At 34.8% G+C, this 576,716-nt stretch overlaps 2 protein-coding genes across 2 annotated transcripts; both read left to right on the top strand.

Annotated features, from left to right (window-relative positions):
* Positions 1-57,600: 57,600 nt before the first annotated feature.
* On the top strand, positions 57,601-65,318 carry SYT4 (synaptotagmin 4; the record flags this gene model as incomplete). Its single annotated transcript, XM_081263713.1, has 4 exons — positions 57,601-57,634; positions 60,579-61,393; positions 63,155-63,275; positions 65,011-65,318. 4 exons carry the CDS (start codon positions 57,601-57,603, stop codon positions 65,316-65,318), a joined length of 1,278 nt encoding a protein of 425 aa, XP_081119839.1.
* Positions 65,319-169,975: 104,657 nt separating this feature from the next.
* On the top strand, positions 169,976-507,124 carry RIT2 (Ras like without CAAX 2; the record flags this gene model as incomplete). The annotated part of the gene is made up of 5 exons (XM_081263502.1): positions 169,976-170,078; positions 246,696-246,752; positions 307,705-307,778; positions 353,941-354,132; positions 506,897-507,124. 5 exons carry the CDS (start codon positions 169,976-169,978, stop codon positions 507,122-507,124), a joined length of 654 nt encoding a protein of 217 aa, XP_081119628.1.
* Positions 507,125-576,716: the final 69,592 nt, after the last annotated feature.

Below are 576,716 nucleotides of genomic sequence, written 5' to 3'. Positions count from 1 at the left end.
TGGGGGCTGGTGTGTAGCTCAGTGGTAGAGCACTTGTCTGGCATGTGAGAGGCACTGGGTTTGATCCTCAGCACCACATAAAAACAAATAAAGAAAATAAAGGTATTGTGGCCATTTATAACTAAGAGAGAGAGAGAGAGAGAGAGAGAGAGAGAGAGACGCGCGCTTGGGTCATGCCAGAGAGAGCTTTGGAAAAGTCTAATATCTGTTTATTCTTGGTTATTTTTCTTGTATTTTGAAGTTAATCTCTGAAAAATTTTCTCAAAAGACACACTCTTAAAGTTCCTCAAAACTTAACATTTCTGCATGTGTCATGCCTAGCACACGGTTGCTAACACATTATAGGTTCAACATACATTGTTAAATGAAGAGAAAAATCTTTCAGTCATAGCTTCTAAACAAACTAATATCATATACTTAAACTTTGTATATGGCTTTGCACATCTGTTTGAAAAATTAATACCCCCGCCAGAGATGGTTAAATATGGCATGGCATAATAATGGTGGTTTTGTCAAAATATTGAATTATTCTGATTTATGAAAATCTAACTGCAATGAAATAATTTTTGGAGGGTATCAGGATTGTATCCAGGGGCATATAACCTTTAAGCCACATCCTTAGCCCTTTTTTATGTTTCATTCTGAGGCAGGGTCTTGCTGCATTGCTTAGGGCTTTCTAAGTTGCTGAGGTTGGTCTTAAATATGCAGTGCTCCTGCCTCATCCTCCTGATTCACTGGGATTATAGGTGTGCAGGATGGTGCCTGGCAAAATATTTTTTGAGAAATAAAAAAATGAATTATTGTGCTTTACAGTTTTTAATAAGGCTAATATTGGATTCTCATTCACCAAATTCAGACAATAGGCAATTATAATTTTAGAAAAATTCTAAAACATTTCAGAAAGACAAGGTTAGAAGCTTTTCTAAACCAGAGACTCCACTTGTCTCTATTCTTTTGTCCCTATGCTTTTCCATAGTAAGTAGCCAACATTTTTATTTTTATTTTTATTGTAGTTGTAGATGGACAGAATGCCTTTATTTTATTTGTTTATTTGTGTGTGGTGCTGAGGATTGAACCCAGTGCCTCATGCATGCTAGGCAAGTGCTGTGTCACTGAGCTACAGCCCCAGCCCAACTAAAACCTTTATTATTATTATTGAATAAATCCTCAGGGAAGAATTTGGAACATCTCCTGTTTTAGAAGATTTTAAAAATATTACAAAATAATAATGGCCCTACCCTAACAGAAAAAAAAAAAAATCCTGGGTTGAAGAGGATACATTTGCAGTTAGTTGTAGATGGGGCAGGGATTTGATTACTATGCAGGAAAAGACAGTCAGGCCTGCTGGGAAGTCAGAAGGTCAGCAGAATGACCCCAACATATCCATAATCATAATTTTATTGTTGCTCTGGGATTTGGACACCAAATGGAGACAGTAATAAAGCCTCATTTTGTGAACACAATATCTCCATATTCAATGAGCTAGAAGTGCGGTCATGGTCCTTCCTTTCCCAGGAAGGGCTCAGCTTCTGCCGAGGGTTCCAAGATAGAAAATGAACACATACTGAACTGTTTTTTCTTCTCCTTCTCCACCTGGGGCTCAGGAATATGACAAAATTTGTGGATTTATTAACCCTGTATGAATCTCCAAGGAGGGCCTCTTTTCCCCCTAAAGCTTCTAAAAGAAATGAAAATAGAAGTAATGTCAAACTCATCCACTTTTTTTGTGTGTGTGTGTGTGGAGAAAAATAAGAAATGAATATCCACCTCAGCCTGTCAAGTTGCTAACAGGCAAATCTGTTCCATACAATCAGGGCACAATTTCATAGTCTGGAAAAGAAAACCATGGTTTGAGGGGAAAATGAACAAATTCTTTCATGCATTTCATTTTTTTTCCCTGTTTTCTTTTGAAAATGATTGACAGCTCTATTAAATATCCCCTTGGCTAACCAGGAAGACAAATGTTTTGCCACCAGAGATTGCTTATCCCAGAAGACATTAAACCTTTGTCTACTAGCCTGCATGAGCTGTCAGTGAGACCAAGGAAGGTGACATGTTAGAGTCCAGATCCCTTCCTCCTTCCGGTACATAGTTATTGAGCTCCTTTTCATACAGTGGGGCTATCAAACTCTAGACCCTCAGATCTTTCCTTGAGGACTTTGAAGCAAGCATGCATGGTAAAAATTGTCATTTCAAATTGTTTGTAGGTTATGATTTAAAGCAGGGTGCCTTTTTAATGATTTGAAAACCACTTTATGTAGTGGCGTATGAGAACACTTTGAACTTCTTAGAATTGAAACACTCTGTTCTCCGTTAATGTTCCATATTACAATTTCAAAATATACAACATGATCTAAGTCCCTATTATATGTCAATGGGAATGCTAATTAATTATATAATGTTTATCTCATTTTCTCTCTTTGTTTCATTTTTAGCACATCTTTAAATATCATTTTTCATTAATTACTGCATCTCTACCACCTTATCCCCCAACCAACTACCACTACTCAGATTATGAACTTTATGTCTGATTTACCAACAGACACTTAACTACTCCGTGTTTAGGTTGGAGCCTGGCAAATAAAATGTGAAAGCATTTTGAACAAATGATTCCCATATTATTAATAAAGAGTAGGTTGCAACCCACTCCTTTCTGTGCTGAGTGAAAATTCCTCTGCTTTTCTCCCCTTCACCACCATTCATTACTTAACAGCAGAGATGCATTGTGAGAAGTGTTTTCTTAAGTGATTTTGTCATTGTGTGGCTATTATAGAGTATATTTACATAAATTAAAATGGCCATGACATCACTAGGTGATAAAATCTTATGGAACCACTTTCATGTATACAGTCTGTTATTGTTTGAAATAACACTATTCAGAACGTGACTGTATTAAAGCTAAGAGTGTACTATTGGACCAGTGATCCAGTTCAGAGGTGTATGGAAGTAAGGGTGCTGGCGGTTCTTTGAGAAACTAATCCAAATTGTGTACTCTCTTCAGACACACACACATGAACACACACACACAGAATTGTGAACATTATCTGTAGGGGTTCACATAGGGACCTGTGTCAAAGATTAAGAATTCAAGGCTTTCTTAGATCTTTTATTATACCTGTTGTGAGCTGATTTGCAAATTGTGTTAGAGCACCTACTTCTCTGGTAAGCATCCCTGCTTTATTTTTAAAGTCGAGTTAGAAAATATAGATTTTTTTTTCACCAGCTCCAAAGGCCTTAAGTGTTGGAGTTCCAGTGTTCTATTACACCCTTACCCCATAATCAGCTCCTGGTGCTCTTACCCTCTCAAAAAACTAGCACCAAGAAATACACTTATGAAGGACAAATTATATCCATGAGAGCATCCTTGGTTTTTAGGAGTTGTTTGTTTGACGAACAAGGCATATCCATGATATCAGCATTCTGATAGTTGCTCTGAAACATAGATAGGCATTATTGCTAAATTTGAGGATATGCATCTAATACTAATATGTGAGTTTGAAATTTCAGCAGCAAATTTTAATATTTGAAAATAAAACTTAACCATGAATGTAACGTCTCTTAAAATTGAACATTCTGCTTTTATTTCTTGGAATCTAAATTACTTAAATTATAACAAGTTTAAAATCAGAACGCATTAATGAGCTAGCTGGAAGATCTTAAGGACTGACTTACTAATCTCCTACTAGGTCAGAAATACTTACATTGTCAAGGAACATGCTCTTGATATGGAAAGAAAATAGGGATTTTTGCTATAGAACCTTATAGTGCCATGAGAAAATTTTTTCCAAATGTGAAAGGCATGAAGAAAATACTTCCTGTCAAAGAGAAAATTGCAACAAATTTAATAAATTTAGTTATAGATAGAATTGCCTTTTACTTACAATTTGTGAATCAGTCCAGCTTTCATTCCCCCAAATTAAATGAGAAATTTCCCCTATACAATGAGAGGCTGTGTTTTATTATTATTATTGTTATTTTGTAAGTTGGGAGGAAGGAAACATGAAGAGAATAAAAACTGGTTAGCATCCAGTTACAGCAGGTGGTTGTTGTTATTATTATTAATATTTTATACATAAAAGAGAAGGGACTTCTTTATCACTCTGACTCATGTATACTGGAATTTGCTGTTCTCAGGAAGAACTGGTATATGTTAGGATCTATATGCTTCTTTTACATTTCTGTTTCACTGTGTGACATATAGCATGCATGACTCCATTTTAGTTGGTTTGGTCTGTTAGGGCCTAGGGCTGGAGCTCTGTCTACAACAATCTGGTATTATAAATTTTATTTAACATTACTTAGTAACCCACCAGATATTTTTCAGTGGAATTTTATTCAACATATTTTTAAAGCCTGTTGTTCACTGAAATAGGGTATTATAGTAAGAACTTGCTAAGCAAGATTTGACGAGATTTAAATGATTACTTTCATGGTGACATTTTCAGGACAGTTTCATCAGACCCACATGTAAGAGCCATTTTCTGAACAATGGTTACTTAATTTGCTTATATCTTAAATGGCTCATGGATTTTTTCCCTTCATATTTAAATCTCTTAAAAGCAAAGTTGTGATACAGAGCATAAATGAGATGAGAATGAGGTTATTAGCAAAGTATTTTCTACTAACAACTGTAATGATAATGTGTTTTTGTTCATTTGTTATATAAATCCTGATTGCATTTCTCCCCTGAAATTTGACACAGTAGCGTGTATTTCAATGTATTTTTAATTTAAGCATTAAAATTAAAGACATTTTAAAACCAATAATCTGTTTTTGGTTCTTGAATAAAAAATACCATGATTGTAATTAGGGACAAAAGCTGATGTGGTTTTCTTATTACAGTGATAGATAAATTCTGTAACTATACCGTTGGCTCCTAAATTAAGTGTAATAAGCCCTGTCAGCAGAAGATCCTTCTTTTATAGATACCAATGCATTCAGTCCTGTAAAACCAAAAATTAATTTTGCTTCTATGAATTTCTTAATTATTTATTATCAAGAATCTAGTTTAGCCAGGCTCTGAGACTGGAGCTGCCATTTGAATGTGTTCTTGGGTCCCAAAGAATTCTCCCTCTTTACCAATGCATGACAAGTCAGACAACAGAAATCAAATCATTTAGAATATTTAGGAAAAGCCTAGGAGATAATTGTGTGAGAATGGCTATTGGTCCTTGTACTTGAGTGGTGAGAATCATCTCATCTCATCTCTTTCTTTGTTAATGTGCTGATTTTGTTCATTTCCTGATATGTAGAGTGTGGTGATAACTTGCCCATATAGAGATGAAATAATTATAAGAACAATCTCTTTTGGCTATAGTATAATTCATCACTAATTTAAAAGTAATATCCAAATAGGCAGTCCAATCATTGTTTCATGGATATTTTACCTCAAAGTGATATGCATCCCTTGATTCTGTGTTGAGACCTCTTTTCCTGTAGCAGGCCCTTGGGAGTATCATGGGGCCATTGATTTTCAGTTTGCTTTTACAGCAAGTTTCCTCATGCTCATAAAGAGGGAATTGTGCTTTGTGCCCTTTAGTAATTCAGTTCTGGGATTGAGGGCAGGGGAATACATTGGAATGCACTTAAATTCAATCAATATTTATTGCTTATACAATATGGTAAGGTACGGACTGGTTGCGATTAAGCTGTAGGATGCTAAAATTCTTTCCAAATTCTTGTATATTAGCGACTGGAGGGGAAAAAATGAGAAAAGGGGCAATTAACCTCACACCTTAGGGTTTCCTTATGGAGATCAAATGGGAGCTCTTAGAAAACATCTGTGCTACCACTGCTGATTTTTCTTCCGAATTCTCTGTCCTCTATTCTATACCCTGATACATACAGTTACAGCTTTCTAGGCAATATGTGGTCTATACATCAATGCAGATTGCACACAACTTCAGCAAAAAATTAGGGCTGCAGAGTGAAAATTTGGAACACCCTTGCAGCTGAAAAACTATTTACCATAGCATTAGTTGGTTTGAGCAATGGAGATTCAAGTCAGATGCACTCTTCTTATTTGCATGCCAGAAGGCAGAACCCACTCAAAGCCTCCCAGGCCCCAGCTGTTTCAGAGGACTACTTTTCTGCTTCAGAGTGCAGAGGTGGGGCCATCTGCACTGCTTGAGGTTTTCTTGTGGGCACATTCAGTACTCTGCTATAGGCTTTTTAATTAACTGCGATCTAGCTAAAGGAATGTTCAGCGATTGAAACTAGAGACTAAGAAAAATAAAATCACACAAAATGAAGACTATGCAAATTTTTAATTATTATTGGATGACTCATATTCTGCAACAATACCCTGGATACAGGCCCAATATTTTGAACCAGCTACCAGGGAATAAGATCAATTGCGTGATGACAAAAATGTTTATTCTGTATTAAGAAGGGAGGCACATCATCATAGCTCTACAATGTAGACCAAGATAAGGCTATAGGGCCTTATCTATAAAACATAAGTGTTGATAATTATCAGAAAGGAGACATGCCTTCACTAAAACACAGTGCCCTGGAGGGTGTAATGTAGCACACAGTTTACTTTGGGGTTTTCTGTAGGTGTTTTCTAAGTAGCTTGATTAAGGTAATTTTCTCCACTTACAATTTAAACCCATATAAGTACAAATCTGTGCATATAATGGCATAATATAAACCTACATCCATATCTAAGTGCCTAAGAAAGTATTTCATAACTCTCTCTCTTAATGAATTTGCCAACTCCCTGCTCCGTTCTATGATCCTTCTCAACATTCTCTTGTTACTTTCTCTCCTGCAGTTCTTTCTCCCTCTGCTATTCTGTGATATTTTCTCTGGTCTTGTGGATGAAAGGTTTATTTTTTTTCTTCTCATAGTAACAAAAGCTGTTCAGAGGTAAGTTTCCATGGAATTCTGATAAATAAAGACAGATTTCTTAGCCCTCATTAATAATTATAATTTTTTTTGTCAAACTTGTACCGTAAGTGAAATAGAAAAAATATCTATACATGACCTGATATTACTTCTGAGGTGACCAAGATGAATTTTCTTTTGATGAAAGAAAGGAGAGAGAGAAAGAGAGAGAGAGAGAGAGAGAGAGAGAGAGAGAGAGAGAGAGAGAGAGAAATTTTTAAGGGAAGTGTTATGGTCAAACTTACTGTGTATAAATAATGCTCAGTTTGTATTTTAGAAAAGGTTCCACAGGAAGAAAGGATTTGAGAGTCCATCCGTTGACTCATTAGCCTTGGCTCATATATACACCTGAACACTGTAGCCTACTTCCTCTGAACAGTGTAAACCCTGCTTCCTCAAACATCTTTTATCCTGAGTTCCATCTTCAAACATGGATTACAAACCTGTCTTTCTAAAAGTTTATTGAATATCTCTGCTTGCACTTAATGCTGCTCCCTAATACGCAGTTGCCACCTTTACTACTATAACTACCCTTATGACCAGCATTGATCTCATTTCTGTCATTAATGGGATGAGTATATCAGCAACTGGTATTTAAACTTTTGATGTTTTTTTTTTCCCTCTCCCACTGCTTCCTACATTATATTGCTGCATTTTACTTTTTTTTATAACTTGAATATGTATATATTATATATAATATGTATAGATTAAGAAAAAATATATATTCTTGTGTGTTTTCCCTGCTCTTACCTCAAAGCATGAACCTCAACTCTTGCAAATGTAAATTATAATTTTCCAAAGTGCATTTATGTCTGCAATTTCTTCGTCATGTGTAATAATAACCAATGTCTTTTCCTTCCTAATATTAAAGAAAAAAAATTCTTGCCTTACATGTACTTTAGACATTGGATACTAGGTGATTTTCTTCCTCCTGCATTTATTTATGAATGGGTATTACAGTCACTCCAGAGAAGGATGAAGCTTACTGTTTTTATTTTTTTTCAAGGATGAACTTTACTGTTTTTATTTTTTTTTTCAAAGCACATATTTTAAATTAACTGAAGAGGCAAAATAATTTTAAAAGCCTTTATTTGTCAGTTTTAGGAGAAAGGCTATCCTGCTCCTAAAATAATTAAAATTATATGGCCTGAGAGTAAAACATAACAATTTTTCTCATTTAATTATTGTATCTCTGGTTAAATTTACCTCTTGTACTTTGTATATTTTATACATTGTCATGCAAGAGTTTTAAAATTACATTTTAAATATATTGTTAATAAATGTGTAATTGCCTTTGGTGTTTGTTTCATAATATAGTTGTTGAACACTACTACTTGTTATAAACGTTTAATCTGCATATTCTAATATTTGCCTTTATTTTATTATTATTATTATTATTTTTACAAATACTCCAGTTTTCAATTTGGGAGAACACAGTAATACTGTGCTTTTCCACCTACTTGAAGTTTGGCATGTTTCTGACCTGGTTTGGCCAACAAAATGTGAATAGAAATGCCACTTACTAGTTACGGGTCAAAAATTTTTATTGCTAGTAACCAGTTTTGACTTTTGTCCCCATTCTCATGGCAAGGGTAAAAGCAAGTTATTAATTGATCCATCATGATCCAGAATGCCTGAGAGAATTCCCATGCTGGACATGTAACTTGGAAAAAGAAAAGTGTTTTCGCTATTTTTAAGTATCTGAAATTTTATGGTTCTTTGCTGTCATAGAATAACTTAACCCCTTCAAAATAATGCAAGTCAGCTAGAATTTTACATACACACAAAAAATCACAAATGATGTTTTTCTTTTCAATAATGGCATTTCTATAGGTTTTTCATGACATAGAACATTAGCCAGGAGCTCTAGTATATTAGTGTATAAATGAGGATATAATAGACCCTTGTCTTCTTTATGATAATAAAGACAACTTGGCCATTTGGTATGAAGTTTACTTTTGGGTGATTTTGGAGATAATGTTCCATCTCTTTTAAATATGTTTATCTTCCATTCCTAGTGTGCTATAAAAGGAATTTAGAATGTTTTTAATTATCAGTAGTTTTTTGAATTTTATCAAATGCCTTTTCTATAAATGGATATGAAGATATAGTTTTTCTATGCTGATTCTTTAATGTGGTGAATTACATTACTTGATTTTTCTAATATTAAGCCAAATTTACATTTCTCAATTTAACTCAATATGATCATCTTTCAAAATGTATTACTAGAATCAATTCATTAACATTTTGAGATTTTTTGTCATTTATGTTCTTCATAAAGATTAATTCAGAATTTTCTTTCCCCATAATTTTCTGGAGAAGTTCAAATACCAAGATGGTAAAATTAGTTGCAAAGTAGTCTCTATTTTTCTGGACTTTGAAGACATATATGTAAGATTGAATGCATTTTTTCCCATCCTTTTCTAGATAAATTTATCTGGGCGTGAGAAGGTTAAACATATTCTCCAAAGTACAAAGAAAATGGACTCACCCCTTAAATCTTAATGTTCTTTCAGAGGTTGTTTCTGACCCCTTCACCCATTGCCCTCAGCAAGAAGTCTCACCCTGTATTTTTACAGCACGCTATAACAAACTCACCTCCACTTGAAATACGTGACTTCCTCAAACGACATAATGTTTATTACAGTTCATTTTTATTTTAAATATGAAAATGTATGTCAGTTGCAGAGTAAATGCCCATGGATTAGATGTCCTCTTTACTGCATGTCTTTGTTTTCCATTAGTTTGTAAATTTCCTGAAAACATATTTGACACACAGAAAATACTGAATGTACAGATGTTAAATTGAGGGATGCCTGGAATAATCCACTGCTTAAATCATCTCAATGTTTTTCTTCTATTTTATTTTGCTACCTTTTAATTGAAGAGCATAGACTCTCAATTAATACATACAGCAAACATCTCACAATAATTTTCTGATATGAAGTTATCAGAAGTTCATATCAGGAGTTATTAGGAGAAGGAAATTTTCTCTGAAAATAGCTTGTGTTGGAAGGCTGCCTTAGAAGTTGTGACACTAACGGGTCACTGCAAAATGCAGGACAATGTAGCATGTAGTTTGACCTTTATATAATAAAAAACACTTCCGTATTTCTCTGCACACACACACACACACACACTGTGTCTTTGTGTGAGCAAGGTAGAATGCAAACAAACAAACAAATAAATAAGTATTTTTCAAATAAAATCAAAAGTGACATATGATTCTGTATTTGTGGACCATGAGCCATGAAAAAATCCAAACAAACAAACAAACAAAAAACCTCTTGGTGTTCTCTTTAATTAAGCAATTACATATAAGCAGCACAACCAAAAACATTCTTTTTAAAAATTAGAGCTTTAAAAATTACAGAAGCTAAGGTGCTCTTTGATTTTTATTTATCCATTTTTTTCATAGTGGCTATTGAATATTAAGTCTAAAAATGTCATTGCAACATTACTCTGAAATTTAGTAACTCTTCTTTTATAGAGGAGACAGATGCTGATAAATTTCGCATATCTGGTTGTGGTTCTGGTTATCATCAGGTTCTGAGTCCAATTATGCAGAGACCTTTCAACACATTGAGAGCCACATGTTCCCAGGCTTTCAGGAGAACACTTGAGAGGCTGAAGACATGGAATGATTCAGTATTATTTGGACCTCATTGTTATTCCAAACTAATGAATTTTAATTTTATTCAAGGAGTGATAGGATGGGCAAGAATGATTTCAAGTTATACTGTTATTCAGATGATTTTCAGTACAGCACAGGGTTAAGAAAGGTAGTATTAGGTAATAGAGGAATGTAGACTTTACAATGAGAATGAACAGTGCATATCTATATAACTATTTATAAACTGCATGACCGAGTGTCATGTGTCAGGTTTTTGTTTTTTATATTGGGGATTTAAGCCAGGAATATTAGGACTACTACATCCTTGGCCCTTGAAAAATTTTGAAGCAGGATCTTCCTAAGTTGCTTCTGGCTTTTGCTAAGTTGCCCAGGCTGGCCTTGAACTTTTGATCATACTGCTTTCAGCTCCCCCCAGTAGCTGGGATTACAGGTGTGTGTCACCACGCTTGATCTTGTTTCCTCATCTCTTAACAAGGACAGTAATCATAAATACTTCTTTGGTTTGCTTTGGAGCTTCAGTGATTTAAAATACATGCGGTGTTCATAATAATGCTGGGTATTTTGGGGCTGGGGTTGTGGCTCAGTGGTAGAGTGCTTGCCTAGTATGCTCAAGGCACTGGATTCGATCCTCAGCTCTACATAAATGTAAAATAAAGACATTGTGTCCACCTAAAAAACTTAGGAATAAATATTAAAAATATAATGCTGGGTATTTTGAAACAGCATATAATTATTAGTTTTATTATTCTTGTTATTTTAGTTAAAGGCATAATATCAAAATAGAATGATAGTAAACTGCAGAGATGGGGATGCGTAATTGGAGAAACAAAATTTTACCTTAAGAAAAAAATGGCTTCAAAAATTTTTCAAATAAGTTCACTTACTCCTTTTCTCTTTTCTGTGTTTTCCCAGTTGATGTAATAGGGACCAGAAATAACCCTTGTTGAACAAAGATTTTAGAAGGAAATGTAACTGGAACATGAAATATTGAATTTAGATTATTGATATAAGAATGAACAAGAAAATGTTATGTTGTCATAGCAACTTCTCCTGAAAACTTATTTTATTTCCTCCTATCAAAAGAGTTAGGAGTTATAATGTATTCCAAAAGGATAATGACATCCAAGGGAGGAGGCTTGCAAAGTTAACTTGTTAAAATCTTTGTGAAAGACTCTTTGTTTTAGTTAGCATTGGTCCTAAATATTATTTGACTCTCTTGCAGCAGCAAACAACATGCTTTTTTGAATATGCCCAACAGTTGCTGCCAAATCTTGAGTCTTATAGGATTGTTGGGGATGGGGTGCCAAGGACTGAACAGTTTTTAAGTGTTCAATGCAGCTATGGTCATTTCAATAAGATCACTCTGGAATAGTGGAGAGCATGGACATGAGTGGAGAGATTCTGGGACAGAGTTGTCCAGCTCAGATGTTCAACTACCCACCGCAAGAGATGAAATCATGCATTGTCAGTAGATGCAGACTTACTTAGGAAAGCCAACCTGCAGGGATTGTCCAGGACATGTAAGAAAGGAGGAAGGAAGTACTGGGTTATGGTTGATAGTGGGTATTTTCCTTCAGAATTCTAAGGATAATGGTGGGATTTGGTTAAGAATAATAAGATGAGTGTCATGGACTTTAAGTTTGTGTTGTCTGGAGTCATTCCTTTTTCTAATCATTGGAAATATGTAAAAATTTTAAAAACTCATTTTAGAAGCTTTATGAACTTGGAGCCAAAGTTATAAATGAATAAATATGCAAAAGAATGACATTCAAAATGATACACAAACACACACACACACACACACAAACACACACACACCAAGGGAAAAATAGGAAGAAAGAAAGAATGGAAGAAGGGAAAAAAAGAGAGATAGAAAAAAAAAGAAAAATGATAGGATCCTGGTAAACCTGTCTTCAAAAGAAAGATGGAAAAAGTAATAAGAAAGTAATGCAAGTTTTCCTACAAGTCCTGTCTTCTCTCACCTCTCCTCACGTTCTAAGCTCAGACCACTGTTTCTTAGTGAGTGCATATTTCTTTAGCTCAAAAGCCAAACAACCAACAGTTTACTTGGACATTTCCATTTCAAAATCGCACAGGCAGTTCAAACTCAACATCTCCTAAGAGGAGTTCAACTTTACCTTATTAAATCCAATATACCGTTTATGTACTTATTTTTGGTAAAGTGTGCCAGCATTCACCCAGGGGCTCAATTACTAAATGAAATTCTGTCCTTCATGGTGGGTCCTTTCTCTTGCTTCTCCTATACCTTCAAATTCACTTCCTGCTGGGTCTTTTACACCCTTAGGTCATTCTAATTTGCTCCTGCTCTTAGTAACTAGAGTTACCCTCTTTTAAGTGAGAGTTTCATATTTTATAGTCTATGGCTGCAAAAATATTTTCTTTGTTCCTCAGCTTTACCTCCATTTCTCTGCCCATGAGATGCTTCGGTCAGTCTAGTTGTTTGCACTGACTTCCCTCATTTCATCAGCAGTGACTTTTTTATGGATCTAATTCACATTCTTTGCAGGTCAACATAATGATTCTCCAGGACGTGGGTCTTGGCTGCCTATTGTGCATTATCTTTCACAATTCCTTAAATATGAAAACCCCTATATACTATGCTGACTTGAAATTCAAATTGATCATGAGTTAGTATTTGATTATTTGACATGTCTACTGATGATTTTAATGGTCACAAAATTACAAACTATAATTTTTTTTATTGGTTGTTCACAACATTACAAAGCTCTTGACATATCATATTTCATACATTAGAATCAAGTGGGTTATGAACCCCCATTTTTACCCCAAATACAGATTGCAGAATCACATCGGTTACACATCACATTTTTACATACTGCCATATTAGTGACTGTTGTATTCTGCTACCTTTCCTATCCCCTACTATCCCCCCTCCCCTACCCTCCCATCTTCTCTCTCTACCCCATCTACTGTAATTCATTTCCCTCCATGTTTGTTATCCTATTCCTCTCATAACCTCTTATATGTAATTTTGTATAGCAATGAGGGTCTCCCTTCATTTCCATGCAATTTCCCTTTTCTCTCCCTTTCCCTCCCATCTCATGTCTCTGTTTAATATTACTCTTTTCTTCCTACTCTCCCTCCTGCTCTGTTCATAGTTGCTCTCATTATATCAAAGAAGACATTTGGTATTTGTTTTTTAGGGATTGGCTAGCTTCACTAAGCATAATTTGCTCTAGTGCCATCCATTTCCCTGCAAATTCTGTGATTTTGTCATTTTTTAGTGCTGCGTAATACTCCATGGTGTATAAATGCCACATTTTTTTTTATCCATTCATCTATTGAAGGGCATCTGGGTTGATTCCACAGTCTAGCAATTGTGAATTGTGCTGCTATGAACATCGATGTGGCAGTATCCCTGTAGTGTGCTCTTTTAAGGTCTTCAGGAAATAGTCCAAGAAGGGCAATAGCTGGGTCAAATGGTGGTTCCATTCCCAGCTTTCCCAGGAATCTCCATACTGCTTTCCAAATTGGCCGCACCCGTTTGCAGTCCCACCAGCAGTGTACAAGAGTACCCTTTTCCCCATATCCTCGCCAGCACTCATTGTTGTTTGACTTCATCATGGCTGCCAATCTTACTGGGGTGAGGTGGTATCTTAGGGTGGTTTTGATTTGCATTTCCTTGACTGCTAGAGATGGTGAGCATTTTTTCATGTACTTGTTGATTGATTGTATGTCCTCCTCTGTGAAGTGTTTGTTCATGTCCTTGGCCCATTTGTTGATTGGGTTATTTGTTTTCTTATTGTCTAATTTTTTGAGTTCTTTGTATACTCTGGATATTAGGGCTCTATCTGAAGTGTGAGGAGTAAAAATTTGTTCCCAGGATGTAGGCTCCCTATTTACCTCTCTTATTGTTTCTCTTGCTGAGAAAAACTTTTAAGTTTAATTAAGTCCTATTTGTTGATTCTAGTTGTTAACTCTTGCGCTATGGGTGTCCTATCAAGGAATTTGGAGCCCGACCCCACAATATGTAGATCAGAGCCAACTTTTTCTTCTATCAGACGGAGAGTCTCTGATTTGATATCTAGCTCCTTGATCCACTTTGAGTTGACTTTTGTGCATGGCGAGAGGAGGGGATTCAGTTTCATTTTGTTGCATATGGATTTCCAGTTTTCCCAACACCATTTGTTGAAAATGCTATCCTTTCTCCATTGTATGTTTTTAGCGTCTTTATCAAATATAAGATAGTTGTAGCTTTGTGGATTAGTCTCTGTGTCCTCTATTCTGTACCATTGGTCCACCCACCTGTTCTGGTACCAGTACCATGCTGTTTTTATTACTATTGCTCTGTAATATAGTTTGAAATCTGGTATCACTATACCATCTGATTCACACTTCCTGCTTAGAATTGTTTTTGCTATTCTAGGTCTTTTATTTTTCCATATGAATTTCACGATTGCTTTATCTATTTCTACAAGAAATGCCATTGGGATTTTGATTGGCATTGCATTAAACCTATAGAGAACTTTTGGTCCAGAGCAATTAGACAGATGAAAGAAATTAAAGGCATAAAAATAGGAAAAGAAGAACTTAAATTATCACTATTTGCGGATGACATGATTCTATACCTAGAAGACCCAAAAGGGTCTACAAAAAAACTACTAGAACTAATAAATGAATTCAGCAAAGTGGCAAGATATAAAATCAACACACATAAATCAAAGGCATTTCTGTATATCAGCGACAAAACTTCTGAAACGGAAATGAGGAAAAACACTCCATTCACAATATCCTCAAAAAAAAATAAAATACTTGGGAATCAACCTAACAAAAGAGGTGAAAGACCTATACAGTGAAAACTACAGAACCCTAAAGAGAGAAATAGAAGAGGATCTTAGAAATGGAAAAATATACCTTGTTCATGGATAGGCAGAACTAACATCATCAAAATGGCGATATTACAAACTATAATTTGAGGGCCAAATCCAAGTTCCCATCTAATTTTGTTAATGATGGTTTGAAATATAGTCATGCCTCTTCATTTATATAATATCTATGCTTGCTTTCAGGTTGGGAGGCAGTGTTGAGTAATCATGATAGACACAAAATTAGAATTGGTTTACAACCTATTTTGTTTGATTTGGGTAAGCAATTATATCTCAGCTAAGTGACTCAGGAATGCTAGGGACCTACCTATGTGTATAAAGGTTAGCAATGTAAAACTTAAGAAAACTTTAAAGAACCAAACAAAAATATATGAGAAATATAATGGCTAATATAGTTTTTAAAAACAAACTATGAGATGCCATTGGGGAAAGAATTAGCAAATCTGAATAATCAGATTTAAAAACTCAGTATATGCCACATATTAAAAGAAAAGAATAAAGAAACAGAAAAATATGCCTACAATACACAGAAGATAGAAAAGTATTAGCATACAGCTAGTCCCCCAAAATTAGAAAAAATAAAAATGAAGAGGAAGAAAGACTTGAGTAAAATAACGGAAAATAAAAAGAATGGCACAGTTCAGTTTGAAAGTGCTTATAAAATATCAGTGAGGAAAGGCATTTTGACATAAGAATAGAATCTAAGAATACTACTGACATCAGAAAAATTTCAAAATCTTAGAGAAATAATAGATCATATTCAAGGGCACAGACATTTGTAGGATTACACAAGATACAATATGGAATGTAGTTTTCAAGGCATTATAACCTAGAGATTTTATCTAACATTAATGCCATAGTAAAATAGTCTCAGATATACAAGTTCTCAGATATTTTAGCCTACACACTGACAAAGGATTAATTCAAAAATGCATAAAACCTCTAACAAATAAATATAAAAGCATCAATAAATTAACTTTAAAACAGGCAACATGAACATTTATTGAAGTATACCTTTAACCAGAAAACCAGCTGAGATTTAAACATAATCACCTGAGATGTGTAACCATTATCACCTGTAATCAGAGAATTGCAATTCAAGATTGCAATGAGATATCATTTTAAACCCATTCAATAAGAAAAAAAAGTTTAAAAATGCTAAATGGATGTAGAACAACCTATTTTTTGTATTGTTGGTAGGAATATGAATTTGTGCAATCATTTTGGATAATAATTTTAATTTATGCCTTCCATATGACCATTCTTAAATCCATACATTTAGAAATTTCATGTCTAAGTACCTACTGGAGAAACATATACATGTAGAAAACAGACATACAAAAAATTTTTCTAGGAATCATTGCCCACATGAACAATAGCATAGCAACAATACAAGCATCCTTCAATGAGAAAGCAGAAGAGTAGTCTTAGATATATCACTTAATGGAATAGTACTATATTAATTTATAATAGTTACAATGTATTAGTAACAATAGTTACTGCTAGAAATTTCTATAAATATTAAGACTTAAAACAATACAAAAGTATTATCTTACTGATCTAAAGGTCTGAAATCTGAAATAGTATCTCTAAGCACAAATAAAGGTACCAACAGAGCTTTTTTTTTTTTTTTTTTTCAAGGAAAGAATCCATTTTCTTGCTATTTATTAGCTTCTAAAGGTTTCCCACATTCTTTGGTTCATTGCACCCTTCCAGCTTCAAAGCCAGCAATCCTCAGTGGAATCATCTCACACAGAATGACCCTGATATGCTTTATTGGGTCTCCCTCTTCCACTTTTAAGTTAATTTATGATTACACTGGGCTTGTTATTATAATCCAGAGTTATCTCCACATTTTAAACACTTCATATTAACCCTAACAACACATAACCACACCCACACCCCTCTTTGCTTCTTTGATGCATTATAGTTGAACATAATACTTAGCTTCATTTTGATGCAATCATACATAAATAGAATTTAATTTACTCCATTTCAATACCCAGTGCCCCCACTTGCCCTCCCCTCCACCTCCACTCATCTTTTTCTTCCACTTGACTGGTATACCTTCTCCTCATTTATTTCTTTTAAATCTGTGTTCTATAGGTATACCTAAAGGTGAGATTCACTCTGGTTTATTTATACAAGCACATAGCATAATTTTGTGAATTTCATTCTGCATTTCTTCCCCTTTCTCATCACTCCTTCCTCTCCTTCAGTCTCCTTGTATTCCACTGAACTTTCCTCTTAGTCATATCAGACACCCTCTCTCCTTTTCCCTCCCTACTTGCTGCAGATCCTGAAAATGAGAGAGAATGTTTGATCCTTGATTTTTTTTAAGTCTAGCCTATTTCGCTGAGCATGATAGTCTCTAGTTCTATTTGTTTACCAGAAAATGCCATCATTTCATCCTTCTTTATGACTGAGTAAAACTCCACATTTTCTTAATCTCTACATCAGTTGATGGGCACCTGGGCTGTTTCCATATCTTGCCTATCATGAGTTGCGCTGTTATAAATGATGATGTGGCTGTATCGCTATAGTATGCTGACTTTTGTTCTTTTAGAAAAATATTGGGGAGTGGTACAGTTGGATCTTATGGTGGGACGTTCCATTCCTAGTTTATTTTTTTCGAGAATCTCCATATTTCTTTCCAGAATGGTTGTACCAATTTGCTGTCCCATGAACTATGTATGAGTGTACTTTTTTCCCCCCATAAATTCACCAGCATTTGTTACTTGTATTCTTGATAATTACCATTCTGAATGTAGTGAGATGAAATCCCAGTATAGTTTTAATTTGTGTTTCTCTCATTGTTTGGGATGTTGAACATTTTTTCGTGTATTTATTGGTCAACTGTGTTTCTTTTTGAGAAATATCTATTTAGTTATTTCGCCCATTTATTGATTGAATTATTTTTATTATTGGGGTGTGTGTGTGTGTTAAGCTTTTTGCATTTTTTATATATTCTGGAATTGTATATTCTGGATATTGATTCCCCATCAGATGAGTAGCTGGAAAAATTTTTTCTCTTATTCTGTGGACTCTCTCTTCCCACCCTTTATCATTTCCTTTGAAATTTTATGCTGTCCCATTTATTGGTTTTTTGTTTAATTTCAGGGTATTAAAGAAGTCAATTTTCAGGGTATTAAAGAAGTCAGTATCTGCACCTATATGAGGGAGTGTTGAACCTGTTTTTCTTAGTAGTTGCAGAATTTCTGGTCTAATTCCTAAGTTTTGGATACAGTTTGATTTGATTTTTATGTGTGAGAAATAGAGATCTAATTTTATTTTTCTACATGTGGTTATCTGATTTTTCCTGCAACAATTGTTTAAAAAGGCTATATTTTCTCAAATATATTTTTTGGCATTTTTGTGGAGTATCAAATGACTGGAACTATGCGGTTTTTCTCTTGTGTCTTCCATTTTGTTCCATTGGTCTTCTTGTCCATTTTGATGGCCATATCATGCTTGATTTGTCACTATAACTCTATAGTATATTTTAGCATATGGTATTGTGATGCTTCCTGCATCTCTATTCTTGTTAAAGATTTCTTTGGCTATTCTGGGTCTTATATTCTGCCAAATGAATTTTAGGACATTTTTTTTTAGTTCCATGAAGAATGTCATTGGTGTTTTCATGGTTATTGCATTGAATCTGTGTAACATTTTTGGTAGTGTGGCATTTTGATGATATTAATTCTTCCTACCCAAAACCATGGGATGTCTTTCCATCTTCTAAGAAGTTCTTCAATTTCTTTCTTCAGTGTTTTCTATAGGTTTCACAGTAGAGGTCTTCCACTGCCTTGAGTACATTAAGCCACAAGATTTTTTTTTTAGGTTATTGTGAATTAGATGGTTTTCCTGATTCCTTTTTTTTTTCTTTCTTTATTTTATTTTATTTTATTTATTTTCTTTTTTTTTGGTCTCAGTGTTTTATTTTGGCCTCCATGCCTTCATACTTGAGAATGTCTGTTTTATAATATGAAAAGGAGGTTCCCACCCACAATCTTCCCTCACCCTTTCTGCACACAGCTATTTATTTTAAAATGATCCTAGTTCTCTATGAACTATCAAATATGGCTTGATGCTTTATATTACATCAAGTAAAAATTGGTACAGATGTGGCAGGATGTGACCTGTACCTCAAGGAGGAATCAGACAGAATTTCCTGATTTCTTTATCAGCAGAATGCTATTGGAGTATAGGAAAGTTATTGATTTTTGAAGATTTATCTTGTATCCTGCTACTATGCTGAATTTATTAATCAACTCTAGAAATTTTTTGGTAGTATATATATGCATATATATGTATACATAATATATATATACATAGATATGTATATATATTAGTTGTAGATGGGCACAATACATTTATTTTATTTATTTTTCTGTGGTGCTGAGGGTCGAACCCAGTGCTTCACATGTGTAAAGCAAATGCTCTACCTCTGAGCCACAACCCCAGCCCCTCTGGTGGAATTTTTTAAAACCTTCTATATACAGGATCATTTCATCAGCAAATAGATCATTTCATCTATTTGTATTGTTTAATTTTCTTCTCTTGCCTTTTTTATCTGGATGAAGTTTCAAGGACTATATTGAATAGGAGTATATACATATGCTTGTCTTGTTCATGATTGTAGAGGTAATGTTTTCAGTTTTCCTCCATTCAGTATGTTGTTGGCTTTGGATGTGATGTATGTAGTTTTTATAATGTTAAGGTCAAGTTCCTTCTTTACCTCCTTTCTCCAGCATTTTAAATATGAATGCATGATGGAATTATCAAACAATCAGTCTGACAGATAGTTTTGCTGGATATTGCAATCTTGGCTGGCACTTGTTTTATTTTCTAGCATCCCATGCCTTCCTTAATTTTAGAGTCTAAGGTGAGAAGTCAGAAGTAGGCCTTTCCAGTTTGCCCTAAATGTACCCTGATTTTTTTTGAAGCTTTTCAGTTTCTTTCTTAGATTTTCTTGTAGTTCACTGAACACTGTAATAATCAATTTTTATAGTCTTTCAATGGAATTTATTCCACTTCAATATCTGTGTGTTCCTTTCTTGGATGATTGAAAATTTGGGGGTGGGTTTATTTGCAGAGGACTTGGGCTTTTACATCCATTGCATTGGATTCCTCTTCCTCTTTTATACCTATCCTTTGGTGTATAGTTATCATTTCTGTTATAGGAACTTCTCTCTGATTTTGGTATATGCATAGATATACAGTAGTGTGACCTGTGGTCCACTCTAGTTTTTGTTTGGAATGTGGTTGTTGGTTAGCGTTTTTCTTCCCGTTTTCTATGTGTTGGAGTATTTTGAGGTTCAAGTGGGGATAGCGTGGAGTGAGTTTCCCTCTTACTTGGCTGACTTCTGACCACTGCTTATTAGGATATCTACTCTCTGAGCTTGAAAAGTCTCAACCACTTCCCAAATGCTGTTAACTGCTGTTAGAGAAAGTGGAAGCAAGGAGTAGCAATAATGTTAACAACTGATGTTCACCCTTTAAATAAATGTGCAGTGTCTACTTTGACATCTATACCTCTAATCACCATCCTTAGAGGAATGGTGAGGTCAGAATTTAAATCAGTGCCAACAATAAACAACCATGAATTAGATCAGACATTAACCAGCAGGTACCTACAACATGGTACATTGTATTAATAATCACAATAACAAAAATGGGTAGTGTTATGGTTTAGGTATTAGGTGTCCCCCAAAACTTAATGTTTGAGATAATTCAAGAAGGTTTAGAGGTGAAATGATCAGGTTATGAGAGCCTTAACCCAATAAGTGAATTAATCTCCTGATAGGATTAACTGAGAGGTAACTGAAGGTGGGTAAGGTGTTCCTGGTGGAGGTGGGTCATTGGGGGCATACTTTTGGGGTACATATTTTGTTTCTCTTGAGTGGAGTCTGTCTCTGCTTCTTGATCTTCAAGTCTTGAACTGCTTCCCTCTGTCACATTCTTCAGCCATGATAGTTGGCTTACATCAACCCCTGAGGATTAGAGTCAACTGTCTATGAACTAAGACCTCTGAAACTATGAGCCCTCAAATAATCTTTTTCTCCTAAAATTGTTCTTGTCATCTGTTTTAATCACAGCAGCAATAAAGCTGAATAAAACAGGTAGGAATTTTGTAAACTATATAATTCTGTCAGATACTAGAATTACATTTTTTGATGTGAAGAGAAAATATGTTAGGAAGGCAAAGAAAGCTTGAAGTATTTAAAAAGTAAATGGAGAAGAAGTAGAAGGTATTTACCTCAATGAGCAGGAGATAATTAGTCATCCTTTATGAGGGCTGTATACATGGAGGAGTAAAATTAATAAAAATAATAAAAGAAAGGAAGAGGAAAATATGAAAAATTTGATTTCCAAAAAGGGACAACAAAGGTCTAAACAAGCAAAGAAGTTAAAGATAAAAATGAAACAAACTCATGTAAAATTTTACCACAACAAACCAGGATAAAAGAAATAAATAGGTGAAGAAAAGAGCAATTAAAATAAAAAAAATTATACAAATATACATATGTGTATATTTGTATTTTATATATATTTCAAACTACTATTCACACAATGAGAACACATACCAACACACACATGCACACATACATACATAATCATGCAGAATGGAAAAAAGTAATAAGTAAATAAATAAATATGAAGTAAAAAGAATAAAAAGTAAGATTTTTTTAAAAAAGGAGGAAAATGAGAGGGGAATAGGAAAAATATTCTTTTAAAAATATTTTTTAATTTTTTTTTAGTTATAGATGGACACAATACCTTTATATACTTATTTGTATGTGATGCTGAGAATTGAACCCATGGTAGGCGACCACTCTATCGCTGAGCCACAATCCCAACCCAGGAAAAAATATTCTTAATGAGAAGAAAAGGGCTTGCTTTTACTGAGTAATCAAAACTGTTAATAAGGATGGATATTCTCTGCTCTGCTGATGTAGAATTCTTTGTGTTTATGTTGGGAGACTCTATTACCCTTAGGTCAAGGGCTTGGAGTTGTTAAGTTCCATGTCTTTGTGTTTTTGCCCAATTTCTATATGCTGTGACCCTGCATCAAAACTGGTTATAGTAGCTCTCAGCTTCCCATCTCCCAGTGTAGGATGGGATAGGCTGGGGGGGTATTGATTGGTCTACACTCATATTGGGGCTAGGGCAGAGTTCTAAATTAGAGTTTCCAGTAGCTAAAATTTAGTCTTGATTGATCCTTGGAATTTTTTTGGTGGGTACATGAGATTTGCTTGCACTCCCCATTGCTGAGGTGATGCTGATCTGTGTTGGACATCTTGGTCTCAGGGGCCTCTCAGAATTTCCACATTTCAGGTGAGGGGGCTAAGCCTTTACACGTTTCGCACATTCCATCCCCATGGTTGTGAATTATCCAGGATCAGTCCTGGAATATAGAAGTGCCTGTCTGATGCATTCCCAAATGTTCATATGGAGCTTTCTCAACTTGGTATCCCAGCCTGTATCACTCTGGATATAGTCTGGATTCCACAATCAGTGACTTCTGGGTCAGGCTGGCAACTTCTATCATGAATTCCCAGTCTTCAGACTCTGCTCACTACTATGTATCTGCTGAAAAATGGTTCCTGCCTTTGTTGTGCTGATTCTTATTGGACTCTCTGATCCTCGCAGATTGATTTCAATTACTCTTCAATCAACAACTTCCCCACCATCTATCTCTAGGCTATTAGTTAAGGTCAATTTCTCTCTCTTATTCCACAGCTTCCCCCAAGAAAATTTTATCTGCTGTATCTTCCTCTACTCTGCTGTGCTCCACCTTCCCTCCACAGTGACCTCGAGCTTCTCTAACATAGTGTCTCTTATATTAGGATCTAAGGTTATGACTTTTTATGTCTCTGATTATTTTGCTGTACAATGTTGAATTTCCGTGAATTCCCTTAGTCACTCACCTTGATGATTTTTAAATTTTGAGCTGAGGAACTACTGGGGAAGGGAATCTTTCCTCTAATCCACCCTTTTCCACTCACCTTAATTTTCCTGTGACATGCAATTTAATATATCTCCAGGTTCTGGGGATTAGAACAAGGTTATCTTTGGTTTCTTTTATCCTGCCTGTCACCGTACACAACCAACAAAACAAATAAACTAAAGGGGCAGAATCATATGAAGAAAACTTAGCAATGAAATATTACCTGGAAACAGCTATCCTCTAAAGATTATATACATCTTGATTTATTTTTTAAAGTTACAGGTAGTGTACAAATATACATTACAACAATGCAGTATTATATTGAAGTGGGAGTTTGTGTTACTATAGGTGTATTATTGAAGGTGATGGGTGGTGAATGGGGACTGGGATGAGGTAGATGCAATTTCAGAACATGCAACTTGGCATATTAGGTACACACTATTTTGTAGGGAAATAATGCATCATATTCTGTAATGTAAATTTTAACTGTGGGTTTTAAATCTGATAATTTTTGATATGGAAAATTTTACACATCTTAACAAAAAATCAAATCAACATTGCAGTTTTTTACACTAAAATATATTTTAACTTTACATAGGAAATTCTACATATATAAACAATTATTAGAAGAAATGGAAAAGTGGGGAGTACTCACATCACATTTTGGTGTATTTTTTCATTTATATGTCTACCACATATAGTGAGATTAATGCAATTTCAGCCTGAGTGACGTTATAGATTAGATTATTATTGACCTTTATCTTTAATTTAGTGCTTTCACTTTGAGCAATCATGCACCAGGGAGTATCTCCGTACTGTGGTTGAGAGACAGGGTTGTATGGAACCATGTGCTAACTCTCTTTGGAACATCATGATGTTCCATCTATACTAAAATTTCAGAAGCTGAGTAGGAAATTATTCATATGTAGGGGAGGAAGGACCTGTTTTTCACTGAGTGGATGTATAAATGCAATTTACTGGTCACTTGAGAGACTTGGGCATCCCAAATTATTTTATAGTGCCTTGCACTTGTATCATGTGGCAGGCCTTGCTGTGTCTTCTCTGAGCCATTATATTATTAAGACTCTCTTGTGATCTTCTAGGATAGGTTGAAAGAGCATCATTAGCGTCATTGTACATATGAGGATGCTGAGATACAGTAAAATTAAATACCTCATCTGAGTTTAAACCACATTATCATTTGATGTTAGAAGCCATACCAAATTCAAGTCCTCTGAATTTTAGCTGTATGAATTTTAAAAGTAATGCTGCTTATTGAAACAATGTTTGTATAATCACTAAAATACGACTGATGTTTATCATTCAGATGGAGTTTAAACTGGTTGATCCTCATTGGTGAGTAATTTCCTCAAGAATGATTCAGGTATATCAACTTGTCACAGATTGAAAATCATGTCCCTATGTGCATCAAGCCAGTTTAAAAGAGAAGACTGAGATAGAATTTTATAGGCCAAGTCCAGAAATGGTATATATTTCTTTTACTGGCTTTTTATTGCTTCAGCTCAGTCTCATGGCAAGAAAACCTGGGGATATCATCTACTTGTGTTCCAGGAAGAAGAAACAGTTCATGGGTTTGGTGAACAGGTGATCAGATGCAACCACACTAAACAAGCTCTCTCCACTGTGCCCATTTACTACATAGAGTTATTTATATCCACTTCCTCCTCCAAAGTCAGGAAACCCTGAAGATCTAGAAATTTACTCTCTATAAGAGGTGAAATAGCCACGTTCAGTGTATATTAGTAATGTGCCTTTCAACACAGATTTAAGTGGCAGTTTCTAATAAGGGAATAAAGTGCTTTTATGTCAGCCTTGCTGCATTGGACTGAATGCCTATGTTCTAAATGCAGAAACACTAAGTCCAAATCAGTGGTATCAGATCCCTGGGAGATGTCTGACTGGGCCATAAGGGCAGAGGCCTATGAATGTAATTAGTGACCTTATAAAAAAGCCCAAAGTGTATTTCCCTCCCTTTCTACAATACGAGAATCCTTTGAGAATATAGGAATCTCTGAGGAAGAGGCAATACATAATCTTCTTTTTTTTTTCTTTTTCTCATTATGTTGTTTTTGAGCCATGCAGTAGAGTCCATAATTTCTTATAGTGATCTGAATAGGTAAGATACTGGCATCTCAAAGCCCTCTGGATAAAGACCTAGAGAGCCCATAGCAACTTTCAAGTGCTGTAAATTTAAAAGTTGGTTAACGTGAAATGTCTTCAAGGGACTTTTTCATAATACTATGTACATTTAACAACCATGTCCATTTTTATTAAACATTTTTATTGAATATATTTTTACATACCAGGTACTGAGTTTCAGTACTGAACTGCTTAAAATACTTTTTTTCCCTGAGTGAAGCAGATAGATTCAACTCTTGTTATTTATGGTAGTGATGTCCTTTAAAGTTGCCATTATTCAATCAATCATTGAAACACCAATCCTAGGGGAAGTGCAGAGTTAGGCTCCTACACACCTGTCTGTTCACAAAGTTTGTATCAATCACTCAATATATGGACTTGTTTTACACACACTTCTGTTGAAAATAGCATATTTAATAGGTATACAATAGGTACATTTAATATATAAGATTAATATATAATGAGTTTAATATGAACTCTTGACCAACAGCACAAAAGATAATGGTGAATGAAGTTTATCCAACACATATTTACTCCATAAGTCATATTACAGCCTAGGAATACTAGATAGTACTTCAATACTATGATTGGGTCAATTTTATGTGATAAGAAAAAAATGCATAAAGCATGGTATGCAATGTAAAGAACAACTATGTATACAAGAGCTGAAGTGAGAAAGCAGATTGCCACCTCGTTTGATCTCAGCGGGGGTGGGTGCCTGGGGGGGGCACACTGAGCACTCTTAAGTTTCTCCTTCTCTGTGTATGACCACAGATGCACACAAAATCACCACGTATTGATTTTTGAATTGCAAACAAATTTTAGGAAGTAAGAGAATTAAATCCTTGAATAATGAGGATCAAGTGTATTGTCATTATGCCCATATTCCAAGTGCAGAAACCAAAGCTTAGAGAGGTCAAGTCACTTTCCAGAGTTATACAATTGGTAAGGGACCTGCTTGGCTCCAGAAGCCAAGCTTTTAATCAGAATGCTATTTACCTCATGATTCCCCTGGGTGTGTTCAGAGACCAATGACCTCTATAGGGGATCCTATCATGGATTTGTAAACACAGTGTCACTAGGCTAAATGACTTTTAGAATTCATTTATATCTTGACATTCAATGATTTGAAGAGTATTTTGTTAATTTGCAAATTTTCTAAAGAATTTCGAAACAAAAAATTTTAACAATGTTCTAATGGGATAGCATGCTTTTCTATAAGCTCTCAACATTTTAAACTAAATTTTATTATATGACCTATTCATTTTGTAATAGTTCTTTATTTTCCACTATAATGCAAACACATGAACTTTGAACAATTATAGTATTCCTCTTTTACAAAAATCCATGTGAAGAATCTCTCTTGCTGTTATCATTCACTGAGAGATACTGGGCAGACAATGGTTTGCTTTTCATTCATATCACATATCTCTAGTGACCCTCTGGAGCCATGCACGATGACATGATCAGGAATTACAAATACTGAGTTGACTATTTTCAAGAACTCAATTTAACCTAAGACCTCAAATACAGGTTTGGAAATTATTTAATAGATATAACTTTTTAAAATATATTTTCTAAGTTTAATTGCACACATGAAATAATCATACTTCTAATTGAATAAACCACCCTGTTCTTTCCATTAACCTGTCTATGAACCCCTTTCCTGAGGCAATCATAACTTCAAAAGGACCTTTTTGAGTCAAGAGAGGAAAGGGATGAGAATCAGAGAGGAAATTTGATGCAATCCCTCAAACAGATATTCACTGTACCTTAAAACACAAATTCCTTAAACCTCCACTCCTACATGGTTATAGACAGTAGGAATTTGCACCAATTATTTTAATACAGAGGATTTTTTCATGTGATGTAAAATTACTCAAAAGGACTTGTATGATGATAAAATGTATCCTATTCTTTGACTTCTGTTTGGAACATCATAATTATAGTTTCTGTGTAGCATCAAGGACCTGACTACATTTATGATTTTTCTATGATAAAATGTATCATCTTTTCAGATTCTCTGCCAGAATCTTTTTTGGGGGGTAATACATGGGTGACCTTTTGAGCAAGTTTGCCCCACTGCAATTATGTCATTGTTCTTGACTTTTCTTAAGCCATACTTGAATGAATGAATATTTCATGAACAGCTGTAGCTACAATTATCTATAGTTCAAGGATGATATACAAAGAAAATAGTAGAGAAATATGTGATGCTTTCAACTTCTTCTTGGAAACTGAATTCAATTAGTGGACTAAATGAAGAATCCATGCAATTTTCTGTGTAAAATCAGAGGTCTAAGCAAATGCTCTGTAACTGGCAGAGGTCACATAGAGGAATCTGTCTTTCAACTTCAGTCCCTGAGGGCACAGCAGACACTGGCCTTTGTACCTAACCCACTCATCACTCTAGTGCAGTGTTCTTTACATCTCAGCTGTTCCTGCTTCTTCCTGGTCCATCTCTTTTTTTTCCATATAGATGCCTCTATAGGGTCTAGCTGAGTTCCTGAGCCTTTCAGAACAGCAGCAGAGGCTTAGTGCCATCATCCACCCTGGTAGGTAAACCATGATGCTCATCTGAGCAGGACTAAGATCTGGCTTCTGAGATGATATATTGCTATCATCCTTGTGGTATTTTTACCTCTGGTTATTGGTGATGAGTGCTGCTTCCTCACATGTTGAAGTTTGAACATTAGAGAAGCTCGCAGAGGCAAGCATATAAAGCAGGGTTTATTTTAAAAAAGGGCAATATAGACTTCTCCCAGGAGGAAGAAGGGGGCCATAGCTGGTATCCCAGTATCCCCAGAAGCAAGGTGTTCTGCCCTTTTTATGTGTCCTAGGCTTTCTTTGTTCTCCTACCCTCTTCCCCTTGGTGGGAGGGCCCAAAGGTGGGAAACAGGTGGGCTGAAGGGGGAAGGGCAGGATAGAGTAGGCAAGGACACACTAAAAACCTTATAGCTCCCTATAGGGAAGGGTAATTCCTAGGACAGGTTACCTTGGCAACAGGTTGGAGCAGGGCAGGTTCTTGATAAGGGTGGGGGAAGGGCTCTGAAGGAATTAACATTTCATTCCTCAGGGGACAGTCTCCCACTTGTCAGACTCACTCAAAATTGTCCTTACTCAATCTGACTATCTGTACTGAATGCTTGTCTAATTCTGGCTTCAATATCATATATATATATATATATATATATATATATACACACACACATATATGATCAAACACTTTCTTTAAGTGAAAACTTTCATGGAAGTTTACAACTTGCTATACAAAATAGATAAAATGAATAAAAGCTGATTTGGAATGCACAGATTACCCTTGCTAAGCAACCTCCTTGCACATGATGCTGAGACATTTTTGTGGCTTTCTAGTATGGGGTTTAGATGCACTGGCTCAGCTCAGAGTCCTGAGCCTATACATTTATTTCCTTCCACTCTAGAAATGCTCAGCATTCCCCCTGATGTCTCAGGCTGCCAGCAGACTGGGTTATTATGCAGATCACTAACAACTTGGATGAAGTTTCTGGGTTTTCCACATGCCTCTCTTTCCATGAGGTTAGGGTCTCATCATGAAAGGACAAATCATGAAGAATTATAATACAACTCGAAGTTTCCTGTCCCCATCCCTCTTTTTCTCTTGAGATCTTGCAGTGGCCATCTGTGATTTTGCTTTCACTGATATGACTCCTCTAGTTTGGATTCTACCAATGGACCTATCAACTTCACCTAGATAGAATTAACCAATAATGTGAATACAGTGATCCAAACTAGATATAGTCAGTGATTTGAGATTGCAGAGAGACTGCTCCTAATCTCTCGTGTTCCAACTTAGTTTCACTTTGATTTGAATACAGTCCTGTTTGTATCTGGCCCAAATGTTCCAGCATTTTCTTAGGACCCTTGCTCATAAAGGCTATTAGCATTTTGTTACTGACTGTTGAATTGGGTTCCTGGGTAGCAGAACACTCCTGGGTTGCACTGTGTTCAGTGAGATGAGATAGCAAACATGGATTTTACCCAGTGTTTGTTTAAGTGGGGACCTTTGCTGAAGTATAAAATCCAGTCTAAAGAGCTCTGTATGAGGCTCCTTGATGGTGGAAAGAATGGCCCAGGAGATTCCAACCCAGCCCCACAACACAAGGACTGAGGGGACTCAGACCTCTGTACATATAGAACTCAGCTCTGTCTAATGAGTGTCACAATGCACACCAGCCGACCCAAAGGGTCAGAGGAGGCAGAAAGAAGTGTCAGCTGTGGGACATTGGTGATATATTTCCATACTGGACTAAAGCAGTCTGCTGAGGAATCAGTAAGTATGCTTTAGGCCCTGGTAATGACAGTGGTAGATTCTTTTAAGAGTAGTCATGGTAGTTATTTCTGCTTTCACTTCAGAAACTTTCCTAAAGATGGAAATGGTTGTGCAGAGCTGGTAATCCCAACTATTCAGGAGGTTGAGTCAGGAGGTTTACAAACTGAGAAGGACAATCTAGCAAATTTAATGAAGTCTCAAAATAAAAAGTGTTAAGGATGTAGCTCAGTGATAAAGCACATACATGCCTGGCATATATGAGGTGCTGCGTTTAATTGTTCACTCTCCAGTACCATGAATAAATAAATAAACTCATAAATACAAAAACAATATAAAGAAAGAAAAAGAAAACAAAATCTGTCTTAATTAAATAGAGGAATGCAATCTATCTCACCTATACATCAATCCACCCCCCACACACAAACACAGTGTACCTGTTGTTCTCTGAATAAAAAATTTACCTAATTATTGGCACTTGCTATGACTTTTTATTGAACTATCTTTTGTTTTAAATGTTGAATGTTCATGAGATACATTTAGGGTGAGGAGTTTTACTGAAAAATTTCCTGGGGTCTGATTATAATACAGAAACCCACTTCACCATCATGTAGTTCTGATCACTGTGCCTTAGGTCAAAAAGTAGTGACTGGGCTGGGGATGTGGCTCAAGTGGTAGCTCGCTCGCCTGGCATGCGTGCGGCCCGGGTTCGATCCTCAGCACCACATACCAACAAAGATGTTGTGTCCGCCGAGAACTAAAAAATAAATATTAAAAATTCTCTCTCTCTCTCTCTCTCTCTCTCTCTCTCTCTCTCTCTCTCTCCTCTCACTCTATCTTTAAAAAAAAAAAAAAGTAGTGACTATTGATACCGTGAGGATTTAAGAGAGAAAAATGTCAGTATTTGGGAGGTAAAAAGAAAATCAATTTTTCCATCTGGGGGACTCAATCAATGATGCATTGTTAGTACCAAGAGTGGAAAGACGATAGCTACAGAACCATTCTACCACCAGATGGTGTTTCTCTGTTTCTGTATACTAATTGCTATCAATAATTAAACACAGGTCTCTGATTCATATGCACAGAGGCTAACATTTTAGAATCATTATAGTACATTTTATAGGTTCAGCTAAACACAGCACTCTGGCTGATTATGATTAAACATACTGATGCTAAATTACATATTGATCCCATAAATATCAATGCATACAGAGAAGCAATGAGAAGAATGCTTATAACTAGAAGGGATATTTTAATTTTAGAAAAACAATAAGAATAGTTTTTAATATAACGTCATACAGAGGTTTGAGTTAGCCTTGTTGAATTTTATCACATAGGACATAAGTTTTATTTTTTTCTTTCATAATACTAAACATTAATTTTAGACTGTTTTATATTTATGAAGTACATAGGCAGCAAGAGTACATTGAAATATCTTGAAAACAAACAAACAAACAACAACAACAACAAAAAGATTTGGGTCTTGCTGAGTTGCCATGGCAGGCCTCAAACTTGTAATCCTCCTGCCTCAGCCTCTCAAGTCTCTGGGATTATAGATAGACATGCACCATTGTGCTTGGCTATTTTCTCAGAACACTGGAGATAGTAACGTAAAGCTGTTTCTACTCCTTGAATGTCTTTACATAAAAGAGACAGAAGAAGTCTGGCGTGGTGGCACATGCCTATAATCAAGGCCCTGAGCAACTTAGCAACACCCTGCTAAATTGGGGACATGGCTCAATGGTTAAGGGTCCCTGGGCTCACTCCCTGGTATAAACGTGTGGCAGGAGATGAAGGCTGGAGATACAGTTCAGTTGTAGGCCACTTACCCAATGAGGTCTTGGATTTGATCCCCAACACTGCAAAATAAAGTGGGAGAGAAGGGTGAACTGCACTGCATTCATCAGATACAAAATCTGTAAACGTTATTTTGAAATGGGTATAGCATCATTGTTTTTCTTAAAAGGATTATGGTTTGAGCTGGCCACTAGCATGCCAGGTGACCTTGTACTAAAATTCTTAACTGGATGGAGTATTCATGTCATCACCTAGATTTAAAGAAAAGGATTCAAAGTTGTCTGAGGTCTCTAACAGCTCAAACATTTTTTGATTGCATGATTCTCTTACATTATTAAAATCCACAGCTATGTGGGAGGGAGGAAGCTGTGTTAATACAAGTGGGAAATTCAATTGCTCATAGAGTCCAGAAGCCACTCTTGATGATTCATTTATTTCCAGTCACTGCAGTCCATTGACTGATTTGGATACTTTACACATCCTTCCCATCATCCTCAATCACAGAAAATGGTGTGACCTGCATAAAGAACTGTCTCTCAATGATGAGTCATGTTTTTAATTGTTCCTGACAATAAATAATGAAAACATTTATATCAGAAGAAGAAGGACATTGCTTTTTTCATACAAATAGATAAATTAATGTTTCTTGTTGCTAAATTGTTAACTCTTTTGAAAACTACTGTGCCTGGTATTACTAAATTGATTGGAAATCTTTGGGAAATTACAGTGTGTTAGCGACATAAAGAACACATAATCCTTTCCTAGAGCTTTTGCCTTTGTGGGGTTCCAGACATTCTGCAGATTTTAAATGTCACATTTGGGCTGGGGATGTGGCTCAAGCGGTGGCGCGCTCGCCTGGCATGCGTGCGGCCCAGGTTCGATCCTCAGCACCACATACCAACAAAGATGTTGTGTCCGCCGAGTACTAAAAAATAAATATTAAAAATTCTCTCTCTCTCTCTCTCTCTCTCTCTCTCTCTCTCTCTCTCTCTCCTCTCTCACTCTCTCTTTAAAAAAAAAAAATAAATAAATAAATAAATAAATGTCACATTTGATTCATTCTCCTTTCTTTCCTATCACATCAGTTTGCTACTGCAGTGCCTGTGCCAGATTAGAGATGAGTCCAAGAGCAGGCGAACACAGCACACGGTTTCAGTGAGGTCAGAGGATTAAGAAAATTAATGCAATTGTAATCACAATGCGACTTACTCAATTTTATCAGGTTTTTACAGTGTGGCCTCAGGAGATTTATCAATTCCTTCATCCTTTGTGAAACTCATTTTTTAGGAATAAGGTAGGTCAGCAACAAAAGGGCAAACCTTTACTACTGTACATGCTGGGCCTTATTATTCTCATCTATGAAATGGAATTATTAATATTTTCATTCAAATATTAAACACCATGAAGAGTAAGTCTTGCCAATTAATGCCATTAGATCAATTTCCAGTTGAAGCCCACTAAGAACATTGTATTTTATCCCATTTAATCTTTAATTAGCTTCATTGTCTCCACTGTCCCAAGTGGACTTTCAAACTCTTCTTAACACTCTTGGCTATAAAAATGCTTATATGTTTTGGAATTTTTTTCCAACATATATGAAATGGTGGTTATCATATTTAGGTCAACAAAAACATCACAGATAAGTATATTAGGTTTCAACATAAATAGGAGATTATTTTAGATTACTTGCTTAGTGAATTAAGAAAAACAATGGCTGTGTAAGATCTTTAATATGTTGATTTGCAATGCATTTTATGGGTTATAAAAAAGTACAATTCATCACAAAACTTTTTAAAAATTACAATAGCAGGAGTAAGTGAGGACCATAATTGGTCTATATGTATACGAGAGGTCAAGGATAGAATGCAAGCACTATTCATACTAAGTTTAGTGATGTGAAAAAAAAAATAAGCACATTTGGAACATACAGTATAGTGTTATTTTTATAACACCATGCAGGAAAGTGAAATTCCAATGAATGCTGACACAAAGTAAATAAGAAAAAACATCACAACAACAGAAGAAGCTGTAAAAATGATACAAAGATTTTGGATGATTGTAGGTGAATCTACAGAGACTTGAGCAAAGAAAATGCAGTTCATGGTACATGCAGAGATATAAAGAGATACATTACACATGTAAGTTCCTGTGAAGGAAGACAAGGAAACATATTCATAAGCTCACAAAGGACACTGGAAATGTAGAAATAGCCAAAATGCAAGATGGCATAGGGCAAGCATGCTGTGAGACAAATAGGCATGTGCAGATGTGCTTTGGAAAGAAAGAATTCTCATCAACTATCTTTCCAAGTTCAGAATGCAGTTTTTAGAACTGCAGAATATCATTAGCTTTTGAATCTCCAAGTAAGAACACTCTCATGTATATGAGGAATTAGCACCAAATGTGACAGATAAGGAACTTATGACTAGAAAATACTTGGATATCAATCCTGAAACATGCTCAGAAGGCACAGGCATTGTGAGTTTGAAAGGACATGGGTATTGCCTTGCTGAAATGTGTCCTGTAATCATTTAATAATCTGCTTCTGAAAGGTTTCAATGCCATGTCATCCCTGTAGTAAAGGGAGTCATTCCAAGAGATACTTCACTTTGTTGTACATCATACTTCAAACCCAGTGACATTTACTTAGTCAGGCCAAAGTATTTTCTATTGCACATAGAAAAGCACATAGAAAATTACAGAACCACATTGCCCATTTCAAGCAGCACAAGAGTTTTTTTCTCATTCTGGATACAAATTCCTAATTTATGTCTGGGAATGTATCAGGTATCTTTTCTAAGGTTTTAATTTTGATTTCAGTGTTACTGATGTTATTTCAAAAACAACAAAGAAAAATTAACTTCATGCTTGAATTCTTAAAGAAATCCTTGTTTTCAAGGTTCATCTGATTTTTTCTAGCTGCTGCTTGACATTAAAAAAAAGTGTCTATGATTATGGAAGTCATTGAAAGACAAATTCCATGAATTTTCTAGGCAGGGTCATTCTTTATCCAAACAATTGCTATATAAAAATTTAAAAGGTCAGAATACAGACTGTGGCAATAGCTTAGTGGAAGAACACTTTCTTAGTGTTCTTGGGTTCAATTCCTAATACTGTATAAATAAATCAGACCACAAAATCAGGAAAAGCAATTTACAGAATTATTGTCCTCTATTCTCTATCTTCCTTCATTCTCTAAGTACCTGAAACAATTTTAATCAAGAATGCAGTAATCAAAACTATTTACTGGATGAAATATGAGTTTATTAAAAGACAAGCATCATCATTCACACTTTTTATATATTACCCCATATCTCCTAAAACATATTTATTTTGTTCTCTGTGTTACATTGGCACACATTGATTCCTTTTGTTAACCCCACAAAGAAGAAAAGAGTTCTTCCAATTTGACAATTCTAGAAATGGCCTTAAGTTTTAGATTCAAACAGGGTGAAAAATTTGGTGATGACTGAATCAAACTTAAGATACCCTAAAGTGCTGCTAATAATAATCTGAAGACTAGTTGACTAGGTTAATAATCTTATAGACATTATTGATGAAGAATTGGATTTGGAAGGATATTACAAGCAGTACTGAAATAAAACTAATTTTTATGAAAGAAATAGTGGAATTTAGAACTACTTTAAACATATCCATATTTTATTATTATAATTATTAGTAAGTGTTAATTATATAGAATATAGGTTTCAGTGTGGCATTTTCACATATACATGTAATGTACCTTTATCATATCCACTACGTTATAACTATTTTTACCCCTCCCCCCAGTTCTTCTTGTTCCCTGACATTATTATTTTTATTTACATGTCATCTTCTTTTTCCCCAGATTGCATAGAGAAAACATGTTATATTTTTCTTTCCAAATCTGGATTATTTTGCTTAACATAATGATTTTGCATTCTATTCATTTTCCTGTGAATGATATTTTGTTTTTATGTGTAATTGAATAATACTCTGTTTACATGTTACTCTTACCTTTTCAAACCATCAAAGATTTTCAGATCAATAGGTTAGAATGAATAATTGTGTATGTCCATTTAGAGCCTTATCACATGTAATTGTGCTTTTTGTTATTTTTAAGTTTTTCTTTTTCAATAGTATATAATCTCTTTGAACGTAGACTCAACTGCTTTAATTTATCCTGTTAGCTTCACTTATTTACAATAGTGGAGAGTAAAGAGATAATCATTAAATACTTATTGAATTAGCAGCTCCAACAAGTACAAACCAATTAAGTTCTTGTTCAAGCTATACTATAAACTCTTCTCAAGTTATTTCAAATACTTCAGCCACTACTTTCTTGTACAATCTACTAAGATCTAATTTCCTTACTCACTACACATGCTTAAATCTTTCTTTTTCAGGGAAACTTCTGTAAGTTTAACTTTTATTCTTCTTATAAAATCAAAACACTGATGAAAATTTATAGATGTGATTAATGTATTAAAATGGATCTTTGCCCTACCTTACTACAAGAGAACTTAGAAATTGTTGCCTGACATTAGTGCATGTCTCTCTGGACAATAATTTTCAATTTATGTATAAATTAGACAACACATAAGACATTTTCAGACAATTCCAGAGAATAACAAAAAATAAACTTCCCAGATCTAACAAGTGAGTTTAGAACGTTAATATGATATAAGATCAATATGGAAAACTTAAGTGTATGTTTCTATACACATGCATGAAGAACATTTAGAAACCAAAATTTAAAAACACAATATCATTTATAAGAGCTCCACAATATAAAGTGCTTTGGCCCTAATTAAAAAAAATGTATAGGAACTATATGCTAAATATTACCAAGTGAATAGGATGAACCAAAGAAGATTTAAGTAAATGGAGATACTTGCCAAGTTCAATATTTAGAAGACTTTTATATGGTCCAAAAATCCTCCATTGGATGAATGATTTAAAAAAAACAACATATATTACAATATTACTCAGAAATTAAAGGATAAAATTATTAATGCATTCAACATCTTGGGTAGTTCTCAGAAGATGCTAGGCTCAGTTAAGAAAGGTTATCATAAAAGATACAGAATGACAAATTTTATGACATTTTCACAAATGTCACAAAAAATCACAAAACTATAGTGATGGAGAACATATCAATGGTTTACAGGGATAGTTTAGTTTATATGGGGAGGAGTTAACTTTAAAGGAGAGAAAAAGGGATGTTTATTAGGGTAATGAGCTGTATTATGGTTATAGTAGAGGCTACATGAACACAAACATGTGTTAGAATTCATATAACCAAACATGAATAGAAAAGATAAATCATTTTACCACATGATATTTAAAAATATTATTTATAAAAATATTCACAAAATGAATTTCAGGATAGAAAAGGCAATAAACAAAAGGAAGGGAGAAGAAAAATGAGGTAACCAACCAAAAAAAATACCAATCAGATATTTGTTGGCACAATACTAAATTCTATGTTTTTATGGTTTAAATATGAAGTGTCTCCCCAAACCTCATGTGTATAAGAAAATGCATGAATGTTCAGAGGTTAAAAATTATACTACAAGTGCTGTAACCTGCTCAGTTCATCCTAATTTAAATTGACTAACTGAGTAGTAACTTTCAGGAGGTGGAGCATGGCTGGAATAAGTGAGTCACTGGGGACATAGACTGAATGAATTCTTCCCTGTGGCTCCTTAACCACTTCTCTGCTTTCTGACTCTCATGAGTGCAGCAGTGCTCCTCCACCATGCCCTCCTGCCATGATGTTCTGCCTCACCTTGAGCCCACAATAATGGAGTTGGGGGCCTGAGGTTGTAGATCAGTGGTAGAGTGCTTGCCCAGCACATGTGAGGCACTGGGTTCGATCCTCAGCACCACATAAAAATAAGTAAATGAATAAATAAATAAAGGCATTGTGCACATCTACAACAAAAAAAAAAAAAAAGAAAGAAAGAAAAAGAGAAAGAAAGAAAAAAACATGAAAAAAAATATGAAATCAGCCAGCAGCCAGCCATAAACTGAACCTCTGAAACCATGAGGACAAATAAACTTTTCCTCTTTTGAGTTACTTTGTCAGGTGTTTTGGTAACAGTGATGAAAGACTTACTAGCAAAGAAATTGCTACCAGGGGTCAGGAAATTCCTGTGACTACTCTGATTATATGGTTCAGAAACCTTTTGAACTGGTTTGCAGAAAATCTTGAAAAGTTTGAACAGGCAGTCTGGCTATGCTTTAGAATTCTGTAAGCAGAGATTAATGGGCAGTTCTGGTATAAACTCAGAACATCAGAATGGTAGGAAGACAGTGAAGACTGTGCTCATGCAGTCTCAAAGGGGAGGACTCTACTAGAAATAGGACTAGAGGCCATTTGTGTTATAATCTGGCAAAGATCTTGTCTAAATTTTGCCCACGTCATGAGAACTTCCGTGAAGCTGAATTTATTTATTTTATTTTTTGCTTTTGCTTTTAAATACTTTATTAAATATTTGAGTTTAAGAAATATCTTGGTATAAAGAAATGTATCAGTCTGGTATATATCTAGACTTATTTTCAGATGTGATTTAGTTAATTAATTAATTAATTTCAATTAGGCACATATGACAGCAAAATTCATTTTGTTCATTGTACACAATTGCAGCACAACTATTCATTTCTCTGGTTGTACAGGAAGTAGCGTCACACCCTATGTGCATCCTTACATGTACCTAGTGTAATGATGTCCATCTCATTTTACCATCTTTCCTGCACCGTCCCCACCCTCCCTCTCCTTTGCCCAATCAAAGCTCCTCCATTTGTTCCCATAGCTTCCCATTCCCCTTTTTGGATCAGCATCCACTTATCAGAGAGAACATTTGGCCTTTGGTTTTGGGGCATTGGCTAATTTCACTTAGCATGATATTCTCCAACTCCATCCATTTACCTGCAAATACCATGATTTTATTCTCTTTTAATGCTGAGTAATAATACCACAGTTTATTTATCAATTCATCTATTGAAGGGTGTTTAGGTTGCTTCCATAGTTAAGCTATTGTGAAATGCTATGAACATTGATGTGGCTGCATTAGTATAGTAACACATAATACTGCTTTCCAGATTGGTTGCACCAATTTGCAGTCCCACCTGCAATGTATGAGTATGCCTATCAACAGCCCCCCCCCCCCACATCCTTGCCAACATCTATTGTTGTCTGTATTCTTGATAACTGCCATTCTGACTGACATGAGATGAAATCTTAGAGTACTTTTGATTTGTATTTTTCTAATTCTAGAGATATTAAACATTTTTTTCACATATTTGTTGATTGAATATATATCTTCTTCTGAGAATTGTCTGTTCAGCTCCTTAGCCCAATAAACAAAAGGAAGGGAGAAGAAAAATGAGGTAACCAACCAAAAAAAAATACCAATCAGATATTTGTTGGCACAATACTAAATTCTATGTTTTTATGGTTTAAAAACATAAAAACCCATTTTATGGGTTGTTTTGGTTTTTTGGTGTTAAGTTTTTTGAGTTTTTTTATATATCCTGGGGATTTATATGTGATATGTGTGTGGCAAAAATTTGCTCCCAATATGTAGGCTCTCTGTTCACGTCATTGATTGTTTCTTTTTCTGAGAAGAAACTTTAGTTTGAGTCCATCCCATTTAATATTTTTTTTATTTTATTTCTTGTGCTTTAGGAGTCTTGTTAAGGAAGTTGGGGCTTAATACGAAATGACGAAGGTTTGGGCCTACTCTTTCCTTTATTAGGTGCCGGTTCTTTGGACTAATTTCTAGGAACTTGATCCACTTTGAGTTGAGTTTTATGCATGGTGAGAGATAGGGGTTCATTTTTATTTTGCTGCATATGGATTTCCAGTTCTCTCAGCACAATTTGTTGAAGAGGCTATCTTTTCTCCACTGTATGTTTTTGGCACCTTCGTATAGTATGAAATAACTTTATTTAAGTGAGTTTGTCTCTGTATCTTCCATTCTGTATCATTGGTCTACCTGCCTATTTTGGTGCCAATACCATGCCATTTTTGTTACTATAGCTTTATAATATAGTATAATGTCTGGTATTGTGATGTCTCCTGAATCAGTTTTCTTGCTAAAGATTGCTTTGTCTATTCTGGGTCTCTTAATTTTTCAAATGAATTTCATGATTACCTTTTCTATTTCTATAAGGAATGAATTTGGGATTTTAATTGGAATTGCACTGAATCTGTATAGTGCTTTGGCTAGTATGGCCATTTTGAGTATAGTAATTTTGCATATCCAAGAGCATGGGAGATCTTTCCATCTTCTAAGGTCTTCTTCAATTTCTTTCTTTAGTATCCTGTAATTTTCATTTTAGAGGTCTTTTACCTCTTTTGTTAATTCCCAAGTTTTTTTGTTTTTGTTTTGAGCCTATTGTGAATGGGGTAGTTTTCCTAATTTCTCTTTCAGAGGATTAATCACTGATGTATAGAAATGCATTTGATTGATGGGCATTGATTTCATATCCTGTTACTTTGATTAATTCATTAATTAATTCTAGAAGTTTTCTGGTGGAATTTTTTGGATACTCTAAGTAGAGTGATAGTTTTTAGTTGACTTCTTCTTTTCCTATTTTTATCCTTTTAATTTCTTTCATCTGTCTAATTGTTCTGGCTAGAATTTCAAGGACTATGTTGAATAGAAGTGGTGAAAGAGGGCATCCCTATCTTGTTCCAGTTTTTAAAGGGAATGCTTCCATTTTTCTTGCCATTTAGAATGATGTTGGCCTTGGGTTTAGCATAGATAGCTTTTATAATGTATGTATGTAATGTATAATGTATGTATTATAATGTATAATGTAATGTATAGTATGTTCCTGCTATTCCTAGTTTTTCTAGTGTTTTGAACATGAAAGGGTGCTGCATTTTGTCATATGCTTTCTTTGCACCAATTATAATTATATAGTTCTTATTTTTAAGTCTACTTATGTAATGAATTACATTTATTGATTTCTGTATGTTGAACCAATCTTGCATCCCTGGAATAAATCCCACTTGACCATGGTGCACTATTTTTTAAATATATTTTTGTATGTAATTTGTCAGAATTTTATTAATAGTTTTTGCATAAATGTTCATCAGGGATATTGGTCTGAAATTTTCTTTCCTGGGTGGGTATCTGCCTAGTTTTGGTATCAGGATGATGCTAGCTTCCTAGAATGAGTTTTCAAGAGTTCCTTCCTTTTTTATTTCATGGAATAATTCGAGGAGTATTGGTATTAACTCTTCCTCATAGGTCTTGTAGAACTCAGCTGTGAATCCATCTGGTTCTGGGATTTTCTTGGTTGGTAGGCTTTTAAAAGGCATTTTCTATTTCCTTGTTTACAATTGATCTGTTTAAATTGTGTATGTCCTCTTGACTCAATTTGGGTTGATAATATACCTCTAGAAATTTTTCAGTGTCTTTCTGAGGTTTTCTATTTTATTGGAGTATAAACTTTAAAAATAGTTTCTAATTGGCTTCTCTATTTCAATAGTGTCCGTTGTTAGAGTTCCTTTTTTATTGCAATTTTTAGTAATTTGAGTTTTCTCCCTCCTTTTTATTAGAGTGGCTAAGTGTTTGTCAGTTTTATTTATTCTTTCAAAGAACTAGCTTTTTGTTTTGTCAATTTTTTGAACTGTTTCTTTAGTTTCAATTTCATTGATTTTTACCCTGATTTTAATTATTTCCTGTCTTCTACTACTATTGGTGTTGGTTTGTTTTACGTTTTCTAGAGTTTTGAACTGTAATGTCAGGTCATTTATTTGTTGACTTTTTTTTTTTCTTTTAATGAATGAACTCCATGAGATGAATTTTCCTCTTAGCACTGCCTTTATAGTGTCCCAGAGATTTTGATAAGTTGTATAGGAGTTCTTACTTACCTCTAAGAATTATTTTTATCTCCTCCTGTATGTATCCTCTTATACATGCATCATTCGATAGAATATTATTTAGTCTCCAGGTGTTGGAATAGCTTTTCTTTTAAATTTTATCATTGATTTTTAATTTCATTTCATTATGGTCAGATAGATTACAGGGTAGTATCTCTATTTTCTGTATTTGCTAAGACTTGCTTTGTGGCATAACATATGGTCAATTTTAGAGAAGGATTCATGTGCAAAGAAAGTATATTCGCCCGTTGATGTATGGAATTTTCTATATATGTCTGTTAAGTCCAAATTATTGATTGTGTTATTGAGTTATATAGTTTCTTTGCTTAGTTTTACTTTGGAAGATCTATCCAGTGGTGAGAGAGGTTATTATTGTGTTGTGGTTTGTTTGGCTCTGGTATTTAAAAAGGTTTTTTTGATATACATAGATGTCCCATTGTTTGGGGCATAGATATTTATGATTGTTATGTCTTGTTGATGTATGTATCCCTTAAGCAGTATGAAATGTCGTTCTTTATCCCTTTTCACTAGCTTTGGTTTGAAGTCCACTTTATCTGATATGAGGATGGAAAAGGGATTTGTTTATGAGGTCTATGTGAGTGGTACTTTTTTCCCACCCTTTCACCTTAAGTCTGTGGATGTCTTCTGTGAGATGAATCTCTTGAAGGCAACATATTGTCAGGTCATTTTTTAAAAATACAATCTGTCAGTCTATGTCTTTTGATTGATGAGTTTAGGCCATTTATATTCAGGGTTATTATTGAAATATGATTTATAATTCTGGACATTTTGGCTTACTTTTGGTTTTTAACTTGGTTTCTTCTTTGATTAGCCTTTCCTTTAGTATAGTTCCTCCATTTGCTGATTTTCATTGTTGTTTTTCATTTTCTTCTTCTGGAATATTTTGCTGATGATGCTCTGTAGTGCAGGAATCCTCACTGTGAATTCTTTAAACATTTATTTATCAAGAAAAAATTTTATTTCATCATCAAATCTGAAGCTTAATTTTGCTGGATATAAAATTCTTGGTTAGCATCCATTTTCTTTCAGATCTTGGTTAATATGTTTTTCCAGGATCTCCTGGTGAAGCCAGATTTAAAATTAGGTAGTCAGTATAGTTAGGTAAATCGAGGGTCTAATATGGAGTAAGATCCAAAATGGAGGCTATGATGAGAATGATTCCGGGAAACACAGGACAACTCATGGAATGTTAATGAAGTCCCGAAAAGGCCCTAGGCCAAAGTCCATCCCAAAGGAATGTTAATGAAACCCAGGAAACAGCCCCCAGCAGATTTGAAGATAGCCCATCACAAAGAAGTGTTAATGAAGTCCTTCCTGCCCAGATTACTTCTTTGGCCCACCTGTGTCCCACCCCTCGGGCCTTCCAACCTACATTCCATCACCAAAACTATAAAAAGGGGAGGCAACCGCACTTCCACGGATTCCACCTCTTGGGTCCCTTTCTTCCTCCGGGAGAAGTCTTTTCTGCTGTCCTTTAATAAACTTCTAATTTCTACTCTGACCTTGCCTCGGCGTGCTTTTCTGGTGTTATTCTTCAACATTGGGGAAGCAAGGACTTGTCACCGGTCAACAGCGGTAACACTGGCTTTGAAGGTCTGGGTTGAAAAATCTGCTGAGATACGCGTAGTGGTCTCTGTGAAGTCAGGCAACAGGCAGCAACCAAAGGAGGCAGATTTTAAAAGGCTGATGAATGAGGCTTAGTTAAGACTCACTCTCAGGTGGAACTGTATGAGACTGACAGAGTAGACAGAAGGGTCTGAGGAGAAACCACATGGGAGCTTGACCGGATTGGAATTTTATGGAGCTTATGGCAGGAAGGGAAGGGCTTGGGACAGGAAAAGGTGTTTTTAGACTCCCTTGTCCCACTGGAGTTGGTAGGGGAAGCTGGCTGAATCCCAGGATTGGCCAGATGACCCTGCTGATTGACAGGCATTTCCGTTGGTGCCTGTCTGGTGCTTTGTTCCTAAGTTACTGCCACCAACCTGAGTCTCCCCCTGGAATATGTGATCTGATTCCTCTCTCTTGTGGCCTTTAAGTGTCTATCCTTGTTCTGTATGCTAGGCATTTTTATTATAATGTGCCTTGGTATAGATCTGTTATAATTTTGTACATTTTGTTGTCCTGTAAGCCTTTTGTATTTGATTTTCCAATTCATTCTTCATGTTTGGAAAATTTTCTGATATTATCTTGTTGAAGAGATTGTACATTTCTTTGGTTTGAAACTCTGTGCTTTCCTCTATCCCAATAACTCTTATATTTGGTCTTTTGATGTTATCCCATAATTCTTGGATATTCTCTTCATGGTTTCTTACCATCTTCACTGTGTGGTCAACTTCATACTTTGTCTTCATTATCTTATTTGGTTTACTGTTCTCTTCATTTCAAGGATTTCTGCCTGGTCTTTCTTGAAGTAATCTTTTACTACTCATATTTGCTCCCTTATTTTTTTTGTTGGTGTGATCAATGGTTGTCTGTATTTGCTCTCTTATCTTTTTGTTGGAGTGATCAATTTTTTGCCTGTATTTGCTCATTTAGGTCATTCTTTAATTCACAGATCATTTTAATTATGTACATTCTGAACTCCTTCTCTGACATTTAATCAACTGTCCTGTACATCTGTTCTGTTATTGTAGTATCTAGGTATGTTTAGGGCAATTTCCTCCCTTGTTTTTTCATGTTGTCTATGTGTCTTCCTTTCTTGCAGTGTGGATCTGAGGTATTACAGTTTCTACCCTATAATTTTGTAGTATCTGTGAAGATTATCTGCACTTCATCTTGGTATTGGGTTTCCAGAATTGTTAGTCTGTAAACAAGTCTGGATGGCGCCTGGCATTTTGCCAGAGGGAGTGGTTTATGAAGTAACACCAGCAAGCCATTAAGTGTGGAGATTCCTTATTGGTTGACTGATGTATCTAGTTTATGCTAATTAAGATAAGCTGTGTGGAATGTATAAATACCTCTGTTGTCCTACAGTAAAGGGCTTCCACTCATGCTGTGTCAATCTACACAAGTTATTTTGCTGCAGCCGGACTGCGGCACAGAACCTACTGGTGTCTTGCAATGGATGCTACTGATACCACTAGTTACCAGAGATGAGTTCTGTTCCCTTACATGTTGAATTATAACATTAGAGAAGCATGCTATGGCAAGCATATGAAGCAGGGTTTATTTAAAAAGGGTTAATGTAGACTTCTCCCAGGAGGGAGAAGGGGGATGTAGCTGGTCTCCTGAAAGCAAGGCATTCTGCATTTTTTTTTCTATGTCCTAGTCTTCTTTTGTTCTCCTTCTCTCTTCCCCTTATCTCCTTCCCTTCTGTTTACCTGACTAAATCCAGGAAATACTCCTTGGGATGGCCAAAAGGCAGGAAACAGGTGAGCTGAAGGGAGAAGGCCAGGATGGAGCAGCCCAGGTGGCATTAATTAACAACTTTTCAACTCAATGTAGGGAGGGGCCATTCCTGGGACAGGTTACCTTAGCAACAGGTTGCAGCAGGGGCAAGTTGTCTTGATAAGGTGGAGGAGGAGCTCAGAAGGAAGTTCAATCCCTCAGGGGACAGTCTTCAACTTCCTGGACTCATTCAAATTTGTCTCCTTTATCTGACCAGACTCAATTTACCTATCTATGTTGACAGCCTGTCATTCTGGCTTCACTACTGCAAGTAAAGTTGATGGCGGCAATAGCACAGCGGCAATAGCACAGGTAACTGAAGGTAGCAATAGAGATTTCTGAAGGTGGATGCAACCTCTTTCAGAAATGGGGCTGAAAGAGTAGGCCTTACACTGGTTTGGGGGTGCCTCTTCAGAGATGCAGCTGGGAATGGACCTTGGGCCTACCCTGGGTCTGGGCTCCCACACAGGTCAGCAGGTGCGGTCCTGGGCCTGAATCTGAATTTAAATGTGATGGCCTAATTATTCTGGTGGAGAAATTTCAAGGCACATGCATTGGTATGGATATTGCTTGCAGCTTTTAGCCAGGTTTACTGGGAGCAGAAAGCAGAGCAGAATAATTTTAAAAACTTGCAGTTATGCCCTAAAAGTGCATGTTAAACTGGGAATAAGGAAGTTGTAGTTATAGAAGAGATTGCATCACTTAGAGATGCTAATTACAGAGATAACAGGAAAGATGCCTTCAGGGCTTCTCAGGCATTGACAAGACCACACTCATTGCAGGCTTAAGGGTATAGAATTAAAAATTTATTTGAGAAGAGACCATGGGGGTATGCTGCTTGCATGGGAGTGGGGGGTGGGGTCTAGGAACTTGCTTTTCTGTGCTCAGACACCCAGAAGCTGTAGCAGCTATCCTCCCAGGAGGTGCCCAACTACTGCTTTAACTGATGTCAGACCTTGGCATGATTCACATGGTATTGGTTCTGAAAGAATGCAGGATGTCGAAGTTAGGGGATCATGGAGGATTCCACCAAGATTTAAAAGGAAAGGCTGGGTAGCCAGACAGAGAGCAGCAGACTCAGAGTCCTGTAGGTAACTCCTCAGAGGGTAATACATGAAGCTGTGAAAGTAAAGACAAGGCTATAATGGAAACCCCTGGAAATAAGAAATGCCAATAATGTGGACTGTCTGTCAAGGATATACTGCCTGAGGAGAAAATCAGGCCAAGACACAGGCCATGAGTACTGAAAACTACAAGGCCAAAGGGTTGGGGGTGCTCAAGCCTTTTGGAGCTCACATATCCCTTCTAAGTGCCCCAGTAGCTCAACATGAAGGTTCATGACTTATTTGCCTAGTTGGGTTTTATCTTATTTTGGTCTCTTCCCTTCTTTCTATGCCCTATTCCTTCCTTTTGAAATGGGAGTATTTACTCTGTGTGTATATATAATTTGCTTTTGATTTTCATGGTGCTTATAGCCAACACTTTGCCTTGAGTCTCAGATGAGACTTTGAACTTGGTCATTTGGGCAAGGCAGGAACTATCAAGACTCTGGGGATTCTTGGAGATGGACTAAATGCATTTTATCTCGTGAGATGGAGAGGAAATTTGGGGGACCTGAGGCAGAATGTTATGCTTCAGATATAAGGTGTCACCATAAAAGTTCATGTGTAAGACAATTCACAAATGTCCATAGGTAAAATAATTAGATTATAAAAGCTATAACATGATTAATTCATCCAAATTTGAATGGACTAACTGGGTGGTCACTGCAGGCAAATGGAGTGTAGCCAGAGGGCTACTGAGGGCTTGCTCTGGAAGGGTTGATCTTCCCTTTGGACCTCTTTCCTCTGCTTCCAGACCACTATAAATAGAGAGGCACTCATCCAAACTGCCCTTCTGCCATGATTCTGCTTCATCTTGACCCTAGGACAATGGAGTGAGTGAATCATAGACTGGATCTCTGAAGCAGTGAAACTAAATAAATGTTTACTCCTCTAAAATATCCTTTTTAGATATTTTGGTTATAATGACAAAAACCTAACACACACACACACACACACACACACACACACACACACAATTTTTGTATTCAAAAGACATTCTTTTTTTTAATCTTCGTTGCCTCTCTCTAAAGCTTCCCTCTCTCCATTCCTTCTTTCTCTCTTGTCTCTCCCTTCTTTTTTATCTTTTTTTCTCCCCTTCCTTCCTAACTCCATCTCTTTTCCTTCCTTCTCTCCTATCTGAGATCTGTCTCACTTTCCTTCTTCTGTAATCTTGTTATCTTGCTACTACTTCCAATGCTTTACCATTTCCTTCTCCTTCTCCTCCTTTATCTTCTTCTCTCTCTCTCTCACTTTCTTTAGGCCCATAGTATATATCCTGGATATTGGCAACAATTAAGTCACATGACAACTCAAAATTTCTTACAAGTAGACATCATTGGCTATATTGACAGTCATGGTAGTACATCAAATGGGCTAAGTGTGATTGAATGCCAAAAAGTAATAAGTAGGTTATAGTTCAATTAGAAAAAACACTAAGAAGAAAATCAGGCCAAGACACAGGACATGAGTACTGCAAACTACAAGGCCAAAGGTTTGGGGGTGTGGTTCAGTGGTAGATCATTTTCCTATTGTGCACAAGGCACTGGGTTAAATCCTCAGCACCACATAAAAACAAAATAAATGTATTGTGTCCACCTACAACTAAAAAGAAAAAAAAAACTGATTTTTTATTTAAATTTTTTTAATTAAAAAACTGATTTCAGTAAAGGATGAAAGAAATTAGGAAAATGTACAAAACATATTAAACGAACTTCAGTAATATGTAACAAATATTATGCACTATCACCTAAAATTATAACATTTTAATAGTTGCAATTTGATTCACTAATCTCTCATTAACTTTTCCTCTCTCTTGACTCTGAAGGCCTTCTTAGGCATAAAATAATTTTGTAAAATAAACTTTTCATTTTCTTCTTTTTTTTTTTCCTACTTGACACTATTAAATTAATAGAGATGATCTGAAAAGAGACAAAACAGTATAATCATTAAATGATTTTAGAGGCTCAGGTAGGGCGACAGTTGATTTTCATTCTTCCTTAACCTCCTGGTCTATGAATAAAAGCATTTGACTGAATTTATAAATGTAAGCCTTCAAAATACACATCTCCTCTGGAGAAGGCACAACAGGATTTTATTCCAGGATGTAGTATAAACAACTGTTACAAGATTTTCAACTGAGGGTAGGCATGGGTTTGCAAAGGAACAGATGAAAAAGTTAAGCAGGTAACACCAATTTTATAAAGAAGTGAGTGTTATAGTTAACAAAATTCATGTAAAGTAAAGGTAAATCAAAGGCATATTTCAGGGATTATTTTGGAGGGAGAATAAGGGCATCTTCATTGCTTCGTGTGGACTTTTGGCATAGGAAGTAGTACCAAATGCAGAGTGGGTTCAACAATTTGAAGATTGGGGCTATTAGCTCTGGGGTAGATAACTAATGTTCAGCATTAACTCACTGAAAGCAAAATCAGAGGTCATCGAAATTTTATACCTTCTCAACTATACCACGAAAATCTGAGACTTCATAATGATTCCAGCTTCCTCAACTTTTCTCCTAACTGTGTTATATACATAATCAAACTCTTCACATGCCATGAAACTTCCTGGATTTTCAGGTGAAATATATATTACTTTTTATCTTATTACATTTCACTTGGTAATGTTGAGATCATGGGAAAGAAGATCTAAAAATGCATATTCATCTTATGTGGAAGTACAAAAATTTCTTATTTTACTATAGAGTTTCTTTATGTAATATTTATGCTGTGCTGATTCTTACTTCTTCCTATCTTCCCTCTAGCCATCTATTTTTATAACATTGATACCTGGATAAGATACAGCTCAGAGGGAAAATGTTAAAAAGGGAAGTGCAGACCATCAATTCTGAAATAGGATTCAAAATCTATGAACAGCTGAAAGTAATCATTGTTCAGAAAATATCTTTCTGAAGAAAAAAGCTAACCTATGCACAATTCATCTTCAATTTTATTTTTTTTCTTTTATACAACCCTTTGCCACTCATATTCTTCTTCCTTATAGTCACCTATCTTAATATATGTTTTCATGTCTTTAAAAGTATATTAAATCTTCTAAAATATTCAGCAATTATACATACAAAGTGTTTGGTGAAATTTGTTTGACATAACATACATAAAGGAATCTGCATAAGTTATAACTGAATGACTCAATAAATCATAAATAAACCTCTTTAGTAACTGCTGCTCTAATAAAGATATAGAATATTGACACCTCAGAAAACTATTAGGTGCTCTACCTCAGTTACCGCTCTCAAGTATAATTGCCTTATGACTTCTATCAACATTGAATAATTGTTCTTGTTTTTTGACATTTGAACCAGCAGATTCAATGTGGATTTTGCTTGGTCTTATTTCCTCTATTTAATTATGTTTCTGAAATATTATTGCATATAACAGTATTTTATTCTTTTCCAATTCCATATACTATTCTACTATATATACCTACTTAGCCAATCTAGTATTCATAGAAAAACTAAATTACATCCAATTTGGCAACAGTAAATTATAATATTGTGAACATTTCTGTACATATATAGAGTCTTCAATTTAGAACTTTAGCAAAGAGTGGAACTGCAGGGCCATCAAATATGTCTATTTTCTGCTTTAATAGACACTGGAAAATATTTTTTTCACAATATCCATACTAATATAAACACTCAAAAGCCAGTGAATAAGACCTCTTGTTGATCAATTGATATTAAACCTGGTTTCCCAACTGTACCCAAAGTCTTGTAGTGGAAGTGAGTTCCCACCCCTTGCGATGGTTTTAATTTGCTATTCTCCAACACTACTAACACTGAGCTCCTTTTGAATGATAATTCACCACTGAGATATTATTTCTCTTCGTGAAGTGTCTCTGTCAGGCCTTTTGCCCCATTTTTAACATGGATATTAATGTTTTTTAGGCATTGTTTTTCCTTAAGCTTAAGTCAAATTTGTTAATTTGCTGAGATATTCTCTATCTATACTGATTTTTGCTTGATTCTTCTATGAGTTGTGTGACAAATAGGATAACATTTCTTATTGAGGTAAATATATCTATTTCTCATATACATAATTAACTTTGGTTTAATATATTGTGAAGCTATGTTAGTGAACACACTGTTTTTAAGATTTTGGTTTTAGTCATTAAACTATGATGTTCCATGTGGGTTTTCTTTAATTCTACTAGGAGTTAGGGCTTTTTGAATACACGAGTTGTTATTTTTTGTTGACTTGGAAAGTCATTTACTCATCAAATATTGCTTTTACCTTGCTGTCTTTCCCTCACCATTTATCATATACCACACATCTCATAAGCTCTTTTTCAAATTATCCCTACTTTTCCAGTTCTGTCCTTTGGTCTTCATACTATCTATTCATCCTTATCCTTATCCTTCTTTCTCCTCCTCCTCCTCCTTCTTCTTCACTGACCCTCTCAACTATTTTATTTAATCATCTGTTTATCACATCCATCTATTTCTTGACTTCATATAACTGCATAATGGGGTCTTCTAACTTCTAAATCTTTAATCAGTAACTCCATCTTATAACCTCTATTACCAAAATATTAGGGTCAGTTATCAATATCATTGATTTATGACCTTGGTTCAATTTTGGATATTTTGTGACCCAATACTGGACATTGTGTATAAAAATCTAAGGCAGCTTGGTTGGTATTCTGTTCTTTGGATTGAGTTCATATATCTTCCAGCACCCTGCCTTTGGGCTGGGGGATACATCACATTTATCTATTCAGGGACTAAGCTAAATGAAGCCTAGTTATGTTCCTATGAGTATCATTCCACTGCTGATCTTCCTTTTCTCCTTGATGTAGTTCTTCATTTGCTCCAACTAGTGTCTATGGTGATTGCTAAGAATCCTCCCACTGATGACTAATAAGTCATAACTTTTGTATCCTCAGCTCCATGAGTCAGCTGAAACCATCATTTTGCTTTTTTTTTTTTTTTTTTTGGTGTGTGTGTGTGTGTGTCTTCCAAGCTTCTAAACTTGCTTGCAAAATTGAACTTAGCATTTCTTGGATGTAAAGTGACCCAGGACAAGAACTATTTCTTCATATCTTCTTCCTTTCCAGTATCCCAGTCCCCCTCCCTGCTGAGGTATTCCCTAACTCTAGTACTTCCTTCTCTAGTCCTGTGAGATAGCTTAAAAATCTGTGTTTTTGCTTCTCAACTTTGTTTTTGGCTCAATTTCTTAGTTTCTTTTCACCTTTAAGAATAATAAATTTCTCTGAAAAGAAAAACAACGTAAAAATGTTAACTCACCTCTCTGTTCTTTGTCTTGTATCTTCGTGCAGGAAGCTTTAGTTGCCTCATCAATTTATAAATGCAGTAAAACAAACTTTCAAATACAGATTTATGTGACTTTTCTAATTATTCTTGGAAGCTTTCTACAAATGAATCCATTAAAATCTGAAGAAAAACCTGCATATGTTCTTTACTGTTAAGAGTTATATAGTGGTATTTTTTGGTGAATGTGTTTATTTTGCAAAAATGATATTTTCCTGTAATTCTAATTCTACTTAAGAAAACATGTCACATATATACAATGGATATGTGACAACAGATGAAAGTATCATTTGCAAAAACATGGGGGGAGCTGGACGTGATGATTTTTTTAAGTGAAATAAGCTATTCATAGAAAAACAAATACCACGCGATTTCACTTATATGTTGAACAATTTTTTTAAAAAAGATGATTCCATAGAAGTTGAGAATGAAATGATCATTATCAGAAGCTGGGAAGAGTAGGAGGAAAGGGAGCAATGAGGAAAGGTTGTTCAATGAGCACTAAGTTGCTATTAGATAGGAATAAGATATTGTGGTGTGTTTTTACACAGTAAGGTGATTGTTGGTAACTATAATACATTTTAAAAAGCTATAAGAAAGATGTTTCAATGTTTTCATCACAAAGAAATGAAATATATTTGAGGATACAGATGTTTAACATCATTTAAGCATTTCACAAGGTTTACATGTTATCAAAAGAAATGAGACTTGCACAATTTTATATTTTTAGGTATGAGTTAAAATATTTTTTAATTTACTTTTAAATTAAAAGTACTTAATTCTTTTTTAACATAAAATTTTATAAAATATCATATTTTGGACAATACATATGTGTACATATATATGATATGCATACATTTTACATACATATATAGTCTTTTGAGATATATATATATATATATATATATATATATATATATATATATATATATAAAATGATATAATACATAATGGTAAGTTCTCTCTCTCTCCCTCCCTCTTTCTCTCTCTCTCTCTCTCTCTCTCTCTCTCTCTCTCTCTCTATATATATATATATATATATATATATAGTCTTTTGCTTTTAACTATTAAATTCTACTATTTTATTCATTTTGTATTGTAATGGAAATCTTTATTTTGCCTTTAACTCTGCTACCACAACAATTTTGCTGTGTATAATATTCTATGTGCTACCTCCTGTCTCATATACGAACTTCTCTGTTCTGTATATGTAATGACATGGGAATTGTTGATTTACTGGACACACATATATATACTTATTTATTTACTTCTTTCAATAGTTTTTTTAATACACTATCTTTGAAATCTTTGAAAATCATGATTTCTTGATATAAGGTTCATATCATTTAGTATACAATTATATATCTCATACTGTAATATTATATCTTCTCACTTTTCTTAAAGTTTATAGTATTCCTACTTTAAATATTTGAGGAATTTTTCTCTATTCTCTAAAAGCTCATATGCTAATAAAAGTATTCAATTTTTACAGTTTGGAAGAAAAAAGAAAAAAAAAATTCAGTATAACTGCTTCACTCCAGATAAATGGTCCAAAGCTGAAATTAAGGTGATATTCAAGTGGCTAGAAGAATAATATCTCTATTCAGGTATTATATATTTTTAGAATTTCTCTTAATTACTTATTACAGTTTTACTTTATGAATTTGATTTTAAGTTATTTGACACATAAGTGTTAAAAACTGTTGGCTATTTTATTTTTAGTGCATACATTTACAATACAAAATTACATATTTAATTCCTTTTGATATTTTCTTCTTTACTTTCTAACTTTAATTTTTTTCATTTCTATTTTTTTAGGATCCATTAAATTTTGAGTCATTTTCATTTAAGCACTTTTGCTGTGAGTAAACATATATTTAAACTATTTTTCAACCCAATATATAACTCATTACTTTGGAGTTTATAAAACTTTTATGGTACCTTAGATGTTTAAATTTTTAGTTACTTTATCTGTTTGAGTATTTTTTCTGTATTCCATTTATCATAATTTTAACTTTATTCCTGTTTTGTTATGGCAATTTTATTTTATGATATATATTATCCTGTTATTTATTGTACTGTCATCCTTGTTAATATTACAAATATTCACATTTTGAAAATAAATATTAACAAATAATAAAAGATTTGTTCAATCTCCAGTACCTAAGATGGAAAATTTTATATATTTTTACTATTTCTCCACTTGCCATCATACATAAAATATATCTTTATTTTATTGTTTATGGAAGGTAAACAAAAGTATCATTTAGGAACATATTGAATGAGGGATGCAAGTGTGTTATGAGGCACAGCAAGAAACATCTTTGGGGTAAACTGAAAGAGGATAGTCTCATAGAATGGTCCTAGACTAGTTTGTTGCTGAGATGCCAATATTTAAGAATTAGAAAAGTTGACTTAAAGGCTCCATCTGCAAAATGGGCCAGAGCCCTGTGGAATATTGAGGGTTTTATATTAGTGACGGTTTGGGCTTATCTTTTTGGGGTAATTGTGGGTATAAAGATAAAGAATGTGTCAAGCTGGTAAAAGATTTTAGTAGAGATATTGCTATAAGAATTTCAATCAGAAGAAATGTGTTTGTATAAGTCAAAAACTTCCACAGCATAAATGAAACTTCAACTGATTCTTTTTTTTTTTTTTGAGAGAGAGAGAGAGAGAGAGAGAGAGAAAGAGAGAGAGAGAGAGAAATAAATTTTTAATATTTAGTTTTCAGTTTTTGGTGGACACAACATCTTTTATTTTATTTTTATGTGGTGCTGAGGATCGAACCCAGCGCCCCGCACAGGCCAGGCAAGCACGTTACCACTTGAGCCACATCCCCAGCCCTCAACTGATTCTTAAAGGAAAGAGAAGTTGTAATAGATAAATGCAATGGAAGAATGCAAATTGTGCACAAGAACATTATGTGTCCACAGTCATGAAGACAGGGTCAATATGAACAGACTGAACTTTATAAACCCAGTGGCTGTCAACTAGCATTGACCGATCTTTCTAGAAAATACCACGCCAAAGACATAGTTGCAATTGTTATCTACCGTTTTTTTTCTTTTTTCTGAATCTGGAAGAAAACTGTCAATTTTTCCTCTGGTCAGGAAGGGCCAAGAAGGATAATTTATATAATTTTGATCAATATAAATTCCTCTCTTCCATCCCTTAGCAAAAATTTGGAAGAAGTACACATTTGATAAGTATGCATTGAAAGAAAGATGACAGGAAAGTAAAGGTTTCATTCAGCATGCATTAAAAGCACATAACACATGCTGAATATGTTGAAGAAAACAAATGTAGAAATGGTGGATAGTAAAGGAATTTCTGTTATGCCATCTGGAAAAGCATGTGTCATACAGGATTTCAACTTGAATATGCTTGTAATATAAATCTAATCCACCAGCATTGGAGTCAATGTTCTCAATAGCATGATATGGAACATTGAAACAATTATCCATTTTCCATTATCAGATACTTCTATCTACTCTACCCACATGCCAGTAAAATGCTTTTGTAGTTCTTATCTGAGCATTATTAAAGATCACTGAAGATCTCTGAAACATTTTCAAAACCTTTTGAAAATTCTTTTGTTTAATGGAAAGTTCTAAATGCACACACCAAATAATGTTTTTAAAGAAGCTAATGCTGAAAATGTAGCTGTTACATAAATAATGAACTATATAAGATAAACTTTATGAATCAATCTACATACTAAATCAAACAACATAAACTAAATGAATAAAATAAAAATGTATGTGATGAGTTATCAATAGTCTTTAAATTCAACTGTATTTCTTAAAATTAAATTGAATTCTAGAGTTTTGTGAATTGTTTCTCAAAATTTATGCATATATTTGCAATTAGGGAAAAAGTAGGTAAAAATGGAACCACTTTAGCAATGAAAGAATCATCCTGAAGTAAACACTGCCGCCTTTACAGAGCAGTCTGTGGTTCCCAGGGCAGGAACTTGTGTGAAGCTGTGTGTTTTGGGTGGTGAAAAAGCAGTTACCTAGCAACAACCCCTCCTCCCAAGTCTGCTTCCAGTCAGATTGAACACGTCAGTGAATTGATTATGGGTTTGCTAGATGGAAAAAGAACAATGCCATAATGTGGTAGGGTATGATTCTCAATCATAAGAAACTTTCAGATTTTTCTCTCTGAGGGGCACACTCCTCACCTGGTACTGCTAGAAGCTTGTCTAAAGAAATAGGATAACAACTAATGTGCTTATCATCAAAAGAAAATGAGAAAATTTCAGATACTTTAATTAATAACATTTATTTTCAGTTTGCTTATAAAGCAAGCAATGAAATAGTTACCACAAAAGCATTGGCTCTGGGCAAGAGGTAATCTTATCACAATGTGTCCTCAGAAATGAAACAGCATAGGATAGGTTTAGGTTCTGAAGAAATAGTTTAAACAATCTAAACAGGTTTTTTATAGCATTTAACCATCTGAAGGTATAATCAATGACATACTAATTTATATATAACATACACATAATATACTTATGTTTATAACAAATGTGCTGAACCATATGTTAGCAATAACTTAGCTAGAAAACATACACTTTAATAAAGCTCACACTAGATATTTGGTTTGCCTGTGATGTGTATCACAAATAAATGCCAACCTCTCTTTCATCTAATGGATGTTTATTCCCAGCGAGCGTTCTTCCAGGTTGATGCATAACTGAGAAAATAGGTAATCTGAATGAAATGGAATGATAAGGACTATCACAAGCTGAAGTAAAAATTAAATACAGCAAATTAGTGTGTGTTTTCATAGCATGAAGATGTAAGGTTTTAAAAAAAAATCTGTTAGAAGAATGCTAAAATGCCAAGTGTGTGGGAGCAAGTTAGAAAGGGAAAGAAAAGAGACTTTGGTTTATAAAATTTTCCATGATGCAAAGGACTGAAGCCAATATCTCCCCAGACACAGTGCTGACGCTTAGGGCCGCTGCTTGCCAATGTGCAGGAAACTGTCATTTGTACAGTAGCTTTCTGAGACTTCCCCGGCATCCCCTCCTTTCTCATCCCAGCACACACTGAATGTCATTTGTTCACTGAGTTCCAGAGCAAAGTAATTCTTTGTAAGAAAATAAGTGACAGTTGGACTCACAGCTCAAGTTAGCTCCTTTAGAAAATTGCTAAACTTTAGTTTTTAAAAGGCACATTTTTCAGATACAAATTAATCACTATGTCACACCATATTGTTTTCTAATTCTTTCTTCCCAAGAATATCATCAGTTCAGAAAAAAAAAAACATCTCATTTCCTGTGAAAATAACAATAATAAATATTATTTCAGATTTTTGTTAAATTTTTGTAATTATTTTGTACAGACCTTTTAGAAGTCAGGGCTTTTAACCATAAACATCATCTCAGAAGCAGTCTTATTATATGCAAAAGTCATATCTGAGAGTGAGTCTGAATACAGAATGGATTATGCCCATCTGTTCCTAAGTATTTTAGCTGGTCAAATGTCAGATAGTTAAGGGAAGATCAGAAGGAGTAACAGCATCAGCAAAATGTTTAGACTAATAATTCCATTAGAATATAAGAAATGGTAGTGGGAAAACAGTTATTTTATTTCAACTGGATCAATTTGTAGTGAATTTCATCCCAACTGTAGAGAGTATCATGAATTTGTGTCAGAGAAATTTGGGAAGCAAGAAAAGATATCCTCATATTTTACGATGGGTGGTTTGATGCAGAATGTTCTCTCTTCTTACTCTTTCATTTAATTGCCTCTGTGCATCAGATTATTCTGATAACTCAGAGACACATTTCTATTCGTCTAAGTGATCAGAAGATCTTTGTATTCGGAACTGACAAGAATCAGTTTCAGGACGTCTCTCAGTGTTGCCTGTGAGCCCCCGCAGAATAGCAAAGCTAATATCTAGTCGTCCAACAGTTAAAATAATTGATGAGTGTGCGCTGAATCCTCCAGAGAGGAGGGAGGAAGCAAAGAAGGAGGGCTAGGAGGAGAGGCTGGAAGGGAGGAGGGGATGGGGGGCAGGTGCTGATTTCAGCCCTGTAGCGTCAGGATTGCGTCAATTCGGGTTTCAGCCACGTCTGGAGTCTCAGAGACGAGCTTTTCAGAAGAGCCAAAACAGGAACAGGGGTGGCAAATCATTGTGCGAGGGCGAGTGGACCTCCCGCTTCGCCTCCTCCCTGCTCCAGGCGTGGGTCCCCTGGGCTCTGCGCCGCTGTTCTCAGCACTCGGGAAAGCCGGCTCTTCAGATCCAGGCAAGTCCATCTAGCCAGGGAGTTTTCTGTTCAGCACCTCGGACAGAGCACGCAGCAAAAAAATGGCTCCGATCGCTACCAGCCGGGAAGAATTTGGTAAGCAAGTTACTCAACTTATTCCTTGAATACTCCGGGGTGGGCAATGTCTCCCACCCGCCAATGGATGTTGAATGGAGATTTTTAGGTAGTGAATTGGAAAGGAAAATGAAGACAGCAAACGGTTAACCGTGGCTTATTTCTATGATTTCTCCCCCCCTTTTTTTTGATATCTGTCTCCTTAAAATTGCCTTCAGTTAGGGCGATTCTACCTTCCAGAAGTTCCTGAATGTTCAGGTAGCTCTAAAAACTGCAGCATGCATTGGTGGGAAGGAAAAAAAGGAGTCTGTTGTTCGTATGCTCTTTTCATTTATCTTATAGGCGATTTTTATTTGCAGGCAAATCTGTATTTTATTAGGAGGAGCCAAATATGCCTGTGGTTACATAAGAGTTTGATCTGGTATAAAACAACTTGCATATTGAGGGCCTGACATGTACATTTTATTACAGAATGTTCCCTAATTTTCTCGGCTATCTGTTCTTCTATCCTTGGAATATGTTATTAGTGCAAGACAGAATCCTATGACAGTAGGGTTACAGGGACTTTCAAAACCAACTGGCTCAGCCTATTCCATTTTACTGGCGAGATAACTAAAGCCAGAGAGATGTGGGAAGTGTTTCCAGTTGCACACTTACCTAAAAGCTGCTAGAAACTTGAATTGGGGCTCTGGTTTGGGATTTTAAATTTCTTTTTTTCCTGTACCGAATTTTTGGCCCCATAGATCTTCTTCACTGTTTCAGTCAATTTAATTAGATCTATTTCTTAGAATAAACAGTAGTGTTTTTATATCTAATTATATTCCAAAAGCAAGAGACCGGAATTTTACTTACTTTACAAGTTTTTTCTTTTCTTTCTTTTTTTTTTTTTAAAAAAAAATCAGGGAATTTTGTAGAAGTTTGAGGGAGTGATATCTATATATAAGTGGTGATTGTTATTAAACTGAGTGAAATGATCACAATCTTTGCTCTCAAAAGCTTAAGATATTATCAAAAGAGAATGCACTGAGTCCATGATATCTTGAATATTTTTCATTTGGTGTATTAAATAGACAATTTTTTATACTAAGTACATAAATGATTTTTTCAGTCTTTCATTTAGCTGATTGAGGAGTGTGTGTGTGTGTGTGTGTGTGTGTGTTTGTGTATATATTGTGATATGTATACACAAGTTTTGACCTGAAAAATCAGAAAATTTCTAATCTTGAGGCATTTTCAGGAACTGTGGAAGTGAAACATATTCTAGCATGGGCTATCAGTCTACTTAGAAGAGAATCATTTTCAGTTGCTTTTATTGTTCACCTGACATTGGCTGAAGAATTGCCTCAGTTCATGACTTTGATTTTACTCCCTGGTGTTAAGAGTATTAATGTCCAAGAGTGGGTTTTTTTTTTCCCCCCATAAAGACTTGAATAGAAGGGAAAACTCAAAAGCGGATACTAAGTTAAGCTGATTATCTTTAGCTCTTGCCTCTTTCTCCCCAGCTTTCTGTTTTTTTTTTTTTTTTCCTTCTTCTCTTATTTGGGGAATCCAGAGATTTGTTCGAGCTTTACATAATTCATTTTCTTAACACAATCAAGCTACAGAAATTTCTATTGCTCCTGTTTTATTTGCTTTTTAAGTTTTAGAAACTTATTTATCTCATCTTCCCCAATCTTTTATTCTTTGAGTTTAGTTTTGCAATTATAAAGTAGGTAGGCAGAATATTTTTGGGGGTGGGGAAGGTAAATAACAAAAGATTGGTCTTCTTGGGATTAAACAAGTCTTAACCCATTCCTGACTGAGACTTTTCAATCCATCATTCCCTATTTGAAGTAAAATATGGACTAGAAGTAAAGTGAATGTATAATATGCTACATTAGTTATATTCACTTTGATTGTATGAAACATTGACTCAATTAGTATACTCTGTCCAGATGTAGCAGTACTGCTTTTACTTAAACAACATTCCTAATGATTTGAGAAATATGCTTACATATGAAATATGGTAAGCTTCATGCACAATCCATATCACCTAAGGACAGTGATTTAATGAGCCCTCATTCAAGGAAATAATGCCAATTTCAATTTGATTACCACTTTCATGTGAAAATATCATAGGAAAAATATTTTTTATGAATAAAATTGAACTCTAAATTATCAATACTCACTCTTTTCATTACATGTTAAGGAAAGATGATTCATCTAAAACTTCTGTTTTAATCCTATTTAAATTAATTTGTACTTTGGATAATTTAGAGTTTACATACAAGTGGGTTACAGCATTACAGATTTTATAAAATAAGGCCTTATTCCTTTTCTTTTTTGTTCTTTTTTTCCCATTAATAAATGATCATCCTCTTGATTACTGTTCCATAATTAAGGTGAAAATTTTTAGTGAGTTTGTGGCAATGGCAGATAATATTTCACCATTTAAAAAAATTGTGTGAACCACTGAGACCCTAATATTTTCTACTTGAATTTTGGAAAAAGAAGTATAAAATAAAATACAAAATATCTTAGCATTTGAAGAATGTCCATCTAGTGTTCCATAGTCAATAAGAATTGATGCTTTTGGAAAGTTTCAAAATGTCAATGAAAAGATAATGAAATCAGTACTGACCCATTGTGGTGGAGTTGACTCATATTATCTGAGAAAACAAAGATAAGGCAATGCTATTAAGCACAGAGCCCCCATATCTGGCCCAGGCCCAGATTCATCTTCTCATTTTAAAAGCTACTGAAGTGAAGGAGTTTTTAGCACACTGTTTTTTCCCTGTGTGTCACACAGGGAATGTGTTTATATCTGAAGTTTATGTGAACTGGGTATAACTTATACCCAGAACAGCTGGAAAGGAATTCAATGTGTCCAACCTGCAGCAATCTCCAGCTCTGCTATGCTTTCCCAATAGGATTATATCTCCATTCTGCTCCTTTAATATATGTTATTGGTCACTTGATTTTTCAGATGAAATCCCCACAGTGGTGGGGATCTTCAGTGCATTCGGACTCGTCTTCACTGTCTCTCTCTTTGCATGGATCTGCTGTCAGAGAAAATCATCCAAGTCTAACAAGACTCCTCCATACAAGTTTGTTCATGTGCTTAAAGGAGTCGATATTTATCCTGAAAATCTAAATAGCAAAAAGAAGTTTGGAGGAGATGACAAGAATGATGTCAAGAATAAGCTAGCTGTGCCAAAGAATTCATTGCATCTTGATCTTGAGAAGAGAGATCTTAATGGCAATTTCCCCAAAACAAACCTCAAAGTGGGCAGCCCTTCTGATCCAGAAAATGTGACCCCGAAGCTCTTATTAGAAGGAGAAAAAGAGGCAGTTTCCCCTGATAGCTTAAAATCCAGCACATCCCTCACTTCAGAAGAGAAGCAAGAGAAGCTGGGAACCCTCTTCTTCTCCCTAGAGTACAACTTTGAGAAGAAGGCATTCGTGGTGAACATCAAGGAGGCCCGGGGCTTGCCAGCCATGGATGAGCAGTCTATGACCTCTGACCCGTACATCAAAATGACCATCCTCCCCGAGAAGAAGCATAAAGTGAAAACCAGAGTGCTGAGGAAGACCTTGGATCCAGCTTTTGATGAGACCTTCACATTCTATGGCATTCCCTACACCCAGATCCAAGAGCTGGCCTTGCACTTCACAATCTTGAGTTTTGACAGGTTTTCAAGAGATGATATCATTGGAGAAGTCCTTATTCCTCTCTCAGGAATTGAATTATCTGATGGAAAAATGTTAATGAACAGAGAGATCATCAAAAGAAATGTTAGGGTAATACTTTGAGTCCTTATTTATAAACAACCTTTAATGTAGGTTTTTAAGGAATCTTCATTAAAATGATGTTTATACATATCATCCATATCATGTTTAATTATTGTTCATTATAGTCAAATAGATAACAAGAGAACAGAGCAAATGTGAGAAAATTTAACCCACATCTGAAATACTCAAAATAGTTTAATGGTATAAATAAATAGTTTTCCTTTATGAGTACTTAAATATCATCTATATACATTTTTGTTGATTCCTATTGTAAGTACTGTGACAAACATTGTTACTTTAAAACTCATATGGCTACTTCTTAATCCTAACTAAGTTAACAAAGTTGTTTCAAGGCCAGCATAATTGAATTTGAAACTGAAATTGAAATTGAAAATCTAATCAATTCTATCTAAGGATTTGGAATTCATATTGACTTTTTATGGAACTGCTTTTCAAGGAGGAGACATCAAATCATACTGAATAATAAATGCCCATCTCTATGTTGTATAATAGGAAACGAGTTACTCTGTCTCTGTAGTTATACTACTTTGGGAGTTCTGGGATTAGGAAATGATATTCTTCAATTAAACACAGTTTATCTTATTTCCACCTTAAATACAGAAATCAACACTGATTCTAATAGTGGTATTTCAGGATAGCATGTTTATGATGTTAGGATTTCAAAAATTTAGTAAATGTACTAATTTAACTAATTTCAGTTCTTTAAAAAAATTAGTATTTTAGTGCCCAAACAACTTCAGAATTTATTCTGACCACCTCCACCTCCTTTTCTTTTATTTGTTGAAATTAATGCAAATAAAGGTTCAGAGATTATATAAATTTATTTGAGACAGCCACCTGTTCATTGGCACAGTGGAGTTAACAATCTGTCTCCATTTCTCTTAGAGTGTTTATTCATACAGCTGCCCCATGTCAGGTTTTGTTTAAATACATTGTTGTTTTAAAATGCTGCCCCAGCCATCATTTGGCTATAACTAAGTCCCAAATCATCATTTTGCTACTTTTAGTTAAAATTTGGAGTTTGAGTTCTTGGTCCTATTACTTTATTTCTTTAAGTACAAATTAAATCTAAGAAGTATACAAAGAAGGATTCTATGGCACTGTCCAAAAACATTGTATTAAAAATCCTGAGTCGCTTCAAGACTTAAATTCAATTTATTTCTTAGATTAAACAGAGAGTTAAAGGTAAGGAAGAGGCAAAGACTTTTAACACCATCACCACTCTGAGACAGGAGAATGATGGGAGTCAGAATAATGCTCACTTGATCTGAACTCAAATTCTGACAATATCAGTGCTAATGAATTTGAAATCAAATCAAACTTGTGCCAGTAGATCCTACATACACCCATTCAAAAGATTAGGTAATCATAGTAACTTTAATAACTTAAAACAGTGTAGGTATCAATAAAACAAAAACAAAAACAAAAAATACATATCTTTCTGTTAAGTATAATGTAAATATCCTTTAAAACATTTGTAAAGAAATGGGCGTGGCCAACTCTGTTAGCTTGATGTAGTACCTAAAAAGACCACAAGATGGCAAGCAATGGTTTTTAGGCCATGGTGACACTGCACAAAAGTTTTTAGTTACTCCTAGATTCCTTAGCACATGATAATAAAAATAAATATCAACATTACATTTAAATAACCATGCTATTATATTGCCATAAAATTTTGATTAAAAAAAACAAACATTAAAACTAACAAAATTATGTTAAAATATTTATGCTGCCCTTTTCTTTGTTTAGAAGTCTTCAGGACGGGGTGAGCTACTGATCTCCCTCTGCTATCAGTCTACCACAAATACTCTCACTGTGGTTGTTTTAAAAGCTCGACACCTTCCTAAATCTGAAGTTTCTGGACTTTCAGGTAAGAATGTGTCTGAAATATTTAGGTTCAGTCTAAAAGTGGGTATACATTGAATAAAATAGCTACCAACTAACACTAGCCTCTGATTTTGATTTACTTTTATTCATAATCATAGGATTGTTTCACTTTTTCTCATTTTTTGAAATACTGTGACCTAATGCTACCGGGCAATAAGGAGAAACATACATAGAGCTAACACCAGGCCAGTACCTGCTAAATACCTAGTTGAATGGTGTTGAAATAAAAAACCACTGATAAGTGGAACAGTGAGGGACCATTACCAAAAGCACACAATTAGAAATATTATTAGGGTTCAGGAGAAGTGTTTTTAATTTCAGTATTTTTAATAAGCCCATTTAACCTATACTTTTATTATTTGATTACTTTTTAAATGTATTAAGAATTAGCTTTTAGTTTTATAACTAATTTCACAAAACAAAACAAAACCCCAAACTCTTTTGCATAGCAGGATGAAAAAGAACATGAACTATTGATTAAAAAAAATCTAAATTCAAATCTTGATCCTTCAATTTCTTAAGCTAGTATTCTTGAGCATATTTCTTAAACCTTGTAAAAATTGGAGATAATAATACCTTGAGAAGCATTGTAAAACACAGAAACATATAGTCTATTAAGAAACATCTAGGGCTGGGGATGTGGCTCAAGCGGTAGCGCGCTCGCCTGGTATGCGTGCGGCCCGGGTTCGATCCTCAGCACCACATACCAACAAAGATGTTGTGTCCGCCGAGAACTAAAAAATAAAATATTAAAAATTCTCTTCTCTCTCTCTCTCTCTCTCTCCTCTCTCACTCTCTCTTTAAAAAAAAAAAAAAAAAAAAGAAACATCTAGACAGCCATGGTGGCACAAGCCTGTAATCCCAGTGGCTCAGGATGCTGTGGCAGGAGGATTGTTCAAAGTAGCCTCAGGAATAGTGAGGCACTAAGCAACTCAGTGAGACCTTGTCTCTAAATACAAAATAGGGCTGGGGATGTGGCTCGGTGGTTGAGTGGCCTTATCCTTGTTTTCACCCAAAAATAAGTAAATAAAAAAGAATCATCTTATTTTAATATTATCATTGCTGCTGTTATTATTATTTGATGCTGTAAGTTAAAATGTGGTCCTAAAATTTTAGATCAGGGAGCTAAAGTTAAATCAGGTGCAACAATAAAAATGTTAAAAATGATTAAATATGTGGTCAAGTAACATGATCCTAAATTCACACACTAAGGATGGCAGGGCAAAAGTCACTAAGGGGCAACGGTAAGAAAATCCAGCAAGTGATTAAAGAACCACAGAAAAGTTAAAGCCAGTAATATTCCTCATTTCAAATACCCATTCAACAGAAAGTTAGCCCAAATTCAGATGTAGATGTCCCAAATCATACAGGTTTTTAAAGTTGGATGTTGTGTTATATTTTTTTTCCTTCTGTCTCATTTTCCAGAATGAGTTATTAGCAATCAGAATGTCCTTAATAGAACATTCTTCTTTCTGCCCTCTTATGTTATCCCTTTTTTTCTGCCATTGCAATTCCTTTTCTAATCTCCAGTCTAGAATTGCTTTTTCATTTTCAGTTTTGTTAATAAGAGTAAAGTCACACTTCATTCACACTTTGTTTGTTCTTACTCATTTCATTGTAAAGACCTTGGTGTGCTGGGATCTCAGAAAGCTCCATTACTTTGCAGTCAGTTCTGCATCTGAACTTTGCTCTGCAATACCTGTTGTGTACCTTTGCAGATCCCTATGTCAAAGTGAACCTGTACCACGCCAAAAAGAGAATCTCCAAAAAGAAGACTCATGTGAAGAAATGCACCCCCAACGCAGTATTCAATGAACTGTTTGTCTTTGATATTCCTTGTGAGGGTCTTGAAGAAATAAGTGTTGAATTTCTGGTTTTGGATTCCGAAAGGGGGTCCCGAAATGAGGTGATTGGGCGGTTGGTCCTCGGTGCAACGGCTGAAGGAACCGGTGGGGAGCACTGGAAGGAGATCTGTGACTTCCCCAGGAGACAAATTGCCAAGTGGCACATGCTCTGTGATGGTTAACGTCCTAGCCATGAGTTGGAACTTAAGGGTTTTTACTAGGCAAGGAGAAATTTTTTTTTTCTTATATGTGATTGTAAGCTTGTGACACAACAAGCCACCTTTTGTTGGTAAGAAATGGATTGAATTAGTAGACCAGAAAGTAACTGTAAATGTGCATCATGATAATTTCCCCCTTTAGTAGCAAAGTTGGATAAATTTTCATAAGATATTTGATTTCCCCTGCAGGTTGTCAGTGACATAAATAGGGATGGCCAATCCTGTTGTGAACACTGCACTACAATCTGAGTCATGGTTTGGACTAGAGGGTGATGATTCATTACAATGTCACTGAAAGTCCAGGTGAATTTTTAAAGTTTTAAAACTGAAAATCATGCCTTCGCTTATGAAAATTCATCCATTTTTCTTCAATTTGGGGAAATCAAATTTTATTTAAATCCAAAGATATTAAAGAAATGTTTTCTAGTTTGTTTCTATTAATTATGTCAAACGCAAATGGTTGTCCTGCATATCAAAGTATCTGGTCATTTCTCTTTGGTTTGTAAGTATTTGATACAATTTTATCATAAGAGAAATAACAGGTTCATTTCCAAAGGACAATGAACAACCTGAGAAGTTATTTTATCAAAGGGCTGAGTTGAGAACACTGTGGCTGAAATACGATTTTTTTTCTCTTCTTTAAGGTTACATGTGAGTCAAAATGTAAAATAAAACCTCACATAAGAACCACAGCCTTGAATTATTCACTGCCTGTCACAAGCCTCAGTGTGACCTAAGAAACCCCTGTTTACCTTTGTGAAATCGTCAAATTAGCTAGTGGATAAAGAGATAAGCTTCAGGTAGAGATTCAACTAGAAACATGGTTTTCTTGTAGGAGATATGTACAGTGTACAAATGTACTCTCAAGGCCATCCTTTGTACCCAAGTGGGCATGGTCTCCCGAGTGTTGGCTTAATTCATTCTCCCCCAGAAAGGATTAAGCTATTTGAAAAGGGAAGGAAATGAAGGGAAGGAAACAAAGGGGAGAATAGAAGGAAGGATGAGGATTGGATGGAAGGAAAGAAGGAAGAAAAACGGACTGTGAAGTTTTATACATTGCCAGATTAAAACTAACAAATCAAGTAACAAGTTGAAAAAAAATAGAGTAAGCCTGACATAATTTACATGTTCACAAAATATACTTAGGCTGTCAAATTAGCAAAACAAAGTGTGCTTTTCACTATGTTTTCTAGGCTACTAGGTCTTGAGCTGTTGTCTGTAAAGCAGTTTAGAGACTTGTGTCTTGTACCATTTTCCAGTGCCAGGGTTCTGAAATGCACTCAAAACCTGTTAGAGGAAAGCAGAGCCCTGCGATTATCTGGAAAGAATTCACTGGAGGGTAATGTCACAATATTTGAGTTTTTAGAGACGTATGAGTGAAACTCGGGTACGGCTGAATTATTAAATATGCAAGTTAGAAATAAAGTCTACTGGAAAATTTACACTTGGAGTCAGGTTTTGTGTCAGTACTTTAACAGTTTTTGAGAATGTGTTTGATATTCCAGTGTTTGTAAATTCTATGAACATGCATTTTCCTAACAACTTCTACATGCTTTTTATGACAATGCCTAATGTAAAAAAAAAATGTATTACATTCTGTATGTGCAAAGATCGAAAATCAACCACTTTTTGTGCTTTAAGATGACTTTGAGACTAAAAATGAACATTCCCCAGCCATGGTCTTCATTCCATGCAAAGTCATTCCGCAGCATCTTGGTCTCCTCAGCTTTTCTGTGAAAGCAACATGAACTTCAGACAGTGTGGAGCTTGGGGAAGCCAAATGGCCTTTTTAATGTGTGTATGTTCGGTATCATGGGCCATGGAATATGAGGTATTTCAGAGCTCTGAAAAGTTGTGAGGAGTCAATTTCCAGTATCCTACACAGCAGCCAATAGTAATACCAGCCTTCAGTATAATTATTGGAAGAGGGCTTTTTTCTTTTTCTTTTTTTTTAAGTGGAACAACAATGAATGAACAATTGAAATTACAATGGATGATTTGTAAATAGTTTTTAGTTTTTAAAATTTAAAGTGTTTTAGAGTGTGAAAAGTTGAGTGAAACTATTTACAACGGGTAAGAAAAGAAAGAAGAAAAGCAAGAAAGGAATCCAAACAGGCAGGGAGATATGTGATCTCATCATTTTTGAAAATTGTACTGTTTTATAATGTATTACAATATCAATGTGAATATCTTGAATTCTGTTACCAATCCTGCACTGTATTAAACATGTAAATTAATTGTTTGTCTGATTAGCCAACCTAACCACCCTCATGGGGAGGTATCCATGTTTGAAGAACTGTGTAACTCAGTAACTGACTTGTTCTGATGTTGTAGCTCAATAGAAGTGATTTGGAAGGAAGCATGGTTCACAAGATGGTGTCTGTTCTTTTGTGCCAGCTCTGTATGATGTTTGTAAGACCATGTTTGTAAGACATGAATAAACTGCTGCTTTTGCCCAACCCATTTCAACTCAGACTTTCTGCCAATGGACTCCGAAGTGAGCCTTTTCTTACTGTTATATGAGCTTTCAAGCTTCTTTAATAGGTCACCTGTGATACTTTAGGGAAATGTAGGGACTGAGCAACAAATCTTCCATATACTTTTATTTTGCTTAATGTTTATTACAATCATCTGGAGCAAATATAATCATACCTAAAATAAACAAAAGCACGATATGATGCCTCATGCCTGGCAATTTGGGAGGCTGAGGCAGGTGTATCACAGGTTTGAGGTCAGCCTCAGCAACTTAGATAGGTCCTGTATCTAAGTAAAAAAAATAAATAAATTAAAAGATGAGGGTGCTGGGGATGTAATGCAGTAGTAGAGCATCCCTGAGTTCAATTCCCAGAAAATGCAATGAGTGGATGAATAAAAAAATAAGAATTGACTTGTACATGAACTTAAACAGTAGTTTTATTTTAAATAGTAAAACATGGGAATCAACTCCAATGTTCATCAACAAATGAATAGATGAATAAATGTGGAAAATTATATATGCATTGCAACATTACTCAGCAGTGAATGAAACTTTAATATACACAGAAACATTTTCAAATTGGGCAGTAATTAGGCTGAATGAAGAAGGCTGGACATCCCTTCACCCCTTGAAAATGTACAATATATAATATAATTATTTCTTTTTAAAGAGAGAGAGAAGTTTTTAGTATTTATTTTTCAGTTTTTTGTGGACACAACATCTTTATTTTATTTTTATGTGGTGCTGAGTATAGAACCCAGCACCCCGTGCATGCCAGGTGAGCATGCTACCGCTTGAGCCACATCCCCAGCCCTATAATATAATTCTATTTATAGAAACTATACAAAATGCAAACTAACCTGTAGTAATGACAAACAGATCAGTGTTTGGGGATGAAGGAGGCAGCATGGAAAGGTGTGAGTGAAAGATTGAAATAGATTAGGAAAATGCATTTGGGATAACAGATGCGCTAATTTCCTTGATTGTGGTGGTAGTGTTATAGGCGTATATCTATCAAACGCAACACTTTCGTGTATGTAATTTATTATACGCAAATTATACCTCCATAAAGTTGTTAAGGGGAAAAACATACAGAATAAGCCAATTATAATCAAATCACAAAAGAAATACCAGTACCAACATTACCACCAGAATTGTGATTTCTGAAGATCAAATTACATAATATCCTTTAGATCAGGTCTCTGTTCCTAAAATACATTTTCCTAGAAATGTGTGTTTATATTACTGCTTCATAAAAGCAACTAAGAGAGTAACTTTGTCATGATGCCATCAAGTCATTTTTTTATTTAAATACAACTTGTGTTAGGTTTTTATTTCTATTTTTAAGAAATTTCTGTTTAAATCTCATTTTGTTTTGCAGTTTGTGAAATGTGTACACTGTTCCAAAGTTACATTTACGAATAAAATATGTTAATAGAATCCTATCTTTTAATACATTCTCATCTTTTCTCTCCTCTTCCATAACTAATAATGTTTGAAAGATTTAAGCTAGTCCTTCCACAAGTTAATAAAAGTGTATATCTATGTTCACAAATCTTTCTTCAGTATTGAGCAAAAGCATGAAACATAGTTTGAATTCTCTTTTTCACTTAACAAGCTTTCTTGGGGATGGTTCCCTGCCTGCAAATAGATATGGTCGCCAGTCCTGCTTTAAAGCTGTATAATATTACCTTACAGGATCAATTTCAAATGTATTGTGTTTGAAATTTAAATGTAGTAATGATTGGAAATGTGTTTGCTCTCATAAAATAAGGCCCTTCGAAAGACAAAGTGTGGTTTTCATTGATATTTACATTTCCACAGTATCTAGGCCAGGGCTCTGTGTATAGAAAGCTCAATGAATATTAATTTAACTGAAAAAAGTTTCAGCCATGATTAATACCATATTTGAAGCAAATCTATGAGTAATATTTTTTTTAAATAGCCATAGGTAGTGGCACACATTTGTAATCCCAAAGGTTTGGGACGCTGAAGAAGGAGGATTGTGACTTCAAAGCCAGCCTGAGCAACTTAGTGAGACATGAAGCAATTTAGGGAGAACTTGTCTCTAAAGAAGATATAGAAAAGGCTAGCGATGTGACTCAATGGTTAAATGCCCCTGGGTTCAATCCCCTATACAAAACAAAACAACAAACAACAACAAACCTCACGTGATTCTTGGAAAGAAGACAGGAAAACACTGAAAGTGCCTCTGCTATATCAATAGGCCATTTACCCAATGGAGAATCCACAAAGACACATGATCCTTGTATAGGAAATAGGCCTCAGTTTCATCCCCAAATCATTCCCCTAATGCAGGCTGCAGATGATACAGATGCTGCTAATGCTGCCGCTGCTGCTGTGTTACCTCCAGCATACTACTACCACCTTATAATGAGATGACTTATTTAAGCTTATATTTTGATTACTGGGGAATCTTTCTGTGACATTCATTGATGTACACCCTTACCCAAGATCTGCTTTTGGTGGTAGCTGACTGAAATATTTGCTGGATTAAAATGTAAAACTCAATAATAGAATGCATATTCTAATTTATATCTTCTCATTTCATAGCACAACACACAATGTAGACAACAGTCCTTTAATGTTTTGAACAACCAACAATAAAAAAATAAATAAAAAGTAAATAAAAAATAAATACATTTACTGATAATGAAGATTAATCTCAGTATACCATCTGACTTTAAAACACCCAGTGGCCAAGATGGGAGGGAACCTGGAGCTGCCGGAGTTCAAAATCACTGCTTTGTGGACAGCACCAGACAAACCTGCTTCTAAGAAAGCACAGTATCATGTTTTGCTTCTTTCATCCCATTTCTTATGATAATGTCACATATAGAGCAAATACTGAACATACTGAAAAATAATGGTTGAAAGGTTGAAATAATTTGGTAGATTGTTGTTGTTGTCTTTTTTTTTTTTTTAAACACAGTTCAGTTACAAGCAAGTGGTAGAAACAGGAGCTAAGTGTGCATGGAGTCTCCACTACAAGTTTTTAACAACTGTTATCAGTTTCCTTGAACAACCATATTTGAGAATCTAGCCAGACAACAACTCAATGCCATCTTGCATATCTTGAATATCAGTGCCAATTGAGTGGTAATAACTGTGCAAGACCAAATCATAGCAGAAAAGGGATGGGCAAGACTATCTGTAAAATGGGAAGCTTTTTCCAGCCTAATAGGAACACGTCTACTCATTTTCTGGTAAGAAAAATTACACAGATCTTGAATTTTTTGTTGGTGAATGTGAAGTGATAAAAACACTTCTTAAGTCAGCCTCTCTCTAATTTAAAATAATATTTTAACATTCTCTGTACCTTAATGGATAAAAGCATGATCTCCTTATTCAGACTCCCATCGTGTTAATCTTGGCTTCATTGTTTATTAGCTGTGTGAGGTATATCTCATTATTAAAAATTTCTGTGTCTCCATTTCTTCTTCTCTTAGAAAGGGCTGGTAATAATTCCACACTTGCAAAATATCCCAAATACACAGAAGGAGAGAAGGGAATATCATTAGTTCAGAGTAGAGAAGGGTTTTCAGAAAACGTGTATTGAATTTCTTTGGATCTAAATGGGCAAAAAAGAAAATCTAGTAAATTAAACTGTGAGGCTTTGAAAATGGGTATTGACATCTGTTAGTAGTTCAACTGCATCTAGAAGCTTACAGCTGTCTTTTACATCATAGGACATGTTCATTTTAATATTTAATCTTCACAAAAAATCCATGCAGAAGGTTGGAAATACATTCTTTTTATGCTATTTGAGATTTAGGTGATTTATCAGAAGTTAGCATCTGCATTTTATAAGTGAAAGCAAGTGGGGGATGGGATAAAAGTCTAGCCCTAGAGGGAACAAGCATTTGAGAAGAGTGTAGGTTTAAGGTAGGACAGAGCCGAAGCACCTGGAGAAGAGAAAAGCCATGTTGAATTAGGAAAACTGATGACCTGGCATGAATGATGGGGAGTCTAGCTGGAGCTTAGGGTGTAAGTAGATAATATAACTTGTATGAGAAATGATCTATTTTGGAGTAACTGAAACATGAAACATTTATATATTTATCCACGTTATTGTTATGTTGATGCCTCTGCCTTTATTCATGCATATTAATATATAAATGCAGGATCCTAGAGGTTTTGTATAAAATAAACATCAAACATGTTATTAGCTACAAAGGCAAAATTTTCAAAAGTTTTAAAAAGAATCACACTAAGGCAAAGTTTGCTGAAATATTTGTCAATACACAGGTCACTACTTATGATTAATGTAGCACAATAATCTCATTCAAACAGTTATAATGAAAACACACAGAAAGATAGAAGATGACAAAGTGACAATATTAAAAAAAATAGCTCAACCTCTAAGGAATGTAAAAAAATATAGTTAGATGTGCAGTTTCCCAAAAGATATGCCATAGTCTGAGTGGTTTAACCAAGAAACATTTATTATTTTTACAATTCTGAAGGTTAGAGCTCTGAGAGCAAAGTGTCACCAGGATTGATTTCTTCAGTGACTCCTCCCCTTTGCTTGCAGATGACCAACTTTTCATGGGGTCTTCATATGGTCTTTCTACTTAATCTCTTTTAATACAAACACTAGTCACATTGGATTGAGCCCATTTACATGACCACATGTTAACCTTAATTACCTTTTAAAAAATCCTGTCTCCAACTATATTCTCATTCTAAAGTACTAGCGGTCAGGACTTTAATACATGGAATTTTGTGGGATGCAAATCAGTACATGATCAATAGGAGAACATAAGAAATGTTATTTCCTCAATTGCATACAGAAATGCTAGTTTATATTCCATATAAAAATTTAGATTTCTACTTTATGAAGTTGTTGAATGCTTGACATCAATGTTTTCTTATTCTGTTTCTTTCTACTCTTGCTATATGTGGACAACAGACAATATTCACATTTCCCCAAAATCAAAGCACAAGAACAATCATGCTTATCCAGAGAAAAATAGAGAAAGAGAATGAGCATTACAATCTTACTCCAAAGACATAATTTTGGGGAATAGATACATATATATGTGTGTACATACACACACACACACACACACACACACACACACACACACATATATATATATATATATATGTAAATATACACATGTATATTGTGAGATAAAGTCTTAGAGTAGTTTTGATTTTCATTTCTCTAATTGCTAGATATGTTGAACATTTTTTCATATATCTGTTAATTGATTGTATATCATCTTATGAGAAGTGTCTGTTAGTTTCTTGGCCCATTTATTGATTGGGTTATTTTTTTTTTGGTGATTATCTTTTTGAGTTCTTTATATATCCTAGAGATTAGCGCTCTTACTGATGCATGTGTGGTAAAAATTTGCTCCCAAAATGTAGGCTTTCTATTCACCTCACTGGTTGTTTATTTTCCTAAGAAGAAGATTTTTAGTTTGAATCCATTGCATTTATTGATTCTTGATTTTACTTCTTGCACTATAGGACTCTTATTAAGGAAGTCAGGTTGTAATACAACATGATGGGGATTTGGGCCTGCTTTTCCTTCTAATAGGTGCAGTGTCTCTGGTTTAATTCCTAGGTCCTTGATCTACTTTGAGTAGAGTTTTGTGCATGGTGAAAGATCAGAATGGCAGCTATTAAGAATACAAACAACAATAAGTGTTAGCAAGAATGTGGGAAAAAGGCACATTCATACATTGCTGGTGGAACTGCAAATAGGTGCAGACAATATGGAAAGCAGTAGGGGGATTCCTTGGAAATCTGGGAATGGAACCACCATTTGACACAGCTATCCCTCTTCTCGGACTATACCCAAAGGACTTAAAAACAGCATACTACAGGGACACAGCCACATCAATGTTATAGCAGAGCAATTCACAATAGCTAAACTGTGGAGCCAACCTAGATGCCCTTCAGTAGACGAATGGATAAAGAAAATGTGGTATATATACACAATGGAATATTATTCAGCAATAGAAGAGAATAAAATCATTGCATTTGCAGGTAAATGGATAGAGTTAGGGAATATAATGCTAAGTGAAGTTAGCCAACCCCCCAAAACCAAATGCCGTATGTCTTCTCTGATTTAAGGATGCTGATTCATAATGAGGTTGGGAGGGAATATGGGAGGATTAAATGAACTCTGGACAGGCCAAAAGGGTGGGAGGGGAAGAGAGGGTCATGGGGGTAGAAAATATGGTGGAATTAGACATCATTACCCTAAGTACATGTATGAAGATATGAATGGTGTGACTAGATTTTGTGTTCAACCAAAGATGAAAAATTGTGTTGTATATGTGTAATATGAAATGTAATGCAACCTTCTGTCATATATAGCAAATCAGAATAAAAAACAAATAAATAAATAAAATGTATATACACATAAACATTTATAGGTACACACATACATATATATAGACATGTAAACATATAACTATGTTAATGAAATGCTCCATAATAATATTTTAGTAAATGAAAACTAGTCTTTTCAAGAATCATAGATATGAAAATATTTTTTCATAATTTTAACCTGTTAACTATTATATGAACATGAACATTACAAAAATAATATGAAGAGACAGGATGAATCAATGCTATATTGAAATATACATGGCACTTTGGTTATCAAGGCCATACTCTAAACTCTGCTGTGAGCATAGGCAAGTCAATATCACTCTAGTATTTTAAGGTTCTATGATTCTGTATAGACTCAATGTACCTTAGTTCTATTTTGATATCATGTGGTAATGAGCTTTGTGTGGTTAATTCAATTCTACATTTATCATGAAGGACAGTATGTACAAGAAACATTCAAACCAAGAACTATATTTGGTTAATGTGGTCCTCTTTTTTGCTTTCCCATATTTGCCCTTCCTCAACTTTTTCAAACTCGCCTTCACAGAATCATGCCAGATGTAAAATAAAAGAATCCGGTGGCTGGTCACCCAACTGACTTTGGACCTCTGCTGCTGCTGTGTTCTCTGAGCAGCTTCTTCCAGACTGATGGAGACCTATCATTCTTGAAAGGTGAAAGAGATTGATTTCCAAGTAACATTGTATGACATGGTAAAAATTTACAAATTCTCTTCCATTCATTAAAGGCTCATCTGGAACAGCTTCATATTTTATTGTGCATCCTTTAATATGTGATATGTCCTTTCCAAATGTCCAAAGTATGCTGCAGCTTTACTGAAGATATTTATAAGGCAAAATCCATTGAATGTAGTTAAGAACTGAAGTGAATACATGCAATTCCATTGGGTTGGTTTGGACAGAAAGACCTGTGAATGGAAGCCGGACAAACAAAATGATCAAAGAGTCTTAAAAGTACAAGGAGATGAAAGTTGGGCACTTGATATTTTAGATCACTAGGTTCACAAGTCCCATTCTTGAAGCTTCTGTGTCATTACCCTTCAGATGGTGTCATATGAGTTTTAAAAGCAAATATGCAAATAAACAACAAACCAAAATGAAAACTAAACTATACTATATCAGTATGATTATAACCACGTTTTCAGCGATGTTTATTAAGGGATTATGAAATATTTTGACCTACTTTAAATTTAATATATCTTTAAAAATTGTCATATTTTAACTATTTGGAAAAATTACTTTAGAAACCATTTTACAAATGAGTATACTAAAGTTTTTTAGGTGCCTTATTGACCCTGTCTGCTCTCTTCTTTCACATGCTGCTGTGTACTAAACCTTTGCAAGGACTATCTTCTCTCTTGAACAATGACCCCACCGTGATTTCAGAAAATTGTTCTTTCATTACCTCTAGATATTAACCCAGGATTGCTCTGTCAGGTTGCCAGTCTTTGAACTCCATCTCCTGCCCTAGGCACTTTCACTCCCATGCCATAGCTGCTATTCCCTCTGGAGAAAACTTACATGATGTGTTTATTTTATGTCTTCAACCACTAAAATACAGATTGCATCAGAGCAATCAACTCAGGTTTTTATTTTCAGGTACTAGAACAATGTTTAATACATTCTGAGTACTTTATGTTTCTTAAATTGATGTATGAATGAGCTTTCTGAAATTGTGCTAGAGATTGATGGGCTATGCCTCTTTATTCTACATCCCTTCATTTCTGTGGCATAGAATGAAAAGTAAAAGATCTAGACTATAGGATTCCCTAGAACTTCATAGAAAATTATTTGGCTGTTGTGCTGTCTAATAAAGACTAGGAAGAACAAGTCACCTCATTATTTTCTTATTATGTTGTCATGATTCCAACCTCCTTCTAGGATGATTTTTCATAAATATATGCAATAATTTAGTAGCTGGGCATTTTCAAGGCCTGTATCCTTAGTTAGTCACCACCGAAAGGACTACCAAAGTGATGTAATATGTAACCAAAAAATTTGTACTCATTAACATTATCTTTCATCCAATTTCTTATTTTCAGAAGGTTCAATGAGAGAGAAAATAGCTGAAAGAAAACTGTACAGCGAAGCTTTTCTCTTGACTGCAAACATAAAATACTCTAAGAAAGTGTGTTTGACCTTTGCAAGGTGACAGGCATCTCCTTTAAATTGACAACTCCCCCTTCACCATGAACATGAAAAGGCTAAATCTGTCATGGGTATGCTAGAAGCAAAATGGGTCATCACGAAATTCCACCAGAACACAAGACTGCTCCTTTCTACTCTGTTGTGATTTGACATAACTTCTAAGAGATGAAACTGTCGCCAATAACATGATAGGTTTCATTTAGGTTTACACATCAATAGAAGGTTTCAGGTCTGTGAGCTTATGGGTTGCTAAATGTAAAAAAAAATTCTCTCCTACTATCAGTGATGACCATCCCCAACATTATTATTAGAATGTTTAGAAGTTTCCAAGGTTGGCAACAGGCATTCAGGATATCTCACAAAACCTCAAACTTTAATGAGAATATGAATGATAGAATTTTAGAACTTATAGAGATCTTGGATATCTAGTCTAACATCCTCATTGTATATATAACAAAATTTTGATGCAGATGCTGGTAAAAAATTGTCATAGTAGTGACAACTGACATATAGATCAGAACACTATATGCCACTTCAAAGAACTGGGTGGCTGCATAGGCAATGTACAGATAGTTTTCTGGCCCTTCATATTTCAAATCATCTGAACATCTTATTTGTTGTTCTTTCCATTTTCACAAATAAAAGAGTATGGCTTGGTGGTTCATTCAGTTTGATCTAGAGTCAGAAATTCAGAAGTGGATGCATTAATGAAAATCTGAAATCAAATCCCTGGCTAGATGAAGAGCAGCACAAGTGTGATTGACACTTTGTAAAAGTGAGGGTAGAAAATAGAGCTCTAGAAATAATGCTGAAAGACTAGGAAGGAAAAGGAAGCATCTGCTTTCACGTACTAGTCATAAAAATTCATGGCTCTGGACCTATGTTTTCTTATATCTCAGAGCTATTATTTTTCTGGTGATACTAATCAGACAGGACGTGTAGTATACTTGTAGTCATAATCAGTAGTCGCCAGAATTCTATCTCAGGTGCTTCTAATTCTAGCAGCCTCAAGATCTCTCATCCACCCATTCTCAGCACCACACAACATTCTACCTCCAACACATCCCCAAAAGCAACACCCATCTGCACAAAAGAATGCTCCTTTCAATGTTCTAGCCCTTTCTTTCATATAGGCTTGAAACACCAGTTGGGAGTGGGCATGACTGTGTAGTGTTTTCCAGAGCTCAAATTTCCTACTGCAATTCTCTTTTTCACAGAACTGGGAAAATTTCTCTATCTTTTGAATTTATGTCAAATCTTGTGAGTCCTAGAAATTCTCCCTCTTGGCAAACAATTTTTTTTTTCTCCAAAGCACCTTTCAGTTTGCACTGTGCCATTTACACACAGGAGTTACATGTGCCATGGCTCATAGGTGTTAAATGAGTTGTGGTATTAACAATCTTCATGTACCTACCTGTCTCCTGCATGGCTCATACATTACCTTAGGATTAAGCTCCTATTTCTAATTGTTTGTCCTTTAGAGGGATTTTCTCCCAGATGATCCTATGGTCGTATGTGGGGAAAATAAAAAGGCAGAACCTTTAAAGGACCTCTACATGATTTCCAATATCCTGAATCTCTAGGGAGACTAGAGCCTGGCTTTGTTCTCGATAGACTATTGTTGCTGATAGCAATGGAAGAATGGATCAGATGATCTGGAATTTCCTCCCAGAATGAAAACACTGGCTCAGGTTTAAATATTGGCCAGAAGAACCACTGTAGCATCATAAGTCATCAGAATTTCTATCCGTGAGAAGCTAAACCAAAACTCTGACATTTTTAAATTGTTCAGCTGCCCAGATATAAATGGTTTGGTCTTTCAAAAATTCAGGAATGTTTTGAATACTAATTTGTGTAGTACCAGAATAGTTTAGAGGCAAGTGCTGTACTGCAAGAGCAATAGGAATTTATTTTAAATCAGGAACAGTATAAGGTCCGTGAATGCTTGTAGAATTTGTTACTGAAAGGAATAAAAGATCAATAAAACATGGTACCTAACCTCAAGGCTTTCCCCTGCCACCACTGCACGCAAAAACACAATGTACAAGACTACAAGAAGTTAGACACAGACAAATGTATTATATGCCATAATGGTGATATAAAGTAAGCTAGGATTATAGAAATGAAGACAGCAATTCTAGCAATAAATTGACTTTCATTGCAAATGTGACTTCAAGATGACCTTAAATGTTTGGATGTTAAAAGGCATTTATACAAGGACAAATATTACTAAAGGAAAATAGAGGACGTGGCTTGTCAAAAATGATTAGGCAATCCATTATGATTGACACACAAATTCTTGAAGAGATAGAGTTATAAATGTATGCTTTGGCTACACTATTGAAAACTATGAATGAATGTTCTGAAAAGGCATTTAAATATTGATCTCTATATACTAAGTTGAAAGTTGTTTGTTGTTGTTTTTCTATCCCTTTAGGTTCTGATCTATTGTTAAAAACTGAAGAAAGAAGATATGGAGTTTAAAATACCAGGTGGTTTATTTTATGTATGTATGTACATGTATAGGTAAAGTTATTCTTTGGGTTTCCATGGGGAATTGGTCCCAGGATCCTCCTTGGATACCAAACTGTGTAAATGCTCAAGCCTCTTATATAAATCATCATGGTATCTGCATGTAATGTATGCCTATCTTTATATAAAATTCATGATCTCTATATTTCTTATAATACCTAATAATTTTAAGTTACATGTAAATAATCTTTGAACTGTAATGTTTAGGATATCACAGCTTAGAAAAGGTTAATTTATTGCTCAGCATAGATGCAAACATGGTGGACATAATAATATTTTCAACACTCAATTGCTTGAATTTACAGATGAGGGAACCTGCAGACACAGAAAATCTACTTGTATGTATATATGTATGTATGCTTTCCCTCAATAGGACATAATGTCAGAAGATTGCTGAAAAATTATCTATTTAAAAATGCATCTCTCATGCGAAGCATGTGAAAAGCAAAGTTGAAACTGAAAAATTAACTTTCAGGCTTAGTTATAAATTTAGAGTGGTACAGTGGCACTACATCCTGATGAATGTCTGCTGTTAAATCACAGAATTCTCATCCTTCCATTCTCCCCTTTATGAGGTATATGTCTTAGTTCTTTAATTCCTGTGTATGTGAAGTATATTGATTCTTAGGGCTATAACAGACATGAATTTTATGTAATTCAGCATCTCTTAAGATTTCTTATGAAAGTGATTTTTTTAATCTCACATAATTTATTTTAATGGTCTAATAAGAAATAAAAATATATAAATTTTCAAATGTAGAATTATAATTATCACCATGATTAGCAGTTATACCAATAATAATACTGAGTCCATCACAAAAAGAAGAGAATTCTGCCATTTGCAACAATGTGGTGAAGCTGGAGAACATCATGTTAACTAAATAAGATGCAGAAGGACAAATAGTGTCTCATTTCAGGTATATGAAGTACCTATAATAGTCCCACTCATAGACACAGAGGATACAATGATTGTTTCAAGGGCCTTTTGGAGAAGGAAATGGATATTTGTTCAATGAATATAAAATATAAGTTATGCTATGTGAGTTTATTCTAGAGATGGACAATACAACATAATTCCTCCACCTAACAATAAGGTATTGTACACTGAAAAGATTCTTAAAATGTTAAATCATGTTAAATGCTCTCACCACATTAAAAAAATAAAAAAAGGAAAATCATAAGCAAAAACAAAGGAACACAAGGAAACTTTGAGAGGTGTTGGACATGGCTATTACTTTATTATAGTGATGGTTTTATGAGGGTTCACACAGGTACAAACTAAATTGTGCACATAAGTATGTGCAATACACATCAAAGTAGATAATGAGAAAGACAACAGAGAATTATTGGATGAACTGCTTGAGGAGGTACTGAATCTCCAGACATTGAATCTCAGTGCTGTAACATTCTTTCCCTCCCCTGTGAAAACAGACTTAGTTATGGCTTATTATGACTGGGCTATGTTTTCTGGTGGGGTGAAAACAGGCATTAACTTATTAATTGGGTAATCTAAACTATTCAATTTTATTGGCCAGTTTGCACTATATTCCTAAGGTTCTTGCATAAATGGTGGTCCCCAACACCATTTTAAACCACAAATTAATAACTATACATTTGTATCAAACAGTAATGAAAGGAAAACTGGAAATTCTGGAATCATGAGTAGAAAACACAATCATCAACAGAACTCAGGGCATATCCTGACAAGAACACCGATTTTCAGATCAATTAGATTGCTACCCAAATTTTACATATTTCACTCAAATATATTCAAGAAAAAAGTATATATTGCATACTTCTATTAGAATTCAAAAAACCTAGAAAAAATGAATTAGTCAAACTTTTGTGGTAGGGGAAGAAATTGACGTTTAGTTATTTCTAGCCATATATCTGGTTATATTTGTTAAGATGATGCTGCTTCTAATGATTTACAAGCAAAATTTTCATATATTAGTAACTGACATCACACTTTGAGTCAATAAATAGCATCATAGTTTTCTGAAACTTAAATTTGTTGTTCTGTCTTTTGAGAGGTTCATCTTGCTATTTTGGTGACTCCCTTACTACATGAAAGCATTTTTTATCATAAGTTATTTTTCTTTTCCATTAATTCAAGTTCTTAACAATTTCAGAAAGTGATAACCAATTACTTAACTAAATTCTTACCCACCAAAAGGCATCATGGCATGGATTGGCTTTACCAATATGGCAGCTCCTAAGTCATGTTTATTTTTTTTTCCTATTTGAACAGAAATTTTTGAGCTTTTAACTAATTTTTAACTTCTGAAGTCATGTTAGCTTTACACACATTTTCCTAAAACCTTGAACATTAAAACTCAGCCACAGATCCATGTCTATTCCATTCTGTATTTACTTCCTTAATGCTACCAATGACTTAGCACCAATCCTGGGAAATAAATAATGTGGGTTTAAAGTCATGGGTACTCAACCATGGTTACAGAATCATAAAAACATTAGCATAAAAAGTGAGCCAGGTGAATTAAATGATTAACTCATTTCCTCTCACTTTATATATTTAGAGACCCATACAAAACCAGTTCCCATCCACAAATGTTTAGATGGCTTAATATAATTTTGGTCCTATTTATCTCTTGGAATTGATCCAAATAAGATGCAGGATACTGCAAGCTGAGGACTTCCACCAACTTTCTCATTTAAGAATAGTCAGAGAAGCCCTGAAAATATTTTAAGAGGCTGAATTCTGTCTTACTTAGAAGTTTCATGATAGTAGAACATTTTAATAAGTAATTTTTTTTGAGGTTGAGTTCCTGACCTATGAGGGTTCATGAATATCTGTAATGTCAAACAACAAAACAAAACAAAACAAAATACTACAATCCTGGTATGCTTAGCACACAGACATAGATCTGGTTTCTATGGAGACCTCAATGAAAATGCTCTAGCTTTGTGTTAAATTTTCATTGATTGATTGATTGATTATTTCTCTTGCAGTCAAATTTAGTCATAGAATCTGCATAATTTAAAGCCATTAGTTACATTTCTGTGTAAAAAGGAATTATTTTAATGTTACACTAAATGTTTGGAGATGCATTTGGAACTAAAAACGTCTAATTTCAGGTTGTTTTCAGGGGCAACTGGTTGACTAGTACATTTACTACCTCTCCATGAGAAGTCTGGACCTCCAGTATTCATGAGGATGTCAGGGTCTGTGTGTGTGTGTGTGTGTGTGTGTGTGTGTGTGTGTAGTAACAGAATTAATAAATATCTGTTAAATACATAGGTCTAATGTACTAGGTGACAGGAGAAGTACAGAATTAGAAAGTTTATAGAGTTAGTCCTTTGTACATGTATCCACTAATCACTGGTGAGCATGTTTTTCACACTTGTCTGTTAGAGTAAAAACAAGCCTTAAAATGAGAAGAAATTGATTTGGAAGCTTAGATTTGGATTTTCTAATTGTGGGATTTTCCATAAAGCATTTAAACTCTCTGAGTTTCAGTTTTCTCATTTGTAAGATAGAATAGTAATATTCTACCTTTCCTTTTTTTTTCTATTGGAAAATCAATGAGATGATATGTTAAATTGAGTTTTCAAGCAATTGTTGAGATTAAGGAAAATAATTCTGTAAAACGAGCAGTTGTCATTGCAATTTCAATTTGCACTCAAATGGATCCCATAGGTCATGACATTTTCTCATGCATGACAAATTCAACTTGATTCTGTTCAGTTCACATCTACTTGTTGAGCACTAACTAAGTGTACTGGGAATCTTTAATGTACTGTTTTTACTTGAATCAGAGGGGAAGATAAGATACAAAAAATTACCTAGAATATAGTGTATGAGTTTAAAAGACATGAGTAATGCAATATGTCAGTGTAGGCATATTAAGAAGTGAGCCATTATTTCCAGCTAGGAAGATCCAAAGAACAGAACCATAGTAAACCAAGGGTATCCTTGGAATGCTGGAGGAATTTGAAGGAGTGAATGTAGAAATGGAATCCTAACCAGAATCATCAAAAGCAAGTGTGTTCTAGAAGAGAGAGCCTATAGAATTGGAGAAAATCTTTACCACATACACCTCAGATAGAGCATTAATCTCCAGGATATATAACTAACTCAAAAAACTTAACACAAGCAAAATAAATTAATCAATAAATGGGCTAAAGAAATGAATAGATACTTTACAGAAGAAGAAATACAATTGCTTAGCAAATATATGAAAAAAAATGTTCATTATCTGTAGCAATTAGAGCAATGCAAATCAAAACTACTCTAAGATTTCATCTCATTCCAGTCAGAATGGCAATTATCAAAAATACAAACAATAATAAATGTTGGCAAAGATGTGGATGGAAAAGGTAGATTCATACATTGCTGGTGGGACTGCAAATTGGTATAACCACTATGGAAAGCATTATGGAGATTCCTCAGAAAACTTGAAATGGAACTACCACTTGACCCAGCTATCCCACTTCTCACTTTATACCCAAAGGACTTAAAATTTGCATACTACAATGATGCAACCACATCAATGTTTATAGCAGCTCAATTCACAATAACCATACTATGCAACCAACCTAGATGTCCTTCAACAGATAAATAGATAAAGAAAATGTGGTATATATACAAAATGGAATATTGCTCATCCTTACACAAGAATGGAATTATAGCATTTGGAGGTAAATGGATAGATCTGGAGAATATCATGTTTTGTGAAATAAGCCAGTCTCCCCAAACCAAAGGCCAAATGTTTTCTCTGATATGTGGATGCTAATTCACAATAAAGTGGTGGGAGCTAGCAAAAAATAGAGGTACTTTAGGTTAGAGAGAGGAGAATGAAGGGAGGGAGGGAATATGGGTGTGGGAAGTATGGTAAAATGAATTGGGCATTATTACCTTATGTGCATATATGATTTTATAAACAGTGTGATTCTACATCATGTATAAATAGAAGAGTGAGTATTTGTACTCCATTTATGTATGATGTGTCAAAATGCATTCTACTGTCATGTTTACTTATTGAGACTTTTAAAAAAATCATTAGATTGGGCTGGGGATGTGGCTCAAGCGGTAGCGCGCTCGCCTGGCATGCGTGCGGCCCGGGTTCGATCCTCAGCACCACATACCAACAAAGATGTTGTGTCCGCCGAGAACTAAAAAATAAATATTAAAAAATTCTCTCTCTCTCTCTCACTCTCCTCTCTCACTCTCTCTTTAAAAAAAATCATTAGATTGAATTGAAGGTCTGAAAATGGGGGAACTAAGAAATATTCTGAGAAGGCTAGGTTAAAAGTAGATCTTTGAGTGTGTTGAATGCCAGAATGAGAACTATGAACATCTTTTTGTAACCAATGGAAATATTTAAGAGCCAGAAACTTAGGTTATCAAATTTTTCAGGAAAGATAGATTAAAAATTAAAATTAAAAATAAGTAATAGGATGAGATTGTGGGATTATTATTTTTTTCTCTCTCTCTTTTTCTCTCTCCCTCTCATTATGGTGAAAATTCAAAATGATGAACACTTATATGATTTGAGAATAAGATTGCATGTAAAATGCTTAGCTTTGTGTCTATAACAATATATTGGTTTTCATTTGGTTATTGTTTGTGGGCATTTATCTCTTAATTTTGGCACACAATTGGTGTTTGTTATATTTGCGTCTATATTCTGCCTGGTAGGCTCTACTGTTGACTTTCTTCCCTTATAAACTGAACACATCCCTTCAATATCAGGTCTAGACTGCATTCTATACAGCCACAAATGGCTCTTGCAGGTCCCTGTGCAAAAGCAAGGAAACCTGCTTTATATATTGCAAACTTTGAAATGATAAATTCACTCAGTTCTTGAGTTCATAGAAGTGGGGTAGAATCTATTCTTAATTTCTAATCTGATGCACACAAATAAATATGTGGTATGTTCATATGTTGTATGGTTAGGTAATTTATTGTGTGTTCCTCTTGTATCTTTGACTCTCTCTCATACTTCTGTGTGTATGTTTTGTAATTTACACGTATTTTTATTGTGAGCCTGAAATACATACTCAAGAAAGATGTGCAGATGGATGACTTGGTGGAGTTGTAGTAATCCCCTTGGGTAACAACACCTATTCTCGTTCTCTAGGACTTGAAAAGGAGTAAACTTGTACACATAGAAGAGAACTGATTAAACATAAACAGACGTTTAACTTCAAGTGTTCAATTTTATAAGCAAAACTAGAAAATGGGGACAGATCAGGCAAACCCCACCTATTGCCTGCAGTCTCAGTACTACATGAAACAGAGCTTCAGATGCCAGAAACAAAATCTGGACCTTTGAATGTATGTTTAATAACTGCACTTCTTGCTTTTTGGTGATATAGGCATAGAGCATTTCTTCTCAGGGGCAAAAAAAAATTAGTTATTCTTTTTCAAATTTTGGAGGGAGACCACAGGAAAAGTAAAATTAATCAGCTGCTACAATTGCTCTCATAAATGAAACACCTAAAGAGAAATTCATTTGAGTTTATGATTGGGTTTTCCAGCTCCATGACATGGATAATTAAGCAGGTTTTAAAGAATATTTTAGATGTTACTAAGTGTAAGAAAAGAAAAAAAAGGAATATTAATACTGGAGCTAATTAAATCTGAATTACCCCAATAATTCATACAAAAATAGAAGTATACAAAGTTAGCATTAATGAAAACATTGGGACTCTGAGATATTAGGTGATTCATTCACCATCACTATTTAAAATATTACCAAAATATAAAAACCAAATATATTTAAATTAATGAAGTGATAACTTCTTTCTTCTTCATTTTGTGTTCATTTGATGTGACACCATCATTTCAGTTTTAAATAATCTTAAACCATTTTGAGCTGGTAAGAAAACCAATTGCACATGTACAGATGAAGGAAGCAAAAATGTATTTTTTCTCATGATTTTCTGTGCAAAAGCAAAGAACCTGCTTTATATATTGCAAACTTTGAAATGATAAATTCACTCAGTTCTTGAATTCATAGCAGTGGGGTAGATATTCAAGTAAATTGGTGTACTAGTAGAAATTCCATAATAAGGATAGCAGCACATTTTCCATTTTTTTTCCAAATTACTTCAAAGTCTAAATTAATTTAGAATTTATTCATTTTCTGAGGAATTACTGATCATGTCGAGCAAATTTAATACTTGAATTTAATGATAATATTTAAGCACCAAAAGTATCAAAGAAAGGTAAAATTTGACCAGGTCAGTATGGCCTATTTATAGATCAATGTTCTATTACCAAAGATGTTTGCACACTTTCCTCAAAAAGTGACAATGAAAGTCAGATATAGAAGAGCAGAAACAGTTGAGTTGAAATTTAAGAAAACTTTTGATAGAGTTCCATACTAAATACAAGAGAGCATTATGTCAGTCTCATAGGCACAAGGCTTTGATACAATAGTGAAATGGGTAACTATTTGCTTGGGATAAAGATACCATATGATGGCCTTCCTAATGACAACAGCAAAAGTTCCAACACCAAGGTTCATTTACAATAAACTTGGTCAAAATATTAGAAAATATTTTATGATAACAACCTTGGAAGAGATAGAGTAGAATTTTAATGGGTTTTTCTTTTCTTTATTTTGGATTCCAAGTAGCTAGGACTCAAGAAAGAAACTGACAAAATGAATATCAATGAGAATAATTCCTGAGTACAAGTCTATTCACATAAGATGAAGAGAACATCAGAGAAAAATATTACCAAATCTCCTATCTCATGAGGCAGGTAATGACATGATTTATTAATTGCTTTAAACTTAAGGAGACCAGGGCAATTTGGTAAATTTGAAGGCATTATTTAAAAAAAAAGAAAAAGAAAAAAAATTTAAATCAAGTTTGTCGCTTTAAATATATTTACCTTTATTGAGTACTCAGTAATTTTTACTATAAGTTTTTCATTGGACTTTTTATTCTCACTTCCTAGTACACTTTCAGATTTTAAATAGGTATTAAAATTTCTTGATTAATTATGAATTAATTATAATCATTTAGTGCTTGTCACTCTTGGACCATGGTACTTAAGCCATAGAAGAAAACAGGGTTAGCAAAAATATACCTGTATATAAGCTTTTTATGCTACAGTGAAAATTGAAAGTATTAATTAGAATGGGATGCAAAGAGAAGATTGGGAAATTTGGAAAGTCTTCTTGAAGGGTCATGTTCAAGATGAACAGAATTTTAATAATCTATGAGAAAGAAAATGTCTATGAAAAGCAGTCATGAGAAGAGCAAAACGGGATTGAATTGTATTGGTTCTAGGTATGTTTAGACAAATAAAAGAAGATAAGTTGACAGCAGAAATTTCTGAGTAAAGGTTATGAGAAGAATATGTACTAGTGGAATTATCAGTGACAAAATGCTATTGGATGAGAAAATCACCTTACAAGGTATACATGATTCTCACATGGTTCATACATTTAAAGATCTTTCTTACTTTCTAATATAGTATTTCAAGAAATTTTAAAAACAAAGAAAAGTTGAGATGAAATCCTAATGTAGTTTTGATTTGCATTTCCCTGATAGCTAAATATGTTGAATATTTTTTCATATAATTATCAACCATTTGTACTTCTTCTTTTGAGAAATGTCTATTCCATTTATCTGTCTATTCAAATGAGTGTTAGTTTTTTTTTCTTTTTGTATTTTGAGTTCTTTAGATATTTTGTACATTAATTTTCTGTTGGAAATAAATCTCGAAAAGATTTTCTTTCATTCTATAGGCTGTTTCCTCACTAGATCAATTATTTCCTTTGCTGGACAGAAGCTTTGCTATTCTATGCCATCTTATTTATCAGTTCTTTCTATTATTTCCTGAACTATAGATCACAGTTTTTATTCTTATTTGAAAGGGAACTAAGTGAAGTGATTAAAGCTATGCATATCATTACTGCAGAAAGTCCAACATATATCTGAAAATGAAACTATTTAAAACAGAATGCGTATTTTCAAAGTTAAGGAAAGGACTTAGCAATCTGGGACTCCTTTGTATTTCACATTTTGGGCATATTTACTGTGAACTTAACCCCTACTCTCTCTCTCTCTCTCTCTCTCTCTCTCTCTCTCTCTCTCACACACACACACACACACACACACACACACACACCCTCCCTTTCTCTCTATGCACATTTATCTCTCTGAGATAGCAATGAGAGTTAATGTAAGCATAATGAGGAAAAATAAATGAGAAAGTTGTTTGCAAACAATACATGGCACTATAGAAAAGCTTGGAAATAATTGAGAACAATTAACTGTTTCACAATAAAACCACATGTCTATAGGTTGGTAATTGCATTTTTAAAAAGTCTTATCTAAATCCAATTAGGTGAATTTTCCAGCAGTTGCCATTGCAATTTTTGTATCTATGGTAACCTGTGAGAAGAAGAAGAAAAAATGACAGCTTTGTGTTTTTCTGTCCTCTTATTTAAGAAATTTTTGGAATGTATATGTTTTTAGTTGTGAGAACTGCAGTAAGTCAGGGAGTGCTTTTCCGTAGCAGTGAACTGTGTCCCTAAGGGATGAGGGGTTATGATAAAGGCAAGTGCTACTGGAATTATTGGTACCAAGAAGAGAGTTAACACAATCTATCTTGTCCTTGAATATGGCCAGTTGCAGCTATGGAGATGCCATGATATCCTGCTTTCTGACCTAAGAGTAACCAAGGCAAAGAGAAAGATGGTGAGATAAAAGTCTCTTTCCACATTCTCACTGAACTTTGTTCTATGTGGCATGAACATTCATTATTCTACAGTGTTTGGCTGAATGTTGATTTGTCTTCTCAATGATGATAGGAGAGGCTTGCCCATATGCAGCCATGCCTTTCCAGTGTTCAGAATAAAACATCACATGTTATCCCACTAATACAAGTAATTCTTATGTACAGGTTAAAATTAATTCAGTAAAAACCAATAGTAAGAAAAACAAGAAAAAGGAATTTTTCTGATACACTATCTGTTCACTTGGATCACAATTTCTGTTTATACCAGAGGAGCCAAGTCTGTCAAAGATATGAACAAGATGGGACTTTAGAGATCTGATTAGGATTATAATTTATCATTGTGTGAAGGATGAATTGCAATGTCCAAGGAGTCAGCCTCAAAGAGGGAAAATGGCAATTTTAAGATTTACACAACTAATCGATGGAAAACTTCTTTATGGTTTTAATCATATTGTTACATCTCCAACATTCTTGCAATGAGACAAGATATAAATAAATATATGTTACAAAACCTCTTATAGGATCAAAATAACATTCCTTGCATGTATTGGTTATTTTTCTCACAGTTGAGCATGAACGCGCATTGATTCATAGTTGATTAGAATTTCTGGTTCAACTGCATTTTAATTCTCTAACAATTATTTGGAATTTAATTTTAGCTTGAACTGCATCATTTAATTTTCTACCTGCAAATTACTTTGGGCTCCCTAGAGATAATGCTAACTAAGCAAAGGACATCCTTAGTGCTCTACTATTTGACAGCTATAGATACTGATGAACTGTAGACATGGAGCTACTTATTTTCTACATGATGTTTGATGTTGGCAGTTCTCCAATTGTCTAATGTCAGAAGTTCCACTCAGTGATATAAGAGAGAGGAGCATATGTTCTTCTTTCCTATTAGACTGAAATATCCTTCAGAGAATGCACCATTCCTATGTATGTACAATTCTTCAATGCCTAGTATTAATAGCCAGCATTTGTTGAATCTCTACTCTATGTTAGGGACTTTAAAACATCACTAATCCCCATATCAATCCTACAAAGACGATATTATTAGTCATCTATCTCCACACTTTCTTTTTATTGCAGATAAGGATGCTAATGAACAAAGAAGTTAAGTAATTTATGCAAAGTCTCACAGGTAATACATAGTAGAGCAGACTGAAACCTATGTCTTTGAGAATCTGTGTCACCCACCTTTACCATTACATCACACACACAGAATCTCATTCCATGTAATACATTTTTAATATTTTTTTTGGTGTACAATGTATTATATTAAAGTTAAGTCTTATGGGTGATGAAGGGATGCTAAAAGAAAATAGAAGGCATAGTCAATTCCATGAAGAATTTTGCAATAACAATTCAACATTCTCAAAAGTATTCTTTGAATTCGTAATAATAATTTTATAGTAATTTCATTTTTTAGCTTTATGTTAACAAAGTTATTATCTATTTTACATAAAATAGTGCTGTGGCAGAAAAAAATGTCTGACCCATGACTTGGAATCTCTAAAGATGACTTTAGGATATTAGGTACAAGCATATCAATTAACAACTAGTAATGGTGGGGAGCATTTGTTCATGCTGATGCCATCTTCACTGCTATGTTACCCATGATAAAAATTTTGTTATTATTTTTTTCATCTCAGTTCTGAGAGGTGATGATATAATGAGGTTAGAGCAGTTAAGCATCATACTTGAGATTCCTAATGAGCTAGAGGCTAAGTGTGAAGAGTTTCCCCAGACTATTGTATTGAAGCCTCCTAATGTTTAACTCCCCATTATGTCATTTTAAGAATGCTTAGTTATCAGCCAAGATGTGAACTTCCTTCATTCCAGTGAACTTTTCCCCAGGCCTAACCTTGTGGTTTAGAATGTGAACACAACTAGAAGGACAACAACAAAGACTGTAATATCAGTGTGGATTCCTATAGCCTTTGGGCCTCTGGGAAGACTTTTTCCTATGGCTATTTGGGCCATAGAATGATCTAGAAATCACACTTTCAACCACTCTGACCAAAGACAATGTGTTTATGGAATCAGGGTGATTTTCTACCTTCTCCATTATTGACAATGATAGAAATATCCCTTGTGTAATACACAGCAGATAAGTCATGCTTCCTTACAGACCTATATCCCAGATTAATATCAATGAACTTAACTGGAAAACGTGATCTGAAACATGACATTTCCCTGCTTCAAACCCTTCTGTGTGTTTCCATTACAACAGAATATGATCTCCTTTCCCTAAGTGGATATCTACTATACAGTTTCTGTGAATTTTTCTCCTTTCCTTGATGAGAATATACCCCTTCCTTCTTTGTAGCCCATGCTATGGGGTGGTGCTGATTTTATCCCCAGCACCTTTGGGTCATGCATCATCAGATCATGGCAGCTTCATGGCCAAAAGAAGTGTTTTGTCAACGTACTTGAGAACAAAGTAGAAATAGTGAACATCTTCATGAAAAATGGAAACAGGAATCCATTTCTCCTTTGAGAATGCAAAGAGGATTTAAGATGAGAGTTGCTGATAGACCAGTGATCGTTTTACCTCCTCATGTCAAATTTTCTTTCAATTGTATCATAATCAATGTCACTAGTATTTGCATTAAGACTAACATAGATTTAGATATCATGTAAGGATTTTAGCTGATGGGGTACTTACTGAAAACCATCTACACTAATTAAAGGGCCTCTATGGCATCTTAGTCCCCATTCTTCCACTGCAAATTCCTCTGAATTAGCCTGAAAGCCTCAGTTATCTTCTCTGCTCATCCACAGTTGAAATGAACTAACTCCCATCTCACTGTCTTCACTCTTAACACCTTCCTGCCCCTTCTCTCTGACTAACCAAATCCTATACAGGACTGAGGAACCACAGTTCACTTGCCGGTGGAGGCCCTCAATGGTTTGTTTCTCAGAGCTGGCTCACATGAGTGTTGTTATGAATCAAAAAGTTGGCCTTGCTTTTAATTTTCTCCCAGTTAACAGGATCACCTCAAAGGAGGGGATGAGTTTTTATTCTGTGATTGCTTCCAAAATATTGAGCATAAAAACCCTTAACAACTATTTTTGTTGGTGTTGTTTTTCATGGATTGATGTCTTGGCCTCTCAATACACCTAGTCCTCAAAACCAAGTTTAAGGAGTTTATAGTGAAATCCAGGGACAATCTGAAAACGCATGTTAGAGTTTTCTGCCTTAACCTTCAATAGAAATATTGATAAACACAATCATCTCATCAATTAAATTTCACCTTTCCTGTGATGACATGATCAGAGACTAAAGAAGTAGACACAATCCTTCTCTAGAGAGTTAAAACCCCTTATGGAGGCCAAGGAAGGAGTTTGTACATAAAGCTCTTGACAACTGTGATATTCCCAGTGCTGGAGTTTATATTATGCACCACCACCATGTTTAGTGGACTGTCTTCTGAGATCAGAGATAATTTCCAGTGTCTAAGGACAAAGACCAAACAACACATCAAAACAAAACCCACATGATTGGAGATTAAGAGGAGCTGTCGGCAGCCGCAATATTAATATAATCATCCTTCAATCAGTACGAATGGTTTTACTCAGAGGATCTATTATTCAATAGTGACTGCTTGGAATAAAAGTTTTATTGGGGCATAAGAAAAAAAATTAAGCAATAAATAGACTGTCAGGAACGCTGGCGTCTATCTGATTAGTGCTGCATTATGAGAAAGTCATGATATAGACAAGGAAATAATCTTCAGGATATTTCCACCCAAGGCTCATAAAAACAATTGCTTCTGATTGAGTTCTTTTATTTTTATAGACACAATATTGGAGGATGAATTATTTATTGAATATATGAGGCAAAAATTCTGCCAAAGACTTTCTAGGTGCTATTATTAAAAGGCAAACAAAGCCCACCAAAACATTCATGCTTCAATAGGGAATTTAATCCTTCTTGGGAAAGAAATGTTGATAGACTCCAGTGTAAATTCACTATTTTGCACATTAATCCAGTTATAGATAACAAAAGAAAGGACCTTTATCATTTCAATTTTTTCCATAGGATCTAGTTCGATCTGTGACTCCAATGGTCAGAGTAAGTGACTTATTGAATAAAGAAAAGTATGTCCCAAAGTAGGTCTACTTGGATTGAACTCACAATGACAATTTAAGTCACACTTGTTACAATTTTATTACATAAACTTATTCTGTTCAAATGTCCACTGAAGTAAAATTATCTCTATTTTCCCTGGTAAAGTATGCCTGTCCCTCTCTGCTATCCTCAATGTCCTCGCCATTTTGTTCTGAGCTGTTTTAATACTTTATAATTAATATAAAACATATTTTCCACTTAAAGGAATCCTTGCTACCATTGCTATTTTTTGTGTGTGAATTTGTAGAACAATAGAATTGAATATTTGAAAAATAAACTTTCTGTCTATGGTGAACCAACATGACTTTATCACCTCTACTTAGGAATAAAATTGGGAAAGACAAGTAGTAAAATATATTTAATGGAAATCAGACTCTGAAACAGACTTTGAAAATTGATATAAGGGTTTTCAAATATCCCAAAGAAATATTTTACTAAAGGAGGAAGAAGACATCTCTGAGAATTAAGAAAGAAAGTTTGGGTACAAATACTTGGTGAGATAGTTCTAAACCAAGTTTTTTATATACATTACCAATTCACAACATGTTTAAGTGGTAGATGTGATGTATTCTTATTTGAAGATGAGAAAGCTGTGGTTCTCAGAGACTAAATGACTCTTCAAAAAATCACGTAGTTTCTAATCAGGGCTCCATTCTGGATTCAAGCCCCATCTAACCCACTTCAGACATCATTTCATGGCCTCAACCCACCAACTCTCTGTTAAATCTCATTGGTAATTGCTAGGACCTCAGATTACCTTTGCTAGTAATCATGTATTCTGTTACATAAAAGGCATAGTTAAGATATCCGATCTCTTTAGACTGATTTTTAACTACATGCTTGTGTGTTGATAATATCTTTAAGCTTTGCAAGATGGTGGAAAATGATAAAAGTTGCATCATTTTTGCAGGGAAGCAATCAGAACATATTTATTACTGCCTGTTCTTCCTATTCAGTGCATGTACTTCTCACACATGGAAACCTGACTGTCTGTGCAAGTGTTTTGCCTTTTTCAGCACTACTTCTGCTATAGTACTCCAAATATGGAAGTAAGGGACTGGGACAGAGAATGGAGTGGAATCATCTGTGCTGGTATAATACAACTGCCAGTCTAGACAATTTCAAATGATTCCTCAAAAAGAAAACCCTTTCCCCTGTGTGTTTCCTCTACCAGATGAAGGTTTCCTGGGAGAGTTCAGAGGCTGAGCAACAGCATGGCATCAATGAAGAGACACTTGTATGAAGTGGAAACCAGGCTTCTTAAATAGCTATTCATCTTGCAAACTATCTAAACTTGCTGAGCACCAGGATGTCTGTAGGTGAAAACACTTATTTGATGTATATCAGATTTGATGTATTTGGACTCATGTGAATAGTAATAAATAGTGCTTCTCTTGTTCACCCCTATAGTCAAATTCTGCGTATCGTCCATCTGCTAGTCTTGCTCTGAAGGAGCATCCCATGTATGTCCACAGTTTTTCTCTCTTATTTTTCTCTTCACCCTCTATTTATCTTTTGCCTATGAAAGTATGAAGAAATGGTAATCACTGGTGCCTGTTATTACAGGTATCCACTTCCATGAAAATGGTGCTTATCAGTCTTGCTCTTTGAGGTCAAAATAAATCTTTTCCCACAGAGAGAAATGTGCTATGTTCACTGAATGTTTTTATGTGAGAACATCTGTGGGAACATGGTAAAATGAGTTGGATCTCAATCCTCCTATTTACAATCTATTTTTGAAAATAGCACTTGTGGAATAATTCTTCGAAAATAAGATAATTGCAGAATAACATGAGATTTATGCAAGTGACTATTTAAAGACAAATCCTTGATGAATGTAAGTTAGGGCCTGGCTTCTGAGTGGATTTGAACATGGTAATCCACAGAGTCAAGGAATAACAAAAATAAATGAAAAATATAGATTGTGACTATGGATAGAAAGGAGCAAATAGTTGGATACTGAATAAAAACTTGGTTTACTTTACAATTTGACCTAGAGCAGCCCCAGAAAATTGAAAGTTCTTCTTGGACAGAAAATTGAAGTTGAAGGAATTTGAAAGATTAATGCAGTATGAATAATGTATGAAGATTCAAGGTGATGAGAGAGAAATACCTATATATGTATGTGTTATGTGACTTTAAAACCTCCAAGACCTCTTACTTAGAAAAGGGTCAATTTGGAATGAGACAACAGGCTGAGGAAAAGCAAGAGAATATGTAGGCCAAAGGGAGGAGAAAGGAGAAAATGTTTGAAAAATGTGAGCAACAATAAAAAGTTACTGGGGTAAAAATGTACTCTGAATAATTACAAATATTCAAATGACCACAAAGAAAGCAAGTCTTTTAAGAAGAAAATGCACCTGCATTTGTGTTGAGAGCAAATGGTCGTAAAATGGAATGCTGAATTATTGCTTAACTATTGCACATCATATGCTTCTAAGGGGGAAAATAAGGAAGTTCTGAAAGAAATGGTTATAAAAAATCAACTATTTCCCAAATAAGCTGAAGACATCTCAGTGAAACCTAATTTATAAAAGGTGTTGTAGGGAAGTCTCTGAGAGACAGTAGTATGTAAAAACAAAAGAAAAATTCTGACAGATTTGTGAAGTAGGCAACCTTCCACATAGTTAAAAAATATTAGTACATATCACAGTTTCTGGGACCTCGTTCTTGTGTTTATAAATGGCTCAAGGACATCTTGATATGATAATATGCCAATAAGGATAATATTGTGATTGAAAGGATAATTAAGATAATATAAATGAACCACTGAAGATTTTATAAATTACTTTAAATGTAAATATTATTATTATGACATACATAAATGAGATTTAAAAACAGGAGCCAATTACTATACAAAGCCAAGGTATTCATATAAAAAAATAGCAGTTTACTAAGGAAAATGGTGGAGAGAGGTATTTATGGCAAGAGAAAACCCAGCTCTGTTTTATTCAGGTCACTTAGTCTTTGATCATGTGGGACATGCATATCCTGCTTCCTTGCTTTTGAGACTGGATGCAATAACTCATTCCAGCCAATGAATTGTGGCTGGATGAAATGTAGGTCACTTCCCTTCTCTTGAGTGCCTCCTTCTTCCCAGAGTCTCTGAAAGAGTCATCTGGAGTCCTTGAAAAACTATAGGGAAGAGTGTCCTGAAGAACCTGTCATCCCTGTCACTTGGTGATGACTAAAGCTTTGTTAAGTTGGGCCAGGAGTTGGAGTTTATTTGCTATCACTACATAGCTTATTAGACATACATTCTCTAAGAATATTTTGGAATTGTATTTTATTTCAGAATACAACATGCGTTTGAATACCTCACCCAACAAAAAAGGCAATTCTATTTGTGACACAGTCTAAAGTTTTAACTCAGTGGCTCTAATTTTATAATTTATCTCTTTTTTTCTTTCTTTTATGACATGAGCCACTTGGCATAATTATGTGAAAATACAGAAACAAGCTCAAAGTGATAAACTTCCCCTCTGATTTCACTAGCACAGATTGTATTTTAACTATTATTTCCTTAAATATTGAACCAACATCTTCGATTAATGAAATCTAAAAATCAATTTGACATTTTTTAGCTCTTGCTGTTACGTTTCTGTTTGACTCATGTTAGTTTTGTATTAAAGTCTGAGGATGTGCTCATTATCATTTGTACTGTGTGCTTAAAACAGATTTTACATAGTAGTCTCAGGATATTTTTATTTATTTATTTTGAAGAATTAGAACAGTTTTTTTTTAAAGAGACTTTGTTTTTTGGAATATTTTCAGACTTACAACAAAGGTGAACAGGAAATATAGAAAACTCCCTTATAAAGTCCCCCACCCACACATCCTCCCTCTCCACCAACATTGCACATCAGAGAGCTACATTTGTTATGTCCTCTGAATGTGTGTCAATGTATCATCAGCATTGCTCAAAGCCACAGTTTACAATAGAATTCATTCCATGGATTTTGACAAATGTATGTATCCACCATTATACTATCATTCAGAATAGTTTCCCTCTTTGTATTTCACCTCCTCATCTCCCTCTCCTGAACCCTTGACAGCCACTGATCTTTTTTATTGTCTCCATAGCTTTACTTTTTCCAGAATTTCATACAGTTGGAATCATATAGAAGGCAACCTTCTCAACTAGCTTTCTTTCACTCAGTAACATATGTTGAAGGTCCCCTTGTGTCTTTTCATATGCTAGATAGGTCGTTTATTTTAAGAATTCAATAATATTCCATTATACATGTGTTCCAAAATTCATTTATTCACCAACTGAGGGACATGTTGTTGTTTGGCAATTATGAATAAAGCTGCTGTAAACATTTGCGTGTAAGTTTTTATGTGAATATATATATATATATATATATATATATATATATATATATATATTTTAATTTATTTAGGTAAATCACATTCTTTGATAAAGAATGGGTCAGCTGGAGTCTTGGAAACACCACAGGGAAAAAATGTGTGGTAATAAAGTGGCCCACAATTTTATAAAGAATGTGATTTCTGTATTATTATTATTATTATTATTATTATTATTATTCAGGGATTAAACCTAGAAGCACTTAACCACAGAGCCATATCCTCAGACTTTAAAAAAATTTTTTTTTGAGACAGAGTCTCGTTAAGTTGCAATCAATGAACAAGAGATACAAATTGTTGAGTTTAAATTGTCTTTTGTGTGTTTGACAGTGTTTTTCAAGTAAAAGAATTTTTTTTTTTTATTTTCAGCAAAGTCCAGCTTATCTCTTTGATGGATCATGCTGTTGGCATTGTTTCTGTAAAGGACATAACCAAACCCAATGTAATCAACATGCTTGCCTATTATCTGCTAAAAGTTGTATAGTTTTGTGTTTTTTTGTTTTTTTTTTATTGGATGTTCACAACTTTACAAAGCTCATGACAAGAGTTTACGAGGGGAATGGGATAACAAACATGGAGGGAGGATAGTTTTGTGTTTTACATTCAGATTGATGATCCACTTTAATTTCATATTCATGTAGAGTGTGAGATCTGTGTCTGGGTTATTTTACCTTGTTTTATGTTTGCATGTATATATCCAGTTGTTCTAGCACCACTGGTTGAAAATAATATCTTGTCTCTATTAAATTCCCTTTGTTGCTTTGTCAAAGAACACTGGACTCTATCTGTGTGACTCTATTTATGGGCTTCCTACTCTGCTTTCTATGTTTGTCTATTCTTTTGCTTAGTCCAGGTTTGAACTGATTTCTAATGTAGGGTGAAATTGAATCCAAACATTTGCAAAAGGAGATGGAGCCTGATTTCCAGCTTTCCAAAGACAACATTTTAAAAACTCCTACTGCTTTTCTACTGATAACTTTCATTCTAAAGGCACTTAAATATTAAATTCATATCTTACAAAGGACAGTGATCATGTTACATATATACTATGATTACTTAAAAGTTAAACAGGAGACCCATTTGTCAATTTTCTTGAAAGACAGTTTGTTTATTTACTTATTTTTGGTACTGGGGATTTAACTCAAGGGTGCTTTACCACTGAGTTATATTCCCAATCACTTTTCTTTTTTTTTTTTTATTTTGAGACACGGTCTTGCTAATTTATCAAGGCTGGCCTCAAACTACCTCACCTCCCAAGTCTCTGGGATTACAGGCAGATACCACCATATCTAGTTCAGAAATCATATTTTTAATCCTTGAAACTAAAACATTCTATTTTTTTTCAAATTTATTTATTATTTAATATTGAATGTAATTAGAAATTGCTAACACATTTCCTACATTTACCATCCTTTAGGTAATTTGCAGTATTTAGTTATTATTAACACATAAAATTATTTACTTCAACATAGTGTACTGGAATAATTTTAAATATATTTAAAGTTGATTTTGTATTGAAATGTTTGCTGTTGAAGAAAGAATTTCACATGTTGTTAGCCTAGGGAAATAACAGCAACAACGGTGGTAAAGTCTTTCTACACAGTGTTTGTGACCTAGATGCTAATTTCCTTATATATAAATAATTTAGGTATAGCTTTCTTTATTGAGAGCCTACTTCCAGGTATGAATCCAGGTGCAAAAATATCTCATGATTGTACTCCTGGATAAAGTAGACTGAATTACTATGATTATGAGGACATTCTTCTTCTATTCCATTATAAGAGCACTTGAGTAACTGGGGAATTATCTTCTTCAACCTCTTAGATGTAATGTCTTCTGAATAATTACCTAAATACTGAATGGTGACATTACTAGCAGAAAATTTTATAAATTTTTAAAGTAACTTACTTTTCAATTCTTAGCTTTAGATAAGAACATTCTAGGAGTTGCAATGTATTATTTTGGCTTATATTTTACATATATTCATTGTATATGTTTGTGAATAGTTTATCATTTAAAAATATTTTTGATGCAAACCCATTAAGCCCTGGTAAACCTGGAAGACAAATGTTAGACATGCAAACAACTCAAACTATATGTTCTAGATTCATGGGATATTAGAATGGAAAAGAACTTAGAGATGAACCAATATCCAATCTTTGATTTTCTAGAGTGGAAATCCAGGACTAGAGAAGGAAAGCCAAGGTCATAGAAAACAGAGTAAGAATAGAAATGCTGAGAGAAGGGAAATAGATAAGTATTTAAATCCTTCCAGCTCTATGCTAATTGACTGCAGCATAGTAAACTGGAATCCAAGTATAACAGCTGTCATTCTGGGATGAGGAGGCACAGAAAAGAATGAGGGAAAGCCAAAGCAACTGGATATGCAGTGCAGCAGAAAGCGGGAGATCAAGCAAGGTACTCTCCAGAAAACTGGGTCTCATGTGAGTAATCAGCTGAGGGTAGAGCAACACAGGTGCAGAGCTGGACCACTTGAAGGTTGCCAAAGAATAGATTACAGTGTTGAAAACCGAATAGAGATACTAGAGGTCTAGGGATGCCGGGACATTGAATTTTCAAACAACCCGAGTGAAGAGAACTATGTAGTTTCTAACAGACTTTTTTAGCTTTCCAGTTATCCAGCTGAGACACCAGAAATTTATTTTGTTATACTCCAGCTTACAAGAGGACATATTCTAGATCTATTGGGGGCGGGGGGAATCTAGACCAAGCCCTGAGAGGATACAGAATAAAGACAGAGTTTGGAATTTGAGTATTGTGTTAGTTAACTTTTCAACACTATGATAAAATATTTGAGACAATCAACTTACAAACAGAAAAGATTCACTTAGGCTCATAGATTTGAAATTTCAGTCCATGATAACATGAGCCTTTAAAGCACATTATGGCTAGAATGTGTGGTGGTACAAAATTGGTACAAAATTCTCCAGTGACCAAGGAGAAAGATAAAGGGTCCAGAGCCCCATAGTCTGTTCAATGCCATGCCTTTAGTGACCTAAAGACCTCTCCTAAGGCCCCACCCTCCTAAAGCTTCTACTGCTTTTCTATAGCACCATCCTGGGGACAAAGTTTTCATCACATGGGCCTTTGTGGACAGTCAGTGTGCAAACTATAACAAGTATCACATTTTAGGATTTCCAGAGACCTGTCCAGGATGCATTATATGATGCCTACAAGAAGCTAAGATAATTAATCAGTATTTATACTGCCTGCAATACAGATTAGCATTCTTCAGAAGAAGGTAGCAGAATTAAAAAAAAATTCAGAACATATTGTTTTCATTGCCCATTATACATTGTCCAATATGCAAAGAAACTGAAAAATCTCATCCATAGTTCAGATAGACATAAATCAATAATAAACTATCTTCTACTGATCCAGATACTAGTAAGCACTTGAAAGTTGCTATGATAATGTGTGTTCAAATCATTAAAGGAAAATATGATTTGATTGAGGAAATAGGAAAGGGAATAGAGGAAATAAACTTGTAAGAAAAACCAAAGTGGATATTTTAGAACTGAAAATTGCTTTAACTAAAAAACAATACTAAATATGAGCACAAAGTAAAATAAATTTCAAGACATATATTTACAGAAATTTAAAAATGATTAAATTCACACAGGAATAGGTGTATATGTCAATGGAACAAATATCAACCCAGAAATGGATTCATATCTGTATGCTTGATTGTTTTTGACCACTGCACTGTGGTAATTCAGTGGCAGAAATGACACATATTTTTTTTTTATAAACTTTTTTTTTTTTTTAAGAGAGAGGAAAGGGGGAGAGAGAGAGAGAGAGAGAGAGAGAGAGAGAGAGAGAGAGAGAGAATTTATTTATTTACTTATTTATTTTAGTTCTCGGCGGACACAACATCTTTGTTGGTATGTGGTGCTGAGGATCGAACCCGGGCCACACGCACACCAGGCGAGCGCGCTACCGCTTGAGCCACATCCCCAGCCCACATATTTTTTTTTTAAAAAAAGATGATGGATATAAATGAAAATTTCTATAGAAGTGTGAATTTTTTAACTCAGCATATGAAATAATTTTAAAAAAACCTCAAAATGGAAAATACACCTAAATATAAAAGTGAAAATATAAAACTGCTGGAAAAATAGCATAAACAAAGTTTTGTTAGAATTCATCAAAATAGGGGCTCGGGTTGTGGCTCAGTGGAGGAGCATTCGCCTAGCACACGTGAGGCACAGGGTTTGATCCTCAGCACCACATAATAAAAATAAAGGTATTGTGTCCACCTACAAATAAAAAAAAAAAAATTGTTTAAAAAAATTCATCAAAATGAAAATCTTCTTTCAAAACACACTATTGTAAATATAAAAGCAATTCATAGAGGAAAGGAAAATATTCTAATACATATCTGTTATAAGCTTTTAATTCAGAATATATGAAGCACTTTTAGACCTCGATAATAGAAAACAAGTAACTGATTTTTAAAATGGACCAAAATATTAGAGAGACACTTAACAAAAAATGTGTATGGATAATGTGTCAAGGAGAAAAATATCATTATCTGCCTAGGAATTTCAAACTAAAGTGTAGTCAGATGATTATACACCATAGGAGTAACTGATATTGAAAATAATTTAAAATCAAAAATTTCGGGAGCTGGGGTGGGAGCTCAGTGCTTAAGACTTCACCTAGAATATGTGTGGCACTGGGTTTGATTCTCAGCACCACATACAAATAAATAAGAGTCCATTGATAATGTGAATATATATTTTTTATATATGTATATATATTTTTAAAATGTTGGTGGGAATTTGGAAGAATTAATCATCTTATACATTGTTGTGATAAAATTATAAAATTAAACAACCAAAATGGAAAACCTGGCAGTTACTTTTAAGGTTCCACATATGTTTACCATATGAAAGACTGATTTTTCTTCTGGATTTTTACCAACAAGGAAAAAATTTCCCTCTAGAAATATTTGTTTGTAAATTTTCATAGTAAATCTATCATAATGTTAAAATCTGGAAGCAAATCACATGCCCATTTATAGGAAATGGAAATGCAAACGTTAATATACACATACCACATTATAGATAAATACATAGCAACATGGATGGAACTCACAAACATTAAAATGAATTAAAATAACTCAGTCACTAAGTCTTTAATGACTCTAAAAATATTCCATTCTATGGCAGGCTAAATTAATTGTCTGTGTTTGGCTAGACCACATGTGAGTTTGGGTGGGTGAGAGAATAAAGAATTAACTGAAAGTCATATGTGTACCATTTTTGTTTAAAAAAGTGTGGAATGAGTGTGTATTTTGTATGGGAATGGTTACAGGGAGGTGTACATTTGTCAAAACTCATTCAACTGTACCTTTCAAATGGGTGTCTTTAATTTATGCAAATTATATCTAAATAAAGTTGATTAAAAACAAACACTAAATTTGAATAAAGCAATCATATAAAGCAAGCAAGTGGTGGACTTTTCTTCACTACTCATTTCCTTTCGGAAGCTCTGAAAAGTGAAAATCTAAGCAGTGAATAAAAATAAATGAAAAAGAAACATTATTCCCAGGAAATATAAGTTTGTGAATTTTAAATCTATGTGAAAAGGATAGAAGTTCGACTGAATGAAAGCTTGCACATGATAGGTAAGACATTCAAAATAACTTTTTAATCTCTATTTAGAGCAAGAGGAATAAGAAGAAAGATCATAAAATGTAGAAAAGATGGAGTGACATTAGCTTATGTAAGGCTCCACTACAAGATTACAGAAAGTTTTATCTGTTCACCCTAAGATAGATGATGAAAGTGAATTTTAAAAAATGGATTAAAAATTACAGTGAGAAGGAGAGGTAAGAAATAAGATTCAAGTTAATGACAAGTTTTTAACGGTATGTACTATTACATAATATTCCCAGTATATTTGATTTAAATATTTTCATCTATGAAGATAATTATATTAGGAATATAAAATAACATTAGAACAAATAGTTATTATTTGTCACAGCAAGGTTATAAACATAAAATTATTTTTATTTAACCTACAAGTTAGTACAATGTCATTAAATGTAAACAAAATTTCTAAAATTCATAAAAGAAAATCTAAATATCATTATGTATAACATACATGTGAACATATCCAAACATTTTGAATAAGAATAATACCCTATCCTTTAAAACATACTCTGATGCCATAATATTTAACATGATCTTTGGAAGATAAATTGGTATCACCTACCAAAATTATCCTTTGACTAGAACTAATTCTAAAATTTCTCTGCCCCCACACATCAAGTGTTCCTTTCCTTTTAGATTTTTGGGAGAATTATAATTCTACACCGCTTGTACTTAGGCAAACTCAGCAACTAGTTCTGGCTAGCAGATTGGGAGGAATGATCAAGTATATTTTCCATGCTGAGGTGTTTAGTTGCTTTTATGCTTGTGTTCCTCTTTATACAGTGATCATAGAGTGGACCTATGACTACCGTAAAAGAACAGAAAGCTCATAGAAGCAGAGTCATTGTGCCACCACATGGAGGACAGACTGAGCAGGTTCCTAGGAACTTCAGTCATTTTTTTTTTTTTTTGATACCAGGCATTGAACCCAGGGGCACTTACATAACCACTGAGCCACAACCCCAGCACTTCAAATATTTTATTAAGATACAGCATCTCCTAAGTTGCACAGGGCCTCCTTAATTTGCTGAGGGTGGCTTTGAATTCATGATCCTTCTGTCTCAGCCTCCCAAGCTGCTGGGATTACAGGTATGCACCACCATACCTGGGCCCTGCAGTCAATTTGGTGAGTGTGAATCAACAGTTTCCCAGACACTGAACTTGTAGAGTTGTTTGTGACCATAGCACAACACCCCCAACAAAACGCTCCCACTTTTTATAATTTATCATAAATAGTAACTGAAACTTATAAAATACATTCATGCTTATCAAATACCTATGTTCTTATGCATCATGCCCCCACATAGTGTTTTGTTTGCCTAAATTTTTTTTCCCTAATGAAAATGATCACGATGGATCATTTCCAACACGAAGATTCAATGATTCTATGATCATTTTCTAATAATTATAAGCTAGAGTTGGTAATGTTCATCAATCTATTTAACACCTGACACATTAAGTATACCTCTTCAACAGAGATGAAATCAGAAAATTATTACCTTTTTTGATCCTAGAAGATGAGATACTTGATGCACAAATTGCTTGGTGCTGAAATAAATCACTCAGTGAAGAGAATGGGAAAAAAGAACATTTGACAGGTTTTTAAAAAGCAGTCTTTAGGGGCAATACCCTGTTTATATACGTTTGTGAAGTTCCTAGTGATAATAGCTTCTCTTAAAATACTACCAATTGTTTAACAAGGGAATCATCACTAATCTGCAGACAGCTTAAAGTTAAAATAACTCCTTGCAACTATTCTTGAAGCGTTATGTTCATTTTACATGGTTTTTATTGGTGTCTAATTTCAAAGAAACTTAAACATCATATAAAAGTCTCAATTTACAGACTCAAAGCATTCACTGCTTGGCTTATAAAGTGCATTTTATTGGACAACAAAATCACGCTATTTTAAGATGTGATTTTCTTGGTAAATTACTGACCCAATAATGTTTCTGTTCTCCCATAAATTATATTATACACTATCATTGCAACCATATTTTATTTCAGAGATCTCCTATGTGCCAACATAGTACTTGCCGTTAAAAATGACTGGATCAGCTTTCTACCATTTTAAAACTCACTGTTTAGTCTGTTATTCTGTTCTCTCTCCTTCTGTTGCTTTTACTCTTTTTTATAGACATACACAAATATATACAAATGTACTCCCAAGCATACACACACCCACATACTCACACTCTTGCATATAAGACTGTATCCTATGGAAATTTATTTGTAGTATTTGCTGAGGTTCATTTTCCCATCATTCATTTTATTTTTTTATTATTTTTAATTTTAATTTTTCATTTTCAACATTATAACCTTATTTCAATATTATTTCAAGTAGACAGACTTGTTGAATGCTGCTTAAGAAAGATATGGCTTCCTTTCACAGAGCACATTAGTTTATCATTCTGTTCCTTAATCCAGTGATGAAAAGTCTATAGGAGGATAAATGGCTCAGATTATTCTCAATGGCACCAATGAGTTATTTGGGAGCCTTCAACTTATTTGGTCTGTGAAATCAGCCAGAGGCCTCTGAAATGAGTCCAAATTATTATGATTATTATGATGGATTTTTAGGAAATGCTTATAGTCTATCTCTCTCTTTTATAAGCTGCTATGCATGCATGTACATATATAGATCATATTTACTTTATCAACCTCCTCTTCACATTTATGTTGATTATCTCAAATATCAAAACTAATGAATGTCAGAAATTTGTTGAATACTATTATCTGGTATAATGAATTACAATGTCTTAGTTCTCGCTCAAATGCTCATGTTTACTTCATTCCTTCCTTTTATGTTTTATTGTTAGTAGTGCTTTCAAAGCAGAGATATAAAACTAACAAGTTTAAGAGTATGCAGGAACATTTGGAAATTATGCAAAAAATGCCATCCAAAAGTTTTACCAAGTATTTGAGTTAAACCAGGGTGAAATTCTAGCCTGAGATGCTAACTGAAGTCTAATAATATCATTTGGTTCCTAACTTGTGTCTCAGGCAGAGAAGTCTAGAAAAATGCAAAATAGTGGGGATCTGAAGATGACAGAGCTTCACTACACCTGTCTTCTCACGTAGATCTGAAACATTTGTCAGTTTTACCTGCATGTGGCATCTCTTTTAATTATCACCTCATAGTGGTTAAGATTTTAATTCCATTCCGTCTTCTTGCTCAAATTAATTATTTTCTTTTGGAGAACATCATCAGTGAGTTAGAATACTGCAAAATGTATAAATAAGCTCTACTCAAGTTCAGGTCTCTAGTGTAATAAAAAATTAGAATACATGTAAAAACAAAATTGTCACTTTTTATATACTGTTACCAGAGGAAAACGGTACTTTAAATAGGCATACCAAATTAAGCTAAAATAAATGTAAGCCTTCAGAAAAGTTCCATTTAAGTTAAGTATAATTATATTTTTGGATTGCTTTCTCTAGACCCACTTTAGAGGAATCCTTGGAGAGTATGTTTAAAATAAGACTGGAAAGTGTATAAGAAAGATTAATCTAATTTATTTAGATTACTATTTTTTTCTTAGGCACATTAGAAATGTCTCCCAGCTTGATTGGCCACTAATTAAGTAACAAAAATTATTTTGAATGTGCCACACACCAGTCTCACCTGTAGAGGATATAAAAATAAATAAATAAATAAAAAACACTTCATATTCAGTCTATTGATGAACATTCTGGATGCTTTGTTCCCATAAGAAATAAAGTTACAATAAATCTTACATAGCATTGGCAGACAAGTATGTTAATTAATCAGAAAAATAAGCCCTATACTTCTTTTGAGACAAATCCTATAAAGCATAGTACATGATGTTATGGAAGCAAATAGGTAGAACTAATTTAGAATGAAGGAAAGTGATATTTTATTTGTGATGCTGACAATAATATTGTAGTGGGGGAACAAACATGGGATTAAAAAATAATCTACCAGGTGGTAAATCAAATAAAAGGTGTTGTATGTTATAGTTTGGGTGTGTAATATCCCCCAAAGGCTCATGTATGTATTGGAGGCTTGTTCCCCAATACAGCAATGTTACTGGGTGGAGCTCTTGAGAAGTTATTGAATCATAAAGTCTCTGAATTCATCAATGGGTTAATCCATGAATGGGTTAATAAGTTGATGACATTATTAGGATCTGGTGGAAATTGTATGAAGTAAGGCCTCATTGGAGAAAGTAGATCAGGGAACATGCCCTAGGAGGCTGTGTTCTTGTTCCAGGCTCCTTTCTGCTTCCTGGCTGCCTTGAGGGAAGCGTCTTCCCTCCACCACATTCTGCCATGATGTTCTCTGTTTCAGGCCCAAAGCAAGGAAGCCATTTGACCATGGCCTGAGACCTCTGACCCCAAATAAATCTTTCCTCCTTCAAGTTGTTCACTTAGATATTGTGTCACCATGATGAAACCCTGACTAACGCAAATGTCCATTTTGAAAAGTATTGCATAATCAAGGAGCTAAAATATGTTGTGGGGCTACCTGGTAAGCTACATTAAGAATAATGATTTTTCTCCTGTTATGTTTCCCTGAAGTATTTTAGGATGAGAATCACATATCGAGGATCAGAGGAAAAAAGCAAAGTTTCGCTGAGCTCACAGGTTTGAAGTCCACCTGACAGTGGTTTTCATTCCACACTTCATATTCCTTCATCTGCTTAAGGGTAATATTCGTTTTATTTTATCTGCTTCTGCAAATATTTGTCCCCCGAAATGGGTAGGCTGCATCTAGGGAGGAAGCTTTTATTTCAAAACTGGGGTGAGGCTGAGGTAATGTAGGTTTGAAAAGAAAAGATGAATCAAATGTATGGTCTGTTCCTACAATAATTATGGTTTGGGATAAAAATGACATACATTTATGTAATAATATTTGGTAAAACTTGACTCACTGTATGCTTGCTGTATTATTTGCAAGTATTTTGCTCGGAAGAAACAATAAAGTGGATGAAACTCATGAAAACTGATAACAATAGACAGTAAGTAGGATAACAACTTGTAAGACATATCAGCATAGATAGAAGAATTAGAGTTTGTGTAATTTGAATATAGATGAAAAGGATGGAATAATCAGCAATGTCCTATAAATAGATAGGGATAGAAACACCAATCTTAAATGTAGGAAGCATCATAACAGCTCCAGATTGACAACTTTTCTAAGCCCAATTGACACCCACTGATGTAAGGTGCCAAATTTAGCAAATGAGAAAAGAGTGCATCCAATTAAAATTGAACTTCAGGAAAAAAACCATATTTTTAAACATAAATAGTATAACCCATGTGATATTTGGGACACACTTAACATTTTATGTGTGTATGTATATGTAAGTTTTTAGTGCTTTTATTTTATTTGGAAAAGACACACTTATGAACTATATTGGTCTTATTCTGGCTCCATGCAGACAAATTCTAGAGCTCATAAGCACACTACTACAAGGGTAGCAAGTATAGCAAGTGTCGTTGACGGCTTATTTCTGCAAAAGGGCAAGGTGAGTCCTGTGGCTCTGGGTACCTTCCATCTGCTGAGAGCCCTGTCTCAAACTTCAACTCTGGTCTTCAACACCCTCTGCAGGGAAGGCTGATATGCTGTTAATGATTGGACATATGACCATTTTGTGACAGAGGATTCAAGTAGTGCCTTAGTCTCCTTGAGCCACTATAAGAAAACGCCACAAATTGGATTGTTTACATAGCAAATATATTTTTCTCCTAGTTTTCAGACCGAGGAGTCTAATATCAAGTTGCCAGCTAATGAGGTTTCTGGTGTGGACTTTTCTGGGCCTGAGATGTCTGTCTTCACATTATGTCCTACAGTGACTTTTCTTTGGTAGTATGTTATGGAAAGAGAATGCTAATATTCTTTTTTAAGGACACTTATCCTATTGAATTCAGGTCTCACCTATCCGTATGGCTTCCTTTAATATTTGCTACTTCCTTGGATTTCTCAAATTCAAATGCAGCTATCATAGAGGTTAGAGGTTTGACATAAGAATTTTAGATGGACAAAAACAGTCCAAAACAGAGAGTACTGTTTCAAAAAAGCATATACATGAAGCCAAGATTATTTACCTGACATTACTTCTTGTAGTATGTTCTAAATACATTTAATAAACCGGTATGATTTGAGCATCTTATTTTGATACTCAGATGGATAGCAATACATCAATACAACTTTCTCCATAGAAATGATGTAAAATTTAGAAGGTTCTTTCATCAGGGAATTTTGAAATTCTGGCCCTGGAAATACATCCAAAGAAAATAATAATAAATATACAAAAGGAAATATCTTCACTGCATTATGTTTAAATAATCAAAGTGAAACCATTCTAAATGTACACTAACATATTTACTAAATGAATTATGAAATATCCAAAAAGTGAGATATCATGAAGTCATTATATTTGATGTAGAGGAATATGAATAAAAGGAAAATGACACAATTTCAAGGAAAAAAAAAACAAATTGAAATGTGAATGAACTTCTAAATTGCCACAGCCTTGTGAAAAAGAATCTTCTATAAATTCAGTTTATATATACATATCCAATAATCTATATTTTAGATTTCACAGAATGAAATGAGCCAATATGCAAGGACATATGTGTTCAGAAAACCTTCCATTTCATCCCCTAGAGTCACACTGTCCATTCTCCACCATACTCTTGACCCCACAAAGATGACCTGTAGAGAACATTTTAGTGCTCCTCTGTCCCACCTGACTTTGAGAAAATGCAGTAAAAGAATGTTTACTTCCTTGACTCCATGGGAAAGGAACCTGGAACTGGCCATATTTTCCTACGAGGGGTCATTTGTCATCTTAAAGCAGACTTCTTTATGAGAGTCTCCTTTTCTCTCTCTAGGAACTTCTTTCTATTTTGTGTCTATTCTGAGGATGGGAAAAGCTGCATAATACTGGTTATTTGTATATCCCTTTTGACTTCCCTATAACTTACTTTTGAAATTGTTTTTGAGACCTGATTGATTCAATGTATAAGGATATTTATTTGTAGAATTTGCAAACAATTTGAAACCAGGAGGAACTGGGATTACACAAATGTCTTATAATGTAATACAACCATTTATGTAGGATGAATTGGAACCATTTAGTTAAGGCCAGTAGATATTCATATCACGCTGTTAAGTTAGAAAAGCAAGTTTTAAAATACAATTCCATCCTTCTCTAAATAACAAACAACAGGCCCCAAATTTATTTGTGTATTTCTGTGTATATTTAATTCTGCTTATCTTCATATACATATTTTATATGAGAGGCATTGTTTTATAGCTTGTAGTGTAGGACATGTCATTATTTTTAATTTGTAAAGAGTAATATAATACAAAAATATAAAAATGCATGCATACTATGTTACCATTTATGTATACTTTAAAAATACTGAAGAGATAAGTCAAAGTCTTACAGTATTTCTGTGTGCTGGTATTGCAGGTTCTTATTCTCTTAGCTGAGTTGCTTCTGATTCTTCTTGTTCCTCCTTAACCTCTACTAAACATTTAACTATATGTTTGATTAATATATATTTTATTTTAAAACACATATTAGACAAATACAGACTAAGTTACACCTTTAATCACATATTTAACTTAAAGTATGTGTGACTCACCCAGTAAAAAAATATGTGATTTGAATAAATTCTAAAACATAGCTGTGAAAAATTAAGACATGGATCATGGGAACACATAGCAGGTAGAAGGAACAGTTTGGGTGAAATGTTGTATTTATAAAAGAGGATTTGTATCTCTTTGGTAAGTCATTTTTTTTAACTGGAATACAAAGTATAAGCAATGGAAACTGAAGTTTAAAAATCAGGTAGTAATGAATTCATTTGAGGCCATGTCAAGGAAAGATTTACAGAATAAATGAAATGTAATGAAGGCCCATCTGGAGCACTTTTATTACGGTAGTAGAATATCAGGAGTGGCATTTTGAAAGACAACTCTGACACCATTGTACTGAATGGATTAAGACATTTGGCTAAATTGTAGAAAACACAAAGGACGAGAGGAGGCTACTTAAATGATCCGGGAAGAAGAGGAGAGGTCTGTACAAGTTGGATGGCATCAGGAAAGAAAATGAAGGGTAGACATAAGGAGTAGTGAAATTAGCAATGTATTTCCAAATGATTGCTGATTTGTCTCCCCAAAATCTATTTTTTGAAAGAACTATGAAAAGTGTGAGGGAAGAGTTAAGGACAGCCAAAGATTTGAATGTGGGTACCTAAAAGCACCTGATATTAAAACAGAGAACTATAGGCCAGGAACAGATATCACTGGTTTTAGGATCATCATTTTGAGTTTTAAAGGGGCTTCCTTCAGTAGCATTTCTCCTTTAAATTGATCGTTTCTGACGTTCAAAATCAGGGATTCTGATTAAACTTCTCTATTGTAGCTATTGTTGAACATCTGAACTGTAATGGAAGCGAGTAGAATGTCAGAAATGGGACCCAAAAGTGATCAAAACTATTGAAATAGACATAAGATTTCCCACACAAAGGGCATATCTGACCCAGGAGAATTGGCGGAGATTGTCATTAGAACAAACACAGTGAGAAGATTAAAACAGAAGCAGTGAGTATTCAAAGTCAGAGTGAGAAGGCGAGCCGATTCTCATGTCTGAGATATTACAGACTATTCAAAAGATGGGAACTTTTATAAGAGGAGGAAACTTTTCACATCAATCAAAATCTACTCAGGATAGCGCTTCTCACACAGCATCCTGCATTGGAAGTACCAACAGAGCTTCTTAAAATCTAGATTGTCAAGCTCCACCCCATATTTTCTGATTTAGCAGATGTTCAAAGGGACCCAGGGATTTGGATTTCTTCCAAGCTCCCAGATGAGGCTGATGTTGCAGATCTGGGAACATACTTTGAGAGCTACCATGTTAAGAGATATTAAAACTGCTTTTAAACAACTGAGATTATTATTTTTTGATTCTTTTTTATTATTAGTTATTCAAAACATTACAAAGCTCTTGACATATCATATTTCATACATTTGATTCAAGCAGATTATGAACTCCCATTTTTACCCCGTATATATATTGCAGATTCACATCGGTTCCACATCCACTTTTTTACATACTGCCATACTAGTGTCTGTTGTATTCTGCTGCCCTTCCTATCCTCTACTATCCCCCTTTCCCTCCCCTCCCCTCTCCTTCCATCTTCTCTCTCTACCCCATCTACTGTAATTCATTTCTCTCTCTTGTTTTTTTCCCCTTCCCCTCACTTCCTCTTATATGTAATTTTGTATAACAATGAGGGTCTCCTTCCTTTACCATGCAGTTTCCCTTCTCTCTCTCTTTCCCTTCCCCCCTCGACCCTGTCTAATGGTGATCTTCTTCTCATGCTCTTCTTCCCTATTCTGTTCTTAGTTGCTCTCCTTTTTTTAAAAAAAAGATCAGTAAAAATCTGATGTCTTAAAATCACTCAACATTCATGAATCTTTATTAATCTCAGTTGTTGCAGTAAAGATAAAGATTCATGAATGTTGAGTGATTTTAAGACATCAGATTTTTACTGATCTTTTTAAAAACAATTTGACATACATCTCTTTAAAATACCTTTATTTATTTATTTATTTCTATGTGATGCTGAGGATCAAACCCAGTTCCTCAAACTTGCTAGACAATTGCCCTACCACTGAGCCACAACTCCAGCCCATTTTCACTTATCTTAATATTAACCAGCTATGTGCAAATGTATAGATTTATTCTGACCTATCCAATGTGTAACTACTATGGATTATCAAATTTTAGCATTAAAAGGAATTCTTTCTTTTTTTTTTTTTATCCTCAGAAACCCAGTCAGTAGAATATTTTCTCATTGATGAACCTCTCCTTCCTCATCGGTCATCAAAATCAAAGGTAAAACTTTTCATCTCTAATTACTTTTATTGTGTTCTTGGATAAATCCATGATCCTTTTAGAAAAATGGTGATGCTGTAAGTTCTTCAGTGAAGTCCACTGGGATGGTCATTACTAAGGGAAACATTGTTTACATAGTGAATCATCTCTCCTGATCTGTTCTACAAGGCACAGTCACCAAAAAAATGTTATTATTTTCAGTATAATTTTGTGCTTAAGATGTTTGCTCTTTATAATTAAACAAGGAAATATTGTTATCTGGTTTTGTTTGTTTAGTCATTAATATTCATGCATAATATCCTGTTTTCCCCCTTTAGAAAAGCAAAGTCCTTACCTACTTTAGAATCAATGAGCTCCCAGTAACTGGTGTTTAGAATATTCTATCACAGCATAAATGGATGAATGGAGGCTTATTCTGATTTTTTTTTTCTCCATGAGAGGAAAATGATAAATGATAAACTTATACAATATGGTAATTTATCTACAGGCTTCCTCTGTCACTTCACTCTGTGAAAACCCTTCTCTGTTAGGTGTTTTCTTGAATTCTCTCATCTTAGGAAAATGAATTTCATAATATATCTAAGAATGAGCACTTATCATTTTAAGATTCCTTGCTAAGATTCTTACCTGTGTTAAAAATATAATACCACAGCTTTATGAGATAGGTCTTAGTATTATCTCTTTTCAGAGATGAGAAAACTAGAAGTTGAAAGGTGAATTTGGCTAAGGTCACAGGAAAAGAAAAAAAAGCAACCCAGGTATCTCAGAAAAGAAATAAACTCAGAAAGTGTGACTCTTGCCAGTCAGGAACAGAATTACTCTTCCTTTAAAAATTCATCATAGAAACAATAATTGATTTTTTATTTGCTGTTATTAAAGTTCATATAAACTTGACAGTCTGATGCATGAGTTAATATAAAATTAACTCATCATAATACTTACAATTTATAAAAGTGATACTCATGGATGGTATGCTTAGCCTATTCTGTGGTTTCATACACCCCCTTAGTACTTTTATGTATGACCAATTATTTTTATTATAGCTGAAAAATGTGGCTGTACAGTACTTGAACAAAAAAATATCTCTACCAATGATTATGTCATCGTTATTGTTTTTCAGAAAAAAAAAATTTGGAAGAGAAATCATCTATAAATTAACAAGCACCCAGTGATACACAGTACAGTGGGTCAAAGGTGGGACTTCAGCAAAAATTTACTTATGTAGTTTCCTCTTACCTGAATCTGGTGGCACTGCCATCTGGTATGTGGCATCTGCCTTCTTAACCAGGATGTGGATGAGAATTATGTGTGCAAGCATACATTTCGAAGTTGTGTGCCTTTAGCTGAGGGTACAGTTCTTCCTGAATGTGAAAGCAGTATCTGAAAATCAACAGCAGTAATGACAGTGGTGAAGAAGATAAGAAAAATGGTGTTTTCCATGATGCCTGAATGCTTTCATAGGCACCTTCTCCTTTTGTGATCCTCTCTATTCATTATCAGTTGATTTTTTTTTTCGTTCAACTCTAAAAGCTTTAGTTGTCTGATTCAAAAATTGACTTCACCACATGCTAGGAATAAGAAGTGGACATTTTAGAGAATTTCACACAATAAATCTTAATGGACTATTGTTTTGGAATTGTACTTGATTCCTTTTATTTTTGTAACATCTTAACTTTGTTGCTTATACATTAATGAGAGATCTAAGCTTATTTCTACAGGAGAAGATATAAATCCATAAGCACATGTAATTCAAGCTGTATAATTAGCTAGATGTCTAGATGTTTTCTTTAATTCTTTGGGCACTAGACAAAACTCAAGATATCCATTTCCAATGAAAACAGGTGCTTTGAAGATGTCAGTTTCATGATTCTATGGTGAGGGACTGGTCATGATCTAAGTCTTAATTTTATTCCTTTACATTTATCATAACCCCATTCCTCTGTACAGCTGAATTGAAGAAAACAAACCATAATTTTTTTTTTAATTTGGGCATATACAAAAGAAACTAATTTAAATGACTAAAAAGGGAAAACATAGCCTAAGTAGATTTAAAGTCCCTTAAAAGACATAAGTTTAACTACTTCAAGGGAAAAGGAAAATCCTCAAACTCTCTTAAGTTACTCCATGACCATTTAATTGTAATAATTCTCTTTTATGTATGCATGTATCTCAGGGAGCATACGAAAATGTAGTTGCTTTTCAGCAAAATAGTTTTGAATTCAAATTGTCTTTAATTTAAATTGACCTTCTCTCTCCATGGTCTCAAATTGTTTGGATGTAACTTGAGTCCACACTGGCAGATGGCAGAGTTGGTTCAAGAGAGGAATGCCATTGTGAGTGGTTCCAGTTTCTAACTTGAAAATGAAATTCTCAGAACAGTAATATGTGTTAATATTTGGCCCACTGCAATATAATAATCCAATATGCTTGTTTGAAAATAGAATGACTAGTGAGCTGAACAAATGATGAGAACCAGCTGTGGAAAGGTTCATATAAAAGATATTTTACAGCTTTGTGGGTAGGCTTTTCTTCAGGGCTCATCTCTGGCACATTAATGATCAAGTTTAAGGTGGCGAATTAACTTCAGAGCCCGAGTTTGGTGGAAATGGCACTGATACATTTCCACTGGACTTAGTTATTATTGGCTCTGAAAATAAATCTGTAGAAACTAAGTAAAATCTCTATCATAATCGTTATCATAAAAACATAGGCAGAGTTAGGTTCATCATCCCTACTACCTTATTACAGCAAAATAAGACATATTGGAATATCATCATCCAAATGAACTTTTCACTTCACTTAATTTTATTACAGATAATCTGCAAATGTTTCATACAAAGAATATCAAGAATCGAAATCCCAATTCAGATCAAAGAACCATTTTTTTTGTCCCCTCAGAAAACACAGAGAATAAGGATAAAGGTATTTGACCACAATGAACTCAACCTCAGTTCATAAAGAAACTGATATGGAAGATTTATTTCTTAGGCTTCTTGTTTATTCCACAAACTGGTACTGAATATCCATTGTATGTATGGCACTCTTCTGGGTCTTGGGGAGGAGTCTGAAAGTGTCATAGAAAATTTATGACACACAGGGAAAGAAGGTATTTCTGAGGCCCAGTCCCCTGCCTATCATCCCTTTAGCACTTTGACTTAATTCAAATGTTAATATCTCAGAAAATGAAAATGTCTGGTAAATAATTAACATAAAGTATAACACAGAATGGTTGATGTTAATACTGGTTTATTTTCTTATTTTTACTTTTTTTGGTGAAATTCAAGGATGAATAATAGATAGTCTTTATCCACAAAAAGCTAATCAACTAGGATATGATATGAAAATAGAAAAATATAGGGGAATCTTATAAATAATCCAAGTTGTTGAGATGATTCTTAAGGTAAGACACAGTGGAGTCTTGCTATTTGATACACATATATTTATATATTGTAACTGATATATGTATAATGTTTATATGTCATATTTATATATCATAACTGTACATGTGTAATGATGGTGTGTATGTGAATTGTCCACCCAAAACACCTGTGTTAATGCAGGAATATTCGGAGGTGAAATGGTTGGATTGTGAGAGCTATAACCTAACCAGTCCATTCTAATTTGATGGACTGACTGGGTAGTGTCTGTAGGCAGGTGAGCCTGGATGGAAGAGGTGGTCCCTGGGGGCTGCTCCGGAAGGTTTTAACTTCCCTGCAGCCACTTCTGCTTTCTCCTCCTCCTCCTCCTCCTCCTCCTCCTCCTCCTCCTCCTCCTCCTCCTCCTTCTTCTTCTTCTTCTTCCTTACTGCCAAAAGCAGAGCAGTACTTGCCCCCATCAACCTTCTGCTATCATATTTGGTCTCCTCTGAATCCTTGAGCAAAACAACTGGTTCACCTTGTACTGAACTTCTGAAACCTTGAGCCAAACTAAACTTTTTCTACTGTAAGCTGTTCTTACCAGGTGTTTTGGTCACAGTGAGGAAAAGCTGACTAAAATATGTGTGTGTGAGTGTGCATTGTGTGTATGTTCTTTCTTAATTTCAGAGTGGATACAAAATACATAACACAAAGTACACTATATGACATGGACCAACATATGGGAGATGATACTGGTGATGATGATGATGAAGAAGAGAAGACATGCCTAGCATTGTGATAAATGCTTGACATTAATTTGAACATTTTCAGCATTGCAAAATAAAATTTTTATTATTGCTGTTATTATCCAAGAAAACATTAAATATTAGAAATGTAAAGTCATTTTCCCCAAATCATACAACTAGTGAATAAAGCAAAACAAAACAAAACAAAAAAAACTAAGTTCATATTTATTAAAAAAAAAAAAACACACAAATCTTTTCTGTTCATTTTAGTACAAGCCCACTGTCACTTCTCCATTCTATATGGTCATTAACTTAGTTAAAATCTAAAATTAGAAAAGAACCATATTTTAATTTTGAAATATAGATTTACTAAAATATGGGCAGAGAAAATCCAGATAATAAATACACATTTTTATTAAAATATACAATTCCTAAATTTTGAAAAAGTTCTTTTTATTCAACCAAGATTGTTGCTATTCTAATTGGTAATGCAGCCCTCACACACGATGTTTCCTTAGTGTGTGAGACAGCTTAAAACAACCTAAAGTACACGTACATATATCTTGGAATAACCTAGAAATCACAGAACTCGGCCAACTAGAGACCTTCCAGCTGTTTTCATATATAAACTAATCTGACTTTCATTTCTTTCCCACTGACTTTCTTCTATGAGGTGTATTTTTTCATGATATTATATTGTTTTTTTCCTCCTGAGGCACCAGCAATAATACATTCTTTATTCTCTGAGACCACATATTTCAAACAATTTCTTTTTGTCATTAACTTTCATTTTTATCAATTTAACAAATTTAGAAACTACTAGTAATCTAAAATGTTTAAAATCATATGTCATATACATATTTTCATGTAAAATAATCATTAAGTAATGAAAATATAATATAGACTTTTACTCTAAGAATTACAGAGTAACAAGAATAGTTTCATAAAATGCTCTGCATAAACAAACTCCAATTATTTATTATCCTGAGAAACAAAACTGGTTAAAAAAATGAAATATACAACTAATCCCAGAGGAAAAATAAATAATTTTAGAAAGTTATTATAATAATATAAATAAAAAATAATGTGGGCTTGAATTAGCCCAGAGGCAGTAGGATTGAGAGGGAGTAAAGAAATATTGTGCATTTGAAATTTCTCACATTTTATAGATATTTGTGTATCTGAGTATGGAAGAGGAGGGTGACTAAGACAATCTGGAATTTCTGAGCTGAGTGACCCAGCATGACAAAACCACTATAGTGCAGCAATAAGAAGGCTGAGGGTTAACCCAGCTCCAAGATTCAAACCCAGATATTTGGCAGTTGAATGACTGGCTTAATGGTTCCAATTTGTCTAAAGAAAATGATTCAGGCTACTAGAGCAAAAACCCCCAACTGCCAGATATTCATTCAAGTGTTCTTTTTGATAGCTTTGATTTATAAATCAAGTAAAAATGGGAGAAACAGCAGGTAGGGATATGTGTGTGTGTGTGTGTGTGTGTGTGTGTGTGTGTGTGTGTGATGCATGCCTATTGAAGACTACTGGTGAGGTTAAGACAGTAGATTGTAAGCATATTTATGTCTTTTCCAGTCTTCTCTGTTTCAAAACCTGAAATATATGATGTACTTTAGAAAAGTTTGATCCGTTTACCATCACTTCATTTTACATTGGTCTACAGAATAGTTAATTTTTGAAGAACCTGCTTTCACATGGTGCAGATGACATGTCCCACAGTATTGTACAGGTGTCGTTGCTAATAAAAACCCATTACCATTGTGGTTTCTGAAGTTTTTCTAAAGTAGGAATAAAGAAAGTGGACTGGAATCCAGAAATCTGACTGAAAATTTTAGCATTCAGCTCTGCATGTCAGTGTATTGATACTACAAGACCTGACAGCACCATCGACACAGTAGTACTAGTCCTCCAAAGGTTGCTTTGGTTATACCTCCAAAGGTGTCCAAGAACAGTCTATGGAACTATTGATTTCAGCAGTGTTTGTAAGAACAAAAGGTTAGAATCATTGCAATACTTCCATATAGTTTTAAAAGTATAAAAGAATAGGGAATCTCTTTACCACTTGATAGGCAAGTAAGTGCATTGCTAAGTAAAAACAATGAGACACAAAAAGAGTATTTAACATTTTTACATAGATGCATGCACACAAACACACACAGAGGCTAGCATATGCATTAAAATTCTGAAAACATTAACAAAAACTAGTAATAGTCATTTACATTTTGGGGAATGGAAACTGAGTTGATAGAAAAAATTTCAATGAAACCTTTTTTATATCTTCAGGCATTGAAAGTTGTGAGTATATTATCTGTTAGTAAACAAACTTTGGTTTTCTACTGGCAAGACAAAAGTTTGTTTGTTTTCTCTACTTCAAAAGGAAACCTTTAATCTGCCCAATTTTCTCTGTTTTTTTTTAATTTTAAGCACTTTTTAAGAGTCAATTATACCAGTTCCACTTAAGATACTGTTAATAGACACACCAGACTTTGTCTTCTAAGCAGTTAGCCAGTAAGTTTGTGTCTGCTTGTACTTTCTACCGTATGCAGTTCTGGGACCAAATAATGTAATTTGATTTATTTGTCTGCTGTCTTTACCACTTATGGTATATTAAAAACTCTTCCCTCTTCTGTAGCATCTGATTTGTATTATGGTCAAAAGCAAAACTCCATGTAAGAAGGCAAAATTCATGCAATAATAACTAATGTCTTTAACATGCTTCAGAATTGATGAGAAATGGAGATTGCTTATTTATCTCAAGTAAATTATATTATATATTTTTCCAGATTAAAAAACAAGTGTTTTCCTTAATTTACTGTTTGAAATCATAAAGATAGCAAATTATAGAGTGAAGGTGAAAGATTAGGTCTGATTTCAAGTCAGTTTTCTACTGGCTTTATACTATAGTTATAAACCTTGTTCCACAAGCAGAACATTCACAAGAACCTAAAATTGGTGGAAAAAATAGAAAAGCACCCAGACATTGCAACTCTTAAACAGAGCTTCATTCCTTTTAAGGGGAGGTGGAAAACAGACATACAATATCCTCTGAGCAAGACTCTTTTCTTGGATTCATTTTTACCTCGTGGATCTCAAATGTCCATAGGTGTTCCCTTCACCCTGATCTCTATCTATTTACTTTCAATTTCATTAACTGGAATCTCTTTTTCTCTTTCTTATTCTACCTACATTTGACTTCCAAGGCGAGGCCAAGTATCATCTCATTGACAGAACTCACCTGGAAGACAGTTCCTAAGTAGGAGGGTGGGGGAAGAAGAATTTTGCATATAAACCAGTATGTTACAAACTAATCAGACATTAAGGATTTTATGTTATGTCTTGGTATTTGCCCCAAATTTAATGCCTTTATTAAAGGTATTTGCACCTTACCACCTTAAACTGAACTTTTTAAACTTAGGCAAATAAAAACATATGGAATGGGGCTGGGGATGTGGCTCAAGTGGTAGCGCGCTCGCCTGGCATGCGTGTGGCCTGGGTTCGATCCTCAGCACCACATACCAACAAAGATGTTGTGTCCGCCGATAACTGAAAAATAAATATTAAAAAAATTCTCTCTCTCTCTCTCTCTCTCTCTCTGTCTGTCTTTCAAAAAACATATGGAATGATATAAATCTGAAACAAAAGTATTTGGAGGAAAACATTTCAGGAAGGAAACATGTTCCCTTTGTTGAACCCTGGGAGTTTCTTACTGTGCTACATAAAGGTGTCATCTGAGGAACATGCTTTCAATACTTCTTAGCTTCCATTTCTCTCGCAGCACAGTAAAGTGGCTTGAGATATATTCTAGAATCAACAGCCATGTGAATCTGGACCAGACATTCCAGCACTTGGCCAATCAATGGCATCATCTGTTTTATTAATAAGAGATAACGGAAATGCCCACATTGTATGGTAATTGGGTGGATTAAGAGTATTTTACAGGTGCCTGGCACAACGTGTAATAGAAGTTAGTATTCAGAACCATTCTCACTGTTTCTTCTGCCTCTCATTATTTCTCATTACTATTGTAAACTTACTTTTGTCTTCAATTTGCTTCAGAGCATGCCCCATTCACTGAAGGAGCCAAGAAATTTCATCTGTGTTGTTGCAACTTCTGCTTGGTTTCTTGCTGTATTGTTTACCTCATATTTTTCATGGAATAAATTGGTAAATGCATGAGGAGTAAAGGTAACTGTATTGTACATCATGCAACAGTTAGAAAACAGTTATCCACAAAGCTTAGATGGGTCAGATTTCATCCTGACAATTCCTTATCCTCATCAGTTACACAGACTGTTAGATCTGAAGAAACTTGCCCAATCATGTAGTGTAATCACAAATACAGAAGAGAACACTGAGGCTGCCTAGTGATCCATTGATGTTAGAAAACTATGGCATTTTCTTTGCTCATAGCCAAAGAACTTTTCTGATAACACAAATAAAATATGCAGGGCCAGACTTGACTCTTGACTCTAATCCATACTGTAAACATCTCTCAGAAAATTGTTTATTTTCCTGAAACAATTTCTTTACATCTAAAACACATTTAGGGGTGAGGTAAGGTGAGATGGAAGGTCAGGATTCCTTATTAAAAAAAAGTCATGAAATCAGCTGGGTATAATGGCACATGCCTCTAATCCTAGCAACTCTGGAGGTTGAGGAAGGAGTATCCCAAGTTCAAGTTCACTGTCAGTACCTTAGTGAGGCCCTAAGCAACTTAGTGAGACTCTGTCTCAAAATAAAAAAAAAAAAAAAAATGAAAAAGGACTTAGCTCAGTGGTAAAGCAACTCTGGGTTTAAGTCTCTACCAAAAAAAAAAAGCCCTGAAATTAAGTCCTGCACATAGCAATGTAGTAGTAATTAGAATAAGCAAAGTTATAGCAAACAGGCCACAATACTGCTGCAGCTAATTGTATTGTTTTTCTCAAAAATTCATTTCTTCCTTCCTTGAGTGAAGATGACACAGCCCCACTCCATTCATGCACTCACCTAGGCTTTGGGCTTGTTCCTTACTCTTTAGCAAATAAAGCAAGAGAGGAAGTGGTGGTAACACAGAGCTATAAATGTGAGGCCTCGATTGCCTAGGCTCTTGCAAATTCCCCACTGTCATGAGAGCAGCTTGCTCAGATAAAGTCTTTACCTGCAGGCTTAAGCCCACATTATGAAGTCAATAGCAAACAGCCCACTGTCAACTAAGAGTGTGCAGCAAAGCAGCTACTGAACCTCGGTCCAAAATTAATGTGATTAAAATATAAATGCTTGCTGTTCTAAGACATTAAGAATTTAGAGTTCTCAACACAAAAATTCTGAAAAATCCACTGAACAAAAATTCCAGGAGTCTGTTTCTTTCTTATCACATAATCAGAAATAGGATTTTCTGATGAGTGGGCAGCTTTTCTCCAAGTGGGGCTTCCAGAGTTATTGCCTTCTGAGTCCAACTTTTCAATATATGGTATGCAAATCCCCCTTAATATTTAAAAGCCTATGAAATTAGGAAAAGCATGAAGCTTTGAGAATGGGAAGATTTCACGGTCAGGTTTAAATGGGAGCACAACTTTAACCTACTCCTTTGGCTGGAACATAATCCCATGGCCATATCTCACTGATGATGTATAGTCTCTTCAAATAGAAGATAAAGTCAGTAAATAGCTTGCCAGTTTCTTCCATGATAGACTTATAAGTAAGTACCAATTTCCTCTATTTTCATTAAAAATTTTCTCCTTTACATTTTAAGAACCAAATCATCCTACATATTGCTAGTAGAGTAGCTTTCCCAAGGTTTTGAGAGATCCTTACAGTTCTCTGCCAATTCACACAAAAGCTGCCTGATACCAATGATATATACATAAATACTCCAACTACCATGACTTGGTATTTAATGTCTGTTGCTGTCCAATGCCAGCTTAACTTTTTCAGCATATATACCCTCAACTTCATGTATCATCTGCTTAATTTAAATAGAACAATAAAACTTTGGTGGTAAAGGACATCGTTCATGCTGTCATACAGTTTGGTCCAAGAATCATGTTTATAGAGATTGGCTACTCCTTACTTCTAATTAGTAAATTATTACTTTAGATATCCCTAGTGGGCCAGCAAATCTGGGTATGTACTACAGCTATGTACTGTGGCCTTAGATGTGGGTCACCTCTGCTTCCGGCTGTGGTATGTCATACTGAGGATATGTTACTGAAAGAACAGGTGCAAAAGCAAAATCAGGAAAGAACCAGAGACATTTCACTGATCTTGGTTACTGAATTCAAGCAGTTAGGTACATATGATAAGCTGAAGGATCAGAAAAAGTGTTATACCCGTAAAAGAAAAAAAGGTTAAAGGACTAAGGAAAGACAGTCCTCAGCAAATGCTCTGATCCCAGACATTGATTGCTATTGGTGAATTTTCTCAGGCTGTTCAGGTCCAAATATGAATAGGCAGGACTATTTGGAGCTGTTAAAGGGAGCATATGCTCATCATCCTTGAATAACAAGACTGATGTTTTAACTTCTATGGAACTGTCCAAGGTAAGTCTCCTTCCATTGAAAATTAATATTTCTCTCTTTTGAGTTCACTTTTACCAAATAGTTCCCTTATGTGGTTTGATACTTATTATATTTTATACTGTTCTTATTTATATATGTGCCATACTTCTCTCTACTAATTCACTTATTTTGTAAGGTAACACATATTTAAAGTATCAAACATAGTACTAAGTATAGAGTAATAGCTCAATAAATAGCGATCCTATACCCAAGAGCAAACCAAACTTTTTTGTTTGTTCATTTTTTACAAAAGAGTTGTTATCATACTGTTTTTCAACAAATCATCAAATAATATGGTAGGGAAGATTTGAAGACCAGTAGAAAATGGAATTATTATAAACTATGAATGTAAAATGCCTATGTTCAACTTCCCACATAGCTTACTTTCCTTATGAATAATGAGAGTGTTTAAACATGAAGCTCTCTAAGATCTAGTATATTCCTAGAATATACTGTTCTTCCATTTGTTATAAAAATTCCCACAAACTTAGTAGCCTATACAAATACCCATAATAATAACTTTACAAATTCATGCATCAAAAGTACAAACATAGGGGCTGGGGATGTGGCTCAAGCGGTAGCGCACTCGCCTCGCAAGCGTGCGGCCCGGGGGTTCGATCCTCAGCACCACATACCAACAAAGATGTTGTGTCCGCCGAGAACTAAAAATAAATATTAAAAATTCTCTCTCTCTCTCTCTCTCCCCTCTCTCACTCTCTCTTTAAAAAAAAAAAAAAGTACAAACATAAACCGGAGTCTGTGGCTCATTTCTGCTATACTCTCATCTACTTGGGAGACTCAGACAAGAGGATCTTAATCACAAGGCCAGCCTAGGCAATTTAGCAAGACCCTGTCTCAAAATAAAAAGGATTGGAGATTTAGTTCATGGTACAGTTCCTCTGTGTTCAATGTACAGTACAAAATAAAAGAAAATATACATAGAATGATTCAAATGGATTATTTGCTCAGTGTCTCTCAGGACTGAAATCCTGTGGCTAACTGGACTCATATCTTATCTGAAGGCTTAGTCAAAGAGTCAACCCACTTTAATTCTTCTTTAGGGTGCTGGTAAAATTTAGTTTCTTATAGTTACAGAGCTGAGTTCACTGTTCCCTTGACACATCCTATTAACCTTTTTTTTTTATCAATTGACAAACAACAACTGCATATATTTATGGTGCACAGCAGGATGTCCAGAAATAAGTGGCACACTGAACTTCTCTCATGTTTTTGTTCTCTGACTTCCCTCTCCTGCTTTTAATTTCATGCCAAGTTCCTTTCGCCATGTAATGTAACCACAGGGGTAAAAGTCAGAAGTGAAGATCTTGGGTGTCAAAATCCCACCTGCCAAAGATATGATATTCAAAGAAGAAACTAGAGCTGCACAAAAACAGAATGAGTAGCTTTCAGAAATAATGATTGACCAATAATTGGAGGTTTTCAAAGCAGAGATATTTTTGAGAGACAGTGTTGAAGCAAATGTTATTAACAACACTGAAAATGAACAATTATCTGTTATGTAATTATGACTTAAACTACTATCTGATTGAATTTTTCTACTGCCCAAGTTAACTCATAGATATGTGCTGTTATAAACAGCCTAGGAAAGGTTAAAAAAAAGGTAATGTGTGAAAGGTAAACCAGTGAGGGAAGAACTTACTCTCTTTTGTCTATTTCCAAGGCTAAGGAGCCCTAACAACATGTCTTTCATAGAGTAACACACAAATGTGTGCTTAATTTATGCCTTTTATTTAATTCATATATCTAAGCCTGACATAAGCTTAAATATTAATGTATGTATTTCAATATAGCTAGCAACCTTGGAAAAGTATGAGAAATGTATTTAGAAATAATGCAAATTAGAAAAAGAAACTCTTCGAAAATATCTGGAATGCTGCTTAATGCAGAATGAGCATCCTCTGGGAATGTTCCAATTTCACCTGCTGTCATCTCTCTCCAAATTACTTCAGAAATGTCATGCCTGGTTGAGTGCTGTATACACAGGTGGCTCTGTATCAATGGAGTTTAATGATGGCATTCGTGAGGAGGAGATAGGAGGAGGAAAGTATCATCTTGGTATATGTGAGTTTTAGTAGAACTACATTAGCAAATATAAAGCACATTATAATAAAACCTCTATCATCTGGAGAGCTATGAAGAAGAAAAAGTGTTCCAGGCACATAAATTTCCTGGTGTGTGGATGTAAAGTTAACCTGAAATTTCCTTGCTTTCATGTTTGCTGAAATACTTTCTAAATTGTATGTATTCATTTTCTTATATTAAAAGTTCATGATCATGAAAACTATTGAATTATTGTCTGAGGAATTCTATCATAGATCTTTGTTGATGATTAAATATAGAAATGAGATAAGTTGTACCTGATTGGATTCAACTGCTTGGAGTCCAACATGTCACAAAAATTGTGTGTGCCAAATTCATACACGAACTAGCAAATGCATTTGCAATATTGACCTATGTTGGGCCATTTAGTTTCAACATTGAAATGTGATAATTTCAATTCATCAAAGATACTGGTAAGTAAAAGCTTATTTTTCTGTGTCTGTGTATTCTTTCAAGGTGAAAATCAATGTTGATGCTTTTACTATATTCTTTTAATCTTTCTCAGCTCTCTGAAAGTTGTTGAGAGATATATACACTGTGGATATATGAAAATAGTTTTTATAACTCTATGGGAACAGAAACATTGAAGGAATTAATTCAGAAAACAAAACACTAAGTGGCAGACTGGTTACTAAACCACAACTAAACTTGGAATGTCAGTTTATTTCCTGTTGAAAACACACTGAACTAAATTAATAATTTCCAAACTTGAATTATGCATGCTAAATGACCACACATCCCAATTTTCACAGAAAATATTTGATTTATGCCTGGCCTCACCAAGTAATTAGCATTTGTATTCACTTTCACTTTCAGAAATGTCCCAATGGGATAGCAAATTATAAATGTACCTATTTATAGGCATTGTTGACATGAAAAAACTTATTCCTGGATTCTCAGTGTGCAAATATAAAGTAAACACACACACACACACACACATGCATATATATACATATATATATTTTATGATTGTTATTAGAATTAAAAACAAAGAAGTTTATAAATAGGATAAAAACCAACCCACAAAACAAATTCTAATAACCAACTTTTGCTTTTTGTCAGAGATTATCCTGTTTTATTTATTTATATTAAATCACAGATGTTGAATCTAATGGCATAAAAATATAGCTTTAAAATGGGTTCTACATTGCATCTGTAATTTCATTGTTATATTTTTTAATTTATCAATACTACTTGTTTTGAGAACCATTGTCCATTTCCTTTTTTATATAGCCTTTACCAATAATTTCATGACTTTGCTTGATTGTTGAGGAAAATTAGATTTCCGATTTTACCAAATGATAAGTAAGCAATTCATGAATCCAATTTGAAATAAAAATTTACTTTAATACTCTATGAATTTTTCTACTAGTATTCAACTCTGTAGTAAAGAGCAATTTTGTAAAAGTGTTTGTTAATATTGGAAGCACAACATCCATTACTAAGTATTCATGACCTATTGCTAAGAATTGTGACAAGGTGTCTTATCTAAAACATGACTCTGGTTCCTGACCTCTGTACATTATTACTATGGTGAGCCATGCTATCCTGCTCACTGTAGTTCTCCTTCTATGTTCAGTGGAACCACCAGATACTCAGTGTACTGTCACATGATGCACTTTGTCTTGGTGGAAATATTATCTCAGGCCCATATGCAAATGAATGCACTAAAGGGAGTGCCTTATTGGGTTATGAATATACCCTGACAAAGCAGAATATGCTCATAATATAGACTATCATTGCAAATAAAAGCACTTGATTAAAACTTCCCACTAGAGACCTCAATAACCTGTCTTAACATGCTTGGGCACCCCCTTGGATGCAAAGGTTGGGAAGCAATCCAATTATAAATTTCAGTTATAGTTAAGGGAAATAATTTAACTTGTGGAAAGTGAATTACAGTATATTTTTTTTCCATATAAGAAAATCACCTGCTTTCAAATGTTTAAAAAATGATATGGGGATTATTAATATTAAAGAAAATTATTTGAAGGTTGTTTTCTCTCATACTAAAAGAAGGTGAATTTTTTAGTTGCTATTTCTTAATGCTCTTGACAGTTTTTTTCAGCAAGGGAGACTTTGGAAGGATTTTCAAAAACAAAACAGAAAAGTTACAGAACAACTTTAGGTAAGATAATGAATTCTTGTTGACAGTCTTTGGGAAAATAGAAGCTGTTAAGGAAAGTCACATGTGCAGGAGCGCGTGCGCGTATACACACACACACACACACACACACACGCTCACACTCTCTAGTCCACCAGTTCAGGGAACCTAAGTTAGCCTTGCCCTTGTTTTCTATTTATGAAATTGCTTTTGACATGTCATATTGTGTGGTGTCAAACACACCATGCAGTGCAAGAGAAGTTGATATAATCAAGAAAATATAGCTTGAAATGCAAAGTGATTTGACAGCTTATATTTTTCAAATGAGTCTTACTCCATTTACTTTCCCTTTCCTGTGTATTTGCTTTATTCACCCTTTTCAGAGGCAAATCAATGTTTCAAGTTATAAATAGAACTGCTGTTCCTTTCCAATAATCATTCTTAGAATTTTAATCCTACCAAGTATGACTACTCTGGTCTGTTGAGACCCAATTGAATATGATAGTAAGTCCTCTTACTTATAATAAAAATATGACTTTAGAGTCTTTCTCAATCCAATACTGAAGAGCCTGTTTATCATTAAAAAACTGGCATTAATAAATGTCTGAACGTAATGTGGTGTTTACAAAATTTTCAATATATTTTGAGAAAAGAAGGAAAATATAAATTAGAGAAATATATCCCCTTATAGTAAACCTTAAGTATAATCTCCTTATAAGGCATACAAAGTGAAAAACATATATTACATCAGATGATAAACCACTGTGGGGTTAGTAAATTTTTTGGATATATATGTTTATGCATATGTATATGTACATAAATTTATGTGTATATACATAAAATATACATATATTTATGTATCATTTTGAGGTGTATCATCATAATATTCTCAAAACTTAAAAAGAAGAAAGATAGGATCTCACAGGCAAATCTTCGTAGACTATATAATAACTGAGTTGATCTTGAAATAAATGTAAAATTCTCAAAAACCAAAGAGCCATTTGGAACCAATTACTGAACAGTAACTCTTTCATAAACAGCAAAGAAGCAATCATTGGAAGGTTGGGAAGAAAAGTATACACAGTGGAACAAATTATCCTTATTATAAATACTGCAATTATTCTACTATTGTAACTAAATCAGAAACTTTGTAACAATTTTATCTTATATACTCTCAGAGTCACTGACTGTTCATCAACTTTTCATTACTATAACAAAATGCCTGAGAAGATCAAGGTAAAGGTGGAAGGACTCATTTGGTTCACTGTTTCAGAGGTTTCAATGCAGAGTTGCTTGGCTCCATTTCTTTGTTCTTGTGGTGAGTGGGAGACATCATGGTAGGGGGCACATGGCAGAGCAAAGCTGCTCACCTCATGGATGTAGAGAGAGAGAGAAGGGAGAAGGCCACAGCAAGATGTGGTTCCCAAGGGCATGTCCCTGAGGACTTACTCCCTTCAACTAGGTCTCTTTCCCTTACTTCCACCATCTCAATTATTCATTCAGCTATGAATCTCTCAATGGATGAATCCCCTAATGAAGTCAGAGCTTTCACCATTCAATCACTACTGAAAAGTCCCACCTCTGAACTTTGCTGCTTTGAGACCAATACTTGAACATATGAGCCTTTGGGGGACATGTCAGATCAAAAATATAACAGTGATCGAACACGCAAAATTAAAATTCAACAATGAGGAGGATATAAAATGCAATAACACAGAATAAGCACAGTCTTTCAATCGGTAATTTGTCAAGTCAATTAAAACAAATAAAGCTTCCTAAGATGCTTTGATGAAAATGTCTTTGAATTGCCAACCTATTATTTATTGTGCAAAGAGAGCTTATTTAATTCACTGTGCTCTCATCTGGACGTGGTGTATATTATAAACAGGAGGGATTAGTGATTTACAAGGCACAGTTTTCTTTTCCATGGGAGCAGCTGAAGTATTCTTTCAATGTGTCTCTGGCAAACCACAGAGCACTGATTTTTTTTTTCTTTCTCTGCCCTTGTTAGAACAGTTGAATCACTCTGTTCCATTCAGTTTGACAAGTTCCCAAGTTTAAGACATACTACAAAGCAAAATCTGGCTTTTGTGAAGCATTTTGGGAAGAAATTTCTCTCTTTTTGAAAGTGTTGAAAACAGGAGCAAAGAGAGGATAAAGGTGAGAAGCAAGCTATATGAAAACGTGTGTGAATCAACCAGCCATGTTCACAGCAGCAGCAAGACAGCTTTCTGGAACTCATAATTCACTCTATTCTTAATTATTAGGGTGTACAAACAATTCTACTTTCAGACTTAATTCACAGTCCATTGCCAGATCAAAGTCAAATGGGCATTATTACCAAGTTGGAGGAACACATCTATACCCACTGACTTTCAGAGTGATTCAGGGTTGGTTGGTTACATTTACAAATATTAGCAGATAATCCAGTCTCCATGCCTCCATTGACCACCACAAGTTTTGTTCCTCTGCAAGCGCTCCATACTTTCCCTTTTCATTTGATGTGATAACATTCTCATAATCTCTCCTGGATTCTAATCAATCACAACACAGCTGGCTGTCAAGAAGCACTTCCTCAAATCTGAATCAAAATTATAGTAGGGAGAAAGGTAAAATGAATCCGATCCAACTTTCCTACATACATATATGAATATAGCACAGTGACTCTCTTCTTCATGTATATCCACAAAACATTAGTTTAAAAAAACTGCCAATAAATACAAGAAAGATTAAGAGTGGAGGAAAGGAAATAGTGGGGAGGGAAAATGGAAGGAAGAGTGCAAATACTGGGGACTGAATTAGAGCAAATTATATTCCATGTTTGTATACGATGTCAAAATGAAACCCAATATTAAGCATAACTAAAAGGAGCTATTTTTTAAAGTTAAAAAGGAAACAAAACAAAAATCTCAATGTGTTTTACATTTCTTTGTCCTCTCCATTGTGCTCTTGCAGATTTTTCAAAATTATAGGTGTAGAAGTTGAAAGGGTTGAAATACATCCACAGCCGATGCAGTGCTGGGTGAGAGCTTATGCTCCGAGGCTTCTTTTCCAAATAAGAGAAGGGCACTTTCTCAATCTGTAATACTGTTTCCTGCACAGCTTGACCTTCCCCTACCACGTTTTTCTAACACTTGAAGAAGAAGAAACTCTAAAAAATTGTCCCAGAATGTTTTTGAAGTCTTGGGATCAAGTCAGTGGAAAGTATAAATCGTATCTGGTAGTAACTGCTTTGGAAATTGTGTGGTATTTAAATTAGATATAATAGTCACTCGTTCTAACAATGATGTCCTGACATGTGGTATTCCTAATGCCAGATACACTGATATTCTTTCTTTATTGCACTTTATGTTATATTATTTTCTTTTGTGAAATAGTTGAATTATTCTTTATGTATTAAGTTCAAATGAGCCCCATATTTCAAGCCTTATCATTCTGAAGCAGCTATCGTTAGAGTATTTTAGATGATATTAAGACACCAGACTGAAATTATTCTGATTTCAGTTATGCTGAATTTCCTGAGATAACCTATCATACTGCTGTTGAAAAATAAAATTTGAATTCTGATTAGTCTTCGCTGCAGTCACTGACTACATGGTTAAGGGTGTGACATTGCTGTCAGCTGCTCAGAATACCTCATTGTTCTCTGTTAACAGAGTAACAGCCATGAACATGACTGCTTGAATAAGCTAAATGAATGAGGAAGAAAAAAAAAATGTAGGTTTGTTTGATTTACAGAATATTTGGATACCAAAAATATAATGCTGTTAGATTCCCGCTCTTCATAGGTGAATATGTGACAAAGTAAAGGAAATCTCCTCACTCTTCACGCAAGACCAGTAATGGTGTCAAATAAAAACAAATCCTGACCGAGGTTAAGCAGCAATTTTATGTTAAAAGGTGGTTGCAATTGGAGGGACACTCGGAACTCAGGATTTGCAAACCTGTCAAAATCAAACTGAGAAAGGCTTTTTCTTTACAGAAAGGAGCAGTGAGCAGAGTTAGCAGGAACCTTTGACAGGAAATTGGGAAAGTGATGGAGGCCAACAGATAGCATGGTCAGAGTGTGCTGACAGAAAATATTTTTAGCAATGCTCAGCTAATCCTTCAAATGAGATCTTAATAGGGGATGTTCTGTATTTTATTGCTTGCTCAGGCTGGGGGAAAAGCCGAAGTTCAGGGACCCGTGGGGAATGAAGAAGGCTGACTAAAGTTTGGCTGAGCCAAACCAGTGGGTCACTAACTAATGGGCAATTGTGAGCACTTAGTCAATAGAGTGCTACAAATTCTATTTTTAAATCAAATTTAAACTAAGTCAACAGGTATATTTGAGTGCCTACCAGGTACAGGACATGATACACTGTAAAAAATGACCCAGCAAACTTCCAGCTGCCAGCACATTCTGACATAATCAACCATGACACTCTCTCATCAGAATTGACCACGGGGAACATGTCACCACTGTACCTTGACCACCCTTGTTTCCTGCACTTGGAAGTTGTAGTGGGTGAATGGTGACAAGACAATGCGAATAAAACAGAGTAAAGATAGATGTGTTCACAAAAATGCCTAAGGGTATTGGTAAGTGTTTTGTGACAGTGAGTTCATTTTCCTTGGTTAAATTTATAAATGTTAATTATTGGCAATAAGATGTTATGGTGCAGGTGGGTGTGGGTGTGCACTCACGCATGTGCATGCTTTGGGTATGCATGCTTGAAATAATGAGATGGGCTTGAAAGAGGCAAAGAAGCAAAACTGTGGGGCAAGGACAAATGGTTTAGGATTGCATTGAGTATCCCTAAAGTTGCATTCTGTTCAGAACATAACGTGAGGACTCAATAAGTAGAACTAATTGCCACGCTCACATATATTCAGCCACAGAAATGACAGGAAAGAACACAAATCAAGAAGCTGGATACCCACTTCCTTCTTAGAACAGCAGGAAATAATGGGAATGATGTTATTTCACTCATGTTGAACATCGTTGTAATATGGGGGTGTTTGATAATTTTTAGGGTTGTTTTTCCATGAAGTGTAACAAAGTAAACTATACTTCTCTTTGTAGAGATATGGAAAAATTTAAAGAATATTTTATTTGGTTAGAGACAAGATCACACGTCAAATAGTAATTACATGTAATTAATTATCAAAGGAATGCTAAATATATTTGTGTAATAGCAATTCATAGAAGAATGAGAACACTTCCAAAACACATTGAAAAAATGCAAAGTTATTCAAATTTGTTATTTAGTCAAGTTTTTTTTTTAAGGTAATTCAATTGTTCTGTGTTTACAAAGCTAGTATATGAGATAAAAGGCATAAAACTAGTGAAAATTTAAATGAACCATTTGTGAAATATCATCTCAGGTTAATCCATGTGTTTATTTATTTGAATTGAGTCTTAAACAATTGCATGGATGTATATATGCAGTTTTAATGATTATTTATATTATTTATATAAGTTAAAATTACAGAAAGGTGATGAGATTTTTTGACTATAAAACATGGAGTTTGGGTAATAATAATACCAACTTTCAAAACCTAAGAAAATGAAAAATGAAACTTGATAGCTTTCTGATGTTATCAACCGAGAGATAAAATGTTGATTAATAGTTTTGGTTTAGCTTTCATGTTGAGCTAAATTTCTTTACACTTTTAATAGAATCTGTTAAATGTGTCAGTAAAGCACAAGTTTTCCAACCCAAATAAATAAGCTGTAAATATAACTCATTTGGACGTACTTAAGTCTAATACACGTTAGTCTTCTTAAAGTGGCCTTCAAATATAACATATTCAAAACAGGATGTAGTTATGTAGCTACATCCTATATTGAATATGTTATATTTGAATATGTTATATTTATATATGTTATATTATAGAATGAGAGGAGTAGCCATGGATGGTGAAAGAGTATTAATCTATGTTTTATAGAGAAAGTCTGACATGGCAGACTAATATTTGGTGTAGGAAAAGATGGGCATTACATGATATGAACCAGCAAACAGAATTTATCTCTGCCCATCTATCAGGAAGACTAATGGCCCCCATTTGCTGGTTAATTCAGGGTCTTTTTTCAAGTATCAGATGTCTTTGTGATGTGTGCTTTATGGCTCAACAACTTTCCAAGGTTACTCTATAGTAAAGAGTAATTTGCCAACTCAACCACTGTTGCTTGGAATAACATTCATCCTGATCTCCAACTATAAGTTTATATTTATTGTGAAATGTGATGGATTATCTGTCACTGTTGAGTGAAGACCAGAAAGTTTACTATGGTGACTGAAAAGCCGTCAGAGCTCAGTTCATATCATTCTTTGGAGTTAAAATACAAAAGAGCTTATGTTCACATGAGTAGTCATCTAATTCTCACCCTGCATTAGTCAGCTTTCTGTCATTATAACAAAATACCTGACATAATCAACTTATAAAGGGAAAAAGTTTATTTAGACTCACAATTTGGGAGGTTTCAGTCCATGATTTATTGAACCCCTGGCTTGTGGGCCAGTGGCAAGGAAGCATATCACTTTGGAACATTTGGCAGAGTAGTACAAATGTAGTAGGAAAGCTGGTGCTGTACCCTGTAACCCTAGCCACATGTGAAGTTGAGGCAGGAGGATTGCAAGTTCAAGGGCAACCTCTGCTACTTGGAGATACCCCTGTCTTGAAATTTAAAAAGTACTGGGGACATAACTCAGTGGTATACTTACCCTGAATTTAATCCTCATTACTACAAACAGACAATAAAACAGTTCAATTCATGACTTAAAAATGAAAGAGAACAAAGAGACAGGGGCAGGGACTTACAACCTCCTTCAAGCTCACACCCCTGATGACCAAAATACCTCCCCACTAGACCTCATATATTAAAGGCTCAATAAACTCCCAAGAGCACCACTCTGAGGGTCAACCCTTTGACACATAGGCTTTGGGGGACATGCAACATTCAAACTATAACATATACTTCTTACCTTTTTACACTACAGAATTTCTAAAAGAAACTCTGTTTTGCTCTTTGTTATAATCGGTGAAATTAGAGATACTATTTTCCAGAAATTCCATTGGAAATTTATATTATAATACAGTAAGTTTCAATTATGGTTTATAAAATACACTTGATCTAGAAGGGGAGTGAAAGATAAGCATCCAGCTTAACATCTATTGAGAGCTTCCTATGTCCTGAGCAGCGTGTCATATATTTTGTTTCATTTAAATAAAACTGTGGTATTGCTATGAATATTTTATGAGTAGTTCTTAGACACAAAGGTGAATTTTGTTTTCTTTCTTTTTGCAGAAAGTGAAATAAATGCATCCGTGCCTCAAATACAAGGCATTTCCACAGCTAAACTGCAAAGAGGCTTGGGTTTAATTATGAGCAGTAGTACCAGCAAATTCAGAAAACTGAAGTCATAGAGAGGGGTTTTTAATTCAGCCATTATTTACAAAATGTTGCTGAGTGGGCAGAAGCATCAAAGCGTGAAAGATCAAAGAGATGATCTAAGAACCAAGGGAAGTGAGAGTTCATGGCACCATGGCATGAAGTGGTTTAAGAACATGAATGAGCAGACTGTCTGGGAAGAGTAGAAGGGACATGGTTCTTAGATCAAGACAGAGAGATTGATCTGGGTAAATATATTCTTTTCTACTGGATCCTACTAGATTGGTAACTTTTTCCTGTGAATCTTCTGTTTTCCAATAAAATATTTGTGCAACACCAGTACATAATTATGTCTCTTTATTTGACACACTGTAAAAGCTAAGGTAATGTGATGGTTTGGATGTGAGATATCTTCCAAAAGCTAATGCATGAGACAATGGAAGAAGATTTAGAGGAGAAATGATTGGATTATAAAAGCCTTAATCCAATCAGTGAATTAATCCCGTGATGGCAATTATTTTTTAGTGGTAATTGAAAACAGGTAACTGTAGGAGGTACATTGATGGGGACATGGCCTTGAGGTGTAAATTTTGTATCTGACAAGTGGTTTCTCACTCTGCTTACTGATCATCCTGTGAGCTGCTTCCCTCTTCCATACTCTTCTGCCATGATGTTCGGCCTCACCTTGGGCCATGAGGAAGGGAGTCTGCTGTCTGTCCTTTGAGATCTCTGAAATTGTGAGCCTCCAAAGAAATTTTTCCTCCTCTACAATTGTTCTACTTGGGTCTTTTAGTCACAGTGATGAAAAATCTGCCTAAAACACGTAGATTTCCTTGGGGAAAAAAAGAGGTGGACAGTGATTTTCCTAGTCAACATTGTTCACTACATTGATATCCAGGATTTCACGATTTCTTCACAGAGAAAGTCTAGTTATCTTCAGTATTTTTCTGTTACAATCAAGAAATGCAAGGCTTTATGTGAGACTAGAAACTGTACAAAAATTACACAATACAAAAGCATTCAGTGATGAAATTGTTTGAATTGGAGATGATTTAAAATGCAACAGATTTCATTTCATACAGGAAGTGCAAGTTACGTTGGCCTGGTTTTTTGTTGTTGTTGTTTTTTGTTCTTTGGTTTTTTTTTTTTTTGTGAAACTGAGTTTCTTGATTTTCTGTTCTATGGCATATATATTGTATATTCATAAATAAAATTAACTCAGCAAAGAAAATAACCACAGAGGAAGTAAAAGTCACCTAAAACTCATCACACAAAGTTAATCACTATTTGCTGAATTATTTTTTAGGCAGCAATTTCTTTCTCTCACGTACATGAATTTGTGAACACATGTGAGCAGGTAAAATTATGTAAATAGAATTAGAAATGTTCTGTTTTGTTGTACCTATTTTTTCTAATGCATGTCTTGTAGATGTTGCTTTCAATGTCAATAAAAGGATATAGAGAAAATTTTTAAATTACTTGTTCTTCACTATTAGAGATACCAATCTCTCATTTAAAAGAAGGGTATATTATAAACAACAACTATATCAATATCTGTCCTTGTAAAGTTATATTATTCTCTGGTAATACATACTTGAAATGGCACTTTTCTGGATAAAATATTATGTATAATTTTAAACATAGGCTTTTTTCCCCAAGTGTTTATTGTACAAATACAATTGCCAGGCATCTTCTACTCAAGGATAGCAATAAACACAAAATAGTCTAACTTCCAGCACTCTGACATTTACATTACAATGGGGGTAAGACAATGGACAAATAAATCCTAAGCCCAACAAGGAAATATGCCATGAAAATAAACAGGCTATGGAAATAGAATGTGATAAGGTCGGGCTCTGCTTTAGGTGAGCTTTGAGCAATGGCCCCAGTGGTGGGAGGACTGAACTATCTAGTGGCTTAGGAAGATCAGCTCTGGCAGAGGTACCTGTAAGTGTAAATGCTGAGACTCAGAGCACATGGAGTTGGACTATGTGAGGTGGAGACCACACAAAGTTAGCAGAAGAGTAACATTAGTAATTAGTAATATTAGTAATAGTATAAACAAAATATAAACACCACTTATTTCCAAGATCCTTCTCATCCATGAAGGTTTTTAATTTTGATATAATCCAACCTTTTTCCAATGCATTATACTCACCAATGATGTGTGAACTGTACCCTTTTCAGAGAATTACCCTTGACTGAGAGGAGTATCTGACTAGAAGTTTAAGCATCCCCTCAAATCCACTTTATGTTTCTGGAAGCCCATTCTTATTCTGCTCCTTTCCCTTTTCTATGCTGCCTTCCTCCCTCCTTTGTGGGTTTCCCTTGCACCCAAATACCTGCCTCAGGCTCAGCTTCAAGAAAATCAAATTTAAGACAAGAAAATCTTCTAGCACTGGGTTAGCAAACTGAGGGTGGGAAACAAAGACTCTTGACAAAAAAAAAAAAAAAGAAAAAGAAAAATCTTACTGACTCAATGTTCTAGAACAACCTCCTGGGGGATTTTATTTTTTGCTGTAGTTCATCTATATATTGAGGAACCTGTGCTTAGTTAGGTATATAAATTTGGTGACAATTCGATCCCTTAGCTGATATATAATATAGATTGGGACAAATACACATACAAATAAACACTAAAGTCAATGAGAGCAAATGTTATGCTTCCTTCTCAACAGTTGTGCTCAGGTTTAGCCATTACTTGTCATGCTAAGTAACTGTATGCTTGTATTAATTAATATGAAGTAGTAAATTAAAAAATCCTCTTCTGTTAAACATTAAATTATTTTTAAGTGTGAGAAATTCTCATGAAGAAGCCAATTTTGATCTGAATTTTGAAGAGAAAGGAAGATTTTAAAATCAGAATGGTAGTGATGTCAGATGAGAATAAAAAATAAATTAGCTAAAATACAAAAGTGACAATGCATATAGCAGGTTTGGACACCATGCATTAGCAATATTCTAATTCTTTGTTTTAAATCCTTTTCTTCCCTTCATCTTTTTCTTTTTTTCTCCTCCTCCTTCTTCCTTACTATAAATTAATAAACTAAAATTATAAATGGATGGAAATTGTGTTTAGTTTAAGGATAATCCCAGGATAGACTGGGATTATTATAAATTAAATATGATCTAGTTTATTCTGTAGACATTTTGGAGGTAGTTAATTGACTGCTTACAAGACATTAGTAAGTCTATAACAAAACAGTCTCTCAAAGTAAACTTTATAAGCATAAGACTAGCATATTTTCGAAAGAAATTCTTGATAAAATCAAACAAGGAATACCATTGAACTTGCTGTCTAATTAGATATGCCCTGAGAAATCCATACAATTATTGAAGCTAATATCCATGAAATGTTTGGTTACACTAGCAAACATTTCATAGTATTTTAACATGCCTTAAAACATAAATGTTTTCTTCCTTCTTAAAAAGTGTGAACATAAGAATTTTCAAACGCTTCATCTTTAAAATATAAATCTCTTTGGACATTTTGATGGGCATTTGGTAAGTTCTTAGCCTTATACAGCTCCTTTTTCAGTCATTCTACCTCATTATTCCTCTTTGCAGAGCCTGGCCATGAAATTATTCCTAAACTTGTTTAGTGAAAATGTAAAGCTTACCTCTGTAGTCACATTCATCATTTAAATGATGGGTAAAATTTCAATGTAAGGGATTTTAAAAGCAAGAGTCCTTTAAAAATGAGCAAGAAAAGTGTCAAGGATGGATATTAATAAAAAATGAATCTCCAAATTTCAGTACATCTAGGTTTTTTTTTGTTGTTGTTTGTTTCCAGTGAGGCACAGTCATTATAATCTTGTCTGGCTATTTTTTCTAGTGAGATGCAGAACTTATTCTTTTGAAAAGCCAGATATGATGTAATAGTTAATAAAGCATAGCACGTGTTAGATTGATTATGGATAGTTAATCTGGAAAGGACTAGAAAATGGAAAGATCACGTGGATTGTAGATAAACAGGAAGCTGGTCATTTGGTGGGGACACTCAGTCAAAAAGCGCATGTGAAAACCCAATAGTTCATGATTATTGTTGTCTCTATCTGAACTGAAGACAAAGTTCCTCAAAAGTTAGATCACAGTCATACCCAGATAAGTTCAAATTAACAAACTTTTCTATACCACCATAAAACGACAGCTACTCTAAGTTGAAAAGCTTATCATGATCACAGACTTGAGAAGGGGTCACATCAAAGATACAAGACACTGATAAATACCAAGAGGTTATTTTAGTTTGGATAAAAAAAAATCCACAAATGCAGAACTTGAGGGAAAGATGGCTTACCAGAAAGAAGGTACTTGTAAGGTACAGCTATGAGGTTTCAGTAGGTAGGTCTGAGTTTTCCACTTCAGGCACCAAGAAACTATTTGTAAGCTGGACTGGAATATTGGAAGAGCAGCCAGATGGAAAGTTGTATTCACTCTTCTACTCTTGCTACCCAAGAAATAGCAGTGGTTATTGAGAAAAGCTCTCAGATATTAAAAACCTCCCCTGGATTTTAAGATCCTTCATGTTAGAAATTTTTAGATGTTTTATTTTCATATACCAAATAATTTAGAACTTTATACACAGTAGCAGGTGAACGGTGTTTTTAAACAATACATAGTACGTTAATTTTTAAGTGAATTTTTAGTGGTGTCAAGGAAGTTTTCAGGGAGAGAAATGGTGAAAACATTTCTCATTAAAACAACAGCAATAAGTCTTACATCCAAATCAACTTGACTCTATTGAGCTCTAAATTTGGTCACTCTTTCAGGGGAAATCTGATGGTTCATATGTCTCTGGAAACGTGGCTACAAATGATTTAGTTCTCTTGGCTGGCTTAGACAAAGGGAATCTAATGTTTTGGACATCTTAGAACATTTTATGCCTTTCCCCTCTAGTGGTCATAACTCTTACAGATCACTTATTTCTAATGCTATAAGCCAGAGGCAAAATTGAAATAGTAAAAAGTAATTTGTGAAAGTCAGGCCTGTTTCACAGGGGCCCTGGGTTAATGTGAACCATTAAGAACAAGCATGTTAATATATTCACTTGAATTTTCCCTGTATTTTATGGTTTCCTTTTTTTTGTTTCATTTTCTACTTTATCTTAAAAATCCTTCAGTACATGGTATGAGGTGATGATAACTTGATCATTTTCACTGAGTAATGTGTTAGGTATTAAGTAAAGTAATGTTTCTCTTACTTTGCATGTATTTGATAATCTCAAGCCTATATAAAACAAGATTACCTCATTTGTTTCTTCTATAAATGAATTTTTTCTATCACTTCTTACCAGAGGACTATTGGATGAAAAATAACACCTTTTATTAATTTTTTATTATTTTCAAAATATTTTAGCTTCTCATTCTTCTGGACAAATGCTTACTCTTTATTTTAGTCTAAATATAATATTTACTGAAGATACACAAGTACTAGGCACAGAAAACAACACATACTTGGTCTTTGTTCTCATCAAGCTTGGAGTGAAGTACAGTATATTTCCTGGATAAGGCTTCTGTCCAAATTCTCATTTGTGTGTCTCCTGAGGTGCACTAGACAAGACCTTGAAGAACTCTCATAAATATTATTTTATCCTCTTCCCTTCAAGCCTTAATCAGAGTTAGAACTTACCTACTTCATCTTTTCACCTTGTTCACTCATCAATAACTTTCAGCTACGTGGAATTGAGACCTTTGAAAAACAAGTTGTGCCTATACAGTACCATATCCATGAGGGCAGGAGTCTTATATTTCTTGTTCAGACATCAACCTTAGCTCATGAAACTTCCTAGCAGACAGAAAGTATTTGTTTAATATAGGAGACTTGCTATTGCTGTCTTGACAACTCTTATGGATATAAAACACTGTTACTGGGGGGTCGGTATTCTTTTTAGGTCTCCTCAATTCAGAATCTATTTAGTCACCAGGCAAAAGGTAGATCAGCTGCTTACAATGTGCAAGTATTTTTGCACCTCCACCAAAATTCCTATCCTTATGGCAGGTAAAAGGAAGCTGTTATTCTGTAATAGTCTCACTCTGTATATCCCTCTGCTCCATTCATTTATTTCCTGATACAGCCTACAGAACTTGCGCCAGAGGCTTTGAATGGGATAGGAAGAAGTAGGTGAATACAACTATTAATGTCTTTTTCCTCTATACCAACTTCTATTTACACAAAATAACCAAATCCTGTTTCCATCCAATGCACTCTCCTTTATTTCTTGCTGGTGACAACATTCTGGATCAGGTGGATCTCTAACACGGGCCTCCTTCCCTATCCCCCGCTGCCAAGTGGTCTCCATCCTAATATCTTGTCTACTTTATTTAATCTAAAACATTACTAACAGCTTGTTATTCTAAATCATTACCCTGATCTTGCTCCTAATTAAAATCATAAGACAAAAGGATGTTCTTATGTTAAGCTGATTTACTTATAAAATGACATCAAAATTTTGTCAAATTTCTAATTTTCCAGAGTGCTTTGAACTAAGATCCATGTCCAATTTCAACAAGTATTCTGAGCTGGTATTTTCTGTGGCAATTATCACACCCACTTCAGTTTTGGCTTTTGTCATCTGTCCTTTTTGCAACTAGATGCTATTGTTAAATCTAAAATCCTGTGGGTGACTTGGTGGGTTACAATAACATCAACAACAATGAAACAAAAAAAGCCTTGAAATTACAATGGACAAAAGTGTCTTCTTCAGAAAATTAAATTTAAATGTCTAATGGAGTTGATTTTTAGGGTAAGCTATTGCTTTTTTTTTTTTTTTTCCTCAGAAAGCCTCTTAGCAGAGTCTTGCTTCTGTGGTCCTTACCCCTGTGTGGGAACAAGAAGCCACATGTGCTAAATCTGCTGTGCCTTTTTATGATAAGGTGGCTATATTTTATACCGAGTTTTGTACCATGGTGGACACTGTCTGTTCCTGTTCTAGATCCACAGTCCTGCCTTCCTTTAATACTGACCATGACACACTTAACCAATTTTGTCCTCTTGCCCTTTGCTTGTTAATGAGTTCAACCAAGGGGACACATCAGCAAGAGCTCAGTAGGGAGGTGAGAGAATCTGGAATATTTGTTCCCTCAGCTCTCTCCATGCTGATGAATGGTGGTATACCCGTGGCTGAGTTTCTGTCCTCTGATGGGTGAGCATCTCCTCACTGGGTTCATAACTGCAGTCCTAATTACAGTGTCTCCCTTGCTATTCTCCAGTCTTGCTATTCCCTCCTGGACTTCTTTAATCTTGTTTAACTTTTTTTTTTTTCAGGATAGGATAACTGGGGATTGAACCCAGGGAAATTTTAACACTAAGCTACATGCATCACAATCATTTTTTTTTTTTTCATTTTGAGATAGGGTCTCCCAAAGTTTCTGATACTGAGCTCAAACTTGTGATCCTCCTGCCTCAGCCTTCTAGGAGACTGGGATTACAGACATGCACTAGCTAATCTTGTCTAACTTTGAAAATGGTTTCTCTATTAAATCATTTTTCATTATATTCTATAAGTTTGCCACCTGTTTCTTGGCTGTGACTGGCCAATACATGTGAGCTTGTGTTTGTTTCAGCGTGAAAAATAGAGTTGACATTGTTGTCCTTCTGCTTCCAATCCTTCTTGGGCAGCAAAAACCATGAGCTTTACCTCATATAGGAAGTGTCAGAAAAAGTAGCTGGCTTGGATAAAAAATGTGCTACATTATAAAACTGATTAATCTTCAAGTACTGAAGATAATATATTATTATATTCTGTTGTGGTGAAAATGTCTTAATGAATGTTATAGGTGGGTAAGATAACACTGTGAGAGTAGAATTTTCTACTGTTTATCAATAGCAGGAAGAATACATTCTATAAAAGCAATTGAGAACATGGGGTATATTCTTTTATAAGGATGAGGAAGAAACATTATCTTTGCACTGAGACATTAAATCTTTGGGCCTGGATCATTGGGTGTGCTAGATCCTGAGCATTTTAAGTGAAGGTTTCAAGTGAGCTTATATGGAATGGAGTATTAATTAGGAAGGCAGATGTGGAAAGTTCAAATCCCATCATTTCATTCAACAGTAGTTCTCTGTTTCATACCTGCTTTGGTTAGCAAGGTTTTACCATAACTTGAGGTGGATGCAGGTGTTGGGATTTCAGTGGTGATAACCGAATGATAGCTGTGTCCAGGAAATAGTAATTTTAAGAAGTTCACCATCTAAACAGGAAACAATGAAATATCATAAGACACCAGGAGTCCGGCACTCTGGGAAGCTTAGGAAATATTAAAGGTAAGCTAATGTCAGCTGATTAGGCTAAAGAGCTCAGGCAGTTGGCTCCTGGAAGAATCTTTAACACTATTTTATAATCAGTTATTGATAAAGCCAAATCATTTAAAGTCCTACTATATAAATTTTTTTTTATTATTCACTATTGGCTGCTGTCTCATACTTGTTCAACTCTTTCTTGCTATTGGACTATGAAGAAGAATAAATTATTATGTAATTCTTAATAAATGTTTCCAAAAGCAGAAAATATTGGTGGAGGTCGTATTGTGTAGTGGCTCAGGGTCATGAGTTTGAATATTTGTACGACCACAGACAAGTTGCCTACTCCTTCTCTGACTCAATTTCCTCCTTGAATTGGGCCTAATAAAAGTTTGTAGTACATGAAGTTGCTATGAAGAATTAAATATTAATATGAGTAAAACCCTTACCGTTTGCAAGTCACATAAAATTCTCCAAACGGGGGGCTGAGGCTGTGGCTCAGTGGTATAGTACCTGCCAGGCACCTGTAAGGCCCTGGGTTCGGTCCTCAGCACCACATATAAATCAATAAATAAAAATAAAAGGTCCATCAACAATTTTAAAAAAAGCTCCAAACACATCTCTGTTAATATTACAGCTGTAATTATTTCCATTGCTATAATATTAAGGGAAATAATTATTTAAAAGTTAGATAAAAATTTGATAGTAGTGACAGCTGAATGCTTGTCTGGTGAGAACTTTCAATCAATTCTAAATATTTTAGTTCATAATCATCTCTTCTATGTTGGAGCTATTCTGGTTTTCTGTACACTTACACAATAGATATGCACACATATAATATACCCAGAAAGCATGTATAAAATGATCTGCTACCTTGGTTTTAAGTGTGTCTCATGTATTTTAATTATAAAAGAAATGTTCCCATATTTGCGATTTCCTTAAAGATTAGATATTTTATCATGCTTCCTTTGTATTTCCTCTTATTTCTCTTACATCATGGAATATGGCTTAGGCACAAATGATACTTGTGAATTCACAGGAAGATATTAGACAGGAAATTATTATTTTTTGTTGTTGTTGTTGCTCTTTTTTTTTATTGGTTGTTCACAACATTACAAAGCTCTTGACATATCATACTTCATACATTAGATTGAAGTGGGTTATGAACCCCCAATTTTACCCCAAATGCAGATTGCAGAATCACGTCGGTTACACATCCACAATTTTACATAATGCCCTATTAGTAATTGTTGTATTCTGCTACCTTTCCTATCCCCTACTATCCCCCCTCCCCTCCCCTCCCTTCTTCTCTCTCTACCCCATCTACTGTAATTCATTTCTCTCCTTGTTTATTTTCCCATTCCCCTCACAACCTCTTATATGTAATTTTGTATAGCAATGAGGGTCTCCCTTTATTTCCATGCAATTTTCCTCTTCTCTCCCTTTCCCTCCCATCTCATGTCACTGATTAATGTTACTCTTTTCTTCCTACTCTTCCTCCCTGCTCTGTTCATATTTGCTCTCATTATATCAAAGAAGACATTTGGTATTTGTTTTTTAGGGATTGGCTAGCTTCACTAAGCATAATCTGCTCTAGTGCCGTCCATTTTCCTGCAAATTCTATGATTTTGTCATTTTTTATTGCTGCATAGTACTCCATTGTGTATAGATGCCACATTTTTTTATCCATTCATCTATTGAGGGGCATCTGGGTTGGTTCCACAGTCTAGCAATTGTGAATTGTGCTGCTATGAACATCGATGTGGCAGTATCCCTGTAGCATGCTCTTTTAAGGTCTTCAGGGAATAGTCTGAGAAGGGCAATAGCAGGGTCAAATGGTGGTTCCATTCCCAGCTTTCCCAGGAATCTCCAAACTGATTTCCAAATTGGCCGCACCAATTTGCAGTCCCACCAGCAATGTACAAGTGTACCCTTTTCTCTACATCCTCGCCAGCACTTGTTGTTGTTTGACTTCATAGTGGCTGCCAATCTTACTGGAGTGAAATGGTATCTTAGGGTGGTTTTGATTTGCATTTCCCTGACTGCTAGAGATGGTGAGCATTTTTTCATGTACTTGTTGATTGATTGTATATCCTCCTCTGAGAAGTGTCTGTTCAGGTCCTTGGCCCATTTGTTGACTGGGTTATTTGTTATCTTATTTAGACAGGAAATTATTGTGAACATTTACAAAATTAATATGTATCTATAGATCCTTAATTTAGGTTTAGTAATAAGAAAGCATACCACTGCATTGATATTATTTAAGGGACACATAGAGAATTTGATTATTTTTCTCTTTATGTATGGGAATTTCTCTTTCATTCTATTATTCTTGGTAAAGCCAAAATGCAGGGGCTAGAAACCCAGAAAGTACCTAATGGCTTTGAGAGAAAGAATGGTAATCATGGTTTGTATGTTTGACACTTTTTGTCCAAGTGTACATGCTCCAAGTGCAGAGAAACCCAGTTTGCTTCGGCAGCATTATTGTCATCTTGCACAATCCCTGCCTTTACACTGGCACAGTAGCAGTTAATTGTATTTTTATACAACTTACGATATTTCAGAGAGAAAGATGCTATTCAAACAAAGCACCTCCTCAATAAATATAAAACCTAAAATTCTATTGATATTTTTTTCCAGGAGATGATTAATTCCTTTCCTCCCTGTTAAAGTGCAAAGAATAAGAAAGATGGAAAATTGATGAATGATATAGGTTAAGGAGTTCTTGTGTCCTTCTCCAAATTGACCTGGAAGTGAGATGTGATGAAGGGAGGACATGAAGAAGAAGGAATCGAAAAGAGAAGGCATTTGGACTCATGAGTGAGGTGACATGGTTTCTAATTCTGCATCTCCTTTATCTTTTCACACATTTCTTCACTAAGTGTCATTTGTTCACTCACAGACCACCTCTGTATATAAAACTGCACAGGGTCAGCATGGCTTCCAGTCTTAAGAATATAATTGTGCCTTCAAAGAGACAGGGTGGGCCCATGTCAAAAGTCAAACACCTGAGTGATGTGTTATACCATCTTCAAATGGCTGATACAAATATATGATAGTTAAAAGGCTAGGGGATCATTGTGGCCTGAGGGGTAAGAGAAATAGGCTTTGAGAAGCCTGTTCAGGATGAGATACCCCGAGGACTGGCAAGTATGCAGGGTAAGCTTGTGAAATATATTACATTAGTTAAGACTTCGGGTATGAACTTTGGATGAAAACTTTTTACAACCCATTCGAAATAATAATAAGGAGAGTATTTAGTTTTATGATCTCATTAAAATTCCTGATAGCTTAAATAGAATCTACGCTTCTATCTTCATTCAGTTTGTTAGCCAAGAATTAGCATTCCCTGTGTAACTCAGAATTTATGTGAGAAGGAACAATTGGGAGACCAGGTTGCTTCTCCCTGGTTTAATAAAATAAATAAATAAATAAATACAAGTTTTTTATTTTTTAAAACAATGCCTAAAGGAGACATTGATTTTTATTTCAAACTAAGCAACTATAGTCTATTCTCTGATAAAAATGAAGAATTTCCTTTTCAGCTGATAAGGCCTAGAGTATTTATCTTTGGCTGATCATGGAAAGAAGTTGGCCTGGACTATCCATCTGCTTTTATGAGGCTTTGTTAACACAAAGGGACAATGAGGCTGAAATTGGCTTTTGACTTAGTGGATCCTTATCATATCTGGCACCTCTTCATGAAAGAAAATAAAAGTCAGGTGGCAGTTAAATTAGATGAACATTTCTGAAACAAAAACCAGTTTGGAAAAAGGTAGGTTTCTCCTCTTGTTCTCAAGAGCTCTATGAGAATAAAGATGCTTGTGATTTCAAAGGATAAAGTTTATCTCCTTGGTCTTGATGGCATGGGTTTAGCACAGCGTGTGAACAAGGAAAGAAACATGGGCATTAATCCCACAGTGATCCATTTTTAAAATCTCCTTAATGATTATCTCAGTAGTTCAGGTTGTCATCTGTAGCCGAAGATTGTGATATAGTTATTGCATGGTGAGGTCAAACACACCACAGGAAGAGAATATTATTTCTGTTCTGATAGTTTGTTCTATGTTGTGCATGAACCCAACAAAGAATTTTCTACATATTGAAAAATCAAAATATTTCAAGAGCAGTAACCGTTCTAAAGATAAATTGGGTCTTCATTTTGGAAGCAAAACCCACATTCTCATTCTCTCATTGGTGCATCTAGCTCTCAGAAACAACTGCAATGGCTACTTTATCTATAGTATAAGAATCCCTTCTAAGGATCCTAACAAATATTTTTCTAACATGCATTTTAAGAGCTCTACTAAGGGGGCTCCTGCCTCCAGAATCATCTGATCCCATTGTGCACAGCTCTCTTTGTTAAGCTAACTCACTTAGGCCGAATCTTCTCTTCCTATATATAGATTGGCAATAGCTTTCACAACACAAACAGTGTTCTGTCCGTATATTAGTGGTTCAGATACTTGAAGAACTCCTCTTTATTTTATTTTTCTTGCTCTGTTTTTTATTGACATTCTCACCTGCCAGAACTCTCAGTCATACGACTTAGTTTCTGGGCTTCGTATTATCAGAGTCATTGTTCTGTGGGTTTGCCTTGATATAACAATATCCCTTTTAAAAATTTGTTTATTTGTTTTAATTAATTATACATGACAGTATAAAACATTTATGCACTTTGGTATATCATACATAAATGGGTTTCTCATTTTTCTGATTGTACATGTTGTAGAATCACATTGGTCATGTAGTCATATATGTACATAAGGTAATAGTGTGGTTTCATTCGACTATCCTTTCTATCCCTATATCCCCTCACCTCCCTTCACTCTCTGCTACCTAATCTACAGTAACTCCATTCTTCTCTAGCACCCACTCCCCTTATTGTGAATTAGCATGCACATATCAGAGAAAATATTTGGCCTTTGGTTTTTTGGGATTGGCATATTTCACTTAGCATGATATTCTCCACCTCTATCGTTTACCAACAAATGCCATATTTTCATTCTTTTTAATGCTGAGAAATATTCCATCAAATATATATACCACATTTCATTTATCTATTCCTCTGTTGAAGGACACCTAGGTTAGTTCCATAGTTTAGCTATTGTGAATTGAACTGCAATGAACACTGATGTTCCCACATCACTGTAGTATGCTGATTTTAAGTCCCTGCACGAAACTCAACTCAAAAATCGATCAAAGAGTTGGGCACTAGAACAGAGACCTTGTGCCTACCAGAAAGAAAAAATAGGCCCATATCTTCACCATGTCAACTTAGGATCTGACTTACTTAATAGAACTCTTAAAGTATAAGAAGTAAAATCAAGAATCAATAAATGGGATGGATTCAAATTAAAAAAAATATTTCTTCTCAGCAAAAGAAACAATCAGTAATGTGAAGAGAGAACCTATAGATTGAGAGAAAATTTTTACCACATGCACATGAGATAAAGCATTAATCTCTAGGATATAAAAAGAACTCAAAAAACTTAACACCAAAAAAACAAATAACCCAATGAATAAATGGGCTAAAGAACTAAACAGGCATTTCACAGAAGAAATAAAATCGATCAACAAATACATGGAAAACTGTTCAACATTTCTAGCAATTAGAGAAATGCAAATAAAAACTAAGATTTCATCTCACTCCAGTCAGAATATCAATTATCAAGAATATAGGTAACAATAAATGTTGGTGAGAATGTGGGGGGAAATGTACATTCATACATTGCTGGTGGGACTGCAAATTGGTGAAACCCCCATGGAAAACAGTATGGAGATTCCTCAGAAAATTCAGAATGGAACCACCATTTGGCCCAGCTATTCCACTTCTTGTTTTATGCACAGTATCCTTTATTTCCACATGTTTATTGGTGCATTATAGTTGTATATATTGATGGGCTCTTTTATATAGGCATATAATGTAACAATATAATTTAGCCAACATTGCTCCCCAGCATTTTCCCCTTTCCTCCCTACCTCCTACCTCCTGGTCACTTTTTTTTAAAGTTTTAATTTGTTAATATATGACAGCAGAATGCATTACAATTCATATTACACTTATAGAACACAATTTTTCATATATCTGTTTGTACACAAATTAAAGTCACATCATTTGTGTCTTCATACTTAGGGTAATTATGTCCATCTCATTCCATCATCTTTCCTACCCTCATTTCCCCCTCCTTTTCCCTACCTCTCTTTACCCTATTTAGAGTTCATCTAATCCTCCCATGCACCCCCACCACCACCACATTATGAATGAGATCAGCATCCTTAAATCAGAGAAAACATTCTGCACTTGGTTTTTTGGGATTGGCTACCTTCACTTAGCATTCCCTTTGCTTTTTATGAGGCACATCTCCACCTCTCTTTTCATTTTTCCTCTCTAGATTCAATATATGAGAGAAAACATAAAACCCTTTACCTGAGTTTGACTAATTTATCTTATCATAATGCTCTCAAGTTCCATCTCTTTTCCTGCAAATGACATAATTTCATTTTTCTTCATGGCAGAATAAAATTCCATTGTATATATATACTACATTTTCTTTATCCATTCATCCATTGAGGTTTAGGTAGGCTGGTTCTATAGTTTGGCTATTGTGAATTGTGCTGCTATACACATGGGTATGCATAAATCACTGTAGTAAGATGACTTTATTCTTTCAGGATAAATACTGAGGAATAGCTGTGTTATATGGTAGGTTTCATGCCTAGGGTTTTGAGGAAACTCCATTCTTATTTACATAGTGTTTGCACAGATTTACAATTCCATCAATATTGTTTCTTTTTCTCCACATCCTTTTCAGCATTTACTATTATTTGTATTCAGCATTTATTATCATTTTATTCTTGATGACTGCCATTCTAACTGGTGTGAGATGAAATCTCAGCACAGTTTTGATTTACATTTAGGACTGACTACTGGACTCCAGGAACGAGCAAGATGAGTGCAGAATACAGAAAAGTGTGACTTAGGCCACGTTTTTTATTATTGTAAACTAATGCTTACTTTTATAACAGTCAGAGTGTGCCACTTGTAGTCAACCAAAATCTTGAGATTTGTTTTCATTCTGTTCTACGGACAGATGCTTTCTGACGGATACTTCTAAATTTCTTAAGGTCCAACTATAAGAATGACCATTGTTTCTGAAAAATTTCAATTTGACTTCTGGACCTTATATTTGCTACAGGAGTTGTATGCTTATGACCCTGTATTCTAGAGCTTTAATTAAAATATTGATTATACTATCACAGGCAATGGTCATGGATAGAATTTTCAAATCAAGCTGGGTGTGGTGATGCACACTTGTAATCACAGCCACTAAGGAGCCTCAGGCAGGAGGAACTTGAGTTGAAGGCCAGCCACAACAACTTAGTGAGGCACTGTCTCAAAATTTAAAATAAATAAATAAATTAAAAGGCCTCCGAATGAAGCTCAGTAGTAAAGTGCCCCTGAGTTCATTCCTTAGTACTGAAAATTAATAAGTAAATTCAAATCAAATGAGGCCCTCCAGTACTTCCTTATCAATAGTCATCGCAATGTGCTGTCCTCGCTCATGGACTTATTCTGCTGTTCCTTAAACTTCTTGGAAGATTTCAGGCCTCATCAGTCATGCTTCAGTTCAAGTCCTGTACATACTAAAGGGAAAGTTCAGAAACAAAGGTCTGTCCCATACTTCCAAACCCAGAGACTTGGACAAGTATCCTAAGAGTCCAAATAGAAAGCAAGGATATGAATAAAAATATAGTACTTTTAGAAAGGGGATTTTTATAACTGTGAGATAAGTAAATCCATGTAAGGAATTCCCACCAAAATAATCAAAGATTACCTAACTCTTAAGCCTGCTGGTGACCTAGGACATCTAAAGGGGTGCTGCACAAGAGTTGCACTTGGAATGCACATTCTAATCTGAGGCTTCAAGGAGGAAGGATGAACAAGTGAGGAAACTATGCACATCAGGCTTTTAAATATTTCAGGACTAAGGAATGAACTCAGAGGCACTTTACTACTGAAGTAGCAGAAGTTATCAATAAGGGGATGAATTGTTGTGAAATGAGTGTCACAGAAAATGACTGAGGTGTCACTGTAGTGTGTTGTTTTTAAGTCCTTTGGGTATAGACAAAGGAGTGGGATAGCTGGGTCAAATGGTAGTTCCATTTCCAGTTTTCCAAGGAATCTCCATACTGCTTTCCATATTGGCTGCACCAATTTGCAGTCCCACCAGCAATGTATGAGTGTGCCTTTTCCCCCACATCCTAGCCAACACTTATTGTTCTCTCTCTTCATAATAGCGCCCATTCTGACTGAAATGAGATCTGCCACATCAATGTTTATAGCAGCACAATTCACAATAGCAAAACTGTGCAACCAACCTAGATGCCCTTCAGTAGATGAATGGATAAAAAAATGTAGCATTATATACAGAATGGAATATTACTCAGCAATAAAAGACAAAAATTCATGGCATTTGCAGGTAAATGGATGGCTCTGGAGAAGATAATGCCAAATGAAGTTAGCCAATCCCTAAAAAACAAAGCTGAATGTTTTCTCTGAAATAAGGTGACTGATTCATAGTAGGGTAGGGAGGGGGAGGAGGAAAAAATAAACTCTAGATAAGACAGAGGAGTGATAGGAAAAGGGAGGGAGCAGGAGGTCAACAAGGATGGTGGAATGTGATGGACATCATTATCCAAAGTACACACATGAACTGTTGTGAACATACTTTATATATAACCAGAGATATGAAAAAGTGTGTTCTATATGTGTAGTAAGAAATGTAATACATTCTGCTGTCATTTATTTTTAAAATGTCAATAAAATAATTTTTTTAAAAAAAGAAAAAAATGACTGAGGTAGTTGCGGGTAGAATGGCCCTGGGTTTTTAAGATGAGGACGGAGGATGGCTTCTGAACAGAAGGGCATCATGAACTGTCTTCTTTGACACCTTCTTGGTTCATATTCCGACATATTTGGCCATGCTGTTCACATGGTCAAGATCATATTTATTTGGGAGAATTGAGTATAATTCCACCACGTCTCTTGAGAAAGAGAATTATTAGTGACTCGAAGTAAGGTGCTTGCATTTTAAACAAATACTGGAATTATGTAGCTCAAATGAAATTATTGGATCTTTTTTCAGAAGGAGGTAGGCTGCCTATCACTTCTGCAGTGGTGGGAGGGACACCAGAAGAGCAATAGGCTAGATCAGCTTCTGCACAAGTGACACAGGCTGTATGCAACCACAGGGGCCCAATCTGAGAAGGGTCAGGAGCTGCCGTGATATCTGAGCACCTGACAAATAGCCATAATAACTGCAACCTTGTCCTAAGGGGACTACTTTAAAGAATAATATTCACCTGAGTGAGTGAGTTTTAATCTAATTCTAAAAATGTCAATCCAATTAATTTATAATCATATTGGATATTGTGATTATCAGCCTATAAAATCGAAAGGCAGGTAATTATATTTAAAAATCTAATAATCACTCTTTCCATTTTCAATTAAAAATCATTTCCCACCGCACCCATCTCCAAAGGCTAATGTTGTATTGATGGACTTCTTTTAACTAAGGCAATCACAATTTTAAAACACCTAAACGTGTCAAATTTAGCTGCAACATCCAAATGCCAAAGTTCAGACAGGTCAAAATAGTTCTCTGGAAAATTTCTATAAGGTGCTATGCTTACAAAACTCTCCTGGGACTGAGAAGGATTGGGGGAGGTCAGGAGATAGAGAAATTGTGGGGTTCACTTTTTAGGTATTCTCACCCTGATCTCTAAGCATCTTCTAATTTTAGTAATTTACACTTCCATCAACAGTGTGGAGAAGAATGGAATTTGGAAGAATGGAGTGGGCTTTGACCATGCTGGGGCTCTGCTCTTGGTGACTGCATGGATATTTTCCCTTTGCAAGGCTCCTCAGCATCAGCACTGACATTTTTGACTAACTCAGACTGAAAGTAATTATTCTAATTTTTGAGCTTTTCATCCCTCATAAACTTTATATTGAGCACCTCTTTTTCTTAGTACAATGACATGATATATACTTTGTGAATTTACTTGCATTTAAATGAGGAGCAAAGTGAGTGATAGCATGAAAAATAGGTTGTGACAGAAGAATAGATGTACTAATGTGCTCAAAAATAAACTCTCTATTGGTTGAGGAAATGGGAGCTGTTCTCAGCTACCTGAATGAGTGTCAGTCTCATGAGAGAGAATTATGTCCTTGTGAATGGAAAGATCTAAGCAATGGGGTAATTTTGGCTTCCGTTCTAAGTGCTGGGCAAAGGCACTCAAAGAACATATCCTGTAATCTTGTCACTCCTCTGTTACCATGCCTCAGCCCAGAGCGGAGCACTTTGGAGTACATAATGTCTCTGTTTTGTTTTGTTTTGATGCTGTGCCTCTATAGAAAGGGGTAAGGATTCTAAGGCATAATTATACTGTACACCAAGATTTGAATCCTATCTCAGGCACTGTGGCCTTGGTATGTTGCTAAGCATCTGTGGATCTCCAATTCCTTATTGTCAAATGGTGATGTGAATCCATCAGTGTAGTTTAAATGAGACAAGAGATTCAGTATTTGGATATTCTTGTTTGAGAGGTGCATGGTTTTAGTAGAGGAAAAAGCTAGCTCTCAAGCATCCTATGCATCCCAAAACCACGTTTTTCAAGTTCTTTACCTGAATTAACTTTCCTTTAGTTTTTCTCTAAATGTGCATGTCCCCAATCAATTATATGTTCCCCTCATAGCATTGCTAAAATTTATTTGACTTTGTTATTTATTTTTATAGATATCTTCCTTTCTAGGCTGTTAATTCCCTGGCAATAGGACCCATGCACACTACCTACACTCACAGGAAGCTTCTCTTCCTAATCACACTCTTAGCCAATCCCCAGTCATTTCTCCATTAGCCAAATTTCTACCTTGGTAAAATGTAGAAATATTGGAGAGGTGGAAATTTTTAGTAGAGGCCAAGCTAATTCATAAAGAAAATTTATTTAAATTCCCATTTTTTAAATTTTTCTATTTTCTCCCTTAGTTCCTCAATAATCTCCTCCTCCTCCTCCTCCTCCTCCTCCTCCTCCTCCTCCTCCTCCTCCTCCTTTTCCTCCTCCCCTTCCTCCTCCTCCTCCTCCTCTTCCTCCTTCTCCTCCTCCTCTTTCTCTTTCTTTTTCTGAATTTTGCCCTCTGGACATATCCAGTGCATTTGTCAGCCAAGTCAATTTTCTGTCTCTAATCCATCAACTTAATTTTGGGTCTGTGAAATGAACTGAGCCACTATCCTGTTTATATTGGTCAGGCATATATTTTATATTAAATACCAAAAGAATCACAATTATCCTGCACTTAATAAAATTAAGGGGAGAATCTCTTCATTATCAAAACCTGGAAAACATATCTGATAGGACTCTGTTAGCACTTCTACCATCTCCCTCTGGATTACCCTTCAGTTTGCAGGAAACTCATTTCCACTGGAATAGGCACGTGAATGGAATAAGATTTTGCAACTTGACATTCATGTTCATTATAACACTTTTTCTAGCAACTGGGAAGTCAGTAACAGCAGGGGGTTAATCAACAGGAAATGACATTATTTGATAGAACACGATGTTGAGAGAGCTACAGTGGCTTCAGTGGTTGGTTTGATATTTTCTCATTAGCTGTTGCAATTTTTCAGTGTGGTTAGATGGCAGGATTCAATGTGCTTCAGTGTCTTTCCCACTCATATTCCCTTTTCTGGTTGTGCCATCTTTCAATTTCCAAGCCACATCTGGCTCCTTCTGGATCCCAACAGCAAATTAGGAAAACAGCAAAGGAAAATAAACTCTGACGCTGTGTTAGAACCTAACTTGTTTCTGGAGGGCTCAGATTTTAAAAACAGAGCTTCAAGAAAAAGGGCAAAGCGATGTAATCATTATGGTGGGAATTAAGGTACCTGGAGTCTAGATCTCTCACCAGCTACTACCAAGATGGGTCATGAGCCTGACTGGTCACTTCTTTCTCTGGATTTTTCTTCCTTAATGTTTAAAATGAGAAGGTAGAAATAAGCCACTTCCAACAATTACTCTGGCTTAATCTTGTTTTGAGTTATGAGACACTTAACCTCATAGCCCAATGATGCCATATAAAGTAGACATCTGAAGGTAAGTGTCTCCCTAAAGCTTTCATAAATCCATCAAAAATATGAGGTTTGTGTAAGCAGTTTATACAGGATTCCCACACAGTGCCAGCTAATGGTCCTGAGCAATCACACACACTAATGCACAAGTTTATCTGAATGTATAAGTGACCACAGGTTGATGGCTTCAGTGTTATCACTGAAAAAAAAAATATGTTCTTCATGAAGTGTTTGAGAAATATTTTAAGAATGATAATTTTTTAAAAGTCAGAAAATCAGACATAGTACTAGAATTATTTTAATTTGCAAATTGGTTATCAAAACTTGGCATACTTTATACAGCTCAGTAAAATATTCTTATTTTCCATTCAAAATTTCCTGTTTCCCATTCAAATTAAAATGCATTTTTCATCAACATGTTATTTGGGAACGATAATGATGTTTTTTTAAATTGAAAACAGATCATTCACTTGTGGCCTGTGCATCCATGAAGGAGAGGTGGACTTCTAGTGTGTTTTTCTGTCTGCTTCAAACACTGTTTTGCCATTCAGTGCTACTGATTCACAAAGTCTTCTTCAAAATCTACATTTTTGTTTTGCTTCAGTTTTTGCTTTATTTCAGCCTTTCTGGACTTATTAGAGTCTGTAATTGGGTACCGAACAATTTTGATTTTTTTTTTAAGAAAGCCAATATTTTTTTGAGAGAAAAAAAAATACAGAGATGGAGTTTGCACATAGGATTGATTTCTTTTCTCTTTCTCTCTTTCTTTCTCTCTCTTTCTCTCTCTCTCTTTCTTTCTTCCTTCTCCTTCTCCTTCTCCTTCTTTCTTTTAAACTACAGGACCAGAGAGAGAATAATATGCGATGTTTTCATTTCATGAAAGTCAAATGTTCTTGACTAAAAATATGAACACTTTCATTGCTTTGTCTTTCCCCAAAGCATCCTGTTCTCAGCTGGAAACTGCAGGCTGGTTTCTGTTACAGTGACAGGCAGGCCCATAGACAGCTATGCTTTCAGAAGTCCTCTTTCCTGATATGAAGAATATTTTCCTATCTCCAAAATCATCTCCAGTAGAGCACCCTAGGGGTGGGGGGCTATTAATCTCAAAATCACAATCCAGAGAATCCAGCCTGATCTTTTGCCTCAGAAGGATACTGGCTCCTTCAACCACCATGGCAGCCCGGTTCTCCACTGGGGCTGAAATCCCAACCGTTCTCTTGGTCACAGCCCATATACTAGGGCAGCCGGGTGAAGTCTTAGACATCTTATGGCTGAGCTCCATCATCTCACTTTCTAGACCTTTCTCAGTTGAAAAATATATAACTGTTTAAAAACAATCCCTTGATCAGACAGAAATGTCAAAAATTCTGCTCCAGAGGTTTGCACATGTTCCTAAAATATTTAAAGAAGAAAAGAAAATCATGGTGATTTATAATACATTCATCTAAAATTGTTGAGAAGAAAATAAACCAAGGAAGGAAAGAGAAAAATGTGAGAACTAAGTCATGTGATATGTATTTGATATAGAGGATAGTGCAAAAGAAATATTATCTGTGGAAAGAATGGATGAGATGTATGGGGAATGAGCACCTCTAAACTGTTCCTGTTGCTGGGATGGCTTCTCTTACATCCCCATCCCGGCAACAGGAACAGTTTGACAAGTCACACCTTTTCTTGCCCCTGACTTAGGTTTTCATTTCTTGATGCTGAGAGTTGTTCCCATTGAACTTCAATTAATACTGACTCTAAATCCTGTAGCTTTACTTGATCTTTCTCCCCATTCCCCTTAGTCTCTCAATCAAATGGCTAATGATCTGGAAACTGGAAGACTGAATGGATAGGCACCCTTTGCAATGCGGATCTTTTAAAGGAAATAGTTATTTGCCAACAGATTAAATTTGAATCAAGGTGGATCAGTTTTCTTCATCAGAGACTAACCTGCCCTAAGCCCTCACCTGGCACAATGGGAATGCTGTTCTGTGTTTTACGTGGAAACTATGAACATTCACAATGTAGCCTCATACTGAACTGAAGTGAGTTGCACTAGAGGAGGGGGGTGATCTTTCTCCTCTCCAACTCCTGCTTTTCTGTCCGTGGTTTTAATTTTCTTATCTTATGTGGAAAAAAAAAATTCACATAATACATTTAGGAGACTGCTGGGACATTAGCTAGTTTTGTCTGTTGGAGTTTCAAGTACAGTTTAATTAGGATGAAATTAACACATAATCTCTTTGAGCACCAAATTCAGCCCAGTACTAGCAAAGTATTCTTAAGGGCTCCAAGGAATTAGCTCTACTCATCCATTTAGAAAAATAAGGCTGTCACAAAATAAATAATAGAAGGGGGATTTGAACAGACATCTAAAGCATAAAACAAATGGAAAATGATTTATTTTAATGAATGCATAGCTAAGCATGCTAAAGGTATGTAAATAAAAGCATAGCACCCTTGCTCCTAGAAGAATCTCCACATACCCATGATTGCTCAGTGATTCCAGAAGTGTCATGCTCACTTCCTGCCCACCATCCCAAGGGTATCACTGACAACCTGGAGTTGGGATTCACAGAGAGTTAGGTAAGCAGTGTAGCAGGGAGGGTGTCTTGCAAGAGGAATTCTTAGGGTACTTGACCACCAAGAGAAAAAACAAAGCTGAAGGAAAATATCTGTCTCCGATGATTGAACATTTTTTTGTTTGAGAACAAAGATTTAATTTGTTCTCCATTGCTGTGCACAGCAAAATAAATAAAATGTGAAGAAATGACAGAAAAAAGCAATTTTACTTCAATATATTATAATCTTTTCAAAAAGCTATAATTAATATATATGTGTTTGTTTTGGAATGAATAAAGTTCAGCAATGTTTTTATTGTCTGTAGTGGGTGTTAATCATATATATATATATATATATATATATATATATATATATATCTGTATACACATATATATCACATACATATATATCATATACATATCACATATATATCATATATATATGTGTGTGTATATATATATGTATATATATAGTTCTAAAACACAGTGTTTTATCCTTGTAGTAAATGACCAGCTAAGAATTAATGCATGTCTTCTGGTGCTAAGTCCTTAATGGAGATATCGCTAGTGCTTTGGATGCAGGCTGAAGACTGAGTTTGCTGTCTGTCAAGGAAGCAATGTCAGCAGACACCGCAGGACCATCCATGGGGGGCCCTAATTAGAAAGGAAATTTTTCTGGGACAAACTTTCAAAACTCCTGCAGCTCTAGGACTTTATTAGTTAAAGAATTTTCAAAGTGTTTCCTAAGACAATTTCTATTATAGTTGTTCATGTCTGAGAACTTAGATAAGTTACTTTCAACTGATTCTTTTCCCTTTTGAAACTTCAAATTTTTCAGTGTTGCTGTCTATAATAGGTTGTATTCTCTATTTTAAGTGTCTAGCAGGTACTTAATGATATTTCTGCCTCAGCCTTAGCCAATCTCATTTCTTTCAGAGACTGGAAAGAACTGAAGGCTGTAATTCTTAGGGAATAGTAATTTTTTCCCTCTGCTATTCTAATCTTTCTTCTGCAAACCTGATAATACCTCAGCTGCATTTTCGATGCTTTAAAAGGCTTAACGTGTGTACTTAGACTCACAATGAATCAATACCTACCAATCTCAATAAGGACTTTGTCTTAACTTTTTAATTTGTCTAACATTTAACCCACATTATTTTCTTAGAGTTGCCCATGTTTTCTCCCATTGGAGACTGAGATTAACCACCAAAATCCACTACACTTTACATTCCTGGTCTATTTTGGGGGGTTTATGGAATGCACTAAGTGCAGCAGAGAGCAAGAAGAAATGTGCAGCTACTGAATATTTCATGGCTTTGCTGTCTAGGAAGTTGGTGAGAGGCATTTCTGCATCCAAGTCCAAACCTACATTTGGAAAAAAAAAAGTAGGCTATGATCATACATATGTAAAGCAACAGTTCAACCCAGGAAGCACTGCAGTTGAGATTGGAGCCACATAGGACATCAAGCTGTTCATTCTCTATTGATTACAGGTGAACCCGATTCTTTAGTCTGACTGCTAGATGGGTCAGGCTTAGATTAGTTATCAGGGTTTTTTAAGCAATAACACCAAATGAATATAAAATACTTATGTGAGTGTAATTTAGATACTGAAACTTTTTTTTTTTAAGAGAGAGTGAGAGAGAGAGGGGGACAGAGAGAGAGAGAGAGAATTTTAATATTTATTTATTTTTTCTTAGTTCTCGGCGGACACAACATCTTTGTTTGTATGTGGTGCTGAGGATCGAACCCGGGCTGCACGCACGCTAGGCGAGCGCGCTACCGCTTGAGCCACATCCCCAGCCCCAGATACTGAAACTTTTTAATCCATGCAACAAAAATGACAGAAATTGGTATTTGTCTATCTAGAAAGAAGTTTGAAAGAAGATGTAGTAACTGTGACAAATGATGCAAAAGTCTTTCTCAACCGAGTGAGGCTGAATTCTTTCCATCTCACTTCAGAAGCTGGACTCAAGAGAAGAGGATGAAAAGAGAAAAGATTTCATCTCAAAATAAATTGATTTTTAAAATAATTATCATGGTGGTAAAACACAATTAGTTCACCCTGGGCTCCCATTCTCTGAAGACACAAGCCAAAGCTGGATGCAAGTAAATTTGGGATACAGAAGGAGATATGGCAAAGATGGAAATACTGAGATTACTATCAAAGCCTCTTTGTTCCCAAGCCAAAGATGCACATTATCTTCCTGAAAGGTAAATGTATAAAGAAGGCGATTTGAGGGCTCAGAATTAACATCATTCATTTGCTAAAAGTAATAACAGGCTCTGATTGTTTGTAGACTGTTCCTCAGAAGAGAACACTGTTCAAATCAATGACAGAAACTCCTGACATTTGAGGTATCTTGTTGGAATCCTGTAAATTCTTTCTCCAAAGACTCTCTTTAAATTTTCAAGTTCATTGCTGACTGGCCATTTTTCTTTAGATTAACATACTCTTTATTAAGCATCTCAATGATCTATACTCAGTAACAAAATAAGACCTCATGTGTGGACTTAAACCCTAACTGACACATAAATTAATTATTTGGACTGAGATAAATAACATTTTCTGGAAATCAGATCCTTTCCAGCCAAGGTTGGCTCTTTGAAGGAGTGCCTCTGGATATAACACTTGAAGGCACCTAATTAAACATGAGCATTTCCCAATTCAGGAAATTTCTTCTGGATTAATCATCCTAATGTCTGATTCGTGGTCTTATATTTTTGCTGGGATTCCTTTGTTTCCATACTTTCGGTGTCTTGAGATTTCATGAACATACAAGCCCCTTTGAGCTGCTATTCTAATTTCTTTCCAAGATGCTGTTCCCTGTGCTTATTTCTTAATGAACACATAAAGTAGGTAAATGTAGGAAAAAATAATAATATTCCTGTTTCCCTTGAGATCTGATCCTGTGTCAATAGGCTTCTGACCTGGTGATTTTTGCTGGTACTCTGCATCAATTCCAGCATACTGCCCAACATATGCACCTGTCTCTTCTTTAAGGGTAACAGGGAAAGGAGGGCAATTATTGTTAGTCATTTAGGAAGTAGTCCAATGTCCAACTCTGTCACTGTTTTTGTCATTGTCACTGACTTACCTTTTCCTCTGCATTCTGGGAAAGTTCGTAAGTTTTTAATCCACACCACTGATTTAGTTTTCAACAAGGTCAAATCTGATTTTGCCATTTTGGTTTAAACTCCATTATTATTATTATTAAAAGTTGGGTGAAAGCTTTGCTTGCATCACTGTTTATTCTAAATAGGTAATGTTATAATTTCCAAAGATTGAATTTAGAAAGATTCAGCCCGCGTGAAGTAACAGAAAGATGTAAATAATGAGTAACTCTCTACATTTTCCCATTATAATCCTTATTTATTTTTGTTAGTTCATTGTGATTACATAAAGTAGCTGATAATTCACTGATAATCTGCTCTTGTGCCCGTCATGGTACCCAATATTAAAATGAAGCATGCACTATTTTATGATTGTTTCACTGTATCCAAACACTCTAATTGTATGTGCTATCCTTTTATATATAATTTTCTACTTTTTTTATAGAGACATTTCTTTTTTATGAGTTAACACTCTTTTATTTTGGCATACTATTTAGTATGCATGTATAACTTTTGCAGAAAAAATATTACTTAATTTTTAAGAGATTTATAAGAGACCTGTGTCTCCTCTTTCTCATCATGAGGGTGTTTCTCTTTAAACAAATATCATTGATTTTTTTCCCCTTAGGATAGTTTTTATTTCCCTTGGCTTTGTCCTCAGTGTAACTGTGTTTCTCTTTTCTCTAACTTCATATGTATTGTGGTTAGAAAGCTGTCTTCACTCTTTGCAGGATATTATTTCAAGCCATTTTCTTTTCACTCTAATTTCACTATACAGTACAGACAAGCTGTAGAAGTAAGTTGAGAAAAATATATCAGAAGGTCAACAAAATATATCCCTGGATTAGAGAATGAGACATAAGAGATAAAATTTATACAGTCTACAAAAGAGAGGTCTCCAAGGTAGACACTCCATGACATGATCTATAAATATTATCAAGGTAACAAAATAAACAAAGCAAACTATTTACACTCACAAAAGATAATAGGACAAGAATGATTGTCTGGAGCTAGGTGAAGGAAAGTTATAATAACATATAAAAGAGAAAGTTTTTGAGCTGAAAGCAAAACCAAGCAATAAAACAAAGAAACAAAAGTTAAGATCAATCAAAATCCTGTAATACACAATTTCAAAAAACTTACAGGAAGAGGCAAGAAATGTATATGTATATTTTAAAAGTGAATGATTATTCAATATTTATGGTAAAAATTAGGATTCAGTGTTGGTATTTTGATAATCTATAACTTAAATAACATTAATTATTTCATGTGAATTCTGTGCCTACCATATTTTAAAAATGATATCTCATTGACTCTGTGACATTGAACTCATCCTCAACAAGCACAGCATGTGATCTCATCATCCTCTTTTCTGTGATGACCAAATCTCACAATGAAAAGTATATTTGTCTGACCTTAATACCTAGGCTCTTCCTCCTCCGTCTCGTTTCTTTATAATTTCCATTTTCGTTTTTCTACCAATATTGCTCTGAGCTCAGCAATGAGTTCTAGCCTTTCAAATAAAAGGACACATGGTCACTGGTATTCTGACATGACCAATCTGATGCATTTCATTGAACCGACCAACACTTACTTCTTCAGGGATCTTCTTGCTTATGTTCTCTCTCTTAATGGCTTTCTGAAGTCTTCATATGTCTTCTTTTGCCTTTTAATAACATGGATATAGGCTTCAAAATTTTATTGTGTGAATTCATTAAACATGCACAAACATTCACATGCAGTGCCCTGCACAGAGAATTTAATAAATATTACTTCATCATTTTATAGTTCATCCATAAAGATGTACTTTGCTCTCTCCTCTTTCTAACAAACACTCCATAGAAAATCTCATCTCTTGCTGTGTTTTCATTTACCATTATTACACTGGAGATTTCCTAATCCATAATCCTTATCTCTTAAGTTTCAACCTCTCCTCTGAGCTCCAAATATATAATTTGAAATTGCTTTTTTTGCATATATAACTAGATATTCCAAAAGTACCTCAATCTTCATGCAATAAAAATTTATCTCATTGTTTACATCTTCCCGTTACTTCACACGCACTGAATCTTTCTAAATTCAATATCTTTGGAAATTATAACATTACCTATTTAGAATAAACAAGCAAAGCTTTCACCCAACTTTTATTTTTATTCTTCTTATTTCCATGCATCCATGGAGCCCCAACACCAGCCAATTTTTCCCCACCAATATGGCATGTGTCATGTTCTCCTTTCCTGGTTTCTCAGTCACAGGCCTAATTTGCATAGCTGAGGTTATTGTTGTCTCTGCGGGATGACTAACAGAAGCACCCAACCATTTTATTGGCCCTAGCTTCTCTAGATTTTAATCCACTCTCCATATTACCTCTAGAGAGAGTTTGGTAAGGTTTGTAAATCAAACACCTGTTTATATTGCACCTCTGATTTAAAATAATTCCTGACTTCACATCACCAACTAGTAAGTTCAAACTTTTCAAAGCAACGAGGGAAAAAAAAAAGCCATTGTAGTTTCAAGCTATTTTTCCCCTTTTTCACTGACCTACCTCATTGTTCCCAAATGTTACATGTTTTGGAGAAAAATTGTGCCCCTTCCACACTAACCTGTCCCTGACTCAATTTAGTATTCTGATCACATGGAGCTGGAATGATGGAGAGCCCCCGACTCATTTTTCTCTTTCATGGAAGGATTTGATGAATGAATACATTTTTTAATATCTAATTTTCTACTCTTAATGAGTATTCTCAGGCACTAAGAGTATTGTTTTGCAGATGAGAGCACTGAAGTCTGAGAGGTGAGAATATTTGTACATTATCACACAGTAAGTTGCTAAGAGATGGGATTCTCAATAAGTCCTCTCTGACTCTAAAATCTGAGTGTTTCTCAACTATTTCATGGGGTCATAGTGGCCATTTTTTTGAAGTAGTGAACTCTCCGATACTTAGTATTCAAAGAGATCAATAACCATTAAGTATGGGACATCTTTCTCAGATAATATTTTATACTAACTATATAAAGAATTTGCTAATTCTAATTTTCTCCTCAAGGAAAACTCAAAACTAACTTAGATAAAAATGTAATATCACCTCAATTTTTAAGCTAAAAAACTATAATTTTAATGCTATTATCAAGGCTGTGTGGTTGTGTTTGCAACAGTATATAAAATTATTCAAGCTCAATATTCAAAAGCTTGATTATATATTCAGTGAGATGTAGTGCCATTTTGTGCACTGAAGTAGTTATAATAGCTTTTTAGTCATTCACAGTTTGAACATAATAATATAATCTGAATAGCTAACAATTTGAATTAATAATTAACTGATGACATCTGGTATAATATAAAATTTTGTGTAAATTATATACATTTATGGTTAATAAAAATAAATATTTCTTATGTGTTCTTTTAGAGAATCTACCATGTCAAAGTCACCATTACATACCTTAATTATAATTATATACTAATCATATTAAAGTAAAATATGATTGAAATCTGTGGTAAATTAAAAAAAATCATATAATATGCTGAAATTTACCACTATGAAAAATTTTATTTTCATGTGGTTTAAATGCCCATGCTAATATCTCATCCATGTCTTTTAATAATTTTAGCCTAGAATAATTCCTTTATGAGGTAAAAATCCACTTTGATTAAACAGAAGAACATGAAATCAGTAGTAACCACATCAAATTTTGCTATGAAGCATATGGATCAAAAAAAGTCTAAATAATTTTTTTTTAAAATTGGAATTTGTATTATGCCAGAATCTTGGCCTAGACCTATAAGGAAAATGAAATGGACGTTTCTTTCTCAATAAGCTACAGTTTAGTAAATTGTAGAATGCTAAGAGTCAAATTAGTGAATTCATAAGGTAATAAATATAGAAAATTAGCTAAGTTTTTAACCACTAGAAATTGAGAAAGTCAAAAAAAAGATTAATATAAGGAAAGCAGCTTGAGCTATATATTGGCTTTCCTCTAGTCAGAATCCTGTCCTGTTTCAAAGGGAGCACTGCATTTTGAATACATAAAAAGGTATGCAAAAAAAAAAATGAGCTGGGTGCAGTGATGCACACCCACAGAACCAGTGACTCGAGAGTTTGAAGTAGAAGGGGCACTGGAGCCCAGACTGAAGGATGAAATGAGACCAGCCTGAATATCACAGAGAGAAAATAAAATAAGAACTCTGAGGCCTATATGCTCTAATTTAAATATTTTTGTGATTTTTATCTACAAACCAACTTTTGAACTCTGTTCCTATTTTCTTAGGGACTGACAATGTTACATCTTGCAATCCATTAAATGCATCCCATTCTCTGAATTCTAAATGCCTGTCCTTCCTTATTGTAGTCTGTTTGAAGTCCTACTTTAAGTACTAGGGCCAAAGCAATCTTTTCCCTTACCACCTTATTTTGCCCACCTTTTTGGAGTCATTCTCCTCATTTGCAATCTACTCATATATTTCTCATTATCTATTTAATTACTTGCCACATTCTGGCTTTTCCCAGATCCTGGTATGTAGGTGACCAAGACTGACAACCTTTAACTTGTGGACTATATAGTGTTTATCCATATTTTGCCTGAAAGCTTAAAACAGTTATAGAATAAATTACTTTTGAGTATCAGTATCATGATGAATGAATGAACCAATGATGAATGAATAAATGTGTGAATGTAGGTTATTTAGATCAGCTGTAAGATCTATCCAGGTTTTTCAACCTTAAAAAGACTTCAGGGTAAAAATCTAATAGTCCCACAACTAGAAGTACTCATACTTATTTTGAATTTTACTGCATGAGCTTGTGAGTTTGTCAGTGTGAGGTAGGAGTCTGTACTCCACAGATCAATCTTTGCCTGTTATTTGCAAAATTAACTTTTCCTCTTCATTCTCTGGCTTCAACATATCCAGTTTTTTTTGCGGGGGGGGGGGGGGGCAGGCACAGGCAGTAGTGATATTTTCTGGTTTACAATATTCTTAAACTTCAGGCCGAGAATACACATGATGTGCATTCATTTACCCATAGGTTATCAATTCAGAGGCTAAATCTCTTTTCTCTTCATGATTTATTTTTTCATCAAGGTTTAAGTAGTAAATGATATGCTTTGAAAGGGTAATTTCATTAAGAGTGTACAATCTATCACTTGGTACAATTAATTCTTTAACAAAAAAATGTCTTAGTGATCTAGCATATGCCAGGCAATATACTCTGCTGTTGAATAAAATGTTTGGGAAGCTATTGATTTGGATTGAGGACGTACATTAGGCCCAATAGGGCAACATCAAATGGAGTCACTTATACTAAGTTTCCATGTTCTTAAACCAAAACCTAAACTGTTTACTTGTAAGAGTTGAACTTCTGAGAAATCAAGAAGGGAAAGGATAATCAAATCCCCATGCAGGCCGGTTTTCTGAAAATAGCAGATTCACAGCAACCTATCATAAGAGACCCCATCAACCAGAGCAGCAGGGTAAGGAAGTCCTCTTTGCTTTAACCTAAATAAGGAAAATAATCTTAAGGAACATGATTTCAACCAGTCTTATTTTTGCACTATACTAATTTCTTGTTCCTGTTTAAGAACCAATGGTACTGCCACCCCCAGTAAGGCACCTATTTTTTTTTTTGTTGTTTGTTTGTTTGTTTTGTTTTGTTTTTTACGCTTGATAATCCCCAGATCACGAATTACTAGTAAAAGCCAACTGTATCTTTAAAGCTCAACTTGTTGAAATTGTGTCCTTTGACAGTGCTAAACTCTAGAGAGATACAAATGAATACAGAAGAGGTCACAATATTTTAATAAGGTGAATTTAAATGTAAAAACATCTTTGCAATAAATATAACAAATTCGTTAACAAAGAGAAGAAGGGAATTGCCAGCCAGGGCATGTGTAACTCTACTTACTCATCAATGACTAGAGAGGTGAAAAAAGAATTATCAGCATTCCAACTTCTCTCCTCCAGACCTATCACAGCAACTGGATGTCTTGGCAGCTCCTAAAGGAGTTAAGGATGATATCTATATAAATAGAGCTAATGCATTCCTTTTGAGTAAATTGCTTGTCAAATTAGTTTCCCCTTTTGTACTACAAGAAAGACTGCAGCGGTGAGCAGCAGCGCACAGAGATGCTTGGAGTGTACTTGGACCCTGCTCAGAATCAAGTGGTTCTGAAGGAACACAGACCACCTAGGTAAAATTAAAATTAGCAATTAGAGAGAATGGTGTGCCACCCCAAGAAGATGGTAACTGCCAGGGTAAGTCTAGGGAGCAAATGCAAACTCCAAATAGTTTCCCCAAGTCCAAGGGAAATATTGTGTAATTATTTTGTTTACTTAACACTTCCATCTCAATCATCAGCATTCACACATTTGGGAGATACTTCCCTGACACTGTCCAACTACACACATAAGCACACACACTCATAAAAATCCAACTCAGGCTTTTGAGTGTTCTAAGATGCAAACTCCCAAAAGCCACTAACAAAAGCTGAAAGTCAGGAGCATTAGAATATTACAAAATCTAATCATTTTTAATCAGATTTTATGGAATTTAGGATTTCAGGGAAAGGATCTTGGGTAGAGGGGCTTAGAATTTCAAAAATGCAATAGACTAAGAGAGCTATAGCTAGGAAAGTCTCCCTACTTTTTTCGAGTGCGGGCGTGTGTGTGTGTGTGTGTGTGTGTGTGTGTGTGTGTGTGTTGGGGGAGTTCCTTTCATATTAATAGAAAAAAAATTCTATTGACTTCCAGGGAGGAATATGAATAGATAACATTAACAATTGAAAAGCAGGTCAATTCACTAGCTATAACTCCCTCTCACTTTACCCACTTACATTGGGCAATCCATTAATGTATGTACTGTGAAGACATTTCCACGTATTATTTTCTCTTAACCAATATCAAATTAAGTGTGCCAGTGAAACAACAGGAACAAGGACACAGCTGGCATAACAATTCCTTTGCTTTACCACCAAATCAGAATGGCTGACATGGAAAACAGAGTAACAGATGGCGGGACCAATAGCTAGAGAAGCATGCAATTTGCTCAAGGTCATAAGAATTTTAGCAGAATTAGAAACAAAACCTAGGAAGACCTTGAAGCCAAATGCTATTGTTCATATGTATTCTTTCATAGAACACTAAAGTTTCAATTAAAAATCAGGGAGTAATTACAATATAGCTATAGGTTCTTTCAGATGCAATGATGGAAATGATAGTTTTGTTACAGGGAAGATGAACAGCTCATATTGCCTGCCTCTGCTCTGTGGAGCATAAAGGCCACACTGGAACCTGAGACTGGAACAAATGCTTGGTATCTCTATATGACAGTTAAGCCATTGACTTGTGTTATTTAGGCATTTGATATATGAATGTGCGTACATCAAGTTCAGGTAGGTTGACATTTTAGGTGAATTTCCCTGACATCAGTGTGTAGGATAAATTGAGCTGTCTGAAAGGTGGAAAGGGCAGGAGCTTGTGATCAGGGTGGATAAGTTATGGAACTGTTTCAGTCATTGACGTCAAATATAAGAAGAGGAAGAACTGAAACCAGGACATGGAGGTGGTGACGCTCCCACAGATTGAGAGCCATGCTGACTTTCTTTCTTGAGAATGAGGGTGGTGTCTTTAGAAATACCCCAGGTTGAGACCCAAGCAAGATTATGTTGGAAACATCCAGGAGGCAGTGAGATTCATTTCTATAGCTCAGAGGGAAAATTAAGTCCAGATTCATAAACTGGACGGTTACCTATATAAAGGTGACAGAGAGATCCATAGTCGTGAGCGAATTTGCAATGAAAGGGTCAAGAAAATTTGTAATAGAATCACTGGGAAAAGTTTCATTTAAAGTCAGATAGTAGGTTCACAAAATCTTAAAATATTATAAACTAGACTCCAGTACAATGTGAAACTCCTGCTTTTTAAAAGATTATTAAGAAAGGCCACAGACTAGGGGAAAACATTTGCAAACTATTTATATGATCCTAAGACTTATGTATTTTAGAAGCTGTTTCAGAGAAATGTGAAGATCTTAAAACTTTAGAAGAATTCAAACAGAAGCAGGACTTTGGGCATCTGAAAAATATTCTTTCATGATCCTTTATGCTACCATAATTGTCAGCAAAAATATTTATCGTGTATCTCTTTCATGCTTGACAGGGTCCTTATGTTCTAGCTTGTTTCTAATAACTGAGTGTAAACAAGGATGATCCATGTTCAAACATGACAATGACCTAATTCAATTACCTCCCAATGTTGGAACTACAACTGTCAAGTGAGCCGAAAGAATCCCTGTTAGCTAGGTATTATTTCAACAACACTGAAGACTCATCCTTAAGTGCCCTGAGTTACTGAGGTTTTTGTTGTTGTTGTTGTTTCTTTGTCTTGCCTTACAAAACAGTGGCATCCCTTCTGACGAATGACAACTGTGCAGAAGAACTGTGATAAACAGCAAGGATACACATAGCGGAAATTCTTCCTAATTAATTGGCTGGTTAAAAAAGAAAATAGTGTCTTTGCAGCTGTAGCGACTGAAGCCTGCCTGTGAGACAGCGTCTTCCATTAACTCGCGGATTCACTTCTTTTCTAGCAGCGCAGCCAGGAAGGTACTTATATACGTGTGCATCTGACACGTGCGTCTGTGCAGGGGCGGGCAGGAACAAGAAAGGAGAGAGTGAGGACGGAAGAGGGAGAAAAATAAGAGGAAGGGGGGGGGATACAGAGAGCGCGCGCCAGGGAGATCGTGGGAGACGTGAAAGAGTGAAGGATCAGAAGGAGGGGGGATGTAAAAGCCAGGATTTTATTGGAAGCAATTGAAGTGGTTGCTATGAGACCCGCTCCAGCAGAGGACCAGCAGCCAGACTGATGCTGATGGTTCTTAGCTCCTACTAAACCTTTCCTCTGACACAGTTTTAGAGTTGTTTAATATCTGAGCAAGCACCTGACACGGGTGACTTTTTTCCTTCCTTTTTTTTTTTTTCCTCCTCCAGTCCCTCGGGTAAGATGGAGGTAGAAAATGAAGCCAGCTGCTCCCAGGGCAGTGCGACAGGCGGGTCCAGAGAGTACAAGGTGGTAATGCTGGGAGCAGGGGGAGTTGGTAAAAGCGGTAAGTTTTAACACCAAATGCTGGGGAAGGAGGGACCTCTATGCAGGAAACTCAAGAGTGGAAAATAATGATAATAATGCTGGTGCTGTTAGGGTCTGGCTGCGGCAGGGAGCTTCTGAAAGGATGTTTAGAAGTGTAAAGATTGTTAACGGGATGCTGATGAGTCAGGAGACTGGAGAGACAGTCATGATATGTAGAACTTTAAGATGATGATTTTCTCCTTCTATCTCATGCGGGTGATATTTGCTCTTAATTTACATGGTTTTTAAAAATTAATAGTGATACTTAATAAATGTTCATGGTCTGGGAAAAAATGTACTCCTATTCTAAAAAAAAAAAAAAAAAGAAAGAAAGAAAAGAAAAAGAAAAAGTAGGAAAAAAAGAAAAGATATTCACATCAGGAAAGGAATGCTGTAAATATTCAACTAATCACACAGATAGATACAGACACAGGCTCAGGATTCTCATGGAAGATTGTGGTATTTCTTTCACTAGGTGCTTCCCAGTGTCCTTTTCCTAGTTTTTGTCTGACATAGCATGTGTGGGTTGTGAACCAAGAGGGAAGTTGGTGTTTTGAAAGTAACTGTGGTTTAAAGAATAGTGGGACACATACAGGGTGAGTCAACCAGGCATTTTAGTCAATGGAACTAAAAGGACAAGCTACAAGAATTAAAGGATGTGGGATGGTAATGAGGTGATGACAAGACTGGGTAATTTATTTTTGGCACATAAAGATTAGGAGTCATCTGGGCTTTGGTTTCATGAGGAGCTTAAAAGGCCAAGTATTACAAATTAAAGAAATAGATATTCAGTAATGTTTGAGGATGAATATATGTTAGATAGTTTGGGCCTATGGATATCATTAGAACATAAAGATATATAGTTATTTATATAAACATAAGATTCCCTACTGAGAATACATGTTTGGGCATGTCAAAGGGCAAAAGAAAAGTGAGGTTAGCATGGACAAACTTTATCAAAACTATTCAATACTTAACTGCTTGATGAAAAGATTCAAAGTTAAGGAAAATACTCTTGCAGAAGAAATCCCAAAGCTAATAATTTTGATAGTGGTTCCAGAAGGAGTAAGAAAGTTTAGCAATGAGGAAATGAGGGAAAGACAGTAACTTTAGTGGACAGAAAAGGCAAAGAAAAAATTATCAAGAGACAAGGAATTGAGCCACCCCAATGCTCCCCTGCTGCACCCAAAGGAATTATCATATAAAGGAAAAGAAAAGAAAAAAAAAAAGGCAGATTTGGATGTGATAGTAGCTAGGAGGTTGCCTAAGTGGGAAAAATTATTTATCTCTTCTAGGAAAGAAATGTGAAATGTGAAAGGCTTTGTAACAATATATGAACAAGAAATGAAAAAAAAAAAAAAAAACTTTCTTTGTTAATATAATGGCTTGGGAGGGAATAAATCAAAATAGATGATGATGGGGGGGGAGGAAGTAAGCAGGAAGGATAAGGGAAAATAATCTATGAAAATGAAGTTATGCTTTAAAAACATGTCATCAGATACAATGAGAAAGAAGTTATGTGGGGGGGCTGGGGCTGGGGCTCAGTGGTAGGGCACCCGATCTGGCATGTGTAAGTCAGTGGGTTCCATCCTCAGCACCACATATAAATAAACAAATAAAATAAAATAAAGGTATTGTGTCCATCTACAATTAAAAATATATATTTAAAAAAGGAAGTTATGTGGGAATAAAATCTGAGAAAAGAAACAAATTAAGGAAAAATTTAAAAAGTCTAGAGGCCATGAACATAACCTATGGCCGGAGCTGGTGAGGTGGGAGAGTCTACAATAGTTCACGTGCCAATGAGTCCCCTCTGCCGGCTAACAGGGTGTTTTCTTATTTTACCAGGAGGTGGGGGATGTGGATCTGAGTGATTGGTTTTTACACACCTCATTTTATTCCATGGATGCAGATTTGGAAAGTGGAGGTGTTGCCTAGGAGCACCCTCCAGCAAGACCCTTATGTTGTGATATTAGGAAGTTAGAATACTGATATCATGTCTTCTGTTTTGACCTCACCCAATATTATTTGTAATGACTACTCATTGTTACCATTGCAATATCTAGATATTTTCAAGATAACACAATGGTTGGAGGAGTGGCTTGGGTTACTTTCACCTTCACTTTATATAAAAGAAACCAGTTCCTAATTAAATACTTGAACAAAACTTTTCCTCTGGGAGAAGGACAACAGTAATGAGCTCACCCTCAGAGAAGGTTAAGAATAAAAGATGGTAAATAGTTTGGTTGTACTGATTATATAAATGGCATCCTTGGATATTTCTCCAGGGAATTTTATTCATATTACAATTTCACTCCTGGAAAATACTGTCCTTAGGGCCAAGTGTTTCACTGTGATAGAATCACTTCTTGCCCTTGGACATTATTCTTACGATTTATATGGTGTTATCAGTATGTAAATATTCAGGCACTGACCTCAATACTAACCTTTTCTTGAAGGTTAAAGTATTTGATTTCAAGTGAACTAAAATATTTTTTAAAAAGTCACTTTTCTATGAAGAATGTCATTGGGATTTTAATAGGAATTGCATTAAATTTGTATAATGCTTTTGGTATTATGGCCATTTTGACAATATCAATTCTGCCTATTCAGGAGCACGGGAGATTTTTCCATCTTCTGAGGTTTTCTTCAATTTATTTCTTAGTGTTCTGTAGTTTTCATTGTAAAGGTCTTTCACCTTTTTTGTTATATTGATTCCCAGGTATTTTATTTCACTTGAGGCTATTGTAAATGGAGTACTTTTTCTAATTTCTCTTTCAGTGGATTCATCGCTGATGTTTAGGAATGCGCTTGATTTATGGGTGTTGATTTTTTATCTTGCTACTTTGCTGAACTAATTTATTAGTTCTAAAAGTTTTCTGATGGAATTGTTTGGATCTTTTAGACATAGAATCATGTCATTGGCAAATGGTGATGGTTTGAGTTCTTCTTTACCTATTCGTATCCCTTAAATTTCTTTCTTCTGTCTAATTACTCTGGCTAGAGTTTCAGGATGTTGAATAGAAGTGGTAAAAGAGAAGATGCTTGCCTTGTTCCAGGTCATAGAGGGAATACTTTTAATTTTTCTCTATTTAAAATGATGATGGCCTTGGGTTTAGCATATATAACTTTTACAATGTTGAGGTATGTTCCTACTATCTCTAGTTTTTCTAGTGTTTTAAACATGAAGGTGTGCTGTATTTTTTCAAACCCTATTTCTGCATCTATTGAGATGATCATATGTTTCTTTTTTTAAGTCTATTAATATGACACATTTATGTTTATTGATTTCTATATGTTGAACCAACTCTGCATCCCTGGGATGAACCCCACTTAGAAATAGAAAAAGCAATCATGAAATTTATTTGGAAAAGTAAGAGACCCACAATAGCCAAAGCAATCCTTAGCAAGAAAGGTGAAGCAGGAGGTGTAACAATACCAGATCTTAAACTATACTACAGAGCTATAGTCACAAAAAACAGCATGGTATTGGCACCAAAATAATCTTGTAGACCAATTGTACAGAATAGAGGACACAGAGACAAGCCCACATAAATATGGTTATCTCATACTAGACAGGGGTGTCAAAAACATCATTGAATAAAAGATAGCCTATTGAACAAATTATACTGGTAAAACTGGAAATTCATATGTAGCAAAATGAAATTAAACCTCTCCCTCTCACCCTGCCCCCAAATCAACTCAAAATGTATCAAAGACTTAGGCACTAGAATAGCAATTCTGTACCTAACAGAAGAAAAAGTAGACCCAAATCTTCACCATGTCGGCCTACAATCTGACTTCCTTAACAAGACCCCTAAAGCACAAGAAGTAAAATCAAGAATCAAGAAATGGGATGGATTCAAATTAAAAAGCTACTTCTCAGCAAAGGAAACAATCAATAATGTAAGAAGAGAGCTGACAGATTGGGAGAAAATCTTTACCATGTGCACCTCTGATAAAGCATTAATCTCTAGGATATATAAAGAACTCAAAACACTTAACACCAAAAAAAGTAAATAAAAATAAAAAGCAAAAGTGAAAAACAAATAACCAAATTAATATATGGGTTAAGGAACTGAACAGATACTTCACAGAAGAAGAAATACAATTGATCAACAAATACATGAAAAAATCTCAGAAATGCAAATCAAAAGTACACTAAGATTTCATCTCACTCCAGACAGAATGACAATCATCAAGAATACAGGCAACAATAAATGTTGGCAAGGATGTGGGGAAAAAGGCACATTCATTCATTGCTGGTAGGACTGCACATTGGTACAACCACTATGGAAAGCAGTATGGATATTCCTCAGAAAACTTGGAATGGAACAACCATTTGACCCAGCTATTCCTTGGTTTATACCCAAAGTACTTAAAATCAGCATACTACAGTACTGCAGCCATGTCAATGTTTATAGCAGCTCAATTCACAGGCTAAACTGTGGAACCAACCTAGGTGTCCTTCAATAGGTGAATAGATAAAGAAATGTAATCTATATCTATGTATCTATCTATCTATCTATCTATCTGTCTATCTATAGATATAGATAAATATATCTGATGGAATATAACTCAGCTTTAAAGAAAAATGAAATTATGGCATTTGCCAGTAAATGGATAGAGATGGAGAATGTCATGCTAAGTGAAGTAACAATTCCACAAAACCAAAGGCTGAATGTTTTCTCTAAATAAGTGGATGCTAATTCACATTAAAGGAGGTGGGGCACTAGAGAAGAATAGAGTTACTTACCCTAGATTAGGTAGAGAGAAGTGAAAGGAGGAGAGGGGAGGGGATGTGAGGATAGGAAGGATAGTAGAACAAAACAGACATTATTACTGTGTGTGTGTGTGTGTGTGTGTGTGTATAACTACATTACAAGTGTGATTCTACAACATGTATGCCCAGAAAATGAGAAATTACATCCCATCTATGTATGATATATCAAAGTTCATAAATTCATTCTACTGTCATATATAACTAATTAAAACAATTAAAAATTTTTAAAAGTCACTTTTCATATTTCTGAAGAACTGGATGAACAGAGGAATGTCAAGGTATTATGCAGGCAAGTAGGTCTCATGCAAGGATTTTCAGGAGATGTCTGCTCTTCTTTAGGAGCTAACAAAGATGCACAAGTCCCAACTTTTTTCCAGTTCTGAGAGGCATATCTGAGTCAGCCTTGAACATAGATGTGAAACTCAATTTGCTATAAGCATAATTTTATACCCCAACTTGTAACCAGAATTTTTAAATGAACAAAATCTTGGAAATTTTCTATCCTTACTAAAAAATTATGTTATTATCCTTCTATCCATATTTTAGCAAAATATAGTATGGTGAGTTGGACTTGTAAATATTGAAATAGAAATTCCCAAAAGATTTAAGAGATATGTATGCATAAATGTACTATGTATGAGAAATTTCAAGCCATGAATAAGCAGTGAGTTTTATTGAGCATATACTATGAACAAGCCTGTACTAGTTACTGTAGAGAGAATGTGAAGGAAATGAACCTTGCAAATGAACTAGTAGTGGCAGGTAAGGACTTTGTGAATTTTATGCTTATATGTATCCCTTACCAGAATCTGAGTAAGTGTCTCTATTTTACAGAATGAAAAGATGAGGCCAATTTTTACAAAGAATAATCTGAATCAAAATAGGGCCATCCAGGAGGATTGCTGTGTTCAAAGCCAGCCTGAGCAAAAATGAGACACTAAGCAACTCAGTGAAACCCTGTCTGTAAATAAAATACAAAATAGGGCTGGGAATGTGGCTCAGTGGTCGAGTGCCCCTCAATTCAATCCCTGGTGTACCCCCCCTGCCAAAAATACACACATATATACACATACATACTACTATAGCAATTGACTTCTCCCCCCAATATGTGTATGTATATGCAAATATACATGTATGTATGTCTCTTCAAGAAGTAATTGAAAGCATTATTCTGGCAAAAGGTGCTGACAAGATTATAGTCACTATAATACGAAATTGTTGAAGAGAGAAAGGGGCAGGAGATGAATGAACATGTGTTTATGCCTAAACTACCCACATCTTCTAGTTGTCTTCCATTCACATGTTCACCATCATCTGCCTCATTTACTCTTCACCTTGATCCTGTGAAGATATATTACATTCTGCATTTTATGGATGAGAAAGCTGAGTCCCACAGGGGAGAAAATCCTACAGCCCAGAGACATAGAAATATTAAATGGTAAATCTAAGCTACAAATACATATATGTCTAATTTCAAGGTTTACAGTATTTTCATTTTCCCCACCTGAGAGCTTTAACTTTGTTTTCTTGGAGGAGATTGTATATGAACCTGAGTTCCAGCTTCAGATCCATCTTCACAGATGTAGTTTAGATATTAAAAATCCATCATGTATATCAATCAAAATTCTTGAAAACCTTAATCTTCTGCCCAAACAACACGGAGTGTTAACTTTATGGGATGGAGCAGGGAGAGATGTGATGATTGTGACCAAAATTGCAACATGGAGGCAACAAAAGCAATATTCTTACACATTGGGAGACCCCTGGGTGCCTTCACCACATAGAGAAAGGACAATAATCCCCTTGACTTTAGGAGAGCAATTAAAATAATTTATTGAAAACTTAAACTATGCAAGTCGACAAAATAAACCTTTTGCTGAATATATCAGGTAGACTTTCAAAATCTATTAGGTGCCAGTCTCTCTAAGGAAGTGTGTTTTCTCTATATGCAGTATAGAATAATTGATAGAAGCCACGTGTCATAAATGGAAAGTACCTACCTTGTCCCTTAATTTAATAGGAACCAAAGGTATGTGTTTATGTGTGTGTGAGACCCTACACCAGTGCAAAACCCTAAATTATGAGAAAAAAACATTGCCACAAACTCAACTCTCTACTGAGCCTTGTCTACTGGGATTTAAAAAATGCATAAACAAAATAGAGATGCTATGTTGTAGGTACAGTGATAGAGCATTACTCGTGGTATTTTGAAAGCAATGGGAGCTATAGGAAGTTAGAGTGATCTATTTCGTCAATTGTTTAGCTGCTCAGCTGTAGCCTGGGACTATTTTTCCAATAGGCCATGTAACCTTCCATCAGCCAGCATGAAATATCCCTCTCCTTACTGGAGAGCAGGCTGCCCATGAATGATTATGTGTGTGTGTGTGTGTGTGTGTGTGTGTATATCCTTGTCATGTGGTGGGATTGTGATAGTGTACAATGACGATGGCAGTCTTCTGCACTGCTTAAACACGTGGAGGTGGTTCTTATCACTGAATCTGGCTGTTATTTGCAAAGCCTGACAATGAATTCAATTTAAGCTCTTGGGATTTGCTCATAAATACTAGGTGTCCAATGACTGTGACCAAGCAGTGCCATCTGTTCTTCTGGACCTTCAGTAGGCATCAGCTGAGTGCTCTAGCTGGCTACTGTACCAGATCATCCCTTCTGCCTTTTCTGTCTGCCATCACCACATTCCAGCTGACAGCATAGCATCAGCAGGGGGTGTTGACCTGTTCTAGTCTCTACACACACACAGGAACTTCAGCGCCTGCCAATGCCAAGTGTATTTCAGCAACAGAAGCATGTGCCTGATTCTCCCTGTTGTATGAATGAAGGATGGGAAGCTGATAGGTAGGGTGGGCCTTCGGGGGATGTTTTCCTGAGAGGGCAGTCAAAGGAAACAAAATGTTTATATCCCAAGCAAATGTCTTTAGTTGAACTATAATGATATGGTGCAGAATATTTTTGATCTCATAATGGAACCTCCCATAAAGAATTTTAACAAGTTACAAAAGTTGTAACGGTAGTGGCCAGGAAGTCTTTGATCATAAAACTGCTTTTATAGAAAATTCATATTTGTGTCGTCACTTAATAAATGGATAAGAAATCCTCAGTTTTCCAGCCGCAAACTGGAAAGATTGGTTCCTCATAATCTGCTTTAAAATGAATAAGAAAAATATGAGTTATATGTCCATGAATGTGCATGCCTTCACAAAAGAGGAATGATTGACATTTTGTCCAAACTCTTATTTTCTCTCTTGCTTCCCTCAACGAGAAGCAGGAGCTCCTACCTTTCAAGTCTCATGTGAGTCCTGTTCAAATTGCACTCTCTGTATTAATCCATGAAACCTCAACAACCCTGGAGTATAGATGGAGAAATTATCCTCAATTTGCAGATGAAATTAGTGAGGTTTGAAAAGTTTGAATAATTCCCTCAGGAACCCAGAGCCTGGAAGGCAGTTGAGGATAACCCCTACCAGAGCCCAGGCCCTTAACCACTGTCTGGTCCACTAAGTAGCAGACTTGTTCTTAGTCTGGCCATGGTGGGCAGGATGAGGTTTCAAAATCAAAGTGAAAACAGTCATCTGAAGTAGAGGGTTTCGCATCCTACAAAATCCACAGCCATAGTTTCTCATCTATAGAAGGGGACAGCAACTACTGCAATGACCCTCACAGAATTTTAAGAGCAAAACCTGACAATATAGTAAGTGTTAAGTAATGCTTGTAAAAATAAATAGAAAGTTCCTTTTAATTATTTACCACTTAACAGCATGTGATCTTGCATCAGTCACTTAAGCACTTGGGAGTCTCCATTTTCAACATTAATGGCAGTATATTAAATTATCTCAAGAGAGTTGCTTGGGTAGACAGTATTGGAAAATAATAAATATTTTTGATAAAAATAAAATGAAAATTTTTGATAAAAATGAAAACTAGTCACCAAAATATCACACCTTTACTAAAACTCCTCCCTCCTTCCCTCCCTCCCTTTCTCCCTTTTTTTCCTTTTACATCTTCACCTAAGATGTTTTATCTCTATAGAGATAGAGACCAGAGAGGAGTGGGGGAGGAGGACAGATCTTTCAGATAGGTTTTAGGAAAATGAGGCAATTTGGTTGAATATTGTACACCTGCTTTGTGTATCCAGATTTTCTATGTCTTCTCTTACTCTCTATATCCTTATATTGATAACCAACAGCGTTGGTCTCTTGAGTGGTAATTTCAGTGACAATAATGATGGGGATTTGCTAGTTACCTTAATAAACATTCCTTTATCCAGCTTAATAGACCCATAACACACACACACACACACACACACACACACACACACACCATTGCCTGTTAGAGAAAGGATTTGGGGACAATCTCCTAATACCATGGGCACAAAGGGCCTGTTTAGAGGGACTATGATTTTTATGGAGTGTTCTTGTGCTTGAATGTAGAAATGAATATTTCCAATATGTATATTTTTAATACAATTTGTGCAATAAGACCTTCCCTTATTCTTTATGTTATCATCACTGCTACATTTCAGTAAAAAGTCACATTTAATGATGGAAGAAAGAAGTGATAATAAATTACAGTCACACTTACAGGTTTTTTTTTTTTCAATGAATAAATCTGACCCTCTCTAGAGCCACAGGGAATGTCTTTTATTTGAAATTGTAAAAACTTTAGCTAATTGTTCTACCATCATTTAACACTCCCCTGTATCCCACTCCTCTCTGGTCTCTCTGCCATTCTCAGTCTGATGGTCCTGAAAACCTATTTTGCTTACTTCTTCTGCTCACAACCCACCCATTGCCACCAGGCAGAAATAAAAAGCCTGCAGAACTCCTGATGCCTGAGCAAGGTCAGACTATCTGTCAACCATCCATGAAGAAGGGCATTCCCATGCCAGTCAAATGGGGAGGGCTGCCTTGTTGGAAGGCATGAAGCAGGAATCAAGCCAGAGAGGGCTGAAAATTGGAAACAAGAAAACAGAGACATGTCAGGAGCCAGAAGAGTCAGTGAGGGGCTGGAATATAGAGTGAACAGCACCGTGGCAAGGGAACGACAAATGAGGAGATTCAGAATTGAAGTTATTAAAGCTCTGCTGCTGTGGAAATATCATCTGAGGTGGGCTTTGGTATAATATAATTTGTTAGATTGTATTTCTCCTTTTTCTATTTCTGTGTGTGTGTGTGTGTGTGTGTTTCTTTATACCTCTTTCAGTGTGAACTCTACACAGATCTAGAAAGACTCTATAAAGACCCTAAACCATCCTCCCAGCTCTGAATCTTCCTTGAAGACATATTTCTTCATTTTTGTTTCCCCAAATCTTGAAACTTCTCCCTTGTATTATTCACTGCCATTTCAACATAAGCTTTTTACTGCTCATCCTCAATGTGTCTAGTCTGTCTGTCTATCCAGATTCTGCACAAGTATTTCCTTCTTCTTCCTACCACGGGTCGATGACATATTTCTGCCCTTTGTAACTCTTACAATTCTTTCAGATCATTATTTGTTTCATCACTATTGACAATTGCACAGGTTCTTCTAGCATGTGTTACATGGTCTTGAAATGTAATTTAAAGCTTGATTTTTTAAAACTTAACTTACCATCTCCTTATATTTTATTTTTCCATCTTGACTGCACATTCCTGTTGTGTAGGAAATAGATTTCATATTGTCTTTCTTTTCTCATGATACCCCTGGTAGTAAATCCTCAAAAATTTAATTTCTTTTCCCGTTTCTGTCTTTCAGGAAATACAGAGTGTAAGATGTCAGGCATACATACTAAAATAAAACTAAGTGATACTTCCACACTTTATAATATAAAGAACCAATGGATATAAAGAAAAAAGCTGTCACAGAGAGAAAAATGTCAGGTCTGTGAGCATAGGAAAGGTCTGTGACTTGGAAAGTACCTAGGTTCAGGCCACATGATTAGTCTTGGTGACAATAAATTCAAAGGTACACAAGCCCATCCTATATTTAGAAAGTGTATTCATAGATCAGAGTAATTCTGGTAATCTCCCTTTTTTGAGGAGGTTTGAACCACATTTCATTCCTTTAACATGCAGTTTAGATGTGTCTAGCTCTAGCTGTGTTCTGGGCACTAGAAACACAACACTGGATTAGCCCCAGGACCCATCTTCAAAACTGTGACATAGTTGCAAAGAGAGGCCAGTAACCAGGAAAGTAGAATCAGTAACACTAATAAATGAAAGTAGTTCTGTGGACAAATTCTAAAAGTAAGATACAACTGCCACATTGTAAAAAGTGATTCCATGCCATCAGGTGCTCTAGATTCAGGAGCAGCAGCGTACACATTTCTTGAAAGCCAAAAGCTGAGAGAGCTGGTGGCCAAATACATGAAACACTGGAAATAACTCTTCTTTTAGTTCCCAAACCATTTCACACTATAGAGCTACCTGGGGAGAAGAGAGGAACAGAAGAGTGTTTTATTAAATATTCTTGGAAAACCTTAGTGAATGAACCTGCAGAACATCATTTACCTCTGTGATTTTGAGTTAAAAACACTTATTAAAATTTCAGTGAATTGTTATCGCTTGCTCAACTCTGATCGCCACTGAGGTAGACTGTGACGATGACGGTGAACCCTGAATCAGCCACAAGAGTTTATGTTTCCTACTGTAGTAAAAAAAAAAAAAAAAAAAAAAAAACACTTGACCATGAGTTAATTTTAATTTTGATAACTTCTGTTCTAAAAAAGGAAGAAATCTTGAGAAGAGCAAATACTCATAGAATAAGAAGTTACCACTTCTTCCTGAGTCCAGAAGCTCTAAAATCAGGAAAGTAAAATCTATTATATGGGTTACAGTTGTGACTTATGTTTAAAAAACAACAGAACAAAACATCATAAAGACAACATTTTTCTTTAGGTTTAAGAGATTTTTTATGTTCCCCTTTTTTTTAGTTACTCATTTATTGTCGCTTGCTTATAATAAATGAGTTTAAATAATCTAATGTCATCAGTTTTGCCATTAATTTGGACTCATCCTCCAGAAGTTTCACATTTTTCTGCCCTTATAAACCATGTCTCCCACTTACTTCATCACAGAAAAGCAAATTGAAAACATTTTTTTTTTTTTGGATAAAATACTCTGCTCTGACAAGTACACATGTTGTCTGCATCTCTAAACTATTTGCATTTTTCTTGAGTTTCATCCTGAGACAGCCCAGTATGTTTAAAACAGCTTGGACTTTGAAGATGGATAGACATGTATTGAAATTCAGTTCTGCCCCTTCTCAGGCAAGTGACTTTGCTGGCTCTTCCTCTTCTTCCTGATCTCTTACTGCTGATGAACCAGGGCTCATTCTTCTGACTTCTTCTCATCTTTAATTTCAAAGAACATTTTACTCTGTCCCTTGGCTTGAATATGATTTATACATCTTCATCTCTTTATATTAAATGACATTTTTATCTAGATTAAAATTAAAATGAGACATCACTAAAATAACCAAAATTTAAAAGAGTAACAATACTTATTAAATATGGACTAGAATGTTGATGAGAGAGTAAATTCTTATGACCACCCTTGCAAAATGGTTTGGTACTATGTATGAAGATGAAGAAATTCATAAGTTCACCATATGATCTAGCAATTCTACTCCTAGCTATATATATATTTAATCTACAGACATTCACATATGTGTTAACAAAGACACATGGCCAGAATGTATGAAGCAGCATTATTTCCAATAGCTCCAAGTTAAAACTCTCAGTGTCCATCAATAGGAGTGAATAAATCAAATTTACATTTACATTTTCTAACTGGAAGGAGAGTGAGAAAAGCATATTCATAGATCAGAGTAATTCTGGAAGTCTCCCTCTTTTAAGGAGGTTTGAACCACATTTCATTCCTTTAACAAGCAATTCAGATGTGCCTAGCTCTAGCTTTCCACTGTTGTTCTGGGCACTAGAAACACAACACTGGATTAGCCCCCAGGCCCAACCTTCAAAACTGTGACATAGTTGCAAAGAGATGCAAGTAACCAGGAAAGTAGAATCATCTTAGCCTTAGAGTTGATCTTGGTGGTGTGAATTTCCGTGATTATTTTTCCTGAGATTATTTATCTAGAACCAACATAGAAAATGTAAAAACTTCATTCCATCCTTCATCATTCAAGCCATTCTTGCAATGGTCACATGCCGGTGACATGGAAGATTTCCCTGTGTGCACAGCCCAGAAGTTGTCTTCCTGCTTCTCTATTTCATCCCCAATAATGATACTGCCAATCAGTCCTCAAGGCTGAGTTTGTTAAGCATGGTGTGTGTATAAGAGCAAAGATGTGGGATCCTGCAGCCAGCATTCAGACCTTGCCTCATTTGCTTAGTAGTAGTGTGAACTTGGCTCAGTACTCAGCATTTCTGAATGTGGTTCCTCCTCTGTCGAATGGGGATGATATGAGGGTGACGTTTCATTGTGTGCATGTAGAGGCTTCCAATGAACTATTGAGAATAAACTGCTGTGATTAGAACCTGGAAATTCTATATAAACACTAGTTATTATTGTTGCTATTGTTACAATTAACATTTTCCAAAAAAAAGAAAAAAAAAAACCACTAGTCAGTCCTCAGGCAGAAGATTACATTTTCTCCATTTTGTCCAAGGCTTAAATGACTTCATTTCTCCTCACAGGAAAGCATTTCTATTTTGCTTCCCTGCCTATAATAACTACTACCTCTGTATACATGGTAAAAGGCAAAACAAAACATTCATACAATCCTCAGAAAATGACCTAGCAGGATGCGGACTAAAGGCGACATCTACTAACATGTTTTCTGGGAAAGAAGGTGGCTTCTGATTCATAAGCCTCGAGTTTTTCCCAGAAAGGAGAAGACACATTTGTGCTCTTTGTTTTTTTTTTTTTTTTAATTGTTGTTTCCCTATACAGTGTCACTACCATGAGATAGTCTGAACACTCAGGGAAGGACTTTCTAGTACATCTTCTACCAGTGTGAGTTTCTTTCTCATTTCTTATGTGGAAAACTTCTTGTACAATGAGATTTTACTATCAGAAGACTTCAGAGGAGAACTGGGGAACCCAGGATGGCTTCACAGTTTTGTTTGATTTGAACTTATCATGGAAGGTCATGCATTTCAAATGTCTCTGGGCTGTTCCCAACGCTCCAGTCATGTGCAATCATTTTTAATTTTCAAAGTTTACAGCTAGCACTTGAGCTACACCAGCTAATCTCTATCTAACTAATAAGGTCTTCTGCTTCCACCTTTATTGATTAATCATCTGTAGGAGTTTTTAATATCCATTTGTGTTCTGATATTAAAAATGTCTCATTCTTAAAAGTGATGAATGGTTTTCCAAGAGACAAGATTTCAGTTTTGATTTATGTAATGGTGAGTTCACTGAAGCCTGGCTGGATACCCACCCTTGGAGAATGCTATAATAAAGAGCCTGCAACACATTTTATGTCCTTGAAAGTTTCTTCACTGTCTGGTGGATAAACTTTGTGTGTTTAGTCTTCTTTGTAGACCCTCCAGCACTGGTTCCCAAGAAGAGCCCCCCAAAGTGAATACTGCTTTCTTGTAAAAACCCCTTGCTCCAACCAGAAGGGCCTTCTTATTTTCTCCCTTACACTTTATTCATCCCAACCTAACTTTCCCATAACTCATCCTACTCATTTTCAATAATCTTCTAGAATTTTCTCCATTTAATTGTATTTTACTTATCCTTTAAGTAATTGGAGGTAAACATTCATGCTCAGTATTTTGGTCTTCTTCTCAATGTTTCTAATTTTTGCTGTCTGTATTATTTGTATAACACTTAACGGATTTTTATTTGTAGACTGTATTATGCTTTCTCTATGTCCTTTCTATTCACCATAGTATAAACTCCTTTAAATGAAAGTCTAGTATTATGTACTCTATAATCCTTGCCAATAGTTCTCAAAGTGTGTGGTTCCCTGGTCCTTAGCAAATGTAGTATCTGGGAAACTGTCAGAAATGCAAGTCTTCATGTGCCTTTCCAGAGCATCAGAATCAGAAACTCTGAGAATGAGGCCCCCAAATTTGTATGTTAACAAGCTCTTTTCATGTTGTAGAAATAAGCTCAAGCTTGAGCACCGAACTTTTCTTCAAATGTCATTGTGCATTGGAATCACCTGTAGTAATTTTACAATACTGAAGCCTTGGCACTTAGTTTTAGGTTTGGTCTAGTTTGGGCTGCAACCTGGACACCGAGATGCTATCATGATTTCCATGTGGTAATACTATACAGCAATATTTAGTTACCTTACTCTATACTATCACTGATTTCTTTATCTCTCAAACTAAGAATACACTAGACACGTATTTGTTAAAGTGATTTTTTTTTCTGACTCTAATAGTACGATCTATTCATAGCAAAAAGGCATATCTCTTTCTTAGCATGAAGCTCACTTCTCCATTCTTCTATTATATGCTTCTATTATTCCATTAGATTTCATCTTTATCATCACACATTCCAAGAGAGATCAAAATTCAAATAACAGTGACACATGATTTTATCAAATATATTAAGTAATTTTCCTGGGATTTAATTCTTTTATGTAATTTTTTTTTAGTTTGAAACACTTGATACATACAAAATAATCTATGTTACCAAGAAGTTATGAATAAAAATACAAGAAACATCTCTGAATGAGCCACTCAGCATAGTAGGTAATTCTAGTTAAAATATCTTTTATCTTCAAAATAATATGATTTTCTGAAATCAGGTCACATATCATGGTACAAAGAGAGATGTTAAAGCAAGGATGTCTTTCCAGCAGTCACTAAAACATAATGTGTACATGACCTCCTCCTATGTGCCTGCTGACATGTCTCTTTGAAGGGTGAGGAGAATATAAATGTATATTGTCAACTGAACAGGAGTCTGACATGTTATGAAATAATGTTCACAATACTTTTGTGATAACCGGAAAATGCTTTTTTCTTCTTGAAAATGTGGAATCCTACTTTTAGAATTTAGGAGTTCTGTTCCCTTCTAAATCTCAAGCGATTGTGCTAATAACCTTACAAGAGAGAACATGGTCCCTGGCTGGATTCCATGAATTACTAATATACAGACCATGAAAATTCAAATAGGTCACTTTTTACTGTTCCATTCAATTCATGTGTGTCTGTTTTGCTGGTGCTGACTCAGACTTCTAGCAAATGTCATTCCCTAGACCTTGTATCAGACCTTAAGTAAACACTTGTTGATAAATGAGTATTTATATCTAGCCCTCCGTTTTCATGTTTCCATTTTCCTCTTCAATGTGAAATATTCTCCCTGCTCTAGCTGTGCTGCCTCTTAAAATTTTGCATTAACTTTAAATTTTAAAATATTTCATTAAAAGTTTTTCTTGATAGTGGGAGTTTTTTGTTTGTTTGTTTGTTTGTTTTTTGTCAATTTTCCTCCCAATGTTGTGTCTGCTTTGCCTCAGTATTTAAAATGCTTCCAGAACACCCTCAGTTAATCTCAAGACTGTAGTTGGGTCTTGCAAACTCAAACATACCGTCTGTCTTTGGGGAGAATTTTATCTGCCCTAAACATGCACCCCATGAGAGATTTTTTTTTCTCTGATTGCAAATGCCTCTATGAAGCTTTAATTCTTGTAAATGTAGACATTGATGTGTTTAAATATTCACTGTCACTTGGGAATCCAGAATCTTCTAACAGAGAGCTAAGGGAGAAAATTTCTCCTGTTCTCACATGCCTCACCTTTAATATTAGAGGAAGGAAAAGAGATATAGTAAATAGCATCCAAATTCTGTACTTTCTTTTCAGAAAATGTTAAAAGTTTGGACCAATCAAATTATCATGGCAATTGAGTTAAATACTTAGAATCTGCATCTTTAAAATATTGCTCCATTTATCAAATCAGGTAGTGAACAAAGTTATACACAGATAGATATTACATATATAATCTTCCTTATACTGTTTGAGCTTAGATAACATGATTGCATTGAATTTAAAATGAAGTTTACATTTATATTTTTGCATTTGAGCCAGCAATTTAAGCAAATTTACTCCTAAATACTAAGTTTTACATTTATTTATGTACTTTTCTATGTTTTAAAACTGAATTTGCCACTTTGGTTTTTCTAATTGATGTGAACAACAATTTGCTAATTTATGTCTGACATTTCGAATTTTTATTTCCCATTCCTTGATAGTATCTCTCCATGTCATCCCACAATATTTATGTTTATTCATTGATTAATTGGGAATTTTTATACAATCAAGGAAGTTGTAGTCTCAACACAATTTCCTTAAATGTATTTCCATATGAAGTTCAATGCCACTTTTTCGGTATTACAGACCTCTGGTTGTCCTCAAGGTTATTGTTAATCATTTTAATGCCAATTGACTCAATAAAAGGTAATTAAAATTCCATGATATTATCAAAAAACAGATAAAGAGGAAATACAGAACACAGTATATGACCAGAGCACCACACACTAAATGATGATTAAAGCAGAAGGGAGATGAATTTGAAGTCGCTGTATATGCAGGTGTTTCACTTCCTACTCCAACACAAATCCTGTAAATTCTCATCCTCTATAATCCCACTCCTACAATATGCAGTTCTGTGATTATACATAATTACTCAAATTTCCTTGGACTTCACTGTTCTTTCATCACAGTCATGCTGAGCCAAATTGGAACCTGAGGCAAAATGAACTATAACAACAACAATAGCACTAATACGATTTTGATATAAAAGTTTCATGAAAAATTTGCATTAACTTTAAATTTTAAAACATTTCATTAAAATTTTTTCTTGATAGTGGGAGTTTTTTTTGTTTTGTTTTGTTTTGTTTTGTCAATTTTCCTCTCGATGTTGTGCCTGCTTTGCCTCAGTATTTAAAATGCTTCCAGAACACTCTCAGGTAATCTCAAGACTGTAGTTGGGTCTTGCAAACTCGAACATACCCTCTGTCTTTAGGGAGAACTTAATCTGCCACTTTTACATGGTGAGAAAACCAACTTGATTTTGGTTAAACGAATTTTGGGGAATAAGAATACATTAACACAAAATATCTTGAGGTATCTCATTCAAAGCCTATGTTGGTGGATTGGTCAGGGAGAGGTCATTACTTCATTTTGAACATGAAGAAATAAATCTTAGATTTTTGTTTTGTGCAAATAATCTGGATGCTAAATCTTACTCTAAGAACCTCATCTTGGGGCATCAAGGAGTTAGATATCTATGGAGCTTTCACTAAAACACTTATTTGTTGTGAGGTGGGGTAAATGCATGAACATCTCAATTCAAAGAGTCTCTTTCTTTGTTCTCTAGCAATATCATTCAGGTGGGGGACATGCTAGTACTTTGGAGATCCCAGTATCTTAGAGAGTAGGGACATTTCTCATACTGCGACTGTAGATGATTCTGCAGGTAGAAGAGTTCTGTGCCTATTCTGACCACCGGTACCATTAATGTCACTCAGAAGTAAGTCATATGGACTGACAAATCACTTGAAATATCCATATTGTAGTGAGTTGAAGGCTTGGATTTGTTTTACTTATATACATGTTGCTTATGCTTAAAAACCTAGACGTAGCTAAGATCCAAGGCAAAATTGAACTCATCACATGTTTGTTAAGCATTACTAAAGAAGAAAAGGTTAAACAAAAAAGATGAAATCTTGATTCAATTATCAAGGGCGAGGATAGGTTTCAGTAGCTTTCAGAATCCTAAATAAAAATAATCCAAAGGTCATCTTTGTCTTTGGAGCATATAATGTATTTTTTTCCTATAGTATATCTTCTTTCTTCTGAGGCTCTGAGGCACATGTGGCTCCCAGAAAATCACGTTCTCAGTCCCAGTAGCAGGAAAGGGTCTAAATGAAGATTATGACCTATGCTGATAGAGACATTTACCAGAAGTTAATGGAAACATGATAAAAATTGCATTATTCAACACTTTGTTTTCTCCATGGGTTAAATATGCTCATATTTTATACCACCCAAAGCAAATCCACAGTCGAAGTGCCAAGAGAGATAATCAAATTTCTAGTTAAGAATTTAATAAAGTTTAATGGTCTTGGTGAGAGGAAAAAAAAATTTAAAAAGCATGCCATTGTCTCAAGATTTGCATGTGTGGTGCAGTGTCCCCCAGGAAGGAGTGTACAAACCCTTGAGAGTAAGGACTGCATCTATGTCTTATTTCTCAGCACAGGTTGATGACTTGAACAGAATAAATATTTAATTTAAATATGAGAATGCATGGAAATAGATTCTCTTTTTTTTTTTTCAATAATTATTATATTTAAATGGTTCATCGTGATTAGAATAGTCTAGTAGGGCTTCATGGGTCATAAATTGTGAATGCTTTTTTATGATTCAGAGAACTTCTTCTATATGAAGATCTACTCCTACTTTTATTTTTTTTTCTTTTTTTTTTTTTGAAGAAAGAGCATGAGGAAAAGACTACAGTAAACAAAGACGAATGGGGGGAGAGAAACGGAGAGAGAAGGGAAAGCATATGGAAATGGTAGGAGACCTTCAAGGATACATAAAATTATAAGAGGTTATGAGGGGCAAGGGGGAGGGAAAAAAAAAAGGGAGAGAATTGAACAACAGCAGGGGAGGTAGAGAGGGAAGATGGGAGGGGAGGGGAGGGGAGGGGGGATAGTAGGGGATAGGAAAGGTAGCAGAATACAACAGTCACTAATATGGCATTATGTAAAAATGCGAATATGTAACAGATGTGATTCTGCAATCTGTATTTGGGGTGAAAATGGGAGTTCAAAGCACAATTTGAGTCTAATGTATGAAAGATGATATATCATGAACTATGTAATGCGATAAATAATCAATAAAAAAAAAAGAAAAAAAAAAGATTCTCTTCATTTACCATTAAATTCAGAAGGATGGATTTGGAAACTTCATTTAAAAATACATACAAAATACACTGTGCAGGAGAAGTGCTGATCAACTTTTAGTTGATTATATTTTCAGTGCACCCTCATTTGTATTTTCCCAAAATAATCAAAGACAAAATCTTTGCCACTTACACTTTCCACAGTTAACACATTCACATACACTATTCACATAAAGCTCCTTAGACTGCACTGTTAGAGATGAATACTTCATAAAGAAAAACAATGGACATGGATAAGACCCATGTTTCTGTTGGTTGATTACTGGGTATTCAGTTAATTCAGTGTGGCTGTTTGATAATAATCCAGGCAAAGTGGAATGGAAACTCTGGAAAATGATAATAAATATATCTGACTAAATGCACTGTGCTCAACAAAGTTCAATTCAAGTTCAAGAAAACATCCATGGACAAATTACATAAGAAATTCATTATGAATATTGCTATTAGCTTATAATGAAAATCTTGAAATGATCTATGATCAAATAATTTGCTTCAACTTTGTATACTTTGTTTCTATTCCTGTTTCTATTCCTGTCCTAAATTTTATCAGTTCTTTTGTGGTGGGGACAATTTTATATAATAAAGTTATCCCTTTAGGGTTTATCTTCTATATTCATGCATGGAAGAGATGAGGTAAATTTGCATTTTTATCTGTTTTTTGACTGCATTTCTCTTATATTATTGCCTATAAAAATCAATTTATTTAAAATATTTAAACGTTAAAGAACTTGTAACTAGGCATCATTATTTTACCCAACACCTCAGAGGGTAAATCATTAATAGTCATTATTAACATTTTGAAAGTCTTCATAATTTTTATCCTGCTTTTGTAAAGTTCCTCTAAGAACTATAAGAAGTAATATGCCTATTTCAGAGATGCAGAATCTGAGACAGTTTAGCTCAAGATAAAATGGCTATTATGTGGCAGATATTGAACTAGAACTCAGCTCTTCTGATTTTTTGCCCTTGGGTTTCATACTTTTTTTTTCCCCTAGGACTGGGAATCAGCCCAGGGCTTTGCATATGCTAGACAAGAGCTTTACCACTGAGCTACATCCCCAGCCCTAAGGCTTTTATACTTTATAGCACCGACTTTTAAAGGTAGTGCCAGTATAATTTTCATTGGTTATGATTCCAGAAACACTCAGTGGCTGGCTGCTAAACTGAAGGAGGCAAATGACCTCTAGCACAACTACTTTAAGAATCATCAAGTGATTGCAGCAACTTTCTTGCAGGGTTGTTAAAAAAGAAAAAGTAAAAAGAAAAAATATCATTCAATAAAACTATGAGTATTATCTGTACTGTTGGAGCAATGAGACAGACTCTCCCATATTCTTGTCTGAAACTAAGGGGATGGAGATGATATCAGAAAGAGGTCTGATGAAGGATGCTTGTGTCATATTGTGACCTCTCTTCAGTTACAAAGTGATTGAATACAGGTACCCTTCAATCAAAGAAAATAAATAATCACACTCCTACTTTAGGTAGCACCAAGTAAGGTAAACTCACAAGTAATTAAAGCTAATAAAAATAAAATACTTGAGTTGTGCCAAAGGAAGAGGCAGGTGCTGAGGGAAGTCATAGGATTATGTTGACAATTATTAACATTAATATATGTACAATGCTCAAAATGGTGTTTGTTAATAAGCAAATACTGAAACACATCCAAGTGTTACCATAATCATTATGAAGATAAATGATTTATTTTCACCTGTTTGATGAACACCTACTCAGGGCCAGCTGTTGTACCACCTGCTAGGAAATAATGAAGAGCTCAGGAAAGTCCCTGACCTGAAGGAAGACTGGGGCTCTCATTGAACTTGTTTAATTGTGTTCTTTCTCAGAATCATCTTTGAGAAGCCACTGAGTGTGCCTTTTCCTTCTTCCTCCTCCTCAGTTATGTGTAGGCACAAGGTCATCATTTCATCTCAGGCTTCTCATTCTGTGCCCCCAGCTCTCCCTGGGGCTCCCTTTGCATGTCAATTAACTGGTCAGTGTAGTCCCTAGACCTGTGTCTGGGTGGCTCTAAAATACCTTTAGTGGAGAGAAAAATAGTCTCCAACTCCAGCTTTCATGTTAAAATGTGAATCCTACTTGGGACATACAGACTGTCAATATCTGTTGCCACTGTCCTCTCCAGTGGCATCCAAGCTTTGCCCTGGTGGTCATGTGTAAACCCTACCACAGCCCCCCCACCCACAGAAATTCCCTTTACAAGCCTTCTGTTGGAAGCTATTATATTTCTTCCTGATTCCATCTTGGTAAGTTGCAAGTGTCTAGGAATTCTCTGTTTCTTCTAAGTTATCTAATTTGCTGGTACATAGTTGGTCATAGTAGTTTCTTAGGATCCTTTGCATTTGGTGGTATATGTTATAATATCTATACTGTAAAGACTCTTTTAAAAAAGAGAATTCTGTCATTTGTGAGAACATGAATAAAACTGGAGGATGTTAGGCTGGGCAAAATATGTCAGGCACACAAAGACAAATACTACATGATGTCACTTGTTTCTAGAATCTAAAATCTCAAAGGTATAAAGTGGAGCAGTTACCAGAGAATGGGGAGGGTAGATAGGGATGAGGAAGGGACAAATATTGATCCAAGGATTCTAAGTTTCTATAATAACAAAGGAATAAGTTTTAATGATCTAGTCCACAACATGGTGACCACGGTTAATGATAATGTTTTACACATTTCAAAGTTATTAAAATAATAGATTCTTAACATCCTTATTTATTATTGATTATAATAATAATAAATCCTATAATATTATTTATAATAATAATAAATATTATTATTAAAAAATAATACATTGGCAAGGTGATTAATATATTGATTTTCTTGATTATATCACATAACCCCATGAATATACACTAATTGTTCTTTGTCATAAAAAAATAAGTAAATAGATAGATGATAGATAGATAGATAGATAGATAGATACCCTTTTCTTTCATTCTTCATGCCCTCAAGAAAACCTCTGCCTTCCTTCTTCTTCACTCCTCCTCCCCGGCCCCTCTCCCTTCATTCCATCCTCATTGGTAGAGCCAGAAGATGCTCCCTGTTCTCCGCACACATCATCATGGTGAAGTTAACAGTCACTGTGACTCAGCTCTACTTGCTCCATGGACTACCAGTTTCTTAAACAGTACTGTGCTTAGTCTAGGACTCAGAATGGCCACCCAGAGCATGTTGGCTGTGGAAGTCAGAAAGCACTAGAAAATAAATGGAAAAGATGGAGGAAGGAAAGCGAGAAGAAGAGGAAGTTAAGGGGCACAAGCAGTGAGTATAGTTGTTACAGGCTTTGAGACTTCAGTTGAAGGTTTGAGGATGATTCAGTGAGCTATTGTGTTGATTAAAATGAATCTATTATTCATGGAGCACTGTGGGGAAAAAGAGGGAACAAAAAGACTGGAAATAAAAAGCACCTGAGTTTTAAATATAGCTCATTCACGTATTATTCAGGAGACTTTTAGGAAAAATTCAGGCCCTAAGGCCTCTGTTTGCTCCCCTGTGAAAGAAACAGGGTGGTTGAGGTGTGACCTGTTTTTCTCAGGCAGGGGAGATAATGGTGCATAGTATTTAAGAGTACATGTGTGGGACTTCACAGTAGCATGACAATAAATTTACAAAACCTCTCTATTCCTCAGTTTCTATCTCTTTAATACAGACAATAACACTTGCTTCTTCTTTTATTGAGGGGATTGAGAGAACACATTTAGACCTTTTAGGAGTTAATAGTTGCTCAACAAATATTAGTCATCATTATTATGATTATCCTGATAAGTATTATGTAGTTTCTAAGAATAAAAGAGTATATTAGCTTCTGATCAGAAAGATAAATTATAAAATGCAATAAAAGAGTTCCATAATTATTATTTAAGTATATATAAATGAATAAGTCAAATAAAAATTCCAAAGTAACATATTTAAAGTTTTTTTGACTCTTGTATATGTATATCTAATAATAAACCTATATATGGTAACTATTATACCAATTACTGAAAAAAAGTAGTGTTTTTTTATACATAATAGAAGTGGTCATGAGTCACCTGAAGTCCTGGCAATTTGCTAATAACAATAATTGTTTTTATAAAAGAATTGCAAGTTCATGAAGATGAGAGTGACCATCTGCTTTTGTACAGAGTTTATATGAGGATCCTGCTGTATTCCTCTTGTCCTGAATTAATGATTAATGGAATATGTTTTCATTGTCAAAGTGTCCTGGCTTGGTCACTAAACTGTATGGCTATCATGCTTCAGCAAAAAGAACCATCTGAAAAATATACAAGACATGATAGGAGAAAGAGTCAGTCCGGAGAGCAAATAAGTAACAACAAATTATGTCAAACCTGTCACTGAACTACTGCCTTTGATTTCAATTTGCTCTGCTATAAATTTGGAGTGTGCAGTCTCCCTTCCTACTTGACTTTTTGAAAGTTTCAAATATAAGAATAGAATAGAATGGGTTTTTTTTTTTTTGAGAGAATGAGGGGGGGGGAGAGAGTGAGAGAGAGAGAGAGAGAGAGAGAGAGAGAGAGAGAGAGAGAGAGAGAATTTTTAATATTTATTTTTTAGTTCTCGGCGGACACAACATCTTTGTTGGTATGTGGTGCTGAGGATCGAACCCGGGCCGCACGCATGCCAGGCGAGCGCGCTACCGCTTGAGCCACATCCCCAGCCTAGAATGGGGTTTTTTTTTTAAATGTAATGAATGCTTTAACTGTAATGCCAATTTTTCAAATCAGATGGTAGAAAAGATAAAGCAGAAGGAAAACAGTAAAAAGGAAAAAGTGTAGGGATCTGGGTAGGGACACAGCTCACTTTGCCATTTAGCTTGGTGTTGGCCCAGGCTGGATTTTTAGGTCAAGGATGTCAAATTCAGAAACAATCGACAGAGGAGTGTGAAGAATAGGAATTATTATATTCAGAAGGGCACAATGGAGCAGATCTTTAATCCCAATGACTCTGGAGGCTGAGGCAGGAAGATTGCTAGTTCGAAGTCATGATTTAAGGAAATCCCAAACAGCTTAGCAAGACACTGTCTCAAATTAAAAAATAAAGAGTGGTGGGGATGTGGGGCTCAGTGACAGAACACCCTGGGTTCAAGCCCTATTCCACAAACAAAAAAAGAAAGAAAGAAAGAAAGAAAGAAAGAAAGAAAGAAAGAAAGAAAAGAAAAGAAAAGAAAAGAAAGCCTTGGATTTGAATTCAAATACTGCATCTATTACTTACCAGGTGTGTAGCCTGGGGAAAAAGACCTAGAACCAGTACCTGTCTTTGCAGAACAGATGTGAGAGATTAGGTAATGTGCATATCTTCACTAATGGATGAAGGTATCCTGGTACTGAATGAAGGTTGGAGGCCTGAAAGTCATTAGAATCAGAGATGTTAGTCCCTAACACATAAAAAGAAAGACAAGAACTGAAGCGTATAAATACTGAATGAAATATAAAGATTCAATGCTTTAATTCCATCTTATTGATTAGTTTTTGAAGATGAAAGTTTACGAACACCTTAATATACCTATTGAGTAACAGCATTATTTTATCAATACTAAGGCAGTGAATGGGATTTGCAATCTTTGTGAAAGGACCCAAGCGATGACAGAGGTGACTTTGCCAGCTGGAGTGACACACTAATGCCCAGGAGTGTCTTACATTCATTGACAAGAGCTCTGAAGTTCAAGGGGAGAGAACTCTTTGAAATGATGAGCTCACTGACCTACAAAGAGTCTGATGAAACCAGAATTGTAGACTGCAAACTAGGTTTCAAACGTAGAGAGGGTCTCTAGTTAGCTCAGATGTGCTGTTGGAGATGAGAATACAAAATGGAAAATTGGCACTGACTTCAGATATGTCATAGGAAAACTCCTTTTGGGCTCAACTTTTAAATCAGATTACCTTCACCTGGGGTTACTTCAGGGAACTCATTTGATGGCTGTAGTTGTCATCAGAGCTTGCTTAACGATGGCCTTTGGGCCTCCTGCCAATCTTATACAAAGAACTAGAAATTCTGTACTCACAAATTATTTTATCCTAATACAGATGAAAATATCAGGACAATATATATTTTCCTGCTGGCTGATCACTTGGCCACATAAATTTTCCTAGTAAATTAAAATATTAATTTTATTGCATCCAATGTTTCTTTGTTCTTTTAATGCTTATTTTATTTCCAGTTTTTTATACCTATCTCTCTATCCATCCATCCATCCATCCATCCATGGTCTACACTTACCACATATATATAAAACAAAATTCAAAGCACTTCTCCACCCCAATATTCCCTAGTGGAGGAACACACTTAATTTTATTCATTTCCATGATTGCTTTTTCGATTTTTCATTTGAGAAATTGAAAAATTCAGTTAGATTACTTATAGGACTAATGTTCTACATCAAAATAATTCTACAAATCACTTAGATACCATGGAGAACAATATTTATATGGCCACTTTAGGATACATGTTTGCTTTTTAGTGAAACAAATCATCTTGGATGTTTTTCCAAGTGAAAAAAAATATCAGCAACAGAATGTGATTTATGTGACATGACTTTGCTTTGCCACTGGAATTATGTTTAATTATGATGTGGATCCTGCAGTTTGACTAGGGCACATCCTTTGAAGAGTCCCTGCTCTTTTCTCTGCCCCATGGGGCTGTACGCTGGCCCCCTTCTGACTCTGAGTTGTCCTGAACAGATGATTGATTTAATCATGATGAAAGGACCATTGTAAAAAAAAAAAATCAGAATGTTGAAATCTAAGATGATGCCTTAGGAAATCTAGGATGATGCCTCTAGCTCCTCTAGCTCCTCTGGGTACAAAAGCTCCAAATATGAGGCCAAGAATGTCCAGAGGAGCAGGAGTCTGGGGTGCCCCTGTACCTCACGTATGCTATGCTCCTTTCCCTTTCTCCTCCTGGAGAAGTTGGAGGATCTAGGTCGTAGGAGGAGCCATCAGGGTTAAGTGTGTGGGATGCAAGGCCCAGTGAGACATAAAGGAACTTACTGTCTTCTTTGGGATGTTAGACATGGTCTTAGAAACTGACTTTAGTTTTGAAAAGTCAGAGGTTATAGATCTATTTGCAGGTCATTGGTCATGAAAGGAGACTTTCTTGTCAAAGTGAGAATTTAGTTTTACTTGGAAGGCAAAGGGACAGATTAAAAGGTAAGAATGTGCCTGATACACAGAGAGTCTGGGAAGGGGACAGACTCAGCACATGGAGGGTTCAGGTTTGTGGGGAGTGAGGACATGGTTAGAGAAGTGGGTGGGGGATTTGAAATCTCAGTCATGGAAGTTAAAATTAGCAAATTAAACATCAAAGGTATGTAGCAATTGCAGTAATAACTTAAGAAGCAGAAGGAGTAAATGTTGATGTTGTGTGATATGCTTGAGTTGACTATGGAACTGGATCTACATGAGAGAAGACATCTCTGACTTTAACATCTCTTTGGGAACAAAAGTCATCAGAAGAGGCTAGGTGTATCTATATGAAAGGCATAAATTTGAGGATTTGATGGCATTATTACCTCATGTTAGCTGGCTAGAAGAATCAATATCTAGATTACTTTTGCCTCATACTGAAAACAGAAATACAATAATATTTTTGAGGAAAAAGAATTTAAATCCAGCCTCTCTTTAACTTCCACATGGGAATGAAAACCCATGGTTTCTGTGTCTGGATTATTTCCCTTTACATACCGTCCTCTAGTTCAACCCACTCTGATGCAAATGGCAGGATTTCATTCTTCTTTGTGGCTGAATAATATTCAGTTGTGTAGCCCATATTTTCACCCATTCATCTGTTGATGGGCACCTGTGCTGATTCCATATTTTAGCAATTGTGCAAAGTGCCACAAAAAGCATGGGTGTATACTGATTTCAGTTCCTTTAAATATACACTCAGAAATTGGATAGTAAAATCATAAGTTAGATCTATTTTTTTTTTTAAAGAGAGAGTGAGAGAGGAGAGAGAGAGAGAGAGAGAGAGAGAGAGAGAGAGAGAGAATTTTTAATATTTATTTTTTAGTTCTCGGCGGACACAACATCTTTGTTGGTATGTGGTGCTAAGGATCGAACCCGGGTCGCACGCATGCCAGGCGAGCGCGCTACCGCTTGAGCCACATCCCCAGCCCTCTATTTTTAATTTGTATTGAAATAGACATGTTGTCCGGGTAGTGGGCACAAGAGCTGTCCTATAAGCTACGGTCTGTCCCATATAAAATATGAATTTTTATATTGCTCAAGTAACAACTTAAAACCAAAAGATGAGACACATATCATCATGACCATAAAGCTGGTTAGTATTTAATCCTAACTACAACTTGAGTCTCCTAGCATTATAATATTCTCACTTAAGATGTAATAAAGATAAAACAGATAAGATCTCAAATTACAAAGGGCTAGCTTCAAACTCAACATTAGGAAGTATACCCTTGGACTAGAATCTCTCCTAAATCAAGAGCCACAGAGGAAAGTTTTCAAGGAAAGAATGCTTGGTTATGTAATCAGAGGCTAGAGCTATAAATTTCTTCCCCAAATGAGAATTTGAAATAGAGGTGATTAGTGAATTGATGGAAGGACACCTTTTGGACAAGGAAGGGTTATATAATAAACATCCACACAAGCTAAATAAAATTTTGCCTTTCCAGTAGCTCTTTATAGAAAACACTCTTAGGCATCTTTTTTATTCCATACACTTGGGCTTGCTCTGACAGTGTCTCTGAAAAAACAGAAATTGTAGTTTATACTGAATTCAATTGAAAACTTCATGTTTGAGCCTCTTAAAAAGAAGCAACTCCATTTTTGACATCTTGGGACAAGACAAAATCTTAGTCTCATAACAGAAAGAAGCCAGGGAGGGGTTCAGCCACAATCATGCAGACTATAAGACACAGGATTGCTCAGTGGGTAAAGATGCTTGTTCTAGAAGCAGATGACCCTGGTTGAAAGCCAATCTCTGAGACTCATGCAAGGTGTGACCGAATCATCTTATAGAATAGCTCTCTGCCTCTATCTCCTCATCTGTGGGATCAGTTAGTATGTGTATCTACCTTGTACAATTTCTCTGAGAACTAAGTAAAGGAGATAATGAATGCAATGTAATAAATACAGAATCCTACACATATTTTGTGTTCATTAAGTATTAGTTGCCATAAAAGTCACCATTACTATAATTAATATGGTAATTCTCAGATTTTTGGGTCTGAAATAAATATCACTCCTTCTTGAGTTCCACGGTTTGTATATAAATATTATGGTTCATGACTTCAATTTTTCTACTGTTCTATGTCTATGCATCTTCATATTATTAAAAAAAATCTCATAGGGACCATTTTAAGTACTGCCTTATCATACAATTAACATATTTTAAATATGAAATTTGATTATATTGATGACTCTTGACTGTACCTACTCTGACATTTTTGCCTTAAATTTAGATCTAGTGAAATGAGTTATGGGCTGCACTATCCAAAGGCAAAATTCTAATCAGCTGCCTTTGATCATTAGACCTGAAATTTGGGGAAAATATTTCCTGATTCTGAACCTACATTTCCTCATTTGGGCAGTAAGGACATCACTAACTTATGACTTTCATCAGGTATTTATGAGAGACAAATGAGAAATAAATGCAAATTTTTTAAGATATTGAATGTCCTGTATGAATGTTATCCATTGTGTATGTGCATAGGCATGGACCCACACATACATCTCAGGAAGTGTGAGCATGTGTTTGGCCGACAATGAGGAATTCACAATATGGAAGATGATGTACACTGACTTTGAATCTGGGTCTCCTTTGGCTTTTCCATTCACAGGCTGAACACAAGTTTCAGTGTCCTTTCTTCGAGAATAAAATGCTCTAGTTTGTTTCAGGGATTTCAAGAGAGGATTAAAGAAACACTATTTAAAGAGCTTAAAATGTCTCACAAGCATTAAGCACTCAAATGGATATATTTTTTATTGTCACTCAGGGGGGAAAAGTGGTGATAAAATCCGGCTGAGTCTCCTTGTGATATCTGGTAGCTCAGCAAGTTATGCAGAGTTGCCCCAAAAGGAGGGAGAATAGAACTATAAATTCTGAGCATCCCTTTGTATTTTAACTCATGCTTAGCCCACTCTTGTAACATGAATCTCCTCTGCCTTTTTCAGAACCAGGGGTTAGAAAGAGATGTCCCTGCAAAATATTTGCAGTGAAGGGTTGGAAACAATTAAATAAGGGACAATAAAATAAATCTGAATACGTAGGAAGAATCCATGTCAGTGCCCAAACCTAGTAAGGTAATTATATTCTACAACATTCTATGATGTATTTCAAAAAGGTCACCTTTTCATTAGACCACAATGGCAACTGTCCTAATCCCAAAATATACTGAAAGTATCTCTTTAGCATTTACTAAAATCTAAATGAGTTCAAATTGTATCCTTTAAGAGAAACAGAGGCACAAATTGGTTAAGAAACAATTTATTTGGACTGATCAGAGTTGCAACAGAGAAGACACAAATTTCAGACAGACTGAAATGTGTTCTTAAAGATTTCAAGCAAGTTTTAAAGGCACAACCTGGAGAGGGGGATCATATCAGTTGTTGGTCAAGAATTTAGATTACTGTATGCAGGGTAATAAACTGTCTTAAAAGGAAAAAGACTGGGTAATTTAAATTATATATATATATATATATATATATATATATACACACACACACACACACACACACACACACACATACATACACATGAATCCGGTCTTAGAAAGGGAGGAGGGAAGGACATGAATCAACATATTCTTAGGTAGTTGGGACCGAGATGAACTTGGTGGCCCCCTGTGGGATTTCAGTGTGCTGCTCTAGTGACAACTATAGCCCCAGGTATGGCAATTATAGAACACAGCAGTTTGCACAGGGGTTCAAAGTTTATTTGGAGCTAGAAGAAACTGAAGCCTGTTTTTTGATGTTATCTAGGTATAATATATTGAGATGTTTTTATCTGTCTTTATTTGATTTTAATTTTTTCTACAATAATCTTCCCAATTGTCTACTTCATGCCTTCTCTATGTGTCATATACCCCAACACATATTTAGTTATAATTTGTGAAGACAGAATTTTTCTCTGTCCACTGCTGTTGTGTCCAAACCTTGATATGATGTAGTAGATGCTCAGTAAATACTTATTGACTGAAAAAATAACAGTTTCAGTGAAAGAAGGCTATAACCATGCAGCTGTAGTTCAGAAACATCTCATAAATCTTTAATGAACTGTAGAAATTTGAGTGAACACTCTTTGGGGACAGCCCTGCTTCTGCCATCATATTGTACTATTTTAACCTCTTTAGGAGAAAGAAATAATATAGTATCATAATCCAAATCACATGAAACTTTAAGTACCACAGTAAACACTACTGGAAATTGAATAGAACTTAGATTTTTATCACACACAAAAAAGGATCCTCCTAAGAATGCCAGCAATATTCTAAGGCCAGGCTCATGCTTAATTGTCCTCCTTCCTAGCTCGTTTCTATTGAATTAGCTCCCCATGTTAAACTGCTAAAAAATGATACTTGGTAATGCAGGATTTTGCAAATATCCTTTTATTCACTAAAGGCAGAAAGGAAATGAGCTTTAGATTCATACAAAATTCAATCATCTTCAAAAAGCCCATTTTTCTCCTCTTTTCCTTTTGTCTAATGCTGTTTGAGAAAAGCTAGGGCATTTGTGCTAGAGACTAGCAGTTCTCAGACAAAGGCAGGGTGGGGGAGAAAGAAACTTCTTGACGAGAGGCAAAATGGTAGCAGTTATGAATGGTGGCTGCATCCAGTTCCAATTATGATTAGATTATGCTGAAAATAATGTTCATGTATATTTAGGCTGAGAGACAAGTAGCATATTTAAGCAAAGTCTACAGAAATTTCATGTTTGAAATTGTGTGTCTTAAGTAAGACAGAATTTAATTTTCTATAAAAAGTCATTCTTTAAAAAGCATAAGATATGCATGTATTGAGTATGTTCAGGACAGGCTATGTCTAAGTCTCGTACAGATTCTGAAGTAATTAAGCATTAACATTTACAAAGGTGTCAATTTTTTTAACCATGGAATACATTTTTGAACACAAAAAGAGAAAATGGTAATAAATGTTCTTCACCATAACACTGTTTACATTCTTTCATTGGAGGGCAAACTTGTATTATTTTATTAATATTTATATATTTTGGTGTAAAAGATTTTTCTATTGGTAATCCTGGTTGTCTTCAAAATAAAAAAATCCAGAACTGCAGAAAATATAAGGATTCTTATTTGGTAAGCATGATACAAGAGCATGATATATTTAAAATTAACAACAATGACAACAAAACTAGAAATGATGAATAATTTAGGACCCATCGTAGTTCTGTGTTTTAAAAAGAAATTTAAGGCACAAAGTAAGGGCAAAGCAGAGAGGATAGAATTCTAGTTTGGGAAAATGAGCTATGAAAGACATTTGGGGGAAGTTTCAATGCAATCTGAATTTTAGATAATATAAACATTAAGAGAAGTGGAAAGGTGGGAACTATTAGCTGAAAAAGGTACATTACAAAACATTATATGGTATGATCTCATTTGCTTAAAAATACATGTGTGTATATATATTACATATATATATATATACACACAAACATATATATGTATATATATACACACATATATATGAACATGTGTGTATAATAAATATATATATATATATATATATATATATATATATTATACACACATATATGAACACAATAATTCATGGATATAAGCATACAGAGAGAAAAAAATTCAAAGGCATATATACAAAAAGAATTAAGGAGATCTGAGTGTGTTAATTGTTGCTAGTTTCTAATTTATTTTTTTGCTTAAATATTAAATTAAATAACTTATTATAGTTTCTCTACTTTCTAATTACTGTTGTTGTTCTTATGATTATTCTCAATAGTGGAAGATAAAAAAGTTTACTATTGTTATCGTGCATGTAAAAAAGCCTTGCTTTTGAATGTATTTATTTTTTGATAAAACTATCATGTTTTTGCCTTGCCTGACACATGTCATGTTCCCGGTGCACCAAATTACCAGACCCACCTGTCCTCTCTCTCGCTTCATCCAAATACCTTCTCATGTTTCTAGACTCATATTAGTTGCCACCTATGGATTATGGAGGCACAAATTATTTATATTTTTTTCCTATTTGCACAAGAGCTATCAAATGCCATTGGAACACTCTTGTATTTTATGTTTAGTGTGATTTTCTGTGGTTAGTGGAAGCCAGATAGTTCTCTCCACCAGCCTGTGTTCCCGTGAGTAAGGTAAGGTTCTGGATTGTGATTGCTGAATCAGGATATATATATATATATATATATATATATATATATATATATATATATTTTTTTTTTTTCAGTGCTGGGATTGAACCCAGGACCTTGTGCATGTGAAGCAAGCATTCTACCAAATGAGCTATTTCCCCAGCCCCAGGATCATATTGTTTCATCTTTTTATCTAACTGTAATCCTTAGCTCTGTTCACATAAGACAAGATTATTAAAGCTAATCCATATTTAAAAAGCAAACTTTCAATGTAAGCTCAGGTGAACAGCTTTGGTTATTGTTAAATAAAATCTTTGAATTCCCTGTAGACAATGGGCAGAGAAAGTCAGTAATATTTTATGTGATACACTTGTTTGAAGGTAGCATCAGAAAAAAACAATAATGATATTGTGCCTTTAAGTGTTATATGAGACTCATCCAAAGGGCAAAATATCAGCAACTTTGAGTTTCTTTAGCATCTTCCTGCTGTCCTGTTGTGATAAAAAGGACGTATCCGAGCAATCAAAGTCAAAACTCTAACCTACAACAATGATTTTCTTTCAAAGGGTTGTGTGGTACATTCTAAAAACTGTCAAAAGAAAAAAAAAATAAGACTAAACCACAAAAACAAATAAACCAAAAAAAAGTATGAAAAATATCTTCAGTGATCTATGAGAACCGACACAAAACAATGAAATAATGAGCTGTCATTCAATTGGGAAAATGGGGCCGATATTAAATTTTCTTGTTAGGCAACCCTTCTTCTTTTCAGACAGCTAGAATGTGCCTATGGAGGGGTCTTACACGCTACTTATTAAGTCCCACTTGTGGTTCTGTAAAGTGGTTTATTCTAAGGTTTTGAATACAGATACTTAAGTATCTGTTAAATCATGCCAAGTATATTGGTAAGAAGACTAGTTGAGAAAGAGGAGGGAGCCAGGAAATGGGGGGGTAGCCTTGAGGGGAAGGGGGTGCTCTGTTCTCCTTTCTTCTTACCTGACCTTTCTTGTATCTTCAGTGTGTTCAATACACACTAAATGAAAGAGCAAGAGGACATGCAGAGTTTCTTCTTTCTTTTTTTCCTAGTAATTTCAAGTTCATTATAAGATTAATTAATTACCACCTTGGAAGATATGGGAAGTTAACAAGAATCCTGAGGAAATGAGATTCAGAATAGGCAGATGAAATGCATAGCAGACATTTAAAGAAAAAAAAAAATGTTTGTGGGAGAAACCTGAATGGAGGAAGTCCCTAGTGCTCCCCACAGAGCTGGACCTATGGTTCATTCTAGCTAGTTAGCTGGAGTGATGACTAGCTTGCAAATGCATCGTTTTGTTTTTCACTAAAACATTGGAGTTTAATTTACTGAGCATTTGAATGTTTTCTTTCCATTTATCTCCAAGAGTGATGTTTTGTTTCCTTTATTCTAATGTGTAGTCATTAAAAACTTAAAAGAACTGTTAGCCCTAAATGACTGGCTGAATTGTTAACTCAGTTGAAACAAAGATTAGAAGATAGCTTCTACTTCCAGAATTTCCTTGAAGTAAAATACCACAAATTGGAATATTTAGTGAAGTGATAAATTATTCTGAAAATTGACAATTATTTTGCTCATTCTGACTCAGAGGGAAACTAAGTATGTGAACAAAAAAGGCATAAAATGTCTCTATTCCACTTGTCAGGTTTTGAGCATACCTTTGAGAGTTTGGTGAAGTCTGCAGAAACCCTTCTCTTTTAGAGCAATGCTTTTAAACATAAAAACATAAATGAGGAGAACTACAAAGAAAAGCAATTACATTGAAAGACTTTGTCAAAGTATTAATAAATATGACATAGGAATGTAAAAACTTCTTTAAGAATATATTACATATGATTTATCCAAAGGAAAAATAACTACTGCAATCTCGAGTTACTGGTAATCAGCAAATTGTGAGATATCTACGAAACTTGCAGAGTATTGCAAAGTAACTGATTTCTACTGGTGACAAAGTAACAGCTAATGCTCAGAGTATTCCAGTTGGACAAGGATATTAACAATGGAAGGAGATATCAATTGCCTATTAAGATTCAATAAAAATAAAGATGTTTTTTAAACTCTCTGATCCCCAAATTGAGAACTCATGATCGAGTTGAATTTACATTGGCATGTTTAAGAATAATACTGTAGATTAGAGTTGAAATAAAAAATATAAAGCTCTAGTAATTCAGAGTGATCAAAGAAATTTTACATTAAAACCAAAACAATTTTTGTACGTATGTTCTTTCTGAAATTGGTATATAATTATTATACATAATGGTGGGATTCATTATGTCATACATGCACATAACACAATTTGATGGGTCTCATTCACCTGTACTTTTATTTTTTCCTCCCCTCTTTCTTCCCCCAATCTGCCTGCTTTTCTGTAATAATTCCCTCTTATTGTTTATTATTTTAATTAGTGTATTCTAAGGATAAAAGTGCTTTCATTGTGGTGTATTTGTACATGAACACAGCATTATTTGGTAGTTTTCATTTCCTACTACTTTCCTATGCATTCTTCTCTTCCCCGCTTCTTGGTCCACTTCCCTGACTTTTAAATATATTTATTACCAAATTTCAGAGGAACTGAGCCACTGGAGCAATTTTCTAGATTGGAAATCTTTGTCTTTCACAGATGCAACAAAATAAAGTCTATAAGATCTCAATAATTCAGTGGGAGGAATTCAGAAATTTATTGGGAAAAATACACATTTCACTTTGAAGTCATAAAAACCTGAAGAAAAAGCTAATATTCTTGTTTTGTTTCTACACCAAATTGCTACAGAGTCATTGTTCTGTGCAAGTGTAACAGGAAAAGGTTAATTACCAGCTTTTTTATGGGGGCTAAGGGGTGATAAAATTGGTGGTATATGGAAAATAAGCTGATAAATATGGGGCTGCCTGAAAATTACAGGAAGCATGTGGACGGTTGCAGCAATACCCAAATCTATGGGCAGACATTTAACTGACTGGATTACTGCTGTATTTCTCACAGGCATTATCATTCTATAAAAAAGGTTGCTCTGGTAATTTCCAACTGAATGTATTCATTGTGTTGGAGAAATTCACTACATAATAGCTGATGCACTTAATGAACACTGTAGTAAACAGGCAAATCATGTTTTCATATAAATAACAAGATCAATAAAAGCTGCTTCCCTGATCCCCTGCTGCATTCACTCTGGATAATATACACCTTGTGTGACCTGAGGAAAAAACGTGGTTTCATTATTTGTCTTCTTCTTTTCCTTTCTTCTCTGGGGCACATTGTTGCTGGAATCTAGCACAGTCCTTGGCACTCAAGGACTCACAGGTTTTATAGAGTTTAAGTAAAATCACTGCTTCTTAATTATTTTCTGCATTGACATAAATGAAGAAATTAGAGGACCAAACACCACATGTTGTGAATCCTGAGCTATTTCAAAGAAAAAGAAGTGAAGAAAAAGAAACTGTGACAATACCTTTCCTTTGTATTCCTTAAACTCTCAGATTCTGGTGAGGCTATTGTTAATTTATTGATTATCAATTCCCCTATGTCATGTTGTCTATTTATCCGCCTGGCAATGTGCTTTCTTAAACAGAGTCAAGGGAAATTATTTCCTAGTTAACAAAAATTTCTAAAGGAAACGTGTTTTCCATTCCCCAACTCTGTCCTCTTCTAACAATGCTTCAACATTGCCGTAAACATTCTTTCCCTACTTTGTTCATTCACTTAGCATATTTTTTAAAAAATTTTACTTTGTGCAAGCCTCTGTTCTAGCTGTGGGTACCTACAGAATTTACATTTTAGAATACACTTACAATTTAATATACTGCCATAAAATAGAACAGAAAAGGAAAGACTAATGGGAAAGGTATTATGTTATGATCTTACTGTCTTCAAGGATGTCCTCTCTCTGGGGAGTTAACATGCATTCTGAGACCAGAAGGAAATAAAGGGACTGCTTTATGAATGTTTGGGGAAAGAATACTACAGAAAGAGGCATCATTAAGGCATAAGGTCTCAGAGGTAGTAAGGGCCAGGTCAGGTAGGGCATGAGGCCTTGGTAAGGATATTAACTTTATATTAAGCATCAGAAGAAACTATTGAAGAAGTTTGAGTGAGAATATGACATGGTTTTTGTTCTCCAAGCAGTATCCCAACTGCTCTACAAACAACAGATTGTGGGCAAGGACCAAAGCAAGAAGTTTGGCCATGGTGGAGAGAGGCCATGGATAGATGGAATTCAAGAGATGTTGATAACTGGTTGTATTACAGTTAACAGAGATGACCTAACAATTACTGACGGCACCTCAAATTCAGGAAAGAAAGTTTCAAAATTGACCCAACCAATAAGACTGGTACCAATACAAATCAGTTTCTAGTCTTTCTGTCTGTTCCTTTTCTGAATTCAGAATAGTTGTAGTCATGTTAATCAATTACTACTTTCCAGTTGTAACATCCCTTATATTCCAAAATCTACAGAAGATTCTGTCACATTTCTTCTATAAATTGTCAAACTTGTGATACCCTTTTACTGGCATCCTGATTACACTTTTACAGTTGACCTTGCTTTCTTCTCTACTATCTTGACCACCATGATTGTATGCCTCCTGGTTTTCCATGAATCTGTTTCATCTTTCTCTTACTAATAGGCTCACTTTCTAATAAAATGATAAAAATGAAGTGCTAAAATCTGTTAGTCTCTTGAGCTCACAAATCCTCTCATACATGCTCCCAGAGAAGTCAAAGGATTCTGAGTGGGTTACACTAGTTGTTATGTATGAATTCCCTGGAGTCAGATTCCCTGAGCTTGAGTTTAAGCTCTCAAGTAACTAGCTATGAGAACATGAGCAGTTCTTCTCTTGACATTGATCCTTCATTGACTTATCTGCACTGTTTTCTTAGATTTGTTGAGTCTTAAGTAAGATAATTCCTTTAAAGAATTTTGGACAGAACCCAATGTCTTGCAAGTGCTCAATAAATTGAAGCTATATTACACACCATCATCAAATTGTACAATGTTATGTTTCTAGGCAACAGCAGTGTCCTAAGTGTCATGTGTATATTTTGTCTGCCAATAAAGTCTATAATTTGGTATCTCACAAACCCTTCATTTTCAACATTTTAAAAATGAGCTCACTTTTTTTCTCTTCAATGTTTTCTTTTCTCAGTGTATTTTTCTCTTCAATGTTTTCTTTTCTCAGTGTATTTCCATTCTCAGTGGATAGATACACACTGGAAAAACATTCATGCTTAAATTCTTCCTTTCTGTCACTTTCTTGTGTAATCTGTGTCCCACTGATTTAACCCCTTGAATATAACTTTCATCCTTCCATTTTCTTTCTCTATCTTCAGTGTTCTATCTCTGGGACTCATCAACACTTTGAGTAATATTCCTCAATCATTTTATCTGCAAACTTGGTTATTCTTTTCCTTAGTTATCACACTAAAATGTCAAGTCAACTGTATCATTTCTTGCTTCCTACACTCTAAGGCTCATCAAGACCTATAGACAAAGATAGCTACCTGGCGCCAATTTATTACAACCATAGGGACATAGTTGCCATCTACATTTTCAATATTGTTTTCAAAAATCCCCTCTTTCACAATTTTTAAATTAGTTACATCAAAAGAACATTTATTTATGCTTTCTGTTATTCTTTAAATTACCCCCCCTTACACGTACAGATGCACATGCCCCAACATATACTCAAATGTTTCTAAACCTTCCTTCTCCCATAGCCCAGTCTCTGACTCACTAATCTTCTCTGACTTTCAAGGTGAGTTAAAGGATACATCTCTGTCAATTTTTTACCATCATATCTGCATATTTTATTTTTCTTATAGGACAAGAGCATGTTTTCCCTAACTAAACTATAAGCTTCTTTATAGCAAAATCATGTATTTATCTTTGTCTAACACTTATCAGGTAGGTAGAAACTTGGACCTTAGCTGTATACTGCATGATAGGATAATTTAATGAACAAGTTATTTCTAAAGTTCCCCAGTGTCCCTTAGGATAGAAGTCTCTGGATTATATCTTGTGTAAGTACCAGTTCAATTGTGCTTTTAAACTCTAATGGTTCTACATTGCCTATAAGATAGTGCTTCTTAACTTAGGGCTTATAAACCCTTGCTCTCAGGATATGTAATTGTTCTATGGATTTTCATCTTGACTTTGTGAATTAATTTAAATAGCCAGTCTTAAATCAATATAAGCATGTGCTGGATCATTCTGTAACTCCCCTTTGTAACCCAGACTTGTCATTTGGTTAGAGTGCATGTGCTTTATTACAATGATGTTGTATCTAGTGTTCACTTAGGTAGCACTTAATTTTTGATTTAGCTGGGATCTATGGCAATAAGACTATGACCAATTTTTTTGGAGATTCGCTAAGTATCAAGTTTGAGAAATATTGTTATAAGTTGAAATTCATTGTTATCCAATTAAATTATCATATTAATCTAAACACAATTTATAGCATTAACACAATGGTTACTCAATAAAAGACCCTCACCAAGAATTTATTCTACATTAGGTTATATGTTTTGAGTTAAGTTATCATCTGTATAGAAAAGTTTTTCTACCTAGCATTTCTGCCTTTTAAACTTCTGACTATTGCTCATATCTTCGCTCAGATGCTAGGTTATCTATACAACTTTTTATGATGAAAGTTGAGTGGAAGCCATCTAGTTCTACTTTATTTGTCCCATTTTGGTATTTATCATATGATTCCTAAAAGCTTTTTGTCACTGTGACAGATACCCGAGAAAAACAACTTGCAGGAGGAAAGCTGTACTTTGGCTTATGCTTTCAGAGATTTCAGTCATAGTTGACCAACTCTATTGCTATGGGCTGGTGGAGAGGCTGAATATCATGGTGGAAAAGTATGAAAGAGTGAAAGAGGAAAGCTACTCACCTCATAAAAACCAGGAAGAGAAAGCGTGCCTACTGACTGAGGACAAGGCTGGGCAATAGTCCATTAGAATTGTTAGTCCATAAAATATTCATTCACTAGTGAGATTACAGACCTCACGATGCAATCATTCCTTAAAATCTCTACTTCTAAACATTTCTTCATTGAAGACCAAACCTTCAATACATGAGTCTTTGGGGACACTTTGTATCCAAACTACAACAGCATGCAAATGTATTTGGGTAATACATTACATATTTTAAAGCCCAAGTAGATGGGCGTTATGATTTGGATGTTCCCCCCAAAGCTCATGGGCTAAACAATATAGCAATGTTAAGAAGTGAAAAGAGTAGATTATGAGAGCTGCAATCTGATGAATGGATTAATCCATTTAAAGGATTAATAATTTGAATGGATGGCTGAGTGGAAACTGTAGGCAGGTGGGGTGTTGCTGAAAGAAGTAGCCCACTGGGAGTGTAAGCTTGGGTGGTATCTGTCCCTGGTCTCTTTCTCTTTCTTCCTCTCTGTTTCTCAGCTGCCATGAACAGAATAGCTTTTCTCCAGCCTACACTTCCTCACCTCAGGCTCAGAGCAATGGAATAGGCTGACCATGGACAAAGTGAAAGTGTCAGACCAGCATGAACATCTCCTATTTAAAGTTGTTCTTGTCAGGTATTTTGATTACAGCAACATAAAACTGACTAACACAATGTGACTATGGGTATTATTAATTTAAAGGAATGAAGAAGATAAACTATTTTCTTTGTTACAGTACCTTTGCATGTTCAAACGGTAGAAGATATGTCCTTGCATCTCAGAACATTGTACTGATTAGCATTCTCTCAAGAAAAGCATAGACAAATAAAAGCAAAAACAGAAAAAAAAAGTCCAGTTAAAATGGAATCGATTACTAGCTTGTGATTTACTTTGCATGTTTAGGCAAGACAGCCTATGATGAGGAATACCAGAAGAAAATAAATCCCCAAGACCTCTCAATAAAATAAAACTATGTGAATTTTGGTGAAGATTGCAACATATAAAATTATTTGTGAAATTATAGGCACAGTGACAAGGCAAGGCCAATTATCTGGTTAATTGAGAATAAGATGTTGATGGTGTATTTTTTTTAGAGTCTTTTTGGAGACCATTGTTCTTTCAGAACTTAATTGTAAAAGGCATTTCTATATTCAAACACCTCATATGAACCCAGAAGAAAATTGCTCTGGATATCATGTTGGTGTAGTGCTCTTTAAATGTTTTATGGGGACCTGCCTGCCATCTACAGATCCCTAGTACTGTGTTCTGTCTGAAATTGCATCTCTTTATTTAATTTCCATGTTATTCTGACTGAAATGTGCATTGCTTAGTAATAGGATGTAAAAAGAGATTTGTCACTTCCAAAATGTACATTACTTAGAGCTAGCGTAGTCAGGGGAATAAGCTATTCACCAATAATAAAGGCACTTAACTCTGCTCCGAAAAGGCCATGCATTATTCTAACTTGAAACCAATGCTTCACAAACGTTTTTATTAGTTTATCACATATTCTGCTACAACTTTTCAATGAGTTGAGATTTCTGGAGTTAGGAAGATACTTAAATGTATTTTCCTTCAACAAATTTGATTGGGTTCTATTTATTTCTGTTCTAAAATTTGTGACCACCTGATGAGAGTACCCATTTATTTACTTTTCAGACTGCATGTGGAGGAAGTCATAGAATCTTATTTGTGCTTCCAGTATTACCACTGCTGAGCTTATCAGTCCTAACCAAATCCCTTAGCCTCTCTGGACATAAGTTTTTTGTTTGTTTGTTTGTTTTGTTGTTGTAGTTTGTTTTCATGTGTAATATAAGTGGCAGAAAATTTAAGATGCTTTTCATTTTAAGATGTTAGCATTCGGTAATGAGGGTTTGACACTCGGAAGTAGTGTTATTCTCCCCAGTGATTTTTCCCTAATCTCAACTTCCAGTTGTTGTGGGTATCTAGTAGGTATTTATATTATTCTCATAGTTTACTTTTGACATACTGAAATAACATGCCTGGAAACTGTTTTGTAACAAAGGAAAATAATTCTATAGTCCTTGATTTTAAGGAAAGTGTTTAGTCCTCATTATTTGTATATCTTCTAAGTTGTCAGTCAAATATCATTTCATGTTACAAGAATTTCAAAGAAATCTATCCCTTATACAAAATAAAAATAATGTATGACTGAAAATTGATGTCTAGTGTCATTGAATTGGATTCCTGATTGAAATAAATTATTATAGGAGGTTTCATAAAATTTCTCCAACAAACAGAAAATCAATTTCAAAAATAGTTAAAATAAATTACTTTTACTAAGTGCGCCAGTGGCTCAGGGTTACCAAGATGCCCAAATCATTCCTTAAACAAATGGAAAGACAATGGGCAGGTCTTGTGTTTTACTGTCTTGCATATAACCCAGACATTGGCCACTCCTTTAGGTCCAAAGGTCACCAGTGAAGCTGAGAAAATCAGTAGATGCTGGTTGACAATCTTACCAACTGAATGTGGAAAGCCCTGTAAAATATATATAACTCAAATCTACATTTACTTAAAAAGACATTTTTTTAAACAAAGACCTGTTCCTGTATTATTTGACTCAATCTGTTCTGCTGTGATTTTAAACCTCTTTCTCTGGCTAAAACTCTTATAGGGAATACATAACTGCCACAACTATCTCTTATGTCTCTATCTTGGCTATGTCCCCAATCTTTCCCTTTAAACCGCAAGTTGCTTATTTTTTAATTAATAAAGCCCATTTGATTTTTAGTAGCCATGTAGGCCCTAAGTTATTTATATCATACTTGAGTTAGAATGCCTTTGTATAATCAAAGCTTTAAATGAATCTCTGAATTTCTATTTACATGTAAAATATCACTTCTGGCTTTTTATGCACCTAGTTGATACCACATCACTAACCTGTATTTAAGCGTGTGATCATTCCATTCTGTCATATAAGATAAATATTTTCCAGAAGTATATTCACTTTTTTTTCAGCTGTTCTAAATAGTCTAGATTGATAGAGAGGAAATATAGTCTATGATCTTCGAATCCTTGCATTCATCAATTCTCTAGTTCTCATGGGGATGAAGGGTAGATTTTCAAAGTCTCTGGGGCTATGTATGTAATATTTATTTTGAATAGAGTATTATGGCTCATAATTCTCATGTACAATCTACAATAAATAAAGTTCAGCAGAATATTTTCAGTCCCCGAGGATCTGCAGAGAGATACACAGAACAGTGGTTGAAGATATACCTCAGTGGTGTATAACATATGGAAGAGGAAAAAATACAATGATTTTATTTTTAACCAGGAAATAGCTAGCCATTTTGAGATATTTTCTTTTCTTATTTTGAAGCAAAATATATTTTTTAAAAAGTTTTTGAAGAGATTGGGGATTTTCATAGTATACACATATTAAAAAGTCATAATATTTTTCTTCCCCCTCCATATTCTCAATATCTGCATAAGAACCCACATAAAACACTAAAGACAGGTGACCCTGTCTGCATGCAGAACCTAACAAAATAGTCTGACCTCTCTTACCTGTTATTTTGCTATCATGGAAAAAAGGGTCTTAGAATTTCTGTAAATAATTTTTATATATGGATCAAAATAGTTTGAGTTTAAGATGCTTAGAAATAATAGTGTACTTTTGTGAATAATGATTATACAAAATCTAATAAAGGTAGTTGCAAAATTATTATTATTATAAAAATATAATAACAGCTTTATAGTGTCTAGGCAGCCAGAAACTAAAACACCATATAAAGTGGTTGAGAGTTCTGGTTTTGAAATCCAACAAACTTGAGATCAAATTATACATTGATTATTTTTAAGTGACACTGTTAACTTATAGTATTTTTAAGCCTCATTTTCTTAATATATAATGTAAGGATTATAATACATTAATCACAGGGATTACTGTAATGTTAAAAGTATGTGTGGTAATATTTGCCATGGGTAGTCCATACTTAACTGTTTGGTTAGTGTTATAATGACTCAAAAATTGCTGGGCAACTGCTCTCTATTTATGGACTGATTTAGGGACCACACAGAATGGTGATTCTTTGCTTAGGTTGAAGTTTTCAGAATTCCTAGTTTTATATTAAGCTTTAGTGAGTGGGATTAGGACTGATTCTGACTACCAGTCTAACACCCATGAGTCCTTTTCCTGCCTTATACAACTTCAACAATGTGCCCACTGCATTTCAGTTCATTTACATTTTTTTCTGAATTATCCTGGTAAGGCCTGGATTTATTTTATTCTATTTACATATGCTTATATTTTAAAAGTTTCACATTTCTAATCCTTTATTCAAAGGAGTCAGTATTAGCATCAACCAATGTTTGGCACTAGCCTTAGAGCTGACATTACACCCAGTACCCTCTAGAATATTATAAAGATACTGCTACTTCTCTGGGAGTAGTTTCTGAACTACTGTTAATTATTTGGTTAGTACACTACAAACATGAATTTATTCCCTAGACAAATCTGGCATCATTATTACTATATTGTGGAAAGTGGAATCTACTGGCTCATTAAGAGATCAGCATCATCCAGATTCCTGCTGAATTAGAACTTTCTATTAGTCATAACATTAAATGTACTTACTTGGCTATGGAAACAGCATTTTATGCAGGAATAGTACTGGACATGGTACCAGGAGACCTTGATTCTAGTTTCAATTTTTTCTTCTTTGGGTAACTCACTTATTCTCTGTGTATCTTGATTTCAGATTTAGAGAGTTGGAATATTATTCTCCCTAAAGTTATTTCTAGATCTAAAATACTATTGCTCTGTAAAAAATATACTTTTTGAGTACCCATTTCATGTTAATTATTAAGTTAATAAGCTATGTTGTTATGGATAGATTTCAAATAACAAAGAGAATGAAGACTGGACTTCAATCCCAATTACCCCTGCTATTCACTTGTTAAAATTTCTCTCAGCCTGCTAGCTCCTGAGCTGGGATTACCTGCAGCTTAATTCCCATCAGGGTGTGCATGTTTAAAACTGTAGATCTACTCTAGGGCATGTGTTAACACCAAGAGTTGTCCAAAACCTGCTAATTAATGATATATAAACATGTTACACAAAAGCTAATAGCATACACTTTAGAATAAAAGAACAAAATTCTAAGAAGAGTTTTCGGATATCCCTACCAAGGGACTCATCGTGTAGCTGGAGAAATTACACTTTTTTTGTGTGTAGAATAATTCAAGTTAGTAAATAATCAAATTAATTTGAGCTAATAAGTGTTTACTTAAGTTCAAAAGGGAATACATAAGCTATTCATCAGTTTAAGAAAAACTTCATGTAGGTGTTGGAACCCCACAGTATGCAAGAAGATGTGCTGACCTAGATAAGCTAAGAAGATGGTGAAGTATTAGTGTGATTTGCTGTCCTGTTTCTTTCTTTCTCTTTTATTTTTGGTACTGGAAATTGGACCCAAGGGTGCTTAACTACTGAGCCACATCTCCAGCCCTTCTTATTTATTTTTTATTTAGAGATAGAGCCTCACTAATTTGCTGAGGCTGGCTTTGAATTTGCAATCCTCCTGCCTCAGATTTCTGAGTCTCTGGGATTATAGTGTGCACCACCAGGCCCAACATTCTGTCCTATTTCTAAAACAACAATGCTCTCCTAGCCCATTTCTCTGATATATTTATCTATGATAATTTCTATTTACTCCTGATATTACTTGATTTTAATTAGTGTAAAATTCTTACACTTCAAATGATTCTTTTAACACACACACAAAAATAGTGTTTATGTTGTACAGACCTTGGTGTTGGCACATATTAGTTGTGTGACCTTTTAAGTTTCTGAAACTCAGAATTGACAAGTATGAATCAGGAAATTAATATTATTCATGTCATTATAAGAATAAATAAGATGATATATGTAAAATCTTTGCAAGAAAGGTTAGCACATTTTTAGTTGCTCAACAAATACTAGCAATCATTCCCATTATCTTGAGAAAATTTTCTTGACATCTCTTTTTGGAAAAAAATACAGAGGGAATTTTATTCCCATATATTACTCTACCCTCTAGCCTCTGTGTTAGTTTTTCCTTGGTGCGAGGCTAGTAGGTATGAATAGCCATGTGGAAGACTGGGGGAAGTGGCTCTGGAGGGTCTGGAGAAAGGGAAGGATGTTAGTGTGATTTTTAATCATTTATGAATGATTCTTATGTGTGTCCTGCATAGACATGTGGAAACGTGCACATGTCAAATCCTGAGAATAATAAAGCAGTGCATCTCAAACTTCAACTTGAATTTGAATCTTACGGTTAAAATGTTATTCCAATGCAGTAGTAGTCTAGAGAGTCTGGAGTGGTCTCTGTTTCCAGGGAACTCCCAGATGAAGGTAAAGCTGTACTACTCTGAGGAGCAAAGCGATATAGACTCATTATTTCTGAGGTTGATAATTCACACCTGGGATTCCTAGTCACTTATTTACTCTTATTTCTGCATATCCAAAGGTAAATTTTTTATCATTATGCATTCAGGGAAATATTTTTACTTAAAACATCAAAAGCAGCAACAAAAAAAGAGTGCCTCACCTTAGTATCAACGATGTTACTATTTTGTTGTTACTTTTTTTTTTGGGGGGGGCGGGGTATACAGGGGATTGAACTCAGGGGCACTCGACCACTGAGCCACATTCCCAGCCCTATTTTGTATTTTATTTAGAGACAGGGTCTCACTGAGTTGCTTAGTGCCTTACCATGCTGAGGCTGGTTTTGAACTCACTATCTTTCTGCCTCAGCCTCCCCAGCCACTGGGATTATAGACATGCACCACCACGCCCATTTTGTTGTTATTTTTGAATGTAGTATTTAAGTCACATGAACTTTATACTAATCAAACTTAAGCAATATCAGGAATAAATAGAAACCATCAGAGACATGATATCACTATGCAAACAGCCTTATGATTCCAAACCATTTAACGTGACAGGGCAAGTAAGTGTTTCCTAAGCAACTACTTTCTCATTCTCATTACTACTTTAATTCAGGGATAACAAACTGACCACCTATGATGCCAAAGATAAAATCTGTTTTGATGGTGTTTTTGTTAATTTTACTTGTTTGTTATGAGTTACCTCTCTTTTACAGAAACAGAAATCCTAATATCATAATTTGGGTTACTGAGGCAGAACAAACCAAATTTTTCCTCAAGATATTTGGCTTCTGCATTATTTTTATTGCTAATTTCTTGGACCAAGCCATTTGCTACATGTCTTTCCCTTAGAAAATATTTTACAAAAAGAAGTCTAGGCCCTTGCAATTTAGCTCCATTGCTAGGGAAGACATCAACATCTGCTGTCCCAAGGTGGTCTAGTGTCCCTGGGTGAAATCTGGAAGGAGGCAAAGTATAGGGTGCTTCCACCAGATCTTACACCGATGCTAAACGTAGTCTGCTTTTCATGCTAGCTAAATAGTGAATGCCAGTTTTACACACACCCACACACACACACACAGGCACACGCACACACACACACACACACACACACACACACACACCCCAGCTCTTCACCTAAATAACAATTCAAAATGATCCATGCTTAATATTCCCAATTCCTTTGCATTATTGAGGATGTGTTGAAACATAAGATTCATAAATGCCTAACTTTAATAGAGGCTTGCCCTTTTTCAATACGAAGTAATAGCAAGAAAGTGTGTAGAGCTATTTGGAAAGAAAATCCTGGAGATGAGGTTGACAGGTTTATGGCACTGGCCCTTGTCTTATTTGCAGTAACTCATTTTATATATAGTGCCTCACAGTGGGAAAGCTAAGGACTAGAGGCCTCTGTGATTTAACTCAAACAATAAGTAAGATCGAGGTATCAAAGAGGGCAGAAAATAGGTCTGCTGATTAGAACAATATATTAGGGGACAAGAGGAGGCATGGGGAAAAATACTGGCTGTAACAAATCTGAATAAGCATTTCTTACTGTTGGTCATTCTTTCTGATTTAATAAATAGATAACTCAATGTACTGTGTCCACAAATAGTCTCCACTGGCACCCCACATTTACATAATTCCCTTGGATGGTTAGAATTTCTTATGCAACCTCCATCATAAGAACAAGAGCAAGGAATAATTTTTTTTTTTTTTCAGAATTCAGACTAGGGAAAAGCAAAAACCCATGAATATAAGTAGATCAAAGTTTATTTTGGATGATTTTGGTGCCAGAGGGCAGAAATATAATAATGAAATAGACAGTTTCTTTATTTGCTGATGGTGACTCAAAGATTTTCACTGCTCTATTAAACTCAAAAAGCTATTGTCCTGGTCATTCTTCCTGGCAAGGCCTAGGAGACCCATGAGTGCAAGGTCTTTGCTGATGCCTGGGGCAAATTCAGATGTGTCCAGTGCTTGGAATCCATCTTCTGATTCTCCATCGGGTTTAGCTTTTTTCCAAAGCCTAGGATTTCAAAAACTCAGATTCTTTACACCCGTCATGATTTATTTTTTCAATATGTTCAAGGTGTAATAAAATGGCTGTCAAGTGTCAACTTCTTGTTTCATAAGCGCCACCACTTATACTGTCCCCTATCGGTCATTTCTCAGCCTAAAATATGATGGGTGATAGAGTTTCCTTTAAGCCATGGTTCCTGTAAGTACATATTTCCCTGGGAGAAAACAGCTCCAGAAGCTTCCCAATAATCTTTTGCAATAAATGTTTATTAGTTTTGATGACAGGTCCTGCACAGTCTTGGGGGATTTTTACTTTTGTTGATTTTCAGATTCAATGTGCTATGGTGTCGATGGGTTTTACAGTTGTGGCTTGGATTTTCAGAGAGCTCAGGCCATTTTAGATACTGTTTGTTTTCAGCAATAATTTCTTTAACACTTAAACTATTAAATATATATACTTTGCAAAACAAGAGACCTGGTAAGCTTATGCTTCTACATGTGTCTTAGCAGCTGGTCAACTATGGCTTGCCCACCAAAAACAGACAGAGGCATATCATTTAGCAGACCTAATCGGATTCTCACTTTTGCAGTCAGGACATGATTCAGTCTTGATGTTAATACTCACTGTTATGTCACCCACAGGCACCATGGAAGCCAATAAAAATTAGGGAAGATTTGAGGGCTTGCTATAGAATTTACCTTTACTGGATCCTAACTTTTAGGTTGCTGTTGCTAAAGCATAACCTTAAAGTCCTTAAAATCCTGTCCAATCTGCACTCATGTCCTTGCTCAGGACAGTCTTAGTGTGCCTGTAAACTTTAAAGCTACTTTGAATCTACATCCCTCCCTTCTAGACCAACAGCATGCACTTTATAACCAGTCCTCCAGAACAATGCCTGAATGTAAATAATGGCAAATAATCCTTGATTTTCCTCTTCATGCTATATTTGAGAGTATTTTCAAACATAATGGAAAACTCTTTTTGTCTTTCTTTTCAAGGAGTTTACTAAAAAGGTTTTAAAAAGTGTAGCATGCATCTTCCATTTTGATAATGGAAGATTGATAATGATTAGTCTATTTTATTTAGTAACTTTTATTCTTTTCTGAAAAATATCACGGATGCAGTCTTCTGACTTAGAAGTAGATGTGCATAAAGTGGAAAGACCATCCTAACTAATTTGTATCTGATGCAATCTAGAATGCACAGTTGTCGATCACCCACAACTATAATTTCCATTTGGTGTCCTAGTGTCATTTCATCATTGTTTTCATCACCAGACCTTCATCAAATGCTTCCAGAGGACATGGTTCTGGATGAGACCCTATGGTGAGGGCAGAGAGAATTATGCTGCTTGCACAAATTTTCTTTATAAGATGAAAATGATTATCTCACTTTGTATATTCTGAGGTTGCTATTTAAATAAATAACTGAGAAGCAATGACTGATTTACCAGGCAGCTCTTCTCCCAACAATATGGCCATATAGGATTTCAGAAGGCATAGCAGCCTCAGAATCAGCTCAAAATATTTGTAAATAAGAATGTATCAGCCCCTTGCTGCTTCCACGGATCTGGAGGAGTACCCATGAATTGATGCATTTAACAGCAACTGAGGTGCATCCAGTGCACAGCAAGACTCGACACCTCCAGTGTAGATGAAAATGATTAACAGATTGAAAGCCACAGATATTACCATAGGGGCATCTCCACAGATTCAGGAGCTTCTTAGCTTTGCAGGTACATAACCAACCTTTATGAATACCCCATGGGGGTAATAAAATCTCCGAGACTAATTCATCCGAATAAAAAAAAAAATCAAAGCATAATTTGAGAACGAGAATGGCCAATTTACAAGGAAATCACATCACCAGAAACCCTCTATATGCAAGGTGCCAAACACATGGACAAGGAAAGCAGATGGCTTTTTGGACTTGAAATAGAATGAGCTGGAAAGGGTTGTAGAAACTTTTACCCAGAGTATCTTGAGTCTCTCTTTCAGCTTAAAATGGCTATTTTCCAGCTATCATTTCTCTCTCTCTCTCTTCATACTAGCTGAATGAACTCTGGCAAGTAATTACTCTTCAATTAATCTTCTTGAGTCCATATAGACCACTTTTCTTTATCATGTCCTTTAAAAAAATACTTCACATCATCCAATTTAGATCCCAGGAGTCCCTTTCTGAAATTTACCAATCTTTCTAAACTTATTAGTAACACATTTATAAGCTGCCTCAAAAGGACAACTTTGGATTTCATCCTAGAAATCTCTTGAGTTCCCAATTGGATGTGATAGTCATCCTGACTACCTTCAGGTCCTTCCTTTTCTCCAGAGGGGACATTTGAATTCCTACCCAGTCACACACTCTGGACTTAGGATCTGCACACGTGGACACATGCATCCAGAGCCTGGATGGAATTTGGACATAGGGAGAAAGTAAAACTAACTTTCAACAAAAGACGAAAACCATGATTTATCACTTCTTAGTAGAGAGTTCAGTCCAAGGTCTGCCAGATGCTTTGATATCAGAATGTCACTAAGGGGATAATGATAGAAAATGATGGACCAGAGTCCAAAATATATTTAGATCACCACATCATAGGCAAATATGATTAAAGCAAGTGTGGAGGTTGTGTGGTAGATTATATTGATAATTACTGCTGTTAAATGGATGTCAAATGTGAGGAAATTTCTCCCACCGTGAGCTCCTTTCTATGTGGTGACATAAAATGAGGCTGCATCATCTATCATGTTTTAAGTCCAAAATACTTTGATACTATTTAAAGGTCTGTCAGTGTTTGATAACAAGTCCCCTTTTCCTGCAAGCATGTCTCTAAACAACTCACATTAAATAATGAAATCAACACATATTTATGATGTAAGAATTGTATTCACCAAACCACTTTTGGGGGAATAAAAATATAGAATTTCCATCCCCCAGCTTGCTAAATAGCACAGTAAAATACTGACGATAACAGGGAAAAACATTACTTAGTTACTATTTGCCGCAGTCCGGCTGCAGCAAAATAACCGGGCGGGGGGCGGGGGGGGGGTGACAAACAACTTGTGTACGTTGATACAGCAGGAGTGGGAGCCGTTTATTGTAGGACAGGAGTGGTATATATACATTCCACACAGCTTATCTTAGTTAACATAAACTAGATACAGCAGTCAACCAATAAGGAATCTCCACACTTAATGGCTCGCTGGTGTTACTTCTCAAACCACTCCCTCTGCAAAATGCCAGGTGCCATCCTGACTTGTTTATAGACTCTAACAACTATTATGGACAAGTAATGCTTACTAATCCCCTATCATCCCATTTAACCCTCAAACCAAGGCAATCCTACACCTATATATATTTTTTTCTTTTTTTGATACTGGGATTTAACTCAGAGACGCTTAACCACTGAGCCACATGCCCAGCCTTTCTTATATTTTATTAGAGACAGGGTCTTACTAAGTTGTTTAGGACCTCATTAAGTGGCTGAGTGCTGGTTTTGAACTTGTTATCTTCCTACCTCAGTCTCCTGAGCCTTTGGGATTACAGGCATGCACCACTGCACACAGCCACTCACCTATCCTATACACAAGGAAACTATTTATGCTTAACGGAGTCCCAGGAGTTTCCCATGAAGACATAATTATTAGTATAGTGATTTTAAATGCAAACTAAACTGCCTGGGATTGACATTCAGTTTTGTCTCTTGGTAAGTTACCTAAACTCCCTGTGCTTCTGTCTCCTTATTTATAAAGTGAGGGTAATATAAATTCTAGTACTGAGGGTCTTTGCCCACAACAGTACTGTAATAAGGTAAGGAAATTGCTAAGCAATAATTTAATGTCTAATAAATCAGTCCACGCAGCTTCTGAGGTGCAGCATTGTGATTTAAATGCAAGGCCTCTGCCTTAAGCTCATGACCACTACAACATGGCCACAGAGAAGGAGAGGACAAACACCAGACAGTACTGGTTTTATGTCAAGCTCCCCATTAAAAGCAAATAGGGCTTTGGCAAGTTATTTGAAACTCTCTGAATTTAATAATTCTCAAATAATAGTATCTATCTGAAAGTAGAATCGGAACTGGAAAAAACATTAAGTGTGCCTCCACTGATGGGAAGATACAACTGTTATCCCCTGCTCATTCCTGGCCACTCTTCTCACCTTATGGTCAAAAGGCACTTGAGGACCCAATGCATGTATATGATGAGTGACGAGGGAAACCAGAGAACTAACTGTTGAAGGTAAGTACAAGTGATTGAAGATGGGAAGGAAGAAGAAAAATGTAATCTTAGGTAAAAAAAGAAAAAATATGTGCAGATAAGAGATGTTGGGGTAAAGTCCCCAGTGTGGGGAAAAGGAGCAGGATGAGAAGGACACCATTCCTGGGACTAAACAGTTTGATATTTGGTTTCAGGCTAACAGATTAGAAAGACTTTCTGAGTGTCAAATTAGCGAATTTGAAATTGACCCTATACATAGTGGGGTTTCGAGAGTCTTATGTGGAAGGCTGTATGAATTTCTCATACAGATCTGACTAAAACAGATCATCATATAAAACTCCCATAAAAAACTGTGAGTTAGGAAATACTTATCATCTGATTCCAAATTAGATTTTATATCATAAAAATTGCCATATATACCATGATAGAAACAAATAAGCTTAATTAATAAATCATTCCTACTAATAACTTCATTCTTCACATAATTATAATTAAAATATTCAGAGCATCCATATATCTGTAATGAATTAGTTTCAGGTCTTTTACTCATACATCAAGGCTATATTTAACATTTTAATTATATATGTAATAAAAGTTAATGCAGTAATTAAAGGTTGGTGTCACGAGAAGGAAAAGAAATTGATTATTATTTATTAGCCATTGTTGAATTGAAGGGCAATGGCAGCAAAAAAAGAAAAAGTTTACGATAAATTCGTAACAAAAGTCATATTCAGGAAGCTCTTGTCTGGCTGTATTGCCTTGTAAAACTGGTAGTATCCTGGGTATCCTGTCTCTTTTTTGTGTCACACAGGGTATGCACAAGCTTGTGGTGATCTGTTTTAGTCAGCGTTTTCACAGCTGTGACTAAAAGACTGAGCAGAACAATTAGAGGAGGACAAGTTTAATTTGGGGCTCACAGTTTTAGAGGTCTGAACCCATAGACAGCTGGCTCCCTTCAAGATGAGGTAGAAATTCATGACAGAAGACTATGGTGGAGGAAGGCAGCTCAGGACATGATCAGGAAACAGAGACAGACTTCATTGGCCAGATATAAAACATATACCTCAAGGCACACCCGCAATGGCCATCTCCTCCAGCCACACCCTTAAAGCTCCCATAACTCAATCATTTCATCCCTTAATGTTCTTGTATTGTCTCACACATGAGCTTTTGGGGGCCACCTAGTATCTAAACCATAACATGATCCAAAAAGCCACACACACAAAAAATAAACGGAGTCCATAAGAGGGTTCGTAGAAACCCCTAGCTTGAAAGAGTAGCCCTTTCATCTGGAAAGAGGTGGCTGAAGAGTGTCCTTGAGCCTGTTAAAAAGTTAAAAGTTAAACATATATTTTAGCACCTCTGATTTCCTATTTTGTATCTTAATTGTTAGGCAACTTGGTTTATATTCTTTCAGAGTTAATGAGCTAACTCAAGGAAGCAATAGCAAAACACAGCAAACACTTAATATTCATTTAGACAATTAATTTGGATTTAGACTGAAGGCTAGCACTTAGTTAACACTAAAAAAGATATTCTTCATTTTTTTAATTTTTTTTGGTAAATTGTTATAATATTATTTGAAAAGTTTTCTGATCTCTAGACACCAAGTTCAATTTCTTCTTAATCGTTCTCTTCCATTTTAAACTCACAACACATTAAATTGAACTTTCCCTATGTTGAAATTCACCTCCTGTTCATAACCCACTTCAATCTAATGTATGAAATATGATATGTCAAGAGCTTTGTAATGTTGTGAACAACCAATAAAAAAAAAAAAAAGAAATTCACCTCCTTTCCAAATGTATTCCCATTCATGGGTTCTTTCAGCAAAGGTCACCATTTCATCCACCCAGAAAAATAACCCTTCCTCACCTCTACATTTAGTCTCCAATTTGTGCAAATTCTCTTCCTTTAGTATTTTTCAGTTCCATCTCCTTTTCCCACCTGTCCTGGTGGAATCTTATGTCAAACCTTCATCATGTCTCACCTCCCTGTCTCTGAGAAGCTTCCTAACAGGTCTCCCTGTGGTTAGTAATGCACTTCACACCTGTTTCTTCATTTTTGCTAGTGAATTTTATTTTCAAAATATAAGTCTGATTTTCTCACTTCTATCTAATAACGCCCCTTCTCAATTACCTGTGGCTGTCAGGAGAAATATTAAATGTTTAATCTAACACAGGGGTGCTCAAAAGTAATACTTTGGATTCTTCTTTCCAGTCTTCATCTGGCCCCTTCACATCTTAGGCGGACCCTGGCTTCCCCTATATTGAATGGCCAGAAATACCTGAATGTGGCAAGTTGTCCAAGCCTTGGAACCTCTGATCATTCATTCCTTTTGCTTAGAAGACTTCTCTAAACTGTACCCCATATGTATTATAAACGATTCAAACATATAAACTACTCAGGATTCATAATTACCCTGCCATCTCAGGGAGGTAATTACTCACCTCTGAGATTAGAGTCCACTGTCCTATTCCTTGGAAAAGGAAAAAAGAAAACGATTAACTATTATAACTTTAATGCATCAAAATAGAATTATTTATTTCATTTCTATCCTTCTGTGAGCTTCTTGAAGACAAAGTTTATTTCTTTGAATCCCATGTCCCTAAACATAACAGAATACCTAGCTCTTGTGTAATTATTATTTGGATAAAAATAAAGGAAAAAAATATATATACATATATATACACACATATATATGTAAATATTTACATATATATGTGTGTGTGTATACATATTAACCCTTATGGTTTAGAGTTGAGGAAATTGAGCTAGAGCTGTCATTGTGATTTTCTAAATTAATTGAATATGTCAGTATTGCTAATTGTGAGAACTCACCCCTCCTAACACTATTGCTCAATGATCTTTCTATCAAGCTCTGGACAACTTCTAGGAAATTCTTATTATCTCACTGTTTATGAAACTATGGTTGTCTTTGGGATTTCATAGGCCTGGACTGGCCTATGAAACATCATATCTGCCAGTGCCAGTTGGTCAGCTATTCTTCATAATTCACTCAACTTTTGACCCAGAGAGCTAGAGAGCCACAGCATTAGTGCTTCAATTCAGAACAGCAAAATGAGAAAACAACTCTAATTAAGTAAACTGAGTGTGTATTCTAGGTTCAACCTGTTTTTCAGTTCAGAGTAACATGTGGTTGAAATGTTTTAGAAATCAGTACATTGATTATATTCATTTGCATACTAACTCATTAATTCAGCAACAATAAAAAAATAACAACTGGCATTCCCATGATGATACAAGGACTATCAAACAAGGTGTCCTCATGAAATCCAAACACCAGTAAATAGAAATGTAACATTCAAACAGATGGGATAGCATCATATGAACATATGTGAGTTGTGGTTTAAAATTTCATATTCTAGTTAATTTGACCTGAGATCCCAGTGCAATATTGGAAAAGAGAGAATACTTGAATCATTCTAAATTAAAAAAAAAAAAAGATTTAAAACAAGCCTTGATAAAAAGTTTCATCAAGAGTTTACAATTGTCCAATCACTTGTTTGAATTTCTTTATGTGTAAAGAACTTAGCTTTTGTAACACTTATTTTAATATCAACCCAATAGTGCATATTATTATTAACCTTACTTTCCAAACGAGGCAACTGAAAAACAGGACTAGATACTGATTAACTCTCTTAAGGCACACAACTTGTAAATGTCCGGAAAAATTTCATAATCTTCTAACACTGGTCATTCCATTGGAATGACACTGAGGTGAAAACTCACAACCAAATATCTAATTATTTGAAATATTAATTTCCCAAATTTTGATGCATTTATTTATATTAGTGGCTAGAAATTTACCAGTCTTTATTAAGTATATGCTATATTTAATGTCATGTTTAATAATGATATTATCAATATAGATGCACAAAATAAACACAAGCCACAGTGCCTGGACTCAGGTTTTAATTCAGTAAATGATAAGACTAACAAACAAACATATTAGAGGATAATTAAAGCAGTGGATTAGATATCAGAGAATCCATCAGTGGAATGGCTCAGACCCAGCTCAATACACCATGTGGCAGTCAGTTCTCCTTCCATTTTACAATGGTGATTCCAAAGGTGAATTAACTTTCATGGTCAGTCCATACCAGTGCTGTCAGTTGATCACACGGGTTTTAAGTTATGAAGTGCTTTTAGCTACTGGCAATGAATATCTATTTGAAGAAAATTGCAGTTTCTATACCATGTAGAGTTTAAACATTAGACCCCACAATAATTTTTTGTACTATAGATAAAATTCAGGGACACTTTACCACTGGGCTATATCCACAGTCTTTTAAAATTTATTTTATTTTTATTTTGACACAGAGTCTTAGTAAGTTACTAAAGTTGGCCTCAAAATTGAGATCCTTCTGCTTCAGCCTCCACAATAGCTGGGATTATAGGCATGCAAAGAATAGAGACAATATAATTTCTATATGAAACTAAGAACGAACCTCAAATTTGATATCCATTCATAAATTGTCCAAATTTTTTGGCCATGCCCCATTCCAGAGAGATTCTGTGTGGCTTAGCCCTTCTTTCTGGATTCTTGACTTCAGAATTTGTCATAGAAACTTATTTTTTTCATATTTTTCTTACTTTCCTCACTCATTTGAAGACTTTTAACCACCCAGTCTATAAATAAAGCAATTTTATTTTATTTTTACTTTAATTCCTCTTAGTGTTTCTCTAAAAATTAAAAAAAATGTTTATAGAAAAAATGCAAACATTGCATTGGTGTATAATTTAGGAATTTTTTTTCAGATTATTTTTAAATTCACCAAAATATTAAATTCAACTGTCTTACAATGAGTAACTAGAGGAAGAGGTACAACAAAATTTACTAAGACTTTATTTATTAAGCAAATAATTAAGTTGAATTCCATAAATTGGTATTGTATACAATTAACATATGATGAAAAAATATAAGAGCAATTTTTGGAAAGGAAGAAAAAAATAAGAGGAAGAAATAAATGGATCATATGACAAGAAAGATAGAGTGGGAAAAGGAAAGATAAAAGAATAGAGAAAAATACTTCAGTACAATACCCATGAAAATATGGCACAGAGAAAAAAAGAGAAAATGAAATGATCTGCAAAACTTATATTTAGATAACTTGTTCAAATAGCTTTTCATTTTCTGTAATATTCAATTCTAGACTTTTGGAATATTTGTTAATTTAAGAATAATCATAGATCTTTCCACCTGCTTTAATTAACCAAGCTTAAATTTTGCTTAGATCAGTGGTACTAAAACTTTTGATCCCATGATGACCATATATGCTTGAATATTATCCAGAAAGTGTTTGGTTTTGTAGGTTAGTTCTATTGATATACACCACAATATAAGTTAAAACTGAAGATTTATAGAACTAGATTAATTTATTAATAAGTTAAAGTGAATATTAATTTATTAAAATGTATTATAACAAGCCATATGTGGTGGCACACACCTGTAATCCTAGTGACTGAGGAGGTTGAGGCAGGAGGGTTGTGAGTTCAAAGCCAAACTTGCATTAGGGAGGCACTAAGGAATTCAGTGAGACCTTGTTTCTAAATACAATACAAAAAAGGGCTGGGGATGTGTCTCAGTGGTTGAGTGCCCCTGAGTTCAATCCCTGCTAAGCTATCCCCCTGAAAAAAAATATTATAACAAGATCTTATAAAGTCTACACTTTCCAAAACTAAGCAAGGAAAATTACATGAGAAAAATGGCATTGTTTCACTTCTTTTAAAGTACTCAAAGACATCTAACATAAAAGGCAATTAGGTTCTTCTGTTTTTGTATTAAGTAGATTCAAGTGTGTTGTGTTGACTGAGTATTTGAAGAAAATCCAGTTGTATAAAAATATGAAGTTGAAAGAGAGAGAACCTCATTTAACCTGTGAAAGGGTATCTCAAATTCCTAGGGTTATTTGGCCATGTTTTAAGAACCACTGTCATAGCCAGTTGCAGTGACACACACCTGTAATCCCAGTGGCTCTGGAGGCTGAGGCAGGACGATCGAGAGTTCCAAGCCAGACTCAGCAAAAGTTAGGTGCTAAGCAACTCAGCAAGATCCTGTCTCTAAATAAAAAAAAAAATACAAAAAGGACTGGGGATGTGGCTTAGTGGTTGAGTGCAAAAAGATACGATCTGAAGAAGACCATGGGAAAGTGTGTTTGTTATCCAGGGTATGACACATCCCTGTTTTCAACATTTTCCTCCCTGAATGAAGTAGCTATTGAATCATGAAAGACTGTGTGAACTAAAAGAAGATAATGTTTTAAAAAGAAGTCCAAGAACCTAGAAGCAATGAAGGAACAGAATGGAAAATTTTAGATAGATAGGAAAGAGCAAAAATAGGGGCAGAGGAAAGTTTTATATGTCCTCCAGTGTCCTTCCAATAAAAGAAGCTTATAAAACAACTGACTAGTTTATGCCTAATTCCACAGAGTTCTTAACAAAATTCTTAGAAATGAGATGGAGAATAACCAAATAAAGAAAAATTCTTAGGGATCATGCAAATATTATAGCAACACATAAATCATAGATTTCACACTTAATAATCTTTTTCCAAACCTCTGAAAGAAAAACCTTTAAGTGGAGATATATGTTGGTGTCCTTTAGTTACAAACACAATTCTCTGAAATGCCTGTTTTTTTCACCGTGGGGTCGGGATCTCAAGAAAAAATAAACTCTCCTTATGGCAAATAAGAAGAAACCACAATTCACATAGTGTTGATATTAATGTCTGTGATAACTCCTATCATATGCTGTACATGTTCTAAAACCTAAGAATTTTGGAATAGTGTGCAGTTCCATCACCATTTATGAGAATGATGGTCCAATAATTGTCTCCATTAATTATTCTCTAAAAATGGAGGTAGAGGGAGAGATGTATTTACATATGTTGGTACAAGTATGCAGAGCATCAGCAGTATTTCATTTACCTAAGGAGATATGGTTTATTGTCAATGATAAAAGACTTGAAGAAAGATTGGTGAAAATGTCTATTTGTCTTCTTTGTTTCATTAAGTACAAAATAAACTGTCAGCATAAAGCAAATAAGTAATGACTGGTAATATTGAGTTTTAATATCCATTCCCTTTTTTGGTATCTCATCAATCACCCTTGAAAATCAGTCAGTGAAGATGAATAGAGTTTTTAAAGTCCTGAAAAGCACAATTTCTTTCTATCAGCAGTGGGTTTATGGGACAGGAAGAGAAAATACCAGAGCAAGAGAGAGGATGCCACAGAACTAGAGACACTCAGGCAAAACAACAGTCAACTCCTTAGTTGAACCTTGTTCCCCTAACCAAATGGTTCCATTTTCTATTTTATCCCACATTCCCCAATCAATCCCTCCTCTACATCCATGCTCATCCCATGTCCACAAACATGTAAGAAGATGAAAACATACCAGGGTTTTACTACTTGTTTTATGACTTAATGAACAAATTAAATGACATTCTCAGATTGTCAGAATGTCTTTCCACTGTGATGATTTTATTCTAAGATTATAATAATTGATTCTGAAAATTTAACTTTTGGATAATTTGGGCATATGCCTGACTCAAGTAATTTTGTGAATCCTGATGTAAATATGTTGAAGTATGCTTCAGATTTACAAGGCACCAGACTCCATACTACCAGAGCTAAATGCCCTTCTAAATGTCAGTTTCATAGATGGTTACAACCTGTAATACCCTAGAGAAAACACAAGAGAACTCTTTTCTTGTTAGAAGTCCATTAATAAGGAGAAAGAAAGATGGCATTAAAGTGGGATTAGGATATCTGTCATGCCATTTTTTAATTCAGCATTCTTTTCAGTCTAACATAGTACTAAAAATTGTGAAAATAATTAAAACATCTTTAACAAGTTCCATGAAACTCTTATTTTATCACCACTCTTAAACTCTCCCTATTGCCTTGACTTTAGAAAGAACATCCAACACCTGCTTGGGGGCAATCCTTGTGGATGGTCATCTCAGTCTCACTCAAGGGGCTCAGCAAGTGATTACAAACCATCACACTGTCATTTCTTTGGGGCATATTCTCCTTGGGAAGGATTCCATGTTATGGATTCTTTTGATGCTATTTCTGACCTTCTTTCAATGCATTTCAGAAAAAGTTTGTAAGTGTAGTGCTGATTGATAGAAAAATAAAAGATCAGTCATAATTTGTTCCTTTGCGTCAAAAGATAATTTTAGACTTATTCATTAAAAAAAAAAACACTGATTGTATATACAGGAAATGTTTTTGGTATGCTCATGATTGAGCATAAATTTTCAATTAAGAGAAAGAATGAATGAGAACCAATTAGCACAATAGAAAGAGTCTTATTTTGGGGTCCTATGACCCATCTACTTTGATTCTTTGGTGGCTCCCTAACCCTGATCAAGATTATATACAGATTTATTCTAAAATATTTTTGTTAAGTTGCTCCACCAATGAAATTTTTAAAGATATGTGACCTAATTTTCATTCTTTTAGACTGATACATAAAAATTTCATTCTAAATTTAAAAAGTTTTATAGAGTATAATTTCCAGCTTATGTTAAATAATGAAGTCTCAAAAAATAATCAGAAGTATACCCATTAGTATATAAAAAACATAGTAATTTAAAATCCACTATTATCCCTTTTTAAAATATACATTAAAAGATCTATAATAGTGAAAATACTACATTTTTTTCCTGTACTATTTGGAAGTTTTATGTCCATTTGATTCCTGCCACAGAATTTCATCTTACTGTATTTTATATTTTAATAATGATCCTGTAATACTTGACTTTTTGTATAGCTTTGTCACCCCTTCACATACTATTAATGTGTACATGAATGTGTTTTTTTCTCCAAATTCCCATATCCTAGAATGTAAGTCCTAGAAGGCATAGGCTTTACATGTGTTGTTCCTTGATTTGCCCCAAGCATCTAAGCAGTGTCTGGTACATAATAAATACTTAGTATTAAATGAATGAACGCATGAGTGAACACCAACAAGGGACATGGGAATTCCAGGAAGAAGAAATGGTTTCTGACTTAAATTCAGGGCTGAGGGTATGTATCTCAAAGAAGGCCCTGTGTGAGTAGTTACCTGAAAGTGTAAGAGAGCGAAACATGCAGGTGTATCTGAGGGAAGAGCTGTCCAGGCAGAGGTAACAGTACCAGCTGAGACTCTTCCTTGGGCAGAAACATGGCTGAGACTTATGGAAAACTCCCAGGAGGCCTGTGTGACTGGATCCCAATGATTGAAGTGGTGGAGAGACAAAACAACCAGATCCTATATAGATGAGGAATGGATAATGATGGTGATAATGACAATGAGAAGAAGAAAGAGTCTTAGTGTTTAATCTGGAGGTAACTTCGAGTCACTGTTCCTCATCATTCTTATTTTCCAGACAAGAAAATAAACACATAGAGTTTAGGTCATTTTTTTCCCAAGATCCCACAAATATAATCATAAGAGGGAAACAGTATTACACCTTAGTGACCAGTCTCAGTCTCATCATTCCTATTTCAGGGACAGGCCATCAATCCTACAGGGAAAGCCATGATTTGCCATCCTTTGTCACTGTGATATGAGATTGTATTATTATCCTAAATGCTTCTGTTTAGTACTTTCCATAAATATCATATTCCTTTTGGAGGAGTGGGAGTGGGTAGGAGAAATAATAACCAGTAGTGTGATTTTATGTAGTACTTCAACTGTTTTGTTTTTGAGTTCATAAAAAATAACTCCTTCTTTTTACAATTTATCTTTTTCATAACTGACAGTCTCTGCCTCTGGCCAAATATTACTGAAACTCTAAGTAGGATGATATATAATATTGTCAGATTTTTCAGAGTGGTAAATTTGATGGTTTAATACTGAATTATGCAAAACAAGAAGTAGTTGGTTTAAATTTAACTTTAAAATGAAATAGTAAATTATGAAAATATCTGAATATTAAAATGAAAATTTAAATTAAATAAAACATGCCCATGGAAAAAGAAAGTCTAAACAAAGCATGTTTGCTTTAAAAAATGATTGTTGTTAATCTCTTACCACTACTGTTGCATGGACATTTAAGATTCTTTGAACATTATCTATTACACGTACTTAATGAATATTTTATGAAGTCTTGGGAAACATTACATTTACATACCATGTGTAAACCGTATGGCCAACTAATAAAGGGAAAGGGTTTTTGATATGAAATACATCATATACTTCATAATGGACTTTCAGTTACTTTCTGGCAAATGTTCCTTTCTATGGTGGGGAAAGTATTCTTGCCTCCTATACAGCAGTTACCACTAATGATAATAATTCTACAAATCAAATGACCAGGGCTATTTGAGTCCACCAAATATTTTCAGCCCTAATTACTTTCACTAAGATTAAATTGGGTGACTGAATTTTCTGGTCAAATGTCCTCTCTAGGGCTGGGGATGTGGCTCAAGCGGTAGCGCGCTCGCCTGGCATGCGTGCGGCCCGGGTTCGATCCTCAGCACCACATACCAACAAAAGATGTTGTGTCCGCCGAGAACTAAAAAATAAATATTAAAAAAAAATTCTCTCTCTCTCTCTCTCTCTCTCTCTCTCTCTCTCTCTCTCTCTCTCTCTCCTCTCACTCTATCTTTAAAAAAAAAAGTCCTCTCTAAACATAAATGTTTTGTACTTTCTTTGTATCCATAAAGGCAGTAAAATACAACTGTCATAAAAAGAAGCATTTACGAACATGGAATGGTTCAAACATCCTGTCACTATTTCTTTTTTGAACTTTTTTGTGATGGTAGTTGACTTGAAAAAAAAAATTCATCATTTCAGATATGCTCCCGTCTGGAGAACTGATTTTTAAAAATTACCAAATGGTACATAGATTTTCACCATGTAGAATGCAGCAACCCTGGAAATCTAAATAAGTATTGTTTCTTATAATAATTTTTGAGCTATTCAGCAAAACTTAAAAATGTGTTATATTTAAAAAAATTCAGAAGGATTCTGCATGGACTGTAGTGAGAAACAAAACACTAAGACTAAGTTAATGTTTCAGGAAATGATTCTTCTTTTGGGGAGGAAGAGTGTGAAATTTTATTTTACTTCACTGGAAATGTTCACATTTTCTTTGAGCCTTCTTTTCCCCATATGTGAGTGTCTGCTACGCATTTACCAAACCCATTTTCTTTTTCCTCCTGACATACATCCATGCCTCATGGCAGTTGGGAGAAGCCAAGTAACTGAATTCTGTTAACTGTGTATGGAAAAAGTAATGTACAATATTTATATAACTTTCCCTAAAAATCCTCCCATATAATCCTCCATGCATTATCTCTCACTCTTATGCCAATTGTTGTAAAGAATTCTGTGGAGACCTTGAATTCTGAGTGGTGGGAGACCCACTTGATGAAAGAATCCTAGACCCCAGAAAGATTCCATGGGACAGTGCTACTACATATCCATGCCTCTTCCATGCTGCATTTAACATGAGTGCAAAATAAAGAATAGTAGTAAAGACATATAAATTTGGTTTCAGCCTTTGCATCTGTATTAATAAATTATCTTTCAAACTTGGAAACTAAATTTCTGATACTTTCTATTTGTGTTAGGCACCTATTTCCATCAATCTCTTCCTACCTCATGTTTACACTCGAGTACAACCTGATTTTCTAATGTAAGAGGATTGAAATGCATCTTGGACTCAATACATTTGAAATATTCCACCTAGGGCTGGGGATGTGGCTCAAGTGGTAGCGTGCTCGCCTGGCATGCGTGCGGCCCGGGTTCGATCCTCAGCACCACATACCAACAAAGATGTTGTGTCCACCGAGAACTAAAAAATAAATATTAAAAATTCTCTCTCTCTCTCTCTCTCTCTCTCTCTCTCACCTCTCACTCTATCTTTAAAAAAAAAAAAGAAAAGAAATATTCCACCTATTAATTTGTTGTGCCCAATTTCAAGCACACTGACATGCTCACTGAATGTCTTATGGATGGACTTGTAAACACAATTTTCTTTGTTCAAAGCAGTCTTGGCCAGATTATGATTAAGTCATGACCTTTTGTACACTTTGCCTTCTTACACAAATGAATTTCTAATCATCTAGTTGAAGTAATTCAATGCACAAATATCATTTGGAAGATAAACTAAATATACTATGTTTAGGTAATTTTTAACCTAAATTATCCATGAGAAAAATTACCTGCTCTTTTATAGCATTAAGTTTCAAAGACCTACACATCACAAATTTTATTGACTTATTCTTCCATATTGAAATTTAATGATCAGTGATATATGACTAGGAGAATATTGTTGGCCTCCTAAATCATGTTTTGCATATATCTTGCTACAAAGCCAAAATATCAACAAGGAGAGTAAATAAAATCACATATGATCCACACTGTGAATATCGGTCACCTCTAAGGAAAGAAATAAAACTGAATTCCAAGTGGAATTCTGCTGCCCTTACAAGTTTATAGCTGTGGAGTACGAGAAGAAAGATTGAAGACTCAGAAAAAGAGATAGGAACATGTGGTACACAAATAAACTACAGATATAAGCATCCCCAGGAATGGAAATCCAATGCAAACAGACAACAATACGGACAATCATTCAGGAACTTTCTGTTTCACAGCAGTCACAAGATATCAAGGGCTGGGGTGTGGCTCAGTGATAGAGCTCTTGACTAACATGTATGAGGCACTGGGTTCAATTCTCATCACCTCATAAAATAAACAAAATAAAGATCCATTGACAACTAAAAAAATAAAGACAATAAAAATATATCACCATTGAACAGGACCAGAAATGAAATGACCATCTGTTTCAGAGAGTCAGAAAATAGAGTAGAAAAGGGTAGTTCATCTCAAAGTTGGGGCAGTGAAGGGGAAGATGGGATGGCAGAGAAAATTAAAGATCTTATTGAAAAGAAAGAAGATTTAAAGAAAGAAAGAAACAAGAAATGTAATGCCTGTCACCACTAATATCTGCCAATATTATGCAATTTTAAAAAATGCACATTAGTCATCTAACAGAAGAAGACATTCTTGATCTAGTAACTCTGGACTTCCAATATATAGGAACAGAGAGGGAATTAAACAAATATGAAACAAAACTACTATAAGAAGAAAACCAAAAGTTATAAATCAGTATTTTGAAAAATAACAATTTTTCTTCAATACAACAACCAGTGAAATATAACACAAGAATATTAACTGAATCCACTATCTTCGAATAATCATGTAAAGATCAAAAACGTAGAATCAAAAATTTAAAATCTGAGAACAGTAAATAATTTTAAAAAATGTATTAAGAAGATGAGAATTGAAGGAAAGGCCAAAACCATCTCAAAAATAAATACTAAATTATATCTATAGTAAAATAGTTTGGGATGAAAAATCAAGAGATGTTAAAGAAGGCAGAAAAACACCCACAAGAGTGATTATGTGATCAATAATGTTTTAAAACAAGTAAAATATGATCACTGAAAGTATATTAAAAATGGTACCCAAGATTCAGAATTAGAATCTTAAAATAAAAAGCAAAAAAATACTATCAGTTAAGAATTGAAAAGGGATTTCTATTTGTCAATCAATAGATAAAACAGAAAATACAAATAGAAATTAGAAAACATCTGAAAATAATCTTAAAATATATAGGACACATGCACAGCAGATATCAGAGGACAATTCATATTGATATAAGCTTCATCAGTCAGAATTAAAATATGCAACTGAGTTAACAAAAAAAAACAAACCTAAGGAAACCAACATAGAAAAAAAAAAAGACAAAAGCAGGTAGACAGTGAAAAGAAAACAATTGAGTAGAAAAACAATAATAATAATTACAGAAAAATCAAAGAAATACACAAATCCTTAGTCAATTTATACAAATAATATAGGAAAATAGTAAACAGAAAATTATAAATAGGAAATTACTATTGACACTATGGAAACAAATTCTTATACAGTTCCATAAATCCTTAAAAATGTGATTTAAAACCTAGATGCATAAGTTTTTTAGTAATACTACTGCCTAAAGTTCTGCTTAGTAAAGTTAGATGGCTTAACAGACCAAATAAGCACAGACTAGATAGAAAAGTTATAAAGGAACTACCACTATACAAAAGCAACCTACCTGGTTCATATGGTTTCATAGGAGATTCTATTAAAATGAAGTATTAATGAATGAATGAATGAAGCCATGACTATGGATAAGATAAATTGAGAGTGAAGATAAGAATTGGAAACTATTTCTATTTCAGAGGTTATGATACTAAGGAACTCCTAAAAATTATGAAAAAAACATGCTCAAAATACTAATTAGCAAGGGAAAGGAGTTTGAAATGAACTTATAAAAATCAACATCCTTTATATAAGAAAATGATGACAACTCTAATGGTTCATTTTGATATGAAGATTCAGTGGCTAATCCCAGTTACTTACCTGATTCACACACATAATTATATTTGGTCAAGACTGTATGAAATACTTCATAGGTCCCCCAAAATGCTTGTAATGATCTCCTATCATCCCATTTCTTCATTAGCATTCTTATTCCTGGCTAATATCCAGGGCCTCCTGCTGAGTTTGAGGACACAGTCTCTGAGATGTCAACTGCACAGTATAGACTGGCAATGATTTTGACTGTGGGGGAAGGGTATCTGATAGAAAAGCCTGTTTGCCTCCCCTGCTTATCTCCCATGAAAATGTTCTTTATAAATGCATTTCCAACCACAGGGCAGCCTCTCAGAGTCATTCCTATACTCTGCTGAAGTTTCTTTAAATATGAACTTGAAATACGCTTAAGAATTACATTTTGGGTGAGTTATATTACAGTCCCACGTAAGTGTTTAAGAGAGCTTCTTCAAAAATTGTTTTATATATTATCTCCCCAAAAGAAAAATGGCTCTTAAGTGTCCCAGAGGGCAACCATTTTGTGAAACACAAAGAAACTTTTACAAATAAACCTTCCTAAAATTACCTTTTGAAAATTTGGAACAAAGCTCAGCTGGCTCCCTTTTCTTTGGTTCTGTCTCAGTGGTAGGTCAGAGAATTTGAGAATTGAAGGGCTTTTTCAATTATCTAATAAACAGCAGGTTTCCATTAAAGTACAAACTCAAATCATCTAAGTAATATGCTACTTGTTCTTCTAAATAACTATATGTTGGTTTTTCCATTTTCAACTTTAATATGCAAGTGTATTGATCAGTCCTTAAAATACTTATATGTATATCTTTTCCTTAATTTTGTTCTAAATTTCTTCTGTCTCCACAATTCCTTCCCAAATATACAGTATTGAAATTGAGCCACAATTAAAACAATGTTTGTTATTGGTTCTTGGTAGCTTCCATAATGATTATTTACCAATGGCTGGTAGACAACAGGTTAAATGAGTGAATTGAGTTGTGTGATGCTCAAGCAGAGCTATTGGCCATTATTATTGCTGCTTAAACAAAAACAGAGCTGTACAGCAATTAAAGAAGTAAAAACACACTTTAAACAGGAACTATTACAATAGAGAAAGGAAGAACCAAGTATAGAACTGGACTCAATTCCAAATACAACAAGAACTGCTTAGGGACTTATAGCCAATGAGCAGGATGGGGGTCAGTGGATGAAAAATTAGCAAGAAGAAGCATTTGGGAGAACTAGGGAGGATTGTGGTTAAACCGATTTAATGAGATTCTTGCTGAAGGCAAGATGTTACATGGAATATGGTAAGGTAGAATAATTTGATCAGATATGGAGGGTGGTGAATAGATGTAAAGGTTGGGGATTGCTCTCTAAACTGGTTAAGCAGTTCTTGCTTAAACTGTGTTATCCAAAAGATAAATACAGAAGACCAAAATTTTAAAGTTAGGTGAGAAGAGGGTTCAGAGGAAGTTGAGGAAATGCTGGTCAAGGAGTGAGGTTTGTTAAGTATATCAGCAGAAGCCAGAACATGAATGTCGTTCTCAGTTATAGGATTAAGTTTTGCTTGTGGATGAAAAGCACTTCAGAAAGTCTGTACTTCAGACTTCAGTCTGTGATTCCAGACTGAAGAGTAAGGCAAGCATGGTTTATGAAAGACCACATATGCCAGCATGTCATATTAGACATGTCTTTAAATAGCTGTTGACATGTAAGTGACAAGATTTTTTAATGATGATTCTGGTATGATTATGAAAAATATAATGGGAGAAAAAAACATATTTACAAAGAAAACAGTGTTGAGTTTAATACAACAGAGGCTTTGAGAAGAAATGCAAGATTCTGAACTAGGTAATAAGGAAAGAATCAAGACATATTTGAAAGATATTTTGGAGTGAGGTGTAGTAAAAAATTGACATGTTTGCATGAAGAATATGAAAGTGAAAGGATCCAAAGATATCTTTAAGATTTTAGTCTAAATAGTTGATTATCATAAGATGAATACAGACTCTTAATCATATTAGTGAATGGGTATATTTCTCTTTATTTTGAGTGAGATGTAGTGAGAACATCCTCATCTTAGTTTTAACTTTATGAAATCTAAGCTATTGTTGGAATTGAGATGACTAAGCTAACTGGTGAAGATGAGGCCAGGCTTCTGACCTCTGTGTTATAATTGAGAACAAAACAAAACAAACAAAAAACAACAGGTGACAGAGAGATAGTGACAACTGCAATTTTAAAGCTCAGGAAATACATACACACATACACATATGGAAAGATCCCAGTGAAACCCATTAGTTTTCATAATTAAAAATTGTTAAAATTATTAATTCTACCAAAGATGAAAAAAAAAAGCTAAGGAGGAAAAAATTCAAATGATTTTATTTTTATTGGTTTTATTTTTTAAATACATGACAGTGGAATGCATCATAATTCTTATTACACATATAGAACAATTTTTCATACCTATGTTTGTATATAAAGTATATTCACATCAATTCATGTCTTTATACATGTACTTTGGATAATGATGTCTATCACATTCCACCATCCTTGCTAATCCCCTGCCCCCTCCCATTCCCTCCCACCCCCTCCCACCCCTCTTCTCTATCTAGAATTCATCTATTCCTATCATGCTCTCCCTCCCTACCCCACAATGAGTCAGCCTCCTTATATCAGAGAAAACATATCAGCATTTGTTTTTGGGGATTGGCTAACTTCACTTAGCATTATCTTCTCCAGCGCCATCCATTTACCTGCAAATGCCATTATTTTATTCTCTTTTATTGTGGAGTAAAATTCCATTGTGTATATATGCCACATTTTTTTATCCATTTATCCACTGAAGGGCATCTAGGTTGGCTCCTCAGTTTAGCTATTGTGAATTGTGCTGCTATAAACATTGATGTGGCTGTGTCCCTGTAGTATGCTGTTTTTAAGTCCTTTGGGTATAGACTGAGGAGAGGAATAGCTGGGTCAAATGGTGGTTCCATTCCCAGATTTCCAAGGAATCTCCATACTGCTTTCCATATTGGTTGCACCAATTTGCAGTCCCACCAGCAATGTATGAGTGTTGCTTTTTCCCCACATCCTCACCAACACTTACTGTTGTTTGTCTTCATAGCTGCCATTCTGACTGATGTGAGATGGTATATTTGAGTTGTTTGGGTTTGCATTTCTCCAATTGCTAGAGATGATGAACATTTTTTCATATATTTGTTGATTGATTGAATATCCTCTTCTGAGAAGTGTCTGTTTATGTCCTTGGCCCATTTATTGATTGGGTTATTTGTTTTTTTGTGTTTAGTTTTTTGAGTTCTTTATATACACTAGAGATTAGTGCTCTATCTGATGTGGGGGGGGGGGTAAAATTTGTTCCCAAGATGTAAGCTCTCTATTCACCTCACAGATTGTTCCTTTTGCTGAGAAGAAACTTTTTAGTCTGATTCCATCCCATTTATTGATTCTTGGTTTTAATTCTTGCGATATAGGAGTCCCATTAAGGAAGTTGGGGCCTAATCCCACATTATGAAGATTAGGGCTTACTTTTTCTTCTATTAGATGCAGGGTCTCTGGTTTAATTTCTAAATCTTTGATCCATTTTGAATTAAGTTTTGTGCATGGTGAGAGACAGGGATTTAATTTCATTTTGTTGCTTATGGAAATCCAGTTTTCCCAGCACCATTTGTTGAAGAGACTATCTTTTCTCCAATGCATGTTTTTGGCACCTTTGTCTAATATAAGATAATTGTAATTTTGTTGGTTAGTCTCTGTGTCTTCTATTCTGTATCAATGGTCTACCAGTCTGTTTTGGTGCCAATACTATGCTGTTTTTGTTACTATTGCTGTGTAGTATAGTTTAAGTTCTGGTATAGTGATGCCACCTGCTTCACTCTTCCTGTTAAGAATTGCTTTAGCTATTCTGGGTCTCTTATTTTTCCAGATGAATTTCATGATTGCTTTCTCTATTTCTATGAGGAATGCCATTAGGATTTTGATTGGAATTGCATTAAATTTGAATAGTGCTTTTGAAAGTATGGCCATTTTGATAATATTAATTTTGCCTATCCAAGGGCAAGGTAGATCTTTCCATCTTCTAAGGTCTTCTTTGATTTCTTTCTTTAGGGTTCTGTAGTTTTTATTGTATAGATCTTTCACCTCTTTTGTTGATTCCCAAGTTTTGTTTTTTACTTTTTTGAGACTATTGTAAATGGATACTTTTCCTCATTTCTATCTCAGAGGGTTTGTCACTGATATACAGAAAAGCCTTTGATTTATGGGTGTTGATTTTATAACCTGCTACTTTGCTGAATTCATTTACTAGTTCTAGAATTTTTCTGGTGGAGCTTTTTGGGTCTTCTAGGTATAGAATCATATGGTCAGCAAATAGTGCTAACTTAAGTTCTTCTTTTCCTATACATATCACTTTAATTTCTTTCATCTGTCTAATTGCTCTGGCCAGTATTTCAAGGACTACGTTAAATAGAAGTGGTGAAAGAGGGCATCCCTGTCTTGTTCCAGTTTTTAGAAGGAATGCCTTCAATTTTTCTCCATGTAGAATGATGTTGGCCTGGGGCTTATCGTAGACAGTCTTTATGATGTTAAGATATGTTCCTGTTATCCCTAGTTTTTCTAGTGTTTTGAACATGAAGGGGTGTTGTATTTTGTCAAATGCTTTTTCTGCGACTATTGAGATGATCACATGATTCTTTGAATCTCATGATGTGATGAATTACATTTATTGATTTTCTTATGTTGAACCAACCTTGCATACCTGGGATGAATCCCACTTGATCATGGTGCATGATCTTTTTGATATGTTTTTTTTTTGTATTCAATTTGCCAGAATTTTATTGAGAATTTTTGCACTATGTTCATAAGAGATATTGGTCTAAAGTTTTCTTTCTTTGATATGTCTTTGCCTGATTTTGGAATCAGGGTGATATTGGCCTCATAGAATGAGTTTGGAAGTGCTGCCTATTTTTCTATTTCCTGAAATAAATTGAAGAGTATGGTACTAGTTCTTCTTTAAAGGTCTTGTAGAACTCAGCTGTGTAACTGTACAGTCCTTTTCTTGGTTGGTAGGCTTCTGATGGTGTCTTCTATTTCATCATTTGATATTGGTCTGTTTAAATTATGTATATCTTCCTGATTCAGTCTGGGCAAGTCGTATGACTTAAGAAATTTGTCAATGCCTTCGCTATCTTATATTTTATTAGAGTATAAGTTTTCAAAATAATTTCTAATTATCCTCTGTATTTCTGTAGTGTCTGTTGTGATATTACCTTTTTCATCGAGTATGCTGATAATTTGAATTCTCTCTCACCTCTTCATTAGCATAGCTAAGGGTCTGTCAATTTTATTTATTTTTTCAAAGAACCAACTCTTTGTTTTGTCAATTTTTTCAATTGTTTCTTTTGTTTCAATTTCATTGGTTTCATGTTTAATTTTAATTATTTCTTGTCTTCTACTGCTTTTGCTGTTGATTTGTTCTTCTTTTTCTACGGCTTTGAGATATAAAGTAAGGTCATTTATTTGTTTATTATTTCTTCTTTTAAGGAATGAACTCCATGCAATGAACTTTTCTCTTAGAACTGCTTTCATAGTGTCCCAGAGATTTCTATATGTTGTGTCTATGTTCTCATTTATCTCTAAGAATTTTTTAATCTCCTATTTGATGTCTTCTGCAACCCATTGTTCATTCAGTAGCATGTTGTTTAGTCTCCAGGTGTTGGAGTAATTTTATTTTTTTTATTTTGTAATTGGTTTCCAGTTTCATTCCATTATGATCTGATAAAATACATGGTAGTATCTCTACATTTTTGTATTTGCTAAGAGTTTCTTTATGGCATAGTATATGGTCTATTTTAGAGAAGAATCCATATGCTGCTGAGAAGAAAGTATATCTGCTTGATGCAGGTTGAAATATTCTATGTATGTGAGTTAAGCCTAAGTTATTGATTATATTATTGAGTTTTTATTCAACTTTTTTTTGAAGATTTATCCAGTGGTGAGAGAGGTGTGTTAAAGTCACCCAAGATTATTGTGTTGTAATCAATTTGACTCTTGAACTTGAGAATAATTTGTTTGATAAACATAGCTGTACCATTGTTTGGGGCATATATATTTATGATTGTTATTACCAGGTTAATCCATATCAGTAGATTAATTAATTATTAATTAAAGCTTTAACCTAATCAATACATGCTTATGACTTGAATGTCTTAAATTGGTGTCTTCATTTGTTTGGGGCACTTTCTTCCCTTGTCTTTTCATGTTGTTCATGTGTCATCCTTTCCAGCTCTGTGGGTCTAGATTGTTATTGTTTTTACCCTATAGGTTTGTAGTGCTCTTGTAGAGTTCCAAGATCTCTCCTTTGCAGGGAAGGACAATGCTAACAGATTCCAATATCAACAATTTGTTGTTATGAAGATGTTTACACTTTAGTCTCAATGTACAGAAATGTTGGATTACATTATTATCTAAAATAAAATCAGTAGTTTTAAAAAAAGGTTTGTAGTTTCTGACAGTGGACAATAACCTGGGGGTAGAGCTTAGGATGATATGCTGAGAAGGTAGGATGTGAGGATATAGAGTCAATATATCTTAGGAAGTATGAAGGAGAAATCTAGTAAAGAGGGTTAGTAGCAAGAGAATAGATAGGAAGTAATTTAGGATAGGCAAGTACATGGGAAGACAGTAGAGTACATAAAACAAACACACATATGTATTTAGAAAAATACAGATGTTAAGACAGTAAAATTTGGAGGAGGAAAGAAAAATGAAAGAATAAAAAGAAAAAGAAAAAAAGAGCATATACAATACCTCTATATTATATTATTGAGATGACTCAGTCCTCAAAGTCCTCTTTCATGTAAAGGTTTCACATATGTTGGGGATGTGAGGGCCAGAGGATGAAGCAGTAGAAGGGAAAAAAGAAACAAGCCAATAAACCAACCAACCAACCAACAATGGAAGAAACCAGGGTGGTAGCTAGTTGTAGAGATCCATATCTTTCCTGCTTCTCTTCTCATCCTGTAGGTGGCATTGTCTATTGCAAGTTGGTGTCTCTGCTCTTAGGATGGTGGAGGTAACCAGGGTGGGAAGACTGGTCCTAGCACAGGGTGCCTGGATGCAGGGAGTGGAATACACCAGTCCCCTGCAGAAAGACTGCACCTTCTGGGTCTCTAGAGAAAGAGAGAGAGAAAATTTTTTTTTCAATACTTATTTTTCAGATTTCGGTGGACACAACATCTTTTTATTTTATTTTATGTGTTGCTGAGGATCAAACCCAGAGCCCCACACATGCCAGGCGAGCACATTACCGCTAGAGCCACATCCCCAGCCCCTTCTGGGTCTCTTTTTGGGACCACTCACTCAAGTGATGTTAGCGCACCCGGTACTATCTCCCTCTCTTGCCTGGAGATTTCCCAGTTCCTGGTCTCTCCCTCTCCCCCAGCAGTTCCCAATTGAGGATACTCTCACCCCAGGGCTCCCTGGGCAGCTTCCTAGTAGCACTGCACACCTGTGTAGGGCAGCTACTGTGTTGGGTTCGGCTGCTGGGGAGGGGGGGATGTTGGAAACCTGGTACCGGGCTGCTGGAGATCTGATCTGGGAACTACCCCAGCTAAATGGCAAGAATGTTGAGTCAAGATGGTGGCGGTCTGCTTTCAGCACCAGGGTGTCTGGTGAGGTGGAGAGAGTCTGGTGAGGTGGGGGGAGCCAGGAAATGGTGTTGTACTGTGGGTAGATAGCAGCTGAATGTCCTGCGTGGGAGTGGATGGAGTCTTGGCGATCTGCAGGTGTGTTGATTGGTGATTCTGCTAAGGCACTCCACGAGTCTTGCATGGATTGGAACTTTGAGGCTGTGAGTCCTGCTCCAACGCCAGGCAACCTACTCTAATGCTGAGGCCCAGAGCCCCACATGAGATCACAGTGCTGGTGATTTCTGCAGAGAGCAGCTGGATAGGGGACCTCTAACACTCTTGGACATACAGTATTCCTACTAGGCGAGATCTGAGGGTCTGGCTGCGCAGGTACAGGGTGGCTCACTCCCTTCCTTTTGCCATCTTGGATTGGATCCAAGAAATTCCCAAATGATTTTTAAAATATGTATCTAATATCTGAAACAAACAAAGATGTAGCTTTCATTTTATATTCCTGAAATTCTCAAAATTTCTAAGGTTGTCTGTAAGGAAAGTTGATTTGCATTTCAAAAATTTTTCCAAAGCTGCAAAATTAACACTTTCATATAGAGACACCCTTTGAGGACTCAAAAACAGGAGGAAAACAACCATTGAAATGTACACAGATATTTTCTTCCACTGGGTCAGGTTCCATTTCTTTGCATTTCTCAACAAGCAAGTGCCTTTTACATGTTTGTTGAATTTAACTGAGTGTTCCCTGCTCTGAACATTTGCTAAAGTGTGAACATACTGTTAAAGAGAACCAGAGCTAGACAATACAGTAGTGAAGGCAGTAAAGATAGATTATATTCAGGAACTATTGCTATAGAGAAAACAAGGGATTTAAGTATAGAACTGGGCTGAATTCTGAATATAATAGGACTAACAGCGATTCACAGGCAAGGAACAGAGTGGGAAAGAAGGAGGAGGAGGAGAGGTTGCATCCATAGATAGAAAATTACCAAGAAGAGACATCAAGGGTAGGAGGATTTTTGCTAAGCTGATTTAACAGGGATTCTTGCTAAGCCAGGGTGATCAGAAATGATTCCCTGTGACTGACTTAGTAGGGTTCTTGCTACAACTAAGCTATGCATACCCTGCAGGGTAGAAGCAAGCACAGGGCCAAAGTTGAGGTCAAGTTAAAAAAGAATTCAGCAAATCTCTACTCAAGATTGGTTAAAGAGTCTTTGTCAACATACATATTGCTTTTTTAAATATAGTTTGTTATTTAATTCAAAGGTCCCTTGTCTCCTAACAATGAAAAATCACAAGGAAATTCTTGAAAACAGAAACACTAAAAGTATTTTACATTTTAAGGTTTGTAAAAACCATGGAGAATTTAAGAACGACAGAATAAGTAGTGAAAAGGCATAGTAATTAACATGAATTAGACAAGATAAAAGTGACTGAAAAAAATTTAACTGAAAAAATTAATTATGAATAAAATAATATCATCAAGAATATAATCAAAGGATGATAACTATAATGTATTATAGCTTAAAGGAACACTAGAGATTATCTTCTTATTTTACAATGAGATACTTGAGTCCCCCAAAACATACAGATCTTTTAGTGGAAACATCACTCTGGTTATTATCAATTGTTTAAAGAGAACAAGCCAAGAGGGACCTACAGTTAGCTTATAGTCTCACTATATCAAGAGCTTCCTAATTTTCACTCCAATTCAGTTCTAGTGGAAATACACTCAAAATTTAAATGTATTTATACTAGAGAAATATCTGTCATTATTTGCCTTCTTTTCCCCCTTAAGAACTTTGTCTAATTATCATTTTGTGGCTCATATAATGTAATCAGTCACTCACATAAATGTGTTTTTCACCAGAACCTATTAAAAAAGATTGGTGAACCAAAGTGAATGAGTTATTAGTGAATTGATGATTTTTTTATTAAATTTAAACTTATTTTTATTTTCAGCAATGACAATGCAGTTTATCAGTCATCAGTTTCCTGATTATCATGACCCCACTATAGGTGAGTAAAAATCTCTTTTCCCCTCAGTCCAAATAAAGACACTCTAAATAAGTAGCCTGTTGATGTTGATAATGACGTTGAAGAATAAATAATTGAATTTATTGTATTATGAACACACACACATTGTGTAAGTTTTCATAATATTTGTCTTTATATCTTGTAACACACTCTAATAATTTTATTATTATTATTCTGTTAAATGATAGTTAGAATCCATTAAGTTGACCTTAGGATCCACTAATGGATATTTACTATTAGAGAAACTGACTTGAAAAACTGTTGTCTAGTTAATATAGGTGACATAATTATATAGGGACTTGGTAATTTGTTTCCTGTTTACCAGTCTCTGAATTTTCTGTTGTAGAATTAATTAACTATGTTAATGGCACATTTGGAGAAGTCATTAGATGACATAATTTTATCCAGCATCCTCATCTCACAGATGAGGAAACTAAGACTTAAAGAATCAAAATATTGTAAGAGCTCCCAATTCAGCCAAGTTTTATTCCCTTATGTAGTTTTTTCTCATAATGCAGTACAGAAGCATTGCACTGGGAAAGATTTCTCATTCATTCAAAGTAGGAAAAATGTCTTTAAAATTGCTTTATTCATAAAGCTATTCTAAAGAATAGATTGAAATTTTTCTAGCACAGTTCAAGAAAGTCATCTTTGCCTAGAAACACAGCAAGTGTTATTTCCCAGAGAGGGAAGCCTAGATCTCCAGGGCCCTTCACGGTTAATTCCTTGACTCTTGGAGGGTGAGCTCCAGTAATGACTCCCCATTACTTACCTCATTTATTTTTTCAATTTTCATATGTCTTGTCCTTGCCCCCTGCCTGTGGATAATATCCTCTAGTTTCCATCTGCTAATCAAGGAATTTCAAAAAAAATTTTTTTAAAAATAATAATAATAAAATTTAAAAAAAAAGGAATTTCGATTTAAAATACATAAAATATTATCCTAGATATAATGCTCCTGTATTTCTTCCTGTAGGTTCTAGAGAATATTCGCTTGAATACTACACTGAAATGAAGAAAATGCATGAATTTTTAAATGTATAATAATTCATTAAGATCTCTTCATTAGGTAAACAGAATCAATAAGATTTAAATACAATTGATTGGTACTATTGGACACTATTCTCTGGATAGTGTCCTATCCAGAGAAATAATTGTTCTTATTTCTTGGCAAGCATTTTGGTGAGAGACCAATGACACAGTGAGAGACCAATGGTACATTGTTGACCAAGAAGGCCTTCCCCAAGGAGTTTTTGTGTCTCTGAGAATAATCACTTAATAAACTTTTAGAAATGTTTGCTTAACCCTTATTTGATTAATTTCTAAGTCTGTTTTCTAAATATCTAGATTACCAGTAGCTTTGTACCACTTAAATATGAGTTACAGAAAGAAGGAAATCTCTGGCCATAAGTTCTGAATCTTGTACTTGTCGGAAAGTTGCATAATATAATTTATGAAATCACAAGCTCGCTCTGCTCTTTGTTGTTTTCTGTGATTATTTAAATTGTATATGTATCACTGTCTCAATAACTGGCCTCTTGCTCACCAGCTTATCGTGTCTAATAGCTTACATAGGACAGTGAATGTGAATAAACCATAAATGGCTCCTTCAAGAGAAAGAAATAAGGATGTGATGATTTCTTTAGATATTCACATGGCCCATCCATCACTTGAGATTAAACTAACTGGACAGCCACTACTAACAAGTAGCTAACATCATACTTTTATCTACTATGAATAAAGTAGCTAGCTTTAAAAGAAAAAGTTTGAAAATAGGAAGACTATTTTATTACTTTCTGTTCGATTTTCCCATCATCTCATTTCTTATCTTCTCTAATGGGAACATTAGTTAATAATTTCCCATTGGTATCCTGCTTGAAGGAGGTCAAAGTCCCAAGTTATTTTCTCTTCACCAGCTCTGACTACATAACTGTAACTCAGTCTGGCTGCCTTAATCATCCCTCAGGAGAGAATTCATGTTAGTACATTTTGAAAATCTTACAAATTGAAGAAGAATAAGCATAGTTATTTCATGACTGAAATAGTAAATGCATATTCTTCAATCCCTGTTTGGATCTGTTTATCATCCTGACTGATTTTTTTAAATTTTATTTATTTATTTTTTACATACATGACAATAGTGGAATGCCTTACACTCATTATTACCCATTTACAGTACAATTTTTTGTAACTCTGTATATAAAGTATGTTCATGCCAATCCCTGAAGTATTTGAGTCATTTGTAGGCTTTTATTTTCTCCCCCACCTTCAAATTAGAATCATCCTTTTTTGAAACTTTATAAACTCCGAAAATTTATATTTTATTCATAATAAGAATCAGGGATATTATTAGGTAGTGTCCTATCTAGAGAAATAATTGTTCTTATTTCTTGGCAAGCATTTTGGTGAGAGACCAATGATTTTGGTTTCTGAAAATCCACAGAGTATGTCTAATAAAGGGATATATTTAAATGTATTGATTCAATTCTTCTAATGGGAGAAGAATTTATGTAAAATTTAAACTATGTTCCTTTAATAGACTTAAATATGGGTAAATTCAAGTTTTAATTTAATCTTTAAAATGGAACTTCTCTGAGCATTAGACATGGCACCAATTACAGCTGATTTTTCCATAATAAAGTTATTATAGAAATAATAAGAAACAACATTTTGACCAATGGACTGGTTCTAGCCTTTCATGTTAATAAACCCACATGCCATATTTAAGTAATGACTCATTAAAAACGACCATTGTATGCCATTCACCTGGCAAAAAATAAATACCTACTCTTTGGAAAGCAATCTGTTTGTCCTCCAAAAATAAAATATTGAAATAGTACATTTCAAGCCCCGAATGAATTCAGTCAGAGGAGTTAATGCAAATACACAGATATTTGTAAAATTTTTGAAGTTAGCTATTAATATAAGAAAGAAGTCAACACTGTTTAGAAAGGGTTTTGAAAAGACTGGGCAGCTGTTAAACAGCCCTCTCCTCAACTATATTCACTGTGAACCAGGATCAAGCTCTCCACATTTTTCAAAAGCCAAGAAACTCCTGCCATCTTTTCTAGAATACAGAAATCCTCCTTCAAGGAAACCTTTCAGGAAATACCAGACTTCTTAAATACTTTTGAAAAAAATGACATGTGAATGCTTGTCATGGTATGCCTTTTTAGTTTCATTATAACTTGCTTGAGGTTGAAAGTCTGAATGTATAGAATTCTAATGGAATATAAATTAAAAATCAGATTATTGATTTTTCCTACAACAGATGAGCTCCCTTTCTTTGAAATCAAGAATGTAATAAAAGATATCAGGTTCTGCATTTTACTCCAAAATTATTGTTTAATGAAAACTGTGTATGTTGAGAATTGTTTCTGCTGATGTTTACTGTCAGTCACAGGAAGGCAAACACATAAGCACAGAAAGTAGGTTCACCTCATTTGCAGAAGGAAACATAGTGTTCACAACCAGTGTACCCTGAAAAAGATGCCTAGTCCTGGATGGGCAGTTGTGAAGTCTGGAGGATTTGTGTTTCCCTGCAGTCACACAGTTCCTTAACGTTGATTAGGTCACATATGTAACTAGTGATTATCTCCTACTCTCCTTAAAGATGGTAAACACAGCACATGCAGAGATCAAATGGAGTCAGTGCTGTCCAAGCACTTCAAGACAAATGGAAAAGAATTAAATGAGACCATACAGTGAATAGAAAAGCACAAGGCATGGCAGGAGTGTAGCAAGGTAAAATCCACTTGCCTTGAAGACAGGGAAGCTTTTTGTCAAAAAACAAAATTACAACCATTCAGCTGTAGACCTAATCGACTTTTGTTCACCAACAATTTATGAATCTGGGCACCCTTATTCTTCCAAATAGAATGAGAGCTCCCTCTGGACAATGGCAGAACAGCATGCTTTTTATGATGAGGACAAAGAAACAGAATGTTTTAGTCAGCTTTTGTGGAATTGTGACCAAAAGACCTGACAAGAACAACACAGAGAGGGGAAATTTTATTTGTGGCTCATGGTTTTAGAGTCTCAGGCTATAGCTGACTCCATAGGTCTGGGCCTGAGATGATACAGTGTATCAGAATGGCGTGGTGAAGGAAAGCAGCTCAGAGAACTCATCTCATCAGGGACAAAAGATAAACCCAAAGGCATGCATAGGTGACCCACCTCTTTACTTGCCTAGTGTTACCACCAGGTTAATCCATCCCAGTAGATTAATTAATTATTAATTAAAGCTTTAACCTAATCAATATATGCTTATAACTTGAATGTCTTAAATGAGGTTTTCTTTTCTTTTAATATTTTTTTTAGTTGTAGATGTATCATTATTTATTTATTTTTATATGGTGCTGAGGATCGAACCCAGTGCCTCACACATGCAAGGAAAGCACTCTACCACTGAGCTCCAGCTCCAGCCCAAATGAGGTTTTCATGAGAGCATTTATTGAAACATGCCTTTGGTACTTTTTTTTTCACTCTTTTGTCTTTCCTCCTCCTAATCTAGCATATAATCTGTGTCCCATCCACTCAGGATCCTGAGGTATTGATTTCTGCCTGCTCTTCACTTTGCAGGTTAGCTTCCAGTTTTGTTAATCAGGAATGTTGTGCAATTTCATTGTGGAACTGACAGTCTTAACCTTGGAAAGTAACCTAGTGGTAAAACATTTATGAGCTTCGCCATCCAACAGAAGTGATTTTTGAATCCCTCTTGCTAGCATTGAAGCAAAATTGCTAAACATCTCTAAGCCACAGCTGACACACTTGGAAAGTATATCTACTTCAGAATACTGTGAGAGTTAAAAGCAACGTATGTCAAACTCTTACAGTAATTCTTGGTATATTGTAAGTAGGGTTGCCAGAATTAGCTAATAAAAATACAGAATGCACAGTTAAGTTTAAATTTCAGACAGATATTATTTTGTGTGTGTGTGTGTGTGTGTGTGTGTGTGTTTGAGTCACCTAATTTGCTGCTCCAAACAAAAGACCTGACAAGAACAATTAGAGAAGGAAACATTTATTTGGGGGATCACATTTTCAGAGATGTTAGTCCATAGATTGTTGACTCCATTCTGTGGAGCCTGAGGCAAAGCAGAACATCACAGCAGAAGAGTGTGGTGGAGGAAAGCAGCTTCAGGCATTTCTACCAAGAAGCAGAGAGAGAGATCTGCTCAACACAGACAAAATATATATCTTCAAGGCACACCCCCAATGACCCACCTCCTCCAGCTACACCCTACCTTCTTTCAGTTACAACTCAGTAAAATCTCTATCAGGGGATTAATTCTCTGATTGAGGTGAGGCTCTCATAACCCAATCATTTCACCTGTACATCTTCTTGCATGTTTTCACATATGAGCATTTCGAGGATACCTCATATCTACATCATAACAATAGAAACACAATACAAAGTTGGCTCATGCTACTAGTTTTGTGGAATTAAAGCAGGTAGGACTTCCTTATTAATCCTGCTTTGGTTGACTATATATGTTGATGACTATTTCATGCCATGAAGAATAACCAGAAAAATTTGTTGAAAATTTTAAAAATTATGCTAATGCCAATTTATTATTTCTTCTGCTTTCTTTTATTTTTCTACTCTTCTGTTTCTTCTTTTATCTATTGGTACACCAAAATAGACAAGGATTCTTTCTTCATTGAACTTTCTTACCTAGTTTTATTTCATCATTTTAAAGAGCTGTTTGTATCTTTTCATTTGGGATATGTTCTTCTTTTCTTCCTCATTGTATTATATTAATGCAGCACACAGTTTAGTTAAGCTAGTCTTATTGACTTCTTCAACTGCTTCCTTGGGCTGATTTTCCTACAGAAATAAAAAAAAAATTAACAACCCAGAAATCAATTATAATATTATGATCCCACCTGCCCATATATTTGTTTGGTTCTTGCAGTGCCCAGAAATTCATGAAACCACCTTTCCAGCTTTACTTACATATTCTATTTTCAAGGAACACATATTCTTATAATTAACTCAACTGTAAATGCTTTTCCTCTTTCACTGTTTTAGATCTCAGTTTCACTTACAAGCCATGAATGTTGTATAATATGCACACCCAGAAGATTTATATTCTTTCTGAGCAGTTGTTAAGAACTGTAACAAGCTCTACAGGAAAAAAAAAAATATACCCCCGTTTTATAGTGCAGTCTTCCTGAATGATTTGAGAAGTTTGAAAAAACAAGGAGCTCGTGTAAGTGGCAACGTACATCAAGGATATAAACAGGTCTTCTGCAGAGAGCCACATGCCCAATGATTGCTCATGCAGCATGGTGCTTGAGTATGAAAAATATCAATGCAGTTAGACCAGCATGGGGTGAACCTACCATGTGAAGTATATATTACTCAGGATTTCCTGTGGAACACAAACTTCTTAAGTAAGGAATTTAAGGACTTGAATTACATGAAAATGGCCTGCTTTTCATCTAAATTATGCACTGATAGTGTCACATCTTTGCGTCAATAGAAAATCTCTGTTAAAATGTATATACTCAGAGGTGGTGGAGGTAATGCCTAGGGCCATTAAGAGCCATTTATATAATAGCATAGATTAATGTGCTCAATTATTCTGGAAAGAAAACCACAGAGCCATGGTCTACAGAGTAGTGCTGAAGGAATAGTTACAAGGTCTGGATATTACTACTAGTAGAAAAAGTGCTGTAGCATAATTCTTGAAGGAAATCAAGGCTGATAAGTTGAACTCAAAGAATTATATTTATTAATGATTCATGTCAGAACATGATAAAATAGAAAGGTAGTTAGTTGTAGAAATTGAATTTTGTCTTCATATTGGCCCAATTCTCTTCCCAGACTTATCTTCTAACAGCCTGTTGCCATTATGCTCTGGCTACAAGTTCTTTCTTCAGTTTCTTAAATAAGCAAAACAGGTTCTTCTCTGCCTTTGGGTTTTATCAGTATTCTTTCCCATTCCTTGAATATCTTCCCTGTGCTTTTTACATAGCAAGTTCCTTTTCATTCTTGATTTGCAAGGTCTCAGTTTGCATATCACCTCCTTAGAGTGGCCTTTGCCTACCTTACCTAAGTGAACTATACAAAATATGAAAACACACACAAACCATGTAAAACACATAAATTTAGTCCCTATATTGGTACAGAGCTTATTTCCTTAATACTATTTATCAAATTCTGAATAAGAGGTAATGGGGCATTTTGTTGTTTATTTTTCCATCTCAGATGCAGCCTCTATTGTGTCCAGGAACATATTTGCTATTTTTACACAGGACCTAGTGCAATGCATGGTTTATAAGGGATGATCAAAACATTTATTGAATAAAAGAATGCATGAACAACTTTCAGTGTCATCTCCCTTTTACCTAAGTTAAACTTCTGTGATCAGAATTTTAGACCTTTTGTGTCATTCGATGTAGTAATCTCAACACCACCAGGATTGAATGCAAACCTTTGATTTTTATGAAACTTCAGTGGGGCAGCTGAGCATGACCATGCAATCTGGCTTCACTTTAAATGTATTATGCTGGATCTCCAATGGGATTTTACTGGTGCCTGGAAAATATGTTCAGGTCAAAAACTACTCGCTTTCTCATTCTACTAAAACCAGTAGCTTCTACCATTTCCACACTTTCACTGATGACCTTGCTTTCTACTTTATTTAGAAAATAGAAATAGCTAGAAGACTAATTTCTAAACACTCTCATCCATAAAATACTCCCAAAGTTACCAACCACTATGCACCTACAATGGGCTTTCCCACTTATATCCATGTTCCTATGTAAGGCAGTTCTGTACCACTATTTTCATTCATCAGAATCAATTCCATGGTCCCACTCAAGAATCTTGCACCATATGCTTTTCTTTTTTTAATTTATCATTCTCCATCATCATAAAAACATGATGTTACTGTGCGGCTCCAAAACATTAAAATATCATAGTATTAATTTTTTATGACATTGCTTCCTCTGTGAGTACCTTTTACATTTCTCCACTGCTTTTGCTGTAAAATTCCTGAAAGTGTTGATTTTACCACAAGATTCTCATTCCCCTTCTACTGATAGCTAGGTTTTGAAGCCCATTTCTGAAATTGCTGTGACTTTTTAGTGGCTAGCCAATACCAATTTTCATTCTCTTCATTTTGATATACCAGTAGTGGTAGCATTAGATATGAACTACCATTCTTGAATTTCATCTACTTTTTTTCAAGTGGCATCCAGGATTCCATACTCTCTTACCGCTAACCTCTGTGATAACTTTTTGACTCAGCTTGGCTCTTCTTCTGGAATTTTAATCCCTAAGACTCAGTGCTTGGTCTTCTTACTGTCTTTATCCACATTCCCTTTCTTGGTTATTGCCTTTGTTATCATGACTTTAGTAGACATTGATAATCTATAACTTCAAAATTTGTTTCTCCTTCTCCTATTTATCTCCTAAATTTCATGATTATATAATTTCTAACTCAATTTCTAAAAAAAAATCACTAAATTACTCAAAAAAACTAAAACTGGCTTCCAGTGCTTTCTTTCTCTCTCTCTCTCTCTCTCTCTCTCTCTCTCTCTCTCTCATACACACCACACACACACACACACACACACACAACACAATCTTTTCTGAGTATTGCATTCTTATCTTTGTGACAACCCCATCTTTCTGGGTACTTATGCCAGAAACCTCAATTCTTCTTTCTCTTCACATAAGATACCTGCAAGAAATCCTATTGACTCCATACTCAAAACTGGTATCCAGAAACTATTCCTAACTACCTCAGATCTTGATATGAGCCAGTAGAAGCTCCAGCTGGGGCTAGGACTGCAGCTCTTCAGAATTCTCCCCGATTCTACCCTTTCCCTGCCTAATCTACTTTCATCACAGTGAACAGAATGATCACTTTCAAAAACAAGTTAGATAATGCCACGCTGGTCACAAATCCACATAGATTTCCATTTTATTCATGTCAAAGTTACTGACAAAGGCCCACAAAATCCTCAAAAAGGGCTCAAGGGTATATATTAGTGGTAGAGTTTTGCCTAATATGTGCAAGGCCCTGAGTTTGGTCCCCAGCAAAATAAAACAAATACATAAAATTCTCAAGAATGACACACCTTGCCCATTTGACTTTATTCTTTGCCATTCTCCCTCATTGATTTGATTTCAATCTCACCAGCTACCATATTGCTCCTGGAGTATGTCATATAGTTTCTTAGCATCTTGCACTTGACCCACCATTTCCTGGAACACTCTTTTCTCAGGTGTTCACAGAGTTCCCTTCATTACTCTTCTAAGGCTTTGCTTCAGAGTTCATACGACTCTTAATTAGGCTTCCATTAACCATCGCCAGAACTCCTTATAGTTGTCTTTCTATTTGTCTTTCCATAGCACATGTTACCTTCTTAGTCAGCACACAGTTGTGTCTGTCTTCTTTAGCTAGAATACAAATACTGTGTGATTAACTGAAGTCTAAAAACCTACATCAATGTCTGGTTCACAGGAGATGATCAATAAATTGGATGAGTGAATGGCTAAATACCTCCTAAAGTACCTTCAACTTTGAGCAAATTAACAGATATTGCTGGCCCTTTCTCCATCTATAAAAATGAGATTAGAATATTATTTCTCATGATGGTTATGTGAAATAATATAGATGTAATGGCTTCACACTTTACTCAAGACAAAATGAGAATCATGATTTCCTCAGTAGGAATCAATTGGACTAGACGAAAAAAAAGTAAAAATGAAGGTTGTCAAGAAGAAATCACCTATACTTTGTGTTCTTATTTTGAACCACCATAAAAATTTATTCATAAAAGAGGTTAAAGTAACCAAAATGTCAATTTATTAACTTACCATGAGATATTACTGTCATTGCTATTGGGATTATTTAAAACTCATGATTACTATAATTTTCCTATGGCCAAATTATATAAGGGAGAAAAATCATAATGAAAAATTCCTGAATCAATTTACTCTGTGAAATCTCTATCAGAAAGCTGGATATGAGCTCCACATCACCTTTATGACAGGTGTCTTATATGGGATATGAAATTTGCCTGTTAGGTATTGAATCAGTCCAGGGAAGTTAAGAAAATTGAAAGTTTAATAATGCCAGTCTAAGAATATGTGACACATCCTTCAAAACTGCACTGGTCTTGCACTAAATGCAAAACATCCTTCTTAGCTCCAAAATAGACCAAAATTTAGATGAATCCTAGAAATAATCAAAAGAACAGATTCTTGATTGTCAGCATTCATAAAAAACCGATTGTTCTAAAGGAAACATTCATTATTTAGAGATGCTCATGTTTTCTTATTTCTCTTGAGTTCTGAAGATTATGGCAATTCTGACTGTTTTAAGTTCTTTACCACTCAATGTTCTGATTCATATCCACTCATACTTCAATCATTCCTAGGCACCTAATATGTGCCAAGCACTATTCTTGGAGCTGGGCTATCATCAAAAACAAAATAAAGTTCTTGTCCTCAGTAAATTACATTTTAGTAAGGGAGACAGGTAATACAAACCTATTTTACATACACACACACACACACATACTCACATATACACATATATGTATAATATATACTAATAATTTGAGTTTAATCATATATATTTATTTAATATGCAATCGCTTTTATGTAAAGTTAAGTTTTGCTTGGTCACTTGATATGACTTCCAGAAATACACCCACCTCTTTAGTAAAAACAATACAAAACTTTGCATGGAGAGTTAGGGATAGGGCCTTGGAAGGCACCTCTGTTATTAAGAAGCCTCAGCTATATTATAGTCATGCCCTATTGGCCTCGGAGATGCCATCTTTTTGTTTCCCAGAACTGCCTGCTTCTTTCTTATATATAAAAAATTAATGCATAACAATTATACATAATAGGAGTTTCATTAAGCATATTCATATATTCATATAATATAATTTAATCAATTTCATTCCCTAGTATCCCCTATCCCTTCTTTACTGATCTTTCATTTTCATGGAATTTCTTTTTTGTCCTTTAGCTTCTGTATATGAGATAAAACATATGACCCTTGACTTTCTGAATCTGATTTATTTCATTTAACATAATACTCTCCAGCTCCAATCATTTTCCTGCAAATGACATAATTTATTCTTCTTTATGAATGGATAAAATTTCATTGTTTACATACATTACATTTTCTTGATTCATTCATCTATTCATGAACACCTAGACTGGTTCAATGCTGTGGCTAATTGTAATTTGTGCTGTTATAAACATGTGTATTCACAAAGCACTATAGTATGCTGACTTTAATTTTTTTTTTGTATAAATATTATGGAGTGGCATTATTGGGACTTTGGGTGGATCCATTCATAGTCTTTTGAGAAAGCTTCGTACTGATTTCAATAGTGGTTTTATTAGTTGACATTGCCTCCAAAGTGTTTAAGAGTTTGTTTCCTCACATTCTCACCAGAGTTTGTTATTGTATTTTGATTATTGCCATTCTAACTGGAATGGTATGAAATTTCAGTGTAGTTTTGATTTGTAGCTCCCTGATAATTAAGGTTATTGATGATTTTTTTCATATAATTGTTGCCCATCTTTCTTTCTTTTGAAAGTGTCTGTTTAGTTCATTCACCCATTTATTGATTTGATTATTTGTGTTCTTTTTTTTAAGTTCTTTATGTATTCTGGATATAAAACCTCTATTAGAAGAGTAACTGGAAAAAGTATCCCCTATTTGGTATGCCCTGTATTTATGTTCCATACTTGTCCTTTGCTGTGCAGAAACTCTGATTTTTAATTTTTCTTGGTACTGAGAATTAAACCGAGTTGCATTCTACCACTGACCTACATCCCCAGAACTTTTTATTTTGAGATATGGTTTTGTGAATATGCTTAGGCTGCTTTCAAACTTGTGAGCCTCAACCTCCCAGGTTGCTATGATTATAGGCATGGGCCATCACATCAGGCAGATGATTTTTAGTTTGATGGCATTCCATTTATTGATTCAAGGATGTCTGCTCTCATAATTCTTATTCATTGTAGGACTTGAAATTTTAGCCTGAGTAATTAGGCAAGTGAAAGAAAGAAAAGAGATACAAACAGGAAAGGAAGAAGTAAAAGTATCCCTATTTGAAGATGATGTTATTCTATAATTACAAAACTCTAAGAGCTCTTCCATAATATTTTTAGATATGATAAAAAATTCAGAAAATTAATAGGATAAAGTCAATATACCATATCAGTAGATTTTCTATACATAATGAACCCACTAAGGCAGATATCAAAAAACAATTCCATTTGTAATAGCCTTAAGAATTATGTATAATTTGAACCAATGAGCTGAAAACACTTTGTAAGAAAAATTACAGAGCACTGAAAACAAATAAATAGAAGATACTAAAAGATAAATGACCTGACCCCATGTTCTATGGATAGACAAAATTAGTATTTTTAAATGGACATATTAACAAAAGTATTGTGCAGATTCAAAGCAATCCCTATAAAAATACCAGTGACATTCTTCACATATCTAGAAAGATAAGTCCTAAAATTCTCATGGGAACAATGTTATTTGTCTTTTAACATGAAATACTGAGTTCAGCCTTACAGAGTTGGTGTGCTGTGATTTTATCTAGGAGATTAAAAATAATCTTTGCAACTTTATGTTACAATATGTCTTATAGGCATATAACCTGTGTGATGAAGAGGGACAGGATGGAATGAATGTCCAAAGATTGAATGTCCAAACAGCAGAGTCCAGATAAATCATGGCATTTTCTGCAAGTCAGTAATCCAATCTGGTCTTCATTTTCTTATCTGTAAAATTATGTCAGCCATGCTTTTCCTAAGCATAAAAAAAAACTGAATTGAAGCTAAAATTAGCTACATGGAAAAATCAATTGAAAAACCATCAAGCACCAGGCCAATATAAGCAACTATTTTTATATAATAGAAGTCATCATTAAACTTCTTATATTCTTGCCTTTACTAATCATGTGGGATTATAGAAATTAAGTCTTCCAAAGGGATATTTTATCTGTGAGGACAATAGATGATTGCCAAATTACTTGGGATTACCTTATGCACTTTTGTTATGACTGGATGTGGAATTTTCCCAAAGGCTACTCTGTGTGCAGTTGGTCCCCAGTGTAGCAATGTTCAGAGGTGGAACTTGAGAGAAGTAATTGGATCATGATGGATTAATGATCTGGTGGCATTATTTGTTTTTTTTTTATTGATTGTTCAAAACATTACAGAGCTCATAATATATCATCTTTCATACATTAGACTCAATTGGGTTTTGAACTCCCATTTTTACCCCAAATACAGATTGCAGAATCACAACTGTTACATACTCACATTATTACATAATGGCATATTAGTGACTGTTGTATTCTGCTACCTTTCCTATCCCCTACTATCCCCCCTCCCCTCCCCTCCCCTCCCATCGTCCCTCTCTACCTCCTCTGCTGTTGTTCAATTCTCTCCCCCCTTTTCCCCCCCTCCCCCTTGCCCCTCATAACCTCTTATAATTTTGTGTATCATTGAAGGTCTCCTACCATTTCCATATGCTTTTCCTTCTCTCTCCCTTTCTCTCCCCCCATTCGTCTTTGTTTACTATTAGTCTTTTCCTCATGCTCTTCCTTCCTGTTCTGTTCTTAGTTGCTCTCTTTATATCAAAGAAGACATTTGGCATTTGTTTTTTAGGGCTTGGCTAGGTTCACTTAGCATAATCTGCTCTAATGCCATTCATTTCCCTGAAAATTCTATGATTTTGTCATTTCTTAGTGCTGCATAATACTCCATAATACTCCACATTTTTTTTATCCATTCATCAATTGAAGGGCATCTAGGTTGGCTCCACAAGCTAGCTATTGTGAATTGTGCCGCTATAATCATTGATGTGGCCGTATCCCTATAGTGCGCTCTTTTAAGGTCCTCAGGGAATAGTCCGAGAAGGGAGATAGCTGGGTCAAATGGTGGATCCATTCCCAGCTTTCCCAGGAATCTCCATACTGCTTTCCAAATTGGCCTCACCATTTTGCAGTCCCACCAGCAGTGTACAAGTGTACCCTTTTCCCCACATCCCCGCCAACACTTATTGTTGTTTGACTTCATAATGCACCATTTTGCAGTCCTACCATCAGTGTACAAGTGTACCCTTTTCCCCACATCCCCGCCAACACTTATTGTTGTTTGACTTCATAATGGCTGCCAAACTTACTGGAGTGAGATGGTATCTTAGGGTGGTTTTGATTTGCATTTCTCTGATTGCTAGAGATGGTGAGCATTTTTTCATGTACTTGTTGATTGATTGTATGTCCTCCTCTGAGAAGTGTCTCTTCAGGTCCTTAGCCCATTTGTTGATTGGGTTGTTTGTTATCTTATTGTTTAATTTTTTGAGTTCTTTGTACATTCTGGATATTAGGACTCTATCTGAGGTGTGAGGGGTAAAAATTTGTTCCCATGATGTAGGCTCTCTATTTACCTCTTTTATTGTTTCTCTTGCTGAGAAAAAACTTTTTAGTTTAAGTAAGTCCCATTTGTTTATTCTTGTTATTAACTCTTGGGCTATGGGCATCCTATTAAGGAATCTGGAGCCTGACCCCACTATATGTAGATCGGAGCCAACTTTTTCTTCTATCAGATGCACCGTCTCTGATTTGATATCTAGCTCCTTGATCCATTTTGAGTTAACTTTTGTGGATGGCAAGAGAAAGGGATTCAATTTCATTTTGTTGCATATGGATTTCCAATTTTCCCAGCACCATTTGTTGAAGATGCTATCCTTCCTCCATTGCATGTTTTTAGCTCCTTTATCAAATATAAGATAGTTGTAACTTTGTGGATTAGTCTCTGTGTCCTCTATTCTGTACCATTGGTCCACCTGCCTGTTTTGGTACCAGTACCATGCTGTTTTTGTTACTATTGCTTTGTAGTACATTTTGAACTCTGGTATCGCTATACCTCCAGATTCACTCTTCCTGCTTAGAATTGCTTTTGCTATTCTGGGTCTTTTGTCTTTCCATATGAATTTCATGATTGCTTTATCTATTTCAACAAGAAATGCCGTTGGTATTTTGATGGGCATCACATTAAACCTGTAGAGAACTTTGGGTAATATCGCCATTTTGATGATGTTAGTTCTGCCTATCCATGAACAGGGTACATTTTTCCATCTTCTGAGATCTTCTTCTATCTCTCTCTTTAGGGTTCTGTAGTTTTCATTGTATAAATCTTTCACCTCTTTTGTTAGGTTGATTCCCAAGTATCTTATTTTCTTTGAGGATATTGTGAATGGAGTGGTTTTCCTTATTTCCATTTCAGAGGTTTTGTTGCTGATATACAGGAATGCCTTTGATTTATGCGTGTTGATTTTATAACATGCTACTTTGCTGAATTCATTTATTAACTCTAGCAGCTTCTTTGTAGACCCTTTTGGGTCTGTTAGGTATATTATCATGTCATCCGCAAATAGTGATAATTTAATTTTTCTTTTCCTATTTTTATGCCTTTAATTTCTTTTGTCTGTCTAATTGCTCTGGCTAGTACTTCGAGAACTATATTTAATAGAAGTGGTGATAGAGGGCATCCCTGTCTTGTTCCAGATTTTAGAGGGAATGCCTTCAGTTTTTCTCCGTTTAGGATTATGCTAGCCTGAGGTTACCATATATAGCTTTAACAATGTTGAGGTAAGTTCCTGTTATCCCTAGTTTTTCTAGTGTTTTGAACATAAAGGGATGCTGTACTTTGTCAAATGCTTTTTCTGCATCTATCGAGATGATCATATGGTTCTTGTCTTTAAGTCTGTTGATGTGGTGAATAGCATTTATTGATTTACGTATATTGAACCAGCCTTGCATCCCAGGGATGAATCCTACTTGATCATGGTGCACAAGTTTTTTGAAATGTTTTTGTATTCGATTCTCCAGAATTTTATTGAGAATTTTTGCATCCAAGTTCATCAGAGATATTGGTCTGTAGTTTTCTTTCTTTGAAGTGTCTTTGTCTGCTTTTGGGATCAGAGTGATGTTGGCCTCATAGAATGAATTTGTAAGAGCTCCTTCTTTTTCTATTTCTTGAAATAGCTTGAAAAGTATTGGTATTAATTCTTCTTTGAAGGTTTTGTAGAACTCCACTGTATACCCATCCAGTCCAGGGCTTTTCTTGGTTGGTAGTCTTTTGATGGCTTCTTCTATTTCTTCCTTTGTTATTGGTCTGTTTAAATTGTGTGTGTCTTCCTGTCTCAATCTGGGCAGATCATATGCCTTAAGAAATTTATCGATATCTTCACTATCTTCTATTTTATTGGAATATAGGGTTTCAAAATACTTTCTAATTATCTTCTGTATTTCCGTAGTGTCTGTTGTGATATTGCCTTTTTCATCCCGTATGTTGGTAATTTGTGTTCTCTCTCTTCTTCTCTTCGTTAGCATGGCTAAGGGCCTGTCTATCTTATTTATTTTTTGAAAGAACCAACTTTTAGTTTTATCAATGTTTTTTTTTGCTTCAATTTCGTTGATTTCTGCTCTAATTTTAATTATTTCTTGTCTTCTGCTACATTTGCTGTTGTTTTGCTCTTCCTTTTCTAGGCTTTTGAGGTGTAGTGTGAGTTCATTTATTTGTTGGTTATTTCTTTTTTTGAGGAAAGAACTCCAAGAAATGAATTTTCCTCTTAAAACTGCTTTCATTGTGTCCCATAGATTCCGGTATGTTGTGTCTGTATTATCATTTGTCTCTAAGAATTTTTTTTATCTCTTCCTTTATGTCTTCTGTAACCCATTGATCATTCAGTAACATATTGTTCATTTTCCATGTGATGTAGGATTTCCCCTTCCTTCTTTTATCATTGATTTCCAATTTCATTCCATTGTGATCAGATATGGTGCATGGTATTATCTCCATGCCTTTATATTTACTAAGCGTTGCCTTATGGCATAATATATGGTCTATCTTTGAGTAGGATCCATGTGCTGCTGAGAAGAACGTGTATCCACTTGATGATGGTTGATATATTCTATATATGTCGGTTAAGTCTAGGTTATTGATTGTGCTGTTGAGTTCTATAGTTTCTTTATTCAGTTTTCGTCTAGAAGATCTTTCTAATGGCAAGAGCGGTGTGTTGAAGTCACCCATAATTATTGTGTTGTGGTCTATTTGAGTCTTGAACTTGAGGAGAGTTTGTTTTATGAACGTTGCAGCTCCATTGTTTGGTGCATACAAATTGATAATTGTTATGTCTTGTTGGTGGATGGTTCCTTTTAACAGGATATAGTGTCCTTCTTTATCCTTCTTGATTAACTTAGGTTTAAAGTTGATTTTATTTGATATGAGTATGGCCACTCCTGTTTGCTTCCGAGGGCCATGTGAGTGGTATGATTTTTCCCAACCTTTTACCTTCATCCTGTGTATGTCTTTTCCTCTCATATGAGTCTCTTGAAGGCAGCATATTGTTGGATTTGTTTTTTTGATCCAGGTTACTAGCCTATGTCTCTTGATTGGTGAGTTTAGGCCATTAACATTTAAGGTTACAATTGAGATATGATTTGTACTTCCAGTCATGCTTCTTTATTTATTTATTTTAGTTTGGCTGGTTTTACTTTTTGGTTATTTTCCTCCCCCTTTTTGAGACACCTCCTGCTGTTAGTTTTGGGCACTATTTTTCAATTCCTCTTCTTGTAGTATTTTTCTCAAAATGCTTTGCAGTGCTGGTTTTCTTGCTGCGAATTCTTTTAGCTTTTGTTTATCGTGAAAGATTTTAATTTCATTGTCAAATCTGAAGCTTAATTTTGCTGGATACAGTATTCTTGGTTGGAATCCATTATTTTTCAGCGTTTGAAATACATTGTTCCAGGATCTTCTCGCTTTCAAAGTCTGTGATGAGAAATCAGTCGTTAACCTAATTGGTTTACCCCTGAATGTAATCTGCCTCTTTTCTCTCGTAGCTTTTAATATTCTCTCCTTGTTCTGTACGTTGGCTATCTTCATAATTATATGTCTTGGAGTTGGTCTATTATGGTTTTGAATGTTTGGGGTCCTGTAGGCTTCCAGGATTTGGCAATCCATTTCATCTTTCATCTCTGGGAAGTTTTCTAGAATTATTTCATTTAATATGCTGTCCATTCCTTTGGTTTGAGTCTCTGTGCCTTCTTCTATCCCGATGACCCTCAAATTTGGGTTTTTTTATGACATCCCATATCTCTTGAATAGATTGCTCATGGGATTTAAGCATCTTTTCTGTGTTGACTATATTCTTTTCAAGTTGATAAACCTTGTCTTCATTATCTGATGTTCTGACTTCTACTTGATCAAGTCTGTTTGTAATATTCTCGTTTGAGTTTTTAATTTGGTTTACATTTTCCTGCAATTCTAGGATTATTGTTTGATTTTTTTTTAAGATCTCTATCTCCTGGTAGAGCTCGTTCTTTGCCATTTGAATTTGTTTGTTTAATTCGTTTTCAAAATATACTTTTATTGCTTGGACTTGCTGCCTCATGTCTTCCCTATATTCCTTTCCATTCGAGTTAGGTAGGCCTTGAGTTCATTCCCTATCCTTGCTTCTGATATTTCTATGTCCTCCTGTAGAATTAAGTTGTACTGTATTGTTTGTACTCCTTCTTTCCCTTGTTTTCTCATGTTGTCCACGTTACTTTCTAGCTCTATTTGATTGCCGTGTTTCTGCTCTCTTCTATAGATTTGTTTTGTTTCTGTATTACTCTGTTGTTTCTTCTTTGTGTTGTTAAACTGTGCCTGCTAACGTGGATTCTGCTGGGAAGGAATTCCGACAGCCAAGCTCCAGTGACGTCACTACTCTGCTATGACGGGCCCCAGGCTCCTTGCTGGGGTGTCCTAATGGGGCTGTGTGACTGGAATGTCTCTGTTTGGTTTCAGCTCCCCGTCGAGGCAGGCGGGCAGTCTCCAGCCGCCCAGTATCTCAGACAGCGGGCGGGTGATCGGTCCCCGGCGGGGGAGTGGACTTCAGCCGCCCAGTCGCGCGTGCAGCAGGCCAGCTGTCGCCGGTGGGCGGGCAATCTCTAGGCACCCCGTCCTGTGGTTGGTAGCCGGTGGGCGGGCGTTCTCCTACCGCCTAGTTACGCGGGCAGTGGGTGAACTGTCGCCGGCGGGCCTCCGGTTTCCAGCAGCCCAGTCGCAAGGGCCTGGCCTCTAGTTCCCTAGTTTCTCCTGCTAGTCTTGGTTTCTCCTGCTAGACCAGATTTCCCCTGAATGATGGCTCTCGGCAGTTCAAACTGTACTCTGGACCTGCCGTTTGTTGGGTGTGGAGGGTGTGTATTGGGGACTCCGGCACTCTATTGTTTTATTCCCACTGTGGGGGATAGAACTGTACCGCTTCCTTCCCCCTCTGAAATCCCGTACTCAGCACGGGGGTCAGTGCGGGCTTGGCCGGCGGGGTTCCACCGAATGGCAGCCACTTTCCTCCCTGCTTGCTAATTAATCGCTTCTCTGCGGCGTCCCGCCTTCTGTAGCCGCCTGGTGGCATTATTTGGATGTGGTAAAAATTCTAGAAAGCGGGGCCTAGTTGGAGGAAATAGGTCAGTGGGGTAAGACCTGGAAGGTGAATCTTATCCCAGGCCCTTTCCTTACTTGTTTATGTGAAGTAAGTGGCTTTAATCTGTTATACACTAACCAGCATGTTGCTCTGCCTCACCTTGGCCCACAACAATGGACCCAACTCAACTTGGACTGAAACCAATGAAACTGTGAACCATAATACATCTTTCTTCCTTTGGGATGTTTTGCTCAGCTATTTTGCCACAGTAACAAAGAGCTGAATATCACAGCTATAGAAGGAAAGCTAAGGCATCTTCTTGCTTCTTACCTATTTGAATCTTTTATGTACTTAAAGAACACCTTCACTCTTTTTTATTAAGAAGTTGAATAATACCATTTTTAAGAATTAATTTCCTTTTTAAAATATTATTATGAATATATGTGTTTAGGAATAGTGAAACTTCTCCTAATAAAAATCAAATTGACTAACTGAAATCTTCTCAGTAGTTCAATTTGTAGGGCCAGAGTAGTCTGCGTACAAAAGGCAGAGGCTGCTGATATCAACTTAGTGATTGGAGCTTTTACTTTAAACTTCCATATATGGTCATATTCCATGCATGTTCACCTTCTCCCATTTATGTTAATTTTCAGCTTATTTGTTTCCATTGAAATATTCATTTCTCTCAATTCTTCTCTTTGTTCTCATTCTCTTTAAGAGTTGTCTGAACTCTAAACTCCCACTCAGTTTTCAAGTGGTGCTTATTGAACTTCCATTGCCAATACTCAACTGAGAAACCATCACTGTGTTCCAACCCAAAGGACATGCCAGTCTCATTTTACTGAGAAAGGGGTAAGAAATATTAATGATTATGTCCCTTTGGTAGGAAACATTATCTTTTTTTTCATCGTGTGAACCATCACTGTCTCCTGGTTCATTGCTTGTTTTCAGTCATTGCTCTATTGCTCTACACAGCTCATGGGACTCTTCTGGCAAATAAACATAAGCATCTTTCATGGCTTTATCTTAGACTCTTTTTCTCAGCCCTGGTTCTCTCTCCAAAAATCTCAACTACCATCATGCTATTAATTGCCATGCATAAGCCAAGGACCCCCAGGTTCATATGTCTTGTTACATGAGAATAACTTTCAGAACAGGTTTGGATTTTTAGACTTACACATTCCACCACTTACTAGACTAATTTGCATGTCCTAAACATATCTTAAATTTTACCATTTCAGATTAAATTCATATCTGTCACCTCTCAAAATTGTCTCTCTTGTAGTGTTCCTATTGTCAGCACAGGATGCTGTTATCCCTCTAGGAATTCAAGCTCCAGAACTGGGAATCACCCTTGACACTCTTCTCCTCTATAGCCATGCCATCACTGACCTGAAGATTTCATCTCCTAAACATCTTTCAAGGTCATGACTGCTACATGTCAATAGTGTGCCACACATTGACGATCCATAACTACTACACAGCTGAAGCAATATGCACTACCAACTCCACAGAAACATCTCATGATGCCCACCCAACATGGAAATCCATAAGTTTGATTTCCTCATATTTTTTTTAACAGCGAAGGGATGCTAAACATACATCCTCAAAAATTTTTTGCTTGATTTTGTAGTAGAAAAATAGAATTTTACCATCTGTATTATTCTGTATCTGGCTCTTCTATATTCCTTATAATATTTGTGAAGTTCATCCATATAATGCTATGTAGTTTTAAAACATTTTTATTACTACTTCTTTATGATACGGTATTGTGTAGATTATTAAACTGATACTTTATATATAGTTCAATAAGAATTTTTTTTCAATTTAATCACATAATTTTTCTTTCTAGATAGATAAACCTATTCACACTTTGTTGGGAGGAGTGGGTATTAAACTATTTGGACTCATTCCTGTGCCTTTGTCTTGTGTTTTCTATTTATCATGGTTTTCTATTTTTTCATATTTTCTCTTTTCCTTTGGGTATTGCTGAAAGTTTCTTATCCACTTAGAGTAGGTTATTCCTGGTGATTATTTATTTATGATATTACAAATGTTTTGTTTACTTGGAAATATTTCTAAATGTTGGGGCAAGAAGTAAAGGCACTATCTTCAAAAGAACATCTTCAAAGTGATCTTTAAAGAGTTTCAGATATGGTTCTATCTTCTCATATATTCACCCCAAAACACACACACACACACACACACACACACACACACACACACACACTTGTCTTTCTGCTTAAACTTGCTCAGTGACTTTCCTGGTATTGACATGAACAAATCTAATTTGTCCTACTAACTGGTACTTGGACTGATGTTTATCAATACTTTAAGTCCCTTCAGAAATCATTCTGTCTTCTCTCTCAGCAATTAAGGAACACTGTCCTTCTTTTTCCACTGAGTTTCAGTGACTTGCCTCCCTCCACAGTGCCCCTCATCATAGTGAAGCCTAAAGTATGCTCTTATTCCTGCTCCACTTCTACTGTGTTTAATTACTGCCTATTTTTGCTTCAGCTACTCCACTCTCTCTCTCCAAGGACCATCTCACTGAGATTCTGTTTCCCTGGATCCTTAGCAGCCATACCTTCATAAATAGATTACTGATTCCTTGATCATCTTTTCCTTTGAAATTTCAGTAACAGATCCTTGGGGAAACTTCATTTATATTTATTGAATAAATTTAGATGTTATATTTTCATCCCTCAAAGGATGCTTAACAACTTTATTATAGCAAAATTTATCATACCTAGACTAGAGCTGGTAGATCATGAAGAAAACAACAATTCTGTTTATGACAGGTATTCCCAGGAGAGATTCTTCGCTCATTATGACAGATTACTTGTTTCCTATTCACCCACAATTTCAATACATTTATGTATCAAGTTTTCAAAGCTATATAATTAGATAACCAAAATTTCAGTGGGACAATAAATTATATAACTGGTCACTCTAATAGAACCATAAGCAATTGCTTCAAAATGAAAAAAAAAAAAAAGAATCAAATAAGTCCAAAACTTTGGGGCCATAATGGAGAACAAGCCAGTTAAGGACAGGAATTTTTAACCAAAAAGTTGAACATCTTCTCTTCAAGAGCTGAAACATAGCCCTGGCCCCTGGACACTATGATATCACTAGGAAAGAAAAAACAACTGATACAGATTCACATGCATCACACATATGCATACTATGCAGCTTGTAATATATCATATTCAATTTGCTTAATAAGAAATCACTGTGGAGCAGGGCATGGTGGCAAACTGCTATAATCCCAGCAGCTCAAGGAGGCTGAGGCAGAAGGATCTCCAGTTCAAAGCCAGCCCCAGCTACTTAGCGAGGCTTTAAGCAATTCAGAGAGACCCTGTCTCTAAATAATGTGGCAGTGTGGTTGAGCACTCCTGGGTTCAATCCCTGGTACAAAAAAAATTACATTATTTAACAGTAAGTATATAAAAGTAAGAAAATTATAGGCTTACATAAGATTGTCTTCTTCAAGTCAACACTTTGAGTACTTGTTTGAGTGATATTGTGACCACTTGAAACATGACTTTACTGTGCATTTTATACACACGTATGTATATAGAAAATATCCAATTTTTGGAGGTTTTGACTTTTGGAAAAAATGAAATAAATGAGGTGACGGCAGTGGAGAACAGTGCTCCTGGGAAACAAATAATGGATTCTAACAATATTTTCTTTGTATATATGACTTCCTATTAGCTGACATTGGAGTCTAAATAGATCTTCTAAAATATTTGTGATATAAATCATATTGGAATAGATATGAAGCCTTTTTATGGGACCTTTATTTTTTCTTTTCAGAAATATCTATTTTTTAGCAAGTCACTTGGATTTGTTAGTACCAAAATTTTATCATTTACAAAATGTGGGTAATACTACCTGTCTTTAAAAAAAATGTGGTATTGTGATAAACACTGATTTAAATAGTGCATTTGACAGGCTTTATAAACTTTTGATTGATAAAGCTGGGTTTTAAAAAATTTTCTCTATAATCATACCATGTAAATATATATCTTTTATTTATAGGTAGACTAACATGATGCATATATTTAGATACATTGAATTATAGAGGCAAAAATGCCAGAAGACTAGTGTAGATAAAAAGGTAGACAAAAAATAAAATAAAAAATAGATATAAATGAGTGTAGATAAAACTCAAAAAGCCCGGAATGGTAGGGATACATATGCTACCATGTGTATTTACATAAATTTGACTGAAATATGGAAAATTATTATTTTCCCTTAGATACCCAGTTGTGTAATATACAAGTCTCCCATAATAAATGATCTCTACTATATTTTAAACAAGACAGCCCCATTGTATATCACTTCAGGTTTAGAATGCAGCTCTGAAGAGTTCACATGTAGAAATTACTTTTCCCATTTGAAAAATACTGTGGTTTTGATTTATAGAAGCAAAGGAAAAAAGAAAAGCAGAATCTGAAAGAACTAAAGTATTTTTCCAGGGCTTTGTAATCCAGTAAATTTAAAACAAATAGCCTTGACCTTTGCACAATAATGCTTAGTCCACAGTAGTTCATACGTCTAGGTCACACCATCCAAAGAAGACAAATGAGATGCGTGTTGAAGAACACTGAATTTTAATATTAACCCCTTCGCAATTGTGTTGCTTATAGCTCAGCCCTTTTCAATACTGGCCTGGGTTTCTGAACAAATTTAATGCAGACACAGTAGCAACTGGATAGACACCCACCGGAGTAATTTCAGGAATACACAAAAGCTCTTCCTACATTATATTTCATATCACTTGCAATCTATTTATAATATTTTGATGCCAAAGTGTTGACGATCTTGTTATTAAAAAATATGAGTCAAAGGTATATGAAATTATTACTTTATGAAATATTGAAAGGAAATAAAATTTATGTTTGTTTTTGAAATTTAAAAAGTAAATGATTCCCTTGGGGGTAAATATCTTCAAAAGCACAATCAATACATAAAACTGAAGTTGACCCTGAGACACGCCTAAAAGAAAAGGAATATTTATGAGAGTAGGGGTAGTGGTGGTGAAAAGAGATAAGACTAAAATCCACATCAGTAGAGTTGAATGTAGATTTCTCTATTCAGCCTAGGGATAGTTTATTTTCAGGATAAACAACAACAAAACAAAACAAAACAAAAAAAGCTTCCTATGTGCTCAACTTAAATTTCTCTGTTTTTCCTTTCTATTAAAATCTTCATTAATCTTAATCACTTGAGATACAGTAAAATAAGAGGTGGACTAAGTGTCTATGCTAGAGATCATACTCACATATATATGCCATTTCTTTCTCTTGTCTCACGCTGGTTTCACTCAGGAGCCAGAGGGCTGTCCCTGTCCAGTGTTCTGTATTGCACATAGAGTAATGCTGCTGGGTGACACCTTTGGAGGTATGATGTGGCAGTGGTATATCTCTCTGATCTCAGCATACATCATTCCGCTCACTCTCCCCACTGCCAGTTACTCTCTATCTAGCATCACCCTCATGCATTCATTAATCACTATGCTTGATTCTGTGTCTGACGTTCTGTTCCATCTTCTTCATATGACTGACTCCTTTTTGTCATTCTTTTAACATCTCCTTTTTAGTGGGGAGTAGGGGACCAGTGATTGAACTCAGGGTCACTTGACCACTGAGCCACATCCCCAGTCCTATTTGTATTTTATTTAGAGAAAGGGTCTCACTGAGTTGCCTAGCACCTTGCTCTTGCTGAAGCTGGCTTTGAACTTGCAATCCTTCTACCTCAGCCTCCTGAGTCACTGGGAATTTTCATATCATCTTAAATGTTTACTCTTTATAACTTGTCACTCTATTATCATTTTTATAAAATTTTCTCTATGGCATTTATCAAGATTCAATATTTCTCTTGGACATGTATTTATTATTAATCATTGTCTATCATAAGAATGAGGACCTTTGTGTCTACTTCAGTGATGTGTTTCCCAGCATCCAGAATTATATCTTAGGGACAGCTCTTGATATAAATGTGCATCTTCTCCTATATTTCTCAATAGATTATGAATATCAATTGTATGGATACTTTGCAACAATAGCACAATTACCTCTCTGCAATTATTTTCTATTTTATTCCTATAAAATTAATCATGCCTAGATTTCTGATATATATGCATGCCAGTACATTTTCAAATAAAAGATCTAAAGTTCTTTGATTAAACAGATAGCTTACTCATAAATAATTTTGACCTAGGATACTCAATGTTTATTCTTTGTTAAACAAAAATGTGACCTGGGATCTTCATTAGAAATGTAACTATTTAAAACAAAATAATTTTATTGTATTTTTAAGAGTTTGTAATTATAAATAACTCCAGCCTGAACAAAATTGTTGCCAGAAAACACAATAGTTTTCTTTGTATTGTGCCTTATTCTTAAAAATATCAATTAATGTAGATGATGTATAAAGTAGAAAAATATAGAACTTAATTTTTATATTATAACTAGAGGCTCAAGGGGTAAAACTGCAAAATTCAATTTGAGCTGCAAAAAAGAGAAAAATAATTAAATGCAATGGTGAGAGAACAATAATGTAAGTCTTTGGTTTCTTCATTATAAAGCAAGTTTTACATTTATTTGCTGTGATAAAGGACTGTAGATTAATTCAAGTTCTACAACTACAGCTTATTATAAGAATTTCCTTACAAATTTACAATGTTTCTTCAGGTACTTGGGATGAAAATTGTAGAGTACAAGTTTGTCATGTAATAAATATTGAATATTGAACAGTCGTAAGGCTTGGTTTGCGTAGTGAAGGAAAACTCTTTGCTGATACACATTTTAACAATTAATTATGCTTACCAATGGAAAACAATTTTCAAATTGCAATGGATGTGATTGTTTTCTGGAACAAATGAACAAGCATAATTTATACCGTGTGCACCACTTGGCAATAGCTGGGAGAGTTAATTGAGTCTGGTGGCAAGAGTAAGGGAAACATGACAAGAGTGGATAAAACTGGACACTCTCCAAGATGCTCATTAATCATGTGACTAATCTGAAAATGAATGCATCATGCAAATTAGAGGTGAAAGAGGCTTCCTGGTTTGGAGAGATACCAGCATGTGAAATTGTGTGCATTCTCAACACTGAATCAGGCGGGGCCATGAGATGTGTCACTGTCATGCTCTAATTGGAATATGATGGTGGGTGGAACACGTTTTAGAATTAAACATAAATTTCCATAAGATTTAGCCTGGTTAAAATGGCATTCAATGATGCAGAAAAGTGCTTCTGAAATTGTCTTCAATAAGACCATGGAAATATTCAGATTGTTCCCAAGAAGTGAAGATGAGTGTGAGAATATTACAGCAGCCTGATTTCTGTATACTCTACCAAAGACCAATGTTACCTAACATTTCCCTTTTTCTCCTTAAGTTCTATTGAAATTGGAAGCGTTTTAACCCTATAAGGGAGATCTGCTCCTTTCTAGTCCCAGAAGGAGAGAATGAGAGTGCAGGAGAATATGTACCAATACCATTGTGTCTTCGGTGATCTCTTCATTTTCAGTCAGATCTATTAATGAAAACTGTAGCTGTCATTTTCTTGTATTTGTTTCCTTCTTTGAAAACAACATTACATTAAAATTTTGAAAGCATTTACAACTGGCTTGTGTATATTTTACTAAAATTTGCTTCCAATGTTGACATGGGAATTGGAATAACTTGGGCAATATTTACATAACTTCTAGATTTCTTACTGACATGTTTGTTGATTGGTTTGTAACTCATATTTTGGAATAAATACAAGTATTTAAAATTTTTATGATTTGAACATTATTGAGAGTAGTAGTAGTAGCTGGCCACATTTCCTTTTTTTTTTTCATGTTTCGATTGAGAACCTTTTTAAATCTCCGAACAATCTTAATAAGACAGCATAAATCCATATATTTGTAATCAATTAGAAAGTAGCTCCACAGAGACTATGGATTCTCCAGTTTATACAACTAGAAAAGAAGATTATTCAAATCCTTTGTTTTGTGTGCTCGTAATATAAATAAATACTATTTGTTTAAAAAGAGAAAAAGAGTACATTACCATAGGTAATAGCAGGCTACTACTACTGTTTTAGTCAACTTTTTCTTTTTTTTTTAGTACAGTGACCAGAACACACAATGAGAGCAACATGGATGAGGGAAATTTTACCTGGGTCTTAAGGTTTCAGAGATCTCGGTCCGATATACCAACAACTCCATAGCTCTGGGCCCAAAGTGAGGCAGGGCATTATGGAGGAAGGAAGGGCCCAGCAGAGGAAATCTGCTCAGCTCAAGGCAGGGTAGGAAATAGAAGAAAAAGTAGGGAAGGGGCCACTGGAAGGTATGACCCCAGGGACCCCTCCAGCTATGCCCCACCTGCCTACAGTTACCACCCAGTCAGTCCATTCAAAATAGGATGAACTGATGAGGTCCTAGGTCTCATAATCCAATCACTTTACCCGTGAACATCCCTGCACTAACACAGGAGCATTATGGGAGACAACTCATGTTCAAACCACAACAACGTTTAAAATCAAAACATTTTTCCCTTGAACAAAAAAAAAATTATACAAACCTATCCTAACTTTGTTTCTCACAGCTCATGGACATATAATATATACTCAGAGGTTTAGTGCTGAATGGTATGGTAGTTTATTTCACAATGAAATAAATGGTATCAATAAATGGAATAATCATCTCTATTTTTTTCTTTTACTTTTTATTGCTCTAGTAATTAATGAATTACTAGGAAATATATTCTTGTAAAATTCATAGCCTTCTCTTTCACCTGAAAATCTCTCTCTACCCCTCTCTAGTACAAGTAATCCCCAGTCTAGAACTTATGAAATAACTTTCTTGCTTTCCTTTGTAATATCCTCCAGTTCACTATGACTTACCCTTGCCTTTCCTCACACACACACACATACACACACACACACACACACACATGCACAAGCTTTCTACATATTATTATATATGTAGATGTGTAGTCTTACATAGATGTGTGTCTATACTTATCTATACATTTATCTAATACTGCATGTATAATATAAAATCTTTGAATTGCTTTGTTTTGGTACTCTAGTATTACCCATTGTGTAGTTTAATACATTAGTTTGCTCTTAGAATTTCCTACATATGTGTAGTTGGATTTTGATATTTAGTCAGATTCAGTTTTGATATTTTCTGGTAAGACAATTTCATACATGGCATTGGATGTAAATGCCATGTTGGATTTAAAGTGTTTGATGTAAAGACATAATATCTGGTTGTTTCTCTTTTATGTGGTTAACAGTCATTAAGGGTTGGAAAATGGTGATATCACCACCCTATCATTTCACATGCTCTTAATTTTTGGAATGTTTTTTATAAAGTAAAATGTTCTGTCAAACTCTATTTACTCAGTGATTCCATTTGTATAAGAATTGCATAAATCTTTTCCATTATGTATTACTTTTCAAAATAATGAGTTGATCTCTAGGTTTTCCAAGGATGACCAATGAGATTTTTACATCATTCTGAGTTTGCTGACCTAAGCATGTTTGGAGGGTTATCTTCATTGCAGACCATTTTCTTATTGTTTATATTACCCACCTTTTGCCAGTAGCAGGCATTTAAAATACACTAAGTTCTTTGAACCCAACTCTAGCAAACAATGATTGTTTTCTTCTTGCCTGATGTAATAGCATCTTCTCAGCTTCTCTTGTTCATGTTCCACTACAAACCTGGATTTCTTTAAAAGCCATTACTTTGAAAGCTCTGGTTTTTCTTAATGCATAGAGATGTTTTATGACCACTTAATGCAATGCACTAAATATGAATGCTGCTGTTGCCTTGAATTTGTTCCCAGATGTTTTTCATGGATGGAAGGGGAGCAGAATACTGCTACAAGTTAAAAAAAAAAAAAGCCTGTGTGCACATGCTGGCCCCATTTCCTTCGCTTAAAAAAAATAATAATACAATTATCTTGCATTACTTGTCAGAGAATATAGCCATTATGAATTCTCCCTCACATAGTCTAAAGTTGACATATAAATATAGATTTAATGCTTATCACCATTTTTGTCAATCTCCCACTTGTTCTGTCATTTGACATTCCTTCAGTATACTCTTAATAAAGAGCTTATCAAAACAACATTCTATATTTAGCATCTTGATGATACTTGTCTTTATATTGAAAGTTAGATTGCATTATACAAAATCCTTAGTTCACACCTTTTCCCCCTCAATTCCCTTAAAATTATTATTCTGTTTTCTTCTAGTGATGAGTATGATGATGATACAATTGTTTTTGTTTGTTTTTGCTTTTTACTAAATACCATAAAAATTCTTTGTTTTCCTATAAATCCAATTATTTTGAGATGTATTACCTTCATAGTGGTGGTTCTATGTTGATTTTCTCAAATACATGATATATTTTCTTGATATGTAATTTCAAAACCCTTTTAATAATTCCAAGAAATCATCTTGAGTTATAGTTTTTAATATTTGTCCTCTTACTTTGCTCTTCTTCTTTGGAGTATGTTATTATTAATATCTTGGAACTTTTGTCTTGTATTTATACTTCTCAAATATTTTTAATTTTTAAATATCTTTGGCCTTTTACATTTTTTTCTGTTTTATCTTCTGCAACTCCTAAGGCAGCAACTACTGTATTTATTCACTCTTGCCCTTCTTTCTATTTAAGCCTTTGTTTCTGACATGATTTGTTTTTTTTTCTAATTTCTATCAAATTACTTAAGTTCTAATTCTGATTTCTTTTATATAGTAATTGTGTTAGGTTTTTGTCACTGTGAGCAAAATTTCCCACAAGAACAACTTTTGGCTCATGATTTTAGAGCTTCACAGTCCACGGTTGGCAGACTCCATTGCTCTGGGCCTCAGGTAAGGCAGAACATCATGGCAGAAGGTGGAGGAAGCTGCTCAGCTCATGGTAGTCATGAAGGGTTATGGGAAGGAAGAGGGGAAAGGAGTGACAGAGAAGGAGGCAGGGGGATAAGATATAATCCCCCAGAGCTTTCCCCCAGAGACTGCTTCCTCCAGCCATACCCCTCCTGCATACATTTACCACTCAATGCACTAGCTCTTTCAAATTATTAAGCCATCAAATTGACTAATCCACTTATTAGGTTACAGCTCTCATAATCAAATCCTTTCACCTCTGAACATTCCTGCATTGTCTATCACATGAGCTTACTGGACGACACCTCATATCCAAACCATAACAAATATCATGTATTAAGTTCTTAATGTGTTTTAACTCATTGAAAAATACCCGGTAGCATTTCCAGATATTTGGTGAACTCTCTTTCCAGAATGCCTTTCTTATCTACAGGGATGTTATTTTGCTGTATATTCTTATATGTTATTTTGCTCTATATTCTCACTTTTTTTTCACTTAATTTTGCATAGAAGTTGGTTTTAATCCTGCTCTACACTTTTATATGGAATCAGCTTTCCTGATCTTTTAGACAAATGCACCTTTGCACCTTTTCTAGTGCTACAACTATACAGCTCAATTTTCTGTTGGAAGCTTATTTTTGTGGGAGCTTCTTTGTTTTCTTTCCCCACTCTTACTTAAAGCTTCTTTTTCCTTTTGTATCTGTTAAGACTGTCATTTTCAATTTTTTCCCAAAAGTTTCTTCTCAGTGTGAACCTGTTTTAAGGAAAAAAAATAGCTAAATAGTGTTGGAATAATTTGGAGAGCAGTGAATCCCAGTTCTCACTGTAGATTTTTTGCCCTCACTAGCTATGGAAGTTCAGGAATGGTCTCCAGTTGTAGCTGCTATATGCACTTGACTTTCTGAACTTTTCAGTGAGTACTAAGTCTCAGATTCATCAGACCTCATGTTGATTACTTTCATTTTCTCTGGCATAGATGCTAATGCCATGTGATTTGCAGCTTTCATAATATGTCTCTAGTCCACTCATGTTTGGAGTTTGTGGAACATTTTGTCATCTACATGATGGTTTTGCCCTAGGGGACAAAATCTATGCCACCACCACGTTTGACTTCTACTTCTACTAACTGGTTTTTACTTTGTATTATTGCCATGAATTTGGACAACATCACCCCTGCCAACATACAATTTACAAACTTACATTAGACTAATGGAGATAATTTCTCCTAATGGAGAGTGGATATGCACTTATTATTGGTAGCATTTCCTCACTTTCATTCACTCACATTCATTAGCTCATAATCTCAAATCAGAGAACTCTTATCTCAGAGACGTCATACATACTTGAAGGTATTTAAATTGTTCACAAACAATTGTTTGCATATGTAGATATGGAAAGAAATGATACTGTCTATTTTTCAATAACAGCCAGTGTTCACTCATTTTATTGGTCAGTTTTGACTACCAGATTTACAAATATTTCTTTTTAATAATCCTATTTCATGTTCCCAAGGTTTGATTCGTTAGGGTCATTCACAGGCTTTAAAATTTGATTGAAAAAAAAATGAGACACAAGTTTATTCAACACTGGAGAAAAAGAATTGAGCAATGCTGATACTTTATAATTTGTAATTCCATGTCAGAGTCTCTATGACTCTATTTCCTCTGCTTTCTCTTACTCAGAAGCCCTACAGATTGCTCCTTCCCTCCTATGGAAGGAATATACAATATTTGGTTAAAAGAAGCCATTTTTATTTCTCTACTGCCTTGGAAGCTACACAAGGGAAGTCAACATATATTTTCTGTACTATTTCAATTGAATTGTGGTGAGAAGATGGCTTCTGGTAGGAATATATCTGAGTACTGTGGCAGAAAGAAGCTACCCTTGATTATACAACGAGTTATATTTTATTTAGCTATGAGTACAGACACCCATAAAATAGGGTTTAATCAGGAATGGGGGATTGTTCTCATATATCAAGAAATCTGGAGACATGAAATCCAGAAATTATATGACAACTAAGAGAGATCTTTGGGTGAATATGAATTCTATTCTACTTTCTCTGCTTATGGTATTTAAACATGTAGATGAAAGGTGAATCTAGAAAATTGAGACATTGCATCAACATTGAAGACAAGCAAAAGAAAGGTGAACAATGAAGGATGAGACAGATACAGGAAACTCTTCCACTTTTACAACACTTTCTTAACTTCATGTAGGAAATTGACAAATGAGTTATATTTTAATTCCTATACAAACGGGATTAGAAGAGGAGTCATCCATATTGTTTCACTGCTACTCTGAAGAAAGTTCAATTTACACCATGATATGAAGAATATGGGTAATGGTGCAGATTTTAGATAATCTCTGCTCTTGAATATTGTCAGGACCTATAACTGGCTTTTAATCAATAGAATATGCCAAAGATGATGTGCTGTCACTATCATGAAATGCAATATTATAGGGCAAAGGTGAAGGGATTCTGCAGATGGAATTAGGGTTATTTGACTTTACAATCATTTGAATTTATGTTGACCAAAACAGAGATTAACATGGTTTTGGCTGAGATTGACACTGCATTTGAACCATCAAAAAGAAGATCTAGAGAGCAGTCTCTAAGGAAGTCACAGTTTTTGCTGTTGCCTTTGAAATAGTGTTATGTTGTAAGAGAGTCATGTGGCTAGATTCTGAGAACAGTCTAGAAGCCTAGAGGAACTAGTAATAGCCAGCAAAAAAAATGACAATATCATTTTTGCACGAAATTGAACATAAAACTGTAAAAACAGAAGTGGATAATGAGGCTCATAATATATGGTAAATTAAAGTCAGTAGATGCTTGAGAGTTGTGCATATGTGTGTGTGTGTGTGAGAGAGAGAGAGAGAGAGAGAGAGAGAGAGAGAGAGAGAGAGAGAAGAGAGAGAGACAGAGAGAGAGAGAGAGACAGAGAGAGAGAGAGACAGAGAGAGAGAGAGACAGAGAGAATGTGTGCATTTGTATTCCTTTGCAGTTCATCTCATCTGGATGCAGTTTCCTGAATCCATCTAGTTTTCCTCAACAACCAACATGTGCCAAAGAAACATGAGATTTACTTATGTTCAAATTGTTCCCTAATATATCAATTGCTTTGGGACTCACTTGCATTTGTAAAATAAGGGTTATAGCAGAAATTATTCTATACTGAAGTCAAGTCTCAATATACTGCAGTGATCTGTTTAAGGACTCATAGATAAAAAGTGTTTGGGTTTACACATGTAAATGGCTCTAGATTCTGGCACAATACCTTTTCCTCTGCCTGACACCTTTATTTGGTAGTTTGTTTCATATTCTGTCAGTGAGGTGTGTGTGTGCAATGCTATGAAGATGAGTGGTGCATACTCAATGAGCCTACAGATATAGCAATCTAAGAGGGAAATAATAGCCAACATATCATGATGAAAGTATAATGCAAAATATCTTTAGAATAGGACAATCAGTGAGTGAAAGTAGCCAAGGGCAATTATTGGTTCATTCTCCTGAAAGATCTTCTGGAAGAAGAGGGATCTTCTGAGTCCCAGAGTTTCAGTATGAAACAGAGGTGAGACAAGGCCATCCTTCTCAGAATGGAGATCAATATAGAAGTAAAACATAGACCCAGCACCGTGGACTAATTGTACTTCCCAGGAAAAACAGGGCACACTGGAAGCATTTGTGTTCTTCCAGGAGATTTGAATCTCCTTACTGGGAAGTCTTGTTTTGTGGTACATGCTAACAAAAACAGAAAGTCAAAATTGTTTTTAAATGTTTATAGCACTTCTTAAGATGATTAGAGATTCTCATATGTGCTTTAGGATAGGATTGTAATAATAATGCATCTCTAACTATAGTTATTAATGAGTTAAGTCCACTAAAATAAACAAAACAGAGAAAACAGACCTGCAACAGTGGGTCTCTCTAATCAGCGTGTTGGTTCTGGCCTCCAAAACAGTAGAACCTTTTAATAAGTGGATATTTTTACCACAGTCCCCATTCCATAAAGGCTCCCCATCCTCAAAGATAGATTTATAAAGAGTAGAATGCAATGAAATCTCTTTTATAGAGACATGGTTTACCAAGAATGAAATATCTCAAACCTAACCAAAACAGTCACCATTGCTGATTATGAAGACAACTGTACTGCTCTTGGCAGTTGAAGAAGTCACCCTGGAAAAAAAACAAACAAATAAAACCTGATAGCAATCATACTAGGCTTATCCTGATGTGTTGAATGGGGCACAGAAGCAGAGGTGCCATGTAAGGGCGACATGGTGAATATGTTGAGATGATTACTCCCTTTCAAAGTGAGCAGTGAGACATTATTCTAGATCACAATGACTATTCTCTAGAATCTGGGTAGGTCCTCCCATTGATGACTTTCATGAAGAGAATTCTGTGTGTTTACCCTTTCAGTTTTGTTCCTTCCTTGCCCCTCCCCACAAAAACAAACAAACAAACAAAAAACTAAGTTGTGAATGGATGCTGTATTGGTTTTCTATTGCAGTCACAAAAATGACAGTACACATGGTGATTTGGAACAACTTAAAACTTACTTTCATTCAGTTCCTACATGAACTCTGACACTAGTCTTACTGGACTATGCCAAGATATCAGAGGTCTGTGTTCCTCTCTGAAGGCTTCTGGAGAGAATCTGTTTCCTTGCTGTGTCCAGTGCCCAGTGGTTGCCTGCATTTCTGATCTTAAGCTCTCCCGCAACCCACTCCATCCTCAGCAGCAGCTTAGAATCTCTCTAGACTTGATTCCCTTAGTCACATCTTTCTCTGACTTTCCTCTTCCACCTTTCACTTTATAGGTCCAAGTGATTACATTGGGCACACCTGGATAATCCCAGTTACTCTCTATATTCTGAGGTCATCTTTATATTAAGGTCAGAAACTTAAAATTCATTTGCAACCTGAAGATTAAGGCATGGACACTTTTAGGGGGAAGCAGGCAGCATTATTCTTCATATCAGAGATGACAGAGTGGATCATAATTTTCACTCCAAGAAAAGAAATGAAATATCTCAGAACACTCCCTCTTCCTCTTGCTCAGGGATGTCTTGGTGGCTACAAGGGCTCATCTGGGAGCTGAAGCCAATTTCTTCTGTCATTGGTCTCTTAAAGAGGCCCAACCTCAGGCAGAGGGTAAAAATTGTGTCACCAATATTTAGGTATTTTTTAAGAGCATTTTCAATATGGAGGAATACTCTGAGTGTTTTCTGTCACAGATGGTTCTGCAATATCAGTCTTATTGCACATCTAGACTGGCACACACATACACACCCACAAAGAGGCGGGCATCCTTGATTTTTTAAATGTGACAGACCAAAACCAGAACTTTTTACAAATATTCAATCCTATGTTAACTGATGAATGGCTCTTTGATACAAGATTTTTAAAACTATAATCAGAATGTGTTGTATACAACAAAAAGAAGGAAAAATGCTGAAAATCAGTGAAATTAAAGTTTTAAGTCTCCTGATAAAACCCCCAAATGCCCTTATGGAATATATATATATATATATATATATATATATATATATATATATATATATATATATATATTTTCTTATTCAATTTCTACTCGCAAACTCTTCACATTGATTTATTGTTTCTGTAAATCTTCTACAATAAAAAGAAAGAAATCTTACAAGACATCCAATCTAATTACCATGTGCTTGGACCTGCCTCCCCACATCTCCTTCAACTGCAGACCATGTTTCCTTCAAGAAAATCCATCCATCTTTAGTAATCTCATCTGTATATGGTTATGCTTTCCTTATATTCAACTAAAATATTAATTGTTGAGTTTTAATAGTTTGCTCTTTTATTAGTTTGCTTTTTTCCTTTTTTTTTAGAGTCACAGGAAAAAGTGTCTAATTCTTGTCTACAAAGAAGCCCTTAAAATATTTGCAGAAGTTAAACATCTAGTGCATGATCCTTCTTTGCTCAGATTGAACTCCTTCCTTCCTCTGTAATCCCTTCTTCAGGAAAGATTCAAATCTAGATACAGCTCCTGCCTGACCCCTGTTCATTACAGTTTATCAATATCCCTCACAGAGTTTATCCCACTGCAGTAAGTGAAATATTCCACCTGTAGCCTGACCAGGAGTGAGTACAATGGGTCCCTAACTCTCCTGTGGTAAGTAGATACAGATATCTCCACCTTCGCAATCCAACCCCCCACAGCAAAAGAAAATTACCTGGTTTTCATGAACATTTTACTTCATCAAGTCATGTTAAAATTTTTAGCAATAAACACTCCACCTATGTTTTATCATAACTGTTATTTTTAATTTACAGTTCATCTTGTCAATAGACAAAGCACCCTCAGGCAATTGTGTCAATCACTATCAAGCATTATCTTTTTACAAACAGACCATTGTTTAACCTTGTCAAGAACCATTTGAAAACCAGTTATATCTCATTTTTTAGCCACTCTCCCATATGAGCAGATATTATTCTGTATTTCCGTTAAAATCACTAACAAAAATGGCAAATGGAATAATACTTCATAAACTACTAGCTTACATTTTACATGCTGACAGAAATCTACAATTTATCATGTGGATAGATAATTCACACATTTACTAAACTCAATCCTCTTCAGTGTCAAGTTATACTTCCCATTTTATCTACCGAGATTGAAGTGAAACACCCATTTGAAGTCCATCTTCCTGCACGGTGATGATTCAAATACCATTCATACATTCTCTTGGAATCCTAAAACATCATTAATCAGAAAAAAAGATATTTTCACTCCATTGGAGTAGCCACATGCTCCCTTCACATCTAATCACACATCTTGGGATTTCATTCTCTCTTGACAAATGTTGGTTTTATCGTTTGATTTTCAATGCAATTCTAAAAGAGGAAATAAGAAGTAAAGGAGCTGTGATATCTTAGCCTTTCATCAGCATCCTACTCCTCCTTTTCTCACCTTCTTTCCAGATACATTGTGTTTTGTATCTTTTGTGAATCTTAACTTCTCTAAAGTTTGAAAGAAAAGAAATTAAAAGTTCAGGTGTTCCGATAAAATCCTCCACACCCTTGTGAGGCAAGTACTGGATTTTGTCTAATTTCTATACTCTGATTTTCTTAATGATTATCTGGGCCATCTCTGTTTTTTGGAACTGACTTAATTTGTCAAGTTGGACTCTTGGTTTCTGACCCTCCAGTGGAAACACCCTCTCCTGCCCAGTGAATATCCAAATATTTCCATGCACACTGGTAACTGACTAAATTACTTCTCTCCTTTTCTCATAGACAGTCTTTGCTTTTTCTCATTTCCAGATAGTTTCTTTTACATTGGAGTTTAAGGTAAAGGTACCCTCTGGGGTTGTAGTCCATACAACCTATACAGTCATAAGTGTTGGCATTTTAAAAAAATGTAAACCTGCACTTTGAATGTCAGATTAATATGTATTGATCAAATTTGTGAAGAATATAATTTTTATTACTGGTCAGTACATATGGAAAAATAATAGCATAAACAAATATCTCTTAATTCTAAAAGAACTAAGTTAAAAATAAAGAACCTTCTGAATTAAGCAAGTAACAGTAATTTTTTTTTGTTATAAAGACATTGTAAATTATCTTTTCTTTTGAGAGTTGGGAACGGGGTAAGGAGAGAAATTGAGTTAGATACTTGTTCTCTTCTTTTGTTATAAAAAATATTTTCAACTATAGACCTTGGTCAAGAAACTTAGATTTTGTATGTAGTAGAACTAGACTTCAAGCTAGATGTGCCCATCAGCAAATTCCCTCCAGAAGAGTAGTTTACAATGATATAACACTTACAATCTGTTACCTTGTAAATGTTCTATAAATTTTAGGTTTTATTGTAGGATATATGAAATTATTTCTTCCCAAAATAATGAAGAAAAGTTAACTATACATACCATTATAGACTTGCAGAAAGTCTTCTAAGCTTTAGTACATTTGTTTTGCAAAATTGCAACTCAGTCTGATACTTACCACACTCTGGATACTTAGCAGTTAGTACCGACTAACTACTAACTTTTTTCCATATCTTCTTAAATTCTTGAAACATTGAATATTATCTGTTTGATACAGCCTATGTGATTACTCTTCTAGTTCAGTGATTTATATATAGAATCTCTAATGAGGGTTATTTAAAAAAATAAAAATCCAGGACCTAATTTCAGAATTATTAGATTAAACTCATTACCAAAGAGCATTTGCTTAGTTAGAGCAATATAACCTGGCATGGCTTGTGGGGCAGAGATAATACTATGCTCTTGAGTACAGAGAAGAAATGAGGCTTGTGTTTAAGAAACAGAGGAGTCAAAATTACCAAGAGGGTAAGGACAAGAAGAATTCATAGGCATCTCTAAGTTTGAGCCAAGTATTGATATAGAAATAAAATAACTTTATTTGGAATTATTAAGAAGAAATATTTTAATTATTCAGAGACAGATAAGTTAAACCTTCATGAAGGAGATAATATTTGGGCTGGACTTTAGGGATGAAAGACAATATATATTTCTGGTAGAGACATCAAAAAGCGTATTCCTTGGGAAAAAAAATGTCATGGGAGCTTATGTTGTTTATTAAAAGAATACAAAACAGACCAGGGTTCTTAGAAGGTAAGATGAATCCTGGTGAGTATTTGGAAGGAAGTTTAGAAAATTTACTGTGTTGAAACTGTTGTTCCAAGAATACATTATATTCTACATCAGAGGATTGGAAGCAGGTTTCAGTTGGTTTTCACTGAGATTCTTTCTGCTTATCTGTCTCTATCTTCCTCTGTCTCTCCTTCTCAATTAGCAGGTGGAGGGTATGGAAAAAAGAGTTCTATGTGATGAGCAATACAGATGGCCCGTTTAAGTCTAATTTGTAGAAAGCCTGGCCTCATCTTTATTAGTTGAATGTCTCTTGGAGTCTGCCCAGTTTCCAAGAGTTGATGAGAACACCTTGGATTAATCAAATTGGGTTTCCATATTTATTTTCTGCTATTATTTAAGGTTCTCTTCCTTTAGTTTATAAATATGTGAGTGCAGTGATGATGCCAGTTTTGCCCTCATTATGCCCCAGAGCAAACTATGAAGAAGGGGTTCAAAATAGTTTTTGAATGAGTCATTAAAATCCATGAAGCCACATATGGGGTACAGTATTAACATTACTAGCTGTGTCTGCCTGGCATAATAATATTGGAAAAGGAAACAAGCAAAATCTCTAAGTCAGATTATTTATTTATGCATATATTTAGCTTTTTCAGTATTTTTAGTTTAGTTTTTTTTTTCAAAATTCAGCCATAATATTAAGAGGGAAGGGAGGATAGAGAAAAGCAAAAACTCAAAAAGTTTCACATCTGTGAGGACCTACTGAGAGTCCCTAGTTAAGTATAAAGACCATGCAGCAAAGACACAGCCTCCAGATTTGGTGGGCATGTCCACCTGGTACTAGAGAAGGGGGCAAGAAAATAAAGAGTGAATAATGCACTATAAAAATAATCAGCAGCTGTGTTTCCGTGTCTGCCTTCTGCTCCAGTGAATAGCTGTGAAACACCAGGATGATCCCGCTGATTGGCAGAAAGGTAAATGGAGACCAGATGTTTGAAGGTGACACACAGACTAAAAATGGGAACTGTTGCTGTGAGGAAGGAAGAGAAAACCAAGTGTTGCAGAGAAAACTAAAGAAGGAAGAGGGCATCAGAGATGAATATGGGGAAAAAATCCTTTCCATAGGGATTACAGTTTACAGAGTGGGTGAGCTCAGTTCCCTTTAAAGTGATATGGGAGGGCAGGGAATGGTGGTACACACTTAAAATCCCAGAGATTCAGAAGACTGAAGCAGAAAGATTGCAAGTTCAAGGCCAGCCTCAGCAACTTAAGAGGACCCTGTCTCCCAATAAAAAAATACAAAGGGCTGGGGATGTAGCTTAGTGGTGGAGTGCCTCTGGGTTCAATCCCCAGTACCAATAAATAAGCAAATAAATAAAATTAAAATAGTATTTTAATTACCAAGGGGGTAAGGACATTTCTCTAGGAGATTTAAAAGTGCCCCAAAGTGGAAATCACTTAGGTATAGATTGCTTCTTCAACCTCCATTAGATACAAAGAAATAAGTTTCAAAGGCACACATTTTGAACCATATCTAAATTTTACTCTGGTTTGCTATTACTGAGCATGCAAGTAGTGTTTGCCATACTTTCTCATCTTTCCAGAAACTTAAATACAATGTGCACAGGCATCCTAATATGACTAACATTTGGATCAAGGGTTTTTATGAATTTATCTAATCAGAAGAGCCTAGGTCACACACCTGTGCCCTCCATGTAAGAAAGACTGGAAAAAAGAAGTGCAGTTTCTTCCTCAATCATGGAATGTAGGGTTCAAAAGATGCCACATAGCCACAAATTTAGCAATTGTTCAGGATGCTGTTTCATTTTGTTTTGTTTTCTCTTTTGTTAAGGATGTTTGAGGAAAGATTCAGCTTTCTCTTATTTATATCTGAGCATTGATTTAAACTTGAACCAGATTTGTAAGTTATGTATACACTCACTTTAAGAAACAGCATCAAATATTTAAAGTAAACCTCTGTACTCAGTTGACCAGTTTTTAGAAAAAAATGTTATAGCAAATTAAGAGGTGCTTTTTTCTGGGGTAGGTGTTTGAACCCAGAGATGCTCTACCTCTGAGCTATGTCCCTAGCCTGTTCTATTTTTTTAATATTATTTTGAGGCAGTATCTCCCTAGGTTGTCAAAGATAGCCTTGAAACTTGCAATCCTACTGCCTCAGCCTTCTGAGTTATGAAGACTACAAGGGTGTACCGTCATGCTCCAGTAAGAGCATCTTTTGAGATCTATTAGACCCAGTTCAGGCTTTCAACCACATTGTGCTGGCTTTGTGAATGTAAATTTTAATACATTTGTATTTAAAAGAGACATATTGTTAGATTAGTTACATTGCATTGTACAAATTAAATAAGTATCATGTTTGAAAAAAATAAGTAGAATATCAGACAAAGTGTAGTAGGAAAGTAAATTGAATTTGTTTATTACTTATTATGTATCTTTCATATGCTAGAAAATACATATATGTGCAAAGATAATGAGGCGTATTCCATGCTTTTAAATAACTAAGACTAAGATAATTAGAACAAAATGATTAAGTGGCTTTAATAGAGCTATGCTTAGGATATTAGAGAAGTATAGGAGAGAGTGTAACAATTTCAGAGTAGGTGAATTCAGGGAGATTTCCTAGTGATATGTGATGGTTAATTTTACATGGAAATCTGAGTAGGCCACAAGGTACGTACTGAAACTTTATTCTCAAGTTTCTGGGTGAAGTTCATATTGGAATCTGTAGACCTGAGTAAGCAGATTGACCTTGCTAATGTGCATGGGCCCTGCCCAATCAATTGAGACCTATGGAGATAAAAAGACGAGTAGGAAGGAGCCCTGCCACCTGACTGCAGGAAATGGAACTTTAGTCGTCTCCTGTCTCTGGACTGGATCTTAAACCAGTTCTGGTTCTCAGGCCTTCAGATTCAGTCTGTAACTGCACAACCAGCTCTTTCAAGTCTATCTTGGTAGCTGCAGATTTGGAGACTTCCCAGTTTCTGCTGGAGAGTGCTCCTGTAGGCAGTTGACCAGTAGCCTCTGTAGGACCTGGTCACTTGTTAGAAATAGAGATTCCCCACCCAAAGCCTAGATTGAAATAGGATTTACCTTTTAACAAGATCCTTGGGATATTTGAAAGCGCAGGGAAGACTGTGAAACACTGATCTAAGCCATTGTTCAAAAACTAAAAACAAAAATGAAATTCTTCCCCCTATTGCACAGAAAATTTCATTTCTACACTCATTAGAGAAACTAACAAATTAAGGATTCACAGAAGGCAAGCCTAGAATTGCATATATCATATTTCTCTATGTTAAAATTTGGTACATACATGGTGTTCAGTTGTTATAGCTTGCAGACCGTGTGTGGGTGGGGGGGGGGTCACACAAAATCACTCCATTTGTGTCAGGTTTGAGGAGGAGACAGAGAAAAGTTCCCTTCCACATATGCATGGCTCTTCTCAATCCCTTTCAAGTCCTTGGAAACCCAGGCACTTCCTGTACCTCCCATGTTCCCTTCCTGCTCTCCTAGTCTGTACCCAACACTCTTCTCAGCATGTTCTCTCTCCTACCATTCCTGTTTCATCACCCTGCTGATCATTCCCTGGGGACACTGCTTTCTGCTTTCTCTCCTGACAGCTAATTTTGTGCAAAAGCAATCTAGTGTAAGGTGTTTGTGGTTGATAATAGCTTAATATTTTACCTCTCCTGTAGTTTTATTACATTTTAATGGAAAGTTCTTGGAAATTAAGCAGCTTATCTTAACCACAGGGAATGAGGCAAGAAGAGGGAGAATTGGGGGCATCATGCTGGGTCAATAAGATATTTGGGACAGGAAGATCCTTTGGCATCATTCTGTATTTGATCTCCATATCCCATATTCAACAACATTGTCAAAGACAATTACAAAGACTAAATATCTAGAAGTTATCCTTAGGTGAGATAAAACTGATAGAGACTAGAAGAAAAAGAGAACATCTTTGGAAAAGTGAGTTGTCATGAATTGAGTTTTGGCAATGCTGTACTGCCATTAGAACTCTGAATGATTAGAAAAATGGAACTAGAGATTTTCTTTCTTTCAGTTGAGTAATTTAAAGCATTTCCTTTTAAAAAGCTTTTCTACAAAGTGAACTGTAGCACAAGTACTGAAAAATATACAAAGCTATTTAGAACAAATGTCCAAAGAAACTCCATCCTCATTTAGAAAACATTTTCTTACATACTTAGCTTAGCTTGGGATGTTTGTTTTTAATTTTTATAAATTAAAACATAAACTATATGCCATGTATTCTCTTATGTCTGACTTGATTGGCTCAATGTTGTGTTTTCAAGATTGTACCATATGTTTGTGTTGTACATTTTAAATCTTAAATTGAAAAGAATCTGCTGTATGAGTACATTAGAGTTTATTACACACCCTACTATTGATGCAATCTAGGTTTGCTTTTAGCTTAGGAACAGTATCTTGATGTTGACATAAATATTCTCATTCACACGTTTTTATGAATGTGTGGACTATACATGTACACATATTTATTAATAAGTGAAATTATTTGTAATTCAGTACTCTAGTAGATTTCTGCTGTATAACACATTGCCACAAATTATTAGTAATAACAATAATAGCCTTAGTCCCTCACATACTTATAAGGTGAGTTCCAATGTATTTGTTTCTTATTGGAATTTAGGTTGCTTCTGAAACCAGTGGGCTTCTCAGGACTTATCCTTCTCATGACAATAGAAGAATTGAAAGAGCCTGAGCCACATCCCAACTGCATATTTCATTCCTCTGCTCACATCACATCCATTAGCATTCCACTAGGCAAGTCACCTGGTCAACAGTAAAACCAAACTGCAGGGAACTACACTTTACCTTCCATGGAGACCCTGACAAAATTGTAGATAATAGCATTAGTGGTGAAAACAACTTGAACCAGTACCTCAACCTACCACATAGGCTATGGTTGTGATCAGCACACAGTCCCAAACAGTTTTCTAAGCTGATTGCACCATTTTATGCTCCACTTATAGTATATGAAAGTTACCATTACTACAGAAGGGATATTATCAGTTTTTTTAACATTAAGCAGTTATTTTAGGATTTTAATTTGTTATTCCTTTTTTTGTTCCTTCCTTAAAGGATAGAACCAGATATCATCGGTCTTTATGTCCCTAGTATTTATTATTTTTAATACATATTTTGGAAACCAAGTATTATAAATTTCTCCATGATAGCATGATAATTAATGCTTTAGGTTTAAATAAATCTAAACTCTCTACAAGTCTATTTTTAATTTTCTTTTCTTTTTTTTGAAAGAAATGGATGGGTTTTATTATATTTTTTCAAGTTTTGAGGTTACATTTTTTTTTATTTGTTCTTTCTAGATATTCAGGATAGTACGTGACAGTAGAGTGTATTTTGACATATTATACATACAAAGAATAAGTATAACTTGTTCCAATTAGGATCCCATAATTGTTGTTGTATATGATGTGGCATTATACTGATAGTGTATTTATATATAAGGATAAGAAAGATATGTCCAATTCATTCTACTGTGTTTTCTATTCCCATTCTTCCTCCTTTCCCTTCATTTCCCTTTGTCTAGTACAGTGAGCTTCTAATCTTCCCCTCCCTTGTGGTGGGTTAGCATCCACAAGTCAGAGAGAACATTTGACATTTGGTTTTGGGGGGACTGGCTTATTTCAGTTAGCATGATCTTCTCCAGCGTCATCCATTTACCAGCAAATACCATAATTTCAATTCTTCTTTATGGCTGAGTAATATCCCATTATGTAAATATACCACATTTTCTTTATCCATTCATCTCTTTTAGGGCACCTACATTGGTTCCATGGTTTGGCTATTGTGGATTGAACTGCTATAAACATTGAAATGGCTGCATCACTGCAGTATGCTGATTTTAGTTCCTTTGGGTATATAATGAGGAGTACAATAAATGGTGGGATAAACTGAGTCAAATAGTGGTTCCATTCCAAGTTTTCTAAAGAATCTCCAAATTGCTTTCCAGAGTGATTGAACCAATTTGCAGCCCTACTAGTAGTGTAGAAGTGAATGTTTTTCTCCACATCCTCACCAACATTTATTGTTATTTCTATTCTTGATAATTGTCATTCTGACAGGGGTGAGATGGAATCTCTGTGTAGTTTTGATTTGTATTTCTCTAATTGCTATAGGTGTTGGACATTATTTTTCACATATTTTTTGACTATTCATATTTCTTCTTCTTTGAATTGCCAGGCTTTTAATGAGCATTAAATGTCATAGTGAATGACAAAGAAATATTTTCACTAGGTCAGCCTAATTTCAACTATAAGTAACTTAAAACACAGGCAATCACACACCAATAATTATGTCTACTGTTTTACTAAAGAAGCTTCCCCTTCCTGAAGAATTTGTAGGAATACTTGTTGAGCTTCTTGTTGTTATACATACTTTATCCTATGATATGACTTGCATTTTCATACAGTCAATAAAGTATTTGATGAACCAATTGTTTGATTTCCATATAGTCCAATTTTAATGAATAAATTTTGATTTGTCAATATCTGTAGATTATTTATATTTGTTGGTAAGAAGTCTTACCACTAAAGTAAGACAGATGTCCTCCTACAGTATCTTCAAGAGGCTTTATTGTTTTGCTTTGCTTATTTATATTTGCAATCCAACTAGAATTTATTTTTTGCATGTGTGCATCCTGTGAGGAAGCAGATTCCATTATTTTCAGTATTTATGTACAATTGACAGATCTCCTTATTGAAAATATATCATTTATCTCCAAATGCCAACATTATCATGTACAAAAAATATTCATTAGTGTGTGGATTTACATTCTGTTTGTCTATCCATATGCCAATATCACAGTGTCTTAATTAAGGTAGATTGAGATTAATTCTTAATAAATTATAAAGTATACTCTTGTTATTTTCACCCTTTTCATTTCTATATACATTTAGAATCAGTAGGTAAATATCTGCCACCACCCCTAAGTCTGTTTCTATGAATTTTTAGATAAATTAGGGGCAAATGCACATTATTGCAATGTGAAATTTTCTCATTCATAAATATGACATAATTATGACTTAATTAAAGTTATCTTTAGTTTTTCTCATATCAGTTTGCAATTCCTAAGTAGAAGTCTTGCAAAACTTTTGTATGATTTGTTCTTTGGTACTTGGTGTTTTTGATGTTATGGTGAATATTACTGTTAGTTAATTTAATTTCCTATCTCTTTGCTTGCATATAGACATAAAATAGATTTTCCATTTGACTTTGTTTCCAGAAATTTGTGAAGTTCTTGTATTTAATCTAATTTTCCTGTATTTTCTTAAATGAGTGAATTTCATGTATTTAGTCTAAATTTCTATACTTTCTTAAATTTTTAACATACTTAAACAAGAGTTTTCATGAATAGTGATATTTTCCCCATCAACCAGTTTTTTGCCTCACTGAACATGCAAAAGCCACAATCACAGTATGCATAAAATTAGGTGTTATCAATAATTTTTATTTTAGCATTCTGTGGGTATATAATGTTATCTCATTTTGTTTTTAAGTTGAACTTATTTAAAGCTAATAATGTTGAACAAGTTTTCATGGGGTCATTTATCATCCGTGTGTAGATTTAAATATGTCCTTTTTTGCTTATTTTCTAATAAGACTATTTGTTGTTGCTGCAAAGTTTTAAGAGTGCTTTATTTTCCTACTCTAATTATTTTTTCATTCTCTTAATGAAAACTTTCATAAAACGAAGCAATTTCTTTTAAATTTTGCTAAGACTCAGTTTTTAATTTTTCTTAGACTATGCTTATAAAAACTTTGTCTTCCTCCTATGATTTTTCTAAAAGTATTAGTTTTAAATTTTTATTGAAATTTGAAATCCATTATAGGTTATTTGTGTAGATGATGTTGGACTTAGCTCAAGGGTCGGGAGGCCCCAATGGATGCTTGATTTTTCTTTACAACTGATTGAATTTTTTTTTCTTCCATTCTATTGCCTTTGTGACATTGTCAAAATTTAATCCACCATATTTGTATAGTTTATATCTACATTATCTGTTTGGTTTCAATAATTTATGTGTCTATGTTTCTGTTACTATTATATTGTATTTATTCTACTGTTATAAATAACTTTTAAAATCAGATAAATTTATCCCTTTTATTTTATTCATTTTTTCTTTTAAAAATTGCATTAGTTATTCTATTTCATTTCCCATTTCACAAAATTTTTATAAGTCTACTTAATCTACCCAAATTAATGCTGTGATTTTTGAAAGGCTTGTGTTAATTCATTACAAAAATTTAGAGATAATCATCATCTTTAATATATTGAATCTTCGAACACATAAAAATGGTATGAAAATAGTATTTATTTAACTATAATGTGATTTCTTTTATTAATATTGCATTTCAGCATATAAATATTGCATGTGTTTTGCTCAATTTACACCTTACTATTTCATTTTATGAACAACTGTGAATTGGTTATAACCTAAATGTTTCCTGTCTTGTGGAGTCAAATGGCACTTTATTTTGCTGGGTCTTTTTTTCTTTGTTATCCTCCTCCTCCTTCTCCTCACCCTCTTTTCTTCTGTCCTTTACTTCTTCCACTATTTCTTTGTTTTTATTCTATTCATTGATGTTTCCAGGTTGCTAGATTCTTCAACTCCAAATTTGAAATATATAAGACAGAAAGAAAATTCAGGGAGTTTACCATGATGTTGTTCTTCAGGTCTTGAAGTTTCCAGATAGTTTTTACTCCTCTCCACATTTCAGAGTCTTCTTATATTTGTTTCATATATAAAATCTATGGTTTTAAGTTGCATATACCAGGAAGAACAGAGAAAATTACATCTATTGCCATCTTTCCAGAAAAAAGCAACCTTTTATAAGTCAGACATCTGCCACTGGAGTTTCTCATATTTTATCTATGGACTCCATAGTATTTTGCAATTGTTGAGTATGCTTCAGGTGAGGGTAAAGTATCAGTACTTTTTAACTCACAATTTCCCTACTATTTTGATTTATGTGAAAACATAGTCTGTATTGAAGCCCATTCTATCTGGTAAAGCTGTATAAGACAAGGACTGCAAAGATCATCTTTTCCACATATTTTTCCTTGATTCAAGAAGTCATTGCTTGGATTGTCATTTTTTATTGATGAGCTCTGCACAGGCAAATTTCCTGTGAAGTTCTGCAGTTCCAAAGGACATGCTCTAACTTGCACGCCCCTCATTGAATTTAATGTGCACGACAAGACCTCCTGAAGAAAAGACCAGGAACACAGACATTGTGTCAAACATGGTATTAAATGGATCATCTGCAAGGCAAACCCTCCAAAATGTTTGTGACTGGCCACTTTGTCATCAGATTTTCCTAAGCAATGACATGGGGCATCTCCATCTCCAGAAGACTACTGGTAACAAATTTCCCATTATGCCTGTTCACATGCCTAGAGAAAAGATTGAATTGCAGTGTTCCTCAGGTATTAGAGAGACCCTATTACTCACAGACCTAAATAAACTGGACTTTACTCTCAATATTACAGCATAGAAAAAAAAATCAAAGCTCACACCCATAATTTCTGTGAATTTCCTGGGCTGATGTTCTCATGTATATTTGTCTTTAGCATTTATTGTTATGGTACAGAATCATGTTCTTGTTCTCTCTGAGTCATGCTACAAGCTCAATTCAGCCAACTTTTAGGAAAATATTTTCACAGCCAACAAACATGTATACTCTTAGAATATTTCACTGAAAGTTAGGTTTGGGGTGTTGTGGGAGTTACATCAGCACTTACACAACATTCTCTCTTCCTAGACATCCCAGTCTTGCTCTTCCATATTGTTTTCTACCTTACACCTTGGGACTCACCTAGCTCAACATCAGTTCCTGAGTGTCCATTGTTATCTCTTAAGCACATTTCTGAGTGCATCTGATATAGCACTCATTAAAACTTGGTGCAATTCCCTGTTTGTTTTTATTCATTTTCCCAAATTGTAAACTAAATGTGGTAGAAACCAATGATGACCTTTTCAGCCTTGCAGACTCTGCCATCAGAGTGGGTAGCTCCTATTACACACTTAGATGTGTTTTGAATTCTGATAGATATGTTGATAAATACATTAGATTTGTGTCAGTGCGAAGTCAGCCATAATTTAACTTTTTTGTTCAAGAGAAAATGTGCAGTACCCTATGTTGCCAGATACTTCTGCTCTATGCATAGGCAGAAACACCCATTTGAATGTATAATAGAGATGATTTGTTTAAGTGATCTTCTGAGAAACGTCTTATAAATACATTATTTGAGTCTTTGTATTATTTATTGTCTTTGAAAAAATTGGGTCGACCGTTAATAGCTTAGTCATATATACTAGCTCAGAGTTATAGAAAAATAGCTTCACTGAAATATCAAGTAGGTATTTCAGATTATGGAATGAATCATATTAGAAGCATTCATTTATCTTAAGATTTTTAAAAGTCCTCTGCTGAAAATTCTATAATAATTATAATAACTGGTGTTTTTTCTAGGTTATATGCATCTTATGGGTTTAAACTACCCCCAATTTCACATTGAAAAGTAAAATGTTTTAAAATAATTTAAATGCATATGATTGTTTGGAAAAGAAATTAAATAAATTACTTTGGTGGAGAGTCACTCAGAACACCTTATACGTTTTAAATTAATCAAAAATGCATATATTTTATGATTATTACTTATATATCCTGTCAAGTCCTCTATGACTTATTGGTTAGGGAAAATACTTATACATAGGTAAATACAAGTAGCCTAAGTGATTTACTTTTATGTATTGTGCCTAATTGGTTTGTTGCAATACTAAAAGTCAAACATACTTTGAGTGTGAACTGTGCTTTATGTTTTCAAAAGAAATATCATATGTGTTACATTTGTTGAACCTTATAGAAATCCTATGTATTCACATGTATGTGCTATTGTCTCAATCTTACAAATAAGATTAAGTGGTTGGCCAATAGCAACACACTTTTTAAGGGCATATTCAAAGATTTAATACAGGTCTTTAATATTTTCTTTTTATAAAATTCTGAAGAAAGAAAGTGAGGAAGACATATTCTAAGAGAATCAGTGGTCTCAAATTAAACATTAGTATTTTGAGATGAATTTTGAGGTGGTGGATGCCTCCAGTAATGTTGTCCCATTGTGTTTTTTTTTTTTTTTTTTTTTTTCTGTGCAGAGAATACAGCAGGCAGCTGCTACCATTTCTGCCTGATAAAGCTTTGTGTACATTTGGCCTCTTTGTGAGGAAAGATAAATGAGCTCACTTCAGGGTTGGGTCTATGGGTAGATGATTGAAATTCAGGAAAGTGTTTATATGCATTCAACAGAGTATTTCTGACAGTACATTTCTGCATGGGTGGCCTCAAAGGGTGTGGATGAATGGAAACTGAAAGAAAGATTGTTTGTGGAAAGGAAATGAAAGGGAATAGTTTCTATGAAGGCCAGGCAGGTGACCTAGATTCCCCATACTGGGATGTATACTCTTATGGACACTTTTTAAAAGAGAGAGAGAGAAAAAAAATCCTTGGATACAAGGACAGACTTTGGTTTCTAGCCAATTCACATCAAGTCTCTTTGAAGGGGTTTTCTGATCTCAAGAGAAGCTTTCATTTAATGTATGTTTCCGATGCTGGGCTTATCCAAGGATCAGATAACCACACAGAGAATTCTAGCCTTGATTACTCTGCATGCCCCTGGCCTCAGGAGGCTCTTCTTTGGGGCTTTGAGTTTAAATAAACAAACCTAAAATCTGAAAGACTCATTTGTGATCCTCAGGTCACAGAGCCCTTTCCAGAGTCACTCTTCTTATTTCCCTGTGAAATTGAAAAACAACCCAATGCATCTTCCAAAAAATTTGAAAGTAATTCCACAGAATTTCCCTTCAATAGGAAGATGATCAGTGGGACAGAAAATAGAAAAAGTGTATGATTGACCATATATTGAATGGATTTAGAATAGCTAGGTTGCTGAAACCACACTAGATGGATCACTGTCCAAGTCACACTTTCCATATTTCTATCTTCTCAAGTACAATTCAAGGAATGAATTTCTTTGAGTCTATGAATCTCTGCCATATACATTTTGTAGTCTTAAAAATCCATTGTATATAAATAATTTATACATGCATCTCTCACCATGATTGAATAAGCACTTTGAGAGTCAAGACCATGATTATCTGCAACCCCCCTTCTCTATATGTGTGTGTTTGAGAGTCTTCTTATCTCTAACAGCTAGCAAAAGACTGATTTGTGGGAGGTACTCAGCACTATGCATTGAAAAAATGCCTCCTATGGTTATTACCACTTTCTAAATCAAAATATTCTGAAAATAATTCATTTTTCTAGTGGTGGCTCAAAATCAACAGTGTGAATAATTATCATTTTGTGCCCAAATCCAATGGTGTTCTAAAAGCTTTTAGCAGTGATGTCATTTGCTCTTTATTTATAATAAAAATGGTGGAAAAAGCAAAATACAAACTGTAGCCAAAACCTAGGATTTTTTTTGAAGTTCAGGCTAAGAAGGTTCAACTGTGCTTGATATATGATATGCATTCACTTTACATATTTAAACATGCAAAAATATGTAGGATAGGTTTGGTGTGAATAAGAACATACAACTATGTAATGAAAGAACTTAAAGAGCCCTGTCCAGGGCTCAGAGCCAGGTAGCTGAGCACCCATTGTCCTCACTTAGAGGATCCATAGACAAGGCACAGTCAGTATTTCCTGAATTGAACTTGTTATCATCTGTCTACCTTCCCTGTCTCAAGAAATGTCATAACCATCTGCTCAGCTGCTAATGCCAGAAATATGAGAAAAGCTTCTCTGGTACTTTCCTTTTTTGTTGTTCCCACATATAATAAATTATTAAGTGCTTTAATTTCTTATTTCTAATATCTTGCAAATGTATTAACTTCATTCCAACACAAATGCCACTATCTCAGTAAAGGTCTGTATCGTCTCTCATTTGGAGTTCTAAATATCTACTTAATCTTCTTCCTATGCCACAAGGTGCCACCTTACAATCCATTCACCACACCCCAAAGACAGAGCATTTCAAAAAGGCTCTCCTGATGATAGCATTATAATAGAGTTCAAATTTTTCTAATAACAATGGCCATATTTAATCTTTATTAAACCTTACTCACAAGCACCCTGCTTGAAGAATTCCAGACCTTATGTCATTGAATTCTCTAAACAACTTCATGAATTAAATATAAATATTTTTATAACTTTTTAAAGAGAAATCAACATTATATATAGAGAAGGTGATTTTTCTAAAGAAAATCAGCTAACTATGGTGGAGCTAGAGTTTAAATTCAGGCAGTCTGACCTCACATGACTCAATCAAAAGATGATTCCTTTTAATGTATTCAGAAGTTCATCCAATTTATCTCTTAATCAACATGTCTTCTTTAAAGACTTGTGTTATGGTTTGGATGTGAGGTGTCCCCCAGAAGCTCACATGTGCGACAATGCAAGATGTTTCAGAGGAGAAATGATTGGGTTGTGAGGGTCTTAATCCAATTAGTGAATTAATTCCTTGATAGGGATTCACTGAGTGGTAACTGAAGTGTGATGATGTGGCTGGAAGGGGTGGGAGTTGGGGGTGTAGCTTTGGGGTACATATTTGTATTTGGCAAGTGGAGACCTCTCTCTCTCTGCTTCCTGATCATCTTGTGAGTTGTTTCCCTATGCCACACTCTCTCACCATGATGTCCTGCCTCAGCTCAAGCCCCAAGGAATAGAGCCTGCTGTCTATGGATTGAAACCTCCAAAACTATGAGCCCTTATTTGATATCAAGCTCCTTGATCCATTTTGAGTTAACTTTTGTGCATGGTGAGAGAAAGGGATTCAGTTTCATTTTGTTGCATATGGATTTCCAGTTTTCCCAACACCATTTGTTGAAGATGCTATCTTTTCTCCATTGCATTCTTTTAGCCCCTTTATCGAATATAAGATAGTTGTAATTTTGTGGATTGGTTTCTGTCTCCTCTATTCTGTACCATTGGTCCACCTGCCTGTTTTGGCACCAGTACCATGCTGTTTTTGTTACTATTGCTCTGTAGTACAGTTTGAAATCTGGTATCGCTATACCTCCTGAATCACACTTCCTGCTTAGAGTTGCTTTTGGTATTCTGGGTCTTTTATTTTTCCATATGAATTTCATGATTGTTTATCTATTTCTACAAAAAATGCTGTTGGAATTTTGATTGGCATTGCATTGAACCTATAGAGAACTTTTGGTAATATCGCCATTTTGATGATGTTAGTTCTGCCTATCCATGAACAGGGTATATTTTTCCATCTTCTAAGATCTTCTTCTACTTATCTCTTTAGGGTTCTGTAGTTTTCATTGTATAAATCTTTCACCTCTTTTGTTAGGTTGATTCCCAAGTTTTTTTTTTTTTTTTTGATATTGTAAATGGGGTGGTTTTCCTCATTTCCAGTTCAGAAGATTTGTCACTGATATACAGGAATGCCTTTGATTTATGCGTGTTGATTTTATATCCTGCCACTTTGCTGAATTCATTTATTAGCTCTAGTAGTTTCTTTGTAGACCTTTTTGTGTCTTCTAGGTATAGGATCATATCATCTGCAAATAGTGATAATTTAAGTTCTTCTTTTCCTGTCTTAATGCCTTTAATTTCTTTTGTCTGTCTAATTGCTCTGGCCAGTATTTCAAGAACTATATTGAATAGAAGTGGTGATAGAGGGCATCCCTGTCTTGTTCCAGATTTTAGAGGGAATGCCTTCAGTTTTTCTCCATTTAGAATGATGCTAGCCTGAGGCTTAGCATATATAGCTTTTACAATGTTGAGGTAAGTTCCTGTTATCCCTAGTTTTTCTAGTGTTTTGAACATAAAGAGATGCTGTACTTTGTCGAATGCTTTTTCTGTGTCTATCGAGATGATCATATGGTTCTTATCTTTAAGTCTATTGATGTGGTGAATAACGTTTATTGATTTCCGTATATTGAACCAGCCTTGCATCCCAGGGATGAATCCTACTTGATCATGGTGCACGATCTTTTTGATATATTTTTGTATCCGATTTGCCAGAATTTTATTGAGGATTTTTGCATCTAAATTCATTAGGGATATTGGTCTGTAGTTTTCTTTCTTTGAGGTGTCTTTATCTGGTTTGGGAATCAGGGTGATATTGGCCTCATAGAATGAATTTGGAAGTTCTCCCTCTTTTTCTATCTCCTGAAATAGATTGTGGAGTATTGGTATTAGTTCTTCTTTAAAGTTCTTGTAATACTCTGCTGTATATCCATCCGGTCCTGGGCTTTTCTTGGTTGGTAGTCTTTTGATGGCTTCTTCTATTTCCTCACTTGATATTGGTCTATTTAGGTTGTTTATATCTTCCTGACTCAATCTGGGTAGTTCATATGTCTTAAGGAATTTATCGATGCCTTCACTATCTTCTATTTTATTAGAGTATAGGGTTTCAAAATAATTTCTAATTATCTTCTGTATTTCTGACTTGTCTGTTGTGATGTTGCCTTTTTCATCCCATAAGCTAGTAATTTGGGTTCTCTCTTCTTCTCTTTGTTAGAGTGGCTAGTGGTCTATCAATCTTATTTATTTTTTCAAAGAACCAACTTTTAGTTTTGTCAGTTTTTTTGATTGTTCTCTTTTGTTTCGATTTCATTGATTTCAGCTCTAATTTTAATTATTTCTTGCCTTCTACTGTATTTGCTGCTGATTTGTTCTTCTTTTTCTAAGGCTTTGAGATGTAGTGTGAGGTCATTTATTTGTTGGCTTTTCCTTCTTTTAAGGAATGAACTCCATGAAATGAGTTTTCCTCTTAGTACTGATTTCATAGTGTCCCAGAGATTTTGATATGTTGTGTCTGAGTTTTCATTTACCTCACCATCTCTAGCAGTCAGAGAAATGCAAATCAAAACCACCCTAAGATACCATCTCACTCCAGTAAGATTGGCAGCCATTATGAAGTCAAACAACAACAAATGCTGGCGAGGATGTGGGGAAAAGGGTACACTTGTACACTGCTGGTGGGACTGCAAATTGGTGAGGCCAATTTGGAAAGCAGTATGGAGATTCCTGGGAAAGCTGGGAATGGAACCACCATTTGACCCAGCCATTGCCCTTCTCGGACTATTCCCTGAAGTCCTTAAAAGAGCGTACTATAGGGATACTGCTACATTGATGTTCATAGCAGCACAATTCACAATAGCTAGACTGTGGAACCAACTTAGATGCCCTTCAATAGATGAATGGATTAAAAATGTGGCATTTATACATAATGGAGTATTACTCAGCACTAAAAAATGACAAAATCATGGAATTTGCAGGGAAATGGATGGCATTAGAGCAGATTATGCTAAGTGAAGCTAGCCAATCCCTAAAAAACAAATGCCAAATGTCTTCTTTGATATAAGGAGAGCAACTAAAAACAGAGCAGGGAGGAAGAGCATGAGAAAAAGATTAACATTAAACAGGGACGAGAGGTGGGAGGGAAAGGGAGAGAGAAGGAAAATTGCATTGAAATGGAAGGTGACCCTCATTGTTATACAAAATTACATATAAGAGGATGTGAGGGGAAAGGGGAAAAAATATCAAGGGAGAGAAATGAATTACAGTAGAAAGGGTAGAGATAGAAGATGGGAGGGGAGGGGAGGGGAGGGGGGATAGTAGAGGATAGGAAAGATAGCAGTATACAACAGTCACTAGTATGGCAATATGTAAAAATGTGGATGTGTAACTGATGTGATTCTGCAATCTGTATATGGGGTAAAAATGGGAGTTCATAACCCACTTGAATCAAATGTATGAAATATGATATGTCAAGAGCTTTTTAATGTTTTGAACAACCAATAAAAAAAATTAAAAAAAAAAACCTATGTGCCCTTAAATAAGCCTATCCTCCTCTAAGATTGTTTTGGGTAGGTCTTTTAGTTGCAGCAGCAAAAAAGCTGACCAAAATCCTTAGTATTTAGCAACACTGAAATCATTTAAGTTCTTGTGCCTTTAACATACCCTTCTCGCGATTTCATATTCTGGCTTTCCTTTTCCTTTTCCTGCCTTGCCTTGCCTACCTCTTCAGCTCAAATGCACTTCATCCAGAAAATATGTCTTGTCCTTCCAAGTGTAAGGAGGAAGTGAGACTGAAATCATACCACCAAGTATTTTTATCAGTCTCAAAAGAATGATGTTAAAATACTACAGAAAAGGAAATCTGACAGATTTACAAATATGTGGAAATTAAAGACTATATGCTCAATCACCTGTGGGTAAAGGTAGAAATCACTAGGGAAATTAGACAGTAATTAGGGATGAATGGAGATGAAAGCACAACAATCCAAAATTTACCTGTAGATGCTTACATTTAAAAAAAAAAAAAGAAAATAAAAGAAAGAAAGACAGTGGGGGACAATCCTATAAATATCCCCACACTGACAATTACTTGGCAGTCATCCACCCATGGTTCTTGGAATATTATTTGGAAATAAAAATGAATGAACATTTGATTATGGTACAGCTGCTGAGGAAACATGAGATCTTTTTATGCCAAGTGAAAAGAATCCAGATGTGGATGGACACCTATTTTGTGATTCCATTTATATAAATATTTTGGATTAAATACCTTAGTCCATTTTCAAATTCTATCACTGGTACTTTCAGTATTGTGTGTAGGAAATTGTCAAACACAAAATCATAAAGCTCTTTCTATTTTTCTATCTTTTCTTCCAAGAGTTTTATAGGTTTTATTATTATGTTTAGGTCTTTGATCTGTTTTGAGTTAATTTTTGTGTGTTGTAAAAGATGAGTCCAGCTTCACACTTTCTTGCATTTGGATATCCAGTTTCCCTTTATCCATTTATCCTTTTCATTGACTTATCATAAACTGATTATTGAAAATCAGTTGACCATGTATTCCACCGTTTATTTCTAGATTCTGTATTCTGTGATTGGTCTGCATATCTGTTTTCATGCAAGTATCATACTGTTTTGACTACTGTAGTTTTGTATTTAGTTTTGAAATTGGGAAATATAAAACTTAATTTTTGTTCTTTTTTTGAAATTATTTGTACTGTGTCTTAAGTTTCCATATGATTTTTATATAATTTTTTTTCAATTTCTGCAATTGAAATTTTTATAGGAATTGAATTAACTCTATAGATTGTTTTGGGTAATATTAACATCTTAGAATATTAACATTTTAGTAATATTAAATTTTGAAAACCATAAGTACAGAACATCTTTCTACTCTTTCTGCAACATTTTGTAATGTAATATTCTTTGTTTAAGGTTTTACACCTTCAATTAAGTATATTTCTATTTGATTTTGGAATTGATTTATTGATTTCAGTCTGTTCATTGTTAATGTACACAAGCACAATTTTTGTTGTTAGTTTGTATTCTACAACTTAAATTCATTTATTGTGTATGTGCCTATGGGTGTGTGTAGGTAATCTTTAGGATGGTCTACACGTAAGATCATGTTATCTGTGAAAATATAATTTTACTCCTTTCCAACTTGAATCCTTTCTTTTTCTTCTTTCTTGCCTAATAGATCTGGCTGATCAGCAAAACTGATCAGCAAAACATTAACCTAGGTATGTATGAGCTCAAAAATAAAATGGAACTTCATGATATGGCAAAGGGCAATAATAAAATAGATATTGAAAAAAGCATCCTGGTTCAGCCAGATGTAAGGATAGCCAAACTGGAGTTTTGGATATCAGTTGTTATGGATTTGAGCCAAATCATCTTCTTTTTGGTCTGTAGAAATTGCTTTAGTTAATCTTTCTGGAATCCAAATTGGCTGCTGTTCTCCCTGTGGAAACACATAAACAGACCCCCGACTCCAGACAATTACTGGGTCAGGACCTTTCCATTGTCCTGTTAGAATATCCTTCCAAAGTACCTTGGGCTTATGTACATTTTTTGGACACATATGCCTTTCTGCAGCACTAAGCCCTGATGAATCCAAATTTTAAAAGTTTAGAGTAAAAAGGGTTATTTTAAGTTTATCTTTGGTGAATATATACCCCTTCCCAATTCCGTCTTTTTGCTTTAATAAGTACATTTTAATAGTTTGATGAGCTCTTTCAACTATGCCTTGTCCCTGTGGATTGTATGAAATTCCTGTTATATGAGTAATGCCAAATGATGAGCAAAATTGTTTAAAAGAGGTAGAAGTATAACCAGGGGCATTATCTGTTTTTAACTGTTTTGGAATGCACACAGTGGCAAAATTTTGTAAGAAATGAGCTACAACATCTTTAGTTTTTTTCTCTGGCATGAAGGGAGCCCATCAAAAATCCGGAAGAAGTATCAACTGTAACATGCAAATATTTTAATTTTCCAAATTCTGGCAAGTGTGTGACGTCCATCTGCCAAATATGGTTAGGTATCAATCCTCTAGGATTGACTCCAATATTAACTTGTGGTAAAAAGGTAACACAATTTTGACATTGTTTTATTATTTGTCTAGCTTGTTCCTTAGTTATTTTAAAATGCTTTTGTAAAGTATGAGCATTCACATGGAACTTTTTTATGAAAATTTATAGCTTCTTCTAGTGTAGAGAAAATATGTATGTCATGTGTAGTTTTATCTGCTAAATCATTGCCCAAACTAAGGGCTCCAGGCAATCCTGTATGTGCCCTGATATGTCCTATAAAGAATGGATCTTTTCTGTCCCAGATTAGACTTTGTATAGTGGAAAGCAAAGAGAAAACAGTAGAGGAAGGGGAAATCCTACCAGCATCTTCAAGGGATACTGTAGCATTAACTATATACTGACTATCGGAAAATAAATTAAATACAGAATCTTTAAACATCACAAAAGCTTGTAATACTGCATTAAGCTCTACCTTTTGAGCTGATTGTTTGGGTACTAAAAATGTAAAAGTTTGATCAGGTGTAACTATTGCTGCTGTACCATTATTTGACCCATCAGTGAATATATTTGGAGCATTCATGATAGGTGTTTTTCTTGTAATTTTTGGAAAAATTACAGGATGCAATGGCCAAAAAGACAATAAAGGATTTGATAGTAAGTGGTTATCAAATGAAACATTAGATTTGCACATGATTATTGCCCAAGTATTTAACTCATTAGCTAACTCATCAATTTGATTCATAGTATATGGAGTAATAATTTTATTGGGAGAAATTCCAAACACTCCCTTTGCTGCTTTTATTCCTTTGAGTATTAATTGTCCTACAGCCTCAGGATACCTAGTAAGAATAGTGTTAGGAGAATAAGATAAATGTATCCATAATAATGGACCTTCTTGCCAAAATACTCCTGTAGGAATATTTTTTGTTGGTAGTACAATAAATAATAAAGGCAAACTTATATCAATTCTATCCAAATGCATATTTTCCATATATGTTTCAATGATTTTTAATGCCTTTCTTGCTTCAGGCGTTAACATTCGGGGTGAATTTGGATCTGATGGACCTTTTAGGATATCAAATAAAGGTCCCAACTCTCCTGTTGGTATGCCTAGATAAGGCCTTATCCAATTTATGTCTCTTAATAACTTTTGAAAGTCATTAAGTGATTTGAGTTGATCTACTTGTATTTGAATTTTTGGTGGACGGACCATGGTTGAGGATAATAGAACTCCTAAATAATTAATTGGAAAATTTAATTGTGCTTTATCTATTGCTATCTCTAGATTATAATTTTTTAATAAGTTTGTAAGTGTGGCATAACATTCTAGCAATGTGTTTTTAGCTTTGTGTGCTAATAATACATCATCCATATAGTGAAATATTTGTAGTTCAGGATTTTGATTTCTAAGTGGCTGGATTACTTTGTTAACATAAATTTGACTCATAGTTGGGCTGTTAGCCATCCCTTGAGGGAGTACTTTCCATTCATATCTCTGATCAGGACCTTCATGATTCAGTGCAGGGATAGTAAATGCAAAACCTGGACTATCCTCAGGATGAATTGGAATTGAAAAAAAACACGCGACCCAGCCAATCGGCCTCAAGAGCAGGAGGATTGTGGGAGGTGGTGAGGCTTGTGGTTTGGGGGAGAGGCTTGGGGGAAGCCGGTGGTGGCAGTTGGGCTCTGAGGGTTTTTCCTGAGGAGCTGTTTTGTTTGGCCTGTGTGGTTCTAAAAATAAAGTTCGTTTCTTTTGACAAGTGGCTCCTGAATTGTGCCCAGCCAGACTGCGGCATTTGGTGGCTTGCATGGGGAGTGACTGAGGGTAAGTAAACTGCTCGCCCCTGAGGGCAGGGCGAGAGGATGGGTAGCCATTTTAAGATTCCTCTTTTGTTTTGCTTCACTTTTGTTTTAAGTTGCCTGTCCCTGGAGTTGTGTAAGATGGAAGAAAAACCTCTCACATCTGAGGAACAGATAGAGAGAAAGGACGGATGGACATTTCAAGAGGATAGAAAGGCTATAATGATTTTCTGTTGTTCCAATTTTGTTTCATTCTGTTTCAGTTTTGTTTGGCGTTATCTTCTTGGGTTGTATTATAGTTATAGTAGAAATATTCAAGTAAAAGAGAAAAAAACACTGTGTCTTTCTTCTGATTTCCAAGGAAAAGCTTTTAGTTTTTTTACCATTATGAGGTTAGGATGTGATTTTGTGGTTCATGGTTGGAAAAGAATTGATGGACTTGTCCCAGCAATTGTTCTCAAGGGAATATAAAGGTTACCTGAGGTCAAGAAATTCTCCTGATGAAGAAAAAAAAATCTACCCAACTATATTCTAACTATAAACCCTTTTTCCTATACATTCTTCTCAATCTGCTTACTTTTTCTGGATAGTGTATCTGATTCTCTTACTTAGTAATTTGTTTAGAAATTCTTTGTTATAAAATCTAAAAATTAATCATGGCTTTTCTACTGGACATATTTGAATGTAAACTTTGTCTTGTGTTTTTCAGAAGATGCTTATAAGACCCAAGTTAGGATTGACAATGAGCCAGCTTATCTGGACATCTTGGACACTGCTGGCCAGGTAGGTGATGCACTTCAGCTTCTCTAGTCATTGAGACAATTGAAGGCTTCAACCTCATATATGTGAGATGAGTTTATTCAAATAGGAAAACAAATTTGTAATACAAATAAAAAAATTGAACACGAAAAGACTTGGCATGAAAATGTGATGTATCATTGATTACCACCAAGAATATTTTAATATTTTCTCAATTTTATAAATAAAAAAGTGTACATATAAAGTATTAATGAAATCATAAAATAGTTTATTATTTTTTCTAGATACACACAAAATTCTATTCTAGACCTCACTGTGAAAAATATTTTCATTTGATGAAAATAAAAAAGGAAGGGTTGTTTACCACAGTGTATGGAACCAAGGCTAAGGAGACATTTCAGTGATGTAAGCAATTTAGCATAACCTAATATGTTCCTGCGCAAACCTGTAGGCAGGAGGAGGAGGAGGATGGGGTAGAGGAGGAGGAGGAAGAGGAGGACAAAGAGGAAGAGAAATGATTTATGTGATATAAATAAAGAATTAAAGCACTACAACAATTGTAAGTAAAACAAGAGGAAGAGGAAGTACATAATAATTACAATAAGTCAAAACACTTACCGTATTTACAAGGAGGGTAGATGTTTCATTTAAACTTTAAATGTTCAAAATAAACATGTTAAAAATGTAAATCTATATGTAAAGTGCCAAATACATACCATACAACTTAAAAATGAACTGAAGGAAAAGGGAGGAACACAATAAAAATTTAAGTGCAATACAAGGCAGAAAATAAACAAAAAATAGGTGAAATATGTTGATAATATGTACATGGAAATATAAACATATCAGATATCAAAATAAATGGAAACGGATCTCTCTTTCCTGGAGTAGACAAGTATTGTCAATATTGTATTAAAAGAATTAAAAAGACTAATTTTTATGTGGTTTAAAAGAATCATAATGGTAAAGTAAAGTGGCAAATCAAATAATGGAACAGTGCCGGGGATGTAGCTCAGTTTGAGAGCACTTTCCAAGCAAACACAAGGCCCTGGGTTTGATTCCCAGTCCTAAGTCACCTATTTTATGTAATTACTTTTGGCCCTGGGTTTGATTCCCAGTCCAAAAAACAAACAAAGAAAAATAAAAAGATGAAAAGTGGGTTTAAGAGAGCCAAACTTAAAGCAGGCATACCTGTATTAACATCTGAGAAAAGAGATATTATACAAACAGCATTATTGTACTGTAAAAGTTCTAGTTTGTAGTGAAGAAATCATCAGAAATAGTTTTTAAATTATAATCTATAATATTAATAACAATGGAGAGGATTGTGAAGAGCAAAATTATAAATCTAAAATCAAATCCAATGGAAAGTACTAACACAGCTCTGTCAATAAGTGTTAGGTTGTAGAGTAGTGCAGTGGAAGATTTGAAAATACATTTAACCCAAATAGAATATTCTATCCAATACAAGAATCAACAATCTTTTCACATGTTTTTTTTTTTTTAATTTTCTATTGATTTCTAATCTTGCAAAGCATGTAATCTGTAGGAGACTGATTATTTGATGAATTTAGAATTTTACTTTGTGGCATAGGATTTGATGCATTTTTATAAAATGTTTAAACTAGTGGTTATCATTTTTGGTTACCACTTTTGGGGAAAGGGAAAAAGACAGGAAACGAGAGAAATACAAAATAAACATCAACTATACCTGCAATGATTTATGTTTTATTAAGTTTCCAATTAAATATAAAAAGTTATTAATAGTTGAAAATCATGAATACACATGTTTTCACTATATTATTTTTCTTTGTCCTTAAAGATCTTACTAATTTTAAATATATTTTATGTTTTTCATCTATTTTATGTAACTACTTAAAATATAACTGCAGTAATTGGAATATTGATAATGTATAAGTCACTAGAAATAAGTAGTCAATTTATATATTTATGAGTTATACAAAGACTATCTGAAATCAATATATTAACAAACTCATTTGTTTCTGGAGACATTTGGACAAGTAACTTAGGTGAAAAGATTGTTGAAACCATTGGGGAATATTTAGAATAGAAAAATAATATCAATTATTTGAAAGTCTTGCCTTATCTAAAGCAAAATCCATGTGTTTTTCAGGGCAATTGGGGGGCTCAATTGAAAGAAAATTAAGACGGTTAAACATTAATACGTTTTTCCAATGACTGAAATTGTCCAATGAAAAAGTCTACTTTGAGAAAGAGAAAAGCCGAATTACTGGAAATATCAACTAGATTTAAACATTCTTAGAAAGCGAAATCCTTCATTTATCAAACAGTCATTTGGTTTATAGTATTTATATAGACCTACTGGGTCCTAACCATGGTGCTAAGGTAATGGTGAATATTTCTCTTTCCTGTTGACAATTGGCTCAGCCATGTTATTGCTAAAGCCTGTGAAATGTAGGAAAACACACTAATTTTAGACTAAAGTCTGTAGTGGTACTAAGGGTGTTTTTGCTATTCCTCAAAGTGCATGCTGAAGGTAACTCTTGGTTTCCAGAAAATGAAGAAAATTATGGAGCATACCTAGCACTATCTCAAAGAAAGAAGCAAAGCCTAGTCTACCCAAGCCTGAAGCAGGTTTGCTCCAGTACCACACAGATTGCAAAGTAGAGAAATTATAAGCACCCATTGTTTTAAGACCCTAAGTTTGAAGTGGTTGGTCACATAGCATTGTTGTGGAAATAACTGATCAATATGCATATTAGTAAAGCATTTTTTAGTTCAATATGGCTCAGAGAGTCTATCCACCTATATGTTGGTAAATTGGTAAGTGATGAAAGATAAATTTAAGATAATATTCTCTGGTAATACTGAGAAACTTGCAAACACAATTAAAATGATAAAGCTATTAAACTTATATACCATTAATTATTTTTCAAAATATCAATTATGGCCAAACAGTTAGGAGTACATAAGCCTAAACAGATGGTGATATGCTTGTTCCAAACTGTTATTAAACCTACACAGGAGGAGGTGGTCTATACAGTTGATTTAACAGAACTTATGTCCCTACGGGTGATAGGAAAGAACACCATTGAAATTTTTTAAAGTAATAGCACTTTTTTTCTTTAGGTACTGATGATTTTCATATTTATTGAAATTTAGCATCCCTACAATACAGCCAAGGATTAGGTAGAAAAGCTACTATTACAGTCATCATCTAGAATACATATATTGTTATGCAAAACGTGAAGTGACTGTCTTCTTAGAGGCAATAAAGGAGACCAAGTACTGACCGGTTTCATGTTTATGCTTGTAGGGACGACAAAGTTTTATCTCTTACCTAGAGCAAAACAGAAGAAAGATTAAGAAAAGCATAATAAAAATTTTAAAACAAGATCTTAGATGATATAGGAGCTTCACAGAATGAAGAAACATAAAAGATCCAGTCAAAGTTCCTCCATTTTTCCCATGCCTCCTCATCCCTGTTATAAATTAACATCCACTTTTCAGAGAGAACATTTAGCGTTTGGTCTTTTGGAATTAGCTAACTTCACTTAGCATGATATTCTCCAACTCCATCCATTTACCTGCAAATGCCATAATTTTATTCTTTTTTTAATGCTGAGTAATAGTTCATTGTGTGTAGGGAGGGTGCATGTGGGCAGTAACAATGTTGGAATTAGATGGACATTATTACCCTATGTACATGTATGACTTCACATATGATGCGATGCTATGTCGTGTACAACCATAGAAATGTAAAGTCGGGCTGCAATTGTGTACAATAAATCAAAATGCATTCTGCTGTCATATATACATAATTAAAATAAACTAATTAATTTTAAAAAGGAAAAATGATATTTTTATGCTTAAGTTTGATGTGGAATGGACATCTATGGTAAGCACCATTAGATTAAAAGTATGTGTAACCTAAGAAACAAACTGGGCTCAATTTACCTAAGCTAGTTCTTCAAATTCTTTTTCGCCTCTCTGTGCCACATTCCTTCTCGCTTAATATAGGGCTGGATATCTGTCTCATTAGGATCTTTAAAGCAGGGGACAAGAGAAAGTCAGAAATGCCTTTCTGTTTGTATAATTTTCTCAAGGCACCATATTTAGGGGGAGTGTGCCATGCACTACCCCATGCTATACATATGGACTTGCAGTGCCACCATAATTCCATGGAAGAAAGGTTGGGCATCACCAAAACTCAATTTGGAATGGAGTTTTACTCTGCCATTCACCCAGGTCTTTCAATTATCTCTTTCAGTGCTTAATTCTCCATCCAAATGTTTGGTAAGCCTGCCTTTGACTACTTCCATTGTTCAGGAATTCTACTGCTGAAAGTAGACATTCTCTGGAAAGCTTTAATTTTTAGAAAGTATTATTGCCATGAGCTAAACTTTCTTCTCCATAGTTTACTCTTGACCCTTGACCAATCTCCTGAAATATTATATTACTCATTTTATAAATGGAAAAATTAAGTCTCATAGAGTGTAAGTGGCTTACTTACTGCAGTACAGCAAGCTCTAGATCCAGCTGTGACTAGAAGCCATCCACATTTCCACTCAAGCTCTTTCTTTTTTCATTTCTCTTATGAAATCCCTTGTGTGTACCAAGGACTGCCATAGATCAAGAAAATGCAAGATAAAATAAAATACAGTGTGTAAATTCAAAATGCTTGTGGTTTGGGGCAGTGTGGACATGCTAATTAAATTTTGTAGCAAATTAGGATGAAGATTATAGAGGAAGTGTGCAAATTTTGTTAAGGGATTATCTCAAACTTCTAATATAGCTAAGTTTAAAATAGAAGTTGCAAGTATTCTTAAATGAAACTCTAAGAAAATATGTATATGAAGTTCAATTTAATTATAACCATATTAAATCATACTCATCCACATAAGAAGTACTAAAAGTAGTTCTTCTCCAAACACACCAGTTACCTCTTTGTGACAATCCATGAAATCCAGCCACTGAAACTTTCTAGACTTACACATTCTCCCAAACGTGCATACTACCTGAATTAAGTAATTTTGAAACAACATAGCTGTAATTTTATTTGGTTCATCCCCTAATCAACTCTGCAGTCAAAGTAGGTCCCTTAGCCCATCTGAACCTAATTTACTCATCTGTGAAATGAAAGAATTAAACTTGATCTCTAAGGTATCTTTCAGATTTAAACTCTGTGATTTTCTGAATTACCTCTGGCCTGATTTGTACATTATTCTTTGAAAGCTTTAATCACATTTTACCCTCAAGCTTTTAATTTATTTATTTGCTTATTTTTATTTTCATGTTTGTGGTTTATCCTTGGAATTCTTTAGAACATGACACTTCAAGAATCATCCCATCTTAAAAGTGGTTGTGAATATTTTAGGGTCTTAGAAGATGAAACCTGGGCTAGATTGCCCCACAATGGGCAAAGCTCTAATATAATCCAGCAGTCCTATAAGAAGGGTATTTTAGACAGCTCCTTCTAATTGCATCCCAGGGCAAATGCTCTGTGCAACTCCTCAGTCAGTTTTCATTACATTTTGAGAGTTTTGATTATTTGATAGACACTATTTTACTAAAGTCAATCAAGTAATACCACATTAGAACTTAAAAATATGAGAATGTAGATCTTAATATTCTCAGTCTTGGATTTACTGAGAACTTTGTTCAGTTTGATGTTTTGTCTCAACTGGGTGCTAAGGAAGCATAGAGTTATCATCTTTCCATCTGCTTCCAACTCCAGTGTACTCACTTTACTGCTAGCTACCCAACACTGACTCTAAAACAGAGCTCCTGTGACATCATCTTAACATGGATATCTGTTTCATGTTCCTCTCAAATGATATCATATAGGTATAGTCTAGCTTCTCTGGAAATAAGACACATTCTAAGGAACTATTCTAAATCTAGAAATACATCATTATCTGAATGTCTTGCCATATAGTCATAACTCTGTGAGGAGAAGTAAAAGGCAATTTTTAAGAGATACTTCATAATATAGCTAAATATTAAAGTACAAACCATTATAAGCATTGCCATCAAAAGAATCAACAAATCTACTTTTTAAATAGGAAAAGACAAATAATATTCACAACCAGACTCATGTCCTGAATTGATAGTTTGATCATCACCTTTAGTCTTGGGAAAATAGGTCAGGTCATGGTGATCCCTTGTGTTGGATAGAGAGGCCTAAAGCCTATTCACTATTAACACTAATGCAAATAGAATGGCCATGAATTCTGATTTTTTTCAAGGATATTTCAGGTTGGTACTGGCACCTGCTGTACAGCAATTAAAGCTTGTTATTTCTGTTTTTGGCACTGTGTTTCACTCAAAACTGCTCTGGTTTGTATAATGACTTACATAGTCATCCAGACTACAAGCAAATTACTAGCTCTCCTTCCCTAATGAAGAGGCTCTAAAACTTCCTATGATTTAAACATGAAAACAAGGAAAGCAAACTACTATAAGGAATACAACCAGAAACCAGAAATAAAGCAAAAGTGATTTTTTAGTAACCAAATGCCAAAAAAACCCATAAAATAAAGTTCATATGTTATTTATAAACTCTCTCATAACAAGGGAGACGATCAGTTTCTCATTCTGAGTCTATTTTGTATTAGGGTTAGATATAAGGTGTTGGCTACCTGTTTGTTTTGTTTTGTTTTGTTTATTTTTTTTTGGTCTACAGTTTTTAGAATAAAAACTTAAGAAGTACACTTGTAGAAACAAGTATTTTAATAGCCAAATGATCTAACAATTTATAACAGAAGAACAAGAGAATGCGATTTTAAAATACAAGCTAAAGCACAAAGCATGTTTTAGAAGCATGTAAGTATGGGTCCACCTGCTACAATGGCAAATGTTTCTAAGCTAAATGCAATAATGGCATTCGTGACTAATACTATAAAACTATCAAGAAATTATAATTATGATTTGTATTTTCTGCTAAAGAAAGCAAAAAGCATGCAATTTAAAAATTAGAAAAGTTGAACATACTTAAGGTGAATTTTTAAAGGTAAAATTTCTATTGATTCAGGGGAAACAATTAGTCACACCATCAACTGTAGATTGATTTACAGATTCCAATGCCAATATTCTTAATAATTCAGTGTCTTTGATGGTCAACTATATGAGGCTGTATCTCATACATGCCTGAATGTATGTGAGTGTCTAATATTCCTAACACAAGTAATTGGGACATTTACAGGTTTGTATTGCTAGATTAATTGGTCCATATTAATGCAGAAAAATTAAATAAAACCCAGGCAATCCCTGACTATGGAGAACTTACACTTCCATTTTTGCACATATTTAAAAAGAATTTAAACTTACAAAAAATAAATGTTAAATTTCATTACCATATTATTAATCACTTCACCTCTTTACTTTTCTTATAGTGAATTTCATTACAAAACCATGCTTTAAGAATCTAATTACTCTCTAGTGTGATATGCAGAGCATTAAGATATATATTTATCATACATATTTTTTAGCTTAAACTTGGCAATTTTCAAGACTAAACTTGCCAAATTAAAAAATAAATTGATTTATGCTTGACATAAAGTACTAAAATGACGACCAAGATTCTCTGAAGTATACTTTTGATAGAAATAGCTGAAAAACAGAATGTCAATGACTTCATATTTCATCTTTCAGCTTCTTTGTTGCTATTAATTCCTTCAGTATTCTACTTTTGGGGTGGACAATGCCAGATCTTTGTATCCTATAATTACTACTGGGCCACTGTGTAAACGGAGATTTCACTAAGCATAGTCCTTAGAGAAACTCCACAGTCAACTTGTAAATGTTTTCTATTGAATATCCATGATATGACTATAATTATGAATATTTTTACAAATTTGAAGGGGGAGTAAAGGTCACAAATTACACTTTCCTCAGTTTACTAATAAAGACCCTACGGCACAAAAGAGGTAAATGGCTTATCCAATGTTTCATGGCTTCCAAATGCTGCAGATGGAGGCATCCTAACACTAACCGGTGAGACATTCCTACAATCCTGCAGGGATGCAGCTCTATTACCTCTTCTAAAAGTTACTCTGTGAAAATGAATAGTACTGAACTATCTGTAAGTGGTGATGCTTGCTATTTGTGTATTACTTTTTTGGCAATGGCAATGATATTATGATTAAAGGAGATTTAGTTGGAAACCAGCACAGAATATTGGCAAGCACAATGGATAAAAAATTCAAGAGTAGTAAGAATAAAAAAAAAAAGAGGAGAGAAATACTAGAAGTACAAGGGCTCATTTATTTCCATCCATTTGGCTTTGTGCATTCTTTGTAATATTTTTCACAAAGGGTTTTATCTTTACTAATTTTAAACATCAGAAGAATTTATTTGCAGTCTTTCCATGAGTCACATTGTCCATATATTTATCAATTAGGAAAGCTTTAATATCATGTTTGTGAAAAACGATGTTGCACTCTATGAAATTTATATGAAGACTGAATGAGCCAGAACAATAGACTGATCCCTCACATTTGCTGTAACCCCAATAATGTCATGAAGGAGGGTCATGGCTAAGTTTGCTATAATACCAGATGAAACATACAGGTCACATGACTTATTTTTTTTCTCCTATCTGACATAAGGAAGATATGCAATATTAGACAAAATATTGTCTCTGATTTACTTTCCCTTCGTGTTCAAAAGAACTTGCATTAAATATTCTTTAAAACATTTTGTGCTCTATTATTCTCCAAATTAGTTTATTCTGTTTGGCAATGAGCTACTCTGTACAGGATATTGATTATGTTCTCTGAAAAGTACTAAAAGTTATGACAGATGCAAACAAATTTGAATAATATTTTCTGTCCTCAAAAGCAATTTGAAACTTATTAGAACAGGCAAGATATAACAGTTAGTTAAGAGAAAGTGTCAATTAACATACTATAAAGGTAGTTCTCAGTATAGTTTTAAGAATTACAATCAGCTATGTTTGCTTAGGTAAAATGAGAGCCACAAAAAAAAAAATAAATAAATCAGGAGGGCTTCTATCAACATACTCCTCTTATTCTGCAGCAATTATATTTACATACACAACTTCCAATATCCTACTCTCTTAAAAAATGTGGAAAATAATGCCTATCATTATAGACCTTCTAGCAATAAGACATTTTCTTGATAAAATGAAATCTTTTATTTTAAAAAAAGTCCCTTTGAGATCTCTCTTTACTTCCTTCATGATGCAATATTATGGTATTAAAACTTTTGTCTGTGCTCTTTTTAGGGTGACAGATGTGAGGGGGAGGCAGAATGTGTTTGGAGAATCCTGGCTATCTGGAAAGCTTAAAGTGGTTAAAAAGGGTTCAGGGGAAAAGGAATGGAAAACTGGGTTTTGAGACTAATTTGAGACTACAGGAAGAAGTTTGGTACTTCTTTCTAGATAATATTTCTTCATTTTACAATCTTAGGTTCAACAGGTTGGAAAATATATGATGCTATGCTTTTAATGTGGTTTCACATACTGAAAGCTTGGTCCTCGGTGTGGTGGTGAATTCTTTAAATGGGGGCAGGGGGCGTCCAGGTGATTACGTAATTGAGGCACTGACCTCAGAATGTTCTCTTGCTGGTCTGAGATTTTGTGATAGCAACAGAAAATAGACTAAGACATTGATAATATTAGGTAGAAATCTTATCAATAAAGAAGGACGTGAATTTAGCTGGAGTGAATGCTGAACCCTGAGTTAGGGAAACTTGCTGCAGTAGAAAACCAGATGGAAAATACCAAAGTACTTATAGTTGTTAAAATACAAAATGTTAACAAATTTAGTGTAAAGGTCTAATGGGTTTTTATCTATAATTTTAGAATTAAGCAATACCTCATTCTATCTTATAGAATGAGTATCATGATGAGTTCAGCAGAGTAGACTGCCTTTTCAGTCAGAAAAGGGCTAAAGAAAGTGGAAGTATGAAATGAAAAGCAGATTGGTCGTTTCAATTAGTTTCCTTACAGGGTTAAAAGGTGACTTCCTTATTCTGCCATCTCAGGTAAACCAGGCTCATTCTGATTGGTTGCTAGGAATGTGTTTGTTTTTCTTTTTTTGTTTTTGAATACTGGCTCATTTCAGAGTTCAGTTCCATTATGTGGCACCAAGCAGAAGTGAGTCCATTGTGGTTTGGTGTGGTTTGCTGGGGTCCAGTGTAGGCAACGAAAGCCTCCCACAGCTTTGTTTCCCATATTCTGTTCTTCATAGCTGATGTATCAAATTTGAACAAGTCTGTTTCCTTCATGAAATGAGCCTGTAAGCAAAGGATTGGCTTCTCCTTTTATGGCATTTCTGTATAATAGCTGTATTATAGATACATCTGAACTACGTAACTTTTGTTGGAAGACATGATAAATCCAATTTTTGGTGGTGGTTGTTATTTAAGATTCCTGGTGAATTTGTTTTCTATTAAAACTATTCTTCTTCCTAAGAATTTTCAGCAGCCCTGGAAAATAAATGTATTGCATTTCATTTGAAATCTGGAAACAGATGGAATTTGGGAAACCAAACTTCTCCTTTAGAAATCAATTCTTCAATTAGGCAGCAGAATTACCGAAACACTCTCATTCAAGAAACTTGTGTTATTTGTTGGACCAACTACCAATAAATAGCGTGCTGATTTTGACTTCAGTGAGCAACTGGAGACAAACTGTGACCAAAAGAGCTGGAAATTGTATTGCTCCAGAGCAATTAAATATCTTTAAAGTAAGTAAGAAACTTCTTCTAATCAACAAAATTTTATGAGGAACCACTTTACATAGGACTATCCTGGAGACTGTTAATTCTGAATTCTTTTAAATGCAAATGAAAATGATAATAAATATCTCATTCAGAGACCACTCTCAGTAATAGGGGGTACATGTTAGAAGGACAGTTTGAAAATAACTATGAGTCCACTCATGAGGCTAACAAGTGTCATTGGTATCACTAAAAAATCAAAAGGCAAGTTTTTCCTGCCAGGATCCTAAGCCCCAAATTTTGCACCCTGCTTTCTACTTTGAAGCAAAGCTGTTTGACTCTGAAAGGCTTTTTCAGATAAACATGCTTTCATACTCTCTACATAATACTTCTGTGAGTGGCTCTGGCAGTTATCTGGAATCTTCCAGCTTATTATCCCAAAACTCTATCCTCTCATCCTAAACCAATTCAAGTTTAAAGTGAAAGTTAAAATAGCTAATGGAAATTTGAAATACATTTCTTTGAGTAATATTTTTAATGGGCCCATAAACTGAGTCCCTTACAAGATGAAAATGGTTTACAACCATTTTAAATGTGTTTCACATTTCAATTTCTTAATTTTTAAAAATTTTCCTATAATACAGGAAAGCCCTGTGTACAAAAAAGTGCAAAGTGCCATTGCTTTTCTTTGCAGGCATCCAGATTTGACTTCAAAATCAAGTTGCACTATGGGAAGCTCAAACAACTCCCTGAACAAGACTATTATTTTGTTTCAGATGAGTATAATGGCTAAGTGTGGTAGAGATCTGCTTCTCTAGGTATCAATGCTTTCACTCCTCCATTCTAATATCTGAAATTTCAGAGAAACAATTTGAGTTATGGAACTATTTTAAAAAATGGGTAAGGTATCAATGAGAACGTCATTTTTATCTAAAAAACTGTAAATGAGCTAAATTAAGCAAAACATCATCTTCTTATGAAGCTACAGAAAGTCAATAGGAACAATATATTTCTGGGGACGGTGCTACGTAAAATGTACACTGGCTCTTCCTTCTGAGAAGATACCATTTAAGGAGGTTCTTCTATTGATTGATGTAAAAATGTCAGATAACTCCATTTTAGTAGTTGTGCTTGTTAATGAACAATTGCTTTCTTCACTTTGTAGCTCTGGTAAGACCATAGAAAATAACAGCACATTGGTGGCTTGAAGGATATGTTGATAAAATTTAACTGTGCAGTCAAGTCACACATAGGAGTCAAATGTCTTCACAGTAAGTCAATGGAATAATATTATGGCTGCTCTCTTGATGGTGTTAGGTACCATGTCTGGTCCTACCTTATCTTGCACTTTAGTTATAGATAAAAGTGCAGTTGCAATTGGAAGTCAGTTAGCAGAACGTAGTATTTGAGTAAGCTTGGCTGAACCACTCTAAGTCTTGATCAGAGTTTGCACTAACATAGTAGGAAAGCAGAATTCTCTGTTGAGGCTAAAATGGTAATTACGTATAGCAGTATGTTGGTTAGCCATATTGTCTAATCATTTCCAAACCTCAATCTCTGGTAACAATCTTAAGACTTTTTCTAGCCAAATTCTTGTTGAACTTCGAGAGAAGAAAATGCAAAATTTGAGATACTTAGAAAAAACTCAAGTTCTTGAGATGTTTTTACTATAGGTTTCAGGTACATGCCTGATGAGTATAGAGAACCTATAACATTTATGGTTTTCTATTTTTATCTTCTATGTATAAATTCTACTAACTAGAATGAATTTTATGGGCTTCCCCAGGCTGGGCACCGTGCTACAACATGGAGGTTGAGGCAGGAGGATTGTGAGTTCAAAGCCAGCCTCAGCAAAAATGAGGCACTAAGCAATCCAGTGAGACCCTGTCTCTAAATAAAATACAAAATAGGCCTGGGGATATGTCTTAGTAGTTGAGTGCCCCTGTGTTCAATCCTTGGTACTTCACCTCCCAAAAAAAGTTCTTCCCCAGAACTGTATCCTCTGATCATTCCAGGAATAAGATAGTTTTCAAATAGGTACCACATCCACAATCCTACAAATCAGACTCCTCAAAATTCAAAGAAACATTTAGAAACATAAATAATGAAGAAGAAAAAAGTAACAAAATAATTTTAGCATTAAAAGAAACTTTAGAAGATGATTAAAATTTGCAATTAGATTTAAGGTTTTTGAAGATTATGTTTAATAATAGGAAGTTTTGTGTGTGTGTGTGTGTGTGTGTGTGTGTGTGTGTGCTCACATACGTGTGCATGCATGCACACACTGGAAATCATGAGCAATGGCCTCTTTATGAAAAACAAACAAACGAATGTACATAATCACTGGTCACATCAAATAGTATGTAATCTTGATAGATTTGTGGCCCTCCACGTTATTTTTATAGGACCTGTTAAGAAAGTGTAACATGATGTCTTTCTATGTCATTAACATTTTAAAGCTGATATGAACCTTCAGTTTGGACTCATGATTATTTATGAATAGTACTGTAAGCACTGGCAATAGCTCAAAGAATTTACCCCAATTATACATGTCTTCTAGGACTTTTGTCATGCAAATATGTTAATGATGCTAGATAATATACACATCTATGAAAAGTCTCAAAGTTCCTTCTGAGGTAATATTTAGTACAGCAGAACTTTGTGAAGTTCCTGTTTCCTTGAGAATATATCAATGAGTGAAGTTTCCAAGGGGTTTAAGATATTCTAATTAATCTATAAAAATGAACTTTCTAGTTGTTGATATAATTTATATTTTTTAAAATATCTTCTTTTACCTCATTACCTGTTTGGTACTATATACCTTTATCTTTCCTTTGAACTTATGCTAATTTAATTGGATGATGAGTTATTGGCTGATGGCTTCATCAAGGGTTCCCCACACGTGGAAGTCTTCCTAGTCATAGTCCCAGAAATTTCTCAAATTGGTTATTTTCCAAAAGCTATAATGTTCTCAGGTTGTTGTTGATTCCCTTTGGAACAGTTAAACCCTAAGCAACAGTTTATAGTGCAAGTAAATTATGAATTTTTATTAATGCAATAGTTTCATCACATGAATAAGTCTAAATGGAGTGCAGTGACCTAAATCTGACAAATGACTGGTCCCCATAGCCTGTTAGGATAATAACAGCATTCTAGCCTGGATTTTCAATTCTGCTTTGCTATAAGATAGAATGAATATCTCTTAATATGTAAATCACAGAAAGTAGACTAATGTGTGAAAATTTTCAATAAGCCACAAAACTGTCATTTTAAAGTTAGCATCTGATTAGGATCTAGAATGAAAGCTATAACTATGTTAACTGTAAAACTCAAGATTAATGGTATAATATTTGTCACACTATCATTATGTATTTTAATCCTTGAAATCAGAAAAGAAATTTTGCTGTATTTTTAAGTCTTAGAAAAGTGTTTTTATTCATTATTTTAAATGGACAGTTTTAATATTGAACAAGTTCCTGTAGTTTATGGCCCCAGCATTTAAAAAGTGAGAGAATTAGCCTGCAAATTGTTTGTAAACATTAAAAATAACCAATTTACAATGAAACTGCATATAAAAATGTCTATGAGGCCAGGTATGGCCCAGTGACTCCAGAGGCTGAGACAGGAGATGGTGAGTTCAAAGCCAGTCTCAGCAACTTAGTAAGACCCTGTCTCCAAGTAAAATATAAAAAGGGCTAGCAATGGAACTCAGTGGTTATGTGCCCCTGGCTTCAGTCCCTGGTTAAAAAAAAAAGTACAGGCAAAAGGCAGAGATGACCTCACTACATGAAAGTTGGTATATTACACAAGAAGATGTAAAATTAAGCAAAAATAAATGAACAATTAGAACTGTGTAAAAGGAACCCAGCCTAACATGGACAGTTAAGATTACTGAAGGCTATATGTAAAGATATAAACTTGAGGTCATGAGCAGATTTGGGAGAAATCAAAATGATTTCAAGTATGTAATGTGATATGTGTGTATGTTTGTAGTTGGAGAAAAGGCGGTAACTTTGGTAACTTAGAGATACCCATCATTCCTTAGACAGGTGACATGTGATGGATCATGTGCCAAAACAGGGATAAAGAATCCATCTACTCATGAAATCAAGTTAATCATTTTGAATTTAATTCTAGGAGTAAGGAGACATCATTGACTCAGTGGAAAAAAATTGAAGTTGTATTATTAAATGCTTACCCTGGAATAATGTAAAAAAAAAAAAACTAAGGAGATGATAACTGCAGAAAGATTATTAAAAGACTATACAAAATTCCAGGCTAGGAATGGTGGTTTAAAAAAATGTGGCACCTTCCAGAGTGAACATAAATATAGAAATAAGGTTTGTGGATATGTCCTGGAGTTGCAATTAGCTGTAATTCGTGGTATAGGTATGGCCTGAAATTTCAGTCTTCTAAGTTGTCAAAGTATATTTAATAAGATTGTTTTATAGTAAAGCACTTTTCCCAGGTTTCATGGAAAACACTCCTTTTTTAGTCAGGGATCATCAGTATAGGCTGTGTTGTTATATTACATCTTGCTTGGCTGATTTTTCAGAATTGATGTTCTTATTTCATCACCAGAATATAGTTAAATGGGCATTTCTAGTTTCTGGATGCCTGTGTCGGTACCAGAAGGCTAAATAATTTTCTAGATATTTTTCAGCATAAGCAGAATCTTCAGCCCTATATAGAACAGCAGATAAGAATGGCTGGAGTGTGGTTGCGAAATTGCATTTAAAAATAGTAATTGTTATCTAGTAAGTGTTGAAATTTGGGAAATTTTCAAGATGCTGATCTTAAAATAAAGTCTTTATAAGAAATTTATTTTTGTAGACTTTGTGTTTTTTAAAATTTTTTTGTAAACTTGCAAATTGTAGGCAATTCTGGCTTCCAAAGCCTTTGATAGAAAACTTCACTCTGTTCTTGCTACCTATTACAATAGGAGCTCTTTTAACCAGCCTGCCCTTTAACTCACTCACCAGGTTAACCAGTGACCTGTGCTCCTTCCTAAAATCATAATGATCCTTATTTCCAGTTCTGCACATGCTGGTAGCAAATTACTCTGTTATGCCTGGGCTTCAGCTCTCCTTAAAATGCTTACTGAGAGCTCATTATGTTTGCCCCCTAATCAGTTTATACCAAATACATGATTTTGTAATTATTTAAATTAAATATATTACACAAACTGACAAAATACTGTGAGAAAGGAGTGAATACTTACACAAAATTGGGTGTTTTGAAATGATATATTATCCATGAGTTTCAGCTTTCCCTCACCTTCCATTTGGCATTTGAAAATCCACAATTCTGAACTCCTATACATTCAGTGTGTCTTAAATCATTGCTCCACTTTAATGATATCAAAACTTTCAAGCATGAAGAATGCATTATGGATGCTTTATGCAAAAATATAGCTCAATTTGGCAGACTTATTTTTAAAGAGGGGCATGTTGGCTTACCATCAAAGATTGGAAGATAAATATACATTTGTGTGTTTTAAATGAATATAAAATGTTTAATATATGTATCATTTAAAATTATTCTACTTTTTAAGTGATGTTTTTCATAAAGCTATCTATGGTTTATCATTGTCCCTAAGGGACCCTAGTCATACAATAGCCAACCCATGAAAGAGTTTTTCCTGAATCACCAGTAGATATTCTGCTTCTAGATCTTTACTGACTTTGCTGAACTGGACAATGGTTTTCGTGATTTTCAGCCAAACTCCCACCTAGCTTGTCCTCATCTCTCGAAGCACCCTTCAGTGACACCCAGACTCAAAACTCACATCAGAGTCAAAACTTTCACTTCTGCCTTATTTTGCCTATTGCAAGTTGTGTGTGGCGAAATATTGAGTACATCTGAGAATTTTCTTCTTATTATTTTCCTCTGCTAGCTACCAGGAGAGTAATATTCCAGAGAGCACCAGGTGCAAGCAAAACTTAATCCAAGAGACTGCTTGCTGCCCGCTGCCCGCTGCCCGCTGATGGTGAAGCTCCTTGGAATAATTAAAACAGGCAATTTGACTACAGATGCATTTCTCTTGTTAATCATCAGGTCATTAGCCTTAATAAGATCAATCTGTGATTAGATTTGCCATATCTCAAACTGATGAAATGGAGCAGAGAGGAAATCAAATTCCAAGTACATGTTTCATTTATTGCTAACCTTCATCTGATGCTACAAAGCCTGAGTAGTTTGTAGAGGTTACAGATGCATTCTCTCCATGCCTAAGTGATCAGAGACTCAGCAGAATGACAGCAAAGGGGGAACATATCGAGAATAAAGAGGACTAATTTAGTGATCAGCACTTGTTTATGGGACACTGAGCCGGTTGGCTGAATTATTGGTGGTGTGACCTATTTCTTTTAATCATTAGTGTACTCCAGCAGGGATATATGAGTAGAACTAACATTGCTGTTCTGGTGGAGAGAGAGAGAGAGAGAGAGAGAGAGAGAGAGAGAGAGAGAGAGAGAGAGAGAGATCCTTGGATGTTAAGGTTCAATTCAAAACCCAAAGCAAACCTGTCTTCTGATCACCCAGAGATTCAGTCTTTACTAAAGTTAAAGTTTTGGGGAATGACAGAGTTCATTTGCAATAGTTCCTTAGCTCATGTTAGGAGGACTTGGGGCACCTTTGAAGATTCTGAGTTGATGAACCTTGAAAAATATAAGAAATTGAAAAAAGTCAGATGAAAAATCGCATATTTTTACTTACATGTATTTTTCACAATAGGTATAAAGCCTTAGAGACAGAACTTAGGTCAATGGTTACCAGGAGCTGAGGAGAGAGGATATAAGGAATGGGTTTGGGGTGATGAAAACACTTTGGATTTAGTGGCGATGGTTATCAACTTTTGAACATGCTAAAAAATAATGAATTGCATATCTTAACCTAAGTTTCATGTTGTTTAAAACTTAGGAAAAAAAACCTTAGTTCCTCTTTGTTTAAAAACTAAGGGGAAAAAAACAGCTATGTGGTAGTTGGGCCTGGTGGCACACACCAGTAATCTGAGTGGCTCTGGTGGCTGTGGCAGGAGGTTCCCAAATTCAAAGGCAGCCTCAGCAATTTAGCAAGGCCTTGACTCAAAATAAAGTATAAAAAGGGCTGGAGATAAGTAAAAGATGTCTCAAAGCCTAAAAACAGACCATCTGCTTTCTATGGACGTTTTAGAGGAGTCTGAACCCTGAATGAGGAAGAATGTGCTTCAAAAGGATCATGCACTTGATCAAGATCTGACCCTTCATCTGCCTTCTTTCTTCTGGAAGTTGATACCCTCTATGAATTCGGTTTACTGTGTTTTAAAGCAATGTCACTTTTATTGATCTCTCTACCTTTGCATTCTTCTTTATGAAATGTTTTTCTTTTGATCTCAGGAACTGAAGAGCATAAATTCTTGTTTGCAAGGGATTATGTTTAGCAAATTTGTGAGATTTTTTTTTTTCCAAATCTTATTCAAGGAATAGAATCCCTTTTACAAGATTCACAAAGCATGGGATCTCTGCTCAGTCTTGAACCTAGGAATATGGAATAACTCTAGGTATCATCTGGTCTTTATAATTTTACCATTAGTATTTTAGTTTTAAATTCCACACTTTCTGATACCTTTATAAAACCTTTATTTATAGAAAACATCACTGATTTTTTTTTAAGGAAAACATTGGGTATCACATCTAAATTTGGGAGACGTTGATTGGTATATTAAAGGCAGAGACTGAAGTGTCCTGAGTTGTTTAGGAGGATTACAGAGCACTTCCATTTGTATGTCTTGATGGTTTCCTAAGAAGCAAATAGTCTCCACTAAAGGTGGGGCTGTTGGTGTCCTTTTAAGCATTCCTGCCCCTCTGAGGCTAGAACCAGTGATCAGGGGATGCCAAGTGGCTCTGACTGCTCTATAGATGCCTCCCTCACTTTAATAATGTCCTTTGGTAATATCCTCCTACTTTCTAAAAGCAAACACTGTGTTTGGTTTTATGTAGGTATCATCTACTTCTGGTGACACTGAGGGCTCACTCTTCAATAAAATACCATTCCCTTCTCCTTTGTTTTTCTATACAATTCAATATGTCATTTTTTAAACCACAGATTGAATTAAGGGGTATTTAATCACCAAGCCACATCCTCAACCTTTTTTACTTTTTTATTCAGAAACAGGGTCTCACTAAGTTGTTTAGGCCCTTGCTAAGTGGCTCAGGATGGCTTTGAAATTACGATCCTTCTCCTCAGCCTCTCAAATTGCTGGGATGACAGATATGTACCACCACATCAGAAAAGATGTCCTTTTTTTTTTTTGAGAGATTATATTTGTATATCTTTAAGGTAGAATACAATAACTTAATATATGTAAACAATGAGTAATGATACTATTAGGGCAAAAAGCATTTCATTCTCAATATACTATAGATTGTCACAACCAGTAATTACCCTGATCTACAGAAAACAAGAACTAATTCCTCTCATCTGTGTTTTGTTGCTCCTTAACTAACTTCTTTCAATTCCTTTTCCCCTCTTCTCTTCCCAGTTCTCTGTGATCACTATTTAACTTCATTTTCCTATGAGACCAACTTTTTCATTTCCACAAACATGTGGCAATATGTGGATTTGATTTTCAGTGTCTGGCTTAATTTTAGTTATCATAATGACCTCCAGTGCTATTCATGTTGTCCTAGATTACAAGATTTCATTTTATTGTATGGTTGAATAGTATTCCATTGTGTATATGAACCACATTTTTGTTGTTCATTCATCAATAATTAGGATAATTAGGTTGTATACATTTCTTGATTGTTATGAATACTGCTACAATAAACATGGAATATAGATGTCTCTTTGACATATTGATTTAATTTCCTTGGGATACACTCTTAGCATTGGGATTCTTGGATAACATTGTAGTTCTCTTTCTAGTTTGGGGGGAATTTCAATACTGTTTTCCATAATGGCTATACTAATTTACATTCTTGCCAACAAATTGCAAGTATTCCATTTTCTCTGCATCCTCATTTACTCTTGTAATTTTTCCTTTTTGATAATAACCATTCTTACTGAAGTGAGGTGACATCTCACTATATTTTCTATTTTTTTTTCCCCAATGATTAATGATGTTCAACAATTTTCATATGCTGGCCATTCCTGTGTCTTCTTTTGAAAAATGTCTATTTAGTATGATTGCCAACTTTTTAATTAGGCTTTTTGTTGTTGATGATGATGATACTGAAGTTTTAGAGTCCCTTATATATTCTGAATATTAATTCCTTGCCAGATATATAGTTTGCAGTAACTTCTTCCATCCTCTGTGTTCTCTCTTTAATGATTGCTACCCTTGCTGTGCAGAAGCATTTTAGTTTAATATATTCCTGTTTTCTGTTTGTAACTTTTATTGTCCTTTCCTTTTTTTTGTTTTGTTTTGCTTTGCTTTTGTTTTTATAACTTGCTGTGTTTTCATGTTCTTCTTTAAATAAAACAATCGTTGCCCATTTCAATGTCCTTGTATTTCCCTGCTTTCTTCTAGTAGTTTCAAAGTTCAGGCCTTGCATTTAATTCTTTAATCAATTTTGAGTTGATGTTTGTACCTGGTAAAAATAGAAGTCTAGTTGCATTATTTAACATGTGAATAACCAATTTTCCCAGCATGATTATTTGAAAAGGCTGTCCTTTCTCCAATGCATGTTCTTAGCAATTTTGTTGAAAATCATTTCACCTAGAAATGTGTGGATCTACTTCTAGGATCTCTGTTGTCTTTTGTTGTTCTATGGATCTTTTTTGTTTTATTGCCACTACAATGCTGTTTTGATTACTATAGTTCTTTAGTATATTTTGACATCAGATAATGTAATTCCTATTGCTTTGTTCTTTTTTCTCAAGATGGCATTTGCTATTCAGGGTTAGGATGTTTTATACAACTCTTATGATTGCCTTTTCAAATTCTGAGAAGAATTACATATTTTTTTTTGTATTTTAGTAGGGATTTTATTGAATCTCTAGATCACCTTGAGTAGTGTGGGCATTTTAACAATATTGATTCTTCCAATCCATGAACATGACATATCTTTTCCTCTCTCTTCTTTTTCTCCTCTAATATTTTTATTCATTTTAGAAATGTTTTATTTCTTTGGCTAAATTTATTCTTAGGTGTTAACCAATGCTACTGATTTTTGTGCATAGATAGTGTTTGCATCAAGAAGAAGAATCTTTGTCAGGCATTGTGGTGCACACCTATAATCCCAGCAGCTCTGGGGGCTGAGGCAGGAGGATTGCAACTTCATGACCAGTCTTAAGAACTTTCTGGGAACCTCAACAACTTAGCGAGGCACTGTATCAAAAGAGGTAAAGGGCTGAGAGCAGTGGTATATGCCTATAATCCCAGTGACTCAGGGAGATTGAGGTAGAGGATTATAAATTTGGGGTCAGACACAGAAATTTAGCAAGGAATTAACTATCTTTTCAAGGCCCTGCCTCTATAAATAAATTAAATATTTTTTTTAAAAAAAGGGCTGGGGATGTGACTCAGTGGTAAAACCTCAGTATCAAATAATAATAATAGCAACAACAACAACAATATTAAAATTAAAATTAAGCAGATGAAAAGGACTGGAGATGTAGCTAAGTGGTAGAGTGTTCCTGGATTCAAGTCCTAGAACAACATGAGTTTTATTTTTAGGGTTCTTAGGGAGCAATATATTGGAATCTTTAATAGTGCTAGCAAGATTTTGTTTCTTAAGTTTCTTAAATTGGTGTCCTGTATATTATAGATGACACATATTTGTGTTTTGTTTTAGAGTATGTGTAATTTTGTAATTAATAGAGTTATAAGACTATGTCTTATTGTCAAAAGATGATTAACAATTCAGAATGGAGTAATTGACATTTTTGCATGAACATGTATGCAGAAGGAAGTGTCCTGCATTGTTTAGAAGGAAGTGTCCTGAATTGTTTAGAGGGTTGGGAAAAGAAGGACAGGTGACTGAGAGTGCTATTTTTTGTTATAAGCCTTATGATATGATTTAAATTTTTACCTCTTGTGTATGAGCTGCTTGAATTTAAAAATAACAAAAAATAATAGAGCTGCTGAGACAATCTCTCCCTCCTGTGGATGTGAGTAGCAGATTTTTATTCTTTTCTTCTTGTTTATATATGCTCCTTTCAGAAATTGAGATTCAGTAAGATTTTTTCTTTCTTATTCTACCGAAATTACTCTTTAAGTGTTCTCGCCACCAGAGAGACAAGTCTCAGATCATTAAGTCCAAGGAATGATGTAGTTCTGTTCCTCTGCATATCCTTCACTCAGAGTTTTCCCCAACTCTCGGAGGAATGGTTGACAATTTATGAAGCACCTGTAGCACATCACCCACAGACTTTTGGAGCAGGAAAACGTGGTACGATTTGGTTCTTTTTGGTTTGGAAGCCTTGTTCTGTGTAGCAGGGCATCTAATTAGAGTTCCTAGTTGTGAATATTACTGCAGGAATCTCTATTTTAATTTCTCCCCAGCTGTGCAGCTGGCTAAAACACAGATGGGAAGTAGAGCTGTGGGAAATCAGAAGAATTGAAAAGTGAGTTGAAAAACCAGTGAAGCTTTAACAAGAGAAGAGTTGCTTCAAGAGTTCTAAGCTCCCCGGGTGGGCGGGATTGTCTGGCTTTCTCATTTCCTTTTCCATACTTTGGGATTCAGTTTATGTGTTAAAGTATTATGGGGGAAGGGGATGATGGTCAATTGAGGGTGACCTAAGAGAAGGGTCCTGAAATTAGAATGCTTGCTTGCTTTGGGCTTGCTCTAGCAGAAAGGGCAAAGCCCCATCTGAATTGTTTTAATCCTGACATTCCTCTGGTTAAAATGAGCAGATAATTTATCATCCAGACTATTTTTCAGACTGTAAGGGATACATTAAAAATAACGAAGGCACATCAGACATAATCCAGGATTGTTTGGGCAAACTGGAATATTCCCTAGTTTGCATTCCTCCCCTAGGAACTTTGCTAGAGTACAAGTGCCCTTCCAAACTTACATTTGTGTCCTGACTTCTATTTTCATCCTTCCATTGTCCCTGGCTCATTCTCAGACTGGTAATTCAAAAGAAAACAAGTTCTAATCTTGATCCTCAGCAGGACCTAACACCTGGTAATTTATGCTGAGTGGCAAAGTGTCCTGTGCTCCTAGAACCTTTAGCCTATTGCACAGGAAGATCAAATATCAAAGACAAACCCCTGAGAATAAAGGCATTAAGAGGCCAACTCCCCTTTCACCTCTCACTACCTAAGCTTACTGGTGCCTTGGGAAATTTAATATTTAATATGCAAGAGCATTGTATTATTTAAGAAAATTATTTTCATCCCTTGTTTTGCTTCTCTCTTTAGCTTAAAGATGTCACAAATCCTTCAATATTATCTGCATAAATGTAATTTATTCCAATTTAAAACATATATATGCCACATTTAGAATAGTAGGAGGTATGGCATATCATACAAATACAGAAATAAGCCTGCTAAAAACCACATTATGTAAGTAGTTCTGCTAATCTTGTTTACTTAGGCATAGTCCACCTAAAATTCATAAAAGTGCATACACGTATTATATGTATATGTGTAATATGTACATCTATATGAAACATATATAAATGAAATACCTAGAAGAGTTATTCAGTTCAGATCTTAGATATGGGATACAATTTAGAGCAAAATAATTGCAGGATATGGGATATTATATGTGGTAAAAGTGATAATAGCATTTATCCCTGAAATAAGAATAATTTACATTTTATTGTTCTGTTGATTTAAATAAATTTTATATATTGCTATTATGAACATTGAACAGCGTGTTCTGTATCAATTCTCAGTCACTCTGCAATTCTCTGTCCTGATGCAGTTTGGACCATCCTTTGTACGTGTGCACTTTTCAGTGTCTGACTCCTTTGCCTGATTCCTGCTTGCTATGTTGGGATAGTAGCAGCACTCCTCAATTTATGACTTCATTCTTTGTAAGAAAATCCTTCATTTCTGAATCTCTATGCTTTAAAATTTCTATTAACTTTAGACTTTATCAAGTGATTTTGAAGAGGGTTTATTCCTTCTAATATACCATGCAAAATCCGAGTCATGAAATGGCACAGGAAGTAACAAAGGTTAATTCAAGAAATCCAAAACAAACCACTAAAGAAACTCAATTCCATTTTCTTAATGTGCTCAGCCATGGCAATGAGAGACTTACTCATTGAATTGTAAATAATCAACCAGCCAGTCACAACATCCACAAACAATTTGACCTGGATTACACAAATGAATTAATCAATCCAGCTGTCAACTTTGTTTTTAAGACAAGGAATTCAGTTTAAGTCTTCTGTCCAAATGGAAGCACTGGCCATTCACCATCTCTGCATCTCAATTCCCAACATTTGCTAATACTCTTCTGTGCTCTTAAAACAAATTTCCCCCAAGTGGATCAGGAGTTAACATAAATCTATATTTCCAATGAATTATTCACTGGTCTGTTCAGTTACAAGTTTTGCCATATCTCTTCATATTCAGCCCGACTTTTCATATTGAGACAGAGAAGAATGTTGTTCATCATTATGTTTTTCAAATTGCTGTTACTTTTTACAGTTTATCTGTGAACACTCTGCAATGATCTCACCCACTATTCTGACAAGATTTTTCTTCTCTTCCCTATCTTGCTTCTGCTCCAAAATACGTCTTACTGGGTAAGGAAAGAAAAGTCTAGAACCAACATAAAAAAATGGCCATCTTCTTTTGAATTTCTAACAGCCTAAGAATCTGTTAACTCTGATGAGTGATTTTCAGAACTAATGTTGCATTTTTCTGGGGGTGGTGGTGAGGGTATAGTGGGTAATCTTTGAATCCTGACTAATTCCACTTCCATTACATCTCTGCTCAAACAGCAGGGTACTTTATTTTAAAATGCCTGTAGCAGGAATGATTTTTTTTTTTTTTTTTGTGACTTGAGACAATTACCAAGTTTCACCTTGGTAATTCCTGGTTCATAGTTTCAGAGTTCCCTTCACAAGAACAAAGTTGAGAAGAGCCAGATTGCAGAACTGCTTCCTGCTTCCTCCATATAGAAAGAATGTGCTGTTCTAGCCCTAAAAATAACATTTCAACTGAAACATAAGTAGCCTTTACCACTTGAAATTTCCCTGCCTTGTACATATCATACATATGATTAAATAGAACCTTTAAAGTTAGAGTAAGCAGTAAACTAGTTTACTTAGTGATAAGAAACATTAGATTCTCCGTAGTTTAGACAAGTGGACTACTTCCTGAACAAAACTTTTGTTTTGTGTTGTGTTTGATAGACTTCTAAAAGCTCTTCTGAAAAAGAGGCTTGTAGGAAAGTGTGACTCCTGGACCAGCAATACAAGTATCAACTGGGAACTCTTAGAAATGTGAATTCTGGGGTTCAGCAAGCTATGGGAAGGAGGCCTCCAGGTGATGCTAACATATGATAATGTTTTGGAGACAGTGGTCTTCATTGGAATGTGCTACAAGCTCAACTTGGATACCAATCCATATTAGTTTACAGTATTGTCCCCTGTAGACATAATTACTATATTTTTCATAGTATCTACAAATCATCATCAGTTTATTTAATTTAACATTTGAAGAGCTTTAATTTTGCTCTAAAGAATGTGTACAATTACACAAAATGTGCACCCAGAACATTCATAGCATTTAAAATTTGCCTTTGTATGACTTTTTAAAGGAACTATAAATTAAATGATACTAAAAAAAAAAATCTTTAACAAACCAGGGCTTGTTTGTCTACAACCAAGAAGGTTAATTTTTTTTGATTCTTCTCTTTCTTCAGTTTTCTCATGCCAATATTTCAAATGATATAACTAAATTAAAATCCATTGTATTAGTTGCCTTTCTGTCACTGTGAAAAATGTATCTAAGATAAACAACTTATAATGAGACTCAAGGTTTAGAAGTTTCATTCCATATTTGGTCAGCTCCATTGCTTTTGGGTCTATTCCAAGGCAGTACTTCATGGTGGGAGAATATGACAGAAGTACCTACTCACCTCAGGACAATTAAGAATCAAAAAGAAGAGAAGAAGAGGACTGGGGCTCTAATATTCCCTTCAAGAGCACACCTCCAATGAGCTAACTTCCTTCCAGGAGGCCCAACTCCTAAATTCTGACACCTCCCAATGGTGCCACAGGCCTATTGACATATGGGCCTTAGCATTCATCAGAAAACACATGACTATTTCTATTCTTTGTCTTTTCTGTGTTGATTTGATCTGACTGATTTGATCTGACTGATTTGATCTGACTGTTGGATTTCCTTTGGGTAGTTTTTACATCTTGTAAACACAACCCTTAAGAGACATAATAAAATGAATCATTGCACAAATATGAGACAGAAACAAAATATATGCATGTTTTAAACATGATAAAAGAGCAGAAATTTTTCAATTACCACATTTATACTGAATAATTATATCTGTAATCAAATCAAATGAAACCTTCTCATTGCCTAATTGAAATAACGATTATGTTTATTTTGTAGGAAAACACTCAACAATAAAACCCATACAGCCTGCTCCTGTAGGATTCCTGTGTTCAAAAACCTGTACCCAGGGCTGGGGTTGTGGCTCAGAGGTAGAGTGCTCACCTAGCATGCATGAGGAACTGGGTTTGATCCTCAGCACCATGTAAAAATAAAATAAAGGTATTATATCCACCTATAACTAAAAAATAACTATTTAAAAAAAACTGTACCAAAGTCACACAATATGGGTGCCCAAATTCTCCTAGACATTTCCAACCTGTGATGTTCTAATAGAATGAAACTTGCCAACCTATCTTTTTTTCTCTTCAAAGGAGAGCCCTATGCTTAAAAACGTGTTAAACTAATACCTCAACATTTTCTCTCTCATAGGACAAGCAAAGAAATTTTTGAATTCAGTTATTCACCATGCATAGTTGTAAAATGTAGTTACTTTTTGAAAAAAAAAAAACACTGCTGGAGTTGATACCAATAAGCAGTTTAGTTAAGTTAAAGTAAAATCATTAGTGGTATAAAGGCACCTGTAAGATACCTTGTAAAGTATAAGTGCCAGCGTTATCAGATATAAAGGAATTACCTTTAAGAAATAAAATGAAACCTGAAGAAATCTGCCATTTTATGTAATTGAGTATTAAGGAAAATATTGAGATACACTATTCTATAACCAAAACAGAACCAAACCCCAAAGCAGATGCTTGCATTTTTTTTTAGTATGCAATAATTAGAAAAATCACTCTCAGAACTCCTTTAATCAATTTTGCTGCCTTCTTGCATCTTCTAGATGGTTTAATGGGAAGAGACTTCCCAGAAGTAATATAATCTTTCTCCAAGGATAGTTGAAAACACTGGCTTCTATAAATTGTACATTTTCTTGGAAATAGGTATGTTCCAGTAAGCAGGCTGTAGGTGGAATCTTTTGACTATTAGATCTAAAAAGATTGTTATGATCTCAGGAGTTCAGGGAAGAACCCCAAATTAGGGACTTGGGGAAAAATACATCTCAGTCAACATGTTTTGTTGTGTTTGAACAACTAAAAGCAAAATGATACTAGCAAGAGACTTTTCCACCTTAAAATAAAGATATAACTCATAAAAATCTATATTTCTGGTTCTCCCTCCAATCTAAAAATAGTGCATTGAAGTTAGACAGGGCTGCCTGATGGAATTGAGCACCTGCTTTCTGAATCACAGGAACCCACCTGGCCTATAATCTTTTTATCATGTTCAGTGGTCACCTCCCTGGTGTCAGGTAAACCTGAGGGATAAGAGATATACCTGCAAATAAAAAGGATACAAACAAGTGACCTCATGAAGTTTGCATCTAGTGGGAGGAAAAAAAATAAACAGCATAAATAAATAGCCTAATTCAATGATCTATTAATGGAGTAATAACTATGGAGAAAAAGGAGGCAGGAAGTGAGGGAATTTGCCTGGTTTGTTTCAGGTTCCGAAAGAAGACCACTGTGGATGGAGCAGAATAAGAGAGGTGGTGCAATAAGAGTCAGGATCAGAAAGGGATGGAATGAGGTATAGTCTGCATGAGGCCTGCAATCCCTTCTCAGGATTTCTTATGTTTCTCTGACTGACATGGGAGCCACTAGCAGCTCCAAGCAAGGGAAAGACTTGACTGATTACATTGAAAAGGCTCACTCTGAATACTTTGTTCAACCAGTCCTTGGAGGAGCAAGTGTCACAGAAGGAAGAACATCTGGGAGCTACTGCAATAAAATAAGAGGGGAGATGGTGCTTGCACAATGGTGGCATTGCAGGTGAAAGAAAAGTAGATGCATTCCAGAGATAATTTGAAGGTAGAAGGGACAAAATTTACTGAATAGACTTAATGAGATTTGTGAGAAATAAAAAAATAATGGTTTTAATAATTTAGAACCATTATTAGGATAACAGTGAAAAGAAGGGAATGAGAAGTAACACTGAAATTCAATTTAATATTAACCATACATGGACAATTCAGCAGATGCCTGAGCAGAGATTGGGCTCCACTTATGATAATTCTCTCCTCTTTCACTGTTCTGAGGGAGGAGACATGATTATAGGAATTGGGGCCTGGCAGCTGCAAACAGTCTGTGTGGCAAGTAAAGTCATCCCATGCCAAGCTACACCATGAGGTTTTGGGATGATCAATTTTTATTTCTGACTTTTAAAGGATTATTTCTACTTTGAAAAGGTAAAAGGAAATCAGTATATAATTGATAAACTCACTCTTTTTTAATGTGAACAATCCAGATAATGCCTATAAAACTAATTGCTATTGTGTCTATTTTATATGCAGATATTTATGCTGTAGGCAAGCCTGACCCAGGATAGGTGATAACTGAAGCTGAAAAAGGGGTGATTGGCCAGGTGGATTCTTAATTTAGAAAACAGGTGCTTAACTTAACCAGGCCGCTTATTTTTACTCCAATGCACCGTTTTCAGATGAAAGGGAGAACAAGAAATACAGAGTTTTATAAGTTATGTTCTAATTTTAATATTGGAATACGTAATTGATACCTCAAGAATTTGGATACCAGTGAGATAACTTCAAAGTCTTTTATAAACTAGGCAAATGGAAATGAGAAAGATAAAACAACTTTGCCTATCACAGTAATCTCAGTTCTATCTCTAAGTAACTGCACTCTTGGACAAGTTATTTAACCTTCTCATTCCCTGGGTTCTCTTCTCTTTAGTTCTTTAGTTACTTCTTCATAGAATTGTTTTAAAATTAATTAAAATGGTATGCACCAATATCATGTGCACAGAATAATGACTGACCAAAAACAATTGTGAAATGAATATTATTTCTTAATTCTGCTTAAATATATCATGGTATATATTTGTATTTTAAAGCTGCAATCTGTATTTGGGGTAAAAATGGGAGTTCATAACCCACTTGAATCTAATATATGAAATATGATATGTCAAGAGCTTTGTAATGTTTTGAACAACCAATAAAAAAGATAAAAAAATAAAGCTAGAGTGCTTGAAATTTTAATATATGAGTATTTTAAAGCCAATAGTAATTTTCTAGCACTTTAACCCATAGAATATTTATGTTATTCATTTTATAAATAAGATAAAAAATAAAGAAACTGAGCTGTTAGTTACTCAGGTCCACATAGGCTGTCTGAGGCTGACTTTCTTTCTTTGAGGGAGAGTCTATTTCCCATGAAATGTTATGCATGTGGAACTGTGACATCCTGAGACATTTCCTTAAGTTCTGCATATTTATCCATGATCTTTAGAGGCAACATTATAAATTGGTAAATAACAACATTGGACTAAAGGAAGGTGGCTTTTAGAAACATTTGTTTACATGCTTTATTCAGAGTGCACTTTCACTGTTTACAGGAATTTATTGTCCAATAGTTTGATCAACCACTTAACATTATACCTATAAAAAGCAAACAATAATAAAAGTTCCATTCTTCCTGGTAAACAGAGTTGGCTATGAACAGAAACTTTTGACGCTCTAACTTGGAGAAATAAGTGATGTAGGAGGTTGCAGGGGTCAGTGCAGAAAGTATTTTTAAGCAGAGGAATGACTTCTAGTGTGCCTCAAATCATTCCATCTTGACAGTTCCCTATGCTGATTCTATGTACAGCCAGTCTATTTTCTTCCATGACAGGAGCTCTTGGCTTCAGTCATGCAAATCTGCTTAAAATGATACACACCATTTGCTCACTTCTCTTTTGCTTCTATAAAACCTCAGAATTGATATCCCTTCCCCACATTTAATATAAAACTATTTATTACTTCTTTCCCTTAAATGTTTAAAAAACCCTTCTGCTAAATAATGTCAATAAGCCAAATAACATGCATTCGAAGCTTGAGTGTTAAACTTGAAGAAATGAACACAATTTTCCACAATATATACTAGGAATAAATAGGACCCTTGGTTTACTCTTTTGACAGTTAACATTTAAAGTCCTGGACCAGAAGGATCTTGTCCTTTATACAAATAGTATCCAAGAACTAGAAAAACGTACCAGCATATATTAAGGTGAGATATACACTAGAATTAGAGTCAAGGAATGTTGAATTAATAATTTCCATCTTCTCATTCACTAAATGTTTGATTTGGGTCAAAACACTGAATGTTCTTTTAATCAGTAAAGTGGAATTCTCTCTATACCTTTTAATATTGTTGGTTTACAAATGAGAGCTTATGAATAAGTGAGGTAAGTCCTTAAGGTATAAAATTTGATTCTTCATTTAGTTAATAAACATTTGTGAAAGACCTATTAAGTGCCATGTATATTACTTTACTATACACCATTACTTATTTGGTAAGATCAAAGTAAAGATGGTGGCCATGCAGTGGAATAAAACCCGAGGAGACTGAAAACCTGAGATAATACTTCTCCTTTGAATAGAAATTTGAGAAAATGTGACCTGCAACATCTAAACTGACACTTAAGGAATGAAAAGAATATTTAAGTCACGGGGAAAGAAACTGCATAAATAAATGCATAGGGCGCTAAAATGTGTCTTTCCTGGACCATTCTTTGGCTTTGCTTCTGGTACCTTACCTTGCACAAATGCACTAAAACACCAGTGTTGGGTTCTTCTCGGTGTTAATCTATATTATTTATTTCTGTAAGACTTGCATTCAAGTAGACAAACAATAGGAGACTGATCAGATTAATGCAAATGCCATGGAAGCGTGTGAAGCTCTCTCCAGCAAGTCCTCTGTGCTCTACTCTAGTATTATTTTAAAACTATCATAGTTATAAAAATTTGAAGAAAAACTGAAGTGTTTTTGTTTGCTTTCTACATAATATGATGTGCCAAGAGCTATCAAAGGTTATGTTGTCTTCCAGAATAGTGTTGTAAGGGAGAATTATGTTTGTAACCAGGCTTACAGTTCAGATTTAGGAAGTGAATACTAATGCTACATATTTTGTAAAACACAATTTTATAAAAGTATTTTTACTTAGATGAAAGAGCAAGTGTTTGGCATTGATATGAAATAAAACAAAGCATTTAAGTTTCAAACAGATGTTTTCTTTCAGTAGTAATTCCAGATTAAGCGTTAGTAAACCATTTAAAGGATAAGTAAAAGTTTTCCTACAGTAAGTTGTCTATGGCTTTGGGCTTACTTGTAACTTTGTCAGCTTACCAATAGGTGATGAAAAGGGACAAATTCACATTTCAAATTCCATACCCTGTTCCTCACCATTTATGACAAAGGGACCTATTCATTCTATCCCCAGCTAAGGAGAAGAAATAGACTTAGTAGGATAACCAACATGAATAGTTGCTAAGGTGCAATGATCTTACTATGCCCAGGTGGTCCTGAAAGGACTTTATAAGAAGAAATGTTCTCAGAACTTTTGTTGTAATATCTCCCTTGATCCCTACCACAGTCTTTTGGAGTGGATACTCCTCCTTAATGCATTGGCACATGAAAAAGCAGAGATCTAGGAACTGTGAAATTAATAGAGTCCAAATCCAGTCTGACTCCAGAGCCTGATGCTTAAACTCCTCTTACTAGTGAATTCTGTGATAGTTTTAATAACTTGAAATCACCTGTTTTCTTACATAGTAAGTGACTATATTGTAGAAAATTAATGTTATTTTGTGTAATCTCTTCCAAGAACATCAACAGTCTATTAAATGTTATACTCTTTTATCCAAGTATATCAATATATCTGTTTCTTTCCTAAATATAAATAGAATATTATCTGTATCTGAACCATTCTTTAATTAATAATGTTAAATTCTTATGTAGGAATAATCCATTTGCTATTTGAGAAGCAAAATCATCTCTTGAATTGTTTTAAATTTGAAACTTAGAAATCTGGTTAAGTCTCCCATTAGTAGATTTAAGGGTGAAGGACTTTAAGGGTGAAGATTAAAGGAAGTACAAGATTTGGGAAGAACTCATCACATGTGTCAATCTCCACCAAATCCTAAATCTAGGTGAGGAGTTATTTTATACTTTCATCTTGTAACCAAACACAATGAGTTCCCCACTTGGTGAGTGCAAAATCAGTAAGCACCACCAGGATGTAAAAGAATAAATAAATTTTTATTAATTGCAGCAATTGTGGTGATCACTCAGGATAACTCCCCTATTAGTGTCTTTCCAAACAAAAGAAGCAAGGGAAATGTAGGGAAATTAATACTGGAGATATGTCATCACTTTTGAAGGTGGACATACTTCTGAGCATGCTCATTCAAGGTCATGCTTCTTCATACATTGCATGATTGAAAATGATGGACAGGAACACTTCTGAAGCAATTTAACATTATAGTGAGAAAAGTTTATTTCAGGTCACACGGAGGAGGAACTGGGTGCCTTTGGCTGGTTTAATCTGTTCCTTGTGATTTACCTCCGCAACCCAAAGGCCTTCTCAGAAACAACTTAAAGAAATTTTAGTAGTCAGCATCCCCCCACTACTTGTAGCAGCTAACAATTTTGCATTTCCCATCAAAAAATTGAATTTTAGGAAATGGATGAGATCAAATTTGCTCTGTTTTATAATTGGCATTGGTACCATCAGATTTCCTGTATTTGTTACTTAAAAGATCCTTGTCCCCCTCCCAAATATTGTGTTCCCTCAGTCATAGTCAATACATTGCATCTTTTCTCATCTATAACTTTCAAATGTTGAATTTTAAACTTCTATTGAGTCAAGTGGAACCTGATGGCTTTTCCTCCACCCATTCTCTAATATTAATCATAGTTGCTCTCTATTAAATGATTGAACACTTGTAATACCTTGAGGAGTCACATGTGTACATCCTTCCATTGATCTACCCTCATCTGCATGCTAAGGTAGCCTCTACAGCCATAGGAACCCTCGAAATCTTGATATGTGCACCCATCTTGCACTTTCCTCACAAATAACATTGGCACTGCTTTGCCTTATGAAGGATATTTATTTATCTAATTAGACCCCTAAAATACTTAGAATTATTATTTCCTGAGTTATTTGATCAGATAAGATTGAGTGAGTTCTAATTTTCCCTCAAAGCATTTTTATCTCTGTTGTTTGAAAATTTGTATCAACTCCCTGAAATATTCCATTTAGATCTTATTTACTCTCTCTTCCAGTCAATCCAGTTTTCAGCAAATTAGATCCATCCTTGAGATAATGTAGAACAAGAAGTTTTGCAGTTACTTGGTAACTAAACAAGAATTACGAATGGGTTTGATGTTCTCCAGAGGATATCTTCTGTGTACCTTTGTTCTTTTTCTACTCACTTCTCAGTCTAGGTGTGCCATTCTACTTATGCCTGCAGAGTCGGGAACTTCATTGGCTCTTCATCAACTTCGATGATCTATCTCTGAGGTTCTAGTAGCTTAAAACTTGATTCTAGAGTCCCTCTTATAGTACCATCCTCTGTACATTGGCAGTTTACATGAACAGAATTATTTTTATGGATTTTTGCAAATAAAAGTAATGATCAAATTATTCAGTAATAAAAACTGTGGTTAAAGTTTTTTTTTAATTTAATGAGTTTCATGAGAAGAGGCAAAATGAGAACGGGAAAAGAGTAGGCCATCCATGACCATAGTTTCCACATTCATAGATTCAGTCACGCAGGGATCAAAATATTCAGAAAACAGACAAGTAAAAAAAACAGCAATAGAAGAATAAACAATGCAAGTAAAAACCAGTAGAGTACAACAACTATATAAACTGCTATATAAATATTTAGCATTAATATTGTATCCAGTGTGATATGTACTCTAGACATTGTTTGAAGGGTACAGAAGGCATATAGGATATAGGTAATGCAATTTTGAATAATCTTAGAATTTCTTCTCTCTCTCTCTCTCTCTCTCTCTCTCTCTCTCTCTCTCTCTCTCTCAGTGCTGACACCCTAACTGGATTGTCCAACTTTCCTAAAAGAATCCACAGGACTTTGAGCAAAAGTAGTGGCTGCTAAGTTGGGAGAAAGAGAGTTATTTGCTCCAGCATCTCCTTCTCTAATCACCCTGATCTCTGTTCTTACTTTTTAAATTTGTACTGATGCTGTTTGAAGTTTCCAAAGACTTCATCAGGACAGCTTCAGATCATCTTTTCTTTGCCCTCACCCTTACCCTTTCAGAACTTTTGAAATGTTGTTGCCATTATTTTGTTTCCCAACGGTATTATAGATTTGAAATAAATAATTGTGTGATTTCAAGGAGCAAAGGATGGAGAATTATCCACCTCCTTGAATAGCAACTTCCAATTTTAACATATTGCTTCAATAGAGATGTTTTCAGAAAAGCATTGCTTGAAAGTCTCATATGTACTAGACACAAAAATGGCTTTTACAATATGAAGCCTTATGTTCTATGATTATTATAATCTATGCTTATATATTTAAAATTCATTATGCTATAATATATTATATATTAAGATATAATAACATGTAATTTATAAAAACCTAGGATTCTCTACCTTATTGGCAGTTCATAAGAATATCATCTTCTTCATGTTGAGTCATCTTGCAAACAATAACATTTTTAAAATTTTTAAAATTTTAAAAGTTTTAAAATTCAAATTTCCTCTTATCTTATAATTCCTTATTATCCCCCATATATTTATGATTTTAATGTTGAAAAACTATCTCTTTCAATTAAGGTTAGTATGCAATTTTAAAATTATTACATTTAAAATATCTAGATGAAAATGATTCTAAAATTACCGAAGCTATATTTCAATGTTTCCTTTTTTTACTTTTAAAGCAACTCATTTCAGTCTAAAAGTAGAATGAAGCAAAATTACATTTGTGAAACTAAGTAACTTACAGCAATTGCTGTAGGAAGTTGAAATAATTTAGAAAGCAATGTATTTTATAAATATATATGTAGAATTTTAAAATTTGTAGTATGCAGGTATATGTGATTACAAATTTGATTTAAAAGGTAAGAAAAATGTCAGCAGACTTGAGGACAAAGCAGCCATGTTTCACTTATTCAAACATATCTTTTGAAAATATAAATTTTAGCTTTTTTCCTCCAATTTTTCTTAAAAATTTTCTGTTAAGATGAATCTTATAGGTCTTTACAAACACTTTCAAAGTTAGAAACTTGCTTTTTTTTTGTTTGCTTTAGAATATATACATTTTCAGAATAAGCAAATCAGTTTCTTTATATGAAATGACATTTTCCCACTCAGATGGTAACAATTTAATTAAAGATTTTCATATGTTCAAAACATACTGGGCAATATATAAGCATTAAGCACAGTGTAAATGAAGATGTCAACTTAAAGAGTCTTTAAAGCCTTGTTTGGTGACACAAATCTAACTTCTTGAAGGATGAAGAAATAAGAAAGACATAATTGTTAATTTTTTAGGTTCATAAATGATAAAAATATTCACAAAAGCTAATCAATAAGGGTTGAATTTTCTATACATATGTTCATAAAAGAAGAAAGAATATAATTGATTAGGAGGAGGTTTTGTGACTCTGATCAATGAATGGGAGGGCAGTTATCCATAGAATGTAGAAGAAATCTGAAGACTGGCTTAGCTGACCTGGCTGTGTTTTAATTAGCCATGAGAAAATGATGTCACCATTACTTTTCTGGATCTGAATTTTCTCATCTGTGAAGAAAAAAGGGTTGCATCCCATAATCACTAAATTCTCTGTTATCTAGAAAAGCTCCAACATAGAGAACAATGATCATAAAGGCACAATGGGGGAGGTGACAGCTTCGATGATCAATCCTTAAGGATGTAACCCCCTTAGGGAGTACACATACAGGATTAACTGGAGACAGCACTGGGTATGGAGAATGATAACATGGTACATAGGGCCTTTAGAATCAGTCAGCTATTTTGTTGCTGTGACTAAAGGACTTGATCAGAACAATTGTAGAGGAGGAAGAGTTTATCTGAGGGCACACGGTATCGGAGATCTTAGTCCATAGAAGACCAGCGCCATTCCTTGAGGCTGGACATCGTGGCAGGAGAGTGTGGCAGAGGGAAGCAGCTCACATCATCAGGAAGTAGAGAGAGAGAGATGCCACTCACCAGATACAAATATGTACCCCAAAGTCCCCATTCCTGCCTCCTCCAGCTACACCCTACCACTTCAGTTACCACTCAGTTAATCCCTATCAGGGCAATAAATCACTGATTCGGTTAAGACAACCCAAACATTTCTCCTCCGAACCTTCTTGTATTGTCCCACATGAGCTTTTCAGGAACACCTCACATCCACACCCTAGCAAGTATTGATTGGATGTGAAAGCAAATGGGTAACAATTGGATCTTTAGGGGTAGGAAAGCTCCATAGCAAACACAATGCTTAAAGATTCATCAGACTGAGAAATGCATGATGGATTCACTGAAAACCAGAGACCCTGAGGTTTGGGTGGCCACCCACAAAGCTTCACTGGAAGCTGAAGTATATCCATTTCTTCACATGGTCAGGAAACATGTAGTCTCTTCATGATTGTGCTTCCAATATTCTGGAAGACAAACAATCACTTGCTCTGAGAATCACTTTAGTTATTTGCATCCTGAAAGAATGCCAGCTTCCCAGTATGATTAAAAAAATTTGAGATGACCTTGAGGCAAATTATTATAAGTATTGCAAAACAAGATGATTTAGTTTTCACCTGGGAAAGAACCATGCATGTGCTTTTACTTGCATCCAACTTTTAGAAATGTGGAGTACATTGTACATTGGTGAGGATTTTGGTGTGTGTGTGTTTGTGTGTGTGTGTGTGTGTGTGTGTGTGTGTGTGTTATGTATGTGCATGTCTCATATCATGTTATTTCTTTGTTTTATAGTAGCATAATATCACACATTCTAAATCAACTAGTGACTCCAACTTTGTCCTGTGGGTTTTCTTCTTGGTTGCATTTTTACTGGGACCATCTTTCCAGTATCACACTGAAACTGTCTAAAATGCAGTGGATGGAATCCTTCCATAAGGCAGCTATATTCCTGCAGTTTCTATCAGCAGGAAAACAGCTCCCAGAATGAGTGACCTCCAGGATAAACAGGAGACCAGCTGTGATTAGAAATATCTTTTAGTGGATTTGTATCACCCAGAGGCAGTCATGAAACTTTAAGTTTTTGATGAACAAGTCAAACAAAAGGGGGAAAGGAAAACAGACTTCTATGATGAAGAAATTTTTGATTCATCCAAAGGCAGTAAGATTTATCTTCCCCCCCTTGTAGCATAAGACAAATGAGTAGAGCTGGAGAATTAAATAAGGAACATTAAATTGCTTTTTAATTAATGTGGATTTTACTGCAATATAACTTAACCTGAAAGTTAAACTGGACTTGACCTTAAATTTACAGGAGTGAGTAAGCAACTAAAAGCTTTTAGTTTTAAAGATTTGATTTCTTTCTTCTTTTATCTTCATCCTCCTGACTCCAAATCTCCCTCTCTTTAAAGTATATATCATCCAGGGAATGATAACATACTTAAAAATATTGAGCTTAAAGTAAGTAATTAAGCAAATGATAATATAATTATCTGTTGGGCTTTGGTCCAGGCACTGTCCCTAGTGCTTTGGAGAAGATGATACTCACGTAGTTTAGAGTCTAGTAATGGGAAGGAGAGCAAAGCACACATTTGCCATTACAGTACAAAGAAAGAGCTATCAGTGCCAAAGTCAGGAACAGTGAAGCACTGAGCGTGTTTGGCAAGAGGGAGCAAAACTAGAAGACAGCTGTCAAAATCATTTTCATAAAACCTCCTTTCAGATAGATTAAATGTAGTGAAAAAGCTCCAGCTTTCAAAAGAGGAGGGGCAACATAATCCTTGTCCCCCCAAATTGATCTGAGTTCATGTTCTATTTCTTGTCAATGCAAAACTCTTGTCCACTGAGTGTGATGTTCCTCCTCCTCTCCCACTCTAGTCTTTTATATTTCCAATGATGTATGGATGGTTCACTTAGATATCTAGTGTTAAATCTAACTGGACAAGAATAAACCTGTATAGGACACAATATTCTTTATTTATTTTCTCAGTCCACTTATTTCTGTCATTACTACTGCCACTTCCCAGATCCAGAGTTATAAAATATGGAACCACATTTAATTTAATTTGTTGTTTCCTTGGAAAGACGGTTTGGAATGAATGTGTCCCTAATTTCCCACTTAGCATTTCTAGGACTTTGGCTACAACATTTTGTATGTCTGTACTAGAATTTTTTTTTTCATACCTGGCATGGAAGCTAATAGTATAAACATCGGACTGGAGCCTATGCAAACACCTAACTTATTTTCTAGAACTATCAATAACAATTTTCCTTCCTTTTCTCTCTCTACCCAAAGTGGCAGCTTTCAAGTCTTTTCCTCCTTGAAATGTATGACATTTCTTTTCTCCCTGTTTTCTTTTGTTTTGATCTCTCATTCAGACATTTCCCTTTGTTTCCCCCTCTCCATGAACTCACATTTCAAAATTCCTGCAAGAGTCTTTAAGATTTTCTCCCTGCCTTCACATTCTTTCCCTCCATTATTATTCCCACTATTGCCTCACCACTCCTCCAACACCACTGAAAGAGAACTGTCTCCTGTTCATTACTTTGCTAATAGAAAGAAAGAAAGAAAGAAAGAAAGAAAGAAAGAAAGAAAGAAAGAAAGAAAGAAAGAAAGAAAAGAAGAGAAAAGAAAGAAAGGGAGGGAATGAGGGTGGGTGGAATATTGGCCTCATGAATCTGACTCTAAGCTCAGAAGGGCCCTGCAGTTATCTTATGACTCTGTGGCTCTGCTCATCTTTAATTCCTAATAATTTTTATTAATTCTTAATAATTTTTAAGCAATGCCCCATATTTTCACTTTGTACTGGGACCCACAAATCATATAGCCTTTCCTGCATGGCAACTTCAGCCTTTATTTCAAGTTGTATTTAGGTCAGAGCTTTTTCAGGACCCATTTTTATAACAGCCCAATTTTGGTTGACCTTCAACTTTTCCAATGTTCAATGCCAATATCATAATTAAGCCTTTCTAGTTTTTCAAGCACAAAAATCAAAAGATTTTATCCATTGTTCTCCATCATAACACACTGTTTAATTTTTACTACAGACAAAACTTTTTTGTTACCTTACCTTGCATCAGTATCAAGTACTGATACTGTCCGTGAAAATGTTTGACCACAATGCATTGAAAATAGACCATGTCTTAGCAAACCCTCTACTGAAAATTCCATTAAGGTTTCATTGAGGGTGCCCCCTTTTGTATGAACTCCATTAAAGAATTAGCCCTCAGCTCTAAGCATTTAGGGATTTGTGACAAATTAATATGTTGTCATCGACCACTGAAGGGATACAATTGACTGTTTTCATTATAGCATTGGTTGTCTGGAAATTCAAAGTTCAACTGGAGTGAAATTGATCAAATTATATATTTATGCATATAAGAATATGCCTCAAGGAAACCCACCACTCTGTATAAATAATATGTGCAAGTTAAAAATATTTACCACAAAAATTTTAGATTGAACTTTATCTTCTCCCTGTATCCTGGTTTTTCTCTTTTCCATATTATCCATGATAGTTTTGCTGAAACCATGTATTCTTTTATGCCTTTTCAAATCTTACATCCCTAACATATGTAAGTGGTCAGTAATATTTGATGAATGGGTTAAGCAGAGGATAAGCAATATTCCATAATACATTCCTAAAAATATGTTTTGAATATGAAAGAGATAATAGTAAACTTACAGTGGTAGAGAAGGTTATATTCTCTGAAAAACTGGAAAATAGTATTAAAAATCGTATTTTGCCTTTTAAACACAATATTTAACCACATGCTATCAGCATTTCTAACAGTTTTTTTGTTCACTACATTTCAATTGAAAATATTTAACCAATTTAAGACTTGAGATCAAGACTATTCTACTAATTTTAGCTTCTATACCTTGAATAAATTATAGAAAATTTATGATACTCAGACTTTCATTATTTATAATATTTTTTCAAAAATTCTGCTTTCTTTAAAAAGATTCAAGTTAAAGCAGCAGCAAGCATATTGATTTTTTGGAACTCTCCAATAACTAGACTGGACCATTGGAAATAGACCTTAGAAGTTTAATTCCCTTATTATGCAAATGCTGCATTTGGGCCAGATATATTATTTAAGGGTGACAATACATAATCATTGCCAAGATCAATTGCATGGAGGTTGAGAAATTCTGTAAAACTAATACATTTAAGAAAAAGTGCCAAGTCTCATTCCCCCACCAAGCCTTCATTCCCAACCACCTGTGTCCCCATGGTTCATTATGTATTAAATTGCTCTTCATTTATTTTATTGTATCCTAGTTGTGTATTGTAAACTTGGGCAAGGCTGTGTTTTCATTTCCTTACTTGTTTGTTTTAATTTTTGTATATCCCACCAATTAGCATGGTGTTAGGTACATGATTGGCTTTTTAAATTTTATATATTAGAAGAATAAATGTGGTATTTTGGTATTGAAAAAAAGGATGTTCTGACAGTAGAGCTACTGCATTTTGTAAATACTGAGTCTTTCATATCTTAGTATCACTAGTTAAATATAATGAGATGGCCCAGACAGTGTTTTCTAATACCTGCTCAAAATACACTCTGCTATTCAAGAAACTGGGATGTAAGTTTCATAAAAAATTCTTTATCATTTTCAGAATTGAAAAAATTCTCACACTATTTTAATACAAGAGGGTATATCAAAGAGAACTGATCAAACCACAGTGTTGTACTCAGAATATCTTTTTGAAGATATTTGAAATGCTTATATTTATAGCATTTTCTGGCAAGGGTCTGTTTTATAGATATTTTGCTACTTATGGATAGCAAATGAAATCTAGTAATGTTCCTGAATAATTAACCAACAAGTTTCATTTATAGCAGGAAGCCCATGAAAATGATATTAGTATTCAGGATACACAGAACATAAAGCACAGGGATCTTTAATTCATGGGTGAATGAAGACGGAAGCAACATGTTGAACATAACATTTCCCTATAAAGTGATTTCCGTATCATATATTATTAAGTTGATACATAGCTGCCGAGTTCTGCTCAATTTTCTGGACTTCTTCCTCCTTCAGTGCATCTGTAAGCAAAATGCACACACACATATCCTTATGCTGTGTAAAAGTTGATGTGGATAAGGTCAGCTATCCAACTAGAAAGTGCCCTCCCCAGTCATTGTGATAACTCCATTATATCAGCTTTAGAGGTGGAGAGATTCTTCTGTTTGAAAAGAAATGTTAATAATTTTCTGATGAGCATATTTTTAAAAATACCAACACATTTATATTTAATGCAGCTTAAAGAGGATTTCATGCTTATTCTCCCAGTGAAAGCTTCTGTTCTGCCGGATTTGTACCAGAGATAGTAATAGGCTTAAATTGTATTGTATTTTAAAAATTCATCAAAGTGTTTTCACATCTGCTCTTTCATTTGATTCTTTCTTCAGCCCTGTAAATATGGGTTAAGTGTATATTAATCCTTCTTTGACAAAGGTGGAAATTGAGGATCTGAGATGTTAGGCAATTTGTCAGAAGATATAGTCTAATGGGTACCAGACCTAGAAATCATGTACTGCAACTCCCTTTTCTAGCTGTTGTGTCATAAAACCCACTTTTGAACATGAACACATTTGTATACTCTGGAACATAGGTGCAAAGTAAAATCAATAAAGGAACTATTACAAGTGCTGGAACCACAATCCTAGAGATCCCAACAGACATGGGAGGCAAGGTCTTGGAAGATGTATTTTTTAAGATTATGTTTTAGTTATACTTAGACACAATACCTTTATTTATTTTTATGTGGTGCTGAGGATCGAACCCAGCACCTGGGACATGCTAGGCAAGTGCTGTACCGCTGAGCCACAACACCAGCCCCAGTTATGTATTTTTAATATGACTTATATGTGGCTTTGAGCCTGGTTAATAAACTGTCCTGGATTTTGTTCTTTCATCCAATACTGTTCCCTGTGAATTTTTTTTTCATGTAATTTGGTTGTCTTCTTAATAGGTTGTTAGTCTTTTTCAAATTTATTAGTCTCTTCTTTATTGTGTAGTTATACTAAAGTAGTGAAATTTATTACTCTTTTTCTTAAGTTTCATGGAAAGATCTTTCTCTAGATCATTTTTTAAAAATCTACAGTTAAAAAACAGGAAACAAAAAAACCTTCATTCTTTATAACAAAATAAAATTCATAAGTAGAAGAAATACCTAAGTGCATAATCAACATGAGAGATTCTCAATATAAGTCATAGGTAACAAAAAACATAATTCTTTTTAATCCTAAAATTTGTAAAAGTCAAGAAGTTTGCTTATAACAGCATTACTGAGAATGAGAAAAGTTTGTCATTCATATAGTTCTATTGATACAAAGACTTTTCAGTGAGATTGGTACCACTTCACAAAAGTAAAATTGTATATTCTCTTTGAACTAACAACTCTAGTTTTCAGGTATATATAAATCCATGCATTATGAATGTTGAAGAATATACATTATAGCATTGTTCATAATAGATATAAAAGGAGGCCATCTAAATATCTGTTCATCATAAGGATGTGATTACATCAAATATGATACATGCATAAAAGGAATAATGATGTCTCTGAGGAAAAGAGTGAATAATATTTTATACATGCTTGTATGAAAAGATTTATAAGATATTGGAGTTATTAAATTTTCATTCAGGGTAAAATGAAAATTGTACATATTATGTTATTGTTTGAATCTAAAAAGATATAGGTTTGAGTTGTATCACACTAGTACAGTATTTAACTAGCATGAATGTGACCTCTAGCACTGAAAAAAACCATTCATGTGTGTACACACACACACACACACACACACACACACATATATACATACACACACACATACATATATAAATAAATAAATAAATATATATATATATATATATATATATATATATATATATGTCATGAATATGTTTGTATATACATAGACATTTCTCTAAGAAAAAAGAAACTAGTAACTGTGATGTATTTGAATGAAAAAAGTGGGATTTTGAAATGGGAAAAAACTAAATTAATAGTATATGTTTTTCTACCATTTGAATATTTTGTCTCAGATTTTTTAAATTATTAAAAAATAAATAAACCATTAAACATAAACATATTAATGCATAAAATGATATGGAAAGTAGAGTGAACTTTATGTTGTAAAATAGAACTCATCCAGTATTTTGCATTTTTGCATTGTTTTTATCATAATAGATAAAAATATATTTACATTTTCCTAAAAACTAAACATGTTTTCATTATTATTTCATTTGACAATGTAATCATGGGTTTGGGAAGCATCAGTTAGCATTTTCAGTCTGCACTTTCCTACTCAATCTTTATCAAGTATGGGTTTCAGATAGAGGCATGGAGTTTCAAAATCAGAAAAGGTGAGAACTATGAGGGATCTCAGACATATCATATTCAAACTTCATTTTGTGGATGATGAAACTGAGGTCCTGTATGTTTTTTTTTTTTTTCTTCTATGTTTGGACACTTCAATAATGGTGAAATTTAAGACTGAGTTAAAGTGAAAGTTACTGCAATGTAATTTGATACACTGAGAGTGAGAGAATATAAATTATTTTAACCAAGTCTGGCTTTAGTTGGCTCACTGTCCTTGATCGTCTCTTCTCTAGATCCAGTCCTTGCAACTTTGAAATGATTGAACCCAACGATACTGTTTAGGACTATTCCATATCTATTGAACATGATTTAAAAGATTCACAAAAAAGACGGTTTCTGCACTTATAATCAAGTGCCCCAATTTCCCAAAGTTCCTGAATCTATTTAAATGTTCTCATTTTTCAAATCATGTTAAGTCAAATTAACATGTGTTTAGACAATTACTATGAATTAGGGCATTTAATAATTCTTATAAATACTTTGTTACATGAAGAATCCTATCTTCTAAGTCTTCAAATATGACTGAAGTTCACCTAAAGTTTCCATCCTTTGATTTCTTTTTTGTTTTTTATAGCTAATTTTTTATTATGTAATTTTTTATTGATATATGAAAGCAGAATGCATTACAATTATTATTACATATATAGAGCACAATTTTTCATATCTCTGGTTGTATACATAGTATATTCACACCAATTTGTTTCTTTATACATGTACTTTGGATAATAATGATCATCACATTCCACCATCATTTATTACCCCATGGCCCTTCCCTTCCCCTCTCATCCTTCTATCCTATCTAGAGTTCATCTATTCCTCCCATGCTCCTGCTCCCTATCCTACTATGAATCAGCCTCCTTATATCAAAGAAAACATTCGGCATTTGGGTTTGGGGGATTGGCTAACTTCACTTAGCATTATCTTCTCTAACTCCATCCATTTACCTGCAAATGCCATGATTTTATTCTCTTTTATTGCTGAGTAATATTCCATTATGTATGTATGCCACATTTTTTTAATCCATTCATCTATTGAAGGGCATCTAGGTTGGTTCCACAGTTTAGCTATTGTGAATCAAGAACCAATAAATGGGATGGACTTAAACTAAAAAGCTTTTTCTCAGCAAAAGAAACAATCTGTGAGGTAAATAGAGAGCCCACATCTTGGGAGCAAATCTTTACCTCTCACACATCAGATAGAGCACTAATCACTAGGGTATATAAAGAACTCAAAAAGCTAAACACCAACAACAAAAAGAAAGAAAGAAAGAAAGAAAGAAAGAAAGAAAGAAAGAAAGAAAGAAAGAAAGAAAGAACCCAATCAATAAATGGGCCATGGACCGAAGAGACACTTCTCAGAAGATGATATACAATCAATCAACAAATACATGAAAAATATTCATCATCACTAGCAATTAGAGAAATGCAAATCAAAACCACTCTAAGATTTCATCTCACTCTAGTTAGAATGGTAGCTATTATGCATACAAACAACAATAAGTTTTGGTGAGGATGTGGGGAAAAAGGTACACTCTTACACTGCTAGAGTGACTACAAATTGGTGCAGCCAATATGGAGAGCAGTATGGAGATTTCTTGGAAAATTGGGAATGGAACCACCATTTGACCCAGCTGTCTCTCCTCGGTTTATGACCCAAAGAACTTACGGGGACACAGCCACATGAATGTTTATAGCAGCACAATTCACAATAGCTAAACTGTGGAACCATCGGTTGATTTCTTAGAGCACTAATTGTTCATGTCACAACATTTTCTTGTGTTCTTCTATTGTTTCATGTTTTATTCCACAGCCTGAGCTGGAGTTTTATATTTCCCATTGAATTTATATAACTATCCCTTGTAGTTTTAACAGAGGATTCAAACACATATTTCAGACTTAAAGAAATATTTCAGATTGCAATTTAAAACATTGCCCTTCCAGATGCAGAGAAGTAGTAATACAGATATATGCAACATGAATGGCTTAGGGACAGTTGAGGCATTGGTACCATCTGGAAAGTAATGCTGATGAAAGAGTTAACAGAATATAGAAACTAAATTGTCCCTCGGTTATTCATGAGACAAATCTAAGAACATCCAAATATATAACTAGGTCTGGGAAAAAGTTTCACAAGGATAATCATGGTCTTACTCTAGTTTTTCCTCATATTTTTGAGGAGAAAAGCAGTTTGCTTCCCAGGTTATGTGGAAGACCTATGGCAGATTAGCAATACAAACTAGCTTTTAATGCAAACTGAAGCCAATTTCTTTAGATCCTATTTTTTTCTTTAATAGTTCCTAAGAGGAAAAAAAATGGTTAAGGGTGGGATTTAGAAAATGCTTAAATATGCAATGTAAACAATGTCAAGTTTAGGTTCAAATCATTTTAATGAATGGGAAAATCTAATTTAGATTTTTCTTAAAGTGAGGTCATTAAAAGTATTAAAAATATATCCTCTATATATAGTTCCTATGAGACAATGAGTGAAATTCACCATTTACCATATGCTTCTGAGATCTCTTAAAACAACCCTTCTCTGGTTAAATATCAACACTTTCAATAGTTTAAAATACTCAAATTCCATAACAATACATCTATACTTCATATTGATTCTCCCACAATTCATAAAGAATCTTTTTCTTTCCCTGCAGGCAGAATTTACAGCCATGCGGGAGCAGTACATGCGAGGTGGAGAGGGCTTCATCATCTGTTACTCTGTTACTGACCGCCAATCATTCCAGGAGGCTGCCAAGTTTAAAGAGCTCATTTTTCAGGTCCGCCACACCTATGAAATTCCCCTGGTGCTGGTGGGTAACAAAATTGACCTGGAACAGTTCCGCCAGGTTAGTGCCAATTTTATCTGTTAGCTTCTGTCTTTTTTTCTCAGAAGATACATAGTATTCAGTGTGGCTGCTTTCCAAGGTTGACACTGAGAATTGAAAGAAATGATGCACATGATTTTTCTAGGAAGTCTAAGTGGTCCTGCGGTTGACTGTGTTGGCTACTGCAATATAATCCATCTTACATGCTATTTTACAGCAGGTTCTTATCACTCCCCTATACCTTTGGATTGGGGCTGGTTCTATTATTTGCTTTGAGCCATAGTGTGTATACTTGGAAAGTTGAAATTTAAGCTTCTTCAGGTTCTGCCTTTCTCACTTGAGATATTCATCTTTGGGACACTGTAAAGCGGCCCAAGCTAATTCTGTAGAAAGAATCATGTGGACAAAGTGAGATGAAGGCTCACAACTGTCCCTGCCATGATACCACACATCTGGGCAAAACCATTTTGCATGTTCTAACACCAGTCACCATATAAGTCACTCAAACCAATTCACATGAAAAAAAAAAAAATCTTCCGCAGAGTTCTTGTCTCAATTTCTGAAATACAGAATCCATGGCAAAGAAAATCAAAATGTTTAAGCTATTATTTTTTGGAGTAAGTTTTCATGCAGTGGTAGATAAACCAGGATCTCCCTTTCTCCCAGAATCAAAACAAGCCACTACTTCTCAGGTTGATTCAGAAATTATTTTCATCTATGATAAATTTCCTTTGAGCTACCCCTGATACTTCAGCCATCCTGGTTCAGGGATCAAGGAAGTTATCTTACATTTTCATTGCTCTGACTTGTTTTATCTAAAGCAACATTACTGAAAACTTGCATTCAAATCAAGTTTTGGTAAATCTAATTGTCTAAATTGAATTGCTTCATCTCTATTTGCATTGACCTTAAATTTGAAATGATTTTATAGAGTTTATGTTATTCCAATTGATGATTAATTTTAATCCACTTAAAGTAGCCTGCTAGTAAGATCCTTTGCTAAGGCAGGAATTTTTACCAAAGCAAATTCAGTTTTCTCTTATTTTAAGAGTTTTTTGAATTTGAATTTTCACATTCAATGCATATTGAGTCTTCTAGAAGTGAAAATATCTCACAGAAAGCCAAATTTTATGATTTTATGCTTAATATAGAAATGTTCTTATGATTTGGTACAATTCATTTTCATGGTGACATTTTTGTATCATTTACTTGAGAGTCTAAGTATCTCAACTAATTTGTTTTCAAAGCTGTAATATTAATTTGTATCCTGTGTACTGTTTTGTTTTCTTTCTTTGTTATTTCCCTTTCTCCAAAGCAATGTAGGGTACGATATGCTTTTATTTCTGTGGGTAAGAATTCAAGCTCATCTCAACAGTTAAATATGAATCTATTCTCAGATATTTGCAGAAAACAAGAAATATAGGCCTACTACCTGGACCTTTCAGATATTCTTCTAAAGCTTAGGGATGCCTCACTTTTCTTAGGGCTTTCTAGGGCAAAGTACCAGACAAGCATCCTAACAAGTGCACCATCAATGATCCCAGGGCCATCTTTATTGCACTTCTAAGAATTTCTGGAAAATGAAAACCTCTGGTTCAGCGTCATTTGGGAAAGTCAGAAGCTAGTGAATTTGGGAACATTGGGGAAACTGTTTTCAGTTCAGGTTCTCACAGATCAATGGCTCTCTATGATTCCAAAAGCTAGTGACATTTGCTTTCCATGCACCTTCCAGGTCCTGCTTTCCTAGACTCAGAGGTGACCCTTAGGACTTCACAAAGAATGTACAACAGGACCTCAATCCCAGCTTGCATAATTAGCCACTCCTTTCTGATTAGCAGTGAAGTGAATCATAAGCATCACAAATGTCACTGAAACAAATATTTTAGAAAGGCATTAATTTTGCAGATTTGACATACTTTTCCTTTTTAGATAAAAGCCAGTAAACATGAATAGTCACTGAAAGTGCAAAAGCCATGAAAACATAAATTACAATCTTTGTTAAAATGCTCATGTACCCATGTCGCCAGTAAATGAAGTGTTGATGTGCAAATTTGGCTTCTAGCTGTGGTGCTTCTGATGGAAATAATTATTCCTAAAATCGCACAGTGGTTTTTCTTTGCAAATGATTTCAATTCACACTTTATTTTAATCTTATGACTGCCCTGTGTGGTTGTAAGGCAAGTATTTTAAGAATAAAGATATTTGAGAAGTGAATATGGATATAGAAATTGACTTTCCTAAGCTATTGGGGTTATTTATAAAATTAAAGCTAAAACCCAGATCTTTTTGTTACATGAGTATTTACAAGACTAAACCTGGTTCAATTGAAAAACAAACAAACAAAAACAACAATGCTGACATTAAGACCTTCTAAAGCTCAAAGAAGTCCTGTGAGGCTTCCTAAAGTAATAGAATTAAACCATCAAAGTTGTTGAAGGAAACCTTTTGTTTCTTTTTTTGTTTGCTTTTGTTTAATAGGGAGAGACAGAGAACAGGATTCTCACTTGGCACATCTTCTCTATAGGGAAAGAGATTAAAAGGAAAGAGTCCCATTGATTAAAGCTCTTTCTTTTTATATTTGATAGGGTAGGTTTTTGTATCTTTCATGCATTTTGATGAAGCTTGTGGTATTTCAAGCAAAAAATAAAAATACAAAGCAAACAAGTAATAGACTTTAATGCCTTTTTTATCATTATTCGTCTCAAGTTAAAATTTGAAAAGACTATTTAAAAGCTAATATTTTGTCAGGAAGTAGTATTTATTTTGATACTGATGATGCCTGTGATGTATCTGTAAAATTCAACAGGCAATTTACACGTATTATTTTATTTAATCACCAACACAAGCCCATGTCATGGGTTCCTACATGGTGCCTATTCATGCATGAGAAAACTGAAGCTCTTGTACATTCAGGAACTTGGAGATCTCACAAAGAGAGCTGTGTCACAATGTTCACACAGCCAGCTAGAGTTCAGAAATGAAATGCAAGTGCTCTGTGTTTTACCATGGGGCTTCCAACCATTATTTTATCATGAATTATAGTTTTTATACCAGCTTCAGAATCTTAGCATGTTCCTCAGAGATTGGAACATACATAATAGCAAGTTGATGGCGAGTATAGCCAGAAGGATGAGAATGATAAGTTCCTAGGTGTGGAGAGGGCAGCTCCAGGCCCTGGACAAGACAGGGAATTTGTAAGGAATGGTGTGAGCAAAAATAGGAGAAAAGCAATGAAAATGAGATTCAAGACTTCTAAAAGGGCCAGGGATGGTGTAATCCCAGCTACTTGGAAAGCTGAGGCAGGAGAGTCACAAGTTCAAGGCCCGTCTTGGCAATTTAATGAGATCCTGTCTCAAAATACAAAATAAAAAGGATTGAGGATGTAGCTCAGTGGTAGAGTGTCCCTTGGTTCCATCCCCAGTACCAAAAAAAAAAAAAAATGAAATAAAATGAAATAAAATAAAATAACACCTTTCTGATAGGCATTGCTTTGTAATCAGGTGAACAATTTTGTCCAGAGTCCATCTAGGGTATTCTAAAGAATTTTGAAAAATTCCCAGACAACATTAGGTTTCTAAGCTTCCATTATCTTTGTCCCTACTTATTGTGTCTTCAGACATTACATTAGAAAGCACAAGAGGATAATTATTTTTGCAAAACCCTGACCACCTGTGCATACTACAAATGCTTTCTAAATGGAATGAATTTCAGCTATTTGAGAGCTAGATTAGAAAAGTTTACATCAGTAGCAGACCATAAATATCCTGAAGCCAGATAATGATAAAACCCTCAGTCCTGAGAGTCTAATTACAGGTTACTACACAGCTGGAGACCTGGAGACTCTAATTTCCATATCTGCTGACTAAGTGCTGAATTTGGATCATGAAAGACACTTTATTTACTCTTTTGTGAGATAGCTAATGAAAATTATTATTATTATTTTTAACCAAGATGGGTATCTGTATTTATAAGGATTAGGAACTCCTGTATTAAGAAAAATAATACTTATGTAAAATTGTATCAAGAGAATGACAACTTCAGAATAAAATAAAGGAATGAGTAACTCATTCCTTATTCTCAAGAACTTTCTCTTCAGGAGCTATGCACAATAAATATGCAGAAAACCCTATTAAGCAATAGAAGTAAGTGCCAAACAATATGATATCTGATACTGCCTATAAGTGCTATAGCTTTCAACAAGTTGTTCACAGATGCAAAAGATCCACGTGGACACATATATGAGAAAGACACAAGTGTCCTGACCACATAGAAGAGATCAGATAAATAGTGACTCACGGTTATTTTAAGAAAACAGGAAAGAATAAGTCTAGGGAGGAAGAAATAAATCTTGAGGCTTACAAGTATAAACAAACATGGTGAGTGGTTGGTGGGGGGTTGAGGAAATAATTCTGCTTAGTAAACAGTCAAGCATGCTCCCAACAATTTATTTTCTTTTCTTTTTTTTGAAAAAAAAATTTATTTGTTTTAATTAGTTACACATGACAGTACAATAACCTTGACATATCATACCTTTGAATCAGATGGGGTATAATTTCTCATTTTTCTGAGTGTACAGGTTGCAGAATCACATTGGTCATGCAGTCACATATATACATACACCAATAATAATGTCTATTTTATTCTGCTGTCCTTCCTTTCCTCCCTTCTCCTCCTCTCCCCTCCCATCACTTCTCTCTACCCAATCTAATGTGACACAATTTTTTTTCTCACATTGTCATACATGTATTTTGTATAACAATGAGGGTGTCCTTCCATCTTCTATGCAATTCCCCTTCTTCCTCCCTTTCCCTCCCACCTCTCTCCCCTATCTAGAGGTAATCTTCTTCTCATGCTCTTCCTCCCTACCCCATTTTGAGTCACCCCTTATATCAGAGAAGACATTCAGCATTTATTTTGGGGGGGATTGGCTAACTTAGCATAATCTTCTCTAATGCCATCCATTTCCCTGCAAATGCCATGATCTTGTTATTTTTAGTGCTGAGTAATATTCCATTGTGTATATATGCCACATTTTTTTTTTATCCATTCATCCATTCAAGGGCATCTAGGTTGGTTGCACAGTCTAGCTATTGTGAATTGTGCTGCTATAAACATTGATGTGGCTGTGTTCCTGTAGTATGCTGTTTTTAGGTCTTTTGGGTATGGTCTGAGAAGAGGAATACCTGGGTCAAATGGTGATTCCATTCCTAGATTTTCAAGGAATCTCATACTGCTTTCCAAATTGGCTGCACCAATTTGCAGTCCCACCAGCAATGTATGAGTGTACCTTTTTTTCCCATATCCCTGCCAGCACTTGTTGTTTAACTTCATAATGGCTGCCATTCTTACTGGAGTGAGATGGTATCTTAGAGTAGTTTTAATTTGCATTTCTATGATTGCTAGAGATAATGAGCATTTTTTCCTGTGTTTGTTGATTGATTGTATATCCTTTTCTGATAAGTGTCTGTTCAGGTCCTTGGCCCATTTGTTGATTTGGTTATTTGTTTTTTTGTTTGTTTGTTTTTGTTTGTTTTGGCATTAACTTTTTGACTTCTTTGTATACCCTAGAGATTAGAGCTCTAACTGTTGTGTGAGGGGTAAAAATTTGTTCCCAGAATGTAGGCTCCCTATTCACCTCACATATTATTTCTCTTGCTGAGAAAAAAAACTTTTTAGTTTGAATTCATCCCATTTGTTGATTCTTGGTTTTAATTCTTGTGCTATAGGTGTCTTATTACAGAACTTGGAGCCTAACCCCATGTGATGGAAATTAGGGCCAACTTTTTCTTCTATTAAACTCAGAGTCTCTGGTTTAATTCCTAGATCCTTGATCCATTTTGAGTTACCTTTTGTGCATGGTGAGAGATAGGGATTCAATTTCATTTTGTTGCATATGGATTTCCAGTTCTCCAAGCACCATTTGTTGAAGATGCTATCCTTTCTCCACTGCATGCTTTTAGCACCTTTGTCTAATATAAGGTAGTTGTAATTTTATGGGTTGGTCTCTATGTCCTCTATTCATAGACAATGCCTGCCTCAAAGATACATTTCAGCAGAGACAAAACATAAATATATACCAAAGTGCATTTAATATGCTGTATGAAGTAATTAATTGCAAATCATAGTCAAACTTAAAAAATAAAAGAGTACCACTTCATTATCTTTCATTATCAGTACATTAGATTATTCACATAAACACATTTTCCAAATAATGAGGGTTTATTTTTTGAAAGGAAAAGAGAGGTTTGGCAATTTACTCATTATTATTAGAATAGACACTCAAATTCAACTAGCAATTATTTTGGCTCCAGTTACCCTTTGATAGCATTTCTTTTGTATGTTACCTCATTTAATTAAGTAAATATGAATCTGTTAATTCCTATTGAGATGGAAAGTAAAACTTAGAGTTTTACCCAATTTATTCAAACTAAAAGGGTTTTTAGATCTAGAATTTTATCTTGAATGAGTTTTCTCACATATGCATGCATACATAAACACACATGTATATATAATAATTGTACATGTACGTATATATATATATATATATATATACATATATATGATTGGCATTATATATAACCATAGGTAATAATGAATATATGTATTTTTCATTCAATATATTTAATAAGTTTTTAATAATCACCCAATGTGTAAGAAACAGGCACTCTTTTAGTATCTGGTTGCACAGGGATGAATATGACAGACATCTGTATCTTTAATAAACTAAATTAACAGTGGAGGAGACAGAATATGAACAATTTGAATAAGTGTGTGTTTATACTAACTGCACAACACAAAAATGCTCTGATTAATAATATTACATATATACACATGTATGCATGAACACACAGACACACACACAAATACATTTCCAGTACTGAAAAGAGGAAGAAAAATACGTGGGGGAAGGGAGAAGAGGGCAGTGTGGGAGAGTGAGAAAGCCATCTCTGATAGAGTAGTCAGGAAGGCCTCTCTAAGAAGTCATTGGGCAGAAACCTGTGGGAAGAGCATTCCAGATAGATCCAACAGTATTTGTCAAATCTTCATGGTGCAATTTAGATCAGCATGTTTGAAAGCCAACATGGAGGATGCAGGGTCAGATATATAGCACCTTAAAAGATTTTGGGTAAGGAGCATGCACTTTTTTTTTAAGTGATCAGGGCAATTGTTGGTTTAAAACATTGAGCTGAGCTATGACATGAATGCATTTTCATTAAGTCATTCTAGCTGTTGAATGTGGCCACAGTGAAGCAGGAAAACCAATTAGGAGAATTGGTCAACAAGATTAGAAATGATGGCAGCTTGGGGGAAAGCCATAGCACCAAATATTTGTGAATTCCACACTCACCCAGCATGCTGACAGGATGGCAGGTGACAAAATTGCAATGATGTTTGGAGATGTATCATGTAGGACAAAAGCTGGACAATCTTCGGTGGCACCTGAGATCATCAATGCATTATTAAAAAGTATATTGCATGTTCCTGATGAATTGCTAAGACATGATTAAGACATAATCTCAGCATATACTTGAAAGCAAGAGAGAATATGTCCCAAAGAATAAGATAACCCTGGGTTTTTATCTTTATGCAGTTAATTACCATGTCTTTATAAATATCGGCAACCAACATCCATATTCTCATAAGAGTTCTTCCTTCTCAGCACAGAGGTAGGAGAATGTAGTCAGTAGAGAGTTTCCAGCTGTCAAGAGCTTCCGGGTCAGAAGGGGCTACATCAAGACTCCTTCCTGCAGTCACACCCTTCCTGTATTTCTAGTGAAGTTTAGTATAAATTTCCACACATTTCAGCATAACGTGGAACACTGTGACAGACAAATCTGGTCCTACTCTTCTCATGACTGGATTGTCAACAATGGTTGGTGTTATGGTTTAGATGTAAGGTGTCCCTCAAAAGCTCATGTGTGAGAAAATGCAAGAAGGTTCAGAGAAGAAATGATTAGGATGTGAAAGCCTTAACCCAATCAGTGAATTAATCCCTGATAGGGATTAACAGAGTGGTAACTGAAGATTTGTAGGGTGTGGCTGAAGGAGGCGGGATATCAGGGGCTTAGCTTTGGGGTATATATTTCGTATCTGGCGAGTTGAGTCGCTCTTTCTCGCTGCTTCCTGATCATCTTGCGAGCTGTTTCCCTGTAACCCACCTTTCTGCCATGATATCCTGCCAAACCTCAAGCCTAGATGAATAGAGCCTGCCATTTATGGATTGAGACCTCTGAAACCATGAGCTCCTAAATCAATCTTTCCTCCTCTATAGTTGTTCTCATCAGGTGTTTTTAGTCACCTCAGTGAAAAAGCTGACCAAAAAGTTGGGCTGGCATTCATGTTCAACTTTCTCTTCTGTTCACTTCCTCCTCTGAGACTCTGTTCTTAGGTGGGTGTAGCTAGATAATGTCAGTGGATTACTGCCTGGCACACAGCAGGGACTCAATAGATATTAGGCGTCCCCATTTTCATCCCTTACTGAGTGTTATAGTTTGGGTCTGCCTTGTCTCCCCAAAGCCCACAAGTTGAAGGTTTGTTCTCTAGTCTGTGGCACTAATGTGAAACCCTTAGGGATGGGGCCTAGGGAAAGGAGGTTAGGTCATTCCACGGCCTTGAAGGGAATATTGAGAACCTGGGGACTACCTCCTTGTTCTTTGTTTCCCAACTGCTTTCAAGTAAGCAGACCTCCTTTGCTATGTATTCCACCATAAGATATTGTACTGTTACAGACCCAAAGCAAAAGGGTCAACTAACCATCAATCAAAACCTTTAAAACCACCTCATCAACAGTTGATTATATAAGGTATTTTTTCACAGTAACAGAAAATTGACTAGCACACCTGGATTGTTGTGAAAGGTTATTGTTATGCTTCTAATTTACTCTTTTAAAAGTTAAAAACTAGCCAGCCAGAAGTGTAAGAATTGTGTAAAAAGTAAGAGTAATTAAAACTGGGTGAAATCTCAGGGGGTTTTTCGATAACCAAAGTATACAGGCTTCAGTGTATGAATTTGGCAAACCCATATTGAAATTATTTTTCAATTTTTTACCTTGAAACATGGAGTAGCAATTCTATAAAATTCTGTGAAACAGAGTAGCACAGTTACATTTTGTTATTGAATTCTTTCTTGTTTTCTAATATTTTAAAAGAATATTTGCTGTGTGATTTTAATCCTTTGAAATACCTGGAGGGGTGATTTACAGTATTTCATATTTTCAGTTTTGGTAAATGTTCCATATATATTTGATAAGAAAGTATTCCTTTGGGTTCACCATTACATGGGTGTACCAGTTGGCAGGTACTTTATTTTGACAATTTGAAAATCACATTCCAGTCCTTATGGTAGTTTTTATCTTGTGTGGAAGGCCAGGTTTACATCTAATGGCATTTTGCAGGTTCTCTTCTCCACATTACTTATAACTCCCCACCCTAGTGTTTTTTAAGGTTTTCTTGTCGCCTACAGTTTTTGACAAGTTTAACCTGATGTCCCTGTGTGGCTCTCTCACTCTCTCCTCTGTTAGCTCATGGGTTTAAGTAAAACTGAGAAATCTAAAGTTGACAAAGTGAACATAAAAAGGATTATTGGCCATTCCAGAAAAGCTAGGGCTCATTTTTAAATGCATGGAAACACTTATCTGGAATGAGACCCAGGGTTCTTAAAATGTGGTCTCCAAACCAGAAGAATCATTATCACCTGTGAGCTCTGTTAGAAAACACAGATTCTCAGAGACTATCTGAGTCTTATACATAGGGATATGGCACAGAAGCCTAGATGAGTAAATTTTCTGAGTGACTCTGGGGCATGCTAAACATTAGAGAACCACAATCCTAGAATAGAAGTGGAAGGACATGAAGGGTGCTTTTTATCATATGGGCATAATCAGGGAGAGTCTAAAACCTCCAAGCACTAAATGAAATATTTGAAGCCTAAAAGGGAAAAAAATACACACACACACACACACACACACACACACACACACACTTAATGTATAAAAATATTTAAACATAAAGTTAGTTTATGCTTATATTAAAACACTGGTGATGAAAATATTAGACTCAATACAATTTTCTAACTAAATTTGTCATTTAAACATCTAAATTTTGCTGTGGATTTTGTGTAGCTACAGTTAAGTAGCCTGTGAGTCTCCAGTTTCATTGGAACAGAGATTATGCCTGCTCAGATTGAGCTGATATAACTGTTTGCTTCCCTTCCTTATTTAAATTGTGTTACATTGAATTGTTTGGTTTGCATGGATCATTGACTACATTTGTAAAACTGACAGGACAGTGCAGCTTGTGGAAATAAGCTTGTTTCTTTTTAAGGAAAAGAAGAAAGAAAAGCTACATCGGTGATCAAATTGGTTCCTTGATTTGAAGTCCAAGATTATAAAAAATATTGTTCTGAATTGATTTCTTACAGTTTTTTAAACCAACCATTTAAAATAGCCATCCAAAAGGAAATAAATTGAAATGGGTGAAAGTAATATTTTGTATCATCCTGTACCTGATTTTGCTTTTTCTTGCTCTTCCTCATGTATCCCAGCCTGGTAAAATTCTGATATTTGTAGTTTCCTCAATGCTCAACAATCGGACTTCTGGCTGTACCCAGTAGTGTGTGTATGTGTGTGTGTGTGTGTGTGTGTGTGTGTGTGTGTCTGTACATTTGTGGTTTTATAGGTTCATATATGATTATAAGTACATTAGAGACTGGAGCAATCCTATGAATTCAAAAGAATGATGTCTATAGGCTGAATTACAAAATTCTGAAAAGAGTCATTTGCTCTTTGCACGTTGGGAACTTTTAAAAAATCATCCAACTGCATATTTAGGAAATTACATAACTCATTTTCAAAAATTATCTGGAAATAATTTAGATAAACAAGTGGTTTTAGACAACTATGTGGAGAAGCCACTTATGCACTTCTCTCAGTATTCCCAATGTTAACATCATGCATGACTACAGAATTTTATCAAATACAAAACATTGGCATTGGTTCAATCAAAAAATATATTCAAATTTCATCAGTTACATTTGCATACATCTCTGTGTGTGCACGTGTATAATTCAGTGAAATTCTATGTATTTAGCTCTTCCACAATCAAGATGTTCAACCATACCACTAGCACAGACTCTTATGTTTCTTTTCTAACATATCTATCCTCTCTACCCTAGTCCCTAACCCCAGCAATCATTAATCCACCAACTCATTTCCCTTTTCTAAAATTATTAATTTTTGATTGTTAAGTAAATAGAATAATTTTATATGCATTCTTTTGAGCTTGGATTTTTTTTTTACTCAGCTTTATTTCTTGAGGAACCCCTTCAGTTTTGTGTTTACCAGTGTGTGTTTGTGTTTACTATTGAATGCTGTTCAGGCTTGAATATGCCCCTGCTTGTTCACCTACTTATGCTTTTATTTTGACTATTTATTGTTTCTAATTTGTTGGAGTTTAATGTGCTCTTCTGGTTCTGAATTCTTAAAATAGATGCTTAGCACATTAATTTTTATCCATTCTACTTTTATCCATTCTACTTTTCTAGTTTATGTACTTGAAGATAAATTAACATGCTAAGGAAGATTTTAATTGTACATCTTTAATTCTACAGTTCTATATATTATATTTTTATGTTTTAATTCAAAATATTTTGCAGTTTCAATTATGATTTCTTCTTTGATTCATTTGTGTTTCAAAAATGTGGTTCTTAACTTCTGATCATGTGGCACATTGCTAGTTACCTTTTAGTTATCAAATTCCTTATTTTCTAATATTTTAAAAGGATGTGTTGTGTACATCTTTAGTTCCTTGAACTTTATATTGTGTGGATTTGTAACACTTTGAAATATAATTTTGGTAAATGTTCCATACATCTTTAATAAAGAATACATACATTTGGGTTCAATGATGTTGCACAAATGGACACAAAAGTTATTTCTTTAACAAATTTGAGATCACATTCCATTCCTTCTGTTGCCTATTGTTTGTGTTGAATAATTGCTATTTTGAAAGTACTCCTGCAGCACATTTCCTGTACCATAACTTGCCACCCCATTGTTTTACAGTTTTTCTGTTTTGTTTGTTTGTTTGTTTGTTTTGTTTGTTTTCTTCCAAACAGACTCAATCTGGTCCTATGTGACTTTCTCTTTCTTTCTCTAGATATGTGTTACTTCCAAGCATCTATAGTGCAATTTGAATTCTTTTTCTATTGTTCAGATTTGGAAAATTCTGTCATCATATCTTCAGAGTTTCCTTTTATCTTATTCTCTACTCTCATAGGATTAAAATTAGTACTGTGTTAATCTTTTATACCTCATTCTTGTATCCCACTTTCATTCTTTTTCTCTTTCTATCCTTTTATCTCCCTGAGCCATATTCTTGGTTTTATTCTTCTAAATTTTTTATTATTTACTTTTTCCCTTATTCTTTTTTTAATATTTATTTATTTTTTGTTTTAGGTGGACACAATATCTTTATTTATTTCTTGTGTGGTGCTGAGGATCAAACCCAGTGCCTTGCATATGCCAGGCCAGCGCACTACCACTTGAGCCACATCCCCAGCCCCTTCCCTTATTCTTAATCTGTCTTAAACTCACCCACTGAGTTCTTCATTTCAATAGTTCTACTTTGTCATTCTAAATACTGATCTTTATATTTCATCATCTTTTACAAGTTGTAATCTATTTCCTTGAAATAGTATAGAATGATTGTCTCTCTTAAAAAAAATTCTCAATTTTTTAGTACTTTACTTCTGGAAGGAGACTAAGAAGACTAAATTTCCCACATCATCTTACTCTAGTCAATAACTGGATGACAGAAAACTGAGATACAGACCTTATAGGGGCTCATCTCTTTATTTCCCACTTTTATTCTTAGCATGAGGACATTTGGCCCAACTCAAACCTGGGGAGAAAGGCTGCTTGTCAGGCCCTATGCTACTATTTTTGTTGCCACTCCTGTGGAGACCTAGTTCTACTCAGTTTTCAGTGGAGGACATTTGCCTCTCTAGGTAAAGAGGTGCCAGACCCCTGGCTCACTTCTCTTACTTTACTTCTCCTACTTTGTCTGTCCCTGGAGTTCTTTACTGCCTAAGGGACTCACATAGATTACCTTGGTAGTTTTTCCATATCCATTTTTTTTTTTTTTGTATCAGTAAGAGAGCTCTTCAACATTACTGGGTTGGCTATTGCCAGAAGTGGCCTTAACCCTCACACATTGATGTAGATTTCTTATTCTTTGGTCAACTTGCCCTGCTCAAGTGGATAGAGCTGGCAGAGTGTCTCCATACTGTACCACTAGTTCTTGCAAAATGAACATGAATTAATTTCAATGCCAATTAGTGTGACTGAAGTTTAAGTATGTTTTAAAAGATTTGTGAGCTCTTGTACCAGGGCTGGGCCCCTGAAAACTGCTCTTCTGGAAAGGTCAAAAATACATGCATCCAGCCCTACAGAGGGAATTGTACAGGCAGCTGCCACCTTCACAGATGAGGAAGAGGAGTGCTGAGTCCATCACATGCAGGGGAGCTTACGGTCCCACTAGGTTCTTCCAGGTCAGGTCAAGAATCTTGGTGGGAATCTGCTTTGACTATTGTGTTTGCTTTTCTGTGGGTTCTTGTATGATTATTGATCATGGTTTCATCCCTGATGCTCAACCCCTCAAGTAATCTACACTGTACATACCAACACCTTCTTCCAACTATTTGGGGACATAGGCCACCTCTGCCATCCCATGTTATTTTACCACTTCTCATCCTTATGAATTGTAAATTATCACCATATTAAGCCTTTTCTTTGCTCACTGAACATCATGTGTTGGTGTGCCCTCTTGCTATGACCTTCCACTGTCCATGCTTTGGCTTTTGCACTTTTCAAAGTCCGTCCATTGTTTACAGATCTGCCTACACAACTAGTTTGTGCACTTAAATCAAGGAGGAAACATGCTGTACAAAATCAGAAAAAAAGGAAGACATTTAAAAAAATAGAGAAACAGTACTTTTTTTTTTCCTTTATGCCTTAAAACACAAATCAAGAGAAGAAAGAGAAAAGATTTTAGACTAATGATGCTATAGAACGTTGTCATGATGGGGCTGGGGTTGTGGCTCAGAGGTAGAGCACTTGCCTAGCATATGTGAAGCACTGGGTTCAATCCTCTGAACCATATTAAAATAAGTAAAATAAAGGTGCCGTGTCCATTGACAACTAAAAACATTTTTAAAAATTAATGAATACCTCCTCTTAACCACCAGACTATGAGGCAATGATGGGCATGAGGAGCAACGAGAGTGCAGATAGGCAGGAAGATTGGCCAGTCCACGCCTTGAGGAGGGGGACTCCTAATAATTAGAAAGCTGCATTGTTTGCATTAGTGGTTCTCTTTTTGATTGTGGGGTGGGAGGGCAGTTCTGGAGATTTAGCCCAGGATCACTTTACCACTGAGCCATATCCCCAGCCCTTTTCATTTTGAGACAGGTTCTAACTAAGTTGCTTAGAGCCTCCCTAAATTGCTGAATCTGATCTAGAACTTGACATCCTCCTGAGTCGATGAGATTACAGGTGTATATAACTGTGCCTTGCCAAATGGTTCTCTTAAGGGAGAAAACAAAGCTACTTTAATACTAATCAAATAGAATCTGAGGCAGGTAAAACAGGTTTTGAAATGCAGTGTTCCTTATACATTAGTTATGTATCTCATCTATTTCCAGCAATACAAAATGAGAATAATCTGCAATTAAGATTGTCATTAGAAGCAGCAGCACAGAAGCTGCATAGGAGGTGGATTTTCTCTAAGAAATCAATAATTTCAAAAGCATTATTGGAGTGTCTGAAATATATCATGCATTAGACTGAAGTGGGTTATCTAATGTATGAAGTATGATATGTCAAGTGCTTTGTAACGTTGTGAACAACCAATAAAAAAAAATGTAAAAAAAAATGAAATATATCATGCCACCACTTATTAAAATGTATGCTTTCTTTTCTTCCAAAATTGGTCTTAATTAGTAAGGATAAAGAAGAGATCTTTTTTTTTGTATTCAAAGGGACATTTAGTATAAAGTAATTCACATAATGATAAATAGCATTGAAGTAATATAATTTTGGTGGGTTTATAATTGGATTTTGCTGCATATTCAGTGTTCTATGTGTTTGTATAGTGATGAGACATTATGAGAGAGAGATTTGGTTTTTATTTTGAGAATAAAAGAAAACTCAAATTATTCAGTTCCTGCTAGTTGGCCAATAGAGCCACAGTAATGGGCAGAGCATATAACTGCATATGTAATGGCAATGCAGTTTGGTTGTGCGCCCTCAACCAAAGAACAAATCTTCCCGTGTTTATTGAAAGTTGGAAGTCAATATTGGGGAAACAAACATTCATTCTAGGAGACAGCACTTAAAATGAACATAGTCCTGGAAGAAAATGTGAATAAGCTTATATATGTTTAAATTTTTATGTTTAATTTTATTGAATTAAAAAATACTTCTTATAAATATAAACTCTTTTTCCCCTCCTAATCTTTTATTTCTAGTGTTTCTGATGGCAGGCTCCTATTTATTTTCAATTTTGCCTCATTTTTATCATCAGTGCTAGGTTATATTTCTTTTAATGACATAATTAATATCATAGAGACATGTTTTTCTACATTTATAAAATATGTTTACTTAGAAATGATATGGATTGTTTTACCTATTTAATAATTAAATGTATCATATGTAATACATGCACATATTCATATATGTAGTAATACAAGAAAAAGCATATGTATGTATATACACATACACACATACACATATATGTGCCTTGTTCTTGTTTCACTCAATACTTTGATTTTAGATATCTCTGGTAATAATACAAACCTAGTACATTCATTTTAATGCCTACATAATAGTATTCAAAACAATTAGCTTGTCTATTGGTAAGATGTTTCCAACAATTTTTCACATTATTGAAAGTTATGATATGGATATTATTGTGTGTGAGTCCTTGAACACATAGAGGAGAGCTTCCCCAGTAGACGTGGGTAGACATGAAGTTGAACTGAGTGAAGACACTTGTATTTTCGGTTTCATGGGGTATTGCTTTCCAAAACAATTTGCTTTCCGAAATATAAATTGCTTTCCAAAATAACTGCCAATTTGCACACCCTCTAAAGTTATAAAATTAATATTATTATGTTCTAATTATTATATATTTTTCCAGCGTAATTAGTGTGAAATTCTACCTCATTCTTTTGTTTGGATTTTCCTTTTCCTGATTACCAACAAGATGGGATATTTTTTAACTTAGGTGTCTCTGTGAATTTTTTATTCACACAATTTGCCTAATTTTTTTGCAATATGAATTAATAGGTGCTCTTTATAAATTCTTTTCTATTTTATATATGTGTATACCAATCTGTCACTTTTCTTTCACTGTATTTCAAGTTTCTTTTGTGAGTTGTATTCTGCTATTTGACCAAAAACTTATTCCTTAGCAGAACAAGGCTAATGTTTTTGGTACATATTGGTAAGGCATGCCAACTCTTAAAATACAAAATATTCCCATAGTCATGGTTAATAGTCTCCTCCCAGAGCACAGGCCTACCTGCTACTCCAGGCCCACTGCTGCCCAAGTATCTGATGCCCCTCCAGATACTTGGGACACTGCTGAATTCCCTAAGCTCTAACACTCCAGGACTAATGCCTCACAGTTACACAGATAGTGGAACTTTATTCTTGCATTATCGTTGACCTCTCTTCTGACTGGTTGGTGTCAATACCCTACGTGTTGTTAGGGGGTCTAAATATCACTCCTGCTTGAAAACACAAAGATATTCTCCTATATTTTATTCTAAATCATTAAAGTTTTCAGTTCAATAATTAAGGCTTTTGTTTTGTACATCAATGCAATTAATTTAGAGCATCATACAAATCGAGTTCCCATACATGCCTGGGTCAGTTTCTAGAACACTAACAGTTCTACTCATCTCCTATATATTAGTCATTAATAGTGCATTATAACTTATAACTCATCATAACATTTTGTAGGGAAGATTTGCTTTTCTAATTTTTTGTTGTTAATTGCTTTCTGTAGAGTTGTATTGCTTATTCTTGGAACTTTATTCTTCGATATGAATTTTAGAAGTTTCATGAATAATTCTGCTTTTTTTATTGAAATTGCTTTCATTTGTTTATTTTTTTTCCTTAGGATGCCTTAGTTCAATCTGCTTATAATTTTGTTGTTTTAAACTCCTTGTCCAGCTTTGGAATCAAGGTAAAAATGACACATAAGCCTTCCAGTTATTTTTCTTGATCTGTGCTTTTAAGAGGAATTATCTGGTTTATGAAGGCTTATTCAATCCTCTTATAAAACTTTCTGGATTTGACTTGTTTTCCCTTTTGTGATAGATGATGGATCAGCATAGAGGTGTTCTATTTATTATAGAGGCAATTATGATAATTTATTATATCAAAGCTTCATCTGAATAGCATAAATTATTTTAGCTTCCAAAGATCCCTTTATGCTCTATCAATATGTGCAAACATTTCTTACTGAACTCTATTGAAATCAGAAACCTTAATTTCCAAGAGATCAACTCTTTAAAATGGAAGATTTGCAGCCAATGAATTATCACTTTCTGAAAACTATCTTCTTTGCCTAATGTTGTTCATATTTGAGGGCTATAGAAATAGCTGGCAGTATCTATCCACCTACTAATCCTATCAATTTTCTTATCTATCTACAAATCGATTACATGGGTATTATACTGATTTCTATATTATCTCAGATCCTGAAAGAAACATTAAAATATCATAATATTAATATTTGTCAGTTTCTTTCTTGCAGTTTTTAAAATCATGACATATTCAAAATGATTTTGCTAAAAGCACATTGAATATGATTTTTCAATACTAAAGATGGTTTATTTTTCTATTATTTTATGCCTCTATTCTTTGTTTTTACCATTCTATTTCTCAAATTATATTACTAATTTTATTAATATACTTGTTTTGTTTTTTCTTGCTCTTTGTCTTTTCTCATTTTATTTAGATTGCCTTTCTTATAAGATATACATAAATATGTATATATATATAGTTATATATATATATATATGTATATATATATATATATATGGATTTTGTTTTGATTTTGAATTCAATTTTATAACATCACTTAAAGAACATGTTAACTCATTTTCATATGTTATAATTTCATATGTTATAACATTTGGATTTATTCACCATTTTCTATTTATTGCATTTTTATTTCTCTTTTATTTCTGTCTTTGCTTAACTATTCTGTTTCCTTTTAATCACTTTTTGTTTGAAAGTTATAGCTTATGATTTTATTATGTTACCCTCTAGTCCCCCCCTTCTTATTTATTTATTCATTTATTTATTTTTGTGGTGCTGGGGATTGAACCTATGGCTTTATGCATGTGAGGCAAGCACTCTACCAACTGAGTTACATCCCCAGTCCATGTTACCCTCTAATTTTTCAGACATATTTATCTCTATATTTTTCCTGAGAAAGCAAAAAATATTGGGTGTTTTATTTTCTTGAAAAATAAGTTATTAGTATACACCGATGATCCCCCAATTTCTCCCACTTCTATCTTCCAATTAACTATTTAAAATCCTTCTATTTCTAAAACTCTGAAATATTGATAAAGCATAATAAATAAAAGGATGTATGCAAATTATAAACTGCACAGTAATATCATGCACATCCATAAACATTACACCCAACTTAAGAAGCAGAACATTCTCGGGCTGGGGATGTGGCTCAAGCGGTAGCACGCTCGCCTGGCATGCGTGCTGCCCGGGTTCGATCCTCAGCACCACATACCAACAAAGATGTTGTGTCCGCCGAGAACTAAAAAATAATAAATATTAAAAAATTCTCTCTCTCTCTCTCTCTCTCTCTCTCTCTCTCTCTCTCTCTCTCTCTCTCTCCTCTCTCACTCTCTCTTTAAAAAAAAAAAAAAAAAAGAAGCAGAACATTCTCAGTAACATTGAAGCTCCCTACAGTACTGTCCCTGATTGCAATCCCTAATGGTCCTCTTCTGAATTTATATTCCTAATAATTTACTTTACTTTAGGTTTTTATTATCTATCTATGTATGAATCATCATCATGACCATTTGTGCATATTTTATATGCGAGAACATAAAGATCAGTTGTTCTCAAGAGCCCCTTAAATGCTTAGAATTATTGAGGACCCCCTCCCCAAGAGAGTCTGTTTACCACATTAAAAATTAAAGTAGAATGTTAATATTTATTGTTATTTACATTTTATTTAAATTAACAATGTTAAACTCATCGCATGATAATAAAAGTAACAATTTTATGGAAAATACGTATTTTTCCTCCCCAAATTAGTATTAAATGGCATTGTTTTAGACAGCTCTATTGCCACTCTGACACAAAAACTTGAAAAGAACAATTTTAGAGGAGGAAAAGTTCGTTTGAGTCCCACAGGTTCAGAGGTCTCAGCTCATAGATGGCCAAATCTATTTCTTTGCACTCAAAATAAGGCAACATCATGGTGGAAGAGGAAAGAAGCTTAGGACATTGACAATCAGGAAGCAGAGAGAGTCTAAGCTTGGCTCACCTGGGACAAAATACATACTCCAAAGGCATGCCCCCAGGACCCATATCTTCCAACCATATGCTATCTGCCTAGGTTATGGAGTTAATCCATATTAATGGGTTAATGCACTGATTAGGCTTAAGTTCTCAGAACCCAATCATTTCACCTCCAAACTTTCTTGCATTCGCTCACACATGAAATTTTGGGGACATCTCATACCTAAACATAAGAGACATTGTTTTACAATTTTTTGCAAGTCTCCTTAATGTGTTACCTCATTGAAGACAGCTGAATTCCTAGACTTGCACTTTTCTTCAATCTGTGGTTAAAAACATCATAGTTAAAGTTTATGAAAAAATAATCAGAAAAGGCAGGATATTTTAATACATTTTCCAGATAATTATAGACAGTCTTCTTCAACAACTCAGCAAAATTCAACATGTTGTATTTTTTTAAAAAAGTAGTTAAAATTCAGATTCTATATCTGTCAATGAAATATTTTCTTAAACTAAAATTTACTAATCTGTCTAGTACCAATGGACATTACTGAATCTCTCAAGGTTTTATAATATATATTGGCCTTTTGAAAACCATTGATTCACTGAGTTAGGTTGATGTTTAAATACTGTCACATTTGATTGTACAAAAACATCAGACTCAAAAATTAATAATCAATTTTATCTTAAAAGATCTCTTAGAATTGGGAGGTTGTTAAACTCTGGGTAGAGTTTTCCCAAATGCTAGTTTTTTGCTTTGAACCCCAAATTTTATTGTTGACCTCTATTATTGTCAGTTGTTCTTGGATGAAAATTTTAATTCTTTCATTGCTAAGATAATGTCTATTAGGTACTCTAGTCTGAATAACTTTGGCTTGACTGGCAATTATTTTTCTGAGATAAAACAGGGTTTTATAAAAGTGTGAGTCGTCCAGCTCTTTACAGAAGCAATTTATCAAGTGCTTCAATCCAACACAATAAGTGTACATTAGCAAAACTTTTTAATGCATTCTTCAAATTTCATTACAGATAATATTGCAATGATGTGAACACAAATGTCAATATTGAAAGCATTTAACAATGCTTATTCTTCATCAAGTTTATTCTATTGTGCCATTCTTTATATTATAAGCATGTAGCAACAAATAATATGAGTTTGATACATGGCACTACCTTTATTCATGTTAAAGCAACAGAAGTTTCATCAAACATTGTCCTTGTTCCATCAGGAAAAAATATGCTAGCTCAGTGATAGAGCCAAATAAAATTATAACATTAGTGTGACATTGTTTTGACCTCATACATCTCTTAAAGAGGCTTGGGAATGACTAGAGCTCTGTGCCTCACACTTTGAGACCCACAGTTAAACATCATCCTTTTACTGTCTTTCTGCTTTCTGATTACATCTCTCACTATTTTCTCTGTGATATAATTTCATAACTTTTCTCCTTTCACCAACAATTTTTTTTCTCTCAAGCTCTTTTGCCTCAGTCTAATACTAAATTTTTGTCCCCCACACATCTTGTGAAAACACTACCATTGGTTTAAGAAAAAGAAAGAGGGAGAATTATTTAATAAAAATATTTATCTTTTCAGGGAAGCCTATAGGAGTAGTTTGAACTGGAGATATAATGTCAAGGCCTTTAGATATAACACATACTAGCAAAAGAAATGCTTTGACTAACAGGTATTTGCGGGTGTGCTCTCTAGCTTCTTGTCTAATGGAAGGGTTCTTGGTGTTAACCTGGAACATGCTAGTTCTAATTACTTATATCTGAGATATAGCTTAGTTTCAACAAGTGCCCGTCTGACATGGACTACCAGCCTGACTTCTCATTTATATTACTGATACTAAGGTAGGTTTTATGAAAAACCCCAGAGAAATCATTTCATTTTTAAAGCTCATTATGTTACTGTTCAATGTCTGTCATATGTGAGGCATTATTATGATATCGTCTACCTAAGAGAAGCAGAATTTCCTCCAAATTATACAATATTAAATTTTGTAGAATGAAAAGCACCTTATTAAAAATAAATTACCTTAATCACACATTTAATTTAGATTAATTAAGATATATAATGCATATACTCTAGTACTAATTGATATTAAATATCACTACCAGGATTAAGTTAATTACCATAATTAGTGTCTGGTGGTTTAGTTTCATTCTTTTGATTAATTCAATTTCATTGATTGTTTTGGTATTATATAGTTTTATGTTTACCAGACTTTCAGAATTTAATTATATATGGAATATATACTAAAATGTTGAGACAATATTAAACATGGTTAACTAAATTAAATTGAGGGTGCCTCCATACCTTCAATCCCTATATAACTGCAACCTAAGTTGGTACTTCAAGGAACTGAAAACCTAATTTTTGGAGTATATTTTGTAACAAATATCTGGATGTCAGACAATCACAGCAGCTGAGCTTGAGACAATGACAGGCTGTACACTTGTTTTCTCTGTGACTTAGTGTGTAATATTTCCAGAAGGAAATGAATGTTTTGAACTTGAACTCCCAATGCACCTCAAGTTTACATTACCTCACACCATTGAACATTAAATCAGAATATGGGTTTCAATTTTCAAGGGTAAGAACCAATGTGGACGGTGTCTTAAGGTTTAGAGAAGCATTTCATAAAGAGGTAGATGATGAAAAACTTTGAGTATAAGAAATATGTACAAACCAGAAACAACAAAGACATCAAGAGTATGGAGGAGATTGATGGGATAGGCAATAAGGATGTCATTGCTGTGGAAGGCATCTCAGTGCTTTTGACCTCTCCTTCCATCCAGGATCTCATCTCTCACACTGATCTCCATCATTAAAGCATAAAAATTTTTATTTATATCAAAAGTTTTCACATTTCAGAGGACACAGAATTAGCAAGAGAAAAACATTAATTTTGAAGTTTTTTGTTCACCATCCTCAGAAATTTGGATTCATTGTGTGTGTGAGACTATACAATCTGCACATTAAAAAGTACTTAAGATGATCATAGCACAGGTGGTCTGGGAACCAGTAATTGAGAAACACTGTCATCTCAAGCTTGATCAATATTATATCTCTCAATTACCAGCTATTAAGCTAGACATAATTCTATGTGTTATGATACAGTGCCACAGTTGTATTGTTTTCATTTTGTGTAGCTATCAACTAATATCTTCCATTAAATCACTTGGTCAATTCTTATTAACCCTGTGCTCACTGAACCACTTAACCTTTGTCACCATGTGGGTATATTGGAAGAGCTCCAGTTCCCTTTCACACAACTGAGTCTGACTTCTTGGTTCTCAAATGTCACACATCTTGTAGTGTGTTGAAAAGTGTCCACCAAAAGACATGTCCATGCCTTAACCCCACCCACAAATGTGACCTTTTAAGGAAGTAGGCTCTTTGCTAATATAATTAAGGATCTCAAGTTGAGATCATTCTAGATTTACAATGGAATGATTGGTGTCCTTATAAGAAGAGAAAAGAGTACAGAGACACACAGGGAGAAGAAGTCAAGGTAAAATGGAGGTAGAGACTAAAGTCTGTTTCTACAAACCAGAGAACACCAGGAATCACTAGAAGGTGAAAGAAGCAGGGAAGGATTCTTCCCAAGACCTTTCAAAGAAAGCAATTGCCTGTACCTTAACTTCAGACTTCTGGCCTCCTCAATTGTGAATGAATTTCAGTTGTGTTAACTCATCAAATTTGTGACAATTTGTTGTAGCAGCCCTAGGAAACTATGTTCCTCGTAAAAAATATTTTAAAAATAGGACATAAATTTTATTTGAAAATTAAATATATTTGCAACAATACAGAATTAACTTTTATTAGGTGACATTTTACAATATTTTCTCTTCTTAATGATTATAATGTCTTCTACTTTGTCTAACTTACTGTACGTTCCACGGAGAGATAAGAATAAATTCTTATTATCGGGATTTGCACTATGATCGCTGTGTTTCCTGGTTTACCCAGCATGCTTTCAAGTTATATCTGTTCCCCTGGCATCGAGAGCAGATCAGTGCCTTTTTTGAAATTATTATTACAATTGTTTCTCAAAGTATTATTTGAATAGAATTATTTTACATGTTTATTAGTTATAATAAAGTAACTTGTCCATTTGTAAGAAAATATTTCAAAATACAAAATAAATAAGAATCACTAGTAGATGTTAAAACTATTGGGTAAATGTTTAATGAAGAATAGGATGTTTACATAGTCTCAAAATAACCTTCAAAAATTTATTATGCTTATTAGAAAGGGTTTAACTGTAAATTCACAGTTAATAACTCTATTGGGCATCACCTTGACCATGTGATAAAAATGAACATTATTAATCATATGACAAAGAACATCTTTTACTTCCACTGAGGGGCCTTAGAAAGATACACCACTTAATGCAGTATTCATGTCAAAAGTGCAAATCTTGAAACTAATCATAAGAAAATATCAGAAGAGCCCAAATTGAGGGACTTTTACAGTATAATTGGCCACATTCTTCACAATTTATCTGTCAGAAGAGACAGTCTAAGGAGCAGGCCCATCCAAAGGGGGAAAAAAAAAAGACATGATGTCTATATGCAATGTATAAACCAGAACTGAACCACAGATCAGGAAAAAAAAAATGTTGCATGAGACATTTTGGGGACAAGTAGCAAAATTTGAATATGGTCTATATTAAGGAGAGGACAATAAAGCAAATAAATGTTTAAAATGCCAATATTTGAAAATTTGTACTATCATCATTAAAACTCTTTTAAAATTTGAAATTCTTTCAAAATATAAAAAACAGGAAAATTTACATAATTATTATGAGTTATATTAGTGCTACCTGCCACTCTTGGAAGTTTTCCTTCCATTTAGACAAAATTGCATTTTTTTTTTTACAATAACTCTGTAACTCTCTGTTTCTTTACTCTTTCTTAATTTTGACTTCTCCTGTGTGTGCGGTCTGACGTCTGGGTCTTTAGTGTTTAAACTTGTAACCTTTTAAAAGAGTGTACAGTTCCGTCCCTCTTTAGGTCTTTCCCGGGGGAATCCTTTCAAAACCAAAGCTGGTGTCTGAACCCCATTTTCTTTATCCTACAAGACTCCTCAGTAGGAAATCCTGACCGTTTCACCCTCTCTCATCGTTGCATCTACCACTGGCTCAGAGTTATCAGTTGCTGCCCCGCATGGCAACCACACAGATGTGGGTCTCCTCCTGGGACAGCATCAGAACAAACTGAAGCACGTATTTATTTACATTAGACATCTTCAGAAGTCTTACTCTATCCTTGTCCAAATTGTCTATCTCCACGCCTCTTAATACTTGATATTCTATTTTTTTACTTCATTTTTTAAAATTGATTCTTTTTAGACATATAAAACATTAGGATTTATTTCAACATAATTATAAAAACATGGAATATGATTTACTCTAATTTAGTTCCCAGTACTTCCCCTTTCCCTCCCCTCTTCCTTCCCTCTATTCTACTGATCTTTCTACTATTTTTACTTATAGTTTTTCTTAATTAATGCCTTGTGTATATACATAAAGGTGAGAGTCACTGTGGAATATTCATATATGTACAAAGGAGAGTTGGATCAGATTCATTCACTGTTCTTTCCTTCTCCTGTCCCTTCTCCCTTCCCTCTCAATCCCTTCCCTCTACTCTACTAAACTTTCTTCTGTTTTAATAGAATTCCACCTCCCCATCTTCCTTTTTCCTTCTTTCATTTATTTTGTCCTTACTTTGAACTAGCTTACACGTATCACAGAAAACATTTGACACTTGACTTCCTGGTTCTGTCATATTTCACTTAACATGATGATTTTCAGTTCTAACCATTTACTAGCACATACTAAAATTTTATTATTCTTTTTGGCTGAGTAATACTCCATCGAGTATATGTACCACATTTTCTTTATCCATTCATCTGTTGATGGGCACCTAGGTTGATTCCTTACCTTGGTTATTGTGAATTGTTCTGTTTTGATGACTTATTTTTAAATAATATTATACCAGCATCTCTTACCCTTTCAACTTTTATTATAACATGAGAAGTCATTTTAGATTTTTCCTGATTATAATCCCTGTAAACTTTTAATACTGCAGATGTTCTTTATATCTGTTTATATGCTACATAGATATCTGTAATTTGAACATAAAAAGTAAGATGTGTTTCAATTCCCCAAATCAAAACTTTGCCCTCATCTGACATATATATGCATATACACACACACAGAGAGACACATATATTACATAGAATATGTATGTATGTGCATGTGTGTGTGTGTGTGTGTGTGTGTGTGTGTGTATGCTACAAGAAGGCATGCACTAGACTATGAAGATATTTTCCTGCCCTATCTTGAAATCTGCAATTACATAGTTTTAAAATATTTGAGGATAATTACCTTTGCAGTTTTTTCCTAGTCCCATCTTGAAATCTGCAATTACATAGTTTTAAAATATTTGAGGATAATTACCTTTGCAGTTTTTTCCTAGTCCCTCTGGACACCAACTTAAACACTCTTCCTCCTTTCTCAGACTCACCTTCATTATTGACCAGCTCCCAGTTCAGATGTTCCCTAAAGCCATCAGATACAGATCAGACTCAGCAGGTCGATTTCCCTCAGCATTGTGGGAAGTTCAGGGAAATGTTGGGAAGTGAAGGTGTATGACAAGTAATAAAGAGAAGAAAATAATTATGTATCCATATAAAGAAGTAAAGGAAAGAAATGAGAAATGACACATTGTCTCATTGCTTTATTCCAATGACTTAAATAACTGCAAATCTTGTGATTGTATAGTTGGTGAGCTGGTCTCAGAAAAGAGAATCATAATAAGCTGGAGCCAAGCAAGAAGTCACACCTGACTGAGTAGCATTGCAGAGGACTGCACAGTTAAAATCGCACAGCAAGTTAATGAAAACCTAGGTAACTGAAGTTCAAATTAGAAAGGAAAGTTACAGCCTCAGAGCTGGTATCCAAGTCAGGATTAGAATACCTGCCTAAGAATCTTCAGTCCACAGCTTTTCCTAATCTATAGTGATGTATTTGTGCAATAAGTAACAGTTAAGCTTAGAGGAGCTTTCCATCAACAAAGGTAGCATTAGTTGTTAAAAGGCTGAGTCCACTGAATAATTCCTGAACTAATACCAGATTGTGTGGCTAACCTAGAGTTCTTGGAGCAGTCTATTCAAGAAATATGTTCTCATTCTTCTCGTTGTCAAGAGGATGAAGAAGTTTATATGTAAGAGTAAAAAACAAATTGTAAAGAATCATCCAAATTCAATTCCAATATTAAGAGTGGTCATAGGGAGGAACATAGCTTGAGAGAAAGGGAGAAGTGAATACAATATTCACCTTAAACAGTATAAATGAAGTTATTTAAAAATGTGATGAACAACTAAATTCCCTTGCTCTGAAAAATCATTGTGAGTCAGAATGAAGTTTTGAAAAATGAACATGGAGAGACAGACCACAAAAGAGAAAAAATCCTGTTTGGGGCTCTATAGGTTAAGTTTGAAGTAGAAGCAGAACCCAGGCCTTCTCAAAGGTGATACACACACAAAAAAATCTTCCTTTTAAACATTAAAACTGTGTAAGTACATCTTGTCTCTACCATTGATTGCCCTCTTTTGTGCCTGCCCACATCCAAAACCCTGGTTCTCATCTCAGAGCAAACCACTGGTGTGATCCCCTGCACATTGTGTGTGTGTGTGTGTGTGTGTGTGTGTGTGTCTTTTCATAGTTCACTAAGCTCACGTTTTGAAAGCTTTTTTTTTTTCCCCACTCAAATTTCGGAACTTAGAAATCTATTTATCTCTTTGCAATTGTATCTCTGGCATCTCATATTTTGTACTTGATAAAAGAGAACAATGAGACTTATCACAATATGAATGGCATTCCTAAGATCACAAAACTATTTGGAGAGAATCCTGGACCAGAATCTAAGTTGAATGAGTTTCCTTTTAAGTCCTTTACAACTCAGAAGTACCCAGTATGATGTGTCCAGTCACATTGTCATATTGTGGCTTTTATTTTTTACATGGGTGTTTTCCAAAACAATGTTACTTTAGTGTGTCTCTGTCTTCGGATATCTTTTTGTTCCCCCAAATGACTTCAATCTGGAGAATGCTCTATTAAATATAAATAAAAATGTACATTTGACAGAAATTCAATCAGATCCTCTAATATTTTAATGTGAAAGATGGAAAACGTTTCATTTTTAAAGATTTCTGTTTCAGTATCAAGAATCTGAACTGCATATTCATTTTTCTCAATGTTAGAAAATAGGAAAAAACTTATTTGATCTGAAATCTTTAATTAGCAATCATTGATATGCATTGTAAACAATGCAAAGAATATATAGCAGAAGATCTTAATATTATGATGCAATCCAATGTAGATTTGTTTGAAAAAAATCTCTTAAAAAAACCCCACAAAGATTAGGGTGAGGTGAAAGAGTGTTGAAAGAAATTTCTCATTCACATCCTATATTTGATTGCATGAGATTAAATGCCAAAGCTTAATTAATTCTTCATCATAAAACTGTCTGCAGATTTCCTCATTAGGGATAAGAGGGAAATCTGCTCTCTTCTTTCCTCTACTTGTACTTGAGGCTTCCCCTCCTAAACCTGGATATTCATAACTTGAGAAGAGACTGAATTAACACCTGAATTCATTTTGGTGCTAGATACCTAAAAAGGCAAAGCCAAAAGGCATTTTTTTCTTCTCCTTCAACTGCTTCTCCACAGCAATTATGGTTACTGTTGAACTTTTTCAGACAAACTGACTTTTACAAATTATTCAAAAATGTACCTTGTACAGAAAAAAAAATCGATCACCTTCCAAGAAATGTGATTACCTTATGATATAATTTTTTTCTACATAGGCCAGTTCAAATTTAATTGTAAGTTAATTACAACTTTAAAGTGACTTAATTTGTACTACAATAGGATGCTCATTCTCATTTTTAGAATTGATTTCATAGTCTATTATTTTCTAATTTCAGAAATTCTCAAGATCTATTGCTTCATTAACTATAGCTTAGTCCATGTATGATTGTTCATTGGTATACATGGAGATTTGCTTCCAGAATCCTTGTGGATCCTCAAATTCCCAGACTCTCAATTTCCTATGTTAGATGACAAAATATTTGCATATAACTTATACACATCTTTCTGTATACTTCAATTGTCTCTAGAGTATTTATGATATCTAATGCAATGTAAATGCTATGTAAATATTTATACTGAATTGCTTAGAGGACAATAAAAAATGTCTGTATATATTCAGTATCAACATATTTTTAAAAAATATTTTCAATCTTCAGTTGGATAAATCCATAGATGCAGAATCCACAGATACGAACGGTCCACTGTACTGATCAAACTACTATTTTATGAGTGTTTCCTCAATCTGTTTATATTAATTTTATGGCTCTTAACTTATTCCTCTAGGAAGCAGTGAGATTTCAGTGATAAATACAATATACCATATATTTCTTGCCTTAAGTGTGTCTTCTAAAGCTTGTCTTCCTAATCATTGGATTTCAACCAGTTTTCCATTGATTCATGCTAGACTTTGGACTTCAAGAAACTCAGAATCTGTTACACAGTGTGTTTCCATGGACAATCATTTTGTGTTTCCCAGCTACCCTACAAAGCACTCCCTACTTCTACTATGAAACCATCTTCTCTCTCCATTTTTATGTGTCATAGACTCCACAGGATACAAAGGCAGGTTAGAGGAGTGGTGTACAGCATCAAGGAATCTGCAAAGCTGTCCTGTTTCCACAGAATGTTTTCAAAATTCTAACATACATGTCTCCAGAACTATGAAAAATTAATTTCCATTATTTATTAGTTGCTCAGTATAAAGTATTTTGTTGCAAGATCATGAACAGATTATAGATTTTAAAGAGCCTGGTGTAAACCTGAGGGCCCCGAATAATCTGGGCTTTGGATTTTAGGACTTGTCAACTATCTACACCTAAGAAAATTGCAGTAAGTCTACCATGCCATGGTAATGATTTATTTATTTATTTATTTATTTATTTATTTATTTATTTATTTATTTATTTATTTTACATATCAAGTCATGGGGAGGTAGAGGAATAAGCATAGACAATGTGTTTTCATACTTCAACAGGCCTCACAAACCATTTTGAAAATGGATGATCCAGAGAACTAACAATATTGCAAATTCAGTATTCAGACTTACCCTCAGGCAGAAAAGAATAAGGAGATAATCTTTTTATAAGACAACAGGATCTTAGGTAATTTTATTTAGCCATTTTTATCTCAAGGAAAAGTAGATATTATTAGTTTTCTGATAAGTGTTTTGTCACCAATGCATGAACATTATTCTAAAGTCACTTTATTTCTCAAACATGTCTGGTGTTTTCTCCAACTACATTTTCAAGTGTTGTGCTTTGTTTAAATTCAAAGCAACTCCAGGTTCTGAATATTAAAAGAGCAGGCAGCACAATGGCAGATAAGATTTAATAAGGGCAAAACCCTTTAGGGATCCAGATCTCAGCTTCTTAAACAGGATTATTTCTTCTGAAGCAGTCAGATATTCTGAGAAAAGAGATTTTTTTAAAGCTACAGTTTAAGAATCTATATAATCCAATAGGCCTGAATTAAACCAGTATTAAAATACATTAATTCATGTGAATTTCTTAATCATAAGTTAGTCCAGCTCTGGGTTACATTTTACAGAAAAAGTATTCACTTGAGATGAAAAAATGGGGCCTTACAGATATGAATTTTTTTTAAACAGTATATAGTGGAATATCTACATAGGACTGAATTAGTATTCTGGATAAGATGTGTTACAGAGTTCAAAGGTTAAAAATCAGAATGTAGTTTAGAAGAGGCAAGCATGAATATGGGAGTGGGTGACTCTAATCTGGGCCTTCTATCCTAGACAGATTGATTGTTATTAGACTTTATTTTTAGGCAGTTTTAAGTTCACAGTAAAATTGAGCCAACGGCATACAATTTCCATATCCCCTGCACCACTATATGCACAGCCTTTTCCACTATCAGCAACCCTCAGAAATACATTTGTCATTATCAATGAACCTTCATCAACACAAAATTATTAGCCTAAGTTCATGGTTAGTTTTAAGGTTGATTCTTGCTGTTATATATTCTATGGATTTGGACAACGCAAAGTGACATGAACCTATCATTATAGTATCATACAAAATAAGTGACAAACCTAAAAATCCTTTGTTTTCCTCTTATCCATCCCTAAAACCCCTTTAACCCTTTGTTATATAGTACTTGGGAATAAGCAGTGAAATGTGAACAAATAACATAGCAGGGTCCCAGGCTTTCTTTGGGTTGCCTTTAATGAACAATCAAGTAACTTGTGGAACAACAACAGGGTTCTACAAAAATAAACAGAATCTGTTACACAGTGTGTTTCCATGGACAATCATTTTGTGTTTCCCAGCTACCCTACAAAGCACTCCCTACTTCTACTATGAAACAAAGGAAAACAAGTAATATGTCAAGAAAGATCAACGGAGCTCACTCCTGACAGTGTCTACTGAGATTTTTGCAAAGTTGGGATTTATGACCATGAGTTTCCCACAGTATTTCAGAAGGAAAAATTTCACAGTAGCACAGGCACTGAAGCTGCATTCTGTCTAGTCACTGACCACAATACTCACCTAAACATAGAAGTAACCTGTAGATGAAGACGCCTGAATAGGAGGGCCATTCTGACAGTTATGGAGAAGACCAACTAGGGTCGAAAACTTCCCCACCCAATTTGAAGGAGGAGATAAACATCTGATTGGTAAAGACTGCCGATGGAACTTGGTTCTCCTGGAAAATTTCAAACAGTAATAAATTTGGAAGCAGCAATTGTTTGCTTTTGTTGTTTTCTGCTCAGAGACAATCCACTCTCTCCCTTGAGTGCACTTTACTTGAGCTTTACTCTACTTTCCTTATACGAATGCTGACAAGAACTCACAAGAACTGAGGTTCTGAACTTTAGCTCACCATCCTCCTGTGTCACCTTGACACCCATTAAACTTTTAATTTTCTCCATAGTTTTACATTTTATCAGAATGTGCTATAATTGAAATTGGATACTATGTGACCCTCTCAAGTTGTATTTTTTCACATAGTTTTTTATATTCATTCAAGTTTCCTCCATATATTTTCATGTCCTGGTATCTTATGTCTTTTTAGTACTAAATGATATTTCATTGTAGGGATGTAGTAGAATATATCCATTCACTTATGGGAAAATAACTTGGTTACTTGCAGATTTTGTTAACTATAAAATCTTGCCATTTTGTATGGACATTGGTAATGTTTTTGTAGTCCATAAAAGTAAATACAGAGAAAAGAGTTTAATGAATTTAGTAACTTATGGATATTCATTTTATATACTTTAAATACAGAAATGAAAAACCACATAACCACTCAACAAAAGAATTAAAAATCTGGATTTCTTAATGTACATTCAAATGCTAATTTAAAAAATGTTAGCACAATATTCATTTAGGATCCAGGCTAAGTACAGAATCAGGAAAAGATGGGGAAGAAGGATTATTAAACTAGGGATAGATCTCTGCTATGTTGTTCATCTCTGCCCCAGATACAAGTTCTGTAGTTATACAAAATTTCCACTTTTTCAGTCATCCAATGATTACCTATTTTTAGTTGACTATTTCTGCTAGAGGGTACAACCTTCTCCTTCACCTAAAAGATTTACCTAAAATTTCCTTCCAACCATAAATGGAACAGTCCATAAATATAACTTCTGCTAAATATAATTTTTTTCATGTATCTATTTCTAGTAATTTTAGATCACTCCTGAAGTTATGTTCCGGGCAGATGTCCTATTCCTTAATATAGCTCTGTGTTTACAGACAATAAAGGGAAAGGTAAGGTAATTTATTTTTATTATTATTTAATTTCACATTTATATTTCTTTCCAATTAGAAAGAATGTAGAACCAATTATATGGGTCTAAAATACCAGGTTATATTCATGATGTTGGCCATTACATAGTAAATATATAAGAGAAAAAAATATTTGGACATTTTTCTGGCTCTTAAAATAACAACTGTCCTTCCTTCTTCCTTTCCTCCCTCCCTCCCTCCCTCCCTTTCTCCCTTCCTTCCTTCCTCCCTCTTCTTATTTAAAAAGAGAAACTAAGTTTCTTGATAAATAGGGTCCAAGCTGTTTTATAAAGAGTATTAAAAGGAACTTTCTTATAAGATAATAGCTAAATTCAAATTCTCATTGGTCCTGTTTATGTATGCTATTTTGTATTGAAAATTTTAAGAAAATTTTTCTGTTCTGAAGTTGTATATGATACTATGATCATAAAAAGTCGTGCAAATAGACTAACTTTGTTTACTTTTCCATTTAGAACATTGAATGGGAAGGCCGTATAATAAAGAGGTACACTAGAACCCCTGTTTTATATACTGAGAGTATTCAAGTCATTTGAATGAGGTCACCTAGTGGTGCCCAGAAATAATAACCAAATCACTCACTTATTGTTTTATAGCAAAATGCATAACACCATTCTACTGAACATATGAAAGCATTTAATCCCTCAAAAGAGACTGATTATTTGGAGGGGTTTTATCTCTTAAGCTTCAAATCCTTTGTGGAAAACACACAAAACAAATTCAGAGCACAAGGGCAAATCTGGTTGAGAGAGTGGTGTTTCCTGTTCTTTCCTGAGAGTATTCAATACAATAGAGTATAAATAGCAATGGAATCAATTGCTCATTCTGCATTTCTTTATCCCTTTGTTGCCACCACACATGCCTGCTTATGTTACATGAGACAGAGTGTGTGTTTATCTTCTGTAATTGTATGTATAAATGTTTGATGGCAGTATACATTTTTAAAAGGAAGCTTGTCAATAATGTGTACATCACGAATGACTTTTCTTTCTAGCTTTAAGGCACATTTGAAATTTCCCAACCTATTGTAAAAGGAATGGATCACAGATTTTCCTTGTGGGACATTGCAAAAGCGGTACATTTTTTTAGTTAACAAACCTTATGAATGAGATATTCAAGAACACAGGTCATCCACCATGAGAGGGATTTTAAGAAATATATTAGCATTGTATAGTAAGTAATGTACCTGCTTTATTTCATCTCTTGAAAGCAACACAAATATCCAGATTGTACTACAGTTATAATGACATGAATGGTATAATCCATATAGGATGGAATGAAGTTGGAAAAGTTTAGGATATGGTAGCTCACTTTATGGCTTTGTGTTTAACTTTTAAATTCTAAATAATATTCTGCTCTCTGGAAGTACCACAGGTTGTTTATTCATTCACCTACTGAAAGACAACTTGGTTGCTTTCAACTTTTCACAGTTGTGAATAAAGACCCTATAAACATCTGTGTGCACGATTTGGTATGGGCATGAGTTTTTGGTTTTTTGGGGGGAGGGGCTAAATAACAATGTGCTGGATTATGTGGAAAGAATATATTCAGTTTTGTGAGAAACCACCAAACTGCCTTCCAAAATGGTTGCATCCCTTCCTTTCACAGCAATAAAGAAATCCTGATACCACTTGGTTTGTCATCATTCGGTATCACCAGTGTTTGGGATTTTGAACATTCAGATATGTGTACAATAGCATCTCATGTTTTAATTTGAAGCTGTCTCGTAACTATTTAATTTGAAGGTGTCTAATGACAATCTTTCCATGTTTTACTGATTTTGGTGATGTGTCTGTTCAAGTACATCAATCACCATTTAAAAAACAAGGTTATACATTTTCTTGTTGTGGAATTTTGAGAGTGTCTTACTAATCCTCCTTCTCAGATATATCATGAAAACATCTTCACTCCTCCTCGTCGTCTCATCTCACGCTCTTGACATTGTCTTTCATGAGGCAGTTTATCATCATTTTAATGAAGTTCAGCTATCAACTATTTCTTTCATGAATCATGCCTTTGGTGTTATATCTAAAATGCTGTTGCCATACCCAAGGTCCATCTTGGCTTTCTCCAGTCTTATTGTCTAATAAGAGTCTTATAATTTTGTATTCTATTTTTAGGTCTATGATTCAGTTTGAGTTAGTTTTTGTGAAGGGTATAAGTTATGAGGCTCTAAGTCTTGGATTCTGTGTTTGTGTGTGTGTGTGTGGGGGGGAATCCATTTTTTTATTCAGTTCCTTTTGTTGAAAAGATGTTTTTCTCCATAACGTTGCTTTTTCTCCTTTATCTAAGATCAGTTGACTACATTTATATTTGTCTATTTCTGGACTCTCATATTCTGTTCCATTGATAATTTATTCTTTCACCAAATGGCACATAACATCACTTTTTGTAGTTCTATCATAAGTCACAATGTTGGGTAATATTGGTTCCTGTCTTTTTATTCTCCTTCTATTAAAACAAAGCCAATACTTGCTTTTTTGCATTATCATGTAATCTTCTGAACAAGTTTATAGGTATTCTCAGAATAACATCCTTTATTTTTTATTGGCATTATGTTGAATATATGGATTGATTTATAAGTAAGTTACATTTTGACAGTCTTGCTTCTTCCTCACTGTTAACATGAAATTTCTCTCATTACTTCATTTTTTATATCTTTTCTCAAAATTGTTTGATTTTTATTGTATGTATATATTTTTTCACATATTTTGTAAAATTTATACCTAAGTTTTCCATTTGGGTTCATGTTACTGTAACCCATAATGTGTTATTAATTTTGAATTTCAATAATTACACTAGCTTCATATTTCTCAAACTCTATGTGATTGCTTTTAGTTCTAGGAATTTTTGTTGTTTATGATTCTTTCAGGGTTTCTACAAAGCCAGTTATGTTATCAGTGAGCAAATGAATGTTTATTTCTTTTTTTTTCCCAGTTTATACAACTTTTAATATTTGCCATATACCATTAGCTAGGACAACCAATATGATGTCAAAAACACTGGTGAGAGAGGGAAACTTTGTCTTTCATTTTTATCCTAGTGAAAAAAGTTCAGGTTTTTTCTTTTTGGGGTTTTATTTAACCATTAATTATGATATTACCTATAGACTTTGAGGAAGATGTTTTTATTAAGTGAGGAACTTCTCCTCTATTGCTAGTTTGCTTTTTTTTTAAATCACAAACATTTGTTGGATTTTGTCAAATGCTTTCTCTTATTATTAATAAATTTATTTATTTATTTTTCTTTAGATTGTTGGCATGATGGATTAAATTATTTGACTTCCAAATGTCAGAATCTTTGTATACATTGGCTACCCTAAGACACATAATTGTTCTAAAAATTATTAGATTCAATTTGCTATTTTATGGCTGAAAATATTTTGTCTAGATTCATTAAAATATTAATCTTTCATTTTTTTCATTAAATTTCTTTTTTTTGATTAGGGTAATGCTGAATTCATAGGAAGTATGCCCTCTGTCTTCTGTAAGATATTATAGATAATTGCTTAATTTATTTCTTAATAATCTCTTAAATTTACTAGTAAATACTTCTGGATATGGTATTTTCTGTTTGGAAAATTATTGTTAATCTGTTTCTTTAATATATATAGGTCTATCCAAATTGTATCTTCTGTAGTGAATTTGGACATTTAATGTATAGATTAGTTTATCAAATTGGTGGGCATGATGTTATTCAGATTACTTTTTATTTTATTGTTTTACTGGCCATGAAATCAGTAGTGAATTTTCATCTTTTATTTCTGAAATAAAATTATTCATAATTTATATGTTCTCATTTTTCTCTTAGCCAGGCCAGAGGGTTATCAATTTTATCTTCCTTTTCAAAGGCTTTGTTGAGTTTCTCTGTTGATTTCTTATTTTAAGTTTCACTGATTTCTGTTCTAATCTTATGTTTTTCTCTTTTTCTACTTACATTAAATTTAATTGACTCTTCTTTTTCTAGTTTCTTAAGATAGAAATATAGATTATTGATGTTAGATCATTGTTCTTTTCTGATACGCTGTAAATCCAATGATATAAATTTTCCTTTACAATTGAAAAACTCCAGTAGTGCATATCTATAATTCTATCAAATCTGAGGGCTGATATAGGAAGATCACAAGTCTGAGGCAAGCCTCAGCAACTTAGCAAGACCTTGTCTCAAAAAAAAAAAATTAAAAAGTGATGGTTATGTAATACAGTGGTAAAGCACCCTTGGATTCAAACTTTAGTACCAAAAATGAGACAATTTTTTCTTTTTTTTCTTTTTTTTATTGGTTGTTCAAAACATTACAAAGCTCTTGACATATCATATTTCATACATTAGATTCAAGTGGGTTATGAACTCCTATTTTTACCCCAAATACAGATTGCAAAATCACATAGGTTACACATCCACATTTTTACATAATGCCCTATTGGTAACTGTTGTATACTGCCACCTTTCCTATCCTCTACTATCCCCCCTCCCCTCCCCTCCCATCTTCTCTCTCTACCCTATCTACTGTAATTCATTTCTCTCCTTCTTTATTTTCCCATTCCCTTCACAACCTCTTATATGTAATTTTGTATAACAATGAGGGTCTCCCTCCATTTCCATGCAATTTCCCTTTTCTCTCCCTTTCCCTCCCACCTCATGTCTCTGTTTAATGTTAATCATTTCTTCCTGCTCTTCCTCCCTGCTCTGTTCTTAGTTGCTCTCATTATATCAAAGATGACATTTGGTATTTGTTTTTTAGGGATTGCCAAGCTTTACTAAGCATAATCTGCTCTAGTGCCATCCATTTCCCTGAAAATTCCATGATTTTGTTATTTTTTAGTGCTGCATAATACTCCATTGTGTATAAATGCCACATTTTTTATCCATTCATCTATTGAAGGGCATCTGGGTTGGTTCCACAGTCTAGCAATTGTGAATTGTGTTGCTATGAACATCGATGTGGCAGTATCCCTGTAGTATGCACTTTTAAGGTCTTTAGGGAATATCTTTCTCAAGTCTTTTTTTTTTTTTTTTTTTTTTTTTTTTTTTTTTTTTTTTTTGATACTGTGGCACTTATCCACTGCACCATAACCCCTTCCCTTTTTATTTTTTGAGACCGGGTTTCATTAAGTTGTTGAGGCTGACCTCAAAATTGCAACCTTTCTGCTTCAGCCTCCTGAGTTGCTGGGATTACAGGTGTGTAACCACCAGGTCTAGCTCCCAAGCCTTACATATAAATTGGCATGCCTAATTCTAGAAAAAAATCAACCTGACTCCAAAGCCCAAGGTTTTTCTACTGCTGTTCAGTTTCTTACTCTAGTTTCTTTCGTAAGTCTCTTTCAATTCAGCCTTTTTCATTTCCTACTCTTTCTAAAACCCCGTAATTTCAACTTCTGTGTGGCAGGGGTCTTTTGCCAATGAATATTCAGAAGTTGCTCTCCAAGGGTAAAACAGTAAGAACAATACTAGGTAAAACTTGCCTATTGAAAACCTCTTGTGGGGATAGTTATCATCACTTTTGTTAGTAGAGTTTATGTGTCCATGTACACCCTCATGATTTTTATGAAGTTCATTATGATTCTACTCATAATAAAATAACTGAAATGTGTTTAAAATATTCATCCGTCTGTTATCTGATGGTGCTTTCATGATGGCTTTGGTGGAAAGCAAATATTGCAACTGACAACAGTGAAAATGTGTTTGAAACTTTAGTCTTTTTAAATGTACACTTTAATCAGCAGCTTTTCATCAAAAAGCATAGGCAGAAGTAAATCAAAGATTACTGCTTTTTCTTTATTTCTCAATTCTGTCTAAAGGAAAACTTAAAACATTCATTTGGGAGGAAAAAATAAAACACTAAATTAATACAGTCACACATCCTGGCTACTAATGAAACACTTCCTAAGGGGAAGACAATGAGGTATACAATCAGACCCTTCTGTCTTTCCGTTCTCATATTAGAGAACTAATGTAATCAGTTTTCTTCCATCTCTGGTTCCTTGCTGATCTGTAACTTTTTTTTTTTTTTTTAAGAAGCATTTGTACCATAAGGCTCTCAGACTGATTATTGAACCAGGGTCTGAGAAATTATATATGCAAATGAATGTCTCATCTCTCAAAAACTGTTTCATTTATTCTAAGTTCCTTTGCTTGTTGCACTCTAATTTCCATATGGAAATTCTTCTGTAATGAAAACTAATATGACATTACAGCTAACCTACTAGCTCTTTCCTCTGGTAGTAAAGACCAATGAAAATATACTTATAATGTTTCCAATATATTCTCCATTGTGGACCTTAGGTGGTTGTTTTCTAATGAGGTGCTTTCTCTATATCAATTATATTTCTGATTGGTGTTTTTTTTTCAGAGGTATCATTGAGTGCAATTTGTCATCTCTGAAAGGTATAGTATTTACAAAAGCAGAACATAAAGTTTCTTATTTATTAGCTTTTATGTCCATCTCCCATTTCAATCCTGTCATTTTACCTCACTGCCACCACACTTCTAATAATCACTTGTGATTTCAATTTAAGATGGAGTATCAAGAGAAGCAATTCAATAGCACAACTAACTTAAGACTCAGTTCAATGGTATAATCTTATCGATATCAAGTCGATCACTTTGGTAACCAGAGTGATAACAGTCTTAGTGGGAAGCTTTTTAGAAGTTTCTGGCATTTAGTTAAAAAGTGAACTATTGTGGAGAAGGTGAAAGTTTTAAGTGCAGATAACCCAGATAATATTGAGAGAATCTTAACTGTAAAGCAGTGGTAGAATTTAAAGGTGTTTTAAGTATTATTCACTGATTACATTATGACAAATAGGCCTAGTTACTCTAAGTTTCAAAATTCTCTAACTTTCCTTAAGCAAAGTCTCATCTACTCTGCATTCTGTTTCCTTCAGCCTGCCAGGTGGTATTTTGCTCATCTGACAAATTAACCTGTACTCTATGGATAATAGCAGGTTACCATTACTATTCCAGGTAACATAATGATACACTGACAAAACTCTTCTGCAGGATCAAGTGAACACCTCTAATAATGGAGGTCAGACTGCAGAATGAATATTAAGAACAAATAAGACATCCAGCATTTCTAAAATGACACAACCTGAGAGGTCCCCATAACATCCATAGTCACAATGAGGAAAATACGCAATAGGAATCTCTCAACCTTGGTGAAAGTTATCCCTTAAGATACTTTGATATATTTCAAAGCTATATTTGGAGTTTTTCAAAAGGATCTTTTCTCATGTGACTAATACTGTCTTGGGTTTCTCAACAGTCATGATCTTAACAGTTGACATTAAGAAGGAAAGAGAGGGCAATTGCCTTTGAGAGACTGCAACTTCTGTGCTGAGAGAATTCAACTCACAATCCATGGGGACTAGCAACCCCACAAGATACACAAAGTTCAAGAGTTGTCAGCTCCCAGGAGCGACTGCTTAGATCCTTTGTTACCCACATCTTAGAAAAACCTTTGAGATTCATGGTGGTGCTCTGTCTTTAAACTGACAGAGTTTTAAGAACATTTTTCTAAACTGTTAATTCTTAAGATATGGCACCTCTTAATGTTGTGACATTTATAATTTTGGTTTATGTAGATTATTACATAGATTACGCTTTTTAAAGGCTGAAGAACTCTCAAATTTCCATATTGCATAGCTTTATACATGGTGGAAAGAACACAGCTCTATTAATGAGATGCATTATTTTTAGGGATGCCTTTAACTCTTCCAGGATTCTAATTAGAAAATAATAACATATGGATATAAGATCTTTAAAGGCCATCTCTTTAGAAGTTGTACTAACGAGAAAAATCAGTTATTGGAACAGAGGAACTCTGGGAAGTCCATATTCTGGAAATTTCAGATCACCCCAAATTTGAATAAAACCTTTTTCCCCTTTCTATGCCCAGAATCTTTAAGTGTTACTTCAAAGGATTATTCACATATTCACGAATTTATCTATTTCTGAAAACAGCCTTTGGACTTCCCACCGAGAGAAAAGATTTGCTCTTCTTCTCACATGTGGGACAAAGCAAAGGGAAATCTGAGAAACCCTGAGCATTCACTTACAGTAGCCAATTTGCAAAAGTGCTATTGGGAATCTGTCTCCTGCTGAGGATCTAATGTCCAATTTCTTAGAGGATTTACACATGAAGTATGATAATGTTTGGCAAGGAAATTAACATAGTCATAGATGGAACAAATACAGAGTATCTCAAATTAACTACAGAGCAATTACAATGACATTGTGCACTGTACAATAGTCCATTAAGCAATATTAGATCATCAACTTCCTCCATTCTTGACGTTACTCTCAGGAACAAAACTAACTGAGCCTTAGTAGCGTTCAGAATTTTACTTTTACCAGGTCGGCCTGGAGTTTTGAAATGTATTTAAGCGCGCGCGTGTGCACACACATACACACACACACACACACACACTCAAACTTTTATGTCTTTTTTAAACTTATAATTACTTATTTATAAAAGGTACTTTTATTTTATAACTTACAAACTTGTAACTAGGGAGATTTAGACATACAGTGAAAAACTTTTCCTCAATTCTTAGGTAATTTATTAATATAAATATATACTGGATACAATATATAATTTCATATATTATCATATTGTATGCTTATATACTGTATATAAATATTAAAATTCATAGAGAGCTCTGTCCGGGGAAGAGGATAGCATACTATCAAAGACTAATATCACACTCCTTTTCTTTAATACTATAGTTTTTAGTATGTTTTTAATTCAGGAAACAGAATTCTTCCAAAGTTATTTGTATTCTGAATATTTTTGAGGTATTCATACAATTTTGAGATTCCATACAATTTCTAGAGAAGCTTTTTCTGTTTCTCAAAAAAAAATAACATTGGAAATTGGATACCTATTGCATAGCATCTCCAGATAATTTTGAATAGTACGAACATCTTTTAGTTCAAGAATCACACTCCTTCTTAATGGGGCTTTATCCAAATCCTCCTGGGTGATATCATTTTTTTGGTTTAAAAAAGTTTTAGGCAAAACTAACTCATAACTACTGCTTATGTGTAATTCCAAAATAAAATTTTCCTTCACTGGAAGAAAATTCCTAAAAAACATAATTATAATTATATTACTTTTCAATGTTTATGATTATATTTTTATTGTTTCTTTTTGTGTGGATAAACTCAGTACTCATATACATATATGTCCACATGTGCAATTTAAAATGCAAGCTCAGGAAAGATGTTATACTATCATTGTCGTGTTTTTAGTGCCTAGATCAGTTTCTGGCCTACAAGAGATGTTCAATAAATGTGATTTATATTGGGAAATACGCCTACATGGAAGACCAGGGGTAAAATCTGTGCTGTCAATGAAACTTAACTGCAAAACACATGGTGGTCATACAATATTTCTTTGTTATCATCCTTTATAATCACTGTCACAAATTTTGTGTGTGATGGAGAGGCTTATCAGAAATTTTAAAATGTTCTCAATTCTCCATAGCTTCCTAAAATTACAAATCAGCATTCCCATAAATTGTGAGAAATTTTGGGATAGGGTTAATTATCCAAATAAGGATCTGTGCTCAACATTAGGTTGGAGTCCTTTTCAGGAGAAGACCATTTTCCTTTGACTACCCCATATGCCTGTAGCAGAAATCAAAGCTTAAAATTTCCATGTTGACCCATAGGAAGCTTGCTAACAAGTGTCCATGGTTATGTCCAGTGACATTGACACCAACTTCTGGCCTGTGTGTTCTTGCTGACATCTTCTTGGACTGAGCTCCCTGTTCAGTTCCACCAGCCAACTAGTATCTTTAATACAAAGTGTCCATGTGAACTACCTGGATTGATGACGCCTTCCATGTGAAAGCCCTGGAAGGGTGTGGCCATAGTTCCAGATATAAATACTTGATCATCACTGAATTTAACAAACACTACTGCAAGGTCACACATTTAAATGAAATATGAAAGAATGGGAGATGGTCAGTCTCATAAACAATAGCATAACAAACCTAAGATCGAGACACCTTGCATTCTGACCTACAAACACTTACAGAAAGATGCCTGGTAAGAATAGAATAGATCATTTCTATGCTCACTTTGATACCTTTAATGCCTCAGTAGCTGGATGACTTCTAATTCTTGAATTCTGGTCCACTTAACATATTTTTTGCTGCTCAGCCTCAAACTAGAATGGCAGAAAATAAATAGTTAAAACTAATCAAATTGAAAGCAAAACTTCAATGTGACTTCTCTCATCTGAGATATGGAGGTATCAGTGGCAATCAGAGGCTAATTCCATAAAAGCATGAAGTGCTTATTTTCTGTGCACAGAAGAAAATTGTATCTTTAAAATAATGTGAAAGAAAGGTATTTAAATTAAAATGAACAATATGCTCTTGAATGACCCATCCCTATATCTGGAATACATTAAATATTGAAGACAGTCATTCATTAATCCAATTAACATTCCTCACCCACTACCTTAAGTGTCAGTTAATGGACGTGAATAAGACACATTTCAGGGCCTCAGAAAACTCTAGATCTAATGGGCCGTCATGAGTATAGCATTGAAAGTGCTGAGACAAAGTTATAAATAGGAAATATAAGAAAGGGTCAGCGAGGCAGCCATTCCATGCTGAGAACACTACTTAGATATGAGTTGAGATTTTAAGAAAGAGCTGACATTAGTTAAGGAAAGACATAAGGGGAACAAAATATACAGAGAAGAAAATAAGCATGACTAATTTAAAGAATTTCAAGCCATTTGCTGGGACACCGCATGCATGTAGGGGAGAGGAGGAAACTCAGTGAGCAAGCAGCAGAATCATGAAAAGCCTTAGCAGGAGATAGTTGTGTTTCAAACATATAACATTATATATAGCATTATATATACATATGTATTATATATTTATATAACATATATGTGTGTGTATATACATGTATATGTGCATATATAGATATATACATGCAATTGTATACATATATACAGATATATAGACACATTGCACATATATATACATACATATCTATATTTATATTATGTTTCTACACAAACTTGCATATATCTATACATATAGGTACATATCAGTTTTGACATGCACATACACAAACAAACCAAGAAGTAAGAATTTTTGTCTAATTATTTATTCATGTATGGTCAACATGTAAAAGAGTTTATTATATAGTGACGTTTAAAAGTGCTCTTTGATGGGAAAATAACTATAGCAATAAGAAAAGCAAAGTTACCTTCATAAAGATAATCACAAAAAAAGGGCACTAAAATGTGCCGTTTCAATGTTATCTTAAAATTCAAAAATCTCTCAGATCTAAAATAGAATGGGAATAGAACATTAATCAACACATAATGTAGTATTAAGAAAGTCACTTTCACTTTATGGTGTTTGTTTATATGCATCTGTGTTGTATCTTGTACTTTATCTGAACTGACTTGATTCTTTTAATAACTTGGCATTTTCTTTTGCTTCAAAAGTGTCTATCTTTATCACAGAAAGTGAAATCCTAAAAATGATACTTCCCATGGGTAGTGAAAGGTAAAGGAGAAAGAATTATTATTTACTCCTTGGGTGCCCTGGAAAAATTAGAGCCCCTAAGACAATTTGTGAAAGAAAAAGACATTGCAAACTGGAATAAATTTCCACCATGGCTAATGTTCCATGCCACTCTTTAGTATAGGGAGTAGTCAATCTAATGAAAATGAAGTTTAAGACTGTGAGGTATATATATCTCAAAGGGCTTGCATTTTCCACTTCTCTTGCCAAAAATAGTAGAATTTAGAAAACCTAAATCACTAAATTTCATATGAATGACCTTCAAATATTTTAATATATGTGACAAATAGCTAATTTTCCCAAGATATTAAATTTTCTAATAAAGATTTTAATACACCTGTTAAAAAAAATAATAGTACAGTCCTGCCATTTAGCAATGTATTTCCTGGACCATTGGCTGTTACTTATTAGAAAAAATTCTGTACCCAGATAAATATGGATCTTTAAATAAATGAACATGAAGGATACATTTCTCAAAATTACCTGGGAATGTGCTTTCCAGCATTATTTACTAATGTTGCCATATTCAGTAATAATGTTATTCAGGCTTTTGCTCTTTCTTTTTCCTCCCCTTGTGATTACTTTTCTCACAAATGGTGGTAACCAAGGAGAGCAAAAAGGCATGAAATTGAAAACAAACTTAATTTAAGACCTCATTCCATTTCTGTCTCATCCTAGATACTCCCTTTATACTCCCTGAAATAATAACTCGTGTGAACATAGTTTCTCACCAAATAAGTCTAGTTTTCAGAAAACAAAAACATAGACAGTTCAATTAATGTTGGATTTTAAAATGAATTATGAGTATGTTAATATGTAACAAAGAGAACCTGTAGGGCAAGACAAAAGAGCTGATACCTAATCTTGGTATTGAGAGATGCAATATACTGCAAGTTAGAGCACTGAACTACCAAATGGTATCTAAAAACCTGCCCAGCTATAAAGGTTTTGACTCTAATATAATTCAGGTACTGATTTTTAAAATGTAATTTGTCGTTTGTCATCTGTTGATGCTCCAGGAAGTTCCATAGATCAAGAGACCCCCTGGCCAAGTTAGCTCCTTTTCAAGCTCCCTGACAAATGATTAAGATTGGACCATTGGTATAAAGCTTTCTTCTTTCCCTTTTATGCTCTTTTCAAATGCACAGAGCAGAGTCCAGCAAAGTTTTGTATCCCTAAATTCCCATAAATATTGTCGATAAGAACACTGTCTTCACCAAAAGGGAAATCAAGAAAAAACATGGATAATAACATTTTGGTGGAAATGAACAAAGGAAACCAAAATGGATGGTCTCAGTGATAAGGTCTATCTTTTTTTACTGTTTCCTAAACTATCTGTAATGATATAAGTATCATGCTGTTTTCCAATTATATTCTTTTTACAAAACTCCTAAAATATCTTTTTAAACAATACTGGAGCTCCATGCAATGAATATATTGTATAAGGAGTACAGAATTGGTATCAACTAAAGATGCCATCTGCATACTGCCAAGTATCTTCATGTTTCTCCCTACACGAGGGTTTGTTATTCATGGAGAAATAAAACTATCAGCAACAACACAACACTCTTTACTCATACACTACAGTAGGTCAAGTTTATATGCTTACTTTATAAATTCTCTCAGCAAAGCCTCATAACAACCTTATGAAGCACCTCTCAAACAAAAAAAAAAAAAAAGAAGAAGAAAGAAAATTAAAAAGTAAAAAGGAGAAAAAGGTGATTGGAGGCTTAGGAAGACTAAATTTATATTCCCAAAGATGAGAGTCAAAATTTGAAACAAAATGGAAAACAAAGCTTTCTCTATTGTCGCTTTTCTCAAAAATCAAATATGACATGCTAAAAGTGCAGAGAGAAGGAAGGAAACTTTGAGAAGAGTGAGAAGATTTAATAAGTGGAAAACAGGTGTCAGATAGGAAGACAGCTGGAACAGGAAGCAATGGGCAGAAGAGATGGGGTTTCAGTCCACAGTCTCCATGATGATTCTTGTGGTTCTAACACTTCTCTAGATTTAAACTACGTGAATATACTACTAAACTACATGCTGCCTCTGCATAGTCAGATCAACTTTGCTGGACTAGATTCCTTAATGATATGATTCTAAGGGCATCAGGCAGCCCTACCGGAGCCTTTTCTTTTCCCTTGCAAATGGGACTCCAGAGAGATTCCTGTCTTTTCTCCCAATGTCACTAATATGGCAGTATGTAAAAATGTGATGTGCAACCGATGTGATTCTGCAATCTGTATTTGGGGTAAAAATGGGAGTTCATAACCCACTTGATTCTAATGTATGAAATATGATATGTCAAGAGCTTTGTAATGTTGTGAACAACCAATAAAAAAAAAAAGAATTAGTGTGAAAATTTCCACCGTCAAAACTTCAGTTTAATGTTTTGCCACCTAAGAAAATTTAAACCCCCAGTAAAGAGAAGTTTTCCAATTATTTTCTTGATTCATAACCTAATATAATAAAGATTCTGAAACCTGGACCTGATTAAACAGAGAAACATATTATACATTAAGCATAGGCAAAAGGTAGTTTCACAGTGCAGAGCTCGAAAACACAAGACAGGTACATGAAATAAATGAATGAAAACTTAAGCATTTAGATAAACATTTCTTTCAGTTAAAATCTAATACTTTTCAAAACTAAGAGTTTTAACAGAACAAAAATTGTAAGTTTACTTCTATTGTAACAATTCCCATTTTAATCAGATGCAAATATTAGTTGTGTTTATGCAAAACAGTTTCAGTAAAACATGGATCCTCAACAAATCTGCAAGTATAAATATTAAAAAAGAGAGAAAACTTCTTTTACATAGGCCTCAATTAAATTACAATATTAAGCAGGCTGCAGCAGGAGTCCATTAAAGATTTAGTTACCTTCTGTAGTGAACATTAAGAAGCTATTACTCAAATTCTATTTAAACTGTTAAAAGGAATTAAAATGTATAAGAAAGACCATTACATATCACGAGCTAATTTTCTAAGGAAAGCTTAGCAGCTGATAGATTGTTTAAGCCTCTCCAAGGTTTTAGCTTCACACTCAATAATTCAGAGATGGGACCGGGGTTATGTTGATTCATAATTTGCTCCTGTCCATCTCTCAGTGGAAGGATGCTGTGATATAGAATCAGTCTTTATTTCCCATTTTGTATCTAAAGCTATGCCTTCCAAGTCAAACTCAGCAATTATCAGCAAGAAAGTGACATTGTGTTCTCCCAGGGCTCCCAGCTCATTCACCGCTGCATCCTCTGATTCCCATTTTGGTTCTGGTTTGTACTATGCCATGTAGCTGCTTTGAAACCCTTGCCAAGGACAGAAAAGTTAATTTTCTTTATTAGCTTAGAAAATGTCTCCCCTCTTTCCTGAAAATAAATTACATTTAGGAATTCAGTGTTCTTTTTTTTTTAATTTCTGAAGAAAGCTTGTTTTAAAGAGTTTCTGTTATCTATTTTTATCATCTTGAATGTTCTTTCTGTTCAACAGAAAAAAAATAAAGGTTATTTCTCCATAATGTTCTCTTTTTTAATTAAAATATTACCAAGGAGCAGTTAGGAGAAGAACAAAGGAAAATAAAATTATTATAAATGTATGGTAAGCCCAAAACAAAACTATGTCAAGGAAATATGGAACATATTATTCAGGATAAAAATATTTCTTAGTTTGCTTTCTGTGTTTTCACTTACAGTAATTCTTCTCAATAATCATTTATCAAATATCATCTATTATGTGATCAGCACTTCCTACTCACAGAGGGGAATCACAACATGAACCTAACAGGCTTTAATGCATGAAAAATAGAGGTTTTAAATGTAACCATTCCAATTATAGAAACTTTGGGAGATTCTTCATTCAGAAGTAAATAAATGGTTATATTTCAATAATAAAGAGAAACAAACTGGATATAATGGGCATCTTGTTTCTCAGAAAACACTCCCAACTTAATGTTTTTTGTTTTTTTTTAATTAAAAAACTCCTGGAATGCTACTTGGAAAAGCACCTATCCCCAGTGGTCAGCCTCACCCTAAGGTCAGGGGTTGAGTTAAAACCAGCTAAGCTCAAGAAGCAACTTTTATTATCCTGATAACACCCATGGCTCTCAAACTGGAAACCATGAGATACTGTCAGTTATCAAGAAAACCATGGCGATACTTAACTTTTGTAGAACACCACAAATGATGTCAGATTGTGTAATTTTCCAAATGACATCTTCTACTTGTGAAGGTTGTTTTCAGTTTGGCAGTGATTACCATGATAGAAATAACAAGAGACAAAAAATGAATATGAAGCTGGAAATAAGAGCAAGTTTGTTCAATCTGATTTCAACATGTGAGAAATTGTACAATGTCCCATGCATCCTCTTAGTTATTGTGGTTACTTAAAAATAAAAATAGTTTTTCTTTTAATTTATGTGTATCATTTTTGAACACTTACTCTGTATTTGAGCCATAAATGCTCATTAAATTATTTGGACCTAAACATGCAACTGTTAAGTGTTTCCTTTGCCCTAGAGAACCAGGAAAGAACTATTAGAACACAAGTTTCTGTGTTTGGGATCCTCTGGACTATGGCAAATGATTCAGGGTTAGGCACAAGATGCAAATCCAGCCAGTGGTTCTATTCAACTGCTGTGGAGAGATCTTCCCCCTCTGGAAAAAATGTTGTGATTACGAAGTAGGATGTGAATCAGCATAGGTCTGCAATGTAGATCTTGAAATAAAGCCAATGTAATGGAGCAAGAGGAAGAAAGAGGGAAACTGGGGTCTTGGAGGCATCTGAACAATGAAGTAAGACACATTTGAATCTAGTCCTGTCTCTAGACCTTAAGCTATGTGAGCCAATCAAACCTGGAGTGGTCTAGCCAGTTAGAAAGTTTCTATCACTTGTAACTAATTTAAGGTGTTCAATTAAAAGACAAAAGATCTTTCAATTGCTGTTTCATTTTTATTTAATAAGAAAATTGAGATATGGAGGGGTCATTTTTGTTTTAAGTGCTATGATGAGAGGCAATAGGATTGTCCTGGATGCCACTTACCTTCCCCCATACTACCACCAAGCAAGGAACACAACCGAGTAAGTCTGAGACAAGGGCATTGGTCAGTGTCCACATTTCTGACATTAAGGATGTTTCCAAGGCCTCTGGATGTACTCCCTTCCAGGGCTTCTGGGTGCATAGATCATTTGGCATAGGTCCTGTTACTTACAGAAACTGTTGCTTAGACACCATAAATGTTTTATACAGTAAAGGTACAGAACTCACTCTCTCCCTGGAAGTTTCTTCTCTTGCAAATACAGCTCCTGGCCAGGGCAGAGCCTGCCCTACTATACCTTTGGCCATTATGCACATATAGCACCTATACCTAGTGGGCTTAGGTTGTGGAACAATGAGTTTGGGAGTCTGTGATTGCTCTTTTACTTCTCTGCTTTGTAAGTTTTCCCTCAGTAGTATGCACTCTACACATTTGGTTGTATAAAAGAATAAAAATAACACATGGAGGAAATAAATTTAGTATGAATTTATTAAGTATCTAGGTGCTACTTTATAGTTTATTTGTAATAATCAGATAATGCACTGATTCAGTTTTATTTTGTCATCATCAGATATAAAATTCGTTAAATTAATCAGCAAGAAATTATAGGAACGATTTACATCACATGTAAATGACTTTTACATGATGAAATAAATGACTATGACTTCTACAAAAAGTTGAAAATCTAGTTTAAAATAGAAACTAAATATACCATTTGATATTTCCCAGATAAAATATCATGTTTGCTGTTCTAGATATCATGTTTGTTGTTCTAAATATCAGGTGTCCCCCCCCAAAGCTCCGGTATTAATATTTGGAGATGAAAGTATTGGATTGAGACAGCTATAACCAAATCAGTTCATTCTAGTTTGAATGATTTAACTGGATTGTAACTGGAGGCAAGAGGGCATGACTGGAGTTGGTGGGACACTGGGGACATGCCCTGGAAAAGTTCAGCTTCCCTGCAGCCCCTTTCCCCCTCTCTGTGCTTCCTAGTCAGCCACCATGAAGTGAGCAGCTTTCTACCCCCATGACTTTCACCATGATCTTCTGTCGCATCTTGGGTCCAGAATACTGGACTTTCAGATCATGGATTAAACCTTTGAAACTGTTAATCAAAATAAACTTTTCTTTTCCTATATTATTCTTGTAGTATTTAGTCAAAGTGGAATAAAACACAATATTACATGCGGGGATATGAGTATTAAGTGCTAAAATGTGCTGATTGGTACATCCAAATTAAGAGAGATTATGTGGTTAACATGAGCTGAGAAGTTACAGAAGGTTGATTTTTTGATGTACTTTACAAACATCAACTTAATGATAAAGTGTAATATCTAGGACTTAAGACAAATTTTCTATCCAAATGTGCATATCAGTGAATACTTTGATTCTCTTAGCAGCATTTCCATATTGCCCAACTTTACAGGGATCCAGTCACATGGAATATCATAAAATGACCTTTCTTCTTGGTCTACCAATTGTTTGCTTTCCTGTCCAGAATTTCATCATATATGAGATCTTCCTTACATATATTATATGTGAATCTGAACCAGATACATTGTGATTTTCCTCTTATTTGATGTTGAGGGATCTATCAACAGTGGCCACAAGTCAAGATAGCCACTCTCTAGGAGGGTCCTGATTTGGAAGAAAGCTAGGTGTAGGTGTATCATTCAGGTAACACAAAATGAGGGGATAAAACCAAAATAAATTAAACCGATGAAATGTATTACTTACAGATCTCAAAGAAAAAAAGGTTGTAGATTGGGGTCAACAGGAAGTTTGGGTGTGATAAGAAGTGAGAGAGGGGCTCATGGGTGTTATTCCTCAGGCTTCCCCTCAAACTTGGGGATTGGTTAACAATACATGTACAAAGGGGAACCATCTTATTTATGTGACTCTAATGGTCACCACTAGAATTTACTTTGGGATCAGAAATCATGGGATGTGCTGGTTTTTGAGTTTGTGGAATAAGGAAGTAAAATGGTATATCACACTCCCCAGAGATGTAAAGATTTAACTAGATCAAAGGTGACAGGGTGTAACTGGATTTCCGGCAACTGATGATCAGGCCTGAAAATATATGCCAAGGTTGAAAATGCATTAAGCAAATATATGACTAGATAATAAAATTTATATGTAGAAAAAGAGTATTTTCTAATATTTAGTAAAGTATCGAGGCAAATACTCCCTGAACCACTATTATCTAAGAAGTTAGAATTGAAATACCACATAGAAGAAAGAATATCTATTCATTTGGGGCTCCCTTTGGGAGAGAATTCACTGACTAAAACTTCCAGCAAAGAAATGAGTGGTTCCAGCTGGAACTTACCAGCAAAGAAGTGAGAGTCCCTTCATACAAGGTATTCAAGACAGGACTACATTATCACCTATCATAGATGTTTATAAATGGATATACTAAACTCAGAAGAAGGCTGAAAAAAATATCCATTACAGTTACTGATTCTATGATAATTGTGTTGTATTCCAATTTCCAATAGAATAATATCAAAAACAAATGAAATAGAGGCAACCTCATAAATACTAACATCTAATGTCATTGGGGAACCTATGCTGTCTAATCCATTAGTTTGAATGCTAACAAAGTAGAGCTATGTCTTCATGAATCTTACATATATTCTACTTCCATATAGTTGAGTATTATTCAACATATATATATATTGATTTAATATCATTAAGAAATTCATATTACCTGTCTAGTTGACTAGTAGATAGCAAGTGCTTAATTTAATAATATTTTTGTAAAAGAATATATTAAATTAGAAATAATGTGTGTTGTTACATCTTTTACTTTGTATAAGACTTTCAGCAAATTATGTTTTAGGCCAGTCTTAGTTTCCTCAATTTCTTTAAAACTGGATTTTCAAATCAGAACCTAGCCTTTTTATCCTCTCCCACAGGACCAACAACATATTAGCTGTGATTTTCAATAATTTATCAAATATGGACATAGAAATTAAGAGGCAATTATGAGACATACCATTGAGGATGGAAAGATCAGAATACACAACTGAATAGATCATCAATTTAGATAACATTTCTTAATTTGCATGATTGGGCAGGGGAATTGATGGACTTAGTGGTTTAAAAAAGCATATAAAAATATACATGCATCTATTTTTCAGATTGGGAAATCATGTACTGTAAATTGATAAGAAAAACTCTCTCTTGCCCTTTTACTTTCAAATTTACTGATTTTCACTTACCTTGTGGGGAAAAAAAACCAAAACAACAACAACAACAACAAAAACCCCGCTTCTTCCCTAAGTGAAAATGTAGCAAGGCTAATTTAGCACATGTGCAAGACAGTGGTGTCTCTCAATGCCAGGGATAAATTGGAAACTCTTATGGAGGTTCACTTCTAATGCCTGAGCTCCAACCCTAGAAATTCTGATTTGATTCATCTAGGAATCCAGAAGTTTTAGAGTTCCCAGGGTAATTCTGATATACTGCCATTGCTGAGAACTATGGAGGTAGCAATAGCGCTGTTCTAAAACTCACCTGCAGTATTTAGGATGTTGATTAATTGTCAATTGAAATAAATACTTAGAGCCTAATGAGACTGCATTCTATTGATCCTTCCTCTCAGTTAAATCTGTTGGTAACATTTTAAAATACAGATTAAACATTTCTAACATGAAATTTTGTCATTTTGTCAAAGCTCAAAAGGTTTTGTATCTTGGATTTGGGGATTAAGTATATTCAACTGGTAAAGTCTATGCCAATCATCTTAAATAAAAGTATCTCCAAAATCTGAAGCATTTCTGGCCCTGACCATTTTGGATAAGGGATACTCATTCTGTACAGCTTTTGGGAGCAAGCCCAGCTGACTAAATCAGAGGTCTGGGGGTGGGGTCCAGAAAATTTTGCTTTGCTTAGATGATTCTAATATGTTCTCAGCTGCGAGCTACATATGAATTTTAAAGAATCCCCACAAATCCTCTTGTCACCAGCCACATTTAATTAATGTTCTCATGATGGTAGAGCTGGCAGTGCTAAAAATAGCAAAATCAGTGGGAAATCACAAAGAAGCATCCTTCTCAATTATGACAAAGAACAGTCTTATGAACTACATTAAAGAATAATTACAGTTGAACAAATTACAGCTCAATTTTACCAAAATAAAACATGGAATTTTTTTAAGTTTACTCAAGTTTTGAAGGTGTTAAACTTAAGGTAGTAAGAATCAGAATAAGTGCCTGTAGTATACTATAAGAGGCACAACAAGATGGCCAGAAGTCCACTGAGATATCTCATAGGGCAAACACTATGTGTAATTTGGCAATATAATGTAAATTGGACAGGGGATTACATTCATCTATGACAAGGAAACCTATGATTGCCCTGGAGACAAGGTCATTTTACCATAGATGCAACATCAATGCACCTTAAAAGCTCATTATATTGGCAAAATTGCATTGTTATGTCATGTGCATGTTCCAATACATAACAATGAATTTCACCAATGCACCAATAAAAATATTTAAAATATCTTATGTAGCTGGGAACCTCTAATCTCAGTAGCTTAGGAGGATAAGACATGAGGATCACATGTTCAAGGCTAACCTCTGCAATTTAACGAGGCCTTAAGCAACTTAGTGAGAGTGTCTGAAGGAAGGAAAAAAAAGGAGGGGGCTTAGGGCTGTAGCTCAGTGGCAAAGCACACCTGGGTTAGTTCTTCAGTACCAAAAAAAAAAAAAAAAAAAAAAAAAAAAAGTCTCATGCATACATGAATAGCTTAAACTCTCTTCTTGAAAGAAGTACTTAATGGCTGATCTGAACTGAATTCAAGTATAATAAAGGAGAAACATCCCCTAAACTTTTAAGAATGCATCAAGTACTCATGTGACCCCTGACTGTGTCTGGCCTTACCTTGCTCTCCCTTTCATAAAAGTGCTGCAGGAGTACTGCCTGAACATCTAATGGTATCTCAGACATATCTTTGATGCCAATCAGACCAAAAAGGAAAAGTTTTTGCTTAAGAAGCTCGTTAACTACAACCACCCAATATCCCAAATACAAAAATACCCTTTGGTTATAGAATATTAGAATCAAATGCAATAATCAACATAAAGCAAAAGAAGGGCAAGAACAATATCAGAATTGTGACTATAGAAAGGGCATTTTGAGTTGTCTCCATATATTTAAATCTAAAAGAAAACAAATACTTTAAATAAATAAACCAACTTATTATTTAATGAGCTAAATAATACTGTGAGCAAATATTAAGAACAAAATAATGGATATATGTTTTACAAACTGCTCCTATATTGCATTTATATATTATTTGAAAGGAGACAGTGACCCAGGTGAAGAGGGTATTCTCTTTGTCCTTCTTTTACCAGCACAAAATAAATATTGATTGATACACAAAATTATAAGAGGTTGTGAGGGGCAAGGGGGAGGGAAAAAAGGGGGAGAGAATTGAACAACAGCAGAGGAGGTAGAGAAGGAAGATGGGAGGGGAGGGGAAGGGAGGGGGGATAGTAGGGGATAGGAATGGTAGCAGAATACAACAGTCACTAATATGCCATTATGTAAAAATGTGAGTGTGTAACAGATGTGATTCTGTATCTGTATTTGGGGTAAAAATGGGAGTTCAAAACCCAATTGAGTCAAATGTATGAAAGATGATATATCATGAGCTCTGTAATGTTTTGAACAATCAATAAAAAAAAAAGAAAAAGAAAGAAAAAGAAAAATAAATAAATAAATATTGAAATAATTGAAAACTCGAATGGCACTGAGGATCAATTACCAAGACACAAGACTGGGGACATGGAGAAAAAACATGCCAGTCTCCAGGTAGATAATGGAGGTTTCTGTCTAATTTGTAGATGAGTCAGAGCAGAGAGGCATCGGAGTCCAGTAAAGGTGGCTTAATGAAGAATTAATGAACTAAAGCAGACATCATGGTCAAAGGGCACAGAGCCGCAACTGGACAGAAGAATTAGGTTCAATTTCATATCCAGAGCCAGGCATAGCCCAGTTACAAACTCTGTATACCACTTGAGATATAAGCATTATTATCCATTCTTCCTGAAGACTCATATTAAGAGTTCAGCATACCAATGGTGATTCTCATTCAATATAAGTTTTGAGGACCGACTTTACATGCCCAGAAGTTGAGTTCAACTTCTTGGGAACGAAGGCTAACAATGAATCACAAGATCAAGACTCCAGTCAGTCAGCAATTCCCAGTGGTACTTAGGATTCCAGCAGTTGTGGGTTCATCTGGTAAATAAACTAGGAGTTTTGGACTTCATACTGGACAAAATTTCTCATAGATAAGCAAAGGCTATGGTCACATAGTAACCTGTTTTATGGCAATACCATGCGTCAGTATGTATGAAGTATGGAGGCTCCTAAGAAATAACCTGTCTTGAGAAGCCTTAGTGGAAGGCTGGGAAGTGTGAGGCAGTCTGTTAAAGTCACTGGAATTTCTAGGTAGCCAGGAATGAAGAGAGTGGTATGGTCATAGGCTCTGTGAAAAGAATTATGCTTCTTTACAATGGACAGATACAATAGGAGATAGATTGACATGTTGTAAATAGCACAAAATTTCCCCTTATAAAGACCAAGAATTTCAATATGATTGAAATTAAGAGTGTTCAACTGGCTTAAGAAAGAATCTCTGATTCCCTTCCTATGCTTCATTAATTTGGATACAAGTTCTGAATATCTGTTAGATCCTATGAACAAGTGGTATGGCTCAAACTTCCCTTCAGAGTGTACCAAAGAGCAGAGCATGCATTGGAAATGTGAGTTGCTCCACTTATATGATAAAAACAGAAGAAAGGTTTGGATAATTACATGATTATTGTACACAGGGGTTTCATGTGGATTTGTAATTTATAAAACTGTTTTTCAATTATTCAGGGGCATAATGTGGAAAAATATGAAATTGAAAAGAAAATTGAAATATCTCATTATTGAGGTTAAGTACTTCAAGTGTTGATACCAGGTTCAGCCTCTTCTGTTATGACTTAGGATTTCTCAGTAGAACAGAGACAGCATGGCAACCCACAGGCAGGCATAAGTGATTGATTGGAGACTCTTATTTAGTGTGTTCTGGGTCAGGAAGTTATTGAAAGGGCTGATTGATTCTATTTAACAGTGTCACCTTCGTACAGTTTTTCTCCATTTCCTCAAACAGTCTTGTTATGCAATCTGTGAATGGAGTTTCTAGTTCCCTGGAACAATTTTTTAATGATATTTCATCATTGTCTGTTCTTTTCCTACGGATCCTGTACCTGATTAATTTAGTTTTTCAGTTCATAAATATCAATTGTATTTTTCTGTTTGCCCAAATTTATTTAGATTTATTCTTGAAATACATACTCTTTGTTGGGAATTTGAAGGATTAAGTAGAATTTTCTGTAACATGACCTGAGGTCAGGACTCAGGTATTCTGCCAACACAAAGTTTTTTCTACTGGGGTAGTAACTCACCTAGCATGACTGAAACAGGTTGAGAAAATGGGAAAAGTTCCACTGAATATTCTAGAAATCAATTCCAAGGAAGAGTGCATTACTTGGAATTCTTAAGGAGCTTATTTGGCTTCCAAATTGAACATAGAAATCATTTGCCTTACTGCTATCTAAGAGGCCCCATAAAATTATTTGTTACTGTTATTCAGAGCATTTTTCTTTAGTGAGCTATAGAAACCAGAAAAAAAAAATAAAGGAAAAATTTTCTGTTTGTTAAAATATCCAAAGAAAATCAAGATGGTTAAATATTAACATATTTAAAGAGACAGTAAGATAGAGATAAACAATGATAAATAAGAGTTAAGTCTCTCTTAATTTTGTCAAACTTCAATAAGAGTTGATCTGAACTGGTAGACTGCCTATATTATGGGCAACACTGTATCGATGCTTTATAGTCTTTTAAAATTTGTTTAATTCAGAGCAGTGCCATAGATGTCCAAAAACAAAAACAAAAACCAAACTAATAAAAAGCACACAGTTTTAATTACTAGCTTAAAAATTTATTTTCATCCAGAAAGCACTATGAAGAATTGTTTGGTTTCTAAAAGCAAACTGGATTTCCTGGTACTCAGTTTGATTCTGGTTCAATATATTTGGGATGGGATATAATAAGTATTCCTTGGGATTATGAAGTGCATGCGTGAACAGAAGTCTCTCTACGTATCAGGAATTCACAACAAGTATTTTTTTCAAAGTGGCCTTTTGAATGATAAGCTTAAAGTAAATACACATACATATATATTCACACACACATACTCTTGAATCCCAAATGTAGACAGGAGGAAGATTGTACCAAACAGTATACATTTGTGAAAAATTTCAGCTACAGTGGAGAGTTTATTTCAAGGGTGTCTCAGCACAGTAAATTCTTTACTTCCTGCCCAAAAGATGATCACAGTCTATAGTGACTCACATTGAGGTTCTCAATTTATTACATGGAATAGCTCATTAAAAAAAATATGCCTCTTGGGGGCTGGAGTTGTAGCTCAGTGGTAGAGCGCTTGCTTTGCACATGTAAAGTACTGAGTTTGATTCTCAGCACTGCATATAAATGAATAAATAAAGTAAAGGTTTATCAATAACTGAAAAAATGGTTCTCTTTAAAAAAAGAAATATATACATATATATTTTTCCCAAAGCACCAGAAACAGAAAATCAAGAAGTATATGACTCCAAAATGGTATCTTTATAGGGATTATAGTTTTTTCATGAGAGAAAAGAAAAAAAGGAAGGATAATATGCTGTATGCTATTTTTTCTTTCTTTTTTTCTCTTTTTGGAATGTCTAATTTTGTCCCCCATTAGGCTTAAATATCCAGCTTCTAGGTGAAAAGATGAAACCAGGATTGTGGGAGTAGGACTACAGAGAGGAAAAAGTACTTGTATTATTTAAAATGATATTACACTTTAAGGTTATAATATTAAAAGCTAGCCATTTTTTAAAAAAAAATATTTCCTCTTTCTTTTCTTTTTTTTCTTTTTTTGTTTCCTTCTTTTTCTTCCTTTTTTGCTGTGCCATAGATTGAGCCATGACCCTGGTGTATCAGGTAATCACTCTACCATGGAGCACCATCCCACGCGCCATTCTTCTAATATTTTTTTAGGCCCTGTTTATCATGGGCTTATGGAACAGGGGGAATGTATTTGGATAAAATGATAGAAATAGAGGATATAGAGATTCTTGGCATACATACTTTTAGAAGCTATAGTAGAATGTTCTCTGCAAAATTATGCAAGAAAATTACACCAAATCACCCTAGGAAGAGGGTCAACTTACTGATCAGGTGGAACAGCATGGTCAGATAGACAGATTCTCCTTTGTATCTATTAGATTTAACCATGCTATTACATGAATATTGCATTGAGAATCAGCCTGTCTGCCATGGAGCATACTGTGGTCAGGTATTTGATAATTTTATCACAGAGATATAGATTAGAAGTTCTGAAATAAGTGCTTATTAAAATAGATGCCTCACTTACAGGGAGAGGGAGGCAAGGGAATCTCCTTTCACTAACTGTCACTGTGTTACTCAAACTCCTTCCCCATGCCAATAAACCATTTGACAGTGGCTAAAGGGACAGAGATGAATGTGGACTATCAAGTAAATAGTAAACCTATGTAGACTGAATTATTGCATCCTAACAAATTTTAAAGCAAATTGCTCAAGGATAGTTGTTTCATTTATTTCCTCACTACACATAATTATAAATTGTATTATAAATATCAGAACAGTTATAGACAAAAAAAAAACACTACAACTTCCCTGTACATTTGAGTATATGCATACCTATTCCTACTTAATAAAAATAAGGATTAATTTTCAGAGACAGGTAATTTTTTTTTAAAGAGAGAGTGAGAGAGAGAATTTTTTTTAAATATTTATTTTCGGTGGACACAACATCTTTGTTTCTATGTGGTGCTGAGTATTGAACCCGGGCCGCACGCATGCCAGGCGAGCGCACTACCGCTTGAGCCACATCCCCAGCCCAGAGACAGGTAATTTTAATAAAGAAACATTATTTCCTTATACAAAGTATTACCTACACAGATGCTTTCATCCTCTGAGCAGGCTGCGTAGAGTGGGGTTATTTTTCACTTTGGTTCATCTCCTGTCTTTCAAATTCTGCCTACGGGCTTGTCTACTAGGATAAAGAACACATTAAAATCAAGGCTTATTGTGAAGCCTTGTGCAGCCTGCTGAGGACCACATAGAGGCTGGCAGAAGGTTTTCTATGCCTCAAAAGAGATAGCACTCCCTATGGGCAGGGCATTCTCACTCCATTCTCCCCATCTCTTCCCAACTAGAGATCAAAGAAACCCACATGATACTTTTTGTTCAAATTCTAATGGGACAGAAAAGCACTTCTGGAATGGTTGAAAAAAGTTGTATAAATCTCTTTCTGCACAATGTAATGAGGATACGAACAAAAATGGTCAAAATTAACTTTCCTAAAACTCTGAAAATTAACTAAGTGATTGCAATAATTATATGAGTATTTATGAAAGAAATATATCTGAATCTCAGTAATAGCAATGAGCTTTGTAGTGTTTTAACTTTCTCCATTCCCATCACCCTCTTCCAAGTTCCAGAGTGGCACTGAATGGCAATGGCCTTGGAACCACGGAGTCCATGAAAACCTGTGGTTAGCCACCAGCATGGGAAAGAGCAGGATTAAAGTCTCCCAGGAAACTAATCTTTATAGTGTACTGCACAACTTCTCTGAGTGTTCCCTGGAAGAGTCCCAATAATAAGGTTTTTTTCTCTATTTGTTGTCACTTGGAACTAATCAGTGAAAGAAGAAGCATCCCTAAAACATTTGTTAAAAACAAAACAACAACAAAAACAAAAACAAAAACAAAAAAACTAGCAGTTATCTAAAGTTGCAACAACAGACAGAACAAAAAAGATGGTAGTTTAAAAATATTGCTTTTAAAATAATTATTATGTTGTTACTATGTGATTACTATGTTATTTTTGTGAATTTGGTTTTTATAATGTCTTTATGGACTCCCTTTTGTATTTTTTTGTAACATAGTTCTGCTGCTGACCAACTGTCATTTTTGTTTATCTCATAATGTCTTAATCTTTTATATTTTTTGAAGAATAGTTTGAACACTGATTATTTGACAGTTTAATTTTCATTTAGCATTTAAATATGTTACTTTATTGCCTTCTGATCTCCCTAGCTTCTGGTGATACATCAGCTGTTAATCATATTGATGATTCCTTATACACTATGAGCCATATCTCTCTTTTCTGCTTTCAGTATGTTCTCATTGCCTTTGGCTTTTAACAGTTTATGATCTATCTAGGTGTGGATGTCTTTGAATTTTTTCTACTTGGAGATAGTTGGGCTGATTAGATTTGTATATTAATATTTTTCATAAATTTATGCAGTTTTCAGACATTAACTTTTCAAATATCATTTCTATGTAACTTCTTCTTCTGGAACTATCATTAGGTATATGGTGGTATGCTTGTGGTGTCTCACATATCTCTGGGGTTCCACTCTTTTTCTTTCTTTCTTTTTTTTACCTCAGTTTGGATAATCTTAACTAATCTATCTTCAATAGTTAATAGTATTCTATCTAGTCAATAGTCTTTTGAGATATTCCAATAATTTATTTTTTCAGTTTTGTACTCACCATTTCTAGAATTTCTTCTTCATTTTTTAAATTATCTATTATTGACATTTTCAATTTGGTAAGATATTTTCTTCATACTTCCCTTTAGTTTTACATGCTTGCTTGGTTTCCTTGAGTTCTTTGAACATGTCATGTATAACTAAAATGAACAAATAATCAAAACAATCCTCAATACATTTCACATGATTGAAATAATTAAAAGCATTTTATATGACCATAATGGAATTAAGTGAAAGATTTGTAAAAGTAGGATATTTGGAAATTCACCAATATGTGTATTTTACAATAATACAAGTATAAATAAATAAGAGATCAAAGAAGAAATCATAAATAAAATTTGAAATTAACATCAAAATTTATAATATGTAGCTATAGTAGTGATTATTGAGAAATTTATAGTTATCAAAGCTCATGTTTGAAATATCTCAAATTCATAATTAAAACTTGTAATTTTAGACAGTAGGAAAAGAAGAACAAATAAAATTGAAATACATGAAAGAAGGAAACAATAAAGATTAGGGAAAGAATAACTCAAAAAAGTAAAAACTCAATAGAGGAAAACATTAAAACTGAAATTTGGCTCTTTGAAAGATTAACAAAATCAATAATTACACTGACAACAAAAAGAGCAGTAAAAACTCAAATTGATAAAATGAGAAATTAATCAATAAAAGGCATCACAAATAAACTTACAGAGATAGAATGTACTATAATGAAATACTCTGCATAACTTTATTTCAGTAAATTAGATAGCCTACATGTAAGGACATATTTCTAGAAAAACATGAACTATTGGAATTAACTGAAAAAAGAAATAGAATATTAAAAAAGACTTAAAGACAGTAAAGAGTTTGAATTGTCAATTTAAAATTATCCACAAGAAAATCTCATGGTTTCACCAACAAACTTTCCCAAAAGATGAAGCGAGAATAGATACAAAAAAACTTACAAATTCTTTTTAAAAATACAAACAAGAAAAATCACTGTTCAAATAATTTTTCGAGGTCAGTTAGACACAACAAGAGAAGAATATAGTATCCAATATTCTTTATGAATAATAGATAAAAAATGCACAGGGAAATAACTGGCAAAGCAATTTCAGCATCTTATATAAAGGATTATAACTAATTGCCAAGTGTAATATTCCCCTAGAATCCTAGTTTGGCATAACATATGAAAATCATTCATGAGAATAAAAGACCAAAAAAATTAAAAATATGGCCATAGACATGAAATATTTTACAAAATCCAATACCCTACTCTAGCAAAAATACTCAGCACACTAGGGATGGAAAGGAACTTGTATATTGAATTTGTATTCTGCAACCTTGCTGAACTTTATTATTATTTTAATAGTTCTGTTGTTGATGTTTTAGGGTGTTTTGTATATATGAACATGTCAGACTCAGAAGGGAATGTGGGGGAATCAGATATTATGAAGATACAGAGAAGATCAGTGGAACTCTTCCATAATAAAGAACATCTATAAATTATCCATAGTTAATAGTGTATATAATGCTGAAAGATAGAAAGTCTTTCTTTCAAGATCAGGAAAAAGTCCAGGCTATCTCCTCTTGCACTATCTAGAGGTGCTAGTCATGGAAATAGGCAAGAAAAAAATTTAAAAAATAAGAAAGTCATCCAGTTTGTAGAGGAAGTAAAACTATATTCTTCAATGACATTTTTTGTTGTTGTTTTAGGTCATGACAGCCTTTTTAAATTTTTTTTGTCTTTTACTAGTGCACATCATTAAACATAACAGTTGAGTTCATTTTGACAAAATCATACATGCATGAAATTTGATTTACTCTATTTCAGTCCTTGTTGTCCCCCTTGCTCATTTCTCCTTTCTCTACTCTACTGGTCTTCCTGTCACTCATTTATTTTTTTTTTATTTTTGATTGGTGCTTTATATACATATATACATAAATGTAGAATTTGCTGTGATACATTTATAGATTCACCAAGTGTAATTTTGTTAAAGTCATTCTGCATTTCCTTTCATTTCCTGTCCCTCATTCCTCTGTCTCGACCCCCTTCTTCTTATCCACTGATCTTCTCTGTATCTTTATTGTCTGATTTCCCCCACTTTCCCCCTCATTTTATACTAGTTTCTGCATATGAGATAAAACATCTCACCTTTTTTTCCTGATTCTGACATGTTCTTATATACAAAACATCCTAAGAAATTGAAAACAAAACTATTAAAATAATAATAAAATTCATCAAGGTGGTGGAATACTAATTCAACATACAAAAATGAGTTGTATTTCTATATGCTAGGAATAAATACTCTGCAAATTAAATTAAGAAAATAATTTTATTTTAATGTTATCAAAGGAACATAGTGCTTAATAATAAATCAAACAAAAGAAGCTCAATATTTGCATACTGGAAACTATCAATATTTGCATACTGAAGACTGTCAAATACCATAGATAGAAACTAGAGAGGACATAAATAAATGGAGATATCTTGCTCAATAATCAGATGATTTAGTATGTTAAGATGCCAATAGTCTGTGAACTGATTTAAATATTTGACATAACCCTTGTGAACATCCCTGATACCTTTCTGGTAGAAATTGACATCCTGAAATTCATATGGAAATTCAGTGGAACCAGAATAGCCAAATTGAATAAGAATAAATATGAAGAACTCACTTTCATTTTCAAACCTTACCACAAATCCATAGCATCTGAAACTGTGTAATATTGTCATGAGGGTAGTCGTACAGATCAGTGGAATAGAAATGAGTGCATAGAAACAAATCCTTTCACCTCTGGTTAACTGTTGACAAAGGTATAGAAAAAAAACTCAATGACAACAAATTGATTTTTTCCAATAAAATGTTATCTCAATTGGGTATCTATATACAAGAAAAATGATAATTTGAACTCCAGTCTCACACCATAAATGTTATGGTTTAGATATGAGGTATCCTCCAAAAGTTCATGTGTGGAACAATACAAGAAAGTTAAGAGATGAAACGATTAAGTTATGAGAGCCTCAACCTAAATAGTCTTTTAATCCAATTGAATGATTTAACTGGGTGGTAACTGTAGGCAGGGAAGGTATGAATGGAGAAGACAGATCACTGGGGTTATGCCCTTTGGGTCTGTATTTTGCCCCTGGTGAGTGGAGCTCCATTTCTCAGCTTCCTGGTGCCATGTTCTGAACTGCTTTCCTCTGCCTCTCCCTTCCACCTTGATGTTTTGCCTCACCTAGGGCCCAGAGTAACAGAGACAGTTGTTCATAGACTGAGACCTCTGAAACTGTGAGCCAAAACTGAATGGAGTCTTCTCCATTCATACCCTCCATGCCTACAGTTACCACCTAGTTAAACCATTCAATTGGATTAAAAGACTAATTAGGCTCTCATAACCTAATCATTTCATCTCTTAACTTCTATGAGGCTCTCATAACCTAATCATTTCATCTCTTAACTTCTCCTCCTCTATATTGTTCTTGTCAGGTCATTTGTTCACAATAGGAAACAAAATTACTTAAACAGTATAAAAATGCAAATAATCATGGATTATCTCAATATGCATTATAGATTCACATATAGGAGATAAAACTATAAAACTCAGAGGTAGACAATGGTTTCTTGATATGGGATATTCTGTTGAGTAATGAGCTGCTGTAACTGCTTGTTTTCTGTGAGATTCTCCTTCCCTTTTCTTATGCTGAATCATACATCATTTTGATGAAGGCCCCTTATAAGCCCTCTGTTATTAGGGCCTACTCTGAGAGTGCCAAGTGCTTCCACTCCTGAGGATTCTTTGATTCCAGAGCAGGATAGGTGTCAAAGAAAAGCAGGGTGATCATCCTTTTTCTGTATCTGTCTAACATTTATCACCTGAGGTCAAAAGAAGTTCTACTTGTAACCCCCAAATTTGCAATCTCTAATGGATGTTATCACCTCATCTTTTGCTCCTACTTATCTAACCATGGACTCTGCCCCGGTGCCATGGTCTCGAGTATTAAAATATACCTGACAATCTTCTCAATACATCTCTTTGCTGTGCAACCTGCCCCTAATCAAGGCCCTACCCACAGTTGCAGAAAATATCCCATTCAAATAAAGAGATGTAAAAACATCCAGGGGCATGGTGACTTCTTTGTGCAGTCCTTATTTGTTAGGGACCAAAGTTTTTTCCAGGAGCTGTCTGATTCCTGTGGGAAATAGTTGTAAATGACACTTAAAGGTCTGAGTTCCTTCATCTAAAATGTCTTCTTCTATCTTGTTCCATTATAATGTACGCTTAATCTGGTGATTCATTTGTAGTATTATTTTTAGTGTATTCAAATAAACATCTTGTGTCAAGAATCTCTTTAAGTAGGTCATAAAAAAGATAACACCAGGGTAATGAGAAATCTTATTTTACAACCAACAACTCGGTGCTGTTGTTTCACAAATGTGCATCTCATAAAAATGAGATAAAGATAATCACAGGGACAAAGAAATTAGGAGAAGACCTAGAGAAGTTGAAGGAATGTTTGAGAGATGCTTGAGTCCATTGTAACTCAACCATAAGCTGACATTTTGGGATATATAATTGTTTGATATAGAGGATGGTCCTCTGCACTGTGGGATGTTTAGCTGCATCCCTGAGCTCTCCGCTTCTCAGCTGTGACAATTGAAAACGTCTACAGGCATTGCTGCATCTTATTCAAGAGAACAAAAACCATTCCCCTTCAATCCACGTTTTCATCACAGTCCTTCATTTTGAGAAGGGAAATTTAGATTGAAATTGTAGGTGGATTGCTCTTGGTCACATGTAATTTAAAGCAGAATCTAATTAAAAATGTGATGCCACTTTTTATTTAGTATTCTTACTGGGATCATCCTCAATAAAGACAGAAAATACGTGCTGGATCTTGAAGGAAGTACATGAATTTCACTGATTTTATCATTAGATTAGAATAGTGATCTACATATTGTTCGGTCTTTATCAAATGTCTGCCGATCATCTTTTTTTTAGTAGCCTTTGATATAACTAATAGCTTTGAAGCAAGCTAGGAAACTGTATGAAATAAAAATAACAAAACAGGACTCAACATATTTTTGTAGCTTAAACTCCATAGCTATTATCTATAACATAGCCTAGATTGTATGAATGTGTTAAGATGAAAGAAAGGTAAGTCTTGCACATAAATGATAATAGCTAAGTAATCTAAGGAAAACCCTGAGATTACAGTGGAATGGTGACTTTAAGAAGATGTAATTCCATGGCATTTCCACTCTCTGTACTTGCATATTGGGTCAAGTGAATAGATGAATTTATTCCATTTTCTGTTCTCATTACAGGTTTTGTCAGGAAAAGTGAGTTATCACAGAATTTTATGGTGTGATACATTTGGTGAATTATAGCAGTGAGCAGAAGATGGTTAACCTCTCTTATAATTGTATATCTTGAGTGACTATTCTGCCCTTTCCAAGTGATTCTGAAATAAAAATTTACCTCTTAATCTCTACATAAATTTCAAGGTGGTAATGTTTAAGTGAAAGTATTAGAAGGGTAGAAGAGAGTATTTTCCTGATGAAGAAAGTCTCTACACAATAATCTAGTCTCTACCAAAAGAAAACTCCCACCATATATTGCTACCTAACAAATATAAAAAGTATTTCAAAATTTCATATAATAACATCCAATGGAGACATATTTTAGCTGTGCAAAATGTTTTCCTGTTTTTCAGAGATGAGGATACTTACAATTTGTGATTTTGATGGCTGACTTTATATGTATTCTAGGAGGTTGTTCACTGTTGATTCTCACAAAATTTCTCTATAAGAACACCTTATTAATGTAAATAAAAGTAATTATGCTAACTGTAGTAAGGTGAATACCACTTTGATAGACTCAGTATCTCAAAAGAAGGAAGTCAGAAGAAAGTGGCTATAGGATTTGGAACTTGGGTTGTGGGATTTTGAAGGTTGATATAGCAAGATGAAGGTCTTAATGTCAACTTTGATAAACAAGCTTTTAGTCATCCTATAACATTGTTTTAATTGGTCACATAGTCTTATATTCTAGGAGCAAATATTTCCTAGAGCAAGTGCCGCAGTCTGGCTGGGCACAGAATCACGAGCCACTCAAGCAGGAACAAAACTTTATTTTTGAAAATGCCGCCAATACCCGAAGCAAGCCGGTCCACCCACGCGGTAGCGTCTACCGGAACTGGGGCCCAGGACCTCCCCCGGAATTCCCTCCTACTATCCTTCCCCAACCAATGGGAACTCTCCAGGAGTCCTGTAACATGAGTCCCTTAGCAGGCCAAGGTGAACCAAGGTGAACAGCAGGAGTCCAATTTCCATATGAATGTAAATCTTTTTTTTTTTCCAAATTATGGATCTAGTTGCTGTTTACGTACAGATTGAGTTAATTGACCATGATGTGACTCTGAATGTGGTCACAACTACATGTAGTAAAGAAGATTCAATTAGGACAACTCAACATCAACTCCTGAAATGATTCAGTGGATAAATCTATTTCTTGATCATTATTTTATAAGTATGAAAGTTTAACTAAGCTAATATTAAAAATATATTCAATACAGGTATCACAGATTTATTTCAAGTCACTACAGAACTCTTAAAAGAGTCTCAAAAGAGAACTGAGTTCACTTAGTTTTAGAGAGAAATACAAACTATAAACATTAAAGACAGAGGTAACATGGTTGCAGAGGGCATGTGATCATAAGATAGGGTCAATCTTTAGGAGAAAAAACTGCAATGGACTTCTATTACCATAGACGTTTAACTTTACTCTGTCCCTCAACAACACTTTGAAATAACAAACTGGAAGTGAGAATGGAGTCCAGGAGCCTAAGTATCATCAGAGATTCCCATTATTTAAACCTATCTCAAATCCCCTCTTTAGCTATATCTGTTCAACTGTTCAGGGCCTTATTAATATTTTATCATATATCCTAGTTCACTAGGACATTTAACTCTAATCCTCTGCATTGTAAATTCATTATCGCCTTTTGTACTACATTCAGTTTTTATCAAAACTGACCTTTCTTAAGTTTTAGAGGCATGTTCGTAGATTTTAAGCAGCAGCTGGGACCTTAATTAACTAACTCATCTAAGTGTATTAAGCTATACATGAGAAAGAATGGTATTATAATATGCTGTGATTTTACTGTCTTAAGGTACACTTTGTATTTTAATCGCTATCTTCAAGACTTAATGACTTAATTCATAGAATAGAATTTCATGTTGCAGAGTTGAGATTGAGATGATGACCAGCACTATTATGCCCTTTTGGTATATTTTCCTAACTGAAGATCAGAGTCACCGCTTTGGTGTGAGAAAGCAAAGAGCGTGAATGACTTGGTAGGTATCAGTGGGATCATGCGCATCCTGCAACCATTGCATCTCTGCAGCTGCCTCATGGAACATACAGTATCCATGGGAGTTAGAGATCCTTGTTGTGAGACCTGTATGTGCCTTACAAGAGGGTAGAGGTAAAAATTCATATAAAAAACTGGCCAGCTTTCAGTTTTTCTGCCTATATAATTAGTTCTAGAAATTGATAGACACTACAAAACCTTTGCAGTGCCTAGCAATATCTTTGCTAGGATTTTTGAGAATCCCTTCTTTTCTATTATGCTGTTTTCATTAGTTTTGCTTCTATAAGACAAAACCTTCTAATGATCTATTGTGTAGAAATCAGATTATAATTATACTCCTGGTTTATCATCAAGACTAAACAAATTTCTGTATTTGAAAGTACATCTTAAAATGGTAAGATAAGCAGATGGCTTTGTAGAAGTAGGAGAGAGTGCCTCAAAATTCTTGAGATATCTGAGTAACAACAGTCTAATTTGGCTGGACTTTAAAACATTGAATAAAACAGGGGAATCAATTTAACAAGATTAGATAAAGTTTTATTTGCTCATTAGCATTACTAATCAGTTCAATGATACATTGAATCATTCAGTTTTTCATTTCCTTGCTCATGAGAACCTTGTCCATACATATTATTGTAATAGGGAAAGAAGAGGATACAAAAGAACATAAGATCTGGTTCCTGGCTTCTGAGAACTACAGAGTAATTGGAAACAATACATGGGATGGTGACAGGACAGAGCCTTAGAGAAATGCCTACTAGGTTATCATAACAGTGACATTGGTTATCAGAGCATGGAATTAAGGAAGCATTCAACAAAAAGTAGGAGTTGCAGCCAGTATGAAAAAATAGGTAGGGCCCTAAGCCAGGCTGTGAAGAAAACAACTTTAATTGACTTTGCATGAGAATCAAAGTAAAATCAAAGTAAATATTAAATATTCTACACATTTCTTCCATGATTTTTTTGCATATTCTTTATCTTCAATTTTCCCTAAACTTTCAATTTTCTGATTAGAATATGAGAATGTAGTTATTTTTCATCTATTCTCAATAATCTGCCCCAAAATCTTTGCAATCACTTCATCTTCTAGCAATACCTTGGCCAGTGAGTCCTTTTGACGTGTAAATGGAATTCATGCATAAAAACCATTAACACAGTTATCAAATGTGTTCTGCCACCAGATTTATGTCCAGACCAACCTTACTCTTCACAATACAATCCATTAACTGTGCATAAACATGTTCAAGCAATTTAGGTAATGTGGGTAATGGTGAAACTCAGTGATAGCCATGCCCCAGGGCAAAATCATTCAAAATTGGTGGCATTTTGAATTTTCTGGCCAGATGTTAAGTCATTGTTTTGATAGGAAATTAAATATAAAGAGGTAAAAGGTGGAACATTCCAAAGAATTCTCGTTGCCAGGGATCTTTCTTCCTAAATATCCTTGCGCAACTCCAAGTGGATTCATTAACAATTTACTCATTTTGGTATGTTTGTTCTCACATTTGCACACATGTGCACACATATATACACATGTAGAAACATATGAGGTGTTTCATTCCAAACTTAAGAATCTACTTTCTAGAATATTTAAGGAATGAAAGGGAAAGAAATTTTGGATCTTAGTTTTAGAATAATTAGCCTAAGATTTATTATCTATTATAGTTTAAAGGAAACTTAGAACTCATCTAGTACAGGCCTAATTATATAAAATAATTGGGTACCAAGAGGGTTAAGTGGTTTGTCCCAGTTCAGAAAAGTCATTATTGAATGAGGTGCAAACCAGCATTCTATCTTTCCTCCTGGAGATTTTCACTTCATCATGCTTCATTGGGCAGCTGGATAATTGACGGATATTATCCTGCTTAGATTTATGAGGTGGTGATAGATAATGTCCCATGATTTTCTTTATGATTTAAAGAATTGTGCATAAAAGAAGGGTTTTTTTTTTATCTTTCTTGATATTGAAGTCTACTCTCAAGCTCAAAAATAACTTGGTACTTCCACAGTACTAATATAAATATCAGTAATAACAATAAATATACTAGGTATTTACTATTTACACAAACTATGCAGAACACTTAGTTTTCACATTTATTCTTCACATTTAGCCTGAAAAAAAAAATCCAATTTTTACTCATAGGAGAACAAAGACTAAGCATATGGTTATAAATTTTGTACGGTTTTAAAGCTCATAAGTATGGTTACCTGGACTTGAGTCCCAGTGGTCTGATTCTAAAATACGCTTACATGTAATGGCACTTTGAGAACTGTTATTTTTGGTTTCTCATAATCTACTTTCATAATTACAAGAAGAGAGGAGGCCTAGAAATAGTGATTATGGCTTATAGACCTATCATAGAAAAATAATAATAATCAACAAGTTTGTTTCTCTTAAAATCAGACAATATTAAGCACCAAAAAGTTACTTCTAACATCTGTCTTTTGTAACTATGTCAGCCAATCCCATTTGGGGTTGTGCTTCTAGAATTGCCTTTATCCTGATAAAGTCAGATGGACAGACTCTTATACTTCAGCATTGATACATTTAGGATGACGGCCTCCCTGTGAAGGAGCATGAGCTAGGAGAAGCAATGTCCAAAGGAGCTGACACCTGAAGATTATCTGCTTGCCACATTCCCAGCAGCTGGGTAATGAGTCCTCCATTACAGGGCAGCTAGGTGCCAGATCACAGTGGCTATCACAGTACTTCATAAAGTGATAAGGAACTACCTCTATAACTCTTATAGCCAGTCTGATGACAGAGTTAGTTATCTTATTTGGTCCCCTTAGTTAACCATCTAAGAAACATCACTCAAACAAATCAAATTTTAATGCTCTTACTCTTGAGTTATTTTAAGAATATACGTATTTTATATTTTGCTTCTTAGAACACTGGAAATCATTCTTCAGACTGTAATTATTACTCCCCCAAAGCCCAAGTAGAACATAGTTATAAATAATTCCAGCTCTCTCTCCAACAGGGAAAATATGATGCTCCAGACTTAAATCTCCTTAATATAAAATGTTTAGAATAATTATATATTATGTGGATAATTATATATTATGTGATTATGTGGACTGGAGGCCCAAATGTGACTTAGCTATCTTTATGTGCATGAGAATTTATTATAGAAACTCCCTCGAATTTCTCTGGATCAGAAAACTATCTTTAAACTGAGAGAAATTGTGTCATTTTTTTTATAAATGAAAATGACCTTTTGGCATCTGATTCAATGATAAAGAATATTGTTTGGGCTGGGGATGTGGCTCAAGCGGTGGCGCGCTCGCCTGGTGTGCGTGCGGCCCGGGTTCGATCCTCAGCACCACATACCAACAAAGATGTTGTGTCCGCCGAGAACTAAAAAATAATAAATATTTAAAAATTCTCTCTCTCTCTCTCCTCTTTCACTCTCTCTTAAAAAAAAAAAAAAGAATATTGTTTAAGATCAGACAATGTAGCTCCACAGTGATCCCAGGGAAGGGACCTCCTCAGGAAGAGCATTAAAAACAGCACTAGTCCTTGAATCACAGCTGGAGACCTCAGGATATCTTTCCTAAACTTCTGTTATTTCCCACAGGATATTCAGTAAATTGCCCCTGTAAGGGAACACCCCTTAATACCTGGCTTCTCTCTTTTATCCCTAAGTTAAAATGTCTACAAACCATGATTTTTTTCATATTTGTTCAAAGCACTGACCACCTTCCTCTGTCAGGAATAGTCCAATAGCCTGGTTTGTTGTCATTGTTTTGTTTTGCAGTACCAGAGACTGAGCCCAGGGCTTGCACATGCTAGGCAAGTGCTCTACCTCTGAATTATGTCCTCAATCCCTCCCCAAGATAGACATTTGAACCTGTTACTGCACAGCAAATAGTAGTAATTTATTACAGTCACTAGAGTCAGGAGAATGAGGGATGTGTAACTCACATATAGAAAAGTGAAAATATAAATGAACAACTCAATAGGTCATCCCAGAGTAAATATCAAAAGATCATTGTGCTGGGGATGTGGCTCAAGTGGTAGGGCGCTCGCCTGGCATGCACGGGGCACTAGGTTCGATCCTAAGCACTACATAAAAATAAAATAAAGATGTTGTGTCCACTGAAAACTAAAAAATAAATATTAAAAATTTCTCTCTCTCTTTTTTTTTTTTAAAAAAGATCATAATCCAGTTCCAAACATCAAGTCTTGCAAGGAATCAGGTGAAATATTATTTTATATTCTTTCAGCGACTATTCACAACACTTTCCTAAACTCAAAGAAAAAGCTTCAACATTTAAATTTAATTATGATGTTTGCTATGGATTTTTTGTGGATACCTTTTTTAGTCGGAGAAGTTCCCTTTTATCCCTAGTTTAAGTATTTTTCACATAATAAATGATGTCTTTTATAAAATGTTTTTCTTCATGTTCTTTTCTCTCTTACCTTGCTCAGTATGCCCAGAGATTAATCTATGGTTTAACTTTATTAATTTTTAACAGCTTTTTAAAGTTTTTTTATTGGTTGTTCAAAACATTATAAAGCTCATGACATATCATCTTTCATACATTTGACTCAAGTGGGTTATGAACTCCCATTTTTACCCCAAATACAAATTGCAGAATCGCATGGGTTACACATTCACATTTTTCCATAATGGCATATTAGTGACTGTTGTATTCTGCTACCTTTTAATTTTTATTAGATTAATTTCTGCTCTTATGTTTGTTATTTCCTTCCTACCACCTACTACAATTTTTGCTCCCATTTCTGATTTGGTAATTTCCTAATATTGATATCTAATTTATTGCTATTTTACTTTGTTATATCCAAAGTTTGGATTTCTTTAGTTTTGGGACGAGTGGTCAAATTTGATGGACTGTAAACCATTCATAAAATGGTTTCCTGCCATTTGTAAAAGTTCAATACTTGTCCTTCTCGAGAATCGTTTCACATTGACCTTTAATTTTTACTTCCTGGTGGAGTTTCTTCTTCAATTCCCTTTGTTTTTCTCTTCATGTGATCCCTGAGCGATCTCTTCCCCTCTCATTTTTCCAGTTGTCTTCAAAATGCTGACCGCTACATGTATAATACCATAAAACAATTATCAACTTATAATTTTATTTGTCTAGCTCCTTAAATTTGATAAATTACATGTTTTTGAAAGTCAAGGTATTAAAACTTGACCCCATTATGGTCACTCAACTTTCTCAGGTTTCTGTGAAAAGTCAGCAATGCCAACTAAGATGCCCTATCTCAAACTTTAATGTCACCCTGATGACATCACTCATACCATTAATAATCACATATTTTTTATTGTATGTCTCATGTCAGATGACCGTATTGTTTTTTTTTTTTTGTTATGAGGAATTGAACCCAGGCATGGTTTACCACTGAGCTACATCCCCAGCCATTTTTTTTTTTGTATTTTATTTAGAAACAGGGTTTTTCTGAGTTGCTTAGGGCTTTGCTGAGTTGCTGAGGCTCCTGTCTCTGCTTCTAGGGTTGGTGGGATTACAGGCATATGCCACAAAGTCCAGCTCCCAGCTCTTTTTACTTTGGGAGAGCACCTCACTAAGTTGCTGAGATGACCTTAAAATTGTGATCCTTTCTGCCTCAGCCTCTTAGGTTTTACAGGCATGTACAACCACATGTGGCTCCTGACAGTGTTCTCATTATTGGCTAGATTCTCTTTAATATGTCTTAAGACATTTTCATCCTTCTATCCCTGCCACAAGTAACGCATTTCCTCTTGCATGTATGTTCCTATTCTTTATCTTTATTAAAGTAACTTCTAATTGTCATTTGGATTACACTTTAGACATCAGTTCATCTGGGAAACAATCTGTATTCTGAGACTGCTTGGATGAGAGACTGTTTTATCATTGTCTCTGCAGTCATTGCTATAAAACTCAATAATTTTCTGATATCTAAGTCTCAGTTATATATCTGCCAAAGTTCCATAGAAATAGGTCACAATAACTTTCTAAATTGAGAAAGCCCTGAGCTTGCTTGCTTTATTCCAATGTCACTGATGCCAATGAAATGATAAATGAAGAGAATTGTACTTGGAATCTGGAGCTCTGGAGATATATATATATATATAAAATATCTTACTTCAGCTCTTTTCTTTTGTGCATTATGTGCCTGAGTTCCTTGCACCAGGTTTCCAGACAGATAATCATGCCCTAGAAGAAATCTTGGCCAGAACCTAAAAGTTTTAAAAATTACTTAATAATCTCCTAATTATAATTATGAAATTAACATTCATCATTCTCTTTAGATATCTTATTATTTGGGGGATAAGAGCAGCATTTTGGAGAAACTTGTAATCAGCTAGGAATATTTTGAAAGGTGGAAATAGCAGATTTTAAAGTTCATGGGTTTTAGGTATGTACACATCAATAGAAAGAATCTTTGTGGGGTTGGGGCTATAGCTCAGTGGCAGAGCACCTGCCTAGCACATGTCAGGCATTGGGATCAATCCTTAGCACCATATAACAATAAACCAAATAAAGGCATACTGTCCATTTACAACTACATAAAAAAAGAATCTTTGTGGGAATGTTTTAAGTTCATATGTGTTGTGTTTTCTTACTTTTCCCCACAAGATGAATGTAGTTACTTAACTTGGAGTTCCCATAGACCTGGATTAACTCATCCATAACTCTTACCACACTCTGTGGAAGTGCCTATCACCAAATTGTGTTGATCTCTAGCAACAGCTATTTGATTAGAGTTTTAACATTATTTCCATTATGTCCCACATGCTTAGAATATCGAGTGCTGTTAGGTACTAAGTAAATATATTGAATTTAATTGATTTCAACAAATACAAAGGGGTAATAGAAATATCATTGGCTTAGAAATCAGTGAGAATCTGATAAAGTCATCAGACATTTTTGAGTTTTCAGTTTTCTCTTCCTTAAAATAATATCTCAAGAGCTTATTCCAACTGTTTTCCTCTTTGTCAACAGGCTATAATTGTAGAGACTCAATTGAAATCAAGAGAAGCTGGTCCTATTTCTTGACCATATTTTCCATGGGATGACTTTATTCTCTATCTAATCACTTCTCAAGGCTGATCAGTGGTCTCCAGCAGTACATCTCAAGGATCACATTATCAGGAAAGAGATTTTCTCCTTCTTAGTAGTTTGAATAAAAGTTTTGTACCTGACTCCCATTTACCTGAAAAGTGGTCATTCTGGCTATCATCACAATTCTGAGGGGAAATGAATCCACTGATTGCCTATGGCCTGGGTCACGTATTCTTATCTGAACTGAATAGTTGCTGGGATATGGTTTGAGTGTGCTCCCCAGAGTTTCTTGTACTGCAAGTTTTGTCCCCAGTATGACAGTGTTGAGATGGTAGAGGCTTTAAAATATGGAATATAGTGGAAGATGATTGTATCTTGACCACTCCTTGGAGGGATTAATGCTGATCTCACAGAATGGAGTAGCTCTTCTAAGAATAGGTTCTTATAAAGCAAATTCAATGGTCATGACTCCATTTCTGGTATCCTATCTTTCTTTGTGATTTCTTCTGCATGCACTCATGCTGTCATAATGCCATCCACTACATGATGAGGAAATAGAAGGCCCTTGTCAGAGCTGAGCATATGTCAATGCCATGTTCTTACACTTTATAAACTTTGATCTAAGTAAATATCTTTATAAAATGCCAAATTTCCGGTATTTTGTTATAGCAACATAAAACAAATAGCTTCTCAAACCACATAAATGGATAATAAGATAATTTTTTAAAGTTTTTTTTTAAAGAGAGAGAGAGGTAGAGAGAGGTAGAGAGAGAGAGAGAATTTTAATATTTATTGTTTAGTTATCGGCGGGTACAACATCTTTGTTTGTATGTGGTGCTGAGGATCGGACCCTGACCGCACGCATGCCAGGCGAGCGCGCTACCGCTTGAGCCACATCCCCAGCCCAAAGATAATTTTTAATGAGAACTTTAATGTTGTTAACCTAAGAAGGGATGGACAATGTGAAGGTTGAAAAAAAAAAAACCTCAAAAAGCTCAATACAAGGAATGTTGTCATGAACACTTATGCTACCTATATCAAATGTATCATATGAAACTGTAACATTTGGAGAGAAATCAGGCCATCTAATGAATGTCCTTTGGAATCTTTATGTTTAGAATCCCAACCAGTATTATAATTTGTATGTTTCAAATTGTCTCTCATTTAGGATTCATTAGTTTATATCATTTAAAAGTTTTACCTGTGTGTATACCTTTGACCCCTCTTAATCTAAAAGCCATTACTGGATATTTACTATGCATTAACTACATGTTCATTAGCTTGTTTTCTAAGTGAGCTGCTTATGATTTTGGGTGGAGTTGGTTTTGCCATTGTGCAAACAATCAGAACTGAGAACTTTCTTCACAGAGTGATGATATAGTTCATCTTTCAATGAGTGATTGAAAATATATCCTAACTTGAAGTTGGAAGATTTAGTAGATCAGGATTCTCATAAAGCCTCTGCTCTGCTTATTGTGTTTCATAAACACTCAAGTGATATATTTCAAGACTTCTAGTCACCCCATCTCCTATGATGTACAAATACATAAATTAATCTTCAACACAGAAAAATACATTGATACATTTATTATATTCAATAAAATGATGGTTTGGGGAAAATCAATTATTTTTATCAGTAATTTATACTTGCATCTTCTATGTCTGACTAGATAATTTATATGTTTCTGTTAGAGGATGACAAACTTTGATAACAGAAGACCCGAGGCTATTTTATCTCCTAGACAGTTTGATAACATCCTTGTATAATTTCCACCAGATGGAAACTAAGTTGAGTTGTGAGTGATATATATTAATGGATCAGCAAATGCAAATAAAATTAACAAATAGCAATCAGGCCTGTATCACAGCAGAAGGTGAACCTGGTAAAGATCTTGAAGAAATACTATCCTCTAGAGAGAAATTTCGTGCATAGGAAATTAGCTTCCCATTAGACCCCAGGAAATAAGAGCTTTTATCAGTCTTAATTTTGCTAGAAGTTTCCAGAAATAATGGAAAAAAGCATAGAAATGAAACTTTATGGGAAAAAATGTGAAGTCTTAAATTTATATTTAAAACATGCATTCAGGATGTGTAACACTTAGGTGACATTAGCTTTAAAACAAAGCTGTGGAGGGTGGAGTGAGCAGATTCATAATATGATGTATAGGAAAAATCAGTTTCTTCAAAGATTGGAATAATTGGGGTTGGGTTAATAAAAGTAAGGAGATGATTCTCTAGTACATTCATGGACACATATGTATTTCATAATATTAAAAGTTAAAATTAAAACTACAAGAAGAAAGACAAATAATATGACACAACTTAATATACTTATTCCATTGGTGTAATATAGGTATTGAATGATAGCTATTGAAATACACAGTGAAGGTCAGGTCTTGAAGTAAGCTTAGGGTATACAAACTGGAAACCAGAGTTTGATGTCCTAAAGCTGACTCTGATTTCAAGTTTCTAGAATAAACTATTAAAAAATTATAGGTGGATAATTTCATTGTTAGATTAAAAAAAAACTATCAGGAACAAGAGATATTTTTTTCTGGCAATCACATTTTACCAAAATTCATCATGATAACTCCTTAAAGAAGGAGAATTAGGGCTGGGGATGTGGCTCAAGCGGTAGCGCTCTCACCTGGCATGCGTGCGGCCTGGGTTCGATCCTCAGCACCACATACAAACAAAGATGTTGTGTCCGCCGAAAAGTAAAAATATAAACATTAAAAAAAATTATGTCTCTAAAAAAAAAAAAGGAGAATTAGAAATGGTAGGATTTTATAACTTCAATTATGCACATTTTCCTGAACAATTCTCAACATTAATTTTGGCTTTATGTATGAGAAGATGCTATAGTGCCAATTGGAGCCTGTATTTGTACAAATTTACAGTGAACATGAGATAAGAGAGAAAGGAAAATCAAATATGTATGAGCTTCTCTGAAATGTCTATCATAAAGATCATGCTTATAACTTGAATGTTTTAAATGAGTTTTCATCAGAGTATTTACTGAAACATGCCTTTGGCAAAATTTCTTTACTCTCCTTTCTTTCTTCCTTCTAATCTAGCATATGATCTTGTCCCTCATGCTTAGGATCCTGAGGTATTAATTTCTGTCTGCTCTTCACTTTTTTTTTTAAAGAGAGAGTGAGAGAGAAGAGAGTGAGAGAATTTTTAATATTTATTTTTTAGTTCTCGGCGGACACAACATCTTTGTTGGTATGTGGTGCTGAGGATCGAACCCGGGCCGCACGCATGCCAGGCGAGCGTGCTACCGCTTGAGCCACATCCCCAGCCCTGCTCTTCACTTTTGCAGGTTAGCTTCAGGTTTTGTTAATCAAGAATGTTGTGCAAGTTCATTGTAGAATTGCCAGTCTTAACCTTGGAAAGTAACCTAGTGGTAAAAGTTATATGAGCTTTGCCATCCAACAGAAGTGATTTTGAATCTCTCCTGCTAGCATTCATGCAAATTTCAAAATGTCTCTAAGCCACAGCTGACCCATTCGGGAACTATATCAACTTAGAATACTGTAAGAGTTAAAAGCATTATTTGTCAAACTCTTATAGTAGTTCTTGGCACATAGTAAGTAGGGTTGCCAGAATTAGTGAGTTTTTGGTGGACACCTCATATCTAAACCATAACATGGTACAAGAATATTCTATGGATATAAATAAAGACCAGGACTTTAGAACAAGTAAAGAGTTATTTATTTACAGCAAGAGAGTCAGGCACTATCACTTGCATTATGTAGGTAGAGAATCAAAATTAGGGAGTTATTACTAGACATAGCAATTTGGCTTCCTGCAAGTGTGACTTATAACACTCTGGCTGCCTGAACTAGGTATTATAGATAAGAATTTGGTTATCTGGGAAGATTTCCAAAGGTCAATTTTATTTTATGTGTGATCTGGCCACTGTGTGTTTGTATACTCAACCTCTCAACCTCAGTACAACATAGTGCTCTCAATTTTATCTACCAACACTAATATTCATTACTTGCTAAGTTAGATGCTGTGTAACTAATGTTACAACGATTATGACAAGACACGTATTAGCCTCACAAAAAGCACTTCTATTTTATGAGAATGTTGAAGACACAATATTTTAATGTGGCAAAGGCATTCTTTTGGGATTTACTTCCAGATCATGGAATTTTCTTAAGGAAACTTTTAAAGCCAAACAAGATCTCAAGTTATTCTGTAGTAGCAATCTGCACAGAATGTCAACTCAGTTCAGGACATAAGCTTTTTCAGCAGAAGGAAATAGCTTATATGAGTGAGAAAACACAAGGCCCTCAAGCAATTCCCAAATCTCTCACTTCAGAAAACTCCTGTACACTGTTCTCACTATATTCTTTTCTTTCTTCACTCTCTCTAGCCCTTCTAATGTTTATTGATTCTGCTTCCTTTATCACTTTTCATTGATTGGTAGGTATCTATAGTTTTGCATTAAGGATATTGATCCTGAAGGAAAGCCTTCTTAATGGGGGTCAGCTGAAGTCAGTCATGAGCTTGGCCCTTTCTTGATTTTTGTTAATTTGGTTTATTGGGATGTTGCTCATTTTGCAGTGTGCAAAGAATTGGTGTGGGGTGAGAGAAGATTTTTAATGTTTATTAGTTGGGCTGTTTTCTTAGGTTAGTACCTCATTTGTCATTATGGGCTGGGTGATGTGATGAACTTTTTCAGGACCCCTCTCTGGCTAAAGCACCTTGTTTCAGGAACTTTCTCTAAAAAGGTGAGATACGTTCTAGCTCTGGCAGATCCTTCTCAAGTGAGAGGAAGTTGGACATTCCAGTTTCAATACTATCTGCAGCCATTTCTAATTCTTGTTCCTTTTGTTCATAAAAAACAACTGAAGTAAACTCTCTGGTATTTAATCAGAACTCATGGGCTTTAGGGTATTGAAGTGAAACCGTAGGTTTCCAGTATTCAAATTCTGAGACTTTTAACAACATAAAAAAGATATCATGAGCATAAAAGGTTATACTTTATATAGGAAAAGCAAGGCAAATTGAAGAAAAGGAGCTTTGAGCTGAGACAAAGCTATTTTAATACTTGGTATTAACACTGCCACATAGTATCTATGTGAACAGTGAAATAGGTCTGACCTCTTTGAATTTCAGCTTTCTTATCTATAAACATAACGCAAAACCCCTTAACTTCCATGAAAGATTAGAGGTAGTATTAAACAATACATAGCTCAGAGTCTTGGCATCAATATTGACATTTTAATATTAATAATAGAAGATCAAGAATTACCAGAAGTCATTTTAAATATTCATCGGGACCCTAGCAACCATGTTTTCTAATCACAAAGGATATTACAGAATAAACTTTGGAGAGAATACTTCCAAAATGTCTGACATAATAGAAGGACTATTCCCAGGAACGTGACTCTTCCTTATGGAGCAGTACTTCACACAAGAGTTGCATGGAGTCACAGAAAAAGGATGCGTTTCAGGATCCTAGCCTTTGGTGAGCTGCTAATCTACTTGAAGAAAAATAAATAAATAGACTCAAATATGTAAAATAATGTTCATACAGTCAAGTGTATAATCAAGAAGCTGCTATGTGGGATCATCTAGGAAATCCCAGGCACCTAAGAGAAGAAATTCCTCAGCAATCAGTTAGTCAGGCTTTGATAACACCACGACATCTTCACTCTTCTTTTCTTTATTTCCACCCAAAATTATTCAAGTGTTTTCCTTCCTGGAAATTACTTAGTAACGTTCTTCATTTATTTTTCTGTGTAATATTTTGTTGTTATTTCCCTATATGCATTCAATTTTGTGGACATTGTGTAGAAATAAACCTGATCCAAATGCTTGGTTTAATATCAGTTGATTTTTTAAAAGTGCACATGTTAATAAAATCATGGCAATAAAAACAACAAAACCTGGGGAAAATGATTGAACTGCTCAAATTAGAGCTATAGAAAGAAAGACCATAATTTGCCACAAATTCCAGCATATTCTTTGTTCAACTTCTTTCATAATTTTGTGTTCTACTGTGGAGAATCTTGATATTGAGAAACTGTCTGACTAAATTAATTTGCAAGCCAAGTATTACCTTTGAGTATTATTTCTGCTCAAAATAGTCTCCAGGGGCAGGTTCTGGTCCAAGTCTAATGATATAGGACTTGAGAGTAAGTTGTTTAGAAATGTTTATAGCAGTTTAACTTTGCCACAATATTCAAAGGCCTGATCAACCAAATTGGTTTAAGACAGTCAAACTAGCTCTCAAAATTTATGGGGTTAAATGACATACCTAGAAATTCAGGGTTAAAAGTGAATCAGTCTTCAAGGTTGTGGAATTGGGATACACACTAGGAGACAGGAGGTTGGGAAATCAGCTCAACCTTCTGAGAATATGTGGTCAGCTTAAAAAACAAGAAGCCAGAGCCAGATAGGACAAGGTCACTAGAATTCAACCTACTGAGGACAGGATGATAGTCTTTCATGTTCTGGAAATAATGTTAGGGACTGTTGCAGATGATAAGGAATGATTTCAGGTAGTAGGGATCAAACAAATACTTAAAATAGTCACAAAAGTAATGTGCAGGTACCTGTACCTTTGTCTTATTAGCATTGTAAAACACACACCCCTGCCCTGCAGTGGAGACGTAAGATGGTAATGAGTTCTGTGTCATGTTAGGAGGCATGAGGAAAAGGGGAGGCATGTGATAACATCACATCAAAAAATTGGTTCCCCACCTACTGTGTAGATGCCTTAACAGCTGCACATCCTTGTCCTTTACTTAATCATACAGTGATTTCTGTTTCCCACATGCTCTAGCATAAAAAATGAAGAGACTAATTTTTATCCAAGTTATACAGTTGTCAGATTATTCTGATGGAGAGCATAAGGACCAGAGACAGCTTCATGGAAGAGATTGTAGATCAGTTTAGATGTAACTGAATTTGTGTGTGGCAAGTTGCCATGGCTTGAGCTAGTTGATGGACATGCATGGTACACGGACTGTATATCCATGTATGACACTTGGAAAAAAAATAACAAAATTAACAAACAATGGCTCTCCCCTCAGGGAGTTTGAAAACCCCAAATTAGTGAATTCAGTGGGTCTAAGGTGGTCAGCACAGCTAGGATCAGCAGTCTCGAGACTCTTGATATTGAAGAAAAGTTTAATCAAATCCTTATACAATCCAGAAAGCATCTTACAAACTGTGAGGTTCTCAAATCTTTATTCTCTTCTCCTTGAGGTGTGGATGGTTTAGAGAATGATCCATCATCTCAGAATGTTTTTGTTACCTCAAAGCAAAGTGAACATTATCAGCACAATGCTATTCTTCAGTAAAGCTAAAAGGGTGGTATTTTTCTTTCTTATTTTGGTTCACATAATTTCTATGGAATTTGATTTTTCTTTTTTGTGTGCTTATTAGCCCAATACTGGAAAGTTATCTCCAGAATAACTTTTATTCTTATTAATTTCATTTTGAAATCTAGCTCTGAAGAAAATGAAGTGTGCTAATTTTACCTCCTTGCTTTCTTTACTCCACTCTACTTAATTTCTGTTCTTCTGAAACCACGACTCTCACACTGCCTTCTGGTCTCATTAACTATTCCTTAGATGCAGTTCCCAACTCAGAGTAGAGAAATTCAGCTATATTCTGCCCAACACATCCTATGTAGTTTCCTTTAGCTTCACTCAAACATAGATGAACCTATGTCTAAACAATGGCTACATATTCCAGGGAACACTAAACCAGCTATATCCACAAAGGACAACTGAAAGAAATAAAGAGAATTAAGTGTGAGAAAGAGGTTTTCTCTTTTGGTTTTGGTGTGGTTTGGTTAGTTTGTGGAGATATGTGCTTATAGATCCTTACTGTCCCAGTTTCCTTTCTGCCAACCTCAAAATGAGAATGGGAAGAAAGTAAAAAAATGAGTAAGCTATTAAATAAGAAATAGAATCATGCATAGGAAAGGATTTTAAAGATCACCTAGTTTTTCAATGACATTTTACAAAGTAGAAAACAAAAGCATTAAGAAGTGAAATGATTTGAATATTTTTTCCACAAATTATTGTATTACTTTTGCTAATGAGAGAAATAGTTTCATATTTGATTGAATATTAATTTATTAATTTTATTTAGATAATACTTTCTTGAGAAAATAACAAATATTCTGTCTGGGGCAATATGTTACCCATTAATTTATAATTCTTTATTAATCTCCAATAGTTCTCAGAGTATCTAGATTCTATGGTCCATAAAGTGGGTTTCTACATTTGAAGGTATTTTTTCACATTGAAGACTTGAACAATTATCATTCTGAGATATTATTATAACTTTATGTTTATTTCTCCAGACAAGTATTTATATATGTCCTGGTGTATTTCTCCAAATATTTGTACATGTCCTGCTGTCATGTCTATTTAATATTTAGTATAATCCTTTGAATAAATAAGTAAGAGCGGAAGTTTTTTAAAAAAGATTATGTGTGAGGTCAACTAATGTGTTAGAGAAAATTCTCTATTCTTCTTAGTGTGGCCAATATAGAAATAGATGGATTCCCAGAGATATTTTGACCTGAAATTTACTCTAATGAGAAATAGCTAAAAGCAAGAGATTGTAACTGTAAGATTCACAGATTGTAATTACATGATTCTTCAAGAAGAATTATTTGACTTCTTAGGTCTGATGGTAAAGCGAGGACATTTGACCAGCTGATTCAGCAAAATTAAACAGATTTTGTTTTGTGTTTAAATAGTTTAACAATCATGTCTATTATGGGATTAATGTGTGTCAATTATGTGAAGAATTTTCTAAAGGATGCAATGAATTTACTGTGGTATCAATAGCTTTTAACTTAATTGGTAAGTACATATTTAATTGGACAAAATATTCAGTATAGCTATTAGAATGTGATTTTTTGAGAAAACATTATAGTTTTATATTGCATAATTATACATTTAAATGTATTTCAGCTGTTTTAAAATTAATTCATATAATTCCATCTTTCCTTAGTTATATAGTAGAAATTCATATATAGATAATCCTATTTTACTGATAAAACACTTAAAACCCACCTAAAATCATAATATAAGTGTATGTGTTCATGTATATGCATGCTAAAGAGAAAGAAAGAAAGAATGAAAGAATAATTCTACCCTCTCATTACACATATAGTGTAGTTGCCAGTATCTAGTGACATAATTAATTTATACAGGTCAAATTCAGTTAAAGTAATATTTTAGAAATAAAATAGAACTTTGGGTTTCTCCAATCCAACCCTTGCATTTATAGGTGGGAACAGAAAGTTCCATGCAGTGTATGTATGTGTATATATATATATATATATATATATATATATATATATATATACATATATATAGTGAGCAAGTCCACATAAAGAGTTTAAAGCAAATGTAAATCTTATTGCAGATATCTTGATGCTTAATCTAGAAATCATTAAACTACACCATTAAAAACCCAGGCAGGAAACTTGCACAAAACATGCAATCCTATTCTCTCTGCCCTGTGAACTTTCATAGTAACTTTCATAGTCTTTCATTTTTTATAATCCTTGGGAAAGAGCACAGCGCCGTAGGGTTAAGATTTTGGACTTACGGAGTTCACATCACTCAGCTTGGTTAGAGCAAATTATTTAACTTCTCTTTATGGTTTCTCTATTCAAAATAGAAGCAATAAATATTTAGTGATTATTGTAATTATTGAAATAGATAGTTCCATCCCTAGCCTTCTCAAAGAACAACATAATATCTTCCCCTTTCTCATTTTCTCAAACACATGCCTTTTGATACATGACAATGTGTCCTGAAAATAATACTATGTATTACATTCCTTCTTCTTTTTCTCTTCCTATCAATACTGTCAAAATATTTGGAAATGAGTTGATATTCAATATTTTAAAAAATTATATTGACAAACTTGAGCTGAATTAGTCAATAAGAACACATTGAATAATGTACTCCACTGGTTTAATTTGACATGGAGGTAATTTAGGATTTTGACTTAAGTTAATCAGTTTCAGGCCATTTCTGATTTATAAGCTACATGATAGTTATAATTTATTTGGATTTTATAATTACAAAAGACAGTATATGTTAATATGTGTACTGTAAAAATGCTGCATGCATTAAATTAGCTTTATTGATGAGAAAGTTTATACTGTCTTAAGAAATCATTTGCATTCAAGGCCTTTTTATAGCACCATTTACTAGGAGTGCACTTAAACAAGGTCCTGACACTGTGAATTACTTGTGGATCCATTTTTTTTTAGTCAAATAACCTAAGAATTGCACTTGAAGGATGAGGTGCAGAAGTAAAGAGCATATAAATTTATTCCATTAACACTCCATTTTGTATGTACATTTTTTAAAAAAACTTTTCATTATGCCACAATTTAGATGTAGTTTAAGTGTGTCTCCAGAAGTTTCATGTGCTGCAAGTTTGGTCCCAAGAGTGGCAGTGTTGAGGTGGTGAGATCTTTAAGAGGTGGGACCTAATGCAAGGTAATTAGATCAGAGACTTCATCCTCTTGAAGGGAATAATGGAGTGGGTTGGGTCTTGCAATAGTTTCCAGGGAGAATAACTTGTTCTAAAAATAGCAAGCCTGGATTTTTGCTTTCTGTCCTTCTCAACCTTCTACCATGATGCCATCTACCATGAGATGTAGCTAGAAAGTTTTCATCAGAACCAAGCAGATTGCAGCACTGTGCTTTTAGACCTCCAAAATTGTGAACTATATAAGCTTATTTTTCTGTGCATAGTACCAAGTTTCAGGCATTTTGGTATTGTCACTGAAAATAGTCTAATAAAAGTCACATATTTATTTTGATAATGGGCTATTGTCTATTGCCTCTGAGGCAAGATTAAACCTGACTGTGGGCTTCATTCTTATTTGGACAAAATACTAAAGGATTAAGGGCCAGTCTGGCATCATACCATGAACTACCTCCTCACCAACTCCTCTGTAAACCTCATTCCTTTCCCATTTTCAGCATTTCCTGTAAAACTCTTCCCCTGATGGTTGAAAATCTTCCCTGACTCTTTCTCTTATGAATCTACCTCTAACCTAGAAAAAGAATGTCAAGTAAAAAAAATGGAAAACATGAAACTTTGTATCCCATTGTTATCCAAGTGTTTTAGGAAAACGGGTTGGATATTAAGTCTGGTCTTTTAAGTAAATGGTTGAGAAGCCAGGAAATAAATGCAGGGTCATGGCTACTGCAGTGAAGGCAGTTGGCAGTAAGGAATAGGAGCAGGTTCATCACTCAGATGGTATCCCTGACCATCAGCCATGTACGATAGTGGGTAGTGGGAAAGGAAAAATGGTTGTCCCTACTTGAAATTCCATTGCTAAGTCTAGTTTGTATTTTATACATCTGTATTCTGCATATGCAAGAATTAGTTGAATATAAGTCTTATTGTTCACAAATAAAACTCTGAGTAAAGTTCTTCTTGCTGTCTCCAGTTCTTGCTCATCTCCATCCCGGCTCTGTGGCATTTTCTGTTCTCTGGGATTCTTCTTTAAGGCCTCAAATGCCCCCCATGAACATCCTACACAGAGCATACCTCTGTGTTCTTGTCAATTAGAAGAAAGGATATAATAATCCATCCCTCCCAAGGAAAAGGTGTCCCAATTACTAGTGGACTTAAATTTTGCAAAAGAGTGCAAGAGGATCATTGTTCTTAACTCCAAAGGGCAAATCTGTAAGAAAAGAAAATAAAACAACAAAGAACGGTAGTTTCTTACCATCTTTCTCTGAAGAAACTGCTTGTCTAGATGTAAAACTAGCTTTATGAGAAAGCAAGTGTTTTAACACTGAGATTATCCTCAGCACAGATGTTTAATTCGTTTTATTTGAGAAACTGTTCCTACCTTTTATAGTATATACAAAGACAGGAATAAACTATCAGGCAGACTAATTTACATAATCTGTTCAGTTTAAAATGATAATTGGCTACTCCCAGGCTAGAATATACAACTCAGCAGGCAAAAGTAATTTTAAAATCATTAGGCTTATACATCATGGTCAGAAGGTCAGTACACTTGAATTTCATTATGCAATAAGGAAAAAGCACTTTCAGGTCCTATGTCTTTGTTCTGTGCCCTTATTTAGAAGAGTAAATTAGAAAATACTATGGGAAGAAGAATCCATTACTACCAATTATTTCTGAAAGAAAGCAAAATTGGTGACTGAATGATTCTGTTTTTAAGTTAAAATCATGACCAGCCTCAATTCATGTAATAGTAAGAAAGAAAAAAACCTAACAGATTATCATCAAAAAACACTAATTATAAACCCATTTATAATAAAAGCAGAATTTGCTTATTATCTTTCCTCAAATTCCTGTAGTACCTTTGATTTTTACCCTCATGAGGCCATGAGACAAGATGGGCAAGTAAAGTCAAAGGACCCGAGTTCTAATCTCATTTGAGAGCCCTCTTTCCAGATCCATGTGATTAGCACATTTTAGTCTTTATTTAGTTTTCAATAGATCTTAGACAAATAAACTATATAAGTATAAAAATATTCTCCTTATTCCAATAATTTTGTATAATTTCCCCTGGACCATTCATGGAAGCTCTTCTCTCTGGAAAATTCTTCAAAACTGGGTGAAATCATTATAGAAGTTGTCACTGGTAGCCATTGACATTGAACATGTGAAACCATTGCTGTTTGACCATCTTATCAATGAGAGGAGTTCAAACTGCTATTCCAGATTATTTTGGTTAATAGAAAACAATGGTCCAGGAATACCAAACTGTGATGTTTTCTTTTGCTTTCATAACCCAGAAATGGTATCTATAATTATGTGATACAAAAACAGGCTCTGACTATTTCAGACAGTGGCTTTAGGAGCTTGACTCATAAAAAGTGACAGTAGAGTAAGTACAGTTGCCAAGTTATGGTTCCTAAATTCTTCCCATGATGATCACATGGGAGTGAGAGTGTCTGTCAAGAAGAAAAACTGAATGATTCTCAGAATTCTCATGCCTGCATAGTTTCTAGTAATTTTCCTTTATTCCCACTCTCCTAATTTTTCTTATCTGTCTCTCATCTTCTCCCTGTCTGAATTGTCATTTAAATCTCACAGTTTTCATTCTTCTTTATTTCATTACTTATTAATTCTTGACATCCTTAAACCCTTCTAATTTTATGTATATTTTTAAAATTTCAATTTTACCATATATTTATCTTCTAGTGTTTGAATCCTGTAGATCAAAAAATGTCTCTTAATATTTTTTTCCTCTTGCGACTTATATTCCTATTTTAGTTACTTTTTAAATCCATGTTATATTTTGGATATTAGATGTCCCCACAAAAGCTTTTGTTAATGCAGAAATCTTTGAGGGTACAATGATTAGATTATGAGAGCTGAAACCTAGTTAATCCATCCTAGTTTGACTAGGACTCACTGGGTAGTGACTATTGGAACATGACTGTAGGAGATGGGTCACTAGGGGTGGGACCCAAAAGGGTGCATCTTCTCTGTGGTCTCTTCTCCCCTCTTTCTGTGCTTCCTGACCCCACTATGGGCTGAGCAGTTTTCATCTGCTGTGCCCTTCCTCCATAATGTGCTCCCTCACCTTGAGCCCAGAGCAAAGAAGGTAGCCATCTATGGACTGAGACCACTGAGACCATGAGCCTCAAATAAATTTTCCTCCTCTAAATTGCGTTTTCACATTGTGACCAAAGCAATTCATATCTCCTTACCTCAAACAAAGCTTTCATTCCCTCTATTTTATGTCATTCAATAGTTTTCCTTAAATTTCCCCCGTGTTTTGAGAAGTATTGCCAGAAAGATTATGTTGAATTCAGATTTCGATCCAAAGACAGAGAGTTGTTTTTCAAAAGGCCAAATTGAAGTAAATTGTGTGTGTGTGAGTGCTTGTGTGTGTGTGTGTGTCTGTGTGTGTGTGTCTGTGTGTGTGTGTGTGTGTGTGTGTGTGTGAGAGAGAGAGAGAGAGAGAGAGAGAGAGAGAGAGAGAGAGAGAGAGAGAGAAATGGGTTGAACTATTCCAATTGTATCCCTGAACAATAAAACTAAACAAACAAACAAACAAAAAACAGGAAGTCTTCTCAAATAGTGCCCTCTTTGCTCTCTACTACCCAACCCTGCCATGACTAATTTTTCTGAAAAAAAGATATAGAATGGGAGCTCTAGTGAAGGGACCCTCTAAGGAGAAAAATAAGGTTTCTGACATCACTCTGTCTCTAATATACTTATTTCAACCTGGCAGATGATTCCTCCAGCTTTCTCCAACCTAAGGAGAAGGGTTGTTATTTTAATTTATAGAACATGAATTTAGTTTTTAGGCAACATGATAAGACTGAGTCTAGGTCTTATCAGTCCTCTGTCTGATTTCAATAGGGAAACAAGATGCTGTCAATGATGACAATTCCATTAACTTCCCACATTTCTCCCCCGTTCAAGTTACAGCCATGGCTCAGTTTTCATCTCATGAAAGATTTTGGCCTATCATCATCTACCCAGTTTCTCTTATAGTAACTCTATAAACTTAATTTCTTTAATAGCCAACTGAACAATTGATTTCTATCATAATTATTTTTACATGATTATTAATTAATTTCTGCAAACATGAAGGGATACAGATTAGCGATTCTAACTCCAAAGCATCACTTTAACTAGCAACCTTTTTAAATCAGGTTGCCAAGAGATTGGTTTCTTTATCATTTGTTTATTTGGCCTGTTGATTGGTTGGTGTGGAAAGATGTGATCAAAAATTTTATGAAGGTTCTTTATATATTTCTTGTGATAAATAAATATTCTCTCAATACATTTCTGTATCAATTACAATCATGGATACCAAAATGTTAGGCTAGATCTAAGAATCCTGATTGCAGAAATCATCCGTACCACTTACTATCCAAGTGGCCTTATTATGATCTTTATGCTCTTTCTGGGTAAGTCAGTGCTTACTGATTTTATATATTTATGAACTATAAATATGTAAGGTAAGACATTTAACAAGGGGAAACAAAATACCTGAGATAAGACATTCAAAAAGAGGAAAGGTTTATTCTGGCTCACAGCTTGGAGGTGTCAGGCTGTGATCTATTGGAAAGGCAATGCATCAGACAAGTGAAGGCATGGTGGGGCCAGCTGCTCACCTCATGACCAGGAAATGAAAGAAGAGAGAAAAAAAAAGGTGTCCTATTCAAAGAAATGTCCCCAATAACCTTGACCTTCCACTAGGCCTTTAAAGCTTTCCACCACCTCCCAATATCACCAAGTCAGGGACTAAGCTTTTTTTTTTTTTTTTTGAGAGAGTGAGAGAGGGGAGAGAGAGAGAGAGAGAGAGAGAGAGAGAGAGAGAGAGAGAGAGAATTTTTAATATTTATTTTTTAGTTCTTGGCGGACACAACAGAGAGAGAGAGAGAATTTTTAATATTTATTTTTTAGTTCTCGGCGGACACAACATCCTTGTTGGTATGTGGTGCTGAGGATCGAACCCGGGCCGCACGCATGCCAGGCGAGCGCGCTACCGCTTGAGCCACATCCCCAGCCCAGGGACTAAGCTTTTAACACATGGCCTTTTTAGGGACATTCATGATTCAAACAATAGTGTTGTGTGTGTGTGTGTGTGTGTGTGTGTGTAGACAAATATATACATACACAGGGATATACACACATAGCTATATGTATACACATGCAGACGCATATATGATATATATAGAATAGTACAAGTTATCAAATATAAGCTATCTTTGCTACCATTAACAATATTACTATTATTTTATACATTTATAGAATGGTCTTATGTCATATTTTTACATCTATGTACATACAAAAAAATTGTGCTATACTTTTCTACAGAAAGCTTTCCAGCATATATTTTTGGAAATATATTCTATCTAGTGCTTGTCATAATGTATCAATGATGATTATGTTATGGACATTTTAAGGAACATTGTTCAATGCATTAATCCTTTAAGAAAAATTTTTCATTGGTTCTGATACTAGAAACATTTGGTTTTCATTGAACAATTAATTAATTTCTATTATAACAACATTGAATTACATGGCTGGCCATGTCTCCCTGTTAGCACTGCCTGTTACAAATTTAGAGCTAAATTCACAATCTGTTTGTACTGTAGGTTTAAGACATTATAGAGTAATTTTGACTTCATGTATTTTTCTTAATCTTTTCTTTGTCCCATTTTCTATATACTTATATTAACATTTATTTTGTGTTGATAAATTATGTATATTTATGGAAATCACTTTTACCAGTTATTTGAAAATCCTGAAGTGACCATTATTTTTCATTAACTAGAATAATAGAAGTTTGACTAAATCATCAAATTATTTGACTAAACAGACTAATGAATTCAGTTAAAATTGTAGAACTGATTGTATGTGCAAAATGTCAAATTCTTGCAATTAATGCAATTGATGAGACTGGTCCAATCCAATATTTTTCTTTTTAGCCTGGAAATGAAAGTTAATCCAGTTTCATGAATATGGCTGTCTGAATATGACCTTCTATCAGGCACAGATAAAACTTGTTGAAATTTCACAAGCAAACCTGGGACAGTATGTGCCCTGCATTTTTCTTCTGTCTTAGAATTTTTCTCCTTAATTCTTTCTCCTTATAATGAAAAGAAAAGAAAAAAAGAAGAGGAAAACAAACAATAGGAGGATTTAAGCTTGCTATAGGTAGAGATTCACCTAGGAGAATAATTTGATATGAATATCATTACTAAAATTGCACTGCTTCAAATGGATTTTTAGATTAATATATCTGCAGAGATATAGAATTATCTGATTTATAGCCATACATTATTAGATCTGAAATGTCAGTTATCATCTCTTCTGCTTAATACTTAGATTACCATATAATTTTATGCATCTTTGAGAATAAAAGGTTGAAAAGTAGCAAGAATATGAATTTTGTATCTACTCGTGCAACTGTAAATGTACTGTCAAGCATAGCTGTGAATATCGCACTCTCCTATTGACTTAATTTCAAGAAAGAAGGGACAGCAGTAATGAAAGTGGCACACATCTTCATAAGTCATTTCTTGCTCATGACAAATCTTTGTGAAACTCTAATTGACTTACTATGTCAATGATGACCTTCCACCCATTCTTTGGCTTTTAAATTGTGAATGTGCAAAATTAAAACAAGAGAATTTATCAACTCTACTTTCTCTTCTTTCAGGGTATAATGCTCAAGGTTAAAAATATGCAACAGGTTGAAGAAGAGAGATGAAATTTCCAGTCATTCTCACCATTATCTCATGAATCTAGATGCCATTGGTAAAGGTCAAATTACTATGTTCTCATGATTTTTTTAACATTTATTGAATAGCCATTTCATGCAAATAGGTAAGAAACTGAATGAAGACTATATCATGATGAAGCAAAATGCTCCATCTGAGGAGATTATGACTAATATTAGAATGTGCTGTGCAATCAGAATCTTTTGAGATAACAGGTTCTATCCAAGTTTCCTGTTATCAATGTGGGGAAATGAGATAGTGATGGGAAAACATGGGTTTCAGTTCCAGCTTGCTCCTTTTGAAAACTTGCTCCTTTTGAAAACTTGACTCCATGAATTGGTTCCCAGTTTTCTCATCCATTAAATGTGAACATCTATCTCAAACATTTTCTATGAACATTAAATAAGATAATGACTATAAAAACTTTTGGTACAGGCCAATGCTTGATAGGTACCTAATAAAATATAGATGTGTTTACCATTATAATCCACATTATTAGGAAAACAGGTATTCAGAAATACCTTGCACTTCAGACACACGCTTATTAAGTAGAACCTAAATATAGAAGCTTGATCTCTTCACTCTCCTACAATGCTATTTACACCAAAGTATGCTATGGTATGTTCACAATTATTTGATCATCTGATATTTATTCCGAAGTTTATTTTATCTAGGTGCCATGCACAAAATATGATTTTGATAACTGCCTGTGAAATTGCAAGGAAATAACAAGTTCATTTTCCTCTCACTGACTCTCACTGTGAAAGAAGTAACCCCAAATATTAACCAGAAATGATTATTGACCATATTTATTTCCATAATTTTGAAGCATGTATGTGAATCATTTCCTGGCAAAATGTTCTTATATTTAAATTTGGCAGACTCCTATTTCTTTGGGATAGTACTTAGAAAGAGTGTTCATGTTCATGAATTTTTTTTTCTGAATAAAGATGAAAGTGGGTATATTTTGTCTTTAACTGATTTGAGACTATCATTACATCTGCCCCATCAGGACCTCAATGTCAATTTGTTATTTATTCAATGTTGATTGCTTCACTATTCTCACCATAGCCTTCAAGGGATCAGTCTTGACAGTAGGTATCGCTGAGTTTCTTTCTCCTACCAAACTGTCCAATCAAGAGTAAATGTCCACCTTGCTGATATTATTATAGTTGTTATTTTTGTTGGATTTGGCCAATGTTTTGTGTTTTGAATGTCATGTGGATACTTTTTAAGCTCTGAGTTCACAGTTCTTGTTTTCTGATTATTATGTATATAATATATATATATATATATATATATATATATATATATATTCTATTTTGCACATGTTAGAGTAGTTTCAAAGATATGGTGACATTGTTTCCTTAAAAAAATTAGTGTAAGGATATTATTAGTCAACCACTAGCACCAGATGAGGATTTGGGGATGTTTCTAAATATCAAGGTGTAATTACAGCAGAATTAGAGGTAAGTTTCAGGTCTCCAGCCACTCACTTTGGTGTGCTTTCCCTGGGTGTGCCAGATTGGGGAAGTGTGTCTTTAGCAATGTACTGGAAGCAAGCATTGCAGATGAAATTGGCTCAAGTATAAACTCTAAAGAGACTTGAGTCAACTTGTTTTTAAACTGCCACCCTCAACTCTCTCCAACAACATGTGCAAATGTTCTTTAATAAAAAGCAAACTGGCAGGTAACACCAGAATCTAAATTTTGGATCTAGAGTTATGTACATGATTAGACTTGAAACATTCTCCACAGATGTGCAGGCATTAAAAGGAATAAGAAACTTGGGTTGGGGACTGTAACTGTAGCTCAGTAGTGGAGCCCTTGCCTCATGTGTATGTATGTGTGTATAGTGCTGTGTATACGCACACACACACACACACGGACCAGGACCAGAAAACAGTTCTTAATTTAGAACAAACTACCCTCTAGTTGTAAAGAAATCAGTTTAAAAGGCAATCATAAAGCAAAAATACTCTAGCAAGGGAATGTATACTTTGCAATTGAATACATACTTGAATGGAGTCAGCCAGCTTCTCACATATTCAACCTCTGCAAATGTTCTCTATGTCTGTATTCCACTTCATCCCTGCCCTACTTAATTCCTACTGATCTCATTGGTGAGACCAACTTCCTCCCCACTTCACATTTTCTGTTCTTATATTTTCACTGGCTACCCTCACATAGTTTTTATTTTACTGTTATTTGAGTTTTTTATTTTATTGGTGTATTCTTTCCCAAGTTTATTCTAAGCTTAGAAACTGTGTTTCTTTTTCTATGCTATTGTACCCCATGTTTCACACTGTGCTGTGCAAATGATATATATAGTCAGTATTTGCTGAGTGAATGTGAACCATTTTATGGAAGGAGAAGCAGTTCAAGATGCCCTATGATGAATATGCTCCAAAACTGACTGACTGTAGGGTTTTTGAGCCAGGGCACTGTTGACATTTTAAACTCAGTGAGTCTTATTGTAGGGTGCTATCTGTATACTGTAGAGTGCTTAGTAGCTTCCTGACTTCTACTCAATAAATGCCACTATAACCTCCCTGACTCTCCAGTAGTCGTAGCAACCATAAATGTCTACAGATATTGCCAAGTATCTCATGGAGGCAAAAATTACCCCTGATTGGCAGTGGTTACTGCTTTAAAGTAATAATTAAAGACCCCCTCCCCCCTCCCCCCTCCCCCCTCCCCCTCCCCCTCCCCCTCCCCCTCCCCCCCCCTCCCCCTCCCCCTCCCCCTCCCCCTCCCCCTTCTTCTTCTTCTTCTTCTTCTTCTTCTTCTTCTTCTTCTTCTTCTTCTTCTTCTTCTTCTTCTTCTTCTTCTTCTTCTTCTTCTTCTTCTTCTTCTTCTTCTTCCTTTTTTTTCTCATACTAGGGATTGAAAATAGAGGTTCTTTACCACTGAGCCACATCCCCACACCTTTTTATTTTTTGAGATAGGGCCTGGATAAGTTACTGAGGCTGACTTTGAACTTGCAGTTCTCCTGCCTCAGTCTCATGAGTCATGCATCAACACACCTGGATATTTTCCATATTTTCAAAATATGAAATATCTAGTCTATCAAAACTGAACTATTTGTAGTCATGCAAATCCACCTATACCATCCTAGTGCCATGGTTTAAGGTAGTATTTTTGTTTATTTTTCCTTTGTTAGATGTCCTACTTATTCTACTTTACTTTCTCAAATTCTCTTCTTTCTACAGAGCCTGATCTCAATTCTCATCAGTTACATGAATTTTTATATCTCAGTCAGGGACGCAACTTTATGCCATTGGTGGGAGTTGAATTTGAATGTCTGAAGTAAGTTTAATTTGTCCTGAAGCATTTCCTTCTGAATGAGAATGAGAATGAATGAGAGCAGCACTGTCTGATTTAAAATCATCAAAAATAAAATTTCAAATTAATACTATGGGCCAATAGCCCAGTTCTCTTTCTAATCATCTACCTTTAATGGTTTTTCACAGATTTATTGTAGTTTTCTCCTAAGCAGTGTTCAGATCTGTCTATTATATCTCACGCTTACTGCCATGTGCTCTCCATAATCCATCATCTTTCCTTTATCTATTGTCAGAAGTCCTTCTCATTTGAGTATTGATAAGAAGTGTTTGATGTCTATTCTTTCATTTTAAGCCATATCTTGCAAGTGGTTCTGAGAAGTCAACAGTAATAACAAGTTAGTCCAAAGCAAATGTCAAATGACTACAAGCAAAACCATAGGATAGAGCTAAAAAGTCAGTAGCTAGTGAAACAATGCAAATATCAAGTCCAAAGAGCAAAGATAAAGAAGATAAATGAAAGAAAGAACCAAAGGCCAAGAAAAAGCTGGGGACTTGTGTAAAATGAGAAGCAGAAAGTGAGGAGGGATGACATTCAAAGGCTTTAACAATCTGTACAGTTTGGAATCCCACCTACCAGAAGTGAGAATGCCTCAGATTTAGAGAGCTTCCTCCAGTTTCCCCTCTGCATCTTCAGAAGCTCTTGGTGGGGTGTTTGAAATCTTGAAATAGAAATGTAAAACAACTGGAACAGCAAATGGAAAATGCTTGTGGGTCTCAAGGCTTTCTACCACCTGATGTAGACATGGTAAGCGTCAAGTGTAGTTTAGCTGATTATCAGTCCTGAAAGAAGTGAGAGATGAATGTGTCAAATACCAATGGAGTAACTACATCTTATTACTTTGTACAATAAAAAAGCTACATGGTTGATATGGAATACATACTGCTAATTGATATCAGTCTTCCAGGGGTATCCTACTCTCAAGCATTCTCCAAACTGGCATTTATAATCTCTTAAGATAGATATGTTATCATGGCACTTTGTTTCATAACCCATCTCAGAGCTCTTTAGTTTCTTTATATATGATTTTGCTGCTACCAAGCACATCTGTATAATTTCCCATTTTTGTCTTGGCTTGCACTTTACAGTTTGTTAACTGCATTGCCTTTTCATCTTCAAACACACCAAGTTTGCCGAATCTTTTGCTTATACTGTTCATGTTTTCTGAAACACTCTCCAAGTGCCTGGGTGGAAAACTCCTACTTGTCATTCAAGACATACATGTGTCATCTCATCCTAACAGAATGATTCCTGCATCATTCACTCCTGAATAAATCTAGGGCCCCTTTCATACATTCCTTTTCTAATAATCCTCATTTGCCACTGTGTCTTAAAAGAGTTTGTTTCTACCAACTGCACTAAACAGTTTCTGTTCAAGGTCAGATAATGCTCAGTTTTAAATGTAGCTCATAGGATAGTGTGTGATGTTTAAAAGGTAGTGAACAAATGAATGAATATTCGTTGATCAATGCTGAACTAGCAGTAATTACCAATGGTGAAATGAAAATGTAATTTAATACTCTACTCATGTTAGAAACAGAGAAGGCATCCAATTACACTAAACTCTTCAGGTAATTTGCTTAGAAAATTAGTGACCCAAACAGTCATTTGGGGTTTGTCATTTGTCATGTTTTTCTTTTGTATATATTGTTTTTCATTTTCAATGTTTTGACTGAATTCTCTGATGACTTCAAAGAACTGAGCAGGTGGATGGGATTGAACAATGAATTCAGACATGCAGGTTGTAAGTGTTTGTAAAGTAATTGTTTTCCTCTGTAATATAAAACAGACATCCCATCTTTTAACACCTGGGGATAGCATGAATAAGGTGAATTAATTGATATTTGTGGAGTACAATGAGTTATGCATAAAGATGTTCTTCATTTAAATGTAAAAACATACACTAACAGCCCATTTTGCTGGAGAATACCTTAAAAAGCACAGTCAGTTTTGCTTCATGAAAAGAAAAACAACAAAACAACACCTAAGAAAATAAGAATTCAACAAGGTATTCTTTGGGAATAAACAGTTTATGAATTGCAATATTTTCTGTGTTTGACATATTGCTTACATGGTATTTCAAATCTCCAGTGATTTTAATGAAATGGAACTAAGGGTTTTCAGCATTAAGTGTTGGAATACAAATGCAAAGATTGTGGCATTTACATTGTTTTTGCATAATCTTATTACCTGGTGAATACAAATTTGGTAACTCCCATGATTTGGATGCTACCCCTTTCTCTAATTTCATCTGTATAATCTCCACATACAAAGCAGAAAGAGAGTACTTATTTTATTTTTTTTATTGGTTGTTCAAAACATTACATAGTTCTTGATATATCATATTTCACACTTTGATTCAAGAGAGTACTTATTTTAGATAAGAATTACTCCATTCTGTTCATGATCTGAATTCCTCACCACTCGGTTTTTCTTTGTATGTCATTTTTTTAACAAGTGACTTCTTTGATCTCTGCATTGATATAGCATTGATGTGGTTCTCTGTCCTCTCCTCAATTATGTTCAATATTTGCATGACATTAGTCCCTAGAATAGAGATGAGGAATTGGAATATTTTAAAGACTCAATATTGGGGCTGGGGATGTGGCTCAAGCGGTAGCACGCTCACCTGGCATGCGTGCGGCCCGGGTTCGATCCTCAGCACCACATACCAACAAAGATGTTGTGTCCGCCGAGAACTAAAAATAAAAGATTAAAAATTCTCTCTCTCTCTCTCTCACTCTCTCTCCTCTCTCACTCTCTCTTAAAAAAAAAAGACTCAATATTTATAAACCTTTAGCCTCTCTGACATGAATTTTCCTCTACTGAAATCCTTTCTTCCAATCTTCTTGCATAGAGCTTGTTGGTACAATGTACTGACTTTATTATGTCACTGGTCTGCCTATATCACCTTGGTCTCAGTATTCTCTAGATACTCCTTAACCTGCTCTATCCTATTTACCAGCCATATTGACCATGTCTTCTAAGCATCCACTTTTAACTATATTAGTAGCATGTCTACAGTGTTCTGTGCTTACAGCCCATAGTCCAGTGTCTTTACTTCTCAGCATCCTTAGCTAAATTAATTGTCAGATTTATTGCTCCATGAAGCTACCTTTCCAAATCCAATGGATCATTCCAGGTCAAAAGCTTGATTCTATAACCACCAAAAAGACTTATGGGATAACCCTACCATATCAAGAATTCATTCTTTTCTAAAAATTTATCTTTGCGAAGTGTTAACACCCTATATTATCTCATTCGATAATCTAATTTATGAGCTCTTAAGATAGATATGTTATCATGGCACTTTGTTTTATATCATTTGTTTCATATACATTTCCTTGACAAAATGAATCCTATTATTCATTTTGTCAAGGAAAAGTATACATAATATCAACAGGAAAAAGCATAATAATGCAGTTTCCTAATAGGTCAACTTTTCCTGGTTTAATCTACTCTAGGAATCAGTACCTGTGTATGAGGTAATGAGTGGGAATTCATTTTGGTTGAAAAGTTAATAACTCACATTTATATCAGAATTTATATTTTCTCAAAGATGTTTCACACATAATATCTCATTTTATATAAACAATTGATCATGTTAACTCCACAATTCATTGGCAGTGCCGATTACTATTTCTAATGAAAATTCAACTTGTGAAATATTAACATGATAAATATATAACTATAATATATTTTATAAATAAGTGTAAACTCCATATTAAAATAAATTACTTAGATATTATTTAATAGAAAATGTAGCATAGAAGATAATATAAATTTTCTATCATAACCATGAAAATGATTATTTATTGTAAATGACAGGTCATTGATACTTATTTTGTGCATGCACTTAATTAGGTAAATTATAAATATAATTTCTTACTATCACAGCAGTACTGATATATAAATAATACTATCCCTATTTAATATACCAGGAAATTGAAGTTCAGGGAAATTAAGTGGTTTGTCTCAAGTCATAATTATAACTTGACCAACCAACATTTTAAACCCAGATTTCAATGTTTTTAAAGTCTTCCCTCTTTTCACAGGTTAAAAGATCATTTCTCACTCCCTATTTAAAGATAAGTTAAAACTCCTCAAAAACTCCAAAGAAGATGTATTTTCAATTTTAATGCAGTTTTGCTTCCATTGCATGCAATTGCCTTCAAAAGCTATGCTAATCTGTTATTTTAAACTCCTTTAGTGCTAGTACATATCATAATTATGACACCTAATAAATGTTAACCTTTTGATGGAAGTAATTTCAAACCTACATGAACATTATCCAATTAATTATTCAAAGACATTGTTGGATAATAATCGTGAAACTAATTATTACAGATCAGACTGGTTACAAAATGGATTTTCTTTTCTATTATGTGAACAAAACTCTTCAAATCTAATCCATTGTCTTTTATTCCACGCAACTATTTAAATAAATGGAAAGTATTCAAAGAGAACCAACCTCAGGAACACAGTGAATCCAATATCAATTTAGCCTTACCTGAAATGAGCACATTCTACTTACCAAAGTGAGTTCAGACCTGTGAGGAAAGCAGAGGTGATTCAAATCACTTTCCTCTCCCTTCAGCTCTCCTCCCTGATGCCTGTGAGTGTCTAGGAATTAGTCATCCCTGAGGCAATCAAGTATATCCAGAATGTCTCTCCAGCTGATATCAGATTGAAGAGGTTAGAAAAGGAAGCTCACTTGAGCTTTTCTTTTTTCAGAGTCAGACTATAGGGTGAGAAACAATTCAAAAATTTAAAAAAATAAACTTTACTTAAATTGAGATCCCTGCTTTTGAAATCAGGGCCTCAGAGTTCATATAGCACTTTCTGGAAACCTGTTGGCAATATAGTTCAGACCCCACCTCTGAAGGACTCAGTTAGCATCTTCATTTTAACAAGATCCCCAGTTTATTTTTGTGCACATTAAAGTACATGACTTTACTAAACTGCTTTAGGTGGTAATCAACTTTTTCTTGTAGCAGGGGCAGTGAAACCAATTTGGTGGATTCCCACAGACCAATTTGAACATGTAAGTGTCTCTGACTCAGTGGCATGCAGCAGTTGGCAAATATTAGCTTAAACCAATTCATGAGAGCCAATTATGTACACACTTCAGTCCCCAGCTCTGTTGAGATGTTTATGGCATGGAAACTGGCAACTCTACAAATCAGACTTTCTTTACCTGGAGATCTGATTATTAATTTTTTTTTACAAGCATCCCACTCTCCTATTATATTGCTATTTCCAGAAGAGGATTCAGCTGATTCAAGGATCAAAGTTCAATTGGTGGCTGGAAAGAGATTGAGCCTTCATGCTCTCTGGGTGGACTGTATTCTGGAAAGTGTCTTTCAACTGTTTCCCACTATTCAACAATTACATTAAATCTGTAGTTTATTTTTGCATTTATGTGTTTCCTCTGCTATCATAGATGTTTTTGAGGTTCTAAACATGCATTAATGTGACCAATAAAATTTAGTAACCATCATGTCCCCAATTACTAAGACTTAAACCCTCTGGAATAAATCAGTCTATGAAACCATCATGAAACATCTGAGACACTTGCTCCAATATTTTCTTTCTTTTTTCTTTTCTTTTCCTCTCTCTCTCTCCTTCCACAGAAATGAAATTGTGATCTTGCAAAATGACAGATGTTATGCTAGACTTTGGAGTTACAAAATAAGGAATACATGTATCCTCTACTTGAGGAAGTAAAATTCTAAGGAGTAGAACTTTCACATTAAATTATGTGTTTTGTTACTGTACAACAGAAGATAAAAAAAAAAAAAAAACAGGGATGATTTAACAGATCTTCTCAGGCCATGACATGATTTTATCATTCAAGATGGTTTATCATTCAAGATGAATAGTTTATGTTGAAGATTTCTTTCAAATTTCAATGACTTAAAGCAACAAAACTTTATTTCTTGGCCACATTCTTGCCGGTCTTAAATTGGTAGAGTTGTACTTGACATGTTTCACACTAAGAGAACCAACCTCAGGGATGCTCCAGATCTGGACTTCACAATTGTAAAGGCAGGAAAATTAGAATATAGAGACTTGTGTACTTGTTCTTCAAATGTCTGCTTACTTCCAAAGCAAGTTACTTGATCACAAATAATTTCAAAGATGGCCATAATGTAGAACCCAGAACTATGTCCTGGAAGTGGGAAGTTCAACCTCTCTCTAAGAGGTTTTACAATGCTCTGTGACTTTACCTTAGTTTAATGTCATCTCTCAGATTTGAATGCCAGATTCTTTCCTCTACCTTAAAAATGTATGGGAATCTTAATCTTGGCTGGAAAGTTGGAATAGATGACCTTTAATCCTTCTCCAGTTCTTGGGTATTATTATTATTATTTTCTTAGTAATCCATGAGGAATTGTCTGACATTATACTACAGACCAAACAGAAGATCTAAAAAGAGATGATTAGCACAGACATGAAAAAATGTAAATGTTACCCTTGACTCTTGCATATTCTATGTAATTTCCCATTGGATATTAAATGATTACACCATGTACCCAATAAAAGACAATATTTTTTGAAATTTCACAAACTCCTCTCCATGAAGGCATATTTATGGGAGACATGGAGTTTCAGGACATGTAAAGCAGGAATTGTTTAATGGAGACCAAGTCAAAAAACAAAGAGCTGGGCTAATATTGAATGCTTCTCTACAAATCACCCACACCTAAAGTTATCACAGTTCAAAAACTTATGCACAGTTTAAAGTTGAACTTTGTGCTTAACTCCTTAATATTGAGTCTGAACATTTTTTATCACTTAAAATACAAATTTAAAAATAAGTAAAGTGATATACATAAAACAAATAATGATAAATATTTAAAATTCACACATTGTCACACTTTAATTGAAAAAATGTAACTAGAATGGAATGACTTATTTTGCATGGCAGCTTGCATGGCAAGGTGTTAAGATTTTGGGTAAATAACTGCTTAAAAGGCATCACATATCAAGATATCATGTATAATAAAGAAGAAAAATGAAAAAAAATTACAAAAACTTGCATTTTCAAAAAAAATGCAAGAATAGAAGTTATTTCAGGCAAGCAATTAACAAATAAAGTAAATATAAGTTTCCGGTATTCTACATAAATATAGAAGCCCTGGGCCTATAAGTACATAAAGATGCTTAGCAAGCAGAAGAAAACTCAAAGCCCTGGAAGCATGCAGGTTAGTATGGTAATTATGATAGGATCACCATTTCATGGTAAACTGTCTTGATATGGAAATCATTTTTTATAATGTGTGTTCATTTTTTCCAGTCTGAAAGAATGACATTATACTAAGGTAAAGTCATGGAGCATTGTAAATCCTCTTGGAAAGGTAACATTACAGTTGATCTGAAGGTTGATATTCAAAAGAAGAAAGCAGGCAATGATGCTAGGAAATTGAAACTAGAAAAATAGTTTGGTGTTACAGTGCTTAAGAAGGTAAGAAGTTCAGCTTCTATACCTTTAGGTTTCGAGGCTTCATAGTGGAGTTAGTGAAAAGAGGGTATAGTTTTCATATACAGTAATTGCTCTAAATTTTATCACCTGTTCTCTTCTTAAGGCAATCCAAGGAATATTCTGAGAAGTAAAACGATTTAACTATCATAGTTAGGGCTTTTAAAAGGGAAGCAATTATTTATAGTGAGGTCAATGGGATTCCTTGCTTGAGATTAATGGACTGGTCATTGCAGAGAATAGCCTCTCTATTTCCAGGTAGTTGCCTGCAGATGACCTCATAGTTCTTTTTCATCTTGTATTTTTATGGTACTGATTACATTAATTAGGAGAAGATACTGTATAATGAAGCTCGCCAGAAAAAAAATTAATAGGTTACTTTAATAAGTTTTTTCTGTGATTTGTGTTGCTGATATGAACAGCAATTATCCAGCTAAGTAATGAGCCACTAATGAGCATGTCTTTCTTAGATTACATTGAGAGCACACTAGAGCAGTTGTACTACAAAAGCAGGCAATGATTTCTTTTCTGTGAGTTAGTAATTTTGACAGGAGTATTTGTAAAAACCCACAATAATGAACCCCATTATCTATTGAGATGGCCCCCAAACACCTCATTAAAAGTTCGCCAAAAATTCCTTAATTCTCCTCTTTCTTTCCTTAGGCAGTTATTCTCTTACATATAGATTCATGCACAACCTTTTTCAGGTCAAGTAATGATTGGTTCTACAAAGTGGTCTACTGCAGGTGAGAATTGAAGGTGGAACAATTATCCCAGTGGATGAGATCTACAGGATTTCATTTAAAACCATCTTTTAATGACTCAGTGACAATTCAAAGTGGATTTTAAATTTATTTGAAGTTTTCTAGTTTCACAGCTCAAAATGAAGCCTTGTTTGATAAAAGTCCGTATGACATATGATTGGGCAGCTTAGTGTGAAAGACAGAAAATAATACTGGGATTTAGAAAATTTAAATGTAAGTCTGTCTCTAGTTACAGAACTTAGGTCAAGTCATTTAATCTCATCCCTACTTTTGTCATCTGAATAATAGATTTGGTTGATATTTTTGTTCAAGTTCTTTTTAGCACTTAAATCTTAGGACTCGGAGTCTATTTACACACAATCATAATTCTTTCTTGAAATTAATGTTTCTACTAGACAATGTAGTAAGTATATAAGACCTATACTTTTTGTTTTGTCTATCTTAAGCATTACCAAATTCTTGGAAGCAAGATCAATCTAATTCAAATCTCCTTACAATGAGAAAACCATCTAAATAAAGGTTTCTACTTATTACACTATTGCTCTAAAGCTTGGTAAATCCACATCTTTCCTGTAAAGCTTGAGGCTAGCATTTCTGGTAGTATAAATATTATTTTAAACCTAATAAATGGTACTCATTAAGAACCTGGTTAAAGAGGACAGCAGAATTGTACTTTGGTTACTGCTAGAATTGTTAAGATTATTCATTGATCCCAGTCCTTGATGAATTTTTACACACAGTGATGATTTACAAGAACAAATTATCATTCTTTCTGGTGTTTACAAAATAGGCCGAAAGTAAAAGAGGGAACTCTATTAACAAGCCTGACCTAGTTTTCAGTTTAATCATGCTTTTAAATGATAGTTGTTAAAGTAGCTCTTTTCCTCTTACTCACCAGGTGTTTTAGTCAGATTTTTCACTGGCATGACCAAAAGATCTGACAAGAAGAATAATTGTGAGGAAGAAAATTTTATTTGGGGACTCAGTTTCAGAGGTCTAAGTCCATAGAGAGCTAACTTGAAGTGAAGTGAACATCATGGTGGAATAATGTGGTCAGGTCTTGGCCACATAAAAGGAATTGGAGGGGACACTTTTCTCACCATGACAAAATATAAACCCTAAAGGCACATCCCCCATTGACCAACCTCCTCTAGCTACACCCTACCAGCCTAAGGTTACCACTCAATTAATACCTATCAGTGGATTAATTCACCCATTGGGGTTAAGGCTGTCATAATGCAAACATCTCACCTCTAAACCTTGTATTATCTCACAAATGAGCTTTTAGGGCCACCACATATCTAAAGCAAAACACCAGAAAAGAAGATACCGATACAGAATTTCATTTTGAGGTTTTCTTTTTCCTTCTCCTTCTCCTTCTTTTCATTTCTTTCTTTTTGCCAATTTTTCAATATAAATGTTGTGCACTTATATTTGTTCAAATGTACATATTTTATCATGGCACCTATGCTGGAATAAGATATAGAACAATTTTTCTCATTAAAGAGAGAACCATAGTTCCTTTCCTTCACCAATAGCATGGGATAAAAATCTCCCCTAAAATTTTGATTTTATATGTCCTCCGCATGTGTTATTTGCATGAATGCATAATGTCTCTTTTTTATGAAATAAAACATTTTTAAAAATCCCTTGATATGTTTTAGCAGAATGCAGACTTACAAGCACACTAAATATGCAGCATCTGTGATGTAAACCTTTGTGTTACTATTGTAGTTTTTCCCAGCAGTAATTCACTCTCTTTGGTCAGTTCAGACAACTCTGAGGCAAGAGCATAGACGCTAAATTATTTTGCCTTTGCTCTGTTGAGCAAAACAACCTTGAGAGATGCCATGCTAAAGTCTTCCAGGAATTCACGTATCTTTTGTTCATATTTACTCCAGCATACTGAGAATTCTGACTAGCGTGCCCACTGACAGCTCATTAGGGTCAGCTGAGCTCTTCCTAACACATCATCCACTTATGCAGAAAGAACCACCCTTGAGTTGCTTTTCACTTCTTTAGAGGGAAACATAATCAAAAACCTTTTCCTTAATATCTTTAGCATCGACTGTTACCTACAGTGATACATCCTCAAGCTCCTAAGCAAACTCACATCTAATTTATTTACTTTCCGATGAGGTATATATGTTCACTTTATATTAAATAATCTTGCCTCTGGCCTTTTTGCTTCTAAGGGACCATGGTTTCCATAAATAGCAAAAGCTTAAGGACTAGAAATGCTTTGTTTTATTTTATTTTGACTCAGAATCCATGATACAGTTTTCAGAAATGTTGTTTTAAAATATCAGCTGTGTTCTCAGAACATGAACACTTTATTCAAGACGCTTAAAATGTATGAAATGCATGATCCATTCTCAAAGAAAACAGAAGAGCCTAAGATCTGGGTCTTGTCAAGAAAATTGTAAAAAAGAGATGACTCTCAGCGTGAAATGTCTTCATTTTGAAAATTTAAGATAATATATTTATAAATCAAGAGATTCAAAGACACATGATTTGGAAGACCAATACCATAGGGATAATTAAATCCACACAGAAAAGGAAGAAAATATGAATAGTTACAACCAATATAATTCATAATTTAAAGCCACATACCTTTCATAAACACATCATAGAATCATCTTTTAAAATTACCATGAAAAAAATGATTACTTTCGAGGAAGAATAATTATTTTTATTTGCTCAGGCTAATAATTCCTACTTACTGTCAACTGTCCTGCATCTTAACAGTATTGCTTTATATTTCCTGTATCAGAAAAGTATTAATATTTTTATAAGATTGTATTTATAAATGCAGAAGTCATTTGCTTTCAAAAATCAAGTAAATTTAAGCCAACTTTTCTCTGAACTGCTCATCTACAGTGTTTGTACTCAAGATGTGGTCCATAGACTTCTGAGATCTTATTAGGTAAAAACTGTTTTCATAATAATACTTAGTTGTTCCTACTTTCTTTTTTTTTTTTTTTTTAGTACTGGGGATTGAACCCAGGGGCACTTAACCACTAAGCCACATCCCCAGCCCTTTTTTTATATTTTACTTAGAGACAGCATCTCACTGAGTTATTTTGGGCCTTGCTAAATTGCTGAGGCTGCCTTTGAACTTGTGATCCTCCTGCCTCAGCCTGCCAAGCCGCTGGGATTACAGGCATGCACCACTGAGCCTGGCTTCTACTTTCTTTTACTGTGCTTAAATTCCACTGATGATGTGTATGCAAATATGGGTAAATTTGCTGACCATTTATTTATTATCGGCCTTATTTTTAAATACATGACAGCAGAATGCATCACAATTCTTATTACACATATATAACAATTTTTCATACCTCTCTTTGTACATAAAGTATGTTCACAACAATTCATTTCTTCATACATGTACTTTGGATAATGATGTCTATCACATTCCACCATCCTTGCTAATACCCTGCCCCCTTCTTTTCCCTCCCACCCCTCTGCCCTATCTAGAATTCATCTATTCCTCCCAAGCTCCCCCTCCCTACCCCACTATGAGTCAGCCTCCTTATATCAGAGAAAACATTTGGCTTTTATTTTGGGGGGATTAGCTAACTTCACTTAGCATTATCTTCTCCAATGCCATCTATTTACCTGCAAATGCCATGATTTTATTCTCTTTTATTGCTGAGTATAATTCCATTTTGTGTATATATGCCACTTTTTTTTAACCCATTCATCCACTGAAGAGCATCTAGGTTGGCTCCACAGTTTAGCTATTGTGAATTGTACTGCTATAAACATTGATGTGGCTGTGTCCCTGTAGTATGCTGTTTTTAAGTCCTTTGGTATAGACTGAGGAGAGGGATAGCTGGGTCAAATGGTGGTTCCATTCCCAGATTTCCAAGGAATCTCCATACTGCTTTTCATAGTGACTGCACCAATGTATGAGTGTGCCTTTTCCCCCATATCCTTGCCAACACTTATTGTACTAAAAAGTTTCTTCTCAGCAAAAGAAACAATCTGTGAGGTGAATAGAGAGCCTACATCTTGAAAACAAATTTTTACCCCTCATATATCAGATAGAGCACTAATCTCTAGGGTATATAAGAACTCAAAAAGTTAAACACCAAAAAACCAAATAACCCAATCAATAAATGGGCCAAGGACCAGAACAGACACTTCTCAGAAGAGGATATTCAGCCAATCAACAAATATATGAAAAAATGTTCATCATCTCTAGCAATTAGAGAAATGTAAATCAAAACTACTCTAAGATACCATCCAACTACAGTCAGAATGATAGCTATACTGACCCTTTAGCACAAATCAAAACACTGGCACTAATTGTGTCAGCTGACATGTGTTCTTTGTGGTCATGCAGGTCAAAAAAAAATCTCTTTTAAAGAGTAAAATTAAAATTTAAGAACTAAATAATACATAAGGATATCCTTGATTAACTAATTAAATTATTTATTTTATTAAATTTGCACCTTCAAGTACACACCCTTTTATTCATTATTCTGTGGATGTAATAGGAAGCTCACATAAGGTAATTCTGTGACAAAAAAGAAGTACATAGTAACCTTGGGAACAAGAATTTGTGTGATTGAGTCATGAGTGGAAGAGTGATTTTCTTCATGGAATGCTATTTTACATGAAATCATGACCAACACAATCTAGGGGTATCTAGACTTGGGAAGGAGGTTGATAATTTCTCAAAAACATATAAAACAAACCTGTCCCTTCAAAGGAAAGCAGCGACAATATGTGTAGTTAATGCTAATGTTTGAGTAAGGGAAAGTTAGAAATTTTGAAGGCTTGTATCTGCTACCCAAATTTTGTAGCTTTTTTATACAAAAGCTATAAAGGTTTCTCTTTATAAGATGGGTAATGATAGCAATAAATGTAAATCTTTTGATATTTTAACAATCAATTTGTTAACATCTGTCAGATCAGGATAATCAATGAATAATATTTTTCAAATAATCAATATGTGATATTACAAAATAGTCTTAAGCACAATATCCATTCACACTTCAAGATAGACAAAGGGATTAAATAGTAGCGAGTATGTGATGTTTATTCATGTTATTTCAGATTTTACACTGCAGCTAACATTTTGTCAAGTTTCGTTGAAAACTAAAGAAGAAGTCCCACAACTACCTGAAAAGATTATTAAAATACTCTTTCCAGTTTCAACTTCCTGAGCTCAGGTAGTTTTCATATTTGTTAACGGAATGATATATTGTAACATATTACATAAGAAAAGACATCAAACTCTAATTTACTTACATTTGGCCAGGCATTAATGAAATTATAGAAATGTAAAGCAATACATTCACAAATTTGTTTTGTTTTAGAAAATGCATTTTTAAATGAAACTTATTTATGCTGACATGTAACAGACTTATCATTGTTACTTTGAAATGAATAAATAGGATAAAAATACTGTTTTCTAATAAGATAAAAATCAATATCTGTAACTCACATAAGCCATTGAGAACCATTGTTCTAGAAACTTGATCTACACTCTCACAGTTTTAAATTCAGAGAAAGGTAGATGTTGTATTTTCCTCTTCAAATTTGTGTGTGCTTTTCCTGCTAGTGAACATAGCCTCAAGAATCATCAAGCCTCTCCATTAGGAAACCCCACTTTCCTTTCTGATATCTTACATTACCCAAGACCACTATATCCTCTGTCCCTTTCCTGATTCAGGCACATCTAGAAAAACAGGAAATTACCAAGTCTGACCTAAACAACATCCTTATTCCTAAAAGAAATGAGAAGTGATCCGCTTGATCTACTGGTGATGTCAGTGGAGACTATTATCCCAGGTCATGTTGGGCTTTGATGGTATACTTCATGTCTTGTAAGATATCATTAAAAGCTTAGGAAAACATAGAAGACATGTATTCCTAATCTATAGTGAACTGATTATTTCTTCTTGTGCAATTTATGCTTTTTCTATGTTTTGTTATCCTGAAAATGCTGATGTAAAAACTTTCCTGTGACATTCTTTCTTTAAAAAAAATATTCTCATCTTTGTGTTAATGTAGTACCTCATCTGAGACTCTGTTCTTCAATTTTCTTATATGAGTGGCTTGGTTCACTTGCTGACCAGAAAGCATTAAGCCCTTCTGGCTTTCGCTCTCCCTTTAGTCCTAAATGTAACAAAAATTTGTGATGTTAATTGGCTGTTTTTTTAAAAATATCACAAGAACTCAACACTACAATACTTGATGGGGTTCAGTCCCATGCTAGCTAACATCAGAGATTCTTAAAATGGAAACACCTCTTGAAAAGAAATTAAAACAAGAGTTCTTCCTGAAATTGGATTTTTAAAATTAATGTTTTTATTTTTATCAAAGTAATGCTGTTTTCAAATGCTTTAGAGGACTATTAATAAATACCTTAGGCAGAAAATAGTGCCAGGTTGAAATGTACCATAACATGTATTAATTGCCCCATAAAACATCCTCTCTTATGGCTTATTACTTAAATGAGGTGGAGTTGCCTAGGTAACCTTTGCATCCTATAATAACACAATGGCTAAAAGAAGGCTTACTCAATTCCTGCTCCACTCAATGAAAGCTAACAGAGAAGCTGCTCGGAAGAGTTCTCATTGTTTACACTTGACTGCAAATGCTGCCATGCAGTGTTCAGTAACATATAGTATTGTTTACAGATCACTCCACACCAGATATTCCAGACCAATATAAAAGTTCCAAATGATTGAACGATCAATCTTCCACTATCAATGAAATCTGTACCTCTCTTCAGTCTAACTTAAATAGTGCTTAATCACCTCAGAAAAAGAACAAGGTAACAAATTATACTTAAAAGCCCACTGAAAATTTAGAGATGTTTTGTTTTTAACCAAGTCTCTATTTTTACATTTCTTGATTTGCTCTGTTTCACTTTTAAATAACATCAATTTTGTACCCTCATAATGCCATTCAATTCAATTGCCTACAGAGCTGTTTTTATACTTTTTTTATTCCACATATATTAATAATTTAATTTCTACCTCTGTTTCTCACCACCAATATACATAATGAAAATTACTACTATCATCCCTTTGAATATCTCATTTAGGTTCAAGGTCTTAGGACTCATACTAGATAAATGGAATAAATTTAGATGATTTCAGGAAAAGTTTTAATGAAGTGGTACGTGGTGTAAAAAGATAACTTATTTCAAGTCCCGGCATCACAAATTTTAATATGATTCACAAGTAAATACTAAAACCTATAATTAGAATAGGACATTTGAGAAGTAGAAAATCAATCACCATAAATGAAGAAACACATCTGGGACTCTACAACACCAACATAGAGAAAACTGGGGAATATGAAAACACCTACATAATCACATCTATCAGGAGAATGGCTCACTCACCATAAATAACGTAAGAGTAAGAAGATCCTCCATGTTGGTTTGAAGAGCTGTTTTATTTATCTTACATCTCAGAAAGTGTTCACAAATAACTATGGCCTCCATCCTTTTAGCCTTTAAACTCTTTAGCCACATTTTGGGTTTTATCTTATCATTATTCAAAAATGATTCTAGGAAATAATGTTCATTGTATATTTCCACAACTATTTCCCTTAAAACACAGTGTCTAAAACTGCACACAAGACTACAAACATAATCTTACAAGCTTCAACATCAATATGGCTTCTGACTTTCTTATTTTTAGTGTTTCCCTGTTATTCAGCCTACAAGTGCATCTACTTTTTTTGACTACACTATACAAGCGTTTGATCATATTACATGTGCAATCTAATAAACTGTTCCTTTATTCTGTGTGACCTGATTTCTAAATAAGAGCTCACACATTTTTGCATTTTTCATGATTTTTTGAACCCAAGTATAAAACTTAACATTCATCCTAATTATAATCCTAATTAAAATTCATCCTTTTAGTTTTGACCCTATTTTCAACTCTGTTCATTTTTACTCTGATATTTCATGTATTCTGCATTTGACCTTCACAATTTTTTTGCTTTGTTTACATGCTTGTTGCAAAATCTTTTTATAAGTCAAACAAAAATGGTTTAATAAGAAATTAAGGCTATGGAAAGAATCACAGATAAGAATTGCTAGTGAATCCTAAGGAAGAAGATGACATTGTTGAAGTAAGTGCATGCAAATTCTAATAAAGTAGAAAAGAGGACTGGGGAAATTGTCAAAAAATAGGCAATAGTCAGAGGGAAAATATCCTATATTGTAAGGGTGGGGCAAACATGAGACAGTATGGAGAGAAGTAAAAGAGCAATATTCCTGAAGACAAACAGAGGAACAATTATGTAAGAGTGGGTCAGCCCTGAAATTTATCTACTCATGCAATTTATGCAGATCCAAGTCAATATGCATAATGGTTTAAATGTAAGCCCTTGAAAGAACACAGATATCTAGAATCTTATGTTTGAAAACAGATCCAGTGTGAAGTAGATAAGGTTCCTAATGAAGGTTAGCTTGAATAATAATGATAAATACTTGATGTGAAGGCACAGTCTCCAAATACATTCATATATAGCATAAATATAGTCATGTACAGTTCCACAGAACCCAAATAAATAGGAAGGATGGAGGTTGTCGTCTCATTAATGGGATGACCAATCCCACAAAGTAGTAGCTGGTAAAGATTTTTTTTTTTTTAAAGAGAGAGTGAGAGAGGAGAGAGAGTGAGAGAGAGAGACAGAGAATTTTTAATATTTATTTTTTAGTTTTCGGGACACAACATCTTTGTTGGTATGTGGTGCTGAGGATCGAACCCGGGCCGCACGCATGCCAGGCGAGCGCGCTACCGCTTGAGCCACATCCCCAGCCCTGGTAAAGATTTTTATAAATAAATATTGTTTGGTCATACTCCTGATGACCAATGCTTATGGAGTCAGACCACTTTTCAAAGTTCCAGGGATGTAGGGGTTTTTAGGAAGTCACATTACCCAAATTCATGGAGTTTATAACCTAGTAAGGAGAAACATGTAAAACCTATATACAAATACTTATTTAAATTTCTATTCATGATAAACCCAATAAAAGACAAGTTCAATATCTAATAACACCTAGTAGGATAAATTAGGTTAGTCTGAGAGATTCTGGGAAGGCTACTTTGTGGAGTTGTTGTTCTAGCTGAGAAGATTGTTAGATTAAAGGTATGAAAACACAACAGCAGTGTACTAAGTACAAGTGTTACTCATTGCAAATAGGAAGTTCTAAGAAAGCCAGTATGGATGCAAACATGAAACATGGGGAAGCACTTTCTTAAATGGAGTTGGATTTTGAAAGATCCAGGTCATTGGGTTCTGTGAGATTTCAGCCTTAACTTTAATATCAAAAAGTGATCATTGAAAAACACCACTGCATTGGCTGACAGGAAAATAAATTAATGGGACTCATAGAGAATAAGACAGTAATAATCGAGGATATTGCAATAGTTCAATTGAGAAATATTGGAAGCATGGGATATGGTAATGTTGGCGAGGATAATAAGTGAATTCAGCATATTTTTAGACTTCTTTTAGTTTTCAAATGAATATAAAAGATAGCTACTATGAGAAATGCTGTAGTTTAGTGTGAAATTCTACTTTGGATCGAGTTTGCCTAGATTTTTCTATTGCTCATTCTAAGAATTTCTATGACGTTATTATTCTTTGACACTTACAACCCACTTATTTTGCGTGAAAGAATTACCTTTGAATTCATTACCCCAACCGTACTGAGGACTTCGAGGTTGGAACATAGAATTTTATTTGTTTCACTCTGTTTTTTTCTGTTTTCTACCTCTGAAGGCCTGACAGAAGTGACCTATTTATTTATTTTTCAGAATACTTAATTCCCCTCCTGATAACTGCGGAAGTTAATATGTTGACAGTGTAACAGTTGTTGAGGATAACAAGTAATTACAAACAAACAATAAAACTAAAATAAACAGTTTATGCATTGAGACTGGCTGCATCTCCTTGGGTTGAACATGATTAAAGACCTGTGAAAATCCTCCAGAATGATTCTCCAGCATGCTGTGATCCTGAGGGAAGGATTCTTTATGGTTCCATCTGCATCCAAGTTATCACCAGGCTCCCTCCAACAGAAGGACAGGAGATTTTCAATTAAGTCTTTATGAATAAAGACAAAAAAACTTTTCTGAAGCAACTCTCTAGAAATCAATGGCAACAAAATATTCAACATGTGGTACAGCCATTAATTAGATAGGTGCCAGCAGTGGAGAGCAGGGATTGTGGGTAGTGTGCCAAAAGAGAATATAGGGTACAATTGTATGTGTCCTGACAAGTTTGCTTTCCTCTGGTTCTATCAGAATGGACAATCTGATTAAAGATCCCTCATTGTCTTCTTGGTTTAATATCTCTTGGTTAGATGCTGCACTTTTACAATACTTTATTTTAGCTCAATAGACTTTAGAGAAGGAAAGACAATATTGTAATAAACAATTGGATATCAAATTAAAGTAAATTAGCTTTCATCAAAGATATGTAATTCCAATGCTTAAGAAAATAAGACAGGGACTCTTGCTACTAGAAATACTTTCAGTTTTAAATGGGGTAAATTTTGTATATTAACTTCACAAATCTTGTCACATACTTTGTGAACTCAGCCTCGTAATGGAGAAACAAGGTTGACAACAGCCACCTCACAGGGATGCCTGTAGAGAGATGGCCAGTGAGAATCCTCACCAAAACCTGTGCACAGCATCCAGCTCACTATGATCAGAAACCAAGATAGGTGCTCTTGCTCATTCTCTCCTGACTTCTAAGCAAAGAACCTCTAAAATGTAAATGTCAAATTCTACTCATTTGGACATATTAAAGCATTTTCGGTGGAAAAAGGAATCCCATCGGTAAACTTTGTGTCTCTCTCCATTCTCAATGTACCTGACAGTTATTCTCATCATTTTTTATTATGTACTACTTATTTTAAGGTTGAAAGAAAAACTTCATTCTCCCCAGTTAGCAAGGCAAGTATCAAAGATTTCCCACTCCTCTTTTGATAAATTGCATGCTATGAATCAGTTTTTACTATACAACATAAACTGTTTCCTATAATAAAAATGCACCTCACAACAATTCCATCACCTTTATTGGATTTTGGAATTTTATTTGAGCTGCTTTCACGCAGACACCCAGGAAAAGAAGAAGAAAAAGAAGCATTAGTAGAAATCAGAGATATGAACTGTCTCTAAGATTAAACTGTTCTAATCTTCTAAAAAAAAAATCAAGCCCATGGTTTCTTGCACTTCTACCCCTTACAATTAAGAGAACTGTTAGGAGAATTTTGGAAGAAGTAATATAGAAGCAAGCATTGTTATTTATGCAAATTAGGTAGCTTATTAGTTTAAACTGTTGTTTTTCACAACAAAGATTATGCAGTAATCTCTACTTTTCAGTGTAACACCTTATGAATGACTAATTTTATTTGACTTAGATATTTCTGCTTGAAAGTTGAAGAATCTAGTATTTTAAAAGATCAGATGTCTTGCCTGATGCTAAGTCAGTATAAGGGCCATACTCAGGATGCTGGACTCTGGGGCAAGCTTCAGTGTCTGAGTGGCAGTGTGTGACAGGCATCCAGGGAAGAGACAAATAGGAGCACCTGAGCTCACCTTCACCAAGAATAACTGCTTCCTTGGAAAGTGCTACAATACATGATCATGAGATTTCTGTTTCCTTTCTTACATTCCAAGTGTTTAACTTAGGAGCATTGACAATTGAAGTATATGAGAGTATCAAAAAAAAATCCCAATTATAGAGTGAAAATGAGAAATTCAAAGGAGTTTAGGTATGAGAAAGGATTTTCATCAAAGTGATCAGGCTGTCCCAGAAAAATGTAAAATGAAAAAAAACAAACAAGAAATCTTTTGGTTATTGTTCCTCTGTCAGCTAATAAAGAGCATAGGGGTAAAAATGAATCTTGATCCATCAGCAGTATTTGACATAACTCTTCATTCTCCTCCTTGAAATACTTTTTTTTTTCACTTGAATTTCTGCTTCGAACCTTCCATCTGTTCTTTGCTAGTCTTATTTCCTTGGACGTGTCCTTATGTCTCCAGCTCGTAAATTGAGAGTAACTCAGGTCTCAGATCTCTTTTCTCTCTCTTGTGCGCCCCCCACCCTGCCCTCTTCTCTGTTCTAACGTCATTCAATTAGTAGGTGATCTCATTTAGTCTCATGACTTTATTTAACATTGATATGCTGCACTTGCAAAAGTTGCTTTCCTTTCTTGAGACTTCTCCCTTAAATAAGAATGAAGATTTCAGATGAAAAAAGGATGATTGGATTTGAGAAGTAAGAATAAGCTTCATAGAGTAGCTATGGGGAATTTGAGCCGGTTTTGAATGATGGACTAGGATTTTAAACAGAGAGGAAGGGTATGTGAAGTTAGCCAGAAATAGTTAAAAATGTCTGTGTTCCGCTCAATAGTCCAAGAAATAAAATAGTCAAGATTAAGTGGAGAGTGAGTGATGGACATCAGAGAGAACAGACCTCAGAAAATTTTATTAGAATCATTTTATGGATAAAATTAAACTCAGGAGATGAACTTTTAGTTTAGATATAGCTGTTCCCTCTCCTAATAACCTACATATTTAAAAGAGCCACTAGTATCACTTAGTTGGTTTGATACTACAGTCAATATGACTTATTCTAAGAGTTGGGAAGTAATTGAAAAAAAGGAGGCCAGAAACACACATTCTAGGTTAACAAAGAAGATGCTTGTGGGAAGCAAGCATTTCCTATACTTCAAATTTTCTTTTGGTATCTAGATAATGTTGAAAATCAGAAAAAAAAAATACCCCCAAATAAAGCCCTCAGAAGCCAAGTTTCTTTCTGACCTTCTCTTGTCCTCCTGTCTCTCATTCCCTCCTCTCCTGAATCAAGCCATAGAAATTAGAATTCCTCTTCCCCAAGTTAGGCAATGCACACCAAAACCATACAATTTTTGTCCAATCACATTTTTATACAACTGCCCCTGCTTTACAGAACCCAAGCATAAAACTCAATAGATTTCCCTATATCTTTGTGTCTTCAATCTAAAGATGTCTGTGTTACATACAAATTTGATTAAGTATATCTGCTACATTTTTCTCTAGTTAATCTGTCTTTTGTTATAAGAAGTTTCAACCACAACCACATCTTATTATGGGGGAGTGGGGGGGTGGGGGGAATCACTTCATTTCTGTCCCTACAATAAAAATACTCATAAATCAGTTATTATTTTGGAGAAAAAATATAGTTAACAAGACATGAATTTTACTATGGTTTTCTACAGAAGGATATAAAGAGTAGAACTAAATCACTTAATAAAAGTCAACATTAATGAGACAATAATCAATGTCATATTATTAATACGAAATTAATCCAGGGTATGTTTGTATTTATTTTGAAAATTTATGGTGCAAAAAAGGGTAATCTTTGGCAATGTAATAAAAAGGGTCTTCAATTAGAAATTGGAATGTGTATGGATTCTTTATGGATTTGGTACTTGAACTTAATTATAGAGGGTAATCATTATCTTTTTTTTTGTTCTCATTGGTAAAATATAAATGGTAACTACCCTGTTTTATTGAATTGTCTCTGTATTAATATAATGAGTATGAAAGGCATTGATGTATATAAAACAAAAGGAAAATGGAAAGTGAAAGTTTAGATATTGCTATTATTATAAGTAATATTATGTACGAGCTGATTAGAGAAATTAGAAAATAGCATCAGAATTGAGATTTGAGCCTAGTTGTGTCAAGATGACTGATGCTATGCAGAATAAGAAGTGAATTAAGTTGACTAAATTGTGGTTTAATTTTTCTCCTTGGACTAGATTTTGATGTCATTAAGCATTTATATCATAACTACCACAGATTTCTCCAGGTGTGCATTAAGTCAGCTACAAATCAAAGAATACCAGAATGAAGAAGGATTAAAGAAAAGAAAAAATAAGAGAGGTGAATTATTTGAATTAATAACTGAAGTACAAATATAGAGTGGGTTTTTTTTGGTATAGTTTCATTCAAGTTTAAATATACACCACCATGTTTATTTTCTCTATATCCATTGGGGCTATCTATGTTATGGTTCCATCTTCAGATAGATTTTCCCATCTTGATATCAACTAAAATAGATCTACAGCCATCCTTTCAAGTTCATCGCCAGTGACAAATAGCACATCTCTCTTCTACAACAATCCATCAAAATCCTAATAGTGTTTTATTAGCTATGATTGGGTCACATTCTTTTCCGTGAACAAATTACTATGGCCAGTGGAAGGCAGTATTCTGATTGGTCATACCAATGTAGGATGAACACCCCTTGAATCAGAACTGGAATCAATAGCACCATAATAACATAGGCCAAGTATAGAAGGGAAATTGGACCATTGAGGAAAATAGGGTTCTCCTACAGATAGAAACAGTAATAGATTGAAAGAACAGAAATCAGCAAATGTTTATTACAAATGTGTGTTAAAGCAATAAGAACTGACTTGTTAATAAAATGCATTTGTATTTACTATGTCTAATCCTAGCATTTTTGGATTAAGACATAACAATCTTAGAAAAACAGACTTGTTCACCATAATACAATGCAATGTACAATGTCAGGGAAATAAACATGTCAGTGAGACACCAAAAGATGACGATAAATTCTTGTACAATGCACATATTGAATAGTTGTATTGCAGAAGCATAATATGAATTCATTAACATACAAGTAATATATTACTAAAACTATTAACAAAAGATTCACTACCCATGGTCTACATAGTAGTGTGGTACCCCAAATCACTTTCAATATTAAAATTATATGGAAAGGTAAAGAATGTACACCTAATTTGGTCAAACCAGTACCGTAGGATTTATCTGGAGTTGGCATAGAGAGCTGGAAGACAAATTATATGTAGTTATAAAAAAAGAAAAAAGAGATGGGATATCTTATATTAACACAAAATCAATCAAACATACATATTTATTAACTTGGATGATCTTATATTCCTGCTGACATTCTCAAGTTATTTTAATTAATAAAGAATATAGGATTCATGCCAGATTGGTTTGCCCATTCTGTTAGCAAGAAAAGGAGTACCAGGTGAAGTGATAGATACATGTAATCCCAGTGACTTGAGAAACTAAAGAAGGAGAAATGCAAGTTTGAGGCCAATCTGAGACACTTAATAAAACCCTATGTTAAAATAAAAATTAAAATGGGTTGGATTGTAGCTCAGTGGTAAATATCCCTAAGTTCAATCCCCAGCACTTACCCAAAAAAAAGGAACGTAGGGAAGGAGCCCTTCAGCCAACAAAGAGTAGAGGATGTCTCCCCTGGATTCCTGTTATGGATGGACACCCAAGAATGCAGTCATTCTTTCAAGGAAGCTATTTCTGTTGCTTTCCCTGTTCTTGGGAAGGTTGAGCCAGTCCAGAGGGGCTTGAGGGAGAATCCATAGGGTCTAAGTCTGTGAGCATCAGTTCATTGGTAAAATGAGAATAGATTTCTGAACTTTTCTACATGTAGGCACATTATTAAAATAAAATAAATTAAAATGGTTCAAAATGTAGTGACAAAAATTTGAGTTGTTTTGATGTAAGTTGCTCTTCTGATCTGATGTACATTTTTTTCTGCATCAGAGAACCCTGAATCATTAAAATAGGCTGGGGATGCATGTGTCTAGGGGGAAGATGCAGGCTCCTGTTGGTTCATTTGTAAGTTCAGTTTTATTTGAACCAGAAGCACAAGAGGAAAGTTTAATGATATCTCAACATATCTAAATTGAGGGGTTTCAAATTACAGGAAAATAATAAATGTGTAGGGTAAGGCTAAGATGTATGAAATTGTGGATTGGAAAATAACCATAATTGGCAAAGAGTTTTTGTATATGAAAGAACTGAATTTCAAAGCAACTTCACCCTTTTGGTCATATATTAACATTATAAGCAAAATTGTCTTCATAGTGAAAATAAATTGTTTAATATTATGGCTCACAAACCCAGTAAGCTTTAGAAACTATATCTGACTTTTCATTCCCTTAATGCATATGACAATGGTCTTTGAATCTAGAGAAACAGAAAAGAATTATTTAAAATAAATTAACATCTGTCATAGCAAAATTCTCACACAAAAAAGTGTAAAAGACAATGACACACCTCCCAGTAACAATTTGAAGACTGATAGCGTTTTCCTGAATATATTTTGTTTTTCAAACTATGGTCCCAACTAAGAAAATATAGTGACTGAAGCATCTTATCTGTTGACTCTACTGAGAAGGATTCATCACATCATTTATGTCAAATACACCATTCAGCCTCCTAAATTAAATAATAAATTTTAACCTCCCTTCTCTCTCATCTCTTCTATCTAAGGAAATATTACTATCATTACATTAATTATTAAGTTCATGACCCATAAAAATAAAATGAGAAATCTATATAAATAGCTCATCTTTGGGCTAGTTTAGGTAGTAACAAAGTAAATGGTTTCCTCAAGATGTTATGATGTTTGAGAAGAGGGTTGTGCTTTTGTTTATTTTCTTCTTCTTGAACACTGTTTAGAATAAGGACTACTTTCACTCAAATGAGAAATTGTCTTCATCTCTACTCCTAAACATTTGGTTTATTCTACATATGCATTTGAAATATCCTACTATTGACTATCAAGTAGGTTAATGTATTCTACTGATCATTACGTTGTCCTATTTCCTTTCTTGTTTTGAGTGAAGATTATGTTCCTTATCATAAAGTCATGGTTTATAAATAATATTTTAAACTAAGAAAAGCAGTAGTAAGTTTTAAAATGTATTTATGAGATATGTCCTCCGAATTTCCAAAAAAAATGAAGTATTTTGAAAAAGCATTTTGACTGTCGAGAGTCAAAGTGATTCCACAGAACAGAGGAGAACAGCAAGATAATAGTCATTACTACTTCTCAATTTATAAATCTGTACTTGATCCTAGCTCAGCTAGTAGTTCTGGATGACTAAAGGATGTGGAATAGAATGCAAACACTAGGGAAACTTCTGCTAAAAGAATCCCTTACAAATCAAATTACTAGTTCTAAAGAAAGGAGATTATTGTTTTCTGAAGGTAGAAAAGGACACATTATTTTGATCATTGTAACTACTATTGGCTATGAAAACAATATTTTGGGCAAAATAATGGCATTTGTGGTCCAATAGAGATAAAATTTTTACCAGTCATTCTCAGTGTGGTCTATGGATCTGTGGGGATGCTTAAACATGTTCAGAGAATTCACAGTGTCAAAACACCATCTATAATAAAAATAAAACAATATTTTAACTTTTGAAAGTGTTGACGTTTGTACTGATAACACAAAAATTACAACTGGAAAACTTCTGGTGCCTTAGAATCAGTCACATAGTAGTGCCCAGTTCTACTAGTGACCATTTTATCATTGATCACTACACAGTAACATCTCAGTCTTAATTTCTAATTTGTAAAGAGTAATGTATAAATCCAATAAATAAAAGGCATGAGGGATTCTCAATATTTTTTCAGAATAGAATCCTCCTGAGATCAAAAATTAGAAAATTACTTTTTTATACGAATTTGTGTTTAATAAATATTAAAGGTTTCACTGGTGTTCAGCCTATGAGAAACAGTGATAAAAATAGTGTAAGAAAGACATAATTTTATCTCCTAGAGGTCCATAACTTAGTCAGGAAGATGATATATTCATTTTTATGATTAAAAATGTGAAAGGTACCTAATGACTTGGCACAGAATGAATGAATCTTATGCTAGTAAGTCACATTTGAAAAAATCTCAAGGGTAAATTTTATGCACTTGCTTCTTTTAATACCCAACAGGCTTTTTGTATATTTGATATTTATTGTATTATTTGTATAGATTAATCATTGAAATTTCTGTAGGGAAGATTTTCATCTCTATGTGAAATTATTCAGATGTCATTTTCATCTTACCTGGAAATTTCATTTTGCTCTTTAAAACTGTAATCTTTCGATCTATAAATTTCATGATCTATTAGATTCCATCCCATTTTCCTTGATAATTCCATGATGGTCTATTACAATTAAGTTCATTAGTGCTCAAGATTCAGGGAATTCTCTTAATCACCATATATTATAGAATAAAATTATATAAGAGGAAGACACCCTATTTTGAAAACAAACTCAGTCATAGCTGATATTGAAATTTTATAGACATAGAATCGGCTTAAATAGTTTTAAATGGCCAAGACATATAACAGATTTAATGATTCGTATCACACAACTCCATATGCGGGGGATGATTATCAACAACACTTTGAAGATCATTTAAAAATCCTAAACTGCAAATCATTAGGATCACGGTTAAAAAAAGTATCAACTGTACCAACGTTATACAAAAAAAAAATAACTTGAGACTTGAAGAATAGAATTTTTCAGAAATTCAAAAAGTGTAGTATCTCACCAGTTCAGGTAAAAACATATTTGATGTCATTCAAAATTACTTACTTATAAGATAATGTTATCAAAGATGATTATGAATAAATATTTTTTATTAAACATGAGAAAGACTACTGTATCTAAATGAATATATTTTAACAAATGCTTCTAAATTTTAACTACTTCTTAAACTAAATATTGTAAGTTAATATGTGACACAGAGTTTAAAAACTCTACACTTCTTTTGTGTATCCTCATTTGAAACTTTGCAAGTTTCTCATATTGGACCAGTTATAGTTACTTGGCTAATGTCGCATAGTCAGGAAGTAATAGAAAGAATTCAGACTTAAGTTTGAATTCAAGGCATGGTCTATATTCTACAAGTCATATTGTAAAAGTTTTATGTACCTCTCTGGGACTAATAGCATAATTCAAAGGAGGGTAATGGTTAGTGAGGTGTTTGAGAGAAGCTTAATGATAGATGTAATATTGGAACTGAGTATTGAGGGTAGTTAGAATTTTTATTGACAGAAAAAGCATTACACTCTGAGTGAACATCACAAATAGAGCCATTTCTCTCCTCAAAGTTTCAGTTTTGGTAGACTAATAGTAATTTTAATATTTTATTACCAAAAATATCTTACATTTATTGAGAGTTTACAGGCAAGTACCATGCAAAGCATATTGAAAAATGATTTCATTCAATTCATAGAACGATTTTAAGGGTTTCTATTAATCTCATTTAAACAAGGGGGGGGGACGAAGAATATTCCTGAGAGCTTAAAGAAAAGAGCAGAAGAGTGCTCCAAACCTGAATATGTCCATATCCACCACCAGAGTTTATAAACCATAGCATAGCTTCCAGTTTCCTTTATTTCCACTTTTAGGGTGAAACAAAATAAAAATGAAACAAAGTTTCATGCAGGGACTATATCCGAGTTTAGCTTTGAAAGATAGGCACACATTAGATGTACAAAAGGGAGATGAGAAAATATGATAATATGAATAAAATATAAATATGGAAAAACTGTATGTGGTAGGAGAATGGGAATTGCACACAACCACACTTGACCCAGTTTATTAGCAAACAAAGAAAATGTGGCTTCATCATTGTTAATTCTTGGGACTTCTCTTTCATTGACAGTTTTCTTTAGACTTCTGAGTTATATATGCTGAATTATAGTGCGTTACCAGGAATTCACCCCAAACAGATTGTTAAAGTTACAATCCAGTTCTTATATCTCTTTCTGCCACATATTCACAAATTGTTTTGAACATGACATCAGCCCTGAAAAATTAAGTATCATATTCTAGGATAGTTGCCTGAAGTTTGAGAATATCCAGGAAAAGTGAGCAGAAGTATGCTCTTTTCTCACTCTTCCCAACTCACTGTTCACAGTTGCCCATCAGATATTTTACACTGAATGTACTTGTGAACACAAGCATTTCACATGCAAATATATGTGCTTTGTCTAGCCTCAGTCAATTAAAAAAAAATCAGAGCTGGGTGCAGTACTGCATGCCTGTAAGTGTATTAGCTCAGGAGGTTGAAGCAGGAGGTTGGAAACGTTAAGGCTAGCTTAGGCTATTCTGAGAGACTGTGTCTCAAAACAAATAATAAAAAGGACAGGGATGCTGGGGTTGTGGCTCAGTGGTAGTGCACTTGTCTGGCATGTGTGAGGCATTGGTTTGATCCTCAGTATCATATGAAAATGAATAAATAAATAAATAAATAATAAAGGTATTGTGTATATCTATAATTTAAATATATATTTAAATTATATATAATATATATATATATATATATATATATATATATATATATATATAGATAGATAGATAGATAGATGGACTGGGGATGCAGATCAATGGCAATGTGCCCTTTATTTGAAATAAGAAAAAAATTTAGTTGTTTCACTTGAACTACAAAATTATTATTACTCTTAACATTAGAATTCAGAAGCACATATAAAATTTCACAGCTCAAATATAATTTGGACCAACTTATGTAAAGGTCTTTATTTCTTTGTACTTATATTTTTCTTCTCCTGCACCTTTACTTCTGTAATTCTTGTCCTAATTATTTTTCACAGCTTTATTCTTGTCCATTTCTGCCCAAGTATCAATGATCAACTTCTGTATATTTCCTGCATAAAAATTTCCCTGGCCCTTTGAGTTTTCACTGCCTTCAATTATCTCTCAACTTCTTTACTACATGTACATTTGTCACACAATTCCATTCATAGTGTTAGCATCTGCCCAAGTATTTGTTCGGCAAGACACTAATACTTAGAACAACAACAAAAAAATAGCAACTGGTACTTGAGTGTTTCAAACACAACATTTACAAAAATTGAGTTCTTGGAATAATTTTTCTGATCACTAACTTACTACCACTTATGTGATTATACCTATCAGAAACTGCCTTTCTGTCTTACTCTGTCATTGACTTCCTACAATCATTAACTTTCCAGGATCCCAAGAAATGATCTTGCTCATTCTTTGTCTGCCTCTGGTTCTTTACTCAAAATTTTCCCTGCAGATATAAGACTCCACTCCTTTTTGTCCCATGTTTATTGTTCTCTGAATTGTAATTAAGGTATTTAGATTCCACACCATTGTGCTTGAGCCAATAAAAACTATAATTGTTAGAGTTTACCTGCTTTTCAAATCCTGAGATTCTCTTTATGAATACTGACTTCCAGAAATCTTTATTATCATTAACACATTTATGTTCTATCCTGTATAGTATGTATTGTATACTACTCTTTTATTTTGTATACTACTTTTTTTGTCTGAATTGTCTTATAGTTACATAGCACTAGTGTTTTATATTCATTTTATCTATCTATCCATCCATCCATCATCCATCCGGACAACTATATATGAGATAAATAAGAAATTATATATAAAAATGTCTATACTTTTTTTTAAAAATTGAATAATCTTGCTGCCTATCATGAAGTATAAGAATTTACTTAAATAGAGCCAAATAACACATCACATGCACTTGGTCATAGGAACATATTGGGTACTCAATAAGTATTTTTGATCTAAAATATATAAGCAACAATTCCTAACTTTTAATGTTATTAATAATTTATAGGAGAATGGGAAACTTTAGAATAGCCCAACTTAATGCATGCTGGATGGATGGTTAAAAGCTGTCTTGCAGAGTGCTAGAGGTAATTGAATGCTTGAATCCAGATAAAATTAACAATTAATACACAAAGAAACTTTACCTGTGTTTTGAAAGCAACTGAACATCTAAAGATACTGAATATTTTCCAAAACTTGAAGCTAATATTTAGCATATTTTCAAGGTGTTATTAGGAATAGTTATTTTGTGCACTAAGATGAAAGAAAAACTTGCTCATCAGTTAAAAAATATGCCGATGATACCATAATATAAAAAGAGGGAAAAATCACCTCTTGATATACAAACAAACATCAAATGTCAGATGCTCATCATTTCTAGTGCTGGCCTATCAGATCTTTACTTACAACTATAACTGAATGGATTCATTGAAGTTTGTATAACTCTCCTTGTTCTATCTTTTCTTGTCCTCTAGGACATGTGTTTACTTTCAATGATTTCAGTTATCTGCAATGCAAAAAAAATATTAAATGAAGAATTCCATAAATAAAAAAAATCGTAATATAACAATTATATACATTCTGAACAGTATGGTGAAATCTCACACTGTCCTCCATCCTGCTTAGGATATGAATCATCCCTTTGTTCAGTAGGTTCACACTGAGTAGACCACCCACCCATTAGTCACTTAGTATCAGTCTTCATTATCAGATCAGCAGCACTTATGTTCAAATAATCCTATAGCCTAATACTGCATCTAAAGGCCTGAATTATTCATTTATCTTCATCTTGTCATGCGGACACTGCATAATCTCACTTTATCACAAGAAGTGTGAGTAGAGTACCAAAAGATATTTTCAAAATGGAGAGACCATATTCACACATTTTTTATTATGACACCTTGTTATAATTGTTGGATTTTGTCATTAGTTATGGTTGCTAATCTCTCACTCTGAATAATTTATATTTTATTATGTGTATATATGTACAGGGAAAAGGATAGTGTATAAACGCACATGTATACATGCACATACACACACATACACTGTCCATGGTATCAGGTAACCACTGGGAGCCTTGAAATGTATTCCTGGGAATAAGTAGAGGCAACTGTATGCAAATGACTGATAAGCAATGGTCAAGAGAGTTCAGTCAAGAGAATAGAAATCCCCACACAGCAGATCCAGCCAATCTGCGCTAGTATATTTTCATGCACACTATCAATATTTATCAATAATCCAGCCTGATTCTATCATCCCTTTGGGTTGTGATGCCTAAAAATCATGAGGAATATAGTGACAGATGTGTGGAGCACAGACTTGACCTTCAGAATTGTTGCTGCTGAGACTCCCAGGGAGAGATATGAGAGGCTGCTACGGGCGGGTGGCCAGGCAGAATAAACACAAGGAATGGTTCACAGGTTTTTTCCCCCTTGCTTTTCAGTGGAGAGAAGGCACAAATTTCCATCTGTCCTTCTTAGCATTGTGAAGAAAAACATTCATCAAGAGATTGTGCTTCTGATCCAAAAATTTAGATCTCTAAACAGAGTTTTCCAGTAAGAAAGAGAGACAAATCAGTAATCTTTTAAAATGTAGACTCTGGAAGGATCATGAGGATAATATAATTTACAGAATTTATGTGTATTGTTTCCCATATATCAAAATTAGGAAAACTATAAATTTCAGATGTCAACTATATTTCATTTTTTTCAGTGAATATTCACTCCCTTTTATATTTATTTTCAGTGTATTTGATTTTTTTCAATTTGAAAACACACCTTCAAATATTTTAAGGGAGTAAGTTGTAAAGCAGAGTGCTTGCATTTTCACTGTAGGTCAGACAATCATTAAGCCATAACCTTGAGCAAGTTATTCATGCTTTGTCTCAAGTTCCTCATATATACAATAGGGATGGAAGTAGTACCACAGTAAAATGGAATGACTTAATATATGTAAATTATTTAGAACTTTATAACCTCCACCTCATAATTATTAAACATCCTCAGATATATTTAGGTCATATCGCATAGTTAAATCAGGTATTCTCCCCATTTCATGGAGCAAGAATCAAGCTCAAAGTCACAAAATTGTCAAAGACCAAGTGAAAACTGCTCTTTACCATTTTTCCCATTGGGTTCATAGAGGTGTTAACTAATGGTTCATAGACTGCATCCAAATCGAATTTTCTTCTTGCACAGAACGTGCTATTCTTACTTTTTCACTAATGCTTTTGTGTATTTTTATTTATATTTACTGAACAGATTGTGGGCTCTGTAGGATGAAAACTATATTTATAGTTATACCACATTTTTCACAGTCCCTGCTAAGATGCTGTAAAAGAAAGATTGCACTGGGCACTTGTTAAAAATGAAAAAGAATATTTTATTCAAGACTTTTACTGTAGGGGGTCAAGGCTTGCAATAAAAGTGAGATGTTGAACTCAATTTCCCTGCAACAAAGGCTGGGGGGATTTTTAAACACTTGGGTAAGCTAGTAGAAAAGTATATCAAGATGTTAGGGAGAAATTTGTTCAGTGTGGTTGGTTCATGTGTGTTTGCTAATTGTCACTTAATTTTTTTGTTAATTTTTTAAATGTGTGAGGTGATGAATTTGCTAATTACTTAAGCTTTTCACATACATTGAATAACTGTCACTTACTGAAGTTAGGTTCCTATCCTTCCACAGAGATACTGGGACTCTTTCTTTTGATTGCATTTCAAAGGAATGATTCAGGAGTCCTTGAGAATGACATTTTGGGCTATGTAAAATTTATATCTCAAAGGGGTAGAGAAAGGATTTATAATTACAAGTTTTCTAATGTAAATATTCTATGAAAAGAGAAGTCAGAGGACTGTGGTAGGAAAAAAAAAAAAACAGTCAAAAGCCTAGTCAAGCTCAGTGAACATTAAGGCAGCCTTGATAAACATGATAAACATGGTGTCCTACACTAAATTCTTTCTGGAAACAAAAAGATATCAGTCAAACTTCGTATTTTTACAATGTATATTGGTTCAATTAACATTTGAAAGGGAGATAGGAGATTATACAAGGAAGTAAAAAAGAGTTTACACTAAATCATTAAGTTTGAGAAATTATAACTACTCTCTTGCCCTGGCAGGGTTGGGTTCAGTACTATGACTGACAAGCAGTCAACTGTATTTCCACTTCTTGTATGCATGACATTTCCATCTATGATTTAGTGAAAGTGCTCATGAGCATTAAGATATCCACAAAATATCTAAGGAAACCACATAAAATAAGAAGTTGACTATTCAGACTTGGACATTAGAAGTATGTCAATCCACATGTACTCTCTTGCATCTAAGACTTAAGAAGGGAGGGAGGCATCAAGTCAGAGTAACAGAAGAGCAGGTAATGGTGATAGGAGAATCAATGGCCAACTAATGGGGAAACTAAAGATGAGAATGCTCTCTACCAGGGACAGATAACGTAGGTTGCAATTTTTTCTTTCAAAGTATATTTCAAGTGCTCCTTAGGATGTCTTGATTTTAAGTGTGAGTTTTATATTCTGGATATGCTTTATACTGAGAAAAGATCCTTATATAATAAGTTTGGTGGGTATTCAGATATAATCACATGTGAAGATCATTTATAGAGTTAATAGATTATTTTATTTAAAAAAAAAGAGGAGAAAAAAAAGAGTCAACAGTAAGTTTTCCAAGGGTTAACTGAAATTTTCTGTTCACTTAATTGATGGCAAGTCACCATCTGGAGTTGCTATATTTCCTATAAAGATTTTTTTTTCTTTTGAAGACACTATAAGAGAGGAAATGAGCATATAATTCCTGTTCTGACTGGAGAAGGGAGCAGTCCAGACCTAATTAGATGAAATTTTTAATGACATGATTTTAGAGAGTGTAGGTACTTTGATCTTTCTCTGTGTGTTTGCCCTAAAAGCACAGTGGTCAGCCACCAGCATTATAAGAGCTTGGAAAGAAAAATTCCTGATGAGAGTTATAGGGCAGACAAGGTTTTCCTAAAAAGATATTTGCAAGTGAGGATCCACAGTTGGTGTTACAGTGGTGCCACTGTTCTCCCTTTATTAGTAATCATGTTATAAAATACATTCTTACAAATCTATGATTACTTTTTATAGTTATATAGTTCATAAGACCTAAAATAGTTACATTGTAATGCCCATATACTACAGACTAGAGTTTGATTTTATTCCTACACTCTAGCTTATTTTTATGTGTAGTAAATCTAATCTTATAACATTTACTCTATAACTAGATTTCAGTGCTTATCTGGGACTGACTAGTTAAATTAAGAACATGATTTTAAGAGTCAGCCTCTTCAATGGAGTAAACCTTAAAAGTTCTATTTTTGTTTGGATTTTGTAGATAGAATTCTAAGAATATGGAATATGGTTTTGCTTCTAAATTTTTCCAAAATATCAAAGATAGTAAGTAACATCTACCTAAATGATAATAATGAGATTGCCAATGAATTCCATCTTATACAACTCCATCTTACTTAACCTATCAGTGACAGTTCAAACAGCTAATCTATTTCCCGTGAAATTAGATTTATTCCTCATTAGGTTGCCAGGATTCCACATTCTTCAGGTTGTTATTTGGATTTCTCTTCCCCTCAAAGATCTCTTTACATGTTTTTTTCTCAACAAGCAGTACACTATTCATCCAGTTGATCTGTCACAAACCTAGGAATATTCCTCTTCTCCCCTTTTCTTCAGCCCATATGCCCTCTGTGGGAAATACCTTTCAAATAGTTCCTGAGTCTTACCTTTCTTCTCCATCCCATCTACTTCTTCTCCAAACCACTATTATACAATTTCTAAATAAATTCCCCTTTGCCCCTTTTTCTTCTATTCTAGGGTCCCTAAAGTCTTTTTTACTTGCATGTTGATCATTATTTTTGGAAAATATAATTCTAACAATGTCATTTCCCTTCTCAATTTCCTCCTTGGCTGCTTATCACACTAAAAATTCTGCATCGGACTTATGTATACTTTTCCCCCAGTGTAGTAATTGAAAATGTGTTGGAAATCTTAGTTCTCTACTGGATAACTTTCTGTAAATTGCTCTTTAAGACTTGTACATAAAGGGCCAGGATTCTAGTACTATCTCCTAAGGTTGTTTGTTATGAGAATTAAATAAAGTATTTAATAAAGAATATTTAAGTGCTCAGTGAGTTCATGAGCTGTAGTAAGTACTTAATGAAGGTTTAAATTATGATGATAATTATGCTAATTTTAATGTTTCCTCCTTGAGTGAGAACTCCATGAAGAGAGGGGTTGGGTTTATGTTGCATATTCTGTATCCAGAACCAGGCACAGAGGTACCATATGCAGAGTGTCATTAAGTAATTGTTTAATGAATGAATAAATGAATGAATATAATAAACACTGTCATTTATTCTTACTCTCAGGTATTTCTGTCCTTTGATTTTCTCTTTTCTATCTATTTATATGTATTCATTTGTCTCAGACCTCCTGGAAATAATTTTCTTTGAAATCCATTACTCTCCTCCATATTCATCCCCCATTCCTATACTGTTTTACTCTAAACCCAAAAGCAAGACCAGTGATACCTGTCTATTTTTGTTATGAAAAGTAGTTAAACTCACCTATGAGCTTTCAAAATATCTCTTATGTTTTCGTCACATCAATTTATTACCTTAGGTGTTATGCTTATCTTAGTTATTTTTTCCACTGAATAAAACTGGAAAGCAGAAAAGTAAGTAGGAAAGGACATAGATGAGTGTGTGTATGTGTGTGTGTGTGTGTGTGTGTGTGTGTGTGTGATATAGATACAGATATATCTTTACCCCTTGGTATCCACAGGGGGACTTGTGTCAGTATTAAGTTCCACCATACACCTAATATGGTGATGTTCAATTACTTTACATAAAGTAAGACTTCTCTTACTTCTTTTGCAATGAGAAAATCATAAGCAATAATTTGTCTTGTGGTCAAAAAACAATACAACTTTGAGTATTCATCACTACTGTCACAATTTTGCATATATAGTGTCATTATTAGAAGATACATATGGTCATGGTGGTGCTTGTATTTCAGTCATTGAATATTATAGATCATGGAACTTCAAAGTCTTAATCTAATCCTCTCATTTTACTATTGAGAAAACTATGAGTAAAACTAGTTTTCTGATATTTTTATAATGGATAAATGATATTTAAAATGGATAAATGAATTGAGTAAGGCAATCTCTCAATGGTGCCAAATTATTTTTTGGTACCAAAAACATTTGATGCTATGCAGGAAAAAAAAGTTTGGCTTCCTGTTTGACCAGATGTCTCTGTGCCAAGTAGTTACTGTCTATGGAAACGATAATTGTAGTGTTTTTGTGTTTTATCTTCTAAGGTAAGCAGATATCGTCCACACACATCGACACTAATACTATCAATTTGTGGGGTAGGAAAACAGTAGGCTACTCAGAGAGGGGAGAGAAAAACTTCTTTCTAACCTCCGAGCAATTTTGTCCCCACAGTTAAATTACTTTGCACTATCTGAAGAAATGACTCAGCTTAGTCTCCCATGTAGTTAGGAGAAGGGAGGGAAAGGAAAGTAATGAAAACAAACAAAGAAAAGAAAAATGAAAAGAAACAACCATTGAGTTTAAATATGTAGACACTGAAATAAAATTGAATTGAGACTCAGAAGAGAGAAAATATTTTGCAAATGATCTGAATTACTTTATTTCTGTTACATTTTATGGGTTTTGAGATTTTTTAAGTTTGTTTAAAGAAAGATTTAACCTACTGGCTCCTAGTGACACTGATTAATTGCTTTTCACAACATTGGTAGGACTATCAATTTCAGTATTCTCATACATGCCAGAGCCAACATTTTCTCTAGATTCTTTTGTATAACTCTTAGAACTTAGAGGAAAAACCAAGTTTAAAATATTTGTTATTTTAAAGAATGAACTATAGGAACAACTGGGCTTTTGCATTAAAGAGATAGACATGGTAAATCTAGTTAATGCCAACTCTTCTGTCATCTCTCTGCTCAATTATTATATCCTCAGGCACCTTTCTTGACTTACTTGACTGGATATATTCATAGTTTTACATTCATTAATGCTTCATGCAATTATCTTTTGTAACATTTATCATAACTGCAATTTCATATTCAATTGAGTAACCAATTACTATGTTTTATTATTAAAATATAGAATCACTGAGGACAGAGATTATATTTAATTTTTCTCTTCCAGAATATAGTATAGGCCTGACAACAAATAAAACATTTAAAATAAAATTTGTTACATAAAGGTATATATCAGTCTTCTGGTCTGTACACGGACTACCTATGAAAGTCCACTGCTGTTAATAGCTTAGTTTGCCACATTCAAGGTCTGGAAAGTAAGCCTTTTCAGTTCATCATTTGTATTCCTGATATTCTTACTTTAAATTGTTTTCCAATGCTATGACTCTATTTCCATCATTTATTCAAAGCATATCCTAAGAGCTCCCTTCCATTATTTTTGGTTTGAATTGATTTCCTTTCAATCTGATTCTCTCAGTGACTCAGAAATGTCAGATCCGCATCAAACATTACAATCGGTTCATAAATATCTGGAATTTTAAAGATTTTAATTTATTTCCATGTGCATAAATATTTATTAAGAAAACAGATATTAGAAAACATAGGAGGAGGTTAAAAACAATTTTATTTTTCCTTGGATGAACAGATATTTACAGGATGTAAAGAAACAGGTCTTTTTAATGCTACTGAAGGCTGTGACTCCCTTTGCAGGGTATGTTGAATAAAACCCAAGGAAAATGTTAAATATACATGTCTACTTCTCATTCACGACTCTTCTCCCAGACCCATGGATAGCTGTGATCTCACTAGATCTAGTATGTGGCAGAAAAATATATAAGGAATTTTTCAAAGGTAATGAAAATCATTTCAATTACTCCAACCCCTCTCTTCTAAAAGAATGAAGGGTGAGGCTAGATGTTCTAAGCTTCCAACCATGGATTAGTCTTTTTGATGAACAGATCCTATGTAAACACCTACCAAGAATTGCCTCCTTAGAACAAAGGGCAAATCTATCACCTCCAAAATTTCTAAGATTTCAGGACCTCTGTATCAGGAACCAAGGTCAAAGACCAAATATGGCATCAAATGATGCACCAAAATTCCGTGTTGTTTGGAAAATTAAAAGGGTTTTAGGGCCTCTGTACCCTAATATTTGTTCAGTGTGACTCATGCCATAATATCACAAGCCAAACTCAAATACTTCAAGAAGGCTAAGAGGTTTGTCAGATTTATGCACTAAATTATGGAGAATGCTGCTGAGACAGTTTGTATGGTTAAAAAAAGAAGTTCAAGTTTGAAATGGAGGGTGGTAAATTTAGGAAGAAATGGCATGCCAGGTCAAAAACTCTCCATTGAGGACAAGAAGAAAATTTGTACCTGTGCCAGGTATTTTCTGCATCCAAATGAATGAACTCCAAGGAGCAATTCAGAAGAAACGGAAAGCACCATGTTAATCTAGAGTACCATCAAGTGTTAAGCATGATATTGGAAGACCCGGAGGCTCATGTCAGCTCTATCATTAGTTTACTGTGTGACCTAGAGTGAGCCACTTAGCTTCTAGACACCCCAAGTCCTATAATTGTGTAACTCACAACTTTTCTTCTGTCTATAATGTTCTAACCAACCTCTTTTTGGCAAGTCAAGAAGCAATATTGAATTACTCCTATCATCACAATTTAGTATTTATTTTGGTTGTTTTGTATCTTTTTAAATCTACAATAACTAAAATATCAGCACATCATTTGTGGATTGACATCCATCTAAGAGATTGCAAAGGGCAATGTGTCAGTGTTTTTTATTCCTGATTTACTTGAAAAGTTAATGCAAATATTTTTTCTACAAGCATATTGCTAATTTTGTTTTACTAAGGATTAACACAAAAGTGCTTTACCACTGAGCAGCATACCCAGACCTTTTATTTATTTTTTATTCTGAGACAAGTTCTTGCTCAGTTATTCAGGGTCTCCCTAAATTACTGAGACTGACTTTGAACTTGTTATCCTGCTGCTGAACCTCTTGAGTTACTGGGAATACAGGCAAGCACCACCACACCTGGCAATTCATATTGCTCATATTGGAGGAAAGATTTACTTCTGGTAAATATTTAGCAAAGTTTAAATGTTATCATTTATCATCCATCCTCAAGAATTTGGGCTGAATTTTCACAGAAAATCAGAATGAGACTCAAGGCAATTCCCTATCCTCCCCTTCTCTCCTTTCCTATCCCATCCACCTTCTCTTACTGCAGAAGGTGTATGAGTAGATGTGTGTAATAATGAAGGGTGCTGTGGAGAAGCAATTGCTATCTGTTTCTATTTACATAGAAGCTCTCCTTCTAGGTCATTGTAACCTCTCTGCTGGCACTGGATGCTAATGGTACCCTGCCAGTTTATCGTTGGCATTAAGAATGCCCTGAATTATTTGTGCTACTCTAGGATGTAGTTCAGTACTTGGCTACAAAAAGATTTCTAATAATGGAAATTCCTCAAGGAGGTTTCACTCCTTCCTTTATTCACCCATTTATCTTTGGTTGACTGAAGGAATAAAGGAAGGCACTAATCCTTGACCTGCTGGGGCAATCTCTGGGTGACCAGTGAGTAACTGCACCATTTTTTTTCTTCTCAAACCTATCCTATGCAGTAAGAAAACTTAGGAATCCCATGACTGCCTTGGAGCTGTGGAAAACTATACTGGAGTTCTCCCAGATCACTGTTACTGTGTCCTTTCTCTACTGTTTGTTTCCAGAGTGCAGTGGATCTGTGACATAGCTTACACATCAGAAAGCATCCAGTCTTCATCTAGGAAGTGGAATTCCCTCCTGACAGCTATGATCATATTATATAAGCACCCTCACAGATTATGGCTCACTATGTCCCAAGAGATAAGGAAGGGAGGTAATAGTATACTGCTCTGAATTTCTGGCTTGCCAAAACAAACAAAAAAAATCTATTTTTTTTTCTTTTTAGCCTGTTTTAAAATATTTATGGTTTAAATGATACTTATCCAGTTCTTGAAGTGCAGTGCAAAATGTACAGAATTAGCATCAAGAATCAGGCTCCTGTTGAATCTAGCGATTTGAAATTTTTCTTCTTTGTTTCCAGATGCAGGGTCTTTCTACAGCAATTCCTATAGTAGTTGACAACCTCGGGGGACTGAGAGTCTCAGGCAATGCTTTACATCATTGTATAATACTGCTGAAATAAAGACTCAACAACTGTATTAGTTAGAACCCATTTGGTTGTTAGAAAACCTCACATATGCTAGTTTAAACAAACAGAAAAATTGAAACAAACAAACAAACAAAAAGTATTAGCTACTATTACTAGGAAACCCAATTTGGTTGGCTTCAGGAATAACTAACTAAATTTAGAGCTCTTAACAATATCATGAGAGTATTTCTGTCTCCTTGCTTTTCTTACCTTTCTATTGACTTTATTCTTAGGTAGACACTTTCATTTTTACTAACTTACTCCTGGAAGGAATAGGATTGTTTCCCAAGAGTGCTAGGGAAATTTCCAGGTAGAGTCTCATGAGTCTCTTTCGGTCATATGCTAACCTTACAACCAACATCTGGATAAAAAGAGACAGTTCCTTAAAGACCCAGGCCTGGGTTACTGTATATCATTGGAGCCAGGAATTGGATGGATCTTATCAAAATCACTGAATATTTAAGAAATGAAAAATATAAACTTTTCCAAGAAAAAATTGAAATATTTCAAAAAGGGAGAGAAAAATCGACTGGGTAGCGAAACATAACATATGCCTATCATTGAAATATCTACAGAACCCAACACATGTCACCCTCAATTTTAAAAAGTAGCTTATTCACAAGCGCGCGCACACACACACACACACACACACACTCACACGGGAAAAAAAGCAGAAATCTGGGAATTCCTCCTTTAAGCAATAGGAAACTAGTCAATATTATTAAAGAAGCAATAAAATCACATACAAATTTCAAAACTTTACTGCCATTCACAATTTCATTCCTTTATTCTTTTTATTCTTTAATTAAAGTGGCCTTTGGAAGCTATTCATATAAAAACCATTTCCCTCTGATAACTAATTAGGCTAACCTCCACTGAACCCCCAGCCATTGTGTTTGTGCAAAGAGCTTCTGAAGGGTCATCATTTCACCTGTCCCAGGATGAGGTATCCATGGAAACCTTGAACTTCTAATGTCTGGTGTTTGGCAGGCTCTGGCACCCAGAGGGCAATTTATCGCTAGGCTGCCTCGAGACCAGCACTTGGGCTTGCAGTCTGGATTTAGATAATTTTGTTAATGGTAACTCTTCACCTAAATCTATCTTGGCTGATCCCACTACTATTCTGACAAACTCATTCAGGAAGGTAAATATACCAACTCAACTAGATCAGTTAATGAGAGTAAGAAGCAGAAATCTACTGTTAGGATAAGTCAGGACATGGAATAACAACTCAATTTTTTTATTATAATAAGGGGATATATATATATATATATATATATATATATATATATATATATATATATATATATATTACATACCATATTAGCTGTACATACACATATACATATTCTTGACATATGCAACACACACACACATATATACATATATGTCTATGGAAAAAAAAATAGGCAAGTCAACATTTTTGTATTTATATACACACACATACATAAAAGAGTAGTCTTTCCCCTTAGGTTAGGCCCTGAGATCACTGATTTTGACATGCTTTGTTCTTTCAGTCTCCCTGAGCTCCCTAGACCTTGCATTTTGCTTTTGTCCTCTTGGTGTGTGAGGGCTGACCTTAGCAGAAAGTCGGCTGTCTTAAATATGGCAGGTCATCTATCAATTCCTCCCCAGACTGTTGGAGTTCCTTTTAATCTCACTTGTAATTTTCCGGGGGAGGTTTACAAAAGCCACAAACAGAATTTTAATGTTGTAAACTACCTTTGGAGACAGTAAATATTTCCTTTTTCATGAGGACAGGCTGTATGTCAAATGGTCTCAGAGAAGATGAAGACGTGTTCCAAGTGAAAGCTTATTGTCTTTAAATTGTCCATGAATTGAGTCATTTGCATTACTATTCTGAAATGATTCTCTCTACATATAGTTACAGAAGAAGCCCTGGCATACATTTCTTGTTACTGCGTGTCTGATTCTCAAATATTTATTTTCTTCTGACAAAACCAAAATATTAATTGTTTCTGTAATTGCAGAATATTCACCCCACTAATTTACAAATGCTTTCATTATGCATTCTGAGCATCAGATACAGAAAGTAATGGCAAAATTAATGGATGTCCCCCCATTGAGAAGAAAATATAGGCTCAGGAAAGCTGACTGAAAAGGCTAGACTGAATGCCTCTAAATATTAAGGCAATAATGACTTTTCAAGATATCTAGATAAATGGACTTTCAAATTTCTTAAATCAGCTAGCAAGTAAACACTATAAACTAAATAAAACTGCATCACAAATTAGTTTAGTAAGTAAGCTTTTGTTTTAATTATTTATGCTAATACTTCATAGCTTTCTCAGAGATGGTACATCCTTAGTGAAATAAGAAGGTTAGTAGGAAATCTTTTCAACAATCCTTTATTGAAGTCTGTAGAGGAAAGAATAATGCGAGTGATGTTGTGAGCTTATTTGTGAATTCAACAACTATTTGCCAAATCTTTGCTAAGGTTAAATTATTGGAATAATAAAAAAAAGTGAACGGGATAGTTTCTACGTTAAAGAAGTACCTCTTAAGGAGTAAAAGGAAACATCTAATGATAAAATGCCTGGAAAGATATATGGGAAGAGGTGAAAATGCTTCACTTCAAAGACAATAGAGGTGTGACTTGGCAGGGGTGAGATATATTTCTGGTAGTTGGATCTAGGAAGAGGTCATGCTACATTTTGGAATGTGCATGTACTTTTAAGTAGTCAGGGTGTGAAGAGGGCTGGGTGTGGGTCTGTTCCTGGAAACAGGGCATAAGATGACTGGTTCAAGACCAGGAAATAGCAGACATGGAGACAGAATAAGAAAAGCATGTTCAAGAAATCACTGAATGTTGGAGACAGAAGTCACCCCACAGACCTGTGATCACAGAAAAGACTTGTGATTTTAACAAAATGCTTTTCTGTCTTACTCAATATATAACTCCAAGAAGAAGTCAAGAATTATACTCTAAGGAGAAGTCAAAAATTGTGAGGATAGGTATGGTAATGGAGTCAACTCCACCTGAATATCTGATGAGAAAAAGTTTCCTACCTCATCCTCTGGTGGTCATAAAGCCAAGAATCAGATATCTCACTTATATCAGGTTGCATGACATGTGTCAGAGAAGTCAGCCACATCTTTAAATGAATAAACAAAAAGTTCCAAATAATATTACATTGACTGTGTAATAAGCAAAAAGACATTAGGGTTATCAAATAGATCTTTTATTAATCTCAAAATGGGAATATGGAATAGAAGGGTAAGTAAATCAATTAATGTCACTCAGTTAATAAGCATCAGATCTGGGAATAGGACCCGGGCCATTTGATTTCAAAACCCATTTTCTTAAATTGAGTACTTTTCTCTTTGTATCTCAGTGAGACCTGCTGTTTAACTAACACAGACAATGTCCTCAGCTACCTCCGCAGAGGACAGAGCACAGATAATGTCAGTGAGCTGACAAGTCATTGCACTGATAGTGTTGTTTGCCAGGTGCTCTGACACGACCAGAATCTGGAAGTGAAAACAGGTGTCACTGACGTGGAGATGCAGTCTCAGGCTGCTGCTTCTTAACAGACTTGTCAAGATTGCCTGCCGTTGCTGGCATGCTGTGCACCCAGCCATTGAGGCAGGTCATTCCGATCACCCAGGGATTGATCGGGCAACTGGGCTTAGGAAGCAACAAATGCAAGGAGTTTCTAAGGCCACAGAGGGGATTCCTATAAGAGTTAACAGCTGTCATCTGTGCAGCCACTTGAATCTACATATAATATCTTCCACATTCAAAGGGATGGGGGCTTGTGGATGCATTTTATTATAAAATATTAAAGAATATAAATTTTAAAAATACAAACTTGAATTTCACAAAGTGAAAATGAAAATCCAAGCTCCAGAAGTGCAGGGTCCTCAACTGCTCTCTGACTAAGCAGGGTAAAAGGCATCTTACTCCTGCTTTCCCCAACCAAGGCAAGCTTGATTTCCCCAGGCATTGTCTTTTCTGAACATTTTTTTTCCATTTTTCTCTTTACCAAAATGCACTTGTCTCCTGCACCATCACGTTAGCACCATTTTATTTGTGTTCTTGGTGAAAAGGAAGATAAAACTGCAAGAAGAAAGGCCTGTATGTCAGTGCCAACTCTAATATATTAGCTTGGAATTTAGATATCCCCAAACTGTTTATCTACTTCATATAAGACAGATTTTGGAGTGCATGATACCCAGGAATAATCGCTAAAATTTAAATTATCTTTGAAGTATAAGAAAATTTGACAGAAATAGGCATTTTACATAAGAATGTACAATAAATATATACTTGTAGAAACAAGATAGTCATTGAGAGAGATTATGTGTAGGGTCACAGTTGATGACTTGGTAACATCAGGATGATCCTAAAGCTATCACAATTACAATCCTGAATTATTTTGTATTTAGTAATGCATGTGAATTCTCCAGAAGAACAAAACCAATGTGTGTATATGTATGTGTATGCCTATATTATTTTTATATATACATATAAAGAGAGAGGGATTTTGAGAGGTTGACTCACATTTTTATAAAGACTGAGAAGTCCTACAATCTGCCATCTGAAAGCTGGAAGCCAGGAAAACCAGAGGCATAGTTCCAGTCCAAACCAAAAAAAATTAAGGAAACTGATGGTATAGATTGTGGTTATAGTCCAAAGACTAAAAAAAAGAGGAGTCAATGTCAGAGAGCAGGAGAAGGTATATAATCCCAGCTCAATCTGAAGGCAAATTCATTCTTCCTCTGCCTTTTCCTTCACACCTTCAATAGATTGGATGATGCTCACACACATTGAGGAGGCAATCTTTTCCAAAGAAATAGACAAATATAACTTTATTTATAACAATAGCCATAAGAATAACATCCTTTTTAATATAATGTAATACCCACCACATGCTCAAAAATGAGGGATCACAGAAATAAACTGGAGAGCAAAAGAGCTGCCTTCATTCTGTGGAACTCTTCCTCTGCTTAGTGGGAAGGATAGATTTAAGAGGAATGACTTTAAAGCTGAGAAAAATATTCCAGGGTATAAGTTAACAAGAGCTTAAATGAAGTCAGTGATCACAGATGGAGAGAGAAGATGGAAGAATAAAATAATACATGGATACACATGGAACAACTTGATTCACAATAGGATTTAGACATGTGGAAGAAAGAAGAATGTAGAATGGTCTCAAAAGATCTCACCTGTACTGCTAGAGATATTGACATGCCTGTTCGACCTTCCAAAAGAATTTTTCACTGGGGAACTATACATATGATTCTGGACTTCAACTGAGAGTGGAGATTTGGACATTGGTCTGAGATTTGTGAGCACTCTGATGATGACTAAGTCTATGAAAATGGCTAGAAGTAGCAAAGGAGGAAATGGCAAATGAGCACAGAAATAATGAAAGTCAATGAAAGAATCCATGGGCACATAATTCTGAGTGAAGAGTTGTAAATCTGAATTTCTAGACTGGATACAGGTTATCAATCCAAGGGAGAAGAATTTTATAAAAGGGAGTCACCAATTTGCAAAAGGTTAAAGATCACTGCAAACAGTTCTTGGGATTGGCAGCAAGAATAATATTTATGCCTTTGCATAACATGTTAGGAGAATGAGGTGGGGACAGAATTCAGATTGTGGATATTAATGTGCAAATCAGAAGTGATTGAGATAAACCAGCACATAAATGTACAAGGACTTTTTTAAATTGTGCAACCTTCTCCCAATCACTTTTGTGTCTCAACTCCATCCTTTGTCTTTTTCACCTTGTACAAATATTTTTCTCAAATAATTTATATTTGAGTGGAAATGGAGTGACAGAAATAAGAAAGTAACTAAAATTAGACTCTTTTTTAAATTTTTTTAAAGAGAGAGTGAGAGAGGAAAGAGAGAGAGAGAGAGAGAGAGAGAGAGAGAGAGAGAGAGAGAGAGAATTTTTAATATTTATTTTTTAGTTCTTGGCGGACACAACATCTTTGTTGGTATGTGGTGCTGAGGATCGAACCCGGGCCGCAAGCATGCCAGGCGAGCGCGCTACCGCTTGAGCCACAACCCCAGCCCTAAAATTAGACTCTTAAAAAAGAAAATCACATATTTTTTCTGAGACAAAGGGGACTATTAGAGAAGAAGGCTGAAAATATAGAACAAAGGAAAGGCAACTAATGGTGCAGGATTGAAATAGATCTAAAAGGGACCTCAGAGCCCTCCAGATATACAGGTTTTAGACTTCACAGAAATCAGCAACTTCTCATTTTCTAAGGTTGGGAAGTATAAGATAAGATTTCTAATGATTCACATGAATTTCTAGGTACTGTCCAAGATGGCAAAGTCATTCTTTTTGATGCTTTTATTTTCTCTCTGAGGTGAAATAAGAGGGCAAGGCCATCTGGTAAAAATGAGGATAAGGTCAGAGATCTGAGACAAGAAGTGCAGATTTTGAAGAACTAAATGAGGAATCAGAAAGGACTCTTGCTAATAATAAGTAAAATGATTGACAAGAGCATTGATGGCTCTGCTAAGATTGAAAACTTAATTTATGGTGGTGCCAATAAGCACAGGCACTTATATTTTCCCATATATTTCCAGGTGTGTATATGAGGTCAGAAAATAAAGAATATGGCTTATTTTTGCAGATTCCAAGTTTAGAAGTCATATCAAACTCATCCTAAATTCATACATCTTTTTATGAAATTTCTTTTACAAATGCAATCCAATTTGATACATAGGTTGATAGTGAGCTCAGAGAAGCCCTGATAACTGTGTGAAGTCTTAGACTTTCGTTTGATCCTCATCAGAATCATCTGTTACTGTGATCCCCAGACCTGATTCAAGCAAGCATTGTAACCCTGCTTTGCTTTTTCTTCTTCTTTTTCTCTTTAGAGATTCTGTGGGACATGCATTCATACTGAAAGCATATGTAATCATGCATTTATGATGTTTGAAATTGGTTGCAGGAACATTTTAATGGAAAGAACTTAAAACCTTCAGCAAATCATTTGAAATTCCAGCTAATGAGTTCTCTAGTTAATTCATGGAGAATTTCAACCATAGTAATTGTTTGGTTCCTCCTTGGCATTGCAATGAAGACATGGGGACAGATGTTTTTTGAATTGGTTCATGGACAAAGCATTTGCGTATTATGGAGAATGTGATGTCCTTTACCATCATGGTATTCTGCAGGGATTCAGATATTATACAGTTATACAATTTATTACTTAATTATAATTGTTGTATGTATTAAAATATGATACTTATATTAAATTGTTATGTGCATTATAAATATAATTTTCCTCTTTCTATTTTTGCCTAATATGAATTTATTAAAGCAATAAATTATCTATTAAAATGCTTTTGATATTATTTAAAGAATAAAATTATTGGCCACTTTTAAGCTTAGCTATTCATAATAACTAATTCCCTGAAAGTTCAAAGAACCATTGATTTAATGTTAATCGAAAACATACTTTTATTTGTTAGGGCAAATATGTAAAGATATCCTTAGGCATGAATATATATATATATATATATATATATATATATATATATATATATATATATTTTACCCACACATATTCCTGCATATATATATTACACATACTGCCTAAGTCTATTGATTTATAATTTTAACAAGATATTTTAAAAGTAAAGTCCTTAGGAGAAAATTCAAAGAAGAAGCCAGACATAGCTGTTAGCAAATATTTAGCATTAACCTTCTCTTTTTTTCCCTTCATAGCAACTACTGGCTACCATGGCAACACTTCCCCCAGCACACCACAGTTTCTAGGATGAAAAGCACAAGGCCTTGGAGACTTCAAATGTCTCTTGTACAAAGCAGTCTAAACCCTTTACCCTAGAGCCATTATCATCCTGTGCCTCAATGACTGGCTACACCATTTAATTTATTATGTCCTGCTTTTCTCTCTCCACTCAATCAATATTACTCCAGAACACCGGGAGAGAGAAAACCTATTACATTTCCTTGCACAAAGTAGGCTCTCAAAAATAGTTTTTGTTTTGTTTTAATTACTCAGTTGCATTCCAAACAAATTTCAGATAGTTCTAAGTAAATTAGGCAGTTAAGTGCATTAATTCCCTCTGATTGTGCTCTCATTCATTCACTCCCTTGTGCTCTGGTCTAAACCACATTAACTACTGTTGATTCCAGAAAAGCACCATTTAGGCCTTTGTTAGTGCCTTTCCCTGGCTACCTCTCCCCCCACCAGTCTTTGTAATTACTACTTGTCACTCAGGTTAAGTCCATTCAGATTAAGGCTCCCTTCTTTAGATAGGGTAGGGTGACTGCAACCACAGTGTGCTGTGCTAGCCACTATCATTGATCTGAAATTTCCTTTTAATTTTTTTAATTGACTTAATTTCTCCAATTGACAACAAGCTCCTCTATTTATTGTAATCCCAGCTGTATTCCCATGGCCCTGGGTTTCAGTGGTGTTATTCTACAAACTTGGGTGCCTACTAAGTGCTAGTCAATGGTGAATGAAAAAAAGTTTTCTCTAATAAATAAGCTTAATCTTAACTGTAGGAAACAAAATAAACATGTAAAAATTAATAAAATGATCTCCAAGAATATTTCACTGCCCAAAAAGAAATAAGGCAGCGTAGTGAAATGGCATTACTAGGATGTTAAAAGTGCTTTGGAGAGGACAGTTATGCAAACCACCTCAGGTGAGATAAAACTTAAACTGGGGCACGAAGAAAACAACCAGGAGGAGAACTGAGGGAGCACATCTTAGACAAGAAACAGTCGATGTAGATACTTATAAGCAGGAAGATTGCCCAATCATATGTGGAAGTGTATATGGTGGATGTATAGAATGGAAAGCAGAGTGCACAAGGTGGTATGAGGAAATAGAGACTACATCGGGTAACATTTTTATGTCATGGTGAGAAACAGCAAATTTTTAAATGGGGTCCAAATGTGATTCAAAGCAGCTGAAAATTTCCTCTGAACTTCTTTGGAAACATCAGAAAAATAAAGGTGTCATTTATTGTATATACACAATATGGCAGGAGCCGTGATAATTTCTTTTCATAAAATATCTCATTGAATCTTATCAATTCTATGATGTAGGATTTCATTGATGAGTAAATTGAAGCACAGAAGTAAATTGAAGCCCATGGGTAGGAAATGTATCACCAGAATACAAATCCTGAGAATCTGATTCCAGAAGATAAACTTTTAGCCAGTGTGGTAAGATTTTGTCGAGTATCTTGCTAAAGCCCACACTATAGTAAAAAATAAAATTGGGAATAATATCTTGGCCTCTAGAATTGCAGCTTAATGGACTCATTATAATGGACTCTGTGGTCATCAGTGACTGCTTATGGGCTGCCATTATCACCATCATCAAGAGTAAATATTTAATGAGCATCTTCCACCTGCAATGTTTGTGGCTGAGCACAATGAGGATTACAATAAGGACAAAATGTGGTTTCTGTTCAGCTGTATTGCATTTTGGCTGATGAGATAAAACAACTACAGTTTGTCCTTTGTCTCTATGGGGTCTGCAACACAGGATGCAAACAACTTTGGATAAAAAATATTCAGGAAAAAAATTGTATTTGTGCTGAACATGCACAGACATTTTTTCTTATAAATACCCCTTAAGTGATAGATGCATCATAATAACTGGTCACATATCATTTATTATATTAGGTGTTGTAAGTAATCTAGAGGCAATTAAAGTATAGCAGAGGACATGCATAGGTTTTATGAGCATACTACTACGCCACTTTTAAATAAGGGACTTGAGCATCCTCGGAATTTGGTATCATGGGGATTCTGCAACCAGATCCCCCCAGCCTAGATACTGAGTGATAACTATAAAGTGTAAGACCTAGAAACTCCCCTTAGGAATAATAAATTGAACAGCAAACTGAGACCAACAAGACCACTGCAGTTTGGCTGGGTCTATGGAGATGTGAGCAGATCTGGAAAAGGTAAAAAAAGAGAAAAAGAGAAAGTTTATAGAAGAAAAAAAGCAACATGTAAAGGTATGAAAATGGAAATATTCCTGCAGAGGAGCTGTGTTAGTCAGATTTGTGTTGCTGTAACCAAAATATCCATCAAAACCACCTTACAGGGAGGAAAGTGTATTGGGGGCTCATGGTTTCAGAGTTCTCAGCCCATACATGCCAACTCCATAGTTCTGGGCCCAAGGTGAGGCAATACATCATGGAGGGAGGGCCCAGCAGAAGAAAGCTGCTTAGCTCATGGCCTAGTCTGGAAACAGAGAAAGTGGGGAGGGATGGCAGAAAGGCACACTCCCAGTTACCCACTTCCTCTAGCCACATGGTACCTTCCTAGAGTTACCAACTCAGGGAGGTGGACTGATTAGGCTAGACTTCTCGCAGTGTAAAGATTTCATCTCTGAATATTCCTATATTAACACAGGAACTTTTGATGGATACCTCATATCCATACCATAAAAGAGCTGTGATAACTAAGGTGTGAAAGGTACTCCACAGTCCAAAGAGCCACAGACAAATATGCCTTGAGACATGGTGCACTCCTGCTTTCATCTCTCCCTGATTCTCACCCTTCCCATTCTACAGACTCAGGCTGAAATCTAGAATCTTGATCCTAAATCAGAGTGCTTTTCCTTCTCCCTGCCATGGAGAAAGATAGGGAGTTGTTTACCCTCCTTTGTCATAGAACAAGGAAAGGAAGCTCCAAAAAGTTAGGAGGACCTACTAAAGAGGGTGACACCTCTTCTCCAGTTGAGCATCTGCTTTGGTTGCAGATTTGTTTACTCATCTAGAAAAGAAAATTGGAGTAAACAAATACAGTGGGATGAACATCCACACACCCACTCTCTGATCCATCGAGAATGAGTTTCCCATGGGCTGAGCGCATCTGAAGGTAGGGCATCTTGATAGTGAGTTTGAGATAACATCTGACCACTTACTTTGAATGGCAATGTCTGTCTCAGATGAAATATGTAAATAAATCAGGTTAAATAGATCAAAATCACTTTCATTGGAACAGGTCAAGGAAACCATCAAAACTACGTTAAAACTGACTCAAATCAAATAGTATCTAAAAGTGAAAACTAAAAAAAAAATATATATATATATGTGTGTGTGTGTGTGTGTGTGTGTGTGTATATATATATATATATATATATATATATATATATATATATAAAAGTTTTGGGATGCTTTCCCTTCGATTTAACAAAATTGGATGTTTTGGTCCCAAATAAGTCAGGAAAGTATGGTTCCTGCTATCTTGATGATGTGTGTTATATAATGAATATGAATTGCTTCATAGGCAAGAATAGAGCTCAAAACAGATGATGAAATATTTTTAAAATGTAGAACAAATCACAATGAGTTCTCTCTGTGCCCTCAACATTTTAACAATGCCCAGTAGAGTTATCCATAAAGAGATTTTGCTGGTACAGCTTCTGCTGGAAGAGCAAGTCCCACTCTTTTTTCACTGGAGGTTAGCAATTCTAGCAGAGTGGTATCAGAGTTTTCTTGTGTGCTGTTAAGAATTACAGAGTTTACTAGGCAACCACTATTTCTCTGAGTACCTTTACAATAATTTAGTTTAATTTATTTTATTTTACTTTTATAGAAGACGAAAGCATGTAGAGAGATATGAAACTCCTGAAGTCAGCAAATGGTTGGGACTGGAACTCTAATTGAACATGTGCTTGCCGCTCTAGAAGAGGCTGTGCTTGCCTTGGGCCCCTGCAGGCACATCAGCCCCCGGTGCAGCTGTGGCTGTGTGCTAATGCCTCCTCCAGCAGATGGGTAATGGCATTTCAGGGAGTACCTGGCCTATTACACGGTGATCTTCCTTGGTGAAAAAGGTCATATATATTAAAAAGATGGCCCCCCTGGGTTATTGAAATTTTCTATTACTTGTATGAAACATTTTTCTTGAGAGAACTTCTTCTGCCATTGCCTTGTTGGTCCTCCAGGTGGCACATTGAATCACAAACTTCCCTTCTTTGCAACTGAGGGGCACAGTAGTAACAGGGTATCTTCGACAATTGCTCCCCTCCCCTAAAACAGTCTTTCTACAACATTTGTTTCCCCTCCCATATTTCTGTACTTACTGAAAATTTAATTTTTATATAAATGTTATATAAAATATTGTGTGCCACTTATGTAGTATTTAAACATCATATTAAAACTTCATACTGGCATCATTCTTAATAAACATGGAGTGCTAGTGAGAGAAACAAGAAAGGTCCCAGGAGAAACAGGAAGAAGGACTGGAGACAATAATTGATGGAAAAGAAGACAACTGGACAGATTTTCTCCTTAATTGAATGGGTGACCTTGAACCATTTCTTAACCACTGCTTAACCTTTCTGGTCTGAAACTCCTGATTCAGAAAATAAGAAAATGTAATTCCCCTTAACACTCCGCTTTGTCCTTAACAGTTAACCACATCCTGTGAATACATATTGGTGATTTAAAATATTTAATTTTATTTAAAATGTAGATAGACAAGATATTAGAAGAATACGTTAATTACCTTAGGTTTTTTTTTTTTTAATTCTAATAGGAAAGCTGTTACTTATTATCACACACTCTGGTTCTAAACTAGTCAAAACACTATTTGTGGATGATTATATTCCTAAAAAGTATTTCCTATGATACTGTTGCAATAACTGACTGTATTTACTAACCATAAAACACAGAAATCTTTAAAAAATAATGTTTGTTAAGACTTATTTTTCCTAACATTTTTTTTCACTATAATGAATGTGGAAAAAAAATGCTGAGTTAGTCTCAATTATATAACATGGAATTTATATCTGATAATAAATCTAAAAATGTTTGCAACTATAGATTTCACATATTGAGAGGGTTCTTACTAAGTAATGAGTGATCACAGATTTAAATATACTTCAACTTGCTAAAAATATGTGGTTATATCATGTATTAAAGGTACTGTTTTGCTGTGTATATTTCCAATAAGTATTTGGGCACAGAGTTTGCTTCCTGATTTTATTTTAGATTGAGTTTGATTTTTACATCAAAATTCTAAATGAAGTTTGATTTCTGTGATAATTTGTGATGCTTATATTTATATAATTAGGAAATATTTTATAAAATATGAGATTATATATGAAGAGATGTATATACAAATACATATTTACAATGCATACATATGTGTAATACATACCTATATGCATAAACATAAGTATTTTCAAACGTGTAAAAAAAAAAGTATAGACCTTAAAGACTTAACTCCAACCTTTCTACTTCTGTTCTCTCCTCTCAAAAATTACCTTCCTAAGGGGCTGGGGTTGTGGGTCAAGGGTAGAGCACTTGCCTTGCACATGTGAGGCACTGGGTTTGATTCTCAGCACCACATATAAATAAACAAAAATATTTTTAAAAATTACCTTCCTGTGCTGTTCAAAAATAATCAAAAGTAATAATTGAATGTCAGAGCACTCTTGAGGACATCTTCACTCCTCCAGTAATTTGAAATGCCACCCCCCAAATACATCAAACCCCCATATATATGCTAATCTTTCTAGTATTAGGCTATTTTTCTAACCCTTAACTAAGAAAAATAGCTGCCTGAATCTGGCTAGGATTCTCTGTTGAAGTTCATACCTTAATCATCAAATCTGAGTCTTCATACTTTTCTAAAACATGCATGTAATGCTACAACCATCTAAATAAAGCTTTAGTTAATCCTGCAAGTTTCGATATTTATGCTTTTGTTTTCCTTACATTATTCATTTCCCAATATTTTCTAATTTTCATATAATTTCTTTGTTGACTATTTAGAAATATATTTTTCCCAAATTCTTGGGGATTTCTATTTATTCTTTTTATTAATTTCTACTTTAATCTGATATGGGAATATGAGGTACTAGTTATTCTTTTCAGTGTTTTGAGGCTTGGTTTAGCAGGAAATAAATTTCTTGAAGATAATGTAACTTTTTTATTAATTGGGCATAGCATCTTAAGTATGTAAATTAAGTCATATCCATTATTTCCTTTGAATCTCATGTTCTTATTGAATTTTTGCCTCTATGCTTTCAATTGCTAAATGAGACTTGTTAAAAATATTTACTATATTGGGCTGGGGATGTGGCTCAAGCGGTAGCACGCTCGCCTGGCATGTGTGCGGCCCGGGTTTGATCTTCAGCACCACATACAAACAAAGATGTTGTGTCCGCTGAAAACTAAAAAATAAATATTAAAATTCTCTCTATATATCTATCTATCTCTCTCTCTCTAAAAAAAAATATTTACTATAGGGCTGGGGTTGTCGTTCAGCAGTATTGCGCTCATCTAGCACGTGTGAGGCGCTGGGTTCAATCCTCAGCATCACATAAAAAATAAATATAAAGGCAGTGTGTCCAACTACAACTAAGAAATAAAAATAAAAAAGATAAACCTTTAAAAATTTACTATAATTTTGAATTTTAGAGAGATCAATTCTTTCTTGATATAAACTGAGGCTACAATTTTTAGTTCATACAAATATGTAATATCTTCCTGATTGGTATTTTTACAATTATAAAATAATTTCCTTTAACTCTAGTAATGCTCATTTTTTACTTTGATATTTTTGGCACTGCATTAAATTTCTCTTTGTATATGTTTCCACTCAGATTTCATTGTTTCTAGACTAGATTCTTACAGGTAAGATGTTGCAGCTACAAGTGATTTTTTTTTTCAAAAATTAGAACTGACTTATCACTGTTGTTTTTTGTTTGTTTGTTTGTTTTTTGTTTTTTAACTGGAGAATGCACTCTACTTATATATACTTGATTGTGCTAGAGTTTTCTACTCTGGCCATTCTTCAGTGTAAGCCTATTATATAATCAGCCTCACTGGCTTTTGGTTTTTCTGTGTCTTTTGAACACTAGGACATGGATAAAATTATGTCAGCCTCTTTAACATGTCTTCCCTTTATCATGGATAAACCATATGCCAAATAATAGTTGTTCTTTTAGCCTGAGTCTCAGAAAAATAATCAGGAGACTAGAACCCAGTCAATAGCCTGAGGCTAGGTTGCCACAGTCTACTCCCAAAGAACATTTTTTTTTTCAAGTCACAGAGATATTAAGGCTCTTTTACTATACAACTATTAATTTACTATACAACAATTAATCTGATGAAAGCTGATTATTAAAAATAAGTTTCCAGAAATGTAGCATTTCTACAGATATGTAAAATATATGTCAGTGACTTCTAGATAGGGAAAATGCTTACAGGTGACTGAAAAATAAATAGTAACCCATGGTATGCAGTGTCAAAACAGTATGGTTATCACTTGTGATAACTTGAAAATCAGACTAGTTACTTAGTGCATTTATAACTTTGCTTACGTATTAGCAAATCCAAATGCTAATAGCTTTAGTTGATTGTTTTCAGTTACATTTCCTAAGTTCTTACATGATAGAAATGATCTCCAAAAAGGATTGATGTGTTTGCCATCAGGAATAAAAGGAGGGAGGAAAAAAATCCAGACATTCTGGGTCTTGAGGTTAAAACATGGCAATTACTTTTCTCCATTTTATAGCCCTTGGTGAAGCCAACTGCTACAGACTCAAGGGAAAGATGTATCTTTGGAATCAGACTTGGTAGATTTTTACACTTAAACTCAGCCACGTACTAGCCATATGGTGTGATGTATTGGCTAAGAAGGCTGGTTTCTGCTCTGATTAAAAACAATTACAAAATGTCAGTTGCTTAGAAGAACAAATTTTTTTTTTCAGAGTTATGCCACATCTCCAACACGGGAGGTCTGGGAGTTGTACTCACTGTAGTCCTATCCCAGTACTCAGAGTCCCAGATGGACAATCTGAGAGAGCTTTATAGGAGCACTAAATTTTGAGTAAGAAAGTTAATCGCAGCTATAGCAACAAAACCTTGTGTACAAGTATATGTGCATAATTTACGTTAACATCTTAGTTAAGACTTACTAAACCTTGAGTAGTCTTACTGATTATTCTTTTAGTTCTTGTAAAACCTCTATTGGTCACTTAAGCACCAGAAGCTTTGGTAGATATTAAAGGACTGATAAATGAAGCCAACTGCCTGATCTCAGTCCTGTATATTCTCTAGAAGACCCAGTACAATAACATCAACCACAGCAGGCTTAAGTGCCACAAAGGACTCATGAAGCTTAGAGCCTGTTCTGAAGCACTCAATTAGAGACAGTCTTATTTATTATATATTTGTGGTGTTTTTCTTCTTGTTTTCTTTTTCCCCTCCACCCGTAGTCCCCGCCCATCAAACCCAGAGACTCTGCATGCTGGAGAAATGTCTTACCACTATAACCTAGCCCTGCCTGTTCTCTTTGTCAGCAAATAATTTCTTTAATTCTCACAACAACTTTACTCTGTCACTTAGTCTTAAATGAAAGCTATGGACTATAATAACAACTAACATTTTTGAAGCTTTAAATGTACACCCAGCACATCCATGTCCCTCTTACAGATAATCTCATTTAATATTAACAGGGTTTTGTTCTTGTTGTTGCTGTTGTTATTTTTTTTTAGTTTGGTGCTATTATTTTTATGTTCTAGATGAGAAAATCAAAGCCAGAGCATTAAGAAATTTACCCACGTTTGCAAAACTAATATATATTTGGGTTGGGATTTGCAATTAAATAGATTGACTCTAAACCCTTGGTTTGGTTCATTATGCTGTTTCTTCTTTTGAAGTTTGGAGAGCTTAATTCTAGTTCTATTTTTTTTTTTTAAATTTACTTTCTAGTTGTAGTTGGACACAATGCTTTATTTTTATTTATTTACTTTTATGTGGTGCTGAGGATCAAACCCAGGGCCTCGCATATGCTAGGCAAGCACTCTACCACTAAGCCACAACCCCAGCTCCAATTCTAGTTATATTCTTAAACTATTTTAATCTGTTATTTTTTTTCAGGAATTCTGGTTTTCTATTTGTCCTTCAAGTTCAAAAATTTTAAGATTCTTCCTCAAAACAAATTCTCATCTTTTGCTTTCTTCTTTTTTTTTTTTTTCAATGAAACAGGCCCATAGGCCCTAATAGAGAACATATTTTTGATCTTAAAGCCTTTCCCTATTTTTAATATTATTTATTTTTCTCCTAGGTCTCTACAGAAGAAGGCTTGAGTCTTGCCAGAGAATATAACTGTGCTTTTTTTGAGACCTCCGCAGCCCTTAGGTTCTGTATTGATGATGCCTTTCATGGCTTAGTGAGGGAAATTCGCAAGAAGGAGTCCATGCCATCATCCATGGAAAAGAAACTGAAGAGAAAAGGCAGTCTCTGGAAGAAGCTGAAAGGCTCCCTGAAGAAAAAGAGAGAAGCCATGGCATGATCTCCTTGCTGTTGAGTCCCTCTCTGTCTCTCTGAATTTTATCAGTCGGACAATTCTGCTTCAGTATTCTCTTTTCCTCTCTCTTTATATATCTGCCTTTAGGTAGAAGTTAGATCTGTATAACTGTACCTCTCGAGATAGTTTTGTTTTGCCTTTAACAGTTGGATGGATTTTGTCAATCAGCCGGATATGCTGTTTAGTTTTTACAATATATTACTAAATAAAATTGACATTCCAATTGCCTCATTTCCCTTTAAAGAGTCTAGCTTCATTTGGTATGCTGTCTGGTTATAAGGAAATATGCAAAATTGCAAGCAGAATGATAAAAGGCTCAAGGGATCTGCCTTTGCCTGATAACACTGGTTGTTTGCATTTCAGGAATCTCTGTAAATAATGAAGCAGCTTGGGAAATAATTTCAGAACAGGAATCTGCATCCTGGTCTTTCCTTAAGTGTAAAAGTCACCATACGACTTCTTGAATGCTTCAAAAATGAATGTCAGAGAAATTATTTATAATGGGAACTGGTATGGGTCATTAAAAAGCCAAAATGAAAGATACCCTTATTTACAGTGTTCTGCCCCCTTTTCACTTGTGTGAAATTTTCACAGTGAAGCCACAGGGCTGTAGCAAAAGAATATTGTCTATGTAATGAGAAGAGAATAGCGATTGTGAATTTGGTAATTCATATACTTATAAAAGGATCTTGTGCTCCCTTCAGGGAGTAATCTCTTAGAACTCCTTCATCTGTGTATACATATATGTAGGTGATGAGTTTTGATAACCCAAATGACTCAACCTTGTCATTTTGCTAAAATCTTTTCTCTCCTTTTACATGAAATGTGATGAGATGCCACCAGTTAGATGCTTTTACTTGTTTTTGTTACAATGGGTCATCATGTAAAATGAAGTCATCTGTCGTTCATTTTTTTCCCATTGTGTGAATTGGCTTATTTAAATTCAAGGTAAGAAACTACTAAAAGGGATAGCTCTGAATGTTTAATGGAAAAGCATTTAGGGAAACTACAGTTAAGCATGAATTCATCAAAATAATCTTCATGGGTTGGGGGGACAGTTTTAGCATAAATTAGGGAATAAAGGGAGAAGGATAATGGTGTCCTTCAGTATTTCATCACTGATTCTTCCTTTTTTTCCACAATGTCTCTGGCACTTGGTAAACTTTGAGAGTGTAGAAATGAATCACTCAGATATAGGCCCTGAAATCTTTACCTGTGAGATTCAGTCCACATGCATTACTTTACATGTAATATTGATACAAATAGAATGGAATTTATAGATTATCAGTTCTTACCTGTTAATCAAGATCAATCTTTCAGAATATTACACTTGTGGGTTCTTTTACAGACTGGAGCCAGGGCCCTTTCTCAAACCCACCTAGAGCCTTCTGTTCTTACTCCTAGACCTTCCCATCAAGGAAGCTAGAAGGTACTTATCTTTTGTTAGTAATTTCTACTACCCTGTCCTTTAGGCTTTACTGAAACCAAGTCTTTTATGCACTGATGCATGGACTTATCAGTATTCTCCATCCTGAATTTCCCCTAATACTAAATGCATAATACTTCTTCATTGTAACTTGCATTCACAATTAAGATGAAAGTCCAAAATAAAATAAAATAGAGTAAAAATAAAAATAAAATAAAGTAAAAATAAAAATCACAAGATTTTTTAAAAATTAAATTTATTTTAAATTGACACATAAAAATTATACATATAAATAGGTTCATGTGATACAAGATAATCTTAAGCATTCAAACTGATTTTTGACTTCTTCCTTTGTTTTGGAATCTTTAATTCTTTGCATTTGTCCCTTTAAATTAGCTCATTCACCTTCAGTAGGTTCTTTGCTTCTTATAGTCCCTGACCCTGGAATCCTTCCAAGCCTGAGAATGTTGGACTCCAACAGTTACTCCCTGTTTGCCAGAAGAAGAAATTCAGAAAACAGTAATTGGCACTAATTTTTCTGTGTTCAATCTGCATTTTTGTAAACTTGATGATTCCCTTACCCATAAATGGCATTGTTTGGTGCATTTTCTAACACAGCCAAGTCTTTGTAAATTTTTTTTTTAATCTTTAATTGATAACTCCTCTGCCTTTGGCCTTAAAGTTTTGTATCTCATTTTACTCTTATTCCATCTCTTTCATTATAATGCTTAAATAAATAATTTCTATAACTTAAAATCATTTAATAGTTATTCATAATTTATGGTAAATAATTCTTGCAACTTAAAAATTCTCTTTGAGTTTTGACTTGGGGAGCAGTTGCGACATTCAACCACTTTATGGTATTTCAGGAAGGGAGTCTGCAGATCATCACCTTCAGATTGGAAGTATCTGAGATAGTTATCCCTAATAGAGTCAAAGACAAATTTCAAGCATTATTTTCAACTTATCTTTCTTATAAAAGACTGGACTAGAAGGAAATATTCCATAAAAACCCTAGATATTTTTGCCCGAGAGATATTGAGTTGCCTCCTTTGATATAAGACCAAAATGTCAGGATCTTCTCTCTGATCATGTTCTTGAAAATGTTTATCCAGACCTGGGACATCTAAGTGATTCCAAAAGCTCAGAAATTATAATGTACATTATGCCTATATTGCCCAGTGAATATCAACATTTTTAGCCAATATGCATAGATGTCCAGAGTAGATGAATGTCTAGTCATCCAACACAAGTTATCAAATTGTGAATAAGTGCCTAATAGGTAACAAACCTTCTCTAGTTACTACAAGAGAGTATGTATAAGTGTGAGTTTATTCCATGGGATGGTACTAAGCAATCCTGAATATGATTTATCGCCTCCTCAAATGGACCCTCCACCTATTTTAAAGTAATTTTCATTAACTTATCCTATAGTTGGCCATGATAAAATAATTCGTCAGACCAGACACAAACACAAGTCTAAAATATCACATTTTATGTTCAATAGGCATTACCTCAGCCTAGGAACTTCTGTAGAAAATACTAGTAGGGATAAATCCTGGGCAGTTGGAATAAGCATCATACATATTGTACTCAGATGTTCAAGCAAAAGATAACTACTTCATTTCTCTATAGTTTATTTTTTCTTCCTCATGAGCCTTAGACTAATGGATAGCTGGGAGGGGGCCTACTAAATTTTAGTTTATTCTAGTAATTTAGTGCTAATCTGAGGCAGTAATTTGAGAACCCTCCTAAACTATACAATCTCTACTTGGTGTGCATATGTCAAAATTTTATCATTCAAAGCTATGCCCCATGTACTCTCTGATTCAAAATTATCTCTGGGTTACAAGGTAAGGTATAGCCCAGGTGATTTCAGGGCAGTTGTTTCTTCCTTTCATCTTCTAAGCCCTGCATTACACTCTGTTTCTTCTCTGATCTGTTAAACCAAGAGGCTGGCCTGCTTCTGTTTAATGCATTGGTTGACTCCGTTTATCAAGTGTGTCATGGTAAGCAGGCACTCCCTACTAGAGTCTGTGAACTTTCCCCCTTTGCCTTGGTTCTGGAGTCCTCCCAATACTATCTCTTTGTTCTGACCCTAGGTCTTTCTAGTCTACCTCCTCCAGAGCCCCTGTCTCCCTTTGAGATCACTTGTGTGACACAAAGAGGATGTGTGGATTCCTGAACTCTGCCTCAATGAAGTTACTCCAGTTCTCTGCCACCACCTCAGTCTAGCTCCTGTGGGACCTCCAAGAATAGAGCTGATCCAAGCACCTTGGCAACATGACACACAAGTACAGCCCAAGCAAAAGGGAGGTTAGCTCGAAACACTAAGTGTACCAACAACCATTACCATGGAGAAATTTATCAGTAGCCACAGTGTTCTCAAACTTCCCTATGGTTGTTGATAATCAGCCTCATATCAATATTCAGTCTGAAGGGCTAGGGTAGGTGATGAGTAAGAATATCCTAGGTAGTAACCCTTTGCTTTCTTTAACGTCTCTCTTCAAGTCACCTCCTGAAAGAGGGGTAGCCTACATGCTTTTCCTTTTATGTAATCCTATAACAACATGCTGGCACCAAAACAAAAGAGTGAAAATAAAAGAGAATTAGATCATGCAAGATAGTGATGACTTCCTTGATTTAGGGGCTTCTGTTCCTCCACCATAGCATCAAAACATGAAACCCATCTCAATAAAAATATCATGGGCTGGGGATGTGGCTCAAGCGGTAGCGTGCTCACCTTGCATGCGTGCGGCCCGGGTTCGATCCTCAGCACCACATACCAACAAAGATGTTGTGTCTGCCGAGAACTAAAAAATAAATATTAAAAATTCTCTCTTTCCTCTCTCTCCTCTCTCACTCTCTCTTTAAAAAAAAAAAGAACTTTATTTAAAAAAAAATAAATAAAAAATAAAAATATCATATATTTTGTAAAAAGACTGAAATTCATGGATCAAGGAACATATGAAAATACAGAAATATATAAGGAAACATATGAAAGTGTGTGATCATTATTATACATATATCTAAGGCCAGGCTTTCTGACCACCTTTATAAAAATTAAGGCTGTAGTTTTTCTGGTTTGGATCTTTACATAATAATAAAAGAAGAAGACACAAATCCTACCTAGCCTAAGTTCTATTTTTAGCTTTCACTTAAATTCTTCTACCTGATCTCAAGTTTTCCCTTTAGAATTTCAATCTGGGCTCATATGGAAAAATAACAACAACAATAAAACAAAAACAAACAAACAAAAAAAAACACAGTCATTCTTTCTGGCCACTCAACCATCATTAAATGTAAATGTAAGAAAGTAGGAATTTTAACTATCTCATTAAAATATTAACCATATAAATACTATATTCATCAGCTTTCCATCAATATAAGAAAATACTTGACAGACTGGTTATGAGGAATAAAAAGTTTATTTTGCTCATAGTTTTGGAGGTTCAAAGTTCAAACAGCATAGTGTAAGTTCTATAGTGGTCTTTGTTCCTTTTCTAAATCATTGCTTAATATACATAGCCATGGTGGGAGTGCACTCAAGAGCAAGCAAGTGACTATATTTTGAAGGAGGAAGAGACAGGGTGCAACAGACCAAGGCTGTTCCTTTTATAATAACTCTCTTATGAGAACTCAAGAGGTCATGCAAGAACTACCCGAAGACCTAAGGATCTCCCACTTCTCAAAGCTTCTACCATCTCCCAAAAGCTTTATCCAGGAATCCATATTTCCAACACATGGCCCTTTGAGGTAACACAAACCATATTTATGCAGTAGCATTCTGTCCCTAGATCTCCAAAGTCCATGTCTGTCATACAGTGCAAAAAGGTATCCCATTCATTGCAGGAGTCCAAACATCTTAACCGTTCTAGTGCTGCTCAGAAGTCCAACTCCAGAGTTTTTTTTTTTTTCAGAAATTCAAGGCAAACTCTTAGCTGTGAGCCTATAAAAATCAAAATGCAAGCTATATACTTACAAGATACAAGGTAGGGCAGGCACAAGATAAACAAAATGAAGGAAAGCCCAGCATGAAAGACATTAAAATCTAAAGCTCCAGGTCCAGCTTCCTGGGCATGCTGTCCATGGATGATAAATCTCCGAGGCTTTGGGAAACCTATCTCGATGGCTTTGCTGGTTGTAGGCCCCTTGGCTGCTCTCTGAAGCTGTTTTTGCATGCTACCTGCATATTTTCTAGTAGGCATTACACATTGCTGCACCTCTGCCTTTCTGGCTTCACTCCCACAGCTCTCCTAGGCATTGCCCCATAATGCTCTATTTTAGCATCTGATGCATTTTCTCTAAACTCTTAGAACTACTTCTTATCAACCAATTCTAAAACACTCTTATTTATCTTACAGTATCTTCCCCACTCCTCATACCAATTTTCTCTAAAATATCTATTAGAATTTCCAGAGAAACAGAACCAATAAAACACATATTTATATGAAATTAGCTTTATTAGATTGGCTTGCACAATCATAGAGGTTGAGAAGTTTCACAGTTGACATGTGCAGGCTGGAGAGGCAAGGGTCGTCAGTAGCAGCTCAGTTCAAGAAGTTGGAAGCCTCAGAAAAAGAAAGATATCAATGATAAACCCCCATCTTGGCAAAGTTCTCCCCACATCAAGAAGGACACTGGTGAAAATCCAAGTCCAAAGGCTGAAGATCTTGGACTCTCGTGTTTAATTGTGGCTGCAGTAGAAAATGTGCCCATTCAGGAAGGAAGAAAAAGACCAAAAGTTAAAGCAAGAGAAAGAATAAGTGACTTTCTCCTTTTTTTTTCTCTCTAGGTCCCAAGCCTATTGGGTGGTAGTACCCACATTCATGGAGAATCTTCTCTACCCAGTGTGTTGACTCTGTAATGAATATTTCAAACAACCAGCTCCTAAAGATAGTAGGTTTATTTTGACTCACAGTTTTAAAGGTTCCAGTCTATAATTAGTTGATCCTGTTGCTTCTAGGTCTGTGGTAAGGCACTTCCCTATGGGATTGCATGGCAGAGCAAAGCCACTCCCCTCAAGCTGGGCTCAGAAAGGAAGAGGAAGGAGGTAGGGTCCCATTATGCCATAAGGTTGTGATCCCAGAGAACTACAGACCTAACTAAGTGCTACCTCCTATAGGTTCAATCACCTCCCAATAGTGCCGTGGGTTAGGGATCAAGTCTTTAACACATAGACCTTGGAGGGACACTTATCATAGCACTACTCCACAGACCAGTCTTCTCTGGAAACACACTCACAGAGCTTTATCAATCCTCTAGTCATCCTTCAACACAGGAAATGCGGCATCCAAAATTTGCGTTCACAAATAAATGCATCATATGATTTAGTAGCTACTTTTAAAAACTAAGCAGAGAAGCCTGTGGTGAGACAAGGAGCATGTGAATTTTCAGGGTGAAAACGATGAAAGCATTACTAAAGGAAATAAGTGGATTCCAACCACCAAAGTAGGGTAAAGGTAAGGGTGGTGTTACACAAAACTCACTTGGAGATACTATGCCCAATTCTTTTCATCCCTAAGCTTCAGTCAAGCTCCATCTCTTCTTAACCTTTTTATATATCCCCTAGTGTAGCTATCTCCCTTCAAAAAGATGGGTCTAAATCATTAATTTTTATGGAGAAAAATCACATCAATAAATCAAAACATTTCAGCTTATAAAAAAAAACTTGTGTAAAGTCTTAACAATAATGTCAGTATGATTTATCCTATTTACTTTTTAAATACGTTATAGTTATTAACCTGTACCTGTAAAAAAGATGCACTGAATAATAAATAGTGAATCAGGAAACCATATACATTATAATAACTTAGTTTCCTAGAGGTGAGGACACAGGATCAGAGGCTTGCGAGTCTCCAGGCACATGAGGTCAGTCAGGCCTGACCTTCGTTCTAGCTATCCTTTCAAGTGCCCTTGACTGCCCTGTGGGGGCTTAATAGGCCAAAAACCAAATGGTAGGGACCATGGTGCTACTGACCCTTTAATATTTTATTGTCTCTCATGGAAGAAGCAGAAGGAAAGAAGATGTGACAATATCAGCCCCATGAGAGGTTAGCAACTCCAGACACCCCAATTTGTTAAAAATGACTATAGGTCATTATTATATCTCCCAGTTCCAGTAGAAAAGTCTTTTAAAAAATTAAAATGAAATAAAATGTTCTGATATATTCAGTGTGCCCACTAAAATCACATCAATGATTTATTCTGCAGACAATCTATGTTGCAATTTGGGTATCGCTCTGCTTTCTCCAGAGGTGTAATTAAAACAGGTGAATAAATAAAATGAAAAATATGGTTTCTGGGATAGATCCACAGTGACTCTTTCAAACATATGAAATATGAGAGCTGTTTGCTTCCCATCCTGGGTGAGGCAAGTAGAGTGCCGGAAGCCAGAAGCCACGCTGCTGAAAGTCACTCTCCTCAGGTAAGCGCATCAGATTTGAGGTGAAAGTGTTGAGTAAGGCGAGTTTACCAAAAGTGTTATATTTATTGCTGGTGAGAAGTGCTGGATTTATAGCAATTACACTGTATATTTTTATGTAGAAGAGATAAAGTGAGAAATAAAAGCACTATTAGAGTTCCATGGCTGAAGAGATGTCTAGCAAGTTTAAAACAACCATGAACTATGGACTCAACAGCACACATCAACACTGAATCACAGATTGTGGCTTTGGGTCAGTCAAATCCTTCCCCTCTCTGATCATATTTAATGAGGATAGCTGGGCTGAGTGGTGCACACCTGTAATCCCATTGGCTCCACAGGCTAAGGCAGGAGGATCCCAAGTTCAAAGCCAGCCTCAGAAAATGCAAGGCACTAAAGCAACTCAGTGAGACCCTGTCTCTAAATAGAATACAAAATTGGGCTGGGGATATGGCTCAGTGGTCAAGTGCCCCTGAGTTCAATCCCCAGTATCCAAAAAAAAAAAAAAAAAAAAAAAAAAATGGGGATGGAATCAGGCCAACAAAAGATAGACATTTTTTATGTGGCTGAGCTTTGTCTTTAGTACTTATTGTGTAGTTTATTTTATTGTATATCCTGTGTTGCTACTAATAGAAATCATTTGGTTTTGTAGATAAATAATAGAAATTACTTGTTTCAGCCATCCGTGGAAGAAAAGAGGAACTCTACCTCAGTAAATATGTGGCCCCCCAAAGTCAAACTAAAATAGTAAATGACCCATGAATTCACTAGCAGCTGACTTACAGATAACTCAACTTTCATTTATGCATGTATTCATTTACTTACTTAATATTTTTGACCTCCTGTTGTGTGTAACACACTCTATTCAGCATTATTTGTTTGCCCCTCAGAAATCAACACAACGAACCAAACCATTTGTGTACACATTAAGGAAACATTTTCTGAGCACTAACTCCCTGTCAATTACTGCATTAAGCTCTGGGGATACAATTTTACTCAAACAGCTCTGACGCTCCTCTCTGATGGTCTGTTCAGGGAGAAAGATAACACTGAACTATATTTGTCATTTTTAAATTGGGACTATATTCAATGCTATAAAGGAGAGTTATGAGGTGTGAATATTATCTATAATAGGAGGCTTAACTTAGTTGAAGAGGTCAGGATCTCCCCTGAAGACATGAGGATTGAGTTGGCATATGAAAGACTAGCACCCCTTACTAGGCCAGCGGGCGACAGATGGTGCTAACTTGTTTCCAGCAGCAAGAGGAGCATGGGAATCAGCCCTGTGGCAAGTGGGATCATGGTGAGTAGGGGAGACCAGCATTCTGGGGTAGAAAAGAGGAAACGGGTCTGTGATGTGATGAGAAAATTAGGATAAAACCTCATTGGCCTATTTATTCAAGGGTTTCATCTCTCTTCATCCTGAAAGAAATTTAGACAATGGAATGAAATAATAATTATTTGCTTTTTTTGTAAGTGGTATGATTCTGGCTCTAGAGAATAGATTGGGAGGAGAACAGAGTAAAATACCGTGACTCTATTTTATGTTATTAGCAATTATGTAACTTAATACCCATAATTTACTCAGGGCTGAATAAAAATGTAAAGAAATTGGTTTCTCCCTGGAGAAAGGGTTTGCCGTAATTTTCACAGCAATGACCACACATTTTTTTCCTCTTTTATTCAGAGAATTTATAAACTCCTTCTCTAAAGAACCAACTATTTCATTCAGAACAAGAGCTTCTTCAGATTCTTCAATCTGTACCTATGCAACTATGGCTGCTGCCAATCACAGTTTGGGTATTGTTTAGTGTTTTCTAATATACTGGCTTTCTGAAGATCGACCCTTTGCCCTTACAGTATCTTAACTTCCATGAGCCACCCCAATTCACTAGGATCATGTTCCTGGAAAATCAAAACACAACTGTAGAACTGATCGTTGTGAGATGATGTCATTTTATTACAGTGTTATGGGCTATTATGCTTTATTATAATTGGGAAGTCAATCGAACTTGTAGAAATGAGGGAAAGAGAATAGATGAAGACGTCACATCAAGCTCCATTTGTAGAAAACATGATAAACTTGCTTAGTGGCTGTAGATGGTTGTTCTAGAAGCAGGGTTTGGCAGCCCATATGGAGTCGTGAATAAGGGAAATTGCTGAAGTGAGACCACATCACACCTGTGAGAAATGTGAGATTTTGGAGTTTGAGGGTGTCTGTTAGTATTTGTGAGCCCCTAGTTTGACCCCATTGTTAATATCAACAAAAGGAAGGAAAGTGAATAAACTAACTTGCTGACATCTTGATCTTGGACTTCAGACCCCTAGAATGGTGATGAAATAAATATCTGTTGTTTAAGCCACCTAGTTAAATTTAAACTTGGACTAAAATAAACCCATTAAAAGACACCAGAGATTGACAGAATGAAATTTAATGAGTATAAAAATGTAAAAACTACATTCCTTATAAGAAATTCATATCAAACATTAGGACACAAGTATGTTCAAAATAAAAAAAAATAATGAGAGACTTATCAAAAAAGCAGAAATTTTCTTATTAATACTAGATAAAGTAGACTTCAGACCAAAGAAAATTATTAGGAACAAACAAGGCATTATATGATGATAAATTGATGAATCTACCAGGAATAGATAGAATTCCAAATGTGTATGCACCAAGCAACTGAAATTCCAAATTTATGACATAAAAACTGACAGAAAGAAAGGAGAAATAGATAAATCCACACCTGTAATTAGGAAAATTATTATCCCACTCTTGACAACTGGTAGACATATTAGAGACAAAATCATCTTGGATATAAAAGGAGGCAACAGTGCCATTACAGCAAGATCTAATGGACATTGGGGAATACTTCACCTGACAACAGTAGAATAGATATTTACTCTGAAGGGCCCAGAGAACGTTCTCTAAGATAAATCATAGATTGAGTTATAAAACAAAACTTTTCCAAAGTTACTTGAAGAAAATCAAATAATACATTGATCTGAATAAAAATTGAAATGGCATGCCAAATTGTGTGTGGCCAGCTAAAACAGTGTTGGGAGGAAAAATTTACATTGACTTAAAGTATTAAATAGTTTTGAAATTCTCAAATTAATAATCTAACCTCCCACCTCAAAAGCCTATGAAGTAAAGAGCACAGTAAACAAAAACCAGGAAAAAGGAAGAAAATAATAAGGATAAAAGTAGAAATCAATGGAATTGAAAATACGAAAACAGAAAACTAATGAACCAGAAAGTTGATTGGTTATTCAAAAAATCAATCATATTAACAAGCACCTAGTATTACCAATATATTAGTAAGATATCATAACAATTCCTGCAAACATTAAAAAGATAAGGAAATACGAAAACTATACTCACAAGTTTTATAAAAATCGTAAACTACCAAAACTTAGCCAAGATGAAATAGGTAACTTGACTAGTCCTACAAAAATGAAAAAAAATCGGTATGCAATTTAAAATTTTGGAAAAGGAAATCACCATGCCCAGTTTCTCTTACATATTCAAAACACTAATAATAATTTCATACAATCTCCTTGAGAAAGTAGAAAGAACATTTCCCAGCCTGCATAAGAGTATTATCCTGATTTCCAAATCAGACCATTCATCATAAAAAAGAAATTACATAACAATATCTCACATAAACTTAGGCACAAAAATATTAGGAAAGCAAACTTAGAAATGAATAAAATAGTTATACATTGTAAGCAAGTATAATTATTTTATACATCTTAACTATTTTAACATTAGATAAAGTTAGGTGCAGACCAAAGAAAATTATTAGGAACAAGCAGGGCATTATATGATGATAAATTGATCAATCCACCAGGAATAGATAGAATTCCAAGTGTGTATGCACCAAGGAGACATTATTTAATGGAATAGATGTTAGTTATTTAATAGAATTTCAATGTGTATGAATCTATTAAAACATTTATACAAATTAGTCAGTGTAATCTAACCTTTGATTAGACTAAAGAAGAAAGAAAATCCCATGATCATTACAATTTATACAGAGAAAAAAAAAGGCCTTTCCCAAAGTATAACAGACATTTCAGCAAGGTAGAAATATAGTAACTTGATAGACTATATGAACTTGATGAAGACCCTCCACATAGAACCAACACAAATCATATTAATAATAAAAGACTTAGTGCTCTCTTTCTGCTACCAGGAACATTATAAAGTTATTTATTCTCATCACTGATTTTAAACATGATACTAAATTTTCCAGCCACTGTAATAGGGCAACAACAACAACAACAAAAATGGTAATCATAGATGTATGTAGATTATATGAAAAATAAATCCATCTCTATTTCTAGACAACATGTTCATATACATGGGAAACAGAATGAAAACTATCAAAAGCTTAAAATTTGTTCAGTAACATTACAGGATACAATATCACGCATAAAACCAATCCCATACTCACATGAAAAATTGGAAATAAAAATTTAAAAACACAAAACAAATGAAAAGGCATAGATCTATGAATATATATTAGGATCTGTATGATGAAAATTTTAAAATATTGTAATAAAAGAAATCAATGAAACCCTAAATTTATGAGACGAAATAGTGTCTTCATGGTTTGTAAGTTTCTTATTGTAAGAATGTCAATCGCATCTAAATTGATATTTAGATTCAATATAATTTCCATAAAACAACAATTTTTGTGTATATATACATAAGCATTATGAAGTTTATATGGAAACAGAAAATTCTGCAATGGGCAAAATAATTTTCAAAGAATAAAATAAGAAGAATCATTCTTATCCATGTTAGATCTTACCATATACTGATAATAATGTGTATGAACAAGTATGTCCAAATAGGTTGAATTAATTTTTGAAAAGTGAAAATGCAATTTAATAAATACAACCTTTTCAATAAACAGTTCTAGAAAAAGTTGACATCCATTAGAAAAAAAATTACCTTGACTTGAACCACATAACTTACACAAAACTTTATAGAGAATAATTACAGACTCAAAAGTAAAATTGAAAAATCTGAAACTATAAAACTTTTAGAAGTGTTCCCAAGATGTAGGCTCTCTATTCACCTAACAGACTGTTTCTTTTGCTGAGAAGAAACATTTTAGTTTGAGTCCTCCCATTTATTGATTCTTGATTTTTAATTCTTGCACCACAGGAGTCTTAATAAGGAAGTCGGGGCCTAATTCCACATGATGGAGATTAGGGCCTACTTTTTCTTCTTTGGTTTTATTCCTAAATCCTTGATCCATTTTGAGTTGAGTTTTGTGCATAGTGAGAGATAGGGGTTTAATTTCATTTTGTTGCATATGGATTTCCAGTTTTTCTAGCACCATTTGTTGAAGAGATTATCTTTTCTCTAATGCATGTTCTTGGCACCTTTGTCTAATATAAGATAATTGTAGTTTTGTGGGTTAATCTCTGTGTCCTCTATTCTTTACTATTGGTCTAACAGTCTGTTTTGGTGCCAATATCATGCTGTTTTTGTAACTATTGCTCTGTAGTGTAGTGTAAGTTCTGGTATAGTGATGCCACCTGTTTCACTTTTCCTGTTAAGAATTGCTTTAGCTATTCTGGGTCTCTTATTTTTCCAGATGAATTTCATAATTCCTTTTTCAGCACTAATCTCTAGGGTATATAAAGAAATAAAAAATATAAACACCAAAAAACAAATAACCCAATCAATAAATTGGCCAAAGACCTAAACAGACACTTCAGAAGATGATATACAATCAGTAAACAAATATATTAAAAAATGTTCATCATCACTAGCAATTAGAGAAATGCAAATCAAAAATGCTCTAAGATTTCATCTCATTCCAGTCAGAATGGCAGCTATTATGAAGACAAACAAAAATAAGTGTCAGCAAGGATGTGGGGGAAAAGGCACACTCATATACTGCTTGTGGGACTGCAAATTGGTGCAGCCAATATGGAAGGCAATATGGAGATTCCTTGGAAATCTGGGAATGGAACCACCATTTGACCCAACTATCCCTCTCCTTGGACTATACCTAAAGTACTTATAAACAGCATACTACAGGGACACAGCCACATCAATGTTTATAGCAGCACAATTCACAATAGCTAAACTGTGGAACCAACCTAGATGCCCTTCAACAGACAAATGGATTAAAAAAGGTGGCATATATACATATTGGAATATTACTCAGCAATAAAAGAGAATAAAATCATGGCATTTGCAGGTAAATGATGGAGTTAGAGAAGATAATGCTAAGTGAAATCAGCCAATCCCCCCCCCCCAAAAAAAAAAAAAACAAATGCTGAATCTTTTCTGTGATATAAGGAGGCTGATTCATAGTGGGATAGGCAGGGAGAGTGTGGGAGGAAAAGGCGAACTCTAGATAGGGCAGAGGGGTTGGAGGGGAAGGGAGGGTGTATGGGGTTAGAAATGATGGTGGAAAGTGATGGACATTATTATACAAAGTACGTGTATAAATACAGAAGTTGGTGTGAATATACTATACAACCAAAGATATGAGAAAGTGTGCTCCATATGTGTAATAAGAATTGTAATGCATTCCATATATAAATTTTATATATAAATTTTTAAAAATTAATTAGTTAATTTAAAAAAACAACTTCTAGGAGCTGGGCATGGTAGTGTACACCTATAATCTCGGTGACTGGGAAGCCTGATGCTGGAGAATTGCAAAGTCTAGAATAGCCTTGGGTAATTTACTGAGGTCCTCTCTCAAAATATAAAATAAACAATAGAGCTGGGGTTGTGGCTCAGAGGTAAAGCACTTGCCTAGCATTCATGAGGGACTGGGTTCAATACTCAGCACCACATAGAAATAAAATGAAAGTATTGTCTCCATCGACAACTAAAAAATACATGTTTAAAAAATAAATAAAAATAAAATTAAATAAAATTTTAAAAGACTGGAGATGTAGCTCATTTGTGAAGCACCCCTGGGTTCAGTTCAAATACCAAAACAACAAACAAACAAAAAATACAAAAAAAGTAGAACAACAACAACAACAACAACAACAAAAAAAAAACTTCTAGGAAAGAACATAGAGGAAAATACTATCCAAGAACTAGGGAAAGAGTTCTAAATCTTGACACAAAGGTAATGATTTTTTTTTCTTTTTTTTTTCTTTTTTTTATTGATTATTTAAAGCATTACATAGCTCATGATATATCATCTTTCATACATTTGACTCAAATTGTGTTTTGAACTCCCATTTTCACCCCAAATACAGATTGCAGAATCACATCTGTTACATATTCACATTTTTACATAATGCCATATTAGTGACTGTTGTATTCTGCTACCTTTCCTATCCCCTACTATCCCCCCTCCCCTCCCCTCCCCTCCCATCTTCCCTCTCTACCTCCCCTGCTGTTGTTCAATTCTCTCCCTTTTTTTCCCTCCCCCTTGCCCCTCATAACCTCTTATAATTTTATGTATCATTGAAGGTCTCCTACTATTTCCATGTGCTTTCCCTTCTCTCTCCGTTTCTCTCCCCCCATTCGTCTTTGTTTACTGTAGTCTTTTCCTCATGCTCTTCCTTCCTGTTCTGTTCTTAGTTGTTCTCTTTATATCAAAGCAGACATTTGGCATTTGTTTTTTAGGGCTTGGCTAGCTTCGTTTAGCATAATCTGCCAGGCTGTCTGATTCGTGCAGCCTGCCCCGAGGCTACAAAAGGCGTGGCGCCACAGAGAAGGGATTAGCTGGTAAGCAGGGAGATAAGTGGCTGTGACAGGTGGTATCAACAGCCAAGCCCGCACTGACCCCCAGGCTGAGTTCGGGATTGCAGACGGGGAAGGAAGCGGTACAGCCCCATCCCCCACAAGGGACACTCCACTAAGGCAACCAGCGGCCACCATCTTGGAGAGCTGAAGTATCCACTGCCACTCTCCGACAGATTGCAACAACAAAACAGGTGTGTGCCACTCAGTTCAGCCCCCATACATAGGGGGATTTCGCATAAAATCTCTCCTAGACTTTCAGGGGGAGGGAGTATCACAGTGAGCCTGCACAAAGATAATGATTAATAAGAGTAAAATTAATAAGCTGGACTTCATCAAAATTATAAATGTTTTCTTTGCAGAAAACCAAAAATCAAATAGAAACAAAATCCTGTGAAAAGGATGGGGAAAAAAAAGATTTCAGAATGAAAGAAAATATCTGTAATCTACATAAACAAGGAAGGTCTTATATATAGAATAGAGCGAGAATTCTCAAGATTCACCTTTAAAAAGGTAATCAAATTAGAATGAGAAGAAACATGCAAATATTTTACCAAGAACTAGCTACAGTTGGAAAATGAAAGTATGAAAAGATATTTAATATCATTATCCATTACACAACTGCATATTACAGCCACAATGAGAAAACAAATGGTGCTAAATAAGAATTAATAAATTAATATGCAAATGGTGATAATAGCAAATGCTGGAAAGGATGTAGAGAAACTTGGTCACTCACACATTGCTGGGGAGGTTATAAATAGTGTAGCCAGCTTGGAAAATATTTTGGAAGTTTCTTTCAAAATTAAAAATTCATGTATCACATGGCCTTGCCATTACAGTCTTGAGTGTTTATTCCAGAGAGGGAAAATTTATTTTTATATGGGTACTTAAACATTTCTAGCAGCTTCAGTCGTTATAACTGAAACATAGGAACTATCCAAATTTCCTTTAAAGAACAAATTGCTACATAAACTGTGATAATTTGTCCAATAGGATACTATTCAGCCACAAACAAACTTTTGATATGTACAACAACTTTATGAATTTCCAGGAAAATTATGCTGAATGCAAATACAATTTTTTTTGTGGAATACATATTACATGTTTTTATTTATGTAATACTCATGAAGTTACAGCATTTTAGACAGAGAACATGAATTTGGAGGTGAATATAACTACAAAGGAGTAGCACAGGGAAATTCTGTTATGGTACAGTTGAGTGCCTTGATTTTAATGATGGTTAGATAAGAGTTCTTATATGATAAAGGTGCAAAGAGCTATGGGTACATATAAAAATTAGTGGGTATATATGTACCTATATATAATGTGAATAAACCCAATTTGACCATAAAAGAATTTCTGTTTTGTTTATGAATATATATGTGAAGCTGTTTCACCATGTACTATCATGAAGCTTCCAGCACCTCACCAGGGGTCCTTTTTCCTGCTCAGGAGGTTATAAGTCACAAAAGAAAATTAAAGTCTGAAATAATTAGTGAAGAAATAAGAAGCAGAGTCAAAATCATACTTTAAAGGGACCTTGGAGCTCTTGATAGGTCCAATCCACACAGAAGCTGGAGCTAAACAATTAGAAAATGGCTCCCGTGGTTTGTATATAAGGGGGCATATTAAAAGCAGGGATAAGGTTTCTGGGGTGGAGTCTTGCTTCATGAAGTCTTGTAGTTAACAGGATGATTGGCATCTTGGTAGGTTGCACCCATCTCAGAGAGGCTGTTACTATAGTTGGTCACCCCATCTCTGGTGCTATGTGGGACCTTTTTGAGCAGAGCTGAAGGGGAGTTCCCATGTGTTTGGGCCATCTTAACAGCAGGAGTGCCACTGTAAGTTCCCAATATCAGACTTTCCCACTCACTGACTACAATGCTGAAAACATCCTCATGAATAGTTCATGCATGGCTCTCAACAATGTACTAGTTATCCAATTGTCTGGGTAGTGTTACAGAACACTTATGCACATATGTTACATTAACTAGGTTTATTACTTACAGGTAAGTAGCAAGTTTAAACAGGAGCTTAGTATTCATTAGGAGATAGTCCCCTGTGCCTCAAAAAGCTACCTAGCATGAGTAGAGTCTCATCTGTACATAAAATACTTGCACCACTGCTAAAGGACCTCAAAATTCCTGCCCATCCTGGGTTTCATATTATGGGTGATACACGTTCCCTGGGATAAAGCATTGAAGGACATAATATTTCAAAGCAGGTGGATGGAACAGAACCCAGCTATTCCAGTTATTCCTTCCCTGTCTCAGGATATTGCATTCCCAGCATATTTTTACAGTTATTCTTAAGAACTGCAAGTGAGAAAAGGCAAGATTGTATTGGTCCAAGGTCACTCAGAGAACTGACTTGAAATATGATTGAGTGTTTATGCTCTGATTATGCACAAGGAGATGCTGCCAACATTGGAAAGATGATAGTATGCGTATGAGCACAAACCATAACATCCATCAGACTAAAATAAATTCCAAATGAATGTGAGGCTTGCTAAATATAAATTGCAAGAAAAAGTAAAATGGTCAAGATCATAAAAATTCTTTAGAATACATCACTAAGAAATATCTTAACCATAAAATATGTCAAGCTATGTGGGTTTTTTTGATTATTTAAAAATATAATTGAGTAGAGAGTAAGGAGACATGGTTTAATACTTAAACACCCATGATTATGAGAGGAAAACAAAGATCTTGGGGAAATTTGTAGAGAAGCATATTTTTGTTAGGTTTGCATTGCTGTGACCAAAATATTCAACATTCTTACAGGAGGAAAAGTTTATTTTTGCTCATGGTTTCAGAGGCTCAGTCCATGTGCACCCAACTCAGTTGTTCTCCAATATGAGGCAGAATATAAAAAGCAAAAGAGTGTGGCAGAGAACAGCTACCCAGCTCACTGTGGCAGGGAAGAAGAGAGAAAGGGCATAAAATGTATAATCTCTAAGGTGCACTCCCAGTGACCTACCTCCTCCAGCAATGTCTGACCTGCCTATAGTTACTACTCAATACATTCAAAGTTTTAATTCAAGGATGGATTAATCCACTGATTAGGTTACAACTCTCATAACATTTCACCTCTGAACTTTCCTGCATTAACACATAAGCTTTAAGTGGGGAGGGTTTACCTCATATTCAAGCCATGGCACAAGATTCCAAAAAGACAAAGCAATCAGACAAATAAGGACATGTGTTCAAGTGGTAATACAATATCTGGTCACCATCAAATAAAATGAAAACCCATAAGTCTAAAATAGAGTAACAGGATGTCTTACCATGGGAGCAGAACAAAGAGAATCTGGAACCAGCAACACTTGGAGGTCAAGGGAATAGAGAGCATTTCAGATGTTTGATTTGTAATCACTTTATTTGACAACTCAGTGCAAGATGAAATGAGATAGATGCATAATAAAAAAAAAGCTAGATAATAAAAGTCCCAGCTGCAACCTGGGCACAAAGTTGGACAATTGTGATCTAAGGTCAGAGCACATAAGTGGTGAATGAAAACTGTACGCATAGAATTCCTGAGAGCACCTTTTGCTCTCAGCAGAAAACAGTACTGCCTGGAGGATAGAGGCTCTCGGAAAAGCTCCTGCATGAGCCACAGCATGGCAAGAAAATCAAATCAATTTTCCAATGGGCTTTGCTTTTGTCCCCCATTTTATCTCTTCAATTTGATTCACTAATCTTTCCATTCTGTTCTTCTAAAGCTACCACTTGATATTTACTTGTTTCAGTGTAAATGGTCTTAAATGACTAAATAAGTCATATAATTTTAGGCAAATTGCAACCTCTCTGACTCAATTTCTTAATCTTTTAAATGGAAGTAATTACTAGAGGAGTTTATTTTGTATGTGATTGTGAAAAATGAATTAGGTACTTTGAAATGTATCAAAGGATCTCTTACATAATGAGTATAAAGTGTGCCAAACGAGTAAGTAAGTGTAGCTAGTGTTGTTGAAGTAACCCAAGTGTACTTGGGGCTTTCCATAGAAAATATGGAAAATTCTTAGCATCAATGTATAGGCATTTTCTTGGGCAGAGAATATATAAATCAATTTAGAAAACATATCACAGTCTTATGCCTTCTAGATGACTTGGATAAAACAAATGAAGATAATTTATGGTCCTTAACACAGGGAGAGAAGAGAAATCTTTTTTGAACTTTCCCACTCTAGAAAGAGAAGTTCTAAAGAAGAGTTCTCCCTCTATGACTTCAGACAGGGACACTGCTAAAAACTCATGCTCAGAAAGGGAGAATGAGGTCTCCTGAGAATAGAAGTTACTTACTGCTAAGTCCATTGGAAGGCAGGTCATTGCTTCCCATGTCTCATTTCTTAATCAAGTCACTGACCTTTAAGTAAATCAAAGTCTTAACAAAAGGGAACCTTTGTTTCCCACTGATATTACAACATTAGTAAGCTAATTAAATGTTCTATAATTAAACTGATACTCAACTTTGCCATTGCCCCAATGTAGTAGAACAGCTAACAAGTTTGAAACCAGATGCCCCTGTGATACAGACTGTTCTATTTTAATTATTGAAAGAAATGGAATCTAAAAGGTCTTTGATGAACACTGTTGTAAGTGTTTAAGCTGACATATTTCAGAGAATATGTAATAGAACACAATGTAATTGAAAATTATAGGAAAAGGGAAAAGCAGCTCTGTTTTAAATATATTGCATGTCACCCAAACTCCAAATTTCACTCAACTGTGAGAGTAGCAAAGTCTTCAGAGAAGAATCTAAGAATTTTAAATTATGGAAAAAGAGAAAAATATAACTCAAAATGGGAAACAACACATTCATTTGGAAGGTGGTCTTTCTAAAAAGCAATCCTAAGTATTAAAACCCAATTTACAGGAAAGATTATTTCAACTAATTATTTAATTGGCAAGGGGATTTTTCAGTTACATTCACAATCACTTTGGTATATGCAGACTCACCCTGACCCCATGCTTTTAAAAGAAACTTATATTTGTAGAGACTAAAAACTCTGAAAAGCATCTCCAAAGCAAAGGCTAAATGAAAAAAAAAAAAAAAAAAAGAGAACAATGTCAAAAGTCCAGAGCTAGATTAATAGCATTAAGCATTAATGTAAAATCATAAGACTTGTAAGAGATCAATAACAAGACAATGGCTAAGGGAAAGCTAGGAAGAATGGAAACAAATGGCTTTACAAACAAATGAAAAATTAATACCATATAGGCTAGAAAAAAAAAAAACAAATTTGGAGGGACAACAATAGCAAAAATAATGGAAAGTAGCAGGATCAAATTTCATCCTTTCTTTATTTTAATCCACTAAAGGTGTCTCATCACTTCAAAGCTTCAATGCGCATCACATTCTAGAAAGAGAAGTTCTAAAGAAGAGTTCTCCCTCTATGACCAGTTCTCCCTGCATGCCCAGCTCCCTATCTCTAACTTATTTTCCAGCTCTTTGTGTCTACTTATACAACATAGATCTCAAATAAAAACATCTATTTGAAGTCAATTCAACAAACATTTTTTTTCTTCTGTATAAGTTGAACAATTTCAGTTTTGATTAATAGAAAATCCAGACCTAAAAAAAAAAAAATAGCAGATCTGACAAGAACAACAACAAAAAAAAAAGAAAAAAAGAAAAAAGAAAATCCAGACCTAAAGAATTTAAACCATCAATGGGGTTTTATTAACTCACATTAACAAGGAATACGAGACAGGGTGACTCAAGGCTGGCTCCTGTTTGGTTTAGTATATCCACCTGCTAACATTGATTAATTTGTTTTAAGATCTTGAAGTCTTGATATTTCACTTTGCAACCCTTAATGTTTGAGTAGCTGCATTTTGGTTGCAAATTGGCTATGATATCGAATCTCCTCATATCTTTATTCATATGAAAGAAAGGAGACTATTCTTTGGTTGATACCTTAAAAGCTAAGAATCACCCCAGAAGCAACATTGGCAGAATCACCTGCACTTCTCCTTGATCAAAATTGGGTCACCTGTCATTGTGTCATTGGTAAGGGGAACATTGTTATAATGATTGATTTAGACAAATGGTACTTTTTCCCCCTCTGGCCCAGACTTTCTAAAAGTGTACATAGCCTAGTGGAAAAGAGTGGATATTTGGCAAAATTGGAGTAGTCTTATCAGGAAGAAGCTGGTATAGGAGAGGGAAATGGAGAATATGGCTTTTGAGTAAGTCACCAACAACTGCCGCTACATCCTCTGTATGCTAGTTACTTCCCTGCTAGTTTGACAGACTCCTGAAAATATAAAGATAGATGCACATTGTCCTTTGAAAAGCAAGGAATTGCAATGTTGGTTCTTCTTTGTGTGAGCCTATCCCATTTCATGTGTGAATGCCAAAGGCACATCTCTAAGGGATATCAGCTACATTGTATATTTCATATTCTGCATCTTCTTTTACCAAAAACTGAAAACAACTACTCCAACATTCAAATAATTACTAGAAATGATCATTTGAGACTTCACTAAATATGCAAGGTGTTGCTAAAACAGAGGTAACAAATAAGTTCTATTTGTATATGTCATTCTTTTAAAATGAAAAAAAAAGATATGTTGCTCTAATATTTTTTCTTCCCCACTTTTTCAATTAGCCTACCTTTTTGATAATAGACAGAAGCAGCTGCATATCAGAGCAGGCATCCCAAAGAGAGTACTCTTTCAGCCCCATGTCTGAAAGACCTTGCATTTATCTTGGGCATCTCCACTGTTATCTTGAGTTTCCTCGCTATTGCCGCCACCACCATCTTTAGTTGCAGTAGCATACATAGAGGGACACCAGCAGGGTCTGGAAGCCCAACATCAAGGTGAGGTACAGACAATCTGCACGGGTACTACAAGAATATAGGGTAGAAACTGTAATAGCTCAGATCCACGCTGCAAGAAAGGAAGACACATAGACAACATGAAAAAACAAGGGAAGAAAGTGCCCCAATGAAACCAAGATACTACAATAACAAAACCCATGGACAGCAAAGTTGATGAAATGTCAGAGAAGGAGTTCAGAAGGTTCATAATTAAATGACCTGTGAATTAAAGAATGACCTAAATGAGTAAATACAGGCAGAAATTGATCACTCTAACAAAGAGATAAGAGAGCAAATACAGGTAGCAAAAGATTACTTCATGAAATAGATAGAGACTCTGGGGGAAAAAAAGTCCTTGAAATGAAGGATACAATAAACCAAATAAAAAACTCAGTAGAAAGCATAACCAACTGACTAGATCACTTGGAAGAAAGAACATCAGATAATGAAGACAAAGTATACAATTTGGAAAATAAAGTTGATCACACAGTGAAGATAGTAAAAAAACATGAACAGAACATCCAAGAAATATGGAACAGCATCAAAAGACCAAATCTAAGACTTATTGAGATAGAGGAAGGCACAGAGTTTAAAACGAAAGAAATGCACAATCTCTTCAATGAGATAATATCAGAAAATTTCCCAAGCATGAAGGATGAATTGGAAAAACAAATGCAAGAGGCTTATAGCACACCAAATGTACAAAATTGCAACAGATCCACACCAAGTCACATTATAGTGAAAATGCCTAGAATACAGAATAAGGATAGAATCTTAAAAGCTGCAAGAGAGAAGAATCAGATCACATATAGGGGTAGAGCAATTCGTATCTCAGCAGATTTTTCAACCCAGACCCTCAGAGCCAGGAGATCATGGATCATATACCAAGCTCTTAAAGAAAATGGATGCCAGCCAAGAATCTTATATCCAGCAAATTAAGCTTTAGATTATGAAATTAAAAAAACCTTCCATGATAAACAAAAGTTAAAAGAATTTACAACAAAAAGGCGGAACTATAGAACATCATCAGAAAAATATTCCATAAAGAGGAAATGAAAAAGAGTGATGAAAATCAGCAGAGGGAAGTATTACACTAAAGGAAAATTTAGTCAGAGGAGAGGAGAAACTAAGTCACTTTAAACAGCAAAAATTAAAAGAAAATGTCTGGGAATAAAAATTATGTCTCAATAATAACCCTGAATGTTAATGGCCTAAACTCACCAATCAAAAGACATAGACTAGCAGATTGAATTAAAAAAAATACCTAACAATATATTGCCCCCGAGAGACTCATATCATAAGAAAAGACATCCAAAGACTGAAGGTGAAGGGTTGGGAAAAATCACACCACTTATATGGACTAAGGAAGCAAGCAGGGTTTCCACCCTCATATCAAATAAAGTAGACTTCAAGCTAATCAACTAGTCTCTATGTTAAATATAATTCATATTTTGATATAGAAAAATAAGATATTTATTACCTTACAAGGAGAAATATGCATATGACAGTACTAATATAAAAACATTTTTTTAAAAAAATATTTTCTTTTAGTTGTGTATGGACTTAATGCCTTTATTTGTTTTTATGTGGTGCTAGGATCTAATCCAGTGCCTCACACTTGTAAGGCAAGTGTTCTACCACTGAACTACAACTCCAGCCCTAGATACATTCTTGAAAAGTAGCATGCATAACTCCATTTTTAAAAATTTACAGTAGAAAGGATGCCCATCAAAGTATTTTCATTATATATGTCTATGAATTATTTATAGGTAACATAATGTTCTATGTACAATTTAATATCTTGCCTTTTTCACTGGATTTATTATAAACATCATTCTTAATATCTTCAGAATAGTCCATTATATGTAAACATCATATATTATGTAATCAGCTATCAAATATGGACATTTAATTTGTTCCTCTGTTTTCAGTATTATTAATATTACAGGATGGCATATTTACATGCAATTTTTGTCTGCCTTTCGAATCATTTCCTCATCCTCAAGATTTTAAGAAAAATAAAAAAAAAAGATTTTAAGAAAAATTACTAAATATAACAAATTATTTCCCAGAAATTTTATATCAATTTATACTCTCCAAAAGGTGCTATGAATGATGATTTATTTTAGCTATATGGACAGCTAGAACTTGCTTCAATAAAACATCAGAAATTAACAGATTTACTTTTCTAATATTTTAGCCTCAGAACACCTGTTCACTTTTCTCTCTTGTTCAAAAGCCAATGCTCACTGAAAAGTTAACCTCACTACATTTCTAAGGCCACTTTGGTAGTAAAAGGACAGAAGTTCACACAAATACAGGTGTAGATTTGCACACACTTTTCCTTCTTCACTGAATTCTCTTCTATTCTCAAGTCAAACCCCTCCTAACTCCTTATTGCCCTTGCCAGACCTTCCCTCCCTAGCAAGGTGGGTGTCATCAGACTACAATCTTAATGGAAGGCTTATCTCCATGTCACCTAGCCTGCACCACCTGCATATTCCACAGGCATATCTGAGATCTGACTTAGAGAAAAACTTTAGGTCCTCAAAATAATCTGTTTGTTGGAATTAATAATGGCAACACATACCAAAATATATAGCCAGCTAACAGGAAAGATGTCAAGGTGTCTTATTAAATTTACCATGCAATTGCCATGTATCTGCATCACCTTTCTCCCCTGCCAGCCATATTTATTTTTGTTTTTGCATTATAACTCTTATTACATCTCCTGCCTTGTGAGAGCCCTGAATACCTGCCCTGCAATGTAATCCCTTAATTAGAATGCAGATTAAATGTTTGCATAGGTTCTCCTGATCAGCACATGAAGAATAGGCACATAGTTGGTACTCTTTGAAATGTAAGGAAAACATAGCTTTTCATTATAAAATTAATATGCATTTATTATGAAGAAATTACAATACGAAATAACATACAGAAAAATAAAAATCATCTATAATCCTTGTGATCACAAATAACTACAATGAACACTCTTGCATATGATCTTTCAAAACTATATTTTTCATTTTTCTTTTATAAGTTCATTGTAGAAATGAAATAATACCAAGGAGTATCTTTTGTCAACTGCTTGTTTTCTCTAACAATATATTGTTAGTTGATTTTCTTCAGTTTTCATAATATCCATTTGAATGACGGAGGGATATCTTAAAAGCTACCAGTTATCCCATCATTTGGATGTAACATTAACTCATCAAAACCAAGTTTGTATGGTTGGAGACTTGCCTACATTTTAACATTTCACGATTACAAATCGAGTTAGGTTGAACAAGAGAGGCATTTTAACTAAGCAGCAATGTAGTCAGCTTCAGATCACCTTGGGGACTTCAGGAGACCTGACCTGTCACCATGGTTTTGTCATTCACCACACAAACAACTCTGGGAAGCCGCTAAACTTCAATGGTCTTTGGATTTTTATTTCAAGCAAAATGTGTGATTAAATTATCTCAAAGCTATCTTTAATGTAAGGATAATAATTTGGCATTATGCAAATTATCTAGACCCTTGGCAAGTCTTCGGCTGATCCCACCTACTTGATTCTGTGACCTCCTAGTTACCTAAGCTTTTTACCAAAGTGCTCGTATTGATTTCCTATGTGCTGTAGCAAAATACAACAAATTTTGTGGCTTAAAGCAAATTTATTTTTTTACAATACTGGAGGCCATAGCAGGAAATCAAGGGGTCAACAGAGCCATGCTTCTTCTGAAGGCTGCAGGGGAGAATCCATTCTTTACCTCTTACAGCTTCTGGTGGCTCTAGGAATTCTGTGTCTTGTGACATTACTCCAATCTCTGTATTCTGTTTGCTCTCATGATGGAAAGGGCAAGGCAGCTCTGTGATGTCTCTTTCATTACAGTGCTGGTCCCATTCATGAGGGCTTTGGCTCTGTGACAAAGTCACTTCCCACAAGCCTCTCCCTCCTAATGCCATTGTTGTGGTGGTTAGATTTAATATGAATTTTGGGGACCACACATTCAAATTATACCAGTTGCCTTATGAGAAGAAACGTGAGCATGTATCTTTTCTTTCTGCTCTCTACCATGTGACGACACAATGGGAAAGCAGCTATGTGAAAACCAGGAAGAGTGTCCTCACCAGACATGATACCTGCTGGCAACATCTTAACATTTTCTAACCTCTAGAATTGTGAAAAATTAATTCCTGTTGTTTAAGGGGCCCAGTCTCAGTATTTTATTTTAGAAGCCCAAACTGACTCAGACATATTTAAAAACTCCACTCTTACAATAAGATAATATTTGTAGATTTGGGGAATTAGGCCATGAACATATATGCACATAGACCCAGATATAAATATAGGTATTCACACTCATTCAAAAATTAACCATCCTACAAATATCTAACTCAAAACTGCAAGGTTGATAATTAGTTCTATTAAAAATTTGCATTTAATTATTCATTCTAATTGCAAATTGCATATAAACTGCTGTTGTTTGCATGTTAAATGTCCCTAAAGTTACAATTGTTCAAAGCATGGTTCCCCAGGGTACCATACTTGGAGGTGGTGGAACCTTTAGAAAAGGAGGCCTGGTAAGAAGCCCTGAGTTTATTGGAGGTATGATCTTGAAGGGGATTGTGCTCCTGCTCTTGCCATCTGCCATGCCCATCAGAGGCCCAAGGTCTTTACAAGACCTACTTGGTCTTGTAAAGAAACCTTCAAAACTTCGAGCCAAAAAAATCTTTTTTCCCTCGTTAATTAATTATCTCAGGTGCTATAACAATTGAAATTTGACAAACACACGACCAATAGCTGATAGAATTATGCATAAGGTGAGCAATTAAGAGATAAAGGATGAAGCCAGAGCATGTAGAATGATCTATCTCAACAGGAACATTTTATATAATGCCGAGTAAGTTGGATTTTATTTTGAAGGATATAGGAAACCTTTTAGAAATATGCAGTAATGTGGAAAATAAATTTAAAAGGACAAGCTCAAGAGCAAAAAAAAAAAAAAAAAAAAAAAAAAAAAAAAAAAAAAAAAAAAAAAAAAAAAGTCCAGTTAGGAGGCTCTTGAAACAATTGAATGGCTAAATGATGAGATGAACCAAGCAAGGCATGAGAGAGAGATTAGAAAAACCTTTGTGATGGATTAGAAGGGAGTATCCTTGGCCCCTCAATTCATCTGTTTTAAAAGCAGCTTCTAATAGTAATTTGGTGTTAATTTCCTTTCACATGGACTATTTAACATGGTGTTTTGAAAGCCTCCATAAGTAATAATAACAGTTAGTTTTGTGTTGCCACAAGGCAGGATGCTTATTTGATCGTCAATCATCCATCCCACAATCCATTTGGCACTGTTCCATAAGCAGTGGCCTGTGAAGCCCTCAGAGGGCCCTGCCAACAAGAGCAGTTGGCGATGGCACAACTGAGTGAGTGCGGAATGATTCACATGGAGAAACAGCATCAGCACTTTAGCAGGGATGGGCGAAGACAGGCGTGTCAGAATCCTGCTCCCAGTCATTCGGCTCCCTTTGTTCCCTGAAAAGCTGAACACTGTTATGCATAGGGACAGAGGACCCTCAAGCTAGAATGAGAACTGGAAGCAAGTTCTGCAGGAGATTTTCCTTCTTTCCTTCAAAGAAGTACAACTGGTATACCCAAAATACCAAAGAGCAGGATGGGATCACTCACACATCCTGCCTGATCATTGCCACCTTCTCATCCAGCCAAGGAATAGAGTCAAAGAAAAACAGACTGTCAGATATAGAAGGGACTAAAGAAATTTAAACATTCTCTTCTCTTCCATTTTACTTTTTCAAGTGAAGAAGATGACATTCAGATAACTTTTATTTTTTGAATAAAGTTGCAGATCTAGTTAGCAACAATGCTAAGACTAAATCTAGGTTCTCATTACATGCACACTGTCTTTTCTAGGACTCTAGTTTTGCTTGGTTTTACTCTGTGGCTAAGCCAAGTAGAGTCCTGCAGTGAGGCATGTGTGAATATTTGAGAGATGTGGTCATATTCTCAAGGTATATCAGTAACTGCATTTTTTATCACAAATACATTTAATATTCCTCCAAGATTTATTTTCCTCATTTAAAAAATGGTAATGGTGAACCCACCAACCTCTTTGTTAGAGGATCAAATGAAATAATGCATATATAAAACAAAAATAAAATAATCTCATTGATGAAAAATTATAGCATGTTTAAATACAGTAAAAGGTGTGCAGTTCTGCATGAGCCTGGAGCTTTATGTAACTGTTACTAGTTTTGAATGAAGTAGGCCCCTGAAGCATTTGATAAAATGCATAGTATACAGAAAGTATTTGGTGAATATGTTAATATTAATATAATAGCAAAAACAATGATAACCTTAAATGTGAAAAAATGAGACAGGCTGGAAACAAAGATATATTACAGACATAATATAGGCAAAAAATAGTCATGGCAGTAGCCATTAGAGAGTTACAAACAGTAGCACAAGGCCAGCAATTGAAATAAAAGTTCACTTCTCTAAAAGCTTTCACCTGGACACTATGACCCATAGATAGAGGATAAGGCTCAGGCTACAAAGAATCATCTCAGGCTCAGGCTGGTCTAGACAAGGTAGGGTAAAAATAATACAAATAGAAATAAGCAAATGGCTTATATATGAATCCTGACACCAACATCCTAAGTCACCTAGAGAAAATAACTAATAAAAGACTTTGATTGGATCTCCTTTTCTATAAAGGACATGCCAAAAAATACAAGTCAAACATCTTCTATTATTCCAAATGCTCTTGTCTGAACTTTCTATGAATTTTTTTCTGTGTATTTATATCATAGTTCTATGTATAATTTATACCAACCTTTAAAAATTTGAAAATATCCCTCCAGAAACTCTAAATTAGGAATCACTACATAAGCTAGTCCCCAAGCTCTCTTCTCACTCTCCAAAAATTTATGATTTTAATATATTTAATCAATATACCTGTGTGGCTAATAAACAACACAATTTTTCTAAGGACAAAAACATTTTTCTTTGCTTTTACTATTTATCATTTATATATATAATTTATGAATTATGTGTGTATATATAGAGAGATATATATGTAGATATAGATACATATAAAGATTTTAAGGTAATCACAGCTAGCAACATAAATGACATCAAGACATAAAATCAACCTTTATTACCTTTTAAATATCCACTTCTTGCCTTTGTTTCTCAGACTAGCATATAGCTTTCAGTCTTCTCAGGAACCAGGACACACATAAAAGTAGTTTTTGTGTGAATACACTAGGATTTTATCTGAATCATTAAATCCACATGTCAGACTGCTTGTGTTGTAAAATCAAAGGAAGGAGACGAAATTGAGCATTTAAAAAAGTCAATTTTATTTGGCCCACAAGGAAATGATTTCTTGTAATTCAGACTAGAAAGGTATAAAATGAGTAAAGTACTAAAAAAGCCAGTCTCTTTGTCTATTTTAGTTTAACTTAAGCAAAAGCTAGGTGTTACATAAGGATAGTGTGACTTTCAGAAGTCAGAATTGAAAGGGAATTTAAATGTCTTTACCTAAAATGAAAGTTGAAGAAGCTGAGTTCAAGTAGTAGAATGAGTTGACTTCTTACAAAGTCAAATAATGTTGGAGTCTAACATAGAACCTGAGTGCTCATTTATCTTGATAACAATAGAGAAATCTTTCAATAGAGATCTTAAAATATGGCAAGCATATACTCATGTACAGTGGTGTGATAGTTAGAAAGAAGTAAAAATATGTTAGGAGCCAATACAGCCTTTTTTAACTCTTTTTCTAATATTTATTTTTTATTGGTTTTTGGACACAATACCTTTATTTATGTATTTATTTTTATGTGGTGCTGAGGATCGAACTCAGGGCTTCGCACGCGCTAGATGAGCACTGTACCACTGAGCCACAACCCCAGCCCTTATTTAACTCTTTTTTAAAATTGTTTTTATTTGTTTTAATTTATACTTTTATTCAACATCATTCTTGAAACTCTAGCCAGAGCAAGTAGACAGAATAAAGAAAATAAAAGGATACAAATAGGTAAAGAAGAACTCAAACTATCACTATTTGCTGATGACATGATTCTATATCTAAAAGATCCAAAAAATTCTACCGGAAAACTTCTAGAACTAATAAATGAATTCAGCAAAGTAGCAGGATATAAAATCAACACCCATAAATCAAATGCATTCCTATACATCAGCTAAGTATCCACTGAAAGAGAAATTAGGAAAACTACTCCATTCACAATAGCCTCAAAAAAAAAAAAAAAAAAAAACCCTAGGAGTCAATCAAATACAGCTTTTAAAACTTAAGATTCATCTCAATTCAACAAACATATGAAGCCAGTTACCTAAAGTTACTATAGGCCAGATAGTTTAAGGAATAAATAAATAATGTATTATCCCTACATAGAATTAATGAGTGATAAAAATAATGATGATAAGAATATAGTAGGTGTCCTTAGAGTTGAACAAAAAGCATACATTTGGATTTCAAAAGGAAGGGATTTGTATTTGAATTAAGAAAACACAAAAAACCTCCATGCACAATGAGAAAAAGAATAATTATATATAAGAAGAAATAGTTTTTCAATGCTTGCTTGTGGAACACTGTTATATACCCTTCTGTCATGATGTTCTGTTTCACCATGAACCCAGAGCAAAGAAGATGGCCAACCATGGACTAAACCTCTAGCACTGTGAGTCCAAAATAAACTTTTCCTCCTGTAAGTTGTTCTTCTCAGGTATTTAGGTTACAGTGATGAAAAACTGACTAACACAGAAATTAGTATAAGAATTGGGATTATTGAGGCAACTAATCTGAGCATGGGGTTCAGAAGCATTTAGAACTGATTTGTGAGAAAAGTTTCAAAAATTTTGGAGACGTAGGCTGAAGAAGCCTTAGATTGCTATAAGCAGAGTTAAATGGTAGATTCTGGTGGGAGTTTAGAGGATCAAATGTAGAGAGGAAAGTGTACTGGAAGGAGCTCATGTTTTAGATAAGAGCAAAGACTCATTTGGAAGTTGAACTACAGGCCACGTGTTACATTCTGGCAAAGAACTTGTCTACATTTTGCACATGTTGTAAGACTTTGTGTGTGAGGCCAAATTTAAAAGTGAGGGACTGATTAATCTGACAGAGGAAAATCCAAGGCAGCACAACATTCAGGCAGTGGCATGGATATTGCTGGTAATTCTTAGTCAGGTTTACTGTGAAAGTCAGGGGAGTAAGCAGAGAAAAAATATTTGAAAACCTTGCAGTTTGATCAGGGAGTAAACATGTAAAATTGGGGGCAAGTAAGAATCTATTGCTCAGATTAGTGCCATTAAGCAGAAGCTTAATACTTGGCAAAGAGAAAACAGGAAAGATGCCTTGAGGGCATCTCAGGAATCTGCAAGACTACCCATCACAGGCTCAATGATGTGGAGTAAAAACTCATTAGAGAAGATACCACAGGGGCACCCTGCTCATATAGAGAGGCTTAGGAAGTCATTTTTTCATGCTCATCCCCCCAGTTACTCAGAGGCCACTGCAGTCATCATTCAAACACCCTGGTATCACCCACATGGTGCTGGTTCTTCGGGTTGGAGTTAAGGTGTCATGAAGACTTTTACTGAGTAGGGTTGGAATCTCTGCAGGTAGCCCCTGAAAGGGTGATGCATGAAGTTGTGAGAATAAAACCAAAGCTGGAGTGGATAACCACAAATTTAAGAGATGCCAGTAATGTGGAATGTCTTCTCAGGAAAGCTGCTCACTACCGACAGAGTCAAAATAAAGGAGAGGCCATGCAGGCTGTAACCAGAAAGGTCCTTAGAGACAGGGCTGCCGGAGCCCTTTGGAAATAACATCATGTCACCACATGCCCAGATGTTGGACCTGGAGCCATAGGCCCTAATGTTTGCCCAGCTGGGTTTTAGTCTTGTTTCGGTCACATCCCCTCTTTCTATGCCCCTACTTCCTCTTTGGGGACTGGAAATGTTTACATTTTGCCATTGTATATTAGATATATATAACTTGCTTTTAATTTTTACTGGGGCACGGAATCAAGCCTTTGTGTCCTCTGAAAACTTTGTGTAAGACAATACAGGAATGTTCAGAGGTGAAATTATTGGATTACGATAGCTATAACCTAACAGTGGGTTAATCCATCTGATGGATTAATAATTTGAAGTTTTAATGTACTAGATGATACCTGTAAGCAGGTAGGGTGTGACTGGAACTAGATCATTGGGGCCATACCTTTGGGGTTTATATTTTGTCCCTGTAGTTTTGCTTTCCCTTTCTGCTTCTTGGCTGCCATGAGTTTAACAGTTTTCCTCTGCCACCCCTTCTACTATGATGTTTTACCTCACCTTGAGTCCAGAGCAATGGAGATGATTTAAACTGAAACTGTGGGCTCAAATTAAACATTTCCTTCTCTAAATTATTCGTATCTGATATTTGGTCACAAAAATGAGAAGCTGACTACATAATTCATGTACTATATTTAAACTCATACATCGATTCTTTCATGTAAGCAAATATTATCCATATATTTTAGACTTAAGGATATCTCTTGCCTGAGATCACAAAACATTCGATAAGCAAAGCTAAACTCTAAATTTAAATTTAAGACAACCAGAGAAATGAAAAATCGTACAGCAGTTGTGTGCAATAAATCAAAATGCATTCTGCTGTCATATATACCTAAATAAAATAAATAAATAAATGATTTTTTAAAAATACAAAAACAATTTAAATTTAAGACAGACCCAATGTGTTAGATGCTATGGATAGTGAAAATGAGATGTACTTTGAATTATGAAAAGTTTGATGGAAAGGGTTTTATATTTTGCTTTTGCTCTTAATCCCAAGAAAACCACATAAAATATCCCAGAAGTCTGAAAGCATCATTCCATCAAGTAGGTTGAAATGAAATTTGGAGGTTGAATTGCAATTATTTTACCTTTTAGCAAGTCAAAATAGCAAAGAAATGAATGAGGTTTTTGAGAGGGTCTGAGTTTCACTCCTGTATCACTTATCTACTTCTGCATAATAAATTGCTCCAATATTATATATATATGGGCTGGGATTGTAGCTCGGTGGTAGAGCACTCACCTGACATGTGCAGGACCCTGCATTTGATCCTAAGCACCATATAAAAATAAATAAGTGAAATAAAGGCATTGTGTCCAACTACAACTATATATATATATATATATATATAAAATAAAACTTATATATATAATTTATATATATATATATGGAAGAACAGCAGAATAAAATAGACATTATTATTGCTGTGGGTATATATGTGACTGCATGACCAATGTAATTCTGCAACCTGTACACTCAGAAAAATGAGAAATTATATCCCATCTGATTCAAATGTAAAAAATAAATACATAAATTTCAAAAGATATATAAATAAATAAAACTTATATATATAATTTTTGTGTGTGTGTGTATATATATATATATGCATAACATTCAGGTAGTGGCATGGATATTGAGAAAAATTATTTTTAAAAATATATAAAATTTATATATTTTTTATATAAATATACACATAAAATATATGCACATATAAATTATATATATAAATTTATATAAATATATATGCTATATATTTTTATATAAATTTCTTATATTCTGAGAGTTAGCAATCTGCAAGAGGCTTAGGTAATGATTTGTATACAATGTTTCTCATAGGGTTTATAGTCAAGTTGTCAGCCTGGAATACAGTCCAGATGAAAGCTTGATGGGAGGGCAGTCCTATTCCATGAGTAGTCACATGGCTGCTGGTAGGTAAACTTCCATTCCTCACTGAATGTTGGCCATAGGTTCTCACTGGTTACCGGACAAAGATATCTTCAGGACCTCATCATATGTACCTATTCATAGTGTAGCTTTTGACAAAGAAGGTGGTTTCCTTTAAAATAAGTGGTGGGAGAGAGAGAGAGAGAGAGAGAGAGAGAGACAGAGAGAGAGAGAGAGAGAGAGGGCTTAGCCTTTCTCTGACCTATTTTCAGGAAAAAAAAAATACCATAAATCTGCCATATTTTATTTCTAAAGGTAAGAGTGTCAAACACTTTTTGGATATATTTTTAAAACCTCTAGAAATTCCCTGCCTTTAAATTAGATGAATAAGAACTACTTAAAAGCATTATCTATTATCTTCTTAGAAAACTCTCATAATAGTCATTTTCTTTTCTCTAAGAGTCAAGGCACTCCTGCCTCAAAATTTTAGGTCATGTTTTCCTTGTTCCATGACTCACCTGTTGAGAAAAAGAAAAAAGAATACTGCATGTATTTTATATGAACTTCTTATCCTTAAAATATAAAGTGATTAGATGACATCTTAGCTTCCTTGTATCTAATATAAAAATATACCAGGAGATGTAAGAATTAGAGCACTGTAGCTGTGGAGAAGTTCAGGGATCAATAAGACTGCTTAATTCATACCAGAAAGATACATTTATCAGATTCTCTGATCCAACTTTTCCATTTTATAGCTGAAGACAGCTAAAACATTCCAAGAGGTAACATGCTTAACCCAACTTAAAGAATCATTAATTGACTTGATATGAGAATCTGAGCCCGTTTTATTTCCATTTCATCATATTTTTATTTCATTGTACTTCTTTGAAAATACTGATTTCTCTTAGCACTCCCGCCCCTGTGTGAGTGTGTGTGTGTGTGTGTGTGTGTGTTATGTGTCCCTGGCGATTGAACCCGGGTTGATCTACCACTGGGCTACATCTACAGCACTTTTTACTTTAAGACAGGGTCTCACTCAGTTTTTAAAACTGGCCTCTGAATTGTGATCTGTCTGCCTCAGTCTTTCAAGAGGCTGGGATTACAAGTGTGTGGCCAGCATATCTTTCTCAATCCTAACCTAAATTATTCTAGCTTTAACTTATTGCTCCTATTATTTCCACGATGATAGTTTCAGAGAGGGTGATGTGTGGTCTGGACACCATTTAATGGTTGATGGAAAGGGCAGCATGCCAATACTTTTGTTTGAAATATCTATTATCAAGATACCAACGTGAATATCGAAACTTATGCAACCTATACTTGGGCAATGATTAGGGGAAAAATAGAAGCCAGAAATGAATGTTAGCATGTTGAAGACTTTTGTCATTACATCTCTCAGAACAAAATCTGAGAACTTACCAGAAGGTTTTAAAAGAAAAGATCAACTGCCAAAATTCTTTAGTCAACATTTCAAGATGTGGGCAAAATTTTCAGCAGCTTATAGTAATCTAAAAATGTGAAATCATTCAGATCAGATACCTTACCCATTAAGGATCAAGAAATACAAGTTATTGGGATGTGGACTGGAGAGCTTTTGGCTTATTTTACTTTAACAAATATAATTTCCTCTTTCATTTCTTGACCTTCTCTTACCCCAACATTTATGTAAATATCAAACTCTCACTCCTCCCCATGAACAACAGAGGGTGCAGACCCTTCTAGTTTGGCATTGATCAGAGTCTTAATGTTTCCATATTGGTTCATTAAATCTAGAATTTCTTGGATATTTACTTGCCTCTTTGTTTCATTTTGTTCTGTTACTGCTCTATCCCTATTTCTTAAAACAGTGAATAGCTCATAGTAAGAGCTGAATAATGAATGTTAAATGATGGAATGCTTAGAAGAGGCCTGCATGTTGATCCAGGAGCACCGGCTATTGAAGGATTACCCTGTCTTCATTCAAAACAATTATTATTCATCCCAAATGACTATGAAAGACTTATAAAATTAAACTTAAAATCAAACACAATTAACTGTGTGTCTGATGATTATTTGACTGATGCCATTGATAGCTTAAGGTATTTGTAGATAACTTGTCTCATAAGAATTACTGATTTAAATATGATTAAATAGGTTTAATATGTTTAAATATGTTTGACTATGAAGGGATCCTGAAGACTGTTCTGCTTATCATCATATTTTTGAAAAAGAAGACACTAAAGTACATAAAGTCTAAGTACTGTATCCAACATTCCTCAGATCATTAATGAAATAGTGAATAACAGAACTTTGCTTTTAGAAAATGTGTTCATTGCTTTTGCCATTTGGTTCATTATTAACTCTGACATGTTTGTTTCTTTGTGAAGCTACTGAAAGAATCTTTAAAGGTTGATATACTTATAAACAAGACAGATGAAAATAATGTAGTCAATAACTGGTGAGAGATTATGTAAATTAGGAAAAAGTACTTTATGCTCAAGACAGTTTTCTATATCAAGGTAAAGAAAAACTGCAATTTCAAGAAATGTTCTATTGCTTCAAGAGTATGGTAATTAGAGTGAATTTCTCATGAATCAGTAAGCTCTCTTAAAGTGGAAGAGGATGTACAAAAAGGAAACCATATCTGATATTTTCCTACAAAGCCTCAGAAAGCTCTTTCTACCTGTTAATAGTGAAAACTCCATGCATAATTGGCATTATGTAAACAAATACCTCTCATAAAATACCCAGTTGTCCTCTAGGTAAGAATTATTATTTGTACTGTGTATATATATGCAGGTATATATGCATGTGTGTTCATATAGGTGAAGCTGATCTAATAGACTCTCAAGTGAATACTGGAAAAAGATGAGGAAAGAAAACAATAATCATCTCCTGTTTCAGGCAAAGACTCAAGAGATAGACCTAGGACCTTAGGACCTCCAGGATGGACTGGTCTTCTGAGAAATATATACTCGCCCTTCTCTATCTGATCCTTCTTCCCACCTCTGTCTGTGTATTTCTGAAAGTATTGTCTCAGACTTTGGGAAATGTCATGCCTTAAGGCGCTGTGTCTTTTTGGGAGAGTAACTGGATGGGGAGAGCACACCTCAAGTGAGTGCAGGAATCAAGTCAATGATAGAAGAGGGCAGGTTTCAATTTTTTCTTCTTTGCTTTAGAATTCAGAATTACCATATTCAGTATGCTGGTTGCTTCCACTCTACACCATGATCCCAGAATCTAAATCACCTCTGGTTGTTTTCCATCCTCTAGTAAAGTAAATTGTACAAGTACAGTCTTCTTTTTGTGGTATGAAGGAAAAGTCATAGATGGGCTATTGGGAAGTGTGCCTTTTCCCACATGACTCCTTTTAGGAGGTCAGCACAGTGGTGGCCTCTTTGGGTCAAGAGAGATTTGTCTGGATTTCTAGTGATTGAACTTTTGTGGAGGGAAGATTTGCATCAGGGGGCAGCAAGCATGTGCAAGAGGAAGCATCTGAAAAATGAACTGACCTAGGGACAATTGCCTGGCAAGCTGTCCTTGGCACAGCATCCTCTGCAGAAAGTGACCCTTGAAAGAGGTGATGCTAATACAATAATGTAAAACAATGTTTACAGTTGTTAAGTGAGGGGGAAAAAACATGAAATGTAATGTCTCTCTCTATTTCTGTCTCAGTCTCTCTCTCATTTATATATACATATACACATATATGTATATATTTATATATACACATGTATAATAATTTTATACATGTAATTATATACATATACAAATCAATTTGATATATACGCTTGTTATAGCATATATATTAATACTAGAATGGAGTACATTAAAACTTTAGTAGTGGGGTGACGTATGTGAAATTTAATATTGTGAATTATTTTAATGTCAGCCTTTTCTAAATTTTCCACAGTTGACATCTATTTCTTTGTATTTAGAAAGAAAAAAAAAGTAAATTCTGAGTAATAGTCCCTATTAAAAAAGTCACGTTGGTGGTGGTGGTATCCTTAGGGCAACCTTGATAACATCAGAAGGCATCATCCACTATAAATTCTCACTTAATTGCTTTGAAACCAGCCTGAATTCCCTGCCAAAGTCAACTGCCATTTTAATACGCTAATTAAATCTGGCCTCACACTGGAGTATCATAAAGTTTATTTGGTTGATTCTTTTTAGCCTGGCTATTTCAGTGAAAAAAAATGATAATTAAAGAAATATCAGTACTCTTCAGTGTCAATACTCTGCTGAGGTCTCCGCTCAGCTTTTAGAGTGTTCGCCTGGCAGCCTGTGATGCCTGCTACCTGCCTGCCAATTCGGGTCCCTAGTTATTGAAGATGGAGGGCCTTGAAGATTTCAAGATCCAATGACATGATGCTGTGGCTTCTGCTGATTGTTGTTCCTTTACTTATTAGTCATCTATCTCATCAGTAGCCTCTTTTCCAGATGTCATCTTGTTTATGTTCAGAGGACACGTTTGTGCTGCCACCTCTACAGTGATGTCAGAGTTGGATTCCATCATTAGTACTGAAAGATCACTAGTCTTGAATGGGCAAAACCTCTGTTTCATGTCTTTGATCTTTGTTGAAATGTCACACTTTCCAAGTAATCTTTTGCTTCATTCCTCCAGGTAGTCTTTTTTTCTCCAGGTGTTTTAATGAGGCAGTGTCAAATAACAGAAATTGCATTATGGTTTGTGTTAAAGGTATTCATGGTCTCTGCTCTGAGACAAAAAGTACTAGTATGTTGGTGCAAAAAGCCCTAGATTGACATCTAGGCTGCACCACCCACTCATGGAAGGACTCTGAGGAAATCATTTTGCCTAGATACCCTTACATTTATTTTCCGATACCCATTCAGAATTGGTTTGGGAAGCCCAGTAAGGTAATAGACACAAAACCAATTAGTGAACTACAACATGCTTAAAATTATGTGAAAAATGTGTATGCTATCTTTCATATTTGAAGCCCAAAGTAATATCCTCATGGCCTCCAACCAACACCTGAAACACAAGGCTTGGTTCCTACTGAGTGCTCCATTAGTACTGCTGCTTACTTGATAAGTAAATAATTGATTCATGAGAAAATCATGCAGTATGGACCACGCAGAAGTTTGACAACATTTTCATCCTGGGGCTCCATTATAAAGATCCGATTATTCCAAATTTCTTAAAAGTTAATATTTTGAATTGTCTTCTGTACTTCATACCCAGCCTTCTTATTGCTGGTTTGCAGAAGCCTTCCTCTTTCATGGACAGATTGCTCCTGTCTCAGATGTCTTCCATTTACAACCAGCTCTCAGGCTGACCCATATTTCTTATGGATAGCTTATAAAAGGCAAGTCAGCTGTCCACCCCAGCACAGCATCACAGTTTTCCTTTTGGAGCTTGTTCATCCATTTACAAGGCAACAAGATGGCCATAAACATCCTGGGCACAATTCATTGTTTGAAAAATATGATAGTAATAATTTTGGTTTTCAGGCAAGTGGTGAATACTGTACCTGCGAAGTGAGAACATTAGAAATAATTACAGCACTGAGCTGCCATAGGACCTATCTCTCAAACAATGTTGACAAGAACTGGGAGAAAACTGAATTTTATGATTTTAGTTGTTTTTGCAATGATGATAATAGTTAATATAAAAATAGAAATAAAAATACTCATTCTTATCAGAAAAGACTTTCAGATCCCTGTCTTACTTCTCTTAAAGATCCTTTGAGCATTAATTATTAAGTCAGGTAACAGATGAGGAAACTGAGAAAATGAAAAGCTATTATAAAACAATTTTAAGCAGGGGGAATTGTAGCAATAAAGGCTGTGAAGTCGAAAAGAGCTTGACACTCTGGAAGAAGAGATAGAAATCTCTCTGTCTAGAATATAGTAACAGTGAAGAGGGACAAAAATGTAGTTAAGATAGGGATTCAGGGATTGCATTATACAAAGTTGATTTGGTTAGGAGTTTGTACAGTACTTTATTCTTAATAATTTTGGACCCTTATAAAGAGCATATTAAATAATGACATATATCTAAAATTGTGCCTTTGGATTTTATTATCTGAAACTATGTTTTGAAGTTCTATATTTCCTTATCATTGTGTATAACTGATTGGGGATACTATTTATCCACACCTTAAAAATAACAAAATAATCACTTCTCTTTTTGTTCTGTTTTCTGGAAAATATTATGTAAGACTGAAAAATATCTATTTCCTAAAAAACTTGATTAAAGATTCTGAAAAGCTACATACATCAAATATTTTAATAATTGTACAGAGAATGAAAGTCGACATTTTTCAAAAAAATTCACTGTCATTAAAATTATTGATCTATTCAATTTTTAGTTTCTTTTTTGGCCCATTTAGCATTTTAAAATTTATGATAATTACCACTTCTCAATTTTTATTTTTCTTAGCATATTTGTTTTTATTATATTTTACATTTTACTTTAGCGGACATAGTTCTTTTTTTAATTATATTTTACTTACCTCTGTCATTTGACATCTCTATCACTACTACTAGTAAGAGGCCTTTTCAAAGAAGCAGATCTCCTTCCTCTTCTCTTCCTCCTCCTTTACTTTCTTCTTCTTCTCCTCCTCTGTTCTTTCCATTGAATATACTGATATATATTCTACTGAGAAATAGTGTTATATCATTGTTTTATAAGCAGTACCATATTCAATTAAAATGATTTTATAGTTTTATCTTTTCATTAACAAGTTGTCATTTCTATTTTTTTTCTCATCACAAATTACTCTGTACACTTGTTCTATTATTTTATTAAGAAAAATTCTTAAAAGAATTTACAAGATCAAAGGTATATAAACATTTTAGCTTTTAGCATATAGTGTCAAATATTCTTCCAGAAATATTGATCAAATAATACTCTTCCCAACATACAAGAAAGCCTATTTCTTTTCCTATTTTTTCAGGGTTCAGAGTTATAAATCATTTTAATATTTGGATTAAAAAATCCTTATTGTTTATCTCATCCAACATAAAACACAAAATTCTTAAAATGCCTACAAGACTGAGGGGCATGGTGGTGCATGCCTGTAATCCCAGCTTTTATTTGGGAGACTGAGGCAAGAGGATCACAAGTTCAAAGCCAGCCTCAGCAATTTAGTGAAACTCTAAACAACTCAGTGAGACCCTATCACTAAAGCACCCCTGGGTTCAATCTCTGGTACAAAAAAAAAAAAAAAAAAAGAAAACTTACAAGACTACATGATCTGACCACCACCTCCCTATCCTCCACAACTTCACAGAATTTTCTACTTTCTCCTTTTGCTGGATCTCCCTCCAGTCATATTTATCTCTCCTAACCCCTCACAGTGAGCAAGTCTGTACTTTGATTTATGCTCATTGCTCCTTCTAACTATTGCACATTCCTAGTTGTTTTCTTAGCTTGTCCTCATCTTTTTCATGTCACCCTTTCTGGGTGTCCTTTCCTAAAAGCTCTATTTGAAAAGCTCCCATTCCCTATCCATTCTCATATTCCAATATTATTATTGGTCTAAAGGAATGCAATTTGATGGTGAAAGGAGACTCTCATTGTTATACAAAATATATGTATGAAGATGTGAGAAAAAAATGAGAATAGTGTTACCCTAGGTTAGGTAGAGAGAAGTGATGGGAGGGGAGGGGAGGAGTTGGGGAGATAGGAAGGATAGTAGAATGAAACAGACATTATTATTACTGTGTGTATATATATATATATGAAGGCATGACCAATGTGATTCTGCAACCTGTATACTCAGAAAAATGAGATATTGTATCCCATGTGATTCAAATGTATGATATGTCAGGATCAAAAAATGCAATTCGAACTCATAACTTTAAACATCTTAATTTATCTCACAACATTGTCAAGGAACCAGCTCACAATCAAAATATGATACATACCCAAGAATCCAGAGTTTGTTTCTAATCCAGTTTTCAATAAAATAATTCTGGGTTCCTTGAAAAAAATATTTAATTTCTATGTATAAAGCAGAGCTAGTGGAAGTGGAGCATGGAGCTTCCTGTGCAAGAAAAGAGAAAAAAAATCAAATTTCATTCAAAAGAGCAAATGTGTTAGATTGAAGGAGGTTCCATTGACCAAACGTGATACTGTCAGGAGATGATAAATGATAAATGACAGGTGATGATCAAGATTTTGATGACAAACACAAAGAATCAAAGAAAATTTATTGGTACATAAGGACCTTAAATTGTCTATGATGTCTCTTTGATCAAAAGAAAACAAACTTGCATTTCACCAAATTTTCAGAAGTCACTTCCAATTTTTAGGAATTATTGGAATAAAGGACAATTTAATATACCACAGGAAGGAATCACAGAAATAAAAATGTGCAATATATAGGTCAGTTGGTAGAATGATGTTGCAAGAGAAATGCTGAAAATTAAAAGAAGTGTAAAGTATATAACAATCAAATGTAATATACAGTTAGAGTTGAATCATAACTGGGAAAGATAAAGAACAAAGGACATCCATGGGCAAAAGTTAACTTTTTTGGGGTATCTTTTAAGGGATTATTGCTAATGGTTCTAAGATGATTATATTTTCAGAATGTGAAATTTGTGAGTTGGTGAAATTAATGTTCATCAAATAAACATAGATTGTCTGAACTTTAGACTCTAAATGAGTCAACAGAGTACACCTTAAACCAAGTGTTCATATGTGTCAGTCTCTTTATAGATCTTTACTTTTGGCTTATTAATTTTTTTGTTTGTTCTTCTTAGTTATACATGACAGTAGAATGTATTTTGACATATTATATATATATATATGGAGTATAACTTCCCATTATTATTTTTGGCTTTAATGAACATGTACCATTATGTTCAGCCATTTGACATTTCAGCCAAAATGTGTATTCAGTGTACATTAGGTTAATTAGCATAATGGATTTTAGAAGGGGATTTGCACTATAAGATTAGTGACTTGTTAATTAGCCCAAAGAACGTGAAATTTGTGAGTTGGTGAAATTAATGTTCATCAAATACACAGATTGTCTAAACTTTAGACTCTAAATTAGTCAATAGAGTACATCTTAAATGAAGAGTTTATATGTGTCAGTATTAGGACATCAAACACTGTTGACATAGGCTCACTGACATGAACACAAGCCATGCTTTAATGTTTAAAGCAGTGGATTGACTGCCTTTTCCTTCCTCCTTCCTCTTTCCTCTTTGTGTAAGCTGGGTTTTAGAAAGCATGCCAGAGTGGAGAGCTGCACTCCCTGTGTTGGGCCAGGCAGGTTGGCCATTTGCAGAGGGAACAGTGAATAAGCAAATGCTGCAAAGATGACTGCAGTCAGACCCTTACTATACAAACAGAAAACTGGATACTAGCATAAAACCTGTGGTGTTGGGTTGAAATGAGAAGGTGTATGATGAACTTAAATTTCTTAAGACTGACAGGCAAAGATATATATAGAGAAGTAGTTATGTGTATGTCTGTGTATGAATTTGATTTCTTTAAAAAAAATCCTGGGCAGGGGCTGTAGCTCAGTGGCAGAGTGCTTGCCTAGCAAGTGTGAGGCACTGGGTTTGATCCTTAGCACCACATACAAAACTACGCAAATGAAATAAAGGCATCTGCCCATTTACAACTACAAAAGAAAATTTAAAAATCCTTAGAGAAATGACTGTCTATAAAACTGAGCCATGAAAAATAGCAGAAGAGTCGAGAAATTGTGCCAGAAAGTAAGAAGGACTCAAAATGATAGGGTGTGTGCCTAAATACAAGGGAGCCAGCTTAAAGAGACTCTCATTGGTCAAGAATGGGATAATTTGAACATTCAAAGACAAATAATTTATTTTTATAACTTTCTACATATGATAGTTTTAGGTTAAAATCATGAGGAAAATAGAAACTTTTGATTCTATGCTGATTTAAATAAATGAATGAAAAACAAATGTAAAAAAAAGGAACAGATCAACCGCACAGCATATCTTAAGATAGTCTCATAAAAATGCTTATTACTTATTAATAAATAATTTAATATACTTATTCACTTCACATTGAGGAAACCAAACCGATACCACCCAACCAAGTGAAAAAAATTAATATTCCCAGTAACAGAACACATTGGTAGCATGTACTTCCTGATATGACACATGAAAGGAACTCAACATCACATTTAATGTAATTCTTTCTTTCCCAAATTATCATTTTATGTATTAATTATGCATAAATGACGAGAAAATCTGGTCAAGTCTAGACTGAAGAAAATTCTACAGGGTAACTGGCCCATAGTCTTTCAAAACATCCAAGTTGTGAAAGACAAGGAAAGACTGAGGCCACTATCCCCAACTGAAGGAAATCAAAGGGCATGACCACCAAATGCAATGCATGATTCTGGATATTGTACATATTATTGAGACTGCTAGTAAACTTTGGAGTTATTTCTTTGAACTGTCACATTACATTGTTAATTTTCTTATTTTGATGATTGTACTCTTACTATGAGAAGAATTATTGTATTCTCTTGGAAATATATATCGAAGCATTGAGGGTTAATAAGACATCATTTCTGCAACTGTCTCATATGGTAAAGAGAAAAAACAGGTAAAAATACAAAGAAAACTTTAAGGCAACTCTTGTAATAGTTATCAGTTGGGGAAACATGAGAACATACAGGGTTCTTTGTGTGTTGGCAGGTTTATCTTGAGTTTAAGATTATTTAAAAATAATAGTTAAGTAATATTGCTAAAACAATTAATTTTGTAACAATTACAAAAGCAGTGATCCTTAATCTTTCAATCTCAGAATGTGATGATCCCCAATAACACTCAAAAGAAATTTTAAAAAATCTTTATGCAAAAACCACAGTAATATCAATCATTGTTTATAAGGAGCTGAACATTTATTAAGACCTTAACACCCTGAATCATTACTCCAATACCATCCCACACTGTAAAAGCTCACTCACCAAAACATTCCATATAATTATACCAGAAATTACCTTGTTCCTTTAAATCTGAACTAGAAGCATTCGAAGTTTAAGGATATTAATATAACACTTAGAAACATATTGTGAATCAAATGCATTCACTAGCTAGCTAAGTTTTTTTTCCTTGTCTGTTTCTTTAAAAGTCAATAAATCTGAAAGAACATCAGAAAAAAAAAGTGCATTCATTCACCTGCATTTTTTACTCCTGGAACCATCTCCAAAGGGTATATAAGAAACAAATAAAGTAGATTAAAATCTTCTCTCTAGTCATTTGTCATCAATTGTGATATCTTCTTCTCTCAAAAACTCATAGTAAACTTCTTCCCAAAGCAACACTGATAATGTCCAGATAATAAATTTTCTAAAGTTGTATAAAGTTCTTTAGGTACAAGGATGTGTCCAGAATAAAGTGTTTCAGCTCAGAATGCAGCTACCTTCAGCTTCCCATGTGCCGACTTTATGGAATCCTTCAAGACTGAGCGGACTCTATCTCCACATACAGATAAATCAAATACAGCGTCTTTTTGAGGGGTAACTGTAAACTGTCGGTTCACAGTCTCAGAAGCTGTCTTTTACATTCAGGTTCATTACTCTTATGAGATTGCACAGTGTTGCTGATGTTAAGTGGTGGGGTGTACTGGAAGGCAAAGGTTGGGAAGAGAGGTGCTTCCTTCCCCAGAATCCACAGCTGTTCTTCATCCCTCATACACAGTTCTTTCTAGGATGCATTTTGTTAATGGTAAACATATCTGTCACCACAATTAGGATGGGCACTCCTTAAAGGAATGAATTACAACCTATTCATCTTCATACTTTGTACAAATCTAGGGCACATAAGTACATAATAAATATTTGGAGAGTTGAATGCAAGACATTCATTCGTTCCCTTTGGAGATTCACAAAACTTGAACAATGAAATTCAAGAGAATGAAATGCCCAAGAAAAACAACAAATCATGAAAATGACTTTACAGCAAAATAAAGAGTGTTCTGTCCCTTTACTTGCATTGTTCTCTGGTGTGTTTTGTCTTTAGTAAAAATTACCTGATTAAGTTAACCAGGATATATGAGAAGGATGCTGAGAGGTTATGTGAGATGTCAAGGAAAGACAGTAAGGGAATAGGTCTGGTCTCCTTCCCTAAAAATGTTCATTAATCCTTTCTTTTTCTTAACACTAGGAGGACAAATTAGAATTTATAAGGGGGAAAGAATTCAAGACATAGCCCGTAGGAAACCTACAACTGCAGCTAACTGTGCATCTATTCTAAATTCATGGTCTATCCTTTGTTCTATTTTTCACTCCCCAAAGGCCAAGGCCTGTGAAAATATTCTTGCTTCATAGACAAATGAGTGTGCCAAGGGCCCTCTTTCCTGTTCTCTATAGATAAGAAAGCTTTTTACATTAAATAAAACCCATGCTGCTGGCAATTTTCACACTTGGGTCATTTGCCTCAATTAGCTGAAGTATAAGGAAACTGAAGTTAATGTTTCCAGAGGCTCATCAGTTTTAACTTATGCAGCCAGTGTTTTCAGAAAATTAAAACTAGTTCTAATAATTCTGGGGACAGTGATGATTTACATGTGATAGACCTATTTGACAAGGTAATGTTTTCCAGTTACATTACCCTGATGCCATATCCTCTTTTTTTTGGGGGGGGGGGGGTGCGGTACTGAGGATTTAACTCAGGAGACTTGACCACTGAGCCACATCCCCAGCCCTATTTTGTATTTTATTTAGAAACAGGGCCTCAGTGAGTTGTTTAGGGCCTCACTAAATTACTCAGGCTGGCTTTGAACTCGCAGTCCTCCTGCCTCAGCCTCCCGTGACACTGGGATTACAGATGTGTGCCACCATGCCAACCTTGTCTTCACATTCTTAACACTCTGCTAGACAAAATAAAAACATCATGCAAATGAAAGACCACTGAAGGCCTGGATCTTGGGTTGTTCAGTCATAGACAATGGTATAAATGAGAGCAAAGAAAGATATGAAGCAACTGATTTCAGAATAGCTGTGAATTTTTGAAGAACTGGTTAACTTTGAAATATTTATTTCTTTGCCTGAAAAATTTCCTATCACAAAAAAACTATTACAAAATGCTGATAACTTGGCTCATTTAATTCAATTTCCTAGTTAATTATTCTTTAAACCTTACATGTCAGCCACCTAGAAAACTCCTATGTAGTGTTAGAAATCATTTATGAAAAGAATCAGTTGTAAAAGCATTATGAAAATAATCTGTAGCTTTGTATTTCAAAGTTTCTGGTTTGAATTTGCTAAGTCCCTAGGAATAATACTCCCCGGCACACCACTCTTCAAGTGCAGAAAAGGTGACAGTCTTACTTTAAAAGAACTCTCTAGTTCATCATTACCAGATCCAGAGTATAAATTATTTCTATTCTCTGATTTATGATTTAATATTTTTCTGAAATCCCCATTGTAATTGACAAACTAATTTTCTCTTTTGTTCTCCCATTTTGTAGCAATTCTCTGCTATCTTGACCTGCTCTATCATCACTCTTCACTTCTCTGTGAACTTGAGTCAGTCAGATGTAGCTCTGACAATGTTGCCTTTGGACACTTAGATGCAGACAGAGTCCTTTCAATTGTATCTACAGCAAAGGGCTTGTTGACACTCACTCAATATGGCATTTTTCCAGAACTGTGTCTGCTGACTAACCTTTACCAGATTACTAGATAAATGATATTTCTTTTACTAAATGCAGGCAATTTTTATATTTTGAATGAGAAGTTATCACCTCTGTAACCTTTTTTTTTTTTTAATTGTTGGTCGTTCAAAACATTACATAGTTCTTAATATATCATATTTCACAGTTTGTTTCAAGTGGGTTATGAACTCCCATTTTTACCCCGTATACAGATTGCTGTATCACATCAGTTACACTTCCATTGATTTACATATTGCCATTCTAGTGTCTGATGTATTCTGCTATCTCTGTAACCTTAATGCGGGTGGCCATGGGCAAGGGAACAAAGGAATGGCTGGAGGTCGATAATGTCTTGGTTTCTCATTTAGTGTCCTCAGTGCCTCAGGTAGATGAGTAGTCCACCCCTACACAGAGTTACACTCAGTCCTAAAGGCTTGCATCAGTAAGTCATTTAATTATGACTTTTATAAATATATAAATATTTTTATATATTTAATTATGACTTATATAAATATATAAATATAAAGATTATGTTGGATTGGATGCCGGGTAGAAAGTCCACAGTATGTCCTGGTCCTGAGTCCACTGCTATACTTCATGGCCTGTGAATGGGTTCCTTGGTCACTGTAAATCAGCAGCAAGGACACACATGGCACTCAGGCAGATCCATCCCTTAATAGCTGGGAAAGTCTTGCATCAAGCCCGTAATTGTGTCCACATAAATCAAAGCATATTGGGCCCTTTCTGATAACAGGAGACAGCCCATGGGTCTATCTGTCTCTACTAAAGAGGAACCAAATCACTTCATCTGATATTGTCCTTGGTGGCATCTAGCCATTACAGGTAGCACTGACAGCAGGCAAGAGAGTTCTAGTGAACAGCAACAATATCAGAGATCTTCATGGGCTGTCTCCAGCACATCACAGCTGCCTACTTAGTCTTTTGTCCTGCATGCTAAAATCTACAATGTAGCCAAGTGGCAGTTTCTTTTACTGGGGCTTCCTCCCACCATTTTACCTTTTCCAGTTGTACAACCTTGGCTCTGGGGATGGGTTCCATAGCAAGAAAGACAGCATAGTGGCACACATTTAACATTTAACATTTTTCTGGACCCTTTCATACTAGTGACCAAAATCCATTGGAGTCTTAAGTTCCTTAATCTGTTGCCATGAACCCCATCCAAAGTAGTCTGGAAGGGCATGGATGGTAAGCTCAGCAGGTATCAGGAAGTCTAGTGTCCCCAAGAGTTGTGCCTATTTTATTATTTGCAATGCCTGACTAAATGACTCGGTATGGTAGTCAATCTAGTCCCACACTGTACCCCTCCTACACAAATTATATTTAAGTGTCATAATAACTGGGGTGGTTGACATATGAAAGCTCTCCTGTAACCCAGTAGCCCCACAAATTGTTGTATTTATTTTACTGTGTTCAGAAGTAGAAAAGCCTGAACTTTTATCTATCACAACCTGACATGTATAAACTTTATCCTACCCCACCAGATAAGACCCTGTACTTTGCTGGGTTATAGCTCATCCTTTCCCCCTGAAAATGAGTCAAAAGGATGAAATATTTAGGAAAAAAATATGGCAAGAGAAGTAAGAATAACCCTGTTGAGTGACCCTCTTTATCAGTTGGAAGACTGTTAAGCTATCAAACCTTTACCAATTGATACATAAATTCAACAATTCCCCTTCAAATTTCTAGCATCAATTTTGGTGCAAAATGTGATAAGCTGATTCTGAAATCCATATGGAAATAAAGTATCTAGAATAGTGAAAATATCTTTGAAATAGAAAGAACAAAATATTGGAGATCTAACTTTGCCTGATTTCAAGACATTTAAGATGATACAATACTGGTATTTAGCTAGATCAATGCAAAAGAATAGAAAATACAGAAATTGGCCCATATATATGTATATATTTAATGCTGTACACACGCACATACACACACACACACACACACATATATGTACACCTAATTTTTAAAAAATATGTAAATGAATGGATAGTCTTCTTGGCATATATATATGGAAACCACTTTCCTAAAGCAGTGGACCATAATTATTTGGCATTGTATATATAGATTCTTCTCTATCATAGTTATTCTGACAGAAGGAGATAGAGATAGAGAGACAGAGATGGAGAGGGAACAAAATAATCTATCCCTGGAATAAGTATAACTAGAGAAAGAAGGGTAGAGTAATTTCACCACTAGAAAATATGGTTCCCTTCATGTTCTAGAGTCTTCTGATCAACTAAATTAACATACCTGTCTCCCTCTTTTCTTTTGATGATAGAGATGACTAGGAAAAAGTTAAGTGAAAGTTTCTTATCTTTTAAGAAATCTCAGTGATTGACTCTGTCCAGAGAAGGTTTGTTCTTTTGTCAATCTTCTCTTGAAGTTCCTATCTTCTTCCCTAAGCTGATCAACTTAATAGAACAAAAAGAAATAAATTGCATGTTCTCTGAAACTACTAGCTCTTTACTTGTTCTCCCTGGGGCCTTGGAGCTCTTACTTCTTTGAAACAAAAGTCACAAACTGTGCCCTCCCTTCATCTTGTCCCTAAGTATGCCACAACAAAGAGCTTGAAGACATGAGGTGCAAGGAGAGTAGACATATCTCTCTCCCTGAGATAGTTCCCCATCCCCACCAGCACCACTGAATACTGGGTGTCTGATATGAGGAGACTGGAGAGAAAGAAGGATTATGAAAAGCCAACCTACAATTTTAGGAAATAAAGGGGAAGTTATTAAATGAAGACAAAATTGTAACTCAGATATGCAATTTAGCTCTCCTCTTGCCAGGTGGGCTAACTCTGCAAAACTCAAACAATGCAAAAACCTTTGTTGGGAAAGCAAAGAATGCTATTTCTCTTCATTTTCTTCTTCCCCTCCACCCATTTTCATTTGGGGACTCTATCCTTCATGCTGCTTCTATGAGAGCAAACCTCTGGAAATGCATTGTTCCCCAACTTGACACATCTCCAATATGGCAAATCACTTTTCTCATCTTAGTCTAAGATTGCAGTTCATCTTTAACTAGAAAAATAAGGAAAAAGAAACACTAACAGAAGCACATTTTTAGAGCACAGATTTTTTTTTGTTTAATCCTACCTTACCTCAGCCTGACCACAGATGGGCTGGTTGGCACAGCACAAACAGGCACCGTGCCAGCCTCTTTTTTATTGGTCCCACACAAATCGCTTTACTCCATTTCACAGACATCTCTCTGTCTTAATTCTTTCTTTAGACACTTCTCACTTCAGTAGCAAGACTTGGTCTTGGACAATAGATCATTTCAGGAAGGGCAAATAACAGTGTCAGTTCCTTGGCACACTGAGACGTTTCTGATCCTAGAACATCCTCTTTCCATTTAAGGTAAGGAGAACTTTTCCCTGAGTACACATAGGAAGCTGTATGCATATACATGGCTGGCTGGGAAAGCCAACTGAATTTATTTGTGCAAACTGTTTTTACCTAATGTAAAGGAGCACAGAGAAACTTGGAATCTATGTCAATTATGCAAATTGCTTGTGAATGCCTCTGCAGAGTGTGTGGGCAAGCTATCTTTTCTTATAAAAAGTTTGGCATTTTTTTTAATAGTCTCTTCTTTCTTTTAGCTGCAGACTACTTATGGAAACTGGAAGCAAGGAGCCACACCCATCTCATTTTTTCATTGCATACACAAAACCCTTGATTCGTTTTTAAGCTGAAATTTTTCAAAACAAATGGAGCGAAAAGGCTGACTACAAGTAAAGTTGAGCAAATTTTAGGTGAAAGTAACAAATATCAAATCCCCAGCTTATTCAGAGAGAAGTTTCCCATAGGCTGTACCCTGTGAAGTCTGAACTGTCAAGTGCAGGCATTTGACTTTAATCTGTGAGAAATAGGTAACCATCACAGTTCTATAAATTGAACAAGGATATGATAACTTAAGAGCTCGAATAAGATGAATCTGGCAACAGTGAGCTCACGGAGAAGTAGCACTGGGTTAGTGTTTCCATATTTCACAACAGGGGCCCTCTGGTCTTCCTGATTAGTAGGATTTCTTTAGTAGTACACTAGGGGCCACTTGCAAAAAGCCTATAATTATGTCATGATATTGCCCTCCCTGCCCAACATCTAAGTTGTGCACACTCTGACAACACCCGTTCCCACAGTGAAGTAGGCTGAGAAAAATACACACACCCATATGCACATATATATTCACATTGTATTACACTCATTCTGAAGGTGAGCATTTTATAGCATATAAAATGTATATTAAGTTACATTTCAATGACAAATAGCATCCAGGTTGTCAAATGATTTAATACAAGATGTCCTCATTAATTCAGCTCTGTGAATCTGTGCTCGTAGCGCGTCTAAACTCCGGATGTGTTTTTGGCAGCATTATTTATTTAATGCCACTTTCCCAGGTGTCGTTATTTCTCCTCCAAAATGGAGCTCCTCAAAAGTGCTCCAAAAATCCTTTACTGTTATCTCCTCTAGTCCATATTCTCATTTAATAACATCTCTTTTTTCTTAGCCATTTCCTTGAGATTTCCTCTCTTCAACCCTGCGTATTGAAGAAAGATAACTTTTTCAGCGTGAGCTCTGTGTATACCTGGAAGGCTGAGTGCCTCAGGGGACTGCCTTTAAACACTGAATTAAATAGCAGCAAAACTCAGTCCCTTTCCCCAAAATATCTTTCTCTTTAGCTAGCAAAATCTATTAAAATACTCACTGAAAGAGATCATTCCTAAGCATTGGAAACTGACTCAAGTCAATATGCTTGTTTCTAACTCGTGAACCTCTGTGGAGACAATAAGAGCCCCTGAATTATTTGGATCTCTGTGATATTTAGTTCCCCTCACAATCTTGCAATCAACATTACACTGAGATTCAGGCATACACCAAATTTTGCTTCATAAACAACATGTGTTTAAAAAAAAATAAAGTATGTTTATTTGTAAGCAGGCACAGAATCATTGAGTCCATCTCTTCTGTAAACTTGTAGTCCCTGCCTTCCTTTGAATGCTCTGACCACTCCCTCACCTGAAAAGTCCACTCAAAGTACACCTGACCTCCTTCCAGTGATAGGAGTCTGTTATCTCCTCCTCTGAAATCAATGGCAGCCACCTCTAACATGAGTGCCACCTCTAACATGAGGATGGATGGGTTGCACTGGATTTGTACGCCCTCTTTTCACAAAGGTAGCAAGGAATTCAATATTTTGTCCTTATACCTGGGACATCATTCAGTTTTACCAATTCACATACATTTTTATCATTTACCAATCTAATTATCAAATACCTCATCCTAACAATAAAACTATTACTGCCACCCCCAGTCTGGGAGAATATGCGGTGTTGATCAAGATACCTTGTCGTAGCCACTCCTTGACTTTGGACTTGTTATGTGATATAACACTGGCTACCACTTTGCAGTATGGGCTCTCAAAGAGGAAAACTTCTCCTGGAGTAGAAGCTTCAGCTATTGAGCATATACATAATGTCTTTCTGCCATGTCAGAGTGCTTTAAAGTAAATTGTACAAATCATAAGCAGCTAACATACTTGAAAAATACTGGACTGGGTATAAATAGAACTGAAGACTATGGATGAATGTGTTCCAAATAATATGTCTGACCATATTGAATTTACTTATTTTAGTCATTAGTTTCCTCCCTACCTACCTCCTCCCATTTTCCTTTCCTTCCTTCCTTCTTCGTTTCCTTTTATTCATCACTCTCCTTTGGTCATTGACCAGGTAATCTTCAACACACCTTCCAGTTCTTATATTATATACCAGGTCACATTGCAAAATATGTGACTCCTTACAGCATTATATGTGGATATTATCATTGCCTTTTTGCAGATACAAATGAAGATGGGGGCTTACTACAGCCTCAAATAAGATAAACCTGGTAGATATTTTGTGGCCAAGAGCAAGAAAAATCCACTTATTTCTATGACATTCTATTGGAGGCTGATTATTAGATCTTATTAAAAACAATTTTTCAGATGTTTCCTCACAATCTTCTCTCCCTGCTTTTTGATTTGACTGTGAACTTCAATTCAAATCCAGGACTCATCATGTATGTATTCTAATGACTAGCGTTGTGTTTCTGGGTCAAGCTCGCCTGCTTGATTCTTCTCTGAGTCTTCTCAGCCTCTGAGAAACATAGACTTCAGGTGAATTTGTCTTACAAATTGGTCAGACAAAGCCAGTATCCATGGATCCACCTGTCATTCACTCCCGGAAAAGAATAAGTTAATAACTGATGTAAGCTACATCAAAAAATGCTTGTTAAAAAGTGAAGACATTGATACTCATGGAATCTAATCAGTCTTTAACCATTCCCAGAGACTTCAGAACTCAAAGATTTAATTGGTCCTCTTCTGGTAAAATAGCAACTATAAAAATGGATTTGGACAAAAGATAGATAGATGTCTCACCCCTTTATGCTAAAACTGTCTCCAGCAAACTTCTTGTGAGGACAGTTTTCTACTTACCAAGAACTCTTTATCCTTGATTATGACGTTTCTCATTCCTTTTGTCCTTCATGCTTTGGGAGATAAATGCCTTGTTTAAAGAAGGTAGGAGCTGCAAAGTGTCTGCACATTAAACTGAAGATTGTAAATATATTTCCCAGTCCAAAGTTTAATTACAATTCCTTTATCTTTCCTTATCATCTATGTTTTCTAAAGAGATAAAGAAGCTACATCATGTACAGCCATAGAAAGGTGAAGTTGTGCTGCAATTGTGTACAATTAATCAAAATGCATTCTGCTGTCATACATACCTAATTAAAATAAGTTAATTTTTAAAAAGAGAGAGGTAAAGAAGAACCTCCAAATCTTTTCTTCAGAGATTACTTTTCGCTACCTCATTGCCTTCTCCAGGGTTGAAAGTCAGCAATCCTATCAATCTTTGTTTATCTTTTCTACCAAAATTAAATGATCCTTCTTTACTCAGGACTAAAGTGAATTTTGTTTATACAATTAGAATGAGCTAAACATTTGAGGAACCAAGTGACAGAAACTGAAGAAAGTTTTACAACTTGTACTGTGTCTCATGCAATGTCCAGAACATATTGAGCTGTTTTCCACCCTATGCTTAATGCTGTCTGAACATCAGACACCTCATCTCTCTGAGCAGACCCAGCTTTCCAGCATTGCTTGTTTTTTTCATTAGGGGTAAACCACCATACTGCACAAGATCATTTCACCAAACAGCTAGCATGTTCTGACCTGTTCTATACCTCTGTGGGGAAAAAGAGTCAATGAAAAAAGGAAACATTCATATTCTTCCCTTACTGTTATATTTCGACCTGTGGCCATATCCCCATACCCTTCTTTTCTCTTTTATTTGGTCACTACAATGATAAATTTCCACTCAATTAGTTTATTTCAAAACTAAATTTCTAAAAGAAGGCATTTTAAGCAAGAGATGCTTCTGTGTTATTTATTCTCCCACAGAGCATTGCAGACAATCTAGAGAAATAAAGAGCTGCTCAAATGGCCATCAACGATTGATCTCTCCATTGTAGTAAAGAATCCATGAAGGTCTGCTCAAGTGGAGCCTTCCCCAGGGAACTCTCACCACAGTGATGTCTGTGTCTCTCTTTAATTGAATTCATGTCACTTTCTACCTGAAATTTGATCTTCTCTTCCCATCATCACACATTCAGATTATGTTCCTTGGATCTTTGTGGCTTTATGCTTTTCACATATGTCTATGTTCTCAAAGATATTATACTTTCTAGTATTGCTTTAGAATAACAGAGTGGAGCAGAATGCTTTTCAGTGTCACCAGGTCACCAACTGTTTCTCCCCATAATGTGCACACATGTAGAATATGTAGAATGGCGCTTGTTGCGTTCCCACTGGTGGGAACTGTAGTAGGGGTTCTGTGTCATCATTCCTCCAGGACTGTAGGCAAGCACCAGCAGTTACTTTCAGGCCTCTTATTAAAAGAAACATTGAAATTTATAATGAAATTTCTGAGATGATGGATAGAGCTAAAGCATAATAGAGTAGTACTAGTTGGTGGCATATCTTTGAGCTGATTCCCTCCTTGTAGATAGCACTATCATTTCAGCTCTGACACCTGCAGGAGAAGATCCCATTTCTAGCATTCTCAGTGGCCCTTGTTCCCCCACTGGGGACCTATCTTTGGTGTTGTGTGAATATGCCCACTGAAAAGAGAAAACTTGGTGTAAAGCCCAAACATGGCATGCACCTTACAATGACTGAAGTCAAGAAACAGCACAAACCACCACTGACCAATTTTTTTTCTGGCTTGATACTAGTTATAAAGTAAGTTGCAGATTACTTGTTACTTCATATCTGGAAAGATATATGTCTGTTTCTGAAATTACTCACTGTAGTAACAAGAATGTAAATGTTTGATAAAACTTCTGTTGATGAAAACTATATTTTTATCAACCAGATAAGAAGCTAAAGGGATTTCTTACATGTTAATTTTTCATTCAAATATAGTTCCAGGAGTCTGAAAAATGTATATGTGTGTGTGTGTGTGTGTGTGTGTGTGTGTGTGTGACATAGTAGGATCTATAAGTATTCACCTTTACAATTGGATCCAAAAGCTCAACAGAATCTTCTATCATAACTTCATTGACTCCCCACACTGATGCCTGATGGGTTCTAGAGGCAAGAAGGCCCTGCATCTCCTCTGTTGTCCACACAGTGTCCCATTTGAATCTATTTTCTAGCAGAGTCCAAGCTCAAATTTGAAATACATTAATCCATTTTTAAGTAATGTATAATTCTTCATAAATATCACAGAGCACACATCATATTAAATGAGGTCTTTAACCCTCTGGGTTTGGTGGGTGTGGTAAGTAGCCTCTGCAAAAATATGCGCAATTCATACTTATCTCCATCTAGGTCAATATACTTTACATATTTCAACATGATTTAACAGAATATGTTCCTATTTAGGGGCAGTTTCATATTAGCTTCTCAGCTGGTAATTTGGTATATGAAGAAGTTAGATCTTATATAATGTCCTGCCAATAACAATAATTTCAATCAGGGTGTACACTAGAATCTTTTCAATTTTCAGCTATGATCTTCTGCACTGATTGTTAAGTATAACCTGCTTCACCAATTGCTAACTGTACCTACAATTACCAAGTTTAGAAAATAAAAATGCAGGACATCCGACTAAATTTGAATTTCAGATAAGCATGCAATATTAAGACACATTAAACTAAAAAATGATATTTATCTGAAATCCAAATAAACTGGATGCATTTTATCTGAAAACATTATTTCTATCATCTCTCTGAGTAAATTCCATTTTCCTCATTTCTATAATATTGCCTCCTATAAAATTCTCAACCTATTAAAGGTATGAAAGATTCAGCAAGTGATTTGTAACTTATAAAGTATTAATCACGTGATATGATTGTCATTATAACTTATTTCTCCCATCTGATGATCTGGTCTTTTTTCTATATGGCTCATGTTTAATCTACTTCAAAATGCATTATTTATCTATTTTAATATTAAAGGTATACTTTTTGAAAGAGCCAATGTAGGATTCTATGCTGTTGTTTTTTACTGTCATTTCAAGTTTGTTTTGGTATCTATGTCCATGAGCACTATTTCTTCTTAATTTCTCCCAGCATTGATGAATTGTCTGCATCTGTTGTGCAAACAACCATGGTGAAACAGTAGGTTCCTACTTAACTTTACTCTCTAAAATATTCTAAGCATATGGTGAGATGGCAAGAGTATGGTCTCAAAGTGGGAATTTGGGGAAATGGAGAAGAAGCCTCCATTTTAACATTACCCAGTTGGATCTCTGGAGACTTCATTACTAGCATAACCTTAGAATAAGTGCCGAACTAACTGGCTTTCTTCCTATGCCATCCACACATAAGTTGACAGAACTTGGAAATATTAAATTTTATGTATCTAGAAAAGATGTCTTACTAAGAAGAAATATTTAAAACTGTTTTCAAATCATAACTTACCTTTTGGAAGAACCTTATGGCAAGAGAAATAATAGGAAAGATCTCTGAAATAGTAGACTTTAAGATATTAATTAAAGCAAAGTTCCAGAGTCAGGACATTTTCCAGATTTCCAAACTGAACAAGACAAAAAGCCTTAACACCAACAATTAATGTCTAGAGGGAAATGAGAATTCAAAGCAATTGGATTATTGCCATGAGGATCCTTTGCATTTTAATAAGCCCTTAGCAGATAGAGCCTTCTTCATAAAATAACACAAAAATGTCTGTTTCAAAAGGAGGAAGGTTGAGTATCCTGGCCAGAGACACAAATAATGACTCTATTGAGTCTACATTTCCCAGGATACAGAGATAATCAACAATTTCCATGATCAGCTATAGCAATCCAATTAAAGGTAACTTGAAATGAAAGAAACTCAGGAGACCATTTCATCTGTGGTGTAATCTGGCTTCCATAAGAGCTAGAACCAGGTACTGAAACACTCTGGTGCTCTCAAATTTTTTCACCACTAATCCTTCCTGCATGTCAGATTCATTCTTTCTGATTATAGACTTATAGCATTTCACTAGACTATGGGGGGAAAATTGCTAAGAACACCAGATTTCTATTCAAGGAAAGAATGACTATTATAACGACAGTTTGAAAAGTCTTTCATAAATCTCTGATTCATATGTTTTCTTTATCAACCATGACTAGCAGATTATTCTAATAGACAATTGTCCTTGGGATAGGATTATGATTATGTAAGAGGGAGAAAAAAATAAAACCTCTGGGAGAAATGTTTTAGTTACTTCTTCACCACTGCAATCAAAAGACCTAACAAAAACAATTTAAGAAAAGCAAAAGTTTATTTGGCATTCATGGTTTCAGCGATCTCAGTCCATAGATAGTCATCCCCATTGCTCTGGGCCCTAAGTGAGGCAGAACAACATGGCAGAAGAGTTTGGTAGAGGAAAGCAGCTCAAGTCATGGCACCAGGAGGCAAAGAGAGATAGAAAGAGTTCCAATATCCAGAGACAAAATAAATGCCAAAAAGTTATGGCCCTGATGGCCTATCTCTTCCAGCTTCACCCTACCTGCCTGCAGTCACCCCCCAGTTAACCCCTATCAAAAATTAATGCACTGATTATTTTAAGGCTTTCATAGCCCAATACTTTCACATTTAAGATTCCTTTCATTGTCACAACACATGAGCTTTTGGGGGGACACCTCATATTTAAAACATAACAAGAAATTACAAAGGTGGAGCAAGGGAAGGTATTTCTGCTCACAGAACAAAGGAACAATATGTAAGAAAGTCTTAAGACAGAGAAGTGTTTAACACTTTTACAAAATGACAATAAGAAGGTCAGTTTTGATACTGATGAAAATATACTACCTTGATTTACAAAGGTGACAGCCCAATCATGCCCAAAGGAAGCCAAGATGAGAATTTTGTATATTTTTCTTCAAGTGCAAAAAGCTTTGATTTAAAAATGTGATAGAATCCAGTGAATGTTTTCACAACATATCTTACAGATCAGAGTTCAGAAGAAATGGAGGACTAAGAGTAGAAGAAAGAAAACATTGTAGTTGGGGGGAAGGTGAAAGAGGAAGATAGAAATTTTTATAACTCCATTTGCTATTTTGCCATATCAAGTTTTTTTTTCTTCCTAGGACATTGAATATCACCACATGGAACATCTATATTCAGCTAAGCTTGTGGAGTATGACATTTCCTAATATGTGCCCACCTGTTCCAAGATCAAGAAAACAAATTTAAGTGTATTATTGAGACACTCAATTAATCTGTTATATGAGAAAAAGAAAACTAGTGAGTTTGATATCTTTGTGTAATAAATTTTCCATGAAAATAATTGTATAATAGTCATAAAAAGCCAGAAATTCCTGTAAGAGTTTATTTATCCCATTGCCCAGTTTTTAGCAAAACTTACCAAATTGCTCAATAATTGAGAAGGTTGTCCATTTTAAAAGAATCAGAGATGTTGGGTCAATGATATGAATTAAATGAACTAATGCTAGAGATACTTGTCTTCTTTTTTCTCCTTTATTAATGCTTTTAGACATATAGTTGGCTTGAAACACACTTAGGACATACTCACAAGAGGGGCATCAAAGGAATAAACATACTTCTATGGTATACAGTGAACACACACCTGATCTGGTGCTGAGTCCATACATTCCCTTTAAACTACAGAATAAAGGGAAAATCCATCAAAAACTACAGGTATCCTTTCTACAATTGACCAATTTGACACAACCTTTCTTTTTTAATTTATTGACTTAACAGTTAATTTTGATCTTGCAAAAGGTATTAATTTAATCATAAAAATTAGTACACAATGAAAGAAGTTTATTTATAGGACACCTTTTTTGTACAAAACACAATGTTGTAAGTTAATAAGATTAACTTAAAATATGAACAGAATACAGTAGTTTAACTTATGTATAGTGAAGAGCAATTCAAAAATGTTAAATGGAAAATTCCAAAAATAAAAAATTCATAAGTTTTCAAAATTGTGTGCTATCCTGAATTGCATGATAAAATATCACTCTTTTATTCCATCCTACCAAAGATATAAATTATTACCTTGCCCATATATCCACACTTTGTTAGATATTTGAAAGAAAGAGACAGAAAAATCACTGTACACAGTCTTATTACAGTCTGTTGGTATAATTATTTATTTTCTTATTGTTGTTGTTATTCTCTTACTTCATTTAATTTATAAATTAAGACTTCGTCTTAGCTACATATGTTTAAAGAAAACATAGTATACTGAGGGTTTAGTGCTATTCCTGATTTCAGGCATCCATTGAGAGTTTTGAACTCCCATATGCCCTGGTTAGGATAAACTAAGATGTTCTGCTTGAACAGGAGACATAGCAACAATTTAGGGCCTTGAGAAATAAAGAATTCTGTTTCTCACTTGTGTAATAAATAGTCCAGTGTAGGTACTCTTGGCAACGTAACATCTCCCCACACTCCACAATTAGAAACACGGGGACAGTAGCATTGTTGTCTGCTGAAAATGGTTTCTTGGGTGGCCATGCTCTAGTTATCTCAATCAGTAGGAAGAAAGAAAAGAGTATTGGAGAACATCCGAATTTGGGAGGACCAGGTGTGAATTTACTTATGTGGCAATGTTTAGTTGCAAAAAGGGCCGACGTGGACTAGGATTGTGGCTCATCAGTAGAGTGCTCGCCTAGCACTTGTGAGGCCCTGGGTTCAATCCTTAGCACCATATAAAAATAAATAAAACAACATAAAAGTATATTTAAAAAAGGGCTGACATATGTGGACCCAATATCACAGCTGAATCTCAGTCCAAATCTATAATTTTGAAGGGAGAACATGGATTTTAGTGTGTATCCATCTCCATTATGTGTTTTGAAGCATATTTTTAAAAAAGACTTAGATTCAATACCTACAGATAGCTAAAATTTAAGACCAGTCCTCAGTCTTGATGTGAATCTGTGGAATCTCTTCCAACTAGGCTAACAGATGAGAGCCACAAGGAGGTTATTCTTTGTGAGAGTTGATGTCAACTGCAGCTCTGACCCTGAGGGGCTGTGTGTTCGACTCACAGGGCCATGATGTAAATTTAATGATGTTTTAATAAAGTAAAACAAATACCTCGGGTGACACAAAGTGAAAGCTCAACAGCTGAGATTTCATGCCACTCTTCTTTGTATCTCCTTCCCAGGGAGACTGCATTATGTTGGAACCAGGTTTAGACAGCTTCAGGCAACATAGGATTGTCCCTTCCCAGTCTGCAACAGAATTTAAGGGCAAGATAGGCTTATAGATCAGGTAGGACTTAGAGTTTTACTCAGTATTTGGCTTTATCCAAAAATGCCTGTGTTCTTTTTGCCCTGTGATTCCAAGAGAGCTACACACACCAATAAAAAGATCGCTGTATTTTAGTTAGATGCCTAAAAGACTCAGTGTGGGAGCTTGTGGAATTATAACTTGGGCTTCCCGACATTGGGGGAGAAATTCAGGTTTTCCCTGGTACAGTGCTCAAGGGCGAAAGATGGAATTCAGAGAAAAATAGACTTGGGTCCAAATCCCTTTTTCCATAAATGTTAAGTCTTTATTCTCAAAGGTTTTAAACTCATCCGATATCCATGTGCATTATTAAAAGTATTCTGTCATGTTCAAGGTTTACTGATTTAAATATCCATCAAGCCTAAAAATCATGCCATTCAACATTTAGAGTGGTCCTGGACCAAACAACTGGCACCGTGACACAGTAGCCTCATCAAGTTGTCACATTACATTTACTAGAACAACCAGGAATGTCCTTCAAACACACAGGAACCTAAAACTGAGTGTTAGTAGTACTGAGCATGGACCCATCAGATTAGGCAGATATCTTTTTTTGTGAAAAAGAAGGAGATGTTAAAGAAAGCCATGGCTCACTCTCCCACCCAGGAAGAAGTAGCATTTATCCTTTGTTTTTGTTTGTTTGTTTGTTTGTTTGTTTTTGTTATTTTGGTCAGAAGTAGGTAACAGGGTTACAAGATAAAACTCTTTGAGAAAAGATGATAAAATCAAACAACAATGACCCTTCCATAGGCATTGCAGCAATGTATAAAAATGCTCTAAATAATTTTTAGAATAAATGCATCCTAAATAAATAGTATCTGTGTCTTTTTACTAGAAGGAGAGTTAATATTTAATATTAAACTTACTCTTGTCAAAAGAAGGCAAGAATAAACTAGGTTACCAGTTCTGGATCATGCTAAAATGTGAACAATGTGCTAAATCTTTTGTAAATTGTATTTTTATAAGTTTGCTCTAAACAGACTTGCTGAATATTTTCTGATAAATTGTACAGGAAATTGGCATCCCTTAAATCTTCTGAGGAGCTAAATAGTAATGGAATATATTAGAAAGAAGCATGACTACAATTTATGCCAAGCATCAAAGACACTAAATAAATTTGTTTTAAATGAGGAAAGTTTATAAAATAATTAAGTGATTTTTCTGACTAGAAATAATAATTCTAGCATCATAGTATAGAATCAGCATGTTCCTTTGCTCATGGGGTTGAAATTTTATAGAAAAGCAAAACTACAAAGGGAACTGACAACCTGTGATATGTTGTAGAGGAAAAGTTATGTCTGAACAGAACTGTTAAAATGAAAAATTATTCACCCTTTAATATATTTAATCAATGGATATTTTTGAAAACCTGAATACTCAGAGCTTCAACACATAGGAAAAAGTCTTAGCCCTAAAAACAATTGCACACAACTTCAGATTGTGAAAATATTATATAATAACTAATCTTTTGTGAACTAATTGTGCTCTGCTATGATGCAATGATTTCAATAAAGCATCTCATGACTGTGCTTCATAGAAAAGTGGGTGTGAAGCTAAAATTAGTGTTTTGGATGCACTATATTGAAAGGGTTTTTTTCCTCCTGGAAAAAAAAAATAAGTAATAGTCAGCATTGTGAGAGCAATAAGAATATATTTCTAAAACCCAAACACAGCTGGAGAAATACAGCATTGATTATATCTCTCGTTGCTCAAGAGTAATGTCTTCTTTTTCTATTGTCACTAGCATGGTGCCTAGCCCATCTATTACACATAATATATTTCCTTAACCATGTTATCGCTATTACAGAGATAACACAACAACAGTGCATGGGCTTTGCACAATGTAGTTCCCACTTGCCGTTCCACTACAAGCAATCGCAATTTGTGCAAAAATAAAAAAAAAAAATTATTCCCAATTTCAAATTGTACAATAATGGATTGCATACTCACACATATGAGGTTTCTTTTCTATGCCAGTATTACTCATGTTTTACACAGCATTTCCTCCAGTTTAAAGGATACCACCACTCCATTCTCATTGAACCACCCACGACAGCCTCATGTGCAAATACACACAAAAATATTTTGTTTTTCTATAATCAAACTTAACTTTTACTTTTATCTTGATTATTTTCTTTGTCCCATTTCTTTGACATTTTCCCCTCTGCTTTGTCAGAATTTACCCCTTAAATTCTATCTATTCCCTAGTCAACAATCTAAAGGCTCATTCAACTTTCCACTTTCCACTGAGTCTCCAGGAATCCATCAACGGTAGTTTGGGTTTTCCCATCTCTGAACTGATTCATGCAGAGGTTTCTGCTCCTGGAATGCTGCTCCCAGTAGGTTGTGATTTTCTGTACCCAGCTTGTCTGTCTCTCCAGTTGTGGGAGTAGACAAATGCCCTGTTCCCCCACTTCCCTTAGTGAGCTAAGAACACATGATTTTCAGTTTGTTCAGCTTTTGATGAGTTCTTAGGAAAGGCAGTGACTTAGAAGCTGCTTACAACCTAGACCAGAACCTGGAAGTTATACTTCATGTTTTTACAAGTTAAAAATAGTTTTAGCAGCTGGGGTGTGCTAAATCATACTTCCTGATATGTTATAGTAGTCTTGTGTAGATTTACTCATGTTTCTTCTGCATAATCTGTGAATTTAGGGAGGTTTACAAGATTAATACTTACAGTGGAATCTTCTTCTGTTAGCACCCTGAGTTTGTTCTCTTATTTTTGTATTCCCTACTATTCTCCTTTTGCTTTTTTCCTTGCTCCCTAGTTGAAAAAAGGCGCATTGTTTTTTTCTTTCCCAGAATCTCCTAAAGGCAGTCCTGTCAAACGATGCATTCTTTCAAATTCTGTCCTGCCATCCATGCTATGATTTCTCAAGACAGGATTTTATTATTTTCAACTTGGAGTGGAATTGCTCTTCATGGTTCTTATTTTGGGCCCAACTTTTTCTCAGGCTATTCTTGTTTAACCTGGACATTTTGTGAAATGGTTAGAACATAAAACAGTATATCCTGGGGTTTGACATTTTTTTCTTTTTTATTATGTTTCTTAATTTTTTCAGCTACCACTATTTTGAAATCAAGCCATTCTTGATCTTCCTATATTCTAAGTTCATTGTGTAACTGTTTCTTTCTTATTTTTCTGTACTATTCTGTAGAAAACACTAAAGGGCACAGACATAAAAACCACTAATTCTTCAGTCACCCTTTCAATTTTCCATAAGAAAACATCATAAACAAGCTCTACATGTAGCAGCCCCTAGAAGGCTCTGCCGAAATGCTTCTGAGTCTCTGGTTAACTCTGTCCTTCAATGGTTAAAAGACATTTCAGTCTAACTAGGTTCCAGGTAAATTTACCTTAAAATTCTCCTTATTAGAAATTTCTTTTGGGGGGTCCTTAAAAATATTCACTCCCTCAAAGTGAGAAAAATGATTGCTGAGTATTGAAGAAGCTGATCTTCTAACGTCAATACATCCAAGACCCCGGTATGAATAACTCTAGGGTCATGATCACCTAAATGTCTTTCTTGGGCTTAATAGTAATATTCAGGAACAAAGAATATGCCTTCACTGTGAAAGTTCAAAAACAAGCCTTAGAGATTATCTGGTATGACTAGAAATAGCAAAATTAAATGAATAAAATAATTTTAAAAATTGGTCATAGATATTATTCAAATCATTAGCAGAAGTAAATTCCACTAATTCTCAGCCCAGTGTTCTGTGTATTATGCTGTAATGCCCAATGTATATCAGATAATGTTTGACCACATCAGGAACTACACAGTCACTAAGGCTAAGCTCCATTCTTTATGTACTTCCAATAAGCCACCTTACTGACAGAGCTCCTGGATAACATACACTAGTGTTACTTGTGCCTTAAGTTAGCATCAAACCCAGTCAGAAGCAAATTGCATTGATCCTTACATCAATAAGCAAATGGATGATTTCTAGCAAGCTTTGTGGAATTTTGAAAATGAGTATCAACTTATATTTCTACTTTTATACATCCAGAACTAGAGGAGAACCCATTAACTCATTGTTGTTTAAGTCTTTTTTAACTGAGCCTTTTCAGTCTTTCTGATGTTTCTATCAAGTAATGGAAACCCAGTAACATTTGCTTCACTATAAATATACTAATAGACAATAAAGAATTTGAATTTTGGTATTTTCTTAAAGAACCATTCCTTTCTACCATGCAAAATATGCAAAATAATTAATAAGTTTATTAATATGAATGCAGAATAAAAGCCTGTCAAGATGGAATTTTATTATCCACTCCAGTTCTTAAAGACACGAGCTTCTTTTAAAGGCAATCTTTACATCTGGGAGAAAACAAACATTGATTTTGCTGGAAATACTTACTTTTTAACATTGTTACCCATGGGTGCTACATATATTGGTAAACACTGCTTAGTTTTAGATGGGAAAGGAATAAGTCTTTATTCCAGTCTTTATAAACTGGTTTCCACATAAGTGACATTTTCTTATGCTGTCAGCATTCAATTTTCCACTGATGCCCTCACAAGTTTTCATGAACAGTCACATGAAAATGTGACACTCACCCTGAAGGAAACACAGCCTCCCTCTCAGTGACTTTTGGGGCTGAAACAATGGCAAGCCCTAAACACTTACCACTAACTCATTTCCATGGTGAAGTTTCTCATTGCAAACTCACCAGCAACTGCTGACCTCCAGACTTGAAACCCATCGATTCCCCAGCCTAAAGAAGTGGTACACAGTGAACCAGCTGCAGCATTTTGCTGTCAGCCAGTTAACATCTTATCATGGTTTGAAAAGCAATTTGTCCAATATTTCAACTTCCAGGGAGATTTCTTTATGAGCTTTTGGATAGGTTTGCCTTTCAATTGGATGATTTGAATAGCTTCTGTGGTGGGAGAGATGCTGCCCTGAGATAATGATTTTGCATTTCACCTCATCATTAATGCCATGAACCTCAAGGGAAGTCACCGTGCCTTTGATGAAGGTCAAAGCATTTTATAACCTTAATAATGGCTCATAGCCCCAGGAACATCAAGTGTGAGCAAAGGGAGGGACTGACTGAATAAAAATATAACCAAATTGCCACTTTAGACTCTATCAGTGTGAGTGAGGATTTCAAATGCAAATCAACACTTAAAGAGTACAATGCCACCCCAAACTTCAGTGCTATTGAAAAAAAATATATACACATACATAAATCATATTAGTCAAAGAAAAATGAGAGAAATCATCTTTTTCTCACTCTGGACAATTTTTTTTCTGAAATGTTATATTTAATGTCAAACATTTTCCATAGATACTACACAGAGATGAGCTAATAAGGATCTTTAGATAAATAGGAATTCAAAACAATAATCATGGTGATTCTTAGTTATTGTAATTTTGTCCCCACGTAGAGTTGAGATGGCTGTATTTGGAAGTCTGGAATGAATACAAGATAATAAGCAAAAATGATTATGAGAACTACATCATTATCTGCATTTCCCAAGGGATTAGTCACTTCGTCCTAAACATGACTAACAAATTACAGCTTTCAGTGGATTATTTCAGGGCCCACTCTAGGGAAATCATCCTAACATAAATTTAGCGAATCCTTTTTCAGTTTTCCTAGGCTTCTACTTCCTTCCTTGAGGCATAGTTTACCAGCCACACTTATGCTCCCTGGTACCAAGAAAGGGAACAAAGATTGCTATGCCAAACACGGAGAGAGAATAATATTTCATCTTCTCTGACCTTCACAGAAACCTATGGAGACAAACATTACTATTCCTATTCACAGACTGTGGATCACAAAGGTTAATACTGCTAGGTCACACTCCCAATGAGTATCAGAGTTGAGTTCTACTGAATTCATCCATGCTTTCAAGTAGGGTGTTTGTAAGCTTTTCACATGGTGACCAAAATACCTGACATAAACAACTTTAAGGAGAAGAAAATTATTTTAGGTCATGATTTCAATGGCATTAGTCCATGTTCAGTTTGTTCCATTGTTTTGAGCCTGATGTGAGGCAGAACATCATGGTGGACAGGGTGTGGCAAGCAAGGCTACTCAGCTTCTGGCATCTGATAAGCATAGAGAGAATATGTCCTAGCCAGCCCTGTGTTCAGAATGTTTGCAATGATTTTTGAATTAGTTAACCACTTACTCAGAGGATTGATTCTCAAAGTGAGCCCTGGAGTTATTGAAATATCAGGCTTAACTAGGTGCACATAAGGCAATGTTGTGTGTTAGCAACCTGAAGTGGAAAACCAAATAGCCTTACATAGTGGTAACTTCTAGAAGGTCAATATATTTCGCAGGAACTATATTTCCCATATGCTATAGTAAAGTTCTAAACCTTCAAATTTACTTATAAAGAACTCAAACAAAACTTAATACCAATAATAATAATAATAATAACCCAATCGATAAATGGGCTAAAGAACTTAACAGATACTTCTCAGAAGAAAATAGACAATTGATCACCAAACATATGAAAAAATGTTCAACATCTCTAGCAATTAGAGAAATGTAAATCAAAAGCCTCTAAGATTTCATCTCACTGCAGCCAGAATGGCAACTATCAAGAATACAAACAACAGTAAGTGTTGGTGAGGATGCGGAGGAAAAGGTACACTCATATATTGCTGGTGCAAATTGGTGCAACCACTATGGAAAGCTGTATGGAGATATTTCAGAAAACTTGGATTGGAACCACAATTTGACCCAATTATCCCACTCCTCAGTTTATACCCAAAGGACTTAAAATCAGCATACTACAGAAATGCAGCCACGTCAATGTTTATAGCAGCTCTCACAATAGCTAAACTATGGAACCAACCTAGAAGCCCTTCAACAGATGAATGAGTAAAGAAAATGTGATTATATATATATATATATATATATATATATATATATATATATATATATTCACACACAATGGAATATTACTTAGCCTTAAAGAAGAATGAAATTTTGGAAATTGCAAGTAACAAGAAGGAACTCGAGAATATCATGCTAAGTGAAATAAGCCAATCCCCAAAAAAACAAAAGCCAAATATTTTCTCTGATAAGCAGATGTTGATCCATGGGGTGGAGGGGTATAGAAAAATGAAGGAACATTAATTTATGTATAGGGGATGGAGGAGAGGGATGGGGCTGTGGGGATGGGCAGGACAGTAGAATGAGACAGACATTATTACCCTATTTACATATATAATTACACTACTGGAGTGACTGCACCATGTAAAGCCAGAGGAATGAGAAGTTGTGCTCCATTTGTGTACAATATCTCAAAATCCATTCTTCTGTCATGTATTACTAATTAGAACAAATTTTAAAAAAGAAAAAAAATATTTACTTGTCTACTACTATATGAGTTCAAGCTATGTGAGAGTAGGGTGTGGATCTATCTTTTGCTTTATCCTAAATATCCAGAAAAGGCTTGCTAATAAGTAGATTCTCCTCAAATGGATAAACAGTTAAGCTGAATAAAGTTCAAACTAGACAAAGACAAAATTAGGGTTAGGATATGGACCCATACCCTAAGCCCAAAGGCACAGTTTCTAAGGATAGATAACACCCAGAAACAAGAGCACGTTAGGGTGCCAAAAAATTTCATAATGTAAGAGTAGTGCTTATTAAATTTAACTCCTTCATTACATTCTCTCATATCATCACACTGACCCTCAGAACCAGACCTGTCCTTGATTTGGCCAAATTTACATAACAGCAGAAAATCATAGGATTAATTGAGGTTTATTTAATATATTTGTACTCTTTGTCTCTTTTAGATATAAACACTATCATAGTCTGTTCTTGGTTGTTTTAACTCAATAAAACAGTTTGGATAGTTTATAAAGAAAATAAATTTATTTCTTACAGTCTGTAGGCTGGGAAGAACAAAAATGGCAGAGGGTACCACAAAAACATATAAGGGAAGATCACATGTGCGAAACAGAGAGAAAGTTTGCTTTTATGATAAAACAACACCTTTGACAACTATCC

The sequence above is a fragment of the Spermophilus citellus genome (genome assembly GCF_964194105.1).
Source record: "Spermophilus citellus genome assembly, chromosome: 12".
Lineage (NCBI taxonomy): Eukaryota > Metazoa > Chordata > Mammalia > Rodentia > Sciuridae > Spermophilus > Spermophilus citellus.
The sequence above is the reverse complement of the archived record's forward strand: the minus strand, read 5'-3'. Positions and strand labels throughout refer to the sequence as shown.